Source organism: Haliotis rubra, unplaced genomic scaffold (genome assembly GCF_003918875.1).
Source record: "Haliotis rubra isolate DU_JTF1 unplaced genomic scaffold, ASM391887v1 Scf233, whole genome shotgun sequence".
NCBI classification, from domain to species: Eukaryota; Metazoa; Mollusca; class Gastropoda; order Lepetellida; family Haliotidae; genus Haliotis; species Haliotis rubra.
The window spans coordinates 19,551-596,266 of NW_025766370.1; the positions used below are offsets into that span (position 1 = coordinate 19,551).

General features: G+C 39.6%; 10 protein-coding genes and 10 long non-coding RNA genes across 26 annotated transcripts in view; 9 read left to right on the forward strand and 11 right to left on the reverse strand.

The window, feature by feature from the left end:
• The window catches only part of LOC124278207 (UMP-CMP kinase 2, mitochondrial-like), a 14,168-nt gene extending 4,189 nt beyond the window's left edge, over nt 1-9,979 (forward strand). For 2 of the 4 annotated variants that reach the window (XM_046713939.1, XM_046713936.1), the window contains 4 exons: nt 4,601-4,733; nt 5,607-5,808; nt 7,391-7,618; nt 9,315-9,979. In XM_046713939.1, the coding sequence (XP_046569895.1) occupies nt 4,601-4,733; nt 5,607-5,808; nt 7,391-7,618; nt 9,315-9,441 (690 nt within the window). In that variant the 3' untranslated portion in view covers nt 9,442-9,979. Of the gene's footprint in view, nt 1-4,600; nt 4,734-5,606; nt 5,809-7,370; nt 7,619-9,314 lie in introns of those variants that run through there. The other 2 variants (XM_046713938.1, XM_046713937.1) reach the window with 2 other exon arrangements.
• A 7,044-nt stretch (nt 9,980-17,023) lies between these two features.
• Nucleotides 17,024-37,109, forward strand: LOC124278210 (glycoprotein-N-acetylgalactosamine 3-beta-galactosyltransferase 1-like). The gene is given in 3 exon segments (XM_046713941.1): nt 17,024-17,270; nt 33,125-33,805; nt 35,816-37,109. Coding segments are annotated over 3 exon segments (1,245 nt in total). The 5' UTR covers nt 17,024-17,032; the 3' UTR covers nt 36,142-37,109.
• Nucleotides 37,110-38,849: 1,740 nt separating this feature from the next.
• LOC124278211 lies at nt 38,850-43,866 on the forward strand. The gene is made up of 2 exons (XR_006899021.1): nt 38,850-42,090; nt 42,260-43,866. It is a non-coding gene; the product is annotated as an uncharacterized LOC124278211 (long non-coding RNA).
• A 5,280-nt stretch (nt 43,867-49,146) lies between these two features.
• On the forward strand, nt 49,147-50,140 carry LOC124278212. Its single transcript, XR_006899022.1, has 2 exons — nt 49,147-49,260; nt 49,315-50,140. It is a non-coding gene; the product is annotated as an uncharacterized LOC124278212 (long non-coding RNA).
• Nucleotides 50,141-57,048: 6,908 nt separating this feature from the next.
• LOC124278209 (cGMP-specific 3',5'-cyclic phosphodiesterase-like) lies at nt 57,049-62,609 on the forward strand. The gene is made up of 2 exons (XM_046713940.1): nt 57,049-57,182; nt 59,557-62,609. The coding sequence occupies exon 2, from the start codon at nt 59,582-59,584 to the stop codon at nt 62,021-62,023; it is 2,442 nt and encodes an 813-aa protein (XP_046569896.1). The 5' UTR covers nt 57,049-57,182; nt 59,557-59,581; the 3' UTR covers nt 62,024-62,609.
• Nucleotides 62,610-66,194: 3,585 nt separating this feature from the next.
• LOC124278215 (secernin-3-like) lies at nt 66,195-84,674 on the reverse strand. The gene is made up of 6 exons (XM_046713944.1): nt 84,599-84,674; nt 80,920-81,097; nt 74,356-74,543; nt 73,542-73,747; nt 72,146-72,364; nt 66,195-70,730 (listed from the first exon to the last, which is right to left on the reverse strand). The coding sequence occupies exons 2-6, from the start codon at nt 81,076-81,078 to the stop codon at nt 70,222-70,224; spliced, it is 1,281 nt and encodes a 426-aa protein (XP_046569900.1). The 5' UTR covers nt 81,079-81,097; nt 84,599-84,674; the 3' UTR covers nt 66,195-70,221.
• Nucleotides 84,675-87,884: 3,210 nt separating this feature from the next.
• Nucleotides 87,885-323,003, forward strand: LOC124278213 (UPF0415 protein C7orf25 homolog). Of its 2 annotated transcripts, XM_046713943.1 has the most exons (6): nt 87,885-88,155; nt 96,014-96,164; nt 218,827-219,061; nt 275,564-275,917; nt 276,242-276,861; nt 322,896-323,003. In XM_046713943.1, exons 2-5 carry the CDS (start codon nt 96,018-96,020, stop codon nt 276,856-276,858), a joined length of 1,353 nt encoding a protein of 450 aa, XP_046569899.1. In that variant the 5' UTR covers nt 87,885-88,155; nt 96,014-96,017; the 3' UTR covers nt 276,859-276,861; nt 322,896-323,003. The 2 variants fall into 2 exon arrangements, with proteins under 2 accessions (XP_046569899.1, XP_046569898.1); XM_046713942.1 differs by having other exon boundaries at nt 275,564-276,861.
• On the reverse strand, nt 117,553-141,693 carry LOC124278216. The gene is given in 4 exon segments (XM_046713945.1): nt 117,553-118,530; nt 118,532-118,608; nt 118,610-118,910; nt 141,570-141,693. Coding segments are annotated over 4 exon segments (963 nt in total). The 5' UTR covers nt 141,587-141,693; the 3' UTR covers nt 117,553-117,962.
• On the reverse strand, nt 217,796-226,322 carry LOC124278219. Its single transcript, XR_006899025.1, has 3 exons — nt 226,222-226,322; nt 219,761-219,766; nt 217,796-217,807 (listed from the first exon to the last, which is right to left on the reverse strand). It is a non-coding gene; the product is annotated as an uncharacterized LOC124278219 (long non-coding RNA).
• An 8,801-nt stretch (nt 323,004-331,804) lies between the features above and the next one.
• Nucleotides 331,805-332,180, reverse strand: LOC124278217. Its single transcript, XR_006899023.1, has 2 exons — nt 332,095-332,180; nt 331,805-331,922 (listed from the first exon to the last, which is right to left on the reverse strand). It is a non-coding gene; the product is annotated as an uncharacterized LOC124278217 (long non-coding RNA).
• A 1,068-nt stretch (nt 332,181-333,248) lies between these two features.
• Nucleotides 333,249-333,881, reverse strand: LOC124278218. The gene is made up of 4 exons (XR_006899024.1): nt 333,778-333,881; nt 333,610-333,687; nt 333,506-333,557; nt 333,249-333,352 (listed from the first exon to the last, which is right to left on the reverse strand). It is a non-coding gene; the product is annotated as an uncharacterized LOC124278218 (long non-coding RNA).
• A 2,301-nt stretch (nt 333,882-336,182) lies between these two features.
• LOC124278238 lies at nt 336,183-337,055 on the forward strand. The gene is made up of 3 exons (XR_006899033.1): nt 336,183-336,212; nt 336,411-336,449; nt 336,954-337,055. It is a non-coding gene; the product is annotated as an uncharacterized LOC124278238 (long non-coding RNA).
• A 33,527-nt stretch (nt 337,056-370,582) lies between these two features.
• Nucleotides 370,583-372,797, reverse strand: LOC124278203 (piggyBac transposable element-derived protein 4-like). Its single transcript, XM_046713932.1, has 2 exons — nt 372,373-372,797; nt 370,583-370,712 (listed from the first exon to the last, which is right to left on the reverse strand). Exons 1-2 carry the CDS (start codon nt 372,785-372,787, stop codon nt 370,687-370,689), a joined length of 441 nt encoding a protein of 146 aa, XP_046569888.1. The 5' UTR covers nt 372,788-372,797; the 3' UTR covers nt 370,583-370,686.
• Nucleotides 372,798-402,308: 29,511 nt separating this feature from the next.
• Nucleotides 402,309-423,657, forward strand: LOC124278220. The gene is made up of 4 exons (XR_006899026.1): nt 402,309-402,477; nt 407,648-407,654; nt 418,246-418,249; nt 423,647-423,657. It is a non-coding gene; the product is annotated as an uncharacterized LOC124278220 (long non-coding RNA).
• Nucleotides 423,658-426,618: 2,961 nt separating this feature from the next.
• LOC124278193 lies at nt 426,619-427,443 on the reverse strand. The gene has a single exon (XM_046713924.1). It carries the CDS (start codon nt 427,429-427,431, stop codon nt 426,619-426,621), a length of 813 nt encoding a protein of 270 aa, XP_046569880.1. The 5' UTR covers nt 427,432-427,443.
• Nucleotides 427,444-442,662: 15,219 nt separating this feature from the next.
• On the reverse strand, nt 442,663-444,695 carry LOC124278223. 2 transcript variants are annotated; one of them, XR_006899028.1, is made up of 4 exons: nt 444,583-444,695; nt 444,032-444,201; nt 443,519-443,814; nt 442,663-442,976 (listed from the first exon to the last, which is right to left on the reverse strand). It is a non-coding gene; the product is annotated as an uncharacterized LOC124278223 (long non-coding RNA). The 2 variants fall into 2 exon arrangements; XR_006899027.1 differs by lacking the exon at nt 442,663-442,976 and having other exon boundaries at nt 443,306-443,814.
• Nucleotides 444,696-444,899: 204 nt separating this feature from the next.
• On the reverse strand, nt 444,900-446,131 carry LOC124278195. Its single transcript, XM_046713925.1, has 3 exons — nt 446,073-446,131; nt 445,819-445,895; nt 444,900-445,213 (listed from the first exon to the last, which is right to left on the reverse strand). The coding sequence occupies exons 1-3, from the start codon at nt 446,129-446,131 to the stop codon at nt 444,900-444,902; spliced, it is 450 nt and encodes a 149-aa protein (XP_046569881.1).
• Nucleotides 446,132-446,471: 340 nt separating this feature from the next.
• Nucleotides 446,472-453,311, reverse strand: LOC124278224. Its single transcript, XR_006899029.1, has 3 exons — nt 453,299-453,311; nt 446,714-446,876; nt 446,472-446,558 (listed from the first exon to the last, which is right to left on the reverse strand). It is a non-coding gene; the product is annotated as an uncharacterized LOC124278224 (long non-coding RNA).
• A 1,388-nt stretch (nt 453,312-454,699) lies between these two features.
• LOC124278221 (hypoxanthine-guanine phosphoribosyltransferase-like) lies at nt 454,700-490,170 on the forward strand. Of its 2 annotated transcripts, XM_046713946.1 has the most exons (9): nt 454,700-454,811; nt 465,585-465,691; nt 466,240-466,423; nt 470,069-470,089; nt 477,317-477,382; nt 483,106-483,206; nt 483,616-483,662; nt 484,164-484,240; nt 486,216-490,170. In XM_046713946.1, the coding sequence occupies exons 1-9, from the start codon at nt 454,788-454,790 to the stop codon at nt 486,267-486,269; spliced, it is 681 nt and encodes a 226-aa protein (XP_046569902.1). In that variant the 5' UTR covers nt 454,700-454,787; the 3' UTR covers nt 486,270-490,170. The 2 variants fall into 2 exon arrangements, with proteins under 2 accessions (XP_046569902.1, XP_046569903.1); XM_046713947.1 differs by lacking the exon at nt 470,069-470,089.
• Nucleotides 490,171-505,915: 15,745 nt separating this feature from the next.
• LOC124278225 lies at nt 505,916-515,840 on the reverse strand. Its single transcript, XR_006899030.1, has 3 exons — nt 515,657-515,840; nt 506,547-506,593; nt 505,916-506,077 (listed from the first exon to the last, which is right to left on the reverse strand). It is a non-coding gene; the product is annotated as an uncharacterized LOC124278225 (long non-coding RNA).
• Nucleotides 515,841-576,716: the final 60,876 nt, after the last annotated feature.

Sequence of the window (576,716 nt, forward strand, 5' to 3'; positions counted from 1 at the left end):
TTAAATTTTAATTCTGACACCAAAAGTTTCATTGACTGAAGCAAGAAGGGAGATGAGAATATAAACAGGAGTAGTGAACTACTTCATCTGCTGTTTTCAAACTCACAATGCTACGTCTAAGTTTCAAAGTTAATAGTGACTATTAACATGATTAATACCACCCATGTTCATACTTGCTTGAGAGCAACTAAATTATATTTTCGCACTTACCCTGTACTCTGATGTCACGTGTTGGACAATGCAGGCACACTAACTAAACACTTCTATTTCAAGACTAGAAGCAATTTGTTTATACAATCTCTCTCTCTCTCTCTCTCTCTCTCTCTCTCTCTCTCTCTCTCTCTCTCTCTCTCTCTCTCTCTCTCTCTCTCTCTCTCTCTCTGTCTCTCTCTCTATCTCTCTTTCTCTGTCTCTTGCCTTCTCTCTCTCTCTCACTCACTTTCTCTCTCGCTTTCTCTTCTCTCTCTCTCTCTCTTCTGTCTCTCTGTCTCGCTCTCTCTCACTGATATGATCCACAACATACAATGTACATACTAATTCATCAACTCATACAGGACAGTGTAGTGAAGTACTACTGAAGCTGCTATGTAAATCATATTTAACTGGTTACTGGAGTTATGACTTGTCACAATACATACCATAACATTACACATGCAATATATTTACAACATTGCATATCATGTGGATGATACTACAGAATGTTCTACATGACAGATATACAATTTAATGTGATGAACAAATACGTGACAAAACATGACCCTAACCTCATGTGAATAGAAATACGAAAGACATTTTATTAACTTTCCCAGTAAGTACATTGCTAATGACAATCATACAAAGCTGACAGGTCAGTAGTCTGTCTCACAGTCCCTGAACTGCATTGTTTTCACTTCCACCCAGCCCTCTCTACAATGCTTAAAGGTCACATGCAACCAAAAAAATCAAACATAATTAAAAGACAATCATCACTTATTCATGACATATAATATACATTCCTGGTTATGAAAAAACATATAAACAAAATTATAAGCGTACAATCGCAAATCAAAAGTGCAATATTGTGTACTTGGGTTTACTTCCCAAGAACGAAGCAGCCGGGATACCGAACCCAGTCAGAGCGGGTGGTTGTGCACTCAAGTGTAACGGCTGGTTCATTTGCAGATGCCCTCACGGCTTATTGTGTGTGTATATATAGAGATGTTGGGTTTTGTAAATACATGCTCATTTTTTGTGTATAACATTTTGCAATCAACAGACATCAGAACATGTCATGTGTTCAAGTATCACACCTGCCTGTCTGTGTAATTACATAATGTGACAGAGACCGAACTCGGGCCATAAATCAATGCATTTTGTTTATGGTGTATAGCCTGATTGGTGTTAAGTTCAAATTGCATGTGGTCAGTGATAGCAGCTGTGTATTGAATATTGTCAATAGCAGACAGGCAGGCAGACACACAGGTGTCAATAAAACAAGACATTGAGTTTTGTCTGTGACAACGACATGTCTATGTCACAGTTAGAAATTCTGTCAGCGCTACATAATGACATTGCTTTTAAGTATCAAAGTGAGAAAGTGACTTGGTAAGAAGAACGTGTGGTGAAATAGACAAATGAAATTATATAAACAGTTAATTTACCGCCATAACATATAAAAAGCTCACGCCTGTGAGATATCAACAAAACATTAGAAAAATAGCTCACACCAAAGCCTTCACCGTGTATTCACCGGACAACCCGCTTCCAAGCTGCGCGAACCTATTTCACTGGGCACGTGCTATGAGCCCAGCCCAGCTGTTGAAACCAGTTTTCCCCAGAAAAGTCAGGGGAAAATTAGTGAAACGTTTGAACTCCGATTTCGCACGGGTTTTTTCATCGCGTTATTTTTCAACTTTATAAGTTGAATTTGCATTTTTGACGATTTGTTTCGGTAAGTCCATACCGAAAGGTATCAGAATCTGCAAAGTTGTGTTTTACGTTGCATGTGACCTTTAAGCCCGAAATTAAGTGAGTGAGTGAGTTTGGTTTTACGCCGCTTTTAGCAATATTCCAGCAATATGATGGCGGGGGACACCAGAAATGGGCTTAACACATTGTACCCATGTGAGGAATCGAGCCCGGGTCTTCGGCGTGACGAGCGAACGCCTCAACCACTAGGCTACCCCACCGCCCCTGAAGCAAGTCTTGTCTGAATCTGCCTTCTCATCAGGGCTCATTTTCAATATGAAAGAAATTTTTTGTTTCTATCAAAGTTGTATATCAGTGTTTCCGCTGACTTAATTATTTATCTGACACTGTGTCAGGCGACCTAAAATTTTACCGGTCATGAATGAAATTTGTCGGTCGTATCTTATTGCCATACTGCAAGTACTCATTTTAAAGTTATTTTTAGCCTGGGTATTTCCGAAACCTAAGAATTTTTGCGACCATGAAAGCACAGCCAAGACTGTCATTTCGCTTACCCATGATTTTTTTATTTTAATACATGATTATTTACCGGACTCAGTGCCGGTCCCCAGCAAATTTTACCGGTGATTTTCAGGTATATACCGGAGAACGGAAACACTGTATATATTCAGAGACTAAGCATTAGACTAACGTCTAAGGGTAGAGCTAATGGGTGGTCTTAATTTGCCTGGGAGGGGTAGCTGACAGGCAGTTGTGAGGAAATCATAGCACGCACCCACGTACAACCACCATCCGTCCACACATGCATAAAAGTTTCCATGTGGGTTAGTTACCATTCACTACATACGTGTGTGTATATGTGTGCGTGCATGCTTATGTGTGTGTGTTGCACGCGCGCACACACATACATCAGGGTTTTACGTAGCTCTTCGAAACTAGGAGTCCTGGATTTTTTTGTGAGAGTCCATTTCCAAAATTGGGAGTCAATCAATTTGCATGAAATCAATGATAATGGATGCTTCCCATTTGATAATGATTACGTTATGATACGTGTTACTTTCAGTGTCATTAGAATAATGATTGTAAATAAAATGTTTACATATTAATATGGGATGTCATTACAAACTCAGAAAGTTCTTTCCCAGAAAAAAATTATATTACGTCCACAAGGACTCACAGGATTTTAATTTGGGGGTACTTCATCAAATTTCTGCGTCCAATACACAGGAATCTTGCGTCCCATAAAACCCTGATACATACATACCTACATACCTACCTACATACATACACACACACACACACACATACACACACACACACACACACACACATACATACATACATACATACATACATACACACACACATATACATACATACATACATACATACACACACACATAGACATACATACATACACACACATAGACATACATACATACATACATACACACATAGACATACATACATACATACACACATAGACATACATACATACATACATACATACATACACACACACACATAGACATACATACATACACACACACACACACATATAGACATACATACATACATACACACACACATACACACACATACATACACACACTCATACACACACTCACACACACACACATACATACGTTTTGGAGTGTATTCTTACTCCTTCATCATGTGTAGGATGGCAGCAGAGACCAGAGAAGAGACTGACTGACTGAGTTTAGTTTTACGCCGCTTTTAGCAATATTCCAGCAATATCACGGCGGGGGACACCAGAAATGGGCTTAACACATTGTGCCCATGTGGGGAATCGAACCCGGGTCTTCGGCGTGTCGAGCCAACGCTTTAACCACTAGGCTACCCCTCCGCCCCCAGAGAAGAGAAATGTTGAAGGATACAAAACTCTATCTCTGATCGCATGGTGCAGAAACAACAGAAATACACTGACCAGGCCTTGGCTGGACCAGGTGTCTGAAGACAACAAAGAGAACCCTAACTTACATAACTACTTCACCTTTAAGGATTAGTAGAAAGTGTTTGGGTTAGTTTAAAGAGTTGTTACCATACTTAACTAAATTATCTACTGAAGTTTAAAGTATATACTTAAAGTACACAATATTTACGGGGCAGTGGGGTAGCCTAATGGTTAAAGCATTCGCTGATCACGCCAAAGACCCGGGTTCGATTCCCCACGTGGGTACAATGTGTGAAGCCCACCGCTAAAAACGGAGTAAAACCATACTCACTCACACTCATTCAATTTGAGCCAAATAAGTCGCAGTACCCTACTATGCGTCCAAGGACATGCCTTATGTTGACCGAGGAGTATGTAGCAGGGCATGGAGACATCCTCCAGATGACATCCTTACCTTGCCAGCTTGCTGATGGGGTTAACCTCTTGGTCATGTGAACAGTCCGTCTGCCTTCAGATCTGAAGGTCTGTGGTTTAAATCCCAGAATGGGACTTGGAAACCATAAGATAAGATATAGGAACATTAGAAACATTGTATTTTTGCAATTTCTGCAATTTCTTTTCTATGAATGGCATTTAGAATTAATAAGGGGGAATTTATTGATGTCAGTTTGTGTGGTATGAGAACAAATTTTACAGATATTTTCACTGGTATTTTCTACGAACTTGTGACTGAATCCCATGTTTGTATGTTGACATGTGATCACGTGTTGCCAGGTGTCGGATATGCTGGAAGTTCAGGAGTTACTAGCCATTGGAAAGAAGGAACTACCTGAGAGCTTCAACGTTGAATCACTTCAGTCTCAGTTAAAGCATCCTTTTGTTGTGGTTGAAGGCATGGATGCAGCAGGTACTTTGACAAATCTCTGGTCCTCCTCTGTGTGTCCAGCCAGTGAAGTTCCAGTTTAGAATTACTCTTCAGCAACCTGACCCGTAAAGATGCGGGTTAGAATTGGCCTTTGGCAACCCGTGCTTGTTGTAAGAGACGAAGAATGGGATCAGGTGGTCAGGTTTGCTGACTTGGTTGACACGTCATTGTATCCCAATTGTGTAGATCAATGTTCATGCTGTTGATCACTGGATTGTCGATTAACTCTAGACTGCCGCCATATAGCGGAAAAGTTTTATAATAATTGATTTTGTTGTTTTTGTTTGTTTGGGGTATATTTTCTTGGGACCCTTGAAGGTCCGGGTTAGAATATTGATCTTCAGTAACCCATGCTTGTCGTAAGAGGCGACTAACGGGATCGGGTGGTCAGGCTCGCTGACTTGGTTGACACATATCATCAGTTCCCAATTGCGCAGATTGATGCTCATGCTGTAGATCACTGGATTATCTGGTCCAGACTCAATTTTTTACAGACCGCCGCCATATAGCTGGAATATTGCTGAGTGTGGCGTAAAACTAAACTCACTCACTCACTTTTTTCTTGGAGGAGAGCAGGGAGGATGAAGATATTCAGAGTTTTTTGTTTTTGCTTTTTATAGAAACTACTCAGTTAAATGATTTTTAAACCTTTCATTTATGATCATTGCAGTTATGAGTTATGATGCATAAATTCAGGGGATATTTTCAGTACCTGTACCGGGTACAACCCGTTACTGAAGGTAACCTGCACCAGCCATTTTTACCATGCACCAGTGCACCCTGAAATGAAACTTTGCATGGCATTGTAGTCATGAAACAATCAGTTGATTTACCGTAATTGTTATTGCATTCAAGGGAAGACAACTCTGACAGAAACTCTTGAGCGCAAGATACAAGCAGTGAGATACTACACTCCACCTCCTTGTATTCAGCATCTGAGGAAATTCTTCGATACCATGCCGGAAATTGTCCGCAGGGCTTACTACTCTCTGGGAAACTACATCGTGGCCATTCAGATTGCCAAGGAATGTCAACAAAAAGCTGTGGTCATGGACAGGTAACACATTCAGAAGATAAACCTTCATGATTTGTATGTTTGTGGAATATCAAGTTGCTGGAAAGTTCATTTTGAATGCAGTGATGCTGTGTTGTGATTGATGATTTACACCATTCCATGATTGGCAAACCAGGAACCAGAGTTATTTAAATATTTTAGAGTGAGTGAGTTTACTTTTACGCCCGCTTTTAGCAATATTCCAGCAATATCACCAGAAATGGGCTTCACAAATTGTGCCCATGTGGGGAATCGAACCTTGGTCTTGGCGTGACGAGCGAAAACTTTAACTACTAGGCTATCCCACCATCCCTTAAATAATTTAGAAGTGGTGGTGGGGTATTTTAAAGGTGAAAGCGTTCGCTTGTTACGCCGAAGACCCAGGTATGATTCCCCACAAGTTACAATGTGTGAAACCCAATTCTGGTGTCCCCTGCCGTGATATTGCTGGGTTGTTGCTAGTGGTGGTACGATTAATTGAAATAATCGAAGAATGGTCGCAATGACTAACGACCAAGCACTCAATCATGTCTTCTCATAGTCGAACACAAACAATTTGGGAACATTTGTTTGCATTAACAATATTTTTCACAAGGTTGGTTTTGTCTGTTACATTTCATAAGCACAACCAGCTCGATCCAAGTCAGGATTGAATTTATCTTAAAGACTTAAGGAAATTTATGTACCTAAAATACTAGTCATCCTTTAAAGATGAGAAATTTGCCTTAGTATTTTGTGCAATTTTCTAAAAAAATCATAAAAACTACATGTTTCTTCTTTTATTTTTTGTGCATTAACAAACATAAGCAGGAAAATTTGATAAATGACGCTAACTAATTATGTTCGATGATTGATCGGTTGTAATGAACCAATCATCAATTATGAGATTTTGAGCAATTCCCAACACTAATTTTGGGTAAAAGCAGCATTAAACCATACTCACTAACTTAAAGGCACTACATCACACTTCTCTAAATATAAATAATGCATTTCTCTCAATAATACAAACTATCAGCCCTTAGGGAAGCTACCATGTATAATTTATTCCAAAATGAAATTACGTATTTAGATTACAATATTAAATTAAAAAGTTCGAATGAATTAATGCAATGTTGCATTAAATTGACTCTCACGCCCTCTATCGGCCGAACATTATTTTAAGCGAACCCCATAGAGTTACGTCCCTTGGAGGGCTCTTTACTAATATCCTATAACTCCTTTGGAAGCAGAATTCAGTCCTAGACAAAATGACAGTAATGTCTGGCGCAAAAACATACTCATAACTTGTGATTGAAACCAGTTCGGCAACCTGACAACACCGTGTGCAACAGTTTTCAATGTAGGGAGCAATTGCGTACATTTGGGAGCATTGGAAGCTGTTTGCCTCGAAGTTTCAATTATCAATTTCAGGCAAGTCATAAGTGATAAGTCTTTTATTGCATCAATAGAAAACTAAAGTGAGTGCATATGCCCCAATATTTCAATACAGGCCAAAATATTGTGAAAAATGTGTGAAATTGTGCCTTTAATCACTTGGTTCTATAATTAGTTTCTGTCTGCTACAGTGTAAATTCGTCTGCCTCAGGTTCTGGCACAGCACCGCTGCCTATGGTATCGCCAATGAGACATCCTTGAGTGACCTGCCACCTTTAGGTCACATGACCTACAACTGGCCATGTGACCTACTTCGGCCAACTGTGGTCTTGTTCTTGAATGTGACAGAGGATGTTCGCAAACAGAGGATGAACTTTCGAGATGAAGCCATGACATACGAGGAAAAGATTCTTGACACTGATGCCTTGTTCAGACAAAGGTTTTAAAGCCAAATGTTTTTTCTCGTTTTCCAAATATGTTAGATCATGTAAGGAGACTAGTTTCAATGGCATCTACAACCAAAAGGGTGTTTAAAGGCTTATTACTTCATTTGGCAGTTTCTTTTGCTGTTGAAGTTGACGTGGTGAGGAAATGAAAAGTGGTTCTATTCTCCACATGGGTACAATGTGTGAAGCCCATTTCTGGTGTCCCCCGCCGTGATATTGCTGGAATATTTCTAAAAGCGGCGTAAAACTAAACCCACTTACACTTTCATCATCAGACAGCCCATGTATATTGTTTTACTTACGAAATGTAGGGGGCGGTGGCGTAGCCTAGCAGTTAAAGTGCTCACTGGTTATCCTGAAGACCCGGGTTCGATTCTCACCTAAAAAATATAGACACTTACTCACTCACTCACTCAATTAGATTGCATGAAATTGTATGCCATTTTGGCTCAAGTGACTGAGCTCAACTAATGGGATCAGGTGGTCAGGCTCACAGACATATGTCATCATATCCCAGTTGTGTAGATTGATGCTCATGCTGTTGATCACTGGACTTGATTATTTACAGACCGGAATATTGCTGAGTGCGGTGTAAAACTAAACTCACTAACTGACTACCCAGTCCTGCTAGTCGCCTCTTACGACAAGCATGGGTTGCTGAAGACCAATGCTAATCCTGATCTTTAGTGCTTACATGGCCGTTTTTCGGGGGTTATTAAAATGGACTCTGTCCGACTCCGTGCACATTTTGAGCAGAACTCAAAAACTGTTCACTATTTCTTCACCAAACTTGGCACATAGAGAGATCTGGTGGTGTACTGGTGCCTTTTGGTAGTTTTGGAATTCTGAATAAAATATTTTTGGCGTTTCCATGGCAACAAGTTTGACATAGACTGAAATTGGTGATAGTGCTCCTTTCTGGAGCAGAACTTTAAAAACCTTTCAATACTCTCCTCCCACTTTTCTATATACACATATTTGGCATAATCATAACTCGTAGACATAATCATGAAGAGTATTTTGCCATTGCGGGGGATATTGATGACTTTGTCTTCTTGTTTGCATTTCCATGGCAACAAGTTTGACTTTGACTGAAATTGGTGCTAGTACTCTTTTCCGGAGCAGAACTCTAAAACCGTGCAATGTTTCTTCACCAAACTTGGCATTAAGATAGATCTGGTTGTGAACTGGTGCCTTTTGGTATTTTTGGATTTCTGAATGAAATATTTTTGGCGTTTCCATGGCAACAAGTTTCACTTTGACTGAAATTGCCGGTAGTGCTCTTTTCCGGAGCAGAACTTAAAAACTGTTCACTGTTTCATCATGAAATTTCATACAAAGGTAGGTCTAGTGGTGAACTGGTGCCTTTTGCTTGTTTTGGATTTCTGAATAAAATGGGGTTTTTTTTGCGTTTCCATGGCAACAATTTTGGCTTCAACTGAATTTGGTGGTAGTGGTCCTTTCTGGAGCAGAACTTTGAAACCTTTCAGTACTCTCCTTCCACTTAGCTATACACACACCAAAACATTTGACATAATCATAACTCGTAGACATATTCATGAAAAGTATTTGGCCATTGCGGGGGATATTGATGACTTTGTCTTCTTGATTTATTTATATTTTTAATCACAGAACCAAGGTTTCAGAATGAAAATGGTTTATGATAATATATTTTTTTTCTGCATGCAGATTATGTGAAGCCTACAAGAGAATGAGTAATCCTGCTTGCACAGAGGTTGATGCATCTGGGTCTCGGGAGACAGTTGTAGACATCGCACTGTCTGTACTGAAGCAACATGGGGTTGTACTGTCCTAAAACCACAGTCATCGTCAGGATGCTTGTCCCCTCTGTGACGAAGGCAAGCATTGACTTCCAGGAACCTGATCAAAGAAAAACCTTTCAAACTGTTCAAGAAGGAATCATGTTTGTGATGATGAGCATTCGTGGAACAGCCTGGAGAACATCGGTGGAGTTTCATTAATAGATTATTCTAGCAATAATTATTACCCAATCTCATTAAAATCATAACCTACTCTGAGACAATACCTGTCAACACAAGAATAGCACAACCCCACAAAACAAGGTCATGGACAGGTGATGTCTTTCTAACCAGTCTGTGTCTTTGACAGTATGAGAAGTAGAACCATCCACAGAAGTCTGTCTCACAGTCCCTGAACCACATTATTTTCCTTTCTGCAATCCGAAGCCCTAATTGTTGCAAGATTTTCCTCAAGTTCAGGTCCTGTATTTCCCAACTCCTTCCAGTTCCTTTTCAATTTTCATATAATTATTGTTGCTTTCAAAATTATTTGTATTCAGAAGCTAACCGTTTGTCCACTTTGAGAGTAGCATGGAAAATACCAGCGCCTTGAGCATGCACTAGTTGCCTGGATATGTGCGCTATATAAATATCCTATAATAATAAAATAAAATATACTGTGCATATTTAATCACCCTGTCATTTTTGAGCACTATGGCACCTTCTTAACCCAAAAGGGATATTTGTGTCTGGTGTAAGTCTTTTGTTAACATTAACACTTTTTGAGGCAAGGTAGTGAAAAATTGAACTTAATCATTTTTGATAAATGATTGGCTCAAGAACTACCCACCCTTCTTTAGGTTTGGCGGTCAAAGTCCTGTGAGGGGTAATCTCAGGTGACCTCGTATGGAGGTGTCAGAGCTTCACACAGAGAGGTATTGTAATGGAGTACAAACTATGGTTTTACTGAGATTCCATTTTTATAAGTTATTAATTATATGCTGATAAATTTGCTGGTAATGAGGAAGGTCTGCTTGCATTAAGTGGTAGTAATGTGAAGTCTGATAATAGCCAAATATACTGCTCAAAATAAATCAAGGAACAAACTTTCTATTTTTCTCTCACCACATGCTCTGTATTTTAGTTGAAGTGCGTTTAATGAACTATGGCTAATACAAGCTAAAGTAAGTGATCCCTGAGAGTTTATTATGACTGCTATATTGTTAAAAAATCAATTGTGTTAGGATCAAATGTAAAATCCAATCAATTTAAATATTTTGGGGTAGTAACATAATATATAGGTCAGTTAAATGGTGAAATGTAAGATTGAATTATTTTATTAAATTACAAAACAGTATATTTCTGAGAATTTGTTACAGTGAATGCTAATGGACTTCCCTCGAGACACACTATATTTTAATTTCTGCACCCATTCTATACATTTATGATTACTGGACGCACATTCTGTGTGGTGTAAAACCCAGATTTGACATACACAAAAATATGTTTCAACACACATAAGTATTTTAAATTATGTTGCTCTAGATGTCTTTTTAACCATGCAGAATTTTATTTTATGTTATTTTTCAGGTTGACATTTTTACACAAGGAACTCAAAATATAGGGAAGTGGTTTCTTCTGTATATTTTTCACAATCACACAATTTATCTCGATTTATCTGAACTGCAAATATATTTTTAGCATATTTATAAAGCTTATTTTAGAATGATAATTACGTTATAAGTTGCATTTTTACATATGATGTTATTTCATGAAATATATGTTTATGTCACAACCTTTTATATATATTTCTATATCATCATGTAGCATACCGGTAAAATGTAACTCAAGTCTAATGTTAGTTTAAATCTGGTATTGCTGAGTGCAGTGTTTTCTGGCTTTAAATATTCACAACCTCCCAGCTCAAGTGATGAATGCAGCATAAAGATGAGCAGGTCTTAAAAACATTGTTTTGTCAACCTTGTGTAGCTACAAAGCAGATGTAGACAATTTATTGAGACTGCCCCCCACTCTCCCCGAACCTGACCCCAAATTTCAAATCCCGAAAAGTACTAAAATCTAGTGTCACATGTCAGGTTGGTCACAGATGACAGTCCATAAAACAGATTTCTCAGTCATAACAAACAACAATTTAGAGTGAAATTACTGAAAACATATATGGCATAGGTGGATCCTTCTATCCTGAAAGTTTATTAAATGACCATTGAAACTCTCGAGAAAATGGGTGAAAAAGAACTGTGCACCCCCCTTTCTGAACTGTGGACAAAAGTTGTATCCGCCCCTGTATAGGAAGGAATTTCATGTACACCAATAATTGTTTCTTTGTTTTATATTTGCATATTAATTTCAGAGGCCCAGATAAGCTGCATATCTGGGTAAAATATGCATAGAAAATTTCCAATTACGCATTGAAAAATGATTGTTGCATACCAATTACGCATTTAAAATGTTAGATACGCAAAAAGTTTATGACAAATGCATACGGAATATATTTATAAAAATCGCTTGCATAATGAAAAAGACATCGATTGCTATCAAGTTGTACTGTTAGAATAGGACTAGTGTTGTACTGTCAGTACAGGATGAGTGATTTTTTATGAAATCATTTCCATTATATTTAAGTTGGTTTTGATTAGGTATGACATAAGGCAGAACATACCTGCTTAGTAAACTTACTCAATGACATAATACTTAGGTGAGTAAAGTGACTGAAATACCCACATATGTGAAAGCAGTGGGTAACAGAAAATGAAATACCCACTCAACATTCATAATACCCACTCCAAAAAAATACAATGGGTACAGTACCCACATGAGCTAAATCTTATCTGGAGCTCTGTAATTTGATTTCTTTGGCCGAGTCCATAATACCCTCAAAATTAAAAAAAATCCCCAAATCCAGAGGATAAAAAGGGAGCTGGCATTTTGACTGGTCGGCAGCTTTTTTGTAACTGTGGTTTATGTGATCTAGCTATAGCTATGTAGACAACAACCAGTCTCTTTAGGTACCTACTCGTCCCTTGTCTAGACAAGTTTAGGTGAAGTGCTTGCTTGTGTTGGAATTTGGCAATGATCTCATGATCAGAAAATCCAAACTGATCGGTCTGGAATATTTACCATTTTCTGTTTTTCAAGAACATTTTGACCTAGCCCAACTTGAGCACCTTATTTTAAAGCACTAATCCTTTTCTTTCTCAAAGAATTCAGTAGTGAGTTGTGAAGACAAAATATTTTAGGCTTTTTAACTAACAAGTTACATGAGGGAATAGTTTTTATCAGTATGTTAGGAATTGAAACATGGTGCTTATGAATTGTAACAAAGTCAATTGCAGTGCATGATGGTCCAGGAATATTGAAACATTTGTGACAGAATTTTTGTTTGTCAAACTGATATCTGTTTTAACACATTTGACATGCATTGCTTTGCACAATATGTAACATGTAAAATGGGACAATTTTGTATGATATGCAATGACATATCTTTGATGTGATTTTCAGCCTCTGATTCTTAGTGTCATGGGGTGTGGTGGGGTAGCCTGGAGGTGAAAGTGTTCGCTGGTCAAACCAAAGGTTCAGGTTTAATTCCCATTTTGAGTACAACGTATGAACCCCATGTACATTTCTGGTGTCCCCAGCTGTAATACTGAAGAAAGTATTGCTAAAAGAGGCGTAAAACCATACTCACTTAGTTGGGGTGGTAGGGTAGCCATGTAGCTTTTGCGTTCGTCATGCGAGTGAGTGAGTGAATGGGTTTAGTTTTACGCAATATTCCAGCAGTATCTCCGCGGGGGACACCAGAACTGGGCTTCACATGTTGTGGGGAATCGAACCCGGGTCTTCGGGACAAGCATACGCTTTAACCACTAAGCTACCCAGCCACATCGAAAGTTTCACGAGGCAGTCATATTGAAACTCGTCATCCAGGTAGTCTCAGTATTGTTGGGGCGGTGTGGTAGCCTAGTGGTGAAAACGTTCGCTCGTCACGGGCAAGACCCGGGTTCGATTTCCCACTAATGTACAATATGTGAATCCCATTTCTGATGTCCCCCGCCGTGATGTTGCTGGAATATTGCTAAAAGCGGCGTAAAACTCACTCACTCACTCACTCAGTATTGTTGGTGTCTAGCATCAGTATTATTTCTTTGCTTGTGACTATCACCAGGTATCCAAGTGATTTGTGTCGTTTGTTTGCTTGTTGTTAAAACTTAAGACTCTTACAACAAGACTTGAACATACCGTAAGGTATATACTACTGACTGTTTGGCAGCCCTGTATCGTATTACGGTACATCAGTGGCCAGCAGCATCTCATCCACAAAGTTAATCCATAGGGTTAAGTACACGAAGCTGACCTGTACATGGCTGTGCTGATGGTCATGATAATAAGCTGGTGATATTTCATATGTCTTGACAACACTGTGAAGAGTTAGATATTCTACTTTAACTTAAATCAGGGAATATACAAAATGCCCATGATCCTGTTAAGATTTGCACCCTACGAAAGTGCCTACGATACTTTTGACCTCTTGCGCTGTTAGATATTAAGCATAATGTTTACAGGCAATGAATGTATTTTAGAAGCCAGTTTGACTTGTCAGTGTGCAAGTTAAGGAAGTGTCATGTCTCTTTATAAATGTTTATTGTTATTATTGTATGTCGCTTGATATCACACAGTGCTTCAAATAAATCTGAACAAATGTCTTTATGTTGCTGTTTTGACAAAATGACAAAGAGAAAGCTTTAGAAACCATGACTGTTATCATGAAAGACGACATGTGTCTACACTACACACCCAAACCTACATTCAACCATAACCGGTCTGTTCTTCATGTTCAGTGGCAGATTTGTAAACAATTAATGCTTACAGTGACAAAATGACAAAGAGAAAGCTTTCATGACTGTGTCTACACTAGAAACCATGACTGTTATCACCTGTGAATATCACAATGAACGAGGTTCAGTTTTGTTCGTTTGCTACTAAACGCTACACTCAGCAATACTCCAACTATATGGCGGCGGTGTGTAAATAATCGAGTCCGGACCAGACAAGCCAGTGATCAACAGCATGGGCATCGATCTACGCGAACAGGGAACCGATGACATGTGTCAACCAACCGGTGTGTATACACTTAGTACAGTGTGAATGAGTGTGGTTTTATGCCGCTTTTAGCAAAATTCCAGCAATATCACGGCGGGGGATACCAGAAATGGGCTTCACACATTGTACCCATGTGGGGAATCGAACCCGGGTGGGCTTGACGAACGAACGCTTTAACCACTGGACTATCCCACCGCCCCAAATCACTTAAATAAGTCCAAAGCAACTGCGAATCTAAGGTTGACAGTGAACCTTTTTGAAGGACTCGTAATCAATGTCCACTGATAGACTGTTCTACATTAACCCAGAATTACCTCGAAGCTTTCAACCCGTGAAGGTCCGGGTTAGAATATTGATCTTCAGTAACCCATGCTTGTCGTAAGAGGCGACTAAGGGGATCGGGTAGTCAGGCTCGCTGACTTGGTTGACACATGTCATCGGTTCCCTGTTCGCGTAGATCGATGCTTATGCTGTTGATGACTGGCTTGTCTGGTCCAGACTCGATTATTTACAGACCGCCGCCATATAGCTGGAATACTGCTGAGTGCGGCGTAAAACTAAACTCACTGACTCACTCACTCATAGCTTTCTATTTGATTTGATGAAATCCCTTTGAATTGTATGCCCTTTGTGGAGAATGATACCTGACCAATCCGAAGTCATGACTACTTGAACATAAATTTGAATTTAATATATTTTCCCGTGATTTTCATGCTTTCTTTGTGCCTGAACGATATTGTAAATGTCGCTAAAACAAAACGTACCTCAGATCACATGTTATCCTTCGACAGAGCAGCCTTAGAATATGGTGGGTTCACAATAACACAAATGTTTACTGTGTCATGGTAATGATCACGTCGATCATTGGATTGTCTAGTCTAGATTTGACTATTTATAGCGCGCTGTCATGTAGCTGGAATATGACTTGAATGTAGTCATGTCATTCGATATAAAGGTTAAACAATTATGTAGGCTACAGTCAGACAAGGTGGGATGCCTACTTTCTACTATAAAAGTGACGTCCACTTTATTTACGAAACGGACATCAAAAGGCTATACACGTGTACTGCACGAATCACGTGGTCAAACGTAAAGCTAAATATTGCTTCACTTGTACATACGCAACATGTGACAATGTGACCAATGTCATTCGAACTAGTGTTGGGAATTGGTTACAATCTCATAATTGATGATTGGTTCATTACAACCGATCAATCATCGAAAATAATTGGTTAGCGTCATTTATTAAATTTGTTAATGCACAAAAAATAAGGAAGAAAACATGTAGTTCTTTGGGTTTTTTGGGGCATAATTACACATCTTTAAAGGATGACTAGATCTAGTATGTTAGGAACATAAATTTCTTAGAGTCTTTAAGATATATTCAATCACGAGCTTGTAGTGCTTATGAAATATAACAGACTAAACCAACCTAGTGAAACATACTGTTAATGAAAACAAGTGTTCCAGAATTGTTTGTGTTTGATTATGAGAAAACATGATCGATTGCTTGGTCGTTTAGTCACTGCGACCAATCTTCGACTATTTCAATTAATCGGACCACCACTAATTCGAACCACGGAAAGAAATGTCATTTTTTAGAGCATTTACCGATGTTGCTTTTGGTGCTGCTATTTTTGCAGACAGCAGAGTGACTAGGTCATATTCGACAGGCAAATGCACGCACAAACGCACGCACGCACCCACGCGTTCATTTACCTTTCCCAGTCTTCTGGCGTCTATATATGTCCTGAAATGCCCCGCGTAACTTAAACAAGTAAACAACAACACAATAATAACTTGAAATGTTCTTAAAAATTAATAATTCAATATTTATAAAACAAGAATCTGAGTTATCATGCGGAACAAACGTCTTTTAAATGAAACATCCTTGGTTGTTGCTTTTATATCCATTTTTCACAATTTATATCGGACACAGAGACTATTTCTAGTCTACCCTTCTGATAGATATAACCTGTCTATCTAAACGTTGGTAACAGATTGAGATCTTTATCAGAAAATCAACGCAAATAAGGTATTTTATCATGTGTGTGTGTGTGTGTGTGTGTGTGTGTGTGTTTGTTACAATAATGGTTAAAGCGTCCGTTCGTCTCTTCAGAAACCCGGGTTCGATTTGCCACATGGGTACAATGAATGAAGCCCAATTTTGTTTTCCACCGCCGTGATCATGGTGATATCGCTGAAAAATTGCTAAAGCGGCGTAAAACCATACTCACTCACTTTATAAATGTGCAACTGATATAATTATCTGAATAATCATGCACAACATGTATACTTTTTCATGAATGTTTTTATATTACATGGTTTAATGAAAATATATAGAAAAGGGCGCTTTCTTGCAGAACGGGAAGCAGAGCACCAATAAACTTCTCGTTTGGGACGTGGACCAATGGATCAGCCGGATGCTTATACAATTTTACGTAAGCTTCTCTATTTATAAACCCACAATGAATGGAATCGATACTAAGTCTTGGCACTTCGAGTTAGAGTTATGTCCCTTTGGTAAACATGGCTGTAACGCGCCGAGGTATCGTCACTTTCGTGGTTGGATTACTGTTTGGATTTGCCATAACGTACATGTTTACCATATCAACATCTACCCGGCTGAAGTTTCCCCAAAGACAGAAGGTTTCATACGCTGGAGGTTTCATTCCCGACAGCCCCCACAGTCATGGCGAGATGGACAACGTGAAGGGACCCGAGCAGTCTGTGAACTGGGCAGATGAACATTCTCACAGTCACACCGGTAGGGCTCCGTACTTTCAGTATCAGTAGAATCAGTTCTAGAAGTTAAGACATTGAATCTAATTGGTAACTGATAACAGACAAGGTTGTCATGGCGAATTTTGTAATATTTTCAGGTATTTTCCATTGTCAGAAGAAGTGGGTGTGTATTTTAAAAAAAAAGACGAAAATCTAAGTAGTATGAGAAACAATACCGGATGTATTACAACTACAAGCAAGTATTTGTCATAGTGCTGTTTTGCTAAAACATAAAAATTACGGCTAGAATGCACTTTACCGGGCGCAGCCCTCACTGCTTCCTTTACGATCCTTAGGGTTAGGGTTTAGGGTTAGGCACCCTTTACGATCCTTAGGGTTTAGGGTTAGGCACCCTTTACGATCCTTAGGGTTAGGGTTTAGGGTTAGGCACCCTTTACTATCCTTGGGGTTAGGCACCCTTTACGATCCTTAGGGTTAGGTACCCTTTACGATCCTTAGGGTTAGGGGTAAGGGTTAGGGTTAGGGAACCCCAGCAGCGCTAATTAATCTGAAAAAGTGCGCCCGGTAAAGTGCAGTACTCCCAAAATTACTAGTATTTAAGCCTTTTAGTAACATGTTTGGTGTGATTTTGTAGGATGAAGATTGTTGGGATGTATTCGCGATCTTATCAAACATGAACATTCTGTTTTTTAGAGGTCCTTGATATGTAATAGCCAAATTAAAAGACTACTTTTGATGCTGTGAGTAATATGAAAATATAGTTTTGGACATTACTATTAAATATCTGAAATTGAACATTGTTGTGTAGTCTCACAGTCCCTGAACCACATTATTTCCCCTTTCGCCAAGCCCTTCCTGCAATGCTAAAGCCCTAAATGAAGCAAGTCTAGATGTTCTCAATCACCCATCGCACTGGGTCTTCTTATCAATTTAAAAGGAACTATTTGTTTCGAACAAAATTATTAATATTCAGAGACTAAGCATTATACTAAGGTTGCACTGCACTGAATGGTGGTGCTTGAGTCAACTTGAAGACAAATGTGTCATTGCTGTTGTTTGTCAGAGACTAGGGAGCCACAATTAGTCAACGTCTCCCACTTCTGTCAGTCTTGTGTGTGGCATGTTTTATCTTTACTGATACATAGGTGTACAGAGATTATTGTCAATAGGTTATGTAAGCATCTCTGATTGCTACAACACTGGTTGGCCTCAAATCTACAAAGATGACCATATTTTAATACATGTATATCCACAATTTACCTATGTTAACCAGTTCAACACTGAATTATACTTTTGCTATTGAATTATTTTTATCATTTTTTGAAAATTGTAGTTTGATGACTGCCCTTGTTTGTAGCAGGTGAGTCAGTTTTAATCCATACTTATTTGTAAGATAAGATAATGTGGGGAATACTTGTCTTAATCTTAAGAGTTCAGGAGAACAAAGGTATTCTGCTTTATCTGTCAAGATAAAGTGATGTCTGGGTTATATGCCTATGGATTGAACACTGTTTAACACCTGCTGTGTTTTTCATTCTAGAGGTTTATAACAGATTTGATGCCTGCAAATTGCATTTCAATCAGAACAGGAACATTTGGAATTTGAAACCCCTAAATTAAGTCATTGTTGGATAATCTCCATTCCACACTTACACTTTAGATTATTTATGTTCTGATTGGTTCGCGCAAGAGGTATCAAAGCTCCAGGTATTTTGCAATTTCATATACTGATCTTACTTCGCTTTACTAATTATGCTCAAGGTAAGAACCAAATATTTCAATGGTCACTTATTGTTCTTTTTGGATCTCATTTTGCCTATTGTCAACAAGCTATCTGCCAATATGAATGCTTCATCCCTCATTCATTACGGCTGCGCAATATAACCGGCTTTACCAGTATTTCCCGGTTCAGACATGAAAACAATACGTATTGCGATATGCTGGTTGAAAACCGGTATTTTAACATGCTTTCGGAAAACTTCGTAACACCAGAAATCTTTGGATATTTCCGTTTTTTTTAATTCTTCCTTTCCTTTTTTATTTGTGCCAAATTATAATAATATTACTATTATTAGATTACTTACATTTTTATTTTGTCATGATTAAAAGTTTTTATTAAAGGTTAATCAAGCATAGTGATTTTTTTTGTGTCTTTGCTGTATAAATCAAGCATTGACTCGATTATAAGTAGTTTTTTGTTAAAAAAGAACTTCTTGCAATATATTGCAATACATATCGCAAGTATTGTGGTGAAAAGTATTATTTTGGTACATGAACCAAACGTATGCAGATTTATGCTGATCTTTTAGCAATCTCTCAATTTACCGTTTGAATCTACCAGAAATATTAGGCTCAACCAGTGCCACATTACTAATCATTTCTGGGAAAAGTATTTGTGGAAATGACTAATTTTTGTAATTTTTATGCATATATGGCAAATGGTTTGGAATAGTGATTACTTTGCTTTTCGATTTTTTCAAAACTTCTGCAACACATCTTCTTGTCATCGTATAAATGTAGTTTATTGACTAAGTATCGTGATGTTCAAGATAAGCCTCTCTAAGTATTGCAAAATTGCCCCATGTGCCTTAAAGCACATTGTCACATGGTTTTAATCACTCGATAAAGTGTGGTGTGTTAGTTTGTGGGTGAAGTAAGATCAGTATTTGAAATTGCATTTTGGGCAGCTCTTTGGTTCTATTAATATTTTCTCTCACAGTGATGCTGTCATCACCGGAATAATTGTTAATGTGTATTTGTGTAATCTTTTAATGCAAACCAGTAGGAATGCACCAGGTGACATGTCACTGTTGGAAAGAAACTCTATACAGTGATGGAAATAGTGCTTGATTTGGATGATATGATGCAGTAAATATTGAAATGGCATGAAGTAATTTTCACAATGCACTGGCGGCACACCAAAACTCATACAACTTACAGGTAATACTCGACCTGTGAAGATCTGGGCTAGAATTGATCTTCAGTAACCCATGCTTGTCGTGGTCAGGCTCGTTAACGATGCGTCGGGTGGTCAGGCTCGTTGACTTGGTTGACGCATGTCATCGGTTCCCAATTGCGCAGATCGATGCTCATGTTGTTGATCACTGGATTATCTGGTCCAGACTCGATTATTTACAGACTGCCGCCATATAGCTGGAATATTGCTGAGTGTGGCGTAAAACTAAAGTCTATCACTCCATGCTTGTCGTAAGAGGCAACTAATGGAATTGGATGGTCAAGCTCGCTGACTTGGTTGACACGTCATTGTATCCCAACTGTGTAGATGTTTACTGATATAATAAAGAAATAGAAATGAGTGAGTGAGTTGAGTTTTACGCCGCACTCAGCAATATTCCAGCTATATGGCGGCAGTCTGTAATTAATCGAGTCTGGACCAGACCATCCAGTGATCAACAACATGAGCATCTATCTGCCCAATTGGGAACTCATGACATGTGTCAACCAAGTCAGCCAGCCTGACCAGCCGATCCCGTTAGTCGCCTCGTACGACAAGCATGGGTTACTGAAGGCCAATTTTAACCCAGATCTTCATGGGTCAGAAATAGAAGTAACACAGCCGTTGTGATGATTCAAGTCTGGATCACCAAAACGGATGGGCACACTAATTTTCACAAAGGCAAGACGATATATCCCTATACCAGTTTAATAAGGCGAGAATATATATCATGAAAATGTTGGCCACCAACTTCTGAGATTATTATCATCACAATACAATGGTGGCGATGCAATACGCATCCCGATACTTTACAATATTTAAAAACAGAACAGATATGATAGATAAAATGACTGAAACTTTATTTGTTGTACAGCAGAACTTGTATTACATTCACACAAACTTAAAAGGCTGTTCTAATAACCTTTCAGCATCTATGCCTTAAGACATCAAAGATATTCAGTATACTTTGATCTATTGTGTATAAATTTGAAACTGAAGTTTCTTTTGGGAAGTTATGTTTCTACACCAATGCTTTCACAAATAATTCAGTGTAATTTATGTCAGAATTCAGAATCACGGAAAAAATACTTGTAGACAAATGTTTTACAGTTCACAGAGTTTGTAAAATGTTCACAGTCATACACGTATACGCCAACTCCTTTGTTCATGTAATAAAAATAAGTGCAGATGAGGTTCAATTTGTTTTTAAAATTCAGAATTTCAAAGAGACTCCTTTACTATTCCTAATGCAATACTCCTTACAACTTTCAGCTGTGCACAATTTGAAAGAATAGGCGCTTAAGCACCCTGTCTCTACCACCATGACCAATTGTAATATGGGCTCTCTGGATGGTGTCAAAAGAGTCTTCAATTGGAGACGAAGTGTACAGGATATTCATGTTTCTCCTTCTTACAAATACTGGATACAGAAATAACACCCTGCAGGGCTCAGTTTCGTGCTTTGTTACTTGCACTGGTGCAAATAATTCAATAGCATAATACTACAAAGTGCAGCCTAGTTATTAGTCTAAATTGCACTAGGTGCATGTCAATTTTTGAGAGGGGAAACTTCTGAATTTAACATCTAAATAATTCAATAGCATATTTCTTTCATCACATACAATAGAAGCAATGCAACTGGAATTTTGCTGGTGCAACTAGGTTGTTATCTTACGTTGCACCTGGTGCAAGTAGGTTAACATCTCTTACATTGAACCTTGCCCTTTCTTCAAAGATGTCAGATAAAGTGATATAAAAACATTGTTAATATTAAAGTGATATTTTGATATAAAAACAAGGGTGGGGAAGAAGTACCCTAGCTAGGCCAGAAACCCCCTCTTTTGTTATAAGAGCAAGGGTGGGGAAGAAGTGGCCCAGCTAGGCCAGAACTTCCCCAATTTCATAGAAAACAGAACAAAATATCCTAGTTTAAACAGGGCCAACTTTGGCCTGAGGTGGGGAAACTTTACCTAGCCCAAACTTTCCCCGAGTTTAGAATATCCTAGGACAAAACTTCCCTGGGGAAAGTTTAGACCGGGAAAGAAATGGCCTGCTACATCGATATATCGCAAAACGCTTTTCAAACAATACATATTGCAATTTTTTGGGAGAACCGGTATATTGGGTAAAGAACATATATGAAGTCTTTGTGATTATCTTTATGGTTTCAATTAAAAACTACACAGACTTTCATTCACAACAAATGTTTTTCTCCGTTGTTCAATGACAAAACGGCATACTGTAACGCTATAAATTGTATAGAACAGAAAAAAGAATCCCTGACTATGCAACCTACTTTTGAGATTGCTGTTATCAGAACCATAACATATGTGTTTAGGGACTTAAGAAGGAAAAAAATAGGATTGACATGCACAATTAGTGTCACTCACTGTTAAACACTTAAGTTCCCAATATATCGCAATACATATCGCAATACGGGTACCCTGAATCGTAATATATTGCAATATTGTTTATTATATGAATTTGACTGTTATCTGCCATATTTAAAACCAGTGTGCATTACATATCGCCATGCAGACACACACACACACAAACACAGAGAGAGAGTGAGATATCTCTCACCATGACACGGGTCATGTTGTTGTTTGTGTTTTTCTCTGTGAAAATCACTGAAACTGAGTTTGTGTGTGTGTGTTCCTCTGTGAAAGTCAGAGTGACTGTTGTGTGTGTGTGTGTGAATATTCCATTAAGCAATTTGTGTATACAAGTCTCTCTCTCTCTCTCCCCTCTCTCTCTGAAAGTCAGTGTGGCTGAGTGTGTGCCTCTTTCACTCTCTCTCTCTCTCTGTGAAAGAAAGTCAGTGTGACTGTGTGTGTGCCTCTCTCTCTCTCCGATCTCTGTGTGAAAGTCACTGTGACTGAGTGTGTGCCTCTCTCTCTCTCTTCTCATAACTTCTTTAAGAGGCATTTTAGAAGTTGTAAAGATGAAGGAAACCATGTTCTATGGATAGTCAACTTCTTTATTGCAATGAATGTGACTTTTCGGGTAGATACTAACATCGTTATCAAGCAAATGATCTTCAGCAACCTATTCTTGTCATAAGATCGGGTGGGTCTGGTTTGCTGACTTGGTTGACACATGTCATCATCTAAATATTCAGTATTTTCTTCTTTTCATTAATGCTATCATTTCAAAGCTTTCAGTCATTCGATCATAAAAAAATGACAGTTTTGTACGTTCAAAATAACAAATATTATGGTTATTTCTTTCCATGTTGTTAAACATTGTAAGGTTTGGCTATTCTGAACCGAAACGGACCAAACCAAAGGCCTTGTACTGCAATACAATCCGAAATGTGGTAAGAGCATACCGCTTCACCCCTACTTACAGTGCAACTAGTAGTAATACAATCTTGGCCATTCAAATCCTTTAGATCGGTGTTCTTCTGCCTTTATAAGCTGAATTGGTGCAGTGGGGTAGCCTTAAAGGTAATCCTTGTAAAGGATTCGCTCGTGACACAGAAGACCCAGATTTGATTCCCCACATGGGTATACAATATGTGAAGCCAATTTCAGGTGTCCCCGCCGTGATATTGCGGAATATTGCTAAAAGTCGGCATAAAACCATACTCACTCACTGAGCTGAAAGTCAGTACTCGACATACCAGATCACAGTTACTTCCCTTTATTTCGTGGTCAGCGTGGTCAAGTGAACTGAACTGGATGAACTTTAAACAGCTTCTGTTCTGTTCATAGGCATGACAACATATCAAATAAATCTTTTGTTGGCAGGGTCAGTTTTTTGTATGAAGGTATATTTGAGATATTTTGTGATGAAATCACTTTTTGTAAATATTGTTGATCGATAGATCTTACCAACATGCATTCCATGAGATCGCACTCACCCTATCTACTGATGAAACACAGTCCCTACAATTTCGCCTTATGTTCTACCTATCTTACGAATTCACTCCCTGTTTAAGTGAATTTACCCCCAGTTTACTCCCAGTTTAAGTGAATTCAGCCCCAGTCTACTCCCAGTTTAAGTGAATTCACTCCCAGTTTACTCTCCGTTAAAGTGAATGCACCCCCAGTTTACTCCCAGTTTAAGTGAATTCACTCACAGTTTACCCCCAGTTAAAGTGAATGTACCCCCAGTTTACTCCCAGTTTAAGTGAATGCACCCCCAGTTTGCTCACTGTTTAAGTGAATTCACCCCAAGTTTAAGTGAATTCACCCCCAGTTTAAGTGAATTCACTCCCTGTTTAAGTGAATTCACTTCCACAGGGGTGGAAATAACTTTAAAATTACTTTGTAGTCCCAGAAAAGAACACTTTAATGGGTTATTTCCTCCCATCATTTAAGATTGGCTATGAATTCACTTAAGTTAGGAGTGAATTCACTTCCAATCTAAGTGCTTTCACTCCCTATTTAAGTGAGTTCACTCCTCATTTAAGCCAGCTCCCAGTTTGAGTGAACTATACCACTAGTACAAACTCCCTATGTGAATGAGTTTACTGTTTCATAATACATTTCAACTTTTCAAACTACCCGATGTTTTAATCCCTGAAGACAACATCCCAGTGCATGCATCAAGGATTTTTAGTCTTATCACATGACCCAACTGTTTCGTACAGGGTTGGTTTTGTGGTAAACCTCAATCAATATTGATATCAATAATTACAATTTACATACAGTCAGGTAAATTACGCAGCTTGTCACACTTTGGTTAACACGCCTTCAGCACATGTTCATTGTGAATGCTCCCAGCAACGCTCCCATGTGTAATGGTAACTCATTCAATTGTACACATGTAAATAATAGATAAGTCAAGTCAAAGTCAAAGTGTTTATTGTATTTAAGGCCTCCGGCCCACATACAAGGAGAATACATGATATTCATATATTAATGATCACAATAATACAAGGATGAAGGAATAAAGTTAATCAATGCTTAACAGTTCATTTCTTAAAGATAACGCATGTTTTACATATGAGGCAAGTTGGAGAATAACGTTTTCATTATTTGAGGATAAAATTGACACAAAGGCAGTTTCGGGATATTTTGACTGATATTGCACTGGTATATATTTGGTTCTTAGATCAACATAAAATGGACAGACAAATGTAAAATGGATTTCATTTTCAATGGCTGAATGACGCAAAGGACATAATCTTAAACATTTCTCTATTGACAATCTTCTACCCTTATTTACAAATAGGTCTGAAAGACCAAGTCGATACTGAATAAAATTGCGCCTGAGATTTTTGGATGTTAGCACAGATAAGTATTTTTCTGGTTGTATGAGACTCTTGAAGGATCTATATAGATCATAACGTGAACTTGTTTCTAATGTGAAATGCCATTCTTGATGATACATGTTGATTGATTGTTCTCGAAATTGGTTAAGAAATAGGGCAACATTGCCAACTGTTTGATTTAACCAGACAAACCCAAAACCGTGAGAAAATAAAAGGTTTCTTATATGTGACGCCCATGTTGTTTTACCAATATTATCTAGATTGAGAAGCATATTATAAGCTAATTTTGGAATTAAATTGTTCGTGCATTCTGAGAATCTTAAACCAATACTTTAAGCATCTTATTTTTGAGTTGATAAAAAGAGGGTATCTACCACACTGGCCATATATCATACAATTTGGCGTTGATTTACCAACGGATAAAAATCTTTTACAAGCTAAAAGATGCAATTTTTCAATACAATCATGTTTTTGGAACCCCAAATTTCTGAGGCATATAACATTATGGGTTGAATTTGAGAATCAAACAATTTAAAGTATATACTATGTGTTAAAACGCCTAAGTTCTGGGATACAGTCATGAGGCTGATTAATGCTTTCTTGGCTCGTGATGTCAAATCAGTAACATTTTTCTTGAAATTCATTGTATGGGTAAACAGTACACCCAGATAAGTATAGTGATTAGCAGTAGTAATCAACTTTCCATTTAGGGACCATTTCTCGTATTTTGCAACAGGGCCTCCGCTTCTAAAAATGACAACATTTGTTTTTTCAAAATTAACTGACAGTTTCCAATCATGTGTATAACGTTCTAGGATGTTAAGTTGATTTTGTAGTCCAACAATAGTATCTGATACTGGGATAACATCGTCGGCAAATAGCAAAATCAATATTTCAATCATGTCAGGAAACATTTGTATTCCATGTTTACCGCAATTTGTAATTTCAAAATACAATTCACTTATAAAGAAAGAGAACAAAATTGGACTTAAAATACAGCCTTGTCGAAGTCCAACTGGGCAATCAAAATAGTCGGTGGCATCATCCCCACAGCGTACACGTGATTTTATATTGGAATACATAGATTGTAGAATATTATACATTTTGCCTTTAAAACCAGCCTTTCATAAACATAACCATAGATTATGCCGATCAACAGAATCAAACGCCTTTTTAAAATCAACAAAAGCCACATACAATTTATGTTTACGGCACGTTAAGCATTTTTGAATAATTGAGAATAAGGTGAATATATGGTCACAAGTAGAATAGTTTTTTCTGAAGCCAGCCTGAGCCTCTGGAATTAGATAAGACACTCGTAACCCATGAACATCTGGATTACAAACAATGTGACAAAAATATTATTAATAAACAATTGGATCTATGCATGAAGATTCAGCACCGTGAACTCATGGTGAAGATGCGGGTTAGATTTGGTCTTCAGCAACACATGTTTGTCATAAGAAGTGACTAGCTGGATCAGGTGGTCAGTCACAACTTTGCTTGACTACATGTCATTTATCCCAATTGTGTATATTGACGCTTATTATTTTGATGCTTTTGTTCACAGGATTATCTGGTCCAGACTCGATTATTTACATGCCAGTGTCATATAACCGAAAAATTGTTGACTACGGTAAAATATTTTTACACTACACATGTGTCAGAAAATAAATTTAATTTGTTATGTGGTGAGTAAAATGGTTAGGCTCGGCGGGAATATTTAGGGTCGGTCGGGAAATCGGAACCACAAGCTTTTATTTTTTAGGCCTAATCAACGAACAAACAAAACAAATGTTTTGCAGCAGTTGAAAGTGTGATGGTATACTTGGTACTTCTGTAAAAATGTGTTGAGTGAGTGAGGTTTTAGCAATATTCCAGCAATATCACCGTAGGGACACCAGAAATGGGCTTCAAATATTGTACCCATGGGGGAAATCAAACCCAGGTCTTCAGCATGAAAAATGAAAGCTTTAACCTCTAGGCTACCCCACCGCCCCTGTTATATGTGGGATAATGTACAGTCAGCTCTCATTAAACGGTTCTCATTAATCCGACAATCCGGATAATCCGACCGTATACAAACAATCACACGTAAGCGGGAATTAGCTTGTGCCTTACTGGCTGCTTGACACCCACGTCGGTGAACATCACACTTGTTAATTAGAAACACAAAATAATTAATTAAGACGATTTTATCAAGAAATAACAATAGAATGAGCTGTATAAAATGTTTACAACCGACCTGAGCTTTCATCATAATCATAAATGGTAACAAGGATGTATTGTTATTATTTTTTATTTCTGTGAATATATTTACATACGATGAAGATAACTAGATATACCATTTCTGATATGCATGCAACAGTATATCGATCATGACATTTAGTAAACATTGATATTTTCACACAAATACATTAATCTGACATTTTCGTTAAACATATTTCTCTGCAACCACAAGTGTCGGATTAACGAGAGTTCTAAGATGCTTCGGTAAAAGAACAAAGGCGCCAACAGTACTTTATCAGACGATAATGTGCACTTTTTGCATTACGTCACAATGTATTGGCGTCACTGCACCATTCTTGTCTGCCCCCTCGTAATTGAACGCTTTTACATTACGTCACAATGTAAGTGACGTCACGATGCATGTCAGCAGTCATCGCCTTGTACAGCCTCCTACAGTAAACTACTCCGTTACATCCCGTTTCTTGGTTTGCAGTTGCTTCACTCGGCTAACATCACTGGTGGAAACATTACGTTTATGTTTTCCGACAGATAAAATGTCTCAATTCGACTCACAATTTTTCAGCGACACAGTAACGTTCGCAATGTTTACATTCCCACAATGCAATTGTGGAATGTCGCTTGACTAGTCAGCTTCATCTGGATGTACTGATCTAAACTTACGTTGGTAGCAGAAATGCGATGTTCATATTGCCCCATATGGTTTATGTTAATCACATATGTAATTAAAATAATTTAGAGAAGATATTTAATCCGAACATAAACCGTCATCAAACTGTTTATAATTTGTTTTTTCTGGTAACGTTCGTCTTAACATAGGGGGGCTGACACATCAATAGAACAGCGCATCAGTTAGCCCTGTGCGAGGATTCTTAATTTAGGTCACCGACACCGTCGTCTGTTTTCTGCCATAGATTAATCGTAATTATCCTTAGAAAGCATTAAATTTGGCATCTTAGAAAAGAAATACAGTTCGCTCTACCACCATGTATAGTGTACTAAGTGTAATAAAGCACACATCGTGACATGCTTTATTACACTATACATGGAGGTAGACCGAACTGTATTTCTTAATTGACTGTATATCACTGTGGCAGAGAATGGGTTGAGCTATCCAGGAAATGTAATGTATGCATCAGACCATGCAAAGGAATAAAAGACTGCAACATTAGTGATCCTTGGATCAATACTCAACAGACCAAATGTTTTTTGTATCTTTTGTGACATGGTTGACTGACTGATATGAGTTTGGTTTTAAAGAATTTCCAAACATCAACAGACCAGAAATGGGCTTCAAACATTGTACCCATGTGGGATTCCATTTAACCATTAGGCTACCCCACCTATCTTCTTATGACATGGTTGAAGGTATTTTGATAAGTGAAATGTGTTCACTGACTTGTTGAGTTCAAACAAGTCATTTTCTTCATGCGTCAGATATTTATTTGTGTGGCCAGATCTGTATGACCATATATAAGCCAAATTTTTTGGGTTGACTTATTTACAGGTTACACTTTCATGAAACTTATTATATAGGTATTACTCCTGTTATGATACAATCACATATTGATTCCCCACATGGGCACATTGTGTGAAGCCCATTTCTGATGTCCCTCGCCCTGATGTTGCTGGAATGTTGCTAAAAGCAGCGTAAAACTATACTCATTCACTTTAAATAATATATCATTTAATGTTTCAATGATTAAATAATATATCATTTAATGTTTCATGCAATTACATGACATGTTTGTTATTTTGATTAATAGATATTAATCATAAAATATTCATGAATGGATATTCGTATTCATTACTGTATATTTGAAAAACATTGTATTCGCCTCATATTATATTCATTGTTACCCAAGTAGTTATCTAAGAAACTGCCAAGTCAAAAAGAAGCAGCATCGCATTGAATGATTCATTGGCAGTATTGGGGCGGTGGGGTAGCCTAGTGGTTAAAGCGCTTGCTGGGGAGGGTTCGATTCCTCTCCCTAGTGGTTAAAGCTGCTAGCCTAGTGGTTAAAGCGTTTGCTCGTCACACAATCACCGCAGGCCCGGTTCGATTCCCCACATGGGTATAATGTGTGGGTAGCCTAGTGGTTATTTCTGGTGTCCCCACAGGTCCGGGTTCGATGTTGCATTGGCAGTATTGCTAAAAGCTAGCCTAGTGGTTAAAGCGTTTGCTCTCGCCACATCGCAACCCTACTTCGATTCACTTACACATGGGTACAATGGCAGAAGCCCATTTCTGGTGTCCCCATCATATGTTTCTGGAATATTGCCATGTCTGAAATACTCGTATCACTCACTCAGGCAGTATACATTATGATCTAACATAGCCATGTCTGAAATTAACAACATGAGTGAGCCTATCTGGGTGAACAAATGAGTGGGTGAGTGAGTGAGAGATATTATAGTCACATCAGCAATATTTCAGTCATATCGTGACTAAAACAAGTCATACATTGATAATAAATAAAGTTATATTAAAGATACTGTCAACAAAGGACAGTTAAACATGCAAAGACCCAAATTACAGAAACAGGTTCAAACTTGCTGAATAAAGCAGCCACAGTCATAAATACAATCGCTTTAACCCTTATTTAGTTAATATGTGTAAATACTAAAAGATATCAGGTTGTGTCATTGTGCCTTACTGACTTGACAATAATATTGTGATGTTGGTATTTTATATGTTTGCAGTTTAACAACATAATCACCTGTGCACCCTAGCTGCCTGCTAAGTTGGGACAGGAAATTTGAACTAGTGTGTGTCCAGAGAACAGTTATGCACAATGTTGATAGTAATTTTATCTCTCAGCCCTGTAGGAAACAGTTGGGTCATGTTCAAACTACAGATAAACACTTAGAGGAAAACCAGATCAGTCATGTTAGGATTCGCATATACATGTACTGGTGTTGTAAGTCTGCAGATGCGAATGTTGAAATGGACACAGGGAAGATCATTTTCCTTTGAAAAAAATCTTTCAAAACAAGTTCATAATTTTTTTTATAGAATGTGAGGTAATTTTTTTTAAGGTTTAAAATAATGTGTAGATTCTGTGCCTTAAAAGACACCTTATTTTCCATGTACTTGACAACGCAGTAATTATCTTATAATCCAAAGTAATTTCATCAAGTATTTTATAGAAAGTAAAGTAAGTGTTTTTAAGCTTCTAAATTATATGTAAATTCTGTGCAATGAAAGGTCCATTATTTTTCCAGTTACTTGATAACACAGTAATTATCTCATAATTTGTGGTAAATATCAAGTAAGATAGAATAATTGGCCTGTTTAAGGCATTCATGATTGACAACCAGTTTGGTAATTATTAAAGTGACTCACTATAGGAATACCAGTACAATAAACCAATGCAGTCAACGTCCCATGAGTTACTTGATAACACAGCAATTATCTTATAATTTGTGGTACATATAAAGGAAGATAGAGTAATTGGCCTATTTGAGGCATTCGTGATTGACAACCAGTTTGGGAATTATTAAAGTGACTCACTTTAGGAATACCAGTACAATAAACCAATGCAGTCAACGTCCCATGAGTTACTTGATAACACAGCAATTATCTTATAATTTGTGGTACATGTAAAGGAAGATAGAGTAATTGGCCTATTTGATGCATTCGTGATTGACAACCAGTTTGGTAATTATTAAAGTGACTCACTATAGGAATACCAGTACAATAAACCAATGCAGTCAACGTCCCATGAGTTACTTGATAACACAGCAATTATCTTATAATTTGTGGTACATGTAAAGGAAGATAGAGTAATTGGCCTATTTGAGGCATTCGTGATTGACAACCAGTTTGGTAATTATTAAAGTGACTCACTATAGGAATACCAGTACAATAAACCAATGCAGTCAACGTCCCATGGATTTAACCAGTGAGATATTCACTGTGTTCAGATACATCCTAACAGTAGTGCTTGTCTTAGACATTGGCTGTTAGTTTGTGGAGAGTGAGTTTCAGATCATAGTGTAGACAGTAATTAATTAATTAATTGGTCTGGTGATTTCTTTATGTGGATGTGGGATGGTGAGACTGGTCTTAGATTGGTATCAAATTTTGTTCCAGGGTAGAAATACTTCATTCTGCTTTGAGGTTTTGTTATTTTGGGACTTTTTAAAAACTGTTTTGTTTTGTAATGAGTTTACAGGGTGTGATTTTGCAGTTTACAACCTGCACCAGTGCATGTTCAAAATGGCTGGTGCCCGTTGCCTTTAGTAACAGGTTGACCCAAGGCAGGTAACAATAAATTGTCCAACATCTTATAGCTGTCATAGTGTGTTTTAATAGGGAAGTAAGTGGCTGAAAGTAACAAGACTTGTTACAAGCATAAACATTTGTGTACTCATTAATCAGTAATGTAGCAGTTATCATATAACTGAGATTTATAAATATAGGTAATTTAAAACTGAACCAGAATCATTCATCATTCATCATCATGGGGTCAGGTTCTGTTGAATGTATCTGATACTGAATACTTGTTATAAAAATTGTTAACAAAAGTATTCATGTTTTGTTTTTGAACCAGTGACATATTTTGTGGTGCAACCAAAAGTTTTATGGTGCAGCCAAACCTAGAAGCCAGGTTGCACTTGGTGTAGGTACTGAAGAAAAATATGAAATCGCACCCTGGTTTAGTAGTTCACTAGAAACTGCCAGACTCACCATGCTCACCTCTTTAACTGCTGTCTAATTTATAATATCTTTACATAGATGAAATTATGTTTTCTCCCAAGTGACTATGTTGTATAATCAGATTGTATCATCCTTCATTATGTATAGATCACAGGGGTTCAAAAATCCCATCGCCCGACGCCCAGGACAAGTCAGTTTTCATTTCGGGGTGATCAGATAATGGTATTTTACTTGTCCATGGGCTACCAGATAATTTCTGCAGTACTCACGGTTTCAAACTGCAAATAAACTTGGATTTCATTTCATATCTGCTCAAAATGTAGCTATTACAATTTGACATGATACCAGACCGAAATGAAGTAATTTTCGCAATGATAATAAACTAGAGTTATCTTTCTTTGCTATTTATCACTCATCGATAAGTAGTCCAGTAAACATTAACATCAAATACCATGTTGATTATTCTTTCATAATTACATCATCAAAATTATGTCATAAAAATCAGGGCAAGTGGAAAATTAGTCCGGACAAGTTACTTTCTTAAGTCACTTTCTTGCCCTGTGGCAAGTGACTTTAAAAAAAATAATATTAAGAAAGTTACACCTTTGTAGTATAATGAAAAAGGCAGAATCTTGCTTGTATCAGAGGGTTGAGATACATTAGGCCATATTTTCAAAAGCCCGAGGACACATGTGTTTTAAATAACAAATTGTCTTTTATATCCAGGGTAGCCCAGAGTATATATGGTTCACTGTTTCCCAAGCAATAAATAATGTCCCTGTATTTCAGAGCAGTCCAGTGCCATCGCCCATGAACTGGCAGTGAAGATTCGCGTGCTGTGCTGGGTCATGACGAACCCATCCAACATCCAAACCAAGGCCATGCATGTGAAGGCTACTTGGGGCAAACGCTGTAACGTGTTGCTCTTCATGAGTTCAGAAGTAGACGCCACCCTGCCTGCCATCAAACTTCCTGTCTCTGAAGGTCGCGATAACCTCTGGGCCAAGACAAAGGAAGCATTTAAATATGTCTACACTAACCATTTTAACGATGCTGACTGGTTTCTGAAAGCTGATGATGATACGTATGTTATTCTGGAAAATTTGCGACATTTTTTAAGCGATAAAGATACACAGAAGCCGCTGTACTATGGCAGAAGGTTTAAGCCGTATGTTAGCCAAGGATATATGAGTGGCGGGGCTGGATATGTCCTAAGTAAGGATGCCTTGACACGATTCGTCGAAAAAGCTGTGAATGATCCAGGGAAATGCCGGAACGACAACGGTGGGGCCGAAGATCTAGAGATGGGGCGGTGTTTGGAGAAAGTTGGGGTGGTGGCTGCGGACACTCGAGACGAGCTTGGGCGTGAAAGGTTCCATCCGTTTGTTCCGGAGCATCACCTAATTCCGGGGATATTGCCGGCTGATATGTGGTACTGGAGTTACAGCTATTACCCGGCAAAACAGGTAGGTTGTTTTACTCTCACATCATGTGTCACATCTGGTCACATCATGTGTCACATATGGTCACATCATGTGTCACATCCTCACATCATGCATCACATCTGGTCACATCATGTGTCGGGCGGTGGGGTAGAGTGGTCAACATCACATCCCCGTTCACTTCATGTGTGAAGCATTTCTGGTCCCCGGCACATATGTTGCTGGAATATTGCAAAAGCGTCAAACCAAACTCAGTCAGTCAGTCACATCATGTATCACATAGATTAGCATCACATCCTGTCACATCATGCATCACATCTGGTCACATGTGTCACATAGATTAGCATCACATCCTGTCACTTCATGCATCACATCTGGTCACATCATGTGTCACATAGATTAACATCATATCCTGTCACTTCATGCATCACATCCTCATATCATGCATCATAGACCTGTGAAGATCCTGGTTAGAATGAGCCTTCAATAACCCATGCTTGTCGTACAGGCTTACAAACGGCGGGTGGTCAGGCTCGCTAGCTTGGTTGACACATGTCATCGGTTACCAATTGCGCAGATCGATGCTCATGCTGTTGATCACTGGATTGTCTGATCCAGATTCAATTATTTACAGACTGCCACCATATAGCTGGAATATTGCTGAGTGCGGCGTAAAACTAAACTCACTCACTCATGCATCACATACTCTCACATCATGGGGTGGTGGCCTAGTGGGTAAGGTGTTCACTCGTCATGCCCAAGGCCTGGGTTCGATTCCACACATGTGTGAAGCCCTTATGTGTGAAGCCCATGTCCCTCACTGTGATATTGCTGGAATATTGCTAAAAGCAGCATAAAACTAAACTCACTCACTCACATCATGGATGACATTATGTCACATCCTCTTGTGTCATGCATTAGATCTTGCCACAACTTGCATCACACCACATCACATCCTACATCACATCTTGCATCCTACTACATCATATCCTCTCACATAATGCTTTGATACATATCTTGATATTTGAATAATGACTTCATACTCTATTTGTGTCCATTTTGCCTGAAATTGCCCATGGTTCATGTGGCAGACGAGACCTGCATCAGTTCCGGCTTCAGAACGCTGACACATTACCCATGTGAAGATCCGGGTTAGAATTGATCTTCAGCAATCCATGCTTGTTGTAAGAGGCGGGGATCAGGTGTCAGGCTGACTTGGTTGACACATGTCATCGTATCCCAATTGCTCATGCTGTTGTAAGAGGCGGGGATCAGGTGGTCAGGCTGACTTGGTTGACACATGTTATCGTATCCCATTGGCTCATGCTGTTGTAAGAGGCGGGGATCAGGTGGTCAGGCTGACTTGGTTGACACATGTTATCGTATCCCAATGGCTCATGCTGTTGTAAGAGGCGGGGATCAGGTGGTCAGGCTGACTTGGTTGACACATGTTATCATATCCCAATGTCTCATGCTGTTGATCACTGAATTGCCTGGTCCAAACCCTGACATTATGTAGCTAGAATATTGCTGAGTGTGGTGTTAAACAACAAACAAACAAACACGCATAACAATCTGTTGACAGCCAAGATATAACTGGAATGATGTTCAAAGATAGCGGCATATTATACTAAAGTCACTCACTAAAATACCCTAGTAAGCCTTTTCACTCGCTCCTAGTGTCCCAGCCGTGGTATTGCTAGAATATTGATAAAAGCTGCATACAACACAACTCACTTCCTCACTCAAAGTATCAACCATTGCTATATATGGACCAAGTCCCACTCACTCACCCAGCCACTCACTCACTCACTCACTCACTCACTCACTTACTCACTCAGCCACTCACTCACTCACCCATTGCTGGTGTCCCTGCCGTGATGTTACTGGAATATTGCTAAAAGCTGCATAGAACCCAACTCACTCACTCACTCACAGCATAATCCCACACTCACTCCCACTCACTCACTCACTCACTCACTCCACTCACTCACTCACTCACTCACTCACCAAGATTTTCCTGGAATATTGCTAAAAGTGGGATAAAACTGCAGCTCACTCACACTCATCACCTTCCACTGCTGCGCCCCCAACATGATGTACATCATGGAATACATGATCTACCACCTCAAACCGTTCGGCATCAGTGTTGTGGAGCAGTGCCCCGAAAAGGAGGAGCAAGTGACGAAGGTGGATGCGGAACCTCCATTACAACAAGCCAAACAACCTGCCCAGCCTGGACAACAGGAACACAAGGATGTTAAAGTAGCCGAAAATATTGAAAGTAAATCCATAAGTCATATGGATAAAAATGTTATAGTAGACTCAAAAAATACAGTTCACCAAAAACTGGGTACATCATAGTCTTTCTGTCAGTTGTCAATTTTGTATTTTGTTTTAAGAGGCTGGTCTCATTCATTATCTTAATATTATATTTGAAAATTGAAATATTCATTTTCAGGGACGAAAATGTATTTGGTTGTAGCCCTGATAATGGATATGGATTCAATCATTTGGGGAATGGGGTAGGGGTGGGGGTATACATGTTTTCGTTTCATATAAACATTATTGTCAGAATTTATTGCGGGAATTTTCTTAGAATTTTTTTTGTGATAATGTTGCTTTTAGTCATATTGATATTGCATTGAGTAGGTTTTGAGTAGGATGTTACCCATTAAGCGTAGTCTCTCTCATTATATCATGATGATCATGTTGATGCTACTTGCACAGTCAGAATAATCTTCATCATGAGATTGTATATGAATGTTGTGACGTTAATACTGGTATTTTACTTTAGGACAGACCAAGTTTATTTCTTGTTTTACAGATTTTTGTCCTCAGAAACCTAAAGGCAGGAGGGGGAAAAAATAAAAATATTAATCACCACTCAAAGTAATATTCCTTTTAAATATTAAAAGTATTATATTTTGGGCAATTTATATAGTGTGGGGTCAAAAAACAATCAAAAAAAGTTTTTGGGGTAAGTTTACATTTTTGGCCAATAAAAACATGAGGATTTTATTTTTTGAGCTGGAAAAATTATTATTTTATTTTTTTCTTATTCTTGAAAAAATTCAACCAGCAGATCCGTAAAACAAGAAAAAAATTGGTCTGGCCTTAACTATTATTATTTTCATGATATTATTATTTTAGTTCTTGAATGAAAATGCAGTCAAATACCGATGTGTCAATACTGAACTGAGGAAGAAAAGAACTTCAAGTTAACAGAGGTTCAACGCAACCAAACACAGGGACCAAACTTATACTTTGAGACTGACTGACTGACTGAGTTTGGTTTTACGCGCTTAGCAATATTCCAGCAACATCACGGCGTGGGGACACCAGAAAAGGGCTTCACGATTGTGGGTCTTCGGCGCGACGAGCCAACGCTTTTAACCATTAGACCCCACGCGCCTTATATGTTGAGACGACTGTAAGGCTGACACAGAAGTGTTTGACTGCAACATGAAATATAAAATAATCAAAACAGCATCACATATTGTTGAATATTCATATATTATAATGTAGATACCAAAGCAGCTTTATGTGTGGTTATGTACGCCAATATATGTGCCAAGTTTTGGTGGTCAGTTTTAATTTAACAGTTGGTGGTCACTCTAATCAGTTTTCAACAACAGATAACTGACATGAACTTCGCCTGTAGTTTAATGGAAATTCAGGGTCTTGGGTAGCCTAGTGGTTAAAGTGTTCGCTCATTATGCTGAAGACTCGGGTTCGATTCTCTTCATGGGTACAATTGTGAAGCCCATTTCTGGTGTCCCTCGCCATGATATTGATATTGCTGAATTATTGCTAAAAGTGGCATAAAACTAAACTCACTTACTCACTCTGGAAACTCATATTCATGTTTGTGGAAAGAATCATTGAAGTCAAATGATTTTCTTTCAACAAATATGAAAATTCCCTTTACTCATTTTTGTGCATTAGGCACCAGCTAACAACATGATGAATTTGGCCCATATGCTGGTTAGCTACTTAATTTTAGGGGAGAAAATATTTGTAAAAAATATGGAAAAGTTGAAAATCTGAACTGTATACATGTATATCTTTTATAAATTTAATGTTGTATAAGGCATTAAATCTTTTAGGGGTTGGTTTATAAGACTGAGCAACATTAAAACTGAAGTTAGAAAGAAATCATGATAACATGTGACTAAAAACCCTTTTGTTAGAATCTGTTTTACAATTAGGTGAAATGAACAACAACAAAATTTATCACATTTTTTAAATAATACATGTAAGGAGCTACATTCTAACAAAAATCAGTCAGTTTTCTTTCAATATTGTTTCACAGTCATAATTCTGCTATTGTGTGACCTTGGCATTCATTTTTCATTCATTAATAGCTGTACTGAAAGCTGAAATTACAAAAATCAGCAACTTATATTTATTTTAATGCAAATGACTTATAAACTAACTAATCTAAATTAAAGGCATAACATTTTTATTTGGAAAGGACTTTCTTAAACAATATATTTCTGGTGTCCCCCGCCATGATATGCTGGAATATTGCCAAAAGCGTAAAACCATAGTCACTGACTTACCCAATGTATCTGTATTGAGTGAGTGAGTTTAGTTTTACACCACTTTTAGCAATATTCCAGTAATATCACAGTGGGGGACACCAGAAATGGGCTTCACACATTGTACCCATGAAGAGAATCGAACCCGAGTCTTCAGCATGATGAGCGAACGCTTGAACCACTAGGCTACCCCACTTCCCCCATCTGTATTGATGGTAGAGTGAGTGAGTGTATGACGCTTCATGCTGCATCAGGAGCAGCATAAAAATTCTGACCACTTCATCATGACCAGCCACTCGTTGCAACAGCACTGCGCGCAGCAACGTCCCTAGTCTCATGTATGTTTTGCACTGGTTGTAACAAGCCAAAGTACACAAAACAGAGCTACAGATAACTTTTTGGGTCATTGAGTTATGTGCTCGCTTGTGTTCATCTCAATTGGGTATCCAAATTTTCCTTTGAGTTAACCAAATAAATTGTACTCACCTCACTCAAACATCAATAGGTTATTGTGTCATGTTTCATTAATTGTAAAAACATATGAAAGTTTCAATGTTAGTGTTTGTTATTTATGTTTGATCTGTAATATGAGAAACGATAAGAAAGACTGCTAGTTGCCAAGTTTAAGTGCTGAAATAGAACCTCTCATTATATCTCAGTTGTTTTATCTATCTACCGGTACGCAAGCTAAGATTTGACATTTTTGTGTGTACGGATGTAAAATCACATTTATTGAGTATTTACAAAAATTCAAGCATACTTGTACGCAATATACTTAATAGGAATAATATTTATAAATATTTACGTAATTTACGCATATACGTAGCTTATCTGTACCTCTGGTACACAAAGAGTATCGCAGAATTGTGTTCCTATCAGCGTGATCCAATGTCCCTCTTGTCAATAAAAGGATGCAGTTGATGAGAAAATTCTCATATTTCCTGTGAGGAAGTTCCATAGATCAACCACATATATTAAAGAATTGACGACATGGACATACATGTACCTCTCGTTAGTCATTGTTTGTATATGTATCAGGGCTGCCATTCAGCTGGAATATTGCTGAGTGTGGCGTTAAACAATAAATAAAAACATTTAATCAGGAAATCCCTAAACTGTCTTTTAGGAACAAATCATGAGTAGTCTGAAGAATAAGGTTGGACTGGGCTCATGTCATTAAGTCTTCGGTTCTCTTTGATGTCTTGGTCTAGATGTCAGAGATGTCAACCAGTGCATGTTGATTAGTGAACTAGCTCAGAATTTGACGTGAAGAATATGTCGTTCCAAATTCCTGTACTTGGTTTGGATGAAAATATGTCAAAGACAGCAATGAGTGGAGTTTCCAGCTCCAACATTAACGAAGTTGAGGGGAGATCCAGCCACATTAACCACCTNTCACGAAAACAAGTTTCGAAGCCAACTACACTTTTGTACTGAGCATTTTCATGTCACTTTCATGAGGACTGATTGGTTGTTGTTATGGAAGAAGAAGATTCTTACTTAATTGTGTATATCATTTTTTTTACAGGCTCATTTTTTCATTTATATTTTGTGCTATGTTTAGGGAGGTCACAGAATCTGTAAATCAAGTAAAGAAATCAATTTTGTAAATAGTATTGAAATGATGGATGATGATGATGAGGATGAGGATGAGGATGATGTAAAAGTCCACATTGAACCCTTTCGGGATTGAAAAGTTGCATTTTCCATGTCTACCTAAATGAAATACCTATTTCTCTGAAGAGAGTTCAGCACTTGTCACGAGGCTGTTTGTCAACACACATCTGGCTGAGAGCATATTGACTCCCACTGTTCTTTGTCAACATTACAGCCGGACTGGAGACATTGATCGTACAATGTTGCCACACTTCTCTGTCGTGGGGAGAATCAGGGGGATATCATGTCCTCTGTAGTACATTTGTTGATTAAATACCACAAGCTCTAAAATGATGTTAGTTTTTTCAAGTGTTTAGATGTAATATTTAGACAATGAAGGTGGGAATTGATGTTTTTACTCTAACCCGTTGACATAATTTAAGTTTGTGAAATATTGTAGTTGACTCTTTACTGATGCAAATTTTTGTCCCAAGTTTAAAGTATTAAGTTTTAAAGAAGTTACCTTTTCAAGTAAGCAAGTTGAACTGAAACATTGTCAGGAACTGAAAAACTCAAGGGGTCGTTGGGAAGCCAAGTGGTTGAAACATTCATTCCTTATGTCCAAAACCTAGGTTCAATTCCCAACATGAGATATTATTTTCTCTGCAATACATTTGTTGTTTAAATACCACAAATTTTAAAATGATGTTATTTTTTTTCAAGCGTTTAGATGTAATATTTAGAAAATGAAGGTGAAATTTATGTTTTTAGTATTAACCTGTTGACATAATTTACATTTTTGAACAGTTGACTATCTTATGATACTAAATTTGATCCCATTACTAAATTCTTTTAAAAGTTACCTTTTCAAGACAGTTGAGCTGTGAAAAGAACTTCGAAAACACAAGGTAGGTGGGCTAGCCTACTGGTTAAAATTTTCATTCCTTATGCTGAAGACCTGGGTCCAATTCCCCATATGATTTCAATGTGTGAAGCAAATTTCCTGTGTCTTATGCTGTTTTATTGCTGGAATTGTGCTAAAAGCGGTATAAACCCAGACTCAAGCACTAAAAGCACAGCATGCCTCAGATATTAGTTTTGGATTTAAATTTATTAATCAAATCATTTATAGGTGACCGTGATGTGGCAGCTTCCTATACCTCACTCACCAAATCACATTTTCTTGAAATAAAATATGTCACTACCACCATGAATAATGTCAACAGAAGGCAAGATACTATATGGATGACAATTGTTTATTGTATTGTAATACAGCATTTCAGTATTGATATACATACATGTCTATATCCTTACATCGTTTTTAATCAGGAGTCCAGAAGCTGTCATCCATAAAATATTTTGCCTTTATTGCTTCTATTCAAATTCTAAAATGCTAATCTGACAGACCATGAATGACATGACTCTAGTACCAGTACACTAGTCAGTCACTCACTCACCGAAAATCTCAGATTCGCCATCATTGTGATTTAAAATATGTGAAAGCTGTCTCCAGTGTGATAAGACTCTGGTACTGTTAAACCGTCTCCAGTGTGATAAGTCAGTTAAACCGTCTCGGTCAGTCAGTTACTCGCTGAAAATCTCAGATCACCTTCATCGTGATCTAAGATATGTGACAGCTGTCCCAAGTGGGATAAGACTCTGGTACCGTTACACCATCTCGGTCAGTCAGTTACTCAAGCTATTGTGATATTGCTGCAATATTGCTGAAAGCAGTATTTAATCAAACTTGTTCCCGTTCATATTGCACGGTTAGTTTTTTTACAGGTATACACAAATTTAAACAGTTACAGAATGGCCAGCATGAGTGTCATGTAAAGGCAACATATATGTGGATATCAACTTTGTGGTGTTATGATATTTTTTGTTTTTATAAGGATCGATCTTTATAATCTTGTCTGAACCGATACACCTGAAATAAAGGATTTGTCATCGATTCAATATCTTGTCATATTGAAGACCCGTGTTCGATTCCCTACATGGGTACAATGTGTGAAGCCCATTACTGGTGTCCCCAGTCATGATATTGCTGGAATATTGCTAAAACCGGCGTAAAATTAAACTCACTTACTATAAAATATCTCGCCTTTACTGTTACCTAGCAACTTACAATCCATATCAACAGTTCATGTTTACTATGATCTTTTCAACATAGGTTAAGGGGCTGTGGGGTAGCCTAGTGGTTTAAGCGCGTTGGCTCGCAAAGACCCGGTTCGACCCCACATGGGCACATTGTATGATGCCCATTTCTGGTGTCCCCAGCCGTACTATTGCTGGAATATTGGTAAAAGCGGCGTAAAACCATACTCACTCACTTAACATAGTTTACTTAAATTGTTTTTATGTGGTCTTGATCGAGCGTCTCAGCATGGTAGCTAGAATGAGGTAGCTTAGGTTGGTTTGTTATTGAATGTCCGAGAACCTGTGTAATGTTTGGAATTTGTGTTTAACAGAATCCTCTGAATCCCAGAAATATTTTGACGAAGATATGTGTATATTTTGTCCATTTTAGATCATTCATATATAAATGGGTCTCTTAGCACAAGGTTGTTAGGATAACATTAGAATCAAAATATGAGTTATTTCTGTGATGGAATAGTGTGCTTCTTGTAATAATTTATGTCTGACTATCTGACATAAATGTAAGGAGAGTGAAATACAAAATTATAAACTTATATCAGTGACATGTCATTTGTTTTATTATTTAAACATTAGCATTTCTAGCATGTACATATGTATTTCATTATGTTTGTATGGGTTGGTTGGTCAGGCTCCAGACTTGGTGGATGCATGTCATCGTATGCTAATTGTGTAGATCGATGCTCATGATATCAATCACCAGTTTGTGTAGTCCAGACTCAATTATTACAGATTGAATATTGCTGAGTGCTGTAGTAAACAAGAAACCAAATAGATATGTTAGCACTCGGCCTTTGCTTGCTATTTTACATTCTGTGAATAAAAGAATATCAGAGATGCCAACTCATACGATTTTATCATATTCGTTACGAAAAAACAACACAAAATATGTGACTACGATAACAGTAAAAATATACGAATTTTTAAAAAATACTTTAAATTATCAATAGCGTATATACCATACACAATAAATTGCATCCACATGTTAATCAGTATCAGGCAATGTGTGGATACTTACTACTGATTTAGGTGAGTACAATTTTAATAACAAGTTCTCAGAATATCTATACATTCTGTATTAAATATGAAAATTCTTTGGAATGGTTAATACTAATTTTTGCATCAGTTTTTTGGCAAAAATACTAATTGGGCTTAAATTTAGGGTTGGCATCTCTGGAATATGTGTAGCTACTTTCAACATGTTGAATATGTTCCGTATAAGTACCTGTAGAATCATTAGATATTATTCAAGATAATGTGTTAGCCCAAACCAATTTTTCATGTTAAATGATGATTCCAACAGATGACCCACCTTTTTCCTGTAACCATGGGAACATATTTTTCTGTTTCTGTTAGAATAGTCATTTGTGTGTTTCAAAGATGGTGCTAATCCAGCTGAAGTGTATATTGTCGTATATTTTCAGATACCAAAACCAATTCATAGATGATGAAATAAAGCAGTATTGCTCATTACTGTACATGAGGTGATGAGTTTGTTTTCATCCACTTAAACACTAACAAACAATGGAGAATGGGTCCTTAAGTAATATCATTCTTTTTGGTGTTTTTTTTAATATTTCGGAGCTAAAGTATTTTTTCCAACATAAACAGAAACTGAAATATTATTTTTGTATATGTGCAAAATAACAAACCTTAGACACATATTTTGTTCTTTTCCCACATTGCAAGGCTTTTGTATTTCTGTTTTCAGAAAAGGTTTTGATTATTTAGTAAACTGCCATGATATAATTGAAATAAAAGTAATCATGCTTCATGATGCCAAAAAACAACAGTTTTAATGTTTACATACTTGTTGATGTTTTATAGAAGAAATTGTCACAGCAAAGGGGGACCTGTGAAGGTCCGGGTTGGAATTGGTCTTCAGCAACCCATGCTTGTCGTGAGAGGCAACTAACAGGATCGGGTGGTCAGGCTTGAAGACTGGTTGACGCATGTCATCGTATCACAAATGCATAGATCAATGCTCATGGTGTTGATTGGATGCTCACTAGATTGTTTGGTACAGACCACCGCCATATAGCTGGAATATTGCTGCGTATGGCGTTACACGACGACCAACCAAACACAGCAGAGGGGCCAGAAGCTGCTTAGTTAGATTTGTCTAAAGTTATTGCCAAAACAAATCCCACGGAATATCTACGTTTAGTTACTTAGTTATTCTATCTTTATAACTGTTAAGAAAAACTGCAAATATTCTGTCAGAATGGCAGTTAAAGACTGCTGAAGGTATCTGAAGTATGTCAGGATCAAGCAGTCATGGTGGTATTGTTTGTGTTATTCTCCAGTACAACTTCCTTGTTAGCGTATGTATGGGATGGGGGTGCAATGGCACGGAACGCCATCATACAATGCATCAAGTATTTCAAATGCTATTATAAGGCAGCAAGGCAGTGAAGTGAAACGTTTGGTTATTTGAAAGAAGGAAAGGGTTTCTGTGTCAAATCCTGTTATAACTGTCCCACAAAATTGATGGTACAGCAGGTTGTGGTGTATCAGGGTGTTGATATAAATCATTATCAAACCTGTCGGCGAAGGACAGTAAAAATCACTAGAATATCACAGATATAATTGTAAAACTAGTATGATAATACAAAAAAACTGAAACTATGAAAGACAATACAATATATAAACGTTGCCATAGGTCGCCAACAACTGAAGGTAGATCACCATACTAGGGACCATGGGGACTTACAGTACCTTTGCTACGTGCACGGACCCTAGCTGGATTTACATCATCCCTTCAGCCATATTTTAAAATAACACATATCCTACGATTTAAAACGTGATATGTAGAATCCTTTGAATGAGTGAGTGAGTGAGTTTAGTTTTACGCGGCACTCAGCAATATTCCTGCTATATGGTGGCGGTCTGTAAATAATAGAGTCTGGACCAGACAATTCAGTGATCAACAGCATGAGCATCGATCTGCGCAATTGGGAACCGATGACATGTGTCAACCAAGTCAGCGAGCCTGACCACCCGATCCCGTTAGTCGCCTCTTACGACAAGCATGGGTTACTGAAGATCAATATTCTAAGCCGGACCTTTACGGGTAGGGTTTACAGGGAAAGAAACCTTTCAAAATTTCCCACTAGACCACAGGACCAGTGAGTAGAAATAATAATTAGTGGTCCTGTCTGTACTTCTGTAGTCCAAAATAACATTCGTAGATTTACTTAACTATCAATACAAAATTTACTGGCCACAAGGACCAGTTGAACTTATCGTTTAGTGGTCCTGATGAGCTTTTACTAGCCAGGGACCACAAGACCAGCATAAATTTCACACACTGGTTTATATGTATCCTTTCAACTATGACTTATTGTGTTGGATTCCACCTGATAGTATTGTTGTGTCACGTTCTCTGCACATTATACAAGCAGTGTCATGCTGCGCGAGTTGCCCATTAAACACTGTAATGTGAGCCTATTCACCTGATAGTATTGTTGTGTCACGTTCTCTGCACATTATACAAGCAGTGTCATGCTGCCCATTAAACACTGTAATGTGAGACTTTTTGTTCCGACTCGTGTAGATCCGGTATGTGTTTCAACCACAGTTGAGTCATTACTCACCCACTTGTTTTGAAGCTGTTTAGGGGCCCTACAGTGAACATTGGCTGGATTTATTGATCCGACTTGTCAATCTCTGTGGTGATCGAGCTTCACTGGACCCATGAAGATCCGGGTTAAAATTGATCTTCAGCAACCCATGCTTGTCATGAGAGACGACTTACCGGATCAGGTGGTCATCCTCGCTGACTTGGGTGACACATATGTCATCGTATCCCAATCACTGGTTTTTCTGGTCCAGACTAGAGACTTTGTTTTTCTCACTGAATGTCACATGAGGCCTGGTACTGATTTAGGGGACGGTGGGGTAGCCTAGTGGTTAAAGCGTTGGCTCGTCACGCCGAAGGCCCGGGTTCGAATCCCCACATGGGTACAACGTGTGAAGCCCATTTCTGGTGTCCTCTGCCATGATTTTGCTGGAATATTGCTAAAAGCGGCATAAAACTAAACTCAGTCAGTCAGTACTGATTTAGTGACTGCACTGTTGCAACAGATAGAGTAAATATTTCTCAGATATTTTCCTCCATAGCATATAGACAGGGAATTATATTTGTGTTCATGTGAAATATTTTGTTATGTTTTCTCATGGCAAATGTTAGTATAACAGCTGATTATATATGTGTTCAGGTTTAGCTGTAATTAGTCTATTGGGAGCTTTGTGTCACTGAAACTATAACTGTCTATACAGAAAAGTATGGATTGTTGTGTCAGTTTTCAACCACAGTAGAGGCAGATAAACGTTACTCACTGACTGGTCTTGAAGCCAATCAGGGCACTGAATACAGTGAATATTGTCGGGGTTTATTCATGTCAATTCTCCATCTCTGTGAAGTTCAAGCTACATCGGACCGTGAAGACCCGGGTTAGAATTGATCTTCAGTAACCCATGCTTGTCGTAAGAGGCAATTAACGGGATCAGGTAGTCAGACTCAGTGACCTGGTTGACACATATGATCGTATTTCCAATTGCATAGATCGATGCTCATGCTGTTGATCACTGGATTGTCTGGTCCAGACTCTATTATGTAAAGGCTGATGCCATATAGCTGGAATATTGCTGAGTGCGGTGTAAAACTAAACTCACTCACTCACTCAAGCTACATCTTATTTTGATTGACATCAAGGAAGGAAATGAATTGGTTGTGACAAGACAACCCCCCTCCCTTCCTCCATATAAGGGGCGGTGGGGTATCCTTGTGGTTAAAGCGTTGGTTCGTCATGCCGAAGACCTGGGTTTGATTCCCCACATGGGTACAATATGTGAAGCCCATTTCTGGTGTCCCCCGCTGTGATATTGCTGGAATCCAATTTGAAACGTTAATCCTTATATTTGTATGATTGTAAATACTGCTGCTATTTTAATAATTTTTTTCTTTCTTGTCACATAATTTCTGTCATGTTACTAAATGCCTAAACATTCAATGCCTCAAAATTGTTCTTTTATCACCTCTCATTCTTTCACCATGTTGAGATAGATTCCTTCGCGCAGTTGTTGTAGTCAAATGGCTTTGTTGAGCAGAGCAGTGGATCATTTATCACTGACTCATCATGCAATTGATTTACATATGCTAATTCAGACAAGGAAACTTTTAGTTTTATTATTATTAGATGTATTATTATTAGTTTTATTATAATTAAATACATTATTATTTATCAGCCCCTATTAACCATTGTAGCATTATGTTTTCTACTGTATGTGTTTTAATGGTCGTGGTATTTTGTATGAAACAGCTGAATGTGTTTTTTATGTTCCATTTCGTTACAGAACAGAATAGTATTTCAGGGTCCCAGTCCGTAAGGCGCTCATAGCACTACAAGCTATCATAACTTTAGCCATTCAAAGACTCTATCATAACTATATAGTTTATAATGGGCTTATGATTATTGTAGTGCTACAAACGCTTTGAGTCTTAGGGTCCCAATCCACAAAGCATTCGTAGCGCTACGACATTCGTAAGCCTATGGTAAACTACAGAGCTACGACAGGTCGTAACGTTACGAATGCTTTTGGGATCAGGACCCAGGATCCTGTATGCCTGAGAAATGTGTTCAAGATTTTCTTCAGGGATTATCGTTGTTTTGTTATAATCATGTGACTAGTGATTATCCTGTGTTTATTATGCATTGCTTGCTAACATGATGCATGTAAATGATGTGCTACTCAACAGCTTATAAGGATATTCATGTCCACTTTCTGAGTGAATGCGTTGGTGGGATATGTTGTCATGCAAGTAGTATTTAATATTCATATGAAGCATTGATGGCTTCGTGACAGTTTATATACAACATTAGTTCCAGGAGAAGCTGTCCCATTTTGTTATTGTGAATTATCGGCAAGATCGCCATTGTATTGTGCATGGCAATGAATAATTTCAGACGTGATCACATTGGCAATTGCTCCTATTAACAAATCAATACATTTGTGAAGCTATATTGATTGAAAAAGCTTAAATATCAATCTAGAGTTTTTTGTAAATTATGGGTCAATATAAAGCATTGTGTTGCAACATCGTGAGTAATTGCTACTTGTTCTTAAAGTTAAGTAAAAAGTGTAAATCCGGCTACACTTGTTTTTCTATGAGTACATTTCTTTGTGATTAGGGCTGGAGATTCAATTTCAATCAATAACACCAACCCAGCTGCTTATGCTGAAGATACACTCCTACACACACTAAAGGATGATGTTTCATCATAAAATAGTAATGTGGTAAGATGTCCCAACAACAGGTTGTTTAAGGTGCTGTACAGAGTTACCTCCCTTGGGCATGCCAGAAACCTGTGATAATGAGTTTGAATCACAGATGATCTTTTCAAATTTGTCAGCAATCATGTTTTTCATTAATGTGGTAAACTAGTCTGTCTCTCAGTCCCTGAACCACATTATTTCCCTCCTGCCTAGCCCTCCCTGCAATGCTAAAGCCCTAAATGAAGCAAGTCTAGATCTACAATCTCAGTGGTGCTCATTTTCAGTTTAAATGGGATCATTTGTTACCATAAAAACTATATATATTCAGAGACCAAATGTTAGCCTCATCATGCTGAAGACCCAGGTTCGATTCCCCCCCATATGTGAAGCTCATTTCAAGTGGTCCCCATGGTAATATTGCTGGAGTATTGCTAAAATTGGCATAAAACCTTGCTCACTCACTGTTTTTAAAGATACCATGGTGTGAACCCTTTTCTGGTGTCCCCCATCGTGAATTTGCTTGAATATTGCTAGAAGCGGCATAAAACTAAACTCATTCACTCACTCAAAGATTCCATGACTTCTAAAAGATTAATGTTTTAACAGTAAAATTGCTTGCTAATATCAGACAGATATTTCCTTGTCATCTATCAAGAATGCTGCACAATGTATTTTATTCTAATGATAAGAACATTTCTTATATGTGCATCATGTGACTACATGTTATGATCACAACAGACAGATAACAGTATATGTTGTGATTAATGTTATTCTCCAGTAATTCTGATTTACTTCACAATGACAATGTCAGTGTGTGCTCATTTGATCAGTCTTTGTCCGTCAACAGTTCTTCCCCTTGCCCCTTTTTTAATTTATTTATGAATATATTTTTCTCATAATATGTTCTGTACTGAAACACAATGAAAACACATTATCAACCTAACCTAGGATCAGAAAAAAGTGGATTTTTTATCAAATTATATTGAAAATTCATGAGATTCGAACCCTCGAGATGACATTGTTGTGTTTGATCATGTCATGACTTAAATCTAAGAACTACTTAATGTGTTTGATCTTATCAGACTAAAAAACTAGGTACTACTTAATCTGATTTTTGTGGATGTTTCTCCAACGTAATGTAGTATATAATTAAGTAGTACTTAGTTTTTATTTTATGAATATGCATTTTCAAAGTATTGCAGTAAATGTGTACCTGACGAAATTAATGTTTTTCATGATACAAACAGCTTATGCAGCCACGGTTTCAGTAACCGTTGGACACTTTGTTTGAGATTCGCCATCAATCAATAGCTTCTTCCCAGATGTTTGCTGAACACATGTCCTACACAGAAAAGTATGGCTAGCATGTTTTAGAAAATAGGAATGTGTACATGTGGTGAGGTTTCCAGATGGTCTGAGGATGATTTTGTTTACAGTGTTAAAATTATTTTATTTAAATATAGATGATGAATTTTTATTTCACAGATAGTGTGTTTATTTATCAGTTGACAATGTGATCAGTTGATCGGTCTGTTGATTATGATAATTGTGGCAGTTGTTAACTTTGTGTATTGTGCAGCTGTATGCTGTCAGCTGTTGAACTGAAATAAGGAGGTGAGCTACAGTGCCATTTTTTTCTTGTAAAAACATCACAAAATATTATTTGATATGTGTGAAGATTCAAATCACGTATTAGCTTACGTTGTTTTACAGTTGTTCATGTGGGTACAAATTTTGGATTAACAAGAAAATTGTTTGATAATAAAAGTGTTTCATTTTTCATCAAATGTGTTCTGTCAACTGAATACTGCCTTTCAAAAGAAACGATTATGTTCAGTTTTGAACAGGGCAGTGGGGTAGCCTAGGGAACGTTTGCTTGTCACACTGACAACACAACCCACCTCCCTTCCTCCATATATATGAAGACCCAGGTTTGATTCCCCATATGGGTACAATGTGTGAAGCTCATTTCTGGTGTCCCCGACATGCTATTGCTGGAATATTGCTAAACACGGCATAAAGCTACATTCAGTCACTCAATTTTGAATTGAACTTACTGATAGGGGAAAATAGCTTTCAGCGAATAGTTGGATAGGTGTCCCGTTCAGCAGCTTCACTCCGCAGTGGGTTTTTCAACATCCATCTTGTCCCACTTTTAGCATGTGTGGACAAGACTTTGATAACACATTGCCATTAAGAAAGTGGTCAAATGTATGTTATATTAGGGATTACACTTTCTCTGTAAAGAACAAATTCTACCATCCAGGATTCGTACCCGAACTCTCAGAGTCATTCATCTAATCGCCAGCACACAAAGTCGTCGATCTAACACACTCGGCCACCACAGTTTCCTTAAAATGGAGGTGTGACAACTGGAAGTCTGGATTACGTACTTTGTGTACTCCCTCTTACAAGCATAAACTGGCACAAACCCCGCAGCCTAAAGCTGTGACGACAATGCCATTTAGAAAGTGGTCAAATGTACCATGTTATATTTGAGATTACACTTTCTCCATTAGATCGGATCCCCACATGGGCACAATGTGTGAAGCCCATTTCAGGTGTCCCCCACCGTGATATTGCTGAAATATTGCTAAAAGCGCTACTGACTTTAGTGCCTGACTTAGTGACTTTAGTGCCTGAGTCTGAGGACTCAAAAAACATTACTAGAATTGATACTTTATTGAGAAAGCATAATCCCAAATATAACACATGTTACAAGTTACTTTGATCAAGATGGTAATGTGATTGCAAGCTTTCTTGAACCATGCAGGACAGCTTGGGTTATGAAATACACAATGCCTTTTTAGAAAGTGGTCAAACGTAACATGTTATATTTTGGGATTACACTTTCTTAGTAAAGTACATATTTTAGTACTTTTGTTGGGTTGAGTCCCATCTGGGATTCAAACCCACACCCTCAAGAGTCGGTAACCCCATGACCCCTACATGCCACTACCCCTACAGCTTATAACAACATAGTTTATAGTCTGTTGCACTGTTAATCCCCTGCCTGTTACCTATTCCACACAATGGACTAATCCACTTATAAGACATAACAACACAATAACATAATGATTTTAATGGAGGTTGACATCATGGGTCAGTCCATTATGCCAGACAGGTAAATGCTGTGTGTTGTTTTAACTAATTGTAGGGGTGTAGGGGCAGTGGTATGTAGGGGTTATCATTATGGGGTACAACCTCAGAGTCAGGCACCTAAACACCAGCACACAAAGTCAGCTTGGGTGGCACACTCCTGAGAGATGAGTGTGAATTTCAGTGGCGGATCCAGAGGAGGGGTTCTGGGGTTCAACACACACACACACACACACACACACACACACACACACACACACTTTGAAAATGACTTAAGATCACATTGAACCCCTGAACCCTCCTTTCCAAAATTCCTGGATCCGCCCATGAATTTCATGTCCATAGTAATGGAGTCACCAAGGTAATCTTGAAGCACTTTGAGATCCTTCAGGGAATTCTTCACTGCATTAACATACACATAGTCATCATTATAATTATTATTTTATGTCCAGGTTGTTGAGTGTCAGAGCAGTCATTAGACCAATGTATATACGTAATATACCCTAGACATCCCACCAAAGATGACGCCTGAATACTTTCAGAGTTTAATTCCCTTGTGCGGCATAACCTTTGGATGTTTCTCGGCTGTTGTTAGCTCCCCAACTGAAAGTTAAGACTATCTGCCCATCTGTTGAGTTTTTTACACTCTCCACATCACTTCCCGAAACTTTAAGGTCTTGGGTGCCATTGCACATAGCAGCCTTAAAGTTACGACAGTCGTAAGTCTAGGTTAAGGCAGGGAGTTATGATTACCTTATCTCGAAGATCGTTCTGTACAACAGCACCCAAAATGCCAAACCCATCCGTGAATGTTATTAACATAAAAGTTAAAGCATTTGCTCATCATGCCAAAGACCAGGGTTCGATTACCCACATTGATACTGTGTGTGATCCACAATTCTGGTGTCCCTCGCCGTGATATTGCTGGGATATTGCAAAAGCGGCCTAAAACTCAAGTCACTCACTATCATTATGAAATGCCACGTCCGACCTTTACAATTATACGGATTTACTTCGTTTTCCACCTCAGATGAAGCATCTGGGTTAGAGAAGCTGATGTACGTAGGCAATCCAATCAATGTAATCCAAAATGTGCTGCCATGCAGAATTGTGAAAATAAAGCCATCTATATATTTTGGAACGTTTTAACACAAGGAAAACACAAAGTCTCACATTACTGTGTTACGTTACCTCGTACAACCTGTTACTGCTTGCAGTATGTGCAGTAACATATGTTAGGTTCTAACCCGGACCTTCATCGGTAATTTGTCATACTGATCTGATCTGAGTATAATGGGGGCGGCGGGGTAGCCTAGTGCATGGTTAATGGGTTCGCTCGTCACGGTGAAGACCCGGATACGATCTAATTCCCCACATGGGTACAATGGAGGGGCGGCGGGGTAGCCTGGTGCATGGTTAATGGGTTCGCTCGTCACGGTGAAGACCCGGATACGATCTAATTCCCCACGTGGGTACAATGGAGGGGCGGTGGGGTAGCCTGGTGCATGGTTAATGGGTTCGCTCGTCACGGTGAAGACCCGGATACGATCTAATTCCCCACATGGGTACAATGTGTGAAGCCCATTTCTGGTGTCCCCCGCCGTGATATTGCTGGAATATTGCTAAAAGCGGCGTAAAACCCAACACACTCATTCACTCTGAGTATAATAGGAAAAGATCAGGTGAGCTACAGAGCCAAGTGATTCTGCTTCTTGCATACACTGAAACGGGGCATATGTGTGGCGGGTATTTGTCTGTGGGTTGTTGGGTGAACGATTCCATTCAGGAACAAGGATCAATGATGGTGCACCAGCTGACGGACCTTTCGCATGTTAACACGTAAGAGACAGTGAATAATTCAGTCATTGTCGTGGAAACAGACTTTCTAAGTGATCCACACAGCGATTATCCCATCTCCAGTTCAAAATGGAGGGACGAGGGGGTAGACCGGTGGTTAAAGCGTTCGCTCGTCACGCCGAAGGCCCGGGTTCGATTTCCCACATTTCTACAATGCGTGAAGCCCATTTCTGGTGTTCCCCGCCGTGATATTGCTGGAATATTGCTGAGGGCGGCGTAAAACCCAACTCACTCATTCAAAATGGGTCGTCTGCAGCGTTTAAAGTACACATAATGCTCAATGTCCCGTTTCACAAATCACTAACCATGCATCTCTTAAAATTCATGGGAAACAACACAACGCAACGGGTCGTCTGCAGCGTTTAAAGTACACATAATGCTCAATGACCCGTTTCACAAATCACTAACCATGCATCTCTTAAAATTCATGTAAAACATGGGGTTAAGTGAGTGAGTATGGTTATACTCCGCTTTTAGCAATATTCCAGCAATATCACGGCGGGCATGGGGTTAAGATCGCCTTCAAACTAAGATCACTTTACAAACCAGCTCAGATTTTTTGTCAGGTATAGTAACCTATACAACCTATGTCATTTAAAAATGTTGGACACATTTCTATATACGTATCTCGTACGTCAAAAAACGATCTATCCCGACCAATGTCCCGTTTAAAAATCAATAACTACTTCTTAAACACTACGTAAGATCACGGGGGTTACGAACGCCTTAAGACTAAGGCCACTTTGTAAAACAGAGCTCAGATTTTTACTTCTTTGAGTGACTTTTTAGAAGCGGCAAGTACAATATAGACTTTATGGATAACAACTTCTTTATTTCATGAGTGCGACGTTTCGATACGGATTCGTGTACAAGCAGTAGTGTAACAAGAAGTGGAGGCGAAGTCAGTGAGCGAGTGAATATGTTTTTACGCCGCTTTTAGCAATATTCCAGCAATATCAGGGCGGGGGACACCAGAAATGGGCTTCACACGTACCAATGTGGGGAATCGAACCCGCGTCTTCAGCGTGACGAGCGAACGCTTTAACCACTAGGCTAGCCCTACAACTAATGTCATTACCGAAATGTGGGACAGGATCCACTAAATGTAAAGAAACGATGATCTATCCAGACCAATGTCCCGTTCACAAATTACTTTTATATGACCTCTTCGACCTTATACATAACCTAGCAAGGGCGATCGTCTTAAGGCTGTGATCACTTTGCGAGGCATAGAGCAGATTTACTAGTCAGTTACATTAGCCAGAACAGCTAATGTGATTTTAGCTAACATCTTGGTCTGGTAAAACGTAAAAAAAACACGAAGGTCTGTCCTGACCAGGACGCCCAAAAGGCACACCGCTCCTCCAGGAAAGCCAGCGAGTGAGTGAGTGAGTTTGGGTTTACGACGCTTTTGGCAATATTCCAGCAATATCACGACGGTCGACACTAGAAATTGACTTCACACATTGTACCCATGTGGGATTCGAATCCATGTATTCGGCGTTCCGCCTCCTCCAGAGAAGTGAGTGAGTATGGTAGCCGCAATATTCCAGCTATATGGCGGTGGTCTGTAAATAATCTGAACCAGACAATCCAGTGATCAACAGCATGAACATCGAGTCAGCGAGCCTGACCACTCCATCCCGTTAGTCGCCTCCTGTACGACAAGCATGGCTTGCTGAAGACCAATTCTAACCCGGATCTTCACGGGTTTGCCATATGGGAGGATACTGGCGTGTATGAAAAGCGTAATACAATAAATGTAATACAGTTATACCATTGTTTAACATTACACTGCTATACGACAATAAGGGGTGTGATAAGGATGTCCGTGCTTGTTTCTGTGTTTCCCATCTCCCGTCCACCCTGAATTTTCCTTCCGACGTTAAATGATAAAACATTTTCTTAGCTCAAATTTCCCCGCCGCTATGGGAATGTCGCATAGGCAGATCCATGAATTTTCAAAGGGGGTGTGTCTTTCGTCATTTTCAAAGGGTGTGTGTGTGTGTTTGACCCCCTGACAAATCCCTCCCCCACCCACCCCTTTGATCCGCCAATGATGTTGATGAGATAGAAAAAACATAGTCTTGCCCTGTACGCTCGTACAATACAGGATAGCTTTATATTTCGCCATGTAAACTGATCGAAATATTGTTTCCAAAGCAAATCAATTGCAACCAGACCGATAACATGCCAAGTGATCTTAATTTTCTGTGTTTATTGTGAACGCCGCACTCAGCAATATTCCAGCTATATATGGCGGCGATCTGTAAACAATCGAGACTGAACCAAATCGAGACTGAATCCAGTGATTCACACCGATCTACGCAATTAGGATACGATGACATGTGTCAACCAAGTCAGCGAGTCTGGCCACCCGATCCCGTTAGTCGCCTCTTACGACAAGCATGAGTTACTGAAGGCTAATTCTAAACTTCAGGGGTCAAAACCCGTTAATCCCAACTCACCCATCTAATAGATACGATATATATATAATACGCATCTTGTTTATTTCTGAATATACAACTTTAGGTGTAAATCTGATTGGTTGTTTTGGGATGTTTTCCCACGGACAGGATGCGATTGGGTGTGAAAATGACGCATCGTATGCTTCATTTCAGGGACTAATAACATTTTTGCACGTTGTTCGTAAGCATCTCAGCTAGCACAGTATCCATACCAGAAGCTGAATCGTATAATCACTGGTTTGATCCGCCCAACTCGGTTGTTACACAGAGTCCATGGAACATTGCCAACTGCAGTATTAAAAATAATCGTACTTATTTTCCAAGCGGTGGTCATTCTTACATCAACTTCTTTTTGTATGGTATTTTTACAGTCCTATAGAAAGTTTAAATCTGAAAATATTGGTACTGGATACAAAGATTCTATCTGATATCTGGCGATGAACCAACAATTGAAATCCATTCACGCAGACACGCTTTAACAGTTTCCACATTTGCAGGATAGGGATATTTTCCTGTTTGAAACCTGCTGGTGCATTACGCAGATTATTTACATCAATCAACCCTTGAAGGAACGAATAACGGCATTTGGAGGGTATGGAAAACACATGTACATGAATACTGTGCACTGACAACTGTGTTGCAGCGATGTACAACTGTCGAGAATACAGATTGTGTATCACCATCACTTTATGGTCTCTTCCCATAATGGCTTTTGTTTAGGTGGGGCGGTGGGGTAGTTGTGGTTAAAGTGTCCGCTCGTCACACCGAAGACCCGGGTTCGATTCCCCACATGGGTACAGTGTGTGAAGACCATTTCTGGTGTCCCCCCGTCGTTGTATTGCTGGAATGTTGCCAAAAGCGACGTAAAGCCCAACCCACTCTCTCTGTCTACACTTTACTGTTCAGTAACTATCTATATCCTTGTTTATAGGTGAAGTTGGGTACATATATGTAGTCAAATGGGAGTGAACCAAATTCTATACTTCTGTATTCGATCTCATTAAAGACAGGCAACTCTACATCACGCCAATGGTAAAATGTCTGCTCCTAATATGTAGTTTACTTTCAATGGTGTAACCAAATCAATACTGTGAGGCCATATTCATTTCAACAAGCAAAATGTGAATATATGCAGTCTAAGCTGGACCTGTCTCTCGTGACGTGCAAAGGGAACCGGGAACCAGCTTTTATGTCGAACGTTGCTACCTTTGACGTCAAACAATACATTGTTTATAGGGAAGTGACGTCATAATGACATGACGTCACAGGTGGCGAGTCTCAAACGGCCATAGTGATGAAGTTTCGGCCGAAGTTTCCTATGCTCCCCAGGCGAATGGCGAATGCGAATAGAAATGTGGTCGAAGCATCGGATAAAGACGCCAGTTTTATAGATTGACCCACACAGGTTGGTAAAACCTTTTAATACAAGATAAAACATGTGCTACTTGTTGACGATTACGTTTTTTATAAACGCGACGAGTACGTTTATCAAGCCTCAAAAATGTTTCACCACTAATGAATGAAACAAGACAGAGGAGCTTGCTACCGTTTTTTGTACCGGTTTTTTAAAAACAATTATTATCATCATTTAAAATACGAGAGAGTAACTTACGTCATCTTTTCTGAGTTGGCTGCAGAGCCACTTCATCCTTCCCAAGAATGTAAGTTGCTGGTCGATGCCGTTATTTATTTACTGACAAAAATTAATTGGTTTTAGTCAATTACATTTGTAAGGACTGGGGATGAATAAGAGTTGTGAGCGGTCAAGTGATTAGATCACATATTAGACTGAATTAGTAGGTTATAAGATTGCATTAGTATCTCGGTATTTTATCAACATAAGGAATACATTTTTTCGGCGGTAAATAACTGAAGTTAGAATTGTACTTCAAGTATCTAAACAGCAAACGGGATGAGCTGATCGCTGACTTGGTTGCTGCATGTCATTTGTGTAGATCGATGCTCATGATGTCAATCACTGGCATGTTGTTGTATGTGACGTTGAACAACAAACAAGCATAAAGTAGGACATGCGTGCAACGGTTTTGATTCGTGAATTTAAATAAATACAATAAACGTTTTGACCGACCCGGAGACCAAAATACTGTAGTCTACCCTCTAACTTAAGATTGCTTTGAGTAACTGGCCGCAGATCCAACAAAAAGCTAAGACCCTACTTACTCCCTTGGATGCCGAGATATTTATTCTGAAGCACCATTTCATAAGATCTTAAAAGTGAGAATGCGCGGCACTTACGGTTACAAAGTTATGTAGAATATTAACTGTCCTATCACAGTGTAAATTTAAGAGCAAATACTTTGGTGGTTGGAAATACAGACACTGACAAAGGTCCCAATTTGATTATGCGTTGAAAGAGATAATTTATCCACTCTTTGTCGTACGCCGATATGGCACTGTGCAACGATTGTTCTTATTTGGCATCATGGCAACATTTACAATGTACCCAATTTTCAGATGTCATTTTCAGCACTTTTGCTTTAACTGAGATGTTAGTGGGTGTTACCAAGAAACGGGAAGTCTTTCTCAGACTTAAAAAATGTGAAGTTTATTTGTGTGCGTGATATGTTTTGAATTTTATTTGACTTCAAAGTAAACGTTTAACTGTAAGGACATATGTGTCCGTGTCCTGACATCCAGTGGGTTAATGATCAACTTCAGCTTGGATTCCTTGGTTACAGATTCTTAACATTAGATGGAATCCGGAATGTTTTTGTGCGAACCCGTATGCTTTTTTAATTATTTTTTTCTCGAACACAACTATGTCCAAAAAGAGTTCGATAAATTGAGGAATCATTAATTAGGCTGGTGTAGAAATGCGTGTGAGAGAAGATCTACATTTTGATCTATACAGAGGCCTATGCATTCACCACGCGCATGCAAGTTGCCCATACTCAGTTTCCACTGTAAGTGCTGCTACTTTCATCGCTACATTGTTCCATTACCTGCAACCGCCTCGTTGGTGTAGTGGTTAGAGCGTCCGCCCGGAGAGCGGAAGGTCGCGGGTTCCATCCCCGGCCGCGTCATACCAAAAGACGTTAACATATAGTACTCGTTGGTCCCTGCCTGGCGCTCGGCATTAATGAGTACAACATGGTCGGCTCGGAGTCAGTATAATGTGTCTGAGTGGGCTATTCATGCTTAACTGCAGCATGGTATCTCAGTGAGCTAGCACAATAAAACCAGCTTAAGTCTGGGCTAGTACAAGCAGCCACACATACACACGCATGCACGTCGTCATATGAGCGAAATATTCTGAAGTGCGACGTTAAACTCCATTTTACCTCACCTCACTTCACCTTGCAAAACCTGTCAGCGTGGTGTTTGTTTTACTTACTTCGTAAGTAAGTCATTACTGATAACATCTGTCATAGTTTAGTGAATAAAATATCAACAGGTCTGAAACCTTACGCTTTATCCGAAATGATACACTCTTTTTACGGTTTAATACAAGATTGTAACAAGAATTTGTAAGATATTTTTATGGATTAAACTTTTTTTAATTTCGCTCACGACGTTTCGAGACCATTCCAGGTCCAGGTCTCGAAACGTCGTGAGAGAAATTAAAAAAGAAGTTTAATCCATAAAAATATCTTGGACATCAATGTACAACTTCTAAATGCCACTGAAAGACATCAAGAATTTGTAAGTTCCTATTTTAAATGACATTCTAACTAAAAATGTATATGCAGATCCAAAATACCCCCATTGTATATCATGTCGACAGCAACACCTGATGCACATTATCATATATTTTTCAGACAGATACTTAAATCAACGGAGAAAATGTCTCTCACGGATAAAAATGTGGGGGAGTGGTTGGACTCCAACCCTTCTTTCCTGTCAAAGTACATTGAAAATGCGCCTGAAGACGTCGTAAAAAGTCTTGGACTGAAGAAGGCGAACGACCCAGGCAAGTTATCTTCAGTTGCCAAAAATGTCATGGCAAGTAAACTTTTGAAGAAGTATTTGCATGGAGATAGAGAAATCAATAAAGTTGCTTCCAACATAATTGCCGCGAGCAAACTGGATGGAATGAACGAAAATGACGTTTTCATGGAACTCGTGCGAGATATCGCTAGCGAACTTGATGTCAATGTTCTTTGTCACAAGATTCTCAGAAATGTCAGCTTGCTTACCAAGAGTGATAGAGGAAGTTTGTTTCTTGCAAGAGGTACAGTCGATCACAAATACCTAGTGTCCAAGCTGTTTGACGTCACGCAGACTTCAACTCTTGAAGAGTCCCTTCATACTGAAGAAACTGAAATTAAAGTTCCTTTTGGAACAGGCATTGCTGGTCATGTTGCCCTGACAAAGGAAACAGTAAACATCAAAGAAGCGTACGACGATCCAAGATTCAATCAAGCCGTTGACAAAAAGACCGGATACCGTACACACAGCATTTTGTGTATGCCCATCCTAAACCAACACGGAGAGGTCATTGGTGTTGCTCAGATCATCAATAAGATTTTTGGTTCGCACGAGTTCGTTGCGAAAGATATTGACATTTTCAAACAGTACCTTACCTTCTGTGGGATTGGCATTATGAACGCACAACTCTTTGAGATGTCCATTAAGGAATACCAGAGGAATCAGCTTTTGCTAAATCTAGCGCGCGGGATATTCGAGGAACAAACACGTCTTCAGCAACTGGTACAGAAAATTATGCTTGATGCTCAGCAACTGTTGAAATGCGAACGATGCAGTGTATACCTCTTATCGGATTTCTCTGCAGAAATGTCCTTTGAGTTTTCTGAGGAAAATGAATCTGTCGCTGAGAAGACGTACGCTTCAGTGGATGACATAAAATTTTCAACTGTGTTTGTGCTATCTGAAAAGGGTGATGGAAATATAGAAATTCCAAGTGCTGGGGACATTGCAACGTCCCAAAATACAAAAGTTTCGAAAGTAGTAGTTTTCGAAAAAACGCCAATGAACATTCCAGATCTTGAATTTGAAAGCCGGTTTGGAAGCACTCATTTTGTTGACAACAGTGGTTTCAAATCCAGAAGTATATTGTGTGTTCCTATCTTCAACAGCAAAATGGAAATAATTGGGGCTACTCAATTAATAAACAAGTCAAGTGGTATGGCTTTTAATGAGAATGATGAAAACATCATAGAGGCATTCTCAATATTCACTGGACTTGGTATTCACAACTGTCTCATGTATGAAAACGTCTGTAAATTGATGGCAAAACAGAAGGTTGCCCTCGAAGTTCTATCTTATCACGCATCAGCTTCAGACGAAGAAACCAAACAGTTGGCAAAGGCGGATTTGCCTTCTGCTAAAGTATGGGGGTTGTACAAATACGAATTTGATGACTTTGAGATGGATGAATTTGACACATGCAGGGCAGTGGTCAGAATGTTCTGTGAAATAGGAGCAATGGAAAAGTTCAAGGTCCCATATGATGTTTTATGTCGATGGACACTCACCGTCAGAAAGAATTACAGACCAGTCATCTACCACAACTGGCGACATGCATTCAACGTATTTCAAAGTATGTTTACCATTATGTTCACGGGAAACCTTGCAAAGGCTTTTGATGATATTGAGATTTTTGCTGTGCTTGCAGCTTGCCTTTGTCATGATCTTGATCACAGAGGCACAAACAATGCGTTCCAAGTAAAGGCTGCATCGCCTTTGGCAACGTTATACAGTACATCAGTGATGGAACATCACCATTTTGACCACTGCATCATGATCCTAAACAGCAATGGAAATAACATCTTTAAGACCCTCAGTAAAGATAACTACCAGAAAGCTTTGAGTGTTCTGGAGCATGCAATCATATCAACAGACCTTGCACTGTACTTCAAGAAACGTAATGATTTCAAGGCCTATTTAGAACAGGGGATTAAAGATTTCAAACCACCAGAGCGGAGAGAGGTCTTAACGGCTATGATGATGACTGCATGCGATGTGGCCGCCATTTGCAAACCATGGGAAATCCAATTCCGAACAGCTCAGCTGGTAGCGAGTGAATTCTTTGAACAAGGAGACATGGAAAAGGATGTCTTAGGAGAGAATCCGATTGCGATGATGGATAGGGAAAAGCAGGATCAGCTACCAAAGATGCAAGTTGGTTTCATAGATTTCATCTGTATGCCAGTATACAAACTCTTCAGTGAGCTTGACCCTGCCCTCAACCCTTTGTATGAAGGTTGTCTGAACAATAGAAAGCACTGGCAACAACTGGCTGATGGTGAGGCTGCAAAAAGGTGAAGACAAAGCTGATGAGAAGACAGCTAATGAGGGAAAGAAAGACACAGACAAAAAACAGAATACCATTAGCAGCACTAAACCGGCAAACAATCCCGGGGCAAGAAAAGATACAGCTGAGTCTTTTCGAAACAGACTAGCAAAAAAGGCTTAAAATGCCCAAATCAAAGATTTGTGTTGTAATGTGAACTATGATCACTTGTGAAAGATACACAAATGCTTCACTGAACATGTTTTCGAGATTACATCTCCTTATTTTATGAACTATTTATCCTTGTTTGCCAGTTTTGTTTGGGTTTCATTTTACATAAATGATACCAATAGCAGATCAAAGATTCTGCATACACACTGGTTGCTTTTTATATATGAGAATTTCTTGTAAATGTAAAATACATTGCAAAGTGAAAAGCTAAACTACATATTTTGTGATATTTTAAATGCTAGAAGGACAACTTAGCAGGCTATTTATGTCTGTGATTTTTCTGTGAACTGAGATAAATGGAACATTAAATTTAGTAAAATCTTTTAATGTAATCAGTTATTACTTGCAAGCAAATGTGGTTGAATTGTAATAAAAGGGATAAACAAATACTGTTTGTCGTGACTCCTTTACACAACTCAGTCCATTAATGGTTGAAAATTCATGTTTTTCCATCCCTTTGTCATATTACCTATTGACCTGTGAAGATCCTGGTTAGAATTGGTTTCAGCAACCAATGCTTGTCCTAAGAGGCGACTGAGGAAACCTATGGTCAGGCTCACTGACTTGGTTGACACATGTCATCCTATCCCGATTGTGTAGATCCATGCTCATGCCGTTGATCACTGGATTGTCTGGTCCAGACTCGATTATTTACAGACTACTGCCATACAGCTGGAATATTGCTGAATGTAGCCTTCAACACCAAACATAGGATATAGTTAGCCATCTTCACTTAAAACAACAAACAGCAGGGGAGGATATGTTTCCTTACATTTATTATATTCATTATTACAATGTAAACAGACAACAAACAAAAGACAGACATATTGCACCAATACAAAAAGTTACAATGGTTACATAACAAAGATGAACACTTTGAGTACAAAACTGAATATAATACTCAACATTCTTTTTTTCTGACTAGAAAGAGGCTCACATCTATCCTCTCCACTTGGACAAGTAACTCCCATGAAATAAATAAAAACATTTGATTACTTCCCAAGTAGGCTGCGATCCAAGGCCCAGATTAATACTCTCTTTTGGTTGATCATTTCTGAAAACTTGATTTGATGATGTTCCAAGAAAATTACAAAAGCAACAAAAATATATGTCATAGGCATAACATCTGAAAATGCTACAACACAAAAAATTACAACACAACTAAAGTTTCAGTAATAACCATGATGCACTTTCACAAAGCAAGGATAGCCTTTCGTTGAGAACTATAGTCTTAGAGTTGCCACAACTACCATGCTTTAACATAAACTGTAGTACTGTGACAAGGCTTGACTGGCACTAAATGATTGTTTCGTAACTTCAATACTTACAATTATGATCATAATAGTGCTAGAGATATGGGCTGTGTTCTACTAAGCAATAGTACTGCTGTCTCTTACAGTTCAACAATATTACAACAATTGTAGCAGTATGTTCGCTTTGTGAAATAGCTCAAGTTGGGGAACAAAACATGGCATGCAAAGACCCCTTGTATAATCTTTCTCTGACGATGTTTTGCCTTCAACACTTCACAGGCTTGGTATGCACTACACTTGTCCATCACCTAATAATTCATGGGTAGTAGTAACTTGTGTCAACTGTGTTTAACTGGAAGTCTGGAAATGACACGAGGCCATTAATAACAAAACTGAGTCAAATGAGCCATATTCTGTGCCTGAACTTCTCGTGATCCCTGCTGCTGCCTCGTAGTGAAGCAATGTGACGAGTAGAGAGCCACAATCTTGTTCTTTTGTCAGTGCACCTGCTGGTCTCCCTCCTTAAAGAACAAAGACCCCTACCCACAAAGGGTTCGTACTGCTGACTGACTGACAGTTGTAGGTCTATGATAAGCTATGGGCTTCACGTACCCATGTGGGGATAACCGGTCTTGGCGTGAAAGCTTTAACCACTAGACTACCCACACTTTGGGAATAGTGGCCCACTTTTGGATCGTGCCCAATCCACAAAATGCTCATAACATTCCAACCTTTCATGGCGCTATAGTTTATCATAGGCTTATGAATGTCATAGCTACGAAAGGCTTTGTGTATCAGAACCCTGATGTCTTGATTTATTGGTGACTAACCAGTGACAACCCAGCGAATAGGCTGAATGCATTCTTGGGTCATCAAAGAAATGCATACCCAACCTGTGAAGTATCGACGATGCAGATGTATCCCCGCAGACACCAGACAACACTACAACTACGTCTACGTTTAAGTTTATTGACACCATGGCAGTCACAGCTGACTTATCTTCCTCCAACCAATCAGAAGGCTTGAGCAGTCTTTAATCTTCACCGAAACAAACTTACAGTTACAACAAGCAGAACACGAGATTTGAGTGCCAAATTCCAGTTGCCGTCATGTAAATCTTCAATTACAACACACAACATTCATATTACAACCATAAAGATCATTGGCAAGACAAGTCACTTACCTTGAACTCATCCATATGATGAAATCTAATTACATCCAGTAACTGAATACTGATGTTTATGTGTATCACGGTATCTAAGGAATCTCGACGCTCATGCTGTTGATCACTGGATAGTCTGGTCCAGACTCGATTATTTACAGACCGCCGCCATACATCTGGAATATTGCTGAGTGCGACGTAAACTGAACTCACTCACTATTAGGAATCCCTCATTAATCCCTCATTATGATGGTCAAAGCATTAACCAACAATCACACATAGAACGTTTCACGGGGAGGGCTCTTGTTAACCAATACCCATTGGCACCGATATGGGAGAAACTATTTTAAAAAAGTTATTGAGCAGATTTTTTTTTGCATCATGCTGATTGATCTGTAACAAATGGTTCATTAACTTTATCGATGCTGCTGCTGTCATCTTGATGCACTATCGCTGTTCATCTGCTGTTCATGAGTGAGTGAGTTGGGTTTTACGCCGCTTTTAGCAATATTTCCACAATATCATTGCAGGGACACCAGAAATGGGCTTCACACTAGATAAAAACCCTAAGAAACTCTATTGCAGCTGAAATCTGACAGCAATCTTGCATCACCGAAATCACCGAGTCCTAATTTTCAATCAATTTGACACTGAGCACAAATACAACCTTTGCTTGCTGTTTTCCAGCTGCAGCCTATAAGAAATTGGCAAGTCAAAAGGGAGCTCACGGTAAAAGCCATCATGGAGCTCTGTTCTACCACTGTTTAAAGTCACAACTCCAGCCTACATCGATGTTTTCAAACGAACGATTAATTCTTTGATTGTCAATTTGAATTTAATTACATTACACCTATGATATAAATGGTACAGTAATGGGATGTAGGATGTTATTTCCCCGCTAGTCTACAATCCCAAACCATTCTGATTAATCAAACAAATCTTGAACCATACTGATAAAACGAACACAAACATAAACTTCAATTTATCTAGGAAATAGTTCATCTAGGAAATAGTTCATCCGTCATAAATCCAGAGCTACAGATAACTTTTTGGGTCATTGAGTTATGTACTCGCTTGTGTTCTTCTCAATTGGGTTTCCTAATTTTCCTTTCAGTAACCAAATAAATTGTACTCACCTAACTCAAACTCAATAGGGTATTTTGCCATTTTCCATTAATTGTAAAAATATAATAAAGTTTAAATGTTACTGTTTGTTATTTACATTTGATCTGTAATATGAGAAACGATAAGAAAGACTGCAAGTTGTCAAGTTCATGTCCTGAGTAGAACCTCTTCAGTTATTTTATCTATCCACCGGTACGCAAGCTAAGATTTGACATGTTTGTATGTACGCATGTAAGATCACATTTATTAGGTATTACAAAAATTCAAGTGTACTTGTACGGAATCGACTTAATAGGAATTGAGTTTTCACATAAATATTTGCGTAATTTACGAGATACGCAGCTTATCTGTACCTCTGTAAATCTTTAACCAATTCACAATGATGACATCCCTGATGGCATACACAGAAATAAGAACGCCACAACATTTGAATGAAAATTTCCAGATTCTTGAACGGCTGCTTGTACACTTGACAAGGCGATGATACCCAGCTACGATGATGTTGCGCTGGGAAGGAGCTCATGCCGCTACAGCTACGGGGATGCACAGCATCAACATCAGCACCTATGGAAGTTGTCCTTCCACATTCTATACACAAGACTTGATTGTAGGAGGGCTTATGATGGACTAGAAACAACAAATGTCTACGAAACATATACGATACATAAAACATATTAAGTAATATAAAGTCAAAATGATACTTGCATAAAATACTGGTACACACATTTCTAATATACTTTGGAAATATTCTAAAGAGAAATTCCTGAGAGAAGCTGAAAAAGTATATTTAAGTAGGGAATACCTTAGATAAAAGTAAGAAGGAATCACTGATTACCAAGTGTAAAATAATACTTTCCTAATGACTAGTTGCAAGTGGTGAAATGTGTAGATCACTACAAAAAGGTCACATTGAGATCATTAGATGCAGAATAGCCAATATCTGGGTTACCAATTTAAACCAATTCAATACTGTTGGCTTCAGGTTTTTCTTTCCTTGAAAAGAGTTATTTCCTGAATGTAAAATGTTTCTTAACGAAGATCATGACTTGTATAATGAAGAACACACATTTAAATTAATGTCATTAAATATGGACGTTACCACGATTGTGACAGTAGCTATGGTGAAAATCAAAACAGCAAAGTAAAATGTTGAGATGGGAAACACATATATAATTTGGCTTAGCATCATTAAAGTAAACAGTTTTACACTACGGTGAGCCATACTGCACCAAAACCATGGGACACCCAGTGGAGGTATCACCATGTACACCAACACTGCTGTAAATGAATGTATGGTGACATCTTTAATAAGTACAAGACGTCGCTGGATTTCAGTCTGTGCTAAAGAAGTTACCAAGTCCTCTTCTACAACACGGAGAAAATAACACACAACATATATGAATTCATATGGGGACGACTAGCAACATTTCATCTTTTAAAGATACCTAGAACAACAGTATATAAATGCCATAATATAAGTAGAGGATCTTGCAGAATTTCAATCAGATTACACGGTGAAGCAAATAAGCTTTCCTCTACAACATAAAGAAACCATAACAAACAACACAAATGACTTAGAAATTCACACAAGGAGACACCTATCAAGTCAGTTCTTCTGCCAGGAATAAAACAGTGCATCTTGTCAAGTTACTTTGTGGAAGTGTGCCAATAATAATGTCTAGAAATGTGTCAAACGCTCGAGACTGAATGATACAAGATACAAGGTCTGCCACCAGGGCTGGGGCGGATAATGTGGGATCTCAGGGTCGGGACTGGAGGCCCTGGGTAGCCATAGGTCTAAATGTAGAGGTTATCATTCAGTGATAATAACTGTAAAAGTACATGGTTACACTGAAAATCGACAAGCCACACTTTTTCTTTGAGTTTGAATGTATTCCTTGAGTATGCATGCATTCTCTTGGGTATGCATTCAAGTATGCATGCATTCCTCTTGAGCATGCATGCATTCCTTCAAACTTTTATACATTTGAGTATTGACAAAAGTATCCATCAACTTGAGTGAATGAATGATCAAATCATTATAAGTGTATCTGAACAGTTTCAATAAGGCCCTGGTGCATCAATCCCTTACCATTTCATACGAAACACTGGAGACCCAATGTTGGTATATGGGTAGGGTCAGGTAATTAGAGGATGTTAGTGGGTAAATAAATACTGACTCATCCCAGCCCTAGTTGCCTCTTTCCTTGCTAACAACACACCTCATTGCAGTCCTTGATGCATCATTTTGGGGGGAAATGTCATATTTTTCCATATAGGTTACACATCTGCAGGAATAATTAATGTTTTCATTCTAAAAAATCAAGAATTGAATTATGAAACATTTTAAGTAAGATGCAATGTTCTTCAGCATTTTGATGCATAATGGGTTAACATTCTTAATGTTACTAATGAACTCAGATGCATTCACGTGGGTATTCTGTTAATTTGTGTGAATGGCACAAGTCTGACTGTAGAACTGTCTAGTACATACCCCTTGTATAAGGCGCCCCTCCTTCAAACCCCTCTAATTCTAGGTACGAAAAACATGCCTTATACATGCCGATCTACGGTACATTGCCTGCCTCAGTTCAGCTGCATACAGCTTTGGTCAGTCACAAGATTGGTCTATAAAGTTGTAAATAGCAAAATTCTTGTAAATAATCTCAGTTGTGCATTGTTACATCACACAGTTGGTACTCTTTACCATTTTCATTCCTACAATAAATTATGACTAGTAGTTATTATAGAAAAATATTCAACATCCACATTTAAAGACTTGTAAATGCATCGTACAGTTGACAAAAATGGTCATAAAATGTAATATATCTTTATTAAAGAAATCTCAACCAATAAGATATTAAGAGCCATCTTAAATTATATTCTTATCTGGCTATAAACAGTGTCGTGGTTGAAAACCATTCAAACTGTTGACTATTAGGATTTCATAAAATATTAATTTTCATTACATAAAGAGAACTCCCTTTGCCTAAGATTTCATGTACAATTGTTGAGCTGTTTAATTAATCCAAAACTACGTTCCTTTTAAATACACAATATCATTTAGAAAGTGGTCAAATGTAACACATGTTATATTTGGGATTACACTTTCTCAGTAAAGTGGTTAAAGTTGGCTTCAGTTTCTAGTACTTTTAGGGTTGAGTCCAGTCAGATCTAGGGGTTGAGTCCGATTGAACCCATAATCTCAGTCAGGCACCTAATTGCCAGCACACAAAGTCAGCCGTCTATCCCACTCATCGAAATATACCGACACATTATTTCCCTGCAGCTAATAGAAACATTCTTTTTTAACATTTCAAGTAAAATTACCATCTCTTCGTTGATACCAACAGTGATCGTTATGATATAAAATAGAAAACAAACACAGTTTCCCACAAAAGGGGTCTCTAAAATCTCTATAAGATACCATTCTCACCAAACATACTTACGTTTTACATCCAAGATGGTAACTGCCTGTTGTCTTTTGGTCTGGGATGGCAGCGATTAGGACCCCATCGCAGGGGGTCAGCTTATGTACGAAACATACCATTTTGATACTGATTTTAAGGGTCAAGTTAGGGGGTTGGCTTATCTGTGAGATCAGCTTATCTATGGTAATATACGGTAAAACTACCAGTTGGCTGAGTGGGTTAGATCCCAAATATAACATATGTTACTTTCTTTTGATTGACTTGGATAACAGGATGCTGAAATCATTATTTCAGCTTCAGCAATTTTAAACTGTATCCAAATTATTTGGGGAAATATAGCTGCATGAGCAAACATTGTTTGACACTACTCTCAACACGGACGTGGGGACACCAGAAATTGGCTTGAAACGTTGTACCTATGTTAGGAAATGAACCAGGATTTCGTTATGATACACCATCATATGGCTACAGCACCACCAAGAGCTGTCAGTAAGTTTCACTAACCCTGAAAAATAAGGGTAAGTTGAAACAGGTTTCTAAATGTATCACTGTGTTACCATACCTGTTAAAAATACACATCAGTTAGATGTCTTTCAAAAAGTCATCACTTTTCAGTCTCTGTTGATTAAATATAAAGATCCTTTAATAATCAACATCTTCCTTTTTTCAATCACTTTCTTGTAATGCAGTCTGACGCTTTGATGGTGAACAAGGATGTTTTGAACAATACTTAACCAGCTTCTTACACGCAGTGGGGAGAAATCTCAAAGTGAAACAGGCCGTAGATGCCGACAATTTTGGTGGAACCCACACCGATCATTCCAAGGTCTTAGATGAACCTTGAATTTACTTGATATCAAAACAATCAGGAGATCTTGCAAGCTAGGGGAGACAAGTGCCTCGTACTTTATGGCATCTATGACCAATGGCAACCTGGTTCCTTTGTTGATAGGATTGTCTCCTTAGCTTTTTATAATGATTTCAACACCCTTAGGTTCTGACGACCAGAGTTCATTTACGAATTAAGTTTACTTGTACAAACTCAGTTCCTGTGTCACAACAGTAGGGAAAACACTTGCAAGTTCTGTGAAATTTTTGCCATCAAAGCGTTCAAGCATTTCTTTCATGTCCTCCAGGCATTTCGTCTCTAGGCTTTTCAGATTCTGCAGAACTTCCTTAGCATTTGCATCCTCCGTATCCAACTGTTCACAGAACTGCTTGTGGCCCTTGTGTAGCTCATGCTGTCGATTAACTTGTCCTTGAAACCTTGGGATTCTTCGCGCTGGATCATCTTGGCCGTAGTCAGGAGATTTTGTCTGGGTACCAATGTCAACAGTGTCGGGGGTGAACACAAAGGGCTTGTATACGCTACGCAGAGGGTTGGGCGTTGCTGTAAACCAGTGACAAGGCAGCATGGAGGATTCGGAAGGGGAGAGAACTGACACCTGACTTCCTGTCGAGGTGAACGCACCAGTCATACAGAAACCACTGTCCTCGTCACGGAGGATCTGCATCATCTCTGGGGCGCCAAAGGTACCTGCAAACAGCATCTTTCTTGTAGAGTCATGGGTATCACTGTGCAATATGTGGCTCCATTCCACAAAGTGACTGTAGTACTGAGACTGTCATAGGGGGTACAATCATCCTTACTCTATGACAGTCTAAAATCAATGATAAAGAATGAGTGTTACGATCATCTTGGCGCTACGACTGTCATAGGTCTATGATGAGTGAATGAGTGAGTTTAGTTTTACGCCGCACCCAGCAATATTCCAGCTATATGGCGGTGGTCTGCAAATAATTGAGTCTGGACTAGACAATCCAGTGATCTACAACATGAGCATCGATCTGCGCAGTTGGGAACCGATGACAGGTGTCAACCAAGTCGGCGAGCCTGACCACCCGATCCTGTTAGTCGCCTCTTATGACAAGCATGGGTTACTGAAGATCAATTCTAACCCGGACCTTCACGGGTCTCTATGATAACGAATGTGAGTTACGATCATCCTAGCACTATGTCTGTCATAATTTTACGACAATAATTCAGAGATAAGATCATCTCAGTGCAACAATGATTTTGTGAAATGGAGCCCTGGGCGTAACTTGTGTCACTAACAGGGTGTATGGGATTTTACAAGCTGAATGTTCTAGCAGTATACACATTCAGCTCATAAAAACTTGTATGTCCCACCAATTTCTCACATAACATATTTTGTTTGTGTTGTTCAAAAGTTAATTAGACATATTTAAATCAGACATGTGACATGTTATCATAAAAAGCAAAAGATTTCAATGATGATACTTATTAGGGCTGCAACAAAAACACTATGTGGCAAATATGATACGTATCATGAATATTGGGTAACGAATACGAATAATTATTCACGAATACAATATTGTCCATGTTGACAGTTTTGATTTGTCCCAGCAATAACCAGTGATCTCATGACACTCAAATTTGGTATGTTATCGTTATATTTGACAGTACCATGTGTAGTCTTGGCAAACTAACATGACTTGCACTACTGCAATGCTAGAACATGTTCCATTCTTGTATATCTCACTTTAGGACATAAGGGTTCAAGTAAAACGTGCTCCTTTAAAAAAATCGTAAATATTCGTTAATATTCGGTTCTGGTGACCACGAATAACGAATTGAACTCATGAAGGGCTATGGTTCGATTCACCGAATACGTGAGTGAATCGTTACAGCCTTAATACTTATACATTTTCTCACTGCTGAGTCGCTACATGGCTTAAATAATGCTGATACGGTGTTAAATTTTAACTAACTCACCATGGCACTACAAACTCACAAGTGCCTTTAGTTAGATCTGTCTTCTTATTGGTCACTGATAACAGAGCAGTATTGATAAACGTATTGATGCTTGTTTACCAATCCTGTTTCTTTTGGAAATGTAAGTATGTTTAAACCATCAGACATATTCCTACCCTTTTCTGAAAGTGTCTGTAAGAGCTTCCTTCCCCTCGTGTAGCGATGCGACTTGCAGAGAGCTGCAGTGGCGCCCCCTTCACTCACTGCTGCTGTGAAGTTCAGCTCGCCAGACCCATCATACAGTCCAAGTGTCTTGAGCTCCTCACGAAGGTTAGGGGAACAGAGGTCGATCTTTGTACCGATACTGAACTCGTTAGAGATATTCCTTACCCCTTCTGTAATGAGAAATATCCAGTGGATTGAAATTACTATCACTGCATAGGGTTCGATCCCCGACCTCGTCATACCAAAAGACGTTAAAATATGGTACTTGTTGGTCCCTGTCTGGCGCTTCGGCAATAATGGGTACAACAAGGACTGGTCGGCTCGGAGTCAGTATAATGTGTCTGAGTGGGGTATTCATGCTTCACTGCGGCATGGTATCTCAGTGGGCTAGCACTATAAAACCAGCTAAAGTCTGGGCTAGTACAAGCAGCCGCACATACACATACACACGCATGCACGTTGTCATATGAGCGAAATATTCTCAAGCACGACGTTAAACCCAATTTCAACTCACCTATCATTGCATAGAGCGACATTTCAATGTAGATTCTTACACCATCAAGCTAAAGGTGATATAACCAAGTTATGAGAAGTATATTTACATGGTGGGTTGTGACAAACATCAGATTCACATCAACAACAGCAGGTAACTGATAACATATTGTACATGAATGGAAGAGGTCAGGTAGGGTGTAGCTCGTTTGAGTACCATACAAAGTGTGCACCCTGGGGTTTTTTCATATACTTCCATACATGAAAACATAAACATTCTGTGAAATGTTGATGACAAAAGCAATGAAACCCTAAATTCAGCTGCCATTATGACCCGTTGCAAGCGTTTACTTCTATCATTCACGAAGATGCACATGAACAGTCACAGACGTCAAGAACACACAGGTCCTATCCTTGGAGTTACCTGTAGGGTTGCCATTGAGGGGGAAACAACTACTGTGATAGCGATAGTCTGTTGCAACCAACTATTGCGACCAAATATGGCAATAGTTTTTTTCTCCTCATTTGAAGTCATTTTCCAAATTAATGTATAGTTTATATGAAATAAAAAATAATTGAAGAAGTTTCAGTGTCTTTTAATAACCAACAAGAAACTTGAAACCCAGATCAAGTAAACAGTTAAAGCATAAACTCAATGAAGCTGAAAGTCTGCACCCAAACATCCGTGTATTTTGTGCTGCGCATTTATCAACGGAAGTCAATTACTGAACTATTGATAGTCACACATACTATCGATGCATCAATAGTTTTTCATTTCTACCATCGATGAATTGCTATCGGAGACAACAATTGCATGCCATCGATAGTTGGATGCATCGTTACATCCCTAGTTACCTGTGACATGCTCGGCTGCCCACAATGTCCCTGCAGTCTCCAGCACCCAAGCCTCCTTCCTGTCAGCTATCAGGAAGCTGTTGTGGTACGCCCAGTCCGTCATCCCTGTCTGCTCGCTGCATGGACCCCCTTGGCCATACTTGTCAAGCAGCGACGTCAACACGTCCACTGCCTCCCGTGCTGACATTGCTCGCTCAAGACCAAGTCTGAATAAGATCAGTGTAAGCGAGTGAGTGAATTTACTTTTATGCCGCTTTTAGCAATATTCCAGCAATGTATCACATCCATATTATTGGGATTCGTATTGTATTGCAGCCTCACCATATTGTTACATCTCCACTTGCTGGCCATGCCAAAACTTAGCAAACTCATCACTTGACCACCTGTATTTCTATTGCAATATTGAAGCCCACTTATCATGTGTAGCATGCAGATGCATGGGGAACTTAACGATCCTTTGAAACTTTGATTTGTAAAACATGGGACATGATATTAACCCCTCTTACCATCCCTTCTCATTTACAAACACTGACAAAGATACAAGATCTACCCAATGCTACAAAGATGAGAATCAAAATCAATCATTAGTTGCAAGACAAATAGTATCAGGGTGTAGAAACTGCCCCTACCCTCCATGGTCCACTCAATGCTACAAAGATGAGAATCAGAATCAGTGATTAGCTGCAAGCCAAATAGTATCAGGGTGTAGAAACTGCCCCTACCCTACAAGGTCCATCCAATGCTACAAGATGAGAATCCAAATCAATGAATAGTTGCAAGACAAATAGTATCAGGGTGTAGACGCTTCCACTACCTGACGAGATCCATCCCAAGCAGCCTCTCTGTGAGATCCTCCGGGCTGTTGAGTTTATCCCACACTGCTTCATTCCCGATGCACACTCCGTACTGATTGGCCCCTATCTCTGCACCCCACATCCACGCTGGCTTACTGAGGATCACGGCATGTGTCTGGGGAACCTCGTCGATCTCGATGTAAGTACACTGGAATATAAGTATTACTTTAATGTTCACGTAGCGACCATAAAATTTCTGAGTCTCTTGTTTGGATTCGAACCACGGACCATCCGACTGGACGCCTTGTCCTAATGACTAAAGAGGTTAACCCTTCAGAAAGCTGACAAGATAAAGATGTCAACAGTGGGATGACTCCACACCCTGCAACATACTCCTCCGTCAACAGAAGGCATGTCCTTGGACGCATAGCAGGGTACTGAGACTTTAACATTAACATGCTCAGCCCCACTTGGGCGCAAATGTAGCGGCTGCTAACTTTCCGAGTCTGACAAGGTAAAGATGTCATCTGTGGGATGACTCCACGTCTTACTACATGCACAGAAAACATTCACAGATATATCACAATCAAATGAAATATGCACAGGGCCTAAGACTGGTTGATAATCTAGGACACTGACCGTTTGTCTTCCAAAATTCTTTCAAGATATTTTTCAAATTCAGTCATGATATAAAAGAATGACCTATGAATAACTGATCAAAATCATGAAAATGCATTGCATTTTTTTTCCAGCAAAATCTCTGCAGATAATATTCTAACAGTGAGCTCTTGCTGTGTTAGAGTTCCATGTAATATTGTATACAAGGGCAGTGTATTGACCAAAACACTGCAATACGATGTACGTATTGCAATTTATCTTGCCTCACACAAAATGTTGTTTTCTGATTGATTGAGCGTTCTTCTATTATCTTCAATGTACCCCGCTTACAAGCGAGTAACATTTTCTATGTACCCCGCTGGGAATGACGAACTCATTAAGTACTTCGTAGTAGTAATTCTTCATTTTGAATAACATTGAATCACATATGATGAACTAAACTTACCTATGTTTTGCGAATGCAAATTCGATGGAAGGGAGATAACTCTAAATTTGTTTTCATGTCTTGTCGTCTGGTATTCCATACTATGATCTGATAAACGTGCTTCAAACAGTTCAAAATTACCATTGAGGTGTTCGGTAAGATAAATACGTTGTTCACTGGTTCCTCGGGGCCCATGGGTTGAACAAACAAACATCGAAGGTACATCAGCCCAAATCCCCCCATGAGACCAGTATAATATTAACTCTTTCAACACCAGTCAACCAGAGGCATTTAGTGCCATGACACCGAGTTCCCAGAGACTCTGAGGTCACAGATGAAGCCTATGTTTATGAAGGAAATTATAAGCTTGTAAAACGTTATTGCTACTACATCCCATACACCATTTAAAAGATCTAATCCTACTGTTGATAAATATGACGTTTATTTTTATAATATTATTCAAATAATACAACTACAACTTAAATAAAATAATTTTTTAATGAAAATGCAAGCTTACATTTATAACCTCCCGATAAACCACGAAGGAAGCAAAAACTATGGCGATTATTTTCAATTTGTGACATGTCATAACATGTCCGTGCGTTTTTCTTTTCATATTTTCATTTTTACGTAATCAGAAAATTATTATAAAAGATTTCTTAAATAATATGTATGGTCGCCCTATTTCCCTATATCTGTGGCTTTCTCGCCGGTAACATGACATAACAACGAAAATACCTCCGTTTTGAAGCTTCATGATGAAAACATGGGAGGCTTAATCGCTTGATGTCGGTATCGTTCGAAAGCTCTGAACCTCAACAACATCACTGAACCCTTGCCGAGAGTATTTTCACAGTTGTAAGAAGCTTATTTTATTGGATAAAAATTGGTTTCTAATGACGCCTTTTCGCTACAGTCTGCTTTAAGGGTCGGATTGGTCAAAATCAGACACGTGACATGAGGCAGCCAATCATATTACGGCAATGGATACCGTCCTCGTAAAACGAAAATCTCCAGATTTAGACGAAAGTTTTGGGTAAAATAACGCTATTTTGAACATATTAAGCAAGAAATCGCTACATATACGTAAATTATGGAACCTATTGGACGTATCGTGCTAGGTTATGACCTATGACAAAAATGCTTCATGTACATATTTTCGCATTAAACATCGTGTCCGGCGTGAAGATTGAGGCGTACGAGCCGAGATGTCAGTTGTCAGTGACTTGACTTACATTACATGATCGCACAAAAAGATGGAAATAGTAATTTTATATGTACGTTTGACAACTTTTATGAATGCTGTTGTTGATTTTATTCATTAGTTTATTCAATTTATTTAATGAATTCCTCGAAACATCTTTACTTTGCTCTTTGACAACGTTATTGTGGACCCGCTGCCGAAGCATGTGTCCGAGAATCGTTGTTTTCAATAACATTGCGAAAAATAGTTTATAATTTTAATTCTGCTGATAATATATGATAAATTGAAATTTAATAAGTGTTTTCAGACATTGTGAAATGTGATAGATATAATATATGAATCATAAGTCAGGTAGGTTCCTGAAATTATGTCTGATTTTGACGTGACTACTGCCTGGCCGCTTAAGCGGCCTGCGGTGTCTGGGGACTCATAACGTTGTGGCCGCTTAAGCGGCCTGCGGTGTTGAAAGGGTTAAGAGCTAAAGTGTTTGACAGCTGACACAAAGTATACATGTGGAGTCCATTTTCTTCAAACGTAAGAGAGTATTACCAGCTCTGGTCCGATGCTGCCATTTTGTAGTGATACATAAGGGGAGATAACTATGTGCAGGAAATATCACGTTCCAGATTTTACTGTTTTATCTATCAACTTTGAAAACATCTGAGAATTTATTTCTGTCTGTATTTTAGGTTACACTATAGAAATAGTGAGGAATATTGTTTGATTGTTTTTATCCAATATACCTGAACACAGTAAATAATCTTGTTTGTTTGTTTGTTTGTTTAACACCGCATTCAGCAATATTCCAGTTATACAGTGACGGTCTGAAAATAATCAAGTTGGGACCAGAAAATCCAGTGATCAACAGCATGAGCATCAATCAATAAAAATGGTGTACAACGTCATGTGTCTACCAAGTCAGCAAGTCTGACCACTCAATCCTGTTTGTCGCCTCTTCTGGGCAAGCATGGGTTGCCTTAGACCAATTCTAACCCGTATCTTCACAAGTGGCAAATAATAAGGAAACTTGTCACATTTTGTTTATCCAATATACCTGAACACAGAACAATATCTTTCATCAATATCTTTCTTTTGAAAACCATTTGACAGAATACTGCCGATTCCATGAAGACTTATTGTTTACAAATCATAAACATTTCATTTCTGTTTATCTAGAAGCAAATTCCCAGCAGACCATTATATTGAGTTTGCTTGTTTCTTGATTAAGACTGCACTTAGCAATATTCCAGCTATATGGCGATGGTCTGTAAATAACCGAGTCTGGAACAGACAATCCGGTGATTGACATATCATGAGCATCGATCTACGCAAGTAAGATACAAAGGTTGTCTGTAAATAATCGAGTCTGGAACAGACAATCCGGTGATTAACATATCATGAGCATCGATCTATGCAAGTAAGATACAAAGGTTGTCTGTAAATAATCGAGTCTGGAACAGACAATCCGGTGATTAACATATCATGAGCATCGATCTATGCAAGTAAGATACAAAGATTGTCTGTAAATAATCGAGTCTGGAACAGACAATCCGGTGATTAACATATCATGAGCATCGATCTACCCAAGTAAGATACAAAGGTGGTCTGTAAATAATCGAGTCTGGAACAGACAATCCGGTGATTAACATATCATGAGCATCGATCTACGCAAGTAAGATACAAAGGTTGTCTGTAAATAATCGAGTCTGGAACAGACAATCCGGTGATTAACATATCATGAGCATCGATCTACGCAAGTAAGATACAAAGGTTGTCTGTAAATAATCGAGTCTGGAACAGACAATCCGGTGATTAACATATCATGAGCATCGATCTATGCAAGTAAGATACAAAGATTGTCTGTAAATAATCGAGTCTGGAACAGACAATCCGGTGATTAACATATCATGAGCATCGATCTATGCAAGTAAGATACAAAGGTTGTCTGTAAATAATCGAGTCTGGAGCAGACAATCCGGTGATGAACATATCATGAGCATCGATCTACGCAAGTAAGATACAAAAGTGGTCAGTAAATAATCGAGTCTGGAACAGACAATCCGGTGATTATCATATCATGAGCATCGATCTACGCAAGTAAGATACAAAGGTTGTCTGTAAATAATCCAGTCTGGAACAGACAATCCTGTGATTAACATATCATGAGCATCGATCTACGCAAGTAAGATACAAAGGTGGTCTGTAAATAATCGAGTCTGGAACAGACAATCCGGTGATTAACATATCATGAGCATCGATCTACGCAAGTAAGATACAAAGGTTGTCTGTAAATAATCGAGTCTGGAACAGACAATCCTGTGATTAACATATCATGAGCATCGATCTACGCAAGTAAGATACAAAGGTTGTCTGTAAATAATCGAGTCTGGAACAGACAATCCTGTGATTAACATATCATGAGCATCGATCTACGCAAGTAAGATACAAAGGTTGTCTGTAAATAATCGAGTCTGGAACAGACAATCCGGTGATTAACATATCATGAGCATCGATCTACGCAAGTAAGATACAAAGGTTGTCTGTAAATAATCGAGTCTGGAACAGACAATCCGGTGATTAACATATCATGAGCATCGATCTACGCAAGTAAGATACAAAGGTTATCTGTAAATAATCGAGTCTGGAACAGACAATCCGGTGATTAACATATCATGAGCATCGATCTACGCAAGTAAGATACAAAGGTGGTCTGTAAATAATCGAGTCTGGAACAGACAATCCGGTGATTAACATATCATGAGCATCGATCTACGCAAGTAAGATACAAAGGTTGTCTGTAAATAATCGAGTCTGGAACAGACAATCCTGTGATTAACATATCATGAGCATCGATCTACGCAAGTAAGATACAAAAGTGGTCTGTAAATAATCGAAGTCTGGAACAGACAATCCTGTGATTAACATATCATGAGCATCGATCTACGCAAGTAAGATACAAAGGTGGTCTGTAAATAATCGAGTCTGGAACAGACAATCCGTGATTAACATATCATGAGCATCGATCTCACGCAAGTAAGATACAAAGGTTATCTGTAAATAATCGAAGTCTGGAACAGACAATCCATTGATTAACATATCATGGCATCGATGATAAGATACAAAGGTGGTATCAGAACAGCATCGATCTACGATAAGTAAGATACAAAAGATACAAAGGTTGTCTGTAAATAATCGAGTCTGGAACAGACAATCCGGTGATTAACATATCATGAGCATCGATCTACGCAAGTAAGATACAAAGGTTGGTCTGTAAATAATCGAAGTCTGGAACAGACAATCCTGTGATTAACATATCATGAGCATCGATCTACGCAAGTAAGATACAAAGGTTGTCAAAATAATCGAAGTCTGGAACAGACAATCCGGTGATTAATATATCATGATCTACGCAAGATAATAAAATAATCGAGTCTGGAACAGACAATCCGTTGATTAACATATCATGAGCATCGATCTATGCAAGTAAGATACAAAGGTTGTCTGTAAATAATCGAGTCTGGAGCAGACAATCCGGTGATTAACATATCATGAGCATCGATCTACGCAAGTAAGATACAAAAGTGGTCTGTAAATAATCGAGTCTGGAACAGACAATCCTGTGATTAACATATCATGAGCATCGATCTACGCAAGTAAGATACAAAGGTGGTCTGTAAATAATCGAGTCTGGAACAGACAATCCGGTGATTAACATATCATGAGCATCGATCTACGCCAGTAAGATACAAAGGTTGTCTGTAAATAATCGAGTCTGGAACAGACAATCCTGTGATTAACATATCATGAGCATCGATCTACGCAAGTAAGATACAAAGGTGGTCTGTAAATAATCGAGTCTGGAACAGACAATCCTGTGATTAACATATCATGAGCATCGATCTACGCAAGTAACATACAAAGGTGGTCTGTAAATAATCGAGTCTGGAACACGCAAACCGGTGATTAACATATCATGAGCATCGATCTACGCAAGTTAGATACAAAGGTTGTCTGTAAATAATCGAGTCTGGAACAGACAATCCGGTGATTAACATATCATGAGCAACGATCTACGCAAGTAAGATACAAAGGTTGTCTGTAAATAATCAAGTCTGGAACAGACAATCTGGTTATTAACATATCATGAGCATCGATCTACGCAAGTGAGATACAATGACGTGTGTCCACCAAGTCAGTGAGCCTGACCACCTGATCCCAAGTCTTACGACAAGCATGGGTGACTGAAGACCAATTCTAACCTGTATATTACATTGAGAGCATATAGACTAATCCCAGAATACTGTTTACTCTGTTGCCATATATTGTTGCTATGGATACCTGAAGCTTGTTAGTTGTGTTTTCTTTGGCGGGATAAAACACCACCTCCTGCACCTCCGACTGGGGCCGGTCCGAGTTCTTGCCGAACACCACACAACCATTCTGTGTCGCTGGGGGAAGGGCAACAAACGTGTCACAAGATGGCCAGTGGTGAGACATGGTCTTGTATGAGCATCAACTGAAACAACAACTCATGCTACTCAAAACAAGTCAAGCAATGAGATAACTACCTGCCATGAACGATTAAATATAGCTGTATGAGGGAGTGAGTGAGTGACTTTAGTTTTATGCCGCACTCAGCAATATTCCAGCCATATGGTGGCGGTCTAAATAATCGAGTCTAGACCAGACAATCCAGTGATCAACATCATGAGCATCAATCTACACAATTAGGAAACGATAACATATGTCAACCAAGTCAGCAAGCCTGACCAACCGATCCCGTTAGTCACCACTTACGGCAAGCATGGGTTACTTTAGATCAAGTCCATGTGCAGGGTTTTACATGACGCTTGATTCCTGCGTATTTGACGCAACAATTTTGTAAACGACTCTCAAAATATTATCATATGAGTCAAGCTTGATGCACATTTTATGGGTGGCCCTCACAATTCAGTTCAATAAAATCGATTTGATAAGCAAAAAAAGATATTGTGCGATGATAGTTTGACTTTTACAGAGCTGTCAGATTGTTCCAGAGATTTCAGAGGAGACAGTAATCCTGACTGTTTGAATTGAACAATGCTGTAGTTTCATTTGGTGGTGTGACATACACAGTTACATACTGAGAATGATTAACATAAAGAAATATTAAAATATTCATGACTCCCAAATATTGAAAATGACTCCCAAAAAATATATTTTGAGAGTCACCATGACTCCCATTTTTAAATATCTACCCTGTATGTGGCTGTATGAAATAACCTTTAAACTTCTTATGAGTTATGGAACAATTCTTATGGATAGACAACTTCTTCGTTGCAACAGTGGAGATGTTTAAGATGTTTTAGTGTAGATGTTTGCTTGATAACACTGTTAGCATGTACACCGAAACATCACAACTATTACAATAAAGAAGCTGTCTATTCATAAATATTGTTTCTCTTCATCATACCAGCTTCTAAATGCCACTGAAGGAAGTTATTTTGAGTAGCAGTGTTAGCGAATAGTGTCTGACCCTCTGACAAATCCGGCAGATTCGCAAACGGTCCGATAGAAGTCTACAACCCGCCCGCCCCAGTGTCCGACTGTATATAATAATCACAATGACTTTGACTGAAGTTGTTATATGTGACATGTGTCACTTGTTTGCTGTTTATAAATCTTATGTTTGTTAATAGTTTCAATGCCAATTATAAGAAATGTTAAATCTGAAATGTGTGTTTAATTTTATTCCATGGGTCCTGTGAATTTTCAATGGGTCAGACAGACATCTTACACTTACAGGACCCAATGTACTTTGAAACACCATTCGTGAACACTGGAGTAGTATATGATAAGCATGATAAGTGAGATAAAGTTTTGGGTCACTGATCATGTTGAGAAAAAAGTCACATGTAAACAACGAGGGAACAACGTATGCTACTCAAAACAAGCCAAACAATAGAGGTTAATTTCAGGTTCGACATCAATATGGTCAGAACATGTCAAATGATTGTTTTGTTATTGTTTCACTGAATTTATTGAATAACACATCCACTGCTGGCTTGTCGTTGTAATGGTTATCTAATAATCATATTTATTACCTAATATTGTGATATGTGTTATATGCACCTCCTTGTGGAGTCATTGCAGCCTTAAAGTCCACCTCTCTGACTACTAACAATATAGAAAACTTCTGTAACTCACAAACTTGCAATAAATGCTTCATTCATATGTATAGTAAGCAGGCCTAATATTCAGTATCATGACCTTGAAAGAACAAGCCCTTGAATCTGAAGACCGTTATCTGTGCTATTTGAGCAGGAAATGACATTTTATCATGATGGAAGAGAAGATGTTATATATTTCTGACAAGGTGAGTAGAGTATTGATGATATCATCAATGGTTTCATTCCTGAAATTTTATTGGACAGGTATTTTTTAATTTGAATCATTCCAACTGACTAACAATAAGACATTATTAGTTACACAGTGGTTTTGAAAGGGTGTATGGAAGTGTAAGACCCTTGTTAATTCCGTATTTCCTGGGACGAAGCCTTTCAAAACACCGTGTGACAAATTTATTACCCTGAAGATCTTTTTATTTACCTTATTTTTAAACAACAACATTCAATCATCGGCAGAATGAGACGCAAAACGTTTCGCCATGATTTTTCCTGATCTGTCATAAAGGGAGATAACTCGGGATGGCTTAGTTTATGATAAAAATTATCGAATTTGAAGTTTTGTTAAACAAGTGAAATACAGAAACATTTTATTTTTTTGATAAATTTATTGACACAAACAAATAAGAAATTATGACAACAATTTTATTACTCTGTTTATACTCATAATTATATATGCCAACTCTAAAATTTCGAACCAATCAGCCTTTTGGCAGCCACATTCCATCTAAGGTCAAGGTCATTCGTACAACCCGTGTGATGTGTCACATGACAGATTTGACCGGGTGTACGGTTCGTACACCCGGCAAATCCACCTACATGGTTTGGTATACTTTGGCTATCGACCAATCAGAATTCGACAAATTTATCTAAAGGGTAATAAAATAACATATGGGCCAGGGACGTATGTATATCATCAGAGAAACGCAGGATTTAATCAAAAACAAAATAGTGTGTATAATACCATGTACATACATACAGATTGAAAATGGTACAAATAATTAACACTGCAAGCCACAAAAATAGCTATTTGTATCATTTGATATATCAGAATCGTATATATCATGTTCCATGACATTTTTACTTTGCTGTACTCAATCTTCAGTATGTCAAAGACTGATATTCTTTAAATGTAACTTTGATACCTCATCAATAAGAGGCTAAAACTTCTGAGCATGTGGAATGATTCAGTGTTGGATCCAGTATTGTTTGGGAATTGAACACAAACCACAAGCCTTGGACCCTCATGTACCTTGGATCCAAAATGTATTACTTGTCAAGAGCCACTTGGACTCCAGAACTGATGCAGCAATTAAAACTTTAGAATGGAGATGTGATACACTGGGAACACGAGGAAAACCTGACATTGTCACATCTCTTGAGACATTGCCAACTATATTGGTGCAAACTCATATGATTTAATTTAGTTCTACCAATACGCATGGACATCATATTTAGTTGTGATTTCGCAAATGACGTATGAACTAGTTGAAATAATGTAAACAGATGTAAAATATGTTCATGCAATGGTTATCACTTTGTTCGGCACTCGTATGCATTAAAATATAGACGGAGCATGTATCCGTTCAGGTACAAGCATCGCCTAAGAATAGTACCAGAATTATGTCGGTCTAAAACTGGTTCCAGAGCGACAAAACCGCTCGGGTAGTGTCTTCTGTCATGAACCACTCGGTGTGCTAATAATATTACACCCTAACAGGGCCCCAAATTGACATTTCGCAATGAGTGTAAAACGATCGTGCATTGAACATGATCCTGTTGAAGTCCCTGTGTTGTAGTCTCCTGTTTATTTAGCTTACACAGATGATTATTGTCGGTGTACATGTACTCACGAGGTGCAGAATAATGTGCAGATGAAAAAAATCGTCAGCCCGAGAGGATTTAGCGAAGATGAGATAACTCTCGAGTCCGGAAAAGTGGAAGTATTTCCCTAAACACTAATGCAAACTAAAAGGGCGCTCAGCAAACGTCACATATTTCATCTTTCTAAAACGGTTACTGAAGGTCAAGTGATAATTGCGACGACAATGTCATCAATTTTGTACACATGTACTTTGGTGTCATATACTGAGAGAAACAAATAAAGGATCACAGGAAAATCAAGCGTGAGGGGGGAGTGTAATTGATTTTGTACATGAGGGGGCGCTAACTTTAGAGGGGAAGGGGGTCATTCATCTTGAACACGTAGCTCCTCCATACAAATCATCATAAAATGCTCTAAAAGAATTGTTTGTATTTTTAAACTTACAGCTGGAGAAAATGTCTTCAACACATAGGGTCTGTTGAAATTCGAAATTATTGTTTTCGTCAGTTTTCTGGTAAATTCACCCGATTTTATTCATCAAGACAAAATGTACACCGTTGACATCTTCAAACACAACGAAAGATGCATGGAAGTCCTAATGTAAAATATCTCATTAGTCTCGAAGGAACACTTCATCAACTAAAAATTACCTTTCTTCACCCAGCAGTGAATGGGTACCCGGTGGGATAAGTCATATGGCTTTTAACCTTTTAGCTCCTCACAGACAACTTGATTTAACGGGGGTAATGATGTCTTGGCGCTCTGAGCATGCAGAAGTGCGTGGATATAGACGTTATTTAATTGTTTATTATCTTTGGCTTAACGAGGTCAAATACGCCACCATAAATATCCGTCAACAGCCACAGCTATTATATCACCAGAGTACCATCTACAAGTTGATATCAACAATCATTACATCCTACCGGGTACCCATATACGACGGAGTGATGCACATTAAATAAACATTTCTATTCACACTGAGACACATATATTGTCAACTACTGAACAAAATGTTTCTTGACATTGAGCATTTGATCCAAATTTGCGCGCTCTGACATAAATCGTTCAGCCTCCTGATATGTACATCAACCTACCCTGCTCAAATCACTAATTAGCAATCCAATGTGTATCAACCATGTCAATTGTATATACACACTTTGCAGCTATGTATATATTCTCCATGATACAACTCTTTTGTATCACTTGCTTGATAACGGTGTTAGTACCTATAGTACCTACACCGAAACGTCGCACACATTGCAATAAAGAAGTTGAATATCAATAGAACTTGGTTTCTCCTTCATCTATACAACTTCTAAATTGCCTCTCAAAGAAGAACTCCTGACATTATATACCGAGTCGGCCTGCAGTAGTTGAAGTATTCGCTCGTCACCGGCTTCGATTTCCAAAATGGACTTTTTGTGTAAATCCACGCGTTGTGTTACTGTTTAAATAGTCCTAAAGCGTCGTAAAATCACACACGGTCAGTGAACAAATATACCAGTATATAGGCTAAAACGTCAAAGCGCGGCCGGGGGTGGGTGGGGTGGGGTTTGTTTTCGAACCCCCTGAACCCCCCTCTGGATCCGTCAATGTGGATATTACCATTTAAGGGATTATTCAACAAGTATAATCAAGTATTATTCTTACCAAACATTCGCAATACCTCATTGGTGCTGTTTAAAGACACTGCGATAAAAGCATCCTCGAGACCGTCATCGACTACCTACTGTAACATATCTCCCTTCTATTACCACACCAGGAAGATATAATTCCTTGGACAAACGAGGATGGATCAAACGTAAAACGGTGACGTCGGGTAACGTTTTCGGTTAGTGAGGGTCTGACCAGTGCCTTTTTGAAAGATTAACTGTAAACCCCACTCGGCGATATCATTTTTGGTGTTTGAGGGAGGGAATTAGATATCATCAAGCAAGCTTTTACCCAGGACACTTGTTTGAAATTTGGTTTAACCTGTCTTGAATGGTGTCAGCAACTGTGAAGATCCGGGTTAGAATTGATCTGCAGCAGCTCATACCTGTCGTAGTAGCCGACTAACGGGATCGGGTGGTCAGGCTCGCTGACTTGGTTGACACATGCCATCGTATCCCAATGGCGTAGATCGATGTTCATGGTGTTGATCACTTGATTGTCTGGTCCAGACTCGATTATATACAGATCACTGCCATATAGCTGGAATATTGCTGAGTGCGGCGTAAAACAAGAACCAAACCAAAGTGGTACAGGTCTCAGACGGTTGCCACTGTGGTGAGAAGGACCCGGGTATGGTGCCGATAGGGGTACAGGTCTCAGACGACTGCCACTGTGGTGAGAAGGACCCGGGTATGGTGCCGATAGGGGTACAGGTCTCAGACGACTGCCACTGTGGTGAGAAGGACCCGGGTATGGTGCCGATAGGCCCAGAAACATGATGAATGTCATTCTCGAATCCACACTCGTAGATTTCATTATTACCCATGGGACACCACGTATCAGTAACTGACAATTAATAGGATATTGAGTAATGTCTGCAGTTAATAACATGCAAAACATCTGTTTACATTAAACAAACACAGACAGTACGTAACTTATAATAATATTTTCTAAAAAAAACCCAAAGACACTGAAACGGAATTGTAATGCCTTTCCGACGCACATATTTAAACACTTTAATTCCATTCATGACGTAATATTTATCATGTGAGTTGAGACTTCCCCAAGTCCAAATTATCTACATATTTTCCTATAGACGAACATATGGTGTACACATTCGTTTAGTACACAATAAAAATCTTGTTTGATGTGTTTCCTGGTGTGAAATACATATGTGGAAAGGAGCTTCCCAGAGTTGTATTTTAAAAAAATAATCTTTGTTAATAAAATACTTATGTTCTGCTGTCATATAGGACTAGGTGTATGTACTAAAGATCGAATGTGTCTTTGTGCTTCTGCGTAACAATACTAGCTATTCATTGATTCTAGAAATAATCACGTGAATGTTTTTTCGTCAAGCATCCACTCGTATTATTGTCTAGATTTTAAAATGCTGTTTCTGCCACACTAGTATTTGATGTTTAAGACAAAAAGAAATGGTTATGTTCAGCGCATCTTAGCGCGATTACTCCATTGTCAAAACAGCACTACGACGATGAATTCATCTGTTTACTGAACTAATAAATCAACGAAAGGATCCTCCCAAACGTATAATTTTTTTCAGAGTATGATCAGTAGACTACCGATTTGACAACATAACAGTAATTAGTTGTGGGAAAATAGTATATGCTAGATTCTCGCGTGTACTCCATGATCTCGCGCGCTATTCGACGTGTTAATGTTGTGAGTGCTCAGTTTTCGTGGTATAATGCATCGAACTTGAAATCAATTCAAATAACCCTTCATCTAAAATAAAAGAAGACGGATCCAACTAAATACCCCCTCGTTTGCTGTCACTGTGTCAAATGAAAGAAACACACCTTGTAAATACTGTCAACAGAAACGTAACAGCTGATCAAGGTATCTGTCAACGAAACGTGGTTGCAAATTATTCCTGAAAGTTACGTCATCCACGACGTGACGTCATCTATCGTAAGTAAAAACTTCAATATAAAACTGTTTTAATAGTCTGCATATAAAATGTCGCTCGCTTGTGTAGCACCATGACTACCCTTGACTTGAGTCTTAAACGTCATAGGTAGTTTCTGAGTTGTTTACGGAAGTGACGTCATGAGCATGCGTACTAGATGCGTATAGCTGGTAGGCAAAATGACAAAAGTCAACATAAATACTGGATACACGGCTGTACTCGTTTGTTCTTTTGTCATTCTGTTGCTGCAACAAGAATATGCTTTGATTAAAAAAAGTTGAGTTGTAACAATAATTGTTATTATTAGATAATGTTATATAAAAAATATTACATTTTTGTTTGTGTTAATGGAGGTGCAAATGCCAAAAATGCTATGCACATCGTGAACATCAGTTTGTACCGCTATAACTACGGACATAAAAACACCTGGTGTGATTTCTTTTTAATAATTGCAATTAACTTTGCAGATTGCTTACTAGTATTTATGCACCTTTGAAGATCCAGATTAGAATTGGTGCTTGACATAAGAGGCAACTAACAGGATCAGGTGGTCAGACTTGCTGACTTGCTTGTAGACTAATGCTTAGTCTCTGAATATATATAATTTTGATAGTAACAAACAAGCCCATTTAAATTGAAAAGGAGCCCTAGAAGGACCAGAGATTCAGAGACTAAGAACATCTGCATTGGGGCTACACTGGCTGGGGTCATTACCAATTAGAAGTCACATCATACAACCATCAGATAACGGTATAAGTGACAGGCATATTTATTGGCCATCGTGTTAAGCCTTGTCCTATCTCCATTATGTCATCAACTCATGTGGGCCAGTCCAGCCCCTCTACTGCCTAACATTTTACAGTTGGGAATCTTGCAGCCAACAATGTCATTTGGAGACTAGATGACCAAGGTGCAAGATCTATCTGGAACACCAAGAAAATTAATGTCCAAATTCAAAAGTTTTCATTTGTATAATATGCGAAGAGGATATTTTTTAAACAAACTGTTTAATAGAAGTGAAAAGACCAGTGTCTGTCTTATGCTTGAAGATGTTCTGGGTATTTCTAGATACTAGATCATCCTCACTAGATTTCACCTTGCATGCCTCAATCACATCACGAAGGTAAACAGATTTAATTCCGAGATGCTGTGCCTTTTCAATCTGGTTCTTCATGAGAAGGTGACTAACGGGGTTGGGTGGGCAGGCTTGCTGACTTGGTTGACACGTCATCGTATCCCTATTGCGTAGATTGATGCTCATGCTGTTGATGACTGGATTGTCTGGTCCAGACTCGATTATTTACATACTGCCTCCATATATGGAATATTGCTGAATGCGGTGTAAACCCAAACTCACTCACTCACTCTTCATGAGTGCTACGGTTACTGTTGCTTCGTTTGTTTTGTGAAACAAATGGTACAATTTCAAATGTCAAAGCTTTACATCTCCCAGTTAGGTAACAGTACAGCATGTCATTTCCCTTCAGGTAAGACATGATACCAATTCGTTGGTTTGGACGTATTTCTTCTATTCATAGTTTTTCAAGTCCTACTTTTATGTCTTTCTCGATATCTTCATTTCTGTTCAAATTCACTGTGTTTAATTTGCTAACACAAAACAAATATCTGTTTCTGAAACATATCCTGGCATATGAACAAAGGAGCGATAGTAATGCCTTGATCAAATCAATCAGATTGAACCTGTGCACAAATAGGTCCCTGCCATATGTTGACACAGAGTTTTACTGTTGAGCAATTAGATCAAGTGAGATACTCAAAACACAACAGAGTTTCACACAATAATCCTATATCAGGAATAAGAAAAATAACCCTTGTTTTAATTAAAATTAAAACCTTAACCGCATTAACAATTGGGCTGCTATGTGTGGACCCGAGTCAGGCAATGAAACAATACTTTCTACAACATAACATTCAGGAGGAACCTTTCCCCAAGATTTTGCTTGATTTGTCTCTTCAAGACCAGAAACTGTACACAAGGCCTCCACTATAGCTTCATGTCACCCAATGTGCTTGTTAATTAAGAGTTGACAGATGAAAATGTGAGGCAAGATTCCAGATCACTGGTGAGGATGGCAGTTAGATATGTTTACTTTGTAATCCGACCCCCAAAGAGATAAGAGATAAGATAAGATATTTATTGCATAGCATTCCATGAAGAAACAGTGGCAATATTCTATAAGCTACAAATATTTACACAGTAGGTACAAGAAATAAAGATACATTTCACACATAAATGATGTACATTATAACAATTTTTTAGAAATCATGTGGTATAATGACATGGAAATAATATATGAGGAGACTATGGTAAGATATAGAATTCATTTAAAGTTGTAAAGATGGTGACATATTTTGGAAATTAATTCAGGACTTCTGTTCGTGAAAATTATTAGGAATTGTTCTTTTTTTTGAGAGTGTAGTAAATTCTTGGTCATAATAAAGCATTGTGTGTATAAGTGATTCCCTTTCTTCGTTATACTTGGTACATGATATTATATGGTGTTGCTCATCGTCTAAGACACTGCACATTTCACAGAGACGTTGTTCTAAAGGGGTTGCAGGTTTTGTATATCTTCCAGTTTCAATTTTGAGTTTATGATTACTTAAACGTAGTTTTGAAAAATGTGATCGATGAGCTTTGTGTTTACAATGAAATAGGTAATTTCGAGTTTTATAGATGACTTGACCAATCTGTATGTTCTTTATTTGTTATTTGAAGTAGGGGAATCACTTAGTGAATGCTTGAACATGTCTTCACATTTTGACTGGAGTTTATTCAGTGTCTTGCAGGTGTTAACAGACCCTGAACCTGAGGAAATCTAGACTTGCTTTATTTAGGGCTTTATCACTGCAGAGAGGGCTTGGCAGTAGGGAAAATAATGTGGTTCAGGGACTGTGAGACAGACTAACTTGCTTGATGCATGGCATTGTATCACCATTGTGAAGATCGATGCTCATGATGTCAATCTCTGGATTGTCTGGTCCCGACTCGATTGTTCACAGACCATCATAAAGTAATTACCTGTGAATATCCGGGTTAGATCTGTCTTCAGCAACCATGCATGCCTTAAGAGGCGACTAACGGGATCGGGGGATCAAGCTCGTTGGCTTTCCATATAGCTGGAATATTGCTGAGTGCAGTTTAAAACTAAACTCACTCACTCCGTTGGTTGTATTGGATATAATATATTATGATTGAGCCACAAAATTTAAACAGTTGAATGTGAAGGAGAAGGTCATCTATTTTCAGTATCTTATATGACACACACGCACGCACGCACGCACACACACACACACACACAGACAGAGTTTACGAATTGTGGTCTGGAAAATGTTCATCCCCCCTTCCTGCAGTGCCTGTTCTGTGACTGTTGATCAAGAGGATCACATATATGTGTGAGTAGACCTTGAGTGAGTTTAGTTTTACGCCGCACTCAGCAATATTCCAGCTCTATGGCGGGTGACCTTGAGGGCCATTTGCAGTACTTGAATGTTGTGGTTCCTCAAAAACGCCATTGTCAGTCTTGTGTTGAAAAGGGTACAACAAGGACTGGTCGGCTCGGAGTCAGTATAATGTGTCTGAGTTGGGTATTCATGCTTCACTGCGGCATGGTATCTCAGTGGGCTAGCACTATAAAACCAGCTTAAGTCTGGGCTAGTACAAGCAGCCGCACAAACACATACACACGCATGCACATCGTCATATGAGCGAAATATTCTCAAGAGCAATGTTAAACCCAATTTCACCTCACCTCACCTTGTGTTGAAAAATGATGTTAGACTGTTGCATAATGGGAAGGACATGTGGCAGAGTTTCATTTGTGTAATGTTGTGCCATCAAATTGTACCAATTCTGCTCTACTGGTGTGGAAGATGGTGGCCCACATCATTACAATTCCACCACCAAACCTGTCCACTTCTTATGTGCAGTTTGGAGCATAAACTAAAACATCTGTAAACACAACATCTTCCGCCTGTACGGAGAAGCAAAAAAATTGACTCGTCACTTACCAAACATGTTTCCTTCGTTGATGTGAACACACTCTGTTTCCATGACACCACTGGCGTCGCAGCCAACGATGCTGTGGAGTTGGAATGACACCTCGAACTGGTCGTCTTCAGTGAATACATGTGGCGCATAGACAGTTCCTCGCTGTCTGGGCTGAAATCCTGGTTTTGCTGTTGCTGTAGAGGCAAACATGGTCAGTCTAAGTGACGAACACCCGTGAACCTATCCAGAGCTGCAGTTGTGACACGTGGCTGACAAAATCTGGGTAGATCACATTTGAGTGAATGAGTGAGAGTTTGGCTTTACGCCGCATTTAGCAATATTCCAGCAATATCATGGTGGGGGACACCAATAGTGGGTTTCACACATTGTACCCATGTAGGGAATCGAACCCAGGCCTTCGGTGCGACGAGCGAGCACTTTACCCCCCCCAGGCTACCCCACCGCCCCATGGTAGATCACATGTTGACCCGTTCATCTAATAATTGTTGCAGTGTTGTATTTGTGTTTGGCGATATGTAGAAAAACATGGTTACAGCTGAGTCTTCTGTCGGCATTGGTCAATGGTGTTGTGTTGAGCTTCTGTCAGTCGTGGCATCACTTCTCACTTGCTGTACAAGTGTGATGACAGACAAATGAAAACCACTCACATTCACAGCCCAACAATTCATGTTGCACACTCATTTCCTGTTGGTGTTTTGCCGCTACACTCCAACTTGTTATTAAAATGGACTCCGTCCATGCGTCCGTCCGTCCGTCCGTGCACATTTGTCTTTTCCGGAGCAGAACTCTAAAAACGTTCAATATTTCTTCACCAAACTTGGCACATAGATAGATCTGGTGGTGTACTGGTGCCTTTTGGCAGTTTTGGAATTCTGAATAAAACATTTTTTGGCGTTTCCATGGCAACAAGTTTGAAATACTCTCCTTCCACTTTTCTATATACACACCTAAATATTTGACATAATCATAACTCGTAGACATAATCATGAAGAGTATTTTGCCATTGCGGGGGATATTGATGACTTTGTCTTCTTATTGTGTTTTTGCATTTCCCCTACCTTTTCGTTAGCTTTGGCCAAGTTTTACAAATGTTGCGTACTTGACTTCTTTCATTTCAAAGAGCATCCGAAGCATGTTTCATACCATTATTTATTCACTGAGTTACAGAAGGGAATTGCACTGCACATGACATCATTATCTGACGTGATTATGTGATGTGATATCACCTGCTCATACGTGCGGATGTAGATGACATAACACACGCAGACATGAGAAATTCATATTTGCTATTCATTATGTATGAATATCAGCAAAATTCCAATTTTTCTGCTTTTGTGTTTCTATTTTTGCAGAGTATACGTTGTAACAAACAGAGCTACAGATAACTGTTTGGATCATTGTGTACTTGCTTGTGTTTATCTCAATTGGGTATCCTAATTTTCTTTTGAGTAACCGAATTGTACTCACCTCACTCAAACTCAATTGGGTATTTTGCCATTTTACGTTAATTTTAAAAATGTAATAAAGTTTAAATGTTAGGGTTTGTTGCTTATTTTTTTATCTGTATTATGAGAAACTGCAAGTTGTCAAGTTCATGTCCTGAAATAGAACCTCTCAGTATGCCTCAGTTATTTTATCTATCCACAAAAAGTTAAGATTTGACATTTTTATGTGTACGCATGTAAGATCACATTTATTGAGTATTTATAAAAATTCAAGCGTACTTGTACGCAATATGCTAAAATAGGAATTGAGTTTTCACATAAATATTTGTGTAATTTACGCAGATACGCAGCTTCTCCGTACCTCTGAACAAATGTTATCTTTGGGATTGCACTTTCTCAGTAAGGTAAAGAATCTAGTACTTTTGTAATATTGAGTTCCAACTGGGATTCTATCCCATTCTTAGAGTATGGGTTCGAATCCCAGATGGGACTCAACTCTCAGAGTATGGTTTCGAATCCTGGTTGTAACTGAATCAAACAAAAGTATTAGAATTTGTTCTGCACTGAGATGTAGTCCCACATGTAAAATATGTTATATTTGACCACTTTCTAAATGGTAATGTGTATTCACAGAGTATATGTTGTTTGATGAAATCAATATAGTGAGGTGAGGTGAAATGGGGTTTAACGTCGTGCTTGAGAATATTTCGCTCATATGACGACGTGCATGCGTATGTATGTGTATGTGCGGCTGCTTGTACTAGCCCACTCAGACACATTATACTGACTCCGAGCCGACCAGTCCTTGTCGTACCCATTAATGCCGAACGCCAGGCAGGGACCAACAAGTACCATATTTTAACGTCTTTTGGTATGACGCGGTCGGGAATCGAACCCGCGACCTTTTGCATCAATATAGTAACACTTAGGAGACTGAAAGTGGTTAGAGAAGGTTTAATTGAAATGGTGTGTTTATGAATTACATGTTTCATTCATTCATACAAAAGATTACATGCCCCTGAGCTGTCAGAAATAATAGTTCAAAATACAGCTACAGTATTTGGCCATAAGAGAGTCATCATTCGTGAAATTCCCATAGACTTGCATGTTAATTAACTCTTACAAGAATAATTTTCATAAATTTAGTTTCGGTCGAATTGCTTTCAATACTTATCTACCAGCTGGGAAATCATCTCAGCTACATACACATAATTTCCATTCAATTTTCCAATGATTATTAAGAAAACTGCAACTATTTAAACAACATATATTAGACATACCAATCAGGTTTAACATGGCTGGCCATGGGATAGATTAAAATTAAGTTGTACTTATGGTGCTTAATCAGGTGTCATTCGATACCTAATCAACAGAAAAATGAAAGAAAATTATGTACACGTAGCTGAAGATGATTTCCAAGACTTTGCAAAATATCAAAATAAAATAACTTCTACTCAATTTATGAATATTATTCTTGCAACGGTTAATTAACATGTAAATCTATGGAAATTTCACTAATGATGACTCACTTATAACTGTATAACTTTCAAGTCCTATCATTTACTTCTGTCTGCGTGGAGATCTGAGGACATGATTTTAATGAGACTGATTTAATTCTTTGTCAGAATAGAAATCATCCCCAACTAAACACAAGCTATGGACCCAGAAATGTCGGTCTTGACTGTTGGCCCCATTGCCGCTTTCAGCTACCTGGGCTGTAGGTCAAAACTGTGCCATTTGTATGTAAATTAGAAAAGCAATTGCAGTATTTTCAATTCACAAAATGATTTGAATATTTCACAACTCACCTGAAGATTACCTGCTCCAAGCCATGATGTTTGAGTACTCCGTGATCACTGCTTACCTGTGTGTAGACAATGGCCATGTGGAGATTCAGGGAAATATTAGCCTAGCCCAAACTTTCCCCCGGGGAAACAATATCCTAGGACAAAACTTTAGACCGGAGAAGAAATGGCCTGCTACACCGGGTCTTCGGTGATGAGAGAACACTTTAACCGCTAGGCTACCCCACTGAATCGAACCCCATCCCTTCCTGAATTCAAGTTGTTATTCGTGATCGAATGGAACATTTATGACTTCTTTATGAAACTGGTCAGGCTCGCTGACTTGGTTGACACATGCCATAGGTTCCCAATTACGCAGATCGATGTGTCATGCTGTTGATCACTGGATTGTCTGGTCCAGACTCATTTATTTATAGTCTGCTGCCATGTTATCAATCACTGGAATGTTTGGTCCAGACTCAATCATTTACAGCAGCTGGAAATTTTGCTGAAGTGGGTATCAAACAGGATATATCTTACTGAATTACCAATTGTTTGATTTTATGATCGGCCTGTACAACTTCAGAATAATTTCCAGGATAATGGCCGCCAAAGGTAGTTCCCCATCTGCAGACTGCTATCTACAGTTCGCCCATGAGCTCCGTGAGAAGTGTCACAGACTCTGCCACATCAAGGGGGCGCTGAAGCTGGAACGCAAAATCATTGCAGAGGTCAAGTTTTTGAGAAATGTGAGTACTTCATCTACAATTTCCTTTTATTTGTTGGTTTAATAATTGTGTGTGTCCAAAATCCAGGTGTGTAAATCCCAGTCAACATTCCTGGTGGATATTTACAAATTTTTCAGATTTTGTAATCTTATTGCGTCAATATGTTTGTATGTGTTTGTTAAGCTTGTCTTGCAGGTGTTTGTTAGAGTCTTCTAAACACCTGGGAATCAATTAATTTTGAGCATGTCATTAACAGAGCGTCAATTAGAACCCCAGCATCTAATATGTTTAATGCGGGCATAGCAGCAACTCATCACTGACAAAAATCCCTAATTCTGTCGTCACACACAGGAAACTTTTGCAGGAAACAGTCATTATTAACCATCAGTATAAAGCAGTAAACTGTTGAGATTTGGCCTCAAATAGAGGCCTAGCTTCTAGTTTTAGGATGGAGCTTGTAATCCACCCACAGTCAGACAGTTGAAGTCTCAAACAGGGATTTACGAATTCCTGCGTCCTATACGCATAAAAATGACAATGGACGCAACGAAATTTAATAGCACGTCCACAGGGACGCAGAAAAAGTTCAAATACTTTTTGTAAAATTCCAATCAAGTAACAATAAGTTATCACTGAGTTCGCTACTAGCTGGACAATGGTATCATTTCCACAATACAATAACTGAATTACAACAATATTACAATATAGCATTAATAATACTATTTAAATGTCTGGGACCCCCATTTTGTAGCCCAGGACCCCTGAAATTAAGCGTGTTGATTTTTTAAATAAACCGTATGAGTCCAAGGGACCCTCAAATACAGGACTCGAGGAAAATCCCGGGCCCAACTGAGATAATACAATCATGTACTCATTCTGTTTTAGTGAATGTATTTTCATTCAATGTACATGTATATAAATCACAGTGCCTTTTTAAATATGGTATGTTTACACTATTGTTTTAAGGGTGTGACAGAATCAATACAGCATGTCAGTTAATCACAAGATGGATGAAAGTCTATCAGGACTAATTCCTTCCTTACTATGTTGACAATGTTACATGAAGTAAAAAAGCAATTACATAAGTAAATACTGTGTACATACATCTTTGCATAAGCAATTCATCTGAAGTGAGATCTTGGCTCAGTTCCGCAATGTGATCTTAGTGTTTAGGTTATTATATATCTGACACTTAACATAGACTTGCCAAAAATCATGGCGCTAAGATCGCTCTATGGAACAGAGCCTTTACTTGATGCAGTATTCAGGATTAGAAGGGTGTATATAACCTACATTTGCGACAGTAAGATTTTAATATCGGGACCCAAAAAGGCTATCATTTTTCAATTCAGAATTATGTCAAACATTTGGTGAGTTCATTTTCCTTTTGGAGTACTCATGTGAAATATAGACATCACTGTCACCATCTGAAACACAGTGATGTCAGATGCCTTTGTGGGAGTTGTCTTCCTTGGACCATAAAGCTTGAACGGAATAGTCAATATTTATCATACTCTCACCATCCAGTGACTCACTGCCTGACTGGCATATTTCCACGTTAGGCAATAGTATGTTTTGATCATAAAATATAATTATTGAAGAGAAGTATGTGATAGAATCAATAGTTACAGTTAAGTTCTAAAGTCTTTGTGATGCTTGTGACCCCGAGTTTCTTATAAGGAAATCTATTACAAAGTTAATCACAGTGCTAATTGCATTTCACAACAATGTCACACTCCGTAAAACATGTAAATCATGTAAATCATGAAAGTTTGTCAGCAAATAGATAAATAAACCAATGAATAGTCCCGCATCCATACCTCAAACGTAATGCTGCTCCCGTAATATGAGATGCTGTGACAATATTTTGGGCTGCATCTGAGATTTTCTGATCTGCAGGTCTCAACAACAGACAAATCCTTTTTATTTTTTTTACTTTAAAATAATGGTGGATCTCATGTTGTATCAAGGTTTTACACGACACTCAAATGTAGAAAATGGACACAGAAACCCCAAAATACTGACTCCAGAGAGATGCACAAAGATACTGAGATCGTACCTATAACACATCAAGAGTAGTTAACTGTGTCTGTTGTCAGTCAGGACCACTGTCAACATGAACACTGATTCATTCCAGGCTCTGAAGTATTTATCTGAGGTGAGGTGAGGTGAAATTGGGTTTAAAGTCGTGCTTGAGAATATTTCGCTCATATGACGACGTGCATGCGTGTGTATGTGTATGTGCGGCTGCTGGTACTAGTCCAGACTTCAGCTGGTTTTATAGTGCTAGCCCACTGAGATACCATGCCGCAGTGAAGCATGAATACCCCACTCAGACACATTATACTGACTCCGAGCCAACCAGTCCTTGTTGTACCCATTAATGCCGAGCGCCAGACAGGGACCAACAAGTACCATATTTTAACGTTCTTTTGGTATGACGCGGTTGGGGATCGAACCCGCGACCTTCCGCCCTCCGGGCAGACGCTCTAACCACTACACCACGGAGGCGGCCAGTAATTATCTGAACATACAATACACTACACCATTTTAATACTTCACAGGACCGTTATATTACCAGCGGGGCGGTGGGGTAGCCTAGTGGTTAAAGTGTTGGCTCGTCACGCCGAAGACCCAGGTTCGAATCATGGGTACAATGTCTGAAGCCTGTTTCTGGTGTCCCCCGCCGTGATGTTGCTGGAATATTTGCTAAAAGCGGCGTAAGACCAAAACTCAGTCAGTCAGTCATATTACCAGCAACAACCCCTAGCATTTACTGATTGGGCTTTCCTGGACCTCCACTTTTGTAAGTCATCGTAAAACACCCTGGGGACAAATCCTTTAGCATTGGTACTGACTTTTGTTGGAATTTGAAATACTAATGGAATCTCATGTTGTACTGTAACAGCTTGGGGCAGTTACTGCATTTGTGCAATTATGATTTGTGAGTCAAAACCTTTAGTAGTGTTGACTTTGAAATATAACTTTCAGTCTCTGTAGTGAACAGTGGCAGTGATCAGTCTGAAAGTGACATGATTCTTTCCACTGCATAAAAAACAAAACTGACTGATTCATTGATTCTATGTACTAAAAATCTGGCAACGTGATAAATGAAGAGCTTGGACAAGTAACATTTGACAGGGCTGGCAAGTTTCATGGGTTTGGTTGCAGATTTGGGGGAATTTCATGTGCTAGATTGTCATCTGTTAACAGACAGTAATGTGCGATGTGTACATAGGAGTTGTCTCCCTTGGACCAGAGGCTGTTGGTGTCCAATGTATGTATCCACAATAATGAAATCACCATTATCATAGTAATCATTTTCAGGATTGATTTTGTTTTCCTAGGATTATAAAGAATTAGTTTGTCCTGAACCCACCCAGATAGCGTTCAGACGTTGGCCCAACAATGGCAATGGTTTTGCCAACATTGCCAACATTGGGCCAATGTCCAATGCTATCTGGGCATTAGTTGATTTTGTTGAAATTGCCATTGATAGTCGATTCCAAATGTAGTTTGAAGTGTTATGCTATAAGTCAATTAGTTTACTTAAGCAATTCAATTTAGGACACCAGAAATGGGGATCACAAATTGTACCCATGTGGGCAATTGAACCCTGGTCTTCGGCATGATGGGTGAACGCTTTAACCACTAGGCTACCCTACCGCCCCTGTTATGGTATAAAAAGATGAATCATGAAAATGACTGGCTGATTACGTAACAGCTTGCATACACTGTCTTTTTAAACGCCACATTGTCTCACACTGAAGGTTGTTAAATTAGATTTTACACAGGGATTGACACGGGGCTCGCTCTTGTTTCTTGATGTTCAAGCTGACATGTTTAAGAAGATTATTTGCTGATGAGTCCCTGGGCTCGCGTAACATTGAAAATATTGAAACACTGAGATCATACAGTAGATCCTGTAGTTTTTATAGCATGGCTCCTAGATACACAGGGCCCTGTTTTTAGCTAAGATGACATTATGTCATAGTATTTTAGTCCATAATCTGTTGTCATTGTAACATGTTGTCAGTAATAACTGGATCGATGAATGTGCATGTATTATGAATAAAGATATTTCTGTGAATTTTTCAGTGTGTAATCAGCTTGATAATGTGGCGCATTATTTACTGCATTGCCAAAAATGTGTAAATCAACGTAAAGTGGTGATGGAATCTCTTACAGCTCTCAGTATTGACCCCTCTAGACTTTTGTGCTCAAGGAATATTGTTCGTCATGAAGTTCAGAATGTCATTCTTGATTATATTAAAGCATGTGGCAGCTTAACTACTTTATAAAAGTTTAGAAACTTAGCAAACCTTTATGTTTGGCAAGGTGTAAATGGCTCTAGGTGTCTGAACACGTATGAACTTTTAATGATCAATCAATCAATCAGTCAGTCAGTGAGTCAGTCAGTCTTGTATGTCTGTAGAACTATCCCCTTGTTCATTTCATACATTGTTGAATATGTGAAACGTCAGTATTTATCTTGATATTGAGAATACACAGAATAACATGGCTTTAAGGCCATGCTGTGGAATATGGCAGTCTTGTTGAAAACACTATAAATAGGTTTAAAGATCCACAGAGCCAATAAATATGGTAGATGCAAAAAAATAACTCTAAACCACAATTTTATTTATATTGCTGCAGCCATGGTTACATGAAAAACACCCAAAACATTTTTCGCTCACATGATTGAAGGCATCCAGATTTCTGTCTATCTAGTTGTCTGACTGGATTAAACTGACACTTTCAGCATGTTCATAGAATGTTGCATTCAAATTTTAACATGGCCGCCATGACAGCCATATTGAAAATGACATTGTGGACCATTATTCAGCCACATGACCCTGTGTGTCTTGTGTTACTGCATTGTGAATCATCTCATCAGAAACTACATGAATTATCATCATTGTAAGAGGCACCTAGCGCGTGAGTGATGTAAAATAGACGCCCAGTGACAGCAGAACGTTGCGGATGTGTGACAAGCGTCAGTTGGCTACTGAGACGTTATGCTTTGCATTGTGTTTTAGAATTGGTCCCTTGGCGTGGTCAGTACATCTTGTCTGCAGGTTCTGTGTGAGTGATTCCTGACAGGTTTTCCCAACTTAACTCAGTGAAAGTCACAACAAAAGAGTATTATGTTTCCATTCTTGTTTATTGGAAAAAAAATGGATCAGGAAGTTAAATCTAGTCAAATATTCAGAACAAACAATCCTACGTATTTCTCCCCTTCCCTACCTACCTAAATCCTACTTAAACACAGTTAACTTCTAATTACGTCCAACCCTTAAACCTACTCCCCAAAATAACAAGATAAAACCACTTATTCCTATGCTATTTATTCCCTTCCCCAAGCTATCACTAAATCAGCACGACATACCCTAAACACAATAAACAATAAGTGGAAACTTAATTTGGTCTTGATACAAGACTCGAGGGCGGTGGGGTAGCCTAGTGGTTAAAGCGTTGGCTTGTCATGCCGAAGACCCGGGTTAGATTCCCCACATGGGCACAATGTGTTAAGCCCATTTCTGGTGTCCCCCTCCGTGATATTGCTGGAATATTGCTAGAAGCGGCGTAAAACTAAACTCAGTCAGTCAGTCAGACAAGACTCGAGGTCGCAGAAACTTACCTGATGCGGGTATCGGACGGCTGATGATTCCCTACCTAGGGTAGGCTTATATAGCCAACATTGGGCCACGTGACTGGGGAAACCCCGAATTCGGCCAATGCGCACGCTCCTTGTATCTCTGCCCCTCCATATGGCGGAACATGCAAGAAGCGTGACATCGTCCTGTCTCCCCAGCCACGAGGTCCGCATGGGCCAAAGCTTCTACACATAGGACTACAAAGGTAGGTACGACGTCAGCCGCCCACCCAACTACCTAACCTACCCCACCCCCTATTAAACTATTATATTTAGAATAATTATGCCGCGAGACGCCCACATCATGATGAAAACCTTGAAAGATTGATCCCAGCTATGGTGTCTGTAGAGTTCTCACAGAGTTCCAATCTGACTTTTTATGATCAAGGACTTGTGAAGCGAGCTTGAAAGCCTAATGTCTTTTTGATTTTCCTAAGTATATTTTTAAGTTTAGAATTTTCCAATTTGAACAACAGAACCAAAATTGCCTCGATGCTCATTAAATGAATCTAAAGAGAATCCAATCTTCACGTAACCTTTATTAAATGGCAATACAATTTAGATCGGTGTATTGACCATACTACATTTCCGTACATGAAAAATCTGAGATTTTACTTCTTAAAAATAGTTATGCAAATATACCCATGAAGATCTGGGTTAGAATTGGTCTTCAGTAACCCGTGCTTCTCGTAAGAGGCGACTAGCACGATCGGGTGATCAGGCTCGCTGACTTGGTTGACACCTGTCATCGTATCCCAATTACGTAGATTGATGTTCATGCTGTTGATCACTGGATTGTCTGGTCCAGACTTGATTATTTACAAACCACTGCCATCTAGCTGGGGTATTGCCGAGTGCAGCATTAACTAACAGACAAACAAACCTGGTGGAGGTTGAATGCAGTTCTTTAAATCCAGCTTTGCAAGTAAATGAAGCAAGTCTAGATATCCTCAGGTTGAATCTATCATGTCACTGGGGCTCCTTTTCAATTTAAATGTCATAATTTGTTTCTATAAAAATCATATATTATTCAGAGACTATGTGTTAGTCTAGGTAAATCCAGCCTTGCAAGTCTTGTTAGCTTAATGAGTGAGTGAGTGAGTTGGGTTTTACACCGCCTTTAGCAATATTCCAACAATATCACGGCAAGGGACACCAGAAATGGGCTTCACACATTGTACCCATGTGGGGAATAGAACCTGGGTCTTCTGCATGACGAGCGAACGCTTTAATCACTTAGTGGTTAGAGCGTCCGCCCGGAGAGCGGAAGGTCGCGGGTTCGATCCCTACCGCGTCATACCAAAAGACGTTAACATATGGTACTTGTTGGTCCCTGCCTGGCTCTCGGCATTAATGGGTACAAGAAGGACTGGTCGGCTCGGAGTCAGTATAATGTGTTTGAGTGGGGTATTCATGCTTTACTGCGGCATGGTATCTCAGTGGGCTAGCACTGTAAAACCAGCTTAAGTCTGGGCTAGTACAAGCAGCCGCAAATACACATACACATGCATGCACGTCGTCATATGAAATGAAATATTCTCAAGCACAACGTTAAACCCAATTTCACCTCACCTCAACTTTAATCACTGGGCTACACCACCGCCCCCGTTAGCGTAATGAAGACCTGCACAATTACGAATGGCAGAGAGTGGCATTGTACTTCCAATCTGGGAACAAGAAGGTTTGCCAATTATTTGACAAGATGGAGCCAAGAAATTTCTCTCATTGATAATTCTGTGCCATGTGTGAGATCTGGAAGCCATCAAACACTAATCATGTGTGAAGCTCCGATGTAGGCCAGTTCCAGAACTATTCTTTTATTAGCTGGTTGTAGAAGAAATGGATTAATAACTAGATTATCATCATCACAACGGGCTCCTTGTTGCCGATTCCTACAGTATTCCCCTGGTCAGTCTGACTAGGTCTGCTGGAAGCGGTTCACTGTCCTGCAGTCGTATGGCTAGAGTATAGTTAGTATGGCGCTGAGCAATAAAAGACAAAAAGAACAACAAAATGCGAAAACTTTTCACCATTGTCCCAGAATGTACCATGTGCTGTCTGGGAGTAGTGAATAAGTGTGCCAGACATTGTTTGGTGTCCAGCACACAGAACATGGATTGGCATCGGTTCCTGTCGGTTTTCTGTTATTTCTTCTTTGAGTGGTATTTCTAGAAGTTGGAGAGTCAGATGACAGACTTGATGGATGAACAACTTCTTTATTCAGGTGTTGTCACGTTTTGATACAGATTCTTGTATTGTTGTCAAGCAGGTATACCACCATAAAGAAGTTGATCATCCATAAAGCAGGGCCTAGATTTCGAAGCTCTCTTAACGCTAAGATAGTCGTAAGTGCCATTCATTAACATTAACTTACGACTATCTTAACGCTAAGATAGGTTCGAAAATCAGAGTGCCCTGGTCCTTATCTTTTCTGTTATTATTTGGACATCCCATTTTCTATAAATATTTGACTACCAGTTTTTACTTTTACGATATACATGAACAATTTGTTGATGTAAATTCTTAATAAGTATCTGAACTCTCAAAATCAAGACCGCCTCCGTGGTGTAGTGGTTAGAGCATCCGCCCGGAGAGCGGAAAGTCGCAGGTTCGATCCCCGACCGCGTCATACCAAAAGACGTTAAAATATGGTACTTGTTGGTCCCCGCCTGGCTCTCGGCATTAATGGGTACAACAAGGACTGGTTAGCTCGGAGTCAGTATAATGTGTCTGAGTGGGGTATTCATGCTTAACTGCGGCATGGTATCTCAGTGGGCTAGCACTATTAAACCAGCTTCGGTCTGGGCTAGTACAAGCAGCCACACATTCACACACACACACGCATGCACGTCGTCATATGAGTGATATATTCTCAGGCACAACGTTAAACCCAATTTCACCTTACCTCACTTCAAAATCAAACAGAATTTTGCTAGACGTGGACAACAAACCAGATGCTACAGTTGCAGATTGTAGTCATAGATATTGATGACGCTGGTGAAGATTCAGGTTGGAATTGGGGCGGTGGGGTAGCCTAGTGGTTAAAGCATTCGCTCGTTACGCCGAACACCTGGGTTCGATTCCCCACATGGGTACAGTATGTGAAGCCCATTTCTGGTGTCCTGCGCCGTGATATTGCTGGAATATTTCTGAAAGTGGTGTAAAACTAAAACTCACTCACTCAGGTCGGAATTGATCTCTTCAGTAACCATGGTAACCTGTAAGAGATGGCTAAAGAAGATTTGGTGGTCAGGCTTCCTGACTTGTTTGAAACATGTTATCATCAGAAGTCTGTAGACTGATGCTGTTAATCTCAGTCACTGGATTGTTTGGTCCAGAGTTGATCGACAAATGACTGTTTTCACAAGCTTCAATCATTAATACATATTCTTATTAACTAATTACACATATTCCAGGCTACACATATTCCCTAATGAAGCATATTCTCATGTGATACTCATTCCCTAATTATACATCGTGTAAGGTTGTACATAATCCCTCAGTGCACATATTCACAGATTATATATATTCCCAGGTATACATATATGTACTACCTGATTCTACATATTTCCAATTATACGTACCACCTGATTATATATATTCCCAGTTATACATACATGTACTACCTGATTCTACGTATTCCCAATTACACGTACCACCTGATTATATAATATATTCCCAATTATATGTACCACCTCATTATACATATTCCCAATTATACGTACTGTCTGATTATACATATTCCCAGTGACATACATGTACTACCGGATTCTACATATTTTCAATTATATGTACCACTTGATTATGAATATTCCCAATTATGTGTACTACCTGACTATACATATACCCAATTATATTTACCACCTGATTATACATATACCCACTTATACATACATGTATTACCTGTTTATACATATTCCCTGTTAAATGTACCACCTGATTATATATATTATTATATGTACCACCTGATTACACATATTCCCAATTATACATACCACCTGATTATATATATTATTATATGTACCACCTAATTATATATATTATTATACGTACCACCTGATTACACATATTCCCAATTATACGTACCACCTGGTTATTAGTGGTGGACCGATTAATTGAAATAATCGAAGACTGGTGACAATACGACCAAGCAATCGATCATGTTTTCTCATAATTGAACACAAACAATTCTGGAACACTTGTTTTCATAAACAATATATTTCACAAGGTTGGTTTTGTCTGTTACATTTCATAAGCACTACAAGCTCGTTCCAAGTCATGATTGAATATATCTTAAAGACTCTAAGAAATTTATGTTCCTTACATACTTGTCATCCTTTAAAGATGTGAAATTTTGCACCAAAAAACCCCAAAGAACTACATGGCTTTTTTCGTTATTTGAACATTAACAAAAATAACCAGGAACATTTCATAAATGATGCTAACCAATTATTTTCGATGATTGATCGGTTGTGATGAACCAATCATCAATTATGAGATTTTAAGTAATTCCCAACACTACTGGTTATATATATTCCCAATGAAATGTACTACTTGACTACAGATATACCCTTATGATGCATATTTCCAGTTACATATTCACACACTACACATGATGTGAGCAGATATAGACTCTAGCATCTGTGTCTGTAATCCCTACCAATATACATATATTTGGGTCACTTTGACCTTAACAGCAATATTCTTCATGACAGCATGAATGCCTCATAACCATTATGTACCAGACAAATATTTTTCTGTTGATCAGACTATTACAATTCTTGACAGTTGTAATAAATTGAATATTGTTTAAATGTATGCTTTTACCTGTAGTCTACATTGTGTCATGTTTAAGACTGTCAGTAAATCTTGATGTAAGTCACACTACATTACAATAGACAGTTAATCTGTGGGAGAAACTGTGACAAAGATCACCTCCAAGTGTATAGGTCTAGACAGTGTCAGATTGACACATATCTCACTCCGGTCTCACAGTCCCTGAACCATATTATGTTCTCTATGGTCCAGCGTTGTCTGTAATGCTAAGCCCTAAATAGAGCAAGTCTAGATTTCTTCAGGATCAGAATCTGAACCTACTGTCTCAATTGGGCTCCTTTTCAGTTTAAATGGAGATATTACTTTCTCACAGAAATATTTTGTGAAACTAAGCTTGGTGTTAGACGACTTGTCATCCCCCGGCATGTAATGCGGGGGGATATAGTCATCGCCTCGTCCATCTGTCCGTCCGTCCATAATCATTTGGTTTCCGGAGCATAGCTCAAAGACTGTTCAATTTTTTTCAACAAAAATTGGTAGATATGTCAAACATAACCTAAGGTGGTGCCTTTTGCTATTTACAGATTATTGTCAATTTTTGGACGTTTTGGACTTAGTCTTAAAGAGGGGTGGGCTTCGTTTCCGGAGCATAACTCAAAAACCGTTCAATATTTTTCAACAAAACTTGGTAAATATATCAAACAGAACCTTAAGTTGTGCCTTTTGCTATTTGACAGAATTTGGGCATATTTATTTTTCCCGATTTTCATGGAAACGATTCGGACTTAATCCCAAAAGGGAGGGTGGGCTATGTTTCTGGAGTATAACTCAAGAACCGTTCAATATTTTTCAACAAAACTTGGTAGATATATCAAACAGAACCTCAAGTGGTGCCTTTTGCTATTTGCAGATTTTGGGCATTTTTATTTTTCTGGGTTTCCATGGAAACGATTCAGACTTAGTCCCAAAAGGAGGGGTGGGTTTCGTTTCCGGAGCACAACTCGAAAACTTCTTAATATTTTTCAGCAAAATTTGGCAGATATGTGAGGCAGATCCCAAAGTGGTGCCTTTTGCTATTTGCAGATTTTTGTCATTTATTTTTTTTATGATTTCCATGGAAACGATTTGCACTTAGTCTAAAATCAAGCTGGACTTTAAGTAACTGTCAGATGATTTGTTCTTTCAAAGATGTGGGGGCCGGGGGGATATGTCATCTTCTGATGACTCTTGTAATAAGAGGCGACTAATGAGGCAGGATGCTCATGCTGTTGATCACTGCATCGTCTGGTCCAGACTCGATTATTTACAGGCCACCGGCATATAGCTGAAATATTGCTGAGTGTGGCATAAAACTAAACTCACTCACCTAAGCCAAGTGACCTGTAAAACCTTACCTGATTTTGATAAAGTGCAAAATCAGGTCGTTCAGAAGCATTCATAAAATCTCCAGAGTCATTGTTATGATGATTTTGATTTTCTTATTTGCGATAACAAATGTGTCACAAACGTTAGTAAACTGACTCCCATTAATTTTTATTTTTTTCTGATAAAGTTATGTTGATAAAAGTGACTTTTGGTGATGTGAGTTATTCCCCCTTTATTCATGGGTATACAGGGGGTGCTGGGGTAGTCTAGTGGTTAAAGCGTTCGCTCGTCACGTCGAAGTACTGGATTCGATTCCCTACATGGGTACAATGTGTGAAGACCATTTCTGGTGACACCCGCTGTGGTATTGCTGGAATATTGCTAACGGTGACGTAAAACTAAACTCACTCACTCACTCACTCACTCACTCACTCACTCACTCACTCACTCACTCACTCACTCACTCACTCACTCACTCACTCACTCACTCACTCACTCACTCACTCACTCACTCACTCACTCACTCTCACTCACTCTCTCACACTCACTCACACTCTCACATTCACCCACTCACTCACAAAATGTACGCCTGCTCTTGTTAAGCATCAGGTTGCACAAATCATTTGTGACTCTGTCATCACATATGACATGGTACCGATTGTACATGAGATATTGATACCCAACAATCGTTCATTGAACGGGAGGGAATCACCAGTAGCAGAGTCGTCTAATGTGTACAAGTCTTTGTTCCAAGATGTGTTCCTTAGATGTGTTCCTTAGATGTGTTCCTTAGATGTGTTCCAAGATGTGTTCCTTAGATGTGTTCCTTAGATGTGTTCCTTAGATGTGTTCCTTAGATGTGTTCCAAGATGTGTTCCTTAGATGTGTTCCTTAGATGTGTTCCTTAGATGTGTTCCAAGATGTGTTCCTTAGATGTGTTCCTTAGATGTGTTCCTTAGATGTGTTCCTTAGATGTGTTCCAAGATGTGTTCCTTAGATGTGTTCCTTAGATGTGTTCCAAGATGTGTTCCTTAGATGTGTTCCTTAGATGTGTTCCAAGATGTGTTCCTTAGATGTGATCCTTAGATGTGTTCCTTAGATGTGTTCCTTAGATGTGTTCCAAGATGTGTTCCTTAGATGTGTTCCAAGATGTGTTCCTTAGATGTGTTCCTTAGATGTGTTCCAAGATGTGTTCCTTAGATGTGTTCCAAGATGTGTTCCTTAGATGTGTTCCTTAGATGTACCAGAGGCTTCATCTTCTGTTTAAACCTAGTGAGTGAGTACTAGTGTTGGGAATTGGTTAAAATCTCATAATTGATGATTGCTTCATTACAACCAATCAATCATCGAAAATAATTGGTTAGCGTCATTTTTGAATTTTTCCTGGTTATTTTTGTTAATGCACAAAAACAAAGAAAAAACATGATCGATTGCTTGGTCGTTTAGTCACTGCAACCAATCTTCGATTATTTCAATTAATCGGACCACCACTAGTGAGTAAGTGAGTATGGCTTAACACCGTGTTTAGCATTATTCCAGCAATAACACGGCGGGGACACAGATATGGGCTTCCCTCATTGCATTCGTGTGTGGAATCAAACCCAGGTCTTCAGTGGGCTGGGTTCTTCAGTGTGTTGAATGAATTTAGCTTTAACCACGAGACTACCCCACCAAATTAAGAACAAATAGAGTGATCTGGAACTCAACTCCATGATCCAAGATCATTACTACCTTGCTATTTCAGCACACTTAATTATGGTGTGTGGATGACTCAGTCAACCATCTTGTTGATCAAGGTCTATGCTTAAAGCATGAGATGATAGAATTTCAATTTAATTCAATCAATTTTCCATCAAATTTGTTTCAAGGCATTCCAGGTGATGTTAATAGAGGCTGTTTGCATTTAGATTTGCAGTTTCATCAGCATTGATGCACATGTTTACATCAGAAGCATCGCAAGATGTCAGAATGAGAAACAAATGAACATAACCTCATTGGATAAGGGATGTTAAGTGCAATGTTTTTCAGTACTGGCAGGAAGCGTTAGACCATCTAGAATAAATCTGCCATTCTGTTGTCCACATTTGCAATCAATACTCTGGTGTGTAATGGAATCTGTAGAGTGCACTGAACCACAGTGGACCAGGGCGTGGTATAAACAAGTCGTAATCTGGTGGTATACAGAGAAAGAACAATGCAGAACGAGTGGAGTGAGTACGACATGTATTTCAATACTGGTGGTGACATTCAAGTATAGGGGAGCAGTCCTTGCATGAAAACGACCGACCTCATTAATAAACTTATTAAGCTGCTATATAACCAGAATACTTCGTTCACAGATTCTAACCCAAAAAACATTCAAAGGAAAAATAAGATAAAACAATGTCTTATAGAGATGTAGAAAAATAATGACAGTAAAATAAAGTGAAATTATTTGTGTATTTTTCTTTCATTATTTGTTTGTGAATATTACATAAACACATTTTTCTGATTAAATATTTCAGGATACAGCTACAAACTCTAAACATGTAACTGTAAATTTTCCGATAACTGATCACTGTAACTTTATTTTTCTGTAAATTATTGTTTTAAATAACCCCAAAGAACCGGTTAAACTGTGAAACAATTTATGAAGTTGCTCTGACCTTGATCAAAACCTGTTTTATAAGACACCTTGTTTATGACTACTTGGTATAAGATATATGCTTCTTAAATTTAGTTAAGAACACCAAACATTGGAAGGCTATATGGAGCAGTACCCACCATGACAGATGAACTATATTCATATGATAACAATCAGGTGTTCCTTAACAACATTTGAGTAGTATATATAGTGATAAGGCAGTAGAAACTACCCATTGCATTATTTCCAGTTCTATACTGTAGCTTGATTTAAGCATATGGAACTTGCACAGTGCAACCTTAAACTGCAGAATGCAGCCTCATATGTTACCAACTTGTCAGACCCAGAATATTTTGGTTGTAATGCTGTTCTAAATTATTAATACCAAAACTCAAGCATTGTATTAAGTTATATATTGAGCAGCAGGTGCAACCTGTTTGTCTGCTGCAACAAGGCTATAAACTAAGGTTGCACTTGGTGCAAGTAGTTTTCATTTCCTTAAATCAAGCCCTGTACATGTTCATTCTTTTGATGTTCTGAATCACCAATACCAAAACTCAGGCATTGTATAACATTTTATAGCAAGTGCAACCTGTTGTTTTTTCCCCTGGTGCAACAAGTTTCTACCTAAGGTTGCACTTGGTGCAAGTAGGTTTCATTTCCTTAAATCAAGCCCTGTACATGTCATTCTTTTGATGTTCTGAATCACTAATACCAAAACTCAAGCATTGTATAACATTTTATAGCAAGTGCAACCTTTTTTCTTTTTCTTTTCTGGTGCAACAAGTTTCTACCTAAGGTTGCACTTGGTGCAAGTAGGTTTCATTTAATTAAATCAAGCCATATGTTCATGCAAGCACCTCTCGCCCTTGTGTTGAGAAATGTGTCATAGTTGAGAGAACACTGAAAACACAATCAGTTGGTTGCAAAATATGTTAAAAACATGGTGATGTAGTCCAAAAATAGATCTCCATTTGAAATAAATAATGTACACAATATTACACATTTGTACAAATGTGATGCAAAACGTCAATGTTCATATACAACATGTACTTGAAAAACATTCTCAAAAATGATACTGATTAATAGAAGTATTGCAAACATTCCGCGTGTCACGTACAACATTGCTATTTTGTATCAGTCCTTTGCACAGACTCTTTGGATTATTACAATAAAACTTCCTTGTTTAATAAACAAATAGATGTAGTTAATGAGATTGTATTGTTATTGGTATGGGCTTCAATAATTATTGCATAACAGTTTGATGATCGTACAGCAAAGATACATTCCACTCCAGTGTACACCTCAAATGTTTTTTACACGATTTTAAATGTCCTTTAACGTGTGCTTGTCTCTTGACATCCTTGGGCCAGAGGGATATAACAGTCTTCAAATATTAGAACCATATTGGCAGTGCGATTTGTAAAAAATGTGGTGGACAACCAAAATATGTCAGTATGGAAGGCAGAAAAATACTTTTAATTTCAAGGGGTCTTGGGTTGATATTTTTAGGTTTATTATTATATTTATTTGTATAATATTTATCTTTGTTAGATATAATTCTGTTCAGGGATAGAGGTAAACTAACACAACTTTATCTGCAAAGGAAAACAATATCTGAAAAAATATGCTACGCAAAATTATTTTTAGCTAATTCATTTTATGTTAATCTGATATTATTATACACTCCAAAACCATTCTGTCAACATTTGATGTCTTGTCTGAGCTTATGGCTGTCTCAAAGAAAAAACTTGGTCCATACATATTCCTTATTGAATCAATTTTTGGTTGATCCAAACCCTGAATTACTTGAAGAATTTACATAGGTCTCTTAATCAGCTTAAACACAATAGTGTTTGACTGTATTTGAATTGTTTCATAAAAAGTTGGATTGCAACTGAAACGGAAATGCATGGATGTTACCAATTACCACACTTAATCAGTTGTCCTAAATCTTCTTATTAATTTCAATACGACTTTCTAATAATTTTTGGAGGTTTCACATCAGCAAATCAGTATCATAGTAAACCAACAGATCATTACATTAAAGAAAAACCGACAAGCATCAGAACAGCCATTATGGAAATTAACTCAGACAGGAATATAATCCTTGAATGGAGATGGATCTGTCAAAGAATCCTTCCTGCCAAGTCCAAATTATATTTCTAAATTTAGATCTTCCCAAGAAGTGTTACAGTAATCTTTCAAAAGGGAGATAATCCATAATTATCCCTTCTCAAGTTGCATTCCCAAAGGCAGTTAAAACTAGAAATGGTATGCTTAGGGAATTTCATCAAGATGCTGTAGTTATTAGCAGACCGAGACCCATTACCCTCAGCAAGTTAAGATGCTTGAGATGTTGTCACCAGGTCTAACATCTAATGGTTTTAACATGATTGCTAACCACTAATGGCAGTGCTTGTTCATATTCCCACTTATTCAATCTCCAAAAACAGGAAGAACTCTTTTGCTGAGAGGTGTATTGAAAGAAATATTCTGATTGCAGTTAGCGACAATATTGTTAACCTTCAGTAATGGAGGCTGAACATGCGGAGTGTGATAAGTGTGCGAATTTGAAGTGGCATATACTGATTACCTACCTACTTGTTACATGGCTGATGGGGTTTTGTAATGAGAGGAGGGGTGAAGTTAAAACCATGTGTTCGGAAGGGTACTTCGATTGCCTTGTAAACCCAATGATTCTAACATTTTTGTAACATTGATTTTTTTAAATAGATGTTTAGTTCAAACCATGTGTACTTTGATTGCCTATAAACGCAATGATTCATGCACTTTTGGAACACTGATATTCCATCTTTTTACTAATCCATTTTGAGTTATGCCTGTAGTGGTTTCCATTTATAACACTTACCCAGATAACATTCAGACGCTGCCCAACGTCCGAATGCTATCTGGGTATGTTCTCAAGCCACTGTCACTGTGTGTATCAATTCACATTTGATCAAGGGCAGTGGGTAGCCTAGTGGTTAAAGCATTCACTTGTCAAGCCAATACCTGGGTTCAATTCCCCATGTGGGTACAATGTTTGAAGCCCGTTTCTGGTGTCACCCACTATGATTGCTGGAAAATTGCTAAATGGGGCTTTAAACCTTACTTCTCACATTTAATCTAAGAACAACCATTTGATTGTTTTGTGGTGCCTGGGATATGTTTGAAAGAAATTACTTAATTGCAAAGAAAATATTTTGGTCATTGAACGTGTGTATCTCTTGTAAAAAAGCATGGCAACTGTGTTTTGAATTTTATAAAAGAAATTGTCAGCTCACTGAGAAACAAACAAAGCGACAAAAAATGTAAAGTATCAAACATCCCAAGGTCTCCCTACTTAAAAGATACAGCAGTATGTGTGGCATAGTGTGGAGTAGATTATCCTACAGGATTGAGTGCTTTTAACTTCTCCTACATCTCTATTCAAGATCCATTTTGCAGTTGCATATCTCACAAGATGTAATTTAAAAAAAAAGTAAACTTGTATCAATTTATATGAAATGAGAAAATTTAAATTAAATTCATTTTATTGTTTGCTGATTGAAAATGGAGATCAAACAGGAGGAGTGAGATTTTCCTGTTTCTTGACTTTGAAAATGAATTATCTTTGGTTAGATATGCTTTTGAAATCTTTCAGAGATATTAGAGAGATATCTTTTGAATATTTTAGGCTTATCTATCTTTTCTAAATAATTTGACCTTTTTCAAGAAATATACATTCTGTCATATAAGCCAGTGTCCCAGTTGAAAGAAAATGTTTAAAATTTATAATCTTTCAAGAGAGATGAATTGTATATTGTGCGGCAATTTCCAAAATGTTGTACCATATTCACTGTATTAATCACCCTGCTCCAATCAGCACCCTCTAAACCAGAGTGTAAGTAATCTTTATATATGCTCCTAGAGTGACCAAACGTTTACATGATCATTCATATTTTCATATGTATACATGTCTTACAATTATTTTACAGAAGGGGTATGTATATGTCAGGGTAGAGACTGCGATCTGGTAGAATCGGAGATTCTACCAGTAGAGATTGCGATCGGAGTCTCTACCAGTAGAGATTGCGATCGGAGTCTCTACTGGTAGAATCTCCGATCCTACTAGTAGAGATTGCAATCGTAGTCTCTACTGGTAGAGACTACGACTATATGGAATAACCTCTGCAAGCAAGTGCAAGCTTATGCAAGCAAGTATAATAAGTGGGGGTATTTTGTTTTTGTTTTTTGAGTGGAGTCCAAATTTGGCAGGTTGGTCTCATGATGTAAATACAGTGTGACAAACCATCGCAATCTCTACTGGTAGAATCTCCGATTCTACCAGATCGCAGTCTCTGCCCTGACATATATATTGAACTTCTATCAAAAAGTTTGTTTTATTGACATTTCTACTAATTATTGCGTGACTGCAAAAATAAAATGTTATTCATGTCAGTACGTTTTTGATAAATGCCCTCTGTCAATGTTGAAAGTGCCATGGCCTTATTACTGTGAGTACAGTAATCCCTCTAGTCCAATGGATGCCTTAAATATTCCAATATTTTATAATAGAACCATGAAGTTTCATATAATGATATTGATTGAGGTGACTGGATTGACAACAGTTGTGCATATTTCAACATTTCAAGACAATGTGATATATTCATGAAATAAGATGCATTGTGGGAGTGAGATATGATAGGTGACATAATGAACTACTCAGAATGAGGCTTTCAACTCTGACCTCATGGCCTTGACACATGAGTAGATAAAAGTGTCCAGTTGAAACTAATGATAAGACCAGACTTCTTACTTCATTGTTTACAGATTCTTTTGTGGTAATCCCAGATGGATGGAAGATTGAGAACCTAAACAAAACCCACAAATTTTAGCATCATCTGGAATACAAAGTCACAAAATAGTCTTTTTTCCATTAATTTCTTTAAGGTCAAACACGTTATATTTTGGGTTGCACTTTCTCAGTAAAATACAGATTCTCATACTTTTGTTGGGTTGAGTCCCATCCGGATTCGAACCCTCAATCTAAGAGCCAGGCACCTATTCTGCAGCACATCTAACCGTGTTTTTGCTGAGAAAGTGTTATCCCAAACATAACATTTGTTACATTTGACCACTTTTTAAATGGCATTGTGTGTTCAAGGTGCTACACAATTTTATTTTTCCCCTTTCTAATTATTCTGGGTTGGACAAAATTTCAGGTTTACCACTTTTTTATGGTCAAGAGAATCAGTAAACTGGTTAAAGCTAAAAGTCTGGCCAGAAGATGAGGCCTAGAATCAGCACCATTGTGATGTGCAAGTATACAACCAGTTTGTGAAATGTAAATGAACAAGTCCAATTTCAAACAACAGTTAGAAGAAAACTATTTACATGGAAAACAATAAAAAATGACTTGAATGTTTCTTTCATGGTAACATGAGCTGGGGGAAAGATTTAAATGTTATGTCAAGCTATAGATTTTTACGAAGTGCTGTTTTATTCATTGAACTTTATATGGGTGCAATGCTCTGGGGATATTTCTGCCCAGGTCTCGATAACTGTAATTAGTTCAGTGACTTTATAATGGAGGCAATGTAATTAATGTAATCATTACCTGCCAGAAATATACTACTAAAAATAAATGAAGGATCACCTGACTCTTGACAAATGAGCTGTGGTAATATGAAAGAATTGGTGGTCCTTAATTTATTTATGAGTATATGTCATAAAATTTGAACTTGCTGGCGTACAAGGTGCACTTGGATTGAGTTTTCTTGATCTGCCAAATATAAATAGCATGCTCCCTTTCAACATCGTCAAACAGTTGGTGCTTTCTATTTATTTGAGGTTTGGAATGATTTGGTGTATGTATACTACTCAAAAAAGGTTAAGAAACAGCCATAATTGGAAGGCTTGTGATGCACTGATCACAAACCATGACATAATAAATATATAGAGAATACTAAACGATGTTCAGTGTAATACCATATTTATCAAACGATGGAATGGTTTGGTATCTAACTCACTTTCGCTTGTTAAATACCAAACCATTCACTTGTGTCATAAATATGGTATAACATGGGACATCGTTTAGTATTTTATTTATTACTCACCCAACATTAGCAAAATAATATCTCAAAATTCATCTTACAGAACAAGTGCATTACGCTGTCTTAAACCATGGCTCCTTTGTTTCAGACCAGGGTTTAACTGACCGCCAAACCAGTTAAACCCTGGGTCGGAACTACTTTCCAAACAACAAACTAGGAATTTGCAATAAAATTTTATTCGGGATAATTGACATTTTCGCGATTTTTTTTTCACTTGAAGTGGATATTGAGGGAGATATTAACAAGAGGTGAACACTGCCGGAGCAGTCACTGTAAACGATGGAGTTAACATGTCGATTGTAACAGTTTTCGGACATTTTGCCGGGACACCCTGCACAAGTATTCTCAAGGCACTCAAAGGTACTGGCTATATCTTCACCACTGCTTGAATTCATCATAACGTACATATCCAGTCCTATTTATGAAGATGGAGGCGATGGCACTGTCAAATACGTGTGCGTCCATACTGTACATGTGCTCTGACCAAAGTGGCGATATGCATACGCGTGCCTTGAGGTATTCAGAAAACAAATAATCACTCATATCAAATGGCCGGAGCGAAACCAATAGCAGCCCAAAACAGGAATAATTAATCGTTAAGAATTTGAAGTAGTTTGAAATGCACGTGCAGGTCATGCAACACATGCTAGCCAGCGTCTGACATCAGTGACTTCGATGGGAAAGCCTGTTCACAACCATGAACACAAAACATACCTACACACAAAATGCAGATCGCTGTTTTAACTTAAAGTTACAGAATAACCGATGAAGTTAAAACCATCTAAAGATGGCCGTGGTTTAAATAGGCTAGACCACTCGGCCCCCGTGTTTAACCGTTGAAATGCTGAGTTAAATCCTCAGGGTTAAACGGTTAAACACGGGGCCCTGAGTGCAAATAGTTCTGACAGTACGCAATGTTATTACACCATGTGTAATAACAATGTAGATTTATTAAACAGTAATATCTTCAAGGGTGAGTAATAACGTTGTATAAAACTCTGGTGTGTTCCCTAACTTCTTTTGGGTAGTATAGATTAATCTATGATAAATAATGTGACAATGATAAATATCTGAAAACCTAAACCAATTTACAAAAGTTATTTGATTATAAATGGTTATGATCAAACATTAATTATGAACTCTCGTAATGCTGTGTTGATCTCTGTAGATCCATTCTGTGATAATCCATAGACAAAATGATTCCATTAAAACATGAATATTAAATCCATTCAGATGGAAACACAGTGTGGTACACGGTAGGGTAGTGAGCTCAACTGGGAGTGACAAACAACAGTCGGTTCCTATACAGTGTAATCCTTCAGGCTTATTTGGTCGTCCAATGAGTTTGTTTGCGTGAGCTGTGGTATTGGGTGGTGCTCCAGCACAAGGGAGTGGTGATGCGTACGCATAGCTTGAAGATGAGGATGTCGATGATGATGGTGATGATGACTTGAGCTCCGTTCAGTTTGGGACTGAGATCGATGGCTCCCTGAGTGATGAGTCACGTGATTACGATTCCCGTTACACAACGGATCTGTTGCAGGGCGATATTTCCGCTCCTGCAAATGGTCACGCCCTGAACCATCGTCGAACACGTGAACGTGAACTTTATGTTCGGATGTCAGCTCTTCGTCATGTTCATGCCCTGGCATTGTCGTGTCGCTCATTTCGTAATGATCTTCCGGAAAATGAGATGACATGCTGTCATATTTACTCGAGTCTGAAGCGACTTGTCGCTGTTGCCGAATAAGCGAAGGACATCGGGACAGAAGCACAATCAACACAATGATTGACAAAGCTAAGATTGCTCCAATACTACTGCCAATCGAGACAGGAATATGCCAACTCGTCGTATTCGCTGGTCCACACACTGTCGTAATGGGAGGTTGTATCATTACGATACAGCACAACACACACCTTATAGTAAGTATCGGCAACCAAGTTACGTAATATTATATCCCGTAGAAGAAGCAGGGAGCATGTTGCTGTATTGAACGTATGTACTAGCCACCTTCTGGTAGTGCACCTGAAATCTTTGAATGTATGGTACGGCAGTCTCTTCCAGCGTCCATTTTAAATAGATAGATGATGCTGTTGAAGAATCGACTTCGGGATGAAACTCATCAAACAGTTTATCTGTGTCTGATGCCATGGTGCTATCTGTTCCTCCCTGAACGTACATAGGAACACTCCTTGGTAGGCAGTCGTGGTGGAGCAGACGTGAACTGTAGATCTGGAAACTCGTTACTCTGCAAAAATACAAATGTCAAATTAGATGTTTGTTTTGCCGTTTTTGTTTGTTGTTTAACCATATTGCATTAGCTTGTATATAATTCTGGACCAGGCAATCCTGTGATTGATATTGTGGAATTGATCGTTGTCAAAGTTAAGACATCACAGGTACACCTGTATACTGGTTTATTATGTAAGCATATTTTACCAGCTACCTGCTTGCTCTAGAGGCAGTCACGTGACCGTCAACAGAGAAGCATATTGAATCCAACCCAAGTCCGACCAAAAGTCATATTGACTTGAGTTACTAAAAATAGAATTTGACGTCAAGCTATGACGTCATTCTATTGTTTACATGTCATAGTATTGTTGACGTAACATTAATGGTTTATAGTGAAAATATCATTATTTTCTTGACTAAATGGACATGTTTTTGTTTTTAGAAGATTTCTTTTTCGAAATTACATAATAAAACAATTATGGACTGGTGAATTTGGTCAATACCTGTTTTTATGGACCTGCGAAAAGCAATGTTGACCTCGGACTTCGTCCTCGATCAATATTGCTTCACCAGTCTATAATTGTATGGTATCGCAATACATAATTCAAACGATATGTATTGCAGTATTTGTTTATAATATTGTAATATTAAGTTTAAAGTTCTTTAAGTTAAAAATCTACAGATACTTTCATTCACAACTGATGTTGACAAAACAGCATAATTTATACACAATAAATTGTATAAAAAAGAAAGAAAGAATCCTTATTTATCCAACCTTATTTTGAGATTGCTGTTATCAGAACATATATTGTTTGGACCTTCTGGATGTGCAGCCAGTGTTACTGTCAAACACTGGAGGTCCAAATGTATCCCAATATGGACAGCAATGTATTGCAATACAATAAAATTTACCAATACAATAAAGGAATCAATGAAAACTCAACAACCAAACCACCGATCCCAAACAAGCATAGCTTCTTGTGGACCATGAGTCACCAAGGGAAGGTTGTATTGGAATACATTAACAGACTCAGCAAAGGATGCTTCAGCGACCTACCAAAGTACGGGAATATGTCGAAACTATAAATGGAACTAGGCAACCACAGTACAAAGACACTGTCCCCATAAAGTTATCATAATGATAAGAACTTTCTCATAATCTTAATCCGTTTACATGATGGAGAAAAAGACCTGGGCCCTGATCCCCAAAGTGTTCGTAGAGCTATGACATTTGTAAGTCTATGATAAATTGTAGAGTTACGACAGGTCGTAACATTATGAATGCTTTGTGGACCCTGTATTTTATAACACAACTTATTTCGATCCATTACACAAGACATTTCTTCAAGGTACGTCTGTATGTCTTGTCTGTGCTGGAGCTAGGCGCCAGATCGTTACATCTGTGTGATTTACTGTGTTTGGTTCTACTAAATGGGCTGGGTGCTCATCATTACAATGCTGACTTATGGGTATTGGCTAATGTGTGTGGCTATCTCTATTAAACGTGTGTATGCATTCCATACTGTTGTAGCTCTGCTGGTTTTCTTTGATAAGTCTGGCATTGGTTTTTTAATTCCAGCCACAAGAATACTTGAGTTCACATTTACCATATCTCAACCATGTAGCGACTGTCAGAAAGACTGTCCATTCACACATAACCTGGGCCTAGATTTTCGAGGCTCTCTTAGTGCTAAGATAGTCGTAAGTTAGTGTTAATGTATGGCACATACGACTATCTTAGCGCTAATAGAGCGTCGAAAATCTAGGCCCTGAACAGTAAAGTAGGGTAAATTTATTGTAACAGAGTAGGGTAAATTTACTGTCACAGTGAAAGGTAAATTTACTGTCACAGAGTAGGGTAAATTTACTGTAACAGTGAAAGGTAAATTTACCGGTACTGTCACAGAGTAGGGTAAATTTCATGTCACAGTGTACGGTAAAATTACTGTAACTAGGGTAAATTTCATTTAAACAAATAATTAACAGAGAATATCACTCAATTCATTGTCGCTATCCAACATATCTACACGAATCAATACAAGTTTAAAATTCCTAGGTTAAGGTTCTATTTATAAAAGTACTGCAAACCTGCTTCAGCAGCAGAGATAATAATGATGTCATTTGATTGTGACATCACAGTAACTGATCACAATATAATGGTCTGTAGAGAACTGTAGTGCAATTTCATTTCAATGATATCTCCCAGGTACTAGTATTACTGAAGGATATCTCCTGTAAAGACCAGCTTTTGGATTAAAATACCTTGTCTAGATTACAGTATGAGTTCCATTGGCTAGAGTTGCTCCAAGGCTGTACTGAAGACTAAGATGTAATATAATTCTATGCTTTAAAGAGGCAATTATAGATAACCGGACAGTACAAGGAGGCCAGTCTGTTAGAGGGATATTTAATTTTTTTAGAAATTATCATTTAACTATTAACTATTACCTTAAAGACTTGTGCAAGTCAATCCATTGACCTACAATGCAGTTTACCCTAGATTTAAGCCATGAACTGCTTAACATTTGCCAGTTCACCTTGGGCTCCTGAACATTAATTCCTAAAAAATGATTTGCTTGCAATTTAACCCTCAGGGTATTGTTAGTCATCTCAATGATTATATTTAGATTCCTGCAGTAGGACAAAGCCCTGATTAATCTTCACAATAGGCTTATCAAAGAAAAAAGGTTATATAATTTGATACATTTAATGGTAATGTAATCTGTGTCTCCTACCTCTCTGAGAGTGAAGTTAGAAGCTTAGTATCACAGCACAGATTGCACTTACACCTAAACCTTCACAGACACCATGGGAATTCAGTGTCCCAAATATGAAAAGATTCTGGCTGGCAAGATTCTAGTGACACTGGTGACAGATAGCTAACTTCAGCACTCACTAACCCCACCCTAACCCTGGAATGGCATCTAGTCAAATCATATTACCTGAATATATAGATAATCTTTTTCCTCATTGTTAAAATTTAGGGGGGATACAAACGGAAGTCACTCACTCACTCACTCTACCACCCAAATGTCACACATACCTCTTATCCTGTACAAAAGGAGCATGATGGCAAACATGTCACATGTGTGATCTGTGACCGACTCTCACGTCACATGGACATACATCTGCAATCTGTGACAGATGGTGAACCTTTCCATGCTTCCAGCAGCATCCACAGCTAAATAGCAATACCTATACTCTGTGCCTCATTATGGCAGCACAGTGAAATTTAAGCCTTCAGGCAACTTTATAGCATTTCGGGCTGGCCCTGTCTAGTTCACTTTTGAAAGTATTTCCACATTCAACCTCCAGCCAATCTCAAACAGTGTGGCCAGCCTCAAAGGTCAGTGCAACAGTGTCCAGTGCCTTTAGCTAACACTATTAGCCTGGGGCAACTTGTCACAATTATTTAAGACTTGAGTGAGTGAGTGAGTGAGTTTAGCTTTGCGAGGCACTCAGCAATATTCCAGCTACAGTCAAGCACGGTTGTCTCGATATTCATGGGACCAAGAAAAAATATGGAGTTTTCCGAACATCCGACCAGGGCACCAGGTATATGGCAGCGGTATGTGAATAAGCGAGTCTGGGCCAGACAATCCAGTGATCAACAGCATGAGCATCGATCTACGCAATTGGGATACGATGACATATGTGTCTGACCACCCAATCCCGTAGGTCACCTCTTGCAAGCATGGGTTACTGAAGACCAATTCTAAACCGGATCTTCAAGGGTTAGTTCACTTTTGAAAGTATTTCCACATTCCACCTCCAGCCAATCTCAAACAGTGTGTCTTGCCTGGAGGTAAGAGCAACAATGCACAGTACCTGAGGCCAACTGTCGAGGGAGCAGCTTGTCCAATAATTTGAAGACTTGAACTTCTGCCATATCACTATATTGAATTATGTTGTGACAAGGTGATAACACCCTTGAGCTAAATTAGTTTAACTGTCGTTACTACCTACTGTCAGGGAATTGGAAAATAGATTACGGCTAGAAAATAATTAAACTATGACTTGTATCAGTATGTGTTAGAAATATCTCTGAATTAAAGTGAGCTCGCTTGTGAGTAAATATACTGGACAAAAATAGTTAGGGATATATGTAAATTTTAAAATTATAAATAGTGATCTATTTATTCATTGATACACTGATAAAATATCAACCATAAAATTAACAATATCCCTAACTTATTTTGTCCAGTATATATTAGAAGGAAACTTGTCATTTGTTTATGAAGGATATTTTTGAGGATGAACAAAGTTCTTGAATTTGTGCGTTGGGCAATAATTAATGGATGGGACGAGTCTGGCATTTGAACCCATGACAACATGTCTGACAACTTTGTCTTGAACCATTCCTTCTAGCCACTGCACGTAGATGTTGATTTGTACCACGTCCTGTGATCGAAATAGTGCTTAATTTGAGTGCCCTGGACCGGTAAATATTGAAATGGCACTGATGGAATATTTATGTGTGCCCTGGTGGCACGACTCAAATTATAAAAATAAAACACACCATGATATATTTTATGGAAAATGTGATAAATTTGACCAACTCAAATGATTAAAAATCTTTTTTTGCCCCCAATCATATGCTTGAAAATGGTATAAGAATCTGAACCGAAAAGTCGCCATTGTCAAAATAAGGAAGTTGATCATCCATAAAGTTTTGTCATCTCTGTACTTCTAGAATACCGCTGAAACAAAGCCTATCAAACTGTTTATCGGTGACACTCTATCTCATAGCGTAACGTGGGAGTGGCCATTTGCGAGGCCACTACGCATGGCAGGAAATCCCGTTTGTTTGATAGCATAGTTTATGGGTTAGTTTATGGGTCCAGGAGAAATGAAGCTGAACTATTCCGGTAGTCTGTCGTACAGACCCTGAAGTAAATATATCCAAGAAAGCCCACGCACGTCTAGAAAATGTGGAAAGTCTCAGGGCTCCTTTTCATCATTATTATTTTTTTTTTTTACTATGAACTTTTTTTCAGTAAAATATGTTCATTTCAGAGACTTGTTGTTAGTCTACTATTCTGGCAGCCATGATGGTGTTCAGGAAATCCAGCTCTCAAGTTTACAGTTTGCATGATGTTTACTGATAATTAAATGATAAATTGAAATGACACAATTGTTGTGATGTTATAGGTTTAGTTGGATCATCAAGAGGTAATGACTCACTTATTTTCACAAAAGCTCATTTAAATTATCTCTCTGTGTCATAGGGCACCCTTAAAAAATAATTGCATTTCTATCACTGAAGTCATAGCACTGCATAAGTTTTATTTATGGCAATACAAAGGTGTTTTTATGAGCACCTGATAAAAAAATCATTATTTCCTGTACACATTGATGACAAAGTACCCGTGAAGCTCCTGGGTTAGAGATGGTCCTAGCAACCCATGCTTGCTGTAAGAGGCGACTAACAGGATCGGGTGGTCATGCTGTCTGAATTGGTGTACACATGTCATCATATCGCAGTTGCGTAGATCAATGCTCATGCTGTTGATCACTGGATTGCCTGGTCCAGACTTGATTATTTACAGACCGCCACCATATAGCTGGAATATTGCTGTGTGGTGTAAAACTAACAGAACAAAGCAAAAAATAAAACTAAAGCACGTAGGATGGTCTCCTGCTCCTAGAAAACATCCAACTTGTGTGCTGGGTATCTGCTGTTGACCTCAAAGTCAAGGACATGTCCTATGAGTACACATTGAAACATTATTTAATTGCAGAATAAATTTGTTTTTATCGACCTTCGCATGAAGGGCAGTTGTCAGTTTCTGCAGAAACTGTAATATTTTAGAAAAAGCTTCCCATCCAACTCACTTACAATTAACGTCACGATACACTAGTAATTTTTGTTTCAGAATCCATATGGCTGCCATGTTAAAAAGTTCCCAGTTTTCCAGTGCTTGTATATTTTGGGATGACTTTGATTCTGTTTGTGTGGCCTATTTACCTTGGAAATGCTGCTGTCGTTATCACTCCCAGATAACTCTGTTATCTCAACTTGACTGCCAGCGTTTATATAACCGATTATTGCCAGATGAGTTTGTCTCTGTAGAAGCCAGATAATGTCTGGACGATGCAGAAGCTGACAAATGATAAATGTGTATCAGTTGTAAATGATAGATTCAGTTAAATTAAATTTGACCAAAAAAGAAATTGTTTAAGGGGTAATCCTACTTGTACTTTCCAATGAAGAGTTACTATCATGATTGGATGGTTTGCGTAACGCCACAGTCAGGAATACTTCAGGTGTAGGATAACGACATGTAAATAATGAATCTGGACCAGACAAGCCAGTGATTGATATCATGCTCGTCGTCCCACAGCTTCAGTGCCACCTGGTGAACTGGAGTAAATATACTGAGAGAAACAAATAAAGGATCACAGGAAAATTCAAGCATTCCTTTATTATTTTCCAGTTTTCATCACCACAGCGCTATTCAAAGCTGGTGATGGAAACTGGAAAATATTAAAGGTACGCTTGCATTTTCCTGTGACCCTTTATTTGTTTCTCTCAGTATATGACAAATTAGGGACTAGGCGAAACATTCTTGTACTTTCTGTTTACTGTTGTATTAAAGCCCCAGGTGTATTTCCATGTATTTCACAAGATAATAATTAAATGTTCTTTTCATCAAAATTTAGGCAATGTCACATTGTCCGAAGGCCCTTGAAAGTGCATGTCTGAGACATAGATTCAATTCAGAGAATATAATGGCACTCAGTGAATCAGGTACAACTATTTTTTTTGGTATTTGTTCTGTCTCTGAACAAGGTAGATATTTGGAGAACAATTTCTGCTGGGAATCTCTTAGTCTGTTGTACATACCCTGAAGCAAATATATCCAAGAAAGCCCATGTCAGTCTAGAAAATGAAGAAAGTCTCAGGGCTCCTTTTCATTATATTATATTTTTTTTACTATGAACTTTTTTCAGTAAAATATGTTCATTTCAGAGACTAGTTGTTAGTCTAGGAATCTCTCTGCTTCCAATATACCAGGTTTAAAGCAACCCTAACACTAAACCTGAAAAACTTGAGATATGGGTTTGGGGCGGAATGGTTCCCAATTAAGTTTGTGGCTTCTTTAATTTGAAATGTAACAGTATTAATGCCAGATCTGACCAATCGGAGTCTTATCAACTACTGACGCTCAACCACAGATAATGGAATTAAGGTGGCACAATGCCAGAAAGATTGATAAAATCTCCAACCTACGAGTGGACGTTTTATCAAAATGCCAGTTTCTTCCTAATGTCTGATAAATAGTTTTATCTTAATACTGTTTTCCTAAAGCTTGAAACTTCCAAAGTAAAAGTGGGAATAGTTTATTTTAGGATTCATGCTTTTAAAACATAAACATTTTTCAATTCCAGCTTGTTGATAGATGGACATATTAACACTACCTGGAAATACACGTCTAAAAGTAACAAAAGTATTTACGAGAATGTCGTGTTGGGTTACTACAGTGGAAAGAAGCTACAGCTGATGACAGATAAGGGAAATTGGGGTTAAATATCGGGTTCATCAGTATCTTGCCAACTTCGGAGAAGAGATTGTGTAATATATCAGACAGAAAAACAGCATTTCCCCAGGGGAATGAGGGCTTGGCTAATTCCGATAGTGGCACCATGGAAATTCTGGCTTAATTTGGCTGTGAGTCTTAATTAACGATGGGTTGTTCAGACCAGATGCTTGACCAGTGTCTCAGCTGACCATCCTGAGGGCAGGAAGACACTGGATGTAGGGATAGAGCTAAAAACAGATCTGAAACCCTTGCATTTAAAGCGGTATCCTCAGCCTGTGCTCAAAGGTATGAGTGCTGTAGCCTTTAATGCCCTCCCAGTCTGTCCAGCCAGGAGTGTGTGGTCAGTGGTATCTGAGTAAGACCTCACTAGCCTTTAATGCCCTCCCAGTCTGTCCAGCCAGGAGTGTGTGGTCAGTGGTATCTGAGTAAGACCTCACTAGCCTTTAAGACCCGCCTTTCATCTGTTAGGATAGTCTGTCTCACAGTCCCTGAACCACATTAATTTCCCTACTGCCAAGCCCTCTCTGCAGTGCTAAAGCCCTAAATATAGCAAGTCTAGATTTCCTCAGGTTCTGAATCTCTGGTCTCCCTAGGACTCCTTTTCAATATAAATGGGCTTGTTTGTTACTATCAAAATGATATATATTCAGAGACTAAGCCTTAGTCTACTGTTAGGACTGCCTTGACCGAATCGGTCAGCCTAAAGTAATGGGTGAATATTTAGCCCTAAGTAATGTCTCAAGTGAACTGCTCAGCCCTACGTTTGTTTGTTATCTTGTAATGCCACACTCATCAATGTTCCAGTATATGATAGCAGTCTGTAAAAAAATGAGTCTGGACCAGACAATCCAGTGATGGACATCATGAGGATCCATGACTGCCGTTATCATGCAATGCATCAAGCAAGTCACTAAGTCTGACCATCTTTCATGTTATGACAGTCATAAGGCTCAGCCTTGGATATTTATCAAATTATTCATCCCCATGTACTATCTGAACTGAATTGTTCATCTCCAAGTACTGCCTGAACTGAATTGTTCATCTCCAAGTAGTGTCTGAACTGAATTGTTAATCTTCTAGTATTGTCTGAACTGAATTGTTAATCTTCTAGTATTGTCTGAACTGAATTCTAAATCTTCTAGTATTGTCTGAACTGAATTGTTAATCTTCTAGTATTGTCTGAACTGAATTCTAAATCTTCTAGCATTGTCTGAACTGAATTCTAAATCTTCTAGTATTGTCTGAACTGAATTCTTCTTCTAGTATTGTCTGAACTGAATTCTAAATCTTCTAGTATTGTCTGAACTGAATTCTTCTTCTAGTATTGTCTGAACTGAATTCTTCTTCTAGTATCTTCTAGTATTGTCTGAACTGAGTATTGTCTGAAAATTCTTGAATTCTTCTAGTATTGTCTGAACTGAATTCTTCTTCTAGTATTGTCTGAACTGAATTCTTCTTCTAGTATTGTCTGAACTGAATTCTAAATCTTCTAGTATTGTCTGAACTGAATTCTTCTTCTAGTATTGTCTGAATTCTAAATCTTCTAGTATTGTCTGAACTGAATTCTAAATCTTCTAGTATTGTCTGAACTTTCTTCTTCTAGTATTGTCTGAACTGAATTCTAAATCTTCTAGTCTGAACTGAATTTAAATCTTCTAGTAATTCTTCTTCTAGTATTGTTTGAACTGAATTCTTCTTCTAATTGTCTGAACTGAATTTCTAGTCTGAACTGAATTCTAAATCTTCTAGTATTGTCTGAACTGAATTCTGTATTGTCTGAACTGAAACTGAATTCTAAATCTTCTAGTATTGTCTGAACTGAATTCTAAATCTTCTAGTATTGTCTGAACTGAATTCTTCTTCTAGTATTGTCTGAACTGAATTCTTCTTCTAGTATTGTCTGAACTGAATTCTAAATCTTCTAGTATTGTCTGAACTGAATTCTTCTTCTAGTATTGTCTGAACTGAATTCTAAATCTTCTAGTATTGTCTGAACTGAATTCTAAATCTTCTAGTATTGTCTGAACTGAATTCTAAATCTTCTAGTATTGTCTGAACTGAATTCTAAACTCTTCTAGTATTGTCTGAACTGAATTCTTCTTCTAGTATTGTCTGAACTGAATTCTAAATCTTCTAGTATTGTCTGAACTGAATTCTTCTTAGTATTGTCTGAACTGAATTCTAAATCTTCTGTATTGTTCGAACTGAATTCTTCTGGTCTGAACTCTTCTAGTATTGTCTGAACTGAATTGGTCATCCCCAAGTACTGCATGGACTGAATTGTTCAGTATTTAGCATGATATGAACCGAGATCCTCATGCCCGTGCTCATCTTGACAACCAGTGCTGGCAGTGGACTGATACAAGTGTCACAGTATCACCTTACTACAGACACCACAGTCATACTAAGTAGAATCAATACTTGCTGGATGTTATTACATCAATAATCCACTGTAAGGTTTTCCTTCTACCAGAGAAACAATAAACATTAATATGTTTCATGGTCCATCTAATCAACTTACACAATGCCAGCAAGGCACATCCCTTGGCTCCCAGTAACTGAAGGGGACACACTGAATGACCTCTCAAACGGGCCAGCTCACTTGATTCATGAATTCTTACAACTGCATTTCAGTATCATGCTGACCATAGCTTGACCATAGCTTGACCACAGTTGCTAAGCAATAAACAGGTGCCTTTCAGCAGCTGACTAACAGCCACTTTGGGCTTCTTCCATGGTATTTGATAATTAGATTTAATTCTGGTTCTGTGCATCACCTCCTCTGGCAGCCTCGAACATTAAATCAACCTTCCTTAACAGTGGGATGAATTCTGAACAAATAAAACATTTTTGACTGCTTGTTTTCATTGCCTCGATATATTACAATTAAAGGACAGTTTGTTGGAATTAGTAAACAGAGAAGAAGGTGTGTTTTTAATTATCCAAACTTGAGTTTATGAAGATTTAATGTCTATCAAAAGAACTACATAACGTAAAATACTAGCTAGATATGAAATTTATATTTTTTACAGTGAATTCAGGATGAGAAAGATAAACATAAGAAAAAACTGCAAATACGGTTAATACTAAATTGTCTTTTATGTAAGATATGAAAAAATGATTCACTTAGAACTTAGAATTGTTCCACTTAACCAACCAACCAACCAACCAACCAGCCAGCCAGCCAGCCAGCCAGCCACTCCCTCGCTCACTCACTCACCCACTCACTCACTCACTCACCCAGAATATAACTTCTGTGTCTCTACGTCTGTCTGTAGCGGAGCACAAGCACTTCCTGTTGTTACCTGTAGGCCCCAGGCTCGGTACCCCCAGGTTTCTAGGATGCAGAGATGCCACTGATAGTGACTGACACTTCCTGGTGTTACCTGTAGGCCCCAGGCTCGGTACCCCCAGGTTTCTAGGATGTCGAGATGCCACTGATAGTGACTGACACTTCCTGGTGTTGCCTCCAGGATACTTCATGCAACATTTTGTCAGCTTTACCAAGTGTGCATCCTGTCCCTCATCATGAATGACATATTGGCAAATTACAGTCGTGTTAGTATGCAGCATGTTCATCTGACAGGTCAAATTGGATGAAAAACATCCTGTTTCACATAAAAAATATTTGCAACATGTGGCATGGTTGTAATAATAATATATTAATAATATGCCATTTCGTGATATATTATAAATCCCCATAAGGCCAGACCAATTTTATTTCTTGTTTTACAGATCCGCTGGTTGTATTTTTTCAAGAATAAGAAAACTACATAAATTAATTTCCCCCGCTCAAAAAATAAAATGCTAATGTTTTTATTGGCCAAAAATGTAAACTTACAAGAAATTGTCTTTTAGATTGTTGTTTGTCTCATAAACACTTCATAAATTGCCAAAAGTAAAATATTTTTAGTATTTAGAAGGAATATTACTTTGACTGGTGGTTTTATTTTTATTTTTTGTTCCCTCCTGCCTTTAGGTTTTCTGAGTCTGGCCTAATATGCTCTCTGTGTGACATGAGTTAGATTCCCTATTGCGTACAATGAGTGAAGCCCCCTGCTGTGATATTGCCGATAATGACGTAAAACATACTGACTCACCTTAAGAAATAGGTAGCCAATGTCTCTCAACAGTATGTGCCTACACAATGTGGTTTCTAGACAATACTTTTAGCATGACATTAAATGTTTGTCAGTTGGGCATGGTAAAGAGGTAAGTACCTACTTTACCCTGGAGAACTTGTTGGACTAGAGGTACAGGGACTTTTTCTTACTGTGGGATCCCAAGGGGACATAGGACAGTGTGAAGTCGCAACAATTTGCTGTGCAGAGTTGTGTCCCTTGGCACAGGTTTGAATCCCATTTCGCCTCAGTTATGTTTCTACTTTTGTCAACACCCATACCTTTTTGTGCCACCAAAGTGCTATATGTCCGAGACCTCCGTCACTTCATCCTAAGAGTTGTGATAAAACATTTCATAGCAGATTCTAATCCACTAAAGTGAACCAACACCTTACCTGCCATGAATCCATTTCCAAATGGTGTTAAACCCAAGTAACTCACCCACCCAATAGAGCCGACAATCAATAGAGTTGGACATATTCTGCCCGGGATTCCCAAGGGGAGACAATCACGAGGAACTCTGGACCAATTCATCATTTAGATCCCATAAGTAGAAACTAATGACATACCAGGGTCATCTAACTCGGAATCCACGTGGGGGTGTTGTTGCAGAAATGACATATTTATCCACATGGAGTGGCCTATATCATTAGGTGGCCTATGACATTGATCCTAATTCACTGAATATATTGACAAATACTGACCGAAACCATTAGCAGCCATTGTACTACAATACATTAAAAGGCTGCACCAATTTGAGTGACAGGTTGCGGAGGGGATCGGAGTGCGGAAACTTGTGATGGTCAATCAGGTCCTTCTTGACGTCCAATCACAACAGGAACAGGATCAATGACTCATGGGTCAGTCTGAGGACAGATTTGACCATTGTTAGTGTTGATTAGTTCCATATGTTAGGTGCATTGATCCAAGAATGATCCATCATAGGTTTCTGATAAAAGGCGATTGTTTTATAGCTTTCATTGATGTTGTTCAACATGTTGTGTCCAAGCTTGGATTGTATTGAAAGGGTAGTGTTATTCATCAAGTATTGTTTCTGCATGAAGTGGACATTTAACTGACCGAATCAATTATAAGTTGATATATTCTTCTTTAATGAGGGTCTTGATGGGGGTGATATATTCCGCTTTAATGAGGGTCTTGATGGGGGTGATATATTCCGCTTTAATGAGGGTCTTGATGGGGGTGATATAATCCACTTTAATGAGGGTCTTGATGGGGGTGATATATTCCGCTTTAATGAGGGTCTTGATGGGGGTGATATAATCCACTTTAATGAGGGTCTTGATGGGGGTGATATATTCCGCTTTAATGAGGGTCTTGATGGGGGTGGTACAGGTAGGTAAAATTGTGGGCCTTTGGTCTGTAGTTATTATTTGTTAGCTAATTAAAAATAACATGTTTGAATAGAAGACAAGGGGTAAGATTGAACTAAAAATGGAAAAATCTCGACACAAATGCCCATCGTCAGTCTGTCATGAAATATTGAGACAGCTGGTTCTGCATGGGATTCATTGCTGCAATTTCTGGTTTGCAAATACAAAAATCTGTCTTGTCATGGTATCTAGTCATTTACAAAAGTTAGGATGATTGCAGAATACAGCAATGTTTTACTTTACTCATGCTTAATGCTTTTAACTGACAATTTACTAAAATAATTTAGGGTAAAATTATGGCTCATATTTCATTTGCAAAATCTTTATTAAGTGTTTAGGTATAGTGTCGGTTGATTTATGTCCAGGGAGACCCATTTAAAAAGTGTCAGGAGTCTTAACAATCAGTGAAAATAGCATAGAATATTAAAAGATATTCAGTACTTTTTGACAGGATAACACGATTTGCATGAAACCCTTCTATGCTTAAAATGATGTGAAGATGTGGGTTAGAAGTATCCTCAGCCTGTCTTCCCCCATGCAGATATGGATAAAAACTGCATCAACCCTGATCTTCATCAACCCATGCTTGTTTCCCCCATGCAGATATGGATAAAAACTTATCTTCATCAACCCATGCTTGTCTCCCCGTAGATCTGGATAAAAACTGATCTTCATCAACCCATGCTTGTCTCCCTCACGCAGATCTGGATAAAAACTGATCATTATCAACCCATGCTTGTCTCCCCATAGATCATTATCAACCCATGCTTGTCTCCCCCATGCAGATCTGGATAAAAACTGATCTTCATCAACCCATGCTTGTCTCCCCAGGCAGATCTGGATAAGAACTGATCTTCATCAACCCATGCTTGTCTCCCCCATGCAGATCTGGATAAAAACTGATCATTATCAACCCATGCTTGTCTCCCTCACGCAGATCTGGATAAAAACTGATCTTCTCCCTCACGCATCAACCCATGCTCTTGTCTCCCCATGCAGATCTGGATAAAACTGATCTTCATCAACCCATGCTTGTCTCCCCCATGCAGATCTGGATCATCATCAACCATGCTTGTCTCCCCATGCAGATCTGGATAAAACTGATCTTCATCAGATCTGGATGAGATCTGAATAAAAACTGACCTTCATCAACCCATGCTTGTCTCCCTCATGCAGATCTAGATAGAAACTGATCTTCATCAACCCATGCTTGTATCCCCGCAAATCTGGATAAAAACTGATCTTCATCAACCCATGCTTGTCTCCCCGCAGATCTGGATAAAAACTGATCTTCATCAACCCATGCTTGTCTCCCCGCAGTTCTGGATGAAAACTGATCTTCATCAACCCATGCTTATCCCCCATGTAGATCTCGGTAACAACAGATCTTCATTAACCAATACTTGTCTTCCCGTGAAGATCTAGGATGGGTGTTATCTTCAGCAAGCCATGCTTGTCATAAAAGGACACTAAACTGTATTAGGTGGTCAGACTCGGTGACTTGGTCATGCATATCATCATATCTCAATTGCTCAGATCAATGCTTATAATATCAACCACTGGATTGCTTGGTCCAGACTTGATAACTTGTGGGCCACAATCTTGCTTAATACACCCATGAAATCCGGGTTAAAATTGGTTTTCAGTAACCCATGCTTGTCATAAGAGGAGACTAACGGGATCGCTGACTTGGTTGACACATGTTATCGTATCCTAATTGCGTAGATTGATGTTCATGCTGTTGATCACAAGATTGTCTGGTCCAGACTCGATTATTTACAGACCGCTGCCAAATAGCTGGAGTAATGCTGAGTGCGGCATAAAACTAAAACCACTCGTGCTAAATACAGCTTTAAACAACAAAAACTGACATGTTTTGAGTTCTAGATACACTCCAGCTCTACATACACGCAACATTGCACTGTGTACAAGATTACAGGAATACTCAAGGCATGCGTCAGTCAAATACCCAAACAGCTTCAGTTTGGCTCAGCAGCATTCAGTCACCTGGGTGCAAGAACCTGTCATGGGGAAACTTAACCTACAATCATGAACTCCCCACAGGGCATAAAACCGGAACTGTAAATTAAACATGAATTGACTTGGCTCTCTGCTGTTAAATGCACTGCCGGGAGTTTATGGACCCAGTAAAAGATACATACAATTGTGTGTTATACTACTCTCCTGGTCACTAATCTGAATTAAACACAACATGGTGGACACTTTTTAGGGTTTTTTTCCTCTTTGACATTACTTGTCTTTTTCTAACCACATACTCTGCTGGTTCGGATGCAGAGACTTATCTTTAGAAGTATTCAGTCATTTTCTTTTATTTCTAGTTTAGTGCAAGAACAGTCGTTCCAAAAGATGTGAGCTCTAAAAATGCAATTATATCTTGTGGGAGGGCGGTTTAATGGTTTAGTTTTACTGCTTGTTGGCCATGCCCTTTAAGAAGTGTCTGCCTCTTTACATGGAAAATCATGGAAATTGGGGTTGTATTTTTCGAACAGGAATAATTGATGAAAAATGTACAAGTCTAAATTCTGGGTTTGTTTTAAATGTAATGTTTTTGAGGTTCAATTGGAATTCCATTTTTTGCACATGTAGAAACCTTTCTTTGTTTCAACTTAATTGTAAAAAACACCTTTACAGAATATATTTCCGAATGTGAAATGTTGGCATTTATGATATATTTCATTTATTAGAAATAATTAGTTTCATTTAGCTGGAAAGATCAGGGCCCCTATTCTCGGAAGTGTCCCAGCTAAGACAGATCCTAAGTAGTTAAGACAGAAGTTAGGACATCCTACCGTAAGGATAAGACCCATTCTCGAAATGATCCTATCCCTGTCCTAACTTGTGCTACCTATCCTAGCTAGGATAGCGAGCTCTTCAGTAGGTGAGATAGAAAAACCTTCATTTAGTTGGGGATTCCCCTAAATAATACCCAATATTCGTGGCATAAAAAAACACATATTATAAGGAAATTCAGCTTTTGATGGACTTATTAGATCTAGAAGAAATTATTCGATATTTTCATCACATTATAGTAATTGGAAAATTCATTTTTTGACAAGGCGATAACAATTTTACTTCAGAATTTGAAAGTCTGCCAAAAAGAAATAAGGATATTAAAGATATGTGTAAAAACATATTTTCATTGTATTTGTTTTTTTAATGAAAATCATGACTTGAACTCTCATTATGCGTCATCTCACAAACTGAAAAAATCACCTAGGAAATAAACAGGAGTTACTTCCCCTATCAAGTTGGCCTTGACATTGACATTTTACGTGAATGTGACTGAACAGAACAATGTTGTGATTAAAAAGGCCGAGAATAGGTAAGAATTGAACAAATCTCTTTTGTAGATCTAAAGAATGCGTGCATTGCAACACGTGTGTCTATTCATTACCGATTAATTGATAATATGAACTGAAGAAACTCTTCATAACTCATCAAAACTGTGTGCTGTTGTAAATTCAAATGTAAGTTTGACGAGTTATTTTGTTTGACGTCAAAATTGGTGAACAAACAAGTACCACTCTATGTTGACTTCCACTAAGATAGACTTAGGACACGTCAGAACCTATCCTAGTATTTGTCCTAAGTTAGGACATCCTAACGCTAGGATACTTTTCGAGAATAAGGTAGGACACCTATCCTAGACCCTAGGATCAAAGTTATGACATCCTTGGGCTAGGATCCTTTCGAGAATAGGGGCCCTGATCTCCATGTATTTGACAGAATGACTGTATATACCAACAAGAACACCTCTGTATATGTAGGGGTAGTCTGTCATACAGACCCTGAAGCAAATATGTCAAAGAAATCCCACGAAAGTCTAGAAAATGTGGCAGGTCTAGATTTCCACAGCTTCTGAAGAAAATCTCAGGGCGCCTTTTTATTATATTTTATTTTTTGTTTCACAATGAGCTTTTTTTCTGTAATATATGTTCATTATAGAGACTAGTTGTTAGTCTAATGTAGGGGCGGTGGGGTAGCCTAGTGGTTAAAGCGTCCACTCGTAATGCCAAAGACGGGTTCGATTCCCCACATGGGTACAATGTGTGAAGCCCATTTCTGGTGTCCCCCGCTGTGATATTGCTGGAATATTGCTAAAAGCAGCATAAAACCATGCTCACTCACTCACTCTGTGTATGGATGAGAATATGGCCATGTATTTACAAGAGTGAGTGAGTGAGTTTAGTCTTACGCCACACTCAGCAGTACTCCAGCTATATGGTGGCGGTCTGTAAATAATCGAGTGTGGACCAGACAATCCAGTGATCATCTGGTGTCCCTCACTCTGACATTGCTGGAATATTGGTAAAAGCAACATAGAACTAGGTAGTGTCCCATTTTTGACAGCATCTTGGTCACTGATCCATTAAGGTGTGAAGTTTCGCTATCAAAACTGGGATAACTAGCTGTACCAATTAAGGGTAATTATGTGAATGCAATCAACTGAGAGAAGTACAGGAGTACAGCTCTAGTGGTTTCTATATCCATACCAGTAATATGGAAAAACGGCACGAGAAGAGCTGACAAGTGTACCAACAATTTACGAGGAAGAGAGGAGGAAGATTTGAGATGGGTATGAAGAAGCAACTCCTCAAGAGATTGCAGCCCGACTTCAGATGTATCAGAGAATATCAAGTCAAGTCTGTACAGACAAAGAACCAAGAAGGTCCCCCCCGTACTCCAAAAGACTCTAAAGAGCTACAGCGTCATGGGGATTCTGTAGCGTCATGGGGATTCTACAGGGTCATGGGGATTGGGCTACAACAGACCAAGGAGAAGACTTCCTACTGGTAGATGACAACAGCGGTAGTAGGATCATTGTTTTTGGATCTCTCTCTAGTTTATCCAGATTGTGTCAAAGTGATACTGTTTCAATGGATGGCACTTTCAAGATTTGTCCCAAAATATTTGATCAAGTATATATCATCCACACCCATGATAGGTTACATGGTACTTTGCCTGAGCTTTTTTTGTCTCATTCCTGATAAGACCAGTGCCACATACCATCCGGTAAGCTCACTGTCAAAATTGGGACAACTGGTAGATCAATTACAGAAGTGTGAAATTTCACTGTCAAAATTGGGACTGTCAAAATCGGGACTAAACCATAGAACTATACTCAGTACACTTATCAAAATTCTAAAGCAAAGTTGAATACTATTTGTCTGACAACATATTCAGACAGTACATTACAAGATCAGTCTTTTCTTTGAAAGTAAAAGTACCCTCATCAAAATTTAGCAGTATGTTAATTCTTCCAGATTCGGCTAACTCATGATCTCTGAAAGATGCTTTGTAATATTATTCTGACAAAGATACCCACGGCATCATAAATATCTGCCACTTTTTTCCTATTATTTCATAAGAACACACAACATATGCTGTATAAATATTTCATATGAAACAGAAACGTTATTTGTTGCTCAGTAACCAACTAAAGGAGTACCAGCTGTCAGAATTAATGAAAGAAATTATTTCACTGGGAGGTAAAAATAACTTGGCTAATGAAATCTGTCCTGTAGAAGACTCTATCCTATCCCGAAAGTCGTTTCTTCTAAAATTACACTAATACCAGAGTTAGATAATGTGCTGTGGCTAAATGCATCATCACTGTCAATCACACGCCAACTGTCAGCGCCAAAAATGGTAATAATAAAACTATTTATACTCTGATTTGGAAATAACCAGAGAACAACAGGATGTTCTTTTCCACAATGTTTAAACATGTTCATTGTGTCGAATTATGATTGAATCCATGGTGTAATTTTTTTCATTAATGTCTGCAGATTATCTTTTTAAAATAGATTTTCAAATTCTTGATATTTTTAACAGGTTTCCAGAATATTTCTGATGTTTCAGGAGTATCAGAATTCCTTTTATGGTATTGGCAAATAGAATTCATTCTTTTTCCCAGAGTTGGGACCTTAGTTTGAAATGATAAACAAAACCCATTCATTATGTGTAATTTAACATGTTTCAAATCCTTTTTGTTTCAGTACACTTTAATCTGATTAAAAACTAATTGTAATAATTTTTCTTTCTGAATTTTTGGATTGATGACATGTATGTAGTACCTACATTGTACAAGGTTCCTTTGGCAACACATCAACAGAAAAATCATGAAAATGTAAATATCCTTTTCAGTAAGTGATGCTGGGTCAGAGATGCTTGTTAAACATGAATCATCTGAAACCTGATAGGTGTTTAACCCCTGCAAACCAGAAACAAAGTAAACTTTCAGTCAAGAAGGCGATGATTGATAAACCATGTTGAGTGCATAGAAGATACAATATCACCCCCATTCCACTCTCATTCCTTTGATATTGATATTGTTAATCTGTCATGCATTTGAAAGATTAACTTCAATAATATGAAAATAATGGGTCATCCTTAACTTCTTTTGTGTGGAATGACAGATTAACTACAGTAGCATGAAAACTTTGATCTTCCTTAACTAGTTTAGTAGAATTAGGGGAGAACTGTACTGTGTTTGACGAATTGGGGACGTATACCGGTGGTTGTATAGCCGCAAATTTATGTAATCGGCAACGTGGAAGGTATTATACAGTTATCCCCATTCTTATTATCCCCTGCAACTCGTTTTGCGGGGGGTATTAAAATTGACTCTGTCCGTGTGTGCACTTTTGTCTTTTCCGGAGCAGAACTCTAAAACCGTTCACTATTTCTTCACCAAAGTTGGCACATAGATAGATCTGGTGGTGTACTGGTGCCTTTTGGTAGTTTTGGAATTCTGAATAAAATATTTTTTGCGTTTCCATGGCAACAATTTCGACTTAGACTGAAATTTGTGGTTGTGCTCTTTTCCGGAGCAGAACTCTAAAACCGTTCACTATTTCTTCACCAAACTTGGCACATAGATTGGTTTGGCGGTGTACTGGTGCCTTTTGGTAGTTTTGAAATTCTGAATAAAATGTTTTTGGCATTTCCATGGCAACAAGTTTGACTTAGACTGAAATTGGTGATAGTGCTCCTTTCTGGAGCAGTCTCAACTTTAAAAACCTTTCAATACTCTCCTTCCACTTTAGTAGCCTAAATATATGACATAATCATAACTTGTAGACATAATCATGAAGAGTATCTTGCCATTGCGGGGGATATTGATGACTTTGTCTTCTTGTTCAACTCATTTTACACTTTTTTTTTCGGGAAAGACATTCATTATTTAAACCAGGTCAAAATTCATCTAGGTCAAAGGTTAATCATATCACTCCTTGAACTTAAACTATCACCAGAAAAAGTAGTTCCCTTTTCAAACTTCAACACGTTTATTATGTGCACAATGACTAAATCTGACAATGTTGAATAAATCATAGTGTTATAGCTAAAATGGACAGAATTATCGTGAAACCGCCCTTTAGTTATCAGAAATGAGCGGGCCGCTGCAGATAATAACGGCCCGGTGATTCCTCAACTACAGGCCATGATCAGTTCTGCTGTCAAATGACGTCACAGCAAGTGACGTCACGCTCCATAATGACGTCATAAATCTTGTTTCATGATCTAATAGTGTTGGGTCAACAGCCCGTTGCGAGTAAGTTGTTTGAACTTACAATTAAATTTATGATACTGTTTGGTCTTTTTAAGCACAAATTCCATCCATTTTAGCGGGATGGGGGGAGTTAATTGACCTAATGCTTCTGCAAATGACAATGCCCTGAAAAACAGCGTTACCCCAACAGTGTAGGGATACATTCAAAGGTTTTGGTGAATTGGTTTCCAAATTGCGACCATATATGCTGATTATACAGTCGGAAATTTATAGCATTGACCAATCAGAACTCGTGTTACATACTAAGCTGAATTGGAATGATAGATTAATAACTGTAGGGTCTTCCTTTACTTGTTTTGAGTAGCGTGACAGATAACACTCATTCTCACGTGAACAATGGCGAATATGTATTTCAAAAAGGTCGACAGTTGGAATAAGAGTTTGTAAATTTCATGGTGCAAAGGTCACGTATTTTTGAACCACATTTATGAATTTTTAACATCCAATTCAAACCTAATTTCTTGTTATCATTGTCCAAAAGTTGTAATTTATGATTTTGTTATGTTATTGATTGCCGTAGTTTAAACAAATAAATGTGTAAACTTTTCAAATTGTATTCATTTACAATCAAGAATGTATATTCATAGACTCTTAAAAATAGACTCTTAAACATCATCCGTAGTATAATATCTAATTAGGAAGTAAGTAGGTTTGATTGTATATAAACATCTCTCTCTCTCTCTGTATATTACGTTATGAATCTTGTATTTTACGTTTTGAAAAACATTTATGTTCATGGAAGAAACATTTGGCCTTACACGCGACTATCTTTGAGCATAAACTACACCCAAGTAACTTCCAACTGATAACACTCATTGTCGGTAAAGGCAAACTGCAAATGTAATGTTTACACAGTTTTAAAGATTTCCGCAAATTTACAGGTTCATATTACGTTATACCATCGTTCATTACATGAGCATCGTATCGTACTATCGTATCGTCACGTGTGCTAACTCACCCATGTATGTTGCAACCTATATTTGACAATTTATCTCCCTGGATTTAATGTATAGCTGATCATGTGTGGACAATAAGTATATAGAGTAAAATACATAACGTTAAATACAACGACGATGTTAGGTGGTAGCCAACTGATATATTTGGCATGACTTTGCACATTTCTCCATTTGCTGGCATCATGAGCACCTAATTAACCCATAGTATGAGTTGACACGTGTTTATTTTCTCCATTTAGCCAGTAAGGCCATAACGTAAAGTACATCCTTAATCATACGATTATATCTTAATAGAAAGTTGTTAAACTCAAGTATGTATGGACACCATGTCATATGAAACGTTTTGTTTTTCTTTTATTCCAGAATTAAATAAACTAACTACGCGATTATACATATGCTCACTTCAAGTTAGAATTAAATTCCATCTGAATTTTAGTCCATAACATAAAATACATGAAAACAGCAACATAGAATATTTCATTTTTTTTTGTGAAATTTAAGAAAATTCTTTACAGTATGACTTCTTAAAAGTTGTCTAATTAGATCTTGTGCTGTCATTAGACACTTGTTTCAGCTTCCACAACTCAGTATGTCTTCTCTCTAACGTATATACCATCTCCTGTTGGCGACATTCCTATTTTGACAAGTTCTTTCTTAGCTGGGGCATTTCTCACAAATATGGATGCAAAGTGTGACACTTACGTTAATTATTATGTTGCCACTTCAATTTTAAATTAAATCAATCATATATTGTAACATTTTAATCAAGCATTTACCGGAAAATGTATTGTATATGGAGACGACTTGAATTTTTGGTAATTGTGCACTTATATTGAGAATGAGTGATACACGACAGTGATGAAAGTATGAGGCCTTCCTTAACTTTTGTTGAGAAGTATGACAGATTAAGAACAGTAATATGAAAGTATTTGGTCTTCCCAAACATCTTTTGAGTAGTCCAATTAACTATCGTCTTGTCTTCTTTAAGATTGGTAGGATCGTACAAAATAGGAATGTCCATATGGTTTAAAAACCAAGTGTTAAAAAAATAACCATTTCTACTCACAGTGGCTTCACTTGCATGTATGGCTCCACACTCCTTCATTGCACACAGTCTACATGGAGCTATTCATGAATAACAGTATGAGATGATGCTAAGACAAGGCAACTAGAGAGTCTGACTACCTACAGCCTAGTGAGTCTCTACACTGATTTGTACACTGGGCTTGTTCTACATCTTCCAGGGGTGTGTTTAGGAGAATGTTACACATTTCCAGTTCAGTGTTCTGCAGTATTGACCTCTCACTAACTTGGCTGTTTTTCCTGTGATTTATTTGTATGCTGTGCTGGCTCCACTACAGCTGTGTCTCAGAAGGGTGTGTTTAGGAGAATGGTACACATTTCCAGTTCAGTGTTCTGTATTGACGTATCACCGGTTGTGCTGTTATTGTCTCAAACTCTGACATATTTGAATACAATGTTAACTCTAACACAGTTGGATCTTGGAGTTTTGTGTTTCAGAGACTGTTACACATTTCCAGTCCAATGTCCTACGTGTTTCTAATCCAATGTCCAACTTTTCTATTCCAATGTCTTATGTTTCTAATCCAGTGCCCTACTTTTCTAGTCCAGTTTTCTACTGTTCTAGTCCAGTATCCCATGTTTCTAGTCCAATGTCCTATGTTTCTAGTCCAATGTCCTATGGTTCTAGTCCAATGTCCTATGGTTCTAGTCCAATGTCCTATGGTTCTAGTCCAGTCCAATATGTCCCATGTCCATTGTTTCTAGTCCAATGTCCAATGTTCTCTATGTTTCTATGTGTCTAGTCTAATGTTGTCTATTGTTTCTACATTTCTGGTCAGTGTCTATTGTGTGTCCAGTGTCCATTGTTTCTAATGTCCAGTGTCCATTGTTTCTAATGTCCAATGTCCCCCTATAATCTGTTTGACTGGTTTATGTATTGCTTGCAAGTGAGATCAACATGTGATTCTCAGTTGGCATTTTCGTAAATTTGAATTTTTCCACTTGGAAAAAAATAATATTTAGGGGGATTATGTCATGATTCAGATGGCACTATTTCCATAAGCACTTATATACTCATATACAAACTGATACTGCATATATGTTTATTCAAAATATTATTGAAAATATGAAGCAGCAAAAATATTATACAAATTGTTCCTCTAAGCAGCATGAAACTATACACCCTTGTATTAAGACATGGCATAATGCCATCATCAGAAGACTAAATTAAAATCATTTATAGTCTGTGGTTCCATCTGATTGTACTGGGGTTGGTGGGGTTTGCTTAGTGTTGTCACAACCCCTGGTGTACAGTACACAACCCCTGGTGTACAGTACACAACCCCTAGTGTACAGTACACAACCCTGTGCACCCATGAATCCATTGGTATATGACCACAGTTGGTGGGCACATGAATGTACGTACACAAACACCCATAGTATATGACCAGTTGGTACATGTAAACACCTAGTTGCGGTACTGCAGTAAACTTGGACAAAGTACTGTGACTATGTGTCCCAGTCCACCCAGCTGTGAATGGGTACCTCGTTAAGGATGAGAAAGCTGCAATAACTTTGGTACGCCTTGTGGCTGCAAGAGTTGTATACTCCCCAGGGAGTTGAGATTGATAATACGATGTGCCGTTGACATTGACATTTAATGATCGAGGAAAAATACAAGCGCCTTGAGTATGTACTAATTGTGTGGATATGTGCACTATATAGATATCCTATAAGACCTGGCTTCGATTCCCCACATAGGTACAATGTGTGAAGCCCATTTCTGGTGTCCCCTGCCATGATGTTGCTGGAATATTGCTACAAGCGCGTAAAACCATACTCACTCACTTATATTGTACTGCTTATTAACCAGCTTAAACATGCTGTTCTTGGATTAAAGAACAGGCCTCACGAACACATCCGAGAGTTCACAGGGAAAGTATCTGTGAATTACTGGCACTGTCAGCTGTGTGGGACTAGCAGTGATAAATAATGTCTCAACCAGCTGATTGAAAATCTTAAAATCTGATATAAAGAACTTCAAAGCTGAGCACTGATAATTGCATTATTAGTGAAGAGAAAAATAATAGCTCTGTTCAATTTCTGTTTGATCAATTTGATCAAAAAGTGATGTTGTCAGTGCAGTAAGTTAGCCTGCTAATTGTTATAGATGAAGATTACAACATTGAATATATGGTTGCAGTTTATTAATGATGAATTATATATGCAGCATCAAATCTTTCTTACTGTTAAATACATCAATCAAGGATTTATTTTGTATCCTAAAAAAAGTTCCCTTGTCAACAAATTGTGTTGAACGATTTTTATTTTGGCCAAATAGATATTTATAGACTGTGTTTTTTAAACTTAATTGGTATATCTTCATTGAGTCCATACATCTGTATTGTATATCGTCTCATTGCATGAAAACTGATATCTGTGTGTTTTGTTTCTGCACCTGCTTCAGCTAGTGCCAACCCAAAGTTAATATGGTGTGTGTGAGTGAGTGAGTGAGTTTAGTTTTACACGACACTCAGCAGTATTCTAGCTATAAAGCGGAGGTCTGTAAATAACCGAGTCTGGACCAGACAATCGAGTGATCAACAGCATGAGCATCGATCTACGCAATTGGGACCTGATGACATGTCAGCGAACCTGACCACCTGATCCCGTTAGTCGCCTCTTATGACAAGCATGGGTTACTGAAAATCGATATTCTAACCCAGTGGAAAGTTGGTATGGGGTAAAACAGACCACCAGGACCCTGTTTGTGTTCCTGTTGGGATTTCAAGTAGAATTGGTCTAGTGTACTTGATAATTGTTTACGATAACCGGTGGTCTATTCTGTCCTGAATCCCAGCAGGGACACAATTATCAAGTTAGTTTGTATGTTTGTTGTTTAACACCACACTCAGCAATATTCCAGCAATATGGCGTCGGTCTGTAAATAATAGAGTCTAGACCAGACAATCCACTGATCAACAGTAGATTGATGCTCATGCTGTAGATCCCTAGATTGTCTGGTCCAGACTTGATTATTTACAGACCGTTGCCATATAGCTGGAATATTGCTGAGTGTGGTGTTAAATAGCAAACGAACAGACCATCAGTTATTATAACCCCTGTTTGACTCCTGTTGAGATTCTGGGAAGACAGACCATCAGTTATTATAACCCCTGTTTGACTCCTGTTGAGATTCTGGGAAGACAGACCATCAGTTATTATAACCCCTGTTTGACTCCTGTTGGGATTCTAGGAAGACAGACCATCAGTTATTATAACCCCTGTTTGACTCCTGTTGGGATTCTGGGAAGACAGACCATCAGTTATTATAACCCCTGTTTGACTCCTGTTGGGATTCTGGGAAGACAGACCATCAGTTGTTATAACCCCTGTTTGACTCCTGTAGGAATCCTGGGAAGACAGACCATCAGTTATTATAACCCCTGTTTGACTCCTGTAGGGATTCTGGGAAGACAGACCATCACTTATTAAAACCCCTGTTTGACTCCTGTTGGGATTCTGGGAAGACAGACCATCAGTTGTTATAACCCCTGTTTGACTCCTGTAGGGATTCTGGGAAGACAGACCATCAGTTGTTATAACCCCTGTTTGACTCCTGTAGGGATTCTGGGAAGACAGACCATCAGTTGTTGTAACCCCTGTTTGACTCCTGTTGGGATTCTGGGAAGACAGACCATCAGTTGTTATAACCCCTGTTTGACTCCTGTAGGGATTCTAGGAAGACAGACCATCACTTATTATAACCCCTGTTTGACAACTGTTGGGATTCTGGGAAGACAGACCATCACTTATTATAACCCCTGTTTGACTCCTGTAGGGATTCTGGGAAGACAGACCATCAGTTGTTATAACCCCTGTTTGACTCCTGTAGGGATTTTGGGAAGACAGACCACCATTTATTATAACCTTTGTTTGACTCCTGTAGGGATTCTGGGAAGACAGACCACCATTTATTATAACCCCTGTTTGACTCCTGTAGGGATTCTGGGAAGATAGACCATCAGTTATTATAACCCCTGTTTGACTCCTGTAGGGATTCTGGGAAGACAGACCACCAGTTGTTATAACCCCTGTTTGACTCCTGTAGGGATTCTGGGAAGACAGACCGACAGTTGTTATAACCCCTGTTTGACTCCTGTTGGGATTCAGGTCAAACAGACCACCATTTATTATAACCTTTGTTTGATGCCTGTTGGGATTCTGGGAAGACAGACCACCAGTTGTTAATGTATCTCTTGTGGGATTGGTTAGATTATATCCTCCTTTAACATGTTTGTAAGAGGTAACTGATGAGGATAGCATGTGTGACCCAGCTGATCACGTGTCACCGTACCCTGACTGTACGGATGTTAATATTATTTCACACTCCGATATTTTATTGCCGTGATGTAACTGTAACTTTGTGCACATGTGTGAGCAAGCGTGGATGTATATGTTTCCTGGATGGCCTTGGGAGGGGTAAATCTTCTACTCAACTTGTGTAACATGTTAACAAATTCAATCCGACTCCACATATGTCAAAAGTCGGAAGAATTCATAAAAATAAATTTGACATCGGACACCCAAGAGCTGACAGCTTGTATCTTAACCATTCAGCATTGGCTTGCTTTGGGGAGTTCATGAGAGTGTTACTTGCAAACTGGTATTGTAATCTGATTCATCCCTCAATAAGATTGTCAAAAGCCTGCGTTAGTAATTCCCCCAGAAGATGCCTGGAACTGATGTTGCTGAGAATTCATGGGTCCGTTAATTATGGATTCTCGCTCTCGCTTACAATATTTTCTTCCTGAGACTAGGGAAGGCAACACAAGGCCAAGGCCTGGAGCAACAGGCATTGATGTATTTAAATCATCAGACATTTGTTTGTGTACTTAGAGTAGTGTTGAAGCTATCTTGTCAGAGTAGTGTTGAAGCTATCTTATCAGAGTAGTGGTGAAGCTATCTTGTCAGAGAAGTGTTGAAACTATCTTGTCAGAGTAGTGTTGAAACTATCTATTCAGAGAAGTGTTGAAACTATCTTGTCTGAGTAGTGTTGAAACTATCTAGTCAGAGTAGTGTTGAAGCTGTCTAGTCAGAGTAGTGTTGAAGCTGTCTAGTCAGAGTAGTGTTGAAGCTGTCTAGTCAGAGTAGTGTTGAAACTATCTAGTCAGAGTAGTGTTGAAACTATCTAGTCAGAGTAGTGTTGAAACTATCTAGTCAGAGTAGTGTTGAAGCTGTCTAGTCAGAGTAGTGTTGAAAGCTGTCTAGTCAGAGTAGTGTTGAAGCTGTCTAGTCAGAGTAGTGTTGAAACTATCTCTTGTCAGAGTAGCTGTCTGAGTCAGGTAGTGTTGAACTATCTAGTCAGAGTAGTGTTGAAACTATCTAGTCAGAGTAGTGTTGAAGCTGTCTAGTCAGAGTAGTGTTGAAGCTGTCTAGTCAGAGTAGTGTTGAAACTATCTAGTCAGAGTAGTGTTGAGACTATTTGAAGCTGTCTAGTCAGAGTAGTGTTGAAGCTGTCTAGTCAGAGTAGTGTTGAAACTATCTAGTCAGAGTAGTGTTGAAACTATTTAGTCAGAGTAGTGTTGAAGCTGTCTAGTCAGAGTAGTGTTGAAACTATCTAGTCAGAGTAGTGTTGAAACTATCTAGTCAGAGTAGTGTTGAAGCTGTCTAGTCAGAGAAGTGTTGAAACTATCTAGTCAAAGTGGTGTTGAAACTATTTAGTCAGAGTAGTGTTGAAGCTGTCTAGTCAAAGTGGTGTTGAAGCTGTCTAATCAAAGTAGTGTTTGACCTATCTACTCAGCGTAGTGTTGAAGCTGGGTTTTGGGAAGTCAGTGCCTCTCTCACTCTTAAAGGGGTCTGTTTGGTGAGCTTCCTAGAAGGCACATGGAGAAATTGGTGTAATTCCACTCTGCCATTTGTTGAGAGGAGATTTCTCACACTTAATGGCATTCGTGTTTAACACCAGTGCCATATGTAAAAAAGGAGTCCTTTTACTCTAAGGGTGCTGTTTGGTGTGCTTCCTACAAAGTATGTTGAGAAATTGGTGCCATTCAGCTCTGCGAGAAAATTTCTCACTCAAAAAGGGGGTCAGCTATTTTGTTTGTTTCCTTGAAAGTACAAGGCTGTTTGGTATTTTCAAGCTCTCTAATTACTAAGGAAGACATTTGTACTCTTAAAGGGGGTTGGTTGCTGCCTTTCCTTTAAAGTGCATGGTGACAGTGGTGTTGTGAAGCCAGTGTTGTTGTTTTAATTGAGATTTCTCTAAGAATGTCTTTTTAATCAGTGTATTTTCTGGTGCATTTTGGCCAAGATGTGGCTCTAATAAACAAACTCCTCCTCCATGAAGGGAGACAGGTCTGACCTTTGATGTCACAAATTAATCACTCTCATCCCATGTAAGATATCTGAAAACATAAAGGGCCACTAAAACCTTCCAGGTACCCATAATACAACTAGCCTGAAGAGGAAAGTGTAGGGTCAAGTACATATCTTCAGGGGCGGTGGGGTAACCCAGTGGTTAAAGTGTTTGCTCATCACGCCAAAGATCCGGGTTCGATTCCCCACATGTGTACAATGTGTGAAGCCCATTTCTGCTGTCCCCTGTCGTGATATTGCTGGAGTATTGCTAACTCACTCACTCACTCACTCACTCACTCACTCACTCACTCACTCACTCACTCACTCACTCACTCACTCACTCACTCACTCACTCACTCACTCACTCACTCACTCACTCACTCACATATCTTCAGACAAAGCACCAAACCGGTCAGTCTGAGAAGTGTCACTGAATGCCGATTACCTCGGAACAAGCACAGCTCTGAAAGACACCACAACATAATCTATCTTAACCAATCAATGTTGGTAATTACAACAATCAGGTTAGCTTTGTACTATGCACAGTAACCCTAATGTCCAGGTAGGGATGACGAACCATCTTGTTCGGCCAGAAATGTAACCAAATGACCAAGTGCCCGCTGGTCCCCGCCCACAACTCACCACAGTGTATTTTGGGTTCAAAAGACAAATCCAGTAATCTGATGCCCTGTTATCCTCCTACTACTCCTTACAGGGTTGGCGCTTTGTTTTTTACTGAGAAGACATTTAGTAATCAAAGAGTATGGAGTCGGCAGTCATCGATCAAGGGAAGAACTTCCATTGTAAATATAGCCTAATGTCTGCTGTTTTAATCTCCGAGTCATTTTCTAATAATGGGGGCAGTGGACTCATTGATTTGCCATTTTGCCATTTTGTTTTTAAGCTTGGAGGAGTTTGAAGCTTCTGTTGCTTAAAGGTATTAGCTGCCATATTGTCTGGTTGATATTAATTAATAAACACTGGACATTCTGTGGGACTTATCCAGGAAATTATCTTGGCCTGCTCAAGGCTGATATTCGATCATAAACCTTGTGCAGATGTGAGTAGTGATTTATATATTGTTAGCCTCAAAGAGACGGACTTGACCTAAAGACATTGAAATGATATTATTTTCAACATAATCCCCTTCCACACTAATTCACCTTTGACCACAATGTTGGAGGGACCTTGTCCTAGTTTGGGCTGTCAGAGCTGCTCACTGACATGCCATCCCTGCTCAAATCAAAATGGGTAATGGCTAGAGCTTTCTCAATGTTTGGAAACAGATGACAGCCAGAACTTCAGAATAAGATTGATGTTAAAGATTTCAAAGACACACTTCGATTGTAGCCATTTGTGTATTGGCAGTGGTCCTGATGGAAGAGAACACCTTTTCTCAGCTACCCACATCTCTTAGTCTCATTTTCATTCTATAATTGTCTCAGAAGTGCAGCCTAATAACCTATGTTTGTAGCCTGGTCTATTGGAAAATGGTGGCACCATAATGGCACATTTGGCATCTCAGAACACAGAAGCCATAAACTTTCCAGCAATGGGACAGTGTTAGCCTTCTATGGTGGTGGTGATGTTAAATGGTTCCCTCCTTTTGATTGTTCTTTGGACTCAGATTGGATTTCATGAACCCAGATCTTACGTATAGACCCTGTAAGTCTCGCGAGGCTCTTAGACTTCCGGTTCGAAGCTGGTTCCCAACTCCCTTTGTGCACGCCAACTTGTGATATGCGAGACGGAGCCCAGCTTTCAAGAACCAGTTTTGGTTCCAAATTGCGCGTCCACAAAATATGACTTTACTGGACCGGACCAAGTGTACAACCATGCCTGGCTGTCACAGCTGTTGACAGTCGTAACAGTAGGCTAATTTGGGGATGGTTAGATCGGAAATTTGTTATTCCTGCAAGGATTATTAGTTCCTTACTGCCAACTGACAATCATCAGACCATTAAAAAAGGTATGAAACATTGTTTGTCATCGGAAGCACTAAGGTGTCACCAAGTGCCATGACTTACTTATGGGCTGTATAAGTCACAAGTCATTGCAAAAACCTTTCTGGATCAGCTTCAAGCAGAGATAAATTTTCAGGAGACATGTTGAGCCTTTTGCATTAGTAGTGGAGTGAAAGGACATAATCTGCCCTGTGCAATGCCAGTTGAACTGGTAACATGATACTCGGTCATTTGCCAGCTGGTCGGTGCCATATCATTGATTTTCCCGGATAATTTCTGGTGTTGCTGACGAGACGGGGATTTTCTTCAAGGCTCTTCCTGCCACTTTGGTACTCTGTGAACATCTTTAGAGTTGCACAGAAAGAAGCATCCTTCCCTCTTGTCATACTCACATCTACATGGTTGACTATGGTTCATTTTCTCACGAGTACTTGTCCGTATTCATCCTTTCATCAAGGCCACAGATCACAGCATATTTTACTGATTTCCCACTGGACACAAGTTTGTATTTTTTTTTCATGCAACTATGTCATCATGTAATGTCATCCACACAAAAAACCACCATGATAAAATTCATTCTATGTATGGCAAGGATATATTCTATTTTACGTATCTTAATTTTTAGGCCAGACCAAGTTTATTTCTTGTTTTACGGATTTTTGTCCTCTGAAAACCTAAAGCCAGGAGGGGAAAAAAAATAGAATCACCAGTCAAAGTAATATTCCTTCTAAATACTAAAAGTATTTTACTTTCGGCAAATTATGAAGTGTATATGGGGCAAAATACAATCGAAAAACATTTTCTTGTAAGTTCACTTTTTTCTCCAATAAAAACATTAGGATTGTATTTTTTGAGCGGGGAAAATTAATTTTAATTTTTTTTCTTATTCTTGAAAAAATATGACCGGTGGATTCGTAAAACAAGATATAAAATTTGTCTGGCCTTAGTTAAAAAAACACCTCTTTTACAAGATTCATGAATATTTTATTGTAGTGATTGTGAATAACGTATTGAATTCATGAAAGGATACGGTTTGTTTCACGGAATATGTGAGTGAATCAGAACAGTCGTACTGATTACACACAGTTACAGTGTCTCAGTTTGACAGGAGATTGCATTGCCCTGACCAAGAATTGGGCCACATAGTAGATAGCAGAGGCTTTCTTTAAACAAAGAGTGTCAGTGCAAGAAACATCATGATAGCAATCTCTGCAGAGTGCAAATTCCATTTCCTTCCGTTGATTTGACTACCAGTACTTGTAAAAGACACGTGTGCATGTACATAAATATATACAGCAGATTTCTTGCACAGATACTTTCATCTCCTTTGCTGGAAGATGCTACTTCATTTCTTCGTGTTGGTTCATGGAGGATGTTTGACAAGAAGTGTACATCTCCTGCTGAGTTTTGTTTGTTGTGACACTCAACATTCCAACTATCAAATTATCACCTATGACAAGACAGTCCACTGATTGACGTCATGAGCATTGATACAATTAGGATAATATGACATGTATCAACCAACTCTTTCAGTATGACCACCCAGTTCTGTTATTTCATTGGAACTGAAAACCTATTCTTACCCAAATTTTCATGGATTTCTTGCTGAGCGAGTTAGTCAGATGGGTTTAAATTTTGAAGGGAATTGCTGTGACTTGAAGATATAATGGCACTTCTGGTTGATGTGGGAGAAAAGTCCAAAATAATGCAGTCCTCAGATATTTCCTCACTACTGTAAGTATATTTTTATGCCGCTTTTAGCAATATTCAAGCAACACAACGGCAGGGGACACAATAAATGGGGTTCATCCATTGTGCCCATGAGGGGAATTGAACCCGGGGTCTTCGGCATGACGAGCGAATGCTTTAACCACTGGGCTACCCCACGATCATTGAGAAAACAGCTAGTGCTGTAAGGCTTCAAATATAAACAGCAGCTTTATATATAGTTCCATTAGACAACAAGCACTGGGGACAATACAGCACCACCAAACCCTAAAACTGAAACCACTTATACACAACTTGATTTTAAATACACTACCTCGACCGTAAGCAACAGACCCATGAAGATCCGGGTTAAAATTAGTCATTTGTAACCCATGCTTGTCGTAAGAGGGCTTCAAATGGGATTGGGTGGTCCAACTTGCTGACTTGGTTGATACATGTCATCGCATCCCATTTGTGTAGAACGATGCTCATGTTGTTGATTACTGGATTGTCTGGTCCAGGCTCGATTATTTACAAACCGCTGCCATATAGCTGGAATATCGGTGTGTGCAGCGTTAAACAACAAACAAAAAAAAAATATGTGTCATATTCACCCCCTTGCAGCCCTTGTAAATCAGAGATGCTCATGCTGTTGATCACTGGGTTGTCTGGTCCAGACTCAATCATTTATAAACTGCCGCCATATAGCTGGAATATTGCTGAGTGTGGGTTAAACAACAAACCAACCAACTAACCCAGGACAATACTGTAGCACAAAACGTAAAACTGAAACTACTTATACACAACTTAATTTCTGACACACTACCTCGTCCTAAAGCACCATCAGTACTTGACTGAAGTGGTAAAACACTCCCAATACTTGCTCATATACCTTCGATAACGAGGAAGCCACACATGGAGGTCACTGCAGGCATATATACAACCCAGCAGACATTTACTTCATTGATTTGCTGCCACGAGATTCTCCTGATCGGCTTTGTACACCTGCTTCTTGATCTTTGTTCAAAGTTTGGGTCGTGTTTCATCCGTGGTGCCAAGGTCGAAGTCATTCACCTTGTGTTTCATCAGAGTCTCTGAAGCCAGACTTCTTTTGTAGCAATGTCTCGATACAGATTGTCATCATGTTATGACGTCCTAATAATAGTCGCATTTACAAGAGTTGTCGTTATCTCAAGAATAGTTGCGTTTATATTGATAGTAGTGTGGTGATTGTATCAAAAGTTGGGTTGTTATTATCTCAATAGGAGGTTAATGATTGATTCAGTTGGTAATAATTGTGGTTTACCTCAATATGGTGTTTATGGTAATCTTAATAGTAGTGTCACAAGTGATCGTAGATTGGTGATAAGTTGTAGTGTCACAAGTGATCGTAGCTTGGTGATAAGTTGTAGTGTCACAAGTGATCGTAGCTTGGTGATAAGTTGTAGTGTCACAAGTGATCGTAGATTGCTGATAAGTTGTAGTGTCACAAGTGATCGTAGATTGGTGATAAGTTGTAGTGTCACAAGTGATCGTAGATTGGTGATAAGTTGTAGTGTCACAAGTGATCGTAGATTGGTGATAAGTTGTAGTGTCACAAGTGATCGTTAGATTGGTGATAAGTTGTAGTGCCACAAGCGATTGTAGATTGGTGATAAGTTGTAGTGTCACAAGTGATCGTAGATTGGTGATAAGTTGTAGTGTCACAAGTGATCGTAGATTGGTGATAAGTTGTAGTGTCACAAGTGATCGTAGATTGGTGATAAGTTGTAGTGTCACAAGTGATCGTAGATTGGTGATAAGTTGTAGTGTCACAAGTGATCGTAGATTGGTGATAAGTTTTCAAAATGATCATATATTCGTAGTAAGGTCACAAAATGATCATCAGCAGTCACAGCATGATCGTAGATGGGAAGCAGTGTCACGTAAAGCAGTGATCGTAAATCATGAAGTATTGTCACAAAAGATTGTTGTAGGGTCACATGATGGGTAGTGTCACCAAAATGATTGTAGACTAAGGAAGTAACAATCTAAGGAAGTAGTGTCAGGATTGTAGACTAACTAGTAGTCACAAAAGTGATTGTAGACTAAGGAAGTAGTGTCACAAAATGATTGTAGACTAAGGAAGTAGTATCACAAAATGATTGTAGACTAAGGAAGTAGTGTCACAAAATGATTGTAGACTAAGGAAGTAGTGTCACAAAATGATTGTAGACTAAGGAAGTTAGTGTCACAAAATGACTAAGGAAAAAAATGATTGTAGACTAAAGGAAGTAGTGTCACAAAATGATTGTAGACTAAGAAGTAGTTGTCACAAAAAATGATTGTAGACTAAGGAAGTAGTGTAGATTGTAGACTAAGGAAGTAGTGTCGACTCACAAAATGATTGTAGACTAAGGAAGTAGTGTCACAAAATGATTGTAGACTAAGGAAGTAGTGTCACAAAATGATTGTAGACTAAGGAAGTAGTGTCACAAAATGATTGTAGACTAAGGAAGTAGTGTCACAAAATGATTGTAGACTAAGGAAGTAGTGTCACAAAATGATTTTTGATTGGAGCAGGGTCACACAGTAACAACCTATGTTTGTTTCTCGGTCACAAGATGATCACAGATTGGTTGTAGTGTCTCAGAATAATAATCCAAAAATTGTGGTCGGGTCACAAAATGATCAAAGGTTGGTTGTAGTGTCACAGTATGATCATAGATCAGACTGACTGACTGACTGAGTTTAGTTTTAAAGCTTTTAGCAATATTCCAGCAATATCAATGGGAACACCAGAAATGGGCTTAACACATTGTGCCCATGTGGGGAATCAACCCGGTCTTCGGCGTGACGAGCCAACGCTTTAACCACTAAGCTACTAGTGTCAATCACCCGATCATAGATCAGAAGTAGGGTCACAATATGATTTCAGATCAGTAGTAAGATCACAAAATAATCAAAGATTGGTTGAAGCAGCTTAAAACCATACTCACTCACTCTAATACTTTCTCACACATGTTCCTCATGCCCGCTAATATATCAGGTTACGTCAAAGTACAACTTTGTTCTCATGAATGATACTTTGAATTTAGATATTTATTTATTGAGGGGGCAGTGGGGTAGCCTAGTGGTTAAAGCGCTTGGCTGTCTCGTCATACGAAGACCGGGTTATATCAGTATAAGGTACAATGTGTGAAGCCCATTTCTGGTGTCCCCACCGTGATGTTGCTGGAATATTGCTAAAAGCGGCGTGAAACCCAACTCAGTCTGAGTCAGTCAGTCAGTTTATATGCAATATGATGGTGGGCTACACCAGAAATGGGTTCACACATTGTACCTATGTGGGGAATAGAACCTGGGTCTTTGGCATGATGAGTGAACCCTTTAACCACTAGGCTATCCCTGAAAACATATGAGGTGATGGTGACGATTGAAAGTCATCATACCCTGATATAGTGTGCCATTACTTCAAATATATCGCTAAGTGTCATGGAATTTGAAACAAAAACCCAAAGTGTCACAGCTAGGATGCTGACAAGCTCAATTAGCCCAAATCTGGAATTGAAACCTACAGTGGATCCTGTCTAACTAAGGGATGCATCTCACAGTCAATTCCAGTACCAAAGGGCCACCTGTGCCCATTTTTGCAAGCAACTCTGACAGCCAAAGATATTATCCTTTTTCTCAAAGCATGTTATTTGATGACTGTGGAATTGAAACCCGCAAATGATCCTGTTACAATTAAGGGATGTAACTCAAAGTCAACTCCAGTGCCAAAGGACCATCTGTGCTCCCTCTTTGCAAAACACCCAGACAACCATAGAAAGGCCTTATTTCTCATAACCTGCTATTTGATGAATGTGGGATTCAAACCCACGATGGATCATGTCACAACTAAGGGATGTAACTCTTGTACCTAAGGGCCAGCTGTTCCCCTCTTTGCAAGTAACTCAGACAACCAAAGAAATGACTTTTTCTCGTAAGCTGCAATTTGATGAATGTGGATAAACAAACTTTCTTTTTCTCCACAGCACAACTAAAGACGTGTAAACAATTACCCAACCCGCAGTTTCTTGACAGAACAAAAAGAATCTTCTCATCAAAAAGCAACTTTCATTCCTAAAGGCAATCTGTCAAAGTTGATTTTCCATCAAGAGACTCTGAATGACATGTTTGTCAAGTTCTTTTCCATTCCACTCTCATGTTCGCAAGATGGCAGAGACATGTTTTAAGCAGCCTCCCTGTGGAATTCCGTTCTTGCTCTGCGGATCTGTCATTGAGGACATGTTTTCAACTAGCTCTATCCTCTGAGTCTTGGAGTAAAATGAATTAATGTGTCACAATGAGAAACTGTTATTACAGACAGCTGATGAAGGGAAAGGTCATTGGTTGAAAAAGTCTGCCACGGTAGATTTCTGACGCCGTTGTCAGTTTTCAGGCATGTGTGTGACAATGTTCCTGTCAGTTCTTCTGGCTGTAATCACTAATGTGGAGGAATGTTTATGGTATTGTGATCAGCTGTATCTGATGTAACAAAGGTTTTTCTTGCCATTTTAATCTAAATATTATGATCTGATCAGAGAATGTTTTCCACAGAACTAAAAACAACTTCTAACAAGGTTTCATCTCAGATATTTGAGTATTTTTGTCTGAATTTTTCTTAGATCACCTGAACAAAAATCTGATCATTTCCAGTGGATGTAAACAGAATAGTGAAAAATTATGTATGTTACATTACGACCAACTGTCAGTGTGACAAAGACTTGCGGTAATAAACTGAATATTATTTAATCAGAGAATACTTTTAAAAAAACCCTGCTAAACAACATCTCAAATATTTTGTCCATGACCTCATAATTTTATATAGCTCATCTGATTCAAAAGTCATACAGATTACAGTCTTCATTACGTTTTTTTGCTTGTTTTACTCACTTTTTATTCTTGTCATATTCATTGAGTATTTGATGAACCATTCAGGCTTGTGACACATTATTTTTGTTGCTCAATATTTTTTTAAATGGCTAACTGGTGATAGTTATGTTATAACAATGGAAAAGGTAACGTAAGTTACTTTCCAAAATACGAAATCAGCAGAATTGTTAGGAGATGACGCATAATGCTTTCTAGGGCTGAGCTGGGTAACCCAGATACCCGGAACGGGTGGGTAATGAGTTGGACTCGGGTACCCGTCTCAATACCCGGACCCGTCGTGATCATGTGCCTAATAGATTAAACAATGTTATTCTTTCATGATTAAAAGGTTGTATTGTCTTTGAAGATTTAAATCTAATTGTGCTGTCACCTGTTTTGAATGTAATATAGTATGACCAGAAATTATTGAGAATTTTAGGAATATGTTTAATTGGATTTCTAGTATAAACAACCTTGACCAGCTATCAAGTGCTTGGTTTCATTCAAGAGAGACAACTCTGGTAATCCTTTTTCATTAGTTTGTGAAGAGTTATCCCCTTTTGTTTACTTGCTAGCAGACGACATTTTCAGTGAGCCTTAGTATGGATGATTTAGAGAAGAGGAAGTTGATTTTAGAGTATTATAACAAGGACATCAGATCAGCTAAAGTGATTTCAAGTAGAACAGGCATCCCTTTGTCCACTGTTTATCGTGTTTTGAAAAATATTGCAAATGGATATGGCATTGAGCACCCGGGAGGCGCAGGTATTCTTGTTTCTGAAAACAAATGAAGGAGTTTAGAAAACTTAAGGCTGGATATGATAGATAGAGGAACTGTGGCTGTCTGTAAGGAGACAATTAGAACTGAGCTGCATGCAATGGGTTGGCAGAAAAGTCGAGGAATTCCATCACCGATCATGAAACCTGAACAAAAGGAGCGAAGGTTGAACTGGTGCTTACAGCATAGAAATTTTAACTGGGACAATGTGATTTTCTCAGATGAAAGTTATGTGTGGCTGTTTCCTAATACACTGAAATTCTGGACCAAACAAACTGAAAAAACTTTGTATCAGCCCAAAGTACAGTCCGAAATTTAACGTGTGTTGTGGCATATCTGTGTTAGGGGCAACGCCTCTGTGTATTGAAGGGAATATGAACAGTGAGCGGTACACAGATATTCTCGAGGGACATTTACTTCCATCTGCTCTCGTGTTCTATGGAAATGTTTGGATTTTCCAGCAGGACAACGGCCCAAAACATCGTTCAAAGCATTCATAGGCCTGGTTTCGGACCCAAAATATGACATTATTAGATTGGCCAAGCTATAGCCCTGACCTAAATCCAATAGAAAATGTTTGGGGACTTATGAAGGAAAGTGTCAATAAGAAAAATCTGACAAATATTGCCGAAATGAAAGAAGAGGTGGTCGATATTGGGACAGCATGGACCACGACTTTCTAACTTCTTTGATCAGTAGTATGCCCCGCCGCATTGAAGCCTGCATTGCTACCCATGGTGACTTAACAAAATACTAACTGTTCACCTGTCTTTGAATCTGGAGTTATGTTCTGCTAATATTCACATTTAATACGTGAGTAATGAGTGAAAAAAAAAAAAATTACAATCTTAAATTCTCAATAATTTCTGGTTGTACTGTACATGGTTAAGATATTGAAAAATTGAAAAGCTCGAAATTGTAGCCTCCGACCTGAAGAATATATTGCCATTTCTTATAAATTTGATGTCAGGAATTACCATGGAGGGGAGGGTAATAGGGGGTGGGATACCCGGGTAGAAAATTTGAACTCGTCCCATCCCTAATGCTTTCAATATCAAGTCATCATGTTAGCTGACACTGAAAGCATATAGGACTCAGGCACACTCAAGAGACATAACTCTGAGCAGCAGAGTACCCTCAGTGCCAAACCTATGTCACTGCGGACTTACCTCCTAGATCAAATGAGGTGATACTTTTGGCTCACTCACTCACTCGCTCGCCCACTGCTTGCTCACTCACTCACTCACTCACTCACTCATGTTCTGGCTCACTCACTCACCCACTGCTTGCTCACTCACTCACTCACCGTCATGGAAGCGGATGAAGTTTGGCCTCCTCACACCCAGGTGCCAGATAAGACACCAATAAAACAACTTATTTCATTAAGTCGTTTTTTTCTCTCAGTAAATTCCAATGTTTCCCATTTAGCCTGACATCTTGGCTTTTTGTCAATTACCCTTTGTGTGTCTTGTACTACAAGGTGCTGGATTCTCAAGGGAGCCATATTGATTATCACATGTGTTTTCAGTTAAACAGATTGCAGCTGTTCCTCATTTTCATATCAAACTTCAGCAATATTCCATGAAATGAATCATCCAAAACAGAAATTATAATTTTGTGAAGAGCAGGAATAATGCATATTTTCTTTCCATTATGTTCAGATATTGATTGGAGACATTCTGGGTTGTTTTTTAAAGGTTTTGTAGACTAGAAAAAGGTTTGATTTGCTTGAATTTATTCAATTGATTTTCCTTGAATCAGTTTTTCATGCAATGGGATATTTTTAAAGTAATTTATTTGCTGAGCTGCCAACCCAGTGGATGAAATACAACCTGAAGGCCACAGGAAACTGCAGCTGCCACACCAAGCAACTGGTAAATAAACTGATGGCAATGCATAGTATATATGTCTCTAAAGAACAATATACATAATTAAATTAATGTTCCACTACAGCCCGTTAAATGAATAAGCCATATTCATTATAATAGTTGTGCACATGCAGTGTTCGTAATTACGATTGTCTTTACATGAATGTCTGATTCTGATTGGCTGAGGCTGTCCTGTTATTTGCAATGTCAGCTGCTAATATGTATTACATGCATGTTTTATATTCCCTGCTTGAATTGCCAAACTGTTGGCATAACATTCGTAACATATCAACCACAGTTTTGTAACTCAATCATCGATGAAAGATGCAGTCCTCTGAGCATTTACTATCTAGTCCAAATTGAATGGATTTTGGGAGAATTTCTGTCGTCTGCTCAGTGGCCAAATGCCCAGGGGGGATACAGCTTTTTGAGAAGGGGGGGTTGCACACTATTGAGAAAACGAGGGCTGCACATTTCCTTTTCACCCATGTTTCAATGGTCATTTAACAAACTTTCAGCACCAAAGGAGGGTGCACACTCCTGCACCCCCCGTCTGGATCCACCTATGATGCCTAACAGTGGCACTGATAACAACAAGGCCCAGAATGTGTAAACATAACACTCGTACCTGCATATGATCAGGTGTGTGGTTAGATAAGATAAAGTCATTGTCCACTGGTTGCTATGGTGACCCAGGTTGATATACCCTTTATGTTAATTTGTGATCATGTGACATTTTCACTCTGAGGACCTAAACTAACATTGAGGTCGATGGACAAATTGCAATGCAACTAAACATTTGGACTTTTCCCACATCTCCTGAGATGTTTTTGACCACAAACTGATAGTAATTTAAGCAAGTTAAGGATTTATACTTTTAGTTTACAGATTTGTCCGTAAAATCCTGGCTGGTTGGTGGCAAAGAAAGAAAAGCTGGCTCCTGTCCAGACAAGTTGATAGAGAGGCCAATGTCTCGTAGACCGCAATTGGACGACACTAAGCATAACATTCATTGCCTTTCTGTACCAAAAGAAACTCCATGTACTTTGTTTGTGAACTGTAATGGCTGCTGCCAAAATTATCCAATAAAAGTGGTGTAAAATCTCACTCATTGACCATTAGGAACCAAGTAATGATGATTTGATGAAACATCAACACAAACCAACCTGACGGACCGATGACACTGATGTAAGATTTAGCCTCTCGTTTGATCAGTACAAAGCGGTAATGTCACCAACCTGGGTCCGCGAGAACCAAGAACACATTGTAACAACGTCTAAGTCCGATCGTTTCCGGCTGCGACCTTCCTTGTCAGGAAGCGCAAAGCAGGAGACTCGTTGCACGTTGATTGTAGCCGAACGTTGTTTCGTTGTTGAGTGGTGATTCTGGATAATGTAGCTCATCTATAGGGGGGCTAATGATTGGATGTGGGTATTGCGTGTCCTGGTATTTTTTTTGTTTCGAAGAGATGTACATATACATCACAGTGTCGGTTTGACTTGCTCAAGTTATAATTCCTCGAATATATGAGTAATGAGTACAGCATGTCCTCCCTACCTACCCCCACCTCCCACTCCCCAAACCTGGGATCCATATTGTTTCAGGTTTTCTTTCAATTTACCTGCTAAGTGGGCAATGAAGGAACCTGGAAAATATTCTGCTCAACAGGTTTATGAGTTAACCAACGACTTTAAATCATATGTTTTATTTAGCTTTAACTTTCTTAGTAAGGTACAGCTTCTAGTACTATTTTGGGCTGATTTCCATTTGGGATTCACCACTACACAAAGTGAGCAATCTAATCCACTTGGCCTCCAAGACTTCCATGCAACTGGTATTCCCAGTCAGGTCTCACTTTGTATTACCCTCTAACAGGAGTAGATTGGTATAACTACGAACTCAGTGCCATTATTGAGTGAGTGAGTGAGTGAGTGGTGGGGTGGGTGAGTGAGTGGATGGGTTAGTGGGTGACTGATTGACAGACTGATGGGGAATATCATGGGGGACACCAAAAATGTGTTTCAGACATTACCCATGTGGGGAATCGAAGCATGGTCTTCAGAATGACAAGCGACTGTTTTAACCATTAGCCACCCCCACCGCTGCTCTGTCAACAAAACATTTTTCTACCTGTAAGTATTTTTCAGAGCAAGAATTCACTGTACACCCCTGGATTCATGATTCAGTACAGGGATGGTGTGGTGGCCTAGTGGTTAAAGTGTTCTCTCATCATGCTAAAGGAAAGGTTTGATTCCTATGTACGATGTGTTAAGCCTAATTATTATTATTATTATTATAGGATATTTATATAGCGCACATATCCATACACTAGTGCATGCTCAAGGCGCTGGTATTTTTTCCCTCGATCATTGGATGTCAATCTCAACGGCACATCGCATTATCAATCTCAACTCCCTGGGGAATATACAACTCTTGCAGCCACTAGGCGCACCGAGTTATTGTGGCTTTCTCATCCTAACGAGGTACCCATTCACAGCTGGGTGGACTGGGACACTTAGTCACAGGTGTCCCATGCCAGGATGTTGCTTAAAGTTTGGTGAACCCATCCAACTCATTCAGGACAGACTTAGAGCAAGGCTACGTATTGCTGGCAGAGCTATGTTGAGTTGGAACAGACTGTTGGACAGTTGTCAAATAGCTCTTTTCTAATGTAAATAGTGCATTAGGTAATCTAATGTTGTCAAAAACTTGTTGTTGAATTGTGGAACAGCTGTTCCCTTTCATAAATTAGAGGTAAATGATAATGTAAACATCTGTTGCTGTTGTTGGAACTAGTTGTGGGATGAAAAAAACTTTTACGAACATGGTAAAACATGGCTGTGTTTATCTTTATCATTAAGTGGCATTCAGAACTGTTGTACTGATAAAGACAGGGTTGATGTGGGGATTGCTTGCCTGATGAAGGTACAGTACCTGCCCATTTACAACTAGAGGCATGGTTGTGCCGATTGCTTGCTTGGTGAAGGTATCTGCTCATGTTGGTCTGTTGTTTAACGCCGCGCGCTCAGCAACATTCCAGCTATATGGCGGCAGTCTTTAAATGTTCAAGTCTGGACCAGACAATCCAGTGATCAACAGCATGAGCATCGATCTGTGCAATTGGGATACAATGACATGTGGCAACCAAGTTGGATCTTGGATAGAAAAAGCAGTGGAATACATAACTATGATTTCACAAGCACCTGCTGCCGTGTCAGGACCAACAAGAAAACAGAACATAAGACCTCACAAATCCCAGTAACTGTCACAATCCCAGTGTGGGATGTCAATGCAGTTGTTGGTGCATTATCCGGGGTTAGAACTGATCTTCAGTAACCCATGCTTGTCGTAAGAGGTGACTATCGGGATAGGGTGGTCAGGCTCGCTGACTGGGTTGACACGTGTCATCGTATCCCGGTTGTGTAGATTGATGTTATTGCTGTTGATCCCTGGATTGTCTGGTCCAGACTCGATTATTTACAGACCGCCGCCATATAGCTGAAATATTGCTGAGTGCGGCGTAAAACTAAACTCACTCACTGTTGGTGTGGTAGGGTAGCCTAGTGGTTAAAGTATCGCTCATCACGCCGAAGACCCGAGTTTGATTCCCCACAATGTGGTACAATATGTGAAGCCCATTTCTGGTGTCCCCCCACTATGATATTGCTGGAATATTGCTAAAAGTGGAGTAAAACCCAACTCACTCACTCACTCAATGCAACTGTAAGAATGTTAGCCACACATGCAATGTCCTTTTCCCTGCAAAGACACATGACTTAAAATTGATTGAGTATGTTTTTACGCCGCTTTTAGCAATATTCCAGCAATATCACGGCGAAGGACACCAGAAATGGGCTTTACACATTGTGCCCATGTGGGGAATCGAACCCGGGCCTTTGGCATGACGAGCGAACGCTTTAACCACTAGGCTACCCTACTGCCCTACATGACTTAACAAGAACCAGCATTTAAACATACACTTCTTTCTAACAGCTCTAACCACAGTATATGTGACAATCTGTGCAAAGATCATTATTCACTGGTATACTGCATTTGGACGGTTAAAAAACAGGACATGGAACACATATGATCAAACAAAAGTCAAAACTTTAAATTATGACATACATCTCGACAACAATAGACTTTGTACTTAGTTTTCCATCAAGATTTTTTATACATTAGAACACCAAGGGTTTTTCTATATACTGTATGAATAATTATAGATAGGAACCTCTCTGCAACCGAAGATCGAGACCTAAAATGTAAAAGAATACATCTTTACAACAAGATTTTTCAATATTGAGTTTTCCAAGGCCTTCTTATCCAAAGGATGCAGAGGGTTTGTGATATATATTTGATAAGCAGCTGTCATACCATTAGCTTTTTGATTGCTGTGTAAATGTCCTTTCCTTGGAATCTATGTATGTCAATTGATCTGCACACAGAACAGTGTTTTTACGTTTTGTATGTATTAGACTCCAACTTCCTTTGTCAACGAAAACTGGAAAGAGCCTTTTGTGAATTGTCTCCCATGATGATCCATAATCCTGGAACTCTGACATTTCGGTGAATACAGTGGCCTCTCCCACGGTATGTGTTTAGTCCCTGGTATTGATTCAGCATGGAAAACATTGTGGGTTCATTGAAACTGTGGTATTTACACTCTGCAGCTATATTGTGGAAGTATTGTTTTAAACACCATTCTAGTTATTTGAAAGAGTCTCAAATATTGATCGATGCTGATGATGAGACTATTTTATTGTCATGGTTGTGTGGTTTGAAAGAGGTTTCTGAAGTTTGAGTCTGTATTGTTTCTTGAAGTATGGCTTGCTCAGGAATTTCCAATGACCAAAACATGCGTCAAAGCCCAATGATAGAATTCAACCTCAACTCATGCCTGTCGTAAAAGGCGACCAACAGGAGCGGGTGTTCAGTCTCGCTGACCTGGTTGACACATGTCATTGTATCCCAATTGTGTAGATCGATGCTCATGATGTTGACCACTGACTTGTCTGGTCCAGACTTGATTATTTACAGACCGTCGCCATACAGATACACAATACACATATTAATGCTGACTGTATATTTCCTGTCCTGCAAAAATGATCATTGATTTTTAGACTGTATTTAAAAGGTTTGTCAGCTTCCAGATAGATTTCTTCCGCTGAAAATGTATCTTCTGTGAACCATATCAAAGAACACACCTATCATAATAATTCAGTCATTTATATTATTTTGTCACAGAACCTTTGATGTTGTATTAAATGTTTTGACTGTTTTGTCTGACTGTATAGATTTCAGTAGAACTGTCCTTGGGACAAAAATTTAGTTCGCTGATCATTGATTTTTGATTGTAGAGATGTAGACTTCTCAGACATTACCTATATCATGTTGATAAAAGGTTTGTTTTATATAAGCATTACAACTTAAATACATTTTTTTTAATGAAAATGCACATTTATAATGTCCAGATAAAACCACGATAAAACTGTCTTTTTTTCCATTTGTGAAATATGTATATTTTCTTTTATGTAATCAGGCTTGTAACATGACACAACAACGGAAATATCAAATAACATGAATTATCGCTCTCTGGAACATCAACAATATCACTGATCAGTATTTTCACAGTTGTAAAAGCCGCATTTTATTGGATAAAGATTGGTTTCTAATGTCACAGTTGCTATATTATTGGTCAAAATCAGACACGTGACCTAAGGCAGCCAATCATACAATGATACCGCCTTTTCGATGTTTGTTTTGTTAAAATTAATGACCATCAAAATCGATTGATGTATACTGTACTGTTTGACACTGAGTGAGTTCGCTAATCACGCCGCAATTGGGTCTTGGGGGTATTAACTCAGTACTATAGCCGTTAATGACCACGAAGTTCGTTATTCACGATAATTTCAATGATATTATAAAGGACTGTTGACGGACTTTTAAATTTGTTCGCTATATCCGTTTGTACGCTATATCCGTGTTCGCTATAACCATGTTCTACTGTATTATATTTTTCATTTTGTAGAAGGTTGTTTCACTACAAATGATTTGTTGATAAATATGTTTCCTTTATTAAGAAATTGGTTGATTGGATTTCTGTGTTTAACCCATTGTCAATAAAGAAGGTACAAATTTTGGAAGCATCATACTAATGCATATTGAACATTTCAATCATTTAAATCATTAAATTATGATGTTTGTGATAATTAAGAAACTGTTTCCTTTTTTTCAAGGATTGAAATTTCACGAGTGAAGGTCTATGGCCTATGTTTGTAAACAAAAAACATGCCACGCCAACTCACTCACTCACTCACTCATACCCCCGTCCACATACTTACACACTCACTCACTCACTCACTCGCTGAATCGTCCTACATCTACCACCAAGCTTATAGCTCCTGCCTAGTGATATAACTGGTTTTCATTTCCCTTTATCCGTGGTACATCCATACCTCCACACACTAACTCACATCATCAAAGAGGTCCATTGATTACTGTCCATACAGAAATACCCCCATATCCATCATGGCGGAACACACATACTGTCATATATCCTAGAATGGATCTATATGTTAGTTACGGGAGCCAGAGGGAAGACATTACCCCGTAGTGACAGGAAGATAATGAAATCATAAGCTGACGCCACACATTTGTAATTTCACGAAATCCACCAACCTGAGCGAAATACCATAAATAGAATTTTGAAATAACCCAAGTATTTCTTTTAGAGGCATTTAGAAGTTGGTGCAGTATCCTCCATACTGATGTGCCAAAAATGCCATCTATGATGGATTTTATAGAAAAAGATACACACGAACTAAACATGTGATTTAAACAAAATTTGATATATTATTTTGAATGTTTTGTCAGGCCAGTGGCCTTCTGACTAGAGGGTCTCAGAAGTAAACATATACGATTTATGTTAAAAACAAGATATTTTTATTTAAAGAATTTAAATCAATAAAGAAGTCAAGAATTCTTATGCTTCTACAATTCTGATAAAAGTTGTAGCCATGAAGCCATTATACAAGTTGTAGCCATGAAGGCGTTATACGAGTTGTAGCCATGAAGGCATTATATGAGTTGTAGCCATGAAGGCATTATACAAGTTGTAGCCATGAAGGCATTATACAAGTTGTAGCCATGAAGGCATTATACAAGTTGTAGCCATAAAGGCATTATACAAGTTGTAGCCATGAAGGCATTATACAAGTTGTAGCCATGAAGGCATTATACAAGCTGTAGCCATGAAGGCATTAAACAAGTTGTAGCCATGAAGGCGTTATACAAGTTGTAGCCATGAAGGCGTTATACAAGTTGTAGCCATGAAGGCATTATAGTTGTAGCCATGAAGTTGTAGCCATGAAGGCATTATACGAGTTGTAGCCATGAAGGCATTATATTGTAGCCATGATGAAAGGCATTATACAGCCATGAAGGCGTTATACATGAGTTGTAGCCATGAAGGCATTATACAAGTTGTAGCCATGAAGGCATTATATGAGTTGTAGCCATGAAGGCATTATACAAGCCATGAAGGCATTATACAAGTTGTAGCCATGAAGGCATTATACAAGTTGTAGCCATGAAGGCGTTATACAAGTTGTAGCCATGAAGGCATTATACAAGTTGTAGCCATGAAGGCATTATACAAGTTGTAGCCATGAAGGCATTATACAAGTTGTAGCCATGAAGGCATTATACAAGTTGTAGCCATGAAGGCATTATATGAGTTGTAGCCATGAAGGCATTATACAAGTTGTAGCCATGAAGGCATTATACAAGTTGTAGCCATGAAGGCATTATACAAGTTGTAGCCATGAAGGCATTATACAAGTTGTAGCCATGAAGGCATTATACAAGTTGTAGCCATGAAGGCATTAAACAAGTTGTAGCCATGAAGGCAGATTATACAAGTTGTAGCCATGAAGGCATTATACACAGTAATATATGGTGATAATGCTTTTAACAAAGGGAAGGCAAATGTCATTTATGTTGGGATTTACATCACTGAATGTTTTTAATGTCCAAAATTTAGAATGAACTTCACATTGATATATATGTTCTGTTTCTTAATCTCTAAACGCACCAACAGTTTTATACATTACGAACATCATCTAGCAACCTATTCCAGCACACAGTAGCATTTGTGAAATTATTTACTGAATATATTTAAACATTTAATATAATGTGTTCTACTGCCTATTGTCTGCAAATTGTGATTGTCTCTCAATCTATTGCTTCTGTTCACAGAGGCTTCAAAGGTATAAAGTGACAAAGATATTCAGGCATGAAGGACCTGATCATTTTACAGAAAAGAGTTCATTTCAACTTCTGTCATCGTTAAGCTGGTGGAAGAAATATGTCACAGAATACAACATATGATGTCTTGTATTTCTTGCCGCACAGAAGGATACCTGTGATGTGATGAACTGTAAATTCTCAAGTGACATTTATTGTTCTTTCATACAATTATGTCAAATATGAGAATAATAGACACTGGGTCTATACAAGATTTGTACTTACAGATTTCGATCCAGATTCTTGCAGACATTCCTGCTTGACAACAGTGCAAGAATTTGTATCAATATGTCGCACTCAAGAAATATAGAAGTTAATATCCATAAAGTTTGTCTTTATTGTACTTGTCAACTTCTAAAATGCCGCTCCAAGAACTTGTTCATAATGTCTAGCAATTTACGTGACAGGCGATATTTAAGACGATATCAAACCCGTGAAGGTCCGGGTTAGAACTGATCTTCAGTAACCCATGCTTGTTGTAAGAGGCGACTAACGGGATTGGGTGGTCAGGCTCGCTGACTGGGTTGACACATGTCATCGGTTCCCAATTGCGTAGATTGATGTTCATGCTGTTGATCCCTGGATTGTCTGGTCCAGATTTGATTGTTTATAGACCACCGCCATATAGCTGGAATATTTCTGAGTGCTGCGTGTAACTAAACTCACTCACTCACTCTAATGATATCACTCTAATGATATATACATGCTATGAGTACCAGCGTACAAGCACTAACCATTCTGACACTGGTACTCAATTTACTCTTCTCCACTAAATTGACCAACCCAAATCACTTAGTATCAAATGACAGTGTGATCTTAGCGCTAAGTTGATGATATGTCTCATTCTTTTACACAGGCTTTCGATCATTGGTGCTAAGATTACTCCATGAAACGGTTCTTGGTTTGTTAATCTGGTTCTCAGGAAACACTGCCATGATTTTGACTGATGGAGCCATTTTTTATGCCATTAGTCAACGTTTTGCTTTGAATTCAGCTATGTTTTGTAGCAAGAGATGTTTTGAAAAAAACAAAGTTTTTAATTGCATCTTTGATGTAAGTTATTTATAAATGTTTGAAAAGTACATTTTGTGTTAAGATTTACTGGACCCGTGAAGATCTGGGGTAGAATAGGTCTTCAGCATTTTGTGTTAAGATTTACTGGACCCGTGAAGATCTGGGGTAGAATAGGTCTTCAGCAACCCATGCTTGCCACAAAAGGCGACTATGCTTGTCATAAGAGGCGACTAACGGGATGGGGTGGTCAGGCTCTCTGACTTGGTTGACACATGTCATCGGTTCCCAGTTGCGCAGATCGATGCTCATGCTATTGATCACTGGATTGTCTGGTCCAGACTTGATTATTTACAGACCGCCATATAGCTGGAATATTGCTGAGTGTGGCGTAAAACTAAACTCACTCACTCACTTAATATTTACTGCAAGGGAAATTCATGGAAGTTCCAAATTTACCAGCTTTCTATATTTTTGGTGAGATCTGAATATATGGAATTAATGTGTTATTGCATATTCTGTTGATTTCATCAAAGTGTGCTGATAGGGTTTATAATGAAGTGTTATCAGTGAATCAAGTCTCAGATTTTATTTCCTTTGCCTGTATTTTTAGATAGGATGGCTCCTTCAGTCTGTGATCATAAATGTTTGAATAAACAGGAATATGCTGTATTGGTATTTTGGTATAATTTTCGTTAATTATTTCATTTTCATTTCCATTTAAAAATATGAATTGTTTGTAGTCTGAATCTATTTCCTGTGCCTGGAATATTTCTCACATGATTAAATGATTATTGAATTCTTGTCAAAGCTGCCATGTTGGATTAAACTCATATTGGTAATGAGAATATCCAGTGATCCTTGCAGTGATATAACAGCCGGCAGAAAAGGGGACGATAATGCTGCATGCATCGTTATGCAGGTAGTGATGAAGCGGGGACATTAAACACTAATTATTCCCAGGTGACACAGAGCCAGTTTCCAGTTGATGATGTTCTAGCGCCATTTACCTGTTAGCTTCCAGTTGATGATATTCCAGTACTGTTTACAGGTTAGATTTGGTGAGGTAATACTTTTTACCTGTCTGCTTCAAAGAGATGACTTTCAACACATTTTACCTGTCTGCTTCAAAGAGATGACTTTCAACACATTTTACCTGTCTGCTTCAAAGAGATGACTTTCAACACCTTTTACCTGTCTGCTTCAAAGAGATGACTTTCAACACATTTTACCTGTCTGCTTCAAAGAGATGACTTTCAACACCTTTTACCTGTCTACTTCAAAGAGATGACTTTCAACACCTTTTACCTGTCTACTTCAAAGAGATGACTTTCAACACAATTTACCTGTCTGCTTCAAAGAGATGACTTTCAACATCCTTTACCTGTCTACTTCAAAGAGATGACTTTCAACACCTTTTACCTGTCTACTTCAAAGAGATGACTTTCAACACAAGTTTCCAGAGATGATGTAATTATACAATTTGCCCTCTGCTTTTAAAGTAGATTATGTCTTAATGCTATTTTCCTGTGAGCTTTGAGGAGGTGATATTGTGATACTATATACCTGTCAACTTTCAGGAGATGATGTTTTAACACTATTTATCTGTCAGCTTTGAAGGGGTAAATTTGCACTACTTGTTTACCTGTCAAGTTTGAGGAGATTTTGTTTTAACATTGTTTACCTTTCAGTGTTATAGAGATGATGTTTCAACACAATTCACCTCTCAGCTTCAAGGAGGTAACGATGCAGTGCCATTATGTGTCTGCAACAAGGAGATTATGTAATAGCACCATTTATCTGTCAGCTGCAAATAGCTGATGTGTTAAATTATTTACCTGTCTCAAACAATGTTCCAACAGCAAGGAAGCAGGTTATCATTGTCAGTATTTGGCTTCAATATTTAGATGGTCCCTGTGCACTTTAAGTACTGAAACATTCATTTGAATACATCAACAGTATTATTGCTGTATCGGCCTGTATACAATCGAGCTGAAACCTGGCAAACCACTGACTAAATGCAGCGACCCATGCAACAGTGGACCCGTGAAGATCCAGGTTAGAATTGATCTTCAGCAACCCATGCTTGTCATAAGAGGCGAATTACGGGATCGGGTGGTCAGGTTCGTTGACTTGGTTGACACATGTCATCATATCCCAATTGCTCATGCTGTTGATAACTGGATTGTCTGGTCCAGACTCAATTATTTGCAGACCACCGCCATATCGCTGGAATATTGCTGAGTGCGGCGTTATACAACAAACCAAACAACAATCAGGGCATCACGACACAGGACTCCCAGATTGGGATCCATTGAATCCAGACGAATATGATACATGTCATTACTATTGGGTAACGAATACAATTGCAAGTCAGTTTTTGATGCGAGTTATTCATTATATTCAGTGAACCAATATAAAAAAATGGATTCTGTGACATGTTGTGACCATGCTGACAGTGTTAACTTATCACGTCAATGACTAGTGACCATGTTACTGTCAAATATATATAACAGTGTTGACTTATCCTGCCTGGCTTGGATGTATACCATGTTGGATATCATCACAAGTAACACCCCAAATTCAAGTAAAACACTCCTTTTTAGAATTCATAAAAATTGATTCTGGTAGACATGAATAATGAGTTCATGAAGTGAGTGTGTATGGTTTTACGCCGCTTTTAGCAATCTTCCAGCAACATCACAGAGTGGGACACCAGAAATGGGCTTCACGCATTTTACCCATGTAGGGAATCGAATCCGGGGTCTTCGGTATGGCAAGCAGATGCATTATCAATGTTCATGAAGGGATACGTCTCAATTCACTGAATACACAAGTGAATCATAACCCATAAGTCATTGTGGTCAAATGTTTGAAGACGTTTCAGAAATGGCAGCCATTACTATCACATCTCTTTCTGGACAATGCCTGCTGTAAGAATGCACTTACAATGACAGTTGTTAAAATGTATAGACATGACAGGTACAAGTGTTACTTAGCAAGATAAAAAACTACAAGGATGAGAGGAAAACAAGAATGATTTTGGAACATTCCATCACAGGTCACAATTGAGAAAGACCTTTTTTGAAGTTTGACTGACCAGTGAAATGATGAACAATATTCACCATTAGCCAGTAATAAAACAGCTTTCTGGAGCCTTACAGAACGAAATTCACGCTGGTTGTTTCCATTGCAGAGTACGCTTTGAAAAATATTTCACAAATTCAATTCAAAATTTGAAAACTTAATGAAAGATTATTCTGTGATGTCTAATGGATGTGAGATTATTTGACAGGATTTCCCTTGGGATATAGAAAGTTCTTCGTTTCGAAATTTATCACCTTGAAGCAGTAGAGTAACTGTTGTTGAAATGCCTCGTGTTGATCTTTATGAGATAGAAATAGGAGAACACATTTGGACTTTCACTTGATCTGATCTGTCAGATGAAGGTCATCATGACATAGCTTTAGTGAGATGTCGTCAAGCCTGTGTACAGAGGGGTGGTGGGGTAGCCTAGTGGTTAAAGTGTTCACTCATCACGCCGAAGACCTGGGTTCAATTCCCCACAGGGGTACAATGTGTGAAGCCCATTTCTAGTGTCCCCCGGCGTGATATTGCTGGAATATTTCTTAAAATGGTGTAAAATATTTCTCACTCACTCTGTGTACAGCAGTAAAGGGCACTGAGATTTATTTTTAATTAAATGGCCCTATCGACAAATGTCTGACTTAACAGGTATAACAGTACAGCACTCTCTCTCACTCGCTCGCTCACTCACTCACTCACTCACTCACTCACTCACTCACTCACTCACTCACTCACTCACTCACTCACTCACTCACTCACTCACTCACTCACTCACTCACTCACTCACCCACCCACCAACACTCACTCACTCACTCACTCACTCACTCACTCACTCACTCACTCACTCACTCACTCACTCACTCACTCACTCACTCACTCACTCACTCACTCACTCACTCCTCACTCACTCACTCACTCACTCACTCACTCACTCACTCACTCACTCACTCACTCACCACTCACTCTCACTCCTCACTCACTCACTCACTCACTCACTCACTCACTCACTCACCACTCACTCACTCACTCACTCACTCACTCACCCACCCACCCACCCACCCACCCACCCACCAATCAATTCATCAACCAATCAATTCATGACAGCCATTGTAACCTTTTATATGGACTGACTATAGTCACAGCCCTTGATTCACTTTGTGAATTGAATCCTTGCTCTTCGGATGTATTGAATCATGGAGTCATTTTCTGAAGAACTCAACACCATGAATCCATTTGGTAAAAACTCAGATCATTAAAAAAGTGGTTTCAATTTCAAGATTGATCATTTCTTAAACAGGCAACCCATCGTGTGATAATCAATCATCATTATCAGAACAATAAAGTGCATTCCTTCTGTAAATCCTACAAGTAAAATAACATATATAATATCATACTGTTTAGCATATTTGTAAGTGCCTCTAATAATTTGAAGGATAGACACAATTTGTAGATAACAACTTGTTTAATGCATTGTAATAATGACATTTTGATACAGATCCTTATACTGTTGTCAAGCGACACTGACTGAAACAAGATCGATTAACATGTACGTAAAATGATACCATTCTGTACTTTGAAACAGACAATGACTAATAGGACTTGAAGCTTCTATTGACAGACAGTTATATTTAATATATAGTGTACTCAATTTCGCTACATTTCCATGAAAAACGAAACGTAATATAATGACTAATAATTCATCACAATTTCATTATCTGTTCATTGTTGGAAATTGAATTTTTTCAAATAACCTTGAAATAGAGTAATTGAAAGAACACTGGTAGCCAATGTATTGATGTAAATCAGTACATTTACGTTGTTCGTTTCATGTGCTTGGTTTGGTTGGTTGGTTTGTTGTTTAAAACTGCTCTCAGCAATATTCCAGCTATATGGCGGTGGTCTGTAAATAATCGAGTCTGGATCAGACAATCCAGTGATCAACATAATGAGCATCGATCTACTCAATTGGGATACGATGACATGTGTCAACCAAGTCAGCGAGCCTGACCAGCCGATCCCGTTAGTCGCCTCTTCCGACAAGCATGGATTGCTGAAGACTAATTCTTTCATCTGCAGCAAATTCCACAGAATTATATCAGGCCAGATTCGCAATGACATCATGCTTCAGCAGAGACAGGGATGAAATATGTTGATCAACTTTAAGTGGAATATTGTGAGACAATGAGCAGATGGTGTGTGTTTATTTAATTAAAGGTTTTTATCAGGTAACCGGAGCATAATGAGACTTGATTAGGTTAAGTACATTTGTTCATAAGGAATTCTTTTTTCAAGATTAAAACATGATTTGAGATTGTTATTCAGCCCTCCTTGACAGGTAATCATTTAATGAGGAATTTATCAATAACTAGACCGAAGTCTCTTTCGGGTGAACTGTTGTTCAAAACCATAATGTGAACTTGTCATGACATTCCACACAAGGTTCGGTGACTATGTCGCTATTACTCAAACTTCCATGTAGTGTTTGGACACAGGAGATGGAGGGGTGGCCTAGTGGTTAAAGTGTTCATTCGTCACGCTGAAGACCTGTGTTCAATTCCAGACAATGTTTGGTACAATGTGTGAAGCCCATTTCTGGTGTCCCCCTGCCGTGAAATTACTGGAATTTTGCTAAAAGTTACGTAAAACCACATTTACACACGTAACACATTCTTATATATTTAGTAATCTCCATTGTTGTCACTTGTAACGGTTTTGAACAAACATGTATATACCAACTAGTCATCTGAAGATGTGCCATCATTTGATCCCAGAAACTTGTGTGTGTGCACATGTTCAAAACTCACTCACTCACTGTTTGGACATAGTACATGTTATGTTTTGGTGGATTGGGTGTATCTTGAATAGGACCAACAGAAGCACACAGACCCATTGTTAGTGACCCGTGAAGGTCCGGGTTAGAATATTGATCTTCAGTAACCCATGCTTGTTGTAAGAGGCGACTAACAGGATCGGGTGGTCAGGCTCGCTGACTTGGTTGACACATGTCATCGGTTCCCAATTGCGCAGACTGATGCTCATGCTGTTGATCACTGGATTGTCTGGTCCAGACTCGATTATTTACAGACCAGCTGGAATGTTGTTGAGAGTGGCGTAAAACTAAACTCACTCACCCGTTGTTAGTTATGTGATAATGATTGGTGGAGGAGTAGCCTGTTGGTTAAAGCAATCATCACTAATGGTCACATCTCTTCCAGACAATGCATGAATTCGATCTGACTTAAATATATGTTTGATTGACGATTCAGTCAACCTCCGTCTATGCCTGATCTATCATTTTGTACCAGCATATAAATAGCCATTGCCAGAGCTATACTGAAACAATTCCCAATTGGACATTTTGTACTCAAATCCTGAAACTTTTAGCAGGTACCATAGATAACACATATGTTCTGAGTGAATATAATTTTGATAAAAAGAAATAATTCCATTTAAATTTAAAAGAAGCCCCAGTCAGATGGAAGATTGAGGAAAATAATATATACTTGCTTCATTTAGGGCTTTAACAGAAAGGGCTAGGCAGTAGGGAAAATAATGTGGTTCAGGGACTGTGAGACTGACTACAGGTACCAAGGCTTGGTGTGGTAAATGGGTGGCGGTGGGGTAGCCTAGTGGTTAAAGCAAATGCTCATGACACCCAAGGCTCGGGTTTGAATCCCCACATGGGCACAATGTGTGAAGCCCATTTCTGGTGTCCCCTGCTGTGATATTGCTGGAATATTGCTAAAACGGTGTAAAACCATACTCACTCACTCACTCCTATAAATGGGGCTGGGTACCTTGGTAGTACAGTGGAATCTGTCTATTTCGGACTGGCCTGGGACAGACTGATTTTTCCGGATTTTAAAGCAGTTCGGATTAGTCAACTTTTGTTTGTTACCGTAGACACTACCGTGATGAGTTACCTCATGTTTTGACTCGTCACAGCCATACTACACAGGCCGCTAAGTCAACATACACCACAGGTTCCGGCTTAAACCTGGTACAAGAACACTGAAGCTTCTTCCAGATGGTAACAAGTCATGTGATACAAAGAAGCAGACGCACAACTGGACACGTGTGTCTCTTTGTAAACAAGCATTAATGCATTAGGTCACAAAAATTCAGTCATATGTTTTAAAGCTGGCGTTTTGGTTGAAAATTCTAGTAAGTGAGTGTTGCTGATTTTTTCCATTATCTGTTTGCTCAAAGCGTCGATAGTGTTCGTAATCTCAGCTCGCCAATTTTGACACCGAAGTATGACAGTTGTAGCACTGAATGCGGCTAGGTGTATATTTGTAAAACATTCAGTACTGGTTCAGTTGTTCATAATGTTGGAAGTTTCTTTTTTCTAGTTTGAAACAAGATCAGTGAAACATTCCGACTAAGAGATTTGATATAATGTAAAAATGTAAAAACTTGCTGTTTAATCTCTGAGTTCATTGAATTCCTTCGCGAAAAGATGATAACCAATTTTGTCATTAGAACTGAATAAAAACGCCATTGAATAACATGCACTGGCAAATCAGAAATAATTCCATTCAGTAAATCATGCTTTAATACTCTATGAAACGTTTATAAAAATAAACTGATGGATCTTGATGTTATTTGACAGAATTTCCCGATCAAGTACCAAGGAAAATGTCATTCTGTGGCTATCCCAGATTTAATCACACGGAAAGGATTGATTGATGTGGCTTCATATCCCATACAGACTACGCAAATCATTCAATAAAACAACATTCTAAAACAATGGCATGCAGAGTGATTGAAGAAATCATACTTGCGATCATATCATGTTGCCCGTTCCATGATCGGCAACTGTCCGCCTGGCTACTCTTGTCCTGAGTGGTAATACTGCCCGAGTTGGTGATTTATTTTGAATTCCACCACACTTCCATGTAGAATAATCCGACTTGCCTGACTTCTGCACTCTCTGTCACAGATGCTGTAACAAAACTAGTCATATATTTTCCCCCTCAGCTATGAAAAAAATGGTGCATTAGCGTTGGAAGGTTTGTTAAAGGGAGATCACGACTGTAAAGCAGGTAGTAAATCAGACTGTTCCGGCTGAAATGGACAATGGTCTCAGTGACTGACAGCGTCGCAATGCACATGCAGTTGGGCTGATCAATATCACTGGCACGTGACTCTATGCCCCACAGTGAGAGCCTGGAGTGTGTGGCTTCAGATCCTGGGTTTTGTTGTAGAGGGGACTAGTTTTTAATTGGCAGATCTGATTGTTTTGAGGTTGAATAAGAAAATATATATTGTGTTATAAACATCTGATGGATGTGATTCTTAGTGTAAGTTAGAGAGTACATTTTGATAAGGATATGGACATCCAGTGTTTAGTACCTTGGCTTCAGCTCCAGGGTTTTGTTGGCCAGTTTTTAATTGGCAGATCTGATTGTTTTGAGTTGGAATAAGAAAATATATGTTGTGTTGCAATTATCTGATAGATGTGATTCTTAGTATTAAGTTAGAAAGCTCATTTTGATAAGGATATGTACGTCCAGTGTTTAGACCTTGGCTTCAGCTCCAGGGTTTTGTTGTAACGGAACCAGTGTTTAATTGACAGATGTAATTGAGTTTGAATAAGAAAATATATGTTGTGTAATAAATATCAGATGGATGTGATTCTTAGTGTAGGTTAGAAAGTACATATGTACATAAGGATATGTACTGCAGTGAAATATTAAGAGTTTAAGTGGTAAGGATTTTAATTGGCAGATCTGATTGTTTTAGTCTAAAAGAAAGGATGTTGTACATTTCATATTTCTTATAGGTATGATTCTTATATTTATATTAGAAAGTACATCTGTCAAAGATCTGTGTTCTGTGTTTAGTTTTATGGGGACAGGATTCTAATTGTCACATCTGATTGTTTCCAGTTTGACTAAGAAAGGATATTCCGTCTACATATGGATCTATTATCAGCATGTCTGCCGAGGGTTGCTTCAGATCTCTGTGTTTAGTTGTAAGGGAACTAGTTTACATTTGATGGATCTGATTGTGTAGAGTTTGGTAGGAAAGATGTCTTGTGGTATGGATCTCGTGGTTCTCAGTATTTTACATAAAAAACTGCAGCTTGTGTAATGTGTGTTTTGTGTGTGGTGTGACATCCAGTATTTACTTGTTAGGCAACTAGATTCTGTTTGACAGATGTGATCTACATCAAAACCTTGCTTTTGCAATAAAGCTGAATTTGTCATGTATGACATATGTTTTCATTTGTACACAGTAACTTGTAGAATTTAAATCAAACAGTTAAATGAACGATGTTTATGTTCAAATCTAATTCGTAAAATTTCAATTCAATATGTGTTCTGTGTGTGGCTTAAGCTCCAATGTTCAGTTGTTAGGGAAATAGATTATATTTGACAGGTTAGAGATTTGGATAACCAAGCATGATCTTCATTATTCATCTGATGGTTCTCCATGTTAAATTTGAATCTATAATAAATAAATACAATAATTTTTCCTTATCCTGACTCATGCTCTTTTTGCTTGTCTCCTTCCTCTTGCGAACATAGTGGAACACTTGTATCTCCCTAATTGAAGTTCCCTTCAATGTAAAATCACTAATTAGTACACCACGAGTTACCTCCCTTCCACAAGCGCGGGAACGAGGGCGCCACCTCTACCCATGTGCCTCACTCTCTCCTTCTTCGCCCAGTGAGCTGGACGTGAGAGCTCCTGTGTCTCCCGACACACTATATCCTTTGATTATATTTAGTTAGTTACCTCGTATAGAGATCTATAGAGGTTTAGCTAGTATCTTTCAACAATTATATATTGATATTTAGTCGCGTTTCTACTGTTTATGCACGGGACGCCGCGGTTGTTGCAGTGGATTACGCTGATAAAAATTCTGTACTGTTGCACATTACGCTTTTTATTCTGCTGCTGATCCGCATTTAATATGCCCTAGCTGTACTGCGCCATGTTTCATGTGATTCACGCTGCAGTTATGCATACTAATTTATCCAATTCTACCTTTAATAAATAATTACTTTACGCTTGAGACGCCGCAGCAGATAGGTCACGATGCAGAGTCTAGCATGACTGATACACCTGAACCCTCGCCAGTCTACTGCTGTTGTTGGTCGACCCTCCCGCCTGGTTTTCCGCTAGAATGGTGGAGAGGCGTGGACGTAGTCCGCCTCCAAGAAGCCGCCCTGCTTCCCCAGACATCCCTTCGCCGCACTGAGGGGTATTCAACGAAGTCTACTAGAACTTTCTCAGCCGAGATTGTTCTCATCGCAGATTTGGGCCTGTATGATGATCAGCCGATCATCATTCCTGATGTACATCAAAGAATGACTGATGTCGGCAACAGTGATGTCAGCGCAGATCAACATTCGATGATCTTCCTGAGGGTCCCGTCCGCTACCAACACTCAACGCAGACTTCGCACCCCAGGGCAGCGCCGACCTCTGAGGGGAATTCAACGGTCTACTAGGACTTTCTCAACCGAGATTGTTCCAGCCGCTGAACTTGGCCTCTACGATGATCAGCCGATCATCATCCCCGACGATGAGACAAGTAGCGACCGGTGACAGCTACAATGACATCAGCAGAGATCGCCATGCAGCCTGATGTCTCTACACTGATGTCAGACGACTTACCTGAGGGCCCCACCACTAACAGCGCAGAGATGGCACCGACTACTTCGCCGCAGACCATCCCAGACGAAGCTACTACGGCAAATCATGGTCGTGATGGAGGGTCACTACAAACTGGAGAAGCAGCCAGCCCAGAGTAATGAGCCTTCGCTGGGCTCCAACTTAGACAACACTCTAGAGGCACCTCCAGTCAACGTAGCAGCCAAGACGATGCAGCCTTCGCTAAGGAAGTCGCAGACCACCTTGGACGAAGGACCCAGATGTACAGCCTTCGCTGGCCTTCGCGCGGGCGGATAGATCATCACATTCCTCGGCTTCATCCTTAGATGCAGACTCAACCACCAGACCTCACGGAAGCCTTCGCGAAGCTCAAATCGCCGCTCCCCAGCAATCAACGCAGAGGAAGAGGAAGCTTCGGCGGTCAGGAAGGCGTCAGCGAAGGCATTCGCTGAAGGCACTCGGGAGGACACCCGAATATAGATCGCCATTTAACAGAGTCAAGGGACTACTCAAGAGCTTCGCTGTGTCAATAGTCTCCGATCTCCTCGTACATCACCACATCGATCGCCTTCACAGATTACCACACAAGTCTGCACACAAGTCTACATCACCTTCCTAGAGTGGCAGTACGACGCAGACATACCTGATGAAGGAAGACGACGCAGATGCTATCACCCTACCTCCGACGACCCGATTGCTGCGTAGCACAGAATCTAGACATAGCATCCCATAAAGCCACAAAAGTTCAGACACCATAATTGCCGAACTTTCACGCCTAGAAGTTTTCCACGCACAACATGGACCCTTCTTCAATGCTTAAGACATCGATGAAAACTACAAGTTGATCATCGATATCAACAATAAGAACTACAATCGTGAAATTGGTTCAGTTGAATCCATGACGAGACGTATGTTCGTTTGCCTAAATAGATCTAGAACGATCATTGAGACACTTATCGCCAGATTTCGTAACACGACTTCTGAAAATGATAAGATGATCCACTCGCCCTACTTATGCAGAACCAGCAAGTCCCAGGTCAGCCTCGCTAAGGAGCTAGAGCCTCACCAGCTACAAGGGACGCCGCTGAGGAGAAGCGCCACGACCCCACATCCTGTTAAACACAGAGGCCATTCGCGAAGCAAGCGCTCTTATTTTTCCTTATCCTGACTCATGCTCTTTTGCTTGTCTCCTTCCTCTTGCTAACATAGTGGAACACTTGTATCTCCCTAATTGAAGTTCCCTTCAATGTAAAATCACTAATTAGTACACCACGAAGTTACCTCCCTTCCACAAGCTGAACGAGGGCTTCACCTCTACCCATGTGCCTCACTCTTCCTTCTTCTTCCAGTGAGCTGGACGTGAGAGCTCTTGTGTCTCCCGACACACTATATCCTTTGATTATATTTAGTTAGTTACCCTCGTATAGAGATCTATAGAGGTTTAGCTAGTATCTTTCAACAATTATATATTGATATTTAGTCGTTTTCTACTGTTTATGCACGGGACGCGCGGTTGTTGCAGTGGATTACGCTGATAAAAATTCTGTACTGTTGCACATTACGCTTTTATTCTGCTGCTGATCCGCATTTAATATGCCCTAGCTGTACTGCGCCATGTTTCATGTGATTCACGCTTGCAGTTGCGATACTAATTTATCCAATTCTACCTTTAATAAATAATTACTTTGCGCTTGAGACGCGCAGCAGATAGGTCACGTGATGCAGAGTCTAGCATGACTGATACACCTGAACCCTCGCCAGTCTACTGCTGTTGGTCGACCACCCTCCGCCTGGGTTTCCGCTAGAATGGTGGAGAGGCGGGGACGAGTCCGCCTCCAAGAAGCGCCCTGCTTCCCCAGACATCCCTTCGCCGCACTGAGGGGTATTCAACGGTCTACTAGAACTTTCTCAGCCGAGATTGTTCTCATCGCAGATTTGGGCCTGTATGATGATCAGCCATCATCATTCCTGATGTACATCAAAGAATGACTGATGTCGGCAACAGTGATGTCAGCGCAGATCAACATTCGATGATCTTCCTGAGGGTCCCGTCGCTACCAACACTCAACGCAGACTTCGCACCCCCCCAGGGCAGCAGCCCGACTCTGAGGGGAATTCAACGGTCTACTAGGACTTTCTCAACCGAGATTGTTCCAGCCGCTGAACTTGGCCTCTACGATGATCAGCCGATCATCATCATCGACGACGTGATGAGACAAGTAGCGACCGGTGACAGCTACAATGACATCAGCAGAGATCGCCATGCAGCCTGATGTCTCTACACTGATGTCAGACGACTTACCTGAGGGCCCCCACACCACTAACAGCGCAGAGATGGCACCGACTACTTCGGCCGCAGACCATCCCAGACGAAGCTACTACGGCAAATCATGGTCGTGATGGAGGGTCACTACAGACTGGAGAAGCAGCCAGCTCCAGAGTACACGAGCCTTCGCCGGCTCCAACTTAGACAACACTCTAGAGGCACCTCCAGTCAACGTAGCAGCCAAGACGATGCAGCCTTCGCCGGAAGTCGCAGACCACCTTGACGAAGGACCCAGATGTACAGCTCAAGGCGGCCTTCGCTAAGGCGGGATAGATCATCACATTCCTCGGCTTCATCCTTAGATGCAGACTCAGCCACCAGACCTCACGGAAGCCTTCGCTAAGCTCAAATCGCCGCTTCCCAGCACCGAACGAGGAAGCTTCGCTGGCGCTCATGCATGCGTTAGCGTCAGGAAGGCGTTTCGCTAAGGCATTCGCTAAGGCACTCGGGAAGGACACCCGAATATAGATCGCCATTTAACAGAGTCAAGGACTACTCAAGAGCTTCGCTGCTGTCAATAGTCTCCGATCTCCTCGCACATCACCACATCGATCGCCTTCACAGGTTACCACACAAGTCTGCACACAAGTCTACATCACCTTCCTAGAGTGGCAGTACGACGCAGACATACCTGATGAAGGAAGACGACGAGATGCTATCACCCTACCTCCCGATCGACCGATTGCTGCGGTAGCACAGAATCTAGACATAGCATCCCATAAAGCCACAAAAGTTCAGACACCATAATTGCCGAACTTTCACGCCTAGAAGTTTTCCACGCACAACATGGACCCCTTCTTCATAGGCTTAAGACATCGATGAAAAACTACAAGTTGATCATCGATATCAACAATAAGAACTACAATCGTGAAATTGGTTCAGTTGAATCCATGACGAGACGTGATGTTCGTTGGCCTAAATAGATCTAGAACGATCATTGAGACACTTATCACCAGATTTCGTAACACCTACTTCTGAAAATGATAAGATGATCCACTCGCCCTACTTATGCAGAACCAGCAAGTCCCAGGTCAGCCTCCGCTAAGGAGCTAGAGCCTCACCAGCTACAAGGGACGTCGCTGAGGAGAAGCGCCACGACCCCACATCCTGTTAAACACAGAGGCCATTCGCGAAGCAAGCGCTCTTATATATATATATATATATATATATATATATATTCTAATCGACTTTGATTCGATACCTTCGCGAAGGTCGCGAAGGCTAAGTGGCTCCAAGTCTACTTCACCAGTAGATCTAGAAGGGATACTTCGAGAGCTTCGTGAAGTCTCCGGCGCTCACCGAGGAAGTCTCCTCCAAGGTCTCCATATACCAGCCACTCGTCATATATAGCTACTCCTCAGTCCGCTTCAAGACATCGCATAAGTTGTCTATCAACTGTATGCCAGATGCCGCCTATAAGCCTCACGCGAAGACAATTGCACAGGCTATTTACAACACAGAACGCCGCTGTATTAATTTGTCAACGACGCTTCATAGATCTTCACAGAAATCAACTATTCCGTGATAAATTGCTAGTATATGCAATCCCGACGACGATATCGCTTATCTACATGCGACCATTACGCATATCTGCAGACAATTCAATATCGAAATTGAACAGCAGCCTTGTTACAGCGGTAGTATAACTCATAATCGCCAACATTTCTGAGAAGAAATATGTACAACAAATTCAGCTTAATTCTACAATTATGACGATACATTCATGTATACAGTCTACAAGCTGACAACTTACAAGTTATTGTACCTTTATATATAAAGAAGTCGGAATTATATTCAAAACTGAAGTACTTTCACGACAGCCAGGAAAATAACCTACCCAGCATTAATATTACAGAGCAAGGTATTTTGCGCCGAAGCTTTCGCGCGTTTACCATTAATCCTCGAAACACGTGGTCACTCGGGTAACTTCGAAGTTACGATGAAGACCGATGATTGTTCTAATATCAACGACGGCACTATATTATACAAGGTTCCTTTTCCTGCTACACCGGTGACATCACAGCTGGTACTCTACAGAATCAAAATGCCTTATTCTGATTGGACCCCGATGAACAACGCCCTACACAGAGGTCGAGAGCATAGTTCACAGTTCAAGACATAGGTTGCAAGTGACAACTTTATATCAATGAACGAGCAAGCCTCCTTACAGCCCAGTTAACCTGAACCTTCATGATTAGGCTGCTTTCTTCAGGTTAGAGACCTCCCCTGTCAAGTTTAGACAAGGGCACAGCAGTCAGGCGATTTTACATAAAGTTCATCGAGGACACAAACTCCCGGTTGTGCACATACATCGCCAAGGACATCGCAACGATTTACCTAGACGACGTGATACAAGTGGATCGAAATCCACAGCGCTTCAGACTACACCTGAATTTCATCATCAAGCTACTAACACAACTAGATGGTTAGTAAACCTACTAAGTTTCTGTTTGGAGAATAAACGGAAGTTTCACGCACCAACTTGGGGATATGAATATAGTGCTACAACACCTCACAAGTGAGGTTTATGAACATGCCTGGATGACATACTTGGACTCCATGATACGATGATGCTATCACGCTGGCCAGCAAGAGCACTGTAAATTTATCTCCACCAAACCAAACAGGAAGAAAAAATACAACAGATTTTTTTCTCTATCATCAACTTACGCAGAGTGTAGTCTCAATGTACTATATCTCCGTTTGGATCAGAACTGTCATACTACACGTGCATACAAGACAGATGGACCTAATCCGACCCTCCATGAGCTTTAATACTCTTGATATTAGAGCCCTAACTTCTACAATTTCATCTACACAAATGTTATTTGAAATAATGGAGGGTTTATTACTGTAGATCCGATATGGTGGTTGCCAACCATTATCTGAGAGATATCACCACCGAGGACATCTCAGGTATCCACCAATTGATCCCATGGTCCTTGCACAACAGTTGACAGTTCTCGAGAAGATAAGTCAATCTTACAGATTTTACTTATCTTATAACAGTACTAAATAGCTTCATGCTATATATAATTTGCTTAAGCTCTCGTTTTTATCATCACAGTGGTTACATGATAAATGCATTAGCTAACAAACTCTACAGAGTTTTTTTTTTTGGCTATTATATACGTAGCTTAAGTCAAGTATATTTTAAGCATAGTACTATACTCATATTGTAAAAATACATTAGCTAACAAACTCTACGGAGTTTTGCTATTATATAGGTAGCTTAAGCTCATTCATATCTTAAGCTCAGTACTATGTTTATATCATATAACTATATTAGCTAACAAACTCTAAAGAGCTTTTGCTATTTGGCTTAAGTTTCATCATATCTTAAGCAATATGGTTACATTATAACATGTATTAGCTAACAAACTCTATGGAGTTTTTTGCTATTATATATGTAACTTAAGCTTATTCATATCTTAAGCGCAGTACTATGTTTATAGCATATAGGTATATTAGCTATCAAAACTCTAAAAGAGTTTTTTGCTATTATATATTGGGCTTAAGTTTTCATCATATTTTAAGCTTTATGGTTACATTATATCATGTATTAGCTAACAAACTCTACGGAGTTTTTGCTATACATATGTAGCTTAAGGTTTCTTCATATCTTAAGCTCAATACTATGTTGATACCATATAAGTATATTAGCTATTAAAACTCTAAAAGGTTTTTTGCTATTATATATTTAGCTTAAGGTTTACTTCATATCTTAAGCTCAATACTAGGTCTAAATCAACATAATAAAATGTATTAGCTATCAAACTCTACGGAGTTTTACTATTATATATATATAGCTTAAGTTTAATCATATCTTAAGCTCAGTACTATGTTTATAACATAAAAGTATATTAGTTAATAAACTCTAAGGAGTTTTTTTTTTTGCTATATACATTTAGCTTAAGTCTAATCATATCTTAAGCTTAGTACTATGGTTACATTATAAATCTATTAGCTAATAAGCTCTACAGAGTTTTTGGCTATTGTATATGTAGCTTAAGTTAATTATATCTTAAGCACAGTACTATACTCATATTGTAAAAATATATTAGCTAACAAACTTTACTAAGTTTGGCTATTATATATGTAGCTTAAGTTAATTATATCTTAAGCACAGTACTATACTCATATTGTAAAAATATATTAGCTAACAAACTTTACTAAGTTTGGCTATTATATATGTAGCTTAAGTTAATTATATCTTAAGCACAGTACTATACTCATATTGTAAAAATATATTAGCTAACAAACTATACTAAGTTTGGCTATTATATATGTAGCTTAAGTTAATTATATCTTAAGCACAGTATTATACTCATATTGTAAAAATATATTAGCTAACAAACTCTACTAAGTTTGGCTATTATATATGTAGCTTAAGATAATTATATCTTAAGCACAATACTATACTCATATTGTAAAATGTATTAGCTAACAAACTCTACAAAGTTTGTTGTTATATATATAGCTGCTTATTCATATCTTAAGCTCAGCACTGTCTATATCATATAAATATTTTAACTAACAAACCCTAAAGAGGTTTGTTATTATATAATTAGCTTAAAATTAATCATATTTTAAGCTTAGTGCTATGTTTATATCTTAAAGTATTTTAGCTAACAAACTCTAAGGAGTTTATACTAGCATATTAACAAGCTTAAGTCTATTAGTCTTAAGCATTGTATTAATATTATATATACTTATCATAATAAGTACATTGTAATAACCTCTATATGGCAGCTGATAAGCTGGCAGCAGGAATTCATCAGTTCAATGCCTTTATGAAGTTCTCATAGGGTTATTACAATCATCACAGTTCAAATCACTAATTATTAAAATCCAAAGTATTATATATTCCCACCTCCGCTCTGTTGGATTCTACAAGCAAAAGAGCATGAGTCAGGATAAGGAAAAATATGTAATTTTTTGAGTAAAATTGATATTTTATACTTATCCTGACTCATGAGGTCAGCCCTCCCATCCTCCCCAAATAACACTTTGGATTTCCCTGTAAATTCAAATGTTGGGCTCAGTATATGAGGAGAGAGTGAGGCACATGGGTAGAGGTGGCGCCCTCGTTCCCGCGCTTGTGGAAGGGAGGTAACTCGTGGTGTACTAATTAGTGATTTTACATTGAAGGGAACTTCAATTAGGGAGATACAAGTGTTCCACTATGTTCGCAAGAGGAAGGAGACAAGCAAAAGAGCATGAGTCAGGATAAGTATAAAATATCAATTTTACTCAAAAAATTACATATATATATATATATATATATTCTAATCGGACTTTGACTCGATACCTTCGCGAAGGTCGCGGAGGCTAAGTGGCTCCAAGTCTACTTCACCAGTAGATCTAGAAGGGATACTTCGAGAGCTTCGTGAAGTCTCCGGCGTTCACCGAGGAAGTCTCCTCCAAGGTCTCCATATACTAGCCACTCGTCATATATAGCTACTCCTCAGTCCGTTCAAGACATCGCATAAGTTGTCTATCAACTGTATGCCAGATGCCGATCTATATAAGCCTACGCGAAGACAATTGCACAGGCTATTTACAACACAGAACGTCGCTGTATTAATTTGTCAACGACGTTTCATAGATCTTCACAGAAATCAACTATTCCGTATAAATTGCTAGTATATGCAATCCCGACGACGATACGATTATCTACATGCGTGACCATTACGCATATCTGCAGACAATTCAATATCGAAATTGAACAGCAGCCTTGTTACAGCGAGTATAACTCATAATCGTCAACATTTCTGAGAAGAAATATGTACAACAAATTCAGCTTTAATTCTACAATTATGACGATACATTCATGTATACAGTCTACAAGCTGACAACTTACAAGTTATTGTACCTTTATATATAAAGAAGTCGGAATTATATTCAAAACTGAAGCACTTTCACGACAGCCAGGAAAATAACCTACCCAGCATTAATATTACAGAGCGAGGTATTTTGCGCCGAAGCTTTCGCGCGTTTACCATTAATCCTCGAAACACGTGGTCACTCGGGTAACTTCGGGAAGTTACGATGAAGACCGACGATTGTTCTAATATCAACGACGGCACTATATTATACAAGGTTCCTTTTCCTGCTACACCGGTGACATCACAGCGCGGGTACTCTACAGAATCAAAATGCCTTATTCTGATTGGACCCCGATGAACAACGCCCTACACAGAGGTCGAGCATAGTTCACAGTTCAAGACATAGGTTGCAAGTGACAACTTTATATCAATGAACGAGCAAGCCTCCTTACAGCCCAGTTAACCTGAACCTTCAGGATTAGGCTGCTTTCTTCAGGTTAGAGACCTCCCCTGTCAAGTTTAGACAAGGGCACAGCAGTCAGGCGATTTTACATAAAGTTCATCGAGGACACAAACTCCCGGTTGTGCACATACATCGTCAAGGACATCGCAACGATTTACCTAGACGACGTGATACAAGTGGATCGAAATCCACAGCGTTTCAGACTACACCTGAATTTCATCATCAAGCTACTAACACAACTAGATGGTTAGTAAACCTACTAAGTTTCTGTTTGGAGAATAAACGGAAGTTTCACGTACCAACTTGGGGATATGAATATAGTGCTACAACACCTCACAAGTGAGGTTTATGAACATGCCTGGATGACATACTTGGACTCCATGATACGATGATGCTATCACGCTGGCCAGCAAGAGCACTGTAAATTTATCTCCACCAAACCAAACAGGAAGAAAAAATACAACAGATTTTTTTCCTCTATCATCAACTTACGCAGAGTGTAGTCTCACGCATACTATATCTCCGTTTGGATCAGAACTGTCATACTACGTGCATACAAGACAGATGGACCTAATCCGACCCTCCATGAGCTTTAATACTCTTGATATTAGAGCTTAACTTCTACAATTTCATCTACACAAATGTTATTTGAAATAATGGAGGGTTTATTACTGTAGATCCGATATGGTGGTTGCCAACCATTATCTGAGAGATATCACCACCAAGGACATCTCAGGTATCCACCAATTTGATCCCATGGTCCTTGCACAACAGTTGACAGTTCCTCGGAGAAGATAAGTCAATCTTACAGATTTTTACTTATCTTATAACAGTACTAAATAGCTTCATGCTATATATAATTTGCTTAAGCTCGTTTTTTATCATCACAGTGGTTACATGATAAATGCATTAGCTAACAAACTCTACAGAGTTTTTTTTGGCTATTATATACGTAGCTTAAGTCAAGTATATTTTAAGCATAGTACTATACTCATATTGTAAAATACATTAGCTAACAAACTCTACGGGAGTTTGCTATTATATAGGTAGCTTAAGCTCATTCATATCTTAAGCTCAGTACTATGTTTATATCATATAACTATATTAGCTAACAAATTCTAAAGAGCTTTTGCTATTTGGCTTAAGTTTCATCATATCTTAAGCAATATGGTTACATTATAACATGTATTAGCTAACAAACTCTATGGAGTTTTTGCTATTATATATATGTAACTTAAGCTTATTCATATCTTAAGCGCAGTACTATGTTTATAGCATATAGGTATATTAGCTATCAAAACTCTAAAAGAGTTTTTTGCTATTATATATTGGGCTTAAGTTTTCATCATATTTTAAGCTTTATGGTTACATTATATCATGTATTAGCTAACAAACTCTACGGAGTTTTTGCTATACATATGTAGCTTAAGGTTTCTTCATATCTTAAGCTCAATACTATGTTGATACCATATAAGTATATTAGCTATTAAAACTCTAAAAGGTTTTTTGCTATTATATATTTAGCTTAAGGTTTACTTCATATCTTAAGCTCAATACTAGGTCTAAATCAACATAATAAAATGTATTAGCTATCAAACTCTACGGAGTTTTACTATTATATATATATAGCTTAAGTTTAATCATATCTTAAGCTCAGTACTATGTTTATAACATAAAAGTATATTAGTTAATAAACTCTAAGGAGTTTTTTGCTATATACATTTAGCTTAAGTCTAATCATATCTTAAGCTTAGTACTATGGTTACATTATAAATCTATTAGCTAATAAGCTCTACAGAGTTTTTGGCTATTGTATATGTAGCTTAAGTTAATTATATCTTAAGCACAGTACTATACTCATATTGTAAAAATATATTAGCTAACAAACTTTACTAAGTTTGGCTATTATATATGTAGCTTAAGTTAATTATATCTTAAGCACAGTACTATACTCATATTGTAAAAATATATTAGCTAACAAACTATACTAAGTTTGGCTATTATATATGTAGCTTAAGTTAATTATATCTTAAGCACAGTATTATACTCATATTGTAAAAATATATTAGCTAACAAACTCTACTAAGTTTGGCTATTATATATGTAGCTTAAGATAATTATATCTTAAGCACAATACTATACTCATATTGTAAAATGTATTAGCTAACAAACTCTACAAAGTTTGCTGTTATATATATAGCTAAGCTTATTCATATCTTAAGCTCAGCACTGTCTATATCATATAAATATTTTAACTAACAAACCCTAAAGAGGTTTGTTATTATATAATTAGCTTAAAATTAATCATATTTTAAGCTTAGTGCTATGTTTATATCTTAAAGTATTTTAGCTAACAAACTCTAAGGAGTTTATACTAGCATATTAACAAGCTTAAGTCTATTAGTCTTAAGCATTGTATTAATATTATATATACTTATCATAATAAGTACATTGTAATAACCTCTATATGGCAGCTGATAAGCTGGCAGCAGGAATTCATCAGTTCAATGCCTTTATGAAGTTCCCATAGGGTTATTACAATCATCACAGTTCAAATCACTAATTATTAAAATCCAAAGTATTATATATTCCCACCTCCGGCTCTGTTGGATTCTACAAGCAAAAGAGCATGAGTCAGGATAAGGAAAAATATGTAATTTTTGAGTAAAATTGATATTTTATACTTATCCTGACTCATGAGGTCAGCCCTCCCATCCTCCCCAAATAACACTTTGGATTTCCCTGTAAATTCAAATGTTGGGCTCAGTATATGAGGAGAGAGTGAGGCACATGGGTAGAGGTGGCCCTCGTTCCCGCTTGTGGAAGGGAGGTAACTTCGTGGTGTACTAATTAGTGATTTTACATTGAAGGGAACTTCAATTAGGGAGATACAAGTGTTCCACTATGTTAAGCAGAGGAAGGAGACAAGCAAAAGAGCATGAGTCAGGATAAGTATAAAATATCAATTTTACTCAAAAATTACATATTTGACACTCACTCACTCACTCACTCACTCACTCACTCACTCACTCACTCACTCACTCACTCACTCACTCACTCACTCACTCACTCACTCACTCTGAGCTATAGACATTATCCATTTGTTTAAATCCTACAAGTGTTGGTATGTTGCTGACATTCAGAGAATCATGTGGAGGAATGGATTCAAACCCACAGAGGTTTCTGGTCCTCCTAGGGGAGACAACTCTGTGTAGTGATTAACTGTTCCTTGAATAACTTGGCTAAATGTAAGTTCTGTGGATGAAAGTGTTTGTTGATGTGGTGGTGTCTAAGATTTATGGTTGATATTTGCTGTGTGAGGATGGAGGAGTAATCTGCCATTATATTACATCTCAGCTGGAGATCTGCGAAGATCTGGGTTAGAACTGGTCTTCAGCATCACATTGTCTTGAAAAGCGACTGACGGGATCGGGAGGTCATGCTTGTTGACTTGGCTGATACATAGTATCTGATCTGAGTAGATGGATGCTTATGATGTCAATCACTGGATTGTCTGGTCCATACTCATTATTTACAGACTGCCGCCATATACCTGTAAAATGTTTTAGTGTGGTGTATAACAACAATGAAAAGTAAAGTCAGTAGGAGTGAGTGAGTGAGTTTAGTTTTACGCCACACTCAGCAATATTCCAGCTATATGGCAGCGGTCTGTAAATAATCGAGTCCAGACAATCCAGTGATCAACAGCATGAGCATCGATCTGCGCAATTGGGAATCGATGACATGTGTCAACCAAGTCAGAGAGCCTGACCACCCGATCCCGTTAGTCGCCTCTTACGACAAGCATAGTCGCCTTTTGTGGCAAGCATGGGTTGCTGAAGACCTATTCTACCCCGGATCTTCACGGGAAAGTCAGTAGGAACAAGGAACGAAATGATGCAGTTCTTTAAGACAATTAGCACTTTTGTGTTGTCCATGAGCATCAGTATTTACCTGGAAACATCATTTAGGTTGATCAAGAATTCACACTGACAAACATGGGTTAATATGACATCCCGGATGTATTCCATTCTATACAGTGAATTTTGGTGCTATGGACAACTTCTTCATAAAGGGGGCAGTGGGGTAGCCTAGTGGTTTAAGCATTCGCTTGTCACCCTAAGACCCGGGTTCGATTCTCCACATGGGTACAATGTGTGGAGCCCATTTCTGGTCTCCCATGCCGTTATATTGCAGGAATATTGCTAAAAGCAGTGTAAAAACAAACTCACTAACTCACTCATTCTTCATAAGACTGAAATAGTGTGGTTGGTACACCCATGTGGGATGTAGTCATAACCAGCATCCACGGAACTGCTAAATCCAATCACCATGGTTACAGTGGTAAATATTTTTTCATATGTAAATGTGAGTTTACTGGTTAGCTCCTGTGCTAACAGAGACGAAATCAATATTAGTTTGCTTGCTTTCTATACACTGTTTGCATGATTGATAATGCTTGAAATAATTTCATGGAATATAAATGATGTTTTCCATTGTCTGTGTAATGAAGCAGGGATGATTATTATTCATGAGAAAGTTGATATGCATCACCTGAAATGCAGGTATGTGGAACCTGATGCATAGCAAATGGTACACACACAACGGTTTTGGTACAGCTAGTCTCGGGATGTCTGTTATTGTCACCTGAGAAAGAAAAATATAGAACTTGGTACATAGAAGGTCCCCACATCACAAGTTCAGGGACACCTTGTCTCCAGTATCGTATGTATGTCGGGGCGATGGGTAGCCTAATGGTTAAAGTGTTAGCTCGTCATGCTGAAGACTTGTGTCTGGTGTCCCCTGCCGCGATATTGCTGCAATATTGCTAAAAGGGGCGAAAAGCAAACTCACTCACTCATGCACTGAGTATGTCACCAGAGACTCAGGTCTGCTGAACACATTACATAGCACATGGTGATCTCATCACTACAACCGTCGTATGTTAGAATATGGAAGTTAAGTCACTTGACCTTGATAAAATTGTTCCACAAGGTGATCTCATCACTACAACCGTCGTATGTTAGAATATGGGAGTTAAGACACTCAACCTTGGTAAAATTGTTTTACATGGTGATCTCAGAACTACAACTGTCTTAAGTCTATGTTAGAATCTGGAAGTTAAGACACTCAACCTTGGTAAAATTGTTTCACATGGTGATCTCAGAACTTCAACCGTCGTAAGTTTATGTTAGAATATGGAAGTTAAGACACTCAACCTTGGTAAAATTGTTTCACATGGTGATCTCAGAACTACAACCTATGTAAGTCTATGTTAGAATATGGAAGTTAAGACACTCAACCTTGGTAAAATTGTTTCACATGGTGATCTCAGAACTACAACCGTCGTAAGTCTATGTTAGAATATGGGAGTTAAGACACTCAACCTTGGTAAAATTGTTTTACATGGTGATCTCAGAACTACAACTGTCTTAAGTCTATGTTAGAATATGGAAGTTAAGTCACTCGACCTTGGTAAAATTGTTTCACATGGTGATCTCATCACTACAACTGTCGTATGTTAGAATATGGGAGTTAAGACACTCGACCTTGGTAAAATTGTTTCACATGGTGATCTCAGAACTACAACCGTCGTAAGTCTATGTTAGAATCTGGAAGTTAAGACACTCAACCTTGGTAAAATTGTTTCACATGGTGATCTCAGAATTTCAACCATCATAAGTTTATGTTAGAATCTGGAAGTTAAGACACTCAACCTTGGTAAAATTGTTTCACATGGTGATCTCAGAACTACAACCGTCGTAAGTCTATGTTAGAATATGGAAGTTAAGACCGACGACCTTGGTAAAATTGTTTCACATGGTGATCTCAGAACTTCAACCATCATAAGTTTATGTTAGAATCTGGAAGTTAAGACACTCGACCTTGGTAAAATTGTTTCACATGGTGATCTCAGAACTACAACCGTCGTAAGTCTATGTTAGAATATGGGAGTTAAGACACTCAACCTTGGTAAAATTGTTTCACATGGTGATCTCAGAACTTCAACCATCATAAGTTTATGTTAGAATCTGGAAGTTAAGACACTCAACCTTGGTAAAATTGTTTTACATGGTGATCTCAGAACTACAACTGTCTTAAGTCTATGTTAGAATATGGAAGTTAAGACACTCAACCTTGGTAAAACTGTTTCACATGGTGATCTCAGAACTACAGCCGTGGTAAGTCTATGTTAGAATATGGGAGTTAAGACACTCAACCTTGGTAAAACTGTTTCACATGGTGATCTCAGAACTTCAACCGTCGTAAGTCTATGTTAGAATATGGGAGTTAAGACACTCAACCTTGGTAAAATTGTTTCACATGGTGATCTCAGAACTTCAACTGTCTTAAGTCTATGTTAGAATATGGAAGTTAAGTTAATAAGTTAAGACACTCGACCTTGGGGAGGGAGTCTGCCTCGCAAAGTGACCACAGACACGAAATTGTTATTTTGCCAAACATATTGCTAAAATATTGTTGATACAGCGTCAATATTTAAGACGCACACCAGCCAGTCTTTACACTGCTGATAAACTGTCAGACACTACTGATGTATCTTCAGAGATCGCTAATATACTGTTGGACACAGCCCATTATGAGTCAGTAGGATATGAAAGCATTATCTGAATAGTATCATTATTGTTCTGTCTCTTCCTCATTGTGTGGGGATAATGAAGCCAAGTGAATAGCAAACTGTCTTCCTGGGTTGTTATTAACTGATATTACTAGGTTGTTATCAAGTGATATTCCTAGGTCATTATTAAGTGATATTCCAAGGTTGTTATTAAGTGATATTACTAGGTTGTTATTAACTGATATTCCTAGGTCATTATTAAGTGATATTCCAAGGTTGTTATTAAGTGATATTAATAGATCGTTATTTAGTGATATTCCTTGGTTGTCATTAAGTGATATATATTAGGTTCAGCTAAATATTGTGAGATTTACAATAATCTTATATTTGTAAATATACAGGTAAAGCAAATTGTGAACAAATCTTTGTTTTTGTTGCTCTTTAGCCAGTTATTAAGTCTGCCTTTACAAACTGTTTCAATGTACTGTTATATAATCCGGATTATTGACTGTGTATAATGTACTTAAAAGGTTATTGACCGCCTACAAACACACATGATAAAAGGCTGTGAATATTAATGGACTGCATTATCCTTGATTTTGATACATATTTGAAACAATCTTTCAGGTTCATGGTTGGGAAGAATGTCTTGGTTTTTTAATAATACTTTTAAGAATGTTAAACAGTTTACTTTGCATCTGTGTTAATAAGCAGAGTAAATGAATGTGTTGTCGAATTGAATTGACTGAGTGAGTGAGTGTAGTTTTATGCCGCTTTTAGCAATATTCCAGCAATATCACGGTGGGGGACACCAGAAATGGGCTTCACTATTATTGTACCCATGTAGGGAATCAAACCCGGGTCCGGCGTGACGAGCGAACGCTTTAACCACCAGGCTACCCCACCACCCCGAATTGAATTGAAATGGAAGGGGCAGTGGCTTGAAATGATTGAATAATAAGTGACAGAGTGTTTGAGTTAGTGAGTGAGTAAGGTTTTACTTTGCTTTTAGCAATATTCCAGCAATATCATGGCAGGGGACACCAGAAATGGGCATCACATATTGTACCCATATTGTACCCATGTCTTTTTTGTGAACCCATTTCTGGTGTACCCCGCCGTGATATTGCTGGAATATTGCTAAAAGCAGAGCAAAACCTTACTCACTCACTCACTCACTTCATTGTGAAGGCTTTAAATCTGTTTCAGAAATTCAACCGTCGTAAGTTGATGTTAGAATATGGGAGTTAAGACACACGACCTTGGTAAAATTGTTTCACATGGTGATCTCAGAACTTCAACCGTCGTAAGTTGATGTTAGAATATGGGAGTTAAGACACACGACCTTCGTAAAATTGTTTCACATGGTGATCTCAGAACTACAGCCGTCGTAAGTCTATGTTAGAATCTGGAAGTTAAGACACTCAACCTTGGTAAAATTGTTTCACATGGTGATCTCAGAACTACAACCGTCGTAAGTCTATGTTAGAATATGGAAGTTAAGACACACGACCTTCGTAAAATTGTTTCACATGGTGATCTCAGAACTACAGCCGTCGTAAGTCTATGTTAGAATATGGAAGTTAAGACACTCAACCTTGGTAAAATTGTTTCACATGGTGATCTCAGAACTACAACCGTCGTAAGTCTATGTTAGAATATGGAAGTTAAGACACACGACCTTCGTAAAATTGTTTCACATGGTGATCTCAGAACTTCAACCGTCGTAAGTTGATGTTAGAATATGGGAGTTAAGACCCACGACCTTGGTAAAATTGTTTCACATGGTGATCTCAGAACTACAACCGTCGTAAGTTGATGTTAGAATATGGGAGTTAAGACCGACGACCTTGGTAAAATTGTTTCACATGGTGATCTCAGAACTTCAACCGTCGTAAGTTGATGTTAGAATATGGGAGTTAAGACCCACGACCTTGGTAAAATTGTTTCACATGTGATCTCAGAACTTCAACCGTCATAAGTTGATGTTAGAATATGGGAGTTAAGACCCACGACCTTGGTAAAATTGTTTCACATAGTGATCTCAGAACTTCAACCGTCGTAAGTTGATGTTAGAATATGGGAGTTAAGACCGACGACCTTCGTAAAATTGTTTCACATGGTGATCTCAGAACTTCAACCGTCGTAAGTTGATGTTAGAATATGGGAGTTAAGACCGACGACCTTGGTAAAATTGTTTCACATGGTGATCTCAGAACTTCAACCGTCGTAAGTTGATGTTAGAATATCGGAGTTAAGACCCACGACCTTGGTAAAATTGTTTCACATGGTGATCTCAGAACTTCAACCGTCATAAGTTGATGTTAGAATATGGGAGTTAAGACCCACGACCTTGGTAAAATTGTTTCACATAGTGATCTCAGAACTTCAACCGTCGTAAGTTGATGTTAGAATATGGGAGTTAAGACCGACGACCTTCGTAAAATTGTTTCACATGGTGATCTCAGAACTTCAACCGTCGTAAGTTGATGTTAGAATATGGGAGTTAAGACCCACGACCTTGGTAAAATTGTTTCACATGGTGATCTCAGAACTTCAACCGTCGTAAGTTGATGTTAGAATATGGGAGTTAAGACACTCTTAAGTCTTCCAGTTTGCCAGTCTGACCGTCTATATGGAGTTTGTTTTTGTTTGTTTGTTGTTTAATTTTGCACTCAGCTATATTCCAACTATATGATGTTGTTCTGTAAATAATCGAGTCTGGACCAGACAACGTCGTTAATAAACAAACAAAACAACAAACTTTCATGGTAAACTTGGTACAAACCAACCAACATGGCAGGTTTATCATACTTACAATTACACTGTTTAGAAGTGGCATTGACTTATGCACAGAGTAGAAGATCTCACATGTTTTATAAATGTTTCACGGTCAAGATCCACTGGCAATATCATTAGCATTATACTCCAACTTGTCCAGAATAAATGTTCCGAGAATTATACCAAATTACTTGTTCATGCTTTATATTTTCTGCAAAAGAAACATTATATGATTCTCGTCTCGATCTCGGTGAAAAACACATGCGGTTTAAACATGAGCGTGATTAGGAGATAAACATCATGTGTTGGCCAATTTCCGGGTGTTATTGAGTATTTGAAGCACGGGAATATTCCATTTGGAACCCACAAGCACGGGAATTCATTTGGAACCGACGGCGTCAGCCGGAGGTTTCAAATGGAATATTCCCGTGCTTCAAATACTCAATAACACCCGGAAATTGGCCAACACATGATGTTTATCGACATTGTAAACACAAAAGTAAACTAAAAGATCCACACACGTTTTTGTGTCTGCACTCATTGACATAGAGTATGGACACAGCAGTGCAATGTCATCAGCCAGCCGTTTCGGCTGTCTCCCATGGTAGCATCTTGAACTGCTCATTTGTGACGTCATTCGGACTTTACGTCACAATATGATTTGAATGACGTCATCTCAGCTGAAGACGTAACAATACAATGGTGTGAGCGATGTTTGTATGTATTAATACGCAGCGAATTTCCGGGAATCGAATACCATTTGATCACATTTTTCAACCAATCAGATTAAAGAACACAGTGACTTTTGGTTTACAATTTGCTATTACAGTTATTCCTAAATGTAGATTTAATTTAAATCATTGCTGCTTTGCCATTATTTCCAACAAGGCATATCCAAAATATGATTTTTATTTAAGATAAAGTACAAAGCAGGAAAAACTGAAGTTGCCCAAGTGACATCTGACTTTGATCCTGAAATCAATTCCTTTCTTTTCCCATTAGCAGGTGTTGGAGAAGGTGTGTATCGAAGACAGTTGGATAAAAGCTCTTATTGTTAAACAAACTAAACCTAGTAAGTTATAACACAGATAATTGGGAATTAAATTTGAGTAAATAGGCTTTCTTTGTCAGCACTTCACAACGGAAGGAGTTTTTCACAGTTACCAGTTGGACGTCACACCGTGTCAACACACCAAATAGCTCCATGAGTTCTATACAACCAAGCATTGTATGAAAAACAATGAAAGACAAATTTGTTTTCAGTGAAAATATAGGCATCATGTATACACTTGTGATGTGTTTCATTCTAGAGTGAGTGAGTTTAGTTTTACACTGCACTCAGCAATATTCCAGCTAGATGGCGGCGGTCTGTAAATAATCGAGTCTGGACCAGACAATCCAGTGATCAACAGCATGAGCATCAATCTATGGGAATTGGGAACTGATGACGTGTCAACCAAGTCAGCGAGCCTGACCTTGAGATCTTCATGGGTTGTTTCATCCTAGACCACTTCATAGATGGGGGTGGGGGTGGGGGGCAGCCTAGCCAAACTCAGTCAGTCAGTCAGTCATAGATGGGATATACACATTAGAGTGGTGTTTGAAGATTTTTAGAGTCAGCGTCTTCTTATAATAATACATGGGGTTGCTTTACAGATGGCAATATACAATGTGTGTGGGAACAAAATTGAATAATGTTTATTTCGACATGAGATATTGAGTGAATGAACTTAGTTTTACAGAACTTTTAGCAATATTCCAGCAATATCACGACGGGGGACACCCGAAATGGGCTTCACACATTGAGCCCATGTGGGGAATCGAACCCGGGTCTTCAGCATGACAAGTGAACGCTTTAACCACTAGGCTACCCCACCGCTCACAGACATGAGATAGATACAAGTATGTTGCTAGGAATCTTATTTGTCTTTCAAGATGAATTTGTCATAGAGTGTCTGATATTTGAAAACATGTTTTCAATGTGTGTGATTATATATATGTATAGATGAGTATAAGATGAATGAGTGCATGGATAGGTATTTTCTGATGATGAATCAACATTTTCTATAAATTTGACTGTCATATTTTCTATTCTGAGACTCTGATCAACAACTGTGTGTCATTAATATGAAGATGGCAGCAAGCGTTGAGAATAATGATATTCATTTTTCGCCTCGTCTGTAATTTTGCCAGTCTCGCCGGTGTCCACCGATGTGGTATTGACGTGAAGATATCGGTAGAAGTGAATGAGTGATGTCTGATCAGGACAAATGTAATGAGGTGGAACTTCCTGTTATTCATCAAAGCGGCTCCACACAGCGCTGTTAATGGAGGCCATGATTCTTTGTGTTGTTGTTTTGTCACCTGAGTGTGACGATCGTATTGGCATCGCAACACCGCAATGTGCGTTTGTGTTAATGGAATAGAAATACCTTGCTGTAAAAAATAATCTGAATCAAAATCAGTGAATTTGAAAGATATTTTTCGATTGAAACATCATTCTTGATAAGCATTAGAAATTTTATCATAAAAATGGAAGGTTTAACATTGATTGATCATTTTTGGTCATAATGACAGTGACCTTGACCTTTCACGTTTCTGTATTAATTGCTTTTATGTATAGATGAGTAAGTGAGTGAACAGAGTTTAATGCTGCCTTTGCCAGGCTTGTAAATAACAACAGGGAACCTCAAAATTGACGTCACGTTTTGCTTCTTATCTTACCATTATAGGAGTCCATACCTGTAATAATTCTGGGCATGATATTTTTTTTGCTTCTAAAGTACCTTTTATGAGCGAACTATTCTGAGTACATAATGATTTGATTTGTCAATCTTGGTTGAATATTTACTCGCAAACTTTCATAGTTAGGTTATTTTTCAACATTTTTATTTTCTATGCCACAACTTATTGTGGATATAAACTGTTATTGAAGATATTCTATGCCACAAATTCAATTTATTATGAATATAAACTATTACTGAAGATATTCAATGCTGCAAATTGAACCTATTCTGGATATAAACTGTTGTCGCAGATATTCTGTGCCCGGGTTCGATTCCTTACATAGGTGCAATGTGTGATGCCCATTTCTGGTGTCCACCGGCACGATATTGCTGGAATATTGCTAAAAGCGGCGTAAAACCAAACTCACTCACACTGTCAAAATTCAACCTATTCTAGATATAAACTGTTATTGAAGATATTCAATGCCACAAATTCAACATATTCTGGATATAAACTGTTATCGCAGATATTCTGTCCCACAAATTCAACATACTCTGACATCTTTGCTGATTGTCCTACTTCAGAAGCACTGTTATATACATTCTGTAATGGCCGTGCATCTCCCATCCATGAGGTCACAAGAACTGTTTTCCCCTCATGGGTGTGGTGGTCATCTCACTGTACGTATTCCCCTAGATGAAAACATTACAACAGTCTATATATTGAGTCAGTTTAGGGACGATGAGCTATTGATCCGACTAAACGTCAAACATACGACGAGTTTGAGGAGGTATTACTTACAATGGAATCAATACCCGTCTTCGTTACTATATATCCTGTAAAGATTTTCTGTCATATACGTATTAGTTCTTTAGAGACAGACAGTGATTTTATTGAATTGATAAATATGTGGATATAAAGCATATTTCAGGAATAGATGGGTTTATGCAAAACAAAGAATTCAAGAAACAAATCTTGAGGTGATCTGAGGAGCATTGAATAATTTACACATATTTATTACGAACATGCTTATACCAAACTGATGGATATAATAAACTGGATCTTTTTGATCAAACATCTTGTTGTGTATTTCAGTCAAAATGTGTTGAACTAGGGTAATAAGAAACTAAAACTAATAGTTCTATTAGTTCCTTGGGGCGTTAAGGTTGCCTCATGGTTAAAACATTTGCTCGTGACTCCGTTAACCTGGGTGTGATTACCACATGGGAATAATGTGTGAAGCCCATTTCTGGTGTCCCTTGCCGTGATATTGCTGGAATATTTTAAAAAGTGGCATAAAACTAAACTCACTCACTATTTGTTGCTTAGAATCTTAGTTTACTGTATGTATTGGTGTTTAGACAAGTGTTGGTACAGTGAGAATCATGTTATCACTGTTGACATTGGCTGTATGAAACTGTTTTGGTATCATTTGTAAAAAGTAAGTCTTCTTAATCTAAAGTTTCAGTGGGGTAGCCCTGTGGTTAATGTGTTCGCTGGTCACGCTGAAGACCTGGGTTCGATTGCCCACATGAATACAATTTGTGAAGCCCATTTCTGGTGTCCCCGCCATGATATTGCTGGAATATTGCTAAAAGCGGTGTAAAACTAAATTCACTTCTATTCTGAAATCTAATTAGCACCCCTTCCACTTTGAGCTTTTGATCCTTCAATGTCCCTTAGTTATAGGGCTGTGTATAGGAAAATATATTGTATTACAATTTAATCTGGCTCAGAACCCATATTCTGATACCTATTGCGATATGTTAGGAGCTAAAGTGTTTGACAGTCAGTGACAATGATTGCAGATCCTACTTTATCATCCCAAACTGTGAGATATCGCTTGTGTGAGATCATACCATATCTCCGAGGAAATGTCGTTTTGACAGTAGATTTTGTACAATGCCCTGACAATGCTATGACATCATGCACTTCATGACATCACAATGCTATGACATCACTGCACTTCAAGTCTAATGGTAGTACACTGTTCAGAGATATACATTTTTTCATTGAAAACTAATGAAGAGTGATTTTTGATGATAAATAGAATCTCACCCTCGTGTCTAATGATATCAAATATATCAACAGTCGTTGATAAAAGTAAAAATATCCTTGGTAAGCCTCGGATATTTGTAACTTTATCAACTCGTGTTGATATAGTGAGTGAGTATAGTTTTACACCGCTTTTAGCAATATTCCAGCAATATCACGGCGGGGAACACCAGAAATGGGCTTCACACATTGTACCTATGTGGGGAATCGAACCCGGGTCTTCGGCGTGACGAGCCAACGCTTTAACCACTAGGCTACCCCACCACCCCTCGTGTTGATATAACTGATATCAGTAGACACTTGGGTGAGATTCTCTATTTTCTACATAATAAGACCCTAGATATATATAGAATGGTTTTGATAACAGCAATCTCAAATATAGGTTAGCAGTTTGGGATTCTTTTTTCAATTAATAATGAAGGGAAACATCAGTTGGGAATGAAAGTCTGTGTAGGTTTCACTAAAACCGTCTTCTTTTGCCCAGCAACCTGGTCCTCATTCAAGATCTGAATACTTGGTGTTTAAAAAGCATATTGTGGTATGCCACTAATACCATGCAATCCTGCATAATTAGGACTAATTAGTCATTTCAATTAACCTGAACAAACATCAGAACGATGCTGTACAATTTAAATGTCTTGAGCAAAATGTACATTGGCTCAAAAAATCTAAAAACATGCTTATATTCATCATGAATGAGGTTTTTTGAAATTTCTTTTTAAATTGTGGCTAATTAAGCTTAAATTTAATGAAACATGTAAGTAATTCTTACTGTGTTTACGTAAAAGCATAATTTGCAGGCTTCTTGTGCATACTTCAGTGGCAGATGTTGACCGTGAAACACGTCAGTTCCCAGCGTCAGTTCCTAGCGTGGTAGGAGATAGGAATGTTTGTCCTGCTGGTGGAACGCCATTAGTAACACAGCTTTAAACCAGGAAATATCGGAATCACTGGCCAGCTAATCTGCAAGTTGTTAACAAGGCATGATGCCACCACTCAGTTACAATCTTACATAATTATAATGTTCATGAAGTTGGACGTGTCGGCCATCACTTAGCACCTTGTCTGCTTCCCATTTCTTTATTACCTGTCATATTTAGTTGGTGTATTTCAAGAATTTTGGAATGTAATTCTTTTCCAACATGCAATTTGGCCACCTCATTAGGTTTTGTTTTCATTTTATGGATGTGTGTTTATGTACAGGGCTCCTGGAGTAAGTGGGTAGCCTAGTGGTTAAAGCGTCCACTCGTCACGCCGAAGACTCGGGTTCGATTTTTCACATGGGTACAGTGTGTGAAGCCAAGTTCATGTTTCCCAACTGTGATATTGCTGGAATATTGCTAAAAGTTGCTTAAATCTAAACTTAATCACTCAGAGTGAGAGCCGTTCTTCGTGGTGAGGAGTTGAGGATGCATTATTGACTTTCAGATTGATAGTATTGTTTTCAAAAATCCTCAAAGGGACAATATATTTCTATTTCTATGAGGGAAAATACATACCGGTGTACCATATTGGTCTATTGTGTGGTCACAATACACTGCACCCTTTTTCACTAAAAAATGTAGCTTTGTGGAGGCGGTGTAAATTAAGAGTTTGATATTTTCTATTAGTGAAGAGATTATAACATGAAAGCTTGTATAGTAAAACATGAATTGTTTTGTGAAGCATGTCAGCTTGTGAGCAATTCTCTGTGTACAGTTAGCTGGGGACATTGAATATCTGCAAACCAAGGACCACACATTTTCAGACTTCACTCACACATTGACATCCCTGGTATAGCTCAGGACCGTGAAGATCCGGGTTAGAATATTGATCTTCAGCAACCCATGCTTGTCGTAAGAGGCGACTAACGGGATCTGGTGGTCAGGCAGCTGACATGGTTGACACATGTCATCGGTTCCCCATTGTGCAGATCTATGCTCATGCTGGTGATCACTGGATTGTCTGGTCCAGACTTGATTATTTACAGACTGCCGCCATATAGCTGGAATATTGCTGAGTCCGACGTAAAACTAAACTCACTCACTCACCCTGGTATAGCTGAAAGATTTAAGCTTTAAACTCTACTCTCTCACTTCTTCACAATGTCGACCAGGGATTTGAACATACAATCATAGGTTTCTGGAGTGCTCAAGGGAAACAACTCTGCAAAACAAAATACTGGGCTGTCAATGCCTTCCTATACATTGTGTAAGTATTGACACAGTCCAGAAAAAAAAAGGTTGTACCATTGTTGATGCAGTGTTGTCAACTGGGTTGAATCTTCACTGCAATCTAATGTGAACCCTGAAGATTCGGGTAAGAATTGGTCTTCAGTAACCCATGCTTGTTATAAGAGGCGACTAACGGGATCGGGTGGTCAGGCTCGCTGACTTGGTTGACACATGTCATCATATCCCAATTGCGTAGATCAATATTCTTGGTGTCGATCACTGGATTGTCTGGTCCAGACTCGATTATTTACAGACCGCCACCATATTGCTGGAATATTGCTGCGTGCGGCATTAAACAACAGACAAACAAAACCAAATGTCACGCCGCCACCTTACAGCACAGCAAACAAAAACAGGAGACAGTTTGAATAACATGCTAGTATGTCCTTTGGATAATGAGTGAGGACCTTTGACTGACCCGCTTGTCTAGACTGAACTCTTCTGTGTACGCATAGAGAGGATATATCCATTTATAAGGACCTTCAATATTGTATTCATGTGTGTGTATTTCTGGATGCACAAAGGGAAATGTCGTCTCTTGTGTGTGGAATTAATGTTGTCAGGAGACTGCAGAGCACCAAATTGAGTCTGTATGTTTTGGGGAATAACCAATTTATATGGTGTATTGCTGGCTGGTAACTTCGGCCTGTGTTGTGTTGTTTTATTTATTAGATTACAGAAGGTGCTGTAGGAGAACCTCGTGCATTAAACATTCTGGTCTGCACTTGTTGTTGAAGCCAAAATATATCGCAGCTGTAGTCGTTGTATCTGTTTGATGAACAGAACTATGTTTTTTGCTGCAATAAGAAGAGCCTTGAGAGTTCCAAACATCTATATATACAGACGTTCTTATTCAATTACAGTATACTACATGTATAACAGTGGCAGTTGGTGACCTGGGCCTCTATTGTCGAAGCTCTCTTAGCGCTAAGATAATCGTAAGTTAATGTTAATGTATGGCACTTACGACTATCTTAGCTCTAAGAGAGCTTCGGAAATCTAGGCCCTGGTGGTTAAAGCGTTCACTCGTCATGCCGAAGACCCGGGTTCGATTCCCCACATAGGTACAATGTGTAAAGCCCATTGCTGATGTCCCCAGCCGTGTTATTGCTGGAATATTGCTAAAACAGCGGTGTAAAACTCAACTCACTCACTCACTCATTAACAAGTACAGTATGTATTGGTTGGCCAATTGCTTGAATGTCAACTCTCACAATTAGCATATGGATATTAAGTTTTAAAACTTTGGAAAAAAACGATGACATGTTGTAATAGCCAATAATATTTCACAAAGTGGCAGAAAAATGAAAAAATATTGTGACCTTCAATTAACTCCCATACTCACTCTCAACTTTAAATCCCCCAGCCCAGCTAACGTTAAGAGCAAGACCCAAGCAGAATGTTTAAATGTTGAGCTTATTCCTTGATGCCAAATCCGTTATTTGTGTCCTTCGGTACAAGTGCTTTCACCAATGTCATTATAAGCCTACTGAAGCTGAAACAGAAATACACTTTACTGTCAGAGACTTAAAACTTGTGGTCTTTTCATCCTTGGTGTATGCTAGTGCAATATTCTTATTGAAAAACCATGACAGGTTCTTTCGTAACCTTCAATACCGCAGTTTTATCGGTACTGGCACTTTTCAATAGCTCTTTCAGGCGTTGTTTGTGTAAAATAATGTGCATTGGTGCAGCATTAACAATCAGTGACATTTCATAGAAGGTTCAAGATAATATGTATACTTAAGAGCTTTGATTATTTTCATTTTATGTCCTTGGCACACGTGACAAAGAAACACGTGAAAAAAATGTTCGTACGGAATAGCTAGACATAATCACTGGTTCAATATTGTTCAAACAGTTGGCAGACCAGCTCTAATGATTTGTTAATAACAAGGTTTAAATGTGTGAGTCTTTCCAGAATGATTGAATGATAGCAAGGTCCAGTGCATGCTGAAATTGCCTTGGAAGAAAGGATATAGTCTGTTTGATTTTCTTCAGTGTAGATAAAGATTGATGTATCTAACGGATGTAGATTACTTGCTGTAGAGAACATTCTGAATGCTTGAATTAATCATAGTTAAAATGTAGAACTTTATTCTATTGTACAAGCAAGATATGAAATTTGTATTTCAAATAAACAAGCTGTGAATGGACAAATCTGGCTCTGATAGGTCAGTGTTTAGACTAAAATAGTCTGTCTCACAGTCCCTGAACCACATTATTTTCCCTACTGCCAGGCCCTCTCTGCAATGCTAAAGCCCTAAATAAAGCAAGTCTAGATTTATTCTGAATCTGGCTCAAATCTGGCTTGGAAAGGTCAGTGTTTAAACTAATGCAAAGTCTCTGAAAGTATAACTCTCGGAGAAGCAATGAAACTGAAATTGCATTACAGGCAGTTCTTGGTTGAAGGGAACATAAAGATTCAGGGTCTGTGTCTTATTCGTAGAGCAGTGGGGCAGCCTAATGCAACCTCTTGTCACTCTAAAGACATCCTTGTAGCACTGGGTAGATTCTGTATCTTACGTAATTAGGCCAGACCAATTTTATTTCTTGTTTTACGGACCCATCTGTCGTATTTTTTCAAGAATAAGAAGAAGAAAAAGAATAATTTTCCCTGCTCAAAAAATAAAATTCTAATGTTTTTATTGGCCAAATATGTAAACAGACAGAAATTTTGTTTTTAGATTGTTTTTTGACCCATATACACTTCATAAATTGCCAAAAGTAACATACTTTGAGTATTTAGAAGGAATATTACTTTGACTGGTGATTTTATTTTTATTTTTTTCCTCTCCTGCCTTTAGGTTTTCTGAGGACAAAAATCTGTAAAATAAAATTGGTCTGGCCTTATGTAATCAAATCAAATGGGAACGAGACATAAACAAAATTATACCTAGAAGACCAGTGGAAAATTTATAACCACATACCTTTTAGAGCAACACTTAATACACAACTTCGATGGCTACAATTTTAAATTATCCAGGGAATCCAGGTTTTAACAATCTTTAAGTTTCCCATGCTACACATAAATAGTGTGCTTCAATATTGCAATAGAAACACAGGTGGGCAAGTGATGAGTTTGCTAATCATGTGATAAATTGCTGGAATATTGCTAAAAGCGGCATAAAACTAAACTCACTCACTTACTAATATATATGGCTTGAGTGAGTGAGGGAGTTGTGTTTATCAGTATCAGCTGTTCACTGCTATGATGTGGTAGGATGATTGATAACAATCCCGCACGGGTACAATATGTGAAGCTCATTTCTGGTGTCCCCTGCTCTGATATTGCTGGAATACTGCTAAAAAGCTGGAAAAAACCTCACTCACTCACTGATCATTGTAGTCTACATTAAATTGGGTGGTGGGTAGCCTAGTGTTATCCACCTTGTAGAAGATATTTGTTCAGCTTGATCTCGATACCCACACACTTCCATCATTTGGATATATCAAAGAGTGTGTGTCACTCTAGCCGCTCTAGTGAAATTGTTCCTTTCTAGATTTTTCCCCTGGAGGAAACTACAACAGTAGTATAGGGAATGGGGGTTCTGTGACAGGCCGATTAAGAGCGTCATTATATATCTATTCCGCTTCCAGCCCCCAGTATAAATTAATAATTTCGAGCAGAGACACCATTCAATGCACATCATAGGAGCCTTAAAATCTGTAGAGTTTCGGCAACCCCCGGGCGGGAACGAGGACGGCGCCAGCCACCAGTTCCCCAATGGGGATTAAGAGCGTCATTATATACCAATTCCGCTTGGTATTGTGATAGTTGTCTTTTTGGAGGCATTTGGTTGCGCAGTATATCTACATTCGCAAAATATTGTCTATATGGGAATCTAGGGCACACTAGACATACTGGGGTACACTAAACAGAACCTAGAAGTTTGCTTGTTTTGCTAAGTATTGCTAAGCATTTGCTAAGCATTGCTAAGCATTTGCTAAGCATTTGCTAAGCATTGCTAAGTATTGCTAAGCATTTGCTAAGTATTGCTAAGCATTGCTAGGAGTTTCCTGGGAAAGGTTGGGATTCCTTGGGAGGATTGGGATTCCTGGGAGGATTGGGATTACTGGGAGAGGATTGGGATTCCTGGGAGAGGATTGGGATTCCCATATAGGCATATAGGAAGTATGGGTATATATATGCCTAGGAAAAACAACCATGCCACCAAAAAGAGATTTACCTTCGGACAAGATCCAAGAAATACGCTCCCTTCGAGGGTGCTCCCAGCAAATGAGGTTAAAAAACGCTTCGGTATTGGGTCCACAAGACTCTACGACATATGGCGAGATCCGATCGAAGAACCAGAAGTATCGTTGCCAGTCGATGACCCACAAGTATCGTTGCCGGTCGACGAACCACAAAAGGTGACTCGGGATAGTTTGAAAGTAACAATACCTGGTAGTACGTTACCAACCATCCAGGACTTCTACGATCGCCTGGGGAGTCTCGAGACTCATGTGGAGCAAACCGCGAATACATCATCGAATTTGTTGGTTGACATCCTGTCGAGGTTGGACAAGGATGATGACAATGACGAAGTCCTGGAGGAAATAGAAGAGGAACAAGAAGACACCCGTCTGGGTATCCAGAAGGTGCGGGAGATGGTAGAATCAGCCCAAAGGTTGACCTATGTTTCGATAGCTGCCGTATACTCTGGAAGGTCATCCACAAGACCTGGAAGCATAGCAAACCAGTTTCCAGCAACACCCAAACCCCAAACCCCGGACCCCTTTCACATGTAGTAACATTCATTTAGACATTTGACTCCGCATAAGGTATACACCATGTGGCCCGTGGGAACTCATTATTGTAAATGGGTATTGCTCGGCAAGCCCACAACCTGCGGCAAACGCTGTATGACTGAATATTGCCACTCGCATGCCCACTGTGTGAGAAAGGGTCATGTCAATTATGTTTGCAAAGTATGCGGCATAGGTGTCAAAGGACATTATGGGTTGTGCAAAGACCATGGAAGGGACGTAGTTCGAAACCAACTTATTTACGATAAGAAGAAAGACTACCTCAACGAACGTAACCGGCTGCTCAGGACGAAAGTTTAAGGGGCGCTTCATATTTTTTGAAGGCTGACGGGATTATCTGCACATTGAAAACGCCCTATTAGACATGTGCCTCCGCATATGGTATACACCATGACTACTGTCGTCGAACTCAAAGCTCTCACCAAAAGTCGTGGACTGACGGGTTATTCCCGCCTTAGGAAACCCCAACTGCTCACCTTGCTCGATATGAAATATACCAAGCCCCCTACTATGCGAGACCTCAAACTCCATGCTAAAGAACGCGGATTGAAGGGTTATTCCCGCATGAGAAGAGCCGAGCTGGTCACCTTGCTGGAAGACACCAGGCCAGTCGAGTTGAGATTTGTGCAGACGGAGCACGCGCCGTGGGTAAGTATCTCCGGGGTGGATAATGACGGTTGATTCCAATATCGATACCGGTACAGTCAAACCCCCCATCGCTAGTAAACTCCGCGAAGAACTAGGCGACTTGAAAAGCATCAAGTACCAACTAACGATGAAAATGGAGCTCCAAAAACAGAATACGGACGGCAGTACTGAGTACGTTGCACCTTATTTCAGAGGTAAACAGGAAGCCCTGACCCAACCAGAATTGATTGAATCCTCCATCGACGCATCGTTGCAGAAAATACAAGAGTCGTTGGAGAGATATACCCACCTGGGCTCTGGATGGGTGGTAGACAAAATCAACACCATTTATCTCGACATAGCGAACTACATGCCGCTCAAAGGTGGGTCGCACATACCGGTGCCCAAGCATTTCAAGGCTAAAAAGGCCCTCGTTAACCCCAAAACCCAAAGGCAAAGCTTATGTTAACGATTACTGTGCGGTGGTGGCGGTCATAGCTGCTACGCATGAACCAAGGGGCAATCCGGGCAGGCGTTCCAGCTATCCACCGATCGAAGAATCCGGGTTCGACTTCACGGGTGTAGAACGCTTAACACCCATCTCCTACTGGACGCAATTCGAAAAGCAGAACAAGGTGGCCGTCAACGTGTTCGACCCGCGAAGGCGACAAAACCATCGTGCATAGGATAAGCCCTGTGGGTGATAAAACCGTGCGTAGAACCAATATATTCCTCATCGAAAAAGACGGTCAGTATCACTACACGGCAATAAAAAATCTGAGCCGGCTGTTGCACGATCAATCGATGCACAGAGAAAAGAAACACTTCTGCGAACGATGTCTGCACGGTTTTACGCGAGCCGACCTGCTGCAAGCACACCAGGGGGATTGCCTAGGTGTAGGAGAGACGGCGATCCGAATTGACATGCCTAATGAAGGCGACAACATCTTGAAATTCACCAACCACAAACATCAGATGCCTGTGCCTTACATGATCTACGCAGACTTTGAAGCCCTCATCAAACGGGTCGACCACGACGTGCCCAACACTGAGCAAAGTTTTACGTGCAAGACCCAAGAACACCAAGCCTGCGGGGTTCGGTACGCGGGTCGTCCGATGCGATGCGATGGACAGACGAACGCTCCAGTCATCTACCGAGGTCCTAGCGGCCGAACGATTCCTGATGTGTTTGCAACAGGAAGAGAAAATCATTAGGAAAAGGCTGTACACCGCTGCCCCCATGCGCATGACGCCCCGAAGGACCAAGTCGGCCACAAGCGCTGAGAATTGCCACATATGTCAGGGACCGCTGAATGGGGATGTTGTGAGAGATCACTGCCACATCACCCGGCCGGTACCGAGGTGCCGCCCATAACGCTGCGTGCAATCTCCAGCTTAGAATCAATCCTAAAACAATCAACATCCCCGTGGTCTTCCACAATCTGAGAGGGTACGATGCCCACCTGATCATGCAGGCCATCTCGAAGGTGGACGGCGATATCAAGTGCATCCCCAACAACATGGAAAAATACATCTCGCTCGCTCAACGGTCTGAGATTCATTGACAGCGCAGTTCCTCCTGTCATCGCCGATAGTTTGGTCAAGGCCAATGACACCTTCCCCATCACTGATCGATACACCAATGCCGGTGACTCGGCCCCTGCTGATGAGGAAGGGTGTGTACCCATACGAAAGTACATGGATGATTGGTCTAAGTTCGATGAGACCCGATTACCTCCCATCGACCGGTTTTACAGCAACCTGACTGAATCCCATATCTCCCAGGACGATTACGACCATGCGCAGAATGTGTGGGAGAAACTGGGATGTAAGAATCTGGGTGACTACCACGATCTGTACTTGAGAACGGACGTGCTCCTGCTAGCCGATGTGTTTGAGACGTTTAGGAGGACGTGTTTGAAACAGTATCAACTCGACCCTGCATGGTACTACACCAGCCCCGGTCTATCGTGGGATGCGCTGCTGAAGAAAACCGGAGTTAAGCTGGAATTGCTCACAGATTACGACATGCACCTGTTCATCGAAAAAGGATTGCGAGGTGGGATCTCCATGGCCGCCAAACGGTACGCAAAAGCCAACAATACGTACGTGGAAGGCTACGACTCTAGCAAACCCACCAATCATCTCCTCTCTACCTAGACGCCAACAACCTGTACGGCTGGGCTATGAGTCAGTCTCTGCCTACGGGTGGGTTTGAGTGGTTGGACGATGAGATCGATATCACAAGCATCGCTACCGGATTCGGGGAAGGGTTACATCCTCGAAGTGGATCTGGAGTATCCCGAGGCATTGCACGCTGCTCACAACAGCTACCCGCTGGCCCCGAACGGTTGATGGTCTGCCGAGACTGGATGTCCGACTATCAGCGGGACTTGTTGGGTGAGAACACCCTGGCTCGGGTGGAAAAACTTGTCCCGAACTTGATGAACAAGACCAGCATGCGTGTGCACTATCGCAACCTGCAGCTGTACCTATCGTTAGGTATAAAACTGGCCAAAATTCATAGGGTGCTGAAGTTTGACCAAAGTCCTTGGATGGAGCCCTACATCAGAATGAACACGGACCTGCGAAAGCTGGCCACCAGTGACTTCGAGAAGAACTTGTATAAGCTCATGAACAACTCGGTGTTTGGTAAGACGATGGAGAACCTGAGAAAACGGGTGACGGTCAAACTCGTATGCGATCACACCAGGAGGAAAAACTCAGGAAACTGATCGCTAGCCCGCCTTCAACCGAAGCAAGCTATTCGATAACGACTTGGCAGCTGCACATGAACAAAAGTCACATCAAGCTCAACAACCGACCTACGTGGGGATGAGCATTCTCGACCTATCCAAACATCTCATGTATGATTTCTACTACAACCAGCTCAAGAAGCAATACGGTGATCGATGCGAGCTGCTGTACACGGACACAGATTCCTTGTTGCTAGATATACGCGCGACAGAGGACGGTAATGCGAGGACATGGCAAAACACATACACCTGTACGACACCAGCGATTACCCCAAGGACCATGCCCTACACAACACGATCAACAAAAGGTCCTTGGCAAGATGAAGGACGAATCGCTGGCACACCCATCGCCATCATCGTCGGCTTGAGGCCTAAGATGTACTCCATCTTGAAAGCTGACAAGGGTGAGATTCGAAAAGGCAAAAGGAGTCAAGAAATACGTGGTAAAACAACAAATCAAGCACGTCCTCTTCAAACAAGCTCTGTTCAAGAATAAGACGCTCAAACACCGAATGAACGCGTTGAGAAGCGACAAACACAACATCTACGGCATCACCCTCAACAAGACGCCGCTGTCGCCCATGGACACCAAGCGGTGGATCGCCACCGGCGCTCCACGACTTTCTGTCTGCATCGGGCACACGCCATAAACCACTGAGTACATCGAAGCGGAATTGGTATATAATGACGCTCATAGTTCGCCTGTCACAGAATCCCTTGGGGAACTTAGCATCTGGCGTCGTCCTCGTTCCCGCCCGGGGTTGCCGAAACTCTACAGATTTTAAGGCTCCTATGATGTGCATCGAATGGTGTCTCTGCTCGAAATTGTTAATTTATACTGGGGTCTGGAAGTGGAATAGATATATAATGACGCTCTTAATCGGCCTGTCACAGAACCCCCATTCCCTATACTACTACAACATACTCAGGTGAAATGGTGTGGTGGGGTAGCCCAGTGGTTAAAGCATCCTCTTGTCACGCCAAGACCCAGGTTTGATTCCCCACATGGGTACAAGGTGTCAAAGCGTAGGTACGGTCGACTGGGGAACTAACTCGGGAATTATGACGAATAACATATTGATCAAGATGAGGAATACGTTGAGTTCAAGCTTCTTTTGTTACATGACAAACATATATACAAGACATACATGAGGTGAGGGGAGTACCTGCTCAACCCCAGGGCGTTTCCTACCAGTGGCATTATCCTGCTCGTGGTCATCCCTACACAGACAGTCGGAATACCGGACTCCTTGACAGTATAGATGTGAGCATATATACAGTCTTGGACAACAATGGACAGGCGACGACTCAACAATGGACAGATAGAGAAACAATAGCACTTCCTTGACCAGTTGATGTGAAGGCAGACATGGCCAAGGTGATGAGTAATTAAGGCAATAAATGTCATATACACTAATTAATGACCGTGACAGAGTAGTAGAGGGTGGGTGACATGACAGAGTAGTAGAGGGTGGGTGACAAGACAATGTACACTGCGGTAGTGATGAGGATTAAGATTGCTGATTGAATAATTACAATTAGGTCACACGTGCTTGGCTACATAGTTAATGGTCTTTGGAAATAGTTGGACGATGGCTGTCCTGAATTATACTCTACAACAAATGTGTGAAGCCGATTTCTGGTGTCACCCACGATGATATTGCTGGAATATTGCTAAAAGTGACATAAAACTCACTCACTCACTCGGGGCGGTGGGGTAGCCTAGTGGTTAAAGCGTTGGCTCGTCATGCCGAAGACGTGGGTTCGAATCCCCACATGGGTACAATGTGTGAAGCCCATTTCTGGTGTCCCTGGCCGTGATGTTGCTGGAATATTGCTAAAAGCGGCGTAAAACCAAACTCACTCACTCACTCACTCACTCACTCACTCACCTACAGTACTTAGGCAATATATTTTCAGTTGTCAGTTTAAAACACTTGTAATACATCTGCGATGTAGACATACAATTACCACGCATTATGTGACATGACAAGCCGCACGCCCACGAAGTATTACATTTAGAAAATTCATGGGGAATATACATAGACCCAAACAACTGAAAATAATTGTGTTTTACAAATTAATGTAGGTAGATACAATTGATCAAAGTTTGACATCGATGTTAAGCATTGAATTTATCTTGTCATCAGTGTACACCCGCAGGGCCTCTGACGTCAAGAGTTGAATCATCCGTCACGCTGTTGACAAACACTATATGGAAGCACTGAGTTTTAATGGTCATGCTTTACTGGAAGTGTTCATAAATATTATTGTATTCATTAAGCTCTGCCTACCATGTGGAAACTTTCTTAGACATTGTATAGCTTATAATCCACGCAAAACAATTTGAACCCTTTATAATAAAATATGCTTGACAGCAGCTCCCTCATTTTAAGGCAATCATTGTGTACTCTGCGTACAAGGATGAAGTAACGATAGTTGCAATTGATGACGGCTATAGTGTGTGTTTCTTGTTACTGTATGAAATGTTTTATCATTATGGCCAATGTGACTGAAAAAATTATGTCACATCATCATCATCACCGTCATCATCATCATCATCATCATCATCATCATCATCATCATCATCATCATCATCATCATCATCATCATCATCATCATCATCATCATCATCATCATCATCATCATCATCATCATCAGAACCTGTGACCACCACCACCATCATCATTATTATCAAAATGATTGTTAATATTTTTTCTGTTTGTATACGGGTAAGTCTGGACAAAGCATGTTTGTCTCAAGAGCAGTTTTGTGTATCATGTAAAGAGTAACCAATTCTAAAAATTCACCCGGTAAGCCCAGAAAACTGTTGGATGACAGGAAGTTCCTGCTGGTATTTTCGCTGTTTTTCTTTCACCAGATTGTGAGTTTTGTCAGAACTGCATCTGAGGTTAAACTAAATATTGTCAGTGACATGTTTGATAGATTAGACACCTTTGATAGTGTCTTGGCTGCTAATCAGTATTCTCCGCCTCATTGCCACACGGAAGAAGGATTTCGTTAATCCTTTTGTCAAAGTTGGCAGGTTCTGTTTAAGGGTGATTTGGATCGCAATTCCAATCGGAAGCTCACAAATGTAACTGCAAGACTCGGAGGAGGTGATCTGAAATATCAGGGCTCTGCAGCCTACAATTCATTGATTTCTTTAAAGGTCAGTCAGCGGTGTAGAGGAGGGCACAATATTTTATTTATTCTTTGGGATGAGGTTTTACACTTGCGAAAGGTTATAGGAAAATATGCATGCAGAGTCTCCGCGAAGAATTGCTTATTCATAAGACGATTAACTTTGTTACTTGCATTGTGATTTCTTTAAGACAGAATATTTATGATGGCAGAATACTTCTGTGCATATTTCTGAACTATGGCGTAAAATTACATTGTGAAGTCAGCATATGAATAATTGCTACAAATGTAAATTAGTTTTTCCTGTCCAGTAATTGGCTTCAGAGGGAGGGGGATGAACTGTCTAATGCCAATGATTGTGACCATTTCGGTGGAAGGATATTTTTACCTGGGTCTAAAGGTTACTGATGTTGTCTTTCAGCAATGAGATATGCGGTGAGACAATGAAGTTATTCCTTCTGTTTGAAGCAGTATTTAAGGGTTGTTGGGTAGGCCAGTGGTTACAGCGTTTGCTCATCATGCCGAAGACATGGGTTTTAGTCTAGGTAGAGTGAGTGAGTGTGGTATTATGCTGTATTTGTGTTAGGGGTTGTTGGATAGGCCAGTGGTTACAGTGTAACAATTGCTGAAAACATGGGTTTGAGTCTAGGGACAGTGAGTGAGTGAGTGAGTGCTGGGTGAGTGAGTGAGAAGGAATGTGAGAGGGAGTGAGTGAGTGGGTGGGTGGGTGAGTGAGTGAGTGAGTGAGCGTGTGAGGAGTGAAAGAGAGGGAGTGAGTGAGTGGTTGGGTGAGTGAGTGAGTGAGTGAGCGAGTGAGTGGTTTTATGCAGCATTAGGAATATTTCAGCAATATCACAGCGGGACACCAGAAATAGGCTTCACATGCTGTATCTCGGTAGAGTGTGTGAAAGCAGTCAGTGCCGTAACTATCGAACATAAGCGGAAAATAACACCCAGCCTTGACTATCCCCAGGATGAAGGTGTGAAGTGAAAAATAGTTATATGAATGGATCACCGAAAACCCATTTAAGCCACTTCTTTGAAGCCCAAGTCTAGTTGCATTGTGTTTAGTTTTGTAACCTCAGCTTAAAATATTAGACCTCATTATAACTCTATACTGTGAAATTGTGCCAACTCTTGCCATAAAACAATTATATTTGGTCACAGACTCAGACAAAGATTCTTGATGTTGCCTTGGGTGAAATGATTCTTCAGATTATCAATGCTCTGCTATTGTGTAAAGATCAATGGCAATATATTGATGGCAAATTGCACTATTGACAGCTGACATCAATACCCTTCGTAACCATCAATATTTTCAATTGTTGTAAAACAATGAACAACTCGCATAACATCACCTTGGTATATATATATGTATATACAGTTCATAGTTGTACGTCTTCATCAGCCTGTAATGAGAGTCCCCCCACCAAGTCACTAGTGAAGGTCCGGGTTAGAATTGGTCTTCAGTAACCCATGCTTGTCGTAAGAGGCGACTAATGGGATTGGGTGGTCAGGCTCGCTGACTTGGTTGGCAAATGTCATTGTATCCCAGTAACATAGATCAATGCTCCTGTTGTTGATCACTGGATTGTCTGGCCCAGATCAATGGCAATATGTTGATGGCAAGTTGATCACTGGATTGTCTGGCCCAGACTTGATTATTTACAGACTGCCGCGATATAGCTGGAATACTGTTGAGGGTGGTGTTAACAAACTGAACTGTATGTTCTGGCATTTCTATTCCAGTAGTCAATGGTTTCAAGTGTTCATAATTGTACATCTTCACCAGCCTGTAATACCAGATTCCCAACAAGCCTTCAGGAAATGGTAGACATTAGAACTGACGTCAAGTCCAATAGTGATACAAGTTTTTTGTCCTACAGATTTCGAAAACACCATAACCTCCATGTTGGATGTGCTAAGAGCTCCACTACCAAGTTTTATTAAAATCAGATCTTAGCGTTGATTTCATAAGATCAGAGCAGATTGAATTACAGGTCACATGCAATGATGTTTAACCAACCAATGCAGTGAATAATAGGAAGGAATGAGTGAGTTGGGGTTTATGCTGCACACAGCAATATTCCAGCAACATCATTGCAGGTGACACCAGAAAAGGCTTTACACAATGTACCCATGTGGGGAATGGAACCCAGGTCTTCTAAGTGGCGAGCAATTGCTTTAACCACTGGGCTAACCCACTGCTCCTGAATAATAGGAAGCAGACTAGGCCAAAATCAGTAAAAAAGCTGAATTATCAAGTTTGTGGCACTGGTTTCAAAATGGCAACTTCCATCACAGACTAAACTTTTAAATATTTTGAAAAAGTTCTCAATTAACAATGTCAAAAGAGTGGGCCAAACAAATTCTAAAAATGTCTAATAAATGGCCAAGATTCTATGGCAGTGCTTCCTATTGGTCATGAAAATATTCCATTTGAAATGTTCATCCCATTGGATTGAAAGACAGGCCATGATGACTGTCAATATGAATGTCCCTGTGGTATATGTAGAACCTTGTTCCAGAAAGCTATAGCTATTTACAGGGACAATAGATCCTTACACTCAGACCTTGTTCCAGGGAGCTGACAATCCTTAATCTGAGATAAATCTATATTCCAGGACCTTTCCAAATGTTGCCCTACATTCTTGTACCTGACACCTAACAGACAGAGCTATAAATCTTTATATCCAGATCAGTCGTTTCTCCTCGACCGTGATCCAGTAAGCTATCAGTTATCTTCGGATACATTACAAGAAGCTGTTGATACTTATTCTTGAAGCCTGTTCCAAAGACCTCTAAGACCATAGATCTGGGCGTTATTCATGGAGCTATAGATCATGTTTTGGGGTCCCTCAATTCAAATTAAATGCTATCTAATCTATCAAACATGTCACTGACAATATTTAATTTAAACTTCGATGCAGTTCTGACAAAACTCACAATCTGGTGAACGAAAAATGGCAAAAATACCAGCAGGAACTTCCTGTCATACAACAGTTTTCTGGGCTTACCAGAGTGAATTTTTAGAAAATGGTTATTCTTTACATGAAATACAAAACTGCTCTCCATCATTCAGACAAACATGTTTTGTCCAGACTTACCCTGTGTACAAAAAAAAAATAAATGTTAAAATTTTTATGAAGATAAAAAGATGATGATTGTGATGATGATGGTAATTAAGATGATTGTGTTGGTGTTGGTAGCGATGATGATGATGATGGTGGTGGTAGTTATGATGATGATGATGATGATGATTGTGGTGAGGATGAAGGCTTACAAGTATGAAATTTAAATGCAGAATAATAAATACTTCTTACATAAATATATGTCTCTAATTCCACAGTATTCAATACCATTTGTGAGAATTCTCATCAACTGCACACTCGCTTAAATGACGTTGCTGAAGGGGTTTGTTCTGTTCCAGCTTCTCCGCAGAAACAGCGCTGTTCAAGAAAGTCACCTGAAGAGCAGCAACCTCAGCCACTACGCTGCCATTGTGCATGCAGCGGAAAATGTGCCTGGAACCATACAAATTCTGCAGCCATTCTCCTGCCCTGGTAAAAGTGACAGCCTCATTGTGGATGTTGTTGCATGTCAAGGTCATATCTGGGTCAAGGTCATTGCAAGGAAGGCACAAGCACTTCATCTTGTTTGGGCAGGTAAGAAAGTAATTAGTCGTTTATTACATCGTCTTTATTTATGTTCTGTTCTCTCTGGGCAGGTTTAGCTCCACCAGGTTGTGTGAATGTTGTTTGTTGGTTGTAAAGCAATACTTCCCATTTCCCTGGAATGCAAAGATGTCATGTCTTGTACTTTCATGACAACAACTGACCATGTGTGGATAAGAGAAGGTGCAAAAGAACCCAACTCAGAGTTGATAATTACAGACTGATGGAGGTAGTGAGTATGGTTTTATGCTGCTTTTCGCAACACTCCAGAAATAGAACAGTGGCGAAACCAGAAATTGGCTTTACACATTGTACCCATATGGGGAATTAAACCCAGGTCTTTAGCATGATGAGTGAACACTTAACCACTAGGCTACCTCTCAACCCACAGACCGATGTACAGACAAACATTGGGCAGTGCGTCATAATGCAATTATACAACCTTGTGGGGTTCTGGGCTCCTAATAACTCTTGTGTAGATCGATGCTCATGCTGTTGATCACTGGATTGTCTGGTCCAGACTCTATTATTTACAGACCACTGCTATATAGCTGGAATATTGTTGAGTCTGGCGTTAAATAGCAAACAAAACAAACCCAAATAACCTATGTGGGTTGGAAGAGATGACCTGATAGATCAGCTGATCCAGCTTGGTAATGTGGGGTGACCTAGTGGTAAGAGCTTTTGCACTTCAAGCTAAAGACCCGGGTTCGATTCCCCACATGGTACATTTCTGGTGTTCCCAACCATATTATTGCTGGAATATTGCTAAAAGTGGCTTAAAACTAAACTCACTCACTCATTCACTGGTGACCTGGTTGATATTGTGTTGTTATACCTTGTTGGCGTAGTTCGTAACAGCCATCAGTTGATTGTCTGGTACACACTTGATTATTTACAGACCTAATTCTAATATTACTGATGGCGGCATCACACAGGTCGCCAGCAAATATTTGGAGTATTTGCAGGGATTGGACACAAGTCTGTTGGGGCCAACAACCAGGCTCATTAATTATCACACCGACAGGATATTACAACCATTCACAGAACAAAAGTTCAGGAAATCAAACTTTGCCATGAATCAAATGTGAAAGAAGCTTTGGCTATTTTTACCGAGGCTGTATGAGGCTCCGGGACACGGAGAATCTGTAAGCCGCAGATAACCTGTAATGACAATGAGTTGAGGGAATGCTATACTTTGCTTGGCTGCCATGGAACCAAAAATAACGTAAATCCTTGAATATGCATTCCCTTAATACATGGCAGGTCAACCAATGCAACGAAAGAAAACATGCCTGCCTGCAAACACTGAAATAAATACCTGCCTTGAATAGATCCTTGATCAACTGATGTCCTGAAAATGTATACAAAAATTTGAATAAAAAGCTTGAATAAATTTCAATTTAACATCTTCTGATTCAGACATAAGTGATGAATCTTTTTTGCCATGGTCACAAGTAAACTATGTCTGCCTTGAACAAGTGGACAGTTGAACCTAAACACAAATATTTATATATACTACCCATCAAAAGTTTAGACACACTTAACATGAACTGATGTACATGAACTGCTTATATATTATATATATAACTGTTACATCGAAGATTAATTTCTCCACTAACTTTAGGGAACCAACTGCAAACCTTATGCACATTAATTGCTTGAGGATCATGCATCAAATTGCTGAAAAGTATGTGCATATATCGTACATGTGAACAGCGGCGTGTTGGTGTAAAGTTTTGTAAAGAATTCGCCAATTTTCACTGAGTTTCATCATTTATTGAACTCATATGACAATAATCTTTTCAACGTTACGAGTTTGTTTTACAACACATCAGTTCATGTGTAAACAGTACTTTTAACAGTGTGGAATATTTTGCAAAATCTAGTTTAGCACAGTTGACTGAAGTAAGTGGCTACATTTACACTGGTGAGTCTAAACTTTTGATGGGTAGTATATGTATGTCTTGAATATAATCCTTGATCTACTCATTTTCCATAGTGATCATTGCTGAAAGCTGAGTTGACTGTATCATAAGTATGTCTTAGGAATACATACTTACTGTGGTGATACCAGGCCCCAATTTCTCAAAGTTTTTTACTCAAATTTCAAACTGAGTTTGACAATTTGAAACAGATGAATGTTTAACTCAACTGCATTTTTTAAATAAAACCCCCCAAATAACTCAAGTAGTCTATCCACCAAACTCAAATTGTCTACTAAGTTTGAGTTTAATATTGATTTCAGGTTATTCTGTGAAATGCGTTTTCCTGCATTTTCGCAAATTTGAGTAAAAACTCTGACTTAAAACAAAACTCAGACTTAAGTTTGTTTCAAGATATCGGACCCAGGGGTATGTGTAAAAGTGACCGTATCCTGCCCCCTGTGGTGCCCATCAGAAATATATGCAAAGACAAGTGAATCTTTCACCTGAAAAAACCCCACAGGAACATAATGTCAAAATAATGAATTACATCAAACGTAATTTCATTTATCCCATACCTGGACAATTGATATACAGTATTTCCATGAACAGCCAAAACAAAAATTGAAGCAACTTTTAAATCTTATGCAAATGTCACTCTAAAAAAATCCTGAAACCTTGTCTCGATTTAAGCCCTGCCAATATAAAACCCAGGGTTAATACAATGATTTATGGTAGCCTGTTGAAATCAAGGTCAAGGTCAAGGTCAGTCTCCCAGTGCTCCAGATATTTCAAGGAAATGGAAGAGGATTTGGGTTCATGATTGGATGAGACGAGTTGACAGTATCGCTGAGTTATTGGATGCTGAACTAAAAGAAATGAGATGAATGATGCAAGGTTATCAACCTGAGTGAGGAAAAAATGGTGGTTGTGTTTTGTTTGAGAGCACAAGCAGGACTTAATTTGAAAATGTGTTTCTCAGTTTTAAACTGTGATGATTCTTAAACTAATGGTTTCGTGAATTTTGGTTTGACACATTTTTTTATATTTATTTCAAAGAGAGGCTTAATCATCCTTGACTCCTTAAACACTGTTTTTGTCTTGGATCGTTCAACACCTGGTGTCATAGGTGAATTATTTTTCTGACGTTATGCACTTGTCATGAAGTTCTTCATCCAGGTTATTAACCTGTTTGGTATACTGATGAATGTGAAAAATAACCTAAAAGCTGGTATCTTTTTCCCTTTGGAGCTATTTGCTGAGATGATTGGGTTGTCCCAAACAAAGGCTACCTTTAATTGTGGTTCTCTGTACCCGTATGTTATCTTTCATATTCTTCAGACCTGGAAACACAGTTTGTCCAAATACTGTTCACTGTTGGGTTGCACTTCCATTCGTGCCAGAGTCCTGTAATCCTAAGGTTTAAGAGGAGTTTTGATCTAAGATTTTATCTTGGATTTAAACCAGTGAGCATTGCAAAGGGGCGATGGGGTAGCCCAGTGGTTAATGCGATTGCTCGTCAGACCGAAGACCTGGGTTTGATTCCCAACATGGATGCATTGTGTGAAGCACATTTCTGGTGTTCCCCGGATATTGCTGGAATATTGCTAAAATTGGTATAAAACCCAACTCCCTCGCTTACTCCGGCTTGTCAAGGGGATGTAAGTCTGCACAGAAAATGGAGGCACCTTTGCATGCTCGGTCACAGATGCTCTTCTCTGTATAGAAGGAGGCCTGTGAATAAATTCAGTGATGGTATACGGAGAGGCTAGTTGACACTGAATTTCTGCTGACTGAGAAAAACGCTGTATAAGCATGTCATTGTGAAATCTCACAGAAATCCAGTTTTAGCAATAACGTATATGCTCGTAATAGATTCATTATCCAGAAAAAGGGATGAACATTGTCACTGCTGAGATGAAGTTATGGAGTAGGAAGACATGATGAAATCTTCAAGAAAATTGTTCACAGCAGTCGCGCATCGTGAAGTAGCGATTACCTGACAACTACTCTTAATGAGGGTAGTTGAGAGAACCTCAGCTGACATTTGTGAGTGAGTAAAGTGGTCTTTTATACGTCATTAGTATTAACTGGCTAAATACGTCCACAGGATACTCGAGGCTTCCCAGGAGATAAAAGACTTCCCAGGGTATCCAATCTGTTGCAATGATTTTTCAATGGAAAGACATATACTGACATTTTTTACATAGCTCGATGATAGTGTTATAGAGACATTAGTTGTGAGGAAACCATTATGTGTTATCATCGACCTGATGGTCCTTCTGTGCAACAAAAATTGTGTTTTGTGTGGGTGTAAATAAGTGGTTTTCCTTATTTGGGCATAAAATTTGTGTAGCCAATTGTTATTGTTTTATTTTCCTATTCTTTCAATATTTGTGGGTTGGGGTGGAGCATTGGGGGTAAAAAATCTAAATATCCTACTTATCCTTTTTCAGTCAGTCATATTTTTTTTAGACAACCCCTTTTGTAGACAACCCCTTTGGCAAAACTACGGTAATCTTGTTTAGAATTGCCTTGTTTATCAGGTAGAAAGAAATATGTTCATGTGTTCCAAGAAAGTGTACATGCCCGACACCTGCTCTACTTTGGGCTTACATACAGTGATATAATGTAAGCTGAAGTACAGTTCAAAGCAGCAATAGGCAAATAAATCCAAGATACCCCATGATTGTTTCAACATCACATATATATATAACTGAACTTAAGCTCAAAGCAGCAATAAAAAAAACACTCACTCACTCACTCACTCACTCACTCACTCACTCACTCACTCACTCACTCACTCACTCACTCACTCACTCACTCACTCACTCACTCACTCACTCACTCACTCACTCACTCACTCACTCACTCACTCACAGAAAATGTAACTAGCATAAACATTCATATGTATGATGAATATGAAATCCTTTTGAGACCCCTGAATGCCTATTCTATTTTCATGCTTCAAAAAGATGAAATTTGTTTTCAGCAAATATATATAGAGATAAATACCTATATTGCTTATATTCCTTCTGTTCCAAATTAACCCAAAATATTTTTAATCAAAGCACTGACGAGGAAAGCATTCATGGTCCGATCATTGACGTGCATGTGCATTATGTAGGTCAGTCAAGGGTTGCCGAATTCCATTAAACCTTGACAGCAGGAGGTTAAAGGTCACTTGTTTTGAGTGGGAAATTGATTAGTAGATGTTTGAATGACAGACCCTCACCATGACAGCTGTTTATGAATAAAGATTGGAGAGAGACAAATATAGATGTTCTATTTTCATCTCTTGTGTAGGGTTCAGTCTGGTTGATGAAGGCTTTAAGAAGGGATTTTCTACTGTCCGTCTGTTGTTCAGGCTGCCTAATTGTTATGGCCATCTTGTGGACTTGAATAAATTTTGTGTCAAATATTGGCACATTCTATCCTTATAATGTGCATAACTTGGTCTATTTCCTTTGGTTCGAGGTTATAGATTGTAATCCAATTCATGTTTAAATACCATGTTGTCCATTGTCCATGTTTACATAATGAAATTAGATTGTTCAGCAAGCATGTAGTTTTCATTGAATTAATGTCAACCTTGCTATATATCTTCTCTAGCACTGGTTGAATGTGCTTAAAAAAATGGTTTGTGTCAAGGTTATTCAAAGGTCAAGGTCAACATTTATGATTTTGTGATGCATGGTCTCTGATTTTCTGTTTCTGAGAAATGGTACTTTATTGTTAAATAATCGAGTCTGGACCAGACAATCCAGTGATCAACAGCATGAGCATCGATCTGCGCAATTGGGAACCGATGACATGTGTCAACCAAGTCAGCGAGGCTGACCCCCCGATCCCGTTAGTCGCCTCTTACGACAAGCATAGTCGCCTTTTGTGGCAAGCATGGGTTGCTGAAGACCTATTCTACCCCCGGATCTTCACAGGTCACAAAGGTCAAGGTCATCTCTGGGGTCATTGGAGAAAAAGGTTGTGTTTTGTTTATTGCCCGTTACTGGTATACTTGTACCTTTCTGAGGATCTGTGAAGATCAAGGTTAAAATTGGTCTTCAATAACCAATGCTTGTTGCAAGAATCGACTAATGGGATCAGGTGGTCAGGCTCATTGACTTGGTGGACTAGTTGATGCTCATGCTGTTAATCACTGGATTGTCTGGTCCAGAATCAATTATTTACAGACCACCGCCATATAGCTGGAACATTGGCATTAAACAACAAACCAACCATTATTAAGGTAAAGGTATTAAAGTATTATTTTTGGACAAGAGTGTGTGAGTGAATAAGTAGTTGAATAAAGCTTTATGCTGCATAATGCAATATTCCATCAATATCACTTCAGAGGACACCAGAAATTGGCTCCACACATTGTACCTATGTGGAAATTCAAACCTGTGTCTTTGGCATGACGAGTAAACACCTTTACCACTACACTACCCCCCTAGACTGACTGACTGACTTACTGAGTTTGGTTTTACGCCGCTTTTAGCAATATTCCTGCAACCTCACGCCGGGGGACACCAGAAATGGGCTTCACACATTGTGGCCATGTGGGGATTCGAACCCGGGTTTTCGGCATGACGAGCCAACGCTTTAGCCATTAGGCTACCCCACCGCCCCACCCCACTAGACTAACTACTGGACAAGAAGAACTTGGTGGTACATTTAGACTTCATGCTTTGAAGAAATAGTGGTTTTGTTGTTCGAAGTACTTGCAAACACCTCTAATTCCCCTCATGGGTACAATGTGTGAAGCCCAGTTCTGGTGTCACCCGCCATGGTATTGCTGCGATATTGCTAAAAGCGGCATAAAACCATACTCACTCATGATCAATGACTCACTTTTCGCCAAATTGACAGTTCTATAAGGGATACAAGATTTGTAAGATTTTTACTGCTGGTTTGACAACCAACCCTGTTATTTTGAATCTTTGACCAGTGACAGCCCATTGATAGCTTCTTGCCTATACTTATGCATACCTACTTCCTTCCCAGATGTTCTTGTACAACGAAACCTGACGTTAGACATGGGTGTGTAAGCTGGGATACAATGACATGTTGTCAACCAAGTCAGTGAGCCTGACCAGCTGATCCCATTAATCTGAAATTTCTTGAAGATAAGTTTGAAAGTAGAACAATTGTCAATTTTGGTTTTTGCCACAGTGTGAGTTTCAGTACCCTTGGTATTTGACGATAGCCTCTCAAGTAGATCATCACCAGTGTATGGAATAAGGCCAATCCGACCGCCTGAGACGGTCTAGATTTCTGACGGACGGTCTAAATTTACAGCTAACCAGCCCGATGGTCTGGTAACATTTTTAGATGTTCCATACATCTGAGAAAATTCACCATATTTGGTCTGGTTAAATCCATTTTGGACTGGTAGCATTTTAAAGTTACCAGCCTGATGTCTGGCTGGATTTTTGGATTATTTCATACACTGTAATCACTGAACTGTTTGTTGTACGAGGTTCTAAACTGAAGGGGGTTGTCATGACAGTGACTTGGTTTATTGTGTGTATTCATACTCTAGCAGGATGGGATATTTACCTCACTCCAGCGCAGTTATGACGTAGCATAACATCACTGCCACTGGCTAATTTGCATATCACAAGACCGGACTTTTCTCTTGTTTGTAAACAAACACGCATATTCATAAATAAGAAGAGACTGGCTTAACGCAAGCTTTTCGGCGTGATCTTCCTAATGTTTTTGCATAAATATTCTTCTACAACTGTGACAGTCAGGTTTATGACAATACATATTTACATATCAAAGTTACTGCATCGTTTGCTCTCTGTAGGGCTTCGTTGACACCATGTGGAACTGCACGACTGTAGTCCGTTTGGCTCAAAAGCGGACTTATGAAGTGCAATCTAACTCGAAAACTAATAAACAAATAATACTCAATGAAATGCTGATCATAACCAAAACATCAGACCAAATTTGTGAGTTTTTTTCAGAATTTATGTCCTGAAAATAAAAAAGTTGTTTAACAAACTTATCATTAAAATTTTGACACAGTTCACTATTTGTTACGAGGGAGGAGTGCACAGAGAGGAACAGCCAGGTGAACGCGAAGCACGTGCACAAGTGCCGACAAAGTTTCATTTACTTGTGCTGTGCCATCTCCATCCTTTTGCGCACACCTGGCTGTTCCTCTCATTGCACACCTGGCTGTTCCTCTCATTGCACACCTGGCTGTTCCTCTCTTTGCACACCTGGCTGTTCCTCTCATTGCACACCTGGCTGTTCCTCTCATTGCACACCTGGCTGTTCCTCGGCTGTTCCTCTCATTGCACACCTGGCTGTTCCTCTCTTTGCACACCTGGCTGTTCCTCTCATTGCACACCTGGCTGTTCCTCTCATTGCACACCTGGCTGTTCCTCTCTTTGCACACCTGGCTGTTCCTCTCATTGCACACCTGGCTGTTCCTCTCATTGCACACCTGGCTGTTCCTCTCTTTGCACACCTGGCTGTTCCTCTCTTTGCACACCTGGCTTTCCCTCTCTTTGCACACCTGGCTGTTCCTCTCATTGCACACCTGGCTGTTCCTCTCATTGCACACCTGGCTGTTCCTCTCTTTGCACACCTGGCTGTTCCTCTCATTGCACACCTGGCTGTTCCTCTCATTGCACACCTGGCTGTTCCTCTCATTGCACACCTGGCTGTTGCTCTCTTTGCACACCTGGCTGTTCCTCTCATTGCACACCTGGCTGTTCCTCTCATTGCACACCTGGCTGTTCCTCTCATTGCACACCTGGCTGTTCCTCTCTTTGCACACCTGGCTGTTCCTCTCATTGCACACCTGGCTGTTCCTCTCATTGCACACCTGGCTGTTCCTCTCTTTGCACACCTGGCTGTCCCTCTCTTTGCACACCTGGCTGTTCCTCTCATTGCACACCTGGCTGTTCCTCTCTTTGCACTCCTTCATTGGACTGAGCAAGATGCATCGAATTCTCACATCTCTCTGGTCAAAGGCTAAGATACTTTGCTGGCCGCATGGAACTCTCGGTAGGAGGATGGACATTTACAATCCATAGCGACATATATAGTCAAACATCTGTGTCAAACCTGATCTTTGTGAATACTTCGATTTATCCAAAGTTCCACACTGCTAGAGAATACATACGAAGAGAACATTATTTCACTTCAAGACAACTTAAGTTCGACACATCAAAGGTCAACACATAAGTCTTTGACTGTATTTAAAGTGAGTGAGTGAGTATGGTTTTACGCCGCTCTTAGCAATATTCCAGCAATATCACGGCTTCACACATTGTACCCATGTGGGGAATCAAACCCGGGTCTTCAGCGTGACAAGCGAACGCTTTAACCATTAGGCTACCCCACTGCCCCGATTGTATGTTCAGAACTACCTATTAAAACTATGAGCGTTATGCAACATTGTGTCTCTGTGTTCCCTTATTTCTTGTCATGAGCATATCACAATGTTCATAGGTCACAACAGTTAGTGCTGTATATATATAACCAAGCGCTTGTGATCGCAGGTAATGGTAATTTGGTCACCGTGGTGTTCCAGGATGAGGACTATTGTTTGGTTCACTATTGTTGGGGGAAGGATGGCGAAGGGCAGTGGGCTTCATAAAGCTATTCTAGGCTGCAGCCAGACATCATTGTTTAGTGAAAGGTTAGTTACAGGTTTTATGTAAGAGTTCTGTTTACTTCACTGGAAGATTAGAAAAATGTAAACTTTGAAATTAATTGTCCTCGACCAAATGGTAATTGTTGATGAAAGTTTTAATGTCGGTATTAGCCGCTGATGAAACTTTAAAATATTAGTAATAGATACTGATGAAAATTTAAAATATTAGGAACAGTCACTGATGAAAATTTAAAATTTATGTAATAGACACTGTTGAAAATTTAAAATTTATGTTATAGACACTGTTGAAAATTTGAAATATTAGTAATAGACACTGATGAAAATTTAAAATGTCAGAAATAAGCTCTGCTTATAAGTTTAAAACATTAGTAATAATAATAATAAGTCCATTTATATAGCACCCTATATCAAGTCACAAAGTGGTTGCTCATGGCGCTGACATATATACATATTTACAACAGGAGTTCACTTATATGTCATAGTGCTTCTTGAACAGGAAAGTTTTTAAGTTAGACTGGAAGCTGGCTATTGAGGGGGGATTCTTTGGGAGACACATGCAGATTGTTCCAGAGGATAGCTGACAAGTAGGAAAAATGTCGGTGTCCGTATGTCTTCAGATGTGCATTTGGGATGATGAGCAGCGACTGATTGGCTGATCTAAGAGTCCTAGTTGGAACGTACTCTCTGACAAGACTAGAGATATAGGATGGAGCTGCATTGTTAAGACATCTATACGTCATGCTAAGTATTTTGTATTCTATCCTAGCTGGGAGTGGTAACCAGTGCAGACGCATGAGGATTGGGGAGATGTGGCTGTGCTTGGTGGTTCTACAGATCAATCTGGCAGCTGCATTTGGACTATTTGCAACCTGGAGAGCAGGTCTTTGTTCATGTTCCCAAGCAAACTGTTGCAGTAGTCCAAGCAGGACAACACCATAGATCTTACAAGATGGTGTGTTGCGTCAGCTGTTAATAGGTGGCGTATGCTGGAGATATTCCTCATGTGGTGATAACAGATCTTACATACGTTACTGACATGTGGCTCCATGGAAAGTGTAGAGTCGATCAGGACACCCAGGTTTTTGACTGTTGGGCGAACAGAGATCCGAGATTCGCCTATCTTAAGTGAGTTCACACTCAGTTGACTGGTGTTGACTGGTGAACAAGTGAAAATGTCTGTTTTTTTATCGTTTAGTTTGAGTCATCCATGTCTTCACATTCCCTACACACACTTCAACTTCTGCAACTTGTGATTTTGCATCATTAACATTGAGTTTTCTTAATAGTTGAGTATCATCAGCATAACAATGATGTAAGATTTTATGCCGAGTAATAAGGTCCCAAAGACTGCTGGTGTAGAGAGTGAATATCATCGGTCCCAATACAGAACCTTGCGGAACACCCCATGAAAGGCTGCGTGTCTGAGATCTAATATTTTGGATGAGCACAAACTGAGATCGATCTGATAAATATATGAGGAAAACCATTGAGTGATAAACGCTGATTAAAATATAAAATATCAGTAATAGACTGATACATTTCCAGACTATTATATATAGTCTTGACTGATCATAGATATTTGTTCTGACAAGTCATTTATTTGATGAAATGAAGAGGTATGTAAAATATCAATCAAGTTGTCAGTATTTCCACCCTCTTGATGTCAATGTTAACAATACCCTGTACTCGGCAACCAATGCTTGTTGCAAGAGGTGACTTAATGTTTCGTTTGTTTGTTGTTTTATGTGGCTCTCAGCAATATTTCAAGTATGTGATGCTGATCTGTATATAGTCAAGTACGGACCAGACAATCAAGTGATTGACATCATGAACATCTATCTACGCAACAAGGATATCATGGCATGCTCATCACATGATGCTCATACTGTTGATCACTGGGTTGTCTGGTCCAGACTCGATTATTTACAGTTCGCTACCATATAGCTGGAATATTGCAGTGTAAAACTAAACTGATTCACTCATACCAGGAGACTGGGTTGGTTGGGGTGGTTTGTTGTTTAACGCCACACTCAGTGTTTGCTGAAGACCAATTCTACCCTGGATCTTCACAGGTTGTGTTGATGTTAAAATCCAGGTGAGCATGTGATGACATAGGTGCAACCAAAGTTTACCTTGGATGACCAATGTCAGCTCATCACTGCATTAATAAAGTCCTACTTTAGTTCACCCACGTTGTGTTTACCTACACAACCCATTGATTGACATACTCTGGTTATCAGTCTACAATGACGTCATCAATAAAGAAATTAGTTTCATTTATTAATTCAATCACAATTATAAACTTTCTAATGAATATGATTAACTACACAGATATTGATCAGATATTGATCAGGATCAGATATCAATCAGGAAAATGTAACTTTCGATTGTTGCGGAATTAATAATGCAACGCTCAGGATGTTTCTGTATATCTTGTGATTTTACAAGAGATTTGTTATATTTGTTAAAGCGTTAAATGGAAACGGTACAGTGGCAGATTTGTCAGTGATGACAATATTGTTAACCTCTCATAGAAGTGTGTTATGGCTGTTGTGACAGCTATTTATAAAGTATTAGGATTTATGAATAACTGTCGTCACGATATGGCTGAAATATTGCCGATGTGTATAATTTTAACTGACTCACTGTTATGGCTGTTATGTTTCTCCTTCCCTTGTGACAATCGTTTTAGCCGAGGTTGTGTTTTAGGCAGGTTTAACTTTTATTAACACTGGTTATGTTGGGTTTCCAGAAGTGTGGTTACAGCAGTTGACTATGGTAACTCAAATCATACTTGGGGGAACCATATCTGATGTATTTAACGCCTCCTCCCAATTAAAGGCCCGCTATTTGTTTGTTGTTTAATGCCACTCTCAGCAATGTTCCAGCTGTTTGGCGGTGGTTTGTAAATAATCAAATCTGGACAAGACAATCCAGTGATCAACAGCATAAGTACTATCTACACAATTGGGATACGATGACATGTGTCAAACCATGTCGTGTCGGTGGTCTGTAATTTCCGACCAGACAATCCAGTGATCAACAGCATAAGTACTATCTACTCAATTGGGATACGATGACATGTGTCAAACCATGTCGTGTCGGTGGTCTGTAATTTCCGACCAGACAATCCAGTGATCAACAGCATAAGTACTATCTACTCAATTGGGATACGATGACATGTGTCAAACCATGTCGTGTCGGTGGTCTGTAATTTCCGACCAGACAATCCAGTGATTGCCATCATGGACATCGATCTATGCAACTGGGATACAATGACAAGTGTCAACCAAGTCAGCAACCCTGACCTTGTGATCCTGTTTGTTGCTTCTTACTACAAGTATGAGTTCCTTCCCCCTAATTCATTAAACGTTTTAATATCAGGTGCACACACCATTGAATTATTTGAATGTAGTATACAGTATAGGTAATTGAATCTGAATCTGGGAGTAAGTCAGCATTTGCGATATTTGTTGATTGATTTTAAATGTCTTAGTAACCTAAGTAGCGCCTCTTTTTCCTGGCGTATCCTAGTAAGCACCACTGCTGGATTACATATGTTAAGCACCTAGGGCACTATAGGTTGAATACAGTAGCTGGTAAATGCAAGGGGAGATAACTCTGTGATGTTGGATTCCCAGATTAGGCATCTCTGCCGCTTTTAGCAATATTCCAGCACAAGCCACCAGAAATGAGAGTGTTGGATTTTGTATCAGGATGATTACTTAGATATGAATACATTCAAGCTTATGTGTTGATATGTACATTGTTGCATTGTTCTGTTGAAGCCTGAACTAGTGAATCTAGTGATTGATGTCATGAGCTCCGATCTATGATATGGGGATTCAGTGACATGCATCAATTGATTCAGCGAGTGACCACCTGATCCTGGGTGCATTGCTGATTTATTGCTGAATATTTTCATTTCCAACCTGAACCAGGTCAAGGGAGTGAGTGAGTGAGTGAGTGGGTGGGTGGGTGAGTCAGTCAGTCAGTCAGTCAGTCAGTCAGTCCATCAGTCAGTCAGTCAGTCAGTCAGTCAGTCAGTCAGTCAGTCAGTGAGTCAGTGGGGACATCAGAAATGGACTTTACACATTGTACCCATGTTGGAATTCGAACCTGTGTCTTTGGTCTGGTGAGCATACACTTTAACCACTGGAAGCTTGGGGTTTTCAACAGGATCAGGCTCTGTTAGCACCTGAATGTTCCATTACAGTGGGGCTCCAGTTTACATGGAGTTGTTTGTTTCCATTAAAAACTATATATATTTGTGGTTTGTCTACATGAAGCAGTTTGGGTTTTATGCCACTTTCAGCAATACTCCAGCAATCAGGCTGGGGACAGAAATGGGCTTCATTTGTGCCCATGTGAATGTTCCTTTATACAGTGAGTGCAGTAAAACACTGTAAGCAAGTGTGACTGCCCTGTTCATTGGCGTCACGTTCAATTGACTTTAATGGCGCGTCAATTATTTAATGACGCCACAGACGGAGAAATACAGAAACAATGGCAAAAGTAATATGTGCACGTATGATATATATAACACTGGTTATGTTTCATCATATGGATAATAAATATACTTATGTTTTGTCTACCCATGTGGGGAATCGAACCCTGGTCTTCAGCATAACAACAGACACTTTAACCATTAATCTGCCCCTACAGTTTAAGAAAAATACCTACCTTTAATTGTACCAAGTTGTTAAATCCCAAAAAGTTTAGATGGTAAAATGAACATTTTGCCAATGATTAAAATACTTTTCAATCCAAGGCAAGCGCTACCAGTCTGTTCTCTCTAATCCTTGTTAAGACCTGGGTTTAGATCTATCATCTTGCTGGTTGTGGAGTCTCAACGTGGTACTGAGACAGCCCTGGAATAATGGGTCTCTGAAAACATGCTTCATGCTTGTCTTCTTCAACAGATGTGAAGACTTAACGTGTCTGCTGCTCACCAAAATAAAATGGAGAGGAATTGTGCATGATTCTGAAAGTGAAAAGAGGCATTTATGTCTCAGACTTACCATTATTCTGAGATTTAACGGAGTAATGCTTGTGATTTTGTCTCGTGTTTCTGATCAAATGCTTCAAACTGCTGCCATTGGTCAATTGATGCTATTTTGTGCCTTGCAACTTAAATCGAGCAATCTTGAAGCCTTTGACTTAGTTACAGATAAGTGCCTGTATTTTCTGAAATAAATGCAAGACACCCTGTCATCATTGTCCGAAGGAGATCGATATCCTTTGATGCTTCAGTCTGAACGTGTGCAGGTGCTTGGAAGGTGAAATCTTCTTACGCTTCTTGTGGTGAGACGTAAGGGGGACAATACGGTCTCAGATCTGAACGAAATGAGGGATGTGTTTTACACAGTATTTCAGATATATAATGGCAGCCTGTGAATGATTGTGTCTGGGCAGACAAAGGAGATCTGTAGTCTGGAAATGGATCAATGCTGGTGTATGATGAGATGACATTTTGACCACCTGATCCACTTTTAGGTAGAGGTGATTCTATAGCTGGAATACTGATAACCTGGAGTATTAACCCTTTCTGTCATTTACATCAGGGATGTTGAGATGGTAGAGGTGAGGTGAGGTTAGGTGAAATGGTTAGATTAAGATTTTGGTGTTGAGTTTGAAGTAACGAGTAATGAGGTCAGGTGAGTGAGTGAGTGAGTGAGTTTAGTTTTATGCCACATTAGCAAATTCCAGCAATATCTGGAAATGGGCTTCACACAATGTACCCATGTGGGGATGTGACGATCGAACGCTTTAACCACTACCCCACCGCACCTCCCCAGAGTAGAACAATATCAGCAATATTCCAGCTGTATGGCAGCAGTCTGTAAATAATCAAATCTGGACAAGACAATCCAGTGATCAACAGCATGAGCAAGTCTGGACCAGACAATCCAGTGATCAACAACATGAGCATCGATCTGCTCAATTGGGAACCGATGAAGAGATGTGTTAACCAAGCCAGCAAGCCTGACCACCCGATCCCGTTAGTCGCCTCTTATGACAAGCAGGTGTTACTGAAGGTTCATTCTACCCCGGACCTTCATGTGAAATGGTTTGATAAAGATTCTGGTGTTGAGGTGAGGTGAGGTGAGGTGAAATGGTTGGAATGAGATTTTGGTGTTGAGGTGAGGTGAGGTTAAATGGTTGGATTGAGATTCTGGTGTTGAGATGAGGTGAGGTAAATGGTTGGATTGAGATTCTGGTGTTGAGGTGAGGTGAGGTGAGGTGAAATGGTTGGAATGAGATTTTGGTGTTGAGGTGAGGTGAGGTTAAATGGTTGGATTGAGATTCTGGTGTTGAGATGAGGTGAGGTGAGGTGAGGTCATATCAGGGGAAATGGTATGATTAAGGTTCTGATAGTGAACATTATACAAGTGGGAGAGTAAGTGAGTGTTTGAATGAGTCTTGCTAAATACTGCTTTTACCAGTAGTCAAGCAATATCACAGCGGGGAAGCATAATTAGACGGGGGACACAAAAAAGGGCTCCACACATTGTACTCATGGGGAATAAAACCCGGGTCTTTGGTGTGACGAGCAAACACTTTAACTACTAGGTTGCCCCACTGCCCCTATTTGGTATCACACAGCCAGGAGATCGGACAACCAACTGTCCACTTAAAGAAAATCACCTATCAACTGCACCACAGAGGCAATGTTGGTAGGGTAAAAATGATGGTTTATTGATGCATCACATTATCACACTGTAATTTTAAGATAAAATACGAACAGTTATCATCCATCATTACTACATAATCAATAGTACAATCAGGCTGTTTGAAACAAAACCACTCTTTATCATTAACTTTTTCATTGATATACATCCAAAGTACACATTTGTTGAGAAGATATTTAAGAAATGCAAACATGCAACAATTATGGGGTAAGGTACTTCACTCAGCTTCTTAACGACTTCTGCTGAACCTGAGACAAATTAGCGTTTGTGGTAATGTCGATTATTACAAGGACGTGCATTAAGGGAAGGTAATAATACTGCTTATATCGTCCTAGTATTAATGAGCTGCAGTATGACGTGTCACCTATATTTCCTACAAAACCTTTGAATGGCATTTAGACGGATAATGATATAGCTGAAATATTGATGACTTGGAATATTAAAACATCCTCTCATTTATGTCAGGGATGTTTTGAATGGCATTTCAAAGAGATTCACACAAAGCGGGAAATTAATGAATGTGAACTTACTTGTATGGTTCTATGGTGCTTTAAGTAATATTCAATAAATATCAATAGAGGGATGCCAGACAAATGAATGTCTACGTGACCCCACTACCTGCTTTGTTGGAAAGGGCCGGTGGGGTAGTCTAGTGGTTAAAGTGTTGGCTCGTCACCCCGAAGACCCGGGTTCGAATCCCCACATGGGTACAATGAGTGAAGCCCATTTCTGGTGTGCCCCGCCGTGATATTGCTGGTATAGTGCTAAAAGCGGCGTAAAACCAAACTCAGTCAGTCTTTGTTGGAAAGAACATGACGTTTCGGTCTACAGTCAATTCCCGATGAGTCGAATGCCGGTGTCTTGAACATTATGCATAACTCGAAGTACCTGTCAGTCCTGACCATTCCCTGTTACAGTTGTCATCATTTGAATACCGGTTACACGAATTCGTCTCATAAATACACACGATGACTCGCGAAGAAAATTTGGTCCCATGACATTCAAACAACAGCAATCTTGTATACATAAGCCGAAGTCAGTCAGTGAGAAGTTGATTGGTGTAGCAAACTGATCCAATTATCAAACCAGCGCGGCACACACCTTTCCGCCTTTGACGGGTGAGTTCAACAGGCAGATTAGTGATTTTACGGAAATCACTGTATGTGCTAATCAGACTGGAACTGATAAGGTGCCCCTATTAGTGATAGGGAAATCATTAGATAAACAAATGCTTAGGCGGAGGACTTAGGACTGGATCATCTTTTTTTCTACCCTCATAGACATACCTATGTCTCGAATACATCGATAAGTCGAATATATTACTTGGTCCCCAGCGATTCGACTCATCTGGATTTGACTGTGTATTCTTTTTTCTTCTTCAGTGAATGATGTCATCCTGTACTGTATTCCTTGTAACAAAGACATCCATGAATTTCCACTCAATAATTGTTATGTTTTCTCAGCCTCAGTATCCGAAGGTATTATCTCCCTTTGGTTTGATAAATAATCCTTCCCTCCAAAGAGTGAGCTATATTCCAGGTGGTAATAGAGTCTGGGCCAGATAAACCAGTGGTTGATACCATGAGCACCATCCCACTTTGTTGGGTTCAAGATGACACAAGCAGCTGTACCATAAGCCACTGGATCTCCACACAATGTCCTCTTTCAGTCATGCTTGGATTAACAATTCCTGGCTTCCACTTGCCCATCTACCAATTTAGTGCCAACTAACTACTGGTTTCCCTTGTTATCTCATAACTGTTTTCACATGTACATTCATAACTGTCTTACCTACTTGTTTCATTCACCTGATGAAGGAGTAAGAATATACTCCGAAATGTCGTGCCCATCACATTAAAGAAGTTGACATCCATAAAATTCTTGCCTTTATGAGAAATGGAAATTGTCTGACAAACAATCAAAGATATAAAATATGATCTATGATCTGATTTTCTGTTTGTGAGGTACTTTATTATTGCATGTGTACAAGTCCTACCATATCTAATATTGGTGCTGTCTGACAAAGGTCAAGGTTATCTCAGGGGGTCGTTGTGAAACAAGGTCGTGTCATTTAGTGACAGTTACTGGTGTATGCTTACCTAGCACATATATTCTAATCATAGTCTGTGGCCTGGATTTTCCTATGCAAGTCAGTAAGTTGGGATTAGTACCACATTGCGTGAGTGAGTTCAGTTTAATGCCACTTTTTAATAGTATTATTCCAGCAATATCACGGTGGGGGACACCAGGAATGGGCTTCACGCATTGTATCCATGTGGGGAATCGAACCGGGTCTTCGGCGTGACGAGCGAACACTTCAACCTCTTGGCTACCCCACTGCCCCAGTACCACATTAAACTTTATACATATTGAGGTCAAATTAAGAAAAGGAACATTTAGAACCATGAGATTATATTTTAAGAAATGAGCAAGTTGTTTAGAAATCATTATGGAGTCTACATGAATGATATTCAGACTGTTAGGTGTCATTTCTAACCTGGATCTCCACAATGTCCCCAGAGTAGTACTTCATAGATCCAGAACATTTTGGATTTCAAGGTCTTTGGACTTACTTGCCTGTCCAGAGCTACTTTCTCCTCTTTCAGCAGATGAAGGAGAGAGCGTGACTCACGATGAACCATTAGTGACAAGTAATGATCCGGGTTAACAAAAAGACCAGCAGGAAGATGAACAATGCTGATTGGTTGGAGTCAGCAAGTTCAAGGTCATCATAATTAGTTTCCTGTTCTAGAGAATCTTTACCAGGAAGGATGTGTCAGAATGAGCTGTTGTCAGGAATGAATGGACCAAGATAACAAAAGAACATATGAAGAGAAAGATTGGTGATTGGTCTGAGGGAGACAGTCCGGGGTCATCAAGGAAGCTGCCTCCATTGACGAGCCAGTGCATCGTGCGAGAGTTTCATCATAACAGAGTGATTAAGCTAATTGGCTTGAAACAAAGGGATTTAGTGATGATTATTATTATTGGATATTTATATAGCGCACATATCCACGCAACTAGTGCATGCTCAAGGCGCTGATAACAATAATTGTCCAAAGGAATGTTGTGTATATGCCAGGTAGATATGTAGATGTCTTTGTGTTTTTGTTTCATTCAAATAGAAAAAGTCGTTTTTTTATTAAGATGTCCTTGTAAACCTTGTATTTGAAGGGGATGATGGGGTTGGGGGGTGCAGTAGCCTTATGGTAAAAGTGTCTGCTCATCACGCTGAAGACCCAGGTTTAATTCCCCACATGGTTACATTTTGTGAAGCCCATTTCTGGTGTCCCCCACTGTGATATTGCTGGAATATTGCTAAAAGCGGCGTAAAACCATAGTCACTCACTCACGCTAAGGCTATTTAGGTATTCCTCAACACCTGTTCAGCTATTCCTTTATGTGTATTATGTATGGATTGTGTGGTCCAGACTCGATTATTTACAGACCGCCGTCATATAGCTGGAATATTGCTGAGTGCTGCGTAAAACTACACTCACTCACTCACTTTATGTGTATTAGGTATACCTCATAGGCTGATTAGGTGTTCCTCAACAGCTTTCCAGCTTTTCAACAATTAATCCTAGCTACCTTGGAATAAGTCTGAATCAAATCACTTACTTTATTCAGTCCTGAATCTAATGTTCATTCAAATTTATGGTGACCTTGCTGTGTCAATGTGTCCTTGCTGTGTCAATGTGACCTTGCTGTGTCAATGTGACCTTGCTGTGTCAATGTGACCCAACAGGGATCATGATATTAACCATTTACAGGAGTCATTGAATATTGCATGTATCAACATGCAAACAACCTAAGACAGTCAGATAGAAACCACTCAAGTGTCAGTGAACAGACACATGTAAAAGCAAGGGCATTTTTTCATTCTAAACCACAAACTAGGATCCTGGCATGTACTGAAAAGGAAATGTTTGACAGAAATACCTTGCATCGGGCGCTCAGGGAGCAAATATAATGCCAGAGAAAGAGCTATGTTGTACACTGAAAGGTTACGCTCGTTCAGTTTGCACAATTTGTTTCTTAGCGAGGAATTTGTATGACTTCTGTGATGACATTCAGAACGTTGATGACTGTATATTGGATTGATGATTACACATGATGGTGGAATCCAACATGACGGAAGGATATTTCTGACTGCAAGTAAGTACGCCTTCAAATTTTTCAATTATGTTCCAGGAAATATTGGAGACAGGAATTACAGGAAAAGGAATTCTTTTGTAGGCATGCTGGATATTCTGACAAAAAATTGTGTTGTTAAAGAAAACAATATTGTGTCAGTTTGAGTAAAGAAAAAACAATTGCCCTCATCTGTTCATCTTTTATTTTACATATATCATATACATATATGTGTTCGTGAGAGAACTTGAAGGTATGGACGTGGTGTAACTTTCCTTTCTTCAAACAAGACACGGTAACATTCTTACCGGTTTATTAATGTCGCTTGACAGTTTTACAGCAGCTGAGCTTCTCGCTCCAGTTCATAAAAACATGTGCTCAAGGGGAAGGGAGATAACTCTATTTTTAGTACTTTATGTTATAAACAAACAAAAAAAAAAGTGGGGGTAGCGTTATTCGAACAGAACATAGAATTTCATACATACATGTATGTGTGTTTCTTTAAATGGATTACCTTCCATCAAGTAATCTCCTACACTAACTACCAATAAAAAATATTCGGTCTGTAACAAAGTTGGCTGTTTTTGAGATGTCAATCTTGCCATTAGTGAAATGAATGTTTATGAAAGTGTGTTGTTAAAACGCCTAATTGTTCCACTCATCTTATCAGAGGAAAAAACATATTCTGTCTGAAACAAAAAACCAAAACAGGTTAGAATTGATCTTCAGCAACTCATGCTTGTCATTAAAGTCTGTTTGCAGTGACAACGTATTGTTGAATTGCACTTTAAACAAAACTGTAAATCGAATAAAGTGAAATTCAGATTGCGAATCCTCATAATTCTACCTTGCCAAATGAACATTTAAATCTCAGATTTTTATTCAACTTATGAAAAAAGTTGTTTAACAAATGATTATAGTTTCAAATCGCTTATATTTGTTTGTATTACAAGGGGGTAAGCACAGTAGTTGGAAAAGTGAAACAAATGCATGTGCGGTACATAGACCAACCCTACTTGATCTCGGTGTTTCATTTTATGTACATACCCCCTTTTAATAAAAAACAATAATACCGATTTGAAACAATGATCGTTTGTTAAACAACTTCCATACCAAGTTGAATAAAATTCTGAGATTTAAATTTTCAAATAGCAAGGTAAAATTATGAAGATTCGCAATTTTAATTTCACTTTATTTGATTTACTTTTTTGTTTAAAGTGAAATTCATCGGTACATTTTCTCCGCAAACAGACTGTAGAGGCGACTAACAGGATCAGGTAGTCAGGCTCGCTGACTTGGTTGGCATGTCATATCAACATTGTGTAGGGTGATGCTCATGCAGTTGATCACCAGATTGTCTGGCCCAGACTCTATTATTTACAGACCGCCGCCATAAAGCTGGAATATTGCTGTGTGTGGCGTTAAACAACAAACAAACTGAAACTAACATGCCAGGTTTTGAGATGGCCCCTCTTGTCATTAGGCAAATGAGTTCCTCTGTGTCCACTGTTTTCTTGGCCATCAATCCCAGGGATCATTTGGCTGGTGGACATCCATCTCATCTGTTTCAGGGAGGGGATCGTCAGACACAGCACGACAATTAATGAGTATCAGTATTTTTATAGATGCTGAAATCACAAAAAATATGACATTTGTCCTGTTTGAGAGCCATTGCGGTGTCTAGGAGGGTATGTTTGATGTGTCAGATCGTTGGTGTAATTTGGGTAAATTACCTCAGCCTTAGTGGTCGTATCATCACCTGTTGTAGCAATGGCTAGCGACATGAAGCTGTGCTGAGAGGTGCTTCATGAGCTTGAGACAAAAGGGCATCAAACATTGTTCCCTTGAACATTGTGAAAATGTTTGATATCAAACATAGTTCCCTTGAACATTGTGAAAATGTTTGATATCAAACATTGTTCAACATTGTGAAAATGTTGAAATTTCCACTTCACATTGCCAAAATGTTTGATATCAAGAACATTGTGAAAATGTTTGATATCAAACATTGTTCCTTGAACATTGTGAAAATGTTTGATATCAAACATTGCGAACATTGTGAAAATGTTTGATATCAAACATACAGAATAGTAAGAAAAATCAACTGCGGCTGAAATTACTTCACAGCCAAAACATCAAGGGGGTGGTGGTGTAGCCTAGTGGTTAAAGCGTTTGCCCCTTACAATCAGTATCAAAATGGTACATAAGCCGAACACCTTCTCGTCGTGATCCGTCTACGGAAATAGAGTGTCAACAAATCCATATTGAATTATGCAAGGAAATCTTGTTGTTGCACGATCTTGTAATAAAACATGTTTTTTGCTCATCTGGACTTGTGTTCATAATCTTGTGTATTATTTTACTCAAAATGTCATTCAATGTTTCTATTGACTGCCGTGAAATCACAGTCTTTCAGCACCCACTCACGCCTCGAATGAAGTGTAGTTGACAGAAACTGGATAAGTATATATAATCAGTTTGATAAAAGTCACATTTATTGTGGCTGGGTGATCACGTTTTTGACAGGTCAAATTGTTCCATGCACAAAAATTATCCAACACTGCAATTATAACATTCTACATTTATAGAGCAAAACCTGCAGTCAAAATGACACAGTGCTAGAATATATTTCTCTCAGTAAAACAATAGTTTCAGATACTATATTTTTCTGCTCACTTCATCAGAATACATTTCCATTATATTATTGGGTATGTTTTAACTACGTCACTGATGGATTGTGGGGAAATGTGTGTACAGCTGATTGCTATTTCCAGCCCTGTATATAATACAATACCTAGCAAAACAAATTAGAACTGACAAGGTAGATAATCTTGTCTCGTGATGATTTTTTGCAAATTTGACGTCTTCACTGACAAAGTCTTCTCGTGTTCGTTCACACGAAGCAATACAATGTCATTTTCTTCCTACCAGAAAAATGAGTTTCATGAAAGTCTAACCTATAGATAAGGTGACCACTGTCGACAGAGTGCTCAGACTGGTCCTTGAGATACAGCTAATCTGCAGTCATATACAGTAATATGAGTGTGATCATGGTAAAACTAGTTGTAGATGTGAATACACAATGCCATTTAGAAAGTGGTCAAATGTAGCAGATGGACTTTTGTTGGGTTGAGTCCCATCCAGGATTCGAACCCACACCCTCAGAGTCCGGCATCTAATCGCCAGCCCACAAAGTCAGCCATCTAACCCGTTCAACCACCGCGGCTTCCACAAAATTGGAAGCCAGACAACTGGTAGTCTAGACTAAGAAAGTGTAATCCCAAATATAACATTTGTTACATTTGACCACTTTCTAAATGCCATTGTGTATTCATAGCTTTCGGCTTTGGGAGCAGTGCCAACCTCTGGGTGTGTGTTTGAATCTCAGATGGGACAAAAGTGCTAGGATTTGTACTTTTCTAAGAAAATGTAACTGACTGACTGAGTTTGGTTTTACGCCACTTTTAGCAATATTCCAGCAACATCACGGTGGGAGACACCAGAAATGGGCTTCACACATTGTACCCATGTGGGGATTCGAACCCGGGTCTTCGGCGTCTAAGAAAATGTAATCCCAAATATAGCATGTGTGATAGTTGTAGATGGATTGTGACGGGTGAGCTTCAGAGCCTAGAAGCTATTTTTACCTGTTATAAAATGAATTATGATAGCTTTCCCTGATCTGTAATTATTTTTCCTAGCATTAGTTCAGACAGATAATCACATTAGTGTTCACATTAATATACCGGGATTTACCTTGAAGTTTGATTAATTCTCACCAAAAAATCATATAACAGGAACAAGAAAGCTAAAGATTTCCTATACACTGAATGAAGATCCGAGTCAAATCCTATCATATAATGTTACACAGAATTTGAAGGGTTGAAGCCTTCCTCAATGTAGATTAACTTGTTTTTCAATCGTTTTGAATGTTATTGAGCACATCAATAGCAAAACCAGGAAGAGAAGAAGATCTCCCCATCCCATCAGAAGGCTGCAGAGGTTGAAATCAATATGGAACCATGTTCAAGGTCAGGCCAGCCCAAATGGGGAGGCTTTACTGTTAGGATTTTCCTCATTTCATTAAAGGAAGGAAGTCACATTACATTCTACAACAGGCCAGTTTTACACTTAAGACATTGATATCTCATGGTTCCAGTGCCACTGACCAAAGGGTGTTTGGTACAATTCTGGGATGTTTATCCGCTTCCATAGTTGGAGCTACATGAAAAACAGCCTGATCTTGTTTTAGAAGAGAAAGTGCATGAATTTGTATTTGTAGTTTTCAAAGAACATGAATGACACAATTGGGTATCCTTGAAGGTAAATGACCTCTGTGGTTTCCTGGATCTTGGTTTTGAAGAGAAAATGCATGAATTTGTATTTGTAGTTTTCAAAGAACATGAATGACACTATTTGGGTATCATTGATGGTAAATGACCTCTGTGGTTTCCTGGATCTTGTTTTAGAAGAGAAAATGCATGAAGTTGTATTTCTAGTTTCCAAGGAACATGAATGCCACTATTTGGGTATCCTTGAAGGTAAATGACCTCTGTGGTTTCCTGGATCTTGTTTTAGAAGAGAAAATGCATGAATTTGTATTTCTAGTTTTCAAAGAACATGAATGACACTATTTGGGTATCCTTGAAGGTAAATGACCTCTGTGGTTTCCTGGATCTTGTTTTAGAAGAGAAAATGCATGAATTTGTATTTCTAGTTTTCAAAGAACATGAATGACACTATTTGGGTATCCTTGAAGGTAAATGACCTCTGTGGTTTCCTGGATCTTGTTTTAGAAGAGAAAATGCATGAATTTGTATTTCTAGTTTTCAAAGAACATGAATGACACTATTTGGGTATCCTTGAAGGTAAACGACCTCTGTGGTTTCCTGGACCTCATTTAGAAGAGAAAATGCATGAATTTGTATTTGTAGTTTCCAAGGAACATGAATGACACTATTTGGGTATCTGCCTAGAGAGAGAAAGTTCATTGGTTTGATTTCCTGCTGTGTCATCCTGAAAGATGTAACAGATGGTACTTGTTGTTGCTAGTCCTGCTGCTTGGCATTAAGGGGATAACACACTGGCTGGTCAACTCGTGGTATATAGTGTATCTGAGTTGAGTGCTCATGTAAAACTTCAGAATCCATGAAGATCCAGGTTAGAATTGGTCTTCAACAACCCATGCTCTTAAGATGTGACTAATGGGAAGAGGTGGTCAGACTCTCTGACTTGGTTGACACATGTCATTGTATCCCAATTGTGTAGAGCGATGCTTATGCTGTTGATTACTGGATTGTCAGGTCCAGACTCAATTACTTTACAGACTGTTGCCTTATAGTTGGAATACTGCTGAGTGGGGTGTAAAACAACATAGAATGTCAGACTTCAGCATGGTATCTTGCTAACCTGGCACTGTGGCATTGGCTTTAACATATAGACAGAGAAACAGATAGATGCACGTGTGTTTGCTTGTCTCAGTAAAGGTACAGGTTTAGATCCCTAAATGGATGTCAAATGTGAAGTATGGTATTGCGAATGATGACACCTAAAATTTATGTTCAAAGTAAGTGACCTCCCTGCATGTCATGTACAAAATTGCTGAAACCTGCCCCCTTCCCCCTTGTACAGGTTTACAAAATTGGTGACCCTCATACCTCCCCAGAATAAAATGGGTGACACCCCCCAACCCCTTAAATCATCAGCAATTTAAGAACTACACAAACACCAAATGTGCTATGATCATTATTGTGACCACAAGTCGCATCTTTCAGCGCCACCTAACAATGCTGCCCATTCTCTTCCTGTTGTTTGCAGTCAGTGTTAAAAATCATGGACTGGTTGCATATGAAATTTTTGGTAATTATATGCATTTATTCATCTTTTCTCGAATATGTTTGCATATAAAGGAAATGATTTGATCTTACGTCAAAAGTTGGTTGGTGGGGGTGCATAAGAGGCCTTGTTACAATATATGATATAATCAGAACATTTCAAAATTCCATGTCTGACAGTTTTTCACTCTGCACAATTATCTATTTGATAGCTCAGGTCGCTATTAATCTATTGAGTTTTGCATTTATTTTGTTTCCATAGCCCCAAAACCACTATCTTATTTTCCCTTAACTGAATCACTTTCTGATGAGTTCATATTGTGTGAAGGAAAGTGTTATGATTTATCATACTCATGTTCATCGTGGTTGACCTTTTGTCAACATGTAGGAACAATCACATCATTTTGCTCCGATTGACTTTCCAATATGGCCGACAGGAAGTCGTCTGCCTCTAGCTAATCTTGACCTTACCTTGCTCAGGAACATACTTATAACCAACATTACCACTCATTTCCCTGTGGGTGAGTACAAACAATGTGGGACTCTCATCCGACTCTCTTTGGGCACTCAATGGGCACTCATCCAGTCTGTGTTCATGGAGTGGAACAAGGCAAACAGCTAGAATCTTAATCTCCGTTTAACTTCATTTTAGACCGATGAATTGCTCACTAACATAAAATCTAATAATTGCAACAAAACCAAATTTTGCACATGCACATGAAATCTTCAGACCAACTCTGATGATTTGTCTCATGATTTTGGACACCCGAATAAAAAAGTTGTTTAACAAACCATCATTATTTTGTTGTTACTTTTCACTATTTCTTATGAGGGAGGACCAATTGATAGTAGAACAGCCAGGTAATCAACAAGCGTGTGCAGTGAAATTTCACACGTACAACTCGCACACCTGGCTGTTCTATGAAGTGGTTCTCCCTCGTATGGAATAGCGAAAAGTGACAACAAAATAATGATCGTTTGTTAAACAACTTTTTTATCCGGGTGTCCAAAATTCACGGGTCTTAATGAAGACTGGAAGGAAGACATCAGAAGAAGAAGGGTGGGTTAGCCTTGTGTGACAAAGGCCTTAAAACCAAACCCACTCTTCTACTCATCATAAAAGTGAGTGAGTGCATATGGTTTTACCCCAAATTTAACAGTATCACAGCGGGGACATCAGAAATGGGCTTCACACATTATACCCATGTGGGGAATCGAACCCTGGTCTTCGGCGTGGCAAGCCAACGCATTAACCACTAGGCTACCCCACCATCCCACCTATTATAAAAAGACAGTCCATATCTACATGGGTTGCCGAAGACTGTTTCTAACCTGAATCTTCACGGGTACACGTATTAAACAATCAAACAAGCACCTCCATAACAAATGAGAAGAAAATATATATTCTGCTAAACAAAAATTTTTAAGTTGCTTTCGACCATAATATGAATGATCTGCATGAAGTCTGAAAACCATAATAGAAAAATGTTAAGCAAGACATAAAACAAATAGCAGTCCCAAGTAACAACAAAAAGTGCTGTTAGCAGTGATACGGTAAAAAGCTTCAAACCACCACACAAAATACTTTCACAATTCAAATTCAGTATCAACTAATGAAGGGAAGTGCTACAAATCAATAAAACAATTTGTAATCAATAAATCAATAAATCAATTAAATTTACTTTCTCTTCTCATCCCAAGATAGCTGGAAGAAATAGTGATAATTCTTTTGGCCTTTAACCTCAGATCTTCAAACAACCCAACATTAGGTTTGACTTTAGAGAGAGAAGGATTTTTAGCAGCTCCCACTATTAGATCATGTACGTTGGCCAAGCAGAAAATTGATAATTGAGAAGACCTTCTGATATCTGTGGTTGATCTTTAGATGTGACAGTTTCTGGGGAAACATTTCAGCTCTACAATTGAGCTTGCTGAGATAAACAATGAAATTGAAGAGTTTGAAACCCCCTGACATATTTAAGTGTGAAATCTATCAGCTTGAGAACTCAGCACTGTCTTTGATATTTCAAAGTTTAAAAAAGGTTTTAAAGGTTTTTGATGTTTTTCTGATGCTTTGTGCTTCTCAGATAAAACATATTCACTGGATAGTTTATCAAATAGAAAAGTTGAATTTAAAACTTCTGCAAACAATCGTTTTTGTGTTTCAAGATTTCAGTTAAAAATGACATTATTTTTTTTAAAGACAGCTCTAATAAGGTCCGTTTAACATAACATGACCCTTGCTATTTGTACAAGAGGTCACACCTTGTGTTTTTGGCTGTAGGGTAAGGAATATCATTCCAGAAACTTTTGAAACATAAATCATACCCACAAAATCCAAAATGGAGCTGAGACATACTCACAAAAAAAAAGAAAGAATAATTCTGTCTTGAATCAGTGACAAAAAATATATTCTCAAACAAAACTGTTTCTCATTTAGATCTATACATAAAGATTCAGCACCCCTGAAGATCCAGGTTAGAATTGGTCTTCAGTAACCCATGCTTGTCGTAAGAGGCGACTAACGGGATCGGGTGGTCAGGCTCGCTGACTTGGTTGACACATGTTATCGGATCCCAATTGCTTAGATCGTTGCTCATGTTGTTGGTCAATGGATTGTCTGGTCTAGACTCGATTATTTACAGATCGCCGCCATGTTGATGGAATATTGCTGAGTGCGGCGTAAAACAACAAAGAAACAAGCAACCAAACATAAAGATTCCGAGTGACAAGACACTGTATGTAAGGAGGGAGGACTTTGACTTCCAGAAGCCATCTTTCTCTATCTATTATGCAGTATTCCATCAGCTCTATCCTTTGATGTCAACATTTCACAACTATTTAGGTTCAGTTGGGAATATGCTTGCTATGAAGACTTCCCAGTGTGTGATAAGACTCGTGATCCGACGTTGTTTGATCATGGATGCAGCCTTAGAGGACTTAAAAAGAACTGGTAGAAAGTTTCAAAATGTGAAGCTTCTGTGTCAAAAATTATGTCTGATGAAATTTTGTATTTTGGTGGGCGGTGGGGTGGGTGGTTGGGTGGGCAGTGGGGTAACCTTGTGGTTAAAGCTTTAGCCAGGTTCGATGGTACAGGGTACAATGTGTGAAGCCCATTTCTGGTGTCCCTGACATGATATTATGGATTCAGTTTGTTGTTCTTGATCATTAGAATCAAATACCCATGATTTGTTAATAAAAGGGGGGCGGTGGTGTAGCCTAGTGGTTAAAGCGTTCGCTCGTCACGCCAAAGGCCCGGGTTTGTCGCCCACCGTGATATTGCTGGAACATTGCTAAATGCGACGTAAAATCCAAGTCACTCACTCACTTTCTCACTCACTATTAATAAAAGGAGTGTTTTTCTTAAATCTGGATGTCATTTATTAAATGAAGTGAGCAGAATGGAATACTAGTATATCAAAACGAGGCAGGATGATAGTCCATGCTTTTTGAGGGTCAGTGTCGTGATAGATTAATGCTGTCATGGTCAAATCTTGTAAAACTAAATATTTTGTTTCTAAACATAATGAGGAATACATCAACTGCTTATATTGACTGTATTTGTTACCCGATATGAAATGTGTCATATTCACGTCATACTGGATTCGTTGCAGCTCGTGGTTTCGTCGTAGACCATGTTTATCATAAGAGATGAGGTGGGGTGAAATTGGGTTTTTAATGTCGTGCTTGAGAATATTTCGCTCATATGACGACGTGCATGTGTGTGTATGTGTAGGTGCGGCTGCTTGTACTAGCCCAGACTGAAGCTGGTTTTATAGTGCTAGCCCACTGAGATACCATGCCGCAGTGAAGCATGAATACCCCACTCAGACACATTATACTGACTCCCGAGCCGACCAGTCCTTGATGTACCCATTAATGCCGAGCGCCAGGCAGGGACCAACAAGTACCATATTTTAACGTCTTTTGGTATGACGCGGTCGGGGATCGAATCCGCGACCTTCCTCTCTCCGGGCGGACACTCTAACCACTACACCACTGAGGCGGTCATCATAAGAGGTGATTGTGTATAAAAGGGCACTAAAGATATCAGGGTGAAGTTTAACACAGCAATCTTAGGGCTAAGGTGATGATAACTCGCTACCTTAACATAGACGTACAACTGTCGTAGCGCAGGGTTGCTTTGTACAATGGCACCCTGATTTTTAGGCTTGGTGACTTGATTGATGCATATCATGACATCCCATTTCTGTAACTCAGTGCTCAGAGATTTAAGTCACTGGATTGTCTGGTCCAGACCTGATTATTTACAGATCACTGTCATTGCTGGAGTAATGCATAGAACAACATTAAACTTGATTTCAGTGCAATTAATTGAATGAAGAAGCAATGGAATCCATTTTGCTTACATTGACTTTCAAATATGGCCGACAGGAAGTCGTCTGCCTTCAGGTAATGTTGACCACCAGTATGGCTTTCAACCAGCATTAGCACTAATTTCCTTGAACCTGAACGCAAACAAATTGGACTGCTCATCCGGCATTCGATGTTCTTTGAGTGGAGACAGAAAGCACCAACCATTATACACATATATATAGCACATGATAAGTCAACATTGTAATACAATCTGGATTAAAGTCTTTCACAGAGATCTACCATTAGCGGCCATCTTTAATCTGTAATGTTTCCTATCAGTTTGATCAGTAATTTATCATCAGCTGGGATATTGTGTGTCAAGACTTTACCTCAACTGATGATAACTATCCATCCCTGTGAGAGACCCTGAGGCCACACATCACAAAGTGGTTGATGATCTTACACAGTGACATTTTCAGTGAATGGCAGTAGGTTGACTAGTTCACCTGAAATGAAAGAAAACCTTGTTAGTGCTCAGAGTAACCATACAGAACAAATCTAATGGTTAGAGAGAAGAATGCTTAATATATAATCTGAAGGAATAGAAAGTTAACGAGATTTCTTAATGTGGTATGTGAGAATTCCATATAAGGAATATAAGAATTCCATATAAGGAATATAAGAATTCCATATAAGGAATATAAGAATTCCATATAAGGCATCTCTTACACCATGTATATAAGTCACTGTAGTTGTTTGTTCCGTGATGTGTTTAGCAATATGTCAGGTCTGTTAGAGTGGACTTGTACATGATCAAGTCTGATGTGTTTAGCAATATGTCAGGTCTGTTAGAGTGGACTTGTACATGATCAAGTCTGATGTGTTTAGCAATATGTCAGGTCTGTTAGAGTGGACTTGTACATGATCAAGTCTGATGTGTTTAGCAATATGTCAGGTCTGTTAGAGTGGACTTGTACATGATCAAGTCTGATGTGTTTAGCAATATGTCAGGTCTGTTAGAGTGGACTTGTACATGATCAAGTCTGATGTGTTTAGCAATATGTCAGGTCTGTTACAGTAGACTTGTACATGATCAAGTGTGATGTGTTTAGCAATATTTCAGGTCTGTTACAGTGGACTTGTACATGATCAAGTCTGATGTGTTTAGCAATATGTCAGGTCTGTTAGAGTGGACTTGTACATGATCAAGTCTGATGTGTTTAGCAATATGTCAGGTCTGTTAGAGTGGACTTGTACAAGATCAAGTCTGATGTGTTTAGCAATATGTCAGGTCTGTTACAGTAGACTTGTACATGATCAAGTGTGATGTGTTTAGCAATATGTCAGGTCTGTTACAGTAGACTTGTACATGATCAAGTGTGATGTGTTTAGCAATATTTCAGGTCTGTTAGAGTGGACTTGTACAAGATCAAGTCTGATGTGTTTAGCAATATGTCAGGCCTGTTAGAGTGGACTTGTACATGATCAAGTCTGGACAAGCCGTGTGGTGGTCATCATAAGTATTGGTCCATGGGAAGCTGGGATAACGTGGCATGAATCAAAGGATTCAACTAGTCTGACTGCCCAGTCCTAAGTTGCATTGCTGAATCTTTCCTGAATACAATTTTCTAAACTGAATCTTCACAGGTCAAGTGTGGGATGAGTGAGTGAGTGAGTGAGGTTTTATGCCACTTTTAGCCATATTCCAAGAATATCACAACAGAGGAAACCAGAAATAGGCTCCACACAGTTTACCTATGTAGGGAATCAAACCTAGGTCTTTGGCAAAGCAGGCAAACACTTTAATCATGTGCCTAGCCACCATCCCAAGTGACAACTGATGCTTATGGAGATGGACTTATATTTGCTTTGTATGTTAACTTTTCACTTTATTTGTTAGCAGCAAATAGTCTTGGGGTAGTACTTGTGCAGGCATATCCAAGCCATTCTGAGGACCTGGTTTGAATCCCCACAGACAGTAGTACCCATGATAGACATTGCTGAAAGTGGAGTCACATTACCCTTTAATCTTGATTTGAAAATAAGAGCTTAATGCTGCATCGTTTTTGTCATAACTGTGATGTTTTCATTGGATTATTTATAGATGATAACTGTGCTGGAAGTGTTCTTTACATTTTGTTAAGTCATTTCTCTTTGCATTGAGATGAAATAGCAAGCATATTTAGACTGACTGACTGACTGAGTTTGGTTTTATGCCGCTTTTAGCAATATTCCAGCAACATCACTGCGGGGGACACCAGAAATGGGCTTCACACGTTCATATTTAGATGTAAAATAATTCAAAATAGAGCTCTCAAATGAAACAAACTGAAATAGTAACATAAGACTCTTACCAGTTGATGACAAAAATGGTCTGTGATCTTGAACATTTAAATTAATTCATGCATATGTGTTACAATATCAATACCCGTCAGTATGTTGTCAATAATCACTTAACATTTCCATCCACATCCTTACTGACTTGAAAAGGTTTCAGATACAATCTCATCTCCATTACTTAATGAAGCCTTCTCACGCAACTTTTTGTAAGATGTATTAATTTGCCGTCTCATGTAATGTTTTTTTCTGATTTATTAATTTGACCCATCCATTAAAGTATGGATAATACTCAGGGAAGAGTATCATTTACATTATGTACTCTTAATAGGTATCCCCTTATAGATCACCTTGCACATCTGGCCTCACCCAGGGGCTGTGTCATAGCTTAGTGGTGAAAGCTTGAACTTGTTACCCTTCATCCTTGGATTGACGAACATGGGTACAATGTGTGAAGCACGTTTCTCATGTCCCGTGTAGTCGTATTGCTTGGAAAACTAAGCGGCATACAACCTCGAAGACCAGGGTTCAATTCCCCATATGGATACAGTGTGTGAAATCAATTTCTGTCGTCACTCACTCACTCACTCACTCACTCACTCACTCACTCACTCACTCACTCACTCACTCACTCACTCACTCACTCACTCACTCACTCACTCACTCACTCACTCACTCACTCACTCACTCACTCACTCACTCACTCACTCACTCACTCACTCACTCACTCACTCTTAGGTTGGCGTACAACTTTGGCTGGCTTGGTTTTTTGAGTGGCAGTGCCTTAGAGACAACTGGCCTTTCACTTATTGCCCTGATTGGATTCCATATTCTGTCTCACGGTCCCTGAACCACATTATTTACCCTTCCACCCAGCCGTCCCTGCAATACTGAAGCCCTAAATGAAGGAAGTCTAGATTTACAGAAGCTCTGAATTTCCCATCTCACTGGGGCTCCTTATCTGTCAAAATTATATATATCCAGGGCCCTGAGTAAGTGGTAGTCCTAGGATTGGTTCCCGTTTGTCAAAGCAGATGAGGTGGTGAGATTGTGACGCTGACTTGGTTGATGACGTGTTCCTGGTGCTCATGCTTTCATTCATTGGTTTGAATGGTCCAGATCCTGTCATCTACATTCCACCATGAGTGAGTGAGTGAGTATGGTTTAACACCGCTTTTAGCAATATTCCAGCAATATTATGGCAGGGGGACACCAGAAATTGGCTTCACACATTGAGCCCATGTGGGGAATCGAACAGGGTCTTCAGCATGACAAGTGAACGCTTTAACCACTAGGGCTACCGCACTGCCTCTATTCCACCTTGATGTCACTGTGACATTTCTGACTGAGGCATTAAAAAACATTCAATCGCCAAATTTGTATTGTGTGTAAAATGTGTGAGAATCTATAAATCTATAGAATTTCTCATGAGGTTATTTAAATCCAAGTTCTCAATAATGTCACGCAATGATTTCTTAGGGGTCTCTCTAACCTTTAGGCTGTACATGAACTATGGAATAATTATTCAAAAACATCTCGCCAATTCCACAACTGTCTTCATCGAAAATTGCCTTTAGGCTTGCACAGAAATGAAGGAGCCAACAAACTCTCTGTGTTTAACTTTTCCAATTTCAATTTTCAATTTAAAATTCAGACCAATTCGACTTTGGTGTATTTGAAAACATTCCTCTAACAGAAACATCACCAACTGCTCGGGGCTAAATTTACCGATCTGTCAGAGCCGTGAAAGGAAGAGGGCTGTAGGTGGAAGATGGGCATTGTTCAGGCGTCTTGCTTTGACAGATTTCACACTGTGGTTGTGTGGCTAATGTAGTGTGTGTCAGCGAGGTCTGTCACTGTAGGGGACTTCATGGTACCGTGTGGCGCCGGAGATGTCGCAGTTACATGACAAGCAGGATGGCATTGGGGCAGAAGTGGTGGTCTATCACTGTATGCCTTGTTTGTTTGTTGTTTAACGCCACACTCAGCTATATGTCAACAATTATGTCTGGACCATGCAATCCAGTGATCAACATTGCCACACTCCGCCATATTCCCGCAATATGTAAATATTCAAGTCTGGACCATGCAATCCAGTGATCAACATCGCCACACTCAGCCATATTCCCGCTATATGTAAACAATCAATTCTGGACCATGCAATCCAGTGATCAACATCGCCACATTCAGCCATTTTCACGCTATATGTAAATAATCAAGTCTGGACCATGCAATCCAGTGATCAACATCGCCACATTCAGCCATTTTCACGCTATATGTAAATAATCAAGTCTGGACCATGCAATCCAGTGATCAACATCGCCACACTCAGCCATATTCCCGCTATATGTAAACAATCAATTCTGGACCATGCAATCCAGTGATCAACATCGCCACACTCAGCCATATTCACGCTATATGTAAACAATCATGTCTGGACCATGCAATCCAGTGATCAACATCGCCACATTCAGCCATTTTCACTCTATATGTAAATAATCAAGTCTGGACCATGCAATCCAGTGATCAACATCGCCACACTAAGCCATATTCACGCTATATGTAAATAATTAAGTCTGGACCATGCAATCCAGTGATCAGCATCATGAGCATTGATCTACACAATTAGGATGAGATGACATGTGTCGACAAAGTCGACCGCCTGATCCCGTTAGTTGCCTCTTACGACAGGCATGGGTTGCTGAAAACCAATTCTAACCCGGATCTTCACAGGTTTGGGAATGAATTTACACAAGGAAATAGATCAGCAAAATATTCTAATACAAAAGGGCGGTGGGGTAGCCTAGTGGTTAAAGCGTTGGCTCGTCATGCCGAAGACCCAGGTTGAATCCCCACATGGGCACAATGTGTGAAGCCCATTTCTGGTGTCCCCAGCCGTGATATTGCTGGAATATTGCTAAAAGCGGCGTAAAACCAAACTCAATCAGTCAGTCAGTCTAATACAAAACTGATACTTAAACTGTCTACCAACAAGTGCCACCTTTATTCTCTGTGTTTTGTTCATCCTTAAAACAATATTCTCTGTTCCAATAACAGGAAAAAACCCAGTTTAATGGATGTTGGTGTTAGGGCCAAACCATTTAATGTTCAAGGGTGGGAGGGTATTTGTTGTTATTATAGATATAGTTCACTATTTTGTTCACTCTTTCAAAATACCAACTTTTTTCCTGTGTATGGAGAACTCGAAGCAGTACGATTTAATTTAGTTTTGTATTACAACACAAGGCCACTCAAAGAGTAACAACACATTCAGTTTCATCACATACATTGAAATGTGAACAGATTTTGAAAAAAAAAATGAACAGACTTTGAAAAAACTATCCATAGTCCCTCTTTATCTCTTATCCAACATTGATACTCATACTGTTGATCACTGGATTGTCTGGTCCAGACTCAATTATTTACAGACCGCTGCCATATAGCTGGAATATTGCTGAGTGCGGTGTTAAACAACAAGCCAATTCCTAATATCCAACCCCTCACGAACACCAAATTGTCATTATCTTTAATATCATCTGAACACTGATAAATTAGTAGTCCTCGTGCAAAATATCATTGCAGTTTAATTTTAAAAATCAACACACAAAACTACGCCCACTAGTTTTAAGGTATGTTTTATCGAAATCCACACCATTATTTATGTCAGTCATTAAATGCCTGAGTTATTGGATCAGTACTTGTGACAAAATCGTTCTGAAAAGAGACATCCTGTTAATGTGTTGCTTTCAATTTGTTTCAGCTCAAATGGAAATAAATACCAGTAGCCGTTAGCGCTCATGTTTTTAATCCTCCTTAGAACATCATGCGGGTTGATTTGGTGCACGCATGCATCTTTAACTTGGTACGTGTCCTTGAAGTGTTGGAGACATGGCACGAGAGCTGTATAAACTAATTGGCTTTATAAAATCGTCACCCTGGGCATTATTGTGTGCCCCTATGAGAAGCAGCCATCTTGTATACTGTGATGGAAGATTTCTCGGTGTTAAGCTGTAGGGCAGGACTTGATAAACCCAGATGTTCATCGAGGAGTTGATCAAAGTCTGGGGTCAGTGACAGTAGTCTGTCTTCCAGTCCCTAAACGTCAAATACAAAAATGTTCCATTCAAGTCTAGAATGATTTGACATGTTTAGTTTTCTCAAGTCTGAAATGAAACATTTGTCTGTTATATTCTTGCATTCTGTCTTCCAAACCCTAATGGGCAGTGGAGTAGCCCAGTGGTTAAAGCGTCCTCTCGTCACGCCAAATACCTGGGTTTGATCCCCACATGGGTACAATGTGTGAAGCCCATTTCTGGTGTCCCCCGCCGTGATATTGCTGGAATATTGCTAAAAGCGGAGTAAAACTAAACTCAGTCAGTCCAGACCCTAAACATTAAATCAAAAAACCCAATCCATCCAAATCCAGAATGATTTCGTAAGTTTATATTGCTAATCTCTAAAATGAAGCATGTTTCAGTGACAGTCTTGTAGTCTGTCTTCCAGACCCAAAATGATAAATTAGAAATTGAATCCTTTCAAATCTAGAAAGATTTGGCAAGTCTAGATTACTCATCTCTGAAACAATGAATTTTTCAGCTCCAATTTGACTTGTTAGTGGAGAAATCAATCTTCGATGTAACCACATATATATACATAACATATAGTGAGTGTTTTCAGGGAGTCCAAACTTTCGATGGGAAGTATATATTGTTTTGATAGAAACAAGCAAACAAGGAGCCCATCACAGTTCAGGCTTAAAGCAGTGGACAATCTAGACTTGCTTCTTTGGGGAAGGGAAGATATTGTGTGATTTAGAGACGACGTGGCAGACTTACTGCAGACAGAAGTGTTGATATGGTTTTCACTCTTCTCTTCCATCCAAGTAAATGAAGAAGGAGGTATTTTATGAGCTCTTTTTTATGCATTAAGAGAAATTTAAGATATTTTAAATTCAGAAACTAATTGTTTGTCTAATCTAATCTTGGTTTGTCTCATTCGGTCAGGTTGAGTCACAAAGCCAGTGATCTAAACTACCAGTTATCTGATTTCCAATTTTGTGGAAACTGCTCTGGCTGAGGGGGTTAGATGGCTGACTTACATAGGAATATCAATATTTTTGTTACTGAACCTGTGTTAGACGTATAATACAATTCATATTCCTAATATATCATGTTTTGGGTGTTCAAAACACTCACCTAATAATTTCTTTAAATGAAACAGAATTGGATTGACAAATTAGACCAGGTGGTCAGACTCACTGACCGATGGTTAAAGCGTGTCCTAGATTGCTGGTCATCTGGTCAGACTTGATTATTTACAGACCGCCATCATACAGCTGAAATATTGTTGAATGCAGCATTAAACAGCAAACTAACCAAATGATGTAGCTGTATCAGTCGAGTATCCCACAAAATGATCGATCTATGCCTAAAGTTTCACCAGCAATGGAAGAAGGAATTACAGGAGACAATCATATATTCCTTTGTTTAATTAGATTTATCTCTTCTCACACAAACACATAAGAACAAAAATTCATTTTCAATTTTCTCCACAAGACCTTTTGTCCATTATTTTGAATGCATATTCCTGTATTGGAAAGAAAATGCAATAAACAACAGATCAACCACATCAATATGTCAGCTCCCCAGCACCACACAAAATTTCATAGAAGTAATTACATTTGCTGAAAATCCCATGGGGGTGTCGTATGAGTCCTCTAATCTTAGCACCATGTAAGTGTTTGAAGACGTCAGCCCCTGCTCAAGCCTCCCTAGAACTTGAACCCTGGCTCCAGAACACCTGCGGAGCCGAACAGAAATAGAATCATCTCGCTAGGGAGCCACAGCAGGATATTATATTCCCTAGAAGTCCTATACCTCTTGTAAAGAGTTTTGACATTGTCTTCTTGTGGGAATGTGCTGGGTTGTGGAATGGTAATTACCATAGTATTGCTCCCGCTGTTGACTGAGTGGAAGTCTGTTATTGTGTTTGCTTGTTTGGAGTTGTGCCAGGAAGAAGACAGTAATAGGCATGTCAGGGTCGAACCAGTGGCATCATATGTCAGTGGTAAAACTTTGTTGGGTAAATCAGTAAAACAGTGTTGAGTAAATCCGTAAAATGGTGTTGGGTAAATCAGTAACATGGTGTTGGGTAAATCAGTAAAACAGTGTTGAGTAATTCAGTAAAATGGTGTTAAGTAAATCAGTAAAACAGTTTTGGGTAAATCCACAAAATGGTGTTGAGTAAATCCGCAAAATGGTGTTAAGTAAATCAGTAAAACAGTGTTGAGTAATTCAGTAAAATGGTGTTGGGTAAATAAGTAAAACAGTGTTGAGTAAATCCGCAAAATGGTGTTGGGTAAATAAGTAAAATGGTGTTGAGTAAATCAGTAAAACAGTGTTGAGTAAATCCGTAAAATGGTGTTGAGTAAATAAGTAAAACAGTGTTGAGTAAATCCGTAAAATGGTGTTGGGTAAATAAGTAAAACAGTGTTGAGTAAATCCGTAAAATGGTGTGCGGTAAATCAGTAAAACAGTGTTGAGTAAATCCGTAAAATGGTGTTGTGTAAATCAGTAAAACAGTGTTGAGTAAATCCGTAAAATAGTGTTATGTAAATCAGTAAAATGGTGTTACAGAGTTATAGTGATGAGTAGATCAGTAAAACAGTATTACGGTGTTGAGTAAATCAGCACAATGGCACCAGTTGATGGTGTTGTGTTGATTAACGAAATGCTGGGCTGGAACCTGAAATCTGGACAATGTGATCTTTAAAGATATAATTTGTTTTTTATGAATCCTTTAGAAACTAAACGTAATGATCTGTTTGGCAGCAGAATTCATTATGCTGATGTTTCAAGGTCATAAGAGGTCAATGTCAAATTTGAAATTGCTGAAATGCAAACGGTAAGAACAATATGATGAATTATAAAATATTTGAATCATGTTTGAATTATACCATGCTGTTAATTTTATTACACAAAATACAAATCTCTTTTGGTAACAATTTTTCAGCAATTAATTATATTTGTATAACATCCCAGTCCCCATGTGTCTGTTGCTGGATCTTTATGCATCCACCCCACATGCGTACAATGTGTGGAGCCCATTTCTGGTGTTACCTGCCATGATATTGCTGGAATATTGATCAAAGTGATGTCAAACTATACTCACTCACTCACTCTTTCAGCACCCAATGAGTCCAGCATTGGGGTCACTGAAACTGTCATAGTAAGGTCATTTTGGTGTGATGACCCACAACTGACCCCTAAAGTGAATGTTTGAGGAATGAGTGAGTGAGTGAGTGAATGAGTAGATATGGTTTTACACCGCTTTTAGCAGCTTATATTCCAGTAATATCACAGCAAGGGACACCAGAAATGGGCTCCACACATAGTACCCATATGGGGAATCGAACCCGGGCCTTTGGCATGACGAGTGAACGCTTTAACCACTAGGCTACCCCACCACCCCAAAGGAGGAATGATGTCATCATGACAAGTCTTTAAATCTTCAAAATACATTGCCACATATACAACTATTTAATGATCCTTGTGTGAATAAACATTTGTGTTAACTCATGTTAGGAAGTTTATAGATTTTGAGGGGAATTTATTGAGAAAAAAATGCTATCGATAATAAAAATGTTTTTATGCAGCCATGTATAGTCTGTCATGTCAATAGTGATTATTACTTGTTACGCAGTAGAAGGTCACGACCAATTGTTCTTCTATTTTAATCCTCGTCTTCCTCCAATGGACAAAAATGCTAAACTGACTTATATCCCCTGTCAGAATTCAGTTTCCACATGTGCAACAAATGCCACAATTTGTTGGAAATTTTTTCTGCAATTGGGTGTTTATACTAAGTGCTCATGTACCGAGATCCTAAACTAAGGAGAATTAAATTACCTCTCCACAACACTCATATTTAAAAACACCATTACTTTTTATATCCTGATTATCCACAACAGACTAATTTCCTCAAATTGGGGTTGGTGTCTGTGAGTAATGTGACGCCAATTACTGTATTGGCCACTTGTAACTTCCTGATGGTCGGTTTGTTTAATCACCTCTCAGTACTCAGAGGGAACAGGTGTGCTTATTGAGTTGGCACAATATGTGGTGGTCAGTTGCTTGTCAGCTGGTGGTCCTGTAGCCTGCTGGCCTGTGTTTAATGACCAGATGATGATGTTCACACTAGTGTGCTGTACCCAGACTGCTTCTATCTCCTGCTTACTGACCTTAACTGACCGTAACTGACCTTTATTGAGGTATGAATGGGAAAACAGTGTGCACACTGATTAATAAACTAACAACTAGTCTCTGAAATGAACATATTTTACTGAAAAATGTTCATAGTAAAAAAAAATATAATATAATGAAAAGGAGCCTTGAGACTTTCTTCATTTTCAGAAGCTGAGGAAACTAGACTTGATACATTTTCTAGACTTGCATGGGCTTTCTTGGATATATTTGCTTCAGGGTCTGTACGACAGACTAACTGATTAAATTCACATTGATAATTTACATAAAATGGAGCAACAGATTAAAGTCTGGAGCAATATATGAATCCTTACAAGAAGACAGCCATGTGATGTTCTTGACCAAGAATCACTACAGGTAGACAGCCATGTGATGCTCTTGACCTAGAATCCCTACAGGTAGACATGCATGTGATGCTCTTGACCTAGAATCCCTACAGGTAGACATGCATGTGATGCTCTTGACCAAGAATCCCTACAGGTAGACAGCCATGTGATGTTCTTGACCAAGAATCCCTACAGGTAGACAGCCATGTGATGCTCTTGACCAAGAATTCCTACAGGTAGACAGCCATGTGATGCTCTTGACCTAGAATCCCTACAGGTAGACAGCCATGTGATGTTCTTGACCAAGAATCACTACAGGTAGACAGCCATGTGATGCTCTTGACCAAGAATCCCTACAGGTAGACAGCCATGTGATGCTCTTGACCAAGAATCCCTACAGGTAGACAGCCATGTGATGTTCTTGACCAAGAATCCCTACAGGTAGACAGCCATGTGATGTTCTTGACCAAGAATCACTACAGGTAGACAGCCATGTGATGCTCTTGACCAAGAATCCCTACAGGTAGACAGCCATGTGATGCTCTTGACCAAGAATCCCTACAGGTAGACAGCCATGTGATGCTCTTCACCAAGAATCCCTACAGGTAGACAGCCATGTGATGTTCTTGACCAAGAATCCCTACAGGTAGACAGCCATGTGATGTTCTTAACCAAGAATCCCTACAGGTAGACAGCCATGTGATGTTCTTAACCAAGAATCCCTACAGGTAGACAGCCATGTGATGCTCTTGACCAAGAATCCCTACAGGTAGACAGCCATGTAATGCTCTTGACCAAGAATCCCTACAGGTAGACGAGCATGTGATGCTCTTGACCAAGAATCCCTACAGGTAGACAGCCATGTGATGCTCTTGACCAAGAATCCCTATAGGTAGACAGCCATGTGATGTTCTTGACCAAGAATCACTACAGGTAGACAGCCATGTGATGTTCTTGACCAAGAATCCCTACAGGTAGACAGCCATGTGATGTTCTTGACCAAGAATCTGGGGCCTACAGGTAGACAGCCATGTGATGCTCTTGACCTAGAATCCCTACAGGTAGAGAGCCATGTGATGTTCTTGACCAAGAATCCCCTACAGGTAGACAGCCATGTGATGTTCTTGACCAAGAATCCCTACAGGTAGACAGCCATGTGATGCTCTTGACCAAGAATCCCTACAGGCAGACAGCCATGTAATGCTCTTGACCAAGAATCCCTACAGGTAGACGAGCATGTGATGCTCTTGACCAAGAATCCCTACAGGTAGACAGCCATGTGATGCTCTTGACCAAGAATCCCTACAGGTAGACAGCCATGTGATGCTCTTGACCTAGAATCCCTACAGGTAGACAGCCATGTGATGTTCTTGACCAAGAATCACTACAGGTAGACAGCCATGTGATGCTCTTGACCAAGAATCCCTACAGGTAGACAGCCATGTGATGCTCTTGACCAAGAATCCCTACAGGTAGACAGCCATGTGATGTTCTTGACCAAGAATCCCTACAGGTAGACAGCCATGTGATGTTCTTGACCAAGAATCACTACAGGTAGACAGCCATGTGATGCTCTTGACCAAGAATCCCTACAGGTAGACAGCCATGTGATGCTCTTGACCAAGAATCCCTACAGGTAGACAGCCATGTGATGCTCTTCACCAAGAATCCCTACAGGTAGACAGCCATGTGATGTTCTTGACCAAGAATCCCTACAGGTAGACAGCCATGTGATGTTCTTAACCAAGAATCCCTACAGGTAGACAGCCATGTGATGTTCTTAACCAAGAATCCCTACAGGTAGACAGCCATGTGATGCTCTTGACCAAGAATCCCTACAGGTAGACAGCCATGTAATGCTCTTGACCAAGAATCCCTACAGGTAGACGCATGCATGTGATGCTCTTGACCAAGAATCCCTACAGGTAGACAGCCATGTGATGCTCTTGACCAAGAATCCCTATAGGTAGACAGCCATGTGATGTTCTTGACCAAGAATCACTACAGGTAGACAGCCATGTGATGTTCTTGACCAAGAATCCCTACAGGTAGACAGCCATGTGATGTTCTTGACCAAGAATCTGGGGCCTACAGGTAGACAGCCATGTGATGCTCTTGACCTAGAATCCCTACAGGTAGAGAGCCATGTGATGTTCTTGACCAAGAATCCCCTACAGGTAGACAGCCATGTGATGTTCTTGACCAAGAATCCCTACAGGTAGACAGCCATGTGATGCTCTTGACCAAGAATCCCTACAGGCAGACAGCCATGTAATGCTCTTGACCAAGAATCCCTACAGGTAGACGAGCATGTGATGCTCTTGACCAAGAATCCCTACAGGTAGACAGCCATGTGATGCTCTTGACCAAGAATCCCTATAGGTAGACAGCCATGTGATGCTCTTGACCAAGAATCCCTACAGGTAGACAGCCATGTGATGTTCTTGACCAAGAATCCCTACAGGTAGACAGCCATGTGATGCTCTTGACCAAGAATAGTCTCTACAGGTAGACAGCCATGTGATGTTCTTGACCAAGAATCACTACAGGTAGACAGCCATGTGATGCTCTTGACCAAGAATCCCTACAGGTAGACAGCCATGTGATGTTCTTGACCAAGAATCCGGAGACAGCCATGTGATGCTCTTGACCAAGAATCCCTACAGGTAGACAGCCACGTGATGTTCTTGACCAAGAATCCCTATAGGTAGACAGCCATGTGATGCTCTTGACCAAGAATCCCTACAGGTAGACAGGCATGTGATGTTCTTGACCAAGAATCCCTACAGGTAGACAGCCATGTGATGCTCTTGACCAAGAATCCCTACAGGTAGACAGCCATGTAATGCTCTTGACCAAGAATCCCTACAGGTAGACAGCCATGTGATGCTCTTCACCAAGAATCCCTGCAGTCAGACAGACATTGGATACTCTTCACCGAGAATCCCTACAGGTAGACAGGCATGTGATGCTCTTGACCTAGAATCCCTATAGGTAGACAGCCATGTGATGCTCTTGTCCTAGAATCCCTACAGGTAGACAGCCATGTGATGCTATTGAACAAGAATCCCTACAGGAAGACAGCCATGTGATGCTATTGACCAAGAATCCCTACAGGTAGACAGCCATGTGATGCTCTTGACCTAGAATCACTACAGGAAGACAGCCATGTGATGCTCTTGACCAAGAACCCCTACAGGAAGACAGCCATGTGATGTTCTTGACCAAGAACCCCTACAGGAAGACAGGCATGTGATGCTCTTGACCAAGAATCCCTGCAGTCAGACAGACATTGGATACTCTTCACCGAGAATCCCTACATGGAAATATGAATATGATTTTCTCCATACCTTCTGGATTCATATTAATAAAATAAGCTTGACACTCAGACTTATATGGGTGTAAGAAATTTTCCATATACTCATAGAAACGATTAAGGGAACACATGAAAGTACAAGTGTTCCTCCACAAGGTATGTATTGCACTGCGGGTGAAATTCCGGAAATATATAAAGGAACACTTGTACTTTCATGTGTTCACCTATTCGTTTCTATGAGTATATAATTGAAGGAATTCAGAATTAACCTATCTTTTTCAATTTCAACAAAATTGTAAATTTACCATCACATCATTGGAATTTGAATGTGAGTGTGGGTGCTTCTGGCAGAACAGGACATGCTTTCTTTCCACAAACAACTTGTGTCATCATTATTTTCAGTAATCCATTTATGTAAATTTCACAGCTATTTTGCCTTTTACACCTAATGGACTCTGTTGCAGCAGATAATCAAGACAAAATATATTAACCATTCATTGGGTCATGATGACCAGAAGACTGAATACATTCATAAAATCATTCCTTTCCTCAAGCGATTTGAATTTCCAATCATCTTGCTGGTATTTAAAGAACATGCGATGGAAATAGTTTTTCAAGCACCTCATTTTCTGTTGAAACCAAAATTACATTATCGGAGTGAAAAAACATTTACATAAACTGTTTGCGTGTGGAGTTGATGCCATAGAAATACTTAGGTGGAGAATACGAGGTAATCCTTTCAGTAGAAACCTTAGAGGTTCAAATACCTCTCCGAACATTCACTGCAGTGCACTAAGCCGATGTGGAAACAGTGACAGTGGGAAGATGCTGTAGTTTTCCACACTTCTTGTCCATCATTTGGAGGAGAGGTCTGAGAATCCCGTCTGTCTCTGCTTGGATGCCGTGGCAGCCATATTGAAAAGTTTGTGCATATCGGTTGCTAATCTTCATTTATCGTTATAACATATGGCAAACAGGTTGTTTGTTTGTTTGTTTGGAAAGAGTTCCTTACGTACCCCCCGCCTATTTTATAAAGTACTTTGTATTACTTGTGTATCTTTGTATTTATTGAAAACATTAGGTGGGGGGTACGTAAGGAACTCTAACTGTTTGTTTGTTTAACGTCTCACTCAGCAATATTCCAGCTTAATTACATAAAAGAAACATATAACGAAATACTGTGAGAGAAAAAAGAAGACGATATATCTTCACTAGGAGATTTTCTGGAGCATCATGTGAGGTGAGGTGAGGTGAAATTGGGTTTAACGTCGTGCTTGAGAATATTTCGCTCATAAGACGACGTGCATGCATGTGTATGTGTATGTGCGGCTGCTTGTACTAGCCCAGACTTAAGCTGGTTTTATAGCGCTAGCCCACTGAGATACCATGCCGCAGTGAAGCATGAATACCCCACTCAGACACATTATACTGACTCCGAGCTGACCAGTCCTTGTTGTACCCATTAATGCTGAGCGCCAGGCAAGGACCAACAAGTACCATATTTTAACGTCTTTTGGTATGACGCGGCTGGTGATCGAACCCGCGACCTTCCACTCTCCGGGCGGACGCTCTACCTACTACACCACGGAGGCGGTTCATGTTATAGAATACCAAACACAGACTGGTTGTTATGTTGTTACTTCTAGTTATAGGTATAAGATTTAAGGACAATTACAAAAATCTGTGAATATTACAAGTGTTCCTTTATTCTTTTCCAGGTTTCTTCACAAAGTATGTATTGCACTGTGAATGAAATTCTGGGAATAAATAAATGTACCGTCATGTGTTCCCTTATTTGTTTCCATGAGTATATTTGATGACATAAATGTGTGACAGATCTGAACAACCGTGTCAGGTATATCCTTCAACTGTCAAAACACTTTGAAAACACATAGCCGAGTTTGATATGAGAAAAAACAAGACATGGGATGAAATCAGTTGTATTGTTTATGAAAAGCACGTGGAATAAGCATTTAATCTGTTGAAGACAAAATGGAATGTTGTTGACAGGACTTGCACAACATCTTCCAAACTGAGGCACCCGTTATCACAGTCATTTTCTCGTGTGGCCTCCATCATCTGTGGCACAGGCATGGATACGTTTGGGCATGGAGTCGCAGAGTCGAGTGATAAAGGCCATAGGAGCATTCCTCCATTCTTATTGCAAGGCCAAGGTCAAATCTGCAATGTTGGCTGGCGGTGGCTGACGTCTTCAAACTCGCTTCCCAAGTTCGTCCCACAAGTTTTCAGTGGGGTTTAAGTCTTGTGAATAAGCGGGCCAGTCCATCACAATGATTCCAGTTTGTTGAAGGAAGGCTTGTGTCACTCTTGCGGCATGGGATGTGCGTTGTCATGCTGGAATATCAACTGACGTTGACGTCATTGGTGACGGCGCAGCAAAGGAACGACTTCAGGCCTTAGAATCCACATAGCGCGCTGTACTGTGAGATTGCCCTGAATAATGTGAAGATCAAGTCACTTCTAAAACATGCGTTTATTGCTCCCCAAACCATCACACTGCCACCGCCGAATTGATTTCGCTGTCTGACACATGCATTGACATGTCCGAAAACACAATTCTACAGAAGTAAAGCCGTGGTCGACGTTTATACTGCTGCACAAATTGAGAGCAAGCCTGAAGGTGTCGGGTCTGCAATATGGGACCACGGTAGGGGTGCCGGGATCGTAATCTCGCGTGTCTCAAGTGCCATCTGACTGTAATGAGGGTGGATTTGTCTCCTGTGTCTGCCATCGTGTTCACGGCTGTTGCTGTTGCTGTTGCTGTTGCTGTTGCTGTCCTGAAGCAATCCTGGAGGTGCACCAGTCGAATTTGTCGGTCTTCCTAGCCATCGTAACCGGAAGTTGACCTGGTCAAGGATGGTCTGCAACCCCCTCCTGTTTGTTGATGTCCACTGACAAGATGGCTTATGTTTGATTGGTTGACATTAATGATAATAATAGTGTGTATATATAATGTACACATATCCATGCTCTTAAGCATGCTCATTAAACGCCTGGCAACCGCTGTCTGTGAAGTTCCTGCTTCAAGAAGTCCAGAGCATGTTCAAGTTCCTGTCAACTCAGTCATGGCATTGTTTCAAATCACTTCTGTCCCATTGATGCCATGCCTTATATGCATGAGACCTCTGGCAATGCACATGTAATTTCATTTTCACGATCACATTGCATTGTCAACGTAACAGGGGGAATGTGTGTTTTAGTGATTCTGCCTGCTCGAAAAATACATGCAATAAATTTGAACTCAGACAGTAGGTCTAAAACACATCTTTATAAGCATTTCAAATGGCAGATACTTCATTCACGTTTGTTATCATTTTAAAAATATTATGCTAAAAAAAAATCAATGCGTTTTCAAAGTCAGGGCATAGCTTCCATTATAAGATAAAGCCAGGACTTACATGTGATTCTTCTTTTACGGATCTGCCTGCCGTATGTTTTCAAGAATAAGAAAAAAAATATAAATTAATTTTCCCCGCTCAAAAAATAAAAGTCTAATGTTTTTATTGGCCAAAAATGTAAACATACAAGAAATTTTGGTTTTAGATTGTTTTTTTGCCCCATATACACTTCATAAATTGCCAAAAGTAACATACTTTGAGTATATAGAAGGAATATTACTTTGACTGGTGATTTTGTTTTTATTTTTTTTCCCTCCTGCCTTCAGGTTTTCTGAGGACAAAAATCCATAAAACAAGAAATAAAGTTGGTCTGGCCTAAAATAGTTGGGCAAGCCCTCAATACTATCTAAATATAAAGCTTTGCAACCTATCAAGCTTACAGGAAAATGTTAGCTTGCTATGCGCCTGTATATGTTAACAAGTGCTTCAGCATATGTTAACAAGTTTGTCAGGTATATCCTTCAACTGTCATTGCTAAAAGGTAGTTCCCAAAAAGGGCATTGTAACACCGTGAGAAAATCCGTTCTTGTTTCCTTTCCAGAATTAATTCACACATTAGAGCTGTCAATAAGTCAAGATTCCAAACACTAACCTGAAGATATGTTCACGCAGACCTTTCCATTTTGTTTCTTCTTTCTGCTAATGGACAGCCTCCATCTTGGATTTCCCTTTTCGTAACTAACATAGATTCAAATCACCACATTTGTTATTTTTCATTATTGACAGGAAATAGATATGAAAAAATAGAGTAATATTCATTCCAGTATTGACACATGGTTTTTCAAGTTCTCAAATACTCATCAGTAAATTGCAAACACCTTTTTAGATTTCAATCAATGTTGTAATCTGTTCGTGGCAAATATAATTTCTCATTTCAAGAAATACACTTTTTTTTCATTTCTTGTCAACCATGTTGATTTCACAAGAGATTTGATTGATGTTGCTTTGAACTTTGTGAAAAACTTTTAACACCATGCAAAGAATTGACGGCCCCTGCATCTGGGCGACACTTGTAACCTTAAACATCCTCCGCAAACTTGCCCGAGAGTCTTAGGAGTCGGGTAAGGTGCCTGTTTAGGATTTCTCATGATCAGAGATGTTTCATGTTTAAAAAATGGCCTATCCTTGTTCATTTTGTTTGAATATTCCCGTGGGATGACTTAATTTGTTTTTAGTTGTTGACCAACTCCCAAAACACAGCAAATTATGAACTTTCTGTGAAATTTTGAAAAAATCTTGACAGGAAGGAAATTATCTAGTGATTTGTTCCAGTTTAATGTAAATTGAGGAAATTGTTGTTTTGTTCTGGTAATTGCTTTGTAAGGAAACATTAATTGAATTTAGGATTTCTGTTTAAATTTCTAAGAAGAGTTGTGGAACAGGGTGTTCACTTTCTCTGCATATGGGTATCTGTTTTCTGCTGATTGAGAGTCTAGGATCATCTAACACATCTCAATTCTCTATGCGGACTTACTTCCCTTAGATGTGCCAGAATCCTATGATTTTGGTTTTGAACTTGACTGTTTTTTGACAGTTTGATTTGACTGTTTTTGAATGGGTTCATTGGCACAATATATTTACCCATGGGATTTGGGGAAAGAGTTGTTTCTGAGTAACCGTTACCAGTCATAAGAATGAGGGTGTCATTGTGTGAAGCAGTCATAGTGCTAAAGTAGTCGTAACTATAAAACCTTAACTTGGACTTCTGACAATCGTAGGTTGCTTTGTACAGATACACCTGGTGAAATGCTCATAATATCAATCACTGGATTGTCAAGTCCAGATTTGGATTTTACAGGCTTCCATTGACATATTTATCCATAAAGTCTGTCCATATTGTACTGCCCAACTTTTAAAATGCCACTTAAAGTAGTGGTGTTCCAATTAATTGAAATAATCGAAGATTGGTCGCAGTGACAAAACGACCAAGCAATCGATCACATTTTCTCATAATCAAACACAAACGATATTGGAACTACTGTTTTAGTGTTTGAAACACATGACAATGGAACACATCTTAGAAGTTGTCAGAGCCTGAAAACATGTTTAAGTCTTCGAATCCTCACTTCACTCACTGAAAAGTCATGACTGAATATTTCTTGAAGACTCTGGGAAATTTATGTTCATGATATATTAGTCATCACCTTAAAGAGGCAAATTGCATCATAATACATTGGATGTGAAATTCTGCAAATGCAATTTGTGCCATTTCTAAATAAACAACAAACAAAAAAAACAACAGAGAACCACAAATGTTTTTCTTTATACTTATCTGCAATAACAATCTAAACAGGAAAATGTGAAAAATGACGCTAACTAATTTTTTTTATGATTGCTCTTGGTAATGAAATAATCATTCAATTGTGAAATTTCAACGATTCCCAACAATAACTCAAAGCAGTTTCCATCGTAATCCTAAAGATATTAAACACAAACAAACAAAAACAAACAGACACATACTGGTCAGTTTTATTTTAGATGGTAGGCATCATCACCTTCTTGAAACTTATCGACCCATGAAGATCCGGGGTAGAATAGGTCTTCAGCAACCCATGCTTGCCACAAAAGGCGACTATGTTATGCTTGTCATAAGAGGCGACTAACGGGATCGGGTGGTCAGGCTCGCTGACTTGGTTGACACATGTCATCGGTTCCCAATTGCGCAGATCAATGCTCATGCTGTTGATCACTGGATTGTGTGGTCCTGACTCGATTATTTACAGACCGCTGCCATATAGCTGGAATATTGCTGAGTGCGGCGTAAAACTAAACTCCCTCACTCACTCACTCTTGTGACTATCACCTTGAGGTTTCCTGAACACGCCATGATGTAATTCAAATCATCTTCAGGTTGTGTAGTAACAACTTACTCACTCAAATATTAGATACCTTGTTTGTTGGCATATTGTTACACTTTATTTGGTGTTATTGTGCTTGGCTCTATGATTACACCTTTAATCCACTCAAGAGTGAGTGAGTAAGTTAGGTTTCACGCCGCCTCCATTAGCAACATTCCAGTAATATCACAGCGGAGGACACCAGAAATGGGCTTCACACATTGTGCCCATGTTGTGAATCGAACCTGGGTGTTTGACGTGATGAGCGAACGCTTTAACCACTAGACTACCCCGCTGCCCCCACCACTCGAGACATGTGAGGTGAGGTGAAATTGGGTTTTACGTCGTGCTTGAGAATATTTCGCTCATATGACGACATGCATGCGTGTGTATGTGTATGTGCGGCTGCTTGTACTAGCACAGACTTAGGCTGGTTTTATAGTGCTACCCCACTCAGACACATTATACTGACTCCGAGCTGACCAGTCCTTGTTGTACCCATTAATGCCGAGCGCCAGGCAGGGACCAACAAGTACCATATTTTAACGTCTTTTGGTATGCTGCGGTCGGGGATCGAACCTGCGACCTTCCACTCTCCGGGGCACTACACCACGGAGGCGATCTAGAGACATATAATCTATCATTACTCATATATCTGTGATAACACTCCAAGAGAGTGTCTGTTGCAGTGTTATGTACAGTTATCTCCCCTTGTTAATGGGTGTAGCCTGATAATCACTGACAACGGTTTCTACCCCAAGATTTGTGAAAACATATATTTTTTAGATATAACTACTTCCTTACATTTCAGAGCTTCTGACCCTTTCATCGTTTACAAGCATGATATAAATCATTTGGTTTGTTAATTACATCTGCGATGTCTAATAAATCTGTCTAAATATTTGTCAAAGGAAAGAGGACGAATGACAGCAACCATCTTGTCAAGAGTTGATTAGCGTCGGCATAATCTACGTATGTATAAAACCTCCTGAATGAGTCGTCTTATCTCGAGATGAAAGGAATACTGAGATATTTGTTTGATAACACCAAATTGTCATTACACCGTTGATACGCTTTGATGTTGGCGAGGGAAGCTTTTACTTTTATCCGCTGGGATTTGACAACTTCGGGGGACTAATTCATCTCTGTCTTGCCCCTGTTCAAGAAGTCACGGCAGATAGCTGGATCCTTGTGTTATTTGTAGATTTATTGACATTAATGTGACACTTCTGCATGTAGCTCATAGTTTTAATATTCAGAAAACATGTCCTGGAGGTAGTGATTTTAGATTCTAGTTAAGATTTTGGTTTGTTTTTTAAGAGTGAGTGAGTTTAGTTTTACGCCGCTTTTAGCAATATTCCCGCTATATCACGGCGGGGACACCAGAAATGGGCTTCACATATTGTACCCATGTGGGGAATCGAACCCGGGTCTTCGGCGTGACGAATGAACGCTTTAGCCACTACGCTACCCCACTGCCCCTTGTTTTTTAAGACTATAGATAAGTGAGTGAGTATCGTCTTTTAGCAATATTCCAGCAGTATCACGGTAGGGGACACCAGAAATGGGCTTCACAAAATGTACCCATGTGGGGAATCAAACTTGGGTATTTGGGCTGACGAGCGAAGATTGTTGACAATAGTGAAGTGTCAGTTGTCATGTTTCATGGTACCAATTAGTTATGGGGTGGAGGGGTGGCCTAGTGGTTGAAGGGTTCGCTTGTCATGCTGGAGATGCAGGTTCCATTTCCCACTTGGATAAAATGGGTGAAATTCCTGGTGTCCTGTGCTGGGAAAATGCTGGATTATTACTACAAGCAGCATAAAACTTCACTCGCTCACTCACGCACCCTCCTCCTATCACGGGGGTTGGCTTATGTACGAAACATACCATTTTGATAATATTTGATTCTGAGGCAGTTGTCAGTGGAAACCTTGTGAAACACAATTCCTTGAATCTTTAAAAAGGCTGACAAAGAATTCAGTTGCTGTGTTCAACCAAATGTTGGCCTAAGATTTTGAAATCAATTTGCATTGATTCTAATGAATAATTATTGCCTACGAGGGCGAACATATCGGGGTTCATATTTTTCATACGATGCCCTAGGGCAAAATATCACTTTGTCATGGTGACGTGACGTCATGAACGAGGCTATGACGTCACGTTTTTTCTGTGACGTTGCTTTCTACATGCGGCGACGGCGGGTAGCCAACCTGTGTTTGAAAGTAGATTTGGGTTTATTTTCCTCAATTTGACGACTTCGGTAATAAACAGAAAATATTCGTGCCCATATCATACTATGTTTACAACACTCGTGCCTAAATATCGGTATATCCCTCGCTCTCACTCGGAAAATACCGGCATTTAGGCACTCGTGTTGTACACATAGTATGACATGGGCACTCATATAATATCCTCTATATAATATGATAGATTTAGGGGATAGATATTCTGGTTTTGGGGATGGCTCTATTTCCAATGGTTTTAACAAAAATATTTCTGGGGATCACTCACTCACTCACTCACTCACTCACTCACTCACTCACTCACTCACTCACTCACTCACTCACTCACTCACTCACTCACTCACTCACTCACTCACTCACTCACTCACTCTCACTCACTCCTCCTCCTCACTCACTCACTCACTCACTCACTCACTCACTCACTCACTCACTCACTCACTCACTCACTCACTCACTCACTCACTCACTCACTCACTCACTCACTCACTCACTCACTCACTCACTCCTCCTCACTCACTCACTCACTCACTCACTCACTCACTCACTCACTCACTCACTCACTCACTCACTCACTCACTCACTCACTCTCACTCACTCACTCACTCACTCACTCACTCACTCACTCAGCAATGTGCTGTTACCAACATTCACCGACTCATGCATTACTATCTGAAATATCTCTTTGCGCATCTTAAATGATGCTTACTAACTGACCCAGGTCTACAATTCATACCTGTCAGTTCAACACTGATGTTTAAACTTCGTCAGGATGTGGCATGAATGGCCTGTCTGAACTGTATTTACCAAATGCATCACTATAATTCACCCCGATTACAGCATCAAAGTGTGAATCGCGGGCTGACGGAGAGTAATCACTCGCACATTGACCAATCTGGTAATGGATCCCAGGTAATAAACGAGGTATTGATACACTGGAGGTTTATTTGATTGCTTCGATCTGCTCTCGCCCGGCACGGGACAGTCAGCCCAAATGGTTTCATTGTGTTTACAGGGCTTCAGACATGGCCGGTCTCATTGATCCAATTGCCGAGTAATTGCTAGTTAGGAGAACATGTTTTTTTGTCGCAAATACATGAGGCTAGAATCACACGGTGTTTACCTGGTTAGATAACTTGGGAGACTGCTGCCAAGTTTCTCGTACAGGTTTATTATTCACAGTTGTGAATGTAAGTGAAGAAAAACATTTGCATGATCCTAAGACATCTCCACTAAAAGCGATTCTTAAAGTCCGCTGTGTGTCCGACTGCATCATGGGCATGGTTTTTGAAGCACTAAGTGCTGACAGCAGGTGCTTCCAAAATGCATCGTGCCATGCTGATGTCTGCCATCACAAACACATGCAAAGGCAAATCAATTAAATTTTGAGCACTGAAGCCAGTCAGGAAATATGGTCATGTTCATAACTTAAAAAAAAAAAAAATATGCCACGCTTTTTCTGCCATATTTATTGTCTTTATTCGCCATATTTATGTCAAAGAGTCCTGATCGCTCAGAAATTGGCAAAGGGAGGTGCCACGCACCAGTCAACTTTAATAGAGCAGAGGAACTTTAAACTTTGTTCAAACATCAGTGTAACTAAAAGATTTTGATAATAGGGGAAATTATATGTTCTGGTAAGACTACAGATTACCGGATACCTTCCGCCATCTTTGAAAGCTTGCTAGTTTACTCAGGGTTAGAGTAAGGTTTGGGGTTAGAGTAAGGTTTAGGGTTAGGGCTAGCGTTAGGGTTAGGGTGACATGACATTAAACAAGATGGCTGGATAGGTATCCAGTATTCTGTAGGTGTACCTATGTTCTTTCTAAACTGTAGTGTTTTCAGTAAGAAATCTGAGAAATGTACACAAGAAACTTTCATGTTACGGCTTCAGTTTGATTACATATAGAGTGGTCAGACTAATGGTTGATTGTGTGTGAGCACAACTGGGGGGCAAGACCACTATCTGTGAATCCTGAATTTCTTCTTGTGATCGTAACACCAGACAAACTAGACTGGAGAGCTGGGATCAACTGCATCTATGAAAATGTGTCCATGTTACTGGAGACTTATTTTATCGGTCGGACGCAGTGACTTGTTTGGTTATAATCATGACTCTATGGTATCGCTCGACTGCTGAAGTGGCTGCTGAACCGTGTAACTTGCTCAGTTAACGAGAAACTAAGTCTTAGGACCCCTCTTTCCTGGCTGGGGGGTGGTGGGGTAGCCCAGTGGACAAAGTGTTCGCCTGTCACACCAAAGACCCGGATTCCATAGTGTTACAATGTGTGAAGTCAATTTCTGGTGTCCTTGGCCATTATATTGCTGGAATATTGGTAAAAGCTCACTACTCTTACCCTCCTGAGTGTGTCATTATTCCTGGATAGTACGGATAGAGGATTACTTAATGTGTGCATCACTCATCATGTAGAAGTTAGCGAGTGAGTGAGTGAATTTGGTTGAAGATCGTTTTGAGACAGTATTCAAGTAATATCACAGTTTCACAGCCTAATGTGGGAGAAAAGACTTAAAAGATGCAGGGGGGCGGTGGGGTAGCCTAGTGGTTAAAGCGTCCGCTCTTCCCGTCGAAGACCCGGGTTCGAATCCCCACATGGGCACAATGTGTGAAGCCTATTTCTGGTGTCCTCCGCCGTGATATTGATGGAATATTGCTAAAAGCGGCATAAACTCATACTCACTCACTCATTAAAACATGCAGGCCCCAGATGTTTACCACTCTGGCGATACCCACTAACAAGGCTGTGATGATAACAAACTTTAAAATCTTATCATGGTGATGCAGGATTTATAGGTTTCTGGCAAACCCTGGGATGATTATGAGCGCAGTAAATAGTGGCACTTTTGACAACTGGGCACCCTAGGGCTGATGTGCTATGATGTAACTGTGTAAAGCAGCTTTAACCCACATTTCTTACTTGTTCCCAAATTAAATTAATTCTTAGTCCCAGTAATGCTGGCTATAGTATGAAACCTCAGTAACAGGTTCTGTTGTACTGTGGAGTTGTGGAGGTAGTTTACTCCCATGATTAAATCTTATAAAAGTGTGATCAGTCTAGGAATCTCCGTAAATAGTATTGAGACTTATGTTTATTGAAAAAAATGCCAAAAACATACTAGTTAAAATGAGAAGATGCAAAGGTATTTGGCACATTCCACTTGTGAAGTATTTATTGACACCATGATTGTCTCCCACAGGTCAAGGTCAGTTTGGAGAACGTGACCTGCTACGACAAGCAGACGATTATCTGGACAGTGCTGAGAAACACCCTCGTAACTTCACCAATCCCGGAGTCTACTTTGTCTTCTACAACAATGTCACCATCCCCATGTCTGAGGCTCTTCAGGACAAGGGTATACAGGTGCTTGGGCATCGGGTTCCAGTTGATGGAAGTGTCAAGCAGAAGCTGATGCATCTACAAGAGGAGGAGGCGGAAGGTGGACAAAGAGATGAAGAAGAAGAGTTCACTGGACCAGGAACTGGACCTGAAATGGGAAGAGGAGATGCTGAAGAGGTTGATGAAGATTTCAGTTCTAGGATTATGAGTGCCAGTGAGTTTCTTTCAGCTTCTTTCAGTGCTAAACATCCTGAAAAAGGTTCATTACATGCAGACTCCATCGGAAATGAGTCTCGGCAATGTGGAAATGATTGTGAAAGTTTTATTTCTGAATCTGTTGTCACAAGCTCAGGGAATGTGATTAATCGAAAAGAACATGATGTAGAAGGTGGTGTGAGGGAAATGATTGGCGCCAAAGATTCCCTTGTACAGACTGATGGAGATTCTGTTCCAGGAGAACGTCCAGTCGACTCTGCCTTACATGACCACAGTCTTTCAAAACCACTGCTCCAAAACATTGATACCCATTGTCTTTCAGGTTCTTCAAATCAGACACAGATCAGTAGAGAAGAACGTTTGTGCTTTGCTCAGGAAAGACAGGGCAATGTTGGTATCGGTGAACATCTAGAGATAAAACATGGCTTACAGTGCAAGCAATCTGCCCAAGTTCATGATGGCTTAAGAAGCTCAAGAACCGTGAAAGGCCTTGGTAATAATAGAAATAATGCTCCGACTGATCACCCATATGGATCTACTGTGGATGCTACCTCTCACTCTCCAACTGACCCTTCCACCATTCCAGCCTCTGGATTCTTCTCCACTGATGCTCCAGTGGACTCTACCTCATGCACTCCTTCCAAACGTCCAGCGTCCCCCAAGTCTTCCTGTAGCCCGAACTACACGTTGTTGATGTCGGAGTTGCTTGGGGTTCTCCCAGTTCTCCCTGCGGGCATCCAGGACAGGAGCGCACACATCATCAACAGCATTTTCAAGGTGAATCTGGACATCACCACTCTTATCACGCTTGTGTCTGCTGTCACCCATGGCAACTGTAACTATGTGTTCACTGAGAACATCCTCACGATGCAGGCAGTGGAAGAGAGGGATGCTAGGTCTGTTNGAAGCCGGTGCTACCTGGTCTGTTGGAGTTTATGAAAGGTAAGCTTCCTGTTCTTATTCTTTCTTATAATCTGTTGCCATGCCAACAAACCCAGCTGGAGATATAAACCAGTGCTTCCTGGGCTGTTAAGAGTTTATGAAAGGTAAGCTTCCTTTTCTTATTCTTTCTTATAATCTGTTGCCATGCCAACAAACCCAGCTGGAGATATTAACCAGTGCTTCCTGGTCTGTTAAGAGTTTAAGAAAGGTAAGCTTCCTTTTCTTATTCTTTCTTATGATGCCAACAACCCTGATAGAGAAAGAAACCAGAGCTCCCAGGCATGTTGGAGATTATGAACTGTGAGCTTTCTTCTCTCGTTCTCTCCTGTAATCTGTTGCCATGCCAACAAACCCAGCTAGGGTGCTCCAAGGCCTGTTTATGAAAAGTGATGTTTTTCCCTTGTTCTTTCTCATAATCTGTTGCCATGCCAACAAACCCTGGAGATGATAGAAATCAGTGCACAAACTGACAGGTAGTTTTGGAAAGGTAAAATTCTGCTTTCTATTTCCACCCCAAACCATGAAATTGCATAGAAAAGTATACAGTTTATTCATCTTTTCTGACCTGTTGAAAATACAGGTGGTTTATTGATACTTTTACTGCGAAGGACCGTGGTGTTAGCCTTGTAGGTAAAGTGTTCACTCATTGTATTGAAACACTGAGTTTGATTCCAACATGGAGGAAACTATTCAGCATATTTATGGTATTTTTTATCTTGTACAAGTAGGAAAAAGGATATGTGATAAGGATAATTGATCAGAAACATGAAATGTGTTCCATCACAGTCCAACTTTGTTTTATTCATGCCATTTAATGACAAATCTGATAATTTTTCTCAAATTGAAAAACATTCCACTATTTTAATAAATGTTGATGCATTCGTCTTCTCTGAGAGATCTGATATTTTGATACCCATAGCTTATGTAGCATTACAATAATCTAAGAATTGTTTTTAATAATGTCATGTTGATTGAGCTGAATCTTATAGGTTATAATTTATGTTGTGCGAATAATATATATCGCAGAACTGCTTTGCCAATTACCAATGTTTATTTTAAAGGTTTGCTGTATTAATAAAGCATCGGAAGGTTTGAGGCCCACCAGAAATCGGTAATAATGGGTTCAGATGTTAGTTTCACTGCCATCTATGACTAGATAAGCCAAATTTTGAGGAACAAAACAAAAAGCAGTCTGTAGAATGGGGTCACCTTATCTAAGGGTTACACTTTCATCAAACTCATTTTCTGGTGGTAAAAAAACGACATGTTGCTTCATGTGAACAAACAAGAATAAATGACTTTTGTCAGTGAAGACATCAAATTTGCAATTAAAAATCACTAGACAACAACAAAGTTCAAATCTGATCTGAAAACTCATCTCTTTCTACAAGCCTTTAAATAACTCTCACTCGTGTACAGCGCCACAGAAGACCTTATAGATGGATTTTCGGAGCTATGTAAATTAATTATTATTATACACAAAGAACTTATTTAAGTATCCCTTTATATTTGCAACACGTACAACTTCTCGTGGTGACAACGATGGAAAAACATGTATTTTTCTGACCCATATGATCTTTTGACTCATAAAAAACGACAAAATGATTGGAATGCATGTTGATTTTATGATGATAACTTTTAAAAACCCCAAATAACACTGATTTTCATACAAAACCATGTCTGTACAAGTATGGCCCTGGAATGTTTAATGTTGAATTTATTGGTGAATGTGAACATTCAAAATACTATTTTGTGTGTCTGACACAATTCAAGGTCAATACCGAGTGTAACCTCCATGTGACTGTATGACAGCCAGCACTTTCCTCCTCATACCCCCTGTCAGCCTCCTGATCCTCTGAAGGGGCAGTCTACGCCATTCCTCGTGTAAAGCAGCTTCCGATTGGGCCAGGTCCTGTACAGGAGGATCCTTTTGTTGCACACGATGACTAATCATGTCCCAGATATGTTCCAAAGGGTAAAAATCAAGGCTCATTTAATCGTGAGATACGTCAGGGGGTTCTTACTAAGTTCTTTGTGTATATTATCATTTTTTTTTTTTTTATAGTTTCTGATGCAGTGAGTGGAAAAATTATTTTTCAAGATTTGTCAGCAACATGCCCACTTGTGTGGGTTTCACCTTAAGGCCAGACCAGTTTTATTTCTTGTTTTTTTTGTTTTGGTCCTCAGCAAACCTAAAGGCAGGAGGGAAAAAACAGAAAATAAAAAATCACCAGTCAAAGTAATATTCCTTTTAAATATTAAAAGTATTTTATTTTTGGCAATTTATGAAGTGTATATGGGGCCTAAAACATTCAAAACAATTTTTTTGTAAGGTTACATTTTTGGACAATAAAAACATGAGGATTTTATATTTTGAGTGGGGAAAATTAATTAATTTTTTTTTTTGAAAAAATACGACAGGCACATCCGTAAAACAAGAAATAAAATTGATCTGGCCTAATGTTAAGCTGGTACCTGCATCACTTCAGGCTCTGGCCCCTAATGAAATGACATAGTATAATTTAACTGGAATGAAGTTCAAAGAGCGGTTAAAGCCAACTCACTTCCTCGCCCACGCACTGTAAGGTATAAAGAACATTACATTGTGACCATGCTGTCCTCCACATGAAACAGGCAACATTAATTAGCCAATCAATATGATCAATAGACACACTTACTTGATTGCTGGATGTTCAAGTACAGGACTTCATCATGCTCGTAGAGCTTCTGTGTCTAGCTGCTATTTTCAATCACAGCCAGATATGATAATATTTTCATTGAGATTAAGGTTCTGTCAGTGTTATAAAGTAATTTATTTTCAAAATCGTTGACTGACTTATTTATACAAATTTGTTGACATAAATTTGATGTTTATTTAACATAAATGGACACCTGGCACATAAATTTCAACAATTTGAATGGTGAGTGAGTTAAGATTTAAAGTCACATCGGCAATATTTCAGCCATGTCGTGACTCACAATTTGAATAAAATCATACAGAATCTTAAGATACCTGCCTTATAAATTAATTTTGGGCGGTGGGGTAGCCTAGTGGGTAAAGTGTTGGCTCGTCACGCCGAAGACCCGGGTTCAAATCCCCACATGGGTACAATGTGTGAAGCCCATTTCTGGTGTCCCCAGCCGTGATGTTGCTGGAATATTGCTAAAATCGGCGTAAATCCAAACTCGGTCAGTATAAATTAATTTAGTTTCAAACCTTAAAACATCCTTCATGACGTACTGTGGTTGAATGGGTGGCAGGATTTGCTGAACTCCTGCATGTATCAAGAGCTTCAGTCCATATTAGACAAGACCTTTCTCTAAATATACCATTCTTCACCAAAACCTGTGAAGATCCAGGTTAGAATTGGTCTTCAGCAACCCATGCTTGATGTAAACGGCGACTAACGGGATCGGGTGGTCAGGCTCGCTGACTTGGTTGACACATGTCAACGTATCCCAATTACATTGATTGATGCTCTTGCTGTTTGATCACTGGGTTGTTTGGTCTAGACTCGATTAATTACAGACCACTGCCATACGGCTGGAATGTTGCTAAGTGTGGCATTAAACAACAAACCAACCAACCTTTCTTTACCAAGCAGTAAATGGGTGCCCGGAAGGATGAGCTGGTCATGTAACTTTTAACCTTCTATCACCTGACAAGGCTGCTTGGGTTGTCTACTTCGCAGGGAGTTGAGAATGAAGTGCACATTGATCAATGGCCAGGGATATGCCTCTTGTTATGATTATTCCAATTTTAACTTTCCAATTTTTGCTTTTACAATAGTTAACAAAAGTCACTAGTGTTAATTGTTGAACGTTTGGAATATTTTGTGTTTCGACTTGTTCCATGATTCTGATAAATAAAAGTTTTCCTTGAAAAGTAATTAGTAATAAAATAGAGTTGATCTTTAATTAGAAATTGGAATGATGCCAGTTACACTTCGATGATGAATGACTTTCATCTTTTGTTTTTGCACCGGAAAAAATCAATCAATCATTTTGTGTTTCTTTGAAGTTGTTCATTAAGTGTTAGTTTTATTTGTTCCCCTTTCATAAATATTTTTTTTAAGATGGATGAGTTTAATCTGATACATAGATGTTTTAAATAACGTTTTTCTCCAAATGATTTTTTATCTTCTGATGCTAGTATTTATTTGATGTGCCATTAGAATCCTTTAGATTGATACTGGTGATATTAAAATCTCAGCTTCACCCCTCTAGAAATTTGAATTTTTAACACAATTTTAGTTTTGGTTTGGATTTGTTTGGAGTTGGATTGCTGTTGTATCCTTTGTAGGAAGTAACCACATAGGTATTGAGCTCTAAAATATATCAGTGGGTTAGTCTAGTGGTTCAGGTGTTCACTCATCGCCTGGACGTTCAGGGTTTGATTCTCCAAAATGAAATGATGTGTGAATCTCATGGCTGGTGTCCCCAGCATGCAATTATTGAATTATTGCTAAAAGTGATGTAAAACCGAAATCACCTACTGAAGAAATGTGGGACTTTATAGCCTGTATATTTACTTTGTTATGTTGGGCAGTAAGGGAGCCAAGTGGTTAATGCCCTTGCTTGTCATGCTGAAGACCAGGGTTCGATTCCCCACATGGATACAATGTATGAAATCAATTTCTGTCGTCACTCACTCACTCACTCACTCACTCACTCACTCACTCTCACTCACTCACTCACTCACTCACTCACTCACTCACTCACTCACTCACTCACTCACTCACTCACTCACTCAGCAATGTGCTGTTACCAACATTCACCGACTCATGCATTACTATCTGGAATATCTCTTTGCGCATCTTAAATGATGCTTACTAACTGACCCAGGTCTACAGTTCTACCTGTCAGTTCAACACTTAGGAGATAAACGTATTGTGTTTGGAAATTAGATGAATGTTAGACCGAATTGATAGTCTCTAAAATTCATTTGAAGCCGAATGCGTAGTGTGAGGTTTCAAATGATTAATTTAGAGACTATCAATTCGGTCTAACATTCATCTAATTTCCAAATACAGTATGTTTATCTCCATTCTACCATAACCGATTTAACATCGAACTTCCTCGTCCTGCGGAAGACACTGCGTAATCCGGCATGGGATGAGAGGCGAATTGAACTCGTCTGTGAAGGGAGTGGTAGGTTCCGTTCATATTTTTTTAACATTGCAACATAAAAACTATTCTGTCCAAAGAAAACAAACTACTGTTTATTCAATGCAATAATGTTACACTCCACACGACCGAAACCAGCCTATTGTTTTGTCTGCCGTGTTACTGTACACCCCCTGGCCACACTATAATGGAATCGTCTGACCTACTTATTTTCTTGGAAGTAGACAGTTACGCAACAGTTTGAAATGGTGGATGAGCGGGGAAGGTCGTAGAGAGCGGAATTCTCATGGTTCAATTTTTGACATTTTGAACGATGCAACGGGACATGATGGAGTATGAGTGGCAAATTTTATGATTCGCCTGACCGTTATCTTGCGAATTTCCCATTCTAAACGGAAACAAATATACCATTTACCAGGTAGGTAAATGTTTATGAACGTTTTGCCGCACAAATAGGGATAGGTAGGGATGTATTTTTAGAAGGTTTTCTGATTTATATGTTAGATATTGTTTGTTTATGTGTGGGGCTGTGTATTGTAATTGAGTTTGAATATTTTTATAATAGAAGGTAATAATTATGATAGTGAGGTTCCCTAATAATTGTGGAGGAGAAATCGTATAATTGTATTTTACGAGTTTTAATAAATGTTTCATCAGCATTTCCATCTCGTCTGTTGTGTTGATATTAGTCATGTTGATACAGTCTGATTTTATGGATTGACCAATCAAATTCGAGCATTTCACGTAGCCATGGTAGAATGATGATTAAACTTCGTCTAACTTTGTTTAAACTTCAGCACTAACCAGTCCACTTTCACCCACTCATCAACATTACACCATTCACACACTAACCACCCCACCCCACCCACACACACACGAACACACACTCAACAATGATGTAATATCCTCCATAAGAATCAACACATGTCTAATGTGTCCATCAGTGAAAGTTCACCTAGCTTGCTCTTGCTTTCATGAAGGTCACCACCATGAAAGAAGCTGACATCATGTCTCATTATCTTGGTTCTTTCTACAGTTACCAACATGAAGGTGATGCTGAGATACCCTGCTGTGTGGTCAGTGCCCTTCAGTCAGCTTATATGTACCTCTGCTTAACCATCACTTCCTCGAGGAATTAATGTCCATGCTGTGGAAAGAGGACCACAGCCCCTGTTCCACACAGTGATCTTGGCGCTAAGGCCATCTTAAGTCAGTGTTAGAGTGTGGGAGTTACGATCATCATAGCACCAAGGCCATCTTAAGTCAGTGTTACAGTATGGGAGTTACGATCATCATAGCACCAAGGCCATCTTAAGTCAGTGTTACAGTATGGGAGTTACGATCATCATAGCACCAAGACCATCTTAAGTCAGTGTTACAGTATGGGAGTTACGATCATCATAGCACCAAGACCATCTTAAGTCAGTGTTACAGTATGGGAGTTACGATCATCATAGCACCAAGGCCATCTTTAGTCAGTGTTACAGTATGGGAGTTCACGATCATCATAGCACCAAGACCATCTTAAGTCAGTGTTGCAGTATGGGGAGTTACGATCATCATAGCACCAAAGGCCATCTTAAGTCAGTGTTACAGTATGGGAGTTACGATCATCATAGCACCAAGGCCATCTTAAGTCAGTGTTACAGTATGGGAGTTACGATCATCATAGCACCAAGGCCATCTTAAGTCAGTGTTACAGTATGGGAGTTACGATCATCATAGCACCAAGGCCATCTTAAGTCAGTGTTACAGTATGGGAGTTACGATCATCATAGCACCAAGACCATCTTAAGTCAGTGTTACAGTATGGGAGTTTCGATCATCATAGCACCAAGACCATCTTAAGTCAGTGTTACAGTATGGGAGTTACGATCATCATAGCACCAAGGCCATCTTAAGTCAGTGTTACAGTATGGGAGTTACGATCATCATAGCACCAAGGCCATCTTTAGTCAGTGTTACAGTATGGGAGTTATGATCATCATAGCACCAAGACCATCTTAAGTCAGTGTTACAGTATGGGAGTTACGATCATCATAGCACCAAGGCCATCTTAAGTCAGTGTTACAGTATGGGAGTTACGATCATCATAGCACCAAGGCCATCTTAAGTCAGTGTTACAGTATGGGAGTTACGATCATCATAGCACCAAGACCATCTTAAGTCAGTGTTACAGTATGGGAGTTACGATCATCATAGCACCAAGACCATCTTAAGTCAGTGTTACAGTATGGGAGTTACGATCATCATAGCACCAAGGCCATCTTTAGTCAGTGTTACAGTATGGGAGTTACGATCATCATAGCACCAAGACCATCTTAAGTCAGTGTTACAGTATGGGAGTTACGATCATCATAGCACCAAGACCATCTTAAGTCAGTGTTACAGTATGGGAGTTACGATCAGGATCCTGTTCCACCAAGCAAATGTAGCACTGTACGACCTTCAAAAGTCTATTTGTGATGTGGAATTTTGAACCCGGTGTTAAGTTCTGTGTAGTCATGTGTTAAGTACTGTGTATTCATGTGTCAAGTACTGTGTAGTCATGTGTCAAGTACTGTGTAGTCATGTGTCAAGTACTGTGTAGTCATGTGTCAAGTACTGTGTAGTCATGTGTCAGGTACTGTGTAGTCATGTGTTTTAGTTCTGTGTAGTCATGTGTCAAGTACTGTGTAGTCATGTGTGAAGTACTGTGTAGTCATGTGTCAAGTACTGTGTAGTCATGTGTTAAGTACTGTGTATTCATGTGTCAAGTACTGTGTGGTCATGTGTCAAGTACTGTGTAGTCATGTGTTAAGTACTGTGTAGTCATGTGTCAGGTACTGTGTAGTCATGTGTCAAGTGTCAAGTACTGTGTAGTCATGTGTCAAGTACTGTGTAGTCATGTGTCAAGAACTATGTAGTCATGTGTTAAGTACTGTGTAGTCATGTGTTCTGTATAACATTGTTGAAGCTAAGTTACACGATTAGTATTTGTCTGTTAGTTATCCATATTTTTGTGAAACCATTTGTGCCTATATGAGTCCCCCCGCCATGATATTGCTGGAATATTGCTTAAAGCAGCGTATGATTAAAACTCACTCACTGTCACTATATGACGGAAATACTGTACAGAATAATAATAGAATAGAAGATAAAGGGGTGGACTATATACAGTATGAAATAGTGTACAGAATAATAACAGAATAGAAGATAAAGGGGTGGACTATATACAGTATGAAATAGTGTACAGAATAATAATAGAATAGAAGATAAAGGGGTGGACTATATACAGTATGAAATAGTGCACAGAATAATAACAGAATAGAAGATAAAGGGGTGGACTATATACAGTATGAAATAGTGTACAGAATAATAATAGAATAGAAGATAAAGGGGTGGACTATATACAGTATGAAATAGTGTACAGAATAATAACAGAATAGAAGATAAAGGGGTGGACTATATACAGTATGAAATAGTGTACAGAATAATAATAGAATAGAAGATAAAGGGGTGGACTATATACAGTATGAAATAGTGTACAGAATAATAATAGAATAGAAGATAAAGGGGTGGACTATATACAGTATGAAATAGTGTACAGAATAATAACAGAATAGAAAATGAAGAGGTCGACTATATACAGTATGAAACAGTGTACAGAATAATAAGAGAATAGAAGATAAAGGGGTGGACTATATACAGTATGAAATAGTGTACAGAATAATAATAGAATAGAAGATAAAGGGGTGGACTATATACAGTATGAAATAGTGTACAGAATAATAATAGAATAGAAGATAAAGGGGTGGACTATATACAGTATGAAATAGTGTACAGAATAATAATAGAATAGAAGATAAAGGGGTGGACTATATACAGTATGAAATAGTGTACAGAATAATAATAGAATAGAAGTTAAAGGGGTGGACTATATACAGTATGAAATAGTGTACAGAATAATAATAGAATAGAAGATAAAGGGGTGGACTATATACAGTATGAAATAGTGTACAGAATAATAAAAGAAAAGAAGATAAAGGGGTGGACTATATACAGTATGAAATAGTGTACAGAATAATAATAGAATAGAAGATAAAGGGGTGGACTATATACAGTATGAAATAGTGTACAGAATAATAATAGAATAGAAGATAAAGAGGTGGACTATATACAGTATGAAATAGTGTACAGAATAATAATAGAATAGAAGATAAAGGGGTGGACTATATACAGTATGAAATAGTGTACAGAATAATAATAGAATAGAAGTTAAAGGGGTGGACTATATACAGTATGAAATAGTGTACAGAATAATAATAGAATAGAAGATAAAGAGGTGGACTATATACAGTATGAAATAGTGTACAGAATAATAATAGAATAGAAGATAAAGAGGTGGACTATATACAGTATGAAATAGTGTACAGAATAATAATAGAATAGAAGATAAAGGGGTGGACTATATACAGTATGAAATGTTGCAAAATATGAAGGTAAGCTGTAGTACCTTGATACTATTTGTTTTAAACAAGAACAAAGTGCAGGTTTTTTTGCAGCTGCTTGACAGAATGTGGACCCAAATGAACTCAGAAAAACTTCTCTAGGAGGATTAAAGTGATCTGAAACTTCACTTCCACGTCTAATACATTTTCTCGCAGTTGTTTCAAGTTGTTCCCAGTGACATTTGAAAAGATTACAAGTTCCCATGATTTGTAGATTGAGGCACTTGTCTACCAATGGTAAAATCAAATTTCTTATTCCAAAGTTGAAAGTAATTTACTTTAAACATCAAGGACACTAGGACAATATTTTTGAACTTTAAAAGCAATGTCCAAATTCTCCTTGACGGTTTACATGAATCAGCAAAAGACTAGAAACATGTCAAAAGTTTCATGAAATTAGATGGAAACAAGCAAGAAAAACCACTATGGACTGAGATTTAACGTCACCATTGATTTCAGAGGCTGTGGTTCATTTCAATTTAAATTTGGGATATTTTCCCTTTCAAACAAAAAATATTAGCTCAGGCAGTAATGCTAATTTGTTGGAAATCCAAGTTGTCGATTCTGCTATTTTTGAAAAGAATTTACATCATGACATTCTTCAATAATGAATTAATGGAACGTTTTTCTATTTTGATTAATCCCAGATAGAGTGGTTGCTGGAAGACCAACCAAACTTGTTATTTGAGGAAAGTACGTACACAATTTAAGTGGCTGTTTGTGCAAGTTGGAGCCATTTGTCAATTCTTTTCCTTTTTTTCAAATAGAAATTGCGTCATCTGTGGGCCTGACCAAATGCATATACACTTCTTTCAAATACTCTAAGACAAGTCATGTTTTTGAAATCACTTAGCTTTACTGTGTTTCACATCTGTGCAACTGTTGAGCAAATAAAACTAATATAAAACTTTGAGCTAATAATTCGACAGATAGTGACTATTTAGTTTGATGAAACTTGTATTTCACATATACTCCCCATCAAAAGTTTAGACTCACTGGTGTAAATGTAGCCATTTACTCAAGTCAACTGCTCTAAACTAGATTTTGCAAAACTTTCCATACCGTTTAAGGTACTGTTTACACAAGGTACTGTTTACACATGAAATTTGTAACGTTGAAATGATTATTGTCATGAGTTCAATAAATGATGAAACTCAGTGAAAATTGGCGAATTCTTAAGAAAACTTTACACCAAAACGCAGCTGTTCACATGCATGATATTTGCACATGCTTTTCAGCAATTTGATGCATGATCTTCGTGCAGTTCATCTGCATACGGTTTGCAGTTGGTTCCCCCAAGTTAGTGGAGAAATCAATCCTAGATGTAACCACGTATATATGTACAAGACATATAGTGAGTGCTTTAAGTGAGTCTAAACGTTTGATGGGTAGTATAGTTAGTTTTATGTGGCCCAGATAGCCTGGTTGTCTAAGTCATGAAGAATTTCACTGAAGTGTCTGCAGATATCAGTTATATCAACATGAGTTGATCAAGTTACAAATAGCCGAGGCTTATGAAGGTGAGATTCTATTTATCTTAAAAAATCACAGTTCATTAGTTTTCAATGAAAAATGTATGTCTCTGAACACAATTAGACTTGCAGTGCAGCGATGTCATAGCATTGTGACATTTTCAAGTTCATGACATCATAGCATTGTCAGGGCATTGCACAAAATCTACTGTCAAAACGATATCTCTTAGGAGATGCACAAGCAACATTTCAGTGGAACACAGTTTTGGAAGATAGAGTATCTCACCCAAGTGTCTACTGATATCAATTATATCAACACGAGTTGATAAAGTTACAAATATCACAGGTTTGCGGAAAATATTTTGACTTTTATCAACGAGTGTTGATATAATGATATCAGTAGACACGAGGGTGAGATTCTATTTATCATCAAAAATCCCTCTTCATTAGTTTTCAATGAAAATGTACTCTGTACTCCATTAGAACTCTGTACCATTACCATTTGACTTGCTACTACCATTAGACTTGCTACTACCATTAGACGTGCTACTACCATTAGACTTAACCATGTCATAGTGCATTGTGTCATAGCATGTCATCAAGTTCATGATGACATAGCATTGTCAGGGCATTGTACAAAATCTACTGTCAAAATGATATCTCCTTGGAGATATCGTCTGATCGCACACAAGCAATATCTCCTGTGGAACACAGTTTTAGATGATAAACTGAAATTGAATGTGCAGAGTAAACCTCCTTAGCATGCACGACTGCTGTCTTAGTAAGGATGAAGTCAATCCTACATTTATATCATCCTGACACACATAAGGGACACCACTCTGCACAGCAGTTCAGCAATTGTCAGGTTGATTTGGGGTTAATTTCTTTAAAAAAAGGAAATAAAAAGGATTAAAAACTTTCTAAAATTTTCAATAGGTTAAATTTATTAGTAACGATTAGAAAATAATTGATCATGAGTAATGGACCTACAAGATATGAAGTACTGTTTCAACAATCTAACTCCCCATTTTGTAGAAGTGAAGCAACAACTGAAGTAGATTACGGCAGCGGAAATAAGCACATCAGGCAGATGGAGGTGTAGTTGATGCTGTTGCTGCATTGTATTAAGGTCTGTTCTACAGGAGACAAGGTTTCTCTGTTACAGAGCTCCGTTACTTGTGATATAAATAGAGACAGAAAAAACATGGCTCCCGCTGTAATTACTGGTCAGCCTCCAATCGGAAATTACATTCATTGATGAACAATTGATTTTAGCCAAGAGGAACGAAAAGTGGTTGTCCCCATCTGGTGTGTACCTGCTCAGACAGGAAGTCCCGACAACCTTCTCATCAGCTGACCACAGATTGAATTATCCTATTTCAGCTGCTGGACATTAGCGCCGGTCAGACACAGCCGAGAATTGTTGGGAGGATTGGATTATGATTTCACGTGGTCCTGTGAGCTGCACACGGGTCAGAAGTCGGGTGAATTTATGCGACATTGGCTTCGGGAAAGAGATGGATGGATGATCGAGTTCATCAGTTTGACTCTGGGGAGGATCGTGGTCTTCTCTTCTGTCGACATGAAGCACAGCTGTATATTGTGGCTCCTTAGGCAAGATGCTTTGATTGACATATGCTCCGTTAGCCCAGCAGTTAATGGGTACCTGATAGGGGGAGAGGGTTGTTTTGATTTACAGAAGCTTGATTTGTACTCTCCTCAGGGAGCTGATAATGAATTGAGTGAGTGCTGATTCATAGCAGAGGATGTTGATAATATAGCACCAAGAGCATACAGTTGGTGATGGAATATAGTGTATTACTTTTGTTGTTGTCATCATCATCATCATCATCATCATCATCATCATCATCATCATCATCATCATCATCATCACCACCACCACTATCGTCGTCATCATCATCATCATCATCATCATCATCACTATCATCGTCATAATCATCATCATCATCATCATCATCCTCAACAGCAGCAGCATCACCCGCATCATCACCACCACCGTCACCATCATCATTAAAGTTATCACTGTCACTATCATCGAGAGACAAACATCAATCCATCAGTTATGATGAACAGTTAGATGTGTTTGTGTTCAGAATTTGGGAACAATCAGCAGGCAATATTTGTTCCTCGTCACAACCACTCTGTACATGGTCAGTAGTTGTACCTGTATGATGAGCCCTGCCGGTAACTGGACTGAATGTTTCATGAGTGTGTCCGCTGTCTGTCTGATGGTGGCTATATTTTCGGAGGATCCTAGCAGGCAAGTCTCCTCATGGCCTCATCTTTGGAAAAGGAAGGTCCTGAGTATTGACGAGTCACAAGTGACACTAAAATACCATCCTTAGTTTAGGTTAAAGATCAGTCTAAATATAATCATGAAAATGTAACGGAAATAATGATGAAATTCTGCTTTATATCATTAAGAAATGATAAATAACAGCAAAAAGACTTGTTTTAGAATTTCCTTCATTGTTGCATATAATTGTGAGGCAGTTGTCTGTGGAAGTTGAATCACAATTCCTTAAATCTTGAAAAAGCTGAATTCAGTGGCTGTTTTCAACTAAGCACTGGCTTAGGAGTTTAAAATTAATTGCATTGATTCTAGGGAATAAATAATATGATAGACTTAGGTGATAGATGTTCTTGTTTTGTGGGTGACGAGATGGAGGAAGCACTATTACCAATGGCATTCAAGTTAAATTGAAGAAAAATTGAGTGGATATGCTGGATGATCCCAAAAATATGTCGGGGCGTACCTCTGTTGATTTACTTTCGTCTCAAACACAATATCCAGACTCCCCATGCACCCACCCAACAGCTCAAAAGAACAAATTTGTGAATAAAGAACTTGATATTTTTCTGTCCTGTCCATTCCCATTCACGAAATGTTTTGTCAAGCATTTACAATACCATCAGATTTTGTCCATATTCATTCACACACTCAGAGTTTGAAGCATATATGAGCTGACCCTACAGATGAAAACATCGTCTGATAACTGTGGCAACAATTGAGACCAAATACACTGTTTTTAAAATTTCCCAATCATTTTTTGTCCATATCCTATCCTCCACTTAACGATGTCTTGAGGGAGGAGAATAGATTTCTCGGAGGCTGTGCAGATATCTTTCCAACATTGTCGTTAAATCGTTGATGATTACAATGTGTAACCATGTTGAGAACCCAGACCCCCACCATCAAAGACAGCATGAAGACGCTCAAGTTTAAAGAATAATTGTCTCAGAATTGACCATTGCGTGGTAGGAGGGCTCTTCTCGTCTGTATATGTCCACCCGTAGGGTCTTTACAGATGACAGAAGCGAAACCTTGCCCCAGTAAATACCAGCCTAAAGTAGGAAAAAATATCTGTGTAAATATTTGCTTCCATAACAAGTCTTGCTCGTAGAGATGAAAGCAAACACAAGTGATATTTTGCTTGTTCAAGTCAGCAAAGGATATTTTCTCATTTTGGTCTTCCTGCGATGCTAGTTGTAGCCATTGCAGATTGTAAGAGAGAGAAGTTCATTAATAATCAATGCTTTGCATGGATTCAAAATGGAAGTTACAAATGTGACCGAATTCAAGGGGTGCTGTAGCAGACGGACACAATACCTTCACCTACTCATTGATTTACATCTGCTCTTAAAGGATTTTACTTACTTTAATTACTATCACTTGCTTAATAGACCCACTGTTTTAAAATGTTGAGGGTAGTATGGTAGCGTAGTGGTTAAAGCGTTGGCTCATCATGCCGAAGACCCGGGTTCGATTCCCCTCATGGGTACAATGTGTGGTGTCACCCGCCATGATATAGCTGAAATATTGCTAAAAGTAGACATAAAACTAAACTAAACTCACTCACTGGCTTGCAAGTACTGAATAAAACATCCAATATCCAATAGTGGTGGTTGGTGTCGTGAGGCACTTGGCTGAACACTAGCTAGGCTAAGATTACGACATTCTTATTTTTCATAATGATGATGATGATTATAATTATGGTTTCTGACATCCACACCCAGTGCTTTAAAGTTTCTTACATCCACACCCAGTGCTTTAAAGTTTCTTACATCCACACCCAGTGCTTTAAAGTTTCTGACATCCACACCCAGTGCTTTAAAGTTTCTGACATCCACACCCAGTGCTTTAAAGTTTCTGACATCCACACCCAGTGCTTTAAAGTTTCTGTGCTTTAAAGTTTCTGACATCCACACCCAGTGCATCCACACCCAGTGCTTTTAAAGTTTCTGACATCCACACCCAGTGCTTTAAAGTTTCTGACATCCACACCCAGTGCTTTAAAGTTTCTGACATCCACACCCAGTGCTTTAAAGTTTCTGACATCCACACCCAGTGCTTTAAAGTTTTTCCACACCCAAAGTGCATTTTTAAAGTTTCTGACATCCACACCCAGTGCTTTAAAAGTTTCTGACATCCACACCCAGTGCTTTAAAGTTTCTGACATCCACACCATCCACCCAGTGCTTTAAAGTTTCTGACATCCACACCCAGTGCTTTAAAGTTTCTGACATCCACACCCAGTGCTTTAAAGTTTCTGACATCCACACCCAGTGCTTTAAAGTTTCTTACATCCACACCCAGTGCTTTAAAGTTTCTTACATCCACACCCAGTGCTTTAAAGTTTCTGACATCCACACCCAGTGCTTTAAAGTTTCTGACATCCACACCCAGTGCTTTAAAGTTTCTGACATCCACACCCAGTGTTTTAAAGTTTCTGACATCCACACCCAGTGCTTTAAAGTTTCTGACATCCACACCCAGTGCTTTAAAGTTTCTTACATCCACACCCAGTGCTTTAAAGTTTCTTACATCCACACCCAGTGCTTTAAAGTTTCTTACATCCACACCCAGTGCTTTAAAGTTTCTTACATCCACACCCAGTGCTTTAAAGTTTCTGACATCCACACCCAGTGCTTTAAAGTTTCTGACATCCACACCCAGTGCTTTAAAGTTTCTTACATCCACACCCAGTGCTTTAAAGTGTCTGACATCCACACCCAGTGCTTTAAAGTTTCTTACATCCACACCCAGTGCTTTAAAGTTTCTTACATCCACACCCAGTGCTTTAAAGTTTCTCTGACATCCACACCCAGTGCTTTAAAGTTTCTGACATCCACACCCAGTGCTTTAAAGTTTCTTACATCCACACCCAGTGCTTTAAAGTTTCTGACATCCACACCCAGTGCTTTAAAGTTTCTGACATCCACACCCAGTGCTTTAAAGTTTCTTACATCCACACCCAGTGCTTTAAAGTTTCTTACATCCACACCCAGTGCTTTAAAGTTTCTTACATCCACACCCAGTGCTTTAAAGTTTCTTACATCCACACCCAGTGCTTTAAAGTTTCTTACATCCACACCCAGTGCTTTAAAGTTTCTTACATCCACACCCAGTGCTTTAAAGTTTCTGACATCCACACCCAGTGCTTTAAAGTTTCTGACATCCACACCCAGTGCTTTAAAGTTTCTGACATCCACACCCAGTGCTTTAAAGTTTCTTACATCCACACCCAGTGCTTTAAAGTTTGACATCCACACCCAGTGCTTTAAAGTTTCTTACATCCACACCCAGTGCTTTAAGTGTCTGACATCCACACCCAGTGCTTTAAAGTTTCTGACATCCACACCCAGTGCTTTAAAGTTTCTGACATCCACACCCAGTGCTTTAAAGTTTCTGACATCCACACCCAGTGCTTTAAAGTTTCTGACATCCACACCCAGTGCTTTAAAGTTTCTGACATCCACACCCAGTGCTTTAAAGTTTCTTGACACATCCACACCCAGTGCTTTAAAGTTTCTTACATCCACACCCAGTGCTTTAAAGTTTCTTACATCCACACCCAGTGCTTTAAAGTTTCTTACATCCACACCCAGTGCTTTAGAAGTTTCAGTGCTTTAAAAGTTTCTTACATCCACACCCAGTGCTTTAAAGTTTCTTTTACATCCACACCCAGTGCTTTAAAGTTTCTTACATCCACACCCAGTGCTTTAAAGTTTCTTACATCCACACCCAGTGCTTTAAAGTTTCTTACATCCACACCCAGTGCTTTAAAGTTTCTGACATCCACACCCAGTGCTTTAAGTTTCTGACATCCACACCCAGTGCTTTAAAGTTTCTGACATCCACACCCAGTGCTTTAAAGTTTCTGACATCCACACCCAGTGCTTTAAAGTTTCTTACATCCACACCCAGTGCTTTAAAGTGTCTGACATCCACACCCAGTGCTTTAAGTGTCTGACATCCACACCCAGTGCTTTAAAGTTTCTGACATCCACACCCAGTGCTTTAAGTGTCTGACATCCACACCCAGTGCTTTAAAGTTTCTGACATCCACACCCAGTGCTTTAAGTTCCTGACATCCACACCCAGTGCTTTAAAGTTTCTGACATCCACACCCAGTGCTTTAAAGTTTCTTACATCCACACCCAGTGCTTTATTAGGTTTTGAAACCCATAATAACTAGTGCTGGTATTGGCAAACAACCTGCGATACAATACATCATGATACTAAAATGTTCGTCACGACGATATATTGCCAAAGTATTGTGCACTGAAGCTGCGATACGATACGAATCCCGATATAAGGGTGGCTATATGATACTAAAATCTTAAATTCTAACACCAACTATAAAACACCTTAAAATCAAAACCATTTTCAAGTATTTTGTCAAATTTTGCCAGTGTTTTTCAATGTTCACTCGGAAACGAGATAATTAAAGTTATACACAGAATTTGTGAATGTTGACACAGTTCTTGACACATGAATTTCCGATAAAATGTTTACCTTTGAAGGGAAAATAAGCATATATTGTAATCATCAGACAAAAGTTATAAGTCTGTTTTCATTACAGATATCACGATTCAGCAATATACAAAGTTAAACATCGATGTATCATGGCCCATTTGAAGTATTGTATCGGGATATACGACAATGTAACACTTTGTATCAATTCACTGTATCGGCGGTGAATGGATTGATGCATCGATGCGTATTGGTGAATTGTCACACCACTAATAATCACCAAAAGTTAACTAATGTGACATAATTAACAAAACCAAATCCTTCATAACAATATTTCGTGCATGGATCCACCAGACAAACGAGTATCTGCCTTCTTTAAATAGTAGCTTGGTAACCCGACAAATTGCGGTCATTGTTGGGCATGTTTGTGTTTAAATGCAGCCTAGGGGCCGGATATATTTTTAAAAAGTTACACAAAATGTTTTTGTAAATCTCAGGACCAGGGTGAATGTGTTCAAGATCATCTGACATGGATTAAATCATTAAAAGAAACAACTTTAATTATGAGAAGCGACAGTCACATGTTTTGTTCAAGTTTGGTTTCATTCAGTGTACAATACAATGAGGATAAGTAATGACATGTAGCATCGTATAAACAAAGGTAATGAAGTAATTCTAGACATATATATTCCATGGCTGTGGGGGATTTAGCCTAGGAATTATATGGTCATTAAGACACAGTTTGTTTCAGAACAGTTGCTATGATAACTACAATATTCTTGCAAACGTGAAATTGGGGCGGTAGTGTAGCCTAGCGGTTAAAGCATTCGCTCGTTACGCCAAAGACACGGGTTCTATTCCCCACATGGGTATATATGGGAAGCCCATTTCTGGTGTCCCCCACCGTGATATTGCTGGAATATTGCTGAAAGCGGCGTAAAACCAAACTCACGTACGCAAATGTGAAAACAAGTGAAAAAAACTACTAGTGTTGTGAATGAGTGAATATTGCTTAATGCCGCATCAGCAGTTTTCCAGCTATTTGCAGCAAACCAACTATTAGAAGAAGAGTTGCCAAAGAACAAAGCTGTTCAGACTGAGAACTGTTGATGGCATAATTATTGTAGGATTGAATCCATGGTGTAGTGGGTCGAGTGTCTGCATGTAGAAAAGAAGTGAGTGGTTCTATCCCCTGGCCATACCAGGAGACGTTTAAAGATGGTACCTGTTGTTACTCAGCCTGATAGTAAGACATTAAGAAGATAATTATTGAAATAATTGATTCTTTGTGGTGGTGTGTGGTGGTGTGTTGTCTTGTGCATAGAGCAGAGGTCACAAATCAAGTTAAGCAGCGTCGAGCGCAGAGAGGTCTTAGATGGGTTACTGTGATTGGCAGCTTGACTCCAGTCTAAGTAGACATAAGCTCAGTATTATTCTTTACACTGCTATACTGAGTCTAACAAAACCTAGTAGAAGGTCGCATCAGCTAACCTTTTGGACTGACCAATCAGAACACAAATTACCAAATCGCGAAAGTTAACATTCACACATACCGTATGAACTTGTACCTAAAAAACTCGAACGATTCTGAATGCTATTTTCCGGACGATCGCTTCCAAGTGATACACGCAATGAGTAAAAAGTCGCTACAAATAGCGTTTTTGTCAATATTCAAGGATGTCATCTTGTGAAAATATAAGCAAGTAGTAACCATGTCATTAAAAACCCATAAGCGTATATACTGCAGGTCAAGTATCTCTGCTTTATGCGGATTTTCGTTTGTTGATAGATCAGTGTCAGCGACCAGGGAAGAGAAAATCCAAAAACCGTTTTGTAAGTCCCGCCGAACCCTAACAAGTAGTCGTTGTCTGATTGGTTAAATCCGCTCGGCCGTCTCGCGTTTGATCGGACGGTCATAGGTCATGCAAAGGTTAGCTGACACGACCTTCTACTAGGTTTTTGTTAGACTCAGTATAGCAGTTTAACGAATAATACTGAGCCTAAGCTTACTTAGACTGAGCTTGACTCCTACGAGTTTTCTAGGACTTCAGTCCTGCCTCACAACGAAGCACATGTGATGTATGTGGGTTCAGCTGAGGCAAGTGAGTTTGTTCCAGATTGCCTCTGTTCACCCAGCAGAAAAATGGGTACCCGGAGGGATAAGTCATGCGACTATAACCTTAAGAGAAAATAGGTACTGTAGGCTGAGAGTCTGTATACTGTATCTGAGTATACCCGTGAAGGTCCGGGTTAGAATGTGCCTTCAGTAACCCATGCTTGTCGTAAGAGGCGACTCACAGGATCAGGTGGTCAGGCTCTCTGACTTGGCTGACATATGTCATCAGTTCCCAATTGCACAGATCAATGCTCATGCTGTTGACCACTGGATTGTCTGGTCCAGAGTCAGTTATTTACAGACTGCCGCCATATAGCTGGAATATTACTGAGTGTGGCGTAAAACTAAACTCACTCACTCACTGTGTCTGATTAGTGTTTACATGTTAAACACCTGCATGTTATCTCAGTGGGCTAGCTCTGTAATTAGTAAGTATGTACACTGACGCTTAGTCTCTGAATACAGTGAAACCTGTCTAAACCGGCACCCCACCGGTCCAAAATAAAATGCTGGTTTAGACAGGGTGCCAGATTAGACAGTTACGATCATTTTCCAACATGGCTGCCATTTACACTTGTCAACTTCTTTATCTCTATAATGCCTTTGATCTTTTGGTATTGTGCAACATATTAAAACAATGTTGATGACAGATAATTATTCTTTATTCAGCACTAAACATTGTTCTAGCTTGCCGAGAGGAGTGTATTGGATTAAGGGACCTTGATTGGACTGGTCATACCCATGCCGGCTTAGAGCATTTGATTCACTGCGCAATCACTACTTCCTGATTATCTAGCGTGACAAGAGGATTAATTAGTGTATTGGACGATGGGTCCTTGATTGGACTGCTCATACCCATGCCGGTTTAGACAGTGTTAATTACAGTTAAAATTACTTGTTGGGACCGGAAAGTCATGCCGGAATACGGAATAGACAGGTGCTGGATTAGACAATGTTTTAATGATCATAATATCGTAAAATGGCGGGACCAAACTTTTATGCTTTTTTTGACAGTTTGCCGGAGTAGACAGGTGCCGGTGTTGGCAGGTTTCACTGTATATATAAATTTCATAGAAACAAATAATTCCTTATAAATTTAAAAAAGGAGTCCCAGTGAGTTAGGAGATTCAGAACCTCAGGAAATCTAGACTTGCTTCATTTAGGGCTTCAACATTGCAGGTAGGGCGGGGCGGAAGGAAAAAAAATAATGTGGTTCAGGGACTGTGACAGATTAGCATTGTAAAACTGGTATTAGTTCAAAATAGCACAAGCTTCCACACAGACACATGACCATCCACACATCCCACATGGGAAGGCTTAAGATTACACAACACCAAATGTTTTCCCATAGACTTCTATAGTAACCATATATTTTTCAAACATTATCCAGGCTATCAACAGCCATTCCATGCACACATGGATACAGTTAGGCCCTTAACCTACAATAAAACACAATTTCTGGCAAAATTGTCAGGCTCATTTTCCCAGCACAGGAAGCGGAACACATCAACTGCAGTTCCGCACCAAATGTCACCTACTGGAAAATACCTGTACACACAATAAGCATAAGTCACGGCGATAAAAATGACAGCACTAAATACTTAAAATTGTGGTCAGTTTGAATTACTGGATGATGTGATTTTAAAAAACATGAATATCTTACACTATTTCATCCAATCACAGCTGTCACATGTCTCTGTCTCTTCACTTGTTTACATACGGCTCTCGCTCAGGGAGCATGTGATTCTGATCTAGTGTAGTGTAACCTATAAGCACACTCACACATCCTGTTATATAAGCGCTACAAGTTTGGACACGATGTTGAACTCCATTTCAACTCTCCACCTCATTACTGTCTATGTCAGTTATGGTTGTTGTTTTTTATAAATGATCCACAGCTCCTAAATATGCCACTCAAAGAAGTGATCCACAGCTTGTACAATGACCTATTCTCTCAGACGGTGCTGTGTTGTGAGAAACGGTATTAAATCATGGCCAAGGTATTGATATGGATTCTACTGTCTCAACATGTTTATATATAGGTTTAATCCTCATTAGCCAAGGATTTTTCAGTGGCATTTCCGACACTGCTGAGGGTTTTAACAGGTGGGTGGATGGGTTTTCCTGCAAGTACATTGTTAAATATGGGGCTTGTAGTCTGTAGTCATAATTTTATCGTCTTAGTGAAAAAAACGTGCAACATGGTGTCAAGTTGAATATATATTGTGAAATCATCGCTACGTAAAAGAGGATGGTCATTCTTAAAGAAATGAAATATGTAAGGACAGCCGGTTCTATTTTAGTTTCTTTGCTACATTTCATATAATGGTGAGGTGAGGTGAGGTGAAATGTTGTGTAACGTCGTGCTTGAGAATATTTCTCTCATATGACGACGTACATGTGTGTGTATGTGTGGCTGCTTGTACTACCCCAGACTTAAGCTGGTTTTATAGTGCTAGCTCACTGAGATGTAATCACGCCGCAGTTAAGCATGAATACCCCACTCAGACACATTATATTGACTCCGAGCTGACCAGTCCTTGTTGTACCCATTAATGCCGAGCACCAGGCAGGGACCAACAAGTACTATATTTTAATGTCTGTTGGTATGACACGGCCAGGGATCGAACCCGCGACCTTCTGCTCTCCGGGTGGATGCTCTAACCACTACACCACAGAGGCGGTTCATGTTATAGAAATACCCAAACACAGACTGGTTGTTATGTTGTTACTTCTAGTTATAGGTATAATATTTAAGGACAATTACAAAAATCTGTGAATATTTTAATTATGTTAATAAATTTTTATGGAGATTTTAAGCATGGGACAAATTTATAAATGTTTTCCGTGAAACAATATTACCCATCTAGACCCTCGCAGCTATCATCCATATCAGATGCTGATAGCATCGTTAACCACAATCCATCCTCTCTTAGTTTTCAAAGTTTACCGTTTTCTCTGTTCTCTGGATCAAGCAGTTTCATTAAAATGACAACTCATTACGATCTAAGAACCTCCTCATTGCCTGACACACTGACCTTCAACTGACCTTTACTGTACATAGGTCAGTGAGATTTAATTAAGTTACCTGTCCTTCCCCTTCTGTCAAATGACATGAGAAACTGACAGATTTAAGTTGCAGTTGAAGTTTATGTAAAGGTTGATGAGTTAAAATATGGTACTTGTTGGTCCTGGTGCCTGGTGCTCGGCATTATTAAATGGGTACAACAAGGACTGGTCGGCTCGGAGTCAGTATAATGTGTCTGAGTGGGGTATTCATGCTTCACTGCGGCATGGTATCTCAGTGAGCTAGCACTATAAAGTCTTAAGTCTGGGCCAGTACAAGCAGCCACACATACAATGCATGGACATCATTAAGATAAGCAAAATAGTCTGAAATACGACCTTAGACTCAATTTCACCTCACTTCTATTTTGATCTTTATACTTTGCATCATGATCTGATAAGTATTGTATCATGATCTGATAAGTATTGTATCATGATCTGATAAGTATTGTATCATGATCTGATAAGTATTGTATCATGATCTGATAAGTATTGTATCATGATCTGATAAGTATTGTATCATGATCTGATAAGTATTGTATCATGATCTGATAAGTCTTGATAAGTATTGCATCATGATCTGATAAGTATTGTATCATGATCTGATATGATAATCTGATAAGTATTGTATCATGATCTGATAAGTATTGTATCATGATCTGATAAGTATTGTATCATGATCTGATAAGTATTGTATCATGATCTGATAAGTATTGTATCATGATCTGATCAGTATTGTATCATGATCTGATAAGTATTGTATCATCTGATAAGTATTGTATCATGATCTGATAAGTATTGTATCATGATCTGATAAGTATTGCATCATGATCTGATAAGTATTGTATCATGATCTGATAAGTATTGTATCATGATCTGATAAGTATTGTATCATGATCTGATAAGTATTGTATCTTGATCTGATAAGTATTGTATCATGATCTGATAAGTATTGTATCATGATCTGATAAGTATTGTATCATGATCTGATAAGTATTGTATCATGATCTGATAAGTATTGTATCATGATCTGATAAGTATTGTATCATGATCTGATAAGTATCTGATATAAGTATTGTATCATGATCTGATAAGTATTGTATCATGATCTGATAAGTATTGTATCATGATCTGATAAGTATTGTATCATGATCTGATAAGTATTGTATCATGATCTGATAAGTATTGTATCATGATCTGATAAGTATTGTATCATGATCTGATAAGTATTGTATCATGATCTGATAAGTATTGCATCATGATCTGATAAGTATTGTATCATGATCTGATAAGTATTGTATCATGATCTGATAAGTATTGTATCATGATCTGATAAGTATTGTATCATGATCTGATAAGTATTGTATCATGATCTGATAAGTATTGTATCATGATCTGATAAGTATTGTATCATGATCTGATAAGTATTGTCTGATAAGTCATCATGATCTGATAAGTATTGTAAGTATCATGATCTGATAAGTATTGTATCATGATCTGATAAGTATTGCATCATCTGATAAGTATTATCATGATCTGATCTGATAAGTATTGTATCATGATCTGATAAGATAAGTATTGTATAAGTATTGTATCATGATCTGATAAGTATTGTATCATGATCTGATAAGTATTGTATCATGATCTGATAAGTATTGTATCATGATCTGATAAGTATTGTATCATGATCTGATAAGTATTGTATCATCATCTGATAAGTATTGTATCATGATCTGATAAGTATTGTATCATGATCTGATAAGTATTGTATCATGATCTGATAAGTATTGTATCATGATCTGATAAGTATTGTATCATGATCTGATAAGTATTGTATCATGATCTGATAAGTATTGTATCATGATCTGATAAGTATTGTATCATGATCTGATAATCTGATAAGTATTGTATCATGATCTGATAAGTATCATGTATCATAAGTATTATTATCATGATCTGATAAGTATTGTATCATGATCTGATAAGTATTGTATGATCTGATAAGTATTGTATCATGATCTGATGATGTATTGATATCATGATCTGATAATCACGATCTGATAAGTATTGTATCATGTATTGTATCATGATCTGATAAGTATTGATCTGATAAGTATTAATCATGATCTGATGATCTGATAAGATATTGTTGCATCATGATCTGATAAGTATTGTATCATGATCTGATATCAGATCTGATAAGTATCACGATGTATCATGATCTGATCTGATAAGTATATTGCATCATGATCTGATAAGTATTGATCATCATGATCTGATAAGTATTGTATCTGATAAGTATTGTCATCATGATCTCTGATAAGTATTGCATCATGATCTGATAAGTGTTGTATCTTTCTGATATCATTGTATCGATCTGATAAGTATCATGATCTGATAAGTATTGTATCATGATCTGATAAGTATTGTATCATGATCTGATAAGTATTGTATCATGATCTGATAAGTATTGTATCATGATCTGATAAGTATTGTATCATGATCTGATAAGTATTGTATCACGATCTGATAAGTATTGTATCATCATAAGTATTGATGATAAGTATTGTATCACGATAAGTATTGATCTGATATCATCTGATAAAGATCTGATAAGTATTGTATCATGATCTGATAAGTATTGTATCATGATCTGATAAGTATTGTATCATGATCTGATAAGTATTGATCTGATAAGTATTGTATCATGATCTGATAAGTATTGTATCATGATCTGATAAGTATTGCATCATGATCTGATAAGTATGTTATGATCTGATAAGTATTGTATCATGATGTATTGCATCTGATAAGTATTGTATCATTGATCTGATATAAGTATTGTATCATGATCTGATAAGTATTGTATCATGATCTGATAAGTATTGTATCATGATCTGATAAGTATTGTATCATGATCTGATAAGTATTGTATCATGATCTGATAAGTATTGTATCATGATCTGATAAGTATTGCATCATGATCTGATAAGTATTATGATCATGATATAAGTATTGTATCATGATCTGATATAAGTCATTGTATCATAAGTATTGATCATGATCTGATAAGTATTGCATCATGATCTGATAAGTATTGTCTCGATCATTGATCTGATAAGTATTGTATCATGATCTGATAAGTATTGCATCATGATCTGATAAGTATTGTATCATGATCTGATAAGTATTGTATCATGATCTGATAAGTATTGTATCATGATCTGATAAGTATTGTATCATGATCTAAGATAAGTATTGTATCATGATCTGATAAGTATTGTATCATCATGATCTGATATAAGTATTGCATCATGCATCGCATCACGATGATAAGTATTGTATCATGATCTGATAAGTATTGTATCATGATCTGATAAGTATTGCATCATGATCTGATAATAAGTATTGTATCATGATCTGATAAGTCTGATTGCATCATGATCTGATAAATGATCTGTATTGATCTGATCATCATGATCTGATAAGTATTGTATCATGATCTGATAAATATTGTATCATGATCTGATAAGTATTGCATCATGATCTGATAAGTATTGATCTGATAAGTATTGCATCACGATCTGATAAGTATTGTATCATGATCTGATAAGTATTGTATCATGATCTGATAAGTATTGTATCATGATCTGATAAGTATTGTATCATGATCTGATAAGTATTGTATCATGATCTGATAAGTATTGCATCATGATCTGATAAGTATTGTATCATGATCTGATAAGTATTGTATCATGATCTGATAAGTATTGTATCATGATCTGATAAGTATTGCATCATGATCTGATAAGTATTGTATCATGATCTGATAAGTATTGCATCACGATCTGATAAGTATTGTATCATGATCTGATAAGTATTGCATCATGATCTGATAAGTATTGCATCATGATCTGATAAGTATTGTATCATGATCTGATAAGTATTGTATCATGATCTGATAAGTGACATGATCTGATAAGTATCTGATAAGCTTTGCATCATGATCTGATAAGTATTGTATCATGATCTGATAAACTTTGCATCATGATCTGATAAACTATTGTATCATGATCTGATAAGTATTGTATCATGATCTGATAAGTATTGTATCATGATCTGATAAGTATTGTATCATGATCTGATAAGTATTGTATCATGATCTGATAAACTTTGCATCATGATCTGATAAACTTTGCATCACAATGCGATAAACTTTGCATCACGATCTGATAAGTATTGTATCATGATCTGATAAACTTTGCATCATGATCTGATAAGTATTGTATCATGATCTGATAAACTTTCATATCATGATCCGATAAACTTTGTATCATGATCTATAAGTATTGTATCATGATCTGATAATGTTGTTGCATGATCTGATAAACTTTCCATCACAAACTTTGTATCATGATCTGATGAACTCTGTATCATGATCCTATAAACTTTGCATGATCTAGGTATTGTTTCTTTTAAACTTTGCATGTACCATCACGATGCGATGAACTTCTTGTGTATCATGATCCGATAAGTATTGTATCATGATCTGATAAACTTTTGTATCATATCCGATAAGTCCTGATCCGATAAACTTTGTATCTACAAACTTTGTATCATGATCTGATGAATGTTGTTTCTCTGATGAACTTTGTATCATGATCTGATGAACTCTGTTTCATGATCCTATAAAGATGCAGATTAGGTTTGTTTCTTTTCTCATGTACCACCGCAATAGTCCGCTATAAGTTATTGATATCTGGACTAGTCATAAATATTCACATGGCATTTAACTATAAATACAGTTTTCAGACCATGCAACAGTTTTATTCTCAACCCCAGATAAGTTGGTGTTTTATAACCGATTACTTTCCCCCTCCACGAAGTGGGAGGGGGGATATTGGTTTGAGCTCCGTCTGTCCTTCCATCCGTCCAAGATGATGGGGACAGATTTTGCCGAAAACCGTCATAGATAGGGAAACCAAATTTGGTGTGTGTTTTTACTACATGAATGCCTTGATGGGGTTCGAAAATGGAGACTATTTTGCAATTTGTTACAGAGTTATGGCCCTTGTCATGCGTCGTTTGACTTAGTGCACATTATCCCCAATGGGAACAGATTTTGTCAGAAACCGTTACAGATAGGGAAACCAAATGTGGTATGTGTTTTCAGGACATGAATGTCATGGTGGAGTTAAAAAATAGGAACCAAATAGGAACAAAGCACTGTGGCAGGGATATTGATGACCATGACTTCTTGTTTTATATTACTTCTGACAGCCTGTTCCACCTGAATCTTCAAGCATTAAGATGAGAAACATGAATCTTCAAGCATTAAGATGAGAAACCTGAATCTTCAAGCATTAATATGAGAAACCTGTATCTTCAAGCGTTAATATGAGAAACCTGAATCTTCAAGCATTAAGATGAGAAACCTGAATCTTCAAGCGTTAAGATGAGAAACCTGAGTGTTCAAGCATTAAGATGAGAAGCCTGAATCTTCAAGCGTTAAGATGAGAAACCTGAATCTTCAAGCATTAATATGAGAAGCCTGTATCTTCAAGCATTAAGATGAGAAACCTGAAACTTCAAGCATTAAGATGAGAAACCTGAATCTTCAAGCATTAGGATGAGAAACCTGAATCTTCAAGCATTAAGATGAGAAACCTGAATCTTCAAGCATTAGGATGAGAAACCTGAATCTTCAAGCATTAAGATGAGAAACCTGTATCTTCAAGCATTAGGATGAGAAACCTGAAACTTCAAGCATTAAGATGAGAAACCTGAATCTTCAAGCATTAAGATGAGAAACCTGAATCTTCAAGCATTAGGATGAGAAACCTGAATCTTCAAGCATTAAGATGAGAAACCTGAATCTTCAAGCATTAAGATGAGAAGCCTGTATCTTCAAGCATTAAGATGAGAAACCTGAAACTTCAAGCATTAAGATGAGAAACCTGAATCTTCAAGCATTAGGATGAGAAACCTGAATCTTCAAGCATTAAGATGAGAAATCATACAGCTGACATAAAGTGTTGTTTCCAATGATTGTAACCCGAAGAGAAAATAATTTTAAGTTTATTTGCTGAGATACAAAACAGTTTTCTTAAAAATATCACCTAATTAAATTCAATGTTGATTTTGTTTGGCCTAAAGTAAAAAAATAAACTACAAAACATTTTATCGTGGAGCTAGGGCCGAAACAATGTGCTGTAAATTCCTTTCAGGATAGCTCCATTTAACACTAGCAATTACGATCACAATGTAACACATTTGTAGGATCTTGGCAAAGCAAAATCAATATAGTTTTAAAAAGTGTCTCTTTGATCTTGCGAGTGCAGAAAAGAAGTAGGATTATGTTGGAAAGATGTGTTCTTTGGGTGGCAGATTTCATGCTGAACATCTAAATATAACCATGAATTATTTTTGATTCGTGTGCAAAAAAGTTGCTATGTTTTTGGTACTTTTAAGTGTTGTGGGTTTGACCGACTTTGAAATGTTGTGAGACAAGCTGGTGGGTTTCTTAAAACTTTACCACAGGTGCAGGAGAAATAATAAAGCGCCTTGTCACCATTATCACCATCATCAACATCATTGACATCATCACTGCACCAGCCAACATCCTCCTCATCCTTATCTTTGTCATCATCGCCTTTCATCATCATCATCATCATCACCATCACCACCATCATCATCATCATCATCACCACCAGTGTGACCACCACCACCACCATCACCACCACCATCATCATCATCATCATCATCATCATCATCATCATCATCATCATCACCACCATCATCATCATCATCATCATCATCATCATCATCATCATCATCACCACCAGTGTGACCACCACCACCACCATCACCACCACCACCACCATCATCATCATCATCATCATCATCATCATCATCACCATCACCATCATCATCATCATCACCACCACCACCACCACCACCACCACCATCATCATCATCCTTGCACCAACCATCATCATCAAACCAAACAGCATTATCATAATTATCAGCATCATCATCATCAGTACAAACACCAATCAATAAATCACCCAGTTAATCAGCCAACCTACCAACCAACCTCAGTCAGTTAATCAGTCAATTAAACTAATCCTGGCAAATCAATCATCATCAGCATTATCATCATAATCATCATCATCATCATCACCATCATCATCATCAGGACCAGAAAGACTATATTTACGATCACCATTATCATATTTAAATGCATTTGTTCATCAACAACTGAAGAATTCCAAGTGTATTGAATGCATCAGGTAATTTTATGTTTGTTAACATGCTTGAGCAATGTGGGTGTTTCAGCACACAGGACAAGTGTAGACGCATCTCCTTATCCAGCCAACATCGAACATGTCTTTGTGTGGTTATCTGCCGTCAGCCATCCTTCAGTTGGTCACATCCTGTTTTTGAAAGCATGGACACAAAACTGGCCTTCTTGTCCTGAATGCGATCATCCCAAACCCCAAAAGAAATTCTGATGTTGATTAATTATTTCAGAGATTTCTGGCCCCCTAAGGTACAAAAAGGGTTTTTCAATATTATGCCCCAGGTGTTTCATTAGATGAAAGTGACACGTCCTGCTTTGGTATTGAAATAGACATGGATTGGACTTTCTCATGATTCTTCAAAATGTCAACTTTTTTCTCCCGTATCTATTGTGCTGTGGTAGAAGTAAGGTGGATGATGGCTGGAATCTGAGGGGGAGAACATCTTAAACGTATAAGTTACTTCTCATGATGATTGGACTCCAAGATACAGAATAAATTAGTCTGTAAAAGTGCACGAAACCCTAGGAACACTTTTGGTACATATACCCTACATTATTCCAGCATAGGACCTGTAAATATTGTTAGATTATATGTTTTGGGGAATCATGTGTTTTCAGACGACCATGCTTATTCAAGAATGGCACCTATAAGTATCGTTAAATTATATGTGTTCGGGCATCTTATGTATTCAGACAGCCATGTTTATTCCTGCATGGAAGCTGTAAATATCGTTAGATTACTGTAAATCACGAATTGTTTGCGAGCATGATATTTTTGCAGTCTAAGTAAACTTAGGCTCAGTATTATTCGTTACACTGCTATACTGAGTCTAACAAAACCTAGTAGAAGGTCGCGTCAGCTACCCTTTTGGACTGACCAATCAGAACACAGCTTACAAACTCGCGAAAGTTCACATTCGCACATACCGTTTGAACCTTTACCTCAAACACTCGAACGATTCCGAATGCTATTTTCTGCACGATCGCTTCCGAGTGATACACGTGATAAACAATTGCTGAAAGTAGCTGAATATTTTGTCAATATTCAAGGATGTCATCTTACGGAAATATAAGCAAGTAGTAACTATGTCATTAGAAACCCATAAGCGTATATGCTGCAGGTCAAGTATCTCTGTTTTATGCAGATTTTCGTTTGTTGATAGATCAATGTCAGTGACCAGAGAAGAGAAAATCCAAAAACCGTTTTGTAAGTCCCGCCAAACCCTAACAAGTAGCCGTTGTCTGATTGGTTAATTCCGTTCGGCTATCTCGCGTTTGATTGGACGGTCATAGGTCAGCTGAAGTGACCTTCTTCTAGGTTTTGTTAGACTCAGTATAGCAGTGTAACGAATAATACTGAGCCTAAGTTTACTTAGACTGGATATTTTTGCGAAAATTGCGAAGGACTTGAGCTCACAAAAAGGTCAAAGAAGGGTTAGTTGAACAAAAGTTACTCAGTCAGTACGTCTGATAGTCCAGACATGCTCCAACCACGCAGCACACATTCCTTGTCTGTAGAGACTGTTTGATAGGCCGATGCCATCCGCAGATTAGCAGCAACCTTTAATATGTGATTGAATTTTCTTTAGGTAGAACTTGCAATTGCAGTTTATTTTTTAGAATTAGGCAGACGCTAAAATGTCTGTTGGTCGCCACTAGCCAAAATATCATGACGCAAAACTTCCTTATTTACAGTATGTGTTTTCAGGCATATGTAGTCAGACAGCCGTGTATATTCCAGCATGGAAGCTGTAAAGATCGTTAGATTGTACATTTTCGGTTTATGTATGTTCTATACTGAGAGATGTGGCACCTCACACACATTGAACATACTCAATTCATGGCCAATGTTTTTTAAGATAAAGATGTCGTTTATATGTGAGTGAGATGTTTACTGTTGTAAGGTTCATTCATCTGAAGAGAAAGAATATACTTAGAAGCATTAGGTTCCTCATTGTACAGACATTGACATCCATAAAATTTTCCCCTTCACTGGTGTTGTATGTAAAGACACTGTTACTTGTGACCTCCTGTGTGGACACGGACATCTGGGCTGGAAGACTGAGCTCATTGTTCCCTGACCAGATTCCGCCATCATCTTCAGTCAGTAAAACATTGTGTTGCACTCACTTGTGAGATGTGGGTCTCTGACAAAGGATGGGTGATGTGATGTGAGGTGAAATTGGGTTTAACATCGTGCTTGAGAATATTTCACTCATATGACGACGTGCATGCATGTGTATGTGTAGGTGCGGCTGCTTGTACTAGCCCAGACTTAAGCTGGTTTTATAGTGCTAGCCCACTGAGATACCATGCCGCAGTAAAGCATGAATACCCTACTCAGACACATTATACTGACTCCGAGCTGTCCTGTCCTTGTTGTACCCATTAATGCTGAGCGCCAGGCAGGGACCAACAAGTACCATATTTTAACGTCTTTTGGTATGACGCGGTCAGGGATCGAACCTGCGACCTTCCGCTCTCCGGGCGGACACTCTAACCACTACACCACGGAGGCGGTCTGATGGGTGATAGTCAGTTCTTGGTTTCAGGGATATGTGTTGGTTGGGAAGTACCCCAGTACACAATAATCCCATACTCTCTCACTCAACTCTCGCTCACTCACTCACCCACCCACCCACATAGCTCCCACTCACTCACTCACCCACCCACCCACCCATTCACTCCTCTCACTCTCACTCGGCTCACTCACTCACTCACATATCCTCCCACACTCACTCACTAGTTCACTCACTCACCCACCCACATGAGCTCCCATTCACTCACTCAAATACACCCACCCACCCACCCACTCACTCACTCACTCACATATCCTCCCACTCACTCACTCACTCACCCACCCACATAAGCTCCCACTCACTCAAATCCACCCAACTGCCTGCCCACTCGCCCACCCACTCACTCACTCACTCAGTCATTCACTCACTCAACCACCTACCCTCTCACTCACTCACTCACATATCCTCCCACTCACTCACTCACTCACTCACTACATGGGTACAATGTGTGATGCCAATTTGTGTGTTAAAACACACATTGCTTGTTACAAGAGACAATGATAGCAGACTGAAGGATTGAATGAATTGGTTGACTGTTTGACGTAACAATATCAACCAGTGGTTTGTCTGGCCGAGATTCAAATATTTTCAAGTCTCTGTGCTATGTTTACAAGCTGATGTGATGCTTACAAACTGTTGACTGCAGCTTAAAATTGAAACAACAAATGAACAACAGCATATTTGTTGGCTTAGAGTACCATTGATTGGCACAACCTTGTTCCTGATGAATTGACAACAGACACAAACTGCTCCTGCCACAGTTGTTTTCAGTTGCCATTTTATGTTTTCCGTAGAGTACCATTGATTGGTATTGCCTTGTTAACAATGAACTGTTAGAGACAAACGGGTCTGCTACAAATGGTGTCAGTTCCGCTCAATAAGAGCTTTTTGTCCACTTTTCTTGCAACGTCTTCACTAGGAACACATCCTTACAATGTTTGTGTCCTAAAATATCCTCACAATCCCTCTTTTAGTAGAAAAATAGCCAAGTGTTATTAAATAATTCATTAATATTTTTAATCATGCTGAGTCCTTTTGGTCACGTGTAAACACTTTTCCTTCCACAAGCTTGACCTAGTTTGCAACAAGGCTTTGACAAATATTTGGAGTCACTGTTGCCAAAGAAATGCATATTTGTGTTCAAACAATGCGGCTATCGATCTTCCCGACTTGAAAGACGGAGTAGTGCGAGAATTCGCACCTGTCCTCTCTCAGTAGAGCAATCAGTCATCCATTGGCTGGATTGATCCTGTAATGAGTTACCACAGACTCTACAGCGGCATTATCTACAACTCCTGTTGCAATTTAATTTAATTAACTCTTGTTGTAATTTAATTTCATTGAACTGATTCATCAATCAATCTGTCCTTTTTTTTATTTGACATTTGACCTTCCAGTGCTGTCGTATGAACTTGTTCTGAAATGTGTTTAGACATCTGATGCCAGGTTCTTGATGAATCAGATTGTTGGTTTTGGTGGAAGTGGTATCAGAAAGTGGAATGAGAAAGTGGTATCAAAATGGGGTATCAGAAAGTGGTATCAGAAAGTGTTATCAAAATGTGATATCAGAAAGTGTTATCAAAATGCATCCAAATGTGGTATCAGGAAGTGAAATCAAAATGTGGTATCAGAAAGTGGTATCAAAATGTGGTATCAGAAAGTGGTATCAGAAAGTGGAATGAGAAAGTGGTATCAAAATGGGGTATCAGAAAGTGGTATCAAAATGTGGTATCAGAAAGTGGTATCAGAAAGTGGAATGAGAAAGTGGTATCAAAATGGGGTATCAGAAAGTGGTATCAGAAAGTGTTATCAAAATGTGCTATCAGAAAGTGGTATCAGAATGTGGTATCAAAATGGGGTATCAGAACGTGGTATCAGAAAGTGTTATCAAAATGGGGTAACAGAAAGTGTTATCAAAATGCATCCAAATGTGGTATCAGGAAGTGAAATCAAAATGTGGTATCAGAAAGTGGTATCAGAAAGTGGTATCAGAAAGTGGAATGAGAAAGTGGTATCAAAATGGAGTATCAGAAAGTGGTATCAAAAGGTGGTATAAGAACGTGGTATCAAAATGTGGTATCAGAAAGTGGTATCAAAATGTGGTATCAGAAAGTGGTATCAGAACGTGGTATCAAAACGTGGTATCAAAATGTATCAGAAAGTGGTATCAAAATGTGGTATCAGAAAGTGGTATCAAAATGCATCCAAATGTGGTATCAGGAAGTGGTATCAAAATGTGGTATCAGAAAGTGGTATCAAAATGTCGTATTAGAAAGTGGTATCAAAATGTGGTATCAGAAAGTGGTATCAAAATGTGGTATCAGAAAGTGGTATCAAAATGTGGTATCAGAAAGTGGTATCAGAACGTGGTACCAGAAAGTGGTATCAAAATGTGGTATCAGAATGTGGTATCAGAATGTGGTATCAAAACGTGGTATCAAAACGTGGTATCAGAATGTGGTATCAGAACGTGGTATCAAAACGTGGTATCAGAACGTGGTATCAAAACGTGGTATCAGAAAGTGGTATCAGAGAGTCAGTCTGACTTTGACTAGAACAACAATGTTGTATTTATGCCACTCTGATTTATTTTGTTTGACTTTTGTTATTTTCTTTTCATCAAAGTGTTATTTTCGGTTTGCTGTCAATAATTAGAAGATTAACATTTGGATCTGTTGGAATACAGGGAAAGAAAAACCCTCTGTTCCACAAAGTGATCTTAGTTGCCACAGTGATTGTAAGCCTAGTAGTCTGTAGGCCAGAGGGGGACAGTGGTACCACCTTGTGGGACCAAACACAATTATATATTTAATTATACAATTAGGCCAGACCAATTTTATTTCTTGTTTTACAGATCCGACGGTTGTATTTTATCAAGAATAAGAAAAAACATAAAAATTAATTTTCCCCGTTCAAAAAATAAAGTCCTAATGTTTTTATTGACCAAAAATGTAAACTTACAAGAAAATTCTTTGTAGATTGTTTTTTGCCTCATATACACTTCATAAACTGCCAAAAGTTAAAAAAAAATTAGTTTTAAAAGGAATATTACTTTGACTGGTGATTTCTTTACTTTCTTTACACACTCACACACACTCTTTAAACTCTGTGGCCAAAGGTGACGAAAATTGGCCAAGACATCCAGTTTGAGCTCTGGTCATTATTGTGAAAGTGTTTTATGGATGACATAATAGCTACGTACAATGCATGTCCAGGCGCATAGCAAGCCAATTTTTTCGTGTAAGCCCGATAGGTTGCAAAGCTTTATATTTAGATAGTATTGAGGGCTTGCCCAACCTTTTTGGCAACAGTCATGTGTAAGCCCGGGCTTTTTTTAGTGACTTCCTCATAATGGAAGCTACGCCCTGGTGTCTGAATATTGCCACATAAAGCTTACAACTTCAACATAATCTCCGTCAAGCTCGGAGAGTCCTTGGATGGGTGGCCGTGTTTGGCAGCTTGACTCCTGAGAGTTTCTAGGACTTGAGTCCTGCCCCACAAAGAAGCGCATGTGACACATGTGGTCTCACCTTAGGCAAGTGAGTTTGTTCAAAATTGTCTCTGTTCACCCAGCAGGAAAATGGGTACCCGGTGGAAAAAAGTCATATGACTATAACCTTCTAGCGCCTAACAGGCAGCTTGGGTTATCCTGGGTAATAATGTGCTGTGCCTTGATTGTTAGTGCTATGAGCATACCTAGTGTGGAGTTTGGCGCTATATAAATGGACACATTAATATTATTATTATTATAATCTTAAAATATGTTAAAAACACTTAAGCCACTTTTTCTCAAGGGAATAGTACCTGTTGTATTGGATGAGAGTTTTGTATTGTTTAATTGATCCATTATGTTACTTACTTGCACATCCTTGTTACTTAACTATTATACAAAACATATCATTGTCAGGTTGTAGGATAAAACCATTAGACAGGGATTATGACACGAGTGTCTGTCAGATACCATTTATCTTACGAGTTGCTTCAAATCATATTTCACGAGTGAAAGCTATTAATTTTTAACCTAAATGTTATTCTAATAAGATACATCATACAATATAACCTAAAGGATGCTTAATAGCTAATTTGTATTTCAAAAAGTATTTTAAATGCTACTTAAATTAATTTCATGACACTGAAGGTAATGAAACAGTTCTTAAACGAACACCTGCAGTCATCTCTGACTTTAAGTATCCATTCAAATGGTTTCCACTTCTGTTTTGTCTTTTATCCCCAATGGAACTGTTCTGTCAGATAAACAAGACTTATTCTCTTGAATTAACATTTTGTAATTATAGAAACTGAATATTTTCAAGACTATTATATGTAGTTATAGAGCACATGCTTAACTAATCCCAGTAACAGATCTGCTGACGACAAGGCACCCTCACACATTCAGTGTTTTCAGTGATTTCAGGATTCAGTTCCGCACTAATTGGTAATAGAAGTATGTTAACAACTGTCAGGGTGGAGTCCGTAATTAGGATGAGATTCCACTCCTGGTCTAATTGGATATACAAGCTGCCTGTCTTTCAGATGCTTCATGTTGTCTTTCCCGGCCGGTTAACAATATCCTATGTCCTTCCGTGTGGAGGCAGTTCTTGTTCATGACATTATACGGTTAGGGATTTCTTTTTTTTAAATGTCTGAAGGCATGAGGGGTCATTGTCAAATAAATCATGGCATGAGTGAGTGAGTATGTTTCTCACAATATAAACTTCCCAATACTTGGTTGTAATCACTTTTAGCTTGAAAATGGTGTACAAACCTACACTGAAATGTTGCTTGTAAAAGTTGTATCTTTTATTATTTACTCACCAGCTTCTGGAAGGCCGATCAGTGGCGATCACACAATATACAATACATTGAGTTGAGTTTGGTGTAAGAAGGCCGATCAGTGGCAATCACACAATATACAATACATTGAGTTGAGTTTGGTGTAAGAAGGCCGATCAGTGGCGATCACACAATATACAATACTTTGAGTTGAGTTTGGTGTAAGAAGGCCGATCAGTGGCGATCACACAATATACAATACATTGAGTTGAGTTTGGTGTAAGAAGGCCGATCAGTGGCGATCACACAATATACAATACATTGAGTTGAGTTTGGTGTAAGAAGGCCGATCAGTGGCGATCACACAATATACAATACATTGAGTTGAGTCTGGAGTAAGAAGGCCGATCAGTGGCGATCGCACAATATACAATACATTGAGTTGAGTTTGGTGTAAGAAGGCCGATCAGTGGCGATCACACAATATACAATATATTGAGTTGAGTTTGGTGTAAGAAGGCCGATCAGTGGCGATCACACAATAAACAATATATTGAGTTGAGTTTGGTGGAAGAAGGCCGATCAGTGGCGATCACACAATAAACAATATATTGAGTTGAGTTTGGTGTAAGAAGGCCGATCAGTGGCGATCACACAATAAACAATATATTGAGTTGAGTTTGGTGTAAGAAGGCCGATCAGTGGCGATCACACAATAAACAATATATTGAGTTGAGTTTGGTGGAAGAAGGCCGATCAGTGGCGATCACACAATAAACAATATATTGAGTTGAGTTTGGTGTAAGTAAGGCCGATCAGTGGCGATCACACAATAAACAATATATTGAGTTGAGTTTGGTGGAAGAAGGCCGATCAGTGGCGATCACACAATAAACAATATATTGAGTTGAGTTTGGTGTAAGTAAGGCCGATCAGTGGCGATCACACAATAAACAATATATTGAGTTGAGTTTGGTGTAAGAAGGCCGATCAGTGGCGATCACACAATATACAATATATTGAGTTGAGTTTGGTGGAAGAAGGCCGATCAGTGGCGATCACACAATAAACAATATATTGAGTTGAGTTTGGTGGAAGAAGGCCGATCAGTGGCGATCACACAATAAACAATATATTGAGTTGAGTTTGGTGTAAGAAGGCCGATCAGTGGCGATGGTGAGTGGTGAGTGGTGAGTGAGTGAGTGAGTCTGTGTGAGTGAGTGAGGTGAGAGTTGAGTGAGTGAGTGGGAGGATATGTGAGTGAGTGAGTGGGTGGGTGGGTTGATTTGAGTGAGTGAGTGAGTGGGAGCTTATGTGGGCGGTTGAGTGAGTGAGTGGGTTGTGGTTGAGTGAGTGAATGACTGAGTGAGTGAGTAGGAGGATATGTGAGGGATCGAGTGAGGGAGTGAGTTGGTGGGCGGTTGCGTGGATTTGAGTGAGTGAGTGGGAGCTTATATGGGTGGGTGAGTGAGTGAGTGGGAGGATATGTGAGTGAGTGAGTGAGTGGGTGGGTGGGTGTATTTGAGTGAGTGAGTGGGAGCTCATGTGGTGGGTGAGTGAGTGAACTAGTGAGTGAGTGTGTGGGAGGATATGTGAGTGAGTGAGTGAGCGAGCGAGTGAGTGAATGTGTGGGTGGATGGATGAGTGAGAGAGTGGGAGCTTATGTGGGTGGGTGAGTGAGTGAGTGGGAGGTTATGTGGGTGGGTGAGTGAGTGAGCATTTTAATTTTACTGATAGATCATAGCAAGTCATTTCCTAAACAAGTTGATTACACATCAGAAGGATGCCAGTGATACATTGTCGTACAATGGATTAATGATTGATTGTTATGTTGGTCACTTCTACTTGACCATCCCCCATCGTTTACGTGAAGTGAAGAAAGAGGAGAAGGTGTAGTGATTTCCTAGACGTAAGATCCTGCCTTCTGTCCAGGTGCCACAAAATGTCAGTGCATCTGATTGGATGCACTATAATGTTTGCAATCAGTACTGCTGTTGTATAAGTTTGGAGCTCTTAATTTCTGCATGTAAGAATTTACTAAATAGAAAGCATAGATTCATTTTAGTTTTGAAACTCTATAACTATTTTAAACTAAACATGTGTAATCTTATTTTGCTTGTGTTAGAGTACAGAATTCACCTTCTGACATTTCCCTAGGACCTCATTTTGTAATTTGGAACTTGTTTAAGTTTTAACCCCTGCACACATTCATTTTAGTTTTGGATCTCCATTACTATTTATAACTAAGTTCATCTGACTATTTATTATCCTATTTCATTTGTGTACATAATTCATCTTTTGACATTTTCCTCGGACTCCATTTTGCATTTTGGCACTTGTTTATTTTTAACCCTAACATTCTGACTATCAAAGACTTTGATTTCTCTGGACGCCCAACCCCCACCCAAATAAGATAGGAAAATTCCTGGACCTGTCAGTCTTACAGAATTCATCTTTTGACTTTTCCTGGGACTCCATTTTTTAATACGCTTATTTTTTAACCTAAAACCCCAACTATTAAAAACTTAGATTTTTCTGGACCCCAAACAATAAATTTATGGACCTGTCAGTCATAACGAATCTGTAATATTCCCCAGGTGTAAAATGTCCCCTTTGACAAATGGATTCATTCAGTATGGGTAGAACTTGGTGACCAGCGACCATCATCAAGGTCAATCGTGTCATGAATTCCACCATCAGCTATTGCATTCTGGGACACCATTATGTCGTTCAATACACATCAGTATTATAACCCTATTGTTGCTCGGTCAGCTTGAAACAGATAGATAACTTGTTAAGTGAGTCTTTTCATTATTCATGTGGCGAGGGAGTATTATCTCATAAATGATCGCCAATTAGTCTCAGCAACATCGCGATATTACCCTCTTACATTGACGGAGAGTGTCCCTGGACACGACATCAATATATGGATGAATCACAAATGTTCCTGTTTCTTGTTACAGCTGTATGAACAATGGAGTTATAGTCCAACATCGGGAAGAGACATGTGTCTTATCTGACGTACTTATCGAGGACGATTTGTCATCTTTTACTGTGATGCATTTCTGTTTTTTTGTTATGTTTTGAAATACAGAAGCATCAATGAAAAATCAGAAATGTTTAAGTTTGTGATGAGAATTTCAATTGGGGATTTGGTTTTGATGCATTTGCTGGTAAAGTGAGTAATTTGTGGTTTATGCCGCTGTTAGCAATATTCCACCAATACCATGGTGGGGACACAAGAAATGGGCTTCACACATTGTACCTATATGCAGTGTTTAAAACTCCCCAAATTCCCAGCTGGACAGCCAGACTGGTAACTTTAAAAGATTACCTGTCCGGATACAAACTTGCCTGTCCGATTTTCAACAATAAAAAACAAACAAAATCAGGTTAGTCAAGTTTCTGTTTCCCAGATAGCATTCAGACGTTGGCCCAACGTTGGCAATGGTTTTGCCAACATTGCCAACGCTTAATAACGAATCCTATCTGGAGTTATAGGCACAATGCTACATCTGGGTTGTAGGTAAATACGTGCAATGAACTTACATAGCAAACAGGCAATGCAAGTGAACATTGATCATAAACTGAGTACACCTGCTGTGATTGGTTATCTTAACATGAACTGTTTAAGTGTTAGGGTTAAAAAAATGTACCAGACCACCGGAGAGGCTACTTTTGAAATTTGACCGCCCGAGATGAAACTAGACCGTTCCGGACGGTCGGGCGGGAATTTTAATGCTGCTTATATGGTGAGTCAAACCCAAGTATTTGGTGTGATGGGCAAACACTGCAACCACTAGGCTACCCCACAATCCAAGCTTGATATCAGATTGATATAAGATATGCATATCTAAGTATGTGAATGGTACTGTATATATATTTGGAGCTGGTTTGTGTCCTGAGGATCAAAGTTAATACAGTTCGCTGTCCCTTGGGTGAGAATACCCGTGATGATCTGGGCTGATTGTCTAACAACAATGCTTGTCGTAAGAGACCTGTGATGATCTGGGCTGATTGTCTTACAACAATGCTTGTCGTAAGAGACCCGTGATGATCTGGGCTGATTGTCTTACAACAATGCTTGTCGTAAGAGACCCGCGATGATCTGGGCTGATTGTCTTACAACAATGCTTGTCGTAAGAGACCCGTGATGATCTGGGCTGATTGTCTTACAACAATGCTTGTCATAAGAGACCCGTGATAATCTGGGCTGATTGTCTTACAACAATGCTTGTCGTAAGAGACCCGTGATGATCTGGGCTGATTGTCTTACAACAATGCTTGTTGTAAGAGACCTGTGATTATCTGGGCTGATTGTCTTACAACAATGCTTGTCGTAAGAGACCCGTGATGATCTGGGCTGATTGATTACAACAATGCTTGTCGTAAGAGACCCGTGATGATCTTATTGTCTTAACAATGCTTGTTGTAAGAGACCCGTGATGATCTGGGCTGATTGTCTTACAACAATGCTTGTTGTAAGAGACCCGTGATGATCTGGGCTGATTGTCTTACAACAATGCTTGTCGTAAGAGACCCGTGATGATCTGGGCTGATTGTCTTACAACAATGCTTGTCGTAAGAGACCCGTGTGATGATCTGGGCTGATTGTCTTACAACAATGCTTGTCGTAAGAGACCCGTGATGATCTGAGCTGATTGTCTTACAACAATGCTTGTCGTAAGAGACCCGCGATTATCTGGGCTGATTGTCTTACAACAATGCTTGTCGTAAGAGACCCGTGATTATCTGGGCTGATTGTCTTACAACAATGCTTGTTGTAAGAGACCCGTGATTATCTGGGCTGATTGTCTTACAACAATGCTTGTCATAAGAGACCCGTGATGATCTGGGCTGATTGTCTTACAACAATGCTTGTCGTAAGAGTCCCGTGATTATCTGGGCTGATTGTCTTACAACAATGCTTGTTGTAAGAGACCTGTGATTATCTGGGCTGATTGTCTTACAACAATGCTTGTCGTAAGAGACCCGTGATGATCTGAGCTGATTGTCTTACAACAATGCTTGTCGTAAGAGACCCGTGATGATCTGGGCTGATTGTCTTACAACAATGCTTGTTGTAAGAGACCTGTGATTATCTGGGCTGATTGTCTTACAACAATGCTTGTTGTAAGAGACCCGTGATGATCTGGGCTGATTGTCTTACAACAATGCTTGTCGTAAGAGACCTGCGATGATCTCAGCTGATTGTCTTACAACAATGCTTGTTGTAAGAGACCCGTGATGATCTGAGCTGATTGTCTTACAGCAATGCTTGTCATAAGAGACCCGTGATGATCTGGGCTGATTGTTTCACAACAATGCTTGTCATAAGAGACCCGTGAAGATCCAGATTAGAATTGATCTTCAGCAACCCACGCTTGTCGTAAGAGACACGTGAAGATCTGGGTTAGAATTGGTGTTTAGTAACCCATGCTTGTTGTAAGAGACACGTGAAGATCTGGGTTAGAATTGGTCTTCAGTAACCCATGCTTGTTGTAAGAGGCGACTAACGGGATCGGGTGGTCAGGCTTGCTGATTTGGTTGACACATGTCATCATATCCCAACCGGGTTCATTCTCATGACGTCAAGTAATGGATTATCTGGTCCAGACTCATTATATACAGACTGTCATCATATAGATTGAAGTTTGCTGAGTGCGGTGTTAATCAACAAACTAACAAAAATTAATTTGACCAAGAATCCAGTTGTGTTTAAATTTCAGATTGATTTATTATGATTTTTAGTTTATCGGCATCCTAGCCCTGATGATAGGTTTTATACTGCCAGTGTTGCGAGTGACCTATATAAAGTATAGTTAGGCTGTTCTGGATGAGAACACTGTATAATTTCAGATGCCACATTTACAGAGGAGATACTGATGAACATGAGGAAAATCAACGTATTGAATCCATATGTCGTAAAATACTTATATGTTTTAGCTATGGCGCTTCAATGGACTCTAAACGAGTTTCAGCTGCATTTACACGAATGTGTAGTAGCAGGAAGGATTTCTCGATATTGAAAGGCGAACATTATATAGAGGAAATTATATTCGTGCCCATGTCATACTATTTTTACGACACGAGTGCCTAATTTTTTTAATTTCCCAAGCGAGAGCGAATATAATGTTCTATTTATTACCAAGGTCGTTAAATTGAGGAAAATAAACACAAATCTACGTTTAAACAAAGGCTGGCTACCTGCATGTAGAACGCAACCCTGTCATAGAAGAAACGTGATGTCATAGCGTTGGTCATGATGTCACGTGACCGTGACAAAGTGATATTTTGCCCAAAGGCATCGTATGATAATATGAACCCCAATATTTTTGCCCTTGTTGGTATTAATAGAGTATATGGTAATAATATTAGTGGTGGTACCATTAGTATCAGTGTAGATGTGTATCATTTTGGTGGTACCTCCAAATGACTGCTCGTTTGACAAAGGGACATCCGTCTCTAACTTTGACCTTTGTTTTTCTTCATACGCTGTATGCAGTGCAGTGTTCTGTATATGTGGTGGGAAATAGGTCAACCTGTTATCAGGGTGATGCAATTTGCTGCGTAGAGTTGCATCCCCTGGGTGTGCTGGAAACCAATGATCCCGAGTTTGAATCCTGGTTCGCTGTAATTATGCTACTAGGTTTGTCAGGACCATACCTGTGGTCGTGAGTTTTTATTAAGTAGTAAGGGACCGTTCATAATTTATGGCTAGGGGGAAGTGACGATGATTTTTATGGAGAAGCATGTACAATGTGAATGACACCCCCAAAATTTATGCACAAAGTAACTGACCCCCCTTGCCTGCATGTACAAAATCAATGATCCCCTCCCCTTTCCATATTTCTAAAGCATAATTTTAAAATATTTTTATGTGCAAAATTGCTGACAAACAAACCCCCAAAAACATATGTACAAAATTGATGACCCCTACCTCCCCATAACAAAATGGGTAACCCCACCCCCACCCCCTTAAAATCATCACCCACTCACTCACTCACTCACTCACTCACTCACTCACTCATGATTTCACAATCATGCCTTCAGGTATTTAAAGACAAAATATCCCTAACCGTATAATGACATTGTCATGAACAAGAACTGCCACCACACGGAAGGACATCACACATTGTTAACCGGCCGGGAAAGACAACATGAAGCATCTGAAAGAAAGGCAGCTAGTATATCCAATTAGACCAGGAGTGGTATCTCCTCCTAATTATGGACTCCACCCCGACAGTTGTTGGCATGCTTCTATTACCAATTAGTGCGGATCTGAATCCTGAAATCACTGAAAACACTGAATGTGTGAGGGTGCCTTGTCATCAGCAGATCTGTCACTGTGATTAGTTAAGCATGTGCTCTATAACTACATATAATAGTCCTGAAAGTATTCAGTTTCTTTAATTACAAAATGTTAATTCAAGAAAATAACAGTCTTGTTTATCTGACAGAACAGTTCCATCGGGGATAAAAGACAAAACAGAGGTGGAAACAATATGAATGGATACTTAAAGTCAGAGATGACTGCAGGTGTTCGTTTAAGAACTGTTTCATTACCTTCAGGGTCATGAAATTAATTTAAGTAGCATTTAAAATACTTTTTGAAATTCAAATTAGCTACTAAGCATTCCTTAGGTTATATCGTATGATGTATCTTATTAGAATAACATTCAAGTAAAAACTTAATAGCTTTCACTTGTTAAATATGATTTGAAACAACTCGTAAGATTAATGGTATCTGACAGACACTCGTGTCGTAATCTCTACTTAATGTTTTTATCATACAAACTGACAATGATATGTTTTGTATGATAGTTAAGTAACAAGGATGTGCAAGTAAGTATAAAAGAACTGTTCCATTACCTTCAGTGTCATGTTGTGTCAGGATGGGATTTCCTAGTACTGAGACACATCTGTCATATTGTGTTGATATGGTCTTTGACCAAACTCAACTCAACTCATTGTATCTTTTTTTTACAGCATTCTAGAAGTTGATTACAACCAAGTATTATAATGGGAGGCATATGTGTTGTAACAAACATACTTGGTTGTAATCAATTTTAGCTTGAAAATGGTGTAAGAACCTACACCGAAATGTTGCTGTGTGCAATAAACATGAAGTTGTTATCCATCAAGTTGTTATCCATCAAGTTGTTATCCATCAAGTTGTTATCCATCAAGTTGTTATCCATCAAGTTGTATGCTTTATTATCAACTCAACCCATGGATTACAATTTCCCCACTAGAATACCGATTATTAGATACTTGAAACTGTAGAAGGTTCTGAAAGGAGGTTTTGATTGCTGGATATGTTATTGCAGGTAAGGAGCTGTATGCGTGTCGAGCTGCCGTGGACGACTTCAACACCATCTTGTCTACACTTGGGGGAGATGGGGAGAAACAGAGGGCTGCAGAGCTCCTAGCCAGGGTCAAGGTCATTGAAGACAAACCATCCCAGAAGGCCCGAAACTTGCAAAACCTGGGGAAGATAAAAGATCGGTCTAAGGTAAGTTAAATCAGTTGAAGTCTTGAGAAACATCGTCACTGAGGTCGCAGGCTAAGAGCTATTAATGTCCTGTTGCTGCTTCAGAGATCTGGGGATGTTTCTTCATCTTCAATGTTGTTCTTGTGGGAATATCAGTGTTTAATGGCATTGTCAGGTTGTGTTGTTTTCAACGAGACAAGCGAGACTACACAGTTTCTCTTTAGCTCTTGTTCATCTTACTGTAAGCAAACTTGATTGTTCACATAAAATGGTTGTGCAAGGAATAGCTTGTACTGTCAAACAGTCAATAACAATAAGTTGCAACATAAAAAAATAGGGAACAATAGGTTATATACTAGGCACATTAAGAAACTGTGCACACAAAAATTTATAATCTAAATTTATCAAACCTGTGTAGACACATAAGGATTTAAACTCAGAGATTAGTGACATGTATCCAACATGCATGAACATGCCACATTCCGTGACGTCAGTGGGCACTTGAGACGTGCAATACGTTGTTGCACGTGCATTCCGGGAAAGAGAAACAGAGTAAATGAATGCCACACAATGTCACTTTGGAAAGCTCAACCCCTGCCCTTGCGATCGTTCAAAAAATTAAACAGCTATTGAAACGCATAGCATGCCAAGGCTCACGTCTGCACAACGTCATGAGGCCATTGGGATGGTCCATAGGGGAATGTCTCAACGACAAGTGGCTGCACATTTCCACTGCCACCGGAACACCATTTCTGCACTGGTGAGACGCTACCAGAACACAAATGATGTCATCGATCGGCCACGTTCTGGACGTCCACGTGTAACAACGCCAAGACAGGGCAGATGGATAAGGGTGACCCATCTTCGCCACAGGTTTCAGACTGCAGTGATGACTGCCCGAACCATCCCAGGACTTCGTCGTATCCACCCCAACACAGTTCGACAACGTTAACATCATCACGGGATCAGACCACGACGTCCCGCCATATGGCCTATCCTGACACAACGTCATCGACAAGCTCGCCGTACGTGGTGCCGAAATCATGTCCGCAGACCCTTGTTTTGGTGGAGAAATGTTGTTTTTACAAACGAGTCCAGGTTTAACATTTCCCATAGTGATGGACGTCAACGTGCCTATAGATGCATGGGAGAACGTTATGCACAGGCCTGTGTCTTGGAGAGGAATCACTTTGGTGGTGGTTCCGTGATGATTTGGGGTGGAATAACAGCACGCCAAAGAACTCTTTTGGTGATTGTTCAGGGCAACTTAACTGGTGTTGGCTACAGGGATCAGATTCTTCAACCTGTGGCAATTCCTTTTTCTGGGTTAACATTCCAACAGGACAATGCCCGCCCTCATACAGCAAGGGTTGCTATGGATTTCTTGCAACACCACAACGTTGACTTACTGCCTTGGCCTGCAAATTCACCGGATCTCTCCCTGATAGAGCATGTTTGGGACGAGATGGATCGACGTCTACGCCGTCTTCCTCATCCGCCAGATAACGTCCTTGACCTTGCAACAGAACTTGAGAGAATCTGGCGTGACATCCCACAAGCCTTCCTTGCACGTTTGAAAAGCTCTATGCGTCGTCGATGCACTGCTGTTCTCAATGCCGATGGTGGACATACCCGTTATTGAGCTTGTGACATGGTCGTTTGACCCCTGTCCCGCTTGTGGACTTGTGACGTCATTGTGATTGTCTTTTCAATTGAAATTCTCCCGACTTGTTATGGTCTCATGATCCCTCCATTACGGTTTATGACATTGTTATCGTACTTATCAACTGGGATAATATTTTGACGATGCACAGTTTCTTTATGTGGCTAGTATATGTTTTGATTTTGGGTTTTCAAGAAAATGGTTTAAAAGAAAGACATAGAGAAAATCTGTCCTGAATACATTCAGGGAACATTATGTCATTAATTATAAATTATTATGAAATGTAGTCTGCCCATGGCATCAAATTGTTTATGTAATAACTATGTGAAGTCTGATAAAGTGAGTTACAAATGACGAATTGAATATACAAGTAAGTTATGATTGATTTTATGATTGACCATTGCATTTACTCACTCCTCCATAATGTACCTTTGGAGATCTGGGTCAGAATCGATCTTCAGTAACCCATGCTTGTCGTAAGAGGCGACTAACAGGATCGGGTGGTCAGGCTCGCTGACTTGGTGGACACATGTCATCATATCCCAATTACGTAGATCAATGCTCATGCTGTTGATCACTGGATTGTGTGGTCCAGACTCGATTATTTACAGACCGCCACCATATAGCTGGAATATTGCTGAGTGTGGCGTAAAACAACAAACCAACCTCTGAAATGTTAACTGAAATCTGGGTGTCTGAAGAATATTTTTGATATAGCTATGCCTGTAATGTATTAATACTCCAGTGTTAAGGAATCTGGAGATATTTGTCAATAAATTACAGGTCAAAACAGGACACATTTGCTACTTCTTTCCAACCCTGCCATTACATTATAGAAACTTTCATCAATTGCTAGATGATGGTGCTAAATGTAATTGAATAATAAAACTTCAATCAGTTTGACAGTGAGTGAAAGCAGTGTTATGCTCCTATCTACATTTGGCCTTTGTACACATGAATTTAGACCCTCTGTTAGTGTGGGCGCAATGAATGCTCCCTTGACAAGGTATCACTCACAATAAGACCTCCCTTGGAACTAATGATGGCAGTTTATTGTAAGTATTCAGTGGCTTGGTGCAGTCTGAGAATGCATGGAATATGTAATTCAAGTACCTCCTCGGTTGGTGCCAATTTACAAGTCATTGGAAGGCTGATGGGGTTGTTTGGTCAGCTGAATCAAATACCTTGGGTCCTTTAGCTCAAGCTCTGATTTCTCTCTGGAGAGCGGTGGGGTAGCCTAGTGGTTAAAGCATTGTGTAGGACGAAATGAACAGCATAGTAAATGTTTGTTATAAAATATTTAGGGTATAATCAAGTATACAGTAACGTTAAGGTGTTCATTATTTGGACATATTACGGAACTTGAAAGGGCAAGTAATATGAAAATAGTCATTTTGAGATTTATATATCTTCCTAGATACATGATCAATGACTTGGTTGACACATGTCATCGTATCCCAATTTCGTGGATGGATCAGAAGATACTGGCTTCTTGTTTTTTATCAGACTGACTGTCACTGACCGAGTTTAGTTTTATGCCGCCTTTAGCAATATTCCAGCAATATCACGGCGGGGGAACCAGAAATGGGCTTCACACATTGTGCCCATGTGGGGAATCGAACCCCGGTCTTCGGCGTGACGAACCAACGCTTTAACCACTAGGCTACCCCACCAGACAAATGAAGAGAAATGTTTTTCTGATGGATGTGTTACAAAAATAAATGTTTACAAACAAGAGAAAGGGCCACAGTGTGGTCGTTATAGCAGAAACGTCTCTCTGAAGGAGAGCTTGAGAAAATCCTGTCAACAGATGAGCTTGTAGTGTGTGAGTTTAGTTTTACGCCGCACTCAGCAATATGCCAGCTATATGCCTGCGGTCTGTAAATAATCGAATCTGGACCAGACCATCCAGTGATCAACAGCATGAGCATCGATCTACGCAATTGGGACCCGATGACATGTGTCAACCAAGTCAGCCAGCCTGACCACCCGATCAATATTAATACATTACGGTCATAGCTATAGCAAAAATATTCTTCAGACACAGATTCTCCAGATTTCAGTTAACATTGTAGAGGTTGGTTGGTTGTTTTAGGCTGAACTCAGCAATATTCCAGCTATATGGCGTCAGTCTGTAAATAATCGAGTCTGGACCAGACAATCCAGTGATCAATAGCATGAGCATCAATCTATGCAATTGGGATTGACCAAGTCAGCCAGCCTGACCACCCGATCCAGTTAGTCGCCTCTTACGACAAGCATGGGTTACTGAAGATAAATTCTAACCCGGATCTCCAGTGTAGCTGATCACGGGTAGGATGAGCTTGTACACCAGCAGTGCAGTCACTGTAGCAGAAACTTCTCTCATGGAAGAAGAAACTATTGTTTACAAGACAAGAGAAAGTCCTGTCTGGGGTGAGGCTATACACCCAAAGGACCGCCTCTGTGGTGTTGTGGTTAGCGCGGAAGGTCGCAGGTTCGATCCCTGACCGCGTCATACCAAAAGACGTTAAAATATGGTACTTGTTGGTCCCTGCCTGGCGCTCAGCATTAATGGGTACAACAAGGACTGGTCGGCTCGGAGTCAGTATAATGTGTCTGAGTGGGGTATTCATGCTTCACTGCGGCATAGTATCTCAGTGGTCTAGCACTATAAAACCAGCTTCAGTCTGGGCTAGTACAAGCAGCCGTACATACACATGCATGCACGTCGCCATATGAGCGAAATATTTTCAAGCACGACGTTAAACCCAATCTCACCTCACCTCACCTCACCTCACCTCACCTCACCTCACCTCACCTCACCTCACCTCACCTCACCTCACCTCACCTCACCTCACCTCACCTCACCTCACCTCAACTCAACTCAACTCAACTCAACTCAACTCAACTCAACTCAACTCAACTCAACTCAACTCAACTCAACTCAACTCAACTCAACTCAACTCAACTTTTACACCCACAGTGTGGTCTCTGCACCTGACACCTCTCTCATGTAAGAATGTTTACAATTTCAGCTGTTGTTTTAACTCTATTTCAGTTTTTCAAACTTGGTGTTGGTCAGGCATTTTTGTTTACATATGACAGAAAGTATCAAAATGTACAAAGTACTTGTCTTCAAATTACTTGCTCTCTCAGTTGTCGCACTTTCACTACAATCTCCTTGGCCTCATCGCACTGGCAAAGGTTTGATTGTCTAATGCTTGCTTTCTCTACAATATGGAAAGTTTCTCTTCAATTTATCTTTGATAAGGGATTTCATCTTTGATAATGGAAGGATTCTTTAACAGTACTGAAAGTTTCTTCAGACTCTGAAAGGTTTCTGTGAGATTGTAGAGAGTTGATTTCCTCCGAGATTATGGAATATTGTGGCCTTGCCTTGTCTTCAAACAATTTTTCAATGATCAGTGATCGTCTTCTCGATTTAGTTATTTGTGAGAAGCTTGAGATAAATGTCTCAGTAACACTTGATGTGTTGCTGCCTGACAGGTGATTTTCGGTACGGGAGACAGTCTTGAAGCCATTACCATGACGGCAAACTCTGGATTCCTGCGGGCGGCTGAGAGTCAGGTAAACATTACTAAGTTCTTTTGATTGGTTGGGTGTGGGTGGGGGGTGGGGGGGAACATATCACAATCAGAAGGGCTGTGGGTAACCTAGTGTTTAAGTGTTCATGCCAATGATTGGGTTCAGGGGCGATAGGGTAGCCTTGCAGTTAAAACATTCACACATCACGCTGAAGACCCGGGTTCGATTCCCCACATGGGTACAATGCTTGAAGCCCATTTCTGGTGTCCAACGATATTGCTGGAATATTGCTACAAGCAAGGTCAGCCTAAACTCACTCACAGGGTTCATTACTCCACATGAGTACAATATGTGGAGCCGATATCTTATGTCCCTCACTGTGATATTGCATTAATGTTGCTAAGACCGTACTCACTTGCTCTCAGTTATCAAACTACATTACAATACATTACATTACTTTATATTACATTATCCATATTTTGTTCTATATTTTAGAATGGGGTAATGGTGGGTCAGCCTTGTGGTTAAAGCATCGGTTCGTCATGTTGAAGACCCGGGTTCGATTCCCCACATTGGTACAATGTGTGAAGCCCATTTCTGGTGTCCCCCGCCGTGATATTGCTGAAATATTGCTGAAAGCAGCGTAAAACCATACCCACTCACTCACTATTTTAAAATGCTTGACAAGCCAAACTGGTGTTTGGTGTAAGCGTCATTCTGAAGATTATAAATAGAACTGGCTCACTGACTCATAACATCAATCACTGGATTGTCTGGTCTAGATTCAATTGTTTACAGACCACTGTCATAGCTGTTATATGGCTGGAATATTAATGAGCGTAGGTTTACACAAAATAGAAGCAAACCCATGAATTATTCCCAGCTGACAGCCATTGCTGTAACCTACCATTGAAACTTCGGATTTATTATTGTGAAGATCTGGGTTAATATAATGAGCATCAATCTATACAAGGGATACAACGACATACACACCAAGTCACCTCTTAGATTGGTTGGTTGGTTGTTGTTTAACGCCGCACTCGGCAATATCCCAGCTATATGGTGGCAGTTTGTAAATAATCTGGACCAGACAATCCAGTGATCAACAGCATGAGCATCCATCTACACAATTGGGATATGATGACATGTGTCAACCAAGTCAGTGAGTCTGATCACCTGATCCCGTTAGATGCCTCTTACGACAAGCATGGGTTACTGAAGATCAGTTCTAACCCGGGTGTAACTTTTACTCACTAACTATAAACTTGTGTTTTCATACATCAAACACATATTGTCAAACTTTCGTGTCATTTGAGTACCATGTCACATCACGTGACAATTTCTTTGACTGCGATTGGTTGTTTCTGAACAACATGAGTTTGACCTCACTTCACATGTCAAACTCGAGTTTGACAACTTAGAAAGTTTGATGGAAAAGTTGGTGAGAATAGAGACCGATCCTATTTCTCGACAACAGTTTGACAACTCTGAAATTGGTGTTGGTGGCGAGTTGTTAGAATGTTCACACTCTCAAACTCAAGTTTGACAACATATAACTTTCGTTTGTTGTGTGAAGGCCGCTTTTAAAAGGGAAGATCAGTTCTAACATTGATCTTCACAGGCCTTATCCATTACTGCTGTCTGTGTAATGTCAAGCATGATATATGTGACATTTTCCTTTGGAATCTTTTTCTGTTATTTTCACTACGTATTTGCCATCCAGAATCTAATATCACCATTTTCACTCCCAGGTTCTCAATGTGATGGCAGGCTTACACTGAAAACATAATACCGTTTCTCTTTCATCTCGCTTAACGAAATAATAAACTTGTCATCGCAAATCCAGAGTACTGAAAAACATGAAACCCACAAGATTTCATCTCCAGCCTTTCAACATCAGTATGTGCTTCCCTAACAACTAGTAATTGAGTAAACACAAGTATTATTCAGATTCCAGCCACATATGAGATTAGTTGTCTGGGAAATCTTATTTCATTAATTTTATGACCTAAAGGTCACATGTCATGTACATAGACACCATTTCTGTTCTATTTTGCGAGGAATAATTCCATTTGGCCTGTTTTACCCAATAACTGATGTTTCGTTTGATCCCCGTGGTACGGGACAATTAGATAAACAGTAGTAATTCTGTCTGGATCAGCTGAGTAATGAGAGCAGCCTGGAGAGCAAATATCATATACATGTCATCATGTTCTTCATCTAGTTCTCATGAATATTGATTTCTGCCAAATCTTGTACTGCCTCTATTATGCAGAGTATCAAATCTCCATTGTGTAGGTGGGGTAGCCTAGTGGTTAGAGTGTTCACTTGTCATGCTGAAGACCAGGTTTTGATTCCCCACATGTTTACACCCCATGATTTTCCTGGGTAATTGCTAAAACCGACCATACTCACTTACTATTACCCATGTTTCACATGTTAACCAATAATGTATAATCTGTATTCCATGTGTTATCCAATGATATATAATGTATGTTCCACATGTTATCCAACAATGTATGCTTAATGTTTCATGTGTTATACAACAATGGATAATCCATGTTCCCTGCATTATCCAACAAAATATAATCCATGCTCCCTGCATTATCCAACAGTGGATAATCCATGTTTCATGTGTTATCCAACAGTGGATAATCCATGTTCCCTGCATTATCCAACAAAATATAATCCATGTTTCATGTGTTATCCAAAAGGGTATAATCCATGTTCCATGTGTTATCCAACAACATATAATCCATGTTCCATGTGTTATCCAACAACATATATTCATGGTTCTGTGTTATTCAATATAGAATGCATGTTCCATGTGTTATCCAACAAAATATAATCCATGTTTCATGTGTTATCCAAAAGGGTATAATCCATGTTCCATGTGTTATCCAACAAAATATAATCAATGTTCTATGTATTATCAAACAATATATAATTCATGTTCCATGTGTTATCCAACAATGGATAATCCATGTTCCATGTGTTATTCAACAATGTATAATTCACGATCCCTCCGTTATCTAACAATGTATAATCCATGTTCCATGTGTTATCCAACAGTGTAATATTCATGTCCTGTATGTTTCAGGGAGTGTCCTTTGCAGTGTTTGTTCATGCAGCCCGGGCCCTAACAGAAGACAAAGAAAAGACTGCCACACCTATCAAGGGCCACACTTCTTGAAAAATCATTCATAGACTTCAAATTTACTAACCAGACAAAATGAACATGAATGTTTGTTATTTGATATTAATAATTATCTCACCTGACAGAATGCCTATTATCCGTTCATCTGTTCATATCTCTCAACTAAACTACAAGGGGCGGTGGGTTAGCGTAGTGGTTAAAGCCTTTGCTTGTCATGCTGAAGGCCCAGGTTTGAATCCTCACGTGTGTGAAGCCCATTTCTGGTGTCCCCCGCCCTGATATTGCTGGAATATTGCTAAAAGCTGCATAAAACATAACACACACTCACTAAGCTACAACTTCTGTGAAGGTGAAACACAGCTATGTGTTTTCTCAAAAGTCTTGTTCAGTGGCTGAACAGTGTTTGAAAAGTGTTCACAGAAGTTTGGATTTGGTTTTAAACATGGCCAGAACTGCAGTCATGTGTAAATCTAATGTGATCTTTTAGCCCCATCATCCCGCTTGGTGGGAGGGACCTGAGGGACTGACTGAGTTTGGTTTTACGCCGCTTTTAGCAATATTCCAGCAACATCATGGCAGGGGACACCAGAAACCTTCACACATTGTACCCACGTGGGGATTCGAACCCGGGTCTTCGACGTGATGAGCCAACGGTTTAACCACTAGGCTACCCCACCGCCCCGGGACCGGAGGGAAATCAACCCCAGGTACCTACATTGGTGTGTGAGAGGCTGTGCTGTTTTATTTTAACACCTGGTGCCTTTGTTGGTGTGCGCTCGTTTTCAGTTTTGCATCTGGTTTGAACATTGGTATAGGAGAAATTGTACTCATCATTTAGTTTAACACCTGGTGCGCACATTGATAAGGGAAAGGCTGTATTATTTGGTTTAACACCTGGTGCTCACGAAGGTGTACGAAACACATATTCATTGTTTAGTTGAACACCTGGTGCACACATTGATAGGAGAAAGGCTGTATTATTTGGTTTAACACCTGGTGCTCACAAAGGTGTACGAAACACATATTCATTGTTTAGTTGAACACCTGGTGCACACATTGATAGGAGAAAGGCTGTATTATTTGGTTTAACACCTGGTGCTCACAAAGGTGTACGAAACACATATTCATTGTTTAGTTGAACACCTGGTGCACACATTGATAGGAGAAAGGCTGTATTATTTGGTTTAACACCTGGTGCTCACAGAGGTGTACGAAACACATATTCATTGTTTAGTTGAACACCTGGTGCAATACATTGATAGGAGAAAGGCTGTATTATTTGGTTTAACACCTGGTGCTCACAAAGGTGTACGAAACACATATTCATTGTTTAGTTGAACACCTGGTGCACACATTGGTAGGAGAAAGGCTGTATTATTTGGTTTAACACCTGGTGCTCACGAAGGTGTACGAAAAACATATGCATTGTTTAGTTGAACACCTGGTGCACACATTGATAGGAGAAAGGCTGTATTATTTGGTTTAACACGTGGTGCTCACGAAGGTGTACGAAAAACATATGCATTGTTTAGTTGAACACCTGGTGCACACATTGATAGGAGAAAGGCTGTATTATTTGGTTTAACACCTGGTGCTCACAAAGGTGTACGAAACACATATGCATTGACTAGTTTAATATACTTGTTGCCAACAGATGTGTAAGAAAAACTGTATTCATTGTTTAGTTGAACACCTGGTGCGCACATTGATAGGAGAAAGGCTGTATTATTTGGTTTAACACCTGGTGCTCACGAAGGTGTACGAAAAACATATGCATTGTTTAGTTGAACACCTGGTGCACACATTGATAGGAGAAAGGCTGTATTATTTGGTTTAACACCTGGTGCTCACAAAGGTGTACGAAACACATATGCATTGACTAGTTTAATATACTTGTTGCCAACAGATGTGTAAGAAAAACTGTATTCATTGTTTAGTTGAACACCTGGTGCGCACATTGATAGGAGAAAGGCTGTATTATTTGGTTTAACACCTGGTGCTCACAAAGGTGTACGAAAAACATATGCATTGACTAGTTTAATATACTTGTTGCCAACAGATGCGTAAGAAAAACTGTATTCATTGTTTAGTTGAACACCTGGTGCGCAGAAACGTGTGAAGAACCTTGAACCTATTGTTTAGTTAAACACCTGGTGTCTACATTGCTATGTGAGAGACTGTACATATTATCTATTTAATCACCTGGTGTGTGAGATATTGTACTCATTGTTTTGTTGAACACCTAGACCCCGTTTCACAAAGCTATCATAGCGCTACGACCTCCTATACTGTAACATAGACTTACGACAGTCGTAGCGCTACGACCTCCTATACTGTAACATAGACTTACGACAGTCGTAGCGCTATGACCTCCTATACTGTAACATAGACTTACGACAGTCGTAGCGCTATGATGGCTTTGTGGAACGGGGCCCTGGTGTCTACATTGGTGTGGGAGATAATTTGTTTTTTATTTAACACCTGGTTAGGGAGATATTACTGTGAACGTCTTATAGGTGTTATTAACACAGGCAGTGGAAATAATTTATTCCATTGAACAATATGTTTTAAATGTGTAGATGTACTGAGAGAAACAAATAAAGGATCACAGGAAAATTCAAGCGTTCCTTTTTATTTTCCAGTTTTCATCACCACAGCGCTATTCAAAGCTGGTGATTGAAACTGGAAAATATCAAAGGAACGCTTGCATTTTCCTGTGATCCTTCATTGGTTTCTCTCAGTATATATATAATTAACTTGATGCCTTGTGATCTTGCCGATGGTACATTGTTGTAAGCAATTCTGTAAACATTCGTTTGGATTTTCAAGGGCAATAATGTAAAATAAATCACAGTAAACAAACATGTGTTGTTATTGTTGTTTCCTTACCTTTAGAATCCTTTTCACTTGAGGCCCAATTCTGCGTGGAATGTGGACAATATCTTGGTGGGAACACCTCAATCAACAAGGCATGCTAAGGCTATGGAGGCTCTGTAGCACGGCCCTTGTGACTGCCAGGGCCCCATTTCAGAAACGCGCTACGACAGTCGTAAGTCTATGTTGCACTGTAGGAGGTACGACAGTCGTAAGTCTATGTTACAGTATAGGAGGTACGACAGTCGTAAGTCTATGTTACAGTATAGGTAGTACGACAGTCGTAAGTCTATGTTAAAGTATAGGAGGAACGACAGTCGTAAGTCTATGTTACAGTATAGGGAGTACGACAGTCGTAAGTCTATGTTACACTATAGGAGGTACGCCAGTCGTAAGTCTATGTTACACTATAGGAGGTACGACAGTCGTAAGTCCATGTTACACTATAGGAGGTACGACAGTCGTAAGTCTATGTTACAGTATAGGAGGTACGCCAGTCGTAAGTCTATGTTACAGTATAGGAGGTACGCCAGTCGTAAGTCTATGTTACACTATAGGAGGTACGACAGTCGTAAGTCCATGTTACACTATAGGAGGTACGACAGTCGTAAGTCTATGTTACAGTATAGGGAGTACGACAGTCGTAAGTCCATGTTACAGTATAGGAGGTACGACAGTCGTAAGTCTATGTTACACTATAGGAGGTACGACAGTCGTAAGTCCATGTTACACTATAGGAGGTACGACAGTCGTAAGTCTATGTTACAGTATAGGAGGTAAAAGTCTATGTTACACTATAGGAGGTACGACAGTCGTAAGTCTATGTTACAGTATAGGTAGTACGACAGTCGTAAGTCTATGTTACAGTATAGGAGGTAAAAGTCCATGTTACACTATAGGAGGTACGACAGTCGTAAGTCTATGTTACAGTATAGGAGGTAAGTCTATGTTACACTATGTCGACAGTCGTAAAGTCTATGCCAGTCGTAAGTCTATGTTACACTATAGGAGGTACGATACGACAGTCGTAAGTCCATGTTACAGTATAGGGAGTACGACAGTCGTAAGTCTATGTTACACTATAGGAGGTACGACAGTCGTAAGTCCATGTTACACTATAGGAGGTACGACAGTCGTAAGTCTATGTTACAGTATAGGAGGTACGCCAGTCGTAAGTCTATGTTACACTATAGGAGGTACGACAGTCGTAAGTCCATGTTACACTATAGGAGGTACGACAGTCGTAAGTCTATGTTACAGTATAGGAGGTACGACAGTCGTAAGTCTATGTTACACTATAGGAGGTACGACAGTCGTAAGTCCATGTTACACTATAGGAGGTACGACAGTCGTAAGTCCATGTTACAGTATAGGGAGTACGACAGTCGTAAGTCTATGTTACACTATAGGAGGTACGACAGTCGTAAGTCCATGTTACACTATAGGAGGTACGACAGTCGTAAGTCTATGTTACAGTATAGGAGGTAAAAGTCTATGTTACACTATAGGAGGTACGACAGTCGTAAGTCTATGTTACAGTATAGGTAGTACGACAGTCGTAAGTCTATGTTACAGTATAGGAGGTAAAAGTCCATGTTACACTATAGGAGGTACGACAGTCGTAAGTCTATGTTACAGTATAGGAGGTACGCCAGTCGTAAGTCTATGTTACACTATAGGAGGTACGACAGTCGTAAGTCCATGTTACAGTATAGGGAGTACGACAGTCGTAAGTCTATGTTACACTATAGGAGGTACGACAGTCGTAAGTCCATGTTACACTATAGGAGGTACGACAGTCGTAAGTCTATGTTACAGTATAGGAGGTACGCCCGTCGTAAGTCTATGTTACACTATAGGAGGTACGACAGTCGTAAGTCCATGTTACACTATAGGAGGTACGACAGTCGTAAGTCTATGTTACAGTATAGGTAGTACGACAGTCGTAAGTCTATGTTACAGTATAGGAGGTAAAAGTCTATGTTACACTATAGGAGGTACGACAGTCGTAAGTCCATGTTACACTATAGGAGGTACGACAGTCGTAAGTCTATGTTACAGTATAGGTAGTACGACAGTCGTAAGTCTATGTTACAGTATAGGAGGTAAAAGTCCATGTTACACTATAGGAGGTACGACAGTCGTATGTCTATGCTACAGTATACGAGGTTCGACAGTGGTAAGTCTATGTTACACTATAGTAGGTATGACACTCGTAAGTCTATGTTACACTATAGGAGGTACGACAGTCGTAAGTCTATGTTACACTATAGGAGGTACGACAGTCATAAGTCTATGTTACACTATAGGAGGTATGAGAGTCGTAAGTCTATGTTACACTATAGGAGGAACGACAGTCGTAAGTCTATGTTACAGTATAGGAGGTACGACAGTCGTAAGTCTATGTTACAGTATAGGGAGTACGACAGTCGTAAGTCTATGTTACACTATAGGAGGTACGACAGTCGTAAGTCTATGTTACACTATAGGAGGTATGACACTCGTAAGTCTATGTTACACTATAGGAGGTACGACAGTCGTAAGTCTTTGTTACCGTATAGTAGGTACGACGTTCGTAAGTCTATGTTTCACTATAGGAGGTACGACAGTCGTAAGTCTATGTTACAGTATAGGAGATACGACAGTCGTAAGTCTATGTTACAGTATAGGAGATACGACAGTCGTAGCGCTACGATCGCTTTGTGAAACGGGGTCTAGAATGGTACATAGTTTAAGACAGAGTGATGACTGTTAAACTGATACAGAACAGAGATGTGAACTCCCTTTCGTGGACTTAAGATCGACTTACGACACCCTCAATACAACAGTTTGATGTAGTCTTACGACAGTCACAATGTAATATACGTATTACATATTATTTCATGGCTTACGACATTCCTAATGTGACATAGACTGACTTGGTTAAGATATCCTATATTTAGGACATCCATTATAAACCATTGTTTAACATTCATCATCTCAGACCAGCCACACTTTGGTCCCTTCCTCCCACATTAAGCTGACACCCTTGATACTGACTAAAGTGGTGTTAAACTCACTCACTCACTACCTCAGTCGTTTAAATGGCCAGTCATATAGTACATTCTGTAATTCTTACTACTGAACAACAGACAAATTTAACAATAGCAAAAAGGCTAACACCCATGTCTGTGACAGAAAGTTTCAGAAAGTTGAGAGTACAAATTTAATGTCGCTTCCGCATTATTTCGGCCATAAGCGACGATCGAAGACAATATCGATCTCGGCCAGTATGGTGTGTCGGTGGCACAGGCAAGTTCAGACAACAGTACAACTTCCAACACGAACGCTGTGTCACACAGAAGTTCAGACATGAGGACAAACTCTAACAACTGTGGGTAGAGTTCAGACAACAGTACAACTTCCAACACGAACGCCGTGTCACACAGAAGTTCAGACATGAGGACAAACTCTACCCACTGTGGGTAGAGTTCAGACAACAGTACAACTTTCAACACGAACGCCGTGTCTTACAGAAGTTCAGACATGAGGACAAACTCTAGCCACTGTGGGTAGAGTTCAGACAACAGTATAACTTCCAACACGAACGCCGTGTCTTACAGAAGTTCAGACATGAGGACAAACTCTAGCAACTGTGGGTAGATTTTAGACAACAGTACAACTTCCAACACGAACGCCGTGTCACACAGAAGTTCAGACATGAGGACAAACTCTAGCAACTGTGGGTAGAGTTCAGGCAACAGTACAACTTCCAACACGAACGCCGTGTCTTACAGAAGTTTAGACATGAGGACAAACTCTAGCCACTGTGGGTAGATTTTAGACAACAGTACAACTTCCAACACGAACGCCGTGTCACACAGAAGTTCAGACATGAGGACAAACTCTAGCAACTGTGGGTAGAGTTCAGGCAACAGTACAACTTCCAACACGAACGCCGTGTCTTACAGAAGTTCAGACATGAGGACAAACTCTAGCCACTGTGGGTAGACTTCAGACAACAGCATAACTTCCAACACGAACGCCGTGTCACACAGAAGTTCAGACACGAGGACAAACTCTAGCCACTGTGGGTAGAGTTCAGACAACAGTACAACTTCCAACACGAACGCCGTGTCTTACAGAAGTTCAGACATGAGGACAAACTCTAGCCACTGTGGGTAGACTTCAGACAACAGTATAACTTCCAACACGAACGCCGTGTCACACAGAAGTTCAGACATGAGGACAAACTCTAACAACTGTGGGTAGAGTTCAGACAACATTACAACTTCCAACACGAACGCTGTGTCACACAGAAGTTCAGACATGAGGACAAACTAGCAGAGTTGTGCAAAGGTTATGTTAGTGAAAGTAACAACATAATGTTTGATCGATCTTCACTGATAGAATCTATAACACAGTAAATACAGCGACTGGCCCTAAGAGAAGTATGGTGTAACGATGGTGTAACGGCTCACTTAACTATGTCGGTAGTGACCACGATACAGGCATAGGCACACGTCAGACAGCGAGGAAGACACCTGATGAATGAAAGCAGCCACGTTGATGCCGTCAAGTATCTTTTGGGATTCCGTAAAAGTTTTTTGATGAATGCAAATCATACATTCTTTTGTGTTCATTACTTAAAGGAGTCTAAAACAATGTTTGGTTCCAATCTGAATATTACTGCGAAAGCAAATTTTAGCTCAAAGTCAAAGATGGCCACCAAAATTTAACCAGGAACTGAAAACGTTGCATAAACCCGGAACAAAACACTGGTATTGGTATCAAATACCATGCATATTTGGTTACGGAAAATATTTCTCTTATGCTGTAAGTCACCAGATCTTTTTAATTTCGCTTTTTGTGTAAAATTTACAGTTATTTTTAGCTCTAAAAGGTCACAATGGTTGACTGTCACAATGATGAATAAAAACCCTATTTCTCCAAAAAGCATATATTTTATATAGAACTAGTAACATTAGGTAAAACGAATATGCTTCTTATCCTGTTTATCAACTGTAGAATAGGGCGGTGGGGTAGCCTAGTGGTTAAAGTGTTGGCTCGTCACGCCGAAGACCCGGGTTCGAATCCCCACTTGGGAACAATGTGTGAAGCCCATTTCTGGTGTCCCCCGCCATGATGTTGCTGGAATATTGCTAAAAGCGGCGTAAAACCAAACTCGGTCAGTCAGTCAGTCAGTCAGAGAAGAGGTCATCACCTGGAACTGTGATCCAGTAATAATTATTTAAGGCCTTTTCTCATGGTCAAACACGAGGTGGTTCCCATGACCTCACTAACAAGTCACACTGTCTTGGCTTCTAAAATACACAACGATTTGGTATGTCATTCAATTTTATTTGAGTTAAACTGATGTCCAATGACTTGAATGTTAGGCTTGATGTTTCTTACCAGTCACTATCTGTGTCAGTGTCTGAATCGCTGAACTGAACAGTGAAGTCATCTTCACAAGAGTTAGCCATTGAGCATGTGCACGTTTCGGTGCATGGGAGTCTGTTGTTCTTGTGACATACACCGAGTCTTGTGGAACCAGTCTGCTGTAGCAGTGCGGCTCATTTCACCAGTTGAATTATCGCTGCAGGAGCTGGAGGAACTGACTGGTTTGAAACCGTCCTCAGTCCAGCCATACGTTTCTGGAGAAGGAAGTTCAATGTTGGCATAGATGGCATTATGCCAGATATATGCTTGAAAATGTTATCTGAGCATGGCTGGTTTCAGTGCTGCAGAGGTTGGTTGAAGAATGTCTGCCTGTTGTTCCAAATGTCAACCAGTGAGTGGCCCATCTGACCTTGTGTCTAGTTCGGTTCCTGTGGTAGGTGTCTACCCATTTCACCCATCACAAGTTGCACAGAGAGGTGCGGACAAACATGGCAGTAAACACCACCAAGGTCCCAGCACTCCAATGCATATTGTTAGAGGAAGTAAACTTTGATCGGATGGTCCAGTGCGGGGACTTGGTTGACTGAGTGGCATAGTTCCAAGGGCACGATGTGAGGCTTGATCGTGATAATCACGGGTTTGTGTGACCCAGGCCCAATTACCCATTTTGTTTGAGTGACTGAGTGAGTATGGTTTTACGCCGCTTTTAGCAATATTCCAGCAATATCACAACAGGGGACACCTGGAATTGGCTTCACACATTGCACCCATGTGAGGAATCAAACCCGGGCCTTCGGCGTGACAAGCGAACGCTTTAACCACCAGTGTCCCTATCCATCTTGAAGATTTCTGAGGCGCGAAACCAAGAACAAAGTATACACGATTCTATTTAACATGAACATATGAAAATATCAAGTTCTTGGACTTACCGTGTAATGAGGTTGTTAGGTTGTAAAAGCAATTTCAGGAAATGTTGGTTCATCTAATAGCTTAAATTGCTTGATCTATACCTCTGGCTTGTGTGACCCTCCTTCTGGGACATACATGGTCCACGTGTACCCTTGTGTTTGTCCTGCTGATAGATCTGAACGACCCTTCACAACCACTGGTCAATACAAGGGTGCGCTGTAGACATGGGACCTCTTCTGGTATCCAAACTGTACACGTCCTATCAGAAAGTCGATCAATTCAAGAGTTTTACACTCTACATGTGGGTAATTAGAGACATCACTGAGTGATCATTCCACAAACGGCTTGACAGTAGGGTTTACACGGTAGATTCACAGAGCACTATAATGTTAATTCGAAGGAATTGTCTGTTTTGCAAAATACGCATATCAATATATGACGAGTACCGTGACATGTGCTGAAAACAGATTTCCAGTGTTGCTGCTTAATTCACGTGATACTTTGGATCAGCCAACCTTTCAGTATAGCTCGATGTCTTTATTTTGTTGTAACATTGTTATTAAAGACACAGTAAAATACGTCTATGACAAACTCAAAGGGAACATAAATTTACATTCGTTATATCCATCAGTTCGTTATACCCGTGTTCGGTATAACCTTGTTTGTTATACTCGTGTTCGGTATACCCGTATTTGTTATACCATGTTCGTTATACTGTGTTAATTATACCTGAGTTTGTTATACCCGTGTTCGTTATACCCTTGTTTGGTATAACCATGTTCGGTATACCCGTATTTGTTATACCATGTTCGTTATACTGTGTTCATTATACCTGAGTTTGTTATAACCGTGTTCATTATACCCATGTTTGTCATAGACGTGTTCGTTATAACCGTTTTCGTTATACACGTGTTCGTTATAACCGTGTTCGGTATACCCGTTTTCGTTATACACGTGTTCGTTATACACGTGTTCGGTATACCCGTGTTCGTTATACACGTGTTCGGTATAACATTGTTCGGTATACCCGTTTTCGTTATACACGTGTTCGTTATACACGTGTTCGTTATACCGTGTTCGTTATACACGTGTTCGGTATACCGTGTTCGTTATACACGTGTTCGTTATAACCGTGTTCGGCATACCCGTCTTCGTTATACACGTGTTCGGTATACCGTGTTCGTTATACACGTGTTCGTTATAACCGTGTTCGGCATACCCGTGTTCGTTATACACGTGTTCGGTATACCGTGTTCGTTATACACGTTTTCGTTATAACCGTGTTCGGTATACCCGTGTTCGTTATACACGTGTTCGGTATACCGTGTTCGTTATACACGTGTTCGGTATACCGTGTTCGTTATACACGTGTTCGGTATACCGTGTTCGTTATACACGTGTTCGGTATAACCGTGTTCGTTATACACGTGTTTCTTATACCCGTGTTCGTTATACACGTGTTCGGTATACCCGTGTTCGTTATATCCGTGTTCGTTATACCCGTGTTTGTTATACTCGTGTTCGTTATACCAGTCTTCGTCATACTGTGTTCATTATACCCGTGTTCATTATAACCTTGTTCGTTATACCCGTGTTCGGTATACTCGTGTTCGGTATACCCGTATTTGTTATACCATGTTCGTTATACTGTGTTCATTATACCTGAGTTTGTTATAACCGTGTTCGTTATACCCATGTTTGTCATAGACGTGTTCTTTATAACCGTGTTCGTTATACACGTGTTCGTTATAACCGTGTTCGGTATACCCGTGTTCGTTATACACGTGTTCGGTATAACATTGTTCGGTATACCCGTTTTCGTTATACACGTGTTCGTTATAACCGTGTTCGTTATACCCGTGTTCGTTATACACGTGTTCGTTATACCGTGTTCGTTATACCCGTGTTCGGTATACCGTGTTCGTTATACACGTGTTCGTTATAACCGTGTTCGGCATACCCGTGTTCGTTATACACGTGTTCGGTATACCGTGTTCGTTATACACGTGTTCGGTATACCGTGTTCGTTATACACGTGTTCGGTATACCGTGTTCGTTATACCCGTGTTCGGTATACCGTGTTCGTTATACACGTGTTCGTTATAACCGTGTTCGTTATACACGTGTTTCTTATACCCGTGTTCGTTATACACGTGTTCGGTATACCCGTGTTCGTTATATCCGTGTTCGTTATACCCGTGTTCGGTATACCCGTGTTTGTTATACCCGTGTTCGGTATAACCGTGTTCGGTATACACGTGTTCGTTATAACTGTGTTCGGTATAAACATAGTTTACTGTAGTAATATTGTTTTTTAAATCGTCACTGAAAGGTGACAAAACTTGAAAAATATTTGCTACCTCGCCGCGGAAGCCCACCGCGCATGAACACAACACGGAAGTGATGTTCATGTTGGGTGTTGCTTCTTTTTAAATTTCACGAGCAACATTTACACATTAAAGACGCTCGAGTGATTTAGTGATCTAGTTTAAGTGTATTTATTAACTCACCTGCTGATATTTAAGAGAGCTCAAGTCGTGTCGTGTTGTCTGTCGTCCGTGCATTTTCATGTTTCTCAGAAAGTATAGGGAACTGAAACTTTGTCCAAATGATCCAAATAATGGAGTTTCTGATAGGTACCCACGAAGTTTCTGATAGATACTCACGAAGTTCCAATCCAGATTTACACATTACAAGCGTTTCGGCCATATCTGGAAGTCCATTGATGGCTACTTATTGGTCATTTCTTGTAATTTATTTTTGAGATTTGGCATCGGTGTAGTTGCAGTGTTCCATTTATGGCAATGTGGTGAATTTAACCTTGATTCATCCTTTAAAGCATTATAGATGAGTCTCTGAAAGTAAATCCAGTTATCTATGATAAGAATCAAAATAGGTAAAAACATTGGAATACCGTATCACAGGTTCCACTTTACACCTGTGTGCAAATGTTTTATCAAGTTAAATGGATATATGGAGGCAATCATAGCAAAAAGAAGTTTTCACATACATTTTACTTCGAGAAGAAATGATTCGTGCAACATCGGGAGAGACAGTCGGGAGGATTGTCCTGGCCAACATGCAGGCCCAAACTGTCCACGGGCTGCAGGCCATCGTTTGCCAAGTGATTCGGTTTCTGCTTGCTTGGCTTGCCAAAGCTAAAATAGCTATTGCTGTGGCAATCGAGGCAAAAGGTAAAGACTGTCCTCACTTCAAAGAGTAATTCTTTGAGGCGACGATTTACGTGACCGACTGAACCAAGTACAGACAACAACGCCCAATGCAGTGGTTTGTTTTGTTTCTCAACGATACACTCAGCAATATCCCAGCTATATGGACCAGACAATCCAGTGATCAGTAGAATCGATCTACGCAATTAAGATGCGATGACATGCATCAACCAAGTCGGCCGATCCCATTAGTCGCGTCTAGCAACAAGCATGGGTTGCTGAAGACCAGGGCCCCTATTCTCGAAAGTGTCCCAGCTAAGACAGATCCTAAGTAGTTAAGACAGAAGTTAGGACATCCTAGGGCTAGGATCCTTTCGAGAATAGGGGCCCAGTTCTAACCCGGATCGTCACGGGTTCACAGAAGAGGAAAGACAGGATGCTCCAAATGTTGAAGGCATCACCCATATTAGGTGTCCACAGTCGGTGTACAGAGTTGCCTCCCTTGGACACCCATGTGATCGCGGGTTCGTATCCCGGATCATCTGGCCTATGTTTCCAGGTTTGTCAGCTCCAAACACAAAAGTGTTTAATATCTAAAATCTGCCTGACTTCGGACTTTCTTTCCTCCATCATCAAACTGCCGCGCCGTACTACAGCTGGTCTAACAGGCTTTATTCAGCTGACTCCCTCACTCACTCATGGCGTCACTATTTACACTCAGCATCACTTGTGGTAACGATTTGGGAAAATACTTTCCTCCCAGAATCTTTTGCAGTGCTGAGATGTCAACATTATTACTCACTGGTCAGGTGAGCTACAGAACCTCTGGATCTGTTTAACATTAATCACATCTACATCCGTATTCCTTTCAACAATGTACGTACTCCAGGAGTCAGGGTCTCTCCCATCAGTCACGACGCAGGGGTCTGATACAGACTGTGATAAAGGAACAATTACATTTATTGTTAGTAATTGTTAGTAAACTTACCTCTGGATTATGGTTGCCTTATTCTGTGGTTTCCACAGACACATACAGAATGAAGTGAAAATTTTAACACTAAGTCATAGCTATCCCTTGTGGTATGCCCTTCCAACTGACAGAGTTACCTCCCCCTGACCTAGATGTCACTGTATAGTAGTTTGAAAATCCTCACAAATTTTATGAATACAGTTTACAAAACACTTATCTTCTAGAGGAAAGGAGGGGAGGAAGGGCGGGACTATATACCTTCATAATCCAGAGGTAAGTTTACTAACAATTACTAACAATAAATGTAATTGTTCCTAATTGAGGCGTAAACATTCCCTCTGGATTATGGTTGCCTGAATCCCACATACGGATGGAGGGCTATCCCTAGAAGAATAGTCCTGAAGCATACCATACCACTAGTGAGTTATTCTCCATGATCAAAATCCTCTAAGGATAACTATGACTTAGTAGTAAATAATTCACTGGTGAAATATAATATTGGATCATTGTCCACTGGACTTCCGTCCAAATGTTGAGTAGTCTCTAATTATCAATCGAATTATACTACTCTTCAGATGAATTAATATTGATAATTTCCAATTGACAACTTCCCCGAATTCTGTCATCTCATGACGTAACTTCCCATTTATGACGTCACTTCCGGTCAATATTCGGTCTATGACGTCACTTCCGGTCTATGACGTCACTTCCGGTTTATGACGTCACTTCCGGTTGATTCTCCCAATCCTTAAGATTAATTCCGTAATAATTAGAGACTACTCCCTTTCAATACTCAACCACCACCTGAGTTCGGTTAGTATCTATAATAGGGATAATCGTAACTGTGACCTACCTGATAATACTTCTGTCTCGATATCTTCTCTCCATCATCGTATAATCCAGGTGTGTAACATGCTTGACACATGATCCAATCCCTGCTACCCCTTTTAATAGGTACTAGGCGGAGGAAAGGTGTTGTGCCGCTACTAACGGACCCAGGGACTTAAGGCCTTCCATTGAAGAGGCTACATCTCTTAAATAAAAATTTATAAATGTGTTTGACGACTTCCATTGACAACTAGCCACCACTCGTTCAACTGAAACTGAACCCCATGCCGCTACTGTTGATGCTAATGCCCTAATCTCATGTGGCGAGAATCTAACATTAACTGATTCTTGATCCAAGTCTCCGTAAGCATAGGCGATTGTCTTCCTGAGCCATGAAGAAATTGTATTCTTAGATATGTCCGTATTAACATTTGTTTTACAGGAGAGGAAGAGATGACGACGATTCCGCCTAAAACTAGATGTGCGGTGTATATACCATCTGAGAGCTCGGATCGACAAAGTAGTCTTGATCTGTCAGATCTAGAGGCAGGGCAGGCAGAGCTGGTATTCTGTAGACTCTGTGTCCTAACAAACCATGAGACGTCGACTGATTCTTGGCTGTAAATTCAGGCACCGTCCTACAAGTCATCATCTTATACCCTTCCGAGAATGCAATAGATTTAAAGTCAATAGCGTGCAGTTCTGACACTCTTGAAGCCGTAGCAAAAGCCAGTAGAAAAGCAGTTTTAAAACTCAAGTATTTTAAGGAAGTGTCTTGCATAGGTTCAAACGGAGACTTCTGTAGAGCCTGTAGTACCAAACATAGATCCCACTTAGGAAATAATGACGGCGATGACACATCCTTGATCTGGAAAGATCTAATAATCCTGTGTAAAGAATGATCAGATCCTACAGATAGTCCCTGTAAGTCCATGACTGAAGCAATCGCTGATCTATAGCCTTCAATAGTATTGTGTTTTAATTTTTTAACCATCCTGAGATATATAAGAAAATCTGCTATGATAGGTATGGTGACTGGAATATTGAGTAGTCGTTGCTCTCTTCTCCACTGGATGAAGACATTCCACTTGGTGTCATACAGTGCTGCCGTTGAAGGTCTGATAGACTCGGAGATAGCCGAAATTGCTTGTTCATTGAAACCCTGCTCCTTGAGGGAACTATAGATAGTCTCCATACGTGAAGAGCTAGTAGGTTTACATTTTTGTGGTATCTGTCCGACTTGGGCTGACTGAGAAGATTTTCCCAACAAGGCAGTCGTAAGGGTTTGTCCGTCAATAATTGAAGAAGGTCCGTGAACCATGTTCTGGTCGACATGCTGGAGCTACCAGATAAACTACACAGTTGTGTTGGGCGATCTTGGCTAGTACTTCCGGTATCAATTTGAACGGAGGAAAAGCATATGCTATCAGATTTTCCCATGAGATTGACAGGGCATCCACTGCCCAGGCTGTCGGATCCGGAACAGGACTCACAAATGTAGGTAGACGATTGTTCCTTGCTGTCGCGAAGAGATCTATGGATGGTGTTTCCCATTTCTCCTTGATGAGTTTGAAAGCCTCCATATTCAAAGTCCATTCTGTTGATATCACTCTGTCCTGTCTGGAGAGAGAGTCTGCCAAAATATTCACCTTTCCCGGGATGTGACGAGCTTTTATATGACTTTTCATGGAATCTGCTATTTTGAAAAGTTCCTTCGTAATCTGTAGTAGACGATGAGATTTGGTTCCGCCCTGTTTGTTTATATAGGCTACTACTGTGCTGTTGTCTGTCACTAACATAATGTTCTTCTGATGCAGGTTCCAAGACCAATGAGACAGAGCTTTTACCAGCGCTAACATCTCCAGACAGTTGATATGGAGATTGCTTTCCTGTTGAGACCACAGCCCCTGAACTTGATGTTCGTTGACATGAGCTTCCATCCCGAAGTTTGAGGCGTCCGCATATAGAGTGACGCCTGGAGGAGGAAGACGAAAATGTACTCCTGGAAGCACGTTGCTGTCCACCGTCCACCACAAAAATTCCTGACGAATCATGAAGGGAGGAGATACCATAGTTTCTAAGTCCAGATCCCTGAACCCATTGATCCATATTTGCGGTTCGCGAAGATGAATCCTGCCCCTCATCGTGAAATCTTGGATAGACGTAAGAGATCCCAGCAGGGACATCCATGTCCGAATTGATGCGGCCTTGCTTGCTAACAGATTGAAAATCTTGGTCCGATCTTGTACCAACGATCCTGAGGTGTAAAAATTGTGCCGCTTTTGGCATCTAGGATGGCTCCCAGATACTTGATTTTTGATGTGGGGACTAGTTCTGACTTGACCGGTGTACAACAAGGCCTAGATGTGTGAACACGTGGAGTATAAACTTGGTCTGTTTTAAAAGAGTCTGAGTAATTATATTCCGTGCCAGGAAATCGTCCAAGTAACCGTGGATAGCTATCTGACGATGATGTAGGAACGCTAAAATGGGATTGATGATCACCGTGAACAGCCAAGGAGCTAGAGAAATTCCGAAAGGTAGAACACGGAATTGAAATCTCCGTCCGTTTACCGCGAAACGAAGGTACTTCTGAGACCGAGGATGTATTGGTACATGAAGATAAGCGTCCTTCAGGTCTATGCTGATGAATTTGGAATTTGGTTGGATAAGAGTTCTCAAATTGGTCAGGATTCCATCTTGAATTTGGGAGGTTTCCTTAAATATTCCTTGTTTAACACTTTCAAGTCTATGATCATCCTCTTCTCCTCCGTGTCTTTCTTGGGAACTAGAAATACCGGGAGTAGAACCCGCATGACTGGTCTGATGGTGGAATCTCCACTATGGCCTGCTTGTCTAACAGTTGTTGAATGGCCGCTACTGCTCCCGCTAGACGATCCCCTTGCAGGAAAACGTCTCCCTACCGGCTGGTAGGTTACTGGAGGTAGACTCTCCCATGGTAGCATGTAACCTTTCTATGACTGATAGAATCCAGCTGTCCGAGGTGATCTGTGTCCAATTCTCCACATATTGTGCTAGCCGACTTCCCTACGGGAGATTGGGATACCGGTAGAATAAATTCAAGTCTGTTTCCAAATCGAGGGCATTTCCAAATCGTAAGGCTGAGTAAACTGGACTATTTGATTGGAGTCAAAACTTCCTAGATCCCGCTCTGGTGCCACGAAAAAACCTGGTGCCTCTACCCCTGCCCCTAGAGGATGAGTAGCCCCGAGTTGAAGATGGTGCTGACGAGGAGAAATTACGCGACCTAGAGTCTCCTGCCCTGTCAAATGCTGAACGTTGCAGTGGCTCCTGACGCCTGTGAGAAGGTTGGCGGGAAATAGTAGCAGATACATCCCTCCTCGGTCTGGACTGAGGTTTATTCCTGCTTTGTGACAGTAAAGCTGAAGCCAATCTCTGATTCAGATTACGTGATGTAAAGGCATCCTTAACTTGAATAGCCTGACCACATTGTCCATGAAAAAAGAGATTCTGAGTCCAAGGGCTGTTGAAATAAAACATCTTTAGCTGTCTCTGGTAGACTTCTAATTGAATCTAACTTGTGAAGTCTCTCCATGGCTGTTAAACGTCCAAGTGTACACAGCTGATTGTGAGTTGCGTCGGCTATAGATTGATATACCACATCTAGGAATGAGTGCGCCATGGCTACTTCTTCGGCTGACATGGATACTAATGTGTCCTTCTTTACTCCTTCGTAATCTTGGAATAATGGTGGTAATAATGCCCGGGACTCCCGCAGCAAACCAGTTGGTATAGGATAGTATGTCCAAGGATGAACGGGCGGCCCCATCCATGTCCTTGAGATCCTTGGATGAACAGGAAAATGGAAAATCCCTGGCAGCTCTAGCATCCTGTAGCTGTGCGAAATCCTTGTCCATATGCGGAGCATAAAGTGGAATCAGTCTATTGTGAATAGCATACACTGGCTTTTGAATAATCTTGGGTAATGCATTAAGTGAAGTCGCCTTGGAGAGGTTCAAATTGTAAGAATCCAACGCCGACTTAAGTGCCGATGAATGAGGAAGAGATAGCTTGGGAACCCTTTCCGGCGGCAGACATCCTGACGATCCCAGCTCCACTGGTAACTCCCGTTCCGGCTCCTCAGGCTGTGGCGGGACCGTGCTTGGATAAAGTCCATGGATTAATTCAACCTTTTCCCTAAGAGACCATCCAGGAACAAAATCTTCGGCCGAAGTATCCATAGGCTGGACTGTCAATAATCCCTCCTTCATAACGAATTCTGGTTGAGAGAGAGGATAAATAGAAGTAGCTTCAGAATCCGAGAGGTCCGGTACAAGCGGTAAAAACGGTGGCTTATCAATGTCAAAATTATCCATGGCTCCCGTGGAAATCCCGCTTGGCACGTGGCTACTGGACTGCTGGTCCTGGATACCGCTAACCCCCGTGGCAGCCGTGGCTCGTTGATTAAACCCAAGGTGGGAGACGCAAGCCGAGGGCATGGAGTCAGTCCCGCTAGGATATGACTGCAGCACATTCCCCGCGTGGGATAAGGTAGCAGGCTTTGAGTGACTGGGATCAAGCGTGACCGCCTTTCTCCCAGGGACAAGGGACACGGCTTGTTTTGCCTGGAGCGCAATTAAAGCCTGCCTGGGGTCAGCCAGGTTGACCCCGTCCCTGTCACATGAAGCCCGTGGCTTCTCCCCCTGTGGGGAACGGCCTTCTGATCCGGTCGTAAGGTGATACCCGGCTTCCCAGGTAGAGCACCCCCGAGTTTCACAGAAACTGACTCTTGCCCCCGCTCTTGCCATCGCCAACCCAGTCAGTGCGACCACCGGTCGTCTTGCCGTACATAATGCCATCATGAAACAGATTTTGTAATGAATTCATCTTGGTCTCATTTCTCATTTCCATATCATACATGGACTGACTAACTGAGGCTTGCAACTCTGATTTAAACGATGCAAATAAATCCGAGATAGCAGAAATGTCCAAATGGGATGCATCCGATTTAGATCTAGATCTAGATTTGGATTTTGATTCAGATCTCTGTGAAGATGGCGGGGATCCCGAAGCGGATTTTTTACTTTTGCTAGCCTCCGACGACGGGGAGCATTTACGTTTCTTAGTCTGAGATCTTGCAGAATCCATACTTAACCACTCAACCTCTGATAACTCTGAACACAGAAGGCAGCGATCTTGCAGGGTACAATGATTACCAGTAAAACAAGAAATGCAGAGAGAATGGGGGTCTAAATCCGACATGAACTTCTGACATTGCACGCACTTATTCTTAGCCATAGCTTAAAGTTAGACAAAGGAAAAAGGGCCGGAAAATATATATCAAGTACAAACGTAAAAATAATATAAAATACGATGTCCAAAGGACTAATGTCGACAACACTAACCTATATAGGGATGGATCAGTGTAGAAAACAAGCTGATAAAGTCAATTTCTCACTCCACTCTATACACGTGTACAGTGTATACCATACAGAAAATTTGTGAGGATTTTCAAACTACTATACAGTGACATCTAGGTCAGGGGGAGGTAACTCTGTCAGTTGGAAGGGCATACCACAAGGGATAGCTATGACTTAGTGTTAAAATTTTCACTTCATTCTGTATGTGTCTGTGGAAACCACAGAATAAGGCAACCATAATCCAGAGGGAATGTTTACTCAGAAATCACTGACCATTCTACAGACGCATTAACTCGGACAGTAATGTGACCAATGGGATCAATTACCCATAGTTTATTTAGCGGAGATATCGAACTGTTCAAATTTACGGCTGGTCAACCACGAAAGACCATTTCCGGCTTTTCACAGGGACAAGATCTCAGACAGACCTCGCTTTGATGGGACACAGTATATCGGTGCACATGTACTCATGTCAGTCTTAGTTGGAGTGTTGGGTTTTCATTATTGTGCGCTTCCGTGACAGAGTGAGTGAGTTAACCCAGGTAAAAGCTAGCTAGAAGTGACTACAACCAAGTGATGAGATGACATTCCCACCTGGCCTCATCCAATTATGTGCCACTTGTTATCAGTTACGTGCCGTTGGTAATGTTAATGTATATACTATACACAATGCCATGACGTCAAAAACTTGATGATGTCACAATGCTATGACATCGCTGCACTGCACTGCAAGTATAATGACAGTATAGAGTTCAGAGATGTACATTTTTCATTGAAAATTAATGAAGAGTGATTTTTTATGATAAATAAAATCTCACCCTCGTGTCTACTGATATCAAATATATCAACACTCGTTGATTGATAGAGATTAGTACACGAGCAAGAGTGTCATACGACTTATATGAAAATAGCCTCGTATAAGTCATATGATACACTTGCACGAGTGTAATAATTTCTTTATTATCCATTGTATTTATCCAAGTACATTTGTGCAGTAAAATACCGTAAGTAAGTGTGACGGCCCTCTTCACTGACGTTCAATTGTTTGATGGCGTCACAGACAACAAAATACAGAAACAATGGTTGCTAGGCAAAAGTGATATGTGCACTTATTATCCTTTAGATAAATTTGTCGAATTCTGATTGGTCAATAGCCAAAGCATACCAAACCATGTAAGCGGATTTACGAACAGGGTGTACGAACCGTACACACCGTCAAATCTGCCATGTGACACACTACACGGGTTGTACGAATGACCTTGACCTTGTGGCTGCCAAAGGGCTGATCGCTTCGAAATTTTAGAGATGGCGTATACAATTATGAGTATAAACAGAGTAATAAAATTGTTGCCACAGGTGACAATTTCCTATTTGTTTGTGTCAATAAATTTATCCAACAAATAAAATGTTTCTGTATTTTACTTTTCCTTTAACAAAACCTCAAATTTGATAATTTTTATCATAAACTAAGCCATCCCAATTTATCTCCCTTCATGACCATTCAGGAAAAATCGAGTCGAAACTTTTGTGTCTCATTCTGCCGATGATTGAATGTTGTTGTTTAAAGATAAGTTAAATAAAAAGATCCTGAAGGTAATAAATTCGTCATACGGTGTTTTGAAAGGTTGTACGGGACTGTAAGACCCTTGTACATTCCGTATTTCGGCATTTACATGGGTCTTATAGTCCCGTACACCCTTTCAAAACACCGTGTAACTAATAATGTGATACATATGACTCTGGTTATATTTCACCATATGGGTTATAAAGGTAAAAACATCTTTGGATATTTGTAACTTTATCAACTTGTGTTTCCCATCAGTTTTTTGCAGTCACTTTTAGTTGATTATGGTGTAAGAATCTACACCGAAAAGTCTTGTAATAAACAAGAAGTTGTTATCCATAAAGTCGTATACCTCATTAATGGAAGATAATCAATGCGAATCTCAGATTCGAACCCACAATCATATCATTCTGGCACGGCCAAGGAAGACAACTCTGCACAATCTGTCTTTCCACATTGTGTACACAGATACGGTTGTATTTTAGAGGAAGGCACGAATGCATGCACCAATATTTTTGCTGAATGGGTTGGGCGACCTGACCGGTGTCTAAGGCGCCAGGCTAGTGATCCAGCGAGATTGAGGTGCCGGGATCGAGCCCACCTGTGACCGGGTGTAAAACCTAGGAGTCAACTTTGTGTGCAGACTCTTTCAGTGTTGTCACAACCCCTAGTGAACAGTACACAAACCTGTGCACTTAAAAGAACCCAGGAATCCGTTGGTATATGACCAGATGGTGGCCACATGAATACGTGCAAACACCTAGTTGCGGGTACTGCAATGTTCAGAAAACTTAGACAAAGTACAGTGACTATGTGTCCCAGTCCACCCAGCTGTGAATGGGTACCTCGTTAGGATGAGAAAGCCACAATAACTCGGTGCGCCTAGTGGCTGCAAGAGTTGTATACTCCCCAGGAGTTGAGATTGATAATACGATGTGCCGTTGAGATTGACATACAATGAACGAGGGAAAAAATACCAGCGCCTTGAGAATGCACTAGTTGCGTGGATATGTGAGCTATATAAATATCCTTTAATGATAATAATAATAAATGATGAATCACCGTGGGCATGCTGACGCCACTGACCATCGACCCAATATAGTTAGGAGCTGGTATCCATTCTGAATAAAACAAGGTCAGAGGTCATGGATATTGGGAGAATTGTTTTGTAAATTGAGCACTTAGTGTCATATAAAATAACCCTCAAAATATTCACACTGCTCAAGTTTATTTTGTTTGGTACATTTCTGTTCTTTCAAACCGCGATCTTCAAAAACAAAACCCTTTTTGTGTCGACACGTAATTAACGTACGCCAGTGTTTTCACATGTTGTAATAAAAGAAAATAGGTAATTGTAAACATACAAAACGTTATCGGGAATATTACGGGTCTCTTCCATTTTACGCGCCTTATACAACTGTAACACGTACAAACAAAGTAGACCGCCTCCGTGGTGTAGTGGTTAGAGCGTCCGCCCGGAGAGCGGAAGGTCGCGGGTTCGATCTCCGACCACGTCATACCAAAAGACGTTAAAATATGGTACTTGTTGGTCCCTGCCTGGCGCTCGGCATTAATGGGTACAACAAGGACTGGTCGGCTCGGAGTCAATATAATGTGTCTGAGTGGGGTATTCATGCTTCGCTGCGGCATGGTATCTCATTGGGCTAGCACTATAAAACCAGCTTAAGTCTGGCCTAGTACAAGCAGCCGCACATACACATACACACGCATGCACGTCGTCATATGAGCGAAATATTTTCAAGCACGACGTTTAACCCAATTACACCTCACATCACCTCACAAACAAAGTATTCATTCGCGGTAAAGTGCAACGGAAGTGCTCTTGTTCCAGTTGACGTCAGATGACGTAGAAAACCTTCTAAAGTCACGTGAGAATAGGGAACGCTTCACTTCTGTCACTTACTGATTGGCGACGATTTTAGATTTCTCGTTACAGATCTTAATTGGGTTAGTACATTAACCACTTTCTTGATATATATATATATATATATATATATATATATATATATATATATATATATATATATATATATATATACACTTTTATTCCTCCATAGGAGAGTAGATAGAAATGCGATAATTCGATAAATTAGGGTTTGGAGTTCATTGAAGTAGATATACAGAATTATGCACAGAGGGAGGATAGTCCTTTCACAACAGTCTCTATGTACGACCATAGGTCGTCATCTGCCAGAGTCACAGGGAGTCGGCAGGACAGCAGACAGCAAACCAGGTCCAGATCTGCCTTGTCATGCAAGCTCACACTCAGGTCCGCAGGTCCTACTTGGATGAGGACGCACCACAGAAGGTCTCTCGTCTCTGTTTTGACCTCACAGGTACATATGGCATGTACAAGGAGATCATCACATACGTCACCGCATAGGTCACACTGTCCATGGACAAATCTGGTTGGTCTTCAGACGGCACAGAGCTGCACCGTAAACTGGCACTGCTTCTTCAGTTCTGGGCGTCTCCTAGCTAATAGCCAGGCAGGGTGTGGAGTTGGTGAGGTGTGGAGTTGGTGGGGGGTGCTTCAGGTCTGGATCAGTTCTGAGGCGCTCACACCAGTCTGAGAGCTCATGATCTAAAACTGTTTTCTTGACAATCTTTTTCCATGACGATTGCTTAATGAACACACCAGAATGGATGAAGTTGAAGTGATACTGTAAAAAGTTATACTTTTCCAGAATGTTGATAACATCTGAAATCAAACCAAGTTGCTTCTTGACGGCTGTATGCAAAGAGGCGTGATACAAACAGTTTAAAGGACAAAAGATGTTTTTTGCTGTTGCACAGAGAACCGAGGAAGAATAGTTTTCTGGTGTCAATGTGAGATGCTACTTAAGACCATCCGAGGAGCGAGTTGCAAATGTCTGTCCTGGTGGTCTTGGGAAGTCCTTGACACAGCTTTAGGCAAAAACGTTGTGCTCGCTCTAGTGTAATAGATTCACCTTTAGTGATGCCCGTCCACAGTTCGCAACCAAATTTGGCTCTTGGTATACACACTGATCTAACTAGATTCGAGGAAGTGATGGGATTCAGTCCTTTATGGTGTACGCCTGCTCTTATCAGCATCATTGCGGTCGACTTCAGTTTGGAGCTTGCATTTTCTGTTCTTGCTCGGTTGTTAAAGTTGGAGTCGAGAGTTATTCCAGCATGTCTTGTGCATTTGATTGTTGGTATAACTTTGCCATACAGTTCAATGTGACCGTTCTTTCTTCTTTTTGGGTTGAAGATAATGATGTTACTCTTGAGAGGAGAAAATGTACATTGCCATTTGGAGCTATATTCCTGACAAAGAGACTGAACAAGTGCGAATACATGTTGTTGGCGAGTACACAGCTCTGCATTCCAGCGTAAGTGTTGCACAGGATCCACCAGAGGCCCGGATGGGTGTCCATCTGGTGCAATTTCCAGGGCAATCCGTCGTGCCAGACTGTGTCGAAGGCTTTGCAGCTGTCGAGGAACACCACGATAGGAGAGTCGTTTCTTTGAGTGTAATGATACACAGTCTCTTGCAGCATGAAGGACGCATGGAGGGATGACAAACCATTCTGAAAACCACACTGTTGGCCTTCAGGGAAGTCTGTCGAATCATTTAACTGAGGGATTCGTTTGCCTAATACTAGTTCAAATACCTTAGATATGACTGGGAGCAACGTGACTCCCCTGTAGGAGTCTGCTTAGGTTCTGGACTTGTTACCTCCCTTGTAAATAGGGATGATGACCCCCTTCTTCCACTGGCCTGGTGCGTTTCCTGTGCTAAGTATTCGGTTGAATAACTCATGTATCTGTACAAACACGTTCCACTATATTTCAAATGTTCATATGATACTCCGTCATAGCCAGCGGCTTTGTTGTTCCTCAGACTTTGACAGCATGCTTTAACCTCGGCCTCTGACGTCAGTATACTGCTGTCAGTCGACATTCTTGGTAAGTATTTCTTGTTTCAGTTTGTCTACTTTATTATTGATCGTACTTTTGAAGTTTTCATCAAAGTGAACTTCCTTCTTATCGCTGAAAATCTTCTTCATGTGATCAGAGAGAGCTTGACATATTTCAGCAGGGTCTCTGGTGCTCTTTCCTTCAGACTGTAGTGTTGTTATCTGAGCCTTTCTGTCTCTGTTCTTTAGGATGGACCAAAACCTTTTATTGTCGATATCAACTAGGCTATCCAAGTTATTAAAGTGCTCTGATTCATAGTCTGATGCAGCTTTCTTCATTGCTGCCCTGAAGACGTCTTTTGCTTTCTTGCATTCCCTGAATGAATCGTGTAGCATTCCTCTAGGCTTACCTTCAAGGATCCATTGAGGCCTTACTTTCAACATCATGTTGTGATGCAACTTCACTTCAGTTTTCCAATATGGTTTCAAATAACTTTTAAATGTCTTCATTGGTACTAGGCAAGCCTTTGTTGTTTTCAGCACAGTCGAGACGATGACCTCATGTAGATCTTCTATATCTGTGAGTTTGCAGTGTACATCAGGCAGCTGAGTTCCCCAGAGAGTATGTGAGACAGCAAATGTGTAATCGTTAATGGAGTTGCTCCTTATAGCCTTGTCCCAAGCTGGTCTGGAGACGAGAGGTTGTATATCAGGCTTGTGAGGAAGTTCTGTTCTAAGAGAACATATTACTGGGTGGTGATCAGAGATGTTGAACGGGTTGTCGTCCTTGACTTCTGCGTGGGTGATAAGGTCGAGAACTTCTACTGGGATGATGATGTGGTCAATCGGCGTTTGAGGCCCTCCTTGGTAAGCATGAAAGGTGTCGATAGGTCCTGTACATATGTCCTGCATGTTAACAGCTAACTGATGATGGTCCTTTATGAACTTGTTAACTAATTCGGCTCTGTGGTCCAGCACTTCTCTCGCTCGAGGTCCTGGTATTTTAGCATTTACATCACCAAGGATGATAACTGGTCCTGTTACCGCCAAGGATGAATATATATCTTGGAGTTCCTGTAGCCTCTCTCTATACAGGTCATCTGTGCGGTTGGAGGGGGCAGATATGTGGAGAGACAGTATAAAGGAAGGTGATCAGGTAATGAAAGCTCTATTCCAGTTATTCTGTCGTTTTCTAGATTTAGATCCTGGACAACTTTCATGAGGTCCTTATTCCTCCACTTCTGATGGACGTTCCAAGTTTGGGATCTGGAGCTGGAGAAGTGATAGAAAAGTAGTTCTCGTTTATAAGAAGAAGAAAATGTTTATTCAGTATTTGAGGCCACATGGCCAAGAGTACAAACATATAAGAACAATATTGTGGGGATGGACAGAAAAAACAATGTAATTAGTTCATTTTCATACAGGCAAGTTACGCTTTAGAAATAATGCTATTGACTTCAATAGATGTGCATTTGTTGTTGTTAAAAGTTGTTTAAAGTTCTCATTTAGAGTGTCCATGAATGACTTGTTATATGTTCCTAGTTGATGGTCGGAGATAGCACACAGGTGAATGTTGTTATCAGACAATAGGGGATTCAAGTAAGCCATACTTGTCATGCTGCCCCTGCAGTTCCAAGACATTAGAGTCAGTTGCTTGTGGTGATCCATTAATAATCAGTACTGAGATCTGTGAATTCAGAACGTGCTTGTCGCTCTTCAATTTGTTGCCAGAATCTCCACCTACTGAGCCATGGCTTAACAAGTATATTTTGTGGCCAGAAGTCGACATTTTCTACGCAAATTCTATCTTCGGCAAGAACATTGACTTGTGCAGATGCAAACAGTCTCTCAGGCTTGCTGAACAGACGTAGGTGTGCCACTGTAACTCCCCTTTCTGACAAGTATTTCTTAATGGATGCTTCTGAGCATGACTTACTTATTCTCCCAATATAGTATCTTCTGGTTCTGGGACAACCAGATCCAGCACAAAACTCATCTGATTCGCCAGTTTCTGTGTGGTTCCATCTACGACTGATATGAATTTGGATTTTGTGCTTTGTCGTTCTTCTCAGTGTTGATATCCATAATGGGTAGAGTTGATTCACGAGTCATGGTGTTGGTTGTTAAATTGTCTTTATCGTCATAAGTGGTTACTAACGAGGAGGTTTTGGTTGCTGTGCTGGCTGTTCTATGTACCGTTGTTTCACTCTGTTGTTCGCCTGTTTGTTCACTATTCTCTGATTTTGCTTTTGTAAAGACTCCGTTTGCTGGCTCCTTGTGTCATTTGTTTGATTGTTCTTCTGTAAGGGCTGTTGTTCTGCGCTGTTTGTGAGGTCTAGCTTGTGTCCTACTGCCTCAGCGTATGTGACTGATTTGCCTTTCTTTTTTTATGTCTCTTTCATGGAATTCATTTTCTTTCTCATGTCGTTGATTGCTGTCGAGGAGGACTTCCATTTGTCTTCATATGCTTTCATATCAAACACACGAGGGATTTAGAAGAGCGCCGAGCAATCTGATCACACGTTCGTGAAGAGAAGGAATGTCGATGTACCGCCATTTATAAACCAGAAAGACACCATGTTCTTATTGGTTTCAGTCGCTTTCCCGTCTGTCTTCACGATGTAGGGTAGTCCAGTTGTTATTGAGATGGCTGCTCGTGCCTGAGACGCGAGTTCGATTCCCGCTACATTCGGTGTATGAAGCCAATTCTTATCTTACAATTATATGGTACGAATATTTCTAAAATTGCTGGAAATACCGCCATAACGATAACAGTCGCCAAACCTGATTCGTTTTGAATCTGGTTTGAATAGCCCTCCAAATGTGGTGGTCGAAAGCTTACTTATCCCTCCCCATCGTAAATACAACTAGGAACAAATTTTAGACTTTAACTCCTCCAAAACTCGAACATTTAAAGATACTTCACTTCCAGGTTCCACCCACGTCCAAGCACCTCGGCACGCCCTTGTCTGGAGGCACCGATGTTTTAGGTTGAGACGTGAACTTGCCATAAAACAACACAGCTGAGGAGTATTGTGGTTGAAGTGTAAAATTGTCAACAAACAAAAACCGACTAACAGGCGAATTCGAATCCCAACAAGTGTACAATGTGTTTGGCCAAATCGCGGAGTCCCACGGTTACAAGGTAGACCTACAACTAATACACAACCAACACTCACTGAAACATCCGGGTTTCTTTATTAGTGTAAAGGACACACGAACACCTTCCAGTTTGTAAATGATTCTATTAATAGAACAACAGTGACGGGCGAGGACGTTTCTGATTGGACGTTCGTCCTGATCCGAGGCTTGTCACTAATTGGTTCACCTGAGGTTCCTACAACACAACTATATCCAGCTCGTCACAGTTGGAGCCAGACGGACAACTGACGGAAATGACCGATTATTCTGTAGGACAGCTGAACTGGCGCCACGGACTACCCCGTGGCCAGTTGGGGGTCAATTATGAAATATTTCGGACTGGAGAGAAACGGCTATCTCGGAAGAAACAATTAGCCATTGTCTGGACTCACAGTTTGAATGTATGAAGTCTGGACACACCAACATTTACAATGTTTGTTGGTGACAGGTGACGTGGCAGAATTAATCCATCTGCCCAGTTGTCTGGGGCGCCGCAATCTGCTGTGTAGAGTTGCGTCCTTTGGGCAACCGGATTCCTATGATCATGGGTCCAGATCCTAGTTCAAGCAAAGTTTATCCAGGTATATTAGCGTTATTTCCTTGCTCTTGAGTTCCACCAAAGAGGTACACGCCCGAGACCTTCAACACTTCGGGAATCCCTCCCACATAAAGTCAATAAGCCGTAATATACAAAATATATCATTATCACCGAGAAAGTGAGTGTTTTGTTCATTCGAAATCCGTGTGGGGATTTCAAACACACTATGTGTAATATCTCCAAGATTAATATGACCCTTGAGCATCTTTCGACACAGTACAACGTTTCAGCTGCAAACAGAATTTTTTTACTTTTATTTATTATTTTCTTTATTTTGAAAAAAAGAAATACTTGAAAAATAAGTTTGTATTATTTTGCGTTCGTTTGAGCACAATAGTAGCGGCTGGAGGCATTTCCATCAACTAACTCTTAGTCTCTGAATATAAATAACTCCGATACAAGAGAATACTTCCATTTAATTTGAAGAGAAGCACCAGTGAGCTCAGAAATTCAGAACTTGAGGAAATCTAGACTTCATCTGATTTCGGCCTCGACTTCTAACCCACTGTCTACTTTTGGTTCACAAACCATTTCCTACTGGATATCACTGCCCAGAATAAATACCACATTCCTCAACACGATAAACATAACAGAATGGGGGTGGCGGTTGATGGAAGTATCGATTCATTGCAGCTGTCAGTGGCCCGATTGAAATACATCGGGGGCATGTTAAAACAGTCGTTAGGCCGATGACTGTGTTAGGCTAATGATACGATAACATTATGATTAATAGTTTCTGTAAAATATGCACAGTCGTAATGTGTTAGTGTTAGTATTAGTAGTAGTGAGTGAGTGAGTGAGTTTAGTTTTACGCCACATTCAGCAATATTCCAGCTTTATGGCGGCGGTCTGTAAATAATCGGATCTGGGAACCGATGACATGTGTCAACCAAGTCTGCGAGCCCGACCACCCGATCCCGTTAGTCGCCTCTTACGACAAGCATGGGTTACTGAAGGCCAATATTCTAACCCGGGTCTTCACGGGTGAGTAGTAGTAGTAGTAGTAGTAGTAGTAGTAGTAGTAGTAGTAGTAGTAGTAGTAGTAGTAGTAGTAGTAGTAGTAATGATGATGTGGTGTTGGTCAGGTAGTAATAAAAGTAGTGGTAGATGTAGTAGTTGAAGTAGTAGCAGCAGTAGTATCAACAGTAGTAGTAGAAGTAGTGGTGGTGGGATAATAGTAGTAGTGGTAGTAGTAGTAGTGATAGAAGAAGAAGAGGAAGTAGTAGTAGTGGTAGTAGTAGTAGTTTTAGCAGTAGAAGAAGAAGTAGTAGTGGCAGTAATAGTAGTGAGTGTAGTAGACAGAAGAACTACTTTTAAAGCCTCTACCAATTTATACACAGTATTACGGAGGTTGTGGTGGGTGGGTATTGTACTGACTACTATTCCTGAAGTTGGTGAGCTACAGAGCCTTAGTACTACAGATACACAACCACCTCCATATATCAAGGCCAGCATGGCCACCACTGGTAGAGTTGTATTCCTCAGAGATGCCAGGATCCTAAGTACGTTGGATCGAATCATCGCCCAAACAACATTCTCAGCTTGCCAGCACCACACCCACATTCAATGGTTTCAGTGTTGACCGTCTGAGACCCGCATCTCGTTGTTCTGTTCACCCAAATACGCTGACAAGGAGTAAACTCAAGTTTAAACAACACGTTTTTAAGTGGTTCTCTAACTGACATGTTGAACACAGATACACACACGCACTTGAGATGTTGATAATAAATCAATGAAGGAATATACATGCTTGTGTTTCTCAGTCACTTTCTTTACTTATACTCAGGCAGGTGTTAAATCGTGATAAGTGTTTGGAGGATGTGTAAGCATTCAGCCATCTTTACCTCCCACCGCCCATAAACCCTGTGCCAGAGATTGCACGTCTTCTCGATGGAATTCGGCTTTAAAAGAAACCCGAAAAGCTCTTTACCGACAAGGCAAGTGGAAAATTTGCTAGGAATAACAAACCAAACGATGTGTTTTCGGCAAGTGATTGGAATGATGAGTTTGGGCTGAATCCCCCGAAACTGCTCTTTACGTGGCAAATGTGAGCCATTACTGACACAGGCAGATTAGTGGGGCGAATTTATTGGGTGAATTGCTTGTGTGTTTATTCTCCTGCGACGGGAATGGTATTGTGCAGTATTTAGGATGCAATGAATTCTCTTATTAGCTTATTGTGCGTCAAGGGGCTTGAAAGCAGGCACTTTAACGTGGCATAACCTGTCGAACCGTTTATTGTATCTTGAGATGGGGATGCTGGAATGGGGAAGAGGGAGCGCCATTGAAGATGAATCATTCTGGTTGTAGGACATGAGGAGATGTAATGGCGGTTTCTGAGTGCAGGCTTGAATATTTGGGGAAGAAATGGTGTGTGTTTCGTAGAATCAGTTATGTGAATGTTTAAAATCTGAAATTAGGCAATTTCAAAACATATTTAAATGTTACTCAAATCTATAAAGGGAAGCTAGACAACAACCAATTTCGATTATCTGCTGAAAGAATAATTATTTGGTTTTAAGGCAAAGATAAGGCTAATTAGAAGTAAAAACAAATTATAGACTAACTAGACTTTTTTTTTTATAAAAAGGATCCCAGAGACTTTTTTTTTCATTTTCAGAGGTCTGGGTTCAGTCATGGAACTTGGTAAGGGGAGGAGATGGGATGGGTGGGGAGCCTCTCCATCTGCTAATTCTAAACACTGATGACAGCTGGTGAGTAATTACATGCTCTGTCCTCGCTTGTGAATTCAGTAGATGTGTACAGACCCCAACCTAGACTTGCCACATATTCTATCCTTGTATGGGATATATTGGGTTTGTTTATATATATTTATTTCAGCGTCTGACATACTAAACAAAACACCGCCTTACCAAATGCTAGGGGTGAGTATTGCAGAGAATTTTCATATTGCGATATATTGCGATACGGAAGCATATATTGCGATATGTATTGCAATATATTGCAAGAATTATTTTTTTAACAAAAACTATTTATAATCGAGTTAATGCTTGATTATAAAGCAAAAACACAACAAAATCACTATGATTGATTAACCTTTAATAAAACTTTTAGTCATGACAAAATAAAAATGTAAGTAACATTTGGCACTTAAAACAGGGAAAAGAACAATTAAAAAAACGAAGTGTTACGAAGTTTTCCGAATGCATGTCAAAATACCGGTTTTCGATCAGCGTATCGCAATACGTATCGTTTTCATGTCTGAACCGGTAAATACCGGTAAACCGGTTATATTGCGCAGCCCTACCAAATGCGTGTGTATCTAAACGATAGTACCAGAAACATATTTATTGGCCTATGACAAATGTGAACCAATTAATGTTGTCATCGTTTGTTCGTTTGTTTATTGTTTAACACTGCACTCAGCAATATTCTAGCTACGGTGGCGATCTGTCTCGACTAAACAATCCAGTGATCAACAGCATGAGCATTGATATACGATGACATGTGTCAACCAAGTCGGGGAGCCTAACAACCCGATCCCGTTAGTCGCCTGTTACGACAAGCATGAGTTACTGAAGACCAACTCTAACCGAGAAAAAGACAGCCAGACGCATTGGAGCCAGCGAACTACAAGCGAACTACAAGCGAACCATATGACACAGTATAACCCGGATCGTCACCTCTCCACTGCACTGGGGGCGGTTGGGTAGCCTAATGGTTAAAGCATTGGCTCGTCACGCCGAAGGCCCGGGTTCGAATCCCCACATTGGTACAATGTGTGAAGCCCATTTCTGGTGTCCCCCGCCGTGATGTTGCTGGAATATTGCTAAAAGCGGCGTAAAACCAAACTCAGTCAGTCAGTCAGTCAGTCTCCACTGCACTGGAAAGTCTTTTTCACATTTTAACTACGCTTTCAATCCAATGCAGAACACGGGACAGTTCTTGCGGATTCGCATGTTCAATCATCGACCATATGAGGTGCCCTAGTCTGTGTACAGAGTTGCCTCCCTTGGACAAGTCAGGAATCTGTGATCGCGGGTTCGTGACCCGGTTCATCTAGATGCTATTTCCAGGTTTGTCAGCTCCATACGCCAAAGTGTCTAAGATCTGCCTCACCTCGGGCTTTCCTCAAACAGCAAACTGCCGCGCTGTAATACAGCTATTCCAACGGGCTTACTCACTCACTCACTCATGGCGTCCTGTTTGTACTGAGTATCAGTTGTCCTACGCGGTTTTGCGAAATTCCTTTCACTCAGAACTCTTTGTACCATTGTTCTGCAGATAAGTGTACGAAAATAAGGTTGAAATTTCATAGATATTACTTTGGTCAGGTGAGCTACAGAACCTCTGGCTCTGTTGTTTATGAATCATATCTATATTTACATACCATTCGACAATGTACGTACTCCAGGAGTCAGGGTCTCTCCCATCAGCCACGACGCAGGGGTCTGATACAGACTGTGATGTTCATGGTGAGGTTTCTAATTGGCAGGTAATGGGTATGTTTGACAAATACCTATATACGCATGGCCTTCCCCCTACACATAGTCTAGTGGTTAAGGTGTTGCTCATCGGGAGGAATGCCCGGGTTTAAGTCCCGCATGGGTTCATGAAGAAAGGCAACTTCTGATGTCCTCGCTGAGGTTGGGGAATGTTGTTTTAAGCGGCGTAAAACTATACTCACACAAGAACTGTTAACAAGCGGGTTTTACAGTTGACCGTCATCGATTATGAAGGTACTGAAGCTCTGTTCTATGTTGTTAAATACCCTGGACCCATTTGCTATGACAGGTTCGTCTTGCGGCGTTAAACAAACAAACACACAAAACAGTTTCTTTTTAACCCCGGATCGAAAGACACTAAAAACAGTCGTCCAGTCAAAAATCACTTTCATACCCGAGAGAAATGTTGTCCCAGGTTAAAGTGAATGACTGATATGGAGTTTAGCAGTATTCCTGCTATATCACGGCGGGGACACCAGAAATGAGCTTCACACATAGGTTTTGTTTGTTGTTAAATCCCACCTAATGTGTGAAGCCCATTTCTGGTGTCCCCGACATTATATTGCTTAAAACTGCTTCACACATTAAACCCATACGGAATGGAGCTTTGGCGTGACGGGCGAACGCTTTAATCTTCAGGCTACCCACCGCCCCGCTAGGTTAAAGAGTTGTAATGATGATGCTCCCGAGCGATGTCAACATAGAAAATGGTTCTCTATCATAGCACAATGGATATAATATTCTGGATCCGTTTGTGTCACGATGCCATAGACTCGCAGAACTCGGTCTTGTTGACACGAAACTTTGAACGTTAAGAGGTGAACATTTCCTAATGTCGCTTGACATCAGGGACGTATACAGTTACTGTTTGTAAAAGGCCAAAGATGGCTAATATTTCTTTGGTATAATTCGCCAAGCATCTAAATTCATATCTTTTCCAAGAACATTTTCTCAAAAAAACTACTTTGACAGGCGAACAGATGCTTACTATTGACTACAAGGTGGTATACTTGAAGCCTAACATTGATGATGGTATTCCTTCTGTCGGACGCCTAGATCCATACCAGGATCCGCTGATCACTGGTTCGAACCTCAAATTCGTTCCGATTGTTAACCTTGGCCTGTCAACACTGCTCTTTGTTTGTGTGGGTCAGTGTGCATACACGTGTGTTGCACTGTGTATTAATGCGTATTTGCAGATGCCTGTGTGTATTGGGGAGGGGTTGATAGGGTGAGTGTGCGTGTGCGTGTGCGTATGTGCACCCCTTTGGTAAATCAGGACATGTCATCCTGGTAACCATCCGCTGTGGAGGTGTCTGTCTGAAACATGTGTGAAACTGACTGGGAGGAAGAAAAATAATCGTTCAAACTGGAAATGTACTTTAACAATGATGACTGGGCATCAGAACAAACAACGCGATATTCATGTAACGCTTGCGTGGGAACTGGAGTACATCTACAAGTAGCGTCTCTTGAGACATATTCTCCATTCCACTCAGTCTCCGGGCTTAATAACAAATCTGTGTCTACCAAACAATGAATAGAAGCTGAGCCATTATACACAACAGGCTGTACACATCCACCATTAATCAGCCCCGTCTGTTGGGCTTTCATTCAAGGGGAGGTAACTGCTGTCAGTGTGACGTTTCCCGCCAAATTACCCGGGATCGTTTGGAGTGTTTGTCAACACCACTTTACTTTTCTTCAGTGTTTGTGTAATGGCTCCGAACCGGGGGAGTCCTCAGCTGTCGAACAGGATAAAAGAAAACTTTCCTTTGTGACTTTAGCAGATATATCTGGCCACTCGCTTGCTTGACATCACGTTCTGGAATTGATGGCAAAACGATCTTCCCTTTCAGTCCCCAAGACGCTACTGGAACAATGTCTTGACTAAATCAGAAATCACTGACCATTCTACAGACGCATTAACTTCGTCAGTAATGGGACCAATGGGGTCAATTACCCATAGTTTATTTAGCGGAGAGAACGAACTGTTCAAATTTACAGTTGGACAACCATGTGCACGAAAGACCATTTCCGGCTTTTCACAGAGACAAGATCTCAGACAGACCTCGGGACATAGTACATCTGTCTTTACACAGGTACGGCTGTATTTTAGAAGTAGCCTCTACTGCATGCACCAATATTCTTGCTTAATCCCTATGGGCTATAGATAAAGGAGTTCGACAAACTAGTGATTGATATAATGAACACCGTTCCCCGTCACTAGACGACCCTGGAAACATAATCAGAACAAACCTAGAATTCGAACCCACGAACACAGCGTGACACATATATGACTAAGGGCGCAACTCTGCACCATCTGTCTATACACATTACATATAGGGAGGAATGTATTGTAGAAACACAAGATAGGCCCTGCCGCAGGCACCAGTATTCCTACAGTATCTGATCACCAAGGACGCAACTCTGCACAATCTGTCTATACACATTATAGGGACGAATATATTGTAGAAACACAAGATAGACACTGCCGCAGGCACCAGTATTCCTACAGTATCTGATCACCAAGGACGCAACTCTGCACAATCTGTCTATACACATTATAGGGACGAATGTACTGTAATCGTATATATTTTCACGGGGTGTAATTTTGGCGGAAAGTTCACAAAAGGCCTGTTAGCGCAGTTGTTTTTTCGCGCATTTCAAACGCCTGAGTGATGGTATTTCACAACCGATACTCATGCAATGATCAAAGCTACATTGTGTTAAGGAATAACCGGTAGGCGAACATCTGGAGTTCTTGACATTGTTTGATCACGTAATTTGTAAACATGGACCGGGAATAATTGCATTGATGTTGTTATCTGAGAGAATAGACAAATTACCTGATGAAGGGACCTGGAATGATCTCGAAACGTCGTGAGAGAAACTAAAAAGAAGTTTAATCCATAAAAATATCTTGGACATCAATGTACAACTTCTAACTGCCACTGAAAGACAAAATTACATGTTGTTCCTACTTGAGTATTTGTCATGACTTCTCCATGAATATTTCGCTTGGTATGATTATTGGCGCACAATCTTTTTGCGCTAAAAGCGCGAAAATTAATCCCACGCGAAAATAACTATGATTACAGTATTGTAGAAACACAAGATAGGCACTGGCGCAGGCACCGGTATTCATACTGTATCTCAGTTGCCTGGAAACACTGTAGTAAAGTCCAACAAACCAGTGATTGATATTATGAACATTGTACCACGGCATCGGCTGCGTCCGCATGCTGACGCCACTGACCAATACAGTCAGGCGCTGGCATCCATTCTGAATAAAACAAGGTCAGAAGACATGGATATTGGACGATATTGTTGTTGCGTAAATTGAGCACTTAATATAAAAACATCCCCCCCAAAATTCATACCCTCCAAGTCATATTGATAGATATATTTCAGTTCTTTACAATCGGGATCTTCAAAAACAAAATCTTTTTTGTGAAGACACGTAAGATATACGCAAACCATTGTTTACACATGCTGTAATAACAGAAAATAAGAAATTGTAAACATACAAAACGTTATCGGGAATATTATGGGGTTCTTCCTTTTTACGCGCACTTATACAACTGTAACACGTACAAACAATGTATTCATTCGCGGAAAAGTGTAACGGAAGTGCTCATGTTTCAGTTGACGTCAGATGACGAAGAAAACCTTCTAAAGTCACGTGAGAATAATGAACGCTTCGCTTTCTGATTGGCGACGAATTTAGACTTGTCGTTACAGATCTTAATTGGGTTAGTACATTAACCCGTTTCTTGATACACGAAACACGCGAGGGGTTTAGAAGAGCGCCGAGCAATCTGAGTACAAACGTTCTTGGAGAGAGGGGAATTTGCCCGAGTTAACGCCACTTGTACATTATAAAGACACCATGTTCCTATTGGTTTCAGTTGTTTTCCTGTCTGTCTTCACGATGTAGGGTAGCCCAGTTATTGTTGAGTTGGCTCCTCATGCCTGGGACACGAGTTCGTTTCCCACCAATATGTTCAATGTGTGAAGCCAATTCTTATCTTACTATTCTAAGGTATGGATTTTTCTAAAATTGCAGACAATCCCATCATTGACTCAGAGTGTACATTACTGAGAGAAGGAACCTTCGATTATCCAAATCTTTACTCTGTTATGATAGCAACTGTTGCCGAACCTGATTGGTTTTGAATCCGGTTTAAATGGCCCTCCAAACAAATGTGCACGTGATGGACGAAAGAAGCCATGCTTTCAGCCTAATTATCCCGTCCCATTGGAAATACAACCGGAAAGTTTGTTAGACTTTAAGTCCTCCAACAGCCCTAACACTCAAGAATACTTCACTTATAGTTTATAGTGCATCTGTAACAGCTTTCTGCTTCGAGAAAGAGCAAACACACAGACACAAACACACGTACGTGCGTACGCACGCACGCACGTACTCACGGATACACACGCACTCACTCCGACATATACGTTCTTGTCTGGAGGCAGTTAGGTTGAGGCGTGAACTTGTCATGAAATAACACCGATATTGTCTGGAGGCATGGTTGTTTGGGAGTGGCTTAGTTAAGGCGAAAAGGTTTCTACACAGCCGACTAACAACCGAGTTCGAATCCCAACACGGTACGATGTGTTTGGCCAAATCGTGGAGTCCCACGGTTACCTGTTGGCCAGCGCTAATACACGACCAACACTCACTGACACCTTCCAGTTTGTAAATGATTCTATTAATAGAACAGCACTGACGGGCGAGGACGTTTCTGACTGGACGTTTGTCCTGATTCGGGTCTTGAGGCTAATTGGTTCACCTGAGGTTCCAGCAACAACCCTATATTCAGCTCGTCACAGTTGGAGCTAGCCTTGCTGCAAGGCTGTACTGAATGCTGAGCCTATGGATGTATAATAATTATATCCTTCGAAGATGCAAGTCTCGAGGACACGAGTCTGTTATTTATTTATTTTTTAGAAATTATCAGTGAAACTATTAATTTTTAACTTAGAGACTTGTGCATGTCTAAGTTGGAGCCAGACGAACGACTGACGGAAACGGCCCTAGACTCCACTCATAACACCTGGATCCCCTAACTGACTTCCCGCTGGCTGTGTCGAGACTAATTAGTACTAATCACACCTGATTTCCCTGGCATGTTTCGGGGATGACAGGAAACTGTCTAGTCGTACAAACAAGTCCTGATTGTTTAATTGTGTCATAAAGATCTGAGTGGAAAGGAAGCAGGTGTGAATGCATAATTATTATCATATATTGTAACATTTTATGTCAGTTTATTGCATGTGTCTCTTATAGCCCTTTGGCGGTTTGTACATTAATAATGTTATCAACATATGTATGTATTCTTTGTATGTGCAAGACGAGACATTGATAAACAAATTCTCTGAATCGCACGATGCTGAATTATCATACTCTATAAACTTGTAGGGAATACATTGAAATGGGAGACTTATGTGGCATATAAAGGATGTATAGGTAGGCAAGATTAATACACAAGTGATTGTCGTTATATTTAACTTTTGAAACACATTATCGTCCTTGAAACAAGTCCTTGTGGTAAGTCTCAAAACAGTCAACGCACAAAAACACATCACAGCTTGAACATCTGCATTTGACCTCCCGTCGTTTGCCAACCTTGGCGCACTGTCGGCATCGTCCCCTCTTCACAGACGTCGATGGCCAGTGGGACGTCCCTGCTTCATCCTTGTTAGATATTCTCTTCCTCTTTCTCATGCCCTGGAACTGGCCGATCAGCTGTTTGGATAAGGCGATACGGAACCGCAGCATGGTTCTGGGCTTGATTCTGTGGTACTTGGTCGTCAGGCGGTGGAACTGGGAGCCTCTCATGAGGACGAAGGCGTTGGCGACGGCGACATCAAAGACAAACCAGAAGAGATAGTACCACCACTTCTTGCTGGTACGGTATGTGCTTAGCTCCTGATCTGGTCTGCACGGTCGACGCCGTTCATGTGGTCGTTGTACTGCTTCACGACGGTAGGACAGGGGACTTTGACCATAGTGCCATCTTTCTTCTTTCTGGAGACAGTAGACCGAATGGCAACAGCATCGTCAGCTGTGGAAAGCAGGTTCACAACCTGAAATGAAATGAGTAACGTGAGTCATCAAGAAATATTGCAGTTTGCTGAGTAGTTGTATTCCCTAAATAACTTATGAAGATGGGTCTGCCTATATTTATATTGAATGCATACAAGGTTCATGGGATTACAGATGTGCATGTATGCATAAACATTACAGAATGGGGCGTGACTCCATAAAGCAGGTTGTCCAATGATATAACAGCGCATCTGTTATTTTACACTTGTCACGGGACAAACCTTTCAACAGGGGCGTGTCTACATGTGCATTCTACTGAAGGCTGTTATTTCAAGGTAAACAGAGGTGCACAGTTATCTCAGTACTACAGTCTCATTGAATGATTATACGTATGTGTATCGATACCGTAACTCATACACTATCCTACTTCTATTGACTATGGATCAATAGAGACTGAGTTCATTGATACACGTGATAATTACAATGGATCAGGGGTTCCAAGATAACTCGGTAGAAATATTTTTCCAAATACGACAACATTTTAAAATTTGAAGACGCTTTCAAACTATTTATAAAAATAAAGCTATCACATACACAAGTCTATTACACGATGCTCATGTAAATTGCATAGAAATATGACATTTCAAATCACTATAAAACTTTTAACAGCCGTTCACAAAATACTTGAAATACGTTTATATGATATACATGTAATAAATAACTTATGACATTACTTCTATCTATGTCTAAGAATTTCGATTACCAGCTGGGTTTTGTAACAAACGTAGTAAAGGATGTCAGTGTTATAATTACAGTGACATGTACACGTATTATATGTCCATGCAAAGGTGCCAGTTATCAATTTATATACTATTAGGTAACATTATCAATTTTAGATTATGAAAAAGAAATACTGTAATCGTATATATTTTCACGGGGTGTAATTTTGGCGGAAAGTTCACAAAAGGCCTGTTAGCGCAGTTGTTTTTTCGCGCATTTCAAACGCCTGAGTGATGGTATTTCACAACCGATACTCATGCAATGATCAAAGCTACATTGTGTTAAGGAATAACCGGTAGGCGAACATCTGGAGTTCTTGACATTGTTTGATCACGTAATTTGTAAACATGGACCGGGAATAATTGCATTGATGTTGTTATCTGAGAGAATAGACAAATTACCTGATGAAGGGACCTGGAATGGTCTCGAAACGTCGTGAGAGAAACTAAAAAGAAGTTTAATCCATAAAAAAATCTTGGACATCAATGTACAACTTCTAACTGCCACTGAAAGACAAAATTACATGTTGTTCCTACTTGAGTATTTGTCATGACTTCTCCATGAATATTTCGCTTGGTAAGAGTATTGGCGCACAATCTTTTTGCGCTAAAAGCGCGAAAATTAATCCCACGCGAAAATAACTACGATTACAGTAGTTACAATTCAGTAAGCTTTAAATTAGTAATTTAATTTAGGCCTAGTCTATTCGGGCCTGGGTGTATAGTTATTTGTGTTATATAACAACGTAATAATACCTAAAAGGTAAATAAGTATTCTATTTTGTTTGAATTCTTTGTATGTCCTTGAAATTGCGTATCTTGTTTCGTATTTATTGGGTAGTTGAAGCAAATATAGTCTAAGAGAACGAATTTATATTATTTCATTTCAATTTTATGGAAACATAAATTTACTTTTACACACCTTTTTGTCCTTCCACGCGACTGCCACCAAATCTCCCTTCTGTGCGACCACCATGTCTCCTCTTCTTTACACACTTGGAGGGTAGAATGGAACTCGGAAAGTCCTTCCTGTTGCTCCTGACAGTGCCTCTTGCATATGTGCCGACGTCGAGTAGACTCTGACCGAGTTGAGGACTCATCCAAAAATTGTCACAGTTCCCAATGTGATGCCTGTTCTCCACACCGGAGATCATGTCCATGACGACTCTGGAACCGAGTCCACCTTCTGCCGTACGGTTCTCCTTGCCGGTGTACACCTGGAAATCACTGACGTAACCGTTCTCTGGGTCTGCCCTCATCCACACCTTGATTCCGTACTCGGTGGGCTTGGCTGGCAAGTACTGTCTGAAGGCAAGTCTACCCTTGAAGGCCACCATAGCTTCGTCTATACTAACATTCTGGTGGGGGTTGTACAGGCTACTGTCTGAAGGCAAGTCTACCCCTGAATGCCACCATAGCTTCGTCTATACTAACATTCTGGTGTGGGTTGTACAGGGTACTGTCTGAAGGCAAGTCTACCCTTGAAGGCCACCATAGCTTCGTCTATACTAACATTCTGGTGGGGGTTGTACAGGGTACTGTCTGAAGGCAAGTCTACCCCTGAATGCCACCATAGCTTCGTCTATACTAACATTATGGTGTGGGTTGTACAGGGTACGGCACCTGTCACGCACAGCCTCAAGCACGGGTCGAATCTCGTGTAACTTGTAATGTCCTTCTTGGCCTCGTCCCACAATGGTGGTGGAGTCTGCTATATGGAGGTACTGGGATATCTTGCTGAATCGGTCTCTCTTCATGATGGCAGCTACACTGTGGCAGCCAAACCGGTAGTCCTCTGACCAGTACGTGTCAATGTTCGTTAGATGATTCACAGACATGAACACTCAAATGCCAAGCCACGCTCGGAATTCTACGTTGGTAACAGGGACCCAGATTTCGTCTCGTCCATGTCTAGCTTGCTGTTGCTGGGCACACAGGTTGGTTTGGCTGACAGTCATGTCGATGACGTCATCGGTGAAGAACAGCTTCAAGAAGTCGAGCTCTCGCATGCTGGGGTCGATGTCTGCTGTCGAGCCTGGTATAGGTCCGGTAAAAGCTGTCTTCGGCGTTGATGTGAGGCGATCTCCAGTCTTCCATGTGTCTTGTGTGTCTTGACGCTTCTCTGTGTCACTGCTGCTGGGTTTTTCAGACGTATCCCTGAATAAAACACTACTGTCGCTCAACTCTCCAAAGAAAGAACAGGCTACAGTGAGATCCATGATTGCTCAAGACGGTGTAGGCAAGCCAGCCAAGAAGGAGGCGAAGACCGAAATACATCGGCGACAGCTTCAGAACTTGTGCAGGGGTCCAGTTAATGAGTTAAATCAATCCCAGAGTTCCTCTATGGGGTTAGGTGGAACATTCGAAGAAGCGACTAACGGGATCGGGTGGTCAGGCTTGCTGACTTGGTGGACACATGCCACCGTATCCCAATTGCGTCGATCGATGCTCATAATGCTGATCACTGGATTGTCTGGTCCAGACTCTATTAATTACAGACCGCCGCCATATAGCTGGAATATTGTTGAGTGCGGCGTTAAACAACAAGCCAAACCAACGCCTCTTTAAGTCTGGTAGAGGACCAAAACCCAGTCCACGAGTTGATTGTACGTCAGTAAAAGACCTCATCCAATTAAAGCGTGTTGCTTGTGTTGGTGAGTCTAGATTGGGCAACAAAACAACGATACCGGGTTGTTCTCCATGTAATTATTGATTGAATCAACTGATGCTGATGAAATGATGAGCGGCGACTAACGGGATCGGGTGGTCAGGCTCGCCGACATGGTTGACACAATCCCAATTGCGTAGATTGATGTTCATGCTGTTGATCACCAGATTGTCTGATCCAGACTCTATTATTTCCTGACCGCCGCCATATAGCTGTAATATTGCTGAGTGCGGCGTAAAACTAAACTCGCTGACTTCCTCACTCATATTCGACTTGATAAAGAATTTTTATTTACCTCTGAAAGATAGTAGAACTGTAAGGACTATATAAATTTTATTTATCTCATTAAATAACTGAGTGCTTGAATTCATTATTTTGTTATAAAATTAAGATTTATGATCATGATTATTTTAACATAACTTATTGAATGTGATAAAATTAGTTATTGTGACTTTTTTCCTAGCCAAAATTGTGACGTTTTGCCGTGACCTTTTTTCCTGTGACTTTCTTTCCGATCCCCTTAAATTTAGCTCAAAATCACTGTCGCTGTTGCTCAGATTGCTATGATCATGAGAGATGCAATGGAAAGGTTGTTACTGATGATGATGATGATGATGATTAAGAGTTTGACGTCGGCTTCAGGCTGGGGCCTATGTCGCCGAGGGGATTGTAGCTATGCCCTACATGTACCTTTATATCATTCGACCGTGTGTTTAATTTCTGTTGGCTATTTCTTTCACTTTCTTAGATATCTTCAACTGTAAATCGCGTGTAAACATGCTGACTGAATAAAAACGAACTGAACTTGTAGTGTTGTTTTTACCCTCTTTCTCTCTGAAAGCGCATTGTATTTTACACGTTCAGTCATCGCCTATAATGTAAAGTAAATAAACCAGGTATTTTATTCCCCTCTGAGTAGGAGCAGGCATAATCCAATCTTCTCACGACACCAAACCTCTAAAATATTACATCTAATTAAATCAATGTGCATAAAAAGTATTTTAGTATCCGCTCCCAATAAAGAGTACCCGGAGCTTGCCTCTGTAAAAAAGATCTCATAATCAGCTTTCTCGCCGACATGTGTTCATTTACCAAACGGTGTATAATGATTAGTAATCGCTAAAACACTCTAAATACTTCCTGTGATCAACACTAAAGGTAGCATCTTTCGTAAGAAATGCTAATCTTTGCTCAGTTCTACTAACTTGGTTGAAATAATGTGAGAAACAACTATTTACCCGACGCATATACGCGTCACTCGCTGTGAGAAACAGCTATCTACCTGACGCATATACGCACATACTCTCCCTGAATGAGATAAAATATTCTGTAGGACAGGTGAACTGGCACCACGGACTGCCTTGAGGCCGGCGATTGTAGGACAAAACCCCCTGTGGACCTAAGCCCCCTAGGACAAAAACATTGGGACAAAACCCCCTTAGGACAAAAACCTTATGGGGACCTTTGGACAAAACCACCAAACATGTTTTAACTACTGAGTGATTGACTTAAGTGACATGTTTTGATTGAATCAGTAATAGAGATTATCAGTGACAGGGATTAACAGGCTTCATTAATCAACTTAGTATTTCGTTTGTAAACTGACTGACTGAGTTTAGTTTTACGCCGCTTTTTAGCAATATTCCAGCAATATCACGGCGGGGGACACCAGAAATGGGCTTCACACATTGTGCCCATGTGGGAAGAATCGAACCCGGGTCTTCGGCGTGACGAGCCAACGCTTTACCTAGTGGCTACCCCACCGCCCCTCGTTTGTGAAACTTCATTATTGATATATGCTCCATAAACTAAGCAGGCAGTAGTATTCCAGCATGGCGATACTGAAGACTGATAAGGGTGGTGTCAGGTTACGAAGGTTATATGTATACAAAGCAGAGCACTGGAAAGTCATACAGTCGCTGGGAATGTAGCCGTCGTACAGCCCTAATCTGTCGTGGGGATATCAAGACGTCTTTGACAGTAAGTTTGATAATTATTTATATATTATTTATATACATTTACCATATTGAATTTATGCATCTTCCGTATTAAATTTAAGACTGTTATATATCATACACATGAATATCAGTTTCATTACATATATGTTTTATAGATGGAAGATCCAGTACCATGTAACCCACATAGCCATCCTGCAGACAAGCCTGCAGTAGAGGTTACCAAGTTCCGATCCCATCTGAAGGACCAAGCTCCAGTTGCCCTGGCCTCACCAGGAAAGATTCTTGCCAACGCCCTACAGACAGCACCTACAGAGGTCCGTGCTGAAGCTGGAAGACTAGATCCTGTAAAACGCAGCATCCGGCGTCACAAGTCAGCAGCCTTTCCGCCAGTACCCAAGTTTCCACATGACCTGCATTTCGAAGAGCCATGGACTATTACAGGCGGTACCAACCCTGAGCCAGTTCTCCTCAATGATAGTGAACCTAGCTCTTCACATAGAGTGACAGTATGTGCTTCTGAAAACTCTCTTAGACACTGAGCAGCTTCAGATACTTGCTATGGCATTTTGGATGGCTGTTTTTCATTAGCTCCTAGCCTCTACAAACATGTGTATTCGTACAGCTTTGGGTAATGCTAGTATCACTTGTGTGTACGGCACGTTGTCAGGTAAATCTCACTGTGTGCATGAAGAAATGTTGTCATCTGTAGTTAGGCTTTGGTGTTTTACTTTGATGGAACGTTCAAGAGAATCCAGCCCCCATCATGCAGCCCTGATGCACCCCGACCACCCATGAGAATGAGAAGGGTGCCTCCCCTGTATCCACCAAATCTATGGAACGTCCATAATGCCACACTGAGGGGAGACAGCAAAACCAACAACATCTGCGAATCTTAGAATTCCAGTTTCAAGAAACTAGTTGGTCATGACAATCCTTCAGTGTGGTCTGTTGTCCAGAAGTTCCAGGGAGACGAGTGCATAGTGTCAACTCTCCTCCACCAGTATGCCCGAGGAGTACGTCCAGCCAAGAGAACCATGAAATCAAGAGACCACAGGGCTTCAAGGTTGTTGAACCTATGTTCAGATCGAGGAGATGCTAAGATCTCCATTGAAGACTCTCTGATCGGTGTGGAACATCGGGTTGTGTTGACAGACTAATTAGTGCTCAAATTGTAATGCACCCAGTTTATGCTAGTGCTCATTGGTGCTCATGACGTGGTGTAACCTGTTTATATGTATGATGTATGTACACATTGTATGTGATGTCGGCTAAATAAAATATTTGAATAATAGACAATCTTCATTATTCATTTGGAGCTATTGGGATTTTTGTCCTACATAGTGTTGTTTTTTTTGTCCCAAGGGGGTTTTGTCCTAGGGGGCCTTCGTCCACAAGGGGTTGTGTCAGCACACCAGGCCGGCTGGGGGTCAATTATGAAATATTTCGGACTGGAGAGAAACGGTTATCTCTGAAGAAACAATCAGACACTGTCTGGATGCATTGTTTCAACGTATGAAATCTGGACACTCCAACATTTACTAAAATATACAATGGATTATGACCACTGATCCATCTAGTTTGTGGAAATTGGTGTGTCATGAGTCACACAAAGATTGCCTGTCGTGTCCAGTGGCAATGCCCTTCCTACCAATTATCCCAGTGTGGTCAGTCGGAAGTAACAGGTCCAGTAATTAGACTCCGGAACACTATCCAGTAACACCAATCACTGCTGAGAAAGATCCGGTTTCCTTATGGTAAGAGCTGCCGTAAGTTACGACACAGTCGATGACAATAGTTATGATATAGCATCTCTATCTAGACAGCCTCGTAATGTACATTGGCGTGTTGCATCACTTGTAATACGCTGGTGACCGGATACTATTTTGTGAACTGAGTCCTTCGGTGATGTTATCACCACAAATAAACTAGTGCTTGAAAGAAACTATACACAGCAAAATATTAAATAAAAATTCACAAAAGTGAAAATGAAGTGAGCTATGTCACACACGTACAGACCCATCCTTTCGGCGTAACAAGTTAACGAATCGCCTAAACGCAAAAAAATTCCAAAATGACTTCGTCTGATGTAACACGAAATACACGTTATAGAGTGAGAGAGAGAGAGAGAGACAGAGAGAGAGAGAGAGAGAGAGAGAGAGAGAGAGAGAGAGAGAGAGAGAGAGAGAGAGAGAGAGAGAGAGAGAGAGAGAGAGAGAGAGAGAGAGAGAGAGAGAGAGAGAGAGAGAGAGAGAGAGAGAGAGAGAGAGCTGTCGGTATGGCCCAGCAAGGAGCTAATCACACAGTAACGGCGACGTCAACGGCAGCGACGGCACTAGGACACCGTACCAGTCGACATACAGTTTACCGCCAAGCAAGTGAGTGAGTGAGTGAGTTGGGTTTTTAATGACGACCGGGCTCGTTTACAGACGAGTAGGTGACCTTTTAAGGTCGACATGCGTTCAGCAGGAGTTAAATCCGGGCATTCCTTCTGATAAGCCAACGCTTAAACCACTAGGCAACCCAAATGCCCACTTAGTGGATGAGGAAGACCATGCGTATATAGGTATTTGCCAAACATACCCATTACCTGCCATTATAAACCTCATCATGAGCACCACAGTCTGTATCAGACCCCTGCGTCGTGACTGATGGGAAGAGACCCTGGCTCCTTGACTACGTACATTGTTGAATGGAATACAGATATAGATATGATTTATTAAAAACAGAGCCAGAGGTTCTGTAGCTCTCCTGACCTATAATAATAATTATGACATTTCAGCCTTTTTCGTGCACTTGTTTATAGAACAATTGGTTCAAAAGATTCTGGGGGAAAAGTATTTCCTCAAATGGTTTACACAACTGATGCTCAGTGAAAATAGTCACGTCACTTTGGTGTAAACATAATCTAGATAAACCCGCGATCACAGGTTTCTGTACACCGACCGGAGTCACTTCATATGGCCCATGTCTTGAACATTTGGATCTGCAAAAAATTCCAGTCCCGCATTCTGCATTCCATAGCTGAAATGCAAATTGTTTTTCACTGTTTACTCTTCACGGGTCCACTGCAGCGAAAAGACGTTTGCATTTGAGTAGACCCGTGAAGATCCGGGTTAGAATTGGTCTTCAACAACCCATGCATGTCGTAAAAGACGACTAACGGATATGTAATATTACAATTGGTCTGAAGCCACGTACCTATCTTCCTTCACTTCATAGTATCGACTGTGCATTGGTGGTTTGATCGAAGGCCCATTCATTAATATTACTGCGGATGCATCATTTACCAAGTAAATTGTGTCCCTTTGCTGTGACAGGATCCGCATATTTTACAAAATCCATGAGAACGGATATGCTACAAACAAACCAATCATTCGAACCAACGACTAGTTTTTGCAGTACATTATGCGACTTCTAGATCAATGGCCCAACCAGTCACCAGTTTGAAGTAAAGCCGAACGTCATCCAAGCCTTAGAAGTTTCCACCGTTTGTGAAAAACAGGTACGAAACCCCGCATAATTATAGAAATGTAAGTTTTGTAGGTTAATGGACAGGATCAGATGTGTAAGGGTCGGGCGATAAGCCATTGGAATATGTATGTAGGTTAACGGACAGGATCAGATGTGTAAGGGTCGGGCGATAAGCCATTGGAATATGTATGTAGGTTAACGGACAAGATCAGATGTGTAAGGGTCGGGCGATAAGCCATTGGAATATGTATGTAGGTTAATGGACAGGATCAGATGTGTAAGGGTCGGGCGATAAGTCATTGGAATATGTATGTAGGTTAACGGACAAGGGCAGATGTGTAAGGGTCGGGCGAAAAGCCACTGGAATATGTATGTAGGTTAACGGACAAGGGCAGATGTGTAAGGGTCGGGCGAAAAGCCATTGGAATATGTATGTAGGTTAACGGACAAGGGCAGATGTGTAAGTGTCGGGCGAAAAGCCATTGGAATATGTATGTAGGTTAACGGACAGGATCAGATGTGTAAGGGTCGGGCGATAAGCCATTGGAATATGTATGTAGGTTAACGGACAGGATCAGATGTGTAGGGTCGGGCGAAAAGCCATTGGAATATGTATGTAGGTTAACGGACAAGATCAGATGTGTAGGGTCGGGCGATAAGCCATTGGAATATGTATGTAGGTTAACGGACAAGATCAGATGTGTAAGGGTCGGGCGATAAGCCATTGGAATATGTATGTAGGTTAACGGACAAGGGCAGATGTGTAGGGTCGGGCGAAAAGCCATTGGAATATGTATGTAGGTTAACGGACAGGATCAGATGTAAGGGTCGGGCGATAAGCCATTGGAATATGTATGTAGGTTAACGGACAAGATCAGATGTGTATGGGGTCGGGCGATAAGTCATTGGAATATGTATGTAGGTTAACGGACAAGATCAGATGTGTAAGGGTCGGGCGATAAGCCATTGGAATATGTATGTAGGTTAACGGACAAGGGCAGATGTGTAAGGGTCGGGCGAAAAGCCATTGGAATATGTATGTAGGTTAACGGACAGGATCAGATGTGTAAGGGTCGGGCGATAAGCCATTGGAATATGTATGTAGGTTAACGGACAAGATCAGATGTGTAAGGGTCGGGCGATAAGCCATTGGAATATGTATGTAGGTTAACGGACAAGGGCAGATGTGTAAGGGTCGGGCGAAAAGCCATTGGAATATGTATGTAGGTTAACGGACAGGATCAGATGTGTAAGGGTCGGGCGATAAGCCATTGGAATACGTATGTAGGTTAACGGACAAGATCAGATGTGTAAGGGTCGGGCGATAAGCCATTGGAATATGTATGTAAGTTAACGGACAAGATCAGATGTGTAAGGGTCGGGCGATAAGCCATTGGAATATGTATGTAGGTTAACGGACAAGATCAGATGTATGTAAATGGGTCGGGCGAAAAGCCATTGGAATATGTATGTAGGTTAACGGACAGGATCAGATGTGTAAGGGTCGGGCGATAAGTCATTGGAATATGTATGTAGGTTAACGGACAAGGGGCAGATGTGTAGGGTCGGGCGAAAAGCCATGTGTGTAGGGTCTGGAATATGTATGTAGGTTAACGGACAAGGATGTGTAAGTGTCGGGCGAAAAGCCATTGGAATATGTATGTAGGTTAACGGACAGGATCAGATGTGTAAGGGTCGGGCGATAAGCCATTGGAATATGTATGTAGGTTAACGGACAAGATCAGATGTGTAAGGGTCGGGCGATAAGCCATTGGAATATGTATGTAGGTTAACGGACAAGATCAGATGTGTAAGGGTCGGGCGATAAGCCATTGGAATATGTATGTAGGTTAACGGACAAGATCAGATGTGTAAGGGTCGGGCGATAAGTCATTGGAATATGTATGTAGGTTAACGGACAAGATCAGATGTGTATGTAGGGTCGGGCGATAAGTCATTGGAATATGTATGTAGGTTAACGGACAAGATCAGATGTGTAAGGGTCGGGCGATAAGCCATTGGAATACGTATGTAGGTTAACGGACAAGATCAGATGTGTAAGGGTCGGGATAAGCCATTGGAATATAAGTCATTGGAATATGTATGTAGGTTAACGGACAAGATCAGATGTGTAAGGGTCGGGCGATAAGTCATTGGAATATGTATGTAGGTTAACGGACAAGGACAGATGTGTAAGGGTCGGGCGATAAGCCATTGGAATATGTATGTAGGTTAACGGACAAGATCAGATGTGTAAAGGTCGGGCGATAAGTCATTGGAATATGTGGTATGTAGGTTAACGGACAAGGGCAGATGTGTAAGTATTCGGGCGATAAGCCATTGGAATATGTATGTAGGTTAACGGACAAGGGCAGATGTGTAAGGGTCGGGCGATAAGTCATTGGAATATGTATGTAGGTTAACGGACAAGGGCAGATGTGTAAGGGTCGGGCGATAAGCCATTGGAATATGTAGGTAGGTTAACGGACAAGATCAGATGTGTAAGGGTCGAGCGATAAGCCATTGGAATATGTATGTAGGTTAACGGACAAGATCAGATGTGTAAGGGTCGGGCGATAAGCCATTGGGATATGTATGTAGGTTAACGGACAAGGGCAGATGTGTAAGGGTCGGGCGATAAGCCATTGGAATATGTATGTAGGTTAACGGACAGGATCAGATGTGTAAGGGTCGGGCGATAAGCCATTGGAATATGTATGTAGGTTAACGGACAGGATCAGATGTGTAAGGGTCGGGCGATAAGCCATTGGAATATGTATGTAGGTTAACGGACAAGATCAGATGTGTAGGGAGTCGGGCGAAAAGCCATTGGAATATGTATGTAGGTTAACGGACAAGGGCAGATGTGTAAGGGTCGGGCGATAAGCCATTGGAATATGTATGTAGGTTAACGGACAAGATCAGATGTGTAAGGGTCGGGCGATAAGCCATTGGAATATGTATGTAGGTTAACGGACAAGATCAGATGTGTAAGGGTCGGGTGATAAGCCATTGGAATATGTATGTAGGTAAACGGACAAGATCAGATGTGTAAGGGTCGGGCGATAAGCCATTGGGTATGTATGTAGGTTAACGGACAAGATCAGATGTGTAAGGGTCGGGCGATAAGCCATTGGAATATGTATGTAGGTTAACGGACAAGATCAGATGTGTAAGGGTCGGGCGATAAGCCATTGGAATATGTATGTAGGTTAACGGACAAGATCAGATGTGTAAGGGTCGGGTGATAAGCCATTGGAATATGTATGTAGGTAAACGGACAAGATCAGATGTGTAAGGGTCGGGCGATAAGCCATTGGAGTATGTATGTAGGTTAACGGACAAGATCAGATGTGTAAGGGTCGGGCGATAAGCCATTGGAATATGTATGTAGGTTAACGGACAAGATCAGATGTGTAAGGGTCGGGCGATAAGCCATTGGAATATGTATGTAGGTTAACGGACAAGATCAGATGTGTAAGGGTCGGGTGATAAGCCATTGGAATATGTATGTAGGTAAACGGACAAGATCAGATGTGTAAGGGTCGGGCGATAAGCCATTGGAGTATGTATATACAGGGGCGAATCCAGGACTTTGGAGGTGTGTATGTGTGTGTGTGCATGCGTGCGCAGCGCGCGTGCGTAGGCATGTACGTGTGCGCGGTCGTGTGTCTGTGTGCGCGCACATAGATAATGAAGTCAAAAGGTTAAGGGGAAATGCTCCCCAGTGAAATTTGTGTTTTCGAGGGGAGAGGGATGGGGTGATGGGTGGCCCTATCCTATCCCCCCATTGGATCTGCCCTTGTATATAGGTATAGGTTAATTGACCAGATAGATGGCGAGCCACAGTTTGTCTAAAGTGTGTCAGACTATTTTCTGAGAACAATCATTAAAACCATAAATATATTATGACCACATGATTACAAAACTGGGACTCGGATAGTGTTGTGAACAAACGAAATTGGAACGACCATTTGACCTTTTCCGGATCCAGGAAAGGAAAGATTAAAGGAGTTTTCCTGTCAGAAAAAAACTTTATCAATCTCGCTGGTAATCGAATAATTGTCCCTTCAACAAAGTTCGGAGAGTATTTCGGGAATGTCAACAGGCTCTCGAGAAGCTCATTAGTGTCCTAATTAAGAGACCGTTGTAGATATTAATATGTTTATCATCTCAGTAAATGAGCGAACTGTTTATTGATGTTATGTCGATGGATAATTCTATTCATGTTTCAATCAAATTTCCCGTGATGATTTCTAAGGTTTCTCGTTTGATCTCGAAATATTGAAAGTGAAAAATGTGACAACAAAGATCAAGCTGACCTATAATCTCTGTTAACTAAATTACGGTGCTTAACCTGACCGTATTACCAGGACAACCAGAAATTCCTGCTGATGTCCTTGTGAGTGAGTGAGTGAGTGAGTGAGTAAGTATGGTTTTACGCCGCCTTTAACAATATTCCAACAATACCCGGCGGGGAAACCAGAAATTTTAATTACAGTATTATTTTCTGGTTTTCTCCGAAAATAGAATATCTCTACTGTTCGCTAAGTACACTTGTCTTCTGATCAACAGCTGACGTCATTAAAGGGCTTCTGATTGATACTTCGCGGAAACGTGACCTTCGCGCGTGTTCCTCTTGGTTACCCTGTTCCATATCTGGTGATTTGATAATCTGATAAATCGATCTTAGCTCCTTCTCCGAAGTCATGTAAAATGTAAATAAATGAACTTATTCTTGTAGACTGATATACTGATATTTCCTTTTGTTACACGATGCATTTTAAACCTTTCAGCGAAAAGGCTTTTCTAATGCTGAATTCATAAAGCTAGCGAGGCCGCCTATATGGTATTATCTAGACTTAGTGTGTGAGATGAGATATTCCACGTGACTATTGTTCTTACAGCAGGGGTCGGTGGGGTAGCCTAGTGGTTAAAGCGTCCGCTCGTCACGCCGAAGACCTGGGTTTGCATCCCCACATCGGCACAATGTGTGAAGCCCATTTCTGGTGTCCCCGCCGTGATATTGCTGGAATATTTCTAAAAGCGGCGTTAAACCAAACTCACTTACTCACTCTTACAGCAGCTCTTACCATAAGAAAGATGGATTTTACTAATCAGATATCGGTGGTACTGAATAGTGTTCCTAATTACTGAACTAATTACTCTCGAATGACCTCACAGGGATAATTGGTAGAAAGGGCTCTGGCAGTGGACAGGAGAGATAATCTTTGTGTGACTCATGACACACCAATTTCCACAAATTGGCCATTGCTCATAGCGTCAAATCACTGGTTTGCCTGGCCCAGAGTCGATTATTCGAGTCGACTCATTAGGTGGATCAGTGGCCATGATCGATAGGATTATTTTAATTTGTGGGATAATCTGCCCGGACGTCATTGGTCATTGCTTATAGTGTCAAATCACTGGTTTGCCTGGTCCAGGTCGATTATTCACAGTCCGCAGTCACTGGAATATTGAGGCGTTAAACAACAGTCACTTACTGGCATTTAATCATGTAACTATGCTATAAACATCCCGCGCACAAACACGTTGTGTTTGATGTACTAGTATGTAGATTTTCTCTTTCCATCTTTTGTTGCCTGACCTTAGATAACACATAACCCATTCCTGTTCATACTTTATCAACAATCTCAAGTTTTAAATATTGATTGATGCATTATAAACTGATTCACAAAAGAAACTTGACACCAACAAAAATAGTAATATTTTGCAGCAAAATTTATAAGATGCTGAGTTTAAGCGACAAGCAAATATTCTGAGCAAACTGTGACAACTTTGACACTCTTCGAACAACATGAGTGGTAGTGGCGTACAAAGAATGGGTGTTTACTTGCAGTAGAACTAGGTGAGGTATGGCGGACAGTTCGCCAGAGACTACCAGGTGAAGGCGGCGAACTTAGGCTAAAACTTGGGTACTTGGGCAGTTCTGTTGTTCTTGCTCCATTAAGTGAGTGAGTTTGGATTTACGCCACTGTTAGCAATATTCCAGCAATATCACGGCGGGGGACGCCAGAAATGGGCTTCACACATTGTACCCATGTGGGGAATCGAACTCGGGTCTTCGGCGTGACGAGTGAACGCTTTTACCACTAAGCTACCCCACCGCCCCCTGGCCCTTTAAGGCACTCTTTATGTGAGTGAGTTTTATTTGAAACGCTCATTTGAACTATATTCTTGTATTATGTGGCGTGTTTTGATGTGGGAGGAAAGCCCGGAGTGATACAGGTATCAGACGCACTCAATTTTAATAATATGCCAGAGGATACATATACTTCAAATATTTTTATTATATTTTTGGCGAATTCATCACCGAAGGATTTAGTTAGATAGAATGGGATGGTGAGTTCGCCCCTCCTTGTCCCTGGCTTGCCTTTCTGCTAGTCTGTCCGCACTCTTCCCGCTGTCTGCCTTGTCCTGACTGCATGTCTATCCTGTCTGCTTTTAAAGGCGGATGAATGAGTAACAATCTGCTTGTGTCGGCATTTCTCATGGATATAATCTGCTCAATTGGTCATATTTTGACAGGTTTGACATAATTATGTCTGAAAACCTTACATATACATGTCGTTAAAAACTGAATAACGAAAAACCCTACACGATTTGAATAACGAAAAACCCTACACGATTTGAATAACGAAAAACCCTACACGGTTTGAATAAGGAAACACCCTACACGATTTGAATGATGAAAAACCCTACACGATTTGAATAACGAAACACCCTACACGATTTGAATAACGAAAAACCCTACACGATTTGAATAACGAAACACCCTATACGATTTGAATAACGAAAAACCCTACACGATTTGAATAACGAAAAACCCTACACGATTTGAATAACGAAACACCCTACACGATTTGAATAACGAAAAACCCTACACGATTTGAATAACGGAAAACCCTACACGATTTGAATAACGAAAAACCCTACACGATTTGAATAACGAAAAACCCTACACGATTTGAATGACGAAAAACCCTGCACTGTTTGAATGACGAAACACCCTACACGATTTGAATAACGAAAAACCCTACACGATTTGAATAACGAAACACCCTACACGATTTGAATGACGAAACACCCTACACGATTTGAATGACGAAACACCCTACACGATTTGAATAACGAAACACCCTACACGATTTGAATAACGAAAGAAAAAAACAACAACAAAACAATACAAAACAAAGAAGAAAATGGTGAAATTCCGTATGCGTATCGAGAGAGGGACAGTCTGACTGGAATGTCATGGATGGGGACAACAGTTATATCACCCGAACCCTCCGCTGTAGCATGTGTTTTAGACAGTTCCAGATGCCTGACCACACCCTCCCCTAAGTGGTAGACTAACGGTGACAGCCCTTCAGGAAACCAGTACATCAGCGACAGCGATAGGGCACCGCTTTAATTATTAACATGAACCCTGAATTAGACACTTACTTTCTCCAGGACTCGAACAGAACGGAATGTAACAGAAAACAACATTACACATATATATCGTTAAAAAACCCATACGATTTGAATAACGAAAAAGCCATATTACGCAGTCGTAACGAGAGAGGAACAGTGGTATGTCATAGATTGGGGGCAACAGTGGTATGTCATAGTTTGGGAGCAACATTGGTATGTCACGCGAACCTTTGGTTGTAGCAGACAAATCATTAGACTAACAACTAGTCTCTGAAATGAACATATTTTACAGAAAAAAAACCTAATAGTGAAAAAAACCCAAAATATAATGAAAAGGAGCCCTGAGACTTTCTTCATTTTCACCTGGAGCTGAGGAAATCTAGACTTGCCACAGTTTCTAGACTTGCGTGGGCTTTCTTGGATATATTTGCTTCAGGGTCTGCTTGACAGAACAAACCACCATCAGTCTTTTAAACCGGTTCCAGATGTGTGACCGTCCACTAAGTGAAAGACTAACGGTTACCAACCTTCAGGAAACCAGTACATCAGCGACAGCGATAGGGCACTGCACTAACATGTTCCCTAAATTAGACGCTTACTTTCTGCAGGATAAGAACAGAACGGAAATCTATTTACAATCAATGCTACTTTCGTAGCATATTGAGGGGATCGGGTGGTCAGGCTTGCTGACTTGATTGACACATGTCATCGTATCCCAATTGTATAGATTGATTCTATTGACGAGTGGATTGTCTGGTACAGACTCGATTATTTACAGACCGCTGCAATATTGCTGAAAGTGGCAGTAATAAACAAATAAACAACATCATATTGAGGTAAACAGGGGTCAGTTGTAAAGATAACGGCACATATTTACAAGCTCTTGAATTTTTCCAGTTTCGATTTACACAACCGTGCTAGTTTCTTTATCCTACAATATGACTATCTATTATGTTATGCTGTAATTTATACATCGAGGGGCTTTTAGTGTAGGCATTTTCAATGTACCGTTTCCTTTGATTGCTAAAGTCGGTACATATAAATATATAAGGTATTCATCACCTATATCAGTATGTGCATTTCCTACCAATTTATCAACCTCATTTCTATACTATATGTTAGATATTAATCTATGTTTTTATTACTAATTAGCTTTATCTTTGCTTTAAAACGAAATAAAAATTCTTTAATCGAAATTGCATCATGTTATAATTTAAGTAACATTTAAATATTATTTTAAATTTGTCTGAAAATGTTACGTTTTATGCATTCATATAATTGATTCTACAAAACACACAATTTCATCCTCAAGTATTCCAGTCTGCACTTAGAAACCGCCATTACATCTCCTCATGTCCTACAACCAGAATGATTCATCTTCAATGGCGCTTCCTCTTCCCCATTCCAGCATCCCCATCTCAAGATACAATAAACGGTTCGACAGGTTATGCCACGTTAAAGTGCCTGCTTTCAAAGCCTCTTGACGCACAATAAGCTAATAAGAGAATTCATTGCATCCTAAATACTGCACAATACCATTCCCGTCGCAGGAGAATAAACACACAAGCAATTCACCCAATAAATTCGCCCCACTAATCTGCCTGTGTCAGTAATGGCTCACATTTGCCACGTAAAGAGCAGTTTCGGGGGATTCAGCCCAACTCATCATTCCAATCACTTGCCGAAAACACATCGTTTGGTTTGTTATTCCTAGAAAATTTTCCACTTGCCTTGTCGGTAAAGAGCTTTTCGGGTTTCTTTTAAAGCCGAATTCCATCGAGAAAAAAGCAATCTCTGGCGCTGGGGTTATGGGCGGTGGGAGGTAAAGATGGCTGAATGCTTACACATCCTCCAAACACTTATCACGATTTAACACCTGCCTGAGTATAAGTAAAGAAAGTGACTGAGAAACACAAGCATGTATATTCCTTCATTGATTTATTATCAACATCTCAAGTGCGTGTGTGTTTCTGCGTTCAACATGTCAGTTGGAAACCCACTTAAAAACGTGCGGTTTAAATTTGAGTTTTAAATCCGTTTTGGCCAGATTTTCAGTTATATTTCTGCCATGCCTGCATGAACGACGAGATGCGGGTTTCAGACGGTCAACACTGAAACCAACGAATATGGGTGTGGTGCTGGTTAGCTGAGAATTATGTTTGTGGTGATTTGAGCCAACGCTCTTAGGATCCTGGCATGTCTGGGGATATAACTCTGCTATATATGAATAGGTGGTTGTTAAACTGTTGTAAATAGGGAACTAAGGCTCTGTAGCTCACCTATTTCAGGAATAGTAGTCTTTAAAAAGTATTTCTTCTGTCGTAGAAACCAACTACTACTACTACTACTACTACTACTACTACTACTACTACTACTACTACTACTACTACTACAACAACAACAACTACACCCCCCACCCCCACCCCCCAACGCCTGCTGATGCTTCAACTACTACTGCTACTTATTTACTGCCACTGCATATCGATGCTCATGCTGTTGATCACTGGATTGTATGGTCCAGACTCGAGTATTTACAGACCGCCGCCATATAGCTGGAATATTGAGTGCGGTGTAAACCTGAACTCACTCACTCACTCACTGCCGCTACTATTACTAATGCTACTACTACTACTACTACTACCCCAACACCGCTACTACCACCACTACTTCACCTGCTGATGCTACAACTACAACTACTACTACTACTGCTACTACTGTTACTACTACTACTACTACCACAATATACTACCCCTACTTTTACTATCACCCCACCAATGAAAATGGGCGTGGTGCTGGCAAGCTAAGATTGTTGTTTAGGGCGATTCGAACCAACATGTGTAATCTTGGAGATATTGCACGTGGTGTGTTTGAAATCCCCACACGGATTTCGAATGTGCAAAACACTCACTTGTCAGTGATAACGATCTATTTTGTAGATCTGCCAGAACTAGGATCTCGACCCACGATCATAGGAATCCGGTTGCCCAAGGGGCGCAACTCTACACATCAGATAGCGGCGCTCCAGACAACTGGGCAGATGGATTAATTCTACCACGTCACCTGTCACCCACATACATTGTAAATGTGGTGTGTCCAGACTATATACATTCAAACTGTGCGTCCAGACAGTGGCTAATTGTTCTTCCGAGATAGCCGTTTCTCTCCAGTCCAAAATATTTCATAATTGACCCCCAACTGGCCACGGGGCAGTCCGTGGCGCCAGTTCAGCTGTCCTAAAGAATAATCGGCCATTTCCGTCAGTTGTCCGTCTGGCTCCAACTGTGACGAGCTGATTATAGTTGACTTGTTGGAACCTCAGGTGAACAATTAGCGACAAGACCCGGATCAGGACAAACGTCCAATCAGAAACGTTCTCACCCGTCACTGCTGTTCTATTAATAGAATCATTTACAAACTGGAAGGTGTTCGTGTGTCCTTTACACTAATAAAGAAACCCGGATGTTTCAGTGAGTGTTGGTTGTGTATTAGGTCTAGGTCTACCTGTAACCATATGACTGCGCGATTGGCCAAACACATTGTACACTTGTTGGGATTCGAACTCGTCTGTTAGTCGGTTGACAAGTTTACGCCTTAACCACACCACTCCTCGAATAACCATCCCTCAAGGCAACATCGATGTTTTTTCATGACAAGTTCCCGTCTCAACCTATATCAGTTCCTCCAGACAAGAATGTGTCTGTGTGTGCGTGTGCGCGCGTGTGTATCTGTTTGCTCTTTATCAAAGCAGAAAGATGTTACAGGTACATTTTAGGCTGAACTGGAGTATACTTGTGTTTGGGCGGTAAGGGGAGTTAAAGTCGAAAATACGTTCACTGTTGAATTTCCGATAAGTAAGCTTGAAGATTTGCTTCATTCAATCGACAAATTCGTTTTGAGGGTCAGTTATTATCACAACAGAATAGAGATGTGGATACACAAGGGTTATTCTATCAGTTATGTACACTGCCATTAGTATTTTAGAAATACCTAAACCTTCAAATAATAAGATAAGAATTGGTTTCACCCACCGAACCTATTGGTAGGATTCGAACCCAGGTATGAGGAGCCAACTCAACAATAACTAGGCTATCCTACACCGTGAAGACAGACGGGAAAACAACTGAAACCAATAGGAACATGGTGTCTTTATAATGTACAAGTGGCGTTAACTCGGGCAAATTCCCCTCTCTCCAGGAACCTTTGTGATCAGTTTGCTCGGCGCTCTTCTAAACCCCTCGCGTGTTTCGTGTATCAAGAAACGGGTTAATGTACTAACCCAATTAAGATCTGTAACGACAAGTCTAAATTCGTCGCCAACCAGAAACTGACAGCAGTGAAGCGTTCCTTATTCTCACGTGACTTTAGAAGGTTTTCTACGTCATCTGACGTCAACTGGAACAAGAGCACTTCCGTTGCACTTTTCCGCGAATGAATACATTGTTTGTACGTGTTACAGTTGTATAAGTGCGCGTAAAAAAGGAAGAACCCCAGAATATTCCCGATAACGTTTTGTTTTATTACAACATTTCACAAAAAGAATTTTGTTTTTGAAGGTCGCGATTTTAAAAGAACTGCACGTCGTTCAGTGACGGGGAACGGTGTTCATTATATCAATCACTAGTTTGTCGGGGTCTTTTATCTATAGCCCCCATTGATTATTGATTACAACCAAGTGGTGAGAAGTATAATATGTTAATCTGTGGTTTGTCAAACATACTATGTGCGTATTAACATTCACAACAACGAGTTATTGATAACAAGTGGGACATAATTAAGCTAAACGTCACTACAACCAAGTTATGAGAAGTATAATGTATATGTTAATCTGTTGTACATCAAACATACTATGTAAAATATATATTATCTCTAAATTCGTGCATATTTATGTTATATGTTTGTACCCGACAAACTTAAGTCAAAATCAATAACATTTTTATGGTAACAGATTTATCTCAGTTTATTCTACACTTTACAGTAACAAAGTCATTTACTAAACATACTATGTATAATATATATATGTATTGTTCTTACTTCCCCCTGTCCTCATCCAGTTATGTGCCACTTGTTATCAGTTATAGTACGTTTGACTATAATCATTATGTTGTTGTCACTTTTCGCTATATCTTACGAGGGAGGACCACTTGCTGGTAGAACAGCCAGGTGTGCGAGTTGTACGTGTGAAATTTCACTGCACATGCTTGTTGATTACCTGGCTGTTCTACCAGCAAGTGGTCCCCCTTCGTACGAATTAGCGAAAAGTGACAACAAAATAATGATCGTTAGTTAAAGAACATTTTATTCGGGTGTCCAGATTTATGAGACAAATCATCAGAGTTGGTCTGTCGATTTCATGTGACTGTGCTAAGTTTGATTTTGTTGCATTTATTAGATTTTGTGTTAGTGAGCAATTCATCGGTCTCAAATGAAGTTTATTTGAATGACTTATTTTATTATTATTATTAGATATTTATATAGCGCACATATCCACGCACTAGTGCATGTTCAAGGCGCTGTTGTAGTATAATATTTATAGGCCAGGTGGAAGTAAGAACAACTCACAGCACGGGCCATCTCATCACTTGGTTGTAGTCACTTCTCGATAACTTTTAGCTGGGTTACCTCACTCACTCTGTCACGGATGCGCACGACAATGACAACCCAACACTCCAACCCTGCGTGACATGAGTACATGTGCACCGATATGCTGTGTCCCATCAAAGCGAGGTGTGTCTGAGATCTTGTCTCTGTGAAAAGCCGGAAATAGTCTTTCGTGGTTGACCAACTGTTAATTTGAACAGTTCGATCTCTCCGCTAAATAAACTATGGGTAATTGACCCCATTGGTCCCATTACTGTCCGAGTTAATGCGTCTGTAGAATGGTCAGTGATTTAGTCAAGACATTGTTCCAGTAGCGTCTTGGGAACTGAAAGGGAAGATCGTTTTGCCATCAATTCCAGAACGTGATGTCAAGCAAGCGAGTGGCCAGATATATCTGATAAAGTCACAAAGGAAAGTTTTCTTTTATCCTGTTCGACAGCTGAGGACTCCTCTGGTTCGGAGCCATTACACAAACACTGAAGAAAAGTAAAGTGGTGTTGACAAACACTCCAAAAGATCCCGGGTAATTTGGCGGGAAACGTTACACTGACAGCAGTTACCTCCCCTTGCGATGCTAGCGTTGCTATGCGATGATATTTAGGAAACATATTTCTTGGTTTTCGAATGCTCTGACATTTCATCATTGTGGAAGTACATTTCGTGTTTGAACGATATTTTTTCTTTGTCAGATTAAGTTTCACATATGTCTCAGACAGATAACCTCCACAGCGGATCGTCAGCAGATGACATGCACCGGTGTATCCAAGGGGGAGCACACACGCATGAATGTGCAAACACAAACCCGTCTTCAGATGTTTGACGAAATATACAAAACAGCCTTAGTCATCTTTGGCCTTCTACACATCAGTAGCGATATACGCCCCTGATATATCCCGACATTACGAAATGTTCACCTCTTAACTTTGGGCACCATGACGCAAACGACTCCAGGATGATAGAGAACCATGTACCATTTTGACGTCATAGGCAGTCTCGCTCAAAGGTTTAAAGTGGATCGTGTAACAAAAGAAATATAGACTGTTTGTCAGTCTACAAGAATGAGGTCACTTATTTACATTTTACATGACTTCGGAGAAAGAGCTAATATCGATTTATCAGATTATCAAATCACCAAATATAGAACAGGGTTACCAAGAGAAACACGCGAGAAGGTCACGTTTCCGCGAAGTATCAATCAGAAGCCCTTTAATGACGTCAGCTGTTGATAAGAAGACAAGTGTACTTAGCGAACAGTATATATAATCTATTTTCAGAGAAAAACAGAAAATAATTCTGTAATTAAACGTGACGTATGAGACTGTCGTTTTCTTAGCGTAATGAGAGTGAAAATAGTGTAAAATTCGTCATTTGTACCAATCCTCAGCGGAACATTGTCATCTGCTTCAGACGTGAACACTTAACTAACGGAAATTATAATGTTTTAAAATTATTATTTTCAAATTAGGGCATAGGTTATAAAGAACAATAAGGACTTGTTGTTCCAGAACAACACTGGTTTCCGTGGACTGTGCCCTTATCAAGACGTCCTATCATAAGGATATAATAACTCATATATCCATTAAATACAATGTGTGAAACCCATTTCTGGTTTCCCCGCCGTGATATTGTTGGAATATTGTTAAAAGCGGCGTAAAACCATATTTACTCACTCACTCACACGGTCATCAGCTTGAATTTCTGGTTGTCCTGGTAATACGGTCAGGTTAAGCATCGTAATTTAATTAACACAGATTATAGGTCAGTTTGATGTTCGTTGTCACATATTTCACTGTCAATATCTCGAGATCAAACGAGAAGCCTTAGAAATCATCACGGGAAATTTGATTGAAATATGAATCGGAAAACATTCTTAACCGAATCCGGCACAATACAATTATCGATCGACATAACATCAATAAACAGTTCGCTCATTTACTGAGATGATAAACATATTAATATCTACAACGGTCTCTTAATTAGGGCATTCGAGAGTCTGCTGACTTTCCCGAAATACTCTCCGAACTTTATTGAAGGGACAATAATTCGATTACCAGCGAAATTGATAAAGTTTTTTTCTGACAGGAAAACTCCTTTAATCTTTCCTTTCCTGGATCCGGAAAAGGTCAAATGGTCGTTCCAATTTCTTTTGTTCCCAAACACTCTCCGTGTCCCAGTTTTGTAATTCTGTGTTTATTTATTTATGGTTTTAATGATTGTTCTCAGAAAATAGTCTGACACACTTTAGACAAACTGTGGCTCGACATCTATCTTGTTAATTAACCAACATACATATTCCAATGGCTTATCGCCCGACCCTTACACATCTGATCTTGTCTTCATTACGTTTCTAAAATTGTCGGGAGATGCGTCCCTGGACGTGCCAGAATTCTTTGGTCAATTCGATTCTAAGATTCATCCTGATTAAAGTCGTGTACCTCTTATTCACAAACGTTGGAAACTTCTAAGGCTTGGATGACGTTCGGCTTTCCTCCAGACTGGTCCGCTGATCTACAAGTCGCCTCACTGTACTGCCAGAACTACTGCTTGACTCGTATTAGATGAGCCTGCGCAGTACACGCGTTTGTGACAAGTAGGCGGGGCAGGGAATCTAGACGAATACACTTGGATGCTACAGGTAGATTGACGATTAAGCACGTGCAATACATGCTGACCGTGGCGTGAACTCAATACCGCTTCTGTTTAACACGTGTCTCGTAGAGCGATTTAGTTCAGGAAGACACCATCTCGACACTTGTCATTTTTTTGAATGTTTGCAGAATTAAATTAATTTAACATGTCCAATACAAGACAAATCTTATGGATAACAACTTCTTGGTTTATTTTTCACAACGTTTCTGGGCTAGTTCTTGCCCTCACCGGCAAGAACTAGCCCAGAAACCAAGAAGTTGTTATCCGTAAGATTTGTCTTGTATTACTACACCAACTTCTAAATGCCTTTGAAGAATTTCAACATGTCCAAGTTAGGGAAGCATAAGCAAATTGTTCATTTTCAGGGAAGGGAGTTAGCTTACAGTGTTATTATTTATATGGAAAAGTCGTGTCTTGGTTCAGTTTCTCAGGATCTCAGCTGTACACATACCTAGTATGATTTAACAATCAAAACACGATTCGCACGAGGAAATTGAACTTTTCAAGCTTCAGACGACAACCTGCTTCCCTCATTTTTCAAGTGGAACGTTCTGGAGGGCGTTCCCATTTATGCAAATTGGGGGTCATTTGACTGGTCGTGGCTCATCTAATAGTAGTATATCAGTAGTTGTTGGTTTGAATAATTGGTTTGTTTGTGGCATATCCGTTCTCGCTGATTAATAAAATCTGCGGATCCTGTCGACAGCTAAGGGACACAATTTACTTGGTAATTGGTGGCATGACGGGGACAGCGATCGAACTACCGATCGTCTGCATTCCGGACAGACACTGTGTCCAGTATACCAATGGACAGTCTATGCTATGAAAGAAGAGAGGTACATATCTTCAGACCAAGTATGATTTTACATACCAGAAGTGTGCATTTAAATCAATAATCAATTACATGTACATTTGTGACATCGATGACCTAACACAGAACAAGATCATTAAGAGAGAGTGAGGCAAAGCTCACCTGTGTTACAGATCTTTGCTCAAATAGGTGCAAAGAAAGAGCGCTGCTGTTAATTATCATATCGTAATTCCGGGACAAGCCGAATAGCGAGGTTACGGAAAGGGGCGAATGGTGCCGAATGGTTGCTCATATGAAAAGATGTGGCCAAAAGAAGATCGATTCACCGTGTGTTAGACGAGAGTTATACATACCGATGTAAGTGATCTGATAGGCCGAGAGCCTGTGACTTGTAGTAGACACAGATGCAAGTGATCTGATAGGCAGAGAGCCTGTGACTTGTAGTAGACACAGATGTAAGTGATCTGATAGGCCGAGAGCCCGTGACTTGTAGTAGACACAGATGTAAGTGATCTGATAGGCCGAGAGCCTGTGACTTGTAGTAGACACAGATGTAAGTGATCTGATAGGCCGAGAGCCTGTGACTTCCAGTAGACACAGATGTAATTGATCTGATAGGCCGAGAGCCTGTGACTTGTAGTAGACACAGATGTAAGTGATCTGATAGGCCGAGAGCCTGTGACTTGTAGTAGACACAGATGTAAGTGATCTGATAGGCCGAGAGCCTGTGACTTCCAGTAGACACAGATGTAAGTGATCTGATAGGCCGAGAGCCTGTGACTTGTAGTAGACACAGATGTAAGTGATCTGATAGGCCGAGAGCCTGTGACTTGTAGTAGACACAGATGTAAGTGATCTGATAGGCCGAGAGCCTGTGACTTGTAGTAGGAATGAGTACATCTTCCAATTTTTACAACTACAAATATACGATTTAAAATTGTTACGATTGGGATGTCTGGAGTGAGTGAGTGAGTATGGTTTTACGCCGCTTTTACCAATATTTCAGCAATATCACGGCGGGGAACTCCAGAAATGGGCTCAACGCTCTATCCACAAGGCTACCCCACAACCCCTGTGATGTTTGGACGTTTCAGCTGTGTTACATGATGCATGTTGTTTCTGCAAGTCTCACCTTGAGAACGCACCTTAACACTCAACGTGCCCATTTGAGTATTTTTTTCCTTTATCCAATTCTTTTCTTTCCAAAAATGATTTGGAGAGAAAGTGGTGTGGTTCATGGTCAATGGGAAGTAATCGTGTCTGTACACGAGTTTACTCCTTGCATTAACTGAGCTTGAAACTTCACATACATCGTTTGCCTTCAATCAAAGGGGGCAACATTCGCGACCCACTCGTGACCGGGACAAGCCGAATAGCGACTCGTGCCCCCATGGAAGAATTTCATATTGGCGCATGAACATCAGAACAGCTTTAAAGAAGAACGATAACTGCGTTTATTTTGTTGACAGTTACATAGACAGATTCTTTCATACAAATGCATACAATCGGTGATTTACAATGTGATTAGGTTGTCTGACAAAACATCCACTTGCACAGTTTGAGATCGATTGGATCATTGGATGAAGAGATATTTACAAAAAACCGGGTCCACATGCATTTCATGCCAAACTATAGTTAGCGTTGCCATCCATAAATACAGGTCTTGTAGCAAGAGGATGATTATCAAAATGTGGGACAACAACTGGATCCAGTAACTCCTGGATATAGTGATAACCGTACCATGGCGGAACCTCCGCCAAAGGCAGCATTTGGTTGATTGGATTTTTTTGCTGCAATTGCTGAATTTGGCTGACTCCAAACGCTCAATCGTCCATCAGTTACATGAAGAAGGAATCGGCTTTCATCAGGCCAATGTGTTCTTGGCCAAATCCTCAGATTCCAGCGTCTCCGTGGTAAACACCAAGCCAAACGCGCTTGTTGGTGATGCTCACTCCGTAGAGGACGTTTGATGACCTTTCTAGACTTGTACCCGACTCTCCTTTGGCGATTTCGGACTGTTCTCGTAGATACCCTGGTGCCTGTTGCGAATGGTTGTTGTCGAGTGAACCTCAATAGTCTTCACGATCTGACGTCACCCTTGGATTCCTTGTATTTTCTGACCAAACGGCTGACAACGGTGTAGTTGACATTCACTTCCCGACCAATAGCTTTAAAGGAAATATCGGAGTCGTGCATACCTGAAAGATGTACCCCATGCAGATTAAATACCGACATGTTGCACTCGCAATAACTGCACTTATTCGTTGGTTTGCTTCGTGGCAAGCTCCACACGGTGTATTCGGGACACACGTCCACTTGCAAGTCCACTTGCACTTATTTTCTGAAATGAACATTATGAACATACGTATCATCATACGTGGTGGCGCGTGGTCCTGTGCTGAAAGCTCAGGTCACAAATCGGTGAAGTTAAGCAGCGTCGAGATCGGAGAGTCCTTGGATGGGTGACAACGAAGCACATGTGGTTTCACCTTAGGCAAATGAGTTTGTTCAAAATTGTCTCTGTTCACCCAGCTGGAAAATGGGTACCCGGTGGAAAAAAGTCATATGACTATGACAGCTTGGGTTATCCGGGGTAATAATGTGCTGTGCCTTGATTGTTAGCGATATGAGCATACCTAGTGTGGAGTTATATAAATGGACCAATTGTAATTATTATTATCATACACAAGTTGAACACAGTTCTCTTAGCGGTCAACTGATTTAGGGGAGCTTAACATTTTTCCAGGTGAAAATGTGTGTGTGTGTGTTTGTTTGTTTGTTTGTTTGTTTGTTTTAATAATTATTTACTGTCTATTCCCATCTGATCCACTCGGTCATCAATCCTGAACACACAACTGATTACTGCTTGTACCAAGTGTGACTCACATGGCTACAATGTGTGAAGCCGATCGGTGTCCCCCGCCGTGATATTGCTGGGTGGGCACAATGTGTTAAGCCCATTTCTGGTGTCCCCCGCCGTGATATTGCTGGAATATTGCTAAAAGCGGCGTAAAACTAAACTCAGTCAGTCAGTCAGTATTGCTGGGATGTTGCTAAAAAGCGGCGTAAAGCCATACTCACTCACACAAAATATCTTTACCAACACCTCGTCCGAGACAGTCCAACTGACAAAATAACAATGTAATTCATACAATGAGTGTGATAACTGGTATTTCCTTATAGAATAATGGTAGTTCCACCTCAGTGAAAGCTGTTGTCAAGTTTCTCATATATGTTTCTGCATTTAATGTACAGATTAATAATTTAGAAAAAAACATTAATTAGAATAGTGTGTGTGGGGGAGTGAGTGAGTGAGTGAGAGAGTCACACACATACACGCACGTGCGCGCGCACACACACATTCACATTGACGATTTAGTGAATGTATGCGTTCTGTCGGTAGTCGAATCTGATTGTGATTGACGATTGTGTATCATTCTACTCAGAAGGCGATGTGCGATGTTCATACTATCGGTCATTACTCTGCTTCGGCAAGACGTGATTATTTATATGCACTGACACGGATGAACTACAAGTGACAGAAAAACTGAAATTAAACAACATGCTCGTTTTGGCTAAAAAGGGAGGGCACACTACCACAATTTTCTTGGCATATCGCACAGGTCTAACAGAGTAGCCTCCCTTGAAAGAAGTGAAGCACTTATAAAATACCAAATATAACGTGTCACTCCACATTTTACACGAGACCAGCGTTTTGTTTTAACGTTTTGAAGCTAAGTTCCAACACCAACAGGTGCTCATTCTTTAGAATATATTAAAATATAACTGAATCTTTGAAACATTTGACGCTTGCCATCTGCGAGAAAGGGCACATTAGTTTTTTCATACTTTGCGAGGCATAATTTAGTTTTCACTGAATCGTAATTTCGCCATTCCTTTAAACATTTAATTCTGCATCAAGACAACCCCAGCGTTCTTGTGAAAACAAGGTCCTGTGGCGCGCATCACAGATATAGAACTGGGTTCTTCGTGCTGCCAAATATTCCTTACGGTACATTGTTATTTTGTCATAATTAAAAGGTTTTATTAAAGCTTAATCAAGCATAGTGATGTTGTTGTGTTTTGGCTTTATAAATCAAGCATTAACTCGATTATAAGTAGTTGTTGTAAAAAAAATATTCTTGCAATATATTGCAATACATATCGCAACATATGCCTTCGCATCGCAATATATCGCAATATGCAACTTCTCTGCAATACCCACCCCTACATGACATACAACTCCATTTTGATTGGGGTAGTTTTTATCTCTCCAGGATGCACGAACAGAGTCTCATAATGTCAAGTGTATTGTAACGCCAAACAGGGGGAGGGTATGGTATTCGATGCTCAGAGTCACTAAAATATGTACCCTTGTGCATGCGAAAGTACAAGTGTAGAATTTACATAGTCCCATTGATAACCTGGTAGCGCGAGTTTGTTTACAAAACATGTCTAAATTCCGCCCCCTAATTTGCATTACACTAACGAGATCGCTTGTTACTCCAAGAAAATATATTGCTGATAAGTGATAATTGTAGGGAATACGTGTTAAGATAATTAACTTGTGATATGTAAACTATTGTGTTCAGTGTAATTCGCTTGAAATTAAGACTTCTGTGCTTCGCGTCTAGCTCATAGCAAACGTCAGCCATACTGACATTACAATGTACTTGTTCCTGATTGGTCAGTTCTTGGGGAGGACCGTCCTTTAACCTCTGACCCGATATTCCTTGCATATATAATTAGCTAGCTGATGTTTACTAATGGCTAGACTTGGCATTGGTTTCTGAACCCGCGAAACTTATACTTTCCATAACTCCGAAACTTTTGGAACAACAACTAAATTTTTTTATAAAAACGTACAAGATGTATTTCAAGAACAATAATAATTTATTAATACAGTAACATATCTACATATATACACTTAAAAAGACACTTAGAAAAATACTCTAAATCGGTGCATCCCGATCGTCACTACCTACATAGTACCAAGTGACTGCTAACTCTAATTAGAAATTCCCCAAATTCATTATTACTAATTCTTATGAGTCCTGGTTGACATTTACAAATTACTTACATAAAATATACTGAGTCTGACTGTTCTGCCATCCTCACCTCTTTACTTTGTATCGAGTCCTGCGTATGTGTAAAAAATCAAACATAATTAAAACACAATTATCACTTATTTATGACATATAATATACATTGCTGGTTACGAAAAAATATATAAACAAAATTATAAGCGTACAATCGCAAATCGAAAGTGCAAAATTGTGTACTTCGGTTTACTTCCCAAGAAACGAAGCAGCCGGGATACCGAACCCAGTCAGAGCGGGTGGGTGTGCACTCAAGTGTAACGGCTGGTTCATTTGCAGATGCCTTCACGGCTAATTGTGTGTATATATATAGAGAGATGTTGGGTTGTGTAAATACATGCTCTTTTTTTGTGTATAACATTTTGCAATCAACAGACATCATAACATGTCATGTGTTCAAATATCACACATGCCTGTCTGTGTAATTACATAATGTGACAGAGACCGAACTCGGGCCATAAATCAATGCATTTTGTTTATGGTGTATAGCCTGATTGGTGTTAAGTTCAAATTGCATGTGGTCAGTGATAGCAGCTGTGTATTGAATATTGTCATTAGCAGACAGGCAGGCAGACACACAGGTGTCAATGAAACAAGACATTGAGTTTTGTCTGTGACAACGACATATCTATATCACAGTTAGAAATTCTGTCAACGCTAAAAAATGACATTGCTTTTAAGTATCGAATTGAGAAAGTGTCTCGGTAAGAAGAACGTGTGGTGAAATGAAAATTATATAAACAGTTAATTTACTGTCATAACACATAAAAGCTGGCGCCTGTGAGATATCAACAAAACAATAGAAAAATAGCTCACACCAAAGCCTTCACCGAGTATTCACCCGACAACCCGCTTCCAAACTGCGCGAACCTATTTACTTGCGCACGTGCTATGAGCGCAGCCCAGCTGTTGAAACCCGTTTTCCCCAGAAAAGTCTGGGGAAAATTAGTGAAACGTTTGAACTCCGATTTCGCGCGGTTTTTTTCATCGCGTTATTTTTCAACTTTATAAGTTTGAATTTGCATTTTTGACGATTTGTTTCGGTATGTCCATACCGAAAGGTATCAGAATCTGCAAAGTTGTGTTTTACGTTGCATGTGACCTTTAATGCTTCCAAGAAATGCAGGCAGATTTACGGTAGCGTCTCCCTTTTATTCTTATTACAATGACGTCACAATCGAAATGCACCCGCTGCAGTGACCACGTGACCATGCGAGAGATTCGTAAACAAAGATGGCGGCACCCATAAAACAACCTGTCATCCCTACGCTGTTTGACGATTCTAACAACTATAGGGCTTACGTACATATCGTATTCTGACAGTAAGGTAATAAATGTATTCTCTCTATACTTGAGAAATAGTTTAAAGATGTACAATCGCTTCCTAAAGTCATAATCTAACCTAGGACTCTACCGGAAGTATGATGGAATCTAATCTTCTGTTGGCGTCCACCACTCTACTATGGATAGACTAATGTGGCGGACGCCATGGCCACCAGGGATCTCTTCCTTCCGTTCTTCTTGGCGATGTCTTCTGACCCCTGGTGGCCAGTTAAAAAGATTATTTGGATCCTTTCTACGTCTTTCTTCCCTCTCCCTCCTCTCTCTGTCCTCTCTCTCTCGTCTTATCTTGTCCTCTTTCTTCTTTCTCTCATCTTCTTTCTCCTTTTCCCTTCGCTCCTTCTCTTCCTTCTCCTTTTTCTCCTTTTCCTTCCGCTCTTCCTCTTTCTTTTTCTCCTCCTCTCCTTCCACTCTTCTTTTCTTTGTTTCTTTCTCTTCTATCTGTTCCTCCTTTTTCTCCTCCTCTCTGATCACCTTCCCCCCCTCTTCTTCTACTCTTCTCTTCTTTCTTTCCTTGTTTCCTTCTCTTCCTCTATTTCACTTTCCTTTTTCTGTCCCTTGAAATTTCCTGATGAAGAGGAAGATGATGAGGATGATGTGGAGGATGAGGACGAGGAGGAGGAGCTCCGGGTTTGCTTTTCCTCGTCCTCACTCTCAGAGGAGGAAACAAATTCCCTAGACGGGAACTTCTTGGTCGACAGGGGCCTCCTAACGGTAAGGTTGCTGTCTACCTCTCGCTTGTGGAGGTTCTGTTCTGAGATCCGGTCGGCCGAGAAGTTGCACTCATTACAACTTGCATCATTCCCGTGGGATATAGAGACATTGTTGACACGTCCGCCAATAGTAACAAATACCTTTTCGCATTTTATGGTTCTCCCAGGGGCAGTCATCTGGAAAAGAACAGAACGCAATATAGTTCCAAACAGTCCTGGTGCATATTTAACATATACTTGTGGTTCCCTCCCCAATCAGTTCAGTTGGTACTTGGTAACTAGTTATAGAATATAGTCTTCAAGATATCTTGGGCGCTTACGAGTACGCTTAGAACCATAACCACAAACCTCTTCTGCCGGAGAGTGGTCCTCTATTAAAGGTAAGTCGTCTGCAAAAACTTCGCTGTTGATTTCCACGGGGAAATTTGGTGCTGGTATGGTATTAACCTTATGTGTTTCCTCACGGGAAATAGCTGGCTTCATACGGTCAACATGTATTATTTGAGGTTTACCTCTCAATCCACAATTGACACGATAATTGACTTCACTGAGTTCGCTGTTAATTGAAAGGGTCCTTTCCAAAAACATTGCAGTTTTGGGCATGTGCCTACTTTCCTATGGGGGAAGTAAACCCAAACTTGACTTCCTACTTTATATGCTGAAGATTTTGTATGTTTGTCGTAATACTTCTTCTGCCTCAATTGATTTTGTTCCAGGTGCTTCCTAGCCAGGACAAATACATCCTCTAGATGTTCCTTTACATCATTTACCCATTGATGCGTTGAACTGATATCCTGAATTGGAAGTCCTACAAACATATCAACTGGAAGATTGATTTCTCTCCCTAGCATCAATAGATTTGGGGTGAAATGTGTACTTTCATGAATTGTGGAGCGGTAAGCCATAGTTAGATAAGGTAAATAGAAGTCCCAGTCTCTCTGATTTTCGCTTACAAAAGCACTCAACATAGCCTCCAACGTCCTATTGAACCGTTCTACAATTCAGTCGGACCTTTTGGGGTGGTCCTGGCTTTGTCAATGTTAAGGAGTTGACACATGCCTTGGAACAATTTTGACTCGAATTGTCTCCCCTGGTCAGTATGGATTTGTCTAGGTACACCAAATCTTGTGATGAAATTTTATATCAAAGTTTCAGCCACTGTTTTTGCCTCTTGGTTTGGCATTGCATATGCTTCTACCCATTTTGTGAAGTAATCTGACACAACTAAGGTATAGATGTTCCCATTTCAGTTTCTGGAAGTGGGCCTACAATATCCATTTCCACCCGTTTTAGAGGGACTCCAGCCCCGGACAACTGCATCAGACCTTGACGTTTCCTTGGAGGAGGCTTACGGTTACAACAGGCATCACAAGACCGAATCCATAACTCTACATCCTTACGGAGTCCACACCAGTAATATTTCTGCCTTATCTTCTCTACTGTTTTCTTGACCCCTAAATGACCTCCAGTCAAACTATCATGAGCTTGCTCAAGGATTAACTTTTGTTTATTTTTAGGAATTAGAGCTTGAAGCTTTATTTCCTTCTGCTTTGTCTCAAATTTTCTGCAAAGTACACCATTGTTAATGGTTAACTGATCCCAAAATGCGCAATACAGCTTAATAGCCTCACTGCACATTGAAATTTCTGACCACTTAGGTTTATGACCCTTTTCTAGAAAAGTCAGTACTTTTCCTATGTCCTGGTCCTGTTTCTGATTGTCGATTAAGTCCTGTTGACTTGTATCGACCAACTGTAATTGTCAAACTTCCCTAGTTACAGGTGAGTCCTCAGACGTCATACCACACTGTCTGCAAGGAAGGCGAGAAAGGCCATCTGCATTAGCATGTTTGCGTCCTGGTCTATGCTCTATTTCGTATTGGAAAGAAGATAGAGTCTCCAGACACCTAGCTATTTGTCCGCATGGTTCTTTAAACCGAGTCAACCAGGCAAGTGCCCCATGATCAGTCCTTATCAGGAAGGATTTTCCATACAAATAGGGTTTGAAATGTTTGACAAAGTGTACTATAGCCAATAACTCCTTCCTGGTGACGCAATAATTTCTTTCTGGTTTTGTCAGTGTTCTACTGGCATAAGCAATTGGCCTTTCAACTCCATCCTGTACCTGACTCAGAACCGCACCTATTGCAAAATCGCTCGCATCTGTGTCGAGGATGAATGGTTTGGTGAAATCAGGATGGGCCAAAATGTCGGCACTGATGAGTTTACTTTTAAGATGTTCAAAAGCGATTGAACATTCCTGAGTCCAATTATATGCTCTGTCTTTCTCGGTCAACTTATGCAGACAAGCTGCAACCTTAGCGAAACCAGAGATGAAGCGACGGTAGTAGCTACACAAACCCAGAAAACTTCTAAGTTCCGATACATTCTTCTGACTTGGACAGTTTTTGATTGCTTCTACCTTCTTAGGGTCAGTGTGAACACCTTGTGCATTTACAATGTGACCTAAGTATTCCACTTCCCTTTTGAGCAAATGACATTTCTTAGGTTTCAACTTTAACCCAGCTTCCCTAAGTCTATCAAACACTTGCTTCAGGCGTCTGAGTGCCTCATCAAAGTTGCTGCCAAACACAATAATGTCATCCATATAAACCAGACATATTTCCCATTGAAGACCCATGAGTACTGTTTCCATTAACCTCTCAAAAGTTGAGGGTGCATTTGTAAGGCCAAATGGAAGGAGTTTGAATTGATACAGTCCTTGACGAGAACAGAAACTAGTGATGGGACGATCATCGGGGTGGACTTCTACCTGCCAGTAGCTGGACGTTAAGTCCAGGGTACTGTACCAACTGGAACCAGCTAACGAGTCTAAAGAATCGTCTATTCTCGGTATCGGATAAGCATCGATCACGGAACGACTGTTCACCGATCGAAAATCCACACAAAATCTTGTAGTTCCGTCTTTCTTCTTAACTAGCACAATAGGAGAAGCCCAAGGACTATTGGAAGGTTCTATGACATCTTTGTCTAACATATCCTGAATATGTTTCTTAACCTCTTCCTGACTATGGACTGGTAACCTCCTAACTGGCTGTTTAATGGGTTGAGGATTGTCTAGCAAAATTCTATGTTGGACAAGGTTGGTTCTCCCTATGTCCGTTGACGAAGCTGAGAAGATGTCCTGACATTCAGTTATTAAAGTTTTAAGCTTAGAGCTCTGCTCCGGACCTAGGTCTGCAACAGCTTCTTTTGCCATTTCTTCTAAGTATTCAGGTAATTCTGAATTTACTTTCTTAATGTTCCTCACCTGTCCAGGTTTATTGGACTGCACTGCTTGGACATGATCTATTGGAAAACATTCTGCAAAATGAGTTCCCGAATAAATTTTGATATCCTCCTCAGATGGATTGAGCACCCTGACAACTACCTCAGCTTCATTTTCGGAGGCGCAAGTCAGAGTTCTAGCTACAAATAACAGCTTTTGGACATAAAAGACTGGCTCCCTTCAATGACATAGTCTTTTTTTTACAGCTTTTGGATTGTCAGTGAGAATTTGACCTGGTAGAATCATCTCATGACGTGCAGGGATACTTATTGTTTTCGGACAGGATACACGAAAGCAGAAATCTGTCTCTCTCTCGTCTTCACAAGGCAAGCTATTTTCCCCGATCTCAAGGGATCCATCTCCCATATTCAGATTACATGCATTCTCTTTCAGAAAGTCCAGTCCAAGTATGCCCTGATTTCCTATTTCAGCCACCCAGAACTCATGTTTACAGGTGTGTTTTCCTAAGCTTATATGGAAAAGTCCTTTTCCCAGAAGGCTCAATGGTTTTCCATCTGCCTGTAATATCCTCTCAGAAGAAGCCTCTAAACTAGGTTTCCTATCTTTGAGAATTTGTGAATAACTTTTCACAGACATTAATGACACAGATGCCCCGGTATCTATCAACATGGAGAACTTTGAACCATTAACGACAACAGGAACACAGATCCCGGAAACATCATTATTATCATTTATTTTACAACTGGGTCCTTCTTTTACAGCCTTACTCCGACCCGTGAGTGTGGCTGACTCTAGTTTCCCGATTTCTGTCTGAACAGAACCGGACAGTCACGTTTGTAATGACCTTTTGATTGCAGTGAAAACATTCTATATCCATGTGCTTATTGAACGACCTCCTCTTATTTTGTATTCCCGAGGAATTACCCTGAGTTACTATCTGAGTGAGACTTGCCACTGCCTTAGTCAAGTCAGACACCTGAGACTTTAAATCCTCGTTTCTAGTATCCTCTATCACCCTGGCCAGCTTACGTCCTCCCTGACGTTGAATTTCAGCATGATGGAAAGCCTCCAACTCCACAGCTAACTGCACAGCCTCATCTAGGGTTCTAGGTCTAGATTGTTGTACTCTTAGTCTCATATCTGACTCCTGAAGTGCCTCGATAAAGTGATCCTTAGACAAGATTTCTACCAGTTCTGTACCAGCATCAGGGTACGCCATGCAAGCAAGTCTTCTTATATTTTGTCCCAACTCAGATAAAGTTTCATCTCTGTGGCTAGTTCTACTTTTCAGCTGTACTTTGTACAATTCCGTCTGATTACTAGGAGCAAATCTCTGTCTCAAGGCTTGTACTAGCCTGTGATAATCAACTCTATGAGCAGAAGGTAAGTTTCCCAACACCTGTTGAGCAGAACCACGCAGCTGGACAGCAAGGTAAGTAGCTTTTTGGACTTCATCCAATGGTTTAATTCAGCTACCATTTCAAAATGGACTTTAAAATCATGAAAGCAGCTCTGTCCATCAAAAGTCATGGGTAAAATAGTTGGTTTATCCCGGACAACCCATCGTTCAGAGTTAGAGATCCCATTAGATCCTGCCATCATTGATATCCTAGAAGTTGGTCGGTCCTCTAGCAGACTATCAATAACTTCCCCACAGTTTGTCTTTCCCTGAAACTGGTCATCCATAAAACTGAGACGACGCTTTGTCTCTAATTTACCCAGTGGAATTCTGGGGCCCACAGCAATTCCACTAACCTCACCCGGCCTCCTAGGTGAAATCCCTCTTAGTATATCCTGGCCTATCCGGGAGATGTAACCACTCCCAATTTCTCTATCTCTGCCAGAACCAGCTGGTATCTTAGAAATTATCTCGCCAGATTCACTAAGAGTAACCTGTACTTCCCTTGCTTGACTTCCTGACATGTCCAAATCATGTTGAAGAAAAGCACTAGAAGAACAATGGATTGGAACTTTATCCTGGTGCTCGGCCATTCTATTCCCAATAGAATTTTCACTAAAAGCCAATCCCCACCAACTTATTTTATCCACAAGTACAATAAATCACTTCAACTCCAAGGGATGAAATCACAAAAAGTTTACAGCTCTCCAAGACAGATCCAAGGTACAAAAATATTTACAAGAATTATCTACAGGAACTCCAAGATCTTCCAAAGAAGAACTCTACAAATTATTCACAAAGAAGCTAACTTCTTGACTATGCACAAAATAATCACAGACAATTACAGTGATTGCAGTCCAAGGAAATGAGAATAATTACAATTACAGAGTCCAAGAGAATCCAAATTTATCCACAAGACCAGGGAACTGGAAACTGTAACAATAATTTGCCAGAACTTGTTACAACAACATACCATTTACATTTCTAACTAATTCCCTTGACGAAATACATACTCCGCAAGAAACGATCTAAAAATAGACAACACAAAACATTATCACTTTCCTAATATTATCAATCCCACCGCTGCCACCAAAAATTTATGTAACGCAAAACAGGGGAGGGTATGGTATTCGATGCTCAGAGTCACTAAAATATGTACCCTTGTGCATGCGAAAGTACAAGTGTAGAATTTACATAGTCCCATTAAGTCCCATTAGTCTAAATTCCGCCCCCTAATTTGCATTACACTTACGAGATCATTTGTTACTCCAAGAAAATATATTGCTGATAAGTGATAAATGTAGGGAATACGTGTTAAGATAATTAACTTGTGATATGTAAACTATTGTGTTCAGTGTAATTCGCTTGAAATTAAGACTTCTGTGCTTCGCGTCTAGCTCATAGCAAACGTCAGCCATATTGACATTATAATGTACTTGTTCCTGATTGGTCAGTTCTTGGGGAGGACCGTCCTTTAACCTCTGACCCGATATTCCTTGCATATATAATTAGCTAGCTGATGTTTACTAATGGCTAGACTTGGCATTGGTTTCTGAACCCGCGAAACTTATACTTTCCATAACTCCGAAACTTTTGGAACAACAACTAGAAACTTTGTATAAAAACGTACAAGATGTATTTCAAGAACAATAATAATTTATTAATACAGTAACATATCTACATATATACACTTAAAAAGACACTTAGAAAAATACTCTAAATCGGTGCATCCCGATCGTGACTACCTACATAGTACCAAGTGACTGCTAACTCTAATTAGAAATTTCCCAAATTCATTATTACTAATTCTTATGAGTCCTGGTTGACATTTACAAATTACTTACATAAAATATACTGAGTCTGACTGTTCTGCCATCCTCACCTCTTTACTTTGTATCGAGATGTTAGCCTACTTGCACCAGGTGCAACCTAAGATAAAAACCTAGTTGCACTGGCCAAATTCCAGTTGCACTGCTTTTATTGCAATATGTAATGAAAAAATAATACATTTTGCAACTGTATCGATACTTAGTTTTGAAAGAATCGATTTAAATATGTTTATGTATCGTTTACATTTTGCAATTATATCATGTTTTTTTATGAGAGTTATAGGGGGCGGTGGGGTAGCCTAGTGGTTAAAGCGTTGGCTCGTCACGCCGAAGACCCGGGTTCGATTCCCCACATGGGCACAATGTGTTAAGCCCATTTCTGGTGTCCCCCGCCGTGATGTTGCTGGAATATTGCTAAAAGCGGCGTAAAACTAAACTCAGTTATGAGAGTTATAAATGATTATTTTTCATGCACAAAGATGGGAAGTTAAAACTTTTTGATCTCTGAGAATAAAAAATGTTGATCTTTTCATGGACAGTTATATAATATGAAATATTAATGTTCAAAATCTAACTAAATTTATGCAATAATTCCGTGAAAATAGGTATCGTGATACGTATCGAATCATGACATGGGTATCGTGATACGTATCGATTCATGAAACTTCTTCTATCGGTACACCCCTAGTATGGACATCATGCATGTCTACACATGTACGAGTGTGTTGCTGCATTAGGCCAGACTAATGCCGTCTTTTAACATAGGCTGTTGGAGTGAGTTAATTAACACCGCTTTTAGCAATATTCCAGCAATATCACGGCGTGCGACACCAGAAATGGGCTTGACACATTGTACCCATGTGGGGAATCGAACCCAGGTCTTCGGAGTGACGAGCGAACACTTTAACCACTAGGCTACCTCACCGCCCAAAAGGTTGTTCGAGATTAGACTAACATCTAGTCTCTGTAAAGCATATTTTACAGGAAAAACTGTCCCTACAGTAAATAATAATCATAATTATAAATAAAAAGTAGTCCACAGACGTTCTTCATTTTCAGAAAATGAAACTGTATTTATCTGAATGAGTAAGTTTAGTTTTACGCCGCTTTTAGTAATATTCCAGCAATATCATGGCAAGGTACAGCAGAAATGGGCTCCAAAACTTAGCCAAAAATAGCCTCCCAAGTTCATGGGTTCAGCGAGATTGATCTACTGTCTGATTATTTAATCAACTGCTCGAGAACTACCCTGAATGTTTTGGTGTATTTCACACCAGAAACAAAATGTCAGTTATGTGACCTACAAATTACAATTTTAATGAAGTCTAATGGTTTATATAGTCACGCTGTTGACCCTCTTTACACTATAAGCACTGTGCTGTTTATCTTAAAACCATACAATCCTGACTTCAATGATTGGGGCACTCTTGATTAGGTTACCATCAAAGGTACTGTTGGTACAATACAAATACATCGAGAAATAGCAGTCAGTGTTATCGGTTCACATCAGGGCAGTTCCTTGAAACTTGATATTTTTAAAGTAAAACGATATCAATTTGGGAACAACTTGATACCTGTTATCTTGAACCTAGAAACTTTTTGTAACTTTTAGATAGCTTCACATTTGAGGTAAGGAGCCATGAACATCACAACAGATCAAGTGAGTGAGTGAGTGGTTTTAGTTTTACGCCGCACTTAGCAACATTCCAGCTATATGGCGGCGGTCTGTAAATAATCGAGTCTGGACCAGACAATCCAGAGATCAACAGCATGAGCATTGGTCTGCGCAATTGGGAACCGAAGACATGTGTCAATCAAGTAAGCAAGCCTGACCACCCGATGCCGTTAGTCGCCTCTTACGACAAGCATATAGACGCCATTTGTGGCAAGCATGGGTTGCTGAAGACCTATTCTACCCCGGATCTTCACGGGTCACAGATCAAGTGACAGCATTAAGATACTTCAGAAGAAATTAAAAATATCTGCATATACAATGACAAATTGAAATGAATTTCGCCGGTCCTGGGTAATATAAATTGCCACATACTGAACACAGTGTACACAATCTTATTTAGCAGGGACAACGACAAATCTGACCCAATGTCACCTGCTTTCATAAACCCATACAGGGCCTCAAATGAGGTCAGTGGAGGGCCTCAGAGGTCACAGGTACATCAGATGGGCTATTCCTACACTGACAGCGGCCCTCGTGATACGCACTGCATGTATAATACGTTGAGTTTGGATAATATAAAGTAGTATAGAGGCCTTTATAGGGTCAAAATCTATTTTTAGCTATGGGGCTTTATAGGGTCAAAATCTATTGTTAGACTTCACATAGTCTATTTTTAGATGATGAGTCACTGCTCTCTATTGTATATTGAGATGGTGTGAACACCTGGTGTGTCTATTTTTAGATGATGAGTCTTTGTCTCAGGTCTATATTGAGATCTATTGTGAGCACACCTAATGTGTCTATTTTTAGACTCGGGTGGGTATATAAAGGCCCCCAAACGGCCTCATGTCATACTCAGTTCAGTCATTAGTGGATATACATTCAAGTGATTTCACACATTGTGGATATACCAGAGTGCATTTCTCATTGGATTATACTGTGTACACTGGATTACTAAACAACCTTGGATTATACTGTCTACTGGATATATATTTTCATCAGCCTCTCAACTATACATCAACAGAACATCAAGGTAAGTTACCCTTCACATTTGTGGAAACATCAGAACAGGGAATTGAAGCAACTTACCTCATGTGATCCATAGGAAATCCTCAGCACACATACGTCCATGAGCACATATGTCCATGAACAGCACAATTTCACTTAGAATAGTTCCATGAACAGATCGATTCACGCACATATCAATTGTATCCACACATATTTCCATGAATACATATATGCATTGTTTCCTGCAGTACACCTATGTCCATGAATGGGTATATCCATTATTGAGGCAAACAGTGGTGGTCAATCTAGATGTTTAGAGGGGTTGAAACAAGTAACCCATTCATGTGAAGAAACAGATTGATTCATACTGTACTCCAACAATGAATGACTCATTTGCCCACCCGTAAGTCCGACCTACAGCCATTCAAAGCTATGTTTACGGGAAGGGAATCCCCTCTCCCACCCAAGCATGAAGATTAAGAAAACAAACGTATAATGGAGTGAAAAATAAATAACTTCAAATACGTGTTACCGAGTGTCCATGTTAATACTTTCTTTTAATTTGCGACAGCCTCCGAGTGAGGTGTGCCATGTTCATTCTGCCATAACATTGCCTCTCCCTACGTTCAATGAACCGAGAAGCATGACGGCCTTCACACCCATTGAAGAAACCAGATCATAGATCGCGTCCCCCGCCGCCATTTTGAAATCCAATGACACTATTGAAATTATAAGAAATGAAAATCGTGGAAATCATAGTTTGTGGAGAACATTAGAATCCCTATAGAATCGCTATGCATACAGAATATTAGAATCCCTGTAGAATGAGCAACATGTGTTATGTCAATCCAACACAATAATATGAATAAACTTCGGTGTGTCATACAGATGTACATGATATACACTATTCATGCGAAAATTATGCGTTCTGTGTACTATGTTTAACGTTCGCATTCAAAACAATGACAACAACATGCTTAACTCCCCCAATATCTGGATGAAAGTATGTCACTATTGCGTGTCAGGCTGCCATATTGAATGTTTAACACTTGCACAAATAAAATGTTAGTATTTTTTAACATGAATTCGAGCTCCGTACATTGGGAATGTAACACAAACTACCTGGACAATCCGACACCAAAAAAAACGTCTAAAGACAAACATTTGTTTTTCCTGTTTGAAATACGTACAGAAATACAAAATACATAGAATAAACACAACCTTAGCATGTATTACAAAATGTACATGATATACACTATTCATACGAAAATCAACTTTTACAATCGTTCTGTGTGCTATGTAACACCCATAACGTCGTTAAAGGCATCCAGACCATGAAAACAACGTGCTTGAAATACTGTTAGACACTGCATAGATCGACTTACCAGTCTAGAGTTAAAAAATCCACAATACATCCATCACATTTGTGTATTATAATCCATCAAGTCACAGAGTAACACATCTCACCACCCTGTACCTCTGCGCTCTCAGTCAGACAAAGACCCCCATGTGCTATCACTCAAACAAAGACATTTTCGCGCGGTTTTAGGGACACACGTGTCTCAGCCTAAAAACCGGTTCTGTGTCAAACCGGTTCGCAAACGACACTTTCAAAACGGCCACGTAACCAAACCGGGTACATATCCCAAACGGCTGCTCACATTTCTAAAATGAAGTCTTATTTTAAGTGTATATATGAATAATAATAATGACATACTATTTATTTGGCATGTTAGCACAAGATGGATGAAAATGACACAATACTGTAAAGTATGGTTCAGGGTGAATATTTGTTTTATTTCAGATGGATCTCCAAACCAAAATAGATTCTTTTGATGACTATGCCAGTTTGATCAAGTGGGCAGAAGAACACGGGCTGTCAAACGATGAGCGAGTAGGTATGAGGTCTGTATGCTTGCTGTGTAGACAGACAGAAGATCAGTCAGTTGCAGCAACAACACCAACAGCAACACTTGAAGACCAGCTGGTAAAAGATCTTCAATTTACCCATGAGGAAATGGAAGAAATGTCTTCTTTATACGAGCTCAGCTCTAATGACAGTCCCTCCTTGGAGAGTATTGATCCAACATTAAACAAAACCAATGATCGGCGACAGAAGGGTTTACCATGTTCCTTCTGTGGAAATACATTTAGGAGAATGCCTGATCTCAGAAAACACAGGATGACCTGCCCTAAACGTTCTGCAGATCTGTCTACTGACTCCAATCCTCCAAAAAGACAACGTACTATTAATCAGTATGGTGGTGTAGGGTCCCCCCTCCCTGATGCTGAGTCTCCTAAAACTCAACCCTATACTTTTACAAAGAAGAACACCAAGACCTTTGCCAAGACTGGAGCTATAAGTACAACCTATGAGATCAAATTTAACGACGAATGGCAAGGTCAAAGTCTCAGGACTTGTTTGAAGAGGTTCTACAGCAAGCCATCCCTGATGATGTTCAGGAAGGAGATTTGGGGAGAATCATTATCCATCATCAAGCCTTAAATAAGGCTATTGTGGTACCTCTGCAACCTCTGTCCCAGCTACATGCAGAACTGATCATGAAACACATTGAGAAAGTGTTAAACAGTCGTGAAGAACTAGCCATGGATGTCTCCTTTCATGTGGATATAGGAATCATACGTATACCTCGAGGCGGTCGATCCAACAAGACCTTAATGCAACTCACAGGTCAAAACAACTCTATTCATCTGAAACGATCCATAGTGCAGATTGTCAACGAGGATAACCTATGTATGGTCAGAGCCATTATTGTGTGCTGGGCCAAAGCTAATCAAATTAGTCAAGATGACTGGAAGAAACTCATTGGTCATACTCAAACACCCTTGATAGACTTAGTACTCCAGTATCGGAAATGTCCCAAACATTTATATGAAAATTTAAGAAAAAAGTCACGCCATGATCAAGGAAAGTTGGCCATGAAGTTATGTAAATTGGCAGGTATCCCTACAGATCGTGCCTGTCATTTGAATGATATTCCAGCTTTCGAGAAAGTACTAGGATGTCAGATTCTAGTGGTCAGCGCTGAAAGAGGGAACAAGTTTATCCGGGTTGGTGATCAAGAGTCAGAACACCCCAAACTCTTTCTCTACCTTGTCGAAAAACCACAATCTCATTTCCATGCCATTGTCAACATTACTGGATTTTTCTCTGCCTCATATTTTTGTGAGCAGTGTTTGAAACCTTACAATAACAAATTACGTCATTCTTGCTCTGAGACCTGCATTGTATGCCATAGCCAAAAGTGTCCTGAAACGGATACTCCATTGACTTGTCGACATTGCCATATGACCTGTAGGTCACCTGAATGTTTCCAGCGCCACCAAACTGGAAAAAGAAATGTAAAGAATGGCACATACACCCCCTCAAAATGTGAGAGTTTCTGGAAATGTACCATGTGTAAGAAAGTATTATGTCGAAGTGAGAGGGACCCCAAACTACACCACTGTGGAGAATGGAAATGTCCTGGATGTCAAGAAGTGGTGGAACAAGATCATCTTTGTTACCAGAAACCTAATGAAGTGGACGAGACCAAGAGTAAATTCATCTTTTACGACTTTGAATGTCGACAGGATGAACAGTTGATGTGTGAAGAAGGTTATTCACCACAAGGGCCCTGTCCTACATGTCCTGCTGATAACTGTCCCCATCAGTCATCTATTTGTCAGCATTGTCACCAATCCTGGTGTGGTAAATGTCAACATGTTCCCAACTACTTGGTGGCTCAGTCAGCCTGTCCTGTTTGCAAAACAGAGTCAGTCGATGAAGAATCCAAATGTCATCACTGTGGTTCTAGATGCCCTGTCTGTAATGCAAGGGACAAGAAAACCAAGCAATTTAAGGAACCTCCTTGTGAAGAGAGTTGTGGATTTCGTCAAGTGATTTTCAAGGGAGATGGAGCTCACATTGAATTTTCAAGATGGCTCTTCAGTGGCAATCATAAAGACTTCACAGCTATTGCTCACAATAGCAAAGCCTATGATGGATACTTTCTATTGGAGTACATGATAGATCAATCCATGTATCCAAGCAAAATCATTTACACTGGTTCTAAAATTATGTACATGCAGATTGAGAAAGGCCTCAACATCAGAATCATAGACAGTCTCAACTTTCTTCCAATGAAATTGGCCTCCTTACCCAAAGCTTTTGGACTGACAGAACTGAAGAAGGGTTACTTCCCACATTGGTTCAATTTGAAGGAGAACCAAAATTATATTGGAGCTTTTCCAGATCCTCACATGTATGGAGGGGACTACATGGGAGCTACAGACAGAGATGCATTCTTGACATGGTACGGCCAACAACATGGACAATTTGATTTTTCTAAAGAAATGAAGGAGTACTGTATCTCAGATGTCACTATACTCAGAGAAGCCTGTCTAAAGTTTCAGCAACTGATGATGGAGGCCACAGGCGAGGAAACGGAAGGAGAGATCATTGAGGGCGTTGATCCCTTTGCAAACTCTATCACTATAGCCTCCTTGTGCATGAACATATTTAAAACCAAGTTTCTGAAACCTCACGAACATGCCAGACTGACTGATGGACAAACTATCACAAACTGGATGTCTTCCAGACCCTCCGAAGAAGAAGATGGGTCATGTGATGTCAAGCTCGAGAGTGGTCAGTGGATGTCACAAAGACAGCTTCAAAAGAGGGGTATTATTGTCCATGAAGCAGAAACAGTTCCAAGCCCTATTGCTCAAGTACCATGTCAGGGGTATGTTGGACATGGACAATATAGTAAAGTTTCCATTCAATGGTTAGAATGGATCATGCATTCAGAAAATATTGACATACAACATGCCCTGAATGGAGGTGAACATAAGGTGCCTGGAACCAACTACCGAGTGGATGGTTATTGTCCCAAAACAAACACAGTACTGGAATTCCATGGTTGTTGCTATCATGGTTGTAAGGCATGCTTTCCACACGACAGATCATCGACCATACTCCCCAGGACCAAACAGTCCGTGGAAGAACTTTATGCTCTCACCTGTAAGAAATCATGGGTGTTGAAACAGAAAGGCTACAAAGTGGTTACCATCTGGGAACACGAGTTCCAACAACAATTAAAGGATAAACCAGACATGAAGGCTTTTGTCAGTACACTGGACATACAGGATCGCTTAGAGCCACGTGACTCCTTTTTTGGCGGCAGGACCAATGCCAGTACACTTCACTACAAGGTGAAAGAAAGTGAAGAAATTCATTACGTGGACTTTACAAGTCTCTACCCATGGGTCAACAAATATTGTCAGTACCCTATTGGACATCCCCAAATCATTCACAAGAATTTCCAGTCTTTGGATCACTATTTTGGAATTGCCAAGGTGAAGATATTACCGCCTAGAAAACTCTATCATCCAGTACTCCCCTATCGATCTGAAGGCAAGCTAAAGTTTCCTTTATGTTGTACCTGTGCTGACGAGGAGCAACAGACCCCTTGTGAACATTCAGATGAGCAGAGAGCCATCCTAGGAACTTGGTGTACACCTGAAATAGTGAAAGCCATTGAGAAAGGATACAGAGTGATCAAGGTGTATGAGATTTACCACTGGTCAGAAACAGCTCAGTACAACCCTGAGACAGGACAGTGTGGATTGTTTACGGATTACATCAACACCTTCTTGAAGTTAAAACAACAAGCCAGTGGATGGCCAGCATGGTGTGAAACGAAAGATGACAAGGAGAAATACATAGCGGACTACAGAGAGAAGGAAGGTATACAACTGGACAAGGATCGCATAGAAAAAACCCCAGGACTACGATCCCTGGCTAAATTATGCTTGAACAGTTTCTGGGGAAAATTTGGACAGCGTTTGAACATGAAACAATCAGAATTTATCCATGACACAGAAGCAGAAAAGTTCTTCCAGATGTTGACAGATCCTACCAAGGAAGTGACAGATTTTCACATACTGACAGATCGGATTTTACAGTTGGAATATAATTATAAATCTAGCTTTGTCCCGGAAGACAACAAGACCAACATCTTCTTGGCCACATTCACCACTGCTTGGGCAAGACTGAAGTTATACAGTGTCCTAGAAAAGTTGGATCAACAAGTGTTGTATTATGACACTGATTCTGTGATCTATGTAGCCAAACCCAATGATTACAAGCCACCACTCGGAGATTATCTTGGTGATCTTACCAATGAACTGGACAACAATGACTACATTGAGGAGTTTGTGTCTGCAGGGCCCAAGAATTATAGTTATGAAACTAAAAAGGGGAAACAAGTGTGTAAAGTCCGGGGGTTTTCTTTGAATTTCAAGAACACCCAACTCATCAATTTTGAAGCCATTCGGGACATTGTACTTTCACCCAAGAGAGACAAAACCATCATAGTAACCAATCCTTCCAAGATCTCACGAGAGAAAAGGAAACGGAAAATCTACAATAGAGAAGAGAAGAAAAAGTACCAGATGGTTTATAACAAACGGGTCATTCAGCCCAACTTGGACACTTTGCCTTATGGATATTAGCCTATTCCTCCCATCATCAACTAACCCATACTTCCCAACATCAAACAAAAAACCAATCATCCAACCAATCATCCAACCATCAGTCAACCAGCCAACCAGCCAACCAATGTCATATCATCAGAGACCGGGCCGGAGGACCCGTGAATTGTAATTGAATAGTAATGGTTTGTAGGGGTTGTGGTTTTAACAAATCAACCCCTCAATCCATTACTTCACTGGGTCTTCTGAGCTAATCTTCAAGCTGTATGGGTCCCTCTGTGTCCCTGACGTGTCCCTCTGTGTCCCTGAAGTGTCCCTCTGTGTCCCTCATGTGTCCCTCATGTGTCCCTGAAGTGTCCCTCTGTGTCCCTCATGTGTCCCTCAAGTGTCCCTCTGTGTCCCTCGAGTGTCCCTCTGTGTCCCTCAGTGTCCCTCTTGTGTCCCCTCATGTGTCCCTCAAGTGTCCCTCAAGTGTCCCTCTGTGTCCCTCATGTGTCCCTCTGTGTCCCTCAAGTGTCCCTCATGTGTCCCTCATGTCCCTCTGTGTCCCTCTGTGTCCCTCAAGTGTCCCTCATGTGTCCCTCATGTGTCCCTCATGTGTCCCTCTGTGTCCCTGAAGTGTCCCTCTGTGTCCCTCGAGTGTCCCTCGAGTGTCCCTCTGTGTCCCTCATGTGTCCCTCGAGTGTCCCTCAGTGTCCCTCTGTGTCCCTCGAGTGTCCCTCTGTGTCCTCCCAAGCTATATACGTGTCCCTCCAAGTTGTTTTATCAGTTGAACTGGAACCATTGAGCAATCACAACATGGGTCGTGTCAAGAAAGATTGTCCTGTGCCTGGCTGTACTGCAAAACAACTTTCAAAACTATCCAATCATTTATCACAAGTACACAAGATAGATTCTGATGGAAAGAAACCTTGGCTCAAGAAGAGGGAGGACATGACTGAAGTTCAACCCACTACACCCAAGTCAGCCATTACTTGGAGTCCTAAAGCTGTGATTGATCCGACTAAACCTTGGTGGGAAACACAGAGTTTAACACCTTTTGAACCCTGCTCCAGTATTTGTGTGTCTGGACCCACAGGAGCAGGAAAGACGCAGTGGGTGTATAAACTGTTGCAACATGTGAATGGCATGTATGTGAAGCACCCACCCCAGAAAATATTGTACTGTTATGGTGTTTATCAATCTCTGTTTGACGACATGGAAAGAACAGTACCAAACATTGTGTTCCAACAAGGATTACCCACCGAAGCAGACATTGAACAGTTTTCCTCTGATGGACAACATGGGCTCATCATCCTGGATGATCTTTTACATCATGTGTTAAGTTCTAAAGACATGGAGTTGTTATTTACACAAGGCTGTCATCATCGATGTCTGAGTGTTATCTTTATAACTCAAAACTTGTATTGTCAAGGCAAGTCAGCACGAACCATAGCCTTGAACACGTGGTACCTGGTCTTGTTCAAGAATGTGCGTGATACCTCGCAGATAATGACCCTTGGAAGACAATTATTTCCTGGCCGGGGTGGTGTATTAGTGGAGGCATATACTGATGCTATGAAACAGCCTTATGGATATTTGGTGTTGGACATGTCTCCTCGTACAGAAGACAAACTACGACTCAGAACCAGCATTTTCCCAGGGGGAAGATCCCGTTGTGTATGTGCCAAGAGTATAAATAGTCGTCATTAAGACAGACTTTATCATTTGTAGACATGGAGTCTCAAGCTGACGACTGTCACGTGTCTCTGAATATTCCCACAACAACCAACGTGGAACTCCCCCCCCTGTATTGAAACGTACCATTATCTCTCTATGGTGTATACTTGTGTTGTTAATAACTGTGGGATACATACTAACTCTAACATGGAAGGATAGAAGCATATTGGTAGGTAGTCCTCTACCCATGGACTACATTGTGAATGACAGTCACTACACATATGACTCAGTTGGAAGAGACTATAAATAGCAGTGCCTTTGTTTGTCATGGTCAATGAGGGGAGTCATCCATGAGTCAGAGAGTTGTGCTTATAAATTGTGTTGAACATTGAATGGAACGTCATTATGTCTAAGACACTCAGACAGAACGGATATTTCTTACGGTTTTTGCAGGAGAATACATCCCCTGTTCAAAAGAAGGTGCTGTTGCAAAGTGTGACTGATGACCAGTTAAAAGCCTTGGTAGAGATTATTTATAATCTGTTACACTCAGATGTATCTCTGTCAAAGAAACATTTGACTGCACTGAGAAAACACAGAAAAGTACTTCGGTTTCTCGCGGATAAAACCATATCTAAGACAAAGAAACAGCAATTACTACCCAAAAGTGTGGCTGTCATTAGTTTAGTGTTGAAGGTTGTTGGACCTTTATTGAAGACTTTGTAATGGAGCATATCCAAAAACAGGTGCTCATTCCTATGGATAAATATAAACGACTCTTGAAAAATCGTGTGAATCCACTGAGTGGTGGTGGTGCAATGGATACGTCATCAGATGTGACTCATCATACCACCATTGATGAGTCAGAACCCATGGATACCAGTTTGATTCTGAGTGTTCTCCCCAAACCTTACAGACAGAGAGGTGCTGCTTTATTGAGACACATACAAAATGATCCCGACCAAAGACTGTCATGGAATCGGAAAGGTGTACTCATCTACCAGGGTCAAGTCATTCAGGGGAGTCATATTGCAGACTTACTCAAGGACTCACAGTATCTGTATAAACGTTTTCAACCCAAGGGAATGACTGAATTCTATCAGGCCTTAAAAGACATACACGTGCCGCAAGGACTTGTAGGCAACAGACAACGTCTGGAAGTGGAAATGAATTCCAAAACACCTGAAATGACACTGAGGCCTAAACCTCCGGGAATACCAGCGCATACTCAACAGAGGAAAAAGAAGCCTTTCAAATGGATTACACTGTAATTTTTATGTGATTGTAAAGTAGACTGTGGGTTGACCCCTAACCTGTAGTTCTACTCCTGTGAAACGGGGTCATTAAACATTGAAAAACATGTATATCTTGTTGTTTGTCTGTAGACATCTATAATAATAACAGAACACAGTGCCATACCTCCCAACCGTCCTTCTCCGATTGGGGACTTCTGTGGGCTAGCTAAATTTAGGTTTTTTCTATGTTTATTTCCAAGTACATTATCTCATCACTATGAACATGAAACATAGTTAACCATCACTAAATCTAGATAGTATGGACAGTTTTACATACATGCATTAAAATACTTAGAAGCATAGTCATACATCATGGCATCATTGACCATTGTATTTGAAGTGAAACTACTTTGAATGTCATACAACACATATCCTCTACATTTCATCATAATGTAGTAAACACAATACAGTCCACAAGTAGAGCTGTCACTGCTTTGAAGTACTTTGGTATTGTATTCATAACATGATCCATTTTTAATTAAAAAAGTCTTGAAATTCTCTTCGATAGTAACTGGGTCTTTCTCCAAAGCTGTCAAAGAATTCTCCATAATTTGGTGAATGTAACCAAATAGCGATCCAATGCTGACCTCGTTGTGTTGAATCGTGGGTATTGACGATAAAACCTCGAGGGTAGGAGATGATTTTCTTTGGAAGTTGGTCTGCTGCACCTATTTTAACATTAAACTGTTTTGTGATTCCATCCGCATCAAGGGCACACATCAGTTGGAGTGAATTCATGGTGTAGAGTACAATATATTTCTTGCGTTATCCACTGTCAGCATGAGATTATCCTCAGAATAGAGAATCAGATTTGTTGTCTCAGGTAATGCTGTACTAAACTGAACGTGTAGCCTTACGCTTCCTCTTTTTATCAGATCCAAGTAGTCGTCTTTCAAATGATAAGGTTCTAGACAAAACTGGTACAGAGCATATCCGCCGTTAAAGTCGTCCCTGTTGATATCCAACCCTCTGGATGCTCTTCCTTCAAACAAAGTATTATAAGCTGCAATGTACTGTTTATCAGTTACTCGTAGGGGTTCCCCTGGTAGTGATTCTCCATCCACATAAAGAACAATAGAACTGAGATTATACATTTGAAAATTAAAGGGAGATTTGGTGTAACTTCCATTGACGGCTTCTGCAGATACCAACGCTACTACAATGTTATTGGGGACCTTGTTTTGAAACAAATTATCCACTGTGTAGTTCAGCTGTCCTTTGGGTAAAGATACAGTTTTTATGTCACTTTTGGTGAAAGGATACTTTGCAGTGTGATGGGTGAGAATTTTGGCATGACTGGTGATGATGGCTGAGCTGGGTCGAATCTTACACATTCGCAGATAGATATCTTCTATTTTCACCTTGTAACTGGGTGAGTCTTCTCCAGACATGAGATTAAACGCAGCAGGGGTGCGGAACATTCGTATTTGTAAATCCACGCCATTAATCAAGTAGCGTTTTGAATCCATCAGATCTTCATAGAGAGGTCCACACATATCCACGGTTCCAAGACGAGTGTATTCATATCTTCCAAATAAACCTAGGTTGCTTGAATTAGGATCAGGTTCGTCCAAATAATCCGCACTGTCTTTGTAATAGAGTTGAGACTGTAGTAGAGATTGTTTCACTGATGTGGTTTCGTTGAGAAGAACCTTGATGTAACTCTTGTAAGGATATAGATTGGTCGAACTCGTAATGAGTTTTCCATTGAGAGACAAATCCACTTGAGAGAACAGACTTTGAAGCCATAAATTGACTGGTGCTGTTTTTTCATCTGGTGTAATGTCTGTTCCATCTGTTTTGAGTATCTTGGCTTGCACATGTAAGTGAGTTCTCCTCAAGTCAATGTAATCTACCCCTTGTCCTGAGATGTTAAATTCAATGGGGCTGGAATCGGTTGTAATTTGAGACGTTGGTCTGTAGGTCATGTAATACTGTTTATCTACCGCTGCATAGGTAGGAGGTACAGTGAAGAGATCAAATTCATCAGTGATAGCTTCAACGGACACACTTTCTGTGTATGAAGCCATTATTTCTTCTTTTTGACGGGTATGTCCAAGTTATCTCCAGAGCCACTTCTTTTAGATGTGTACAGTTTGCGCTTCTGGGAAGAACTGTTTTTTTCCAGCTTTAGTTCCCCTTTTTATAGGTTTCTTCTGCATCTGAATAAGAGCCTTGGCCTGTTCGACCACTTGTTGAGTAGGGGTAACGAAATTAATCTTAGGTTGCTCTGTGGTTTCTGGTTTTTTGTTTGTCTTTCTTCCACTCTGGATCATACAGTTCCAAATATCGATCGACAGACATCATGGCAGATTTTTCTCCTCCACGTGTTATAGAATGATAAGGGTCTCCTTTCCCTTCAGCCCTGAGCATGTAATATCGTGTCCATTTTTCAGCATCGGGTACGAAGAGTTTGTATCGTGGATTATTCATGATGAAAACCAAAATGGGAGCGGCCTGAGGTGAAGCGTCACTGTCACTGGTCCACGGATAAATGAAGCTTGATTGCCCCTATGGTCTGTTATATAGACATCCACAGTCTGAAAATCTCTGAGATTCATAGGGACATACTGACACTGAGAAAATGAAAACGAATGTTCTTTTCGGTTTCCTATGAGACATAAATGTCTGAGTAAAGGTTGTTTTGTTTCCCCTACATGTGATGAATCGCACAATGAGGAATAGACATATAAGTCACGACGTTCCGATTTTGTTTTATCTATGTCCAAGGACAATATAGATATTTCTGTCAGTCCTATCCTCCACCTTTGGTCAAGATGTAATGGTTCATTCAAACTCACTCTGAAGTTATAAGGTTTGTTGTTGGGATAGAGGTGTTCACTATCTGTACTTCTGATCGTAATGTATTTATCCATGTTTTGATTTAATCTTGGGATTTGGTAACAGGTATCCTAGACTGGAACTGAGGAGAGCTGTCCACAAATTGGAGTTTCCTCTGCCCAAGGACAAATTGACAATACACGTAATCACCACAATGTAAATAATGATGATTTGAGAGAAAAACACTGTTTCTGTTTTGGCCACTTTTCGACCTAGCAAAGTCCAACTTTCACCAGACCTGCTGCGTGAGAGAGGATGTGTCTCTACTGTCTCTTCCATCATAAATGACTTTGAAAAGAGTTTACATTGTGTTTTTATACTGTTTCACTTCTGCTTCTGGGATCCAAGAATTGTATTTTTTCGACCAATGGAGCCATTTCACTAAGACTTCTTTCCGTTTATTTCTGGTCCTCTTTTTGACTATATCTTGAATTCTATACTCCTGATCTGGGTTTTCTATCACTGCTTGTAGCTCTGATGAATAAAAGGCACCTTCAATAGGATCACCACCCCAATCTTTCAGCTTGTACATGTCATTGTCTTGTGACCAATATCTTCTGATGACTGTTAAGATTTCACCGGACCATTTCTCCTGGTATTCTCTGTCAAAAGTTCTCTTCAGATGACTCACTCTGACTTTGTCACCCACCTTGAAGGTGAACTTCTTTTTACTGAGTTTAAATGTTTTGGGTTGAATTAAATACTGAGAAAGTCTTACTTCATCTTCATTTTTATGAGTTACACTAACAGGCGACTGTCCTAACATTCTGTGTTTGGTATGGTTGTAACTCTTGACTACATCTGGTAAAATATCCACATATCTGTATGTAAAGTGTTTCAACATGTAACGATACAGTCTCATTTTAATGGTTTTAATCACTCTCTCAGCATAAGGGGCCTTGGTTTCATTCAGTGTAAACATCTGGGTTACATTATGCTTTTTCAAAAAGGCTTTTACCCATCGATTCTTAAATTCTGTGCCCATGTCAGATTGAAATAGTTTAGGTTTTCGTGTTTCGGTTTTCCATAAGTTGGTTAATGCTTTCACCACGTCTTGACTTTTTGTAGACATGAGTGGAATTACCCACAAGTAACGTGAAAACAGATCTATGATGACTAAGAGGTATTTGACCCCATCATTGTACTTTGCTAGTGATACCATATCCATGAGATCAGACTGCCAGTGACTGTCTAAACCTTCCACCACATACTTATTTCTTGGAAACTTTCTCCTAACTTGATGAGTCATGGTATAGTTCTCCTGACCTTTCAGCCATTTCTTGATTCGATGTAGACCAATTTTAAACTGACCCTCAGCTTTGACAGCTTCGTATAACTTCTTGGGTCCAGCATAACTACCAGGATGTTCTGGATCATAATAGATCCTATTCAAGTAGTCTTCCCAAGGTGCCATCTCAAACACAACTAAACATAACTCACATACATCATACTATTTAAGCAAAACCCAAGACAAACATACAATACAATATTTTATTCACAAAAGACAATATTTACAACAACAGCTTTTCACGGGCATACATTAGTGTTTTTCCTAACAAGTTTTCCCCTGGCCATTTCCAGGGTTTGTCAATATCCGGATGAGATGCATCAATTCCTATTCCCCATCTTTTATCAAAGGGGCTAGATTCAGCTAACGGCTTAGGATAGGATTGAATCAATACGTGTTTCAAGTCACTGTTCTGGGAGAATTTAGCCATTACAGCCTTTGTCATAACATCAAGACTGACAGTGTCCCACACTTTCTGAGTAAAGCCTTTCACACATCTCCCAAGACGTTTTTGCTTTGCCGGTGAAGTCTCTTGTTGTATGCACTTTGCACTGTTCAAATCTCCAAAGTACATTGCTTTAGAGTACATGTAACACTGCTCAACACAATTAAATGTAATACCATCCAAGGTAAACACAGATGGATGAAAGTTGCTGAAGGGTGACTTCCATCCATAGAAACAGAGTCAGTTACTCCACATGTCATGTCCATTGGGGTTGCAAAAGGAACACTGGAGGTACCCCATCTGATTCTGATGATCCTCTTGTGCCATACAGGGGACCATGCCCTTCAGTTCGGGCACAAAATCAGGCATCACTTCCACACAGTATCCTAGTTTCTTCCACTGGTCCAGGGACAGCAGGATACCCTTGGCACGAGGAACCATAGATTGCATAGAGTTATCCCAACAACACTGTCGAATCTCTATACCCGTACTATCCATCGCAACAAACACATTAGCTCCCAAATGCCACTGTGGGTTAGGTTTCCCTTCGTTGACAGCCTCCTCAATGAATCGAATAGCTCCTGGGAGATCCACCCAATGTTTCAAGGTAAGCACAATGCCTCGCTTGGTTGGATAGGCCGTGCCACCCGGGTATACTTCATACTTCCTCACATGAATGTTCAATACGCCATCCCATGTCTTGGCTGTCACATAGACGTTGTCCCCCAGATGTAAATGACATCTGGGATCCTGTAGTTCTGTCATCTGCTTGTCAGTCTCTACCCCCAGCAATGTCATCGCTTGTATCTCTCCACATTCCTGCAGTGCTTTGCAGAATAGGGTGTAAGCATGAGGGCCCCGTCTAGGAAGCATATCTAACAATTCTCTGACCCGATCAAAAGACGTCCGTGGTTTCTCAATAATCTCAGCTTTCATGAAACAAGTAAGCACACCAAACTGCATCAGTTTGTCGACCACATCTTCTACACGTTGTATACTTGTCACGAGATCGGAGCGGTTCTTCCTGAGGATCTCGCGGTGAACGGTTTCCATCTTCGAGGTAAACAGCTATCAGTAGAGTCAAGAACATAAGATCCGTACGTAGCCCGACTGAAGTCAGAATGATATGGAGGACTGTTCGGGGGGACTTTATATACCCACCAGAGTCTAAAAATAGACACACCAGGTGTTCACACCATCTCAATATACAATAGAGAGCAGTGACTCATCATCTAAAAATAGACTATGTGAAGTCTAACAATAGATTTTGACCCTATAAAGCCCCATAGCTAAAAATAGATTTTGACCCCATAAAGGCCTCTATACTACTGAATTAAGAGTCAGAGAGCATGTCACCAGCTCAGGAACGTCCCATAAGCAATCTACCACAGTCACCATCTCAGATACAGTAAGAATGTCAGATCGTATGACATGGTTTTAAAGAATTTAATACAACTGAACTTTATTATGCTATGTTATTTACATATAAAAATATTGATTGCCCATACTGTCTAAAATATGAAATGATGTTAGCCTCTACTCCTTGATGTATATTTGTAATTTCAGAGATGCTATGTTATTTACATATACAAAATATTGATTGCCCATACTGTCTAAAATATGAAATGATGTTAGCCTCTACTCCTTGATGTATATTTGTAATTCCAGAGATATATTTATTGTTTGTGGTGTCGAAGAGATAATAGTGATGCTTTACAATGCTTATATTACAGTGAAGCAGAGAGTGATACAGCAGCCACTGACCCCAGTCCTACATAGAACAACTCCATCAAAAATTACATGAACAGGAGAGGCAACTCAAGGAAAAGGTTGAAAAAATAGAAACATTGAACAGAAAACTTGAACTTGAAAAGTTTGGACTTTGTAAATTCATGTATGATGATAAAAAATGATTGAACAATTTACAGTATTCCATCATTTCAAACATTGGCACTGATTAGCTGGAACTTTTTCATTTGTTGAATATCTTCCCAGGTTTTGTGAAGTACCTTGCCCAAACAGCACAAGAATTGACAGACATGAATGTAAATGAAATTGTTTCATGCTTTTGTGTTGTGTAAATGATGGATGAAAAATTAGACAGCTGTAATACATACACATTGATGGATTTAACTGAATAATAGAAAGGTCTTTCATAATGGCATAGTTGTAGATGTAACTCATTTGCTGCTGTTTAATTAATAATTGATGAAAAAGAATGTATTTCATCCTGTTTGAAAAGAGTTAGTTGGGAACCAGAAAAACCAGGTAAGAGATTATGATAATGTGTAAGGGGAGAAAACTATGATAAATTATGAATTGATCCAGCTGTAATTGTTGCCATTTATGTCAGACTAATCTAAAAATATATTTCTATCAACATAAATATTGCACCCAATATATTTTCAATTTGCATCCTCTGAAAATTTTATTGTTATTCATCAGTGTTACAGTTGGAAGCTATTGTGAATGTGTCTATTGTTATTGGACTTTTAAGACACCATTTCAAAATAAAATTTTATTAACTGCACTCCAGGTGTTCGTTATTTATTTAGGTTAATTGTTTGCTGTAGTGTGAATCCTGTTATGCTAACCTGATATGTTCTCCTTAAAAAGGTCTTCAGTTACAGTGGTACAGAATAAATGCACAAGGTCTACAATAAATCAATGTTATGGTATAATAATTAAATTTTGTTTGTGTTCATTAAAATTCTGGCAATCTGATTGGTTAACTGGGAACATTTCTTCTGATTTCATTTCCCAATGAATCTAAAAAAATAAGCCACGCCCACCGAACCGGACAACTTTCGGACCTGAGGAATGTCGGGGAATACCTTTACACAGCGAGGGAATTCCCTTGCACTCGGGTACCTTAATGAACTTTGGATAAACATTGAAGTGATACATTGTGGTTAACATAAACAAACAACACAAAATTATCCGTGAACGTTAATAAAGTGTTTATTTAATAAAAAAGTGTTTGGTTACTGTGGTTACCAAGTGCAGTCAGCGAACAGTCGTCTGCAACTTGTCTTGTTTACATTCCAACAAGATGACCGATTCCAAGTACGGAAGTTTTGATCTGGGGAATTTTGAGTCGATTTTCGAAGAAACGGGAGGCGAGAGAGAGTATTGCCTACTGCTAATGAAGAACGTCCTCCGATACGGACTATAGAAATTTGGCGCATGCGCACAACATGTCAACATGTCAGCTCGCTATCGTTGAAACAAGACCTCGACGGGTTTCAGGCCCATTAATATCTAAATGTATGATCACCAAAATATGACAGTTACGTGTATGTATAGACAAATTATCTGGGAGTACATCGATATCGACTTTTTAGTAAAAAACCTACAGGAAATATATTTAAAAAATCTCAAGAAAATACGAGGGGTAATCGGCCACTGGAATCTGAATAGGATTTATGAAGGTGGTGTTCTCGGCCGTGATGCAGGGTCATGTCTTGACTGTATATAGGACCGCATCGCGGCTCTCGGCTAATCGGTGAGGTGTTTACATTGGACGACGCCATGTTGAATGAAGCGCTCACACAGCAGTCCGTTGCGCGGGAAAGCAGGCAGCGTAGCGCAGAGTAGCGCAGCGAAGCTTGCAAACTTGTGCTGAACAACGCGCCCCCATGGCATCCAGTCACATCACAGCCCCTTTCCACTTGCGCAAATACAGCTGTTTAGGGGTTCTCTATGCTGATTGGCTAATGGTTTGGTAGGCGCGTCATTTTATGTAAATGAGTCACCTGAGTCATGTCACGCCATTACCGAATATTCTTACACCGAAAATGTTAATCGGTGGTAACAAAGATATCTGTTTCGATGAATTTGATTGTGTTTAAATAAAATATTGTTGAAAGCCTATAGTATTTGTTGTTGAATTTAATTATAAGGATTGACTGTGTATTTCTTTCGTTGCATTGAGGTATGCGGATTCATACAGTTTGCACATTGGTTTTTCACAGTCAATCCTTATAAGTAACACAGTATTGAAAAGTGTTTCAAATATTCCCCATGCAGGTACCATAAGTCCATTTAGGTAAAATACCTCCAAATCAGTCACGAAAGAAAAAAAATCATCCAGTTTTGTCTTGCACATTGTGTCCCACTCATGCTGATTGAATGAAATAGTTTCTACATGATGATGTGGCGATTCGTGTTTCCTCTGCGATTGTAACATGCAGCTACGCGCACATCGCCATCACCAGTAGTCCTGTACAACTGAAAATAAATGCGTGAATAGATACCCTATAGATCTATCTATAAAACAGAGTCGATAGGACAAAACATTTCAAAGGAAAAAATACCAAACAAATAATTTCATCACATGAATAATACAATTTTGTTTGGTCCAGATCCACACGAGGAGAGCTATCTTGATCTACATATTACTTATAATCTCGATTATCCAGCTCAAGAATTAACAACACTACTCCCATGTGGAAGCGGATGATTTGAATCCAGGTCAGGAAATACGTTTAGTCTTTTGCTCTGTTCATATGTTGATAAAGTGGAGCACCTTTAGAATACAGCACCCAACTTCTCGTGAGGACGATCTCTGCCGTAGGTCACGTGTCATTAAGACAAGCAACCAGTTTGTGAGAACTAACAATCCGAACCCGCGGCCTTCGGATTGTTAGCTCGACAGCTAACCGACTGAGCTACGTCCACACTGTTGCGCAATGTGCAAATTTATCGAGTCATTCCTGTGACGTCACGGAAATGAACGGAAAGAGTCGAATAGGTCACGGACAATTACGAATGCTACGGGTAGACTTGGTGTCTCGTGATTTTATTCTCCGGACAATTGCCGAATGGATCCGATGCCATTTGGCACACTCGTCCCATTCCGTAATCTACAAATTAACGTGTGGCGTGGAATGAGCCGATATGCCTCAAACTGAAAAGGGTTGTTGACGTCATATGCAGATTTCACGGTGAATCATGAATGACGCGCTTTTATATAAATCAGTGATTTTGTGACAGAAAAGTGATGTAGGGAACACTGTTAGGATAATGTGGATCGCACTAAAGAACGAGGGAGACATGAGCATGTGTAGGGACGGCACTCGGGTGAGTTAGCCTTCGAATCATTACTTTACAAAATTTATGTTGCGTGTGAAAGAGGCTTGAGTGCAAATTCCAGACCAATTTCCATTAGCCCAAAATTTCTACATTAAACCATTTCATAATGTACTTTCGACGTTTTGGGTTTCCCGTTTTTGTGTGAAAAAAAAGTATTAAAATGCAAAAAGGAAAAACTACAAATGGTACTCACGTATTACACCAGACATGTACCTGCTATATTGGATTAGGTCCCCAACCCTAACCCTAAACCCTAAACCCTCAGCCCTAACCCTAACCCTAACCCCTTGAAATAATCCTAATAAACAGAATGCATTGACCGAACCACCGGACATGTACCTACTATATTGCATTAGGTCCCCAACCCCAACCCCAACCCTAAACCCTAACCCTAGTCCTAGTCCTAGTCCTAGCCCTAGCCCTAGCCCTAACCCCAATCCCTTGAATTAATCCTAATAAATAGGATGCATTGACCAAACCGGCACAAACACGACTGACGTGTCTAGTGTAATGCATTATTACCGCTTCCAAAAATAAAATACTAATAAAACACTTTTCTATGTAGTGGTGCAAATTACTGAATGACAAAAATATATATGTAAATTAAAAAAATTACAAAATACAAAATACACAAAACATAACACCTCAGCAGCCCGTAATACAAATAAATATGAGCGTATTAGTGAAAAAAAGAAAAATATTTCAAACTGGTGCTTGCAAAATATTGCGCATCCGCCGGTATACAACTACTGGAAACTCTCAACATCGTTGGGCTTATGCAATGACATAGCTCGTAGAGATGAAACACCAGTGAGCGGAGCTTATACGCACTCGCTGAGCCAGACAACCGTGTTGCCATGCAGGCGTCATAGGGCATTGTTTCGAGAACGTGCGTTCGAACAAAATCGCATAACATTACGTAAAAGGGTATTATGACGTATTTTGAAAGTTTGTGGTGCTGTATTCTAAAGGTAGGCCTAATTATTCACCCTTCAATCCGTGAATATGCTACAGAAACATTTTCCCATTTCTCTGCGATTTCCCTGAACTACATGACAGTTTCGTAATGTACCGTTCAAGGGAAATTTGAAACCAGGAAGTAAACATTGAGATTGGTCGCCATTATGCGATTGTGTCCTTGCCCAATTTAGCCTCGTTTTGGTACAGATATGAATATTCATGAGGCCTCATTAAGAATGGTTTATTCACGCATGTATTTACAGTTGTACAGGACTAGTGGTGATGGCGATGTTACAATCGCAGAGGAAAAACGAATCGCCACATCATCATGTAGAAACTATTTATTTCAATCAACATGAGTGGGACCAGAGACCATATCTGTTATATGGTCACTGGTGGGACACAATGTGCAAGACAAAACTGGATGATTTTTTTCATTTTTTCTTGACTGATTTGGAGGTGAATAATTAATTTACCTAAATGGACAAGTGGTACCTGCATGGGGAATATTTGAACCAATTTTCAATACTGTGTTACTATACCATAAAACTGATTTATTGTAGATCAGGTGTATTTATTCTGTACCACTGTAACTGAAGACATTTTTAAGGAGAACATATTATCAGATTAACATAACAGGATTCACACTACAGCAAACAATTAACCTAAATTAATAACGAACACCTGGAGTGCAGTTAATAATAATTTATTTTGAAATGGTGTCTTAAAAGTCCAATAACAATAGACACATTCACAATAGCTTCCAACTGTAATACTGATGAATAACAATAAAATCTTCAGAGGATGCAAATTGAAAATATATTGGATGCAATATTTATGTTGATAGAAGTATCCTTTTAGATTAGTCTGACATAAATGGCAACAATTACAGCTGGATCAATTCATAATTTATCATAGTTTTCTCCCCTTACACATTATCATAATCTCTTACCGATGAATGATGTTTTTTTTCTGATTCCCAACTAACTCTTTTCAAACAGGATGAAATACATTCTTTTTCATCAATTATTAATTAAACAGCAGCAAATGAGTTACATTTACAACTATGCCATTATGAAAGACCTTTCTATTATTCAGTTAAATCCATCAATGTGTATGTATTACAGCTGTCTAATTTTTCATCCATCATTTACACAACACAAAAGCATGAAACAATTTCATTTACATTCATGTCTGTCAATTTTTGTGCTGTTTGGGCAAGGTACTTCACAAAACCTGGGAAGATATTCAACAAATGAAAAAGTTCCAGCTAATCAGTGCCAATATTTGAAATGATGGAATACTGTTAAATTTTCAATCAATTTTTATCATCATACATGAATTTACAAACACCAAACTTTTCAAGTTCAAGTTTTCTGTTCAATGTTTCTATTTTTCAACTTTTTCCTTGAGTTGCCTCTCCTGTTCATGTAATTTTTGATGGAGTTGCTCTATGTAGGACTGGGGTGGGGTTTGAATGTGTCTGTGTGTGTGTGACATTCACATTGTACATGTGCCCCTGATATTAAAACCTTGCATAGTGAACAGTTTGCACATTACACGGCAGATCTAGACTATTCCATGTGTCGTAAATGTTTTGTACTTACTATGAATCATTTTCCAGGATCTCTCCGTATTTTCGTCAACCACTGCCTTCTTCTGATCTTATTCTTGGGAATATGGTGAAAAGATACCGTAAAATCCTTACGGGCATCACTCCAACGCAAAGGCACACAGCAGTAATCTTTCCTTTTCGAGGTCGCCATTTTCAAGGTTGGGTCAACCTTTTTAAGCCTCGCTTTCGATTTGACCTCGAGGTCATGCATATTGGCTAAGAATGGTCTATGGGCCTTTCCACTATATTCTGACCTAGGTAGTTAGAGATATAGAGAATACTACACGAGGTCTCATTACATACGAATTATACGAAACGAGTGTCCTTCCTATGGTATCTGACCGAGCGAAAGCGAGGTCAGATAACATAGGAAGGTCACGAGTTTCGTATAATTCGTATGTAATGAGACCGAGTGTGGTATTTTATTTATTACCCACGTCTTACGTGCATTAAATTGACAAAATAAGTAGTTTTGTTAATATTTTGGTTTCAAACCGAAACCGGTTTCATAAAGAGGTTGCGGAAGAGTTTTGTACTGTAGTACAATATTTGCATGACGTCACTGTAATGACGTCACTGCCTTGGTAACCGACGTCACGATGCATGTCAGTTGTCTTCGCCTCGTACAGCCTCCTACAGTAAACTACTCCGTAGCACCCCGTTTCTTGGTTTGCAGTTGCTTCATTCGGCTAACATCACTGGTGGAAACATTGCGTTTACGTTTTTCGACGGGTATAATGTCTCAGTTCGACTCACAATAAAACAGCGACACGGCAACGTTCGCGATGTTTACATTCCCACAATGCATTTAGTTGTAGAATGAATGGATCCACGTGTTTGTTATGAATGAAAAAAGTAGTTCCGTCACAACATGACCTAACTGAGAGGTCATCGGTTATCCAATCAAATCGTTAGAATCTCAGGTCAAGTCGTTACGACACAGGTCAACGCGATACGACACACGTGTGACGTACGAGATTAGTATGCAACTCCCATACGTTGACCACGTGGGTAATAAATAGAGAATCTCACCCAAGTGTCAACCAAGCCAGCGAGCCTGACCACCTGATCCCGTTAGTCGCCTCTTACGACAAGCATGGGTTACTGAAGATTCATTCTAGTTTAACCCGGACCTTCACGCGGGTCCCAATATTACTAGAAGACAAACCCGCAAAAGACAGCCAGACGCAGTGGCGCTGAGTGCGGCGAGTTTCGTAAGATGGCATGATGCACATATGAACGTAATAATTGTTTTATGATCCTTATTTTATTAAGCATCTATATGTATAAATGAGGTAGTGAAGAGGTAAATTAAACTGTGTTTTGATGCTTATCGTCAACTTGACGTCATCAGTGATACTATATGACGTCATTAGACATTGCGTCATACATGTGTGTTGTATTACATGTACTACGATGAAGTGGCCTTCGGCACGCCGGCGCGATGACTTAACATAAGTTATGCTTGCTGCATGGAATTCTGGGTAGGAGAGTGGGCCTTTGGATTACACAACAATGTTGCATAGTCCTATGTACATAGGTTCCCATAGGTTCGAAATTAAACACTCCATAAAAATCGGACGAGTACTACTAGAGCTTTAGGCACACGGTGTATCCATTTGAATGGCATCAGACCTTGTGACGTAGGGTCGGCATGACGTCACACTAGACACGTAGTTGAAGATTGTTGACATCTTTTTACACACTGTCGTATTCTAGGAGTTTTATTGGTCAGTGTTATGCATTGTGTATGACGCAAAGTCTAATGACGTTATAGGGGATGTAAGTCTCGCGCATTCTCATTTCCGGTGTCCAACTTCCGGTGACAAACAAACCAATCGGAGGACCGGTTATACAAAGCAGTTGCGCTACGCCACATACGTTCCTATTCGCCCGCCAAGGAGAATGTTGCCAAGTCGTTCTAACCGCGGGAAATTTCGAACGGTAAAAGCATGGTTATTTGTTTCGTGTTTGGGTGTAATCACCGAAGCAATAGACCGATCCAGTCTGTCAATCAAAATGCGTCAATTTTGGCCAATCAGCAGGCCGGGGGCGCTGCGTGGATTTGTCAGACTTATTTCCGGGGTCAAACGATGCCTTCGAAGCGATGTCCTTCGAATTATGCCATTTACACTCGCTATATCTATTACATTTTGCTGTGATTTGATGCGTACCTTTAACAAAACCATTACGATCAAGACCACAAAATTGAGGCGGATCAAGGAATGCGATAGGCCTATCGAGCAGTTAAATGTCGGCACCGTCGTTCACGAAACCTACGTCTGCTCGAAGGTGAGAATTTACACGAATTTACACACTTTCGCACATGTGCAAAAGCATTACCAATAGATGACAACAAATAGCAGTTTAGGATTTTGCAAGTGTTATAAACACGGACAGTTCTTGTAACTACAAAATTGTTTTTGCTTCAGGTTTTTACTCACTACTGGGCATTGAGTTGGTACACCATAAACCTGAAACGAGACAGGCGAGAAAGCCGTGACACAATGTAAACAAATCTGACAGCGAGCTGATTTCGGTTAGGGTCAACCGAAATAGCAAAATTTGTTACATTTAAGAACAATGTGGTAAATATGGTTGCATTCGCGATTAGATATTCGTAAATTTGTCACACATTTTAGGATGTTTTAAAGTTTCAAAAGCACAATCTGAAGGCCTACAGTAGATATCTTGTTAACAGAGCAAGATATTCGAGGAGTAATATTTTTTATTCAAACGGAAATATTGTCAGTGTCAGCAGTTGCCTATCACGCAATATCCAAACATCAAAATTAGTTCAAATGAGTGTCTATAGCACCATGTCTTAAATATTTCAGAATTTCTATAAAGAGTTGCATGGGACTTTGAACTGAATTACCTTCCTCCAGGTTGATCGAATACGAAAACTATGTGAGAAGAATAGTGACTTTCTGGAGTATTGGACGGAGTGAAATAAAGTGTATATCTTAATTATGAGAACATTCTTTGAAGTTTTGTTACCACATAAATTATTCACATATAATGGTACATTTTAGGAGTAATATTACAACTGTAATTTTGATTAATTCACTGGAAATGATAGCAAGGTATGTTTTAAGAATCTTGCTTTTTTTAGTAAACTGGAAGGGTAATAAAATTAATAATAATCTTATCAATAATAAATAATTATTTAATTGATTGACATATCAGGTTTTTTAGATTTTAAGGCAGAACTAGGCAAACAAACACCATACATATCATGGCAGGACAATCACTGGTATTAACTTAGTTCCTTGGCTCCTGCTTTTAGATGTTTTTTGTAAATACTACATTTACTAATAAGATAATTCTGAAAGTGATTGCTAGTATCATAACTCATTAAAGTTATTTCAACATCCAGAAAATTAGAAAAAGCAAAGGCTACGTTTTGGTCAAACCCTGTTCAGGCATTATCTAGTCCTGGAACAGAATAACTTACAAAAATTTCAGGTGACTTTTCATGTAACGGAATAAAGATTGAAACATATATTTAACCCATATTTGATGTAATTCTTCTGATAAATCATAAGTTTTTTAGGAGGTTACTAATATTTGAAGACTGAGCCAAAGATTAAGATGGTGGATTTGGACAAATTGTTCAAGGTTTGTTGATGGTTATTTGCAAAATGAGCTTCATATTAAATTGCACACTGGTTTGTAGGAGGTGAACGCTTCAGGACATTTTCATGTCTGTTTTCCTAAACCTTTGTTATGACTTTTACCAAATTTTGAATCAACTTTACTATAATTTTTATGACACCAGTAAGTATCTCAGAAAAGGAAATAGATCAAAATCAGTGTTATGTCCTCTAGGTATTGTCTCAGATCTAATAAAACAAAGATTATCATTGTTTAATTAAGAAGCAATAATTGTATTGACAGAAGGCTTTGAACATAGGATATATTCTTTGCACCTTATTTACACTTGTAGTTAGCAGTTAAACATCTCTGATGAAAAAACAATAGAACTACATTTGTATTTTGTGTAACATTCTATTTCAATGCTAGTTAATTGTTCGGATAACTGTGGATTCTCTGTTCCAAAATTTTGCATCACATGTTTCCTATTTCTGGAAGATGGGTCAGCTAGTGTACAGGTGCAGACTGTATCTTGGATCTTCTTTGTGTTCTGGTGCTGTGACAAACCGTTACATAAACGCTGGCAGTTCATGAAGTCCAGTATTGTGGAAGTTTGTATGTAAATTAGGATTCCACAACAAAGTACATATGGAAAAATTAAATGGAAATGATGATTAAAAAAATGATTTCCTTATATTCAGTGTCATTTTATCATGGTGTACAGATTTGGAAGAGAGAAACTTTACTGAGAGTTGCTGCAGATCAGCTGTTGAATATTTGCTTCTGGGTATGTCCAGATACGTCCATGGAAACATATTGTTTACAAGCCCAATTACCTTTTCCAGATGTCCAAATAAGATCAAATAGGTTATGCTGTGATTGATTTGTTTACATTAATTGTACAGACAAATAAATTGCATGAAGTAGTAGACGGGAAATATTTTCTTCTTTTTATTTACCATTCTCTTAGTTCATTAAAAGATAGAAACCCATGTTTTCAGATTATTGAACTAAATTTGAACAACGCAAACGGGTAAGCAAAGGCGCCACGCGCAGTGTTGATAATCTATTTATAGATACCGAAACGATCTGCAACATGGACATGTGGTTGTGTTCACGAGTTTAAAAAAATTATAAACCCAAACAACAAAATTCAGTTATCCTTTCCCTGCTAATATCTGTGACGGAGGTGAATTGCCAGATAGATTAATCGATTCGAAAGAAATTACGCTTCCTACAGTCTCAGCAGCTAGTCGAGACGCTTTTTCATCGGGCATGTAACTCATTTTCACTCGCCAGTTGTAATCTGCCAGCTAAAATATATTAAAAATCACATACGTATAACTTCCCTCTTTAAATAACATTCACAAACGACGGATACCAAAGTATCACAAGCAGAATTCATCAACAACTTTCGCAATCACGTAACGTTTCGCCGGCGGTGACGCCATTGTGATTTGCCAGTGGTTGTCCCCCCTAACGTCAAAAACGAAGTGGGCGGGGCTTATCGGCCGGGACTGGATCGGTCTATAGGGATTCCTGCAGCTTTTTCAGGTTTCCGGATAATAAACAAAGCCTATGGGGTCGTCTGTCAAGGTAAGATTACCAGAGGAAACGGGTTTAGCATGTTTTTTTCGGACATGTCCGTAGTCGAGTCATCTCAGACCCCTACTGCCATGCTGACTAAAACGCCTACAGAAATTATGCTGTAAAATGTTCATGTATTAACACATATGTAGTTGGTCAGTTAATGGATAATTCTTTGTGAATAATTCGAATGAGATAGCCATGGGATTAAAAAGTAAAATACTACAGTACTAAATTGACTCTTGAGGTTTGATTTTCACACAATGTCATGGATCTCGTGTAGTGAGGCCATACAACATATGCTATTGGAACTATTTCAACCTTTATAATGGATAGGTTAATCGGTTTAAATTGTTATTTTAAATTATTCTGTAATTTCAGAAGGCTCGACAGATGCCCAACATCCGAGAATGACAGGATTTGTCATTTTGAAGGTGGCACAAAGGATGGTGATCCCATATTTTTCCCCCACAACAAAGGAGAACTGTTTCAGTTCAAGGATCCCAAACCACAGAGGTATAATATTTTGCAGTTAAGACATACATTTGCAATTTAAATGAGTAATCTATAATTAAATTTGTATTTAATTTAATTATTTGTATTTAGGGTATATATTTATGATTATTATTTATTTTTTCTACAGAAAAAGGAGTGTGCCTTTGGAGTGCAGTGATGTACCGGCAATCCCACTAGCTCAGAGTCCTGATGTCCAAGCTGAACCTGAACACAATGGAAGGACGGATGTGGTAAGTATTGTTCATGTCAGTATAAATCAATGTTTGTTTAAAAAACATATAGCACATTATACTCACTTATTTCATTATTTTTCACTTCTCTAAATCTTTGTGCTGAATTTATTGTTCCAATACCAATATTTGTACCATAGGTGATGGAACATGGTTACGCTTACACGTGTGGAGACCAGTGTGTGGGGAAGCTGACTTCGTTAACGGCTGAAGTCCAAGACTTGAAGGCCACAATAAAGTCCCTGGAGCAGGAAATCCACTCCTTAAACCTAAGGCGTTCAACCTTTTCTATCAATGATATAAGTGACAGTGAAGAAAAGGTTGGTTAACAAATAACAGATTTAAACAGCATAAAAAGAATGTATATAATAATTTTGTTTTACTTTCTCATTTATCTCTACCCCTTGGCCATTACAAAATTTAAAATAATGGGAACTTAAGTCACTTGTCATTCCCCTGTACACATAAAAAAACAATTAAAATGTATAATACCTATTCTTATTAAAGGAGGGCTTTCAGGTGTGCTAATAATATTGTTGCCACTACAATTAAGTTAACATTGTATGTTAAATGCAAACGCAACAATCTAAGTAAACCTCAAATATGTTTATGAGTGTTGGTGTGTGTGTGTTGAGAGGACTGGGTGCTAAATATTTTGAAGTACTGGTATTAATTTGAATGTGTGTTTACAGATGCTACTCTACACAAGCATACCCTATGATGTCTTCAAGATCATCTGCTCCATGCTGGAACACTTCGACCTCAACTACTATGCTGGATGGAAACCATCAATTGTAACCTTGGAAAATCAGCTTTTGCTAACTCTCATGAAACTTACCATGAACAGCAAAGATCTCGATTTGGCCCAAAGATTTTAAATGAGTCGCGCTACGGTGTCCAATATCTCCAATACCCTCATCCATGCTTTACATGAACTCTTTTCAGGTGTTATGGATAGCTACATGCCCAGTCAGACTAAGTGTAAAGGCAGCATGCCCAAGTCATTTGAAGATTTTGGTAGTGCTAGGACATCTATCGATGTTATAGAGATGTCTCAGGATATCACCAAAGACCTTGACTGTCAAAATAGAGCGTACAGCAACTACAAGTGCCGCCATACTGTTAAAGCTGTGACAGCTGTGGCACCTACCGGTAATGGCTCTCTAACATATTGCACCAGTCTGTATCCTGGGTCAACATCAGATGTAGCTATTGTTAGCCATTCAAATATGTTGTCTTCTTTCAAACCTGGTGATCTTATTTTAGCTGATAAGGGTTTTACTATTCATGAAATGTTGCCATCAGGTGTAAGTTTAAATATCCCTCCATTTCTGTCAGGTAAGTCTGTTTTCACAAAAGAGGAAGGTAAAATGTGTTACAAGATTATAAGAGCCAGGATACACATAGAAAGGGCGAATGAGCGCATTAAAAACTTTGATATTCTAAACCACATTCCTGCAATTTATCGCCCTATCTCCAGTAAGATTTTTCAGGTTTGCTGTTTTTTGATAAATTTGCAAATTCCATTACTCAAAGAAATAAATAAAGACTGAACATTAACAATTATCACAATCCTTTGAAAGAAATGAAAGAACAAGAACACAAAAGATCAATCTGAAGTTTATTTTAATATATATTTCACAACTGCAAATATTCAAGTATTTTCATCAAAGTATTTCTGAAATCTGTATAAATCAGCCATCTTTTTCCATTGATCAGGTGAGGTGTCTCAAGTTGACTCCTGCTGGCGACATTGCCTGGTTGCCTACCACTAGGGATGGGACGAGGAATCCCTGCTACTAGCTCTAAAGCTGAGTACCTTATTTGTCTAAAATTATCAGATAACAAGTTCGAAATGAATGACATTTTAATAAACAAAAATGCACAAAATCCACTATAATGAAGCAAATTTTTGTATGATATATTCAGGGCATGATTCATGTAAACAAGTGTCTTAAGTAAACAATATTAAATGTAATAAAGTCAGTGAGAGTCTATGTACCTATTACAGGCTCTTCACATATTGATATGGTACATATATTAAAATCACACCATAACTTAAGGCCATTACATGTGTAGGAAAAACCTAAGGCTACATCTAATAACCCTATCATAATTTCCAGACATTTACATATAAAATGAAATACTCATGAAAATTCTGGAAACACATAATGAAAGGCTTGGAGTAGATGGTGTGTTATCTCTTCCCTACATATGTAATAACACATTTTGAATATTAACATACTTTAATTAGATTGTAACATACTAAAAAGTGTATTTTCATTTCAGGAACACTGTGGGCAAGCTCAAGACACAATACAACAAGATGTTGAATGTATATTAGTTGAATGTTTATTATTTTTACAATGTGTCCTGTACAGATACTAATGAAAATAACTTTTTAAACATAATGGATGACTCACTGATTTTCTCACCAAACATTTGTACATTGTTATAGCTAAGTTATAGCTAAAATGAGATCACTTGTAAATAAATACATGGACTGTGGATAAGCACTGAGTGCTATTTGTGGTTGGGCATCTGATAAAGATATGTTCAGTAACAGTTTCCCGTAAAACTAAATAAGTTGATACACCTTACAATGGAAGTTGAAATTTACAATTGACAAACTGTACAAGATTCAAATACAACCATATCCATTGGTTCAGACAAGTTTGTTTCATGATCAACCTTCACCATGCCCTAAACAATTAACCATTCAATACAGGTGTTTGGGATCAACCTACCCCTGGGGTATCCAATAACTGTCATGGTGCGTCATGTATCCGCAACTCATGCTCCTTGCATGAAGCCCATGGGTGGTTAACCCGAAACAAAAATGTGTCAGGATAATAATTAAAGGCATTGTTTAAGTTGATACTGAGACAAACTGACCTGAATTGTACAACAAATCATCAATTGCACACTAAAAGAACATAGTCTCTTTTTCAAAATGTCAGCGTTGTTGTCACCATTCACAATATCTCCATATGGCCATGCTGAAATAAAAAGAAATTTATAATTATAACTTAATGTGGTCATGGGAGATTATTTAATCATGTAACAAAGTTCATCTTGTTCATAAGACAAACCATGAAGAATTGTTTCAGAAGGCATAAAGTAAGTGAACATCTAAAAATATTAGTCTTTTATAAGCCAGAAAATCCAACAGTAATCAATACATTTAAAAAGGGCTACCTAGTTACTGCAAAATGTTTCTTATAAACAAATGATTGTCAATTAGTAAAGCATGATAAGACAATAAAAGGCTATTACTAGTATGTGTATACAAGACACTGGTGTGTTTGAAGTGTAATCAAGGCTGCAATAAAAAAATATTTGGATAAAAAAAAAAGAATTAGATTATATTTTCATGAAACTCTTAAACATACTTCAATTACAAACGACACAAAAGCTTCATATTACTATAAGATATATGTAACATGATGGAAACAAGTTGAATACTCAGCTTCGTGTTGCTGTTTATGTTGTGGTGAACAGTCTACTGGTGATCCAGAGCCGATCCTTGGGGTGCTGATACCTTGTTTCAGGATAGCCTTGATCCTTCTTCATATCCTCTGCAGTCACTTGGTCTTCTGTTGGCTAGCTACCCACACTAAGACAATATGGTTGGAAAGTACTTGTCATAAAAGAAATCTATCAGCTTTGAGATATTTGAAGCCCATTCTGGATCCCGGTATATTCTGTGTATGAGAAGTCCACGGGGTGTCCAAATGAGGAGGTCACAGCATGTCTTCCCCATGATGTACAGTTGGCCTTGGATCTGATGGTAGTATTCATGGTCATTTGGCAAAGTAATTCTCCCATCAGTTCTGACTGCAAAGCAATATCATTTCAATAAGTAACATGCCATTTCAATAACAGAATCTTGAGTGTATCTTTATACTATTTTCCCATAACTTAAAAAAAAGCAACAACTTTGATGTTCTTGTTTTTGGCATGTAATTTGACATATACTATATCAACTGGTAATACACTGAAGAGGTATTTGTAATTTCACAGTACTAAACAAACTTTAAACTTCTGTTAATACCTAAGCAAAAATTCTTTTGACCAATGGCATCCAACGGTGGCTTGTCTCTGGCAGAAAATGGACACTTAACTTCGATGATGTCTGGTGGTGGTGTTGCAGACTGTGGAATTGGGGTTACCACAATTCCATCTGGGAAGCGCCGAGAATTCCTGATTCGTGAAGCCATATGCCTACAACGATGCATGTAACATAAGAAAAAATCCAGCAACCAAATTGTTTCTCATTACACTTTGTTTTTCATTTTTTAAAAGGCAACAATATCACTCCACACATCTCTACAAAGTATATAATGCATTTCTCTCAATAATACTATCAATCCCCAAGGAAGCTACCATATAATTTATTCCAATTAAAATTACGTATTTAGATTACAATATTACAATAAAAAGTTCGACCGAACTGGTCGAACATTATTTCATGCGAACCCCATAGAATTACCTCCCTTTGTCCCTTGGAACACTCTTCATGAACATTGTAAAATTCAACTTGTGATTGAAACCAGTTCACTGACAACACCACATGCGACAGTTTTCTTGTATATATATACCTACCTGTTTATTCAACCTTAGCCACAAGTTTACGATATTGGTCAATAGCGTTCCTTTCATGGTTGATCCCCCAAGCAATTGAGTCCTTCTTCTCCAAGTTGTAACGGGAACTGAGGCGTTTCCGAAATGAAGGTGGGTACCTGAAAAATTAAAATGATACTTGTACAACTAAAATATCATGCAATATATCAACTTGATAAATGCAATGCTCCTTTCATGCTTTTTCACTTCAAAAATGTAATGCATGTAATCCCAAATTACCCCAATAAAGTCATCAATTACATAATGGATGAATATATAATTTAAATTAATAAACCAATTCACACAATATGAATAAAATCAACAAAGTAACAAAACATTACGTACCTGTTTCTTTGGATAGCTCTCAAAATGAATCCAAAGTTTGATGAAGTAATCCTGTGTCTACGTACGATAGACCACATAGGATTGCTTCGCTGGCCTGAGGTAGCCGATGCTATGGTCTTCACTTTCTCTGGTGAAAGGAGAAGGGTCTTAGCCAGAAATGTCCTCTTACACAACGCTTGGATATATCCTGCACTCATAATAACATCCTCAACAGGAACAACGCATGGATCTTCTTTCTTTGGCTCTGGTGAGAGTATCCAATGCAAAGCTGAAAGGGGGGAAATGAAATTAATAAATGTGGACTTTCACTTAAAACTGGTAGATGTTAGTTGATAACAAAGGAATACTTCCGACTTGTTAAATCTTGTTCATGTTAATTGTTATCATTAAGTATAATAGTTGCGATTATGTTAAGGCCTTAAATAAAAAGCTTGTTCTGATTTCCCGACAGACCCTAAATATTCCAGCCAAGCCTAACAATTTTACTCACCACATAATAAAGTAAATTTATTTTCTGACACATGAGTAATGTAAAAATATTTTGCAAAAAAACCCCCCAAACCTACCTACCTACCCTAGTTCTGAAATGTAGGAAATTGGAACATTTCTTTTGTTTGGCCTTACGCTCCTTTCAATTATCTCAAAACAAAACTCAGTTGTTACATTAAATAATTGTGGTCTTTGATTTGAAGCAAAAACAACAGCAAAGAACATGAAGAAATCTTTCCCAATTCTAACATGAAAGTGATAAGAACAAATAAGAAAAACAACAGGTAAAATTCATTCACAATTAAAAAATATTATAACATCAGAATAAAAGGAGAAACATCACACAGTAACATAACACAACACAAATTTGAGGAGACTAATAACCAGTAAATCTTCCAAGCTTCTCCAGTTCACTACATAACTGGTCTCGATCTTCTTGAGTAACCTCTCTATTTAGTGCTCTGTTTAGATAAACAAAAGTAACAGAAAAACATTACTATAACAGATACTTTCATTTACAAACAGCACATGAGTTTTCACTGAGGTAACTGAAAAACATACTAGTCTATTGGATAAAATTGTAAGATTTGGACATTATTGTAATGTTTTTCATGTGGAAATATGTTAGTTTTAGTTACCTGTATCCTGGTTTTCTTGGAGGAAACAGGTCCTCCATAGTTGCAGTGTCAACCCTCATCTTAGACTTTGGTTTCTTGGTTTAACTTGGTCTTGGTCTTGCTTGCACGCTTGTATCTACAAAGTAAAAGTGAAAACAACAACTCTAAGAAATAATCTGAATTATTTTGTTGTTGTTTACATGTCATTATGACAGCTAAAACTTGATTCATATAAATGCTTAAGTTCATAAAAATATACACGGTACACCCGAGTTTAATAATGGTTCTGTCACTTTCAGCTTGATATAGGCTTTCACAAGTAACATAACTGGTTTATTTTTCAGCAAATATTATTGAAAATACAGCACCACTTAAAAGAAATATTCTTGACAAATGAACACACATAAATTCAATCAGGAGAACAGCGGCGACATGGTGGCAATAGAAATTACCCATTGGACAATCACACCTGGTCACGTCCGTCCCATAGAGGTCATTTAGTTCAATCTGTAAGTAAACAGTGTACAGTTGGCTTTTGTATTATCGAAATTATTGGTTTCTACAGACAGACACACGGAACTTATACCTTCTTGATTTCCCAATACAACACATTTCATTCATAATAATGTTCGTATTTCGCGCCAAAAATGTAAACCACTGACCTGCACTCGGTAGGATTTGTCCTTCATTGACGCTTGAACATGGCCTTCTATGTGTCCAAGCTCTGGGTCATATAAAAACCTAAGTACCCCATCGCAGCTTACAGAATTTTCGGACTTGCGAATCAATTTTGGCCTGTCTGAAGTGTAATTCACCCAGTAGATTCTACATAATGGAGAGCGCCATTGCTGAACTTTGTTTGTCACCGGAAGTCACGAAATCTCGCGATGCGCGGGATTCACTTACACGCCATATATAGTATCTCTAACTACCTAGGTCAGAATATAGTGTAAAGGCCCATATGTAGTTCCCTGCAGTAACTTCACCGCCCTTTACTGTTCAAATATCAACAAGTGGGGCATTCATGCTTCACTGCGGCATGGTATCTCAGTGGGAGGGTTATAGCTAAAACGGAACCACAGCAGAACGGCACCAAAAACGTTTGGCGAAAACGGCACCGTATTGGCGAAAACGGCTACTGATTTCTGAGCTAAAACGGCACCATATACATTACACAGTATGATGTTGACTTTCATGTTTTAGTTCGTTTAATTATAACATTAGCAATCAACATATATAGTCAAAGTCAAAGATATTTATTGTACTTAAGGCCTCCGGCCCATATACAAGTAATACAAGTATATATACAGCACATGCTACAGACATTTCACAAAGAAATTACAGTTCAGATAAGATATTGCTTCTAAGGAAAACAGCATGTTTTACATAAAGCGCAAGATTACGTATTACATTTTCATTTTTGGAAGATAGAATGGAAGCAAAGGCAGATGTAGGATATTTTAACAGGTAATTATTTGGGATATATTTTTTTCTTAAATCAGCATAATGACCCAGATTCTAATGGCATTGGTGAGCTTGATTCTAAAATAGCTACTATTAGAGCAGATTACGGTGATGCTATTCCTACAATACTGTTAGGTGATTTCAATTCGAGGGTGGGCTCAAACGATGATTATTTGTTGGAAGATGATAGTGATTGGAACTTCTTACCATTATCAGATTTGTATCTTCCCGACAGTTTCAGTGAAACTAGAGAAACACAAGACACTACAGTGAATATGTATGGCCTGGCTATTTCTTAAGCAATTTCGAGAACAATCTGTTAGCATGTATTATCAAGAATGGCATTCCTGTCTAGACAATAGTTCAAGATACCAGTTGTACAGATCACATAAGAGCTTAATTCAACCAGAACTATATCTATCTGTATTGACATCTAGAAATATCAGACGCACACTTGTCAATTTTCGATTGGGCTTGTTAGACTTATCAGTAAATAAGGGCAGACGATTTTCAATAGAGAGACGTTTAAGGATATGTCCATTATGTAACTCGGCTATAGAAGATGAAATTCGCTTTGCTTTTGTATGCCCACATTATGCTGATTTAAGAAAAAAATATATCCCAAATAATTACCTGTTAAAATATCCTACATCTGCCTTTGCTTCCATTCTATCTTCCAAAAATGAAAATGTAATACGTAATCTTGCGCTTTATGTAAAACATGCTGTTTTCCTTAGAAGCAATATCTTATCTGAACTGTAATTTCTTTGTGAAATGTCTGTAGCATGTGCTGTATATATACTTGTATTACTTGTATATGGGCCGGAGGCCTTAAGTACAATAAATATCTTTGACTTTGACTGGCTCTGCTAGAAGTGTGCAAGGTATGGGGTATACATATAGTTAATGGTAGGACACAAGGCGATGAAACTGGGTCTATTACATGTATCACACACAATGGCTCAAGCCTTGTTGATTTTATATTGGCGTCGACCAGCTGCTTTTACTTGATTAAGGATATGTTTGTCCACTCGCGGTCAGACTCTGACCACCTGCCTCCATCGTGCATTGTAGAGGTATCCGTCGAGGATTGTGGTGATAACTCGCTATTAACCAGTGTTCGTCATGTAGAGTGTGAAAAACTCGCAAAGTTCAGGTGGAATAATGATGGTTTAGACAAGTTCAATGAGTCTGTAGCGTCTAGTACAGCGAGTTGTATATTAGATGAGTTTCTTGATCTAGTCTATTCTGATATCAATGGTGCCACCGAGAAACTTGTTGAGTTTCTCCACTTTGTGGGAAGTCACTTACAATGTCGTGATGTTCAGATCCCGAAATCAAAGAATATTCAACATAATTGGTTTGATGAAGAATGCGAAAGTTCAAAAAGATATAAGTTCTACTGGCTTAATATGTTCCGCAAATGCAGATCAAATGAAAATCTAAACAGATACATTGAAGCAAAGAGACACTTTCGCCTCTTGTGCAGAAATAAAAGTAGAATGTTTAACGGTGGTATTGCTGATGAGATTCAGAGTGCAGCTCCAAGTGGTGACTGTAAGAAGTTCTGGCATAAGATAAAATCTCTGCTGAGCAATTGTAATGAAAATAACACAATTACGGCAGATAAGTGGGTGACATATTTTAAGAACTTGTTAAACCCGACGTGTCGGGAAACAAATATGAAGTTCAATGAGAATGGTGACGCATTTTTGACACAGCATGATTACTGTGCGGACTGTAACAATACTGACTTTTTATCTGCACCAATTACCAGAACAGAAATAGAAAATGCAATCAAAGTGTTAAAATCTGGTAAATCCCCAGGTATTGATGGAACACCACCCGAATTCTTCAAACATGCTCAATGCATACCTCCCTACCTAGAAATATTGTTTAATGCTATACTGGACAGCGGCATTTTTCCTGATATCTGGAATGTTGGCTTGATCATTCCACTCTATAAAAAAGGAAGCACTCACGAACCAAATAACTATCGTGGAATCTCTTTGTTGAATGTAATGGGGAAAATATTCACTTCAATCCTCGAAGTCAGAATCCGTATCTGGTTAGATTTAAACGATATACTACATGAATGTCAAGCAGGGTTTAGGCCAGATTACTCATCAGCTGATAATATGTTCGTTCTGCAAGCTCTATGCCAAAAGTATTTAAGAAAACGTAAACATCGGTTTTACGCAGCTTTTATTGACTTTCGGAAGGCCTTTGATTATATAGACAGAAACAAGCTTTTATATGCTCTTATCTCCAAAGGTATGCATGGGAAAATAATACGAATCCTCAAAAACATGTATGATAAGGTATCTGCTTGTGTGAAAATATCTAGTGTACGAACAGAAGTATTCTCGACAACATCTGGACTACGACAAGGATGTATTCTCAGTCCTGTTCTGTTCATTTTCTTTATCAACGAATTAGTAGATGAAATGAATGCACGTGGCCTACGTGGAATATTTGTGAAAAATGGTATGAATGATATACTTTTATTGTTATTCGCAGATGACGTCACTCTCATTGATGACACAGTAATAGGTTTACAAAAAAAGCTGGATACATTAAAATCATTTAGTATCAAATGGGGTCTAGAAGTTAACCTAGATAAATCCTGCATAATTGTTTTCAGGAATGGTGGCTATCTTCGAAATAACGAAAAATGGCTTTATGATGGTACAAACATGAAGGTTTTATCTCATTATAAATATCTTGGCATTGTTTTCACATCAAAACTGTACTGGTCTAAAGCATGTGAAACATTAGCTTTACAAGCTAGGAAGGCTTCATTTCCGATATTTCTCTTTTCAGAACATATCAAAATATCTCTTTGAATGTGGCATCTACTATATTTGACAGCAAAATTGCACCGATTCTGCTTTATGGTGCAGAAATATGGGGGTTTACCTATCGTGCAAACATTGAAAAATTACAAACTTATTATTTCAAAAGATATCTTCGTGTTAGCAAAACTGTATCTTCAAATATTGTACTCGGTGAAACAGGTAGAAGCCATCTTTGTGTACAGTATTTCACCCGTTGTATAAAGTACTGGTGTAGACTCCTGAATATGGAAAGTTATCGTATTCCAAAGGCATGCTATGAGATGTTAAAAACATACGACGACAATGGTGGTCGCAACTGGGTATCCCATGTACGTTTACTTTTATTTCACTCTGGGTTTTCTTTTGTGTGGTTATCGCAAGATTGTGGCGATGTAACAAGTTTTATAAGTGTTTTTAAACAGAGATGTAAAGATATAGATATACAGAATTGGTATGCAAAAATCACTTCTTCATCATTCTTAAATCATTACTCGTCATATAAATCTGTACTTGAACCGGAAAAATATATATCAGAGTTTTGCTATGATAAAGATCTCTTACGAGTTTTATTTAAATTCAGATGCATGAGTCATAAACTTAAAATTCAACACAACCGTTTTTATAAGGTAAATGCTGATTCCATTAAATGTGATAAATGTAATTGTAATTTGATACAAGATGAGTATCATTTCTTACTCGTATGTCCATTTTATTCACAACAACGCTCTTTGTACATTCCTGATTTTTATATTATATCTCCAACCAGATCAAAGTTTACCCAGCTGCTTGCAACAAAGAATGTAGAACTCCTAAAAAATATTGCAATTTATCTTAAACTATATTTACCTGTTTAAGTTGTAAATTGTTTTCCTGACCATGTTCTATATTTTGCATATTGAATTGTACTTTTGGTCATGTGGCCATAAATACTGAATAAAGCTCTTCTTCTTCTAATGTGGGCATACAAAAGCGAAGTGAATTTCATCTTCTATAGCCGAGTTACATAATGGACATATCCTTAAACGTCTCTCTATTGAAAATCGTCTGCCCTTATTTACTGATAAGTCTAACAAGCCCAATCGAAAATTGACAAGTGTGCGTCTGATATTTCTAGATGTCAATACAGATAGATATAGTTCTGGTTGAATTAAGCTCTTATGTGATCTGTACAACTGGTATCTTGAACTATTGTCTAGACAGGAATGCCATTCTTGATAATACATGCTAACAGATTGTTCTCTATCATCTAAATGTATAAGCATGTTATAAGCTAGTTTGGGGATTCTTTATTCGTGCATTCCAAGGATCTTTAACCAATATTTTAAACATCTGATTTGTGAATTTATATATATCGGATATCTACCACATTCTCCATAAACCATACAAGTTGGTGCTGCTTGCGCTACATTTTAAAACCTTTTACATGCTAAAAGGTGTAGTTTCTCTAGACATTCATGACGTTGAAATCCCCAAATTTCAGACCCATAAAGCATAATCGGTTGGATTTGTGCATCAAACAATTTAAAATATATTTTCGGGGTTAAAATTCCAAAATTCTGAGAAACTGACATAACATTAATAAGAGCCTTCTTAGCACGTGATTTCAGGTCTATAACACTCTTTTTAAAGTTCATGGTATGGGAAAACAATAGCCCGAGATAGGTATACTGATTAACAATAGATACATTTTTGCCACTCAAAAACCATTTTTCTTTAGAGGCGACAGGCCCGCCTCTTTTAAAGATAACTATGTTTGTTTTTTCAAAATTAACAAATAATTTCCATTCATTTGTATAACATTCCAAAATATTCAGTTGGTTTTGTAGACCGACGATAATATCTGACACTAAAATTACATCATCGGCAAAAAGGAGGATAAAAATTTCAATCATATCTGGAAACATTTGCACACTATGTTTACCTGCATTGGAAATATCATAATACAGTTCGCTTATAAAGAAGGAAAACAATACAGGGCTTAAAATACACCCTTGCCGAACTCCCATGGGACAGTCGAAAAAATCAGTGAAATCATCACCACAACGAACACATGATTTAATATTCAAGTACATAGATTTTAAAATAGAATACATTTTCCCTTGTAAACCTGACTTTCGTAAGCAGTGCCATAATTTACAACGATCCAAAGAGTCAAAAGCTTTCTTAAAGTCAACAAATGCTACATAAAGTTTGTGTTTATTACGTGACAGACACTTTTGTATTATTGCATTTAGTGTAAAGATATGGTCAGTAGTTGAATAATCTCTTCTAAAAGCTGCCTGGCATTCAGGAATTAAGTTTCTTAGATTTGACCAGTTTGAGATTCTGTTGTTTAAAGCAGTTGTACATATTTTCCCAATAACACTCAGTAAAGATATGCCTCTGTAATTATCTGGATTGTCTTGAGACCCCTTTTGATGTATAAGGATGATAATTGAACGAGACCAGCTTTCTGGGAAACGAACCACTTTCAAATACAGTATTAAAACACCTATGGAGGAAGGGCATTAACTCGATTTCAGAACATTTAATCATTTCGATTATAATATTGTCGGGACCAGCTGCTTTTCCTCTCTTTAAGTTATTTATAGCATTCTTTGTTGACATCGTGCTTCTCACTCATGAACGACAGAGGCATCCAAGTTGGGGTTAAAAGTTTAATATACCTTCTTCGCACATCGGCGGTTACATTTGAACTGAGCATGGGAAACACATGTACAGGTACTTCCGGAAGATACAAGGGAGTTCATTGTTTTTGTATTTTACATACCGCTAAAAACAAATGAGTAAAGTGACTGATGCGTATGTACAATATTCACAAAGCAATATAACTACAGTTTACTCCAACATTCTTTATCTCATCTACTGAAATTTGTGTTTCCAAAATCATTTGATCAACAGTGTCATAGTCATTCGAAGAGATAATATCATCGTCGAAGGAATAACCATCGCTTGAAAAAACAGCATCATTAGAAAAAAAAAAGAATTACCCCCGAACCGGCCCCAAGCCGAACCGGCCCCTGATATTTAACCCGAACCGGCCCCTGATATTTGACCCAAACCGGCCCCGGGAAGTAAATATTTCTACATTGACATATGAATTAAAGTTCCTTTAACATAAATGACGAAAACATATTACTCATATGTCTTTACATGTAATATCGGTTTTTGAAAATATATTAGCGAATATTAGTGTCGATGAGAGGCAAGTGAACATGCAAGTGCTGCTGATCACGGAGATCCCGCGGTAGAGGACATTTTATGTAATTCTTTTAAGAATCTAAAAGATCAATTGCAAAACAATACTAAAGTAAAACGTGTACTTACATTTCGTTGTACCGTATCCACAGAATTGACACATTAATTCAATACAAGAATAGCACATAAATCCAATATAATGAATTCACGTTTCACCTTTGTTACGACCAAGTTTCCAGTAACGAAAAATAATGTCGTCCTTCATCTTTTCGCATGTTTCCATGTGTGGAACATTTGTCAAGATTTTCAACACACATTAACCACCTTTCACAGAGTGAAATTTGAAATCTTCATGTCTGTATATATATAAAAATTAACTGAAATCTTCATGTCTGTTTGATTAATTGTCTGACTGATTATCGTTAATTAACCCAGGGGCCGGTTCGGGTGCGGGGACGGTTTGGGTTAAATATCCAGGGGCCGATTTGGGTTAAATATCCAGGGGCCGGTTCGGCTTGGGGCCGGTTCGGGTGTATCCCGAAAAAAATTGTCTTAAATATGTGTCATCCATTCACATATTACTATTAGGATATTAAATATTACTTTTAGGATTTGATCTCTTTCTAAATGAACGAATTTGTTTCCAGAACATAGCAGGATTGTGAACAGAATCATTCAATCTGTTCAATCTTTGATTACGGAGGTTAGATTTGAATTTTCTACATGAAGCACTATAAAACCAGCTTAGTCTTCGCTAGTACAAGCAGCCACACATACACATACACACGCATGCACGTCGTTGAACAGTAAACTGAACATATTAAGAAACCATTGAGTTTAAAGGGTAAAGTATATTAGTCAAAACACAATGGATTGAAATTAATGTCAATTCAATCTTACCTATTCATATGATAATTCATAGAAATGATTAAGTGAAAAGATTCATTATAACTCGTTCATAGGATTAAAATGACAATGAGTGTAAGCTTTCGTGCATAAAAGCAAATGATTAACCCAGCTTCGAGCTAAGACCCACTGACATACTTTTTCTATAATTATCAATCCATATGGACGAGCACTGTGAACATGCTCCATGAATCGGAATCCGAAACCGCAATCTAAGGGAGGTAACTGTCATTTTCTCACCCTTTCAACACGAGGCGAACACAATGGCACAACGTGTTTGACTACGCTCCCGGGATTTAACCGTTTTACCTGAAATAAGTATATTTTCACAATGGCAGAAGAAAAGTACATAAAGGTCAGTTAATTTGGTGGTTGTGAACGTTAAAGATCTACCAAACTCGGCGCCGATTCTCACGAGAAACAAACCATCAGCCCTTTTGAAATTAAATGTATGTTCAGATCTGGGTATATTATCCAAACTCAACTTATTATACATGCAGTGCGTATCGCGAGGGTCGCTGTCAGTGTAGGAATAGCCCATCTGATGTACCTGTGACCTCTGAGGCCCTCCACTGACCTCATTTGAGGCCCTGTATGGGTTTATGAAAGCAGGTGACATTGGGTCAGATTTGTCCTTGTCCTGCTAAATAAGATTGTGTACACTGTGTTCAGTATGTGGCAATTTATATTACCCAGGACCGGCGAAATGCATTTCAATTTGTCATTGTATATGCAGATATTTTTAATTTCTTCTGAAGTGTCTTAATGCTGTCACTTGATCTGCTGTGATGCTCATGGCTCCTAATACCTCAAATGTCAAGCTATCTAGAAGTTACAAGAGGTTTAGAACTAGGTTCAAGATAACAGGTATCAAGTTGTTCCCAAATATATATTGGTTTACTTTAAAACTATTAAGTTTCAAGGAACTGCACTGCACTAAATACTGATGTGAACCAATAATACTGACAGCTATTTCTCGATGTATTTTTTTTTGTACCAACAGTACCTTTGATGGTACCCTTATCAAGAGTGCCCCAATCATTGAAGTCAGGATTGTATGGTTTTAAGATAAACAGCACATTGCTTATAGTGTAAAGGGGGTCAACAGTGTGACTATATAAACCATTAGACTTCATTAAAATTGTAATTTGTAGGTCACATAGGTGAAAAACCTCTAACTTCCAATCTTTGTGCATGAAAAATAATCATATATAACTCTCATAAAATACATGATATAATTGCAAAATGTAAACGATACATAAACATATTTAAATCGATTCTTTCAAAACTAAATATCGATACAGTTGCAAAATGTATCGATAATTGTATTGTGTTAGAAAAAGTATCGATGCATCAGTGTATCGATGTATCATGGCATCCCTAGTAAATACATAAGTGCAGTGATGTTGAATATGGTGTTATAATTTTATATGCTGTTTTGCTAACTTAATTCAGACGCTCATTAGTTTTACTAACTTCTGTTATATTCTGCTTCTACACTGGTATTTGTAATATGCACCAAAAAATAAATGTCAAGTGAAGTTTTAATCTTCGGAGGGTCTCCTGAAATTTTGCTGACATAGTGGTTTTGAAGTTGATTTACTGGAGCAAATACGGTATTAACAGGATGCAAATTTAGTGAACAGCAGAGAAGGTCTCTAGGTGTAATAGCCGACTAATGTTTGACAGGTGACAACCTTTGACCTATCCGTCAACCTAACCTGGAGTTGATCAGTGTTTACAAAGCCAGTGCAGGGGTCAAAGTTTCAATTAATTTAGTTGCTTATGTAACCTGTTTCGCAAAAAATTTGAAGCACTATGCCATTCAGGGCTCGATTTAGTGTAATGTTACTTGCACTGGTGCAACCCAATATTACAAAGTGCAGCCTAGTTATTAGTCTAACTTGCACCAGGTGCAAGTCAATTTTTGTGTGGATAAACTTCTGAATAAAGCATCTAAATAATTCAATAGATTTTTTTTTCATTACATATTGCAATAAAAGCAGTGCAACTGGAATTTGGCAGGTGCATCTAGGTTTTTATCTAAGGTTGCACCTGGTGCAAGTAGGTTAACATCTCTTAAAGCGAGCCCTGCCATTCGTAAGCCTATGATAATATATAGAGATATGACTGGTCGTAACTTTACGAACTTATTGATTCAGGACCCTGTAGATTAATTTGACAACTATGCTTCCATGAAAGGTGCCAAATTGTACCTTGAAATATCTGAATGTGACCTTTTGAGACTGCCTTGTGTATCTCTGCATAATCAATATGGCTTATTCTTGTTCATTCTTGTGTTACATCAGATGAGATGATGAAGAGCTCCTTATGGAGAATAATCGGTTCTGCATCACCAGTCTTTAACCATCAGTGTGTGAAGTTTGGCTAATTGTTTTACTCACTTACATAACAGATGCATAGTTCCAGTGCTGGTCACTAATGTTTTTATAATCTGCATGATACTGAAAATGTGAATGAGGAGAATTTTAGTAAGTTTTGTGAGTGAAACAAATTATACTATTTTTATGCATGGCTGTGATGTTGCTTGGTTGCTTGTGTAGCAGGGCATGGAGACATCCCATAGATGACATCCCCCCTTGCTGATGGGGCTAACCTCTTTGGTCGTGTGGACAAGGTGTTCGACTTCGGATCAGAAGGTCCGTGGTTCGAAACCTAGCACAAAAGTCGAAAGGTTTATAGCAGCCACGTTTGGTGGGGTAACCTCGTGGTGAAAGTGTTCGCCGAAGACACGGGTACCATTCCCCACATGGGTACAATGTGTGAAGCCCATTTCTGGTGTCCCCTGTCGTGATATCGCTGGAATATTACTAAAAGCGGCATAAACTACTAAATCCATACTCACTCTCTCACTTACTTGTGCATGGGTCGGTGGGTTAAAGCGTTCGCCCGTCACACTGAAGACCCGAGTTTGTTTCCCCACATGGGTACACAATGTGTGAAGCCCATTTCTCGTGTTCCAACTGTGATATTGCTGGAATATTCCTAAAAGTGGTGTGAAACCATTCTCACTCACTTACTTATGGCAGCCGCTCTTGTGAACTTGTGAATTGGAACTACCTCGTCTGATATCCATTCTCATGATTCTAGGGGCGGTGGGGTAGCCTAATGGTTAAAGCGTTGGCTCGTCACGCCGAAGACCTGGGTTCGAATCCCCACATGGGCACAATGTGTGAAACCCATTTCTGGTGTCCCCTGTCGTGATGTTGCTGGAATATTGCTAAAAGCGGCGTAAAACCAAACTCACTCAGTCAGTCTCATGATTCTATACCACTCAGTTTTACAAAGGGATACTCAGATATTTAAATATACACTTGACATTATGAGACTCTGTTCGTGCATCCTGGAGAGATAAAAACTACCCCAATCAAAATGGAGTTGTATGTCATGTAGGGGTGGGTATTGCAGAGAAGTTGCATATTGCGATATATAGCGATGCGAAGGCATATGTTGCGATATGTATTGCAATATATTGCAAGAATATTTTTTTTACAAAAACTACTTATAATCGAGTCAATGCTTGATTTATAAAGCCAAAACACAACAACATCACTATGCTTGATTAAGCTTTAATAAAACCTTTTAATTATGACAAAATAACAATGTACCGTAAGGAATATTTGGCAGCACGAAGAACCCAGTTCTTTATCTGTGATGCGCGCCACAGGACCTTGTTTTCACAAGAACGCTGGGGTTGTCTTGATGCAGAATTAAATGTTTAAAGGAATGGCGAAATTACGATTCAGTGAAAACTAAATTATGCCTCGCAAAGTATGAAAAAACTAATGTGCCCTTTCTCGCAGATGGCAAGCGTCAAATGTTTCAAAGATTCAGTTATATTTTAATATATTCTAAAGAATGAGCACCTGTTGGTGTTGGAACTTAGTTTTAATAAAACCTTTTAATTATGACAAAATAAAAATGTACCGTAAGGAATATTTGGCAATAATGAAACAAGGAAAAGAACAATTTAAGAAACAGAAATATCCGAAGATTTCCGAGTGTTACAAAGTTTTCCGATTGCATGCCAAAATACCGGTTTTCGATCAGCGTATCGCAATAGGTATCGTTTTCATGTCTGAACCGGTAAATACTGGTAAACTGGTTATATTGCGCAGCCCTAATATCATGATAAATATCCCAGTCCTATATTTCCATTTTGGAAGTAGTGTCACAATTCCATATCTCTTATCACTGACACAGTTCAGAATTGTATTTTTGTGTTCTAGAGCGATAAATATCAGCAAATATAGGGCTTCTCTAGAGTGAGAGTTTGCCATAGATTGCCATGTAAGATTGCATCCTGTTCCATGTATTAATCAAATAAGAAGACTTATAAGTGAACCTGTAGCTGGAAACATTTTCCTCAGAACAAAAACAGGAGTCTTGAGGTACAAGATCTTGTGTATTCGACAAATTCTTGTAGCAAAATGACTAACAATATCGTAGCTTGTTTGTACCATGAAAAAACTGTAATGAAATTGGTGATCTGTTTTTAGTTGTTAACTGTTTAAAGTGGCGAATTGGTTCAGGGCCCCTTTCCTAGCAATTGTACTGCTAAGGTGATAGTAAGTCCCATGCTTTAACATGTTTAACATAGACTTACGACTGTCGTTGGGCTACGATCACTTAGTGGACCGGGGTCCAGGGTAATTACCACAGAATGAAGATTTGATTCACTGGACGATCAAAGATGTGCAGCTCCAAACCTCTAATTTATTTGATCATTTAATAATATATGAGACTGATTTACCATAAAAGAACATTAACACAGTAGTTACATTGTGTGACCCACATTGTATAATTTAGACCCATCATGAATGGTGTATGTAGTTATCTTCGTTATCTCATGTCCCAGTGGCCTAGATTAGTGCACATGAGGTCAGGACGCTGAGTGCGTCGTGAAAGAAAGAAAGAAAGAAACATTTGCTTGTCAGACTTTCTGTATTTTTGATCGAAGTTACACCGATATTTATCTATAAGGTCTGACCAATTTTATTTTTTGTTTTACAGATTTTTGTCCTCAGAAAACCTAAAGGCAGGAGGGAAAAAAATAAAAATAGGATCAACAGTCAAAGTAATATTCATTCTAAATACTCAAAGTATTTTACTTTTGGCAATTTATGAAGTGTATATGGGGCAAAAAACAATCTGAAAAAAACCTTTCTTTTGTAAGTTTACATTTTTGGTCAATAAAAACATTAGGATTTTATTTTTTGAGTGGGGAAAATTAATTTTTATGTTTGTCCTTATTCTTGAAAAAATACGACCGGCGGATCCGTAAAAGAAGAAATAAATTGGTCTGGGCTAATGAGTAGATATTTAGCAAACAGCTGTCATTCTCTGTGATCTATATTGATAGCCAACGCTAGATTCTAGGTGAGAGTCGGGCCACAGCAAACTACCTGTATGTTGTCTAAGTCAATGAATCTTGGAATAGTAGTCAGACTGATGATGCCATTAGGGTAGCCTAGTGGTTAAAGCATTCTGTCATTATCCTGAACACCTGGGTTTGCTTCCCCAAATGGGCACAATGTGTGAAACCTTTTTCTGGTGGCCCTTGCTGTGATATTGCAGGAATATTGCTGAAAGTGGCCTAATATGTTACTTAGTCACTCCAACTTGCTGACTTTATTCATGGCATGTCTATGTACTCGGATGACAAGATTCCTTGTTCAATATAAGTTGCTGGATTGTTCGGCCCAGACAGGATTATTTGCAGCCTCCTGTGACATGGCAGGAAAACTGTCTACACTATACTGTAAAGTTCAATGGTAGGGCACAACATTTACTTAAGGGCTGTTCATAATTTATGGCAAGGGGGATGATGATGATTTTTATGGAGAAGCATGTACAATGTGAATGATTCCCCCCTAGAATATATGTACAAAGAAAGTGACCCCTCCTGCATGTCATGTACAAAATCAAGTACCCCCCCTTCCCATAATTTTTAAGCGTTTTTTTTTTTCAATTTGTATGTACAAAATTGCTGATTGCCCCTACCTCCCCAGAACAAAATGGAACACACACACACACACACACACACACACACACACCCTCACCGCCACTCACCCACCCAATAAAATCATCATCACCCCCTAAAATCATCATCAGATGAAGCAGATATTGGTCAGACCTTGGTGACTTGTGTTGAAAACCTGTCAGCATCGAACAATGTGGGTTCTTCCTCTGGGTTTTGATTTTGAAATTAAAACCTTAACTAAGAATCGGTCAGTGAAGAAAATGGTGTGAAACTAAGAAAAACTTTAGTTCGCTATATCCGAAATATTTTCACATAATTCAGAATTGTGTTCTAAAATCTTATCTACATGTACATTTCATATATTAAATAAAATTAGCTAGAACATGTTTATGGTTGTTTCTCTGCTCCCATGACATCTTCGAGTGAGTTCAATATAAAAAATCATCCAAATGCACTAGTATGATGTAATTTCTGTTGATCGTAGACTAATTTTTTTTCGCTTTACTTCCGTGTTCGCTATATCCGTGTTCTACTGTAAAAAAAAAGTATCCTAGCTATGATTACATCTTCTTCAGACATCCAAATACACTACTTCTATGTATGTACTAAGATGCCAGAAAATTCTAAAAATATCCTAGCTATATTCTCAAAGGATGATGATTCTATAATCAGCCTGATCCTTTGTAGCAATTTCCAGATCATCCTGTCTAAATCTAGCACAAGTCTAAATATAGACCACTGCTGCCCCTCACTGAATATCACATGTATAATGTATTACACTCGGAACAGTGTCAAACATTGAATAACACTAACTCATAACAATGTCAATCACTGGATTGTCTGGCGCAGAATGGATATTTCATAGGCTGCCTTTATGTGAAAGGGATTTTGCATACACATGCTTTAAGGAGGTTGCATACTAAATATCAAAATGTCAAGAAATTGCTATATTTGGTGTCATTTTGTAGAAAAATGTGTCCCAAATCTAATTATGTAATAAAAATAGCAAGTCACCACGGCATTTGTTTGACAAGTGGCGCCCCCTTGTGGCATTGTCTGTAAAAAGTTATATGTCAATAAAAGTTCACTTAAAAGTAAATTGTTTACTTTTATTATTCAATATGTGTTTTTATATAAAGATATTTCAGTATTGATAGGAAATAAAGCTGGAAAATCAATTTTCAAGGCAGTATGTAGGATTTGACACTTTAATTAACTTCTAAACAACGACCGCCTCTGTGTTGTAGTGGTTAGAGCGTCCGCCCGTAGAGCGGAAGGTCGCAGGTTCGATCTCCAACCGCGTCATACCAAAAGACATTTAAATATGTTCTTGTTGGGCCCTGCCTGGCGCTCGGCATTAATGGGTACAACAAGGACTGGTCGGCTCGGGAGTCAGTATAATGTGTCTGAGTGGGGTATTCATGCTTCACTGCGGCATGGTATCTCAGTGGGCTAGCACTATAAAACCAGCTTCAGTCTGGGCTAGTACAAGCAGCCACACATACACACGCATGCACGTCGTCATATGAGCAAAATATTCTCAAGCACGACGTAAAACCCAATTTCACCTCACCTCTAAAAAACAGGAATTTAAGAAAAATATTGATCCATCAATGAAAAAAAAAGATTTTTATAATAACAAGATTTTTTTATAAAATGAATTTTTATATAGTAAATTCACACTAGATTAATATTCAAAAATAAAAACAATGTGTAACTAGAGGGTATCAACATTATCTCCAATTAAAACAGCATACCCAAATTAAATTTGATAAGGGGAGATAACTCTTGCCCAGGTTTACCTCAGGATAAATGCTTGTGTGGCCAAAGTATCATGAAGTATGATTAGAAGCAAGATAAAGGGAAATAACTGCGTAAAACTGTCACATCCTGTTGCATACGCCATATGTGCACAAACCACGGTATCCAACCTCTTTAAAACTTGGCATATTTAATGTATATCAAGCAGCATCAGGCCTAAATTTTTGGACCCATGAAGATCCGGGTTAGAATTGGCCTTCAGCAACCCATGCTTGTTGTAAAAGAGGACTAACGGGATCGGATGGTCAGGCTCGCTGACTTGGTTGACACATGTCATCGTTTTTCAATTACGTAGATTGATGCTCATGCTGTTTGATCACTGGATTGTCTGGTTGAGAATCGGTTATTTACAGACCGCTGCCATATAGCTGGAATATTGCCGAGTGCGGCATTAAACAACAAGCCAACCAAGCAGCCTAGAGTTTTCAGAATGATATGTTGTAAGCTACAGTTGATTAATGATGGCACTTTATTTTATCCCATTGTCAGGTACATTGATTGTTTCTGTTGTTATCCGTAACGCTTTCTCTCACCTGACGGCAGAGTAAACAGATGCTGCTGAAAAAACTAATCAATCTCTCTAGTCTGTGTGGCAACATGACCACGATTATTGTGGGATTAGTTGTTGTTTCCCCGCTGGTAAACCATGAAAGTGCTAGTTATACAAGGGCTGGTCAATACTGGTAATGAATGTTATCCAAGTACTGTCTTCACTAAGTGGAGGTTTCCATGGAAACTGTAAATAATGGGATTGTCTTGTTTCTATGGTTGCTTTTGGGAAATGAGCAGTTCACAGTATTCTGAGATGGTCATCATGTGTGTTTTTTGATGCTTTTATGAATTTTATGATATTATGTTTTATGAAAATCCTTTTAAGCTAATTATGCTAAGGGTCAGAATGATTTCTCTTCTTGCGACATGACATTTCAAGAATTCTGTGCTTCAGAGCAAAAATATGTGAACATCTTTGTTTAGTTACAGGTTCCATTAGTAAGATTTGTTTGTTGTTGAACTCGGAACTCCGCAGTGTTCAAGCTGTATGAGCTGTACCTTGCCTTGGCATGTTTAAGGCACCTGGGTACTGATCCACAACTAGGGCTGCGCAATATAACCGGTTTACTGGTATTTACCGGTTCAGACATGAAAACGATACGTATTGCGATACGCTGATCGAAAACCGGTATTTTGACATCCATTCGGAAAACTTCGTAACACTCGGAAATCTTCGGATATTTCCGTTTTTTTAAATTGTTCCTTTCCTTGTTTCATTTGTGCCAAACATTATTTACATTTTTATTTTGTCATGATTAAAAGTTTTTATTAACGCCTAATCAAGCATTGTGATTTTGTTGTGTTTTTACTTTATAAATCAAGCATTAACTCGATTATACGTATTTTTTGTTAAAGAAAACTTCTTGCAATATATTGCAATACATATCGCAATACATGCTTTCGTATCGCAATTTATCGCAATATGAAAATTCCTTGCAATACCCACCCCTATCCACAACGTGTTTGTAGCTTGTCATTTGTAAACCTACGATATACATGTACCAAAGAGTTACGATGGATTGTAACGTTACGAAGACTTTGCAGATCAGGACGCAGGAGCTTTTTAGCCATTCCACTGGCGGTGTAGTTCTACAACCTCTGATATGTGAAATATACTGAGTGTCGTATAACCAAGCCACAAAGCAACAGAACACAAACACCTTTTCATTGCAAATACCGGTTTTGATATAACTTTGTCCTGCTATTACTGAATATGATCGTAAAATATCACATTATTGAAAACATCCAATATATTGGGCTTATTCCTGGTTTCGAACTTGCAAACCTTCCCTTACTAGCTTAGCGGTTATATCAACTAGGCTGTAGATCGCTGTGAAGAATGAAATTGTTTGTCAGTATGAACCATGTGTTCCTCTCAAGACAGGTAGTGCGGACAGCGCACATACAGGACACGGGTCATGCATGCAGAGCATGTGCATTGTGCGTGCAAGGCAAGGCATCGGCTGCCAGTCACATCCCAGTTGATTTCAACAGTAATACCAAATATGAAAATTATATCTAAAGTATATCTTGGTTGGTTCATAAGTTGGATCAATACCTCTTCCTCCGGTTTTGTTTGAAAAAGTATGCCCTTGGCCTCGGGAAATCGGGTTGGGCCTTTCAGCCTCACAAACACGAGGGTCCAGGGGACCCCCAATTATTAGTTTTAAGGGTCCTAGCGGGCAATGTGAGGGTCTTGTGAAGTAACGATGTCGATAACTGAATGTTTTGATAATTTCTTTAGAGCTTGGAATGAATCGTTGATCATGTGGACTGATGGTTGAAATGATGCAAGTAGCAGCTCTGAAAGAAACAACCAAACACTTAGTCTCGGTCAGGTGTTGTAGGATTATTTTCTACATTTGTCCGACAAAAGATCGATCGAGTGATCAAACTAATGTTAGACAGAATTAAACAATAAACTGCACAACTTGCAGAATACAAGGTTCATCCTTTGTAATTTCTTCAGCACTCATTCTCAGATAAATGTAAAAGAGCAAATGACGAAAGCATGAAATCCGAGGTCGAGAAACCTGTTTATTCACGACTGTCAAGTAACCACCATGCTTGGGGATTTTACGGGACGTTTTAATCACCTCACGCCGTGTTCGCACCCACTCGAGTTGGTCCACGTGATTGAATTAATTAGGGTCAAGCGCTTCAGTTAGTACCGTGGAGCACACCCGTCTCGCGTACACAAGACGATAGGCTGTCTTGCGTACACGGTACGTCTCTGACTGGTCATAGATGTGTTGTGCATAGGGCTAGCTATAGATATACATCATAGAGATCGATCATCGATAAATGAATATCGATCGATTATAGATAAATATCGGAGAAGTAACTTTGAGCAAGAAACTACAATACAAGTAGTTTGATAGCAATCAACATGTTTCACATCGGTTGTGAGTGGTGACATGTGTAGGTTCGGATGACCAACAAAACTCCGTCCTGAACATACTTCAGCAGCCCATGTATATTTTTGTAATAAATTTTACAATTATTTCATCACAGTGGTTCATGTATGATATTATCCATTACCCACTTTTCATATCGATAATCAATATTAATGATTCCTATCGACGATATTTCCGATTATTGATCTTTTAAGCCAGCCCCATTTGTGCATAAAGTGAATGATATTGTGCGTCCCTTTGGACACGTAGTGAATTTTTTGTCTGCGTACATTCTGTACATTTGTGTACTGGACCCACATTTGCATGTCATGTAAAACCCGTGGTTTTTTTCCAGATCGCCGATGACTACCAAGGCTACCCACTGGACATGTTCTGTATACCCAAGCACTATGAACAGGACCTGCAGCATGTGCTCATTCCCTCAGGACTTATCAATGACAGGTAAGTAGCACATCCTGCTTTTGGGGGTTTCGGGCCTTAAAGAATAATTTTTGGTGCCAAACAAACACTTCTTTGAGGGTAGTCCGAGTTAGATGCAGTTTGTTGGCTTTCACTGTGAGTGGTTATCTTCTGGCACCAAGAAATGATAGTGTTTTTAAGATATCCACAGTATAATATCACTGCTTTTAGTTTTTACATTTGGGACTGATCATTTCAGTTCGTTTTGGAAATGCCAAAATCCGATATACCCACCTTAATGCTTAGGTTTTAGAAATTATGAAACTGATTGGTTCATGGAAAAGTTCATGACATTTTTGTGAGAGATTGTCATGAAATTTGGTGTACTTTTCCCATTTGAATGGTAGAATTGTGAGAGAAATCATGAGTGACTTGCAGTTCTACATTTTGCAGACTGAAGCGAAAATGTGGTACCGGTATATTTTTCTGATTTGAAGAATAGATTGCCTGGCAAGAGACATCATGCGTCACTTGCAGTTCAACACTTTTCAAAGTGAAGCGAAACTTTGATATGTTTTTCTCATTTACAGGATAGAGCGTCTGGCGAGAGACATCATGCGTGACTTCTCTCATGAAGCCATTGTAGGCCTGTGTGTCCTAAAGGGGGGCTACAAGTTCTTCACGGATCTTCTCGACAAGCTCAAAGCGCTCAACAGAAATAGTGAAGTTTCCGTTCCCATGGCCGTTGACTTCATTCGGTTAAAGAGTTACAGGGTATGTACACCTTTTTGTTGGAATGAAGCTGGTTCTTGGGTGGGTGGATGGGTGTTGCTCTACTCTTTCCTATCACATAAAAATCTGAGTTCCTGAAGTTTTTTGGGGTGAAAGGTGAGGTGAGATGGTGAGGTTTGGTGGTGATGAGTGAGGTTTAGTGGTGAGGGGTAAGGTTTAGGGTGAGATGGTGAGGTTTTGGGGGTGAGGGTGTACGAGTTTTCAGTCTTACAAAGTCATGTTTTGGGTGGATTTGTATGTTGTTTTAATGTCTAAAAATGAAGGCTTTTCCTTTGTCGGTATAAACAAACAACATGTTAAGCAGTGTGGATCACATTGGATTTGTTTGTTTGTTGTCTAACGCTGCACTCAGCAATATTCCAGCTATATGACGGTGGTCTATAAATATGTGAGTCTGGATCAGACAATCCAGTGATCAACATCATGAGCATCGATCTACGCAATTGGGATACAATGACGTGTGTCAACCAAGTCAGTGAGCCTGACCACCCGATCCCGTTAGTTGCTTCTTATGACAAGTATGGATTACAAAAGACTAACCCAGTCTTCACAGGTGCAAGTCCATGTGCAATGTATGCTCCAAAACTAAAGTAAAATGTATTGACAGTTGTTGACAGTAGGGATGTTTATGAAAATGATACTAGATTAATAATTCACTGAAACATTTACGTTAAGGTTACCATGGTTACCATGGACACTAAGAAGGCAGATAAATCAGTTTAAACATATAATAGATCAGCCTGGTTCATATTTAGAGTAAGTCAATTAATTGCAGGTTGAGACAGAAGCCGTATGTTGGCGTATCATGATACATTGAAGCCAGTACATCAATACGAAACTTTCCAATCAGTGTCAACCATAGGAGATGGTGGGTTGTCTTCCACGTGTTTATACACGTGAAGATCGGGTTAGAATTGATCTCCAGTAACCCATGCTTGTCGTAAGAGGCGACTAACGGGATCGGGTGGTCAGGCATGCTGACTGGGTTGACACATGTCATCGTATCCCACTTGTGTAGATCGATGTTCATGCTGTTGATCACTGGATTGTCTGGTCCAGACTCGATTATTTACAGACTGTTGCCATATAACTGCAATGTTACTGAATGCGGTCTAAAACTTAACTCACTCACTCACTCCTCCACGTGTTTATATTACATTTTAACATTTACCATGGTGAATTTGGAGGCAACATTCTCGTAAGCTCTGCCTCACCATCGTATCAATAGATTGTCATATAGGATTTGCTTAACATAGTATTTTTTAGCATGTCTACTTTTCGCACTTAGTTTTGTTGGATGAGGAATTGGGTCAAAACATTTTTCAATACTACATATTACTTTTGGAACTGATTCCTACATTACTCTGGGACACGGGTGGCCTTGTGGTGTAGGTCTTTGTTGTTCTCCATGCAGAGTTGTGTCCCTTGGGTGCACCAGGAACCTATGATTTTGGGTTGGAATCAAGTTTCATCATGATTGTTAAAATGTTTATCAGAAGAATTCCAATGCTCGTGGTAACCGTGGCAACCTTCATCAGTTCAGGCCTTATTTCATGCTGTGATGTAAGTGGAATTCTGTTTCAAGCACTGTTAAACCCAGCCCTTTCCCTTGCAACATTGGAAAGTGTGATTGATGTGATGAGGTTGAAAGTGGTATGGAGACTAGTTGTCATGTTTACAGCACAGCAAAATATTTTCAGTTCTGGCTCTTCGATTTAATTCTGCTTCTGTCACTTAAATCACAAAACATTCTGGGCAGATGTTGTTTGACTGCTGGCATTCCAGATTACTCAATATAAAGTTTTTAAAAAGGACATGCCTCCTGTGGCTGGAGCAAAAAAAAAGCAATGTGATTAGAAACATTGTCACTGGGAAGAATTAATAACAATAATCGATAAGAACACTATGTCATTGATAATAGCTGACATACACTATTGTGATGTTAAATTTAGAGTACAGCAAAATGTTTCTCAGTTCTGACTATTTGAATTTACATAAATCACAAAAGTATTCTGCACTGATGATTTTTGACTGCTGACATTTCAGATTATTCAATAATAAGTTTTGTGATAAGGTTTTTCTAACTACAAATGGCTAAAAAGATCAGTTATCGGAAATATTGTCGATGGGAAGAATTACTGACAATAAACGATATGAAAACCGTGTCATCGATAATAGCTAACGTACTGTGATGAACGAACGTTTAAAGCCAAATGTTTTTCAGCAGTTACTATTAGTGTTGGGAATTGGTTAAAATCTCATAATTGATGATTGGTTCATTACAACCGATCAGTTATCGAAAATAATTGGTTAGCGTCATTTATTAAATTTTCCTGGTTATGTTTGTTAATGCACACAAAAATAAAGAAAAAACATATGTAGCTCTTTCGGGCTTTTTTCAAATTTCACATCTTTAAAGGATGACTAGTATGTTAGGAACATAAATTTCCTGGAGTCTTCAAGATAAATTCAATCATGACAAGGAACGAGCTTGTTGTGCTTTTGAAATGTAACAGACACAACCAACCTTGTGAAAAATATTGTTAATGCAAACAAGTGTTCCAAAATTGTTTGTGTTCGATTACGAGAAAACATAATCGATTGCTTGGTCGTCTAGTCTTTGCGACCAATCTACGATTATTTCAGTTAATCAGACCACCACTAGATACTATTAGATTAAATTTTTCTTTTGTACATGACAGTGATGAACCTAGTCTGGATTGATGTCGTTTGACTGCTGATGTTCAGTAAATTGTACTGGTGAGTGTAATTGACCAATCATTATCAGTCTTACAGAGAATGTTGGAATTCTTGTTACACAATACCTGTAACTCTCACGCCTATTGCTTGAGATGCACATTTTTATTACTCATATCACATTGTCACGACAAACCTGACATTGTCACGACATACCTGACATTGTCACGACAAACCTTACATTGTCATGACAAACCTGACATTGTCACGACATACCTGACATTGTCACGACATACCTGACATTGTCACGACAAACCTGACATTGTCACGACGTACCTGACATTGTCACCACGAACCTGACATTGTCACGACATACCTGACATTGTCACCACAAACCTGACATTGTCACGACATACCTGACATTGTCACGACATACCTGACATTGTCACCACGAACCTGACATTGTCACGACATACCTGACATTGTCACGACAAACCTGACATTGTCACGACAAACCTGACATTGTCACGACATACCTGACATTGTCACGACAAACCTGAACAAATTTCATGTCAAACTGTTTTGACCACTTAAAATCATGCAAAAAGGCCTGAATATATCGTCTGAAGGACACATCCCAAAATGAACTTCAGAAGGTGTGTTCATGTAATGAGGGCTCTGATTATATTAAGGGGCTGTGGGGTAGTCTAGTGGTTAAAGCAGTTCCTCATTGTGCCAAAGGCCTAGGTTTGATTCCTGACATGCATACAATGTGTAAAGCCCCCAGTGTGATATTACAGGAATATAACTTAAGGCAGGATTAAGCCCACCTCACTCATTCACTCACTCAGATTACTTTTTTGTAGTTCTAGCTATTTCTATCTCAAATAAGTTTGTAGATGTGTTTTATGTTTGTCTATTTTGTTATAGTCTACCTACGGAAGTAAAGAGGTAAATTTTCTTTACTAGATGTTGTATGTAGCCACTAGCACAGATTCATCAGTTAGATATTATATTTTTTCTTTGAAAATATTTTCATTATTGTTCATTAATTAACTAACATGTTATCTTCATTATTGAAGTATCATTTTTTGTGGTATTATTATTAATATTCTAATGAATGCGTGGTGTGCACACAAGAGTTGATTACACATTTGTTCATAGTCATTGTCATTTTAGCACTGCTTCAGATGTTTAAGAGCGTATTTTTTTCATATATAACATTGCTTTGGGAAAATATTCTCTATTTATAAGGATTTATAGAAGTAATATTATATTTCTCCAGTATACTCTGAACTTAAGCTTGTCTCTTTTTATAAATACAAACGTTTACAAATCAAAATTTTCTAATAAACTTACAAATATGTATACAAACATGCTAAAGAGTTATTTATTGTTTAAAAATTCGGCTACAAGATCTAGTTTGAAATTTACCTCAACTTACTATATTCTTCTTTATTTATGTTAATTTAATGGAAGTGAGAGTTGCCTGTATCTCTCCTGCCTTTTTATCTGTCTATCTATCTGCCTACCTTTCTATCCACCCACCTGTATATCTATCCATCCACCTGTATATCTATCCATCCACCTGTATATCTATGCACCCTTCTATCCTTTGTCTCTTTTGTATCATATATATATTGTATTATATACTCATATTGTTGAAATCTGTTGACCTATGACATAGAAAGGTTGCATTTGAAAGATTTCAATTTAAACAATTTCTCAAGGAACATCCTCTGATATCAAACAGGCCGTGACATGCCCTGATATGGCTGAAACACTGTTCAAAACATTGATAATCACTCCTGATCAGATGGCTGCCACAACTGCCTTTGCCGTTAAGTGTAAGATGTCTGTTTGTCTCAACACTAAATGTTTTAGGATATTTTTTTGGCATTAAAAGTGTGGTAGGCAGAATAATAAGATATTTTTGTGAATATGTACATTTTCACTATTCTATGGTAATGGACATTCAAATATTGAAGGAACATTGGGGTAGTCTAGTGGTTAGAGCGTTCACTAGTCACGCCGAAGACCCAGGTTCGATTCCCCACAAGTACAATGTGTGAAGGCTATTTCTGGTGTCCCCTGCCGTGATATTGGTGGAATGTTGCTAAAAGTGTCGTAAAACTAAACTCACTCACTCATTCAAGTATTGAAACTTTTCTTATTTTATTGCATTTTGGAAACCTTTTTTAATATATTAGTCCAGGAATGATATTTACTGAATATTGATTTTATGATAACTGCCTAAACTTAAAGTTTTCCATTTGTCAGGAATTCTTTTGTTTGTGTAGAAAAAATTAACATGCAGTGTGTGGAAGTCAAAATATCACATGTGCTGCATTCTGTTGTTTGTTTTGATGAACAGTACCGATTCCAACTCATGTTCTGTCCTTGGAAATATATTAATAATGTTCACAGTTGTTTGTGTATCACAGCTGTTACATTTACACAAAGCGGTAAATATAATTAAAATCTCAAAGCTGAGGTAATGATTCCAAAATATATACATTAACACATTTATTTGGTAAAATCTAATGCATCTTTCATTAAGGGTCATCTTTCATCTTTCATTATTTATTAAAGCAAATATGATATCATTAGCCTGAAACACTAATTACCATAGTAGTTATCTGTCAACACACCTGTACTGAAGTATGCAAGTTCTGTCGTGGTTATTACAATGACATAATATAACTGTTTATCTTGCCTCACACATCAGTATCGTTTTCTGATTGGCTGAGCACTGTTCTATTATTTTCAATGTACCCCGCTAACAAGCGAGTACCATTTTCTATGTACCCCGTTGGGAATGCCGAACTCATTATCGGCATTTATCTCGAATAACATTGAATCACGTATGATGTACAGAAATTACCGATATTTTGCGAATGCAAATCGTTGGAAGGGAGATAACTCTAAATTTGTTTTTTCTTGTCATCTTGTCGTCTGGTACTCCATACTATGATCCAATACCCGTGCTTCAAACAGTTCAAAATTACCATTGAGGTGTTCGGTAAGATAAATATGTTGTTCACTGGTTCCTGGGGCCCATGGGTTGATGTACCCTCGATGTTTCTTTATGTTCCCCCCACCTTTCGGGCTCAGGGAACATAAACAAACATTGAGGGTACATCAGCCCATGTCCTCCTGGAGACCAGTGAACAACTTATATTGTTTTACATCTCACTTTGATTTTATCTAGTGTGTTAATCTCATTCAAAGATTCATAAATATTGTTTATTCATTCTGTTTCGATTCACTCATGAATTTGGTGAATAGAACCGTATCACTTCATGAATTCAATTCATTATTATAGTTTGGCATGAAATGCATGTGGACCCGTTTTTTTGTAAATATCTCTTCATCCAATGACCCAATCGATCTTAAACTGTGCAAGTGGATGTTTTGTCAGACAACCTAATCACATTGTAAATCACCGATTTTATGCACTTGTATTAAAGAATCTGTCTATGTAACTGTCAACAAAATAAACAGCAGAACGCAGAATGCTTGCAGAGGGCGGGAGCCAATGACCTGTAACAGCGGCAGTGACTACTTCTAGCTGTCATCATGAAAGCTTATTCAGATTATGCTAAACGTTTAATTAAAATGTGTTGAATTATTTTTAAAAAGAGAGCAAACGTAGCAAACCGATTTATAAGGTGTCGGATTACATGAAACTACAACTTTTGCTCTTGGCATGAAAAGAACACCGTGCTAAAAATGGTGAAAAATAAACCAACAACCAATAAACAAAACCTTGTACAAAAAGGTAGGCATCCAAAGTTAGACTCTTTTGACATCAGGGTCATCAGGGATGTCATTCGCCGGCTATTTGCAAAATTTAAAGATTTTAACCTACAGAATAATTCTCACTGGTGACTAATGGGTTTTGTGGTTAATGTTGAACAACTCAGAGAAACAAACTCCGTATGATGGTTAACAGTTGGCACCCACCTTACCCTATTCACGACCTGTGACACCTCTTCATACCTGTCACGTGCATAGCTGACCTACATTGACGAACGTTGACCTTTATGACCCAACACTGCCGCTGTTACAGGTCATTGGCTCCCGCCCTCTGCAAGCATTCTGCGTTCTGCTGTTTATTTTGTTGACAGTTACATAGACAGATTCTTTAATACAAGTGCATAAAATCGGTGATTTACAATGTGATTAGGTTGTCTGACAAAACATCCACTTGCACAGTTTAAGATCAATTGGGTCATTGGATGAAGAGATATTTACAAAAAACCGGGTCCACGTGCATTTCATGCCAAACTATAGTGGTCGCTAGAATCGAATATTTGCAAATATTTATGAGAGAGCGTTTTTACTTGGAAGTACACGTAGTTAGTTGTTTGTTAAAATGTGATATGCAAAATGGAATGTATCCAAGTAGCCCAACTTATGTAATTTTACCAACGCCACTTATAGCACTATTAGGCAGTAAGCTACATTGTTTGTAACGTATTGCTTTTTTTGCTTATAGATAATATCAGTTATATGTTTCAACTTAAATAATTACATGATTTTATTTCCTTGATAATAAACACGAAAAGTATTCATGAATAAATATTCATATTCGTTGCTATATGTTTTCATGAAATATATCATATGTGCCTCATAGTGTATATGTTGCAGCCCTGGGGTGATGGGGTAGCCTAGTGGTTAAAGCGTTTGCTCGTCACGCTGTAGACCCGGGTTCGATTCCTCATATGGGTACAATGTGTGAAGCCCATTTCTCGTGTCCCCGCTGTGATATTGCTGGAATATTGCTAAAAGCGGGTGTAAATCCAAACACGCTTACAGCCCTATTGTTCATATAACTTCCAGTGAAATTGTGAGTGAACTGATCGACAGACTGCACCAACTAACCATTATTTAGAGCAACCATAAAGATACTGCAGCTCATGTCTTGAAGCGAACCCCAGTTGACAGAGTACAGCACATATATGAAGTCCCCAACACTGCTTTGTTACTCTCAGGAGACATCTTAGGTGTTCAGACGCAGCTGACAAAGTTCACACTAGCAAGCTTTTGAGTGCTATAATTCTGAACAAGTTCTCAATGAAATACACAATGCCATTTTAGAAAGTGGTCAAATGTAACATATGTTATATTTGGGATTACACGTTCTTAGTAAAGTACAGATTCTAGTAATAGGCACCTAATTGCCTAATCACCTAATCCACTGTGGAAGCCGCGGTGGCTGAGCGGTCTAGGTGTCTGACTTTGTGTGCTGGCGATTAGGTGCCTGACTCTGGGGGTGCGGGTTCGAATCCCGGATGGGACTCAACCCAAAAAGTACTAGAATCTGTACTTTACTAAGAAAGTGTAATCCCAAATATAACATATGTTAATTTCTCAATGTTTCAATTTTTCTACAAATTAAGACTGAATATGACTAGTACTGATGTACACATAACTAGTTTGTCATGTTCAAGCAGAACAAGCGACAAAGGTTTCCATGTGTCTTCTGGATAAATCTTAAATATGGAGTGTGGGGTAGCCTATTGGTTAAGCGTACGCTTGTCACGCCGAAGAGTGTTCGATTCCCCACATGGGTGCAATGTGAGGAGCCCATTTGTGGTTTCCGCTGGGGTTATATTACTGGAATATTGCTGACAGCAGTGTAAAATTAAACTCACTCACTAATCTGAAATACACCCCAAATTCTAAAGCTGTAGCCATGGATCAGTGTCAAGGTCACTCTGTGAAAGTATCAGTGAGTGAGTGGGAGAGAGAGGGAGTTTAGTTTTACGCCGCTTTTAGCAATATTCCAGCAATGTCATGGCGGGGGACACCAGAAATGGGCTTCACACATTGTACCCATGTGGGGAATTGAACCCGGGTCTTCGGCGTGACGAGCGAACGCTTTATCCTCTAGGCTACCTCCATCAGTCAGTGTGTACATGGAGGTCAGCTCTTATCAAAAGCAGTAGACTGACATTTAATCACAGAACTATAGATACATTTTGAAACATTGCCTTAAAAAAAATTAATATTCCAAAAGGATCGCAGAAGAATTAGTAAATTCTTAATTTCCTCGCACTGAGGTAATCAAGACTTTGCTCAATCAGTTCAGAGTGAGTTCTACTCCTTCTTGGATTTATTCTATTAAACTTATCTGTTCTCCTCCAAGTTCCTGTAAATTCTCATCTGTATCCCTCACTAATGACAAAGGGTTAAATGAACATATCTCTCCTCCATGAACTAAAAAGAAGTGCTCAAGCTTTATTTACCGTCAAAAGTTACGTTGTGTCAAAAGTGAGGTGTCAGCACTTTTTGCCAACCCTGTTTGTGTGTGTATAGCAGATTGGTGTGTGTTGCCTGCATCTTTTACTCCAATATACTAAGATCTGTATTGCGACATGTGCTGCAGTAAACTGAGATAAACATACTTTAGAAACTGGCCACCATGAAATGAAGAAAAAACAGCACCATTCATTTGCTGTCCTATCTAGTTGGGCATGTCTCATTGTTATGTGTTTTGGGCTTACAAGTGAAAGACAGACAAAAACTATCAGCAGTTTCAACAGGTCTGATCATTTTTATGCCATTGTTACAAAGTTTTTGTAGCTTTAGAATTTGGTGTTTGTGTGGTGTGCACATTTTTCTACCTCGTTCTTTTGTTATGGAAGGGAAAGTTTTGTCAGAGAAACTATTCATGATCAAATTGTGCAACAAGGGAATTAACTCATGTACTTCAGTATGTGTTTGTTCCGTGCTATTTCTGGTCATGTTTTTGATCTAAGAAAATAAAACATTGACCTCACTCCACTCTAGACCAGGGACCCGTGAAGATCCGGGTTAGAATTGGTCTTCAATAACCTGCGCTTGTCGTAAGAGGCGACTAACGGGATCGGGTGGTCAGGCTTGCTGACTTGGTTGACACATGTCATCGTATCTCAGTTGCACAGATCGATGCTCATGCTGTTGTTCACTGGATTGTCTGGTCCAGACTCGATTATGTACATGTTGCCGCCATGTTGCTGGAATATTGCTGAGTGCAGCGTTAAACAACAAACCAACCAACTAAACCAGGGCTCTCTTTAAGGAAATGAAACCTACTTGCACACGGTGTAACCTTAGGTTGCACCTGACAATATCAGGTTGCACCTGCAGCTCAATATAAAATTATATTATAATGATTTACTTTTGGGATGATATATTGATTAACACATTATTATAGCAGAATTTGTTTGGGTCTGATAAGATCATGTTATCTTACTTCATAAAATTACTTGACATGATCAGTAACCGTCATTGAATCACTCCCTCTGTTCCAAACCAGTTCCTCATCATTCTGTTTAACAGCTGCAGTCTGTGTTCGTTGAACAGCAAAATATTAACATTCACTGGTAAAAATATGAGGTTGCAGTTTGCCGTTTCAGGTTGCACCAACTCAGGTTCTAAATGCTTAAATCGAGTCCTGTAAAATGTCTTGTCCTTTGCTGGGTTCAGGGTGCCATTCCACTATCCGATCTTATCTAAGATCAATCTTAGCAAGTTACTCCAATTTTACAATCCTGTTACACCCGTTCCACTAACCGATCTCAGGCCGATCATAGCCGGTCCACATCTTACAATCCAATCCTTGCTAAGATCGAGACTGTTTCGTAAAGATAGAAAAATGTGAGGCACGAGTTGTCTCCCTTTGCATAGTTAAACAGACGATGGAAGTAGTTTTGGAACCAAGTGTAAATCTTATAGTGAAGTGAACAACTTGGTTTCTGGGGCTAGTGCATGTGAATGCTGGGTATCTGGCATAGTATGTGGCTGAACCTTGTTGATCAGTTTAAACATGGCGAGATGAGGCAACCTGCTCACATATCTAGAATCTGTGAGCGGTCTCGGAAAAACACGCTTATTGTGTAGTGCTTGCTCTTCTTCTTCACATAGAATAAGGAAAGCCGCCATTTTGGTTTCTCTATGATTGATTATAGCGATCCTAAGTTGTCATGAACTTAAGTTTACAATTGACTTGGGTAAGATCGGTTAGTGGAACGGTATGCCGATCGTAAGGTTTTGCTAAGTTTGAGATTTTAGGGGTTTACGATTGGCGTAGGGCTAAGATTGGTTGTGGAATGGCACCAATAACAAGACAGTAGACAATATACAGTTGTACATTTGATGTTTGATGACTGTAACTGGTTTCCATTTCAGAATGATATCTCAACAGGGAACATCGAGGTTATAGGGGGAGACAACCTGGCTAATCTTGAAGGAAAGGTGAGATAACTCTTACTTCTCACACTGCATGGAAGGCAGTCTCCATGACTTTACCCAATTCATCTGTTATAGTAATCACGGTTGTTGATACCTGTACTGTGTAGAAATAAAGAATGCGTGGATTTGAACTCGAAGCCAGACTCTGTTAAACTGGTGATGATCAGATTTCAGGACTTGGTTGACTTGGTTGACACATGTCATCCCATCCCATGTAGATTGATGCTCATGATTAGGACTGCACAGCATTACTGGTGTACCGGTATTTCGCAATGCACTTTTCAAACGATATGTATTGCAATATTTTTTCTGAAAACCGGTATATTGGGTTAAGAACGTGTATGAAGTTTGGGGGAGTATCTTTATGGTTTAAATTAAAATCTACACAGACTTTCATTCACAACAAATGTTTTTCTCCGTTGTTCAGTGACAAAATGGCATACTGTAACGCTATACATTGTATAGAACAGAAAAAAGAATCCCTGACTATGCAACCTACTTTTGAGATTGCTGTTATCAGAACTATAACATATATTTTTAGGGACTTACAATGTAGAAAATAGGACTGACATGCACAATTAGTGTCACTCACTGTCAAACACTAAAGTTCCCAATATATCGCAATACGTATTGCAATACGGGTACCTGAATCGCAATATATAGCAATACAATTTATTTGCCAATACACAAGCCTACTCATGGTGTCAACACTGGATTGTCTGGGGCGGTGGGGTAGCCTAGTGGTTAAGGCGTTGGCTTGTCACGCCGAAGACCCAGGTTCGATTCCCCACATGGGTACGATGTGTGAAACCCATTTCTGGTGTCCCCCGCCATGATATTGCTGGAATATTGCTAAAAGTGGCAATATCCCAGTTACTTAGATTGGTGTTCATGATGTCAATCACTGGACTGTCTGGTCCAGACTCGATTATTTACCGACCGCCGTCATGGAAAATTGCGGTGACAATCAACAAAAAAACAAAACAAACAAAAACTTAAACTGCATAAAATCATGTTTAATTATTTACTTACAAAAACTCCCAAGCTTTAAATGCTTGTATTCAAATATGGAAACAAAATTGGAAAAAAACCGAAGAATCCCCATGAGCCTTCTAGGCCACAGATAAATACTAGTCGCCATGGAAATGCATAAACTCAAGGTTATAGGACAGGTAATTCATGGATTACTTCTAATCAGCATCACTGTGACCAGAAGTGAACGGTAAAATCAACACAATCATCTTTTCGACCTTGTTTCATTAGGTACGTTGCCAGGATGAGGAAGCAAGATGTTGCAGGTCTTGGTGAATGAGATTGACCTTGCAAATCCTATTAATTACCTCCAGCTAAGTAATTGTGTACATCATTAAATCTTACTTGAAGGCTGCATCATCTCGTTAGCAGACATGGCTATTGATTGGGAAGTCTCCACAAGAGCGATGTTGTGCACTGCATGCGTGGTGTGTTTGTCATCGACGCTGATGTCGTTCGTGCAGGAGGTTTGGTAAAATATCTTGAGGTTACACAAAAACAATATTTTCCCATTGAGTTCTATACAAAATCATATTTTTTAAAATATACTAAGCCACAACAGCTATTACATGTAGTGTTGGGAATTGGTTTAAATCTCATAATTGATGATTGGTTCATTACAACCGATCAATCATTGAAAATAATTGGTTAGCGTCATTTATTAAAGTAATCTGGTTATGTTTGTTAATGCACAATAAATAAAGAAAAACATGTAGTTCTTTTCGGGTTTTTCAAATTGCACAAAATGCATTTGCAAATTTCACATCTTTAAAGGATGACTAGTATGTTAGGAACATGAACTTCATGGAGTCTTTAAAATATATTCAATCATGAATTGGAAGAGCTTGTAGTGCTAATGAAATGTAACAGACAAAACCAACCTTGTGAAAAAATATTGTTATTGCAAACAAGTGTTCCAAAATTGTTTGTGTTCGATGAGAAAACATGATCGATTGCTTGATCATCTAGTCATTAAGCGACCAATCTACGATTATTTTAATTAATCGGACCACCACTAATTACATGTACATGTGTACATAGTCTGGCCTTAAAGAAGCAATGAAAATATAAAAACATGACCACCTCAGTCAACACCTTTTACGAGTACAGGAAGCTACCGGTAAACAGACCTACCCCAGTTCCGCACAAAATGTCAACCGCTTGAAAATACCTGGTGACATCCTGCAAACATGTGAACAAGACAGCACTATATATTAAAAAATATGGTTAGTTTCAGTTACTGGATGGATGTACATTTAAAAAACACTAAACTCTTACACAGAATCGTCCAATCACAGCTGTCAGGTGATTCAGTCTGCACTGAAGGCTCCCTACGAAAAGTGCTTGTTAAACAACAGAATCTGATTTGGTGTAGTGAATCCTTGACTATCCAGACATAGCCAATTCTCTAATAATTACGTTTCTGTAAGAATCGAGGGCATGGGTGAACTGTGGCTTAGTCTCTGATTATATATAATTCTGACAAAACAAATAAGTGAATGGCTTCCATGTAAATTGAAAAGGAGCCCCAGTGAGCTGTGAGATTGAGGAAATCTAGACTTGCTTCATTAAGGGGTTTAGCATTGTAGAAGGGACTTGGTGGAAGGGAAAATAATGTGGCTCAGGGACTGTGAGATGAACCAGGGATTTGATGGTTCAGTTGTCTTAGTTGCTGCAATTCACTTTTATCAGAAAGTATTTGGTCATAGGAGAAAACCAATTATACCCAATTTTCACATCCTGACCAAACCTCATGAAGCATCATAAAATCTCCTGACTGGTCCTGTTACGTGAGGCATTTCCCACACATACACAAGTCTCTGAGATGATTATGATTAGTTTAACTGATACTTTCGAGATAATGTATGAATAAAAAGAACAGTTTGTTCGTATAGTCTGTGTATCCAGACTTGCCTGTTTAAAGGGCTTAGCATTCAGTTCAAGGCTAGAAAATCCTAAGCATAGCTTGTTAAAAATTTGTTAAAATTTGGAAATATGAATATTATTGTGTATCTGTTGTGATGCAATACATATACAGAGATGCCAACCCTAGTTTTAAAAGCCCAATTAGTATTTTGGCCCAAAACTGATGCAAAAATTAGTATTTTTTTCCAAAATTAGTATTAACTTTTTCAAAGAATATATAGCTGTTCTAACAACTTGTTATTATCCCCGCGTCCATATGTCCGTGTGTCCGTGCACATTTGTCTTTTCCGAGCAAAACCGTTTAATATTTCTTCACCAAACTGACCCGTGAAGGTCCGGGTTAGAATATTGATCTTCAGTAACCCATGCTTGTTGTAAGAGGCTTACTTAACGGTATCGGGGTGGTCAGGCTCGCACTGACTTGGTTGACACATGTCATCGGTTCCCAATTAAGTAGATCGATGCTCATGTTGTTGATCACTGGATTGTCTGGTCCAGACTCGATTATTTACAGGCCGCCGCCATATAGCTGGAATATTGCTGAGTGTGGCGTGAAACTAGACTCAATTACTCACTTCTTCACAAAACTTTGCAAATACATACATCTGGTGGTGTACTGGTGCTTTTGATAGTTTTGGAATTTTGAATAAAATATTTTTGGCATTTCCAAGGCAACAACTTTGACTTAGACTGAAATTGGTGGTAGTGCTCTTTTCTGGAGCAGAACTCAAAAACCGTTCATTATTTCTTCACCAAACCTGGTGCATAGATTGGTCTAGTGGTGTACTGGTGCCTTTTGGTAGTGTTGGTATTCTGAATTAAATATTTTTGGCATTTCCATGGCAACAACTTTGACTTAGACTGAAATTGGTGGTAGTGCTCTTTTCCTCGAGCAGAACTCTAAAATCGTTCACTATTTCTTCACCAAACTTGGCACATAGATTTGTCTGGTGGTGTACTGGTGCCTTTTGGTAGTTTTGGATTTCTGAATAAAGTATCTTTTGACTTAGACTGAAACTGGTGGTAGTGCTCCTTTCTGGAGCAGAACTTTAAAACCTTTCAATACTCTCCTTCCACTTTTCTATATACACACCTAAATATTTGACATAATCATAACTTCGTAGACATAATCATGAAGAGTATTTTGCCATTGCGGGGGGATATTGATGACTTTGTCTTCTTGTTAACATAGGACCCACCTAAATCAGTAGTAGGTATCCACATATAGCTTGATACTGAATAAAATGTGGTTGAAATGTATTGTGTTTGGTACGCCTACTATTTGATAATTTAATTTAATGTATTTAAAAAAAATTGTACATTGATACTGTTATCGTAAGTCGCTATTATGTTGTGTTGTTTTTTCGTGATCTAATGTGATAAAATCGTATGGGTTGGCATTTCTGCATACTTTTCTGAATCCATTCCATATACATGTATACTGGCTGCACATTTCTCGGTAAAAACCCTTTGAAAGTATCATTCTGTACAACTTGTTGGTGTATGAATTTAAGAAATACACTTGGCTCTACCACCATGTATAGTGTAATAAAACACACTTTTGCCCTGAACTATTATAGTTAAAGCCTTTCGGACGGGCGGCTTCCGTCCGTGCTTTAACGCTATAATAGTTCAGGGCGAAAAGTGTGTTTTATTACACTATACATGGTGGTAGGGCTGAAGTGTATTTCTTCTAAGATGCCATATTTAATACTTTCTAAGGATAATTACGATTAATTTAAGGCAGAAAACAAGCGACGGTGTCGGTGACCTAAATTAAGAATCAATCCTCGCACAGGGCTAACTGGTGCGCTGTTCTATTGATGTGTCAGGCCCCCTCGTTAAGACGAACGTTACCAGAAAAACAAATGATAACAGTTTGATGACGGTTTACGTTCGGATTAAATATCTTCTCTGAATTATTTTAAGTACATCTGTAATTAACGTAAACCATATGGGCAATATGAACGTTGCATTTCTACTACCAGCGTAAGTTTAGATCAGTACATCCAGAGGAAGTTGAGTAGTCAAAGCGACATTCCACAATTGCATTGTGGGAATGTAAACATTACGAACGTTACCGTGTCGCTGAAAACTTGTGAGTCGAAATGACACATTTTAACCGTCGTAAAACATAAACGTAATGTTTCCACCAGTGATGTTAGCTGCGTGAAGCAACAGCAAACCAAGAAACTGGATGCAACGTGTAGTTTACTGTAGGAGGCCGATGCAGTGATGACAACTGACATGCATCGTGGCGCCGCTTACATTGTGACGTAATGTAAAATGGTTCGATTCACGAGGGGCACACTAGAATGGCGCGGTGTGACGGATAACGCATTCAATTGTTACGTCATCAAAAACTATACCTTTATTGTCTGATAATGTATTTTTTCGATTGTTCTAACCGCTAGGCATCTTAGAATCACTCATAAACTCATTCATGAACTTATTCTTACATGAACCTGTGAAAATCCAGGTTCGAATTGTTCTTAAGTAAATCGTCCATGTTGTAGGAGGTGACAAATGGGATCGGTGGTCATGTCTGTAGACCTTGTTCATGCATGTCATCATATCCCAGGTGCCTAGATTGATGCTCATGATGTCAATCACTGGATTGTCTGGTCCAGGCTCTCTAATTAACAGATTGCTGTCTTACTGGTAGAATTGCTGAATGTGGCATTAAAACCAAACATTCAGTCATGATATTTAGGCAGGATCAAAATTATCCCTTGTGGTAGTGACCTTGACATTGTTCTATGTTTCAGAATGTGTTGGTGGTGGAGGATATCATCGACACAGGCGGCACGATGACGCAACTGCTGGCACTTCTGAAGGAAGTCAAGCCCAAGTCTGTCCGAGTGGCAAGGTAACGTACAGTAGAGGTAGAAAGTTACCTCAGATGTTTGCTAAAGGATGCAGGGAGAGGGTCTGGTGTAACCTAGGGGTTAAAGTGTTCACTTATCACGTCAAAGATGAGGTTCCATTTACAGACCGCCACTGAGACCGGCATTAAACAACAAACAGACCTACCATATACTGATTCCGATGTGTAGAGCAGAGGGTGATAGATGACACACAGGAACTAGTGTTAATGTGATGTTGCAGGTTCCTCACCAGGCTGTGGTTGATGTAGATGTTGTTGTTGATGTAGATGCTGTTGTTGATGTAGATGTTGTGGTTGATGTAGATGCTGTGGTTGATGTAGATGCTGTGGTTGATGTAGATGCTGTGGTTGATGTAGATGCTGTGGTTGATGTAGATGTGTTGTGTTGCAGTTTGCTGGTCAAGCGGACGCCCAGGAGTGTAGGATACAGGCCAGACTGTAAGTTCACATTCTACCTGAATTTTAACTGCAGAATATTTGTTAAATTTCAATCTCTTGCTAAACTTGCAACAATCACCAGTAACTGAGGGAAAGGTATAAATCCGGCAAGGGAGCCATGAAGGAAACAGAGGTACCGTAAATCCCCATGGCCCTTAGCATGGTGGCCTTACCTATCTTGCTGGCGATCAGTAGCCCCATTTAACTTTGTATCTTGCTCCAATATTCAGATATGCATTTTTTCTATGACTAGTTTTAAACATTTTGGTATATATTGCTGGTCCTTCGATGGCAGATGTTATGTAGACATAGTAATAGTAAAGCTTGTTCCAGTCACAAGATGGCTGAAATATTGCCGATGTGATTTTACATTTTCATTCATTCACTCACTCACTCACTCACTGATGATTCTTTTCACTGCCAATCAATTTCACTGTTAATTAGCTATTGATCCATCTGTAATTACCTTGTTTCTGTCTAATCATGACGTGTGTATTTCAGATGTGGGCTTTGAAGTTCCAGACAAGTTTGTCGTAGGCTACTCTTTGGACTTTAACGAGTACTTCAGAGATCTTAGTGTAAGATGGCTTCTACATACATTGTTATATGTGAACTGCTCAAGTGGTATCATGTATAAGGTGACATGTCTTGAGAAAGCATCCACCTCTTAATGCCTTGTATATTTCACTTGCAAGCGATCTTAAGGTTATCTCCCAATTGACAGACATCCATTTGACGGACAGTCAGTTGATAGACACTAAACTAGAAGGTTAATTAGGGTAACACCTACGGGGTATAATGGAACAGTGCACTGTCTAGTGAGTAGAGTAAGGTGAGCCTGAAACAGGTTCTTTACTGAGAAGTTTGATTGTGTGTAAACAGAACTTTGTTGAGATTAAATGTACATGGTTGGCTAAAATTATTGGAGTTTCTTAACTCATAACCTGTCCCGTTGCCTACTACAGGTGGGAGTAAATCCTGAAGAAAAACTGGTGTTGTCTTGTTTGGTAGGAACTTTAATTTCGAGAAATGCTCCAATCATTTTAGATGTCATTTTGACAATGTTTTCAATATGATAATGCCAACTCCCGTTAGACGAGAAGGTTAAACCGATATGTTTATGAGAACAACTCTTTTTTTCAAAATTTAAATTCATGTCTTTTCGGCCATCTTTCAAAGTAAATAATATAGTTTCATTTTTCTTCTTGCGTTTTTGGGCGGTGGGGTAGCCTAGTGGTTAAAGCGTTGGCTCGTCACGTCAAAGACCTGGGTTCGAATCCCCACATGGGTACAATGTGTGAAGCCCATTTCTGGTGTCCCCGGCCGTGATGTTGCTGGAATATTGCTAAAAGCGGTGTAAAACCAAACTCAGTCAGTCTTGCGTTTTTTATTTTGACTATTCCATTATAATGTGTAGGTAACGGGTAGTAGCTAATCTGTTCATTGAACCGTAATTGTTGTTGTTTTAAGGCGTCTGCGAACTGCCTGTCTGCGTAATGGGAGGACACCGATCTTAACGTTAAGATATAGAATTACTCTTGAATCTTGGGGTGTGGGTGTGGGTTGTGGGGGTGGGGTGTAGCCTAATGTTTTAAGCGTCCACTCGTCACGCTGAAGACCCGGGTTCGATTCCCCACATGGGTACAATGTGTGAAGCCCATTTCTGGTGTCCCCCTGCAGTGATATTGCTGGAATATTGTAAAATTGGTGTAAGACCATTCTCACTCAGTCACTCACCATCTCACTATAATCTTGGGTTTGATTCCCAAATTTGATCAAACCATGATCCTGGGTTTAGTGTCCGTTCTTAATTTATAGCTTGGGATAATGGGGGATATTGATTTTGTACATGACATGCATGACCATAATGCATAATGCATGACCATGATGAACTCAAAGGCAACATTGTATTGTTTGGGCATGAACATGGTTTGCCAGAAGTATTCCGACTTTCATAGGGGCGATGGGGTAGCCTAGTGGTGTAAGCGTTTGCTCGTCACGCCGAAGGCCCGGATTCGATTCCCCACATGGGTACAACTTGTGAAGCCCATTTCTAGTGTCCCCCACCGTGATATTGCTGGAATATTGCTAAAAATGGCGTAAGACCATACTCAGCCAGTCAGCCAGCCGACTTTCATATGATAAACTTTTGGGACCAAATGGTCGGACCAAAGAACAGTTTGATATATCCATCAGTTTCTTGTAGTGCTTGTTTTTTTCTCATAGTCATAGTTTAATATAACTGATGTACTGTCCAGAGCATTGTAATCACCTCCGTGGTCATATAGGTAGAGTTCCTGCTCAGTGAGTGAGTGAGTTTAGTTTTACGCCACACTCAGCAATATTCCAGCTATATGGTGGCGGTCTGTAAATAATTGAGTCTGGACCAGACAATCCAGTGATCAACAGCATGACCATCGATCCCGTTAGTCGCCTCTTCGACTGGGATGCGATGACGGTCAACCAAGTCAGCGAGTCTGACCGTCCGTCATTTCAGTAGATGTCCTACTTTTTAAAGAATTGCTGTTTTAAATTATTTTTCTTCTATTACAGCATATCTGTGTCATCAATGACAATGGCATCAGCAAATACTCGGTGAAGAGATAGGCTAGAGGGCAGCCATATTGTTTTCTACAGCAGCAGATAAGGGGAGATCATTCCAGTCTTGACATCTCAGGTCTGCAGTGTGACACTCAACACATCCTACGACAATTTGTTCTGTTTATTGAAACATTTGTTTTCGATAAATGGTTATAAAGACATTATATGTACTTTATATGTACATTATGTGAATTAAGAAGATGATATTATCCAAATTGATGAAACAGGTTTTAGCTGTTCAAGATCTGTTACAATGTGGCATAATTTGTTTATGGCTTATGTATCCAATCCAAAGGATAAAAGATCTACGTTGCAGCAGTTCTTTCTTTTCTGTACCTGTAACTGAAATTAGTGTTTGTTTGTTGAACTTTATATGTTGTTGTCTTTGTGACTATTTCATGCATCCTCAATAATCTCCAGGTTATACGTTCCGATAAATCCCGACTAGTACCCAGGATGCATCTACGGCTTGGTCTGATAATTTCATTACCTCCCTTTACTGGCTCCACTTTCTCACAGTAGCCAATCAGATAAGCCATTACAACCGAGCTTGCCAGTGATGGTTTGCTTGCTGTGTGACTCAGATTTAGGAAAAAAACATTCAGATTTTCCTGATCGGGAGTCATCTTTTCTATGTTGAAGCGAGAACACATCCTATTGAAGTCAATTATTTTGGCCCCCATTACTATTTACTGAAGAAGCGGAAGTGAGTTGTGATAGAAACCTTGTGACTGGTACGCTCAATTTACCAGCACAGGCACCTGATTGGATAAAAAGCCAAGAAAGGGAGGTAATGAAATTATCGGGCTGAGCTTAGACGCATCCAGGGTACTAGTGGAGATGTACTAGTGTACCCTTGAGATTATCCTGGATGATTCTAATGATGCATTTGAATAAATGTGGTTCGTTTTTGGAAAACATATTTTGATAAAGTAATCTTGGGCTCTTTCTGTGAGTGACCATGCTATAAGTATCATCTATATTCAAGAGTTGGGGGTTACAAGAGTTTAAATGTCTAGGTTACTTTAAAGATGGTGACTGGATTCAAAACTCTTTTTGTAAAATCTCTTCAAGTTTTATTCTGATCCAGGGTCCATATGAAACATGAAAGGTATTTCTGCCAATTTTCTGTGAAGCAATGTCTCCTGGTCTCTTAATCTGACACTAGCAAAAATCTCCATAGTCTAGTTGTATTCTACCATAAATCATTTTCTTTAACCTTTGGTCTGAAACAAGCCTGATTTTGTTTTGGAGACATTTTACTGTAGAGATATACAATAAATATTGCAAACATGAATTAAACACCTCCTGCATCATTTGATCTCATGCATGGCTTTGTTGGTTTGTGTGTGTGTGTGTGTGTGTGTGTGTGTGAGAGAGACAGAGTAAGAGTAAATGACCCCCCTAAAAATTATGTACAAAGTAAGTTACCACCTTGCATGTCCTGTTTTTTTATCAGTGACAACATCCCCCTCCCCATCCCATAATTTGTAAGCATGTTTTAAACATGTTTTTATGTACAAAATTGCTGACACCCCCCACCCCCAAAAGTACATGTGTACAGAATGGATGACCCCTCCTTAAGATCATCATCACCCCACTAGCCATAATTTGTGAACGGTCCCTAATGATATCATCCTTGATTTTCTTGTGCAAGTTGTTAAATTGATGTCAATTATGAAAACTGGGATTAGTACAAACATAGACCATTCAGCCCTATTTCACCTAGACACAAGATTTTCAGTGTTTTGTGTTCAGTGTCCCACTGCCATGGTGTAATTTAGAACTTATCTCACTCACTGAATCACTCAGTTGCCAATTGTAATTATTTTTGTTTAATAAGCATTTCACAACTATTTCATCATCCACTAAAACATTATGAGGTCTCTATGCAGAGTTGCTTCCCTTTGGAGTGCCAAAAATCCTGTGAGTAGGTTTCGATCTCTGGTTCTGCTGGTAATGTTTCTAGGTTGCCGGTATCAAACCCTACTGGGGGTGTGACCAAAATGGTAAGTGTCAAACACCGGCATCACCACATACTTTTCTCCCACGCCAGTCTGCCCCAAAGTTCTAAAAAGGAAATACTAGTCAAAGTGGTGGTAAAGCAAATCCACATACTAGCTCACTCACACTAACTCGCATTTATCTGTGACTATGTAGTAACAGTAAAGGTGCTATTTCAGTGTTTATTAAAAATGATTCAAGGGCATTTATTTTTACAGCTACTTTGATGTACAATACCAACTGTCTCCATGGTAACTCAACCTCCTTATCATAACATTATGCCCTATAATGTTTCTACATATGTTGTGTATTCAAAGAAAAATATAGTCAGTCATCAACAGAAGAAACTGTCATCACATCTGCATTTGTCGTGTTGTGATTTCTACAACTCTAAATTCCTCTCTGAAAGAATGAATGTAAACTGGTATAAAGATTCCTAAGATGTTCTTCCGTTTTAATAGTAAAGGAACCAACAAGCTAATTATTTGGATTCTTCCTGGCACTTCTCGTGATTCTCAAAAGGTCATGATGATATGTCTGATTTGTATTTGTTTTTAAGATATTTGTGTTTGAAATATAAATTACATTGAGATGTGAATTTCACATACTTAAAGCATGATCAGTATTTCAGGGTTTGTGTAACTATGTTCCTTGTGAATACATAGGTCATGATGTAGCAGTGTTTGCTATTATCTGCTATGTAATGACTCCGATATATGGAATGTTACATAAGTTCTCTTTAGATACCAAATTTACAAAACGAAAGTGAACTTCTATTGTAGCTAACTAAGCAAAACCAAGTTCAGATGCAAAAGGCTTTTCATGAGTTTTGTAAAATTTTATAAACAATGAGAACGAGTTTGGGATTGTATTTCTTACCCACATTTTAAGTAGAATTTTTATGCGTGTAATTATTTTGAACTGTTTGAGAGGCATTCTAGATGTTGTAAGTAATAGGAATGACAGGTTTTATGGATGATCAACTTTTATTGTACAATAGCTTATGCGTTTGGTAGAGATATTCGCACCGCTTTCATGGTTATCTCTACCAAAACGTTGCTATTGCACAATAAAGAAGTTGATCAACCATAAAGTCTTGTCTTTCCTGTATTGTTTTGTCTTGTGTCCACGACCTGAAACTGGTTTGAGAAAGAGTGACTAGGTGTAGTGACCATGATTATCCAATCAAGTGCTCGAATCGGGATCAACCCTATATGACAGAGGTCAACCTTGTACATCACATATGTGTCATACGAGTTTTGTTTCATAATGTCTATTTGATGTAATAAGCACTTCAGGTGCCTTGAAAATTGACAAAGAAGAGCTTAGGAAACACAAATTCTTTTGTGGAGTTGTAAAGAAGAAGGCTATTGTGAATTCAGGGTCTTAAACAATAATATCGATATCAGATATATTGTAATTTTTTATGTTTGTATTTTGTTAATTTGATTTCACAATAGTCATTTTTACACTATAATACTGTTATTAATGGAAACAAATATGTACCTGCATGTATGATGAAATAACATGGCCATTTACCGGTAGGCATAATATGTTGTGATGCAGGTGGCCAAGTTGACTCGGCACTGCTATTTACAGTTATGTCCCTTAGGGATGCTAGGATCCTGTTGTAGTGGGTTCAATCCCAGATTTTATTTAGGTTTCAAGGTTTCTTTCCACCATACCTATGCATTTGGGTTTGGCCACAGCAGAAAGGTGTTACACCTTCTTCTCTATGGGATTTCCTCAAGCTGGCAAGCTGTCTTCAAAACAGCCCAAATCTCAACTCCTGCATCTTGATTGTGTTAGAGAGCAAAGAGACTTTTTGAAAAATTCATGATATTAGTTGATGTATTTTTGCAAATGTCACACAGCTATGTGGGAATAAAAAATATATCATGTACCGAAAGTGCTTTAAATTTTTTAGTTGTATTTGGGGATGATGTATCCTTCATCAGTTCATGAGTGAGTGAGTATGGTTTTAGGCGCTTTTAGCAATATTCCCACAATATCATGGGGGCAACCAGAAATGGGATTCACACATTTATGTCCCACGTGGGGAACTGAACCCGGTCTTTGGCATGATGAACGCTTTAACCACTAGGCTACCCCACAACCCCATTAATGCATGATAATACTGTCTTTTGAAAAATGTTATTCAGTAACCATGTATTCCATAGTGAGTAAGTATGAAGAAGGTGGCCACCATGATTGGTGACTTTACCTGACAAGGTAGGAAGCCAGTTCTCTGTGTCTTAATGAACTTGGTTGAAAATGCACCAAGTTTCATTTTTCTCGTTTTAATGAAAGTTTACTCTGTTATTTATCACTTACCCTACACTGTGGGCAGGTAGCTGAGTGGTTGAAGTCTTGCTTGTCAGGCTAAAGACTTGGTTCAATTCTCCGTATGTGCAGGCTAAGTAAACTTAGGTTCGGTATTGTTCGTTACACTGCTGAGTCTAACAAACCCTAGTAGAAGGTCTCGTCAGCTAACCTTTGAGCCCTATGACCGTCCAATTAAATGCGAGATGGCCGAACGGATTTAACCCATCAGACAACGGCTACTGTTTATGGTTCGGCGGGACTTCCAACATTCACCGGTCACCGACACTGATCTCTCAACAAACGAAAATCCACGTAAAACACAGATATTTGACCTGCAGTATATACGCCTAGGGCTTTCTGATGACATGGTTACCATAGCTAATATTTCCGCAAGCTGACATGCTTGACTATTGACCAATGTGAAGCCCATTTCCGGTGTCCCCAACCGTAATTTGCTGGAATATTGCTAAAAGCGGAGAAAATGCCAACTCACTCACTCCTTGAATATTGACAAAAAACGCTATTTTCAGCGACTGTTTACTCGCTGTTGTGGCGTGCTCCATGTGCATCACTCGGAAGCGGTCGTACGGAAAATAGCATTCGGAATCGTTCGCGTGCAAACGTTTTGGAGGTAAAAGTTCAAAAGTATGTGCGAATGTCAATGTCGCGACTTGGTAAGCTGTGTTCTGATTGGTCAATTGAAAAGGTAAGCAAACGCGACATTCTACTTGGGTTTGTTAGACTCCAGTGTAACGAATAATACTGAGCCCAAGTTTACATAGACAGCCGAATGTGTGAAATCTGTTTCTCATCTCACTGTGATATAGCTGGAATATATGTAAAAGTGGTTTAAAACCCAGCTTACTCACTCTACACATTGAAACACAGATTCGCATATATCAGTAGATATGGAAAGTCTGGACTTGCTGACCAGGTGTAAACTTTTATCTACTTGTGTTGATGTGTTTGATATCAAAAGACACGAGGATGAGATTCTTTTATCATAAAAAATCATTCTTCCTTCTTTTTGAGGTTGTATTATAATAACTTGTGGTTTGAATGTACACAGTGCAGCTAACACCTTTAGTGGCAGAGACGGTGGTTTCAATTGATTGTACATCATGGCAGGGATACTCTACAACAGGGATAGAGTCACTCGCTTGCTTTCTTTACCATTTGTACTAATTAACGTTATTGCCTCGTCATGCTCCAACGCACACAGTGACTTGGTTCGGTCCCAGCGCAACTTCGGCTGCGTTTAACAGTACTTCAGCCAGTGTATTGTATAGGTCGGAATTTTACAATGAATGAATGAATGAATTAAGAGCAAGAATTTTATGTGAATGAATGAAAGAAATTAAGAAAAGAACAAAAGAAAAGAACATATGTGAATGAATGAAAGAATAAATGATACACCACGGCCATCCCTCCCCAAACATGATAAAGAACTCAAAACTATCGGTAGAACACATGTTAACATCAGCCGTCCTTTTCAAAAAAAAATTACTTTGAGACATTTTTACATTAGTAACTAATTCAGATATCTTATTGCATGTGTGGAATGACATGGGCATTGACAGAATGGTAACTGACACTGTCACAGACCCCTCAAGAACAGAAAGTTTAGAACTATCACAAAGCCTTGCAAACACCTTTCCAGTTTTGTCAAATACTAAGATCAACAAGAAAGAAAGAAGTTTTAGAACTATAACACTCAAGCATCACAAGCACCAATGGCGTATCAGAACAGATCGGCGATATGTCATATTTTTTCACACACCCTCAAATACACACTAACAAAAACAAAAAAATTAAAACTATCACTATTACTTGCAAAAACTTTCACCTGATGGTATCTTCCCCTCATAAAAATTAAAGGTGTATGTGAAAGATGTTTTAGAACAATAACTAGAAACACTCAAACAACGCCCTGTAGTATTTCAATGGCAGATCGGCGATATGTCATATTTTTCACACACCTCAAATACACACTAACACAATTTTTTGAATTATAAAACCATTACTATTACTTGCAAAACACCTTTCACCTGATGGTATATTCCCCTCATAAAATTGAAGGTGTATGTGAAAGATGTTTTTGAACACTAACTAGAAACACTCAAACAACGCCCTGTAGTATTTCAATGGCAGATCGGCGATATGTCATATTTTCACACACCTCAAATACACCCTAAAAAAAAATTTAATTATAAAACTATCACTATTACTTGCAAACACCTTTCACCTGATGGTATATTCCCCTCATAAAAATTGAAGGTGTATGTGAAAGATGTTTTGAACACTAACTAGAAAACACTCAAACAACGCCCTGTAGTATTTCAATGGCAGATCGGCGATATGTCATATTTTTCACACACCTCAAATACACCCTAACAAATTTTTTTTTAGTTATAATATCACTATTACTTGTAAAACACCTTTTAACTAAAGGTATATTTCCCTTCTGAAAATTAAACGAATATGTGAAAGAAGTTTTTAGCGATATAATTTAGTCTTTCTTCGCTGTGTACTGAGAATTGAAGCCAGTGAGCTACAACATGCCCACTTGAAACTTTACTACAAAGCTACTGTACTTATACTGACACTGATAACAAGTATTTGACTTAAAAAATGAAGTGACAGAATAGGTAACTTATCTTCTACATGTAGGTTTTCAGTTGTCACAACACTCAGCGTATGTAATCAGCTGTTGAAAATAAACCGGACTCAATCTTAAAAAACTACGCTGCCGCCATATTGGCTGCACTGGTCACGTGACGAGCCGAGGCATAGCTTAGGAGCTTTCGAGAGGAGTGACCACCCTTATAGAGTCTCCTGATCATGGTAACTGTGTCAACTCAATGATCTGCACAACATTGTAAGGGTATTTCATTGCAGCCACTTGATCTTCCAAGTGAAATCTCTAGTGTGTCTCACAGTCCCTTATCAGGATTACTATTCCTTCCGCCCAGCCCTTCTGCAATGCTAATGCCCAAAATAAAGCAAATCTAGATTTCCTTGCGTTCTGAATCTCACATCTCACTGGTGATTCTTTTCAATTTATTAGTATTTCTTTCTATCAAAATTATATTCAGAGACCAAGCATAAGTCTAATGGTATCTCCTGTGGCTGCTTTGGATGTTTGGGATGCTTATGGTCCTGTGCCCACTTGCACAAAGCGATCTTAACGCTACGACTATCTTAAGCCTATGTTGGAGAATGGGAGTTACAATCATTGTAGCACTAAGATCGCTTTGTGCAAGGGGTCCAGGCTTTTAAATGTTGTCACGTGGTATGCTTTGTTTTGTTGGTTTGTTTAACGCTGCACACAGCAATATTCCACCTATATGGCGGTGGTCTGTAAATAGCCGAATCTGATCCAGACAATCCAGTGGTCAACAGCATGAGCATTGATCTACGTAACTGGGATACGATGACGTGTGTCAACCAAGTCAGCGAGCCTGACCACCGATCCCGTTAGTCGCCTCTTACGACAAGCAAGGGCTACTGAAGATCAATATTCTAACCCCGATCTTCACAGGTGATCATCCAAGTGATATCTTTAGTCTGTCTCATAGTTTCTGAACCACATTATTTGTCCTTCTGCCCAGCCCTTTCTGCAATGCGAAATCCATAAATAAAGCAAAGCTAGATTTCCTCAGGTTCTGAATCTCCCAACCCACTGATGATCCTTTTCAATTTGAAAGGAATTATGTTTTTTTCTACGAAAATTATATATATACATAGACCACGCCTTAGTCTAGTGATATCTCCTGTGGCAGTTTAAGATGTTTTGGATGGTTAAGTGTGTTACATATGCCCATGGTCCTGGCTTGCTACATGTTCTCACATAGTATGACTGACTGACCGAGTTTGGCTTTACGCCGCTTTTAGCAATATTCCAGCAATATCACGGCGGGGAACGGTTATCTCCCATTTGACAGACACCCATTTGACAGACACCCAGTTGGCAGACACTGAGCAAGAAGGTTAATTAGGGTAACACCTACGGGTATAATGGAACAGTCCACTGTCTAGTGAGTGGAGGAGGCTGAGCTTGTAACAGGTTCGTTATTGAGAAGCTTGGTTTGGTTGTGTGTAAATAAAACTTTGTTGTGATTAAATGATAATCTGTTTTCTCTTCTCGAAATTGTTTTACTATCAATTACTATCGAATAGAGGTTTGTCACTGTGTTTATACAGAACTTGGTAGCCGTTTAATGATAATCTGTCTTCTCTTCTCACTTTGTTTTAGTATCAATTGATCTTTGTATGAGGAAAGATCTTAAGAGACTTTTAAACCTGTTGTTTAAAACAAGGATTAATTAATTAATTTTATCAATAGACTAATTTGAAATTTGACTCAACAAATATATAAAATGTTGCAAAACATATCTGTTCGTTATCAATATGGCTGGAGAGTGGAACATCTGATGTCACAGAGAGGGGCCCCTCATATTCTTCTGGATGGTTATGTTTACACCAGAAATAAGGTCAGACAGAGACAAGTGATGGACGTCGTTTTCTTCTTCTTTGTGATGGAGAACAAGATAAGATTCTGGTGTTCTCTACCACTGAACAGGTCCAGGTGCTGCAGACAGCCGATACCATCTACATGGATGGAACTTTCACCGCCTTCCCTGAGCTTTGGGATCAGGTTTACATAATTCATGCCCGTTGCAACTCTGTGTCATACGCCTTAGTCTTTGCCCTTCTGCCTGATCGTCAAACCACCACCTACGTTAGACTGTTCCGCCTCCTCAAGGAGAAGGTGATGGAGGAGCTGAATCGTCCCCTGGCCCCAGCAAAAATACAGACAGATTTTGGGCGTGCACCATCCGAGCCATCGGGACGGAAATTCCTAATGCACGAGACCAAGGGATGCTTCTTCCACTTCTCCCAAGCCCTGTGGAGGAAGACACAAGATCTAGGTCTCACAGTTGCATACAAGGAGGATCCAGCAGTAAAGGAGAGTTCATCAGGAGAGCAGCTGCCCTTGCCTTATTACCTCAAGATCAGGTTCTAGACACCTGGATTGATGCCATGGACTCCTCCCCAGCCTCTGACCGCATTGAGGGACTTCAAGGATTACATGGTCGTCACATGGGTGGACTATGACGCCCGATTCCCACTGTCACTTTGGAACCATCACAACACTGTAGGACCAAGGACCAACAACAACTTGGAAGGTTTTCATAGTCGGACGAACAGATCCCTTCCACACCACCACCCCCAATATAATTCGCTTTGTGGAAGTAATTTGGAGGATCAAGATGGCTGACAGAGCCAAGCTGAGACAACCCTCGACTTTGGGGCTGCTCCTCCAAGTCGCAAGCGAGTCTACAGAGAGATCGACAACAGGATCCTGAGGCTCAAAGACACACTGAGTCGCGGCGAGAAAACTCCTCTTCAGTTCCTAGATGCGGTGGCCAACCTCATAAAACTTGGTCTAACAAGACACAAACTTTAATGGACTTGCTATAACTAAGCATAAATTAGATCTATAAATACAGATAAAAGTTTTGCTATGTAAAGGATATATCTACTTGAAGCTATTATATTCTTATAAAATATTATATTCTTGTTATCAAATAAATATTAGATTTTTTTCTTGTGTTTTTATGTGGACTATTCCATTATAATGTGTAGGTAACAGGTGGTTGCTAATCTGTTCATTGAACCGTAAATGTTGTTGTTTTAAGGTGTCTGCGAACTGGCTGTCTGCGTAATGGGAGGACACCCATTGTACACGTGGGGATTCGCACCCGGGTCTTCGGCGTGACGAGCCAACGCTTTAACCACTGGACTACCCCACCACCCCTTACATAGTATGAAAGTTTTGTACATACTTCTTGAATTAAATAGGGAACACACTGAAATAAAGTGATGTGTATCTGTCTAGTGTTGCATCATGCATCATGCTCGTCGTAAGAGGCGACTAACGGGGATCGGTGGTCAGGCTCGCTGACTTAGTTGACACATGTCATCGAACCCGATTGCGTAGATCGGTGCTGTTGATCACTGGATTGTCTGGTCTAGACTCAATGATTTACAGACCGCTGCTACATAGCTGGAAGATTGCTGAGTGCGGCGTAAAACACACAAACCAATTTACAAAGTGGTCAAATGTAACAAATGTTAGGTAGACAAGAAGTAATCTAACCTTTGCTCATTCACCCACTCACTCACTCTCGTCCAAACATGTCCCCCTCTCAGATCCCAGCCTCAACACTGCTACTTGAAGCTTGACGCGTGAAGATCCGTGTTAGAATTGATCTTCAGTAACCTATGCTTGTCGTAAAAGGCGACTAACGGGATCGGGTGGTCAGGCTCGCTGACTTGGTTGACACATGTCATCGTATCCCAATTGCGTATATTGATGTTCATGCTGTTGATCACTGTTTGTATTGTTTATTCATTCAAGTCAAAGGCCACAGGCCCATAGGACGTACATTAACGGCATGTACACATATTTGTTATACATCAATATATAAACGATGAATAAATTTCACAAGGTACTACAGTAATACACAATGCATGATAATAACATTATTGGTGTACCGATGGGTAAAGTTTAAATGCTAAGAATACATACTTACTTAGATTTAGCAATGTTTGAGGACATGTGGAATTGATAAGATTGACAAATGCTGCAACAGAGGGATGTTCATGGTATGCAGGGTGAATATATGATTTTCGTAAATTTGAAAATGCTTTGCATACAAGTAAGAAATGAAATTCATTTTCAACTACATCTATTCCGTAGCGGCTGCAGTGTGTACATAATCTGCTTTCTACATCTATTCCGATTCTTCGTCCAAGTTCAATCCTTAAATTGTGGCATCCGCATCTAAATCTTGATAAAGCTTGACGGTATATTCTTAGGTTGATATGAGTTAGATAGTGTTCGACATTTAAAACTGATTTGTAGGTAGCATATGAGGATAGTTTAGAGTTGTTTTTAATGTCTGCTTGCCATTGTTGAATATCTACGTCGACGATACGTTGTTTTATTTCTGATAGAAAGAGTGTTTTATTTCCGAAGTCCTGCATGATCCACGTGTATCCAAATCCATATTGAAATCATATCTGTTTAACCTTTGAAGCCCATGATGTACGATTTAAACTGTCCAACCCATATAACAATAATGTAGTTTGTAGATTACCTGACACACTTTCTCGGCTTGCTGAGCTAAAGTTGTTGTAGCTCGAGTCCATATTGCTTTGGGTGTAAAGATCAATCCGAGATATTTATAGTATGACACCACCTTAATCTGCGATCCTTTATAAAACCACCTTTCGTAGTTGCGCAGGTATCCTCCGTTTCGAAAAATCTATCCTGTTTGTATGCTTGTTAAAGCTGTTCGTGACAAATTATATGTTACACGAGGGCCTACGTACATGTACTTGTCCAGACGGTTGTAATTATATATTACACGAGGTCCTACATACATGTTCTTGTCCAGACGGTTGTAATTTTGCAGAGTTTAATGTGTGATGCTTGCCAGAATTATGTCCCAAGTTAATTGTCCAGTTGCTCGTAATTAAGAAGATGTAATGTAAATATAGGTTTGGAATGAGAAACGAAACCAACACTCATCTGAAATTGCTGCTGAGAAAACCCGAAAGACCTGCAGTATGTCAATGCTTGGGTGAGTTGAGTTTGACGTCCATTCCAACAGTATGCAATGGGCGCCAGTTGTGTTTCTGAGACTCATGACAGGACATCAGAACCACACGTAGTAATCAAGGATTGGCTTATTATAGAGCCATCTAACCCACACTCAGCCACCGCAACTTCCACAAAATTGGGTGTCGGACATCAGGCAGTCTAGATCACGTTCTTTGTAATTTGGCACGGCTCCACGAGGCTGAGTGGGTAAGATCGCTGACTTTGTGTGCTGGCGATTAGGTGTCTGGCTCTCAGAGTGACGGTTCGAATCCTGGATGGGTCTCAACCTAACTAAAAGTGTGATCCGAAATATAACATAGGTTACATTTGATCTCTTTGTAAATGGCATTGTGTTTCCATGTGATGAAATGTCCATCAGCAACTGATTCAACTCTAAATGTCCCAGGGATGAAAAATTCATAACACTTACGTTTTATCGCGTCAAAGTGACCAGATGTTTATTGTATGAAAGGCCCCCGGCCTACGTACACGACAGTTACAGTGGTATGGGAACATGTTTTTATATTTACATAGATATTTAAGGGAATACCATTCGTTTTTGAGAAGATCTTTTTGCTAATGCATGTTTTATATACAAAAACAATTAAACAATAATATTGTCATTAATAGTTTGCAACAAAGATATATATGCATACAGGGGTTGATTTGGTAAGAAAAATGGTCTGGTGTACACTTCTGTCTTAATTCGTGATAACAAGGACATATCAGTGAAAAATTAATTTCATTTCTATTCCTACGTTACATAAAGAACAATATCGATTTTCATTCTCGACAGAGGTTTTCTACACTCAGTAATCATTAAATCTAAACGATAGTTTACGAACATTGTTCTTAATAAATATTTATTTCTGGCTGGAGTAACGTTTTAAAGATCCTGTAATATTCATATCGTGAGCTTGAATCTAAGGTGGTTTTCCATTCTTGATTAAACATATCTTTTGATCTAACAGGAAATCCATGAGTAAACCTGTTCACATCGCCATTTGTCTAAGACAACCATATGAAACTGAAACCGTGAGAACATAATACATTTCTTATATCAGTTGTCCAAGCATATATTTTCAGATTTAAAGGCTAATATTGGCAGACGTTATTCATGCATATTTAGAATCTTAAACCAATAGTTTAAACATCTTATTTGAGAATCAATATACAAAGGGAATCTGCCACATTCACAATATGAAATGGAGTTAGGTGTGTGGGCTTACATTGAGGTACTGTTTACAGGCTAAAAGCTTAACTCTCTCTATACAATCGAAACGCTGGAAACCCTATATTTCAGATCCATATAATAAAATTGGTTGAATATGAGTGTTAAATATCTTAAAAACACATTGGGTGACAAGGTACCAAATGTCTATAAAACTGATAAAACTTCCTTTCCACAGAAAGCGGACAACAACTGATTTCAGTACTATTACAAAGTAGCAAACATATATTGTCTTTTCGCCAACTCCAGGTATCATCACTATTATCATTGTCAGGGGGTGATGTAAGCTCAAGCTACACACTCGCTTGGTCCATGGGGAATGTTAAGTCTAGGAGTGAGAGGTCAGACGACTGTAACCCCTCAGTAACCACATTTCATTCATGTACTGGCACTCTGCCATACCAGAAATAAGTCAGCACCAAGTTTTATACTCACGTGGGTTTACTCGATCTCTGTCGACATTACAAGGTGACGTGGTCTGGACAGGATAGGGCAAGCTCTTCACCAGATATGGAACTGATCGATCGCGATGCGAACGTTCTGCTGACTCTGCAACCCCCACCACTTTCTAGTGTTAACCCATCTTTTTAAGGTGTTCGAGCCTGCTCCACCCTTTGTCACATGACCAGATACAATCCCTCTGATTCGTTTAAAGTTACATCATTCCATCGTCTCATGTCGTACTCGTGATCGGGAATCACTGTCAACTACTCCTCGATAATTCACCGTTAATGGCTACTTTAATATTCTTTCTGTCCTGTTACTGACAGTTATCATGTTCTCTATCCTTTAGTTTATTACCAAGCAGTAATAGCATTGATTCTATGACGAAATGACCGTTATTCCTCAATAATGGATTTGTGGATACGTTTCTTGTATAACGGATGCATTTTTCACCTTATAACAGACTCCTAGAACTGACTGAGTTTGGTTTTACGCCGCTTTTAGCAATATTCTAGCAATATCACGGCGAGGGACACCAGAAATGGGCTTCACTCATTGTACCCATGTGGGGATTCGAACCCGGGTCATCGGCGTGACGAACAGACTCCTAGAAGAGATGCAAGAGATGTTATAACAGACTCCTAGAAGAGATGCAAGAGATGTTATAACAGACTCCTAGAAGAGATGCAAGAGATGTTATAACAGACTCCTAGAAGAGATGCAAGAGATGTTATAATAGACTCCTAGAAGAGATGCAAGAGATGTTTGTTATCATTCATTGACTATCAGTGGACAGTGACAACTTCTAGTGAGAAGCCATTTCTGGTGTCCCCGCCGTGATATTGCTGGAATATTGCTAAAAGCGACGTAAAACTAAACTCAGTCAGTCAGTCAGTTCTAGTGAAGAGAAGCGTGTGTGTCTTCCGAAGGGGCAATTCGTTTGATTGCTTTCAAGAGAGGTGGTGATATACATTCAGGTTGGGGAGCTCTCGCATGGCTATAAACTTGACCTTGTCACGATCACTTAAAATCTGTATGGACAATGGCATATCGCTGTACCACATCATGCACGTACAGTTAATGCTGTCTTACGTCAGGGCGGTGGCAGCCGTACCGTGGCCCCGCCAGGAGGTCCAGATCTTGATACCATAGAACACGTCTGCGACAATCTCGGTAGCAGAATACGCCACAGAGATTCTCCAGTACAATCATCATGCTATATTGAAACAAGCCTCCATAAAGAATGGAACGCAAATTCAACCTCTGATACAGTCAATGAGGAGGACCGAGGGGTTATTGCAGTTGGCGGAAGGTACACTAGATATCGACATTATGGTCGGTTATTGATACTCATGTACTTTCCTGAGGATTGTATGCTGGAATTATGAAATGTCCGTATTTGTTAACGACATACACCATAGACTGACTGACTGAGTTTGGTTTTACGCCGCTTTTAACAATATTCCAGCAACATCACGGCGGGGAACACCAGAAATGGGTTTCACACATTGTAACCTTGTGGGGATTCGAACCCGGGTCGTCGGCGCGACGAGCCAACGCTTTAACCACCAGGCTACCTCACAGTCCCCATACACCATAGAGATTCGCTCAACAAAACGCCAATGTTTTGCAATGTTTGTTTCTCAGAATAAACTACAGTTTTCGTTCTTCTTGTCTTTAGATTTGCCGAGTAATTATTCCTTGAGGGTCAGCAAGTAAAGTTAAATTGAGATTTTGATAAGTTCCTCTGATATGGTTAGTGGGAACAGGTTGGTACTCTGGAGAAAGATGGACTGTTGCGATACCTTTCTCTATGTGTATGACAACTTGCTGGAGCGCAAATCGAAACCGGAAGTCAACACCGTGCATGGTTGTGCCAGTCAGACTAATACAGATTTTATGGCACTTGACCACTGAGATACAACATGTGTACCCATACCCGTGAACATCCGGGTTAGAAATGGTCTCCAGCAACCCATGCTTGTCGTAAGTGGCGACTAACGTGATAGGGTGTCAAGACCGTTGACGTGGTGGACACATGTCATTGGTTCCCAATTGCGTGGACGGATGTTCATGATGCTGATCATTCGATTGTCTGGTCCAGACTCGATTACTTACAGACCGCTGTCATATAGATGGAATATTGCTGAGTGTGGCTTTAAACTAAACTCACTCACTCACTCACTGGATTGTCTGGTACAGACTCTATTATTTACAGACCGCCGTCATATAGATGGAATATTGCTGAGTGCGGCGTAAAACTAAACTCACTCACTGGATTGTCTGGTCCAGACTCTATTATTTACAGACCGCCGCCATATAGCTGTAATATTGCTGAGTGCGGCTGAGTAAAACAATAAGAAAACATAAACAAACAAAAACTGAATGTGACGGTTGTTTATCTTTACAGTTAGAGGGACCCCGGGTAGAAGACGCGGGTTTGAGTTGATTAACAGCCCTTACGCTTCTCCTGGCTGCGATTTACCATTCGTGACCAACTCGTGTTATTCCGGGACAAACCGAATACACTTTAGGAAAGTGTCGAATGGTGATAAATGTCGAGTTTGCGGGATGGTCAAGTTCTTTCACTTGTTATATAAATGACATTCTAGCTGAACTGCTTTAGATCTATGCTCGTGATGTTAATCACTAGATTTATTCAAGTCTCTTTACAGACCACCGTTATTTAGCTTGAAAATTGCAGAGTGTGGGTCCCGTGTAAATACACAAAGATTTTGAGTTAGAGTGTGTCTTTTTGTCCGTACTTCAGCATTGACCAAAGTCAAAGTCAACGCTGTTAATACCTTTTTTCAAAAAATAGGAATGATTGACAATGTGGATGGTAAGTAAGAATAATTTTATTCTCAGAATGTTCTGCTTTTAAACGTACCACATCTTTGTATTTCTATCATGAAAAGACCGGCATCTTTGATGGGGTGGTTTCTCCATGTCGGTCAATCTGAGGTGCGAAATTACGACAAGTCCATCAGAATTCGTGGATGATTACGAGCACCTGTGTCAAAAAATCCTACCTTGGAAACATGGTTCAAATATCTATATTCTCTAACGTTACCGCTTTGAACATACACCTTGGGTATGGAAGCTGGCGCAATATAATTGCACATATTTAATATTCATTTTATCTACAATATACCACAGTGACACAACTGAGTTGCAAGTGATACTAAATCGCCATATATTGAGAAAATATCAAAGTAAGCCACCATCTTGGATTCACTTTGTGGGCAGCGCTATTGTGTATTGACCTATGACCCCGGGTACCCGACCAATGTCAGGCGATCAAGTCCGACACACATATCAGAATGTGCTAATGGTTACTGAACTATCCACATAAACGTACAAAGCAAACAACAACAACAAATCAACTATTACTATTTGAGCAAAACAACTTTGATAAATATACCACACAAATTTAGAATCTCCATGGCTTGGCTTGAAATAGCACGTCGTCTCGGGAGGTAACGGAAGGGTTCGAGGGTGACGATGAACACGAGCGACAGGAAATTATTTCCTGTAAGTTTACAACAAAGTTCATGCAGCAGATTTTTCAATGAAAATGTTGATTGGTTCAGACCTTTCATCCATTAAACATTAAGTAACCAATTTGTTTGATTGTACCATTCAATTAAACTACGAAGGAAGGCGTTTCCTATTCTCGCGGTACTTACGGATATCGGCTGAAAAATAACATAAACAATTCTTATCGTATGAATGCTTGTTGTTTTAAGAAGGGCCTTCTCCCTCAACATCTACATCTATCAGCTGCCAGATCCATCAGGTGAATTACCACTCGTGAGCCCGGTGATAAACAATGCCATCCGCCATTGACGAAATGAGACTTCTTATTCACCCATTAAAATTAACGTTATTGAGTGTATGTAAGAGTCATCCTGCCGGAAAGGGCGGAAAAAGTAATGATATGTCCAATTGGTATAAACCCCAAATATTCGTGACACTGCAAGATTTTGATTATTCACCGACTTGTCCACTCCCTAGTTACCAGTCGGTGATGTAAACAACCGCTAAGTGTCACGCATCGGCGATTTCGGCAGAAAACGTATTTACCGCGAGAATAGGAAACGTTGTTTCAACTTGTTTGTTGTTTAACTGTGTACTGTGTTATTCAATATGATGAAGGTGCACTCGTTACTTTTGAACTGAAAATCTAATGATCATGATGTATAAAAGTCTGTTTGTTGGACCACATCTAACAGCAGGCATGAACGAGTGTACACATGAAATCATATTTTGTAGTGCACTTTTTAAACCCGTGAAGATCCGGGTTAGAACTGATCTTCAGTAACTCATGCTTGTCGTTAGAGGTGACTAACGGGATCGGGTAGTCACGCTCGCTGACTCTGGTTGACACATGTCATCATATCCCAATTGCATAGATCGATGCCCATGCTGTTAATCACTGGATTGTCTGGTCCAGACTCGAGTATTTACTGACTGCCATATAGCTGGAATATTGCTGAGTGAGACAACAAACAAATTCATGGGTATTCATTCTTAGTCATCATTTCACGCTTACGTCGGACCTATGACTGCCATGAACATGGATGACAAACTCTGACGTCAGTCCTTATTTCATCCCCGAACGCCATAGAGGAAAACAACAGGCAAATAACCGTCGTGTCGAACTCCCGGTTGTCTCGAAGTAAAATATGGATCCGTCTTTAGTCATCATTTCGCGTTTGCGTTGATCCTAGGATAGCTAGTATGTGTGCATCCTCAACTTCGACACAGCGCTGTTTGACAGTACCATCTGATTAGATCTCTTCTTAGGAAGGAAAAGACATGGGATCAAACCACCGACCTTCCTCTCACCTGGCTGGAGCACCATCCACTACACCATGATAGCAGTCCATTTCGGTTGAAATTTACCGTGCAACCTAACATTAAGAGACGAGATTACGCCTGCATTTAAAGTGAGTCCCTGGCAATAGGCGTAGGGAATCGTAGTCAAGTTACAGTGATATAAATATAACAATGAATTTGTGAACGATACCCCATGACAACATTAGCTTGACTCTGTGAAGGGGAGTTCGGACGCCTGGGAGGGCATTCGCAAGAATGTTGGTCTTCGGCATCGTAATACCTTCATGCAATGATCTCGAAACTTCCTCCCCGCCATTAAGTAGAGGTAGAAATTGACGGCATGGTTCGAGTCCGCGATTTGTGTCGTCAAAACGTCGAAAAACAATTTTCTTTATATTACACATAACGTCATCGTCTCCCGCACAGACGTAGTTGAAGGTGATGACGTACACGCAGCGTGGTATGTTGAGGACTAGGAAGCCGATGGCCAGAGCGACGAGCATGACGGTCATATGTCGTTCCTGACGTCGAACGATGCGATGAACTTGGCCATATGCCGATGTCATTACTTTACGTTTTGTTGTGGATTTGCGCATGATCAGAACAGTGACTGTGTTCAATACAAATAAGACCCCAGCAGGAATCAAGGCGAAAACGGAGGCACTGATGAAGAACCAGATCATGAGGTATTTGTGGAACTGTTCTTTGACTGTACACGTGTAATATCGGTAATGAGTGACGGTGATGAAGATGTGGCTGTGGATGAAGCAGAGGAACGCGACGACGCCGACTATGATGACAACTGCCCGCTTCAACGACCACACCAACACCACCTTCAACGGGAACACAACCGCCGTAAAACGTTCTGCTGATATTACCATCAGAATCCAGTTGGCTGATGCTGCGCATGTCAGACCAAAGAAAACAAAACTGACATCCGGTTTCATCGATCGTCATTTTCATCTGTCTGGTCTGGTTTTCTATGATCTTTAAGATGATGGTGATGTTGTCGACAGAAGACAGCACGGCTGCATAAAATAACGACGTTGTCAATCCTGTCTTCGACATTCTATTGATGACAAGCAAACTTAACGTATTTCCGGGAAATCCAAACGCAAATATAATCCAAAATGTAGTATGTGTTAAGAAAGTCAACTATTTCTGTTAACCTGTAATATTCTGCTGGATACATAGGCGTTGTCACATTGGTGTGTAAGGTGATGTTTTCATCGACTGTTGCCATAGTGATTGTATCAGTTGCTATTGTATCAGTCAGGTCCATATATGGCAAAACGTCTGAAAAAAACGTCAAAACAAACCCCAGTTACCCTTAGAAACAATGTATAAAGAAGTCAATACACATTAAAACATTAATTCCTGGCTTGTTTGTTTGTTTGTTTGATGTGTGACGCCGCACTACATGTCGGCAATCTGGACCAGACAATCCAGTGATCAACATCATTAACATCGATCTACGCAACTGGGATTATATCAACGAGCCTGACCACCTGATCCAGTTAGTTGCCTTTTACATTAATTTTAAAAGACGAGGAGCCCCCACAACATTAGTGATCCACAAAAGATATTAGGGTTTCGGTTTAAAAAAACAAACAAAAACATGGACACGTCCTAAAATCCTATGAAGGATAAACATGGTAAACAATGACTCCTTTATCTCTGAGTAAACGTATAGTTTGAAGCAAGGGAAATAAAAAGTGTTCTGCCCATTTTCTCTCGAACAGACATCTAAGATGTTTACACTCACCGGACTAGCCTCCCGCGTACGGTTATTGCTCCTTGTTCACGAAGATTCTGTAAAGGTAAATCAAAATTGTTGATGATGTACCACCACGTCATCAATATAAAGTGATTTATCTCACTGGCAAGGTCATCATGATGTTCACTTCGAAGGTCAGACGTTTAACTAAGGGTTCATTATTTAGGCATTTTAAAATACATATTAATATAATAAATAATAAATGTATATACTCATGCCAATATCGGTTGTCACCCCTTTAATGTTTTAATTGGAGAGGGGTGTGGTGGGGTGTGAGGTGTGTGGGTTAGTGGGGGAGGGGTGACAACCATTATTGGCATGAGTATTTATATAGCGCCAATTTCCAGTTCTGTTAAACTGCTCAAAAGCGCTTTTTGGTTCTCTGGTTTCATTCGTGTGGGACGTGCCAATTAGCACTTATCAGAGGGTACACAAAGTCCACAGTCCAGGACTACCATTTGTCCGATTTCCATTTTTTCGTGGAAGCCGTGGTGGCTGCAACTGAGCGTTCTAGGCGTGCTGGCGATTAGGTGAGGGCGTGGGTCTGAATCCCGAAAGGGACTCAAAATTTCAAAACAGGAGCATGAAGTATCTGAAATAGGCTGATTTGCATCGCTTTCGATATGTGAAATCAGATATACAGAATTTCGAAGTCTCGACGTTGATTGGTGGATGAAAGTTCTTGTGACCCATCCACCTATTGTGGCGTCCCCAGATTTCAGAGTGGACCATAATGATATTGAGCAACAAATAGTCCAAAACATATATAAGTTAAGTGTGTTGATTTGATAATTTATTGAAAGTCCTGGACCAGCTGCCTATGTTTTTCTCACTTATCCGATCGCTCAACATTCCCGTTACATGCATTGTTAATGCTGTCAAGTGCAATGCATTAACTCCCTTGGTCAAAGTCACAATCAGCTAAATTACAAACGGCAACATATCTGTCCCCAGAGAGACTCTGAAACAACGGTTCCAACGCATCCTCACTACTTGACGGGTTGTTATAATGGCGGTCAACACCGGAAGTACATACAACGTGAGACTGTGTATACAGGAAACTAATCAAGGTACGATTACAACAGAGTCCTCGACATCACTTCATGAAAGGATATCGATCTCATGTGTTTTTTGTTCAGCTCGAAAACAAACATGAACAATGGGATTTTAGACACCGTCATAATCATGTTTGGCATGCTCCACCAGGCAATGCGTTAGCTTATGACTCAGTAGTAACATATACTTGATGTGCCAAAAAAGGCAACAGGTAATAAGGGAACGTATAAACTGTGAATGCTCTTACGTATGGAACTGAGAGGGACATTGTCGTATTAGTCGCGTTGTCGCCCTCTCTCAAATACAAGGAAAATGAGGCAAACTTAACTAAAGCGCGACAATGCGACAATGCGACATTTCGCCCATTTGTCGCATTGTCGCGATGTCGCATGTCGCGTTTTTGAATAATATTTTTCTATTCCTCCAAAGGGCGACGATGCGACATAGCGACAATTTTCAAGGTCAAAATATGTCGCGTTGTCGCATTGTCGTCCAAACGTCAAAATATGTCGCGTTGTCGCATTGTCGTCCAAACGTTGTCGCATTGTCGTGCTCTGCTTAATTTTGCCTCATTTTGCTTGTATTTGAGAGGGCGACAACGCGACAAATGCGAGAACGCGACAATGTCCCTTCCAGGATTTCATACTTACGACGCATTTGACTCTGACTCAGTAACTCGGTTATCACAGTTACTTTCTCCTCAATGGTTGCGTGCATTCTTCCCAATGGTGTCACTTTCTCCTTTCTCTCAATGGTTGCGTGCATTCTTCCTCAATAGTGTCATTCTCTTTCTCCCAATGGTTCCGCACATTCTTCCTCAATGGTGTCATTCTCTTTTCTCTCAATGGTTCCGTACATCCTTCCTCAATGGGGTCACTCTCTTCTCTCTCAATGGTTCCGTGCATTCTTCCTCAATGGGGTCACTCTCTTTCTCTCAATGGTTCCGTACATTCTTCCTCAATGGGGTCACTCTCTTTCTCTCAATGGTTCCGTGGATTTTCCCTCAATGGTGTCACTCTCTCTTTCTCTCAATGGTTCCGTACATTCTTCCTCAATGGTGTCATTCTCTTTCTCTCAATAGTTCCGTACATTCTTCCTCAATGGGGTCACTCTCTCTCTCTCTCAATGGTTCCGTGCATTCTTCCTTAAAGGTGTCATTCTGTCTTTCTCTCAATGGTTCCGTACATTCTTCCCTCAATGGGGGTCACTCTCTTTCTCCCCAATGGTTCCGTGCATTCTTCCCTCAATGGTGTCATTCTCTCTTTCTCTCAATGGTTCGTACATTCTTTCCTCAATGGGTCACTCTCTTTTCTCTCAATGGTTCCGTACATTTCTTCCTCAATGGTGTCATTCTCTCTTTCTCTCAATGGTTCCGTACATTCTTCCTCAATGGGGTCACTCTCTCTTTCTCTCTCAATGGTTCCGTACATTCTTCCTCAATGGTGTCATTCTCTCTTTCTCTCAATGGTTCCGTACATTCTTCCTCAATGGGGTCACTCTCTTTCTCTCAATGGTTCCGTGCATTCTTCCTCAATGGGGTCACTCTCTTTCTCTCAATGGTTCCGTGCATTCTTCCTCAATGGGTGTCATTCTCTTTCTCTCAATGGTTCCGTACATTCTTCCTCAATGGGGTCACTCTCTTTCTCTCAATGGTTCCGTACATTTCTTCCTCAATGGTGTCATTCTCTCTTTCTCTCAATGGTTCCGTACATTCTTCCTCAATGGGGTCACTTTCTCTCTCTCAATGGTTCCGTACATTCTTCCTCAAAGGTGTCATTCTCTCTTTCTCTCAATGGTTCCGTACATTTCTTCCTCAATGGGGTCACTCTCTTTTCTCTCAATGGTTCCGTACATTCTTCCCTCAAAGGTGTCATTCTCTCTTTCTCTCAATGGTTCCGTACAATCTTCCTCAATGGTGTCTCTCTCTTTCTCTCAATGGTTCCGTGCATTCTTCCTCAAAGGTCACTCTCTCTTTCTCTCAATGGTTCCGTGCATTCTTCCTCTCAATAGTGTCATTCTCTCTTTCTCTCAATGGTTCCGTGCATTCTTCCTCAAAGGTGTCATTCTCTCTTTCTCTCAATGGTTCCGTACATTCTTCCCTCAATGGGGTCACTCTCTTTCTCTCAATGGTTCCGTGCATTCTTCCTCAATGGTGTCATTCTCTCTTTCTCTCAATGGTTCCGTGCATTCTTCCTCAATGGTGTCATTCTCTCTTTCTCTCAATGGTTCCGTACATTCTTCCTCAATGGTGTCATTCTCTCTTTCTCTCTAAATGGTTCCGTGCATCCTTCCTCAATGGTGTCACTCTCTTTCTCTCAATGGTTCCGTGCATTCTTCCTCAATGGTGTCATTCTCTTTCTCTCTCAATGGCTCCGTACATTCTTCCTCAATGGGGTCACTCTCTCTTTTCTCTCAATGGTTCCGTGCATTCTTCCTCAATGGTGTCATTCTCTCTTTCTCTCATTGGTTCCGTACATTCTTCCTCAATGGGGTCACTCTCTTTCTCTCAATGGTTCCGTGCATTCTTCCTCAATGGTGTCATTCTCTCTCTCTCTCAATGGTTCCATACATTCTTCCTCAATGGGGTCACTCTCTCTTTCTCTCAATGGTTCCGTGCATTCTTCCTCAATGGTGTCATTCTCTCTCTCTCTCAATGGTTCCGTGCATTCTTCCTCAATGGTGTCACTCTCTCTTCTCTCAATGGTTCCGTGCATTCTTCCTCGAAGGTGTCACTCTTTCTTTCTCTCAATGGTTCCGAGCATTCTTCCTCAAAGGTGTCACTCTCTCTTTCTCTCAATGGTTCCGTGGATTCTTCCTCAATGGTGTCATTCTCTCTTTCTCTCAATGGTTCCGTGCATTCTTCCTCAAAGGTGTCACTCTCTCTTTCTCTCAAAGGTTCCGTGGATTCTTCCTCAATGGTGTCATTCTCTCTTTCTCTCAATGGTTCCGTGGATCATTCCTCACCGGGGTCACTCTCCCTTTCTCTCAATGGTTCCGTGCATTCTTCCTCAAAGGTGTCACTCTCTCTTTCTCTCAATGGTTCCGTGCATTTCTTCCCTCAAAGGTGTCACTCTCTCTTTCTCTCAATGGTTCCGTGGATTCTTCCTCAATGGTGTCATTCTCTCTTTCTCTCAATGGTTCCGTGCATTCTTCCTCAAAGGTGTCACTCTCTCTTTCTCTCAATGGTTCCGTGGATTCTTCCTCAATGGTGCCATTCTCTCTTCTCTCAATGGTTCCGTGCATTCTTCCTCAATAGTGTCATTCTCTCTTTCTCTCAATGCTACCTCTCTACCACAGTAGTTTTACTACTTTTACTAAAGCACTGAGTGTGGATGTGATGTTTCAGGTAAGCACAAACTATAATTATAGTGAGTGAGTTTGGTTTCACACCGCTTTTAGCAATATTCTAGCAATATCATGGCAGGGGACATTAGAATTAGGCTTCACACATTGTACCTATGTGGGGAATCGAGCCCAGGTCTTCAGCGTGTCGGGCGGACGCTTTAACAACTGTTAAATCTATTATATCTATTATCATATCGCTTATATGAATTAACGCAGGACAAAGTAGCACAGCTTAATGGCCAACATGATCTGCATAATTTCAGAATTGAGAATGACATTTGGAAACACTTTCAAATTTGTCAGATATGTTCATGTGAATGACATCAGAGCTTTGTTCATTTTAAACAGTTGCATCTTTGGGGCTTTTGTCAGTACTCTTTCACACAGACACAATCTGCTTCTGGATCAATACGGTGGTGCTGTTCAAAGCGGTTAAACCTCGCTTGTGGTACAGTCTAAGTAAACATAGGCTCAGTATTATTCGTTACACTGCTATACTGGAGTCTAACAAAACCTAGTAGAAGGTCGCGTCAGTTAACCTTTTGGACTGACCAATCAGAACACAGCTTACCAAATCGCGAAAGTTAACATTCGCACATACCGTTTGAACCTTTACCTCAAAAACTCGAACGATTCCGAATGCTATTTTCCACACGATCGCTTCCGAGTGATACACTCAATGAGTAAACAGTCGCTGAAAATAGCGTTTTTGTCAATATTCAAGGATGTCATCTTGCGAAAATATAAGCAAATAGTAACCATGTCTTTAGAAACCCACAAGCGTACCTTCTGCATGTCAAATATCTGTGTTTTATGCGGATGTTCGTTTGTTGATAGATCAGTGTCAGCGATCAGGATCGGGAAGAGAAAATCCCAAAACCGCTTTGTAAGTCCCGCCGAACCCTAACCAGTAGTCGTTGTCTGATTGGTTAAATCCGTTCGGCCGTCTCGCGTTTGATTGGACGGTCATAGGTTGTTCAAAGGTTAGCTGACGCGACCTTCTACTAGGTTTTGTTAGACTCAGTATAGCAGTGTAACGAATAATACTGAGCCTAAGTTTACTTAAACTGGCTTGTGGTTACAGTCTTAAACAGCCAAGGGAGGTAACCCTGTCCAGTCAGTGTACTCAGACTACTGGGCCATCTAAGCCGTAAACGACTCTGTCGTTCTGGGGCAAATGTTTATAAGAGCATGCTTGTTTCACACACCAGGTCATGTTTCCATACAAAGGTTACGTGTAAATTATTAACATGGGACAGTTAACGTCCCGCTAAAATCACAGGCTGCACAGCCCATCATTGAAAACGCAAAAGTTGTTATCATAGACTTACGACTGTCATAACACTGAGGTGATCGTAACTCCCAGACTTTAACATAGACTTACGACTGTCGTAGCACTGAGGTGATCGTAACTCCTACACTTTAACATAGACTTACGACTGTCATAACACTGAGGTGATCGTAACTCCCAGACTTTAACATAGACTTACGACTGTCGTAGCACTGAGGTGATCGTAACTCCTACACTTTAACATAGACTTACGACTGTCGTAGCACTGAGGTGATCGTAACTCCCACACTTTAACATAGGCTTACGACTGTCGTAGTGCTAAGGTGATCGTAACTCCCATACTTTAAGATAGACTTACGACTGTCGTAGCGCTAAGGTGATCGTAACTCCCACACTTTAACACTGAGGTGATCGTAACTCCCACACTTTAACATAGACTTACGACTGTCGTAGCACTGAAATGATCGTAACTCCCACACTTTAACATGGACTTACGACTGTCGTAGCACTCAGGTGATCGTAACTCCCACACTTGAACATGGACTTACGACTGTCGTAGCACTGAGGTGATCGTAACTCCCACACTTTAACACTGGAGGTGATCGTAACTCCACACTTTAACATAGACTTACGACTGTCGTAGCACTGTGGTGATCGTAACTCCCATACTTTAACACAGACTTACGACTGTCGTAGCACTGAGGTGATCGTAACTCCCATACTTTAACATAGACTTACGACTGTCGTAGCACTGAGGTGATCGTAACTCCCATACTTTAACATAGACTTACGACTGTCGTAGCACTGAGGTGATCGTAACTCCCACACTTTAACATATAGACTTACGACTGTCGTAGCACTGAGGTGATCGTAACTCCCACACTTTAACATAGACTTACGACTGTCGTAGCACTCAGGTGATCGTAACTCCCACACTTTAACATGGACTTACGACTGTCGTAGCACTGAGGTGATCGTAACTCCCACACTTTAACACTGAGGTGATCGTAACTCCCACACTTTAACATAGACTTACGACTGTCGTAGCACTGTGGTGATCGTAACTCCCATACTTTAACACAGACTTACGACTGTCGTAGCACTCAGGTGATCGTAACTCCCATACTTTAACATAGACTTACGACTGTCGTAGCACTGAGGTGATCGTAACTCCCATACTTTAACATAGACTTACGACTGTCGTAGCACTGAGGTGATCGTAACTCCCACACTTTAACATATAGACTTACGACTGTCGTAGCACTGAGGTGATCGTAACTCCCACACTTTAACATAGACTTACGACTGTCGTAGCACTGAGGTGATCGTAACTCCCACACTTTAACATAGACTTACGACTGTCGTAGCACTGAGGTGATCGTAACTCCCATACTTTAACATAGACTTACGACTCGAGCGTTACGATCGCTTTGAGGAACAGGGCCCAGCCCTTCATCCCCTCCCTGAACATCAAACGGTGATTATCTGATTTATACCTATTATTAGTGTTCCTGCGCTATAGATTCACCTTTCTAAACGTGCTTTTAACAAATGTAACTGTCTCAAAATTATAGAGAAATGACAGATCAAACGTAGTAACATTGTTCAACTTGTACAAATCGTTTCGATTCTGGATTTTGGAATCAATTCTCATGATTGACGGGGGCTGAATGTGAAAAATGACGATGCAAAGATTTGTTTGTTTTGAAGCATAACGACACGCTATTGTTCCTGGAGTATCTCCTAGGCAACAAATTCACAGGCCATTCTAAACGTGTTTGCTGTATATTATAGACGAAATGCGTATATCTAGCTACGGTTATAACTAACCAAACGTAGTCGACACTTCGAGTTCGTTATAACCGGAGTTGACTGTACTTTGACGTGTCTGTTGTCAAGCATAACGACACGCTAATGTTCGGCTGGGTCCGGGATAGACATTCACCGGCCATTCTAAACGTGTATTTAAACAAGTGAAGCTGATACAAAATTATGGAGAAATGATATATCAACTGAAACATGGAATCAACAGATTAGTATGACTGATGCTATGCAGAAACTGTGGTATAGTGATTAAAACAATCCAGTTTGGCAACACAGCATACGTTATGGATCTTCACAAGGACAATATGGGTTGCTGATGACCAGATATGACACGGATTTTCACAAGAGACAATATGGGTTGCTGAAGACCAGATATGACACGGATTTTCACAAGAGACGATATGGGTTGCTGAAGACCAGATATGACACGGATTTTCACAAGAGACAATATGGGTTGCTGAAGACCAGATATGACACGGATTTTCACAAGAGACAATATGGGATGATGAAGACCAGATATGACACGGATCTTCACCAGAGACAATATGGGATGATGAAGACCAGATATGACACGGATCTTCACAAGAGACAATATGGGATGATGAAGACCAGATATGACACGGATCTTCACAAGAGACAATATGGGATGATGAAGGCCAGATATGACACGGATCTTTACAAGAGACAATATGGGTTGCTGAAGACCAGATATGACATGGATCTTTACAAGAGACAATATGGGTTGCTGAAGACCAGATATGACACGGATCTTCACAAGAGACAATATGGGATGATGAAGACCAGATATGGCATGGAGTGAGTGAGTTACGGTATCACTGAGCAATATTCCAACTATATGACGGCGATCTGTAAATAATCGAGTTTGGACCAGACAATCCAGAGACAATATGGGTTGCTGAACACCAGTTATGACACGGATCTTTACAGGGACAATACGGTTACCCGTTGCTGAGGACCAATTTTACCAGAATCTTCACGGGACATGTGTTGTCCAAACTGTCGGGCAACATACAGTATACACTCATGTTTGATGTTAGATAGACATGACACAAACAAGTACCTGTTAACGACTACGTTGCAGTTGGTACAGGTCCGCGGTTGTATTTAGTACAGGTCCACGGTTGTATTTGGTACAGGTCCACGGTTGTATACTAGAAACTACCTCACGTCGTACACATCAACACATTAAAAACTCGACACGGGTGTTATAGAACTCGTGAAAATCCGGGTTAGAATTGGTCTTCAGTAACCCATGCTTGTCGTAAGAGGCGTCTAACAAGATCGGGGGTCAGGCTCGCTGACCTAGTTGACACATGTCATCGTATTCTAATTGCGTAGAACGATGCTAATGTTTTTGATCACTGGATGATCTGGTCCAGACGCGATCATTTACAGACTGCCGTCACATAGCTGGGATATTGCCGAGTGCGGCGTTAAACAACAATCAATCAACAAGTTAGAGAGGACCCTAGCTCGTCATCTGATGCCGTTACTGATACAACTGTTTCCATACGTTAGTTCTCTATTGCTAGATACCATAGTAAATACACAACATACTTACTGAGTCGGCCAGACGAAACAGCAGCAGTAAACCTCCACCCCAGTCGCCGAGCGCCGGGCAGCACGTTTCCTCTCGGGCGAGGATATCCGATGTATGAAATCACAGCTCCGGTGAGTTGACATGTGTTCATGTAACAAGAGGCGGGCAGTGTTGTCAGTGTTTTACAAACGAGTGGGAGAAGCCTACGTTAACCTGATTTCTCCAGCAAACGGTGTCCGGTAGTCTTATCAGTTTTGAAACGAAACCCAACAAGGCGCATTTATGTGTTCAAATTAATTATATTTGCACATGCATTATTCTGTTGGAAATCGACAAATTGTGTGTTTGTATGGTGCTCAAGGCATGTTTTAATCATTGCTCTTAACGCTGCACTCAGCAATATTCCATGTATATGAGAGCGGTCTGTGAATATTCGAGTCTGCACCTGACCATAGAGTTATTGGCTTCAGTGGCACCGATGGTGTAGAGATACCATAACATGCATCAACATTGTACGGGAGCCTGGCATGTTCTCATTTCGCCATCATTGGCACCGATGGTGTAGAGATACGATAACATGCATCATCATTGTACGGGAGCCTGGCATGTTCTCATTTCGCCATCATTGGCACCGATGGTGTAGAGATACGATAACATGCATCATCATTGTACGGGAGCCTGGCATGTTCTCATTTCGCCATCATTGGCACCGATGGTGTAGAGATACGATAACATGCATCAACATTGTACGGGAGCCTGGCATGTTCTCATTTCGCCATCATTGGCACCGATGGTGTAGAGATACCATAACATGCATCAACATTGTACGGGATCCTGGCATGTTCTCATTTCGCCATCATTGGCACCGATGGTGTAGAGATACCATAACATGCATCAACATTGTACGGGAGCCTGGCATGTTCTCATTTCGCCATCATTGGCACCGATGGTGTAGAGATACGATAACATGCATCATCATTGTACGGGAGCCTGGCATGTTCTCATTTCGCCATCATTGGCACCGATGGTGTAGAGATACGATAACATGCATCAACATTGTACGGGAGCCTGGCATGTTCTCATTTCGCCATCATTGGCACCGATGGTGTAGAGATACCATAACATGCATCAACATTGTACGGGAGCCTGGCATGTTCTCATTTCGCCATCATTGGCACCGATGGTGTAGAGATACCATAACATGCATCAACATTGTACGGGATCCTGGCATGTTCTCATTTCGCCATCATTGGCACCGATGGTGTAGAGATACGATAACATGCATCAACATTGTACGGGAGCCTGGCATGTTCTCATTTCGCCATCATTGGCACCGATGGTGTAGAGATACGATAACATGCATCATCATTGTACGGGAGCCTGGCATGTTCTCATTTCGCCATCATTGGCACCGATGGTGTAGAGATACGATAACATGCATCATCATTGTACGGGAGCCTGGCATGTTCTCATTTCGCCTACAGTCTTAAAACAACATTTCATGGTCTGTTGACTGATGATTACGCAGTGGTAAACTAGTGGCGGTTACAGTCCGCGAGGCCTTAAATTCACACCTAATAAATCCCACAAGGCCTAATTACAGTTTGCCCACATAACATAATTAATTAGGTATTTGGGGTGTGAAACAAGAGTGGGAGAGGCCACCGATCAGTGGACGGGGGTCACTCTGTTAGGGTTAGTTTAGTAATGAGACTTGTCTACTGTGAAAACATTAAGGTTGGATAGATGAAAGCACTTACTGTTAATCTTAATGAGATTAGATCTATTATTACTGGTGGAGTATTTACATGAAGTGGATATTATTCAGTTTCCTTCTCCAACTAACATGAGAAGGACGAAACTTGCTATAGATTAGACCTAGTATTACTGGTGGAGTATTTACATGAAGTGGATATTATTCAGTTTCCTCCTCCAACTAACATGAGAAGGACGAAACTTGCTATAGATTAGACCTAGTATTACTGGAGGAGTATTTACATGAAGTGGATATTATTCAGTTTCCTCCTCCAACCAACTAACATGAGGAGGACGAAACTTGCTATAGATTAGACCTAGTATTACTGGAGGAGTATTTACATGAAGTGGATATTATTCAGTTTCCTCCTCCAACTAACATGAGAAGGACGAAACTTGCTATAGATTAGACCTAGTATTACTGGAGGAGTATTTACATGAAGTGGATATTATTCAGTTTCCTCCTCCAACTAACATGAGAAGGACGAAACTTGCTATAGATTAGACCTAGTATTACTGGAGGAGTATTTACATGAAGTGGATATTATTCAGTTTCCTCCTCCAACTAACATGAGAAGGACGAAACTTGCTATAGATTAGACCCTAGTATTACTGGAGGAGTATTTACATGAAGTGGATATTATTCAGTTTTATCCCTTAACTAACATGGGAGGATTGCTATAGATTAGACCTAGTATTACTGGAGGAGTATTTACAGAAGTGGATATTATTCAGTCCTCCAACTATGAGGAAGGACGAAACTTGCTATAGATTAGACCTAGTATTACTGGAGGAGTATTTACATGAAGTGGATATTATTCAGTTTCCTCCTCCACTAACATGAGAAGGACGAAACTTGCTATAGATTAGACCTAGTATTACTGGAGGAGTATTTACATGAAGTGGATATTATTCAGTTTCCTCCTCCAACTAACATGAGGAGGACGAAACTTTCCTCCTCCAACTAACATGCTATATAGATTAGACCTAGTATTACTGGAGGAGTATTTACATGAAGTGGATATTATTCAGTTTCCTTCTCCAACTAACATGAGGAGGACGAAACTTGCTATAGATTAGACCTAGTATTACTGGAGGAGTATTTACAAGAAGTGTATATTATTCAGTTTCCTTCTCCAACTAACATGAGAAGGAAGACACTTGCTATAAGTATATATGTTTGTAGCTATATCCATATCTACATAGCTATGGCGAATGCACAAGTTAATTTCAGATACCTTCGTGACGGCAGATTGGCATACTATGCAGGACATACGGTTAATGTGACAACAACTTGGGTGGAGGGTACGTCATGGACAAAAGAAGAATGGAATCACTTCACCATGATAATACGTTGTTGTGATTCCTGTGGTCAATCCACCCTTATCCAATAAAACCAGTGATACAGATGTGACAAATCACTGTTAAAATAAATATTTCACTATCATATTTGATTTTTTTTGTTTCTTATGATTCACCCCTTCTGTGGTCAATAATGGACCTGTCCAGCAATAATCCACCGTAATCCCATAAAACCAGTGAGACATGAAGTCCCACATAGCCTAATGAACTGTACCTACCTACCTGAATAATTTTAGGCCTCGTGGGACGACACCCTAGTGGCACCCCTATGATCTAAAAGTGAACTCTTCTAGTTGAAAGAGTTGAAGGACAAAAAGACATTTTTTTAAAGAATTTATTTCTGTTATTTGTCTGTTATTTATTTACTCTGTTATTTGTCCATTTTCCGATCACGATGATATTCACATCATATAACATCATATAACATCATATCACATATGCTTAGTGTTAAGGAAGTTTACTTGTGCGGATGTCCATTCTCACTTCTCCACGTTGTCTCAGTCTGAACTTCTTAGTGGATGCACCAATCCTCTTTACTCAACTACATATCCTTATAACAACTGACTATTTTCCAGTGAGAAATTAACTACATATCATCACTGCTTTTACAATTTAGCTTGTGCATTAATCCCTTTCATTTTATTTTAACTGAGCTGAACTGAACTTTATTTCAACTCAGGCCACAGACAGCGGCATATGAGGTTACATACATGTATATGTTACAATTAAATATATTCACATAGTGTGTGCAGTCGAGTATTTCATATATACAGATGAATAAGTAATGCATTATATATATAGACAGATTGCAACTCTATCTGCAAACAAGTTGCATAAAGATAATAAAAATATTTAGATGGAGTATTCTTACCGAAGATTCTTAAAAACATTTATGATAATAATTACAGAATAAACAGTTTTCTAAGAATACCTTTCGTATTGTTATTGAATAATGTATACATTTTATGAAAATTTGGTTTGGAATGAAAATGTGGCTTTAGATATTTAACTCTTACATTTATAAAGTGAGAACAAATAAATAAATAATGAAATTCATCGCCAATGTCGTTACCATTACAAAGTTTATATATTCTATCACGTTTCTGAATATTGCTCCAGGGGCCTGTTTTAATGGGTAAGTTATGAATTGCTGTTTCATAACGTAACAATGCCTTTGAACAATTATCATTTAAAATATTTAAATATTTCCTCAACCTTCACCTGCTACAGGTTCTGTTTTCATGTGAAACTACATGTTTTTGTCAACTTTTGAACGTCTAAGAATCCTAAAGCTGAACATATTTAATTCATGCTGTATACAGTCAATTACCGTTCTAACGAAGTCAAAGGGACCACTAACTTTAGTTCGATATAACGATAGTTCGTGATACGCACTGCAATATCCGTGGCCGGAACAAAATAATAAAAGAAAGTTCGTAATATATCAGTAACATAGTTACTGTATTTATTTTTATATTTGAGAACCCGTCGAAATAAGTCATGTGACTATAACCTTCTAGCGCCTGACAGGTAGCTTGGGTAATAATGTGCTGTGCTTTCAGTTTGGATCAGTTTGTACAATCTTGGAATTCATGTATTACTCAATCATTAAAAGGATTTTATTATTCAATGTATAAAAATGCACTTATTCCTGAACCATATCTTATATTACCATTTCAAAATAGAATTTGGCTAACAAAACGTAGGAGCTGTATGTGACGAATTTCTTCTTTTACTCATATGTCCATCGTTTGCTGAACAACAAAAAATCCTTTTAACCAAATATTTCTGTGTGAATCCCTCAATCTGTAAAAAAAAATTTCTCATGAAATGTGACTATCAACCACTCATCCTCAAATTATCCAAATATATACTCTCCCAAAAAAGAAACGCATCATCAAAATAGCAATTTCATGTAGCAATGAATTAAAACGTGATTCATTATACAAAAGGTTTTGCTTTGTTTATGAGTCCTATGGTGTTGATGTTTTGAAGCATCACAACAAAACGCACCATCCGTAAAATACCCGTATTTAACAGCATGATTTTCAATTTCGGCTTGTAATGTCACAGAATACACAATTCACATGCAATGCACGTGGAAGTTGGGGATCAGATAGTCTCAATGATGGGTATAAATGGTTGTTCGCTGTCTGTCGATTATTCACTGTATTTGGAATATTGTTGACGAACGCAAAATGCCACGTCTAAGTGAAGCCAACCGTCATATCGCCATTGGTTTGTTTGAAGCTGGCCAGTCTCAACGTGCAGTTGCCCGACTCATGAATGTTGACCAAAGCACCATTTCACGGCTCTGGGAGAGATATCGCCGGCAGAATGCGGTAGCAGATGCCCCTCGTAGTGGGCGACCTCGAGCGACCACTGCGGCGCAGGATTGCTACATCCGGGTAGATCACCTGCGTCATCGAACAGCTATGGCGACCAGTACCGCTCGACAAATACCCCGATGGAGGAGGCTTTCTGCACAGACCGTCAGGAACAGGTTGAGAGAGGCTGGTTTACGTGCCAGAAGACCTTATTTTGGCCCTGTGCTTCGAAAACAACATCGTCGACATCGAGTTCAATGGTGCACCAACGTTCAGGCCTAGAACCTACCGAATTGGCGTAGAATCTGGTTCAGTGATGAATCACGATTTCTATTGGAACGACGCGATGGAAGAATGCGGATGTACAGACGTCGACGTGAACGTTTCGCCGACGCTTGCGTTCCCCAGGTGGACAGATTCGGCCGGGGAAGTGTTATGATGTGGGGAGCGATCACCTGCCGTAGGAGAAGTGATTTGGTGATGATCCAGGGCAACCTGCCAGCTCAACGGTACTGTGACGAAATCCTACGCCCACACCTCCTTCCGATCATTGATCGCCAGAGGGAGTTGTTTCAACAGGACAATGCCAGGCCCCACACAGCACGTCACACTAGAGACTTCTTCCAGAACCACAGTAGTATATAAGTAATCAGTTTCGGACATCAAAGCATTCCTAAGGAGAACAATAGCATTCCTAAGGAGAACAATAACATTCCAGGGGAGAACAATAGCATTTTTTCAGGAGCACATTCCATAAATTCCAGGAGCTGTCCTTTGAACCTATTCATGACATCATTATATAATGAGATTACTCATGCTGATTGGAATGTGTATTGAAATGTTATGAATAGGAGCCAAGCAAATTTGATATATTGAAATCATTGCTATTAAATTTGAAATGGGTGGAATGTTGCTCATGTCTATAAATTCATAGCTGATTCTAACCGCTTTCAATAAGTGCTTGGTACCATAAATAATATGTTCATTAAGTAGTACATCTTATTTGTTAACACTTGTAAGCTAGTCTGTCGTACAGACCCTGAAGCAAATATATCCAAGAAAGCCCACGCAAGTCTAGAAAATGTGGCAAGTCTAGATTTCCTCAGCTTCTGAAAATGAAGAAAGTCTCAGGGCTCCTTTTCATTATATTATATATATATATTTGTTTTTTACTATGAACTTTTTTCAGTAAAATATGTTCATTTCAGAGACTAGTTGTTAGTCTAACTTGTAAGCATGCATCACTTCTAACGTTATATTCCATCAGAATTCCAACTTAGAAATGCAGCAGTCTATTTCCTTTTATATGTAATATCAATGTTCAATCCATGTACATATAGCTTCTTTGGAAATAACATATTGTTTAAATCAAATGGTTTGAAAAATAGTACAGGCTTAGCCTGGTGAGTCACGCAGACTGGAATGTCAGTTACTGAAATAGAAAATATTCTCCCAAACGCAACCGTCCACGTTAAAGTGTGACGAAAGTTGGGTCATCTCGCCTCAAAGTTGTGTTTTGGCGCTACACTCCAGCGGATCGCATTTTTTTCAATCTAAGATATACTACCCATTAAAAGCTTAAACTCACTAGTGAAAATTAAGTAAAAATAAAGGTTAATGGTACCTGCGGCAAAGATTAATTATTTACAAAACCCTGCAAGATATCATTCCACAGCCAACTTACATGAATTCGATATGGGTCATGCTTCCACAAAACAAGGTCATTTCCGATTTCCGTAATTCTGCAACAAACATAACTCTCTTAGATTGGAATGTGTATTGAATGTCAACTGAGTATTTCTCTACTCCAGCAGGTAAAGGGTTAACAGAATGTATGAAATACAGCTCACCTTTTCTAGCTCATTGTACATGTCTGCATATGAATATAATTCTGCAGTATACAAGCAGGTCAAAACTAAGACTATTCTCTTCTAGAAATGAAATATCAAATGCTCAATGGATGAGAAATATTACTTAAAAGTCAATCAATTCTAACCATTTGTACAAAGTTTCAATTACATACCTTCAACTGAACAACATAGGGTTTGCAGAAACACCGTTCCTGGTTTTGAATTGATAACACTTTTTTCACTTTGCTTTTTAGGATAGGTATAGTTTCACACAACTGCTTATCATTCAGCTGAATCACACGCCAGACAGAGATGTGTGCGTTCACCTGTACCTGTGATATTTTTATACCAACATAAAATTAAATCCCGTATATCTTCAATGTTTTACCACTTTATTTTGAATGTTTAATGGTAGACGCTATTTAGAAAATGTCACGATTTATATTACACTATATCATTACTTACAATTCCTTTGAATTTTCAGTACACATATTCTATTAAAAATGTCACGATCAAGATTTGCAAACCTTTTTTGTTTGCAGACAAATAAGAAAGTATACCATATGACCTCGTTACACTATTATCTGATTATTGCATTGTATTCAAATAGTTGTGCCACAAAATATTTTATTGATACTTCATCAACTACAACCTTTATATTAAACTGAGGTCAAATTTAGTTTCATGTGTTTTCTGTGGGAGGTTATTAAGTATGTATGTAACTCATTAATAGCTAAAGATATGCATGACGTAACAAGTCAGCCAAGTCATGGTTGGGTGTATTGTTCTCATGCACTGATACATTCAGTCATCTCAGCCTTCATTAAAGCAAAACAATGGATAGTATAAAAACGTAGTAGCCATTTCCAAATAGGGAAGTGCTGACACAGAAAGGAATGTGTATTCACGTGACAAGCTCACTGTGTGGTCATTGTTGAGATGTTATTATAGATCATGAGCCACAACTGACTAGTGTGGGGGCTGCGACTTGGTGAGGTGGGGTGAAATTGGGTTTTACGTCGTGCTTGAGAATATTTCGCTCATATGACGACGTGCATGCACGTGTATGTGTATGTGCGGCTGCTTGTACTAGCCCAGACTTAAGCTGGTTTTATAGTGCTAGCCCACTGAGATACCATGCCGCAGTGAAGCATGAATACCCCACTCAGACACATTATACTGACTCCGAGCCGACCAGTCCTTGTTGTACCCATTAATGCCGAGCGCCGGACAGGGACCAACAAGTACCATATTTTAACGTCTTTTTGTGTGACGCGGTCGGGGATCGAACCCGCGACCTTCCGCTCTCCGGGCGGACGCTCTAACCACTACACCACGGAGGCGTTCGGCTGCGACTTGACACTATTGAAAAGAGATGCCGTGTGTCAACAACCTGTTTGTGAGCTTTTTAGGTAGATAGCAGAATTCGAAGAACAGCATTTTGCAAAAATATGAAATTATCTAAGCTGTAATCGTTTTGTGTTTTCTTCACACGAAACATTCGAGTTCAACAACACCACCTGGATGTATTGTAGGAATGGTTTCATTGGTAAATACTTTAGGTTTTTCTGCTTATTTGGTCAAAGCTTCTTTAACTTGCTTTGTTGTTACCTCTCGGTAGTTATGTAAAGTGCATGAACACTCATACACGAGCAATGTATGCATGACATCAAGGTTAGACGTGATGACAGATGCTAATACACTAATGCTATATTAACCTAGACTCTTCATTCAGCCAAAACATGGCGTAGCAGACCTTTCCATATAAGGTTATGCTACAACTTGATCAACCGATCCAGAGCGGGGAAAAGACAATTACACCGGTGTCAGCAATATATATATATATTCGGGGGGTTCGGGGGCGTTCGGGGGCGGTGGGGTAGCCTAGTGGTTAAAGCGTTGGCTCGTCACGCCGAAGACCCTCGTTCGAATCCCCACATGGGTACAATGTATGAAGCCCATTTCTGGTTTCCCCCGCCGTGATGTTGCTGGAATATTGCTAAAAGCGGCGTAAAACCAAACCCAGTCAGTCAGTAACAGCCTGTTCAAGATCATATTGTTTTGAACAATAGGATTGCTGAAACATATTTACAATGTGTATGACACCATAGAAACATGAATTAAAAACAACAAAACAAAAATTGTAACAGACCTTTTATTAACAACATAAGGTGTCAGTCTTCACAAGTGTAGGATTCAAGGGCTTTTTCACCAGAAAAAAAGCAATCTTGATGGTTCAATGATTTTAAAGCTTGTATTGTGTTTTAGTCTTAACATGAAACATGAAACAACTCAGATACAGCAGGTATAAAACAGAGAAGACTATCGTTTAGCGGCATTTATGCCACAGAAATATGTTTGTGTCCTGGGGGTCCCAACTTGGCTGCTCTCCTGATGTATAGGACCAAGTGTTTCTTTGATAGGGAGCTGTTGGTGTCATTTCGAGAAAACTGTTTAGTCTTCTTGGCAGGTTGTGTTTTTAATATGTGGATAAGTCCATATCTCTTCCTTCCTTTATGTCGGCTTGGTGACTGATTCTTCTGTGTCATTATTATGGGATGATACAATCTCGACTGAAGGGTTGTAACGCAAGACAAGGATTTTATTCTTGCTGACCCTCATTCCCCATATCTGTTTCATTTTTCTGTCAATCCAATCTTCTGTTCGACCCTGTTGTCTGTACTTTTTCCTTTTGAGTTTCATCACGTCATGGTTGATGTTGTACACACGATTCCAGATGCGTTGTAAACCCACATTTTGCCACTCCTCCATGTCAGTGCTTGAAGGCTTCCCACGACATTGTTTTCCAGCAGAACCTCCTCCTTTCTGTACAGGAAGTTGTTCCTCGCCTTCACTGTTGTCGTCACTATCATATCTAAGACGTTTCCTCTTGGATTTCAAACTGGTGTTTGCTGGACACCATGTTTTGATATGTCGCTGTAGATCATGCATATTGTCTATCAATACGCCACAGTCGGTACACACAGTGGCCATGGTGAAAGGTCCTGTGTCGTCACTCGAGATGGATGCTGTTTCAACGTCGTTGTCAAAGCTAAGAAATCTTTCTTTGGATGTGTGATGAGCAAAAATGTCAGAAGCTGTCTGAACGTCTAATACTGGAGAGACCTCTTTTACCTGTTCTTGTTGCAAACCAGTCTGTTGATCAGATGTATTGAGGTTGGTTTTCAAGAGATTGACATGGAGTCTATTTTTTTCACTTGTACTAGGTTTGAGATCCACTGTGAGGTGTCCATAAGGTGTTTCAACGTTAACAGCCTTTTCATCAAGAGTCATAAATCTACTAATGTCGTCAGGAAATATCCTTCTGGCAAATAACTTCACCTGCTGTCTGTCCACTGGTGAATTGAAAAGTGTTACATAATGTGAATTTAGAGCAATGTCACGAGATTCCTTACCTCTTGGGAAGAGGTTTGGCAATAGCAAAAAGATAATAACATTTTTGTGGTGGGGGGTTTGAGTAAACAGACGGGAAATCCGCTTATCGTTCTTTGCTTCAGACAGAAAATCATCCAACACCATCATGTTCTGGTTGTGGGCATCAAAGTCGTTTTCATCTTCAATATTGTAAGGTATTCCTTTCACAAAACGTACTTGGGGTAAAGTTTGAAGAATGCTATCGTAAAGAGGTTGCCACACGGTATAACACCAGACTATACAGTCAGGTAGAGGTTGAATGAATCCACGTCTTAATAGGTTGAAGACAAACACCGACTTTCCACATCCACTTGGTCCGACGATGATGCCATTGGAGGGAATCAGAAATTTGAATCATTCGTGCTGCTTGTGCTCCTCCTGAGGAGGAGGAGGAGGAGGAAGTTGTTTATCCTGAGGCGGAGAAAGATGTTTATCCTGAGGCGGAGAAAGATATTTATCCTGAGGAGGAAGAGAAGGAAGTTGTTTATCCTGAGGAAGAGGAGGATGTAACTCTTGAATTGATCCATGCATATGCATCTGCTTCTGATGTCTTTGTAAATTATCTTTTCGCGTAAATCTCTTGTCACAGTCTGGACAGGTGGTAGTAAGCTCCATAGTGATGTAACACAAGTGTGTGATTAGGGGGTCTGAAGCATTCTTTTATACCTTTGAGCCATGTTACGTTTCAAGGCAGCTTTAGTCCGTTTCATAATGAAATTGGACACAGGTTGTATTTTCAGTGCAGTCTTCTTTTTGCCCTTCACAGTTGCCCTTCTTTTTTTCTTGTTAGATGTAACCTGTCTATTCAGCGATCCCATTATTTTTCTCTGACGTGTTTTTGTTGACTTGCTCTTGCCAAACTTTGTGAACATGGGTGTAGGGGCAAAAATATCCCCAGAAGCTCTCCTCATGTTGAAAAAGGACGTCTTATCCGTCAGCAGGCAAGAGTGAAAGGTCAGTCATTACATACTTCAGTTTAGTATTATTCTACTTTCTTACTATGCAGGATATTTTTGCAAATGATATTTGCATTTGTATATTTTTCTTATACTCAACAAAACATCATTTGATCTAAACTACTTTTTATATATATATGCATCAATAGCATCATTGACAACTGAAACAAGAAGGTGTACAGTATTTGAAGTAGTGACAAATATATTGAGATACAAAAGTGTCATTCCATATACAGTTCCTTACATCACATTGATGAAGAAAGTGATGAAAACTCCAGTTGGTTTTACATTTACATAAGAGATAATACAAACAATAGAAGCCACGTACATTTGAATCTACAGATTGTAACCGTTCACCATTGTGCAAGTAAGATTTAACATAAGACTTTAGATAACTATCAAATACAGCATCAACTGGTTCTGCTAAACTATCAAACAGTTCTGCTCTATTTCCTTTGAAATACATAGCCACCCAGTGGCGACCACTCTTTTGTCTGCTGTCTGTATTCACAATGACACCCACTCCTTTCTTCAACAGTGAAGGTGTGAGTGTGGGTAAAGTATCTTTAGCATACACTCCCAAGACATGTCTCTCTAAGACTGAATCACACTGTATGGCACATTGCAATTCTGAGGCTTTCATGTTGATGATTACTTGATATACACATTCCTTGCCTTATCAATTTCTATGATAGAGATTCTTTCACTCATGATGACACAACTCAAAGTTTTGGTGAGAGCAGATTTGAATTCAATTTCAAGTCTCACATTTCCCGATTTCACCAGATTGAGATATTCAGTTCCTACTTCATCCTTTAAATCTATGTTTGACTGGTTTGTGTAAACTATAAGCATCTTGGTTGTTCACAAATCTTTTCACCTTCCACAGCTTGATACTATGGTGACTCTTTTTCTTCAATTCATCACGCAGTTTGGAGGGTCCATAATAAGCACCCGGATTGTGATGGCCATAATAATACTTTTCTAATGCTTTTTGCTGTTTCAACTCACTGCTTTTCTTTTGGGAACTCATGTTGTACTGAGGAGAATATGACTTACTAAACAATATATATAACATAAAACACATTTGGTTTGATTATTTATTCATTCCACCACTATCCCCTATTACAATTCACAAAAGTGTGTTACAGTACATAATGATCATCACCATGTTACAAAGCATGATTAAAACACCTCTGAATTTACACTGATAGGATATGTCCTTCAAAATCTTGAGATAACATGTCTTCCATCATCCCCTCTGGATCATAGTCACACAAACAGTCAATAAGTTCATTACAACACACGTGACACTGGACTTGTCCACTATTGCAACTCACGTGACGCAGCATATTATTGTGACGACAAATGCTACAATTTCGTTGAAGAGGAGTAAGTTTCTCTTCTTCATATGGATCTTCCGCTGTTAAATCACCTGCGACATTCATCTCCATGTGTTGTTTCTCTTGCTGTTCAATATCTTCCATGAGTTGTGTGTAATCCAACCACAAGTCATTTAAGATGGACTCTGTTGGAAGCCAGTCATTGAAGTTAGGTTCTGTAGGAGGTGTTATAGGTTCTATCAGGAGTGATGGAGATGGCTGCGTTGCAGTAGGTGAAATAGCACTGACATCGCTCCTATCAATAAAGAAAACAAAGATAAGATATAAATTGAGAAACAAAATTATTTCATTGTAAACAATTAGGTAGAACAAATATAATTAATTATCGTAATGATAACACTTACCTTGGTTTGATTGCTGGACTGGCTACCTCCTTTTTGGTCTTCCTCTTTTGTGGTCTTTTGCTCTTCTTTGCAACTGGTTGTCTCTCATTCTCCTTCACTTTTCTAGTTTTCTTAGCCTTAGGAAGAGATGCGATGGGAGATTTTTGCTTGCCGTTCTCTGAATTCTCGTTGGCAGATGTGGCAGCAATTTTCATGTAATCCAACAGCAAACTCAAGAGAGCGGGCGATACTGATGGCATTTTCTCTTTTAAGGTCTTCATTCACTCTGCCATCTCGGTGTACGTGGTTTTGTACAACTCACTTGTTCGCATCATAGTTTCATGCAAATGTACCTGAGTATTCACAATATCCTTCACTTCTTGAAACACACTAGTAAGTAACTGGTCTGTTGAGAAGCCTATACGTCTCATGTCCAACACCTTCTGCGCCATATTGATTGCGAGCAGAAATGCTTTTCCAAAACTCTTCTGGTCTATGATAGCAATGATAACTGATTTGAAATGTCTCATAGTGGAAGGTGCAACATGGGATTGTGTAGTGTTTGTGCTGTCTGATTGGATGTAGAGTAGTACACATGCTGTCTGATTGGTTGGTTAACAAGACACGATAAATGGAATGGCAAACAACACAAATATTTAAAAGATGTAGGTGGCCAACATTCCACCCATTTCAAATTTAATAGCAATGATTTCAATGTATCAAATTTGATTGGTTCCTATTCATAACATTTCAATACACATTCCCATCTCCGTGAGTCATGATGTTAAATAAAGACGTCACTTAACTCTTTACCGGCTGGTATCATTGTATACAATAGGGTTAAGGGTTCAAAGGACAGCTCCTGGAATTTATGGAATGTGAATCCTGAAAACTCCTTTGGTATGTAGGAGTACTCCTTAAAAAATGCCTTTGTTCTCCCCTGGAATGCTATTGTTCTCCTTAGGAATGCTATTGTTCTCCTTAGGAATGCTTTGATGTCCGAAACTGATTACTTATATACTACTAACCACAACATCAATGTTCTCCCCTTGCCCTCAAGATCACTGGACTTAAACCCGACCGAACATCTGTGGGATGCCCTGGACAGACGGGTGCGACGCCGTAACCCTCAGCCCCAGACACTTCAGCAACTCGCACAGGCACTACAGGCAGAGCGGGCTGCGATTGGGCAACACGAGATTCTGAGACTTATTCGTTCGATGCCGAGGCGATGCCGTGCAGTTCTGGATGCCCACGGTGGTCACACGAGGTATTGACTTCAGCGCCACCACACGTCTCCATGTGACACTCAAACTCACTCTCCTCGAGTTGGTGCCAAAGACGGCTAAGTCTGCATTCCCAGTGTGCAATTTCGTTATATTTCATTGACTCATAAAGCCCACAAGATGTTTCAAAATAAACATAAAACTACAGTTGAAATCCCTATATGCGTTTCTTTTTTGGGAGAGTATATAAAACACTGTTTGTGCCTCTTCGAATGATATCATGTGAATATTTTATTTATATGTGTTATACCTGTATGTTCTCTATATCACTTTTTGTGATTTTTGAGAATAAATTCTGTTCTGTTCTGTCCATTGTAAGTATGAGCATACCAAGTGTGGAGTATGGCGCTGTCTAAATGGACACACTAATATCATTACGTTTATGCTTTCCGACGGATAACATGTCCTCGTTCTTTAACTATAATAGTTCAGGGCAAAAGTGTACTTTATTATACATGGGGTAGAGTGAGCTGTATTTCTAAATTATATGATACATTGATTTCACATGGGAAAATACGTTGTTTTATTCGCTTATACTGCTTTAACAAAACAAAAGGAAACGTATCCTCCAGTAAATGTACAGTACACTACCCTTATGACGAGCTGATGGATGTATCGAACTGTCCTGTCTGTCCCGGCCACTCGCTGCATACTATAGTTGAAAAGAGCATAACGAACTAGGGTTATGACGAACTAGGGTTATGACGAACTAGGGTTATAACGAACTAGGGTTATAACGAACTAGGGTTATAACACACTACGGTTATAACGAACTACGGTTATTACGAACTACGGTATAACGAACTAAACTAGTGGTCCCTTGGAACTCGTTATAACCGTAGGCTACGGTAAATTACGGACAGGTGAGTGTGAGTGAGTGAGTTTGGTTTTACGCCGCTTTTAGCAATATTTCAGCAGCATCACGGCGGGGACACCAGAAATAGGCTCCACATATTGTACCCATGTGGCAAATCGAACCCGGGTCTTCGGCGTGACGAGCGAACGCTTTTACCACTAGGCTACCTCACAGTCCCTGGACCAGTGAACACCGACGTTTAAACACACAGGTATTTCGTCCTTGTTCCACAGCTAACTTGGACATTCCTAGGTTGAATTTCTTACATCAATAGGTTATTATTACGTGAATATTCGCATAAGAAATGGTCTTCAGCAACCTATGCTTGTCTTAATTGGCGACTAACAGGATCGTTTGGCCAGGCTCGCTGATTTGGTTGACACAGGTCATGGTATCCCAATTGCGTAGATCGATGCTCATGATGTTGATCACTGAACTGTCTAGTCCCGACTCGTTTATATACAGACCGCCTTCATATACATATAGCTGGAATATTGCTGAGTGTGGTGTTAAACAACGGAAGGCATTCGACATTCGAATATATTATGACTGTTGTTGTATGTATTGTTTCCGTCATCTAACTCACTCACTCACTCTTGGGTTTTTAGAAGGGAGATTGTCGTGTTGTCAAATTGTCGCCGACATTACAGCCCTTTGAGTAACATTTGTATTCTTCAAAGTGCGACAAATTGTCAATTGGACAACGCGACAGTTGTTACATTCACGCCCTGCTTAAATGTGTCCGGTCCCCGACCGCGTCATACCAAAAGACGTTAAAATATGGTACTTGTTGGTCCCTGTCTGGCGCTCGGCATTAATGGGTACAACAAGGACTGGTCGGCTCGGAGTCAGTATAATGTGTTTGAGTGGGGTATTCATGCTTCACTGCGGTATGGTATCTCAGTGGGCTAGCACTATAAAACCAGCTTCAGTCTGGGCTAGTACAAGCAGCCGCACATACACATACACACGCATGCACGTCGTCATATGTCATATGAGCGAAATATTCTCAAGCACGACGTTAAACCCAATTCCACCCCACCTCACCTTAAATGTGCCCGGAAGCGTTAAAATGCGCGACGATGTCCCTTCTAGGATTCCATAGTAACCTGTTACCATGTACATATTGGATCTCGCATGCTGTAAGACGGAAACTCCACCGGAACATTGACTCCACTCATCATATCGGTATGACTAGATTTACTAAAGATAGATCTCTTGACACTTTGAGCAAACATCCTTGAAGACGTAAAATCATGGATGAAAGACAAAATTTGCAAACCAAGATTCCAGAGGCAAAACACAACCCATGAAGATGGTAATTTAACGAGCGTCAACCAACGAGCTGATGTAAAAACACCCCTCTTCATCACCATCGATTTTACAACATGCATGAAAGTTACAGAACATTAATTTTCACAAACGTCAGAGGAATTTATTCAAAATTTATTTCCCCATTTCCATGGAAATAGTTCAAAAACTTTTATTTCATTGTAAAACTCGTCATTGCATTATGTTTTTTAACGGCTTACACGATTGGTGATTATCAGAATGATGATTAAGGGGCGCTTGCTGCCAAATTACACTGGATCCATTTTCTTGCATAGGTAACTCGCCGTAGAATTTTACCAAACATTCAAGATCGGGTTGTAAATGCTATGAATTTACAGATTGATGTTTACATTACACATGTCATCTGGGTGATAAATTGCTGTAGTCCAATGTCCGTGTGCCGGAAATCAACATACTTAAAGTCAGTGAGATAATCTCGACATTTTACAACCATTCTCGTTCTCTGAACGTCCAGAATGTTCTGTAAAATTCCTTTCTAAAAAAATGTGACTGAGAAAGTATTCTGTCTAAAATAAACATATGTTTTTTCAGGACTTGGAGGTTTAGTTGAGAATTCTCAAAAAGTACAGATGGTATAATTAATCATGCGAGATACAAAACTGTCCAAAAACATCCATTATCGAACACTGTCTGTGCGGCCGTGTCACTTAGCTGTAGAGCTTGTCCAATCACGCATCATGGCTGCCAGTCTTCACGCAGTAGGAGTGACACGGACAGTGTGTGGTGTTACAAACAGTAGACGGATGCTCAGGAGGAAATACGGAAATACGGCCTGAAATTAGTACACAACAACCGTGCAATGTTTGACGTTAAGATTGGATGAGGTGGTCTAGTGGGCGGTGGGGTAGCCTACAGGTTAAAGCGTTCGCTTGTCACACCGAAGACCCGGGTTCGATTCCCCACTTGGGCACAATATGTGAAGCCCATTTCTGGTGTCCCCCGCCGTGATATTGCTGCAATATTGCTAAAAGCTGCGTAAAACCAAACTCACTCACTCAGAGAACAGTGTTGGGTCCATTGCCATGTTTAATATGAACTGAATACACATGCGGATTGGGGTATTTTGAAAAGCGCTAAAAGCGGCGAAAATTAAAATTCACTCACTCACGCACTCACGCACTCACGCACTCACGCACTCACACACTCACTCACTCATTTTTGACATGATCTGGAAGCTTTCGAAAACACCATTGAGATCAATGATGTGTTTTCTGCGTTCATCAAAAACCGGCTGGGTGTTTGTTTAAATGTGCAGTGATCATCCGAAGCTGGGTATTACGGTATAATTAGATGAGAATGAGGTTTTGTGAGCATCATGCATATCTCTTCACGCACACAGATACAAATCCCTCAAACAGAGGCACACCCACAAGTACACACACGCACGTTCACACACACAGCGCGAATACACAGATACGTGTACACACACACACACACGTGCACACACACACACACACACACACACACACACACACACACACCCCGCACGTTCACACACACAGCCCGAGTACGCAGATGCGTACACCCCCACAAACACGTGCACACGCGTGCATTCAACACAGCTCAAAAATAAACACACACAAGACACGTACAACAGGCATTAACACGTGACAGTGTACCGTTGTCGTAAATAACAAAATTTGAAACATTTGACTCCCCTGAGTCATCGATATGAGTTACATGACTTTGTACCATGTAATCCTAGATGAGACATTATCACAGTGTGGCTTTGAAAAGTGAAACATGGCAAAATTTAACGACATCGCGAAATTTTTATCCATTGTGGGAAGTTGATTTGCTGTATCACCTTTCTATGTTGTTTGTTGTCTGTGTGTACATTATAGGCCGATGGAGATCCTTACAATCGATTGCAAGTTAATTACAATCGTCAGTGCGAACGCGGGTACAACAATCAAGTTTTTAAGATTAATAAATAAATATTCACATAATCATACCAGACCATTGTGGAGAAATAGTGACGCCCAAGTAGTGGGTGTGACTTCCACTGGCTTGAATGCAATTTAACTCAATAACCTTGCAAAGTTCAAACGCAGGATATATAAATACTTTTGGCTGCATATCTGCGTGCTAAATTGGAGTGTTCATACTTATTATCAAGATAAATGTTTAAATGCCGTCCAATATTGGCACAGTATAACGACACATTGTTAAACACAAACTATTATCATGGAACTTAATCTTTTCTCCGACACCAAAGTGGATGTTTGTTCAGAAATAAAATGGATTGTTAACTGATATATTTCATAGTTCAAGGATTCTGCACAGTAGGCTGGAGACGGACTATCATTCGTGCACTTTAAAGAGGCTTTATAGAGCACAATTACATTCACAGACATATTGAAATGCAACTCAAAACCTTAGGGACATACAGATATTCCGAGCGTCACTGAACTTACTTTCTATTTTGAATTGACACTGATGAAATCTTAAATTATAACCAAAAAATGTCTTTCATTCTAATATAGATGTTTAAAGTTCTATCAGTTTTTCTCATCCATCTGCGAGAATACTGCTTATCAGTTTCAAGACTGACGAATAGCGGAATTATATCTGCCATCTTTTGAATCCCTAGTAATTTTTGTCAGAAACCTATTACCATCATTGATAAGTTAAACTGACACGTAGTATTACTTTCTAGTTCGAAACATTAAAAAACAATATTTTAAAGATGTTTCAAACAAGGCTGTACTGTTGGTGAAAAGATTATCTCTATGGTTCAGTGGAGTAAGTGAGTGATGAGTTGGACTTGACGCCTCCTTTAACAACATTCTCACAATATCACGACAGTTGAAATGAGGCATGGGCTTCACACATTGTAGCCATGAAGGGAATCGAACCCGGGCCTTCGGCGTGACGGGCGGACGCCTTGACCACTACCCCACCGCCCCTAGTGGATAGAGCGTCTGACCAGAGAATGTATAAGTGTGGGGGGTTTGAGCCCGTCAACGCCTTACTGAAACCGTAAACTGCCGTTCTGCTTGTGATCCTGTCTGGTCCGCCATTAAAGAGATAAAACATAGAGCGGTCGGTTCCGTGTCAGATCAGAGATGGGTAAGTTGGGTACTGATCCACAACGCATTCGTAGCGCTACGACATTTGCAAACCTATGGTTGTGTAATTAAATCCGTACTCCCAATAAAAACTAGAATAACATGATGGTTGGCAGAACACAAAATGCATTTGCGACGCCAACCAATTATTGTAAAATCCACTTGCCATGACAAGCGCATTAGGCCATTCGCGTCGACGGCCATATACCCTGCTAAAACTAAACAGTCGCCTTTCTGCGAATGAATCTGGAAACAGGCAAAAGTCAGCGAGCAGTGGTCAGTCAACCATAGAACTGGTACCAACAAACCAACATGTCGACGATGAGTACCGGGATCGATGATAGGAAACCAGGTTTCATGAAGTCGCGCTTAGAAGGCGAATCACAGTGTTGGCCGAGGCGACCAGACTTTGATATTTCCCCTTAAAGTCAGGCATGCAGAGTAACAAGAACCATCTTTAAAAGTCTACGGGGATCGAACTACAGATCCTCGGCTCTCCCGGTAGACGCTTTATCCACTGGGCTAGGTAAAGGGCCGAACTGGGTCAGCCTGGAGACAGGGCGCTGATGGGCTGGCTGTAGTCAATTTCAATTATCAAAATGTCATGAATAAAACAATCGCTGTTGTGGCGAAATTGAAACGTAAAGAGACGTCGATCGAATAAACTATCAATAATTTGTTCGCTCATTGTTAACACAACACAAACAACCGCAGATAATGAGAGACAACGACAATGTTGAATTTGTTCATTCAAGAAACATTGAATGCAAATGTATTTTTTGATTGGACGTTTTTAATTTTATCCAGCCATTTTTTTTGTATAATACTACACTGTTGATTTCCTTGAGAATTCAATCCTCCATTGTCTTACTATGGGGACGGTGGGTAGCCTAATGGTTAAAGCGCCTGCTCGTCACGCTGAAAACCAGGTTCGATTCCCCACAAAGGTACAATGTATGAAGCCCATTTCTTGTGTCCTCACCGTGATGTTGCTGGGACGTTGCTAAAACCGGCGTAAAGCCATACTCACTCACTCTTCCTCTGGACTTCCACATAATCCCGACAGTGCAGGCCACTATGCTTAGTGTCATCCTTTCATCGGTAAAATTAAATGAAAAAGAATTTAATTTATAACCGTCCAAAATTTCAAAAGGTCGCCCTACGTCTTTCTTTAAATGTTGTAAAGCCTTCACCGGTCACTGAATGGGTGATTATAGTTTTAAACCACAATTTTGCAAAATTTCAGCGATATCACGGCGGGGGACACCGGGAATAGGGCTTCACACATTGTGCTAATGAAGGAAATCGAACAGAGTTTTCAGTGACTAGCGGCGTGACTAGCGGACGGCTTAACCACTAGGCTACCCCATCGCCATCTCACACCAAGCTCTGAACGACGTATTGCATGTATTGTGGTTAACGTTGTTGGGTTGATTTCCCTTTTCCATGATATTTCTACCTGTATATATTCATATGTGCTTTTACATTTCGGATATACACAAGTGGCAAATACATATCAAGATAGAAGAGCTGGCCATTTGACCACTGACTGGTCCTTCAAGCGGCAGTCGACCCGTGAAGGTCCGGGTTAGAGTGAACCTTCAGTAACCCATGATTGTCGTAAGAGGCGACTAACGGGATCGGGTGGTCAGGCTCGCTGGCTTTGTTGATACATGTCATCGGTTCCCAATTGCGCAGATCGATGCTCATGCTTTTCATCACTGGATTGTCTGGTCCAGACTCGATTATTTACAGACCGCCACCATATAGCTGGAATATTGCTGAGTGCGGCGTAAATCTAAACTCACTCACTCACTCAAGCGGCAGTCAACGTTGGCAGGAAATATGGAGGTACCGTTTCCACATTGACCAAGCACGTTGCAATGTATCTCGCATGCGTATACATGTATCTCATAGCCCGTGAAGATCCGTGTTAGAATTGGTCGTCAGTAACCCATGCTTGTCGTAAGAGGCGACTAACGGGATCGGGTGGCTCGCTGACTTGGTTTACACATGTCATCGTATCCCAACTCCGTATATCGATGTTCATACTGTTGATCACTAGCATTTCTGATCGGTATTGATTATTTACAAACCTCCGTTATGTAGCTGGAATAATGCAGCTTTAAATAAACAACAAAACAAACACATTTATTTGATAATAAAATATTGAAAAGTGTGAGTAAACTGATAGTGTGGTCACATCCTTCGTTCCTCTCTGGAATCACACCAAACATCAGAAAGTACAATTCGTCTTTACACAAATACGTCGTAAAGATAATGAGCAATCAATCAAAGTAATAAATAACGATGAGCAATCACAAAACAATCGTTGGTTTGAATGAATTGCAAAACGTTTCGTCTTTACGTAGACAACGAAATCTACAATTTAATTAGTATCATGTGTAAACAATCACTTCGATGTCCATGCGCACTGGAATGATGTATATACACTTTTGTACATTTGGCGACGAGGCCTCGAATACAAATACACTTCTTCTCCTTGTTTTCGTAAACCAGATTCCCAAATTGATAACTGAAAAAATAGACATGTCTGCGTGTGTAAGAAATCGTAATGGTACCACTTTGGTAGAATATGATTTACTGAAACCTTTCCATTGTTACTTTATATAATTTTTATGGTTTTCGAAATGTCTAGTTTTTCCCCCTATTTCAATTATATTTCGTCATTTGGAAAATTTATGCTCCCTAAATGGCACCATTAGGCGTCCGTATGAAGAAATACAGCTCGCTCTTCCCCCATTTACAATGTAATAAAGTGGACTTTGACCCTGATTTGTTAGAGTTGAAGCAGGAGGACGCGCGAACATTGCCGCGTCGCTGTTTAATTGTGGGTCGAGCTGAGACATTTTTTTCCTATACCGCCTCTTAAGACAAGCATGATATGCTTACGTGTGTGTTGTTTGTTGTTTAACGCCGCATTCAGCCCTGCTCCAGCCATATGGTGGCGGTCTGTTAATGGACCACCCAACCACGTGATCTACAACATGAACATCAATTTACACAATTGGGATACGACGACACATGATTGTCGTAAGAGGCGACTAACAGGATCGGGTGGTCAGGCTCACTGATTTGGTTGACACATGTCATCGTATCCCAATTGCGTTGTATCCTCATGTAGTTGTATGATCCCCAGGGAGTTGAGATTGACAATACGATGTGCCATTGAGATTGACATCTAGTGAACGAGGGAAAAACAAAGCGCCTTTGAACAGCTGAGCTGAGCTGGATATTTCTGAGTGCGGCGTTAAACATCAAACAATTGTTCCGTCTTGTGATGACATGCTGGACTGTTTTCGTTCAGTTACGCCACAGATCTCTTCTGCTGCGTTGGAGAGCGAATATAAATCAGAAATGTTATTACGGCTGTGTATTATCATTGACTAAATTACAGGTTATTTATTCGATTGATGTCTCTTCGCAAAGATGATAGAATGTGTATCAGATCGGTGTCTCTCATAATGTCATTTTCGCCATTATAATGTATGTTTATTTCTGGTTTAGCGGTGAAGTCGGCACTGTGCCAGCTGTTTGAAGGCGGTCTATAATTATACGAGTCGGGAACAGACCATCCCACTCTATAACGAAATGTACATAGTTTGGAAATTGTGCATAGTGTCTCATAAGCCTTATCGGCTGGGTGAACGATATTTTACAGCTTCTAATGTGTATTTTATTGCATGTTATCGTTCACGTGACACTTTAATAAACTATATCTGTCTGCCTGTCTGTCTATAATTATACGAGTCGTGAACAGACAATCCCGTGGTTGACTGCATTTTAGATACAATGCCATACAAATACAAATGCCTTACCACCTCTTACGACAAGCATGACTTGCTTACGTTTGTTTTATTTGTTGTTTAACGCCGCACTCAGCATTATTTCAGCGATCTGCAAATGAAGCTCGTGATGTTGATCACTGGATTATCTGGTCCAGACTCGATTGTTTACAGACCAACGGCATAGAACTGGCATATTGCTGAGTGCAGCGTTAAACAAACAAAAGCTAAAACGAAGTTTATGATACTACTAGATCAGGTCGATTTGTTATTTTTGCTTTTTTAAGGAGTATCTGCGTTAAGAATTCATTTCTAATAATCTACACGGACATGAATACCATTCCAGATAGTTTTGTCAACGCATTTTCTCTTCCACGATCACAAATATGAAACAAAATGATAAACCAGAGTTCTATTTATCGAAGCTGCCACTTCAAACGATGACAGGTCTCAAATAGAGTTTGAAACTTCCCGGCAGGCTAGGGTAGCCCATTCTCTTCCCACAGAGGTTACTCCTGTCATGTCTTCCTACGTAACCTCTGTTCTAATACGGCCCTTTCATGGTGTGAGCGTTCAAGACTCGTGATTGGAGGGAATCAGATTTAGTTGTGCAATCAGCGACGTTGTTTCAAAAGTGATCATTCTCAAGGCCTCGGTAATTTCCGTATGCTTCGAGAAAACTGAACTTCTTCCCCTGCGCGATGCGCAAACGTTTCTTCTAGACAGAACTCAGTCATGTTATGGCGGATCAGTGGCGTCTCCATCGCCCTCGTTGACAACGGACAAGCTATCCATTATTCGTCTTGTGTGTAACATCAGCACAAGTCCCCGGCAGATGGGGGATATTTATGGCCCCATATTTGCTTGTGTTAGTCAAGTTGAATCTAAGTCGATGTAACACGTGTTCTGATTGGATAGAAAGAAGGGAGATAATTCGTGTTGCTATCTTTTGCCGCTAGGGGATTTTACGAGAACCCGGAAATATGGCCGTATTAGAACAGAGGTTCGTAGGAAGATATGACAAGTAACCTCTGTGGGAAGAGAATGAGGGTAGCCTAGTGGTTAAAGTGTTCGCTCGTCACGCCGAAGACCCAGGTTCGATTCTCCACATGGGTACAATGTGTGAAACCCATTTTCGGTGTCCCCTGTCGTGCTAAAAGCGGTGCAAGATTAAACTCACTCACTCACTCCTGGTATGCTATATGGTGACTTTGCTCTCTGACATTCAAATTCGTCATATCATTGTTGTACTTTAGAATTCAGCCTGAGCTAAAGTATTCACGGAAATATAAATAAAATGGTTTTTGGCGTTTATTTGTTTATTACTTCATTAAAATAGGAAGTTTTAACAAATGTCAAAATAACTATGTTTTTTTCAACAGATCTGTTATTTTGGTCCTATAATCATCCAAAATAAACTTTTGCAGGTAAAACTAACAAAATTTTGCAAATTATTAACAAATTTAGAAACATGTTACAATCAACAATGGGTGGTAACTACCTGCAGCACTATTTAGACGGGAAGATGAATTTGCACGGTGCGTTGCCATAGCGACTGTGCAATTGACAATCATATCTGTGAATGAACTTGTTAAAATAGTGAACTTTCAAGAGTACAAGCGTGAAAAATGTACTGGGTAAATCTCTAAATAGATTATTGTGAAACCTTTAAATCCACGTTGATCATACCATAGCTGAGCGCCTGTCTGCCGTCACAATACGCCAGTAATAACAGGAAACGCTAAGGTATCACTCCATATTTTATTGACATTTCATCATGGGGCAGGAAAAAAGGCATACAGGATCCTTTCAAGAAAAACACCGGTGAAAGATCATCATCATCATCATCATCATCATCACAATAGAATATGTGATTACTATTACTATTATGTGTGTCGTCAGGCACCAAACTAGTCTTAAAATGAAGAAGGTTTCAGGGCTTTTTCATATATTTAATATGAACCGTTTTTTTCTGTAAACTGTGTTCATTTCAGAGACTAGCCGTTAGTTTAGCACCAAACTCGCATTCCTATCTACTCTGTGAGTGGCGGGTGCTCTCTCTCTCTCATTGGCGTCCTACTCCCTTATTGGTCTTGCACCCTCTCGTTCGATGGTGTCACACTCTCTCATCGATGTCATATGCATGCTCTCCCTTTTTCTCTCTTCCGCTCTCCTTCTCTCTCCTCCCTCTCTGTCTCTCAGCTATTCTCTCTTATTGTCGCACAATCTTATTGGTCTTGTACACGCTCCCTCCGTGGTGTCACACTCTTTCAGTGGTGTCACGCTCTCTATTGGCGATCTCTCTGTCTCTCTGTCTCTCTCTCGGAGAGAAAGAGGTGTCGTCATACTCTCTTCCTCTCAGTCATTCGATATTGAAATGGACAATACACTGGCTTGTCAGGACAGATAAATATTCTGTTTCAACCCATGTAGGACCTCCTAGGGGGGAATGTTTGACAATACACACTGATGAAGCCATCACACCATCCAGCTAGAAGCCAATGAAGCCTAATGGACGAGCGGATTGGGAAACAGGAAATAGGGAGGAAATTACAATTAGGTAATTCGAGAACCACGCAGGTACAGCTATTTGTTTGTTGTTTAACGCCGTTTTCAGCAATATACAAGCTACTTGACGGCGGCCTGTAAATGATGGATCAGACAATCCAGTGATCCACACCATGGGCATCGATCTACACAATGGGATACGAAGACATGTGAAAACCAAGTCAGTGTCCCTTACCACTCGAACCCATATCTTAACAGGTACCCAGAAACAGACACAACCAGTTCTAACCCAGATCTTTACAGGTATCCATAACCAGACATAACCAGTTCTAACCCAGATCTTTACAGCTACCCATAACCCGACATAACCAGTTCTAGCCCAGATCTTTACAGGTACCCAGAAACAGACATAACCAGTTCTAATCAGATCTTTCTAACCAGTTCTAACAGATCTTTACAGGTATCCATAACCAGACATAACCAGTTCTAACCAGTTCTAACAGATCTTTACAGGTATCCCAGAAACAGACATAACCAGTTCTACAGGTACCCAGATCTTTACAGGTATCCAGAAACAGACATAACCAGTTCTAACCCAGATCTTTACAGGTATCCAGAACCAGACATAACCAGTTCTAACCCAGATCTTTACAGGTATCCAGACATAACCAGTTCTAACCCAGATCTTTACAGGTACAGGTAACCAGACATAACCAGTTCTAACCCAGATCTTTACAGGTACCCATAACCAGACAGATCTTTACAGGTATCTTTACAGGTACCCAGAAACAGACATAACCAGTTCTAACCCAGATCTTTACAGGTATCCAGAAACAGACATAACCAGTTCTAACCCAGATCTTTACAGGTATCCATAACCAGACATAACCAGTTCTAACCCAGATCTTTACAGGTACCCAGAAACAGACATAACCAGTTCTAACCCAGATCTTTACAGGTATCCAGAAACAGACATAACCAGTTCTAACCCAGATCTTTACAGGTACCCAGAAACAGACATAACCAGTTCTAACCCAGATCTTTACAGGTATCCAGAAACAGACATAACCAGTTCTAACCCAGATCTTTACAGGTATCCAGAACCAGACATAACCAGTTCTAACCCAGATCTTTACAGGTATCCAGAAACAGACATAACCAGTTCTAACCCAGATCTTTACAGGTACCAATAACCAGACATAACCAGTTCTAACCCAGATCTTTACAGGTACCCAGAAACAGACATAACCAGTGATGGATCAGACAATCCAGTGATCCACAACATGGGCATCGATCTACACAATGGAATACGAAGACATGTGTTAACCAAGTCAGTGTGCCTTACCACCCGAACCCATATCTTAACAGGTACCCAGAAACAGACATAACCAGTTCTAACCCAGATCTTTACAGGTACCCAGAAACAGACATAACCAGTTCTAACCCAGATCTTTACAGGTACCCAGAAACAGACATAACCAGTTCTAACCCAGATCTTTACAGGTACCCAGAAACAGACATAACCAGTTCTAACCCAGATCTTTACAGGTACCCAGAAACAGACATAACCAGTTCTAACCCAGATCTTTACAGGTACCCAGAAACAGACATAACCAGTTCTAACCCAGATCTTTACAGGTACCCAGAAACAGACATAACCAGTTCTAACCCAGATCTTTACAGGTACCCAGAAACAGACATAACCAGTTCTAACCCAGATCTTTACAGGTACCCAGAAACAGACATAACCAGTTCTAACCCAGATCTCTACAGGTACCCAGAACTCGACATAACCAGTTCTAACCCAGTTCTAACCCAGATCTTTACAGAAACAGATATAACGGGCACCTGTTGTAATTTCCTGAGTGAGTGTAGTTTTATGCCGTTTTTAGCAATATTTCAGCAATATAACGGCGGACGACACCAGAAATGGGCTTCACATATTGTACCCATATGGGGAATAGTACCCTTGTCTTCGGCGTCACGAGTGAACGCTTTCACCAATAAGCTACCGTCGCCTCTGTAATGTCCTGAGAAATCTGCTACATGTTCATGTATATTGATCTATGTTAGATTTTCTGGCGATAAATGACAACATCACACGGCCGGAGAATACGAAGGTGTGCAGTATGGATACTTTGACCTGGGCTTTGTCTTGACCTTTACTGAATCGTTGCTCATGCCGTCTGTCACTGGTTTGCTCAGTTAAGGCTTGAATATTTAAAAGGGCAGAGATAGAATACTTTAGAAAGTGAGTGAGTATGATTTTACGCCACTTTTTAGCAATTTTCAAGCAATGTCACAACAGGGGACACCAGAAATGATCGTCACTTATTGTACCGATGCATGGGAGTCGAACCCGGGTATCGGTGGACGAGTAGAAACCTATTCAGCTACCCCACTGCCCCGATGAGAGAGCTGAGTTTTAACAAAATGCTTTCTTAAATATTCAAAACAGTATTTCAGTTATGTCAGGGCCCAAAATGATGGCGTCTCAGACATGATGTGAAACATACCGGGCTGAGAAACTAAAAATCATAATAAGAGCTAATACAGGATTCGAACCCAATGGCGTAAATAATGTAGAATGACATACCCCGCAGAGTGGACTGTTATAGACTTCCTCTTGAAATTCCTGGAAAATAATCCATGCAAAAAAATCAGAATGTCATATTTTAATAATTAATAAGTTGATGATACTTTAATGTTGAGTGAGTGAGTGAGTTACAATTTAACGTCACATCGGGGATATTTCAGCCATATCGTGACGATACTTTAATGTTGAAAATGTGTAGCACTACAAATTGTTATCAGTGTGGATCGAAATGAAAAACCTGGAAATTAAAACATAGAATGTTGAAAAGGAATTATACACCCAAGTTTGAAGTAACTGCTTGATCGGCATTCTGGTAGCTGGTGAATAAATAACGAAGACCGTGGATAACAACCTCTTGTTTACACCACGTGACTACAACCAGCCCAAACCCAAACCGACCAAGGCCGAATTCGACTCGAACAGAATCATTCTAGCCAACATTGGCAACACCCCCCGCCAGTGATGTTTCATGGCTGGTAAAATTTTAAAATCATATTATTATTACATGGTGAGGTATATGATACGATAATAGTATTTGATACGGTATCATCGCTGTATCATGGATCTTTGCAGAGTTTCAGAGTTTCACCCCTGCGACACTTTGATACCGTCAAAATGTTTGATCGAGACCAGTTTTAATGTACACAATTTCATTTATCAGGCTAGTGTAGTTTCGTGTAAAGGCTTTTAACGACTGATCTTGCTAAAACATTGATCAAATTGTCACATGACACATGTGATATGCACCTGATACGAAGCATACAAGTTGTTACTGGGTTTTTCCTGCTTTGGGTGCAAGTACATCAATCGTTGGTGTTTAATGCTAAAACACCTTTTACACGCAGTGATAAAATTGGTCAAGCCATTAACACGTTGATGGAACTATGTTGGCGTTGAACGTGTTCCATCAACTGCACAGAGGTGAGTTAGTGTATTGATGAGTGAGGAAGGCACGAAGCGATATAGGTCACAGAGCGTACCAGTGTTTTTTGTTTGTTTTCTGGCGCCTCATTCCCCAATATTCCTGCTATAGTAAGGCGGTTTGTAAATAATCCAGCCTTGACCAGACAATCCCAGTGATCAACAGCATGAGCACCGAACGTTACATCAACTGTACAGAGGTGAGTTAGTGCAGTTTTCTCCCCACTCAACAATGTTCTAGCTACACCACGAAGAGACAGAGGGGACACTAGAACATTCGGGAAGATCCCTGGCTGGCTGTGAGTAGCAACCACTCCACCGCCCTCTACTGTTTTGAAAGCGAGTAAGATCATATTTAATCTCCCAGGGCACATATTTCATCCACCAAATCGTTATTATCAAGTCAGTTCAAAGAGTGAACGAGTGAGTATGGTTTTACGCCGCTTTTAGCAATATTATAATAATGTAATAGTAATATTCCATTTATATTGCGCAGTTATCCATGCATATTGCATGTTCAAAGCGTTGATATATTACCCCTGGTCAACGAGTACAGAACACTCCCTGTGGAGAATACAGGGGCGCAAGATTCAAATTCAGACAACTATCGAATCATACCAGGTACAAAATTTTACTGCTGGGTGGACAGAGGCAATTTTGAACAAACTCACTTGCCTAAGGTGAAACCACAGGTAACACAAGTGTTTCGTTGTGGGGCAGGACTGAAGTCCAGAAACTCTCAGGAATCAAGCTGCCAAACACGGTTGCCCATCAACTGCGCGCCCAACGTTGCTTAACTTCAACTGATTTGTGACCTGAGCTCTACGCACAGGACCACAAACCACCAATCCAGCAATATCAGGTCGGGGAACTTCACACATTGTACACATGCGGGAATGGAACCCGGGCCTTCGGAGTGACGAGCGAACGCTTTAACCACTAGGCTATCACACCGATCCCGGTTTCAAAGAATGTCACCCTGACCAAGTCGCGTAGATCGATGTTCATGACGTCAATCACTGGACTGCCTGGTCCGATCTCGATTATTTACAGACCGCCGTCGTGTAGCTGGAATGTTGTTGAGTGTGGTGTTAAACATCCAACAAACAAAACACTGGTATTAATGACTTCATATTTGTGGTGTAAAAGGTCCCCCGTAGAACAAATAACATTACATCATTTGTATGACGTTTGTAGGACAGTCCTTTCCTGACATCTGGGAAGAGACAGAAATCCGACTTTGACATGTCTGGTAATACGGAGGACGTCCACGGAGGGCAAAGCAGCCATCCTGCTTTGTGGGAACAACAGACTGCCAAGAACCGGTGAATTGTCGCGGTGTCACAACACAATCAGTGTGTGCTCCATGAGGTTTTGCCTTGATATTCTAAAGCATTACATTTTGCCTCAGGAGACTGGTATGACATCGGCGATGGATAGTCTGAGGTAGTCTGTTGTTTCGATCGGCTTTGACTGTTGTTTTGCTCTGTTTTGACTGGATTCTTTTGCTGTTGTTTTGTTGTGCTGTGGCTGTTGTTTTGCTCTGCTGTGACTGTTGTTTTGTTCTTCTGTGACCGTCGTTCTGCTCTGCTTTGACTGTTGTTTTGTTATGCTTTGACTGCTGTTTTGTTCTGCTTTGACGGTTGTTTTATTCTGCTGTGATTGTTGTTTTGTTCTGCTGTGATTGTTGTTTTGTTCTGCTGTGATTGTTGTTTTGTTGTGTTTTGACATTTGTTTTGTTCTGCTGTGACTGTCGTTTATTCTGCTTTGACTGTTGTTTTGTGGTGCTGTGACTATTGTTTTAAACATACTTTATTCATTCAAGAAATGGATTGGGCACAAGTTATCCAGCTTAGAAAAGCCCTCTTCGCATAATTACACAATTCATCTTACAACAAAGTACACCAGTGATAGACAAAGGCTAGAATATGTACAACAGATGTTAACTGAGAAAACGTTTTGTTTGAGAGATATTTTATGTACATATTTGAAAACATTCTGGTTTTCAATGATTGAGAGACCTGCATTGCCATGTAAAATAAGATTGATATCAATCAGTGTTCTATTTTGGACAATATGTACTAAAGATTTTAACAGTTTATGTCTTTGAATAGTATACAATGGACATTCAAGGAAGTAATGAAAAACATTCTCACATCTCTGACCACATTGACATGATGCGTCATTTTTCACATTTATTCTATACAAATCATAATTAAGTGTACTCGTCATATATCTTAATCTGGTGTGCATAACATTGAACTTCCATATTCCATATGCATAATAGATAGGTGCGCAATTTTCCTTCACGTGGATATTAGATTTAAACGATGCAACAGAGTCGCAATTTCTAATAGCTAAGGGAATATTATTCCACACTTTAACTGTTGATGGAATAAAAGATGACGTTGAGTACCCCAGTCTTGTATATGGTTGACTAAAGTTATTGGAGTTTCTTAACTCATAACTCCTCTGGTTGCCTACTACAGGTGGGAGTAAATCCTGAAGAAAAGCTGGTGTCAGACCTTTTGGATTTTATAAAATAATGTTAATTTGCGTCTCTCAGAAGGTAGATCCCACCACGTTTCATAATACAAGGAACTGGAAGATGCATATCTTGGAAGACCAGTAACTGTGCGAGCTGCTTCAAGTTGAAGTTTTTCTAATCTATTAGCTTGTTCAATCAAACATCCATCCCATACCTCGCAAGCGTACTCAAGGTGTGGCCTTATAAATACAGTATGTATTTTTTTTAGCGTTCTATTTAGTAGGATCTTTAATTTCCGACATGCTCCAATCATTTTTGATGTCTTTTTGATAATGTTTTCAATATGATGATGCCAACTCCCGTTAGACGTGGAGATTAAACCCAGATGTTTATGAAAATCGACTGTTTTTATATTGCAGTTATCAAACTTCAAATTAATGTCTTTTCGGCCATCTTTCAAAGTAAATAATATAGCTTCAGTTTTTTCCGGAAATTAACCAGACCTTTGCCCAATCGCTTAATATTTCTAGAGTTTCATTCTTTCCATCACTTGTTTGTCCTTTGATAAAGTTCCCAGTGAAGTATCGTCAGCGAAAAGCCAAGTTATACAATGTAGCTTATCGGCTATCTCATTTGCATTTACAATAAAAAGAAATGGGCCTAAAACTGATCCCTGGGGAACTCCTGCTTCCAACACCATAGGCTTGGATAACGACCCATAACAAACATAACATCAGTAACATAACTATTAAGCCAATCAAGGAGTTTTCCACTGACTCCATACATCTCTAATTTAAGCATAAGACCTCTGTGCCAAACTCCATCAAAGGCCTTTGATACATCGCAAAAGACCATACAATAGTATTTTTTGTGATCGAGTGATGTACAAAATTGATTATAATGTCTACAAGTTGTTGTACAGTAGAATGACCTCTCCGGAAGCCACACTGATATTTGCATAACAAATCGTTTGACACAAAGAAATTATAAACATGCTTAATCACAACTCTTTCAAACAAAATCACAACTCTTTCAAACACAACTAATAAGTGAAATAAGGGCATAACATTTGCACACTTCCATTGGCTAGGTCACACACACAAATTTAGTGACATGTTAAATAATATGCACAGGACTTCACTTATGGAATTAACAGTTTTTCTGAGTAAGTGGTGACTAATCTGGTCTGGCCCAGCAGCTTTCTTAAAAGGTAGACATTTAATGATATTTGAAACCTCATTAACTTAGATTTTAATGTTTTCCAATACCACCTCGGTACGCTGGTCAACATGTGGTAAACAAGTTGTGTCTGCACCATTTTAATTATATATAGACTCAAAATATTCATTTAACATATTAGCTTTATCAAAATCTGAAAAAGTTGATGGACAGTCGTCATCTGCATTTCTTTCAAAGCGGGAATGAAGGAAGCAGAACCTTACGTCTTGATCAAACTGAGTAACATTTTCCAATATGATGATTTATTTTCACCATAAAGTTCGAATACAAATTCGTCCAGATTTGAATAAAACTGTTCTTTTGCATAACATTTCATATTGTTAACTTTATTACGCTGTTTTTTGTATTTCATAACATCAGTTTCCTTCTGTTTACTGCTAGCTATTTTCCTCAGTCGATCCCGCTTCCAACTTCACGTCGAATATTTGAGTCATAACATGGTTTGTCATTAGATCTTATCATCACAATTCTAGAAGGAATACATTGTTTGGTATAGTCATTAAAACATTCATAAAATACACAGCAAGCATCTTCAACATTAGAACAGTCAGTAAATAGTGACATCCAATCCGTACTGCTAACAAGTGCATTCAGTTTTTCATAATCACCATTATTGTAACACCAAACTTTTCTAGGATATGCAACTTTAGTTGATCCATGTACATCAAGGCTGACAAACGTGCCTTTGTGATCACTTATACTTTTATCAAAATCAACAACACCACTTTCAACAACATCAACTTCGTCACTAACAACTATTGGATCTAAAAGAGTCCTTGTTGTCTTGGTCACCCTTGTGGGTTCCGTTATAACATTACGTAATTTTTTTCTAAGTAAGATGTCTGTTAGGTTTCGATTGGATGTGGAAAGTAAGTTTTCATTCAAGTCACCGACAAAAGTAACTTCACTTGAAATATCTAAAGCTCCTTCAATGCTATTGTCAAATCTGCTACAAAAGTTGGCAGTATTACTTTCAGGCCTGTAAACTGTGCAAATGATTAATGGTTTTTGTGGAAGAAATATTTTAACCCCTACAGATTCATCATACATATTTTCAAGATTTGAAAGTCTGTCAAAAGTTAAATGTCGAGATGTACCCCCAAAAGCATTTCTATCTCTACGTATCGGGTCATGAAACTTTTCCCAGGCCAATGTTTCATTATCTATACTTGAGTCTAAAGGAATCTCAGTGAAACAAACAACATCGTATTCAGAAAAAAATTCCGACAAATAAGATTGCTTATTACGAATACTTCTAGCATTCAAGTGAAAAATTGACAGTAAGTTGTCTGTCTGAACAATAGGTCCTGGGTTAGACTCTACGTCACCAGCAAGCTGAAGTAACAATAGAAAAATCAGGATGATATTGACATTTGTAGCCTGTGACTGAAGCAGACATAAAACAAAAACACACAACAAGCTTTCAATTCCAACAATAGTAAATTACACACAGTTTCTGCTGCAACACATAGGAACCTGACTAGTACATTTTTGTTAGCAAGTAAGCTACTGGTTTTCGAACATTTCTTATTGCCACTAGAACACGTGAAACAGCTGAATGACCCGATCGCCGCACGCCGCACGCATTATGTCATTACCCATACGGCTTGTTGATTTCATGTTGGTAGATGATACACGTGCGGATACCAGATCGGGTTATCTGCAGACATGGCAATGAATTTGATAGTATATCAGTAGGTTGGCAATGCAGGATCTCTCAATTGTTCTAAAGAGGAAGAAAAAAAATGGATATATACAGCGATTCAGTCTTGGATGCATTTATACTCGGAAATGTAACTTGAGAGTTGTAAAGTTTAACGGTGAGATCAAGAATAGTATATACACAATTTAATACAAACATAAACAAGAAGAAAGACAGAATGTGTTGTGTGTTTATATGGTACATACAATTAATAAATATAAATATATTTACATACTTACAATAATACCTTTAACATATAAGCCAAGCATGAATGTGAAACACATTTAAACCACTACTGACGCCTATATTTGTCGAGGTCAGATTCACTTAGAATGACACGAATGAGTCCTTCCAACTGTTCACAGATATAAACCCTGCCATCGTATGTCCAGGTGGAATAGATCCTCTGCTCCTTCTTCAGATCTCTGGCGAGCTTGAACAAGTGATTTCTGTACTTTGTCAGACCCTCGTTGATGTAGATATTGTCTCTTTTACCTTTAAACTTGAACTTGTTCCTGATCACTTTGTTTCTGTCCTAATAACTCACAAACTTCACCACTATGCTCCTGTTCTGTCCTCGCTGTTTCTGTCCTAATAACTCACACACTTCACCACTATGCTCCTGTTCTGTCCTCGCTGTTTCTGTCCCAATAACTCACACACTTCACCACTATGCTCCTGTTCTGTCCTCGCTGTTTCTGTCCCAATAACTCACAAACTTCACCACTATGCTCCTGTTCTGTCCTCGCTGTTTCTGTCCCAATAACTCACACACTTCACCACTATGCTCCTGTTCTGTCCTCGCTGTTTCTGTCCCAATAACTCACAAACTTCACCACTATGCTCCTGTTCTGTCCTCGCTGTTTCTGTCCCAATAACTCACACACTCCACCACTATGCTCCTGTTCTGTCCTCGCTGTTTCTGTCCCAATAACTCACAAACTTCATCACTATGCTCCTGTTCTGTACTCACTGTTTCTGTCCCAATAACTCACACACTTCACCCCTATGCTCCTGTTCTGTCCTCGCTGTTTCTGTCCCAATAACTCACACACTTCACCCCTATGCTCCTGTTCTGTCCTCGCTGTTTCTGTCCCAATAACTCACACACTTCACCACTATGCTCCTGTTCTGTCCTCGCTGTTTCTGTCCCAATAACTCACAAACTTCACCACTATGCTCCTGTTCTGTCCTCGCTGTTTCTGTCCCAATAACTCACACACTTCACCACTATGCTCCTGTTCTGTCCTCGCTGTTTCTGTCCCAATAACTCACAAACTTCACCTCTATGCTCCTGTTCTGTCCTCGCTGTTTCTGTCCCAATAACTCACACACTTCACCACTATGCTCCTGTTCTGTCCTCGCTGTTTCTGTCCCAATAACTCACAAACTTCACCACTATGCTCCTGTTCTGTCCTCGCTGTTTGTTGCCCTCCCGGTGGCACCTGTCAATATCTGTGGGTGAAATATTCGAGAGCACATCCTTAAGCACATCCAGCACAACTTCCTCAATATTTTCGTCTTTCTCTCCACACTTATGAATATCCTTTCGTTGTGTTTTGACTTTTGTTCTGCTGTGTTTTGACTGTTGTTCTGCTGTTTTGACTGTTGTTTTGTTCTGCTGTGACTGTTGTTTTGTTCTGCTGTGACTGTTGTTTTGTTCTGCTGTGACTGTTGTTGTGACTGTTGTTGTGTTCTGCTGTGACTGTTGTTTTGTTCTGCTGTGACTGTTGTTTTGTTCTGCTGTGACTGTTGTTTTGTTCTGCTGTGACTGTTGTTTTGTTCTGCTGTGACTGTTGTTTTGTTCTGCTGTGACTGTTGTTTTGTTCTGCTGTGACTGTTGTTTTGTTCTGATAGTTGTGAACCATGGTCACATGGACAAAATTACCACGACGTGCTTCAAAACGAATAAACAGAGTTATTTAACCAGATTATTTCCGGGCTACACATACTAGTCGTATCATCTAATAACACTGACAATATAGAAAGGGCTATGAAATACAGTTTAACGAAATCAACGAATGGATTTCAGTCAGGTTTGTTACTCAACTGAATCTTGTTTTCCTCACATGCTGCACTGAAAACTGAAAAAATGATATAAAAACAATTTTGCATGAAATGTTATTAATTGTATGCTTCTCTCTCGGTAATACGGTCTGATGTACGTCTTTTTGTACCAGTGTCACCGGAGCTGGTAGGCTGTATTACCCCAGGGAGAAGTGCACAACGTATTTACCTTACCGCCATGTTGAAAGTACAAAATGTCATTTTATTTTATTTTGAAGATCGATAAGCTCACTACCGACTATATGATATGCAAACAAAATGGCGTCTACCTCTCGACTGGATTTTATAAATCAGTGAAACATATTCTGACAGGCTTAAAACTGCTATAAAAGTGGTTGATCATATTTAAGTTGAGTGTGTAAACGATTCAATGTAAAAAAATAATTCAATAAAGCAGTGAAAGTCGGTTAAAAACATATGCACATAGTGAACTCAGCTAATCGAATGGTTTTCGAACTCCGTGCACTGCATGCGTCATATTATGACGTCATACTATTGTTAGCGATACAGCTTCTCGGCAGAGGGTTTGGCGGTTACCGTTACAGTTGTCATCCTCCAGGGAGGGGTGACATGGAAACTTGTTAAAACGTCATTGACCAATGAAATTATATTACTTTACAAGAAGGTAAGATTAACTAACTTTCAAGATGAGGTGAGGTTTGCAGAGTTGCTGAACTCAACAATATTCCAGCTGTATGGCGGCTGTGTGTAAATAATCGAGTTTCGACAAGTAACCCAGTGATCAAAATCTTGAGCATCGTTCGACGTAACTGGGATATGATTACACGTGTCAACCAAGTCAGCCAGCCTGACCACCTTATCCCGTTAGTCGCCTCTTACGAGGGTTGCTGAAGATCAACTGTCGGATCTTCATGAGTTCATTTAGCTGGAAATACATGTAGTCCTGTAACGGTGGACCGAGACCTGACAACCTGTCGCCTCTTAAGCAGATATAAGTAGCATGAACCTTGTCCCAAGCCAGATGCCCCTCGGGGCGCTGTAACACTGACAGTGAGTGAGTCTGTAGCATAACCCGCGAGACTTGCGGAGATTGTGCGGTGTATGACGTTCATGAGGATGTGGCAAGAAGGGTCTCCGTCAAACTGGCCCCGTCACTGTCCTATGGAACTAGAATCTATTGATTATATGGTAGGAATATTGTTAATATCGGCGTGTGTGATTCTGCTCAGTGCAGAACAAAAAATGTAAGATCACTATAAGTTGTTTCAGTGAGACGTTATTTCAAACGTATATTATATTTTTGTTGTAGTTGTAGCAGTACTTAATGTCAGACGTTTTTGTGTGTTTGTTTGTGGTTTGACAGATGTGAAAGTAGACACAGAGAGAGGAGAGAGAGAAGGAGGGAGAGAGAGAGAGAGAGAGAGAGAGATCACCGATAGAGAGTATGACACCCCTGAGAGAGTGTGACACCCCTGAGAGAGTGTGACACCTCTGAGAGTGTACAAGACCAATCAGAGAGAGCGACGAGAGAGAGAGAGAGGTTTATTTATTCAGTGATTTGGAGAGAGAGAGAGAGAGAGAGAGAGAGAGAGAGAGAGAGAGAGAGAGAGAGAGAGAGAGAGAGAGAGAGAGAGAGAGAGAGAGAGAGAGAGAGAGAGACACGTTTGTGCGAGGATAAATATGTTTGTGTGCATATATGTATGTGGGGGGGGGGGGAGTGAGTGAGCGTGTGCGTATTCTCATTATGTCAATCACTGGATTGTTTGATCCAGATTTCATTAGTTAGAAACAGTCGCTTTTATAGGAGGAATATTGGTGAGTACGGTGTTAAAAAACAAATAAAATCAATCCATAAAAATATAACAAAAAGTGTCCATTAATTACTACGTATTAAGAGGTGACGTCACAGCGACCACACAGAGGGAGACTCCCGAGTATCCGCAAACAGCGTGACAACTGAAAAATGTTGTAGTGTGGAACAAACACGGGAAGGTCGCTTCTAAAACATGCTTAAAGCAAAACATACTCTTTTAATGAGACAATTAGTTTGTCCAACTCTGATACCAACAGTTTTTTGTTACTTGATAGCGTTTCTCTTTAACGCCAAATAGCATTGATCTGTGTAATGTGCTGCTGAATTGGCTGACGTCAGGTAATAAAATGTGCATGTGTATGAATATTCACGATTCGCGGCAAGGGCTTCACCTTTTAGGAGGAGCTTCCTCGCTGTCACACATTCAGTCTTCACGCATCGTATCAGTGCAACTTCATCAGTCGAAAAATAGTCATCATAAATATCATACTCGTGGCCCATTCCTGTTATTCCGTAACGAGCCGATTACAGGATCCGCGACTGGGCCAAGAATGCTAACAGTGTTACATGTTACTTTGGGAGCTACGCTTTCTCAGTTAAGAACAGATTCTGGTATATTTGATGGGTTGAGTCACATCCGGGATTCGAACCCGCACCCTCTGAGTCAGGCACCTAATCGCCAGCACACAAAGTCAGCCGTCGGACAACTGGTAGTCAAGACCACGAACCATCCGGGATTCGTGTGGGTTCGAATCCCAGATGGGACTAAACCCGATAAGTGTACTGCAATCTGTACTTAACAGAGAAAGTGTAATCCCAAATATAACATATGTTACATTTGACTAGTTTCTAAATGGCATTGTGTTGTCAATGGTAAAAAAATTCAAACCGCATTCGGAAGAGAATGTCAAAATACACATTTTTTCAAGCTTGCTGTTGGATTCTTACTCATTCCAAATGTACTGGATCACGAATGCAGCTCGAATGAATAGGAATACAGTAGGAATAACTAGAATGCCGTTAGATTAGAAATCAAAGACATTTACCCTTTATTACCCCGAATGTAAAAATGCTCTATGAAAATAAGAAAAGCTGCAATATTTTCTACACAACGCTACTAAACAAGGTTAAATCTATTCCAAGTTTAGGATATCAATGTAAATGGGAAAACGACCTTCATCACAATATTCCACCTGACTTATGGAATACCTATCATTTTATACCATTCAGAGCTTTTCATAACACTAAGGAAACATGGTTTCAACATCGTATTGTCCACAGAATTCTCACAACCAATAAAGACCTATACAACTATAATATAATAGAATCACCACTATGTACGTTTTGCAAGGCTGAAAAAGAAACCATTGTTCATTTCATGTTTGAATGCAGATGCGTAAATAGGTTGTGGCAAGACCTTTTAAACTGGATTGAAGATAAAACAGACACCACTATAAACCTGGATCCGGAAACAGTCCTTTTAGGCTTTCATGAAAAACGTAATGATGTTCCGAAATTGATATTTATCATAACAAAGGAATATAAGTCGAATACGTTCCATCATTTACGTATAGGTAGCAATTTCTTACTTAATATGTTCAGAATAGCATTATTTTACCCAAAACTTTTGTCTAAATCTAAAAGTTTTCGTTTACGAGGACGGTATCCATTGCCGTAATATGATTGGCTGCCTTAGGTCATGTGTCTGATTTTGACCAATCACGACCCTTATAACAGACTGTGGCGAAAAAGCGTCATTAGAAACCAATCTTTATACAATAAAATCGCTTCTTACAACTGATTGATATCACACTGTGTCTAAGCGGACTTCCTGCTCAGTCCGAGTTATATAGCAATGTTTTGACATGTAACTACCTTATCGGGCCGACACTTTGGTCCGAAATCCGAAATAATGAGAGTCCGAGATACAGAACTTTTTAATTATGACAACAAAGAAGGATTACGTCGGGACCGTGAGTTCAGTCCTGTTTATACAGCAATCCGAGAAAGACAGAGTCCGAGTTTGACAGAGTGCACTGTATATATTCCAGAAAACTAGCAAATATACGTCCAACCCTTGAAAGTCTCAAAGCCAAATTAAACCACAGTCTCCATAAATACAATGCATCCTCTGGATGCAAATATAGCAAGTTCACGAATTTCTGGTCATCATGTCACAACTTATTTACATAATCTATTCGATCTCACTGATCATGCTTGTTTTGTTTTCATTGCGCTGTGTATTTGAAATAGTGTTGTGTATGAAGGATTTAACTGTACCAATGCGAAATAGAAATAAAGTGAGAAAAACCCAAACATTCAGGTTCCTGGCAATCAGATGATAGGTACCCAAGCATCATGTACAGCTTCCTCGTGGCAAGGAACACAATCAGCCTGATCATCCCAGAAGTATGAGAAGCCATTGTGGGGGAATACAAGGATGAGGTTATCAGCTGCCATACCACTCCTTTTTAAATGACAATGTAATGAATATAAGTTTTTGAAATCAAACTCATTTTGACACTGTACTTACAATGTTTATCAATGCAGACTTGTTCTCGTCACTATATGGCTGGAATAATGCCGATGTGACGTAAAGCCCAACTCAACTCAACTCAACTCAGAAGAATGGGAACCCATTGAAGAGGTATTCAGAAACAGGTGGAATATTCCTCATGCCATAGGAACTTTAGATGGCAAACACGTGGCCATTAGGAAACCCACCAAGAGCACAACTACAAGGGCTTCTTCTCTGTTGCCCTCATGGCCCTTGTGGATGGACATTATAAGTTCCTGTGGGTGGACGGTAGTGCTTACGGAAGTATATCTGATGCTCAGGGGCCGTATTAATAAAGATTCTAAGAGTGAAAAATAATTCTTAACTCTGGTTAATTCTAAGAATAAATCAATTTTTAATCTTAAATGTAAGATTCTTCTTAAGTCATATTAATAAAGTGATTTTACTCTTAGAATTACTCATAACTTTACAAAAAGTCCTCAGCGTGTACTCCTAGCAAGTTCAGAACTTTCTTACCTGAGAAAAGATGGCTGCTCAGCGTCACCACCTGTGAGTTTTTCGACCAGGAAAAGATGTATTTAATGAATATAATGATACTGAATTGATATCTCGGTACCGCCTGGACAGTGGTGGCATGAGGTTTGTGACCGATTTGGTGAGAAATGAGCTAACGTCGCCAACCAAGCGGAATATCGCGATAGACGCTGACAGCAAAGTTGCAATTACCCTTTGGTACCTTGCCACAGGAAAAATGCAACTTTGCAACGGAGATGACTTTGGACCCTCAGTTAGCAATGTCATCAAAGAGACTTTAAATGCCTTTTGTAAACCACTTATTGGCCGTTTCATTAGAATGCCTATAAATCGTCAAGATATACAACGCCAACAAGTTTTCATAAGATTTACCTGTTGTATCTTATCTGTTGTCCAGCCTGTGGGTGAATAAATGGTGTCAAAAGCCACCTGCGACACGGGTAACCACTGTCTCCAAGCAAATGGCAACCATTAGGTATGATTCCATGTTCAAACAATAATCTCACACCACTTTCGTTCAGGATACGCCATAGCTGGATTCCCAGGTGTCGTAGGGGTTATAGACGGCACCCATGTGAATTGCACCAACCGAGCATGAGAATGAATATGTGAACAGGAAGAACGTCCATTCGTTGAATGTTCAGTTGGTTTTTGATTCCAACGACAGAATCTCCGACATAGTCGCAAAATGGCCGGGGGCTACACATGACGCACGTATCCTGAACGAAAGTGGTGTGATTATTGTGTGAACATGGAATCATACCTAATGGTTGCCATTTGCTTGGAGACAGTGGTTACCCGTGCCGCAGGTGGCTTTTGACACCATTTATTCACCCACAGGCTGGACAACAGATAAGATACAACAGGTAAATATTATGAAAACTTGTAACAGGAAGAAAGAAAGTGACTTCCCTTGGCAAACGGGATACCTTAAAACATTGTATTATACTGGAACGTAACAAATCCTTATAAAAATAATGCAAGTATATATATAATTAATTATCATGTATATAGTAAATAATATTATAATAATATAGTTAAACAATTTGAAGCCTGAGACTCCTAGACCTCTACATTACTGTGATGTTTATTTAAAGTAAAATAAATCAAAACCATTGAAAATATTTACTTTGTGAATGATTATGATTCATTAATTTTATTTTGATAGATTAATGTAGGTATGTATTTTTTTAATACCTTTAATATTTGACCTATTTGAATAATGATAATATTCAAAAATATACTAACACAAAAAAATTGTTTGACACCAAATATAGCCTCCCTGCAAATGTAATTTTTTACTATATTAGAAATCAAATGATATCACAGATTTTTCTACATTTATATAAGTAATATGAAATATTTCAGTACACACAAGGCAACTAGATGTGTAGTGGAACGAGGCATAGGACAGATGAAAAGAAGATTTCACGTTCTTCATGGTGAAATTCGTTTCAAACCCCAAAAGGCAGCAAAGGTTTGTAAATTCAATGTCTTACCTCCATTGTTATTGATGAAATTGTGATATTGTTAATCATATGAAATTATTTGAATCATCATTTATAATGGAAATGCTTTCATGTATTGTTACACAAAGGTGACTGTGAAATGTATGTAATGAGTTATTTCCAAAACTACAGAATTAATTCTAATGTTAATTCAAAATAAAGAGGCAATTTTTTATTCCTTACAATGTACCTCAGAACGTAAGACCCTATATCAAATATAATATAACACATTAACATGTTATAACAGTTTGTGCTATGCTGCACAACATCTGCAAAGACAGAAACATTGGCCTGCCTCCAGGGAATCCTCCACTAGCAGGCAACAATGGCTTCAACTTGCCAATCGTCCAACCAGCTGGGAATGGTCTCCGATACAGACAGCAGTTTGTAAACACTCACTTCTAAATTGAAAGGTATAATCTTAGATGCAATGAGAAAGAACGTATTTTATTTGAACAACCAATTTTATTGTGTTCAATTCAACAGACAACAGATAAATGAATACAAGTTAATGACAAAAGAAATTTTCAAAAAGCATCAACAATATAATTTACTTTTAACAATTTATGAAAACCAAAACGTAGCAGTTCATTAGTTGCTCCATATGTATTCAAAATTTCATTAAGATAGTGTAAATCTAAGAAGATGAAATATACACTTTAGTATTCCAAAGGTAGAAAATATTTATAAAATCCCCAAAACTTGCATGGATTATAAGACTGCTGTGAGACAATTCTACATGTATAGAAAATGCTTCACTGTGTAATCCAAACATTACGAGACTGGATTGCGCATGTTGTTTATAACAAATATATGTTACCCACTTTTTCAAATAGATGGATGGATGCTGTGGAGTCATGGTCTGAAATGTAACAATTTGCTCAGAATTTGACTCATAGTACAGAGGTCCTACATCAATCACTTTGGCACAACAACAATATTTTGATTGAATATATAAAAATGAGAAATTTCACTTTTAAACATGTGGAAAACATAATTGCCTGCCCTATTTTACCTTGAAATACAGTGAAACCAGCCAACATCAGCACCTGTCTAATCCGTCAGACTGTCAAAATGGACATAAAAGTTTTGTCCTACCATTTTACAATGATATTATGATCATTAAAACATTGTCTAATCCGGCACCTATCCCAGCAAGCAATTGTAACGGTAATAAACATTTTCTAAACTGGCATAGGTATGAGCAATGCAATCAATGACCTACAATCCAAGTATCTCCAAAATAACTTGTAGTAAACAGTTTCACAAAACACTATGTTAAATATGTTTAATAATTACAAATGGCTAATAAAAATGGGAAGAAATATTTGATTGAGACTTCCAAAAGAATAAATGGGAAAATATTAATTTGATGGCTAATCGATGTACTCAAAATGTTAATCTAAACTGGTTTCAATACAAGATAATTCAGAATATTTTGACAACTAATAATCACGTGCATAAGATTGGATACATTGATTCATCTGTACGTTCATTTTGTAAATAGGTGCCTGAGATTGTTATATATTTATTATGTGATTGTACCCAATCAAGCAAAGCATGGACAGAGTTGGCTAAATGGTTAGGAAAGTTGGGTGAAGGATACATTGATTTAACACCAGAAAATAGCCGTTTTTCATGTACAACATGAACAATATTATGTATCTACACATAGCTATGTACTTGTAAACACCTGCTGGAAAATAATGGGTAATGTGAAAATGACTTATATCTTGCATGCTACCAGATGCAGTCAAACCTGCACAAGCCATGTTTCATATGCAATATGAAACAATACTGTATATATATGCATACCTACGTACATGTAAACATCCGGTGAGAAATAATGGGTATTTTGAAAATGACTTAGGCCCTATGAAAAAATGTCAACCAAACTGAGCACATATCATTGATAGAATTGATAAAAATGTTAATGATATAAGCATGTAGGTAAGTACTCTTTTCATTATCGTTAGTCAGAATGTATTTTTTTTTACATTTTCTTACCATACTAAAAGCCAAAGGAAGTTTTCTTAAGCAATAATTAATATGTTTGAGTTGATTTATGATCTGATGGAAATTTCTACATATCATGCTTAAAGTTCATTTTTAATTTTTTTTTCTTCAGTGTGTAATACTGCAGCTGAGCTTTTAGGACATCAAGCTCCAGCTGGCGCTTCCTGGCCTGATGGTTCCTGTCCTGATCTGGGCAAGGCAGGAACTTGTACAGGCTGGAAGTCCTGCGTCTGCATACTGTATGTGGGCTGCGCCGTCTGCACTGTCTGCACTGGAGGCATTGCTGCACACAGGCTCTCCTTATCAAGTGAACTGTATATATATATAGAGTAGAAATAATGAGTGCACATGTTATTATACTGTAAGATACAATGCTGTTGAAAAATATTTTATAATACTGTGATGTATTTGTTTGTATGAATCCATGTTGATTATGTAAACTGATTACAATATAAAATGTTTCAAGGTGTCAAATACTAGATATACTGAATATTGACTAATCATCAATACCTGTCCTCCACACACCAGCAAGTGTTCATCCTGTGTGTGATACGTTCATCCCTGCTACATCTATTTTCTAACAAGATACATGTAGATATTGCTTATAAAAATCCAAAAGGAGAACAACTTCACACATTTAGCTTAAATAGTACTCTTTATTTAAATAATGTTTGGTTATATAATTATGTATTTGCAATTTCAATTGCATTTTAACCTTGTCATATGAATGACTTGGAGAAAGGAGGTGTCAGTGCCTTCCTCCAGTCCAGAAATGGAAACATTTGTTTCACCTAGGATGTCTTGGACTGTCTGAGCTACAGCGGAAAGTTTGGCAGTATTTGGGCCACCCCCTGTAAATATATGATTTATAAATAACATATAATAATTAAAACATTAAAAAATAAACATTTGACATCATTTTATCACTGACCAAATATTTCTAATTCCGCATCTGTACATCACACTTTTAAACTAATGATAGGGAAATGTTGCCATTCAAATAATATTATTAACTTATTATCCCTTTGCATTTTCATTGATTAGATATTATGTTATTATTGATATATTCTGCTAATTGTACAGATTAAGTGTAAATTTTCTGTTGCTAGTGAATTTTTGTTTGTTTTGAAAAGTTGCTTCATCGAATGGCATGTACATGTAAATGGCACAAAATTTAATGATGCGATGAAAATCAATGAACTTATTTCTGAGCGTTGCATTTTCCAATATTTATTCGGCATTTTATCATGAACTGGAAACAATTAATTCCTGCAGAAGCAATCAAAGGCCTTGGATCAAATAAAAGTTTAATCTGTGTTCTCCTCATCATCAACCCTGATAATACAGCTAGATCTAATTATGAAATAGAAACATTTTTCATTTCATTTTCATCTGTAAAAACATTGTCACATTGATATCATCATTGTTTGTTAGGGTACAATCTAGTTTCAATACTGGAATTTTACCCGTACCTGTTCCAGTGATTTGTCGATTACATGAATCAATTTGCTGGCGAGATTTTGATAGAATGTTGTACCACTTTTTTTCACATTCGTCAGGCGTTCTGACTACGTGTGGAAAGGCCACTGACAGTTGGGTGGCAATCGCCTGCCATGCAGATTTCTTTGTACTCACTGATATCTTTTGAGAGAATTTCCCTCTCAAAACACTCTTATGTTCTTCTATCAATTGTACAAGCAATAAATTTTCATCTGCTGACCAATTTGGTTTTCTCTTATCTGAGGTCCCTTTAGTGCATGACAAAACTTCAGTTTCAGTGACAGTACTCGTAGACAATAACACCCGGAAATTGGCCAACACTTGATGTTTATCTCCTAAGTTGACATCTACACGTTAAATTAGGTTCTGCTCAGCCATCGTCATTGAGTGATATTAACAGGATTGTCTATATCAAATAGAGAAACGGCTGCATGGACGGCAAATGCGTGCCCACGCCATAGTATACTCTACAAGTCCTGCAGATACCACAGATTAGCGGCACTCTCTTCATCACCGGTGACTCACAGTAAGCAAATCAATAATGCGGGCATGTCACCTGCGCTGAAACGTATGCTGTACCTCTAACGAGACGCGGGGATTGGGGTGCGGTGGATGGGGGGTGTTTGAGGGGTAGTGGTTGAACTGGCATGTTTCTCCGGACCTGCTTGTGGTTACACCAAATGATTTCCCATAGACTTCTATAGTAACCTTATATTTTAAAAAAATTATCCAGGCTATCAACAGCCATTCCATGTACAAATGGATACAGTCTGGCCTTTAAACGACAATAAAACACAATATCTGGTAAAATTGTCCAGCCTGGTTCCCTGGGTCTGGTGCGCCTGCGCTAACGCTCCGACACTGACCCAGGCAACCACTGCCGAATGGCGGCTTCGCTGCAGGGAGACGCGCCATACATTTACTATAGGAAAATCCGATAACGGGTGGTTAGAATTTTTTCATAGCATTTTCAGCGATACTATGGGAAAATATAGGTCACCAGAACAACGGCCATCGTTACTTTCAGTGTACAAACACGTTATTTAAGCAGTTTCGAGACACGAAAATCGTCGTTAAAGTAACTTTTAGCTAAGTCTGACTGACAACTCTTAGAAAATTCTTAAGTGTTGTGACCAAGGACTGAATAAATATTAATACGGCTCCAGATCTTCAACGAGTGCGAGCTCAAAGATTGTCTTGAAGACGGGAGCATAGGATTTCCTGATCCGATCCCCTTACCACAAGATGACGAGCATATGCCATACTTTATTCTGGGAGATAATGCCTTTGGAATACACACACACACACGCACGCACGCACGCACTCACACATACATACATACACACATACACACACACACACACACACACACATGCATACATTTGTGTAGCGCCGATATCCAGTACAACTGCTCAAAGGCCCTTTGTTCTCCCTTCTTGATGATCATGGGATCTCTAGAGAGACAACTGCATACAGGATCAGCATGGCCGACGGATAGTGGAGAATGCATTTGGAATCATGGCCCAGGTATGGCAAATCCTCCTCACCACCATGCTGCCAAGGCCTTCCGTTGTGAAGGACATCACTGAATGCTGTGTCTGCCTGCACAACTTGATGAGGACTCGTTATCCTAATCTCCACAATGGTATGGTGGATGAGGAAGATGAGCAGCACAACGTGGTGCCAGGAGGCTGGAGACAACTTGCACAGCTTGAAGACGTGCAGCATGTTGGAGGAGGAAACAGAGACACTCAGGCTAGACAGAATCAGCGAGAGCTCCTCAAGCATTACTTCAACAATCCGGTTGGAGCCGTGCCCTGGCAGAACAGGATGACTGATGGATAAGTGGACATTCGATTTGCTGACATTTTATCATCGATAAGGTTTCTTAAACAGTATGATACCAACATATTTATATGTTATGATATTACAAGTCAATCTGTGTTCTCTGAGTTCTCTACGTTCAATTAAATGTACCTACCATTTTACACTAATTAAATGATTGTCCTTCTCGGGTGTTTTTGTTGTTGTTTTGTTTTGTTTTTTTAACTTTTGTGTGTGTGTATTTGTTGTTGTTGTTTCAATTAAAATCAATGATATCAATATTTCACCGCTACTAAAATAATAAGGTTTTATTTCACAAATTGATCACAAATTCAACAGAAAATATCTCAAATGTACATACATGTATCTTGATTAGTAAGACATACAACCTATTTGCAAACACAATGAAGGAAAACTTAGTTTAAGGATATCTGTTGGAATGTGTTGTTATTTGCAAGGATTCAAATAAAATAAAATCAACATATTTTAAGGCGTCTCAACTGCTCAAAGGCCCTTTGTTCTCCCTTCTTGATGATCATAGGATCTCTAGAGAGACAACTGCATACAGGATCAGCATGGCCGACGGATAGTGGAGAATGCATTTGGAATCATGGCCCAGGTATGGCAAATCCTCCTCACCACCATGCTGCCAAGGCCTTCCGTTGTGAAGGACATCACTGAATGCTGTGTCTGCCTGCACAACTTGATGAGGAATCGTTATTCTAATCTCCACAATGGTATGGTGGATGAGGAAGATGAGCAGCATGTTGGAGGAGGAAACAGAGACACTCAGGCTAGACAGAATCAGCGAGAGAGAGATCCTCAAGCATTACTTCAACAACCCAGTTGGAGCCGTGCCCTGGCAGAACAGGATGACTGATGGATAAGTGGACATTCGATTTGCTGACATTTTATCATTGATAAGGTTTCTTTTAACAGTATGACACCAACATATTTATGCGTTATGATATTACCAGTCAGTCTGTGTTCTCTGAGTTCTCTACGTTCAATTAAATGTACCTACCATTTTACACTAATTTGAATGATTGTCCTTCTCGAGGTGTTTTTGTTTTGTTTTGTTTTTTTTTTAACTTTGTGTGTGTGTATTTGTTGTTGTTGTTTCAATTAAAATCAATGATATCAATATTTCACCGCTACTAAAATAATAAGGTTTTATTTCACAAATTGATCACAAATTCAACAGAAAATATCTCAAATGTACATACATGTATCTTGATTAGTAAGACATACAACCTATTTGCAAACACAATGAAGGAAAACTTAGTATAAGGATATCTGTTGGAATGTGTTGTTATTTGCAAGGATTCAAATAAAATAAAATCAACATATTTTAAGGCGTCTGTATACTAGACACAAAATATCCAACCAAATAAATACTTGCTCGAAATTTGATAATTGGGAAAATTAAGACAAGCGAGTAAGTGGCAAAACATTAAAGCCCAAAATACAGGGGCTTGTATTGTGTCTATATGTGCTCAGGGGACGGTGATGAAATATGACCATGACCTTTATTCTGTGGCGGCATGGCGTTATTTGTTTTTTCGCTGGCGACTCCAAAATGATATCTGAAGTTTCAGTGACAGGTGGCTACGTTTTTATGCGAGTCGATGACGTCAGGGCTCATTTGAAGAGCATTCGGGATGTTCTGATTGTATTCGATTTACATTCGAGCTGTATTTCAAGTGCAATCGAAATATTCCTATGCGTTTGAAGGATATTCCACCTAAATTCCAGCAGCAATCGAAGTACATTCGAGGCGCATTCGGGACATTCTTGCTGGATTTGAAGTGGCTTGCCTTTTCGATTCTACCCCGAATACGTTCAGAATACTTAAAATGCAGTTAGAATGCAGTAAGAATACTTAGAATGCAGTTAGAATACACTTCAAATGCTGCTCGATATATTTCCACTTCGAATGTACCTCGAAAGTTTTGAACATGTTACAAGAACTGACTGGAGTTGGAGTTGGAGTTGGAGTGCATTCGGAATGGAGTAAGAAGTTTTAGAATGCAGTTCAAATTTCCAGTCCGACAGTTGACAGCATTCCGGCTCATTCCGCGTCAAGTGTGAATGGGGTATAACAGTCGTGACTAAGTCGAATAGCGATCTTTGACGTTACAGAAAGGGGCGTGTTGACGAATGTATGAGTGGTGTAGTGATTCACGTATATATCGCAGACCCCAAAACACATACAAAAGGCGACTTTGCTTGTCTTAAGAGGCGACTAACGGGATCGGGTGGTCAGGCTCGCTGACTTGGTTGACACATGTCATCGGTTCCAAATTGCGCAGATCGATGCTCATGCTGTTGATCACTGGATTGTCTGGTCCAGACTCAATTATTTACAGACCGCCGCCATATAGCTGGAATATTGCTGAGTGTGGCGTAAAACTAAACTCACCCACTCACTCCAAAAACACACCTTACTTGATATACGGTATGACTGAACACAAGCTATCCTGTTTCCTGTGTGTAATGTAAAATAGTCATTATTCCTGATATATTCTTTAACCGAAGTATCTGAAGTCTTTCGCGCATTCTGATTGGTTCGTCGTATTTTCGCACAGAGCTTTCATGGCTTTCGAGTCTTCTTGCAAATTACGGGTCGAATCGACAGGCAATCCACTGATCAACACCATCAGCATCGATCTGCGCAATCGGGATACGATGACATGTGTCAACCAAGTCAGCGAGCCTGACCATCCAATCCCGTTATTCGCGCCATGGGGCAAGCATGGGTTGCTGCACAAGTCTATTATAAAAGTGTGAAGATCCGAGTTAGAAATGATCTTCAGTAACCCGTGCTTGCCCCATGTTGATCACTGGATTGTCTGGTCCAGACTCAATTATTTACAGACCGCCGCCATATAGCTAGAATATTGCTGAATGCGGCGTAACACTAAGCACACTCACTCACTCCCCAATTGCGTAGATCGACGCTCATGGTGTTGATCACTGGATTGTCTGGTCCTGACTCGATTAGTTACCTACAGCCGCCATATAGCAGGATTATTGTTGAATGCGGCGTTAAACAAACACACAAACAAAACCATTGTAAATATAAAGTTATACTTAAAACAATAAAACAATTGTATATAGGTATTTTACATCTACAATATTAATTACAGCTGTAAACACGAGCTATAAGCAACCAACAACCAGGGCTACAGCTGTAAGGAAGGACCACAGACATGACGGCAGGCTGATTGTGTGTACAGCGGAGGAACATGTAGATCACAGACAATCGGAAGTCTGTCTCAAGCCTCTCGGCAATATCCTGTTGTACATAACGGAGGTCTGTAAGTGGCAGAGTCTGGCTCGGACAATGCTGTGGTTGACAGGCAGTAGAGAAACAATGGCATGCATGGCCACCGTGTCTGACCTCCAAATCCGTTAAGTCTGCTGATATAAGTATACTGACTGACTGACTGAGTTTTGTTTTACGCCGCTTTTAGCAATATTCCAGCAACATCACGGCGGGGGACACCAGAAACGGGCTTCACACATTGTACCCATGTGGGGATGATACAAGTATAGATCGACAGAGTGAATGAGTGAATTGGTGTTTACAATATTCCAGCAATATCGGGACGTAGGACACCAGAAATGGGTTTCACAGATTGTACGCATGTGTGGAAATCGAACACAGTCTTTAGGCGTGACCAGCGAACGCTTTAACCACTGGGCTACCCTACCACTCCTAATATACATGATGATAGATAAGGAACTTTGGAAGACGAGTTCAGAAAAATACCGATTGAAGATTGCTGTCAATTATATTTGAATTATAGGCCAAAAGATTTGCCAGAACCAACATGAAAGATGAGCCTCGAAGAGGCAACCTTGAATGGTCACTCGTCAAAAATGGGGTTTGGTATATGCCAAAATATGGCGTGTAACGAATGTATAAAACATATTAACGAAAGAAGTGCACGGAAATCAAAGCACAGTATATGGTAAGAAACAGACATACCTAATATAAAACAAATTAGTTGTACTGTATTAGAGATGCTAAAGACGTTGGATACGTCATCAACAGTTTGATTCCTTTACCGAGAACGGACAAAAAACCCACAGCGGATGTTATTCCATAAAAACAAAACCCTTTTCAAACCGAACCCATTTATCTAATGACATGTTTGGAACATTTTAATGGCATAAATGTACGAAGCATATGTCTCGTGTCGAATACGTGAAATTGCTGAAATATTGCTGAAGGTGGCGAAAAGCCATACTCACATACTTTTCCCGACAACAGTTACAACGGGTTCTGTCTGGTCCTGATTAACGAATTAAAGGGCAACACGACAGTTCAGACAGTGACGGATCACACACAGTTTTGTCAATACCCAAAGAAGAGATCAGGCGAAAACCAGCTCATTCGTCACCACTCGCCAATTACCGCAATTTGCAAAAAAGACCCGAAAGCCATGAAAGCGAAAGTACGAGGACCCAATCAGAGTATAACTTCGAATACTTCGACATAGGCGGATCCAGGAATTTCGAAAGGGGGTTCGAACACCCTGAATCCCCCATTGGCTCCGCCAACGCAAAAAAAGTCTTCAATGTGATTTTAAGTCATTTTCAAAGGGGTGGGGTGGGGTCAGACCCCCTCAGGCCCCTGTGGATCCGCCAATGCTTCGGTCAGAGAACATTTCATGTACAATATATAATTTTACATAGCGTTATATCTAAGATTATACGCAAGACAGTGAGTGAGTTAATATGGTTTTACACCGCTTTTAGCAATATTTCACGACGGGGGACACCAGAAATGGGCCTACATAATTGTTCCCATGTGGGAATCAAACCCGGGTCTTCAGCGTGATGAGTGAGCGCTTTAATCACTAGATACCCGACCGTCCCTTACGCAAGACAGGGTTACTAGTCATTCTGTACATCAAGCTAATGTCGTTATGTGTAAAATATCTGCAATATAAACTACCGGGTATAAGAAAGTTATCATTGTTAAAGTAATTGTTTTAAAAGACACAAACGCTGGTACAGGTTTGAACATTCGCCAAAACGCAACATGGTCCCTCCATAACAACGCCGCTACGAATCGAGCATTTTATAATACGTGAACAACGTAATTGTGGGACATTGGACAATGCACGTGCATGATGCATGGATACGTGCATGATTGTGGCATAAATACCAATGTTGAGGGAACTTCAGAACCAGCAAGCAGTAACCAAAATTGATAAACCGCTACCACGAATATAAGACGCACTCAAGCGAAACCGCTACATCCGACAGGGCGATAGGTATGGCCAATATGAGTTCGGGTTTTCGACGTGGAGGAGCATATTGCGACTGGCGCCAAACTGCCTTCACAGAGAAGTTCACCCGTTCGATGGAGAAGGCGTCATGGTATGGGGATGGCATTTGGGGTGGCCAGAGAGAACAAGACTGATCATCATCCGAGGAAATCTGAATGCCCAGCGAGACAAGAATGAACTGTGGAGATCTTTGTGGTGCCCTTTATTCGACAACAGGCAAAAGGGTCATTTCGAGGCACGATAACGCAACGTCTCACATCGCCAGATTTGTTCGAGAATACCTCGTTAACGTCAATACCTTACGCGTTCTCCAGACATGAACCCCATGGAACATCACTGGGATCATCGTTCCGACAGCAACATGAACGGAGGAGAACGTCAAGCGTGTGTTGGCGTGTATGGATGCCCAGGGTGGTCACACTCGTTATTGATGACGCGTCCCCTGACTTCCGTCTCTTTATGTGACTCTTTCCGCACTTTATGAATGAACTCTGATTTGTGTAATTTTTAATTTTGACCCATTGACTCTTTCTTAATGAATTGCGGCAAATGCAAATCCAGCATTACAATGAATTTTCAGTCAATTTATTGGAAAATGACTCTGTAAAATAATTATCATAAATCTCACATACGTCTTTGTTTCTAATTTTTTTAAGTCAGTGGTAACTTTCTTTTGTACGGTAGGGTACATTACATGTGGGGAAACATCATTACACAAAGTCTACACATTCGTAAGGACGGCCGCCAGAGGCGCACAAGTTGCTATTTGGCTTGTCCCGGAATAACTCGGGTTGTTACGAGAGGAATGAAACAAACTGTGTGCAGACTGCTCGAAGGAAGATTATACATTTGACAGCGTGGTGTTAAACGTTACTCCTCTGATCAGTATAAAAACAGCATTATGGGTTGGTACGTGCATGATTTACAGTTAACGATGCGTTTGAAGAAGAGTATCATATTTATAATGTCATTAATTATTTATACGGCTGATGAAGTTGCACTGATACGATGCGTGAAGACTGAATATGTGACAGCGAGGAAACTCCTCCTAAAAGGTGAAGCCCTTGCTTCGAATCGTGAATATTCATACACATGCACATTTTATTACCTGACGTCAGCCAATTCAACAGCACATTACACAGATCAATGCTATTTGGCGTTAAAGAGAAACGCTATCAAGTAACATAAAACTGTTGCTATCAGAGTTGGACAAACTAATGGGCTCATTAAAAGTGTATGTTTTGCTTTAAGCATGTTTTAGAAGCGACCTTCTCGTGTTTGTTACACACTTCAACATTTTTCAGTTGTCACGCTATTTGCGGATACTCGGGAGTCTCCCGCTGTGGTAGCTCTGACGGCATCTCTGAATACTTAGTATTTCCAGAAATGGACACTTGGTGTTTTATGGAGTATTTTTGTTTGTTTCTTGTTTAACGCCGTACGTACCAATATTCCTGCTATAATGACGACTCTTAGCGCTAAGGTGACCGTAACTCCAGCATACCTTAACATAGACTTAAAAGCGATCTTAGTTAGGTGACTTAGCTCCCTAAACATAGTTGTTTCTTAGCGCTAACGGCACCCAGGTCTTTACGGTCTTTACTTTCAGCTCGAGCATGGAGCCCCCTCTCACTTAAGCACTTGGTTTTAATGTCTCTACTCTTTTAGCAATGAGGTCACCTCATCATTGTGCCCATGTGGGGATTAGGGTTTCGGCGTGACAAACGAAACTAGTAAACCCTGATCAAGTTCAATTGGTCCCTGATGGTCGCGTCACAGCAAAGACATTCAAAATTTGGTACGTGTTGTTCATCTACTTGGGAGAGCGGTGGGGAGCCGAGCGAATAAAGCAAACACACACGACGCGCGCGCACACGCACGCACACTCACACACAAGCACGAGCACATACACATACACATACATATATGTACACACGAACACATATGTATCCATACAAAATGCCCCCTATCTCTCTCTCTCGCATACACAAACACATATTTATCCACAGAAAATGCCGCCCTCTACACAAACCCGCCGTATGTTGCTGGAATATTGCTAAACGGCGTCAAATGAACTCAGTCTCTCTCTCTCTCTTTCTCTCTCTCTCTCTTACACAACACACACATTATAACCATACACCTCGTTTTGGATAACCATCCATCTCTACTGTCACATCTGTCAAACCACAAACAAACACAAAAACATCTGACATTAAGTACTGCTACTGCTACAACAAAAATATAAAAACACACGTTCCATCATCTATAACGTCTCACTGAAACAACTTATAGTGATCTTACGTTCTTTTTTCTACACTGAGGAGAATCACACACGCCGATATTAACAATATTCCTACCATATAATCAATAGATTCCAGCTCCATAGGACAGTGACGGGGCCAGTTTGACAGAGAACCTTCTTGCCACATCCTCATGAACGTCATACACCGCGCAGTCTCCGCTAGTCTCGCGGGTTATGCTACAGACTGGATCGAGATAATTCTGTGACTTTCAAACATTCCTGTTTCTTGACATCCAAACGTGTAATTGACAACGAAATAGGAATAGTTCACCACGAACACCAATCAAAGTAAGTAATAATAGCATTGTTTCTTCTGGACTTGATGTACATCCGTGTTGTTGATGCATGCGTTTATAGGACGGGATATACATTGTGCATATGCTTGATTTTGCTTGGATAAAACTTGTACGATATATCTTATATGTACCATATTTGTATCTATCGTTAATCACATACAGACAGACAGACCGACAGACAGACACACACACTTTTATTCGGCAATTTATGCCCTAGGCCCATAATACATACATTTGGCAAAAGTAAATACATACTGAGTAAAGCTGAGTATAGTTTAGCATTAATTACTGTTATACATTTATTTATTCCGTATGTGGCGAACTGGTGAAAGATATTTACTCAATGATTTAACAAAATGTATATTGTCCGATGACATCAGTCGGATGAATGTTTCAGTTGTCGGTGGTTGACTCAGATGATTTGAAAAACAGTCAGATCTTTGTTAGGAATATTTTGGACATATTAATAAAATATGGAATTCATGTTCTATTGTAATCAAGGCCAGCAGCATGACAAAAGTGGCAGAGACGTTCAGTATACGGGGTGTTTGTATGACGGCCACATTTCACTGCGATTCTTAAGTTACAGCACCGAAACTGAGTTATAATGTTACGTTGATTTGATAGCAGTTCACGGTTCATTTGATTTTGATATATCTTATATGTATCATAGTTTTATCTATCATCACTTATATATACTCAGTAACAAAAGTTTAGCAACACCCAATTAAACAGTCCACTAAACAGAGAGAAATGAGGATAAGAATCACTTCATCGTGTTAAACTTTACTTTGACCATTTTCGATAACAAAACTGAAACAAACAGTTGCGGCGTCATTACAAAATGGAAAGCAGGTACACTTCAAAGTGAGAGGGGTGGGTCAGTGAAATTCACACGCATACAAACAAGAAGAGGTCAATATCGAATGTGTCGGCCCTCAGCTTGCTGTACCGCCACACAACCTTTTCTCAAGCTTATGATGAGCTGCCGAACCTGATGAAGGGTGATGTTTCCCCATTCCAGCTGAGGGCATTGCCAAGGTCGTTGACATTCTGGATGTTAGGGGCAAGGTCTGGTGACCTGGCTGACCATGGTAAGACGTCAATGGTGTTGTGGTGCATCAGAGTTTGAGTAAGGCGAGCTGTATGTGGACGTGCGTCCATTTTAACCGTTCTTGAACATGACGTGGCGTTAACGTGGCGTTAACGGTATAGCCTTGAGGGGACGACGGGCACGGGGCCCAGCAGAACGGAGACAATTACGGACGAGCTGCGGATGCACTCGTGTTCCTGTAGTTCACAGAAGACTTTGAGCAGGATCTGGTGCACTGGCAAATCTGTTGCGACGTGATGACGTCACAAGATAAGGATCTTCACGTGGCGTCGTTTTCCGAGGTCTGCCAATGCGTGGGCGGTCTTTCACTGTTCCAGTTTGTGCCTGGCGTGACTGGAGACGTGAAATGGTACTGTGATGGACCTGAAAATGTCTGGAACCCTGTCGTAAGCTCATCCTGGCTCTCATCATTCCAATGGCTTCATGTCTGGCAGTTTCTGGCATCCCCCCGTGACGCCCCATTGTGTTACAACCTTGTGATGTGGTGTTTTTTTATCTGAAAGTAAGCAGTTCTGACGTGTGCAATTGTTTTCAAAATGATTTTAAAGATTGAATTACAGGAGAACCCATATTCCGTTAACTCACGTGCAGTGTAGCCGACAGGATGCACGTGCGTTTTGTACAGCCCAATTTGGTGTGATTGTGCAATGTAACGTGCCAGTTCTTACCAGATATTACTGACTTCATAATAACATTTCTGGAGTTTACAATTACCAAGATTTGGGTGTTGTTAAACTTTTGTTACTGAGTATATATATGTATAATTCAAATACTTCATATATTTATATATAATTACGAATTGTATAATTCTAAAAGAAAGTTGGTTGAGAAACATTGAGAAGGGAAGGCAACATAATGTATGCACAATTTTTTGTCAAATTTCCATTGACATTTACAGGCATATAAATATTCAGGCATATAAAGTCACTGAAATATTTACCTAAAACGAAAACCCCAATCATAAACCAGGTTAGAGGATTATTTAAGAAAAACAACCAATAGAATTTCTGTTATTGATTTGCTTGTGAATGAAATCGGGTTTGAACATACGAGCTGATCGTAACATAAACTGTAAACCCCTATTTTTCCCACTGGAAGTCTCAAATGTTCGATGTGCGGGAAAAGTTGAAATGTGATTATGGCCATTGGGGTTCACATTCAGATGGGTGATATCTGGCCTTCTAATTGTGTTACACCTGTGGGGCCTGTGACCTGACCCAATACATTAATATGACTAAATGGAGTGGTAGAGTCGTCTTCATAGCTTCAAATGACAATCTGTATGTAAGTCCGTGATCCAAGATGAATCATATGTGTGTAATGCTTTTATGAAAAAAAAGAAAATTGGGTCAAATATTTGCACATTTTCCAGTGAATGAAAAACAGTCCAGCTTCATGAAAGTCAAGATCACACATTGCTTTACATATGCAATTTGCATAACATAATCTCAAACATACAGTTGATACAAAGTTCAGATCTCAACCACAGAGAAAGAGAGAGAGATAGAGAGAGAGAGTGAGAGTGAGAGAGAGAGTGAGTTAGTGAGAGAGAGGGAGGGAGAGAGTGAGAGAGAGAAAGAGAGAGAGAGTAAGTGAGAGAGAGGGAGGGAGAGAGAGTGAGAGAGAGAAAGAGAGGGTGAGAGAGTGAGAGTGAGTGAGAGAGAGAGGGAGGAAGAGAGTGAGTGAGCGAGTGAGAGAGAGAGTGAGAGACAGAAAGAGAGAGTGAGTGAGAGTGAGTGAGTGAGTGAGCGAGAGAGAGAGAGGCGGAGTGAGAGAGAGAGACTGAGAGAAAGAGAGAGAGGGTGTTAGAGAGAGAGAGTGAGTGAGAGAGAGATGGAGGGAGAGAAAGAGAGAGAGAGTGTGTGAGTGAGAGTAAGTGAGTGAGTGAGCGAGTGAGAGAGAGGGAGAGAGGGAGAGAGAGAAAGAGAGAGACAGAGAGAGAGATGTGTTAACGTTGATACTCCCTTCTGACTCCATATCCCAACGCCGATCCGACCAGTCCGTGAGTGATCCCCTTACATCCGCGAGCTGCAGTAATATACGTCCTATATGTGAACAAGATTTAAGTGAATCATGTAAAGTCATTATACAGTAAACGGATTCAGGTGAGTGAAACCCAATGAAAAAACACTGCCTCCATGGCTATGGTGTCATTTGGGGAAACGCTTCAGGCGAACTGACATGAGTGTATAGGAGCTTGAAAGGTTACCATAAGCCATGACTGTACTTATGTCTGGTAGGCCACTCACTGTCAATGTAACAGCACCCCGAGGGGCATCTGGCTTAGGACACGGTTCCTGCTACTTACACCTACTTAAGAGGCGACATGTTGTCAGGAATCGGTCCACTGTTACAGCACTAGACCAGCTGAATGAACCCGTGATGATCTGGGTTAGAAATGGTCTTCAGCAAGTGCTAGTCGTAAGAGGCGACTTGCCGGATCGGGTGGCCAGGCTCACTGACTTGGTTGACACACGTCATCATATCTCAATTACGTAGATCAATGTTCATGCTGTTGATCACTTGATTGTCTGGTTCAGACTCGGTTATATATAGACTGCCGCCATATAGCTGGAATCTTGCTGAGTGCAGCGTTAAACAGCAAACAAACTGAATGACACTCGACCAGTGTTTGATATTGTGAACAAACATCGATACCGATGATGACATCAGACATAGATTATTCAATTAAATTCCATTCTGCAAACCCCATCTTAAAAGTTAGTATATTTCATGCAATGTGATTTTTATACAAACACGGTTAATTAAAATTTCAGTCCTAGTGTTTAGCAGAAGAAAAAGAAAAGGTTTATTCAATTAATCATATTTTCCCACATGCACGAGCATATATATGGACATGAGCATGTGTTGTGCGTTCATGTACGTACACAGATATAGATGTGAATTAATGTTTTCAATGGTATTTAATTGAAGCACGATGTTGATTAAGTTTCTCATCACCCAGTGTACATTTTAACGTGTTATTATTACACTGTGCCACTGTGAATGTGCAAATCCAAACTTAGCATACATAACATGCACGAACATATGTCTAAATTATGAAAACAAAACGCAGGAGAACATATGC

What these genes read in the sequence shown, in the direction of transcription:
- LOC124278193 (XM_046713924.1), bottom strand. Translation starts at nt 427,431, where the DNA reads ATGGAAACCGTTCACCGCGAGATCCTCAGGAAGAACCGCTCCGATCTC.
- LOC124278203 (XM_046713932.1), bottom strand. Translation starts at nt 372,787, where the DNA reads ATGGTGGCCTTCAAGGGTAGACTTGCCTTCAGACAGTACTTGCCAGCC. An exon ending in TCGCGTGGAAGGACAAAAAG is followed by an intron (nt 370,713 to 372,372) that starts GTGTGTAAAAGT and finishes ATTTCATTTCAG; the next exon opens with GTTGTGAACCTGCTTTCCAC.
- LOC124278195 (XM_046713925.1), bottom strand. Translation starts at nt 446,131, where the DNA reads ATGAGGGTTGACACTGCAACTATGGAGGACCTGTTTCCTCCAAGAAAA. An exon ending in CCAAGAAAACCAGGATACAG is followed by an intron (nt 445,896 to 446,072) that starts GTAACTAAAACT and finishes TTATCTAAACAG; the next exon opens with AGCACTAAATAGAGAGGTTA. An exon ending in GAAGCTTGGAAGATTTACTG is followed by an intron (nt 445,214 to 445,818) that starts GTTATTAGTCTC and finishes CCCCCCTTTCAG; the next exon opens with CTTTGCATTGGATACTCTCA.
- LOC124278215 (XM_046713944.1), bottom strand. Translation starts at nt 81,078, where the DNA reads ATGTCTCACCACTGGCCATCTTGTGACACGTTTGTTGCCCTTCCCCCA. An exon ending in GGCAGCCGAGCATGTCACAG is followed by an intron (nt 72,365 to 73,541) that starts GTAACTAGGGAT and finishes TTCTCATTACAG; the next exon opens with AAGGGGTAAGGAATATCTCT. An exon ending in ACAGACACTTTCAGAAAAGG is followed by an intron (nt 70,731 to 72,145) that starts GTAGGAATATGT and finishes TGCTGTTTGCAG; the next exon opens with GTACCTTTGGCGCCCCAGAG.
- LOC124278209 (XM_046713940.1), top strand. Translation starts at nt 59,582, where the DNA reads ATGTCTCTCACGGATAAAAATGTGGGGGAGTGGTTGGACTCCAACCCT.
- LOC124278221 (XM_046713946.1), top strand. Translation starts at nt 454,788, where the DNA reads ATGGCAGAAGAAAAGTACATAAAG. An exon ending in TCAGGACTTATCAATGACAG is followed by an intron (nt 465,692 to 466,239) that starts GTAAGTAGCACA and finishes TCTCATTTACAG; the next exon opens with GATAGAGCGTCTGGCGAGAG. An exon ending in TGTAGGATACAGGCCAGACT is followed by an intron (nt 483,663 to 484,163) that starts GTAAGTTCACAT and finishes TGTGTATTTCAG; the next exon opens with ATGTGGGCTTTGAAGTTCCA.